The sequence below is a fragment of the Rhinolophus hipposideros genome, assembly GCF_964194185.1.
Source record: "Rhinolophus hipposideros genome assembly, chromosome: 3".
Taxonomy (NCBI): Eukaryota; Metazoa; Chordata; class Mammalia; order Chiroptera; family Rhinolophidae; genus Rhinolophus; species Rhinolophus hipposideros.
Window position 1 is genome coordinate 103,577,052 of NC_138049.1, and position 576,716 is coordinate 104,153,767.

The following is a 576,716-nucleotide window of genomic DNA, read 5'->3' on the forward strand; positions in this document are numbered from 1 at the left end:
GGTTCCACCAATCAGATGCACTGGCAGCTGGGAAGATGAAAAACTGGGGAGCGCACATAATCCATTCAGGTAAGTGGCAAAGCAGCAGCTCCACCCGATTTCCAGTTGTGAGAAGCAGCAGTTGTGAGAGCATCATCCAGCACTGAAGATATTAGCCATGGAAGCAAAGTATCTATAAGAACTGTTGTGTGCCATGATTTGGAATATTGTTCCTCACTACACAGCCTCCAAGCAGGCTCTTTCATCCTCCCAATTATTTAAGAAGCTTCTCTATACTCTATTAATAAATTCCGTTTTTACTTAAATCTGTCGGTTTCTGTTTGAATCACAAGCCCAGACTAATACAGCTTCCCTGAATCTTCATTTTGACTAGATTTGCCCACAGGCACAGCTCAGAGTGGGAAAAGTTGGTCCCTACCAAGTCTCTGCAACACTTTCCAGACCCACCAGAGATTTCAGCTACAAAAACCCGCTCTGATGCCCAATTACAATATAACTGAACAATAATTTAAAATGTGCAGTAAGAAGGCCAGATCAGTTTTGAAATGGAGTCTGATCTCCTCCACAGCCATTTCAGGCACCATAGCTGGCGCAGGTGGGGGCCTCCTTAGCCTCCTTGGCATTCCTCCTCCTCCTCCTCCTCTCACCTACAGCAGGGGCCAGAGAGGCAACTTTCATCTGGGCAGACACTGTGTTTGAGGAGGAGGCACCTTGCATGTCCTGGCAACAGTTTGCCACAAGCCTCTTGCTCTCTAGCCAGTCATTCCTACTCATCCGTGTTCATCTGAAAATAAGGCCTAGCCGGACCATCAGCTCTAATGCATCTTTTGGAGCAAAAATTAATATAAGACCCAGTATTACATTGTATTGTATTATATTATATTATATTATGTTATGTTATGTTATGTTATGTTATGTTATGTTATGTTATGTTATATTATATTATATTATATTATATTATATTATACCATACCTGATCTTATATTAAAATAAGACTGGGTCTTATATTAATTTTTGCTCCAAAAGACACATTAGAGCTGATGATCCAGATAGGTCTTATTTTCAGGGAAACACGATACACAAGCCACAGAGGAATGACCTGAGACCACAACGGCTGTACTTTTCATGGCCCCCAGTTTCTGGGTATTTCTGAAGACATCAGAGATTGTATACACTCTGCTTTATCCATGATGTTGGAAAAGACAGAGGAGTAATTTGCTAACCCTGGAATTAAAAGACTGGGAAATATCTTCTCCTGCCCCCAAGGAATGTCCCCCAAGATGAACTGACAGCTTTTCCTGCCAGTCCCAATGTGGATTGCTTTCAGGCCTTAGGGTGATGTTTCTTTCACTATCTCAAACTTCAGCTATGCCTCCCTGTGTCCCATCAATAGAACATTCAAAAACCTAGAATGGACCCATTTACAGGTGAGGAAACTGAGGCTTAGAGGTTGGCTTGCCACCTCTAGTCTAAACTCTACCTAGCTTCCAAGAATGTCTATAGTCAGGCCTCATGCTACCTTTCTAGTTACAGGTCCTTCGTGGTAGTACCTTCAAAATTTTTTGCCTCTCCACTCTTAAAAGAATTTATAAGAACTATGCAGCTCCTTCACATTTTTAAAGTGACATCTAATATTTTTCATCATGAGTTTAAAACAATAGTTGCAGAGGATATATGTAACTTCTACTATTTAATAAATATTGACATTTTAATATAAAACTACCATATTACCTTTTTAAATATATTGAATAATACTCAAATCCTATAGTGATTTGATGCTCACCGTTATCTATTTTAATACATGAACAAGCCCTTCTTTTGCAATAAAAAATTTTACGTTGTCTCTCTTTCTCCTTGTACTTGTTATTTCCACTCCCCTTACCTCTCAATAATCTAATCTTAATGTCACATGTTTTTATGCTTGAAAGTATTTTATTGATCTCCATATCATACATCTCTGCATCCAAAATATGTATTTAAGTTGAAATTAATTTTTTTTAATTTCATGCAACTATAAAGCTGTAAGTGAGAAATTTTCTTCTGGTTTGAGTGGCCGTTACAAATATTAGTAACACCCAGTTGAGCAAAACATAAATATTATGATTTTTATAAATATCAAACATAAACACAAAATACATTGGAAATGAAATGCATGGGATACTTTTTTTCCCCAGGTAGTTCATATGTTCATAGTTGAATATTACTTGTTGTTAGAATGAGACTTCATTCAACATCAATTCCAGTCCTGTTTTTTTCATTTTTAAGCTGAGAAAACTTGTTCACATAATAAGTAGGTGGGAATTGAGGGTTTTGATATACCAATGGCATCTAACTCAGAGTTGTTTGCCAAAAAAAACACAGAGATCTATTATAAGAAAAAAATACCATTAATGATTTTTTTCAGCTGACAATGTGGTTATGTCCTTTGAAAACAAAGATTGGGAAATCTCCTGACTTGAAAACAAAAAGAATTTGTTGTCCAGTTTTTGAGCCTTTCACTTTCTCAGCACCCACAGTCCTACACTAGCATTTCACATTGTTGCTTTGTTTAGTGTTCCAGGAAATTTACCCTTTTGGGTAGTCCACTGTTGAAAGATAGTGAACCTTGTTACTGAAAGTAGGGAAGGTGAAACTGGGAAAGATGAAAGCAATTTTGGTAAAGAGAACACTTGGAAGTTGAGGATCTGCAAACTGATTTTCTTAAAACTCTGTTCCCTAGAGATACCCCACAGCAAGAGAGGATGCTTGATCCTCCCATCCAATATCCAGAATCCAGAGTTCTTGTGCCCATAAACGTGATACGCTTCTTTCTACTTGTATCGTTCCCATGGTCTTCTACTCTCCTTTCTTATTTATTAAAAATTTTAAGGGCCATTTTGAATCCCAGCTCCTATCCAATGCTTCCTTTTTTTTTTCCTGCATTCTTACCACACTTAAGAGTTTGAGCACCACTTCCCATTCCTGAAATATGCATCATGTTTTACTGGCAACTTTGTTCCATGACACTTTAAACAGATTATAGTGAAGTTCCTTGCAATGGAGTATGATGTCCTTGCAAAAGACATGAATTTCATATCAGATAGCAGTACATGAGTTCTAGGAAGGCAGGGGCTCTCTCGGTTTTGTTCTGTGCCACATAGCCAGCACCTAACACAATACCTGGCATATCATAAGAGCTTAATAATTTGTTGAATAAATGAATGCACTTGAGTTTGAATCTTACTTTATTCCTTTTAAGCTGTGTGACACCCAGTCATTCATTTTAGAATGTATTTATTCATGAATTCACTCAAGAAACGTCTGTTGCATGCTTACTAAGAGCCAAGCCCTGCCCTCAAGGAACTCAAGCTGGTGAAGTAAGGTGGAAAGAACGCCCAGGAGCAGGCTCAGAGGTAAGAAAAAGGAGGGAGCTGCTAGTAGAGCTATAAAGCAAAGGCATAGGATGTCCTCCAGATCTTTTCAGGCCTTGAATGCCCGTGGAATACATGGGAATGTGAACTTGACTGTCCAGGTTACCACAGAGAGACCAGAAAGTGGGAGAGTCAAGGACAGCTCTGCACTTCAGAAAGCCCATTCAGGCAGCCATGGGGAGAAGGGTTAACAAGCAGACTCAGTTACGTTCTTATCCAGTTGGGAGGTGATGGGAGCCATAGTAAGACAGTGGCCATGAGACATGGCCCCAGTGGGGTAGATTTGAGAGTGACCAAGAAAATCCGATCAGTTGGACTTGGAGAATGATTAGATATGGGGCAAGATGGAGAAGGAATCAAAGGTAAGCACGCATGTGGAAGACACAAAGGCCTTAGCCACGGCAGTTCACCATGGGGATAGAGAAGGAGGGATAGATACGAGAGTATGAAAAAGAGAGACTCTACTGGATTTGATGATGGTTTTTGCATGAGGGGGATGAGAGGGAGGAAGCCAGTCATCCCAGATTCCCAAATCTCTGTCTTAGGTAACAAGGTCAGTGAATCAGATCATATGGGAAGAGAAGCAAGATTGGAAGCCTTTGGACAAGTTACCTAAGCCTCAATTTCTCCACATGTAAAATGAGCATAATAATACCACCTCTCAGGGCTGCCATGAGAATTAAATAATTTGGGAAATTGCAGGGTATAGAATGGATGCTCAATAAAAACTTTTGGATGATAATAATAACAGTGCTTGCTTATGTACCAAGCACTTAATCCTCACAAGAACCCAGTAAGTTAGGTACTATTATTACCCCTATTTTACTAACACGGGAACTGGAGCACAGAGAGGTACAGAAACTTGATCAAAGTCACCCAGTTAGTAAGTGGCAGAGTGTACTTTCCTAGCCTATACACTATACACTATACACCTTATTCCTTCTGGGCCCAATAACTGGACTTGAGGAAGGAAGAGAAGAAATGGCAGGAGAGACAGACAGCAGACCTGATCAATAATTCACTCCAAGAGCAGTTTTTATTTAGAGACGTACCTCCACAACTTGGTGGCAGTCTGGGGGCAGATGGCCCCTGGCTTGCTTGTTCACTCTTTCCCAGCCCAGGGTATAGGGTCCTTGGGGTTAAGGCACAGGGTCAAGTTCTCAAGAATCAACATCCCAGACAGCCCAGTAGTCTGTGGCCTGGGGCTGATGCAAAAAATAAACTAGGTTCCATTGTGGACTGTTTCATGGTTGGAGGGCTCGGCCCCTGCAACCAGGACCTCAGCTTCCTCTTTTGCAGGGGCCAGTGTCACCCACAGGCCAGCTGTGGCCAGGTCCTGATGGGGATGAGGATGCAGGGAAAAGAGGCTAGCAGAGGCTAATTTTCTGCTTCTGGGTCCAGTTTATCTTCCGGAGGGGTGGAAGCCAAGATGGGAGCCTCATCCCCACCATTGAGGGACTTCTCCTGCTCACTGGTGCTGGGTGAGGGGGTCCTGTTGCCCTGGGATCCCCAACGGGTCAGGCGCTTTAGGGAGGAGTCACGGCGGGCAAGTAGAGGGGGCTGGAAGCCTGTGAAGGAGCTGCTGGTGGTGGGACGCTTGTCTGGCAGAGAAAAGGCAGGCATGAGTTAGGAAAAAGGTGCACGCAAAGGGGAAAGGTTGGCGGGCCTTACCTCGCCCTTGGGAAAGAGGAGACCCTCCTGACTCTCAGTCCCGAGCCAGCTCTGGAGACCTAGACATATCCCTTTCGCCCTTCCTTCTCCCGCCTCACTCCAGGAAAGCTCTAGGGTCTACTCCTTCTCACCTCCAGGCTCAATCGGATGCATGAGCCGGTTCATCTGGACATTCCAGTGTTTCACGTTGGTACTGGCCTGGCGCAACTTCCTCTGGGCAGCCTGTGGGGGCAGAGCCAGTGGGAGTGGGTCAGAGACACTCTCCAAGACAGGGTATGTTGACTTTTTCAGGTTCACAGACCCCTTAGTATCTGACAAAGGCCATGATCATTTCAGAAAAACTCATGTATGTTCACAAAGAGTTATGTATATGCACAGAGTTGGTGTGCAATTTCAGGGGACTCATAGGCACTCCCCCAAGGGTTAAAAATAATCATAATTGGGCCGGCCTGGTGGCTCAGGCGGTTAGAGCTCCGTGCTCCTAACTCTGAAGGTTGCCAGTTTGATTCCCACATGGACCAGTGGGCTCTCAACCACAAGGTTGCCAGTTCAATTCCTTGACTCCATCAAGGGATGGTGGGCTGCGCCCCCTGCAACTAGCAATGGCAACTGGACCTGGAGCTGAGCTGCGCCCTCCACAACTAAGACTGAAAGGACAACAACTTGAATCTAAACGGCAAGCTCCACAACTAAAATTGAAAGGACAACAACTTGACTTGGGAAAAAAGGCCTGGAAGTACACACTGTTCCCCAATAAAGTCCTGTTCCCCTTCCCCCATAAAGTCTTTAAAAAACAAAACAAAACAAAAAATAACATTTATTTTAAAAATCATAATTATAGTTTTCATTTATTAAGCAGCTAAGATGTGCTAAGTATATTTATTGTCTTATTTAACCTCCAGAACAGAAGTTAATAACAAGTGCAAAGAGGTTAAATGACTTGCCCAGGGACACATGTTGACCTCTAAACCATTGTACCACAAACCTCTCCAGGAGCTAATGCAAAAACCTCTGCTCCAATGTCATCCAGCTGTTAGCAGTGGGGTGGGGGGACTATAGAGGAACTTCCCCTTTCTATGCTACATATTTCTGCGTTTGAATTTTTTTACAATGACCATGTAGGCCAACAAAACAAAATAAGTGATATTAAAAACAACCAACATGCCAAAAAACAAACAAACAAACAAACAAAAAACTAACCCGAAACCCTCTTCTATGGAGATCTGGGCTCCAAGGAGTGGATGGAAAACACAGGGATAGCAAAATACAGGCTTTGAAGAGTAGGAGGAAAAATTTTGTCCGGATTAATAATAATGATAAAAATAGCAGCTAATGTTTCTTCGGCCAGTGAAACTCAGAGAGGTTAGGCAATTCGCTGGAGGTCACACAGCCGGACAAGACAGAGCCAGGGTTTGAGGAAAGGCCCTGGCACCTGAGTATTACCATGCTCACTCTGCCGGCCTCCATCCTGTCCTACCCTGGGTCTCACCTCCACGTCTTCATCGGCCCTCTGCCTGTTCTGCCGCACCTCCTCCAGCTGCTGCTGGGCCTGCTGCAGGGAGCGGCTCTGCAGCGCCATCTCCTGCTGCAGCTCCTGCTTCTCCTGCTGCGCCTGCTCGATGTAGCGTTCCTGTTCCTCCTTCAGCTGCAGTAGCTGCTTCAACTTCTCCTCTTCCTCCTCCAGCAGTCTGCCGAAGGTGCACTGTCTTGTCTCCAGAGCCAAGGCACCTGGCAGGTGCTTAGCAAGTGGGACGATGGGGGAGTCAGGGAGGTAAACCAGAAGGGGTCCCTCAGTCCTACCTGGTCTGGGCTAGGCGCACGGCCTCCTCGTCCTGCCGAGCTTTCACCTCTAATTGCAGAGCCTCCTGAAGCCTCTGCTGCATCTCCTCTAGCTCCTGGATGCGTTGCCGCTGCCGAGCAGCCTCCTCTTTCTTCAGTTCCATCTCAGCCTGCATGGAGGCTCGGGCCTGCGCAGGGACGGAGAGCAAGGTCAATAGGGGCACAAGGGAAGGAGGCAACAGGCATGCTGTCCTTGCCCCAGGGTTCTGCTAGGCTGGCCCAACTAGCTATGTCCAGGTGAGAGTCTGGGGAGTTCCTTCATGTCAGGGTTTCCTGATCTGATCCTTTCTGAGAGCCTGACTCGGTCAGATAATTATCAGTGAACAGGTGCTACATGGGAGAAAGGGGCTCAGGTCACCCCTTTCCTAGCACCAGTTTTAGTAATTATTATATATTATGAGTTATAATTAAGGCTAGTGCTTGGAAGGGAGTGACTATAATTATAATTGTTATAACAACTAAGTGTTTCCTCATTTGATCTTCATCATACCTCTACAAAGTTCTATTAGCATCAGCGTGTCACTGAGAGGTAACTGAGGCACAGGGAGAGGCTAAGCAACTTGCCTGAGGTGACCGGCTCTTAAGAGGCAGAGCTGGGAACGAAGCCACGAGTCTCTGACTCCACTTCTAGATCTCCACTTCTAGACTCCACTTCTAGAATCTAATCGTTTCTACACACCTCCACATTCGTCCTACCGTCCTCCCACCCTGCCTCCCCCAAACTGGTTGCATTGTAAACTCAGAACTTAAGTCTACTCCAACCTATTCCATCCTTGATCCAAACTCATCCCTAATCACGTGGTCTTTAGCCGGTCCTCAGTACAAGCCCCGCCCACAGCCAAGGTCTCGGAACGCGCTCCAATTTACACCTAGCACTCAGCTCCAGCCCCACCCATCCTTTGGCTCAGGCCCCGCCCCACACCAACTCTCCCCTCACGCCATAACTCAGTCAGGTTCCTGCACCCAGCACCCTTATTTATCCTACAGGCCTCGCCCCTGGCCCAGGCCCTGCCTCATACCCACATTTCAAGCCCAAGGGCTCTGTCTCAAACCAACACCCTTCAGCCCACCGGCTCCGCCCCCGGCCCAGGCTCCGCCCCCGGCCCAGGCTCCGCCCCCGGCCCAGGCTCCGCCCCCGGCCCCGCCCCTCGGTCCTCAGCTCAGGTGCCTCTCCTCGCCGCACCCTCAGCCCTCGCCTGCGCTCCCGGGGCCGGCCCCACCTGCTCCGCCTCGCGCAACTGGCCCTCCAGCGCTTGCTGCAGCTCTCGGTGCTGGCTTCGGCGCCGCTCCTCCTCCTCCTGCAGCAGGCGCTCGGCCTGCCGCTGCGCCTCCTGCAGCAGCTCCAGCTCCTGCAGCTTCCGCTCCTTCTCCTCCTGTAACTGCTGCAGCCGCAGCAGCTCCTCCTCTTTGGCTGTCCGGCGCCGCTCCCGCTGCTCCCGCTGCTCGCGCCGCTTCTGCTTCAGGTCCTTGTGCAGCGACGTCTTCCCCTCGGCCTGCAGCCGGATCGCCGTCTGGATGGCTGCGGAGAGAGAGGGAGTCAGTAGGGTGCTAGCCTGGGGCAGGAAAGGGGTCTTAGGAGTCGCTCGAGGCCAGTCTCCAGCGTCCCCTTGGGCAAAGTGTCATCACCCCCTTTTCACAGATGAGGCGACGGAGGCCCAGCCAGACGCAGGCCACCGAGTGAGCACTCACCAGCCGTCCACTCCTGGCGCTGGCGCGTGTCTGAGGCGCTCATCTCGTAGGTACGGGAGGCCGTCTTCACACAGAACATGCAGCGCTTCCCCTCTCGGTCAGGCAGCACCTTGGAGAGGGCAGGTGGCCCCAGACACAGCTGGCTTCACTAAAGTCAGGGCCACACGTGCCCCGCCCGCCCCAGGGGTGCTCCAGCTCTAGCCCCTTCCCCTCCTGGCTGACCATCTTCCCTGGACACCCCTCCCATTCTGCCAGGAGCCTGCACGGCCCGGCATAGAGGTTAGTTATGGGGGTAGTCGTGTCGCCACGATTCTTGTAGTCTTAGCTCTTTAAAGGTGGGGTGGGGCCATTTTCATCTTGGCATCTCTCCACCGGGCCTAGCATCTAAGTTGCCACTCAGTATTTATGCAGATCATTCTTGAACACCTCCAATGACAGGGTCCTCACTATCCAGACCATTCATTTTCACTGGCTATGCCTGTTGAGAACGTTCTCCATTCATTCATTTCACAGACATTTTGGAGTGTCCACTGAGTGCCATTCATTGTTCTAAACATTTGGGATACTGAGGTGTGCCTAACAGACCAAATCCCTGCCTTCCCTAAGTTACATTCTAGTGGAAAAAAATAACTACCACGTGGAGTTTCTTGTGTTCTAGGGTCTGTACTACTGTTTCATATGCATCTTTTTATTCATTCCTCCCAGGCAACCTTGCCAGGCAGGCAGTATTCTCTGTAAACCTCCTCTTTACAAAGAAAGAAACTGAGGCTCTAAGGGGGCCAGGGACTTGCCCAGTTTGCACTGCCTGTTAGTGGTGGAGCTGGGATTTCTACCTAGATCCGTGCTCTTTCCACATTTGACAAAAATGGTCAGAACCTGGGGTGGCTATAGTAATTTTTTTAAATTGTTAAATGACAAGTGTTAGTGAGGATGTGGAGAAATTGGAACCCTCATACACGCTGGTAAGAATGTAAGATAGTGCAGCCACCATGGAAAACAGTTTGGCTGTTCCTTTAAAAGTTGAACAGAGTTACCATATGGTCCAGCAATTCTATTCCTAGGTAGGTGCCCAGAGAAATGAAAACATATGTCCACCCAGAAATTCGTACATGGATATTCATAACAGCATTGTCCACAATAGCAAAAAGATGGAAATAACCCAATGTCCATCAATGAATGAATGGTCAAACAAAATGTGGTGTATATCTACACAATGGAATATTAGTCAGCCATAAAAAGACATGAGGTCCTGATTCATGTCACAACATGCGTGGACCTTGAAAACATGATGAGAAGTGAAATAAGCCAGACCCAAAAGAACAAATCTTGTACGATTCCACTTATAGGAGGTACCTAGAATAGCCAAAAGCATGGAGATAAAAGGGGCAGGGGATGAGTTATTGCTTAATGGGTATATAGTTTCTGTGTGGGATGATAAAAAAGTTTTGGAAATAGATAATGGTGAGTCTACACAACATTGTGACTGCCTTTGATGCTACTGAATTGTACACTTAAAATGGTTAAAACGACAAATTTCATGTTAGACATATATTTTGACTACAATTTAAAATTTGCTGTTTTAAGCCTTTAAAATAATAATGGATAGGAACCAAGGAAGGAAAAGAGAGGGGAAGAAGGTGAGGAGAGGGGTGTGGAGAAAGAATAGGGAGGTACAGAGTTGCCAAAGGGAATGAAATTGGGGGGACGGAGAAAGATCTTTAAAGGAAATATTGAGAAAGTTTTCCTGTGTAGCGTGAGACATAGGCCATCTCCTCTGATATCTTTAGCAAAATCCACCTTACTTGCCAATGACTTTAGTATCGGATTTGCAGTTTTGTTTTTTTTAAAGTCCTGACATGGATAAAAACGGCCTTGAGGTATATTTGTGTTACACTCATCTAAGCAGAAATTTGTCTCTGTGGCATTTCTCCATTCGCCCTCCCCCTGACCCCTTTGTCCTTACACCACGCTGGAGTCCTTTTGAGCCCCGAGACGTGCTCCATTCCTTCACCTGTCCCCCTCACCTCCACACAGCATTGTGCATCCAGCGGGATAGTACCCCTCTTCTCCTTGCACTCTTCACTCCCAAAGTAGCAGAGGCAGCTGGGCTGCAGCTGGAACCAGCGTTCTGCCCAGTTCCTCCTCAGGTGCCCTCGCTTCCACAGGTAGCCCTGCCAGCCAGAGCAAAGTCAGAGGCTTCCCTGCCCCTCCCCCACCCCTCCTTGGCGTCCTCCCCAGTTCCCAGCTTGGCCTGACCTGCTTCAGGACATCTTGGATGAGCTCCTGGTAGACCTCGTGGATGGCCATGCTGAGGGTGTCCCGCCCCACGCCACGCAGACAGCGTCCAGAGTTGAAGAGCTCCAGGAACTGCCAAACACTGAGTCCCCCGCTCGTCTGGGCTGCCTGGGCCTCCTGGGCCAGCAGCTCCTCCAGCTCGCCCAAGCCCACCTCCAGGCCCATGCTGCTGAGCACCTTCTTCAGCAGGTACTCCACCTGGAGGGGGAGATGGAAGGCCTGATGACTGCAGCAGGCTGTGTTGCCGACACCAACACCAGGGGGCACTCTTACTGGGCTCCTAGAGTCTGCGAAGTGGTGACTGAAACTGGGTTGGGGGCCAGAGCAGAGGACTAAAGGCTGGTGGACGCCAGGGTAGAGATTTGGGAGGGGATCCTGGAGCCCCCAACCCTAATTCAGGCATCCTCTCCCCTTTCCCAACCTCGAGTCCCACTCCTTCCTGCCTTAAATTAAGGGCAAGGTGAAGGTGGGAGCTGAGGGCCGACGGCCAGGCAGAGGCAGCAAATCATAGAAACTATCACAGGCGGTGCGAGTGCCCTCTCATCCAATACCCTCACTTTGCAGATGGCAAAACTGAGGCTCAGGCAGGCCCCAGGGCTCCGGCGGTTGGAGTGCCCTGCTCCTAACGCTGAGGTTGCCGGTTCCATTCCCACCTGGGCCAGTGAGCTGCGCCCTCTACAGCTAAGAGTGTGAACAACAGCCCTCCCTGGAGCTGAGCTGCCGAATGCTGCCGCGGGCTGCCGCGCGCGGGTTGCTGTGGGCTGCCGCCGGCTGCTGTGGGCTGCCGCGGACTGCCATCAGTGGCCAGTGGCCAGCATGAATGACCAGAGGCCAGCGTGAGTGGCCGGCAGCCGGCGAGAGCTGCCGTGAGCTGCTGTGAGCGGCCGACCCACGACTGGAGACCAACTACCTCGGCTGGGGGAGCGCAAGCCTCCTAACCCCAGCCTGGGCCAGAGAGCTGTGTCCTACACAACTAGACTGAGAAACAACGGCTGGAACCAGAGTGGGGGTGGTGGGGGGGGAGGCGGAAGAAGGGGGGAGGAAAAAAAACAACTGAGGCTCAAAGGGGGAACTTGCTCTAAAGCACACAGCAAGTTGGTGGCAACCAGGGCTTGATGCAGCCCTCCTGAGTCCCATTTGAGTCCTTTCAAGCCCCAACCCTGGAGGGTCCTCCCCTATGGGACGGCAAGGGGATTGGGGGTGGGGGTAAACAGGGCAGGGACAGGAAACTTGTTAGAAAGGAACAGGAAGTGGTGGTTGGGGTGCACCCTGCTGCACTTGGTTCACACTGCATGTTGATCACACAGCAAGCGGCCTTCTGACAGGCCACCTTGCCCGGACTGGCAGGGGTCTGACAAGGGTGCCCACCCAGGTGTCTGTGGAGACAGACATGTGTCCCTCTTTCGCCCCAGCAGCTTCTTGGGAAACTCTCTCCAGGACTTTCACTCTAGGGGCTACTGGGTCTCAGCTGGGAGTGGGGTACAACAGTTCAGGGCTCAGATGGCTCCCCTCGCCCTTCCCACAAACAGAAGCAAGGATTCAAATCTGAGTGCAGTTAGACATGCCAGTCCTTCTTGTGAATGCAGAGGGCCCCTCCCCTGCGTACCCTATTCTAAAGACCTAAAACCACCCTGGCATCTTCACAGAAAGAGGCTAAAGGGTCAGGAGAAGGCTGAAGGGATGGGGAGAGAGGTGGAGAAGAGGGGAGGGTGCAGACTGACTGGGAAAGGGGGGTCCCTGTCCAGGGCTTCACCAACGATTGAGGATGGAGGGGTGGGATTCCAGGCCTCTCTACCCAGGCTGCCCACTTGGGGGGCCTGAGCTGAGTTTGCCTGGTTCTCCCCTATATTGGAACCAGGCCTGGACTTGGTTGCCCACCTACAGTAACTGGAGTGACATCCCAGAAAGGTCTCCCTTCCTTTCACATAGCACCCTTCTCAGATTGTCACAGTGCCTAAAATTCTGCCATTTTATCTTAAATGTTTTGTTTTTAAATGCTCAGTAATTTACCAGGCATTTACACCTCTGTGCAAACAGAAATTGCAGATAATTTTCCTACTGTGAGGGCCCGCAGAGCCCTGAAGGAAGTGTAGTTTTGGTTCTCCTGGGAGAAGGCACAATTGCTCTGATATGGGCTGTTTAGGCATCTGGAAACAGCTGGGTGTGGACAGGGAAGACAAAGAAGAAAGGGCATGTGGGAAAGTACAAAGGCAATTTGGCCCCAAGTGATTCAGTCCCTGGGGCTGCCATCACCCTCACCTCATCGGGAACCATGATCAGAGGGTACTTGTCCTCAGACAGGAAGTTGAAGAGGCACCAGAGGCGGAAGGCATCCTGATTGGAGAGCATGTTGTTTCCGTTGCTATCCACCCGGTAGTTCTTCTTGGCCGTCAGGGTCCAGCACAGCTCATCAAAGTGCTCCTTAACAAAAGCCCCCTCCTCCACCTGCCACCAGGCCTGCACATCAGCCAAGAAGTCGGCCCCATCTCTGTTCTACCCCCAAACTAGGCACTAGCTGGTGTCTTGGGGTCTATTCCTCTGTTCCCCACCCTGCCAAGTCTGAGCTCTAACTTGAGGCATCCCTGAGCTGATTACTAGGTAACTAGCTAGTTGCAACTTACCCCCACCCCGCACACACCCCCACCCCGCACACACAGCCACACCCACCCAAGTCCCCTGCCAACAGAGAAACTCTAGCCCCTCAGCCCAGGGGAAAAAGAAGGAGAAGCCCAGGGGGGAATAGGACAGGGAAGAAGAACCTGAGAAGACAGTGACAGCTGGAAAGGGCAGTGGGGACAACACGCGGGGAAGCTGGAGAGCCTCTGTAAAGGGGACAGCTGGAAGCTGGAGGTGAGCTAGCAGGGACAGAAGGGCGGAGGCTAAGACACAGATGAGAGAGGTGGAAGGTGAGTGAAGCGGGGCACGCGGGGCAAGCAGCTGGGCTGTGAAGGATGGAGGTGGGAGAGCAGGATGTACAGTGGGGACAAAGGTGGGCATTTCTAGGGAGGAGGAGTTGGAGAGGCCATGTACTGGGGTGCTGGCAGGGCTGGGAAGTGGGGAGAGGTTAGAGGTGCCTTCCCCATGCTGCCCCACCTTGTCCAGGATGTACTTGTTGAGGTAGGGCATGTATCCCTGGCTGGACACGGGGCCATCATCATCATCTCGGAAGTGTTCCTCCAGAGCCACGGGGTCATGGGGGATGTGCAGGACCGTGTACAGGTTATGGGACAGCACCTGAGACAGAGTGGCAGTTAGCCTTCCCTCACGACAACCGCAACTGGGCCTAAGGGTTGCCCCACTTCCCTGTGTGTCTCCAGCCCCATGCTGCACACATTATTCCATTCAGTCAGAACGAAAACATGTATACACACAGTGAATATTATTCAGCCATAAAAAAGAATGATATTGCCATTTGCAGCAACATGGATAGACCTTGAGGGCATGATGCTAAGTGAAATGAGTCAAAGATAAATAATCTCGCTTGTATGTGGAATCTAAAAAAACCAAAACCAGGGCGCCTGGATGGCTCAGTTGGTTAGAGCGTGAGCTCTCAACAATAAGGTTGCCAGTTCAATTCCCGCATGGGATGGTGGGCTGCACCCCCTGAAACTAAAGATGGAAAACAGGGACTGGACTTGGAGCTGAGCTGCGCCCTCCACAACTAGATTGAAGGACAACGACTTGGAGCTGATGGGCCCTGGAGAAACACACTGTTCCCCAGTAAAAAAAAAGTTAGGGCCAGCCCGGTGGCTCAGGCGGTTAGAGCTCCATGCTCCTAACTCCAAAGGCTGCCGGTTCGATTCCCACATAGGCCAGTGGGCTCTCAACCACAAGGTTGCCGGTTCAATTCCTCGAGTCCCACAAGGGATGGTGGGCTGTGCCCCCTGCAACTAGCGACGGCAACTGGACCTGGAGCTGAGCTGTGCCCTCCACAACTAAGACTAAAAGGACAACAACTTGAAACTGAACGGCACCCTCCACCACTAAGATTGAAAGGACAACAACTTGACTTGGAAAAAAAAAAGTCCTGGAAGTACACACTGTTCCCCAATAAAGTCCTGTTCCCCTTCCCCAATAAAATCTTTAAAAAAAACCAAAAAGTTAAAAAAAACAAACCAAACAGAAAAACCCTCATAGATTCAGAGAACAGATCGTTGGTTGCCAGAGGCAGGGGTGGGGGTGGGGGAAATGGATGAAGGGAGTCAAAAGGTACATACTTCCAGTTATAAAATAAGTCATGGGGATATAATGTACAACATGGTGACTGTAGTTAATAATACTGTATTGAATATTTGAAAGTTGCTAAGAGAATAGATCTTAAAAGTTCTCAAGAAACAAATTTTTTTTGTACCTATGTATGGCGACAGATTTTAACTAGACGTATTGTGATCATTTTGCAATACAGTTAAGTTGACCCTTGAACAATGAGGGGGTTGGGGACGCCGACCCCTATGTAGTCGAAAACCCACGTATAATGTTTGACTCCCCCAAAACTTAGTAGTCCTTCAGTATCTGTGGGGGATTGGTTCTGGGAGCCCCTCAGATACCCAAATCTGCAGATGCTAAAGTCCCTTATATGAAGTGGCATAGAAAAACGCATACAGTCTGCTCTCTACATCTGTGGATCTCCAGCCACGGTTTGAAAATACTGTTTGGATCTGAGGTTGGTTGAATCTGTGGATGTAAAACCTGCAGATAGGGAGGGCTGACTGTATATTTGTTGAAAAAAATCGGCGGGTAAGTGGACCCGCACAGTTCAAGCCCATGTTGTTCAGGGGTCTACTGTATATATAAATAGTGAATCATGACATTGTACACCTGAAACTAATGTGTTACATGTCAATTATACTTCAATAAAAAAGCCCCCCAAAACTACAACTTACATGCTCGCTATGCCAAGCACTAAGCTAAGCACTTTATATATAATTCATTGAACCCCCATAATAACTGATAATATCTCCATTTTAGAGATAAAAAATCCCCAAGTCCCTAAGACATTAAGTAACTCCCCAAGGTCAGAGAACTGGCAGAACCGGGATTCAAACGCAGGCAGCCTTGCTCTCACACACTTCGTTAGGTAGGGTGTCCTCTTTCTGCAGACAAGGACATTGAGGCTTAAGGGATTCAGGAACTTGTCCAAGGACCCACAGAGTGAGCAAGAGCCTGGGATTCAAACACAACTCTGCAGGTCCCAAAGCCCAAGTACTTCCTACGATGCCGGGCTGTATACAGGAAGACGGCTTGTCTTCCCAGGGTGGAAGCCCCAAATTTATCATTGTTTCCACCAAAGACTCAGTGTTCAGGCTGCAGAGTGCCCACCATCCAGGGGTATCTGCTCTGGGAAGGCCATGTGCAGTTCCAGTCACTGCCCTTTAAAGGTGGGAGGGAGCTGGAGAGGGCTCCAAGGAAAGGTCATGAAAAATGGTCCATGGGATGTGGAAGGCAAGGCTTAGAAAGAAAGGCGGCCATGACGGTGTGGAGGGGAAACACGAGTTAGTTAACAAACTCATAGTATTAGAACACAGAGGTCGAAGTCTGAACAAGGAAATCAAGAAAAAAATAAACTTGCAGTGAGGTGTTGCTGTTATAGCACACATCACAGAAAGCATGAATGATTAGTCACTATTGCACAACTACTATGTGCCAGCCACTGTCTGAGGTGCATTCTATACCCCGTGTTTAATCTCCACAACTGTGATACATAGACATTAGTATCCCTGTTTTTCAGAGGACGATACTGAGACTTGGAGAGGTGAAGATTAAATGGCATAGCTGAGGTTGGGACTAGGTGTGCCGGCGCTGAAAGCTGCCTCCCTATTATAATACTGACCCTGAGCCTCTTTCCCAACTAGACTCTGAACTCCGGAGACAAGGTCTCAGTCCATCTTCACATCCCAGAGCCCATGTCCTCTTCAGCTCACCAAAAGCAGCCAGCAAATGCTGCATGTAAGGGCTGATTCCATCACCAGCAGTTAACCTTGGAACCAGTTCGTCCGAGGCAGGAGCTGGCACCATCTCAGAGATGGCAGGTGTGTCAGGTCTTTATTTCTTCATTCTCTTTTGTGAGAGGAGAGGGAGAAAGGATTGAGACTTCTCCCCAGTGTTCTCCTGGGCCTCGGGTTCAACTTGGCAAAGGGAGATGTTGGGGTTCATCAAGAGCATCAGTGTTTTTATTTTCCCTAACTTGCCTCTGGGCAGCCAACCCTGATCCCCACCCCAACCCTCTTTCGCACACTTCAAATCATCTCACATGCCATCTTTGCCTTTGCCTTCTCTTGTTCTAGAGGACATCTGAAGTTCCTTCCTGATGAACTCTGCACCCCTCCCTTATTTTGGTGATGGAGACTTGATTTTCCTTTAGGAAGTACCTCTCCTCCATTCTCAACATGTGTGGTATTGGCTATTTCCAGCCCTGCCCCACCTGTCTGCAAGGGAGGGCACATCAGAATTAGTGATTGGTTCAAGGGTGGGCATATGGCCAAATCTGGGCCAATGAGAATCAGCCCTAGGAATTTTACCTCCTCCAGTGGAAAAGAGGTATATATGCTCTTTCCATGGGATTGTTAAGTTGTTAGAAGATATATGCATCTGACATCTTTGTTCCTATGTGGAAAGTGCCTGCTGAAGAATAAAGCTATCAGTGGAAAAGGCAGAGTCAAGGGATAAAGGTCCAGAGAACCTGGATCCAGCCACGCCCGTAAGCCCATGCTATGCTTGGAGTTTTGGTCATGGGAGCCAATAAAAAAACATCTCCCTTAAGTTATTTTGAGTTTGGTTTCTATCACTTACTCCAGAAGAGAACTGACTAATACATCTGTGATCATAGGGTAGCAATCCCCACTCTAAGAGGTGCCTCTGGCTCAGTGGTTAGCACTTACAATCCAGGGCGACTAACACTAGATAAATAGCCACTTCTGAAGTGACAGGTGTTGTTCCAAGAGTTTTACATATTTGCACCTGTTGCCTTCTGGCCTCTTTTCAAACTACCCATGTCCTTATCTTCCTTCAAGCCTCTTAAAGCACCTCTTTGAGGAAGCTTCCTGCATAGTCCAGCCAAAAGGCTACATTCAGTGGGGGTGGATGGGGGTACCTGGAAGAGCAGGGACTTTTACTTTTCAGTTGTCAAGCCTTGGATAAACTCCTTCATCCTCTGAATCTCAGTTTTGTTGTCAGTAAAACAGAGGATAACAGAGGGGGTGTGAGGATGGAGTGAGATGATATATGGGGTGCCAGACTTAGGTCTGCACAGAGCAAACGTTAGTTCCCTTCCTGTATAGAAAATGTGATTTTTTTAAGCTAACAAATTAACGTAGATGCAAAAGGCTGGTAATATGAAGCTCTGAGGAGGCTGTGGAGCAGCGGGGACTCGACTGCCTTACTGGTGAGGTGTGAATTGACAGTCTCTCTCTGGATGGCGAGAATCTATCAAACTTAAAACTGGGCATGAGCCCAGCATTTCTAGACACCTACACATGCTCACAGGAGCATAGCAAACGTCCACGAAAGTTCACTGAAGCATTGTTTGTAATACAAAGAGTTGGAGACAGCCTGAGGCTCCCAGACTTTAGTCTCCTTTGTAAAGACAAGAAGGGGGCCTGCTCCACAGGGATTTTTAGAATGAAGAGCTTAGCACAGACCCTGCTGCACAGCGCATCGCTTAACAAAAGTTGTGAGCTATTTTATGATTATATTTGTATAAACAGATATGGAAAGATAGGCATAATATTACCGGCAGGTGAAAAAAGCAAGCTGTAGCGTGAAATGTATGTAAACACAGGTGTGCAAAGATTAACACGGAACTATATCGAACCGCTATTTTAGCACATCCAAACAACCAAACATCAGCGATTTCACATTGTTCACCTTAACACATTTATTTGTATGTAGAAAATATCTAGAAGACCCAGCAAACTGTTAACAGCTATCACTTCACCACCCCTCCCTAGGGAGGGGAGGGACTTTCATCTTCTTTAACGTTACACCTGTCTTTGAAGTTTATTAACCAGTAACATATTTGACTTTTATAACAAATTTCATCTTTTTAAAAATTATATTCTTCTGCACTCTGATTATTTTTTTAAAAAACCAGGAGCATATATTGTTTTTATGATAAAAAAATGTGAAACTATAGATTAAAAACAAAGGGTGTCATTAACCTCTGTTATTAATGTACCCTGTTATTAAGTTGCTGTCAGAATTCTTTGGCTGTTCCATTTGTGTGAGCACTGCTGCATGCGCTACATTCCTTGAGGGCCGCAAGGACTCTCAGGCTCGGGACAATGTCCCCCACATGCTGAAAGCTTTTGACGGACTCATCGAGTCTAACTTCAGTGCGCCAGTGGTTTCTCAGTGTTCTTTGAGTAAAATCTGAGGCCTCAGGCCACGTGACCGGCCTGCGGCACCTTCTCTGACCTCATCCCTCGCCCTCGCTTCTCTCCAGCCACTAGGGCTCCCTCAATATTCCTCAGACAGGCCAGGCACACTCTTGCCTCAGGGCCTTTGCACTTGCTATGCCTTTGGCCTGGAACATTCTTCTCCCAGGTCATGGCATGGCTCACACCCTCCCCTCCTTCTAGTCTTAGAGGTCCTTTTCAGGGAGGGCTTCTCTGCTCACCTCGTGTACCTCTATAACCCCATCTTCTCTAACTCCCATTTCTGCTTTATTTTCCTCCATGCCATGTATCATCTTCCATCACATGATATATTTTTACTTATTTCGTTGATCATCTGTGTTCTCTGACTGCAATGTCAGCCCCACAGTGGTGAGGATTTTTGTCTCTTGTTCCCTGCTATATCCCTGGGCCTGGCGGAGAAGAGACACTTAATAAATCTGTTGAATGAACTTAAAGGCTTCATGGACAGAAGTAGGAAAAATGCAAAAGTCAGACAGACATGGATTGAACCTCTCTGAGCCAATGAACCTCACAGGGCCTGTTTTCATATCTCTAAAAAGGGGGTTCAACCAAACATTGTACAAACCGCTTCCTACCCTGGGATAGAACCTGCCACACAGCAGTCATTTGAGCTATTTCTCTCCTTGGTTCATTTGCCTACACTGTCCTCTAAGACCTACCTTCCTCACCTGTACTTTTGCCACGGAATCTGGGGAGCCCAGGGTGGAGGCTCTGACCGCTGTGAGCCGTCAGGTGTCAGGATGGCTGACACCTGGAGGAATTAAAGGCTCTAGACACTCAGGGCTCAGGGTTTCTCCCCAGAAAGCTTAGCAGACCTCAGACAACCAGGCTTCCGGTGCTTGGGTTTGGGTGGGGGCCGGGTGGGGAGTGGGTGTGACCAGAGGAGGGTCCCACTGGAAAGGAAATGGTGGGGGTGGAGGCCCGTGTGTAGGAGCTCACCTGCTGCTGATTTTAATCAATCCTCAGCCCCTAGGCAAGGACTCTCATTATCCTCGTTAACAGATGAAGAAATCAAGGCTCGGAGAGGCTAAGCGTCTAGCCACACAAGACTCTCAAGCTCTATGCTACGTTGGCTCTGGCTGAGCCTCAGAATCACCTGGGGAGCTGGTGAAACTGAAATATGCTGGGGCCCGCCCAGATCCACTGACTCAGAGTTTCCAGGGGTGGGGTCCAGGTGTCTAGTTTTCACAAGCTGCCATTGGGCCTCCCTCAGAGAGAGCTCCCACAGGCTCCCCAAGCACCCAGGGAGCCCCTGACCTCTGGGCTAGCAGCCTTTGACCTTTAAGAGGCTTCACGTATTCACTGTTTCCTCTGGAGGCAAGTGGAGGAGTGGTTCTCCTCTGCGGGCCCGGATTTCCCTAAAAGCTCAAGTGCAGGGATAGGGGCTGGTGCCAGGCCCACGGTTCTATAGTTTTTAGCCTTCAGGAGAAGATGCAGATACAAGGGTCTGAGAATGCATAAAAGCACCAGGCAATGACTGCAGAGAGAATGAAGAACCTCATTCCCTCTCTACTACATGGCCTGTGTAGTGTTTAACTGTATCTAAGGGCCAAGTAATTCTTTAAAAAGATATAGATCCTTTTAATAGTTACTGAATGTACTTTTCTCCACCAGCAGGTAACTACAGCTTAACTACTATCATGAGGGAGGAGCACGATTTTTAAAAGGTGGGGATCTCTGCTGAGAGCAAGAAGGGGCAGGAGGGGATGGGTATGGCCATCAAAGGAGACAGGCTCAGAGAAGGGAAAGGGGGTCCTGTATCTCACCTACTTGATGTCCTTTGTTCACATTTATGTTTGTAGGTTAGCTGGACAGCTTAGTGATCCCTAGTTCAACCCTCAGGCTTAACAGATGAGAAACTGGAAGTTCAGAGCTGGGTGGTGACTTGCCAAGGTCACCCAGCTGGGGAGCAGGAGGCCTAAACCTCTGTGGCTTTGACTCCAGCGCTCTGCACAGCCTCCCCCCGGCCCCCGACCCCCCAGCCTCGCCTGAGGAGACCAGCCGCAGGTAGGGGCCCGGACAAAGCTGGTGACTCCAGCCAGCAGGCTCTTGGACTGTAGTTGTTCTTAACTTCTGCTCCACCAGCAAGGTCCTCGTTGTCCCTCTCCAGAGGAGATGGGGACTGAAGCTCCTCAGAGCTTCTCAGGGGGCAAGCCACCCTCCCTGGGCCCTAGGACTGCCAAGTGCCTACTGGAGGCTCAGGAGCCGGGGGACCTGACAGAGCCAGGAGGGACGCTCCCAGTTTGCCCTCCCTGCTCCTGTCAGTCAGGGGAAGTGGGAGGCTACTGCCTCCTGAAATCCTCATCCAGCCAGAGACCCACTGCTCTGCCCACATCCCCAGTCATGGCCCCTCACCCCAGGCCTCACCGTAGTGGAGGGAGGAGACCAAATTCTCCGCTGAGCCCCCTCGAGACCTAAAACCCAAGCCATTCCCCTAGGGAAGAGGGTGTGGCCATTAGGAAACCCAGCATTCCTGAAGCTCCCTTTCCTGCAGCTCTGTCAGGACAAATCACTCCTCAAGTTCTTCAGAGAAGGAGATTCTGGGGACCCTGCAAAAACTCAGTCCTCAACTCCTAAGAAATTTTGTGTTCAACCTAAATACATCCTGGGCAGAAATTTCATTGCTACTGGTCTATTTTTGGTGTTCTCAACCCAACTGGACAAAGGCCATTGTACTTTCTACAAGAGTTCAAAGGAGAACTCATCTGATTTCTCCCCCAAGTCTTCTTTTCTCCAGAGAAAACAATCCTGACTCCTTGGGCTGCTGCTCAGAGGGCTGCTTGTTCTTCCTCCTCCCTGTGGCCTCATCGTGGCTTCGCCCAAGACAGCCAGTGGCAGCTCTTCTACCGACACATCCGGGGATACATGGCGATTGTCACAGACATAGCTTGCCGTGGCTGGTGCAGGTCACCGGCCTGGTCCCAGCCAAAGATAGGCTCACCCCAAAGTCTTTTCCCTTCTCCCCAAGTCCTTTCGGGGGAGAAGGTGGGCCCTGCTGGTATATCGCTTTCATCTGTCTCTTCCTCCGCCTTCTGACCACTTCTCTATTGCTCCTTTGCCTTTCCGGCACCCCCACCCCCCACATTATCATTACTTCCTCCCATTCCAGTGTCTACCACTTATGGGCTTGGGCTTGAATTGCCTTCAGTACACTTCCCTCCGATGACATGGGTCCCACCATTTCTGCCCCACCCAGGACCCATCTGACGTTCTCAGTGCTAGCTCAGATTTCCAGTGAACCAGTGTTCTGTGGAGAGTGGGAAGGAATCTATCAATGATCCGTGTGACCAAAGACACTGCTGGCAGTGGGCTCAATCTGAGCTGCGATGTGGTACTCACAGCAAACAGTTCAACTATGCGAGCTCGCCACGGAATTTTCCCTGCAAATACTCATCCTGCCCAGTTAGAGGCTCAGGCTAGGAAGCTTTACTGGCTGATGGCGCCAGGAAAAGGGGAACCCCCTGAGAGATGTATCCTCCATATGTGAGGGGCATACCTAGCCTGGCGAGGTCACAGGGGCCACAGGTAATGAAGAGATAAAAACCAGTGCCTTCAAGACAACAAACTATGGGGTTCGGATTGTTCCTGTAAGATAGGAAAGGAGCAGCGTGGGAGGGGGATGTAGAGCATGGAGTTTCTGCAGCGACTGATTTTGGATGACTGAAGACCCCACTAGATGACATGATCTGCAATAAGAGGATTTAAGTAGAATATAAGGAAGAATCTGCCTGGTGGGACATTCTCCCAGATGATCAAAGGTGGTAGTGAATTCTCCCCTTCCTGGGGAAGTCAAGAACCACAAGTCTGTCTAAGGGATCGATTATGGGATATGACCAGTTTGGGACATTCAATTTCATTGCCTCCAAGTTCAGCAAAGTATGGGTTGGAGTGGGGGTGGAGAATTACACCTATCCTGTTCCATTCACGTCTCTCAGGTTTCCAAGCACCTCCTACTCTGGTCATTAAGAATGGAGGTTTTCTTGAGACTGAACCCTTCCTTTGGGGATGCACAAGGGAGACACCAGGAATCCAGGGCCTTAGCTTCAGGCTAGGTACATAGCTGGTGCTCAATAAATATTTGTGGAGTAAATGAATGAACCCCAATGGCAGGTCCCAGAGAGCTGAGACTTACCCTGTCTCCCAGTGTTCCCTAGTTCCAATGGCCAAGGGCCTTGATTCTTCCCCACTAATCGGGATGGAGAAGCCAGCACTAACCCAGGACTGGAGAAAGGAAGGAGAGAAACTTTCTGGCCTGCCAGGAATTGTCTAGGGCCAAGCAATGAACTTGAGGGCAATCATGGATGCGGCTCTCCCTGCGCTCAGATTCTACTCCCTCCCTCTCTGAGGTCTCAAGGCCAGAGGCAACAATTTCCCAACCTAATGTGGGGGGAAGGGAAGGGAAACTTGGCAGCAGTCTAATGGGGTCTCTATCCTTGCCCCTTCCCAGCTCTGTCCCACCTGAGAGGCGGTGTTCAGAGGAGCTGTTCTGCAGGGTGACCAAGCCAGCCTGGTTTGGGCTGGGAGAGGCTCGTTAAGCCTCTGTCAGCTCTGGGAGGAAGTGACTGACAAGTACTAGGTAACTGTCTGTCTTCAAAGCCAGGAGGAAGCGGCAGGAAGGAGCAGGGTGCCTGCCCGAGCTTGACTCTGGGGAGATGTGTGCTCATCACATGGAGTCGGGATGTTGCTGGCCCATCGCCCTCAGAGCCACATGATGCCACATCCACCCTCCCGACGCTGAGGGCCAGAGCTTGGGGCAATGGCTCTGCGTGTACCTCCCTAGTGTCTGGACAGCGGGTAGCAGCCTCCACCGGCCCCGTTGCCCCGTTACCCAGTACAGCCCCGACCCTAGGCCTGGGCCTCTGGATGGCTGGGTGCCCCAGGATCAGCAGTGTTCACGCCTGGCTCCCAGGCGGCAGGGACTGATGAGGTGTCTGCCAGCCCCCCTTGGGCCCCGGGTGCCCCTCACCTTGAGCTGGGACTTGGAGACCTTGCCGCTCTTCTCCACGTCCAGCGCGGTGAAAGCGTACCAGATGGATTTAAGCAGCTCCTTGCGCAGGGCCATGGCTGAGGCGCCCGCCCGGCCCAGGGGCGGCTCTGACACAGAGATCCGGTTTCAGGAAATGCAAACCAAACGGCTGCACAGACCGCAGAGGAGCCAGGACGCGGAGCAAGAGCTCCACCTGCCTGCTTGCTGGCAGAAACTGGCCTGTTGCACAGCTGGGGACCGAGGCCCAGAAAGCTAGAGCCCCAGTTGTGTTCAGCCTGGCCTCCTGGGCTGCCAGAGGCAGCACGCTGTGGGAAAAGGCCAGCCAGTCCATCCTGACTTTGGAGTCAGATGGGTGTGTGTGTGGGGGTGTCCTCTCTCAATTCCACACTCACCAGGCGGGAGCCTTAGCTAAGTTACTTCTCCTCCTCGCCCAGTTTTCTCATTGGTAGAGGAGGAAAAGTACGCACCTCAGAGAGCTGTAAGGACTGAGAATGGACGTGAAGCGCAGGGGAGGCACTGGACAAAGCATTTCTTTCAGCGCCATCTAACATGGTTGTTGGGGGGGGGCCTCCCCAGGAAACAAAGGCAACACCAGAGCTGCAGGAGGAACTGGGCCAGGGCACCTCTCCAGGTCAGGCGGACTTGGCACGTGATCTGCCCCCTCCCCATCCTCTGGCACGTGATCTGCCCCCTCCCCATCCTCTGGGCTTTGGCTCGACAATGCTCATCCCGAGCATTGTTCCCTCTGGGTCCCATTGGTCCTGAAGACTGTTTCCGAAGCACGCAGGGGTGAGCCGCATGGTGAGGCAGCAGGAGGCTGGGGATTCAGGGCCCCCACATCAGTGCTTCCATGTGTTTTTTTTTTTTTTAGATCCAATCCCCTTCAGGGCTAGGATACACCCCTGCCAGGCACAGGAGTCATGGATGTTTAAGGTAGGCAATTGAGACACCCCCTCCCCAGGTCATGCCCCAGCGCCCTCTGCTGCCAAGCACCTGGTAGCAAGAGGAAGCAGGAGCTCGCTAGGAATCCCAGGAGGATGGGTGGGCTGGCAGAGAGGGGTCCATTCACAGGTGGCAAGAGGGGGATTAGCGCACACCCTCCACTGGGGAGAGAGGAAGAGGCAGCTGGAGTCCCTGCACTGTTCCCAGGCAGGAGGGGTCAAACCCAAAGATTCTTTCCATCAAGTCCCTCCCCTGCATCCTTTCCTGTCCTCTGGGGCTGGTCTGGTCCTACCATGTGCTTTTCAGTGGTGTCTGACTGTGGCGTTGGAATCCCATAGCATGACCCCAGACACACAGGTGGGCCCCCCCAGAGCTGGGTACCACAGATCAGAGCAAGGGAGGCATCAGAGACCCTCAGTAAGCTGGGCCGAGGCACCCTCAGCCCCACTCGAACGTGGGGCTTTGCTCACTTGGAGTAGCTGTGTGCAGTGTGTACTTGTATGTATGCATGCATGTGGGGTCTCGAAAGGCTCTGTGTAACAAGGTACGGTAGGAAGAACCAGAGTTCCTCCGGCCTCGCCATTCTAAGGCCTGAGATGCAAACAGAGCCTGGAAGCAGTGGTCACAGCGGTCCTGTCTGGCTGTGGTCCTGCACAGCCGTGGGTGGGAAGCCACTAGCAGCTCCTCAGGACTTATCTTATACCTGGGCTTCCTCCCACCTGTCCCCCCGGGAGGGCGGTCACCAGTTCAGCACTGAGGCTAGTGGAGTATGTGCCAGGGATACAGCGCTAAGAGCTTCATTTGACCAGTCCTGCACCAGGGCCCAAGAAGGGAGGAACCCAGATGGAAACTTGGAACTTTTATTAAATACTCATTCACCCGTTTGCCATCACTGCCCAAAGCAGGAAAAAAATTATCAAAATGCAATTAAAAAAAATTAAACTCAATCCGTAGTATGTACAAGGTTGCTCCCTGCCTCTCTGCCACAGAGAGGCTGGGAGGCAGCTCGGGGTGGGGGGTGAGGCTGGGCACCTTTCCTCCAGCCACGGGCCCCTGAGCACTTCTGGCTGCGGTGGCAGGAGGTCCCTGCTGCCAAGTGGCCAGGCATCTGGGCTGGCCTTCGGGGAGGTGGTTATTGCTGGGAGGGGCACAACTGGGCCCGCTCTGCCCCTACTGGGCTGAAGACCTGTCTGCCCCCTCCCCTGGCGGGCAGTGACCAGTCAGAGTGAGGACCAGTCCCCACAGCAGCCCCAATAGCCCCGAGAAGGGGAGTGGACTGAGGGCAGGAAGGTATTCCCTGGAGGGAGGGGAGTGGGCGCCCTGCTGATTCTGAGGGGAGACACCTCATTGCAGCCTGGAGATCAAGCTCATCCTCCTCAGCTCCTGAGGATGACATGCTCCCGACTCCAGCTATCCAGCCCTCCTCTTGGGCAGGGCCATGATATCCTTCAGTTAGGCTGTCTTCCTGCTGCCTTATCGCCCTGGAGACCTATGTGGCCACCGTCCCGTGTCAGCCACAGCCCGGGCCCTTGGACATGAGGGTGGCTGTGTGGCTTGGCACCTCCTCCAACACGAATGGGACCCGGCCCTCGTAGGCTCAGCAGCGGCTCTCGGACTCTGTGGTCTCCAAGGTCATGGCTCCTTAGTGCATCGCAGCGGCGGCCACATTGATGGCCTCCTCTAAAGTCTGCTGCTCCTCCAGCTGTGGGGAAAGGAGAGAATGAGACACCCCACCTAGATTCCAGGGGAAGTAGTATGTGGCCTGCTTTTTTGAAGCCTCTCCATCCACCCAGTGCCACACACTGAGTACTTAGTAGGGTGCCAATAAACAGGAAGTTCCCTGAGTCAAATCAGGCTAAGTATGGCCAGGGAGCCACAGAATGGTCCAGGGTCTGAGAGTTGGGCTTGCTCACAGAAGGGAATGCCTGTTGGAGAGGAGCTTAGTAGTTATCTACTTCAACCTCCTTATTTTCCTGAGGAAGAAACGCAAGTATGAAGACATTAAGGGCTCCGACAGACAGTCGGGTAGACTGCCATCGAAGTCATTCTGAAGGCTGGAAGGGGCTTCACCACTGTCTCAGTCAAGAAAGAGCCTGAGACGGGTACGTGCATTTAGGGAGAAAGGGATTTGTCCTCCTAAATGAGCTCTTTTTGAGCCAAGTGCCCTTCTTTTCAATCTAATTTCCCTGCCTTGCTGGTTCCTTTCCCGCCCGGGCCCTGGCTCCGCCCAGACCGTACCCACCTGCACAGCGATGTGTGTTCCGTTGGCCGTGGCCAACAGCGCCACCTGCTGATGGTGAACGGATGCTACACTCGCGTCGTCCGCCACTACAGCCCCCGAGGTAATGATTGTGACCTGAAATGTACACGAATGAGGTTTTCCAGCTCACCTACATTATTCTCCCTCCCCCAACCCACATAAAAATCTCTCCAAGCACGGTGGCTGGAAACAACCCAGAAGGGGATGGATAAAACTGTTATGGGTCAGATTAAGTCGCTTGGGGCTCTGAGGTAAGTGAGGTTGGGTCTTTCTCTAACTTACAGTCAACTTAATTTAGGGATTTTTCACCCAGGACAGAGCTGTAAAAGGCCCCAGAGATAATTTAGTCTCCTCACTTCAAAATGGACTGAAGTCCATGAAAAGTGACTTGCCTGGAGCAGCAAAACAAATACGGGTAGACTGAGGTTTAGAGACTTGTCTCTTCACCCCCAGTGCAATGCCTTTCAACAGAGGGGCCCAGAGGGGCTGGGGGAGACCCTTTTTTGTAGGAAAATCTTGATTCTTTTAAGAAAGCCTGACTATTTCAGCCTGCACTTTAATGTCCACCCCCACGGAACGGAAGGACAAGAGAACAAGAAACCCCAAGCAAACGGCCTGGTCATACTGGCTGCGTCTGGGTGCCATCGGCGCTGAGCATGGTGACCGTATGGGTGCCAGGTGTGGCAAGGTCATCGTCCTGACTGGGGATGGTGAGGGTGGTGCTGCCGTGCTGAGTCACCATGCTGATGGCACTACCCAGGGCCCGCAGGTCTTCGGGGGACAGGCTGACCTGCCGACAGGAAGGAAGAGGATGAGCTAGGAGAGCAGTGAAGGGTTGTCTGAAAGCCCTGAGGTGGGTGTATCTGCTTTCAGACTAGGTTAGCTGATTGCTAAGCTGGATTACCTTCATGTCACAGGGGTGGAGGGGGCCAGGGACAAGCAAGTAAAATAGGTCTTAGGTCGCAGAGAGGCTATGCTAGAATTCTCCTGACCACTCCTATTGACCACGGCTTTGTCTCAGGGCTGCTCCATGCAATTCAGGATCTCCACCTGATTTCATCCTCCTGTCAACTCCAAAAGGCACAGGTGCACTGGGCAGTGAGGGTGCTGACAAGTGAGCAGTGAGGTTATACTGCTGCCTCAAAAGCCCAGGCCTCCAGACCTCACACCATGCTCTGGCCCCTACACCAGCACGCCTCTCCGGAGGACATCCAAGGGTGTCATTCCAATGATCAGGACCTGCCACCCTCCATTAAACAGGGAAACTGCTAACTGCTCCAGAAGTCCCCAAGACTGAGCTGGAAGCAAGAGGAGGAGGAAGGGCTGTGTCACAAGATTTGGTACCTCAGCCTTAGCTCTCTGAGATCCGTAAGGCTAGAAAGAGAACCTGAGCGGAGGTGGGGCTGTCAGAACTTTTGGGTCCCCCAGAGAGAGTGGGAGAGGGTACCAGCCGGAGTGGCCCACCCCAGCCCTACTGCCAGAGCCCATACCTGCTGGGCACCATCCTGAGTGATCAGAGCCACCTGGGGCGCCCCGTCCTCCTCAGTCACCATGGCCACTTGGGCTGGGATGTCATCACCCTCTTCTTTCACCTCCGAAAGGTATGCAATGTGGGGCGGTTTGGGTGGTGGGCTGTCCTTGGCTGCAGAGGCGGCTGGAGAGGAGAGCCCAGGCTGACACCTGCCACCGGATGGCCACGGGGAGGCTGGCTTGTCCCCACTCTCACCTCCTGCCACGCGCTCACCCTCGAGCTGCTGTTGCTCGTAAAGGGCCTGCTCGCTCTCCTCTGTGGCCTCCAGCTCGCCGTGGGCGCTGCGCTTGTGCATGGCCAGGGTGGAGGTCTGCCGGTAGGTCTTGCCGCAGGTGCTGCAGGTGTAGGGCTTGCAGTGCGTGTGCACCACATGGTGCTTATACAGGCTCGAGTACTCGGTGAAGCGCTTCCCACAGCCTGGCACCGTGCAAACGTATGGCTTCTCCCCTGGGGACACTGGGCTGTGAGGGGGGGACTGGGGCTGGCAAGGGGGAAACTACGGGGACAGGGTGGGGGCGGGGTTGGTGAAGGGAGAGCCAGGAGGAGGGAGATGGACTAAGACCTGGAACTCTGAATGGACAGAGTTGGGAAAGACGGCCAGAGGAACACAGAGGGGATGTGAGTGTGGGGACGCTGAGCCCAGAAACAGGTGCAGAGCAAACGGGGAGATGGGGCAAAGCTGGGGCTAGTGAAGGGACTGGTGGGGAGCACTGGAGCTGGTGAGGTTGAGGGTCTCGAACAGAAGAGGCAGGAGACAGAGAAGGGTGACGACGTGTCAGGCGCGATGGGACAATGAGAGGACACGGGAAGGCTGGGCTGGGAAGGTAACGCTGGGAGCCAGGCGGGGGGGGGGGGGGAACTACACAGGGGTCACGTGGACAGTGGATGAGCTGAGCAGCCGCAGCTGACATTTCACTCTGCTTTTTCCCTCGTCACGCCTGACCCTGGCCTTTCACTGGGAGCTCAGGTGAAGAGGGAGAATTCAGAGCAAGTGTAGAGAGAGGCAGCAGGGAGCCGAGAGGGCTGGCAATACCTGGCGGACTGAACCTAAGTGGAAACGGAGGAACTGTGCACTGAAGTGAAACAGTGGTTCTGAGGCTACACGCCGGAGCACAGCACGCCCGGCCCCGCCCCTGGCCCAGCCTGGAATGGCCAGCAGAGAGTGGCTCTGGGCTGGGAGTCGAGGACGTGTCTCAGGTCGGAAGCTTACGGTAGAGGGGGCTGGGGCCTCAGGGGGGTGGTCCTCGCATGCCAGCTGGCCCACCTGTGTGGATGCGCACGTGATTCTTGTAGTTGGTGGCGCTGGTGAAGCCGCGGCCACAGTGGGGCTCGGGGCAGGTGTAGGGCCGCTCGCCCGTGTGGGTGCGCACATGTACCTTGCGGATATTAGACGTGGTGAAGGAGCGGCCACAGCCCTCGAAGGGGCACCGGAACGGGCGTTCACCTGTGGAGACGGGTGTGTGAGGATGGGGTGTGGCTAAGCAGGGGAGGCATGCCGGGACAAGAAGCAGGGACAGCACCACGCTCCAGATCCAAGTCTGAACACGGCAAGGAAGGCAGGGCCCAGCCTACCGGTGTGGGTCCGGACGTGCTTCTGCAGGTCTCCCGAGGTCTTGAAGGCCTTGCTGCACAGCTCCTCTGGGCACTTGTATGGCTTCTCTCCAGTGTGGGTGCGCACATGACTCTTCAGTCCATATCCTGTCCGCATGTGGGAGGGTGGCTGAGAAGAGCACTCAGGGGGGCCACATCTTCTACCTTCTCCCCTTCCTACTGCAGAGGCTCTCCACCATACGATGTGCTCTGTGCGGCCACAGGAGCCTGTGTGCTGCCACCCCATCCCTGCCCAGGCGGGGGGTGGGGGCTGGAAAAGCCCCCTCTGCCCTCCTTCCCCATCCAGGGTCAGCTGGTGCCCATCCAGAATGTGAGTGTGAGAGGGAACCTAGAGAACCATGGCTGCAGGGCCTCGATTCAGAGGGAGAGTGAGGCCCAGAGGTGCACTGGCCACACAGCACCCACAGCCGTCTGGTGTCAGAGCTGACACAAAAGGCAGGGTCTCTCTGCCAGCCCCCCAGGCTCCTCCTGCTGGCCTGGACCACGCTCCACTCGCTTCTGTGACAGGGCTTCCTCCAGAGATGAGCCAGAGCACTCTGACAGTAGGTTCTCCAGGAAGGCAGCCTGGGGTTAGAGTCCCTAGCGGGAGTTGCCAAAGCTAATCTAGAATGCTTTGCCCTCAACGGGAAGCATTCCACCCTCAATCTCCATGCAGGTAGATTACCTGTGGCAAACGCCTTTCCACAGCTGGGGAAGTCACACCGGTACGGACGGTCACCTGTATGAGCTCTTTCGTGAACCTGTGGAGACAAGCAATTGCCTAATTCAGAAGGACAAGGACACAAATTGGCTCTTCAATTCTCTTTAGGGCTCAGAGTATCAGTATTGGCCACCTCCTTTATTTTGCCTCCTTTTCAGCTGAGAGGCCACCTCCTCCAGGGAGCCTTCCCTGGTCTCTTCCTTCCTGCCCTCTTCACGAGTGTCACAGTGCCCTGTGCTGACATTCCTGCACATTCATCTCTTCCTCCAGTAGGTAATGAGCAACTTGAGGGCAGGGACCCCCAGTCAAAGCAGATGGGTGGAATTATATAGGCTGGTGGGTAAGATGGAAAGGCTGAAAGCTGTCTGTGACAAATTACCTTTAAGTGATGAGCAGTGGTGTAGAGACGTCCGCAGCCCTTGTACCCACAGCGGAATGCTCTGTCCCCAACCTGCTGCCCTTTGCCGTTTTGAGATGCCTGGCTATCGTGCAGAACCTGAAGGAAAAATCTTGGGGTCCCTATCTGTATTCTCCTCAATGAAGTGAGGAAAGAGGTGGGACATAGGGTCCACCTTTGGCAGCTTCAGACCCAATAAGCAGGGTTAAACTGCCAGGGGGAGAACGGCAACCTGGAATGACAGATCCAGACAGACAGGGAACAGACACCGGGGCACACTGCAGAAGCAACAGGGCTGGCATGTGGACTTACTACCCATCTCTGCTGGGTAGAGGAAGGACTAAATGTCATGGGGCTGTCACAGCTATGGAAGAAAGGGCATCTCCTAGACAGCCGGGTAAGGTGGGGAGGGGGTGGTCTGCATGGCCACACTGGAGCCAGCAACCGCACTCGTGACCACACACACCTAGGGCTGCAGCTCTGGGCAGCTCTCTCCTCTGATGGGAAACCTGTGCCCTGAGGGGCATTAACAAGGGGGATCGCTATGGGGATGGGCTCACCCAGGCTCACCAGCGGGAGGTGACCACAGCAAACTGCAGAAGGGCCGAAGGCAGGGCCTGCAGGTCCCTCCTAGTCTCAGCTCTAACCACAGCACCCAGCTAACAGGCAAGTCCTTCCCTCTCATCTCTCCTGGGACACTGCAAGAGCCACCCATTTCACACCAGCCTCTGGCTTTAGGGAGCCCTTACTGCTTTGCTGCTTTCCTGGGGAGGATCCTGCTCAGACTGTCCCTTAGTCTGTTTCTGGGACACTCTGGCCTTCCCGGGAGCTCCTGCAACAGAACTCTGGAAGTCATGGTGGGACCAAGGCGTGAGGCCAAATTCATGGCAAGGACTGTCTAGTCAGTTCCAGGTCAAGGGTCAAGCAGCTGACAAAGTTCCATGGACATTTAAGTAGCTGGTGGATGGTGGGGGAGGGTCACGCTGGCCAGGCCTGGTCAGCGAACTAACCCACTGAGGAGTTTGGGTTCCATTCGCATGTCTCACTAGCTCTTGACGGTAACCGAGGGAATCAAGGAACTTCCAGGCTGGAAGTGACCTGTGAGACCGTCTAGTCCCATGTCACTGTGTTAGAGGGACGCATGAGTCCTGGGAGGGGAGAGACTACCCAAGGGCAGACTGGGAAGAGGCAGAGCCAGCACGGACCTCAGGGCTCAAGATGTAAAGCCCAGTTGTCTTTCCAACTGTATCAAGTCTCAAACTTGGCTTCTAGGTAATACACACCTCAGGGCACAGGGATCGGAGTGGGCACTGCCTAAAGCAGCCTGCTGTAAAGCTCTGTGCTTTATTTTGAAAAGACATAATGATAGCCTCTTTTCCTCTCTGATGCAGCCACACTAGTTTTATTATAAAAACAACTCCCCCCAACCTTTGGGTAAAACCAGTGCTCCAGGAACACCCTCCACACCCCCTCTGAGGCTCTGCAGTTCATCCCTTCAGGAGCACACCGGTTTGGAAAGCTCACAGGACTCTGGACCCGTCTCCCCTGTGGGCAGGGCATGGCTCCGGCAGAGAGAACTTGGACTGACTGACGTTTCAAGAGCTGGGATCCTTTTCCCTTGCGGCTGAGCTACTGTGCGGCCGTGTTCCAAGGATCCCAGCTGCTCTGCTGCATATGTCCTCGTCACTGCCTACTGAGGTCATTTCCCCAAATGACTACATGAGTCGCAAAGAAATAAATACAAGAGCACCTGACCTCAGTGGACTGGAAAACTAGTAAAAGTCACTGGCAAGGACTTTCTCAGAAAGAACAGAGGATAATTACAACAGCCAAAGTGAAGCCAGGCCTAAATCCCCAAATTCCCACCTCACGGACGTCACTGTTTCTTACAGCCGCCTTCCCTCTGCAGGCAGCATAAACAAGGGTGAGTATAAGCAGCTGTCGGCGGCCCCGGCTAGGCTGTGATGCATGCCCGGCACGATGACGTGTGAAAGATGAGCTGGGGAGCCCAGTACAGGGGCAGAGGGAGCAGCCTGGGCCATGCCTGAGTGCGGTGCAGTCTTGTCCTTTAAAGAAACGGCGGTTTTTGGCAGGGCCCAGAGAGCTGGCGGGCAGTGTCAGGCTCTGCGAGCTCACCTTGCTGGCATACTGCTCCAGGGCCACCACGGTGTCTGCGCTGAAGCCCTCATCGTCCTCTGTGGCCAGGTCCTCCAAGCCCACCTCTGTGTGCACGGCCAGAATGGTGCTGTCCGACGGCACGGCCACGGGGTGGTGAATGTAGGCAGTGGAGCCGTCTTCCAGCTGGACGGCCTCCAGGGCGCTGGGGTTATAGCCCTCTGCGGGGAACACATGGGGAGCCCAAAGCTGCACGAGGGCAAGACGCAGGGCGGGGGCCCTGGCGTGGTGGTAACCAGAGGTTCATATGCCAAGGACGGTTTCAGGTTTCTCCTGCCCGCTCACCTTGGTCATCACCCTGGCCGGCCCCCCTGGGGCTGCCTCTCCTAAGGAGGCGGCCTCCTATGAGGCACTGATTGGGAACTCACAAGCCCCCTGACGACCCGAGGGGCCCCTCATTATCTTGGCCTAGATGGCCTCCTAAATGGTGGAGCCTTATCCCCTCTAGTGCCCTCCAGGCAGCACAGCATCTGGAGGGATCTTTGAGGACACAAATGTGATCATGTTGCCTGGTCTCAGGACAAAGACCAAAAAAACCCCTTCTCCTGACACTCATGCCCCAAATGCTCGCCCCCCCCCCCCCGCTTCTATTAGTCTCACTTTACCCCGTTCTGCCCTCGCCCCCAGCAACCTAGCTCCTAGCAGTTTCTGGGACGTGCCATTCGTTCTTCCCCCGCCTCTGGGCCCACACATGCCATTCCTTCTGTCTGGAGTACTGACATTTTTCTGCCCTCCCTGTTCCCCTAGCTGAGTCCACATCATTCTTTAGCTCTCAGTCCAGCGTCACTCCCTGAGACACCCTCCCTGAGCCTGGAGCCTGACCCGTTTGCAACGATCAGCTCATCAGTGATGATTTGCTTCACTTCTGTTTCCTTCACTAGACTCTGGGATAACAGGGGCTGTCTGACTTTGTTCTCTCTTGTATACTCCACACCTAGCATAATGCCTGGCACACACAAGTAGTTGCTTAAGAAACTGCTTGTAGAAGGAATAAACTGTTATTCTTCAGTACCTTGGGAGCTTTATTATTAAATGCCAGTAAGTTTTTACTCCTGGTCTTGGATGATATCCTCAGGTCCTATGTCAAGCCCTAAGACTTTCTGGTTGTACTGAAGCCAACCCACCATCAAGGCCCGTGGTACTGACTCCGAAAGCCCAGCCTCCTGGGGTAGAAATAGCTGCTCCCGTGGTACGTACCAGGCACGGTACATACTGCTAATGCAGGAGAGTTTGGGGAGCACAGCTCCTGTGCCGATGCCCCAACTCCCAGGGTAGGCCACGCCAGGGTAGGTAGGCCAACCTCTGCCCGTCTGTCCCCCTTCCTTCCCGCCAGTTACGATGACTGACCCCACCTTTGGGTGCGTGGTGTATGTAGGCCATGCTGCCGTCCTCCAGCTGCACAGGCTGTCCATCCTCAAAGGAAAGAGGTTCTGTAACGAGAGCAATACCGGCCTTTGTGTGGAGCTTGGTGCCAGGGAGGGGCCATCACTGGGGATGGCCTGGCCTCTCCCCGTGAAACAGAGGTGTCTTGGTGTCCTCACCTTTCTGCACCGTCACTTGGTGAATGTATGCGGTGGTTCCGTCCTCAAGCTGGATCACTTGCCCTTCAAGCAGCTTCTCTCCTGCTTGAAATGGGGAGAAGTGGGCCAGGCCCAGAAAAGCGGAGGCCTGCTGAGGCACAGGGCTCATGTCTGCATGCCTAAGCACAGGTAAGATTCTCCATCTTCCCTCGCTCCCTGCCTCCCTAGGCCTGGGCCTCAGAGGTACAGGGGGTGAAGGACTCCTGCCATGAGGAACCCTATAGCTCCCAGGAGGAGAAATTCATTTACTATTCTACCCATGTCCAGCACAGCAGGGACCTTCAGCCTAACAGTAAGTTGCTGAGACTGAACTAAAGGGAGAACAAAGGACGCCTTGAAACCACAGAAGGCCTCAATGGGTCAAAATTCAGATATGGCAGAAACGAAATTAAATACATTCCATTGTCTTCCACTGTGACAGAAACCAAGACCTAGACCCTCTGATAAGGCAGTATAGCTTAGTGGTTAGAAACAATTGATTCTGGAACCAGTCCAGGTAACCTGGCTTTGACTTTCAGCTCTGCCTCTTACTAGCTGTGCCTCAGTTTCCTTTTCTTAAAATGAGGATTAAAAATCGTATCTTCTTTTTTTAAATAAATTTTATTGGGGAATATTGGGAAACAGTGTGTTTCTCCAGGGCCCATTAGCTCCAAGTCGTCCTTCAATCTAGTGTTGGAGGGCGCAGCTCAGCTCCAAGTCCAGTCGCCATTTTCAATCTTTAGTTGCAGGGGGCGCAGCCCACCATCCCATGCGGGAATTGAACTGGTAACCTTGTTGTTAAGAGCTCACACTCTAACCAACTGAGCCATCAGCTGCCCCCAAATTATATCTTCTTTATTGGGTTGCTATAGGGTTGAATGAATTAATGAATATAAAACACTCAGAACAATGCCCAATATGTGGTCAGCCCTCAGGAAATCAGCTTTTTTCATAATAAGCCCAATCTGTGTAGTAGAAGAAACAGAAAGTAAAGCAACAGGGAGCAATGTGCACATGACTACTACGGTCTTGGTCCACTGTCACTGGTGGGTAATGTTTCTTTATTGATCACTGACATTTTCATTTCAGTTTTCTAATAAAAAATTGACTCACCTAAGGCAACAAAATAAGCTCCATAAAAATTAACAAGACTCCAGAGTTCCTGAGAGATTATCCTTCCTTTATCTTAGGTCCTTACCGGAAAGTCCTTCTAAGAGCAAAAGCCTTTTCAATCTAGAATGAGAATTAGATAGGCCCTTCCCTGTGTCCACTGAGTTTGAGAGAACAGGAAAGGAAGTGAGAAAAGGAAGAAGAAAAGGGTGATTGAAGAGTTGATGACAAACGGTTTATTTGTTCTTTCCTTACAAATTTCAGGTTTAGGAACTTGGCTCTCATGATGTGGGTAAAGCACCAGGCAGTTACTTGTGGCCCAGGTCTGCTGACGTCTCTCCCTCAGAGGAATTCCCAAACTTGTCCCTAAGCTGAGTCTTCTTGGGTCAGTAATCAACAGTTCTACAACCCAGCTGAAGGCAGGTAAGGTAGAGACAGAGATAAGCAGTGGGAGAAAACGGCAGTTGAAATGAGGGGAGTGGGACCCGTTCTCTTCCCTCCCACCCAGTGAGCTGTAGGCTACTCTGCAAGTTAACACTTTATCTGTCCTGTCAGGGGAACCCACACTGGGGGGTTCTGAAAGCATCGGCAGAACTTCTGCTAGCAGAGTGGACATTGATTCAAGACAGAAAATAAAATGTTGATAGGAATTATTTGAGAGAAAAAACTTTTTAAATGTAGAGCCATCATGTACTTTTATTTAAACTTCTGTAATTCCAATACAATCCTTGATTTTGAAGTAAATCTCTATTGAACACACTACATGTACAGAGTGCCAAAAAAATGTATACACGTTTTTTTTATACACGTTTTAAGAAAGGAAAAAACTATTAAAATTGTAATACTCAACATGTACTGATAACAAGATGAATATAGTCACGACTGACTTCTGCAATTACAAGAGGTGCTCAAAGTGGTTACCATCAGTGTCCAGACACTTCTGATTATGGTGAATTACTGCTTGAGCAACGTTGACCAAAGTGTCCACTTGTATACATTTTTTTTGGCACCCCAGTATTTTACAAATACACATTTAACCTATGTAATTTACATTTTAATTTAAAATATATTTTGAAGAAAATATTTTAACCTAGAATTTCCTCTAACAATCAGAGATACAATGGTGAGGGGGGAGACCATCTCACTGACATGGCCCTTATGCCCCATTATAGAAAGGGGACCATACGCTCCTGTTCGTCTGGACAATCCCAGGGCATTTATTCATAGCACACTCTTCCACTCTCAAAAGTGTCAGGTTTGAATGACGTTTTATGCTTACCTATTATAGATAAATCTCATAACATTTTAGGGCTTCCTGCTGGCTCAGCGGGGCCCAGACAAAGTTGCCTGCTGACAGATGAAAGCGCCCTGGTGAAGAGCTTCAGAGGAGCTCATCAGAGAGAGAGAGAGAGATGCCTTTCGGGACAGTGCAGTTCAGCATCGTGAAGGCTGGCTCTCCCCTCAGCAGTGTGGTACCTGGTGTGTGTGCGTGTGTGCGTGCGCGTGCATGCACTCTGTAGCACTGTAGAGGAGGCAGAGAACACAGCCAGGAAGAGTGCTGAGAGAAAGAGATACAAAGGGGGAGGTGGGAGAGGCAGAGACCCAGACAGAAGAAGGAAAGAGGTAAGAAAAGAGTGTGGGGGCGGCCCGATGCCTCAGGTGGTAAGATTGTGAGCTCTCAATAAGGTTGCCGGTTCAATTCCCTCATGGGATGGTGGGGCCCTCCTCCCCCTCACCCCCCCCCCCCCCCCCCCGCCAACTGGATTGAAAACGGCAACTGGACTTGGAGCTGATGGGTCCTGGGAAACACACACTGGCCCCCAATAAAGTTCTGGAAAAACACACTGTTCACCCTTCCCTAATAAAATCTCAAAAAAAAAAATAAAGTGTGGCTTTCTCAGGCCAGGTACGGTCACTTGTTTTTTTTTTATTCATTCAACCACTGATTTGTACCAGAAGACTGCAGCATGGGAAATAACTGAGTCCATGGAGTAACATGGCCCTATCTACATAGTTCCTATGTCCTTCCATCCCACTGAGATTGCAGCAGAGGGGGAAGACGTGTGACGGGAAGTCTGCAAACGGGGTTTTCGGACTTCAAAAGTATTCTGTAAGTTTCATTCTCAAGGAAACTAAGGCAGCCAGACCCACACATTTTAGCAAGAAACTTTTGACAAGAAACCTTTCCAGAAGCCTCCCACCCTACAATGGAAAGAGCTTCATTGATGAGATTAAGGGGCCTCTTTATCACCATCAGGAAGCAGACAATTTAAAATGAAATCAACAAACAATCGGTAAACTTGGGAACTGAAATGTATCTTGACAATGTGTTGAAATGAGAGGGTCCATGCTGCAATGACAATGCAGTCATGATGATGACAGTGCTCACGGAGTCCGGAGACAGCAAAATAAAGAACAGGCGCGAGGGCGTGTGTGACGAGTGCTGCCTGAGGAGGATACACACGCCATCTGGCGAGCCTGAGAACGCTGGTGAGAGAGGAGCAGCCTTGGTGAAGGAAAGTGTCCCTGGCCCTGCCCTGCAGCCAGCACTGTTCTAATGCCACACGCTTTTGATTTTAAGTTCCTCGAGAATCCAAACTTCGGGTAAATCTGAATTTCAGATGTACAGTGAATTTCTTTTTTAGTACTTGTGTTATTGTTTTAGTATTTTTAGCATTTCATCCCATGTTATTACATGTCTATCCCACGCAGTATTTGGGACACAGTTATATTACAAAATTATTCATTGTTTATTTGCAATTTCAATTGAACTGTGTGCCAGGTGTTTTTATTTCTGGTAACCCTAGGGGGCCTCAGGGACACTCTTGGGTGACCCTCTCTGAACCAAGCAGAGTATCTTGTACATGGCAGGAGCTCAGTAGAGAGTTTGAGTGCTTAAACTGGCTTGAATGAAGATGAACTGTTCCAGAAAGTATGGAGAAACCGGACAGGGAGTATTTGAAAAGCAGGAAGTCATAACCAACACTGAGTTCATCTATCCCAGAAATATTTACAGACCACTCGTTACATGTAAAGAACTCTGCCTTTCAGAGGTCTTCACTCCTACAGCAGGGCTAATCTGATTTTCTAGCCTGCCCAGATGGCATTTTATTTTAAAAAGTCCCATTTTCATCAATGAGAGATTTTCTTGCAGAGCAAGTTGTGGCAAGCAGGTGGGAGGGCAGGGTCGGGGTGAGACTCTTAGAAGGGGACACTCCTCTCCAGGGTCTGGGGGACAGGCAGGATTCTGAGGTCCCCAGAAATACTCACCTTTCACAGCTTGCTGGATGTAAGCCGTTGTCCCATCACTGAGGGTCACCGTCTGTAGCCCCAAGCTCTCCATGACAAACTGCTGCTCGTGCTTTCAGACATGAAGTTGGCTTCTGGCCAGCACTGAGAGCCGTAGGTGAGGTGAGATTTCCTTCTGGGTCACAAACCTGAAAACATGGAGTTTCACATTATGAGTCACACAGCTTCCTCATGCTCTAAGGACACACAGGGAAACAGTGAATGAGGGCAGACAAGAAGAAAAATAACAATTCTTCAACGTAGAGAACTACGTTGGTTTTTATGAAGCGGGTTCAAAATATACACATTTAAGAGTTCTAAAATTCGGGTACAAAAGAGAAGCCTGCCAGGCCAAATTGGCTGTAAATTAAGATTTTATTGATCAAAACCCACTGTTAAACTCGCCCCCCTTAGAAGGCAGCCCTGTTGAAGGCAGGCAGCCAACGCTGGGTCTCTGCGCATTCCGACATTGCTCCTGCTTAGATCCATTCATCCATGGCCTCACTGAACATCCTCTGTGAACACCCACAGGAATCACATACGGAACGAGTCCCCAACAAAACTCAGAACCCCCGACCCCCAGAGCTGTGCTACTCCCACTATCCCCTATCCCAGGGATGGCATCCCCAGACACCCAGAATCGGCGGGGTCACCCTTGATTCCTCCTTTTCCCTCACAAGTCTAAGCACATCACCATTTTACACGATACACAGAAATTAACTCAGAATGGATTAAAAACTTGACTGTGAGACCTGAAACTCCTAAAAGAAATTAAATTCCTAGAAGAAAACACAGGCAGTAAACTCCTTGACATGTCTTGGCAATGACTATTTGAATTTGACACAAAAAGCAAAAACCAACAAGTGAGTCTACAGTACACTAAAAAGTTTCTGCACAGCAAAGGAATCTATCAACGAAATGAAAAGGCAACCTACCAAATGGGAGAAGAAAACTGCAAATCATATGTATGATAAAGGGTGATATCCAAAATATATAAAGAACTCATACAACTCAAGAGCAAAAAAACAAACAGTGTGATTAAAAATGGACAGAGGATCTGAACAGACATTTTTCCAAAGAGGACATGTGGATGGCCAACAGGTACATGAAAAGGTGCTCAACATCACTAATCACCAGGGAAATGCAAATCAAAACCACAATGAGACACCACCTCGTAGCTGTTAGATGGCCATCATCAAAAAGACAAGAAATAACAACTGATGGCAACAACGTGGAGGAAAGGGAACCCTTGTGCACTGTTGGTGGGATTGTAAATCGGCGCAGCCACTATGGAAAACAGTTTGGAGGTTCTACAAAAATTAAAAATAGAATTACCATATGATCCAGCAATTCCACTTCTGGGTTTTTATCCCCCCAAAAATGAAAACACTAACTTAAAAAGGTACATGCATCCCCACGTTCCTTGCAGCACTATGTACAATAGCCAAGATATGGAAACAACCTAAGTGTCTATCAACAGAAGAATAAAGAAAGTATGTTATATGTATTACAATGGAATATTATTCAGCCATAGTAAAGAATGAAATCTTGCCATTTGTGACAACATGGATGGACCTGAAGGCATCGTGACAACATAGATGGACCTTGAGGGCATTATTCTAAGTGAATTAAGACAGAGAAAGATAAATATCGTATGATCTCATATGCGGAATCTGAAAACAAAACAAAAAAACAAAAACAAAAACCAAGCTCACAGACACAGAGAACAGATTGGTGATTGCTAGAGGATGGGGGCTGGGTATGGGCAAAATGGGTAAAGGGGGTCAAAAGGTACAATCTCCAGTTATAAAATAAATGAGCTTTGGGGATGTCATGTACAGCGTGGTGACAATAGTTAATAATACTATATTTCATATCTGAAAGTCGCTGAGAGTAAATCTTAAAAGTTTCCATCACCAGAAAAAAGATTCTGTAACTGTGTGGTGACGGATGTTAATTAGACTTATCATGGTGATCATTTTGCAATATATACGAGTATCAAATCATTATTGTACACCTGAAACTAATGTAATACTGTATGTTAATTATACCTCAATTAAAAAAAAGTCTAGGGCCGGCCGGTGGCTCAAGCGGTTAGAGCTCCATGCTCCTAACGCCGAAGGCTGCCGGTTCGATTCCCACATGGGCCAGTGGGCTCTCAACCACAAGGTTGCCTGGACTCCCGCAAGGGATGGTGGGCTGTGCCCCCTGCAACTAAGATTGAACACAGCACCTTGAGCTGAGCTGCCACTGAGCTCCCGGATGGCTCAGTTGGTTGGAGCGCGTCCTCTCAACCACAAGGTTGCCAGTTCGACTGCCACAAGAGATGGTGGGCAATGCCCCCTGCAACGAACAACAGGCAACTGGACCTGGAGCTGAGCTGCGTCCTCCACAACTACGACTGAAAGGACAAATTGACTTGGAAAAAAATAGTGGAAGCACACACCGTTCCCTAATAAAGTCCTGTTCTCCTTCCCCAATAAAATCTTAAAAAAAAAAAAAAAAGTCTAGGTACCTATTTCAGGTGAGTATCACCAATCACTCACCTCTTGACTACTTAAGAGTCTCCTAACCTTTTGTCCTCAAATACACTCTTGCCTGTTTCCTATTCACTTTGCAATATTGTGACAAAAAAAAGTACAAACCTAAATCTCCCACTTCCTTGGTTAAAACTCTTCCGTGACTTCCTATGCCCTTAGAATCCACCTTGCAGGCAAGGCTGGGGCCCCTCGTAAGTCCCTGTCACCCCGGCACTTCCTCTTCTTAGTGCTCACACCCCTGGACCACCTACTTCAGAACTTACCACCACCTCTGCACCATCTGTTGTCTACAAGGGCTCTGGGCTGCAGTCTGATTTCTGGTTCGCTGGGGGCTCTCCACAAACCCTTGCAGGGTCCCCACGTGCATGCAGAGAAACACTGGGTGTCCTGCTGGCAGGACTTCCTCTGCGTCTGTCGTGGCTGGCGTGGAGCCTACACTTGTGAAGCCTCTGCTTTAGGCTCAGCAGTTAAGATTCTCTCTGCCAGCCACCCAAATAATTCTCCTGGACTTGGACTCTGGACTGGCTACGTGATGCTCACTGCCTGCCCGCTGATCTGTTTTTGATCGGTGCTGCCCAAACTGCTTTCCTGTCAGGGCCCCCAGAGAAAAGGGTACGTGCATGGCGCTCTGTGGGTGTTGCTGCTTGATGCCAGAAGCAACACCAGCTGGGGCCTTGGCAGCCCCGAGGGCTGAGCGGACCGATCGCTACGGTAACTGTAGCCCACGTGTGACACACCGGCGGGGATGCTCTACCCTAGGCCTGGCACCCCCACTAGAATCATTCATTCATTCTGTCCGTAAACGTTTACTGAACAGACTAAGCTCTGGTATAGCGATACTACTAACACTAGGAGTGAAGTCTGCTACAGAGCTACTGTGTACGAGGCATTTTACACATAGCGACTCATTTAATCCTCACAACGGTCCTATAATTAAATGCTATTATTATCTTAATTTCACAGTTGTGGAAATCGAAGCCCAAAACATTATTAACTTGCCTAGCTGCATATTAAGTGTGCACAGCTAATAAGCGGGAGAGGAGGCTTTGAACCCAGGCCATATGGCTCCAGAGTATACTCTACTGTGCTGCCTTCCGTGTTTCCCTGAAAATAAGACCTAGCCAGACCATCAGCTCTAATGCGTCTTTTGGAGCAAAAGTTAATATAAGACCTGGTCTTATTTTGATATAAGACCAGGTACAATATAATACTGGGTATAATACAATACAATACCGAGTCTTATATTAATTTTTGCTCCAAAAGACGCATTAGAGCTGATGGTCCAGCTAGGTTTTATTTTCGGGCAAACACGGTAGTACAGAGGTGTTTCGCTGGGGTTTATGAACCCTGCAGCCACCTGAAGAGTGTGTGTGAGCTTGAGCATTTTTCTGAAGAGGGGGGAGTCCAAGACAGTCATCGGAGTCCTCCAGGGATTAAAAGCACTGGTCTAGGTAGGAATTCTGACATCTGACCCATCTTCTCTGGTCTACTAGGACGGGGGCAGTGACCCGAACCTGACCCAGAGCCCTGATAAGGCCCACACGGTCCAATCTCATAGAAGCTCTGGTCCTGGCCTCTCTGTCTGCTCTGTGACTCTCAACTTTCATCTCTTTATCACGGAGAGAAATTCTTTTGGTAACCTGTTTTTGTGTAATAGCATTGTGTCAGAAATAAGGAAACACTTGAGAGACCGAGATCTGAAAACAAAGCCAACTGTACGTTGAAAAGGATTACAAAATGGTCTCAAATCTTTATGGCTGAGCCCTATGGCAGTTGCAGCAATGGCTGGTTTAATTTAGTTCATCTGTACTCTACTGGGACTTTCTGAGGAAAATGCATCGTGTAGTTAAGAACACAGGCTCAGGAGTCACAATCCAGGCTCCCAATCCTGGGTTCTAATCCAGACTCTACCTCTTTGAAGCTGTGTACTCTTGGGCAAGTAACTGAACCTCTGTGCACTTCAGGTGCCACTTCTAAAAAATGGGGATAACAGTGACACCTTCTTCTTAGGTTGCTGTAAGGATTAAGTGAAGTCATGTATGTCAGTATTTAGCACAGTGCTGTTGGCATATATATATAGGAACTACTATAGAAACACTGGCTCTGAGGAGGAGGGATGGAAGGGAAATGCTTTTGAAGCAATGGGTGTTTATAAAACTTAGCCACGAGTAGTGGCAACAGTCCTGGACTAGAAGTCTGCAGAAGTGGCTTCTAATCTTGATTCTATATCCTGTGACAGCCACCTAACCTATAATTGACACGCTGGCTCAGAGGACCCAAAAATCATTTCCATTGCTCATGGTAATTATGTTTATCACATTTATAGCCCTTAACATGTGCCAACCACTGTTCAAAGCACTTTACCTACCTTACCTCTTTTAATCTTAAGAATAATCCTATGAGGAAGTAGGTACATTCTCCCCATTTTACAGATGAGGTGACTGAGGTTTAGAGGTGGGGTAGTTTGTCCAAGTTCCCACAGCTAGGAAGCACTGAAGCCAGGATTCAAAGCCAGGCGGGCTGGCTCTGTACCTCTCAATATCTAGTGTATTTCCTCCTTCTGCTAATCCACTGTGACACAATGTCAGCACTCAAAGCACTCAAATATTGGTTGTTTAACATTCATCTCAACCACTGCAACTTAAACCCAGTCCTTTTTGAGCTGACCACAATGGAAAGAGGGAATAGCTGGTAGCCACATTTCCTAAAATAAAATGCTTCTTAGACTCAAAGAAAACAAATCTCCACTCTTTTACTCGGTCTCATGTCCAGGCCAAATATTCAATTTCCCTCCTTAAGTCTCATAATATAAACCTTTAAAACAGTCCACTGTCGCTCTCTAACCTCTCCTGATCTCTGCAGCTGCCTTCCAACAGAGCCTGACTATGGGTGGTGTTTCGTGGCTGCCAGGCCTGTACAAGTGTCTGATTGCCATTTTTCTCCCTTTCTTTCATCAAATGATGGTTTTCTCTGAATCCTCCTGTGCCAGTACTAAACTAACAACAGTGAAACTGGCAGTCAGGGAGAGGCTTGTCCCTGCCTCAGGATGGCTGTTTGAGCAGTTCCTGCCTGCACTTGACATTTTAGATTACTAAGTCCAGTGTCCCTCTGAGAAACGCAGAGGGGGAGCAGGGGCAGCTGCTCTGTTTTCTCCATGGAGGGTATAAGGTTTAGCAGCTCCCCAATGACCTGAGCTGGGTATAGGGGAGAAACAGACTGGGGGTGGGGTGGATAAGAGCCATGACAAAAGGGGGGGATGAAAAGGGGGCGCTCCTGACTCTCCCAGAACTAGCAACTAGTTCACTTTCCATTTGTTGCATGTTTAAATGAATTTAACCTATTGTTAGCTCTGATGCTGGAAATAGCTCTATGGCTTCATAATACACAAGTGTTTCCTAATGTAAAAACATAACTTATAATTATTGGGGAGAGGTAACATTTAGACAAACTTTTTAGATACTTTGGATCTTTAGGTTTCTCTGTGACACAAGATGTGCTTAAACTGCCTCTTCAAAGCAGAAAAATCAGGGATATATGAAAGGCGGGAAACGAAAGAGTAGCCATGTAGTTGTGTTTCTCCACTTTGGCACGGTCCAGATCTAATATGACCCACACCCAAGCTGGGGTCCTCCTTGACTACAGGCACCTGTTCACTATTCCATCATTTTCTGCCAACCAAACTCCCTGGACATTTGGAAGAAGGCTTTCTGTTCTCTGTTTCTGCCAGCCTGTAGGGCAACTGTATTCGGAAGTCGGGGGGGAAAAAAAAGAAAAAGGAAAGAAAAAAGGAAGGAAGGAAGGAAGGAAGGAAGGAAAGAAGGAAGGAAGGAAGGAAGGAAGGAAGGAAGGAAGGAAGGAAGGAAGGAAGGAAGGAAGGAAGGAAGGAAGGAAAGAAGGAAGGAAGAAAATAAAACATTTGCTTGGAAAGAGAAGAATGTTCAACTTTGGAAGAAAATATGACTTAATTTTCACGCAGAAAATTCCTCATTGGGAAATATAGAAAACTACTCAGAGAGGACAAAGTGGCATTAGGATGGGAGGGATGAAAGCTAAGAGAGTCAAGTGGCAAATCAGAACCAGATTTGGCAGAACTGTAGTAAAAATGATTCAGTTTTTGTTATTATAGAAAAATACTTCAATGTACACACAAAAACCCTAGTGAAATAGGCTTGATTCTGTGGGTTTCCAAACACTAAAGAGAAAACAGGAAATTAATAGCAGAAACTTGCACTAACATACACACATTTAAAACATCAGCTAAACATCTCTTTCCAAAAGGCACACTGATGTTAAAAGCAAATTACTTTTTAGTATGGTTCTGATTTGGCTACTACAATTTTTTTGATTTACATTAGTCACAGAAAAAGGAGCAATTAAGCAATGTGAATTATTTTCAATTTCAAAAGGGCAGTGAAAATACAGACCCCTTTACTGCAAAAGAATTCATTTAAACTGAAACAATAACTTAAAAATCTAATTTTCAGCCATATGTTTAAATGAATTTTAACACCTTAGTTTGTAAACACCCAATCATGGCTGAATTTCAAACCCACCTTTTGTCCATGAAAAAAAAGTCCAGAATAAAGGCATTTTGGGAGGGTTATCCTAAGGATTTGCTTTACACCAACAGCAAATTAGTACTGATATGATGAAGTTACATCTGAACTGTTTCTGGAATTCAGCTTGGGTTCCCACTGGCTTAAGAAGGGCTATTAGAAAATGAAACATTCCATCAGCACCAGGAGGGACTGGAAATCACGGTTATTTAGAAACATCACCCTGGGACAAAAGGGCTAAATTAATGTCATCAAAGTGAATCAATATCCAGATCTCAACCAGGAAGAGAAGGCTTTTAAAGCAATAAATAAATAAATAAATAAATAAAATAAATCAATCAATCAAGTCAAAAGAAGAGTTGGTTTTAGAAAAAACATTAGGGAAAAATATTAAAGAAAATAAGCTATATTAAAAACATATGTAACTGACTGTACACTTAAAAATGGTTAAGATGGTAAATTTTATATTATGTGTCTTTTGCCACAATTAAAAAAAATTGGGTGAAAAAATACATGCAGACACATACAAACCTCTAAGAACAATAGCAAATTTCCACTGGACAAATAAGGCTACAATATGAATTCAAAAGCAAAAAAAACACTAACAGTAAATAAACCATATAAGAAAGGTTCATTATCATTAGTAATTAAAGAATAAGAATAATCATAATATTATACTTATCAAATCACCAAAAATCAAAGTAAAAATATTAACATCCAATAGACAATGAGATACAACTAAACACCTATCAGAATAACCAAACTCAAAAACACTGACAACACCAAATGCCGGCAAGTATGTGGAGGAACAGGAACTTTCATTCATTGCTGCTGGGAATGCAAAATGATACAGCAAAATGGTACTTTGGAAGACAGTTTGGCAGTTTCTTGCAAAGTTAAACATACTCTTACTAAATGAGCCAAAAATCCTACGCCTAGGTATTTACCCAAACGAGTCGAAAACGTATGTTTGCAGAAGCTTTAATTCATAACTGCCAAAAATGGGAAGCAACCAAGACGACCTTCAATAAACAAACTTTGGTGTATCTATACAACGGAATATTATTCAGCGATAAAAAAGAAATGAGCTATTAAGTCATGAAAAGACATGGAGGAACCTTAGATGCATTTTGCTAAGAAGCCAATCTGAAAAGGGTACGTAAAGTATGAGTTCAACCATGTGACATTCTGGAAAAGGCAAAAAACTATAGAGAAAGTACAAAGATGAGTGGTTGCCAGGGGTACAGGGAGAGGGGAGGAGGGATGACTAGGTGGAGCACAGGGCATTTTTAGGGCAGTGAAACTATACTGTATGGTACGGTAATAGTGGATACCTGACACAACACATTTATCAAAATCCACAGAACGTATAACACAAAGGGTGACCCATAATGTAAATTATGGAGTTTAGTTAATAATGCATCAATATTGGTTCACAATTGTAGCAAATACACACCAATGCAAAATGTTAATATAGGTATACCGCATTTTATAATATTGTGCTTTGCAGATATTGCATTTTTTTTACAAATTGAAAGTTTGTGGCAACTTATTGAGTGAACATTAACATGAGTTTGGAAGTTGATTCTAATATCGTGGATGACTTTGAGGGGTTCAAGACTTTGGTGGACGCACTGCAGATGTGGTGGAAATGGGAGGAGAACTATAATTAGAAGTAGAGCCTGGGGGTGGAGAGATGGCTAAGTTGGTTAGAGCGCGAGCTCTTAACAAGGTCACCGGCTCGATTCCCACATGGGCCCGTGAGCTGCACCCTCCACAGCTAAGATTGTGAACAACGGCTCTCCCTGGGGCTGGGCTGCCGTGAGCAGCTGGAGGTTGGCATGAGCTGCCAGCAGCTGGAGCTACCGTGACCGGGAGTGCAAGGCTCATAACACCAGCACGGGCCAGGGAGCTGTGTGCTACACAACTAGACTGAGAAACAACGGCTAGAACTGGAGTCGTGGGGGGAAAGGGGTGTGGAAAGGGAGAAAAAAAGGCAGAAACCACAATTACTTTTGCACCAACCCAGTATCAAACAGCATCGCATGCTATAGAGAAATTATTCAGGAAAGGAGGAGTCCATCGGTGCTGCAAACTTCACTGTTGTCTTATTTTAAGAAGTTGCCAGTCACCCCACCCACCTTCAGCAACCACCACCCTGATCAGTCAGCAGCCATCAACATCGAGGCAAGACCCTTCCCCAGCAAACAGATGCTGACTTGCGGAAGGCTCAGATAATGGTTAGCATTTTTTAGCAGTAAAGGATATAGAACTGTTTTATAAGACATAAAGCTATTGCCTACTTAATAGACTACAGTGTACTGTAAACATAACTTTCATGTGCACTGGCAAACCAAAACATTTGTGACTCACTTTATTGTGATATTTGCTTTACCGCGGTGCTCGGTGGTCTGGAACCGAACCTGAAATACCTCTGAGGTGTGCCTGTAATAGGGGGAAACTGGGAACAGGGGGTAGCGGGAAGTCTGTGGGAACACTCTGTACTTTGTCCAATTTTCTGTAAACCTAAAACTGCTCTAAGATATAAAGTCTATTAATAATAATAATAATAAAATGCTATCGATGTTGGCAAAGCCAGGAAGCAGGCACAAGAGTGCATGGCTGACAGCACGAGAGACTGCTCCAGGCTCTCAAGAGAACAATCAGTCAGTGCTTAACACCACTGGGAAACGCTCAGGACGTAAGATCGAATAACCTCGTCTTCATAATTCATCCCACAAAAAGAAGGCACAGAGAACACGAGCTACTTGCACAGGGATACTTGTTTAAATGTTTTAGAGAAGAACCATGAAGACCATCTGGGTTACTGGAGGAAGGTTAACCAATTGGGACGAAGGCAGAAGAGGCCAAAAAGAAATGAACAGTTGTGCTGAAAGGAAGAGGATAATCTTTTAAAAAATAAAGTCGCTGAAATGAAAAGATACCAGCATTAAGATGAGAGGCAGTTCCCCAGTGGACACGAAGCCTGGTGGCCAGCCCCATCCTCTAGGGTTTTCCTTTATTCTCCCCACAGCTTTCCTATCCTCTTACGTCCTACAAAGAAAGAGGTCTATTCGTCCTCTAAATCATGCCAGTCTTAAGTACTGAGGTAGGGAATTTCTTCCTCTAGGATTTATCTTCCTCTCTTATCATCACCAGAGGTCTAGATACCTCTTTTGGACATATTTTAAATGCAATATTCTTCAAACTGGGCTGTGCCGCATTGTGTGTCTAGTGGAACAGAATGTCATGTGGTGCCCCATGATTCAGTATTCTACCTCGATCTCTAGGTAATCTGTATATTCTTAACTCAAAGCAATGTCCATGATGCTGTGGGGAGACAGGCACAGTTTCACACTGTTCACGGGAGTATACACTGGTACAAGCTCTATGTGGAGTAATTTTGGAAGAATCAATCAAAATTACCAATGTACATACCATCCGACCCAGCAATTTCATGTCTAGTGTACAGGTAGACGTACATGTGTGAAACATGGCACATATCCAAGGTTATTCATGGCATCCCTGTATGTAATAATAGCAAAAAGTTAGAACTAGCATAAATGTCTATCAATATAGAACTTGCATACTATGTAGACATAAATAAGGAAGCTCCTAACATACTGACGTGGAAAACTCTCCAAAATATATTAAATAGCAATGGCAAGGCATAAAACAGTGCCTTTTGTATGCTGCCATGGGCATTAAAAAAAAAAAATCTGTGTAAAGAGAATTAAGAAATTACTAACGAGCGCTGTCTGGGGAAGGTTACTGAATGACTAGGGCAAAGAGATGGAAGGGTGACTTTTCACTTGTATCTTTATACTTTAAAAAAAATGTAAGCCTTGTGAATGTATTACCTGTGTAACATTAATAAAAATGAATGAATGAAAGAAGCCTGCTCTGCACTCCATTCGTTGGCTACAGGAATACCTGCGAAGCTGTGGCGGTGAGACATGGCTACTCCAGTGTGATGTCTGCAGCAAAACCACATCGGAAAACTTAGCTTCCCAATTCATGAATGCCATTCTGGAGTATCATATGGAAAGCTGATCAAACTGAGCACGAGGCAACAGCAAATCTACACGGGACCCGAGGACGTGCTGGCTGTAACTCGCGTGTCCCTAGCCTGGTCAGGGGGGTGGGTCGGCTGCAGTGATGGCTAAGCAGGGGCTGCCCTTTTCTTCCACTGTTTCTAGGGCCTCGGGATACTACTTCCTAGGTTCTCCGCAGACAAAGAGGAGAGAGCTCTGGTCTTAGGTACCACTGCCACGCCCCCCACACCTAAGCCTCAGGCCAGTTCTATAATCTCAAGGAGCCCCCAGTTCCTCAGTTCTTATCTTCACTGCATGGTTCTCACACTTTATCAACATCCTAAAGCAGCAGGGTTAACAAATGAAGAGCTCTGCAGTGAGAAACACAGCGAGCTAAGTAGTTATCTCTGGGCTTCTCCGAGACAATCTTTCACTGAGGGCAAGCTTGGGGTGTTAGCCCAGAAGCACCAGAAGCACCCTAACTCCCACCTGTGACGTCTACCATGCTGTGAGGATTGGAATGTCGCGTCCAGCATCACAAATCTGTCTATGAGCTGCAAGTGGGGTGCCTGAGTGGGCCCTGCACTCCTACCAGCAAAACGAAAGCTCACAGCGTTTGTAAGGCCCTCACGTGCACAGTCCCATTTCAGTACCTTTACCGACAGCAGCCAGGGCAAGAGGAATCTGAGGTGTTGTCAGGAGCTTAAGGCCACTGGTTAATGACAATGGCTTGGGCTGCACTTGGATTTGTATCTCAGTTACTCTTCTTTAGCTGGTCAGAGACTCTCCTTACAATATAAACACGGACATCTAAATGACACAAGGATAAACACTGCAGGGTGATGGTGCTTCCAGATACAGTGAGATGACTCTGCTAAGTGCTAACCTTAAACTTAACTCTTGGGGGGAAATGACACACTCCTATTTTCTGTTAATACTGTTCATAATTTAAGTTCCTGGAGAGCATGCATTTCAGCTTAACCAGCACCCGCCCAACAAAGAATGTGCCCACAGATACGAAATGGATAACACTATTGGGTCACATAGCTAACTGAGTTCTTTAGCTCAAATTTGAATCCTAAATCAGCTCCATTTATTGTGAACTAAATCTACTGAAACTCCTGAGACTAGATTTGACGCCTTTCGCTTACTAACAACAATGAGTCCTTAGAACAATGAGATCAGTTCCCAGCAGAGGGGTAAATACTGAAGGAAAGAATGAAGGAGGAGAGGTAGCCTCACCACCCATCTCTTCCCCAGCCCCAGCTAGGATGAGCACCTTTTCCTCACTTGGAATACCGCTTTGCCTCACCGCCGACATGCACATTCGCTGTTTTCTCCTAGACCCAGGGTAAGAAGGCGGTTTCCCTGGTTACTGTCACACCAGACCTACCCCAGGTGGCTTGTCAGTAGGGGTCCATGAAGGCATGGACACGTCTTCTGGATGCACAGAATCCTGTCTAGCCTAGTGCCCGGCACGTGGCAGGCATTTACTGAGTATTATTTTAGGGAAGGGAGAAAGAGAGAGGGGGAGGCGGGAGGGAGGGATCTGACCACCAATGTTGCTACCTTGTGTAGAGCTCAGCCATTTCCCAAAGGCTCTCAGATATAGATACACACGTATTATCTTCTTCACTGTAAGCACCTTTTCATCAACTGTCACAATGGGAGGGGCCGACAGCTCGTTTCTAGTCCAAAGCAGTCATTTTGCAGATAAAGATATAGAGGCCAGAGTTGCCAAAGGAGTCTCAAAGCGTCACACGGCTACATGGTGGAAGAGCCAGGCCTCATACCTGAGCAGCCAGCGTTTTCCCCAACCATACTCCTTAGTCTCTTGCCCAGTAATAGTAACAGTGTTCTTTAGGTTCCCTGGACACCAGAAATTTACTCGTGTCTAACAGAGTTGTAAATCCAGCTACTTACTCAATATCGCCATAACTGAAAAACAACTCAAGCTTGACATATTCCAAAGTGAATTCCCTATCTCTGCTTCTCACAACCCACCCCTCCTCCGGGCTCGATGATTTCAGTAAATGGGAACTCCATTCTTGAGTTGTTCAGACCAAAAATGAGGGAGCCATCCTCGATTTGTCTATGTCTCTCAAATGCCACATCCAATCCATCAGAAAACCCTGTTGGGTCTCCTTTCAAAGTATATCCAGAATCCAACCACTTCTCACTCTTCCACTGCTTTACTTGGGGTACAAGCCACCAACCTTTTTTGCCTGGACCGTTGCAGTAGCCTCCTAACCAGTTTCCCTTCTTCTACTCTTGGCCCTTACATTCTCAGCATAGCAGCCAGAGTGATCCTTTATGTCACTTATCTGCCTAGAACCCTCCAAAGGCTCCCATCTCACAATTCACAGTAAAATCCAGTGGCCTATAGGACCAACACGATCTGTCACTAACCCATTTGCATTCCCACATCTCTTGCTGTTTCCCCCCCTCAGCCCACTGCAGCCATACTGGTCGGCACCCTCATGTTTCTCAAGTATGGAAGGTGTGCTCCTGCCTCAGGACCTGTGCGCTTGCTGTTCCCGCTGACTGGAACACACTCCCACCACGTATTCGCTCAGCTCACCCCTTAATTTTATTCAGGTATTTGCTCAGATGTTATCTTTTCAGTGAGATCTTCCTTGACCACCCAATTTAAAATTTAATACCTTGACTTCTGGTACTATTTCCCTTTTCTGCTTAATTTTCTTAATATATACTTTTCTTGTTTATTAGTTTATTGTATGCCTTTCCCTCCTCACTCCTTAAGTCCTGGAACTTTGTTTTAGTCACTGGTCTACCCCCAGGTACTAGAAAAGTACCTGGCCTCTCGCAGATATTCACGACATTTGTGGAATGGATGGAATGAACACCCATACTTCTAAGATCTCCCAGGAATCTAAAAGCTTTAGGCCAGAAGGAGACCCTAGTTGAATTCTGGTTTCTCTCCTACCTCCCTCATTGCCTCCCCTTCTTCTCACATCCAGCCATTTATCACCAGAAACCACACCTTGGCTCGGAAGCAGGGAAGGACGAGCCTTGGGTGCCTGGTGCCAGGGCGTTCCAATTCCTAGGCCACCAAGCACAGAATTCTGCAGGCTAGCATCCTGACACCTCACAAACAGAAGAGGTCAAAGACAGGATAGGGCTAAATATACTAACCTAGATAATAGTACTGACTCAGTAACTTTGAGGTGTTTTCTGAGGAGCCGTGCTAAACCCACACTTGTTCATCTAGCTGTCCTTTTTGTAAAATAAACTTTTATTATGGATTTCAAGCACACATAAAAGTAGAAAGAATAGTATAAGGAACCCCATGAATCCATTACCCAACTTCATTTCTCCAATTTGGTTTCCTCTATTCTCTAGCTCTGCAACCCCCACGAAATATTTCATCTAGCTGTTTTCTTGAGAACCGGTCTAGATGACACCCTCTGGCCTTGTAAGCACAGTACACTAGCAACTATGCCAACCAATCTCTCTAGTCTTAACCAGAAATACAGTAAAAATAAGCACTTATACCATTCCCCCACTGGAGCAATGACTAAAAAAAGAAGTGTCTTAAGTCCAGACTGTTAAAATCAAGGGACTTGCCCACTGTCACGTTCGGAGGGGTATGGGGAGGCTGTTGTGGCTACGAAATGAATGTAGACACGGGCTGTTTTCACTTGGTTGTACTGACGCAACATTTCTGACCGAGTTCATTCAATCCACCAAATATTTACTGACTACCTGCTAAATACGAAGGACAGGATTCAGATGGCAGAAGGTAAAGAAAACCCAGCTTCTGTACTCAAGGAAATTGCAGTGGGGGTGGAGAGAAAGAACACAAAAATAACTAAGATACAGGCAGAATATATTTTGTGCCCTAAGAAAGATTAAACAGGCCTAAGGCAAAAATTCTTTAAAAAAAAAAAAATCAACCCACAGAATTTGTAGACCTCAGGATTGACCCTTGCCTTATCTCTAGTTTTGCCCTCTAGTATATTTATTGCTGTCGAGTCAATCAGTACATTATAGGAGACCTGGGAATTTGGTGACCCACAGAACAGCCTTTTGGATGTGGATCTTTAATGTCACATTTTGCTACTCACCATCCAGTCTTCCGGTGGGAGGGGATAGGAAAGTCCTCCCTGGGCTTGGAAAACAATGGGGCTAATTCAGTGCAGGCACAAGCTGCCACTCTAAGCATTCTACCCTGAGGGCATCTACAGCAGGCAGTTTCATAAACAGGACAGAATCGTGGGAGTTGGTCAAGGAGACAAGGCCAAATTGATTCAGAGGAATTTCCAAGGTCTCTCTCCTTGCTGCCTAAAGGAGTGAGAACTTGGTGATCTATCATCAGAAGTACCCAGAGAAGAACGCAGTTCTGTGGGTCAGAGACCAAGGAGGTTGTACTGGACGGCACTGGGTGTGGGGAAGGAGAGCGGCAGAGGGGCAGGGTCACTCATGTGGCCCTGGAGTCAGATGTACCCAGCAGTGGAAGGGCAGAGGTGGGATGGGAGGGAGGTTTACATTATGATCAACGCTGTCAAGACTGGTGAGGTGAGGATGGCTGGGAGAAACATAAGAGGAAGGAAGAAGACAGTGTGAGTAGAGACAGGGATATAGGGAGAGGGAAAAGGTGAAAGATGATTCTAGTTTGAAAAGGACATCACTGATGAAAAGGAGGAAAATGCCATGAGATCTGAGAGGCACGATCTCATACGACATTGGACAGGGTAGAAAAAGGAGGCTCTTAGAAAGGGAGGTGCATAGGTTATGATGGATGGGTTCATGCTGAGATGGAAGGGGCTCATTTTACTGAAGATGGGTGAAGGAGGTCACTAGATGATGGGCTAATTAGATGAAGGGTTTGAGTTACAAGGTGTAGCTGAGAATAGTAGAAGGGAGGCAGACAGAGCACTGAGAAGAGATTGAAAAATAGGAAGAGATCATATGAGGAACAACTACTGAGTTAGAGGGTTTTAGAGTTTATGAATTCCTGGGGGTAAGGGCCTTAACCGGATGAGATGATCAGGAGGAAAGTGCCAGTGAGGTGGGAGACACTTCAGAGTAGTGAGATAATGGGGTGAGCACTGGGAGCTCCAGGGACTCAGGATGAGACTGTATCAGACAAAGGATCAGGAGAGAGAGGTGTTAAGGTGCAGGGGTTCGGGCATGTGGGGTCAAAAGAACAATGGATTGAGGAAATCACCAAGGCATGGGGCAAAGGGTTATAGAAATCTTGGGGGTTACTGAGTTGATGTTAGGCTTAGGAATTATTAGAAAATAAGAAACCAGGGGCTGACAGTTACCTGGAAAACTAGGTAGGTTTGGGGACAAGAGAAGGAATGGGGCAAGTGGGTTTTGAAGACTGTGGGTTCAAATCCCAGCTATGTTACTTATCTGTGTTTTAGGTTCTCCATTTATTTAAAATCAAACCAAAACAAACAAAAAGGGAAATGGTGGTGGATATAATAATAACCACCTCTTGGGGTGGTTGAAAAGTAAAGTTAATTTATAAATGCAAAGCTTGGCCCACAGTAGGTCGTGGGCAGTTATGTCCCAATCATTACTGAGAAAGATATCAGGGTAAAGAACCAGAGAAGGGAGGAGACCATACAGAGACAAGAGGATGGGAATTCGAAGAGCTGAGTGTTAGAAAGATAATGCAAGGTATGGGCCCAGTGCTCACTGTTGTTGAATTCCTAGCACTCAAGACAGAGTAAGACCCACAGGAGCACCTCAGCTTGTACTTCAGGGCTCCCATGGGCTAGGCAAGGTGCCAAGTGCTTTGCATGCATCATCTCAGGCACTACTATTACCCTCCCTTAGCAGAGATGGAGATGGAGGGTTCAGACAGGCTAAAGGGTAGGCCGCGGTGCCACAGCCGAGGCGCCAGAGTCACACTAGAACCCAGATATCTCTTATCACATCAACTCCCAGAGCTGACGCACTCCGCTATCCTGCTTGGCAAACATGTAAACTGATAGGGCCTGCTCAAGGCAGATGGCTATGGCCTAGTAAGAGTGCGGAGGGTCATGGGAGTGAGGGACCAAGGTTCATGAAGCCAGCGGACCCTGGGGTGAGGTTACAAGAGTCAACTTCTAGGGAGGGGCACAAAAATAACTGCAAATAAATATCATCTTGTCTGAGAACGGCAGAATTTCACAGCTGGAAGCCAACTCTGAGATTGTTTAAACCCCCCTCATCACAACACAGAGGAGACGCGGAGGACCAGAGTGAGGCGAGGGGTTTCTCCCAGGTCCCCAAAGCACAACCCTGGCAGAGCTAGGGACCGGAACCTGGGGCCGCACACAGTGCAGAACTCCCCGATGCCTCCCACGCGTACTTCCCATTCATCTCCGTGTCTCCCGGGGCCGGCTTGGGGCTGGGGCATTTCTAGGTCACGTGCGGACTGGCACTGGGGGACTGCTAGTGCACAGGGGTGTCAGAGGGGGGACGGGGATGAAGCGGGTGCGCGGGATGAGGATCACAAGCTTACGGGGCAAAAGAGGAAGGTTAGGTAGCCGTCTGGGTGGGAAACGGAGTTACCAGAAAAGACTTGAGGGGAGTAACCAGGTGCGTGGGGGCACACAGGGCCGACCTGGCGGCGTTGGCGGAGCAGCCGGTCACCAACGAGGGCTGTGAGGATGCTGGCTCACGAGTCCCCGCATTGGAACTGCGGGGGTCACTAGGCGGGTGGGTCCCTGGGCGGCGCCGGGGCATCCCCGGTTGTCAGGGTCACTGGCTAAGAACTGAGGGTTCCCTGGTGAGCTCTGAGGGTCAGGTGGAGTGGCGTGGGGTCACAGGAGTGCAGGCGGGGTTGGGCTTGGACGTCATGGGGAGGAGTCGCAGAGCGGAACGGAGGGGAGAGGGGGGCCAGGGCGCGGGTGAGGCCGCCGTCAGCCGGACGAGGCTCGGAGGAGGCTGGGCACGCGGGCCGGGACCTGCCGGGGTCCTGCGCCCGCCCGGCCGCCCCCCCGGGCACGGTGGACCCACTCTTCCCGCAGCCACCAACCTGACAGCCCCCGAGGGCGACTCCGCCGACAGACCGCCATGCACCGGGCCCCGCCACCAGCGCCGGCCCCGCAGCCCGCCTGCGCCATAGCCCGCCCGCCCGCGCGCAGCTTGCCTCGCGCGATATCCAGGTTCCAGGGCCTCCGCAACTTTCCTTTCCTCTCGGCGCGCCTCTACCGGGCCCCGGAACCCGTATAGAAAATAAAGGGCACGCTCCACCCCGCAACCCCGTCGCCTCGGCCGCGGAGCTATCTATCCTGGTTCCCGGGCTCCTGGAGCCGGGACGCCGGACTCTGCACCGTGCCCCTCGCAGCCCCGCCCCCTGGCCGGGGTGACGCACGGCCCGCGAGGCCGCGCGCCCGGGGAGGGCGTGATGACGTCACCACGCCCCGGTCAGGGCCTGGGCCGGCACGCAGGCTGGGTCGTCGCTATAGCAACGAGGAGACGCCACCTCTCCTGTCCACCTGAGGCCTGAGGTGGGAGCCGGCAGGAGCCCGAGGTCCCGAGGGCTCCGCGCCGTCTCGTCGACGGGCTGCGGGCTAGAAGGTGCGCTCCAGGAGCCAGGGAGGGCATCCGGGCCGGGCTGTGAGAGCACTCAGTCGCTCCCGTGTGTCCCACTGCCTGCGCGGGATTCCGGACCCTCTCCTGCCGCTCAGCGCTCCAGCCTTCCTCCTGCGCCTTACCAGCCCGAAGCGCTTTACTGTGCGCAGTCCGCAGGCACAGCCTCCGACCTTCGAGCCAATTCCCCGAAGGAAGCAACTGCAGGTATTATTCGCTCCTTATTGAATAGGACGACACTGAGGAGCCGCGAGGGACTTGTCCGTTTAGGGAAGGCGCCCTGACGGTCTTGGGTTCTGTCGCTCTCGTTCCCGTCAGCCCCACCCCCAGCCTCAAAACCAGCTACACCCCCCTTGTAGCATAGCTTGGGGTGAACAAAACCCAGCCCTTACTATTTCCCCCAGCCCTTTAGGGAGGGTCTAGCTTGGGGAATTCTCAGAAACCTAAGGAAAAATTAAAAGGGAACGAGCTTTTGGTAAAAAATTAAAAAGTAAATAAGGAGAGGTGTTAGATAAGGAACTGGTAAAGGTTGCCTGTTAGGAGAGGAATTGGGTGCCTGGAGGAATGAAGTGAGAAACTTTTCCCTCTTTACCCTTTTAGACTTTGATTCGTTTTTGTATCCCTCTCCTCTACTCCCAAAAAACTATTTAACTTTAAAAAAAAACTTAAAAAGGAAGTATCCCCCCCAAACTAGAAACATTTACAAAATACTGGGTTTGGAGCGATGGTAGCTAAACATTCCACTGACATCCTGTTCCTCTCCTCCCGTCTGAAGGATTAACCAGAAAGACCCCCTCTTCCCCTTCAGTTTTAGACATTCCCTCTTCGGGATCTTTGTTTTGGCACAACATTCCCAAAGGGGAGACGGGGGCCAGAGTTCTCATCAGGTTCTCAGTTTGGTGGGCAGTGAGTGACAAGTGGTGGTCCATTCTTGCGGTTAATAATTGATCCTTTATATCTCCTGTTATAGAAATAAAAAGCCTGACCACGATGGTGCACTCTTTCTGTTCCTTTTTAGTGGAGATTTGACAAGTTATATTACAAAGACACACAGAGAGAGTAAGCACCTTGTCCTGTAGCATAAACTTCTGGTTAGAAATAGAGCAAGGGTTGCGTGGCTGGTTAGCTCAGTTGGTTACAGCGTGGTGCCAATACTACCAAGTGTTGCGGGTTCGATCCCCACTCGGGCCACTGTGAGCGGCGTCCTCCTTTAAAAAAAAAAACGAAAAAGCAAAAGAAAAGAAATAGAGCAAGGGAGTTATCCCAGTTTGTCCTCCCACCACCTTTTTCCATAATAAAAAATACATCTGTCCTTTCTCACATTCCTTGCAGATCCTCATCTGATTGGCAAACCATCTCTTCCATTACACAATTAACAAAAATTGTGGGAAGACTCTGGGAAAGGAGTGTCTGAATTTGAAGTAGTAACATTCTGATGGTGGGTAATTTCAGGTACTCCGAAGAACTGGTGAGGAAAATACTTTGGAGTGGAGATTGAAAATCATGTCCAGCAGCTCTTCTGTTCTGCCTTCGAGCCCCACCCCTGCAATATACCATGTAGGCTAGTGGTCTTCAGACATTTTTTAAAAAAGATGTTATTGGGGAAGAGGAACAGGACTTTATTGGGGAACAGTGTGTCCTTCCAGGACTTTTTTCCAAGTCAAGTTGTTGTCCTTTCAATCTTAGTTGTGGAGGGCACAGCTCAACTCCAGGTCCAGTTGCTGTTTCTAGTTGAAGGGGGCGCTGCCCACCATCCCTTACGGGACTTGAGGAATTGAACCGGCAACCTTGTGGTTGAGAGCCCACTGGCCCATGTGGGAATCAAATCGGCAGCCTTCGGAGTTAGGAGCATGGAGCTCTAACCGCCTGAGCCTCGGGGCTGGCCCCCAGACATTTTTTTAATGGACTCCATAAAAGAATTTTACTAAAGAACTATGTACCTTCTTGTTCATTTTTAAGTTGGTATCTAAATTTTCCATCATAACTTTAAATTTTGGTAGAGTATATCAATTATGACTTATTGTAAATTTTGACATTTTAAACTAAAACCATTACATCATTCTTAAATGTATTCGGTAGACTCCATATACTCTAAATATTTGATGCTCACCATTATTCCTGTAAAAATGTATAAACATGTCTTCTTTAACAGAAATTTTATAAGGTTACCTTCTTGAGCTCCAAATTCCATTCACTTCCCCTATAGAACTTTATCCTAATTAGTATTTTTGTATGCTTTAAAGTCTTTTAATGATCACTGTCACACTTTACAACAAAAATGAATGTAAGTTTAAATTTATTGCCTGTGACCATACACAGGCTTTAATTGTTAAAGTTTCTTATGAAATGAATGGTCATTACAGTTGTTAGTATACAATTTATTAAACATAAATATATTACATATTTTTATAATTCGTGAAACCTGAAAAGTACAATTTTTATTGAATATGTATCTCTTAATGAGAAATGTGGTGTTTCTCCTCAATTAGTTCAGGTATTCCTGGATGAATATTACCTAATGGTAAAAGGAGATAAGGTGCAATATCAGTTTTCTACCGGATTTTTATTTTTATAGACATAAGTGGTGAGAAACCTTGTTCACATAGTAATTGTGAAAGGAAGAGATTTGTTACAATAATATTCCTCAAGTCTTTGAACTACTTTTAAATTACATGCCCACAATCACAAAGAGTCCTATTACCAAATACCGCTGTCAAGTACTATCAAATAGAGTCCTTCTTTAATTTTATTAAAAGCAAAGAACTGGAAACCACTGAAATCCTTGCAAAAGGATTTATCTCTTCATTGGAGTCTCAGTTATAGTCTTATAAAAATGATTAATTATCTGCTACCTTTTCACTTAGAGGCACCTTGTTAATCAGGCATTGATTTTCATACTCCCTTGTCAACACTATTTTTTTATAAAATTCTTTTGTCGTATCATTATATGTTTTCAGGATCTTTTTGTTAAAATATTAAAGTACATATTTACTTTCATATGGAAAATACCTGACGTTTGTGGAATTAGCAAAGCCAGTTTTCATTTCAAATCACCTGCCTATATGGTAATTAACCAAATCAGACTTACTTTCTGCCAGGAAAAAGTTTGACTTTATTCTTCAATTCAAATAAATGTGTTAATATTCATTTTAAAGAATATGATAAAAGACATCTCTGGGAAATAAATTAACTGTAGCTTATCAAATAAATTACTAAAAATCAGTCATATTTAAAATTATATAGATCTAATATTATAAAAATTATAAAAACAAGATAGTACTGTTTCTCATATACTTCGGAATAATGCCATGTAATGTATAGCTATGTTCGTTAGTTAATTTATTAAGTGATAAGTGGGATAGAAGGCACGTCATCCCCTTGGCAAATGTAGGTATGTGCTTGTGTGGAACTCTGATGTTTGGCTTCTGGGAGCAATTAAATAACAGTCGTGTATAAAAATCAGAAATAACTCCGATAATTGTTAGACTTCATGATCTAACTTTTTCTTATGTATTTAATAAAAAAAATAAAGGTATATTTACTAGGAGATAGTGGGTTGAGCAGCTAACAACAATTTCATTTTTGCTAGTAGGAGGTGGAAAATAGGAAACATTTTATAAGATGAAATACATAAGAGGACTGATTATAAAGGGAATATTTTGATATGAAGGGAAAAAACAATTCCTCCTATTGCCCAAGTTTTTACCCCCTGGCCATGCATTAAGATACAGTGTAGATGGATATGCCTTTCTTTTGTAAAGTGGGGCAAGGACTCTGGTGAAAGAGAAGGTAGGATGTGCATGAAGATGACGGCTGGCTCTCAAACAGATTAGTTTTAGGGAAGATTTCTTGTGGACGTTGAGGATCTGGAAATTTATTCCCTCAAAACTCTCCTCAGATTGATTTCTTGGCTGGGTACCCCTTGGAAAATCTTCACATACCCTTGGAAAGAATTCCTTGGAAAGTCTTTATTCCATTTTAAAGACTGCTTGAGGGGTAGCCTGTTAGCTCAGTTGGTCAGAGCATGGTGCTGGTAGCACCCAGGTTGCTGGTTCGATCCCCTCATGAGCCACTGTGAGCTGCGCCCTCTTTAAAAATAAATAAAAATAAGAATAAAGACTGCTTGATAGGCTCACAGGTAGACCCAGGCTTCACTGACTCTGACTACACATTATTCTGGAACATCACTGCAAGTGTCCTAGGCAGGAGGAGGAAGATTTGGTACTTTGGGAATCTAAGAAGGTTAAGAGAGAAGTCAGAGAGGATGGCCCCAAGTTGGTGCAGGCAATGGTCCTGGATATGGTCCTCAGCTTTGTAGTTCTAGAAATGTGACTTTGTCCGCACAAAGGTGTTCATGTTTTGTCACACTAAATCAAACTCACAGGTAATGTATAAAATGGAATGTCAGTGAATTAATTTATACTCAGAGCCACCAGGTAGACTGGATTCTCTCTCCTGGTGGAAATTCTATGTGGAAAGATCAGCTGGAATCAGAATCTTGCACAAGGATTAGGACCTTGGGCGTGGCTATTGTTGTCAAGCTGTGACAGCCTGATGCAGGCTGCCTGGCACAGACCAGGAGTTCCGTAATTGTGGGGTGAATGCACCTGTCTCCTTCATAGACGCTAAAGGGGGAGTTCAGGATTCTGATAGGCCAACCCCCCATATTTATGATCGGGTCAGTTTTTCCTTGTTCCTCTTAAATGGCTACATCGTGTAGATGTTAAATCCAACACAATTTTGCCAGGGAATTATATAAGTGCAACAATTAAGATTTATCTATCATTTCTGAGCCTAGAAATTGGGGCTGTTCATTTACTGGAGATTGGAGATTGCGTTCCCGTGTCCTGTAGTAATAATGGTGGTCATGGCTGAGTGATCTGTGTTTCTGAATTCTGCTTGATGGCTAAGAATGTCCTGCATAAAAAGAGCAACCTTGGGTGAGTCTTGGTGCTGGTACTTTGCTAGAAGCGGGACATCTTCACTAGGGAGGTGTCTGAGCCACTCGTGGCCTGGCCAGATTATGAGAGCTATACTGTGGTAAGGAACAATAATATCCTAAATTGCCCCTACTCCCTAGGTCCCTCTCAGGAGTCATTCTTGATACTGCTTTTAAAAATACCATGTTTCCCCCAAAATAAGACCTAGCCAGACCATCAGCTCTGAGTCTTTTGGAGCAAAAATTAATATAAGACCTGGTCTCATTTTACTATAAGACCAGGTATAATATAATAATATAACATAATATAATACCGGGTCTTACATTAATTTTTGCTCCTGGTCCATGCCTGCCTTAGAGCTGATGGTCCGGCTAGGTCTTATTTTGGGGGAAACACGGTAGACAAAAGAGACAAGCCTTTTCAAATTCTAAAACCACTAGGAAGAAGATGGACAAATGGAAAATTTGGGTAAGTCCTATGTGGAAGCCAGATGACACTTTGTCTCCTCAAAGCTCTTTTGCAGCTCTAGGTTAAGCAATCGACGCTGAGGAGTTTCATTAGTATTTTAATAATAATAATAAAAAAGACAATACAAAATCCAAACATTTCTTTTTACAAGTTCAGATACATTTTTCCCCCAAGTGCAAAATATTCTATGAACTGCATCATTTACTGTTTATTATTGATTGTGTAGGAGATGATTACTATATTGGCAGCAGTGGAAGGCAGATATAAATACAATATTTTGAGATTTCTTCTGCATGAAAAGAAAAGGCCTCCCACGTGATAATGATTATTCTCTGAAACTTCAGTCCAACTCACACAGAATGAAGTTTTCAGCTTGTCCATACTGCTAGTCTGTGCTGTCTAGCTGGTAACAGAACTGGGGATTCCCTCTAATCACGTCTTTTCTTAAAGGGTTCCTAGTCCAAACAATGGCCCAAGGACAGGGGGTGTGCCGCCATGGAGACAGGTCGGATTTAAAGACATCCTTGTGTTGTTGGCTTCACTTTTTTCTTACTGTTCTTAAGAAAGAAGCCAGTCAGGTTAACATTATTTTCTGCCTACAGTCATTATACTTTTTCTTCCTCCCCCTAGTTTGAGTCTCTTACTTGAGGTTAAGCAGCAAATACAAAAGTCTGAATGCTTGACGACGTTTTCTGACATTTTGAGATATGACCTCCTAATGCACTCCAGAGTCACCTCACACATGCACCTGGAGAACACTTCTTGAGTATAAAAAGTTTCCTTAGGGCCAAAGACCAGAACTGTATTACTGAACTTTCAGCAATAACTCTGAGCCTCCATCACCTCCAAGGAACCTAATCCTGAGGAAGTCAGAGCGGTCACAGCTCACTGTCAGCCTCTGAGGACGTGTAGGCCCTGGGCAGGCCAGCTCTGGTCAGTTTTCTCCTGACTCCGAGATTCCCTCGGATTTAGGGAATGGGCCTGGCTTCTCGCACAGAAAGCGGGAGGCAGAGAAGGAAGAGATTGTGTGTGGCTGAGGATATAAGTGCCTTTCTGATGTGCATCACTTGGCGCTCAGAGCTCTTGCAGAAATGGCTTCCCACTCCCAGACTCAGATCAGCACCGGTTTTGTACTAAAATAAATGAAACCTTCCAGCACCGTGGAAACACCCATCCTGCAGAGAGGCCTCTGGGCTGATTTCATGAAGGGGTCCCATTTATACCGTCTTTCCACTTCCCCACACTGGTAAAATCCTAGTTTTCCGTCTGACCTGTAAAGGCCTAGAGAGTCCCTGAGTGTTGACTCCTCATTCAGTCCATTTAATCCCTAGTTTGATGCCCCAGGGCGGCTTCCTCCATAGTTTCAGCAGCAGCTTTGCCTGGGTTCTTAACCCCCAACTTGGACAACCTAATTGGCTTTGGTGGACTTGAGCAGGTCTCCACCTGCTCACCAACCTCTGCCTTGACATCAGTGAAGAAGCCTAGTGGTCTGTACTTTCCATATTGTGGAAGTCATTGCAGGTCCCAGAAACCATGGAATAACTGAATGGAGGAAATGTGTTTGTGTGTGTGTACGTATGGGGTGACAGGAGAGGAAGAGAGCAAGGAGAAGCCAGACCCTGAAAGCATAAATCGGGAAGCACTGGCTTTCTGAGAGAGATGCAAAATGGTAGGGAGAGAGGAATCACAAAGTGATCCTAGTTTCTGGTGGACAAACGGGATGATCAAAGACGATTAAAGCAGTTTTCATGTAATTTCCTGGGAAGTGTGGGTACTTCTATAAATTACCATTTCCCTGCTTGGAAGGAGACATTTTGGTTCTTTATAGCAGCACCCCCTTTGACCCAGAGAGACAAAGGCAGCCAGACACTCTGCCCATAAGGGCCACGGTGTTGGCTCATGGATGTCAGGAGCCAGCTGTGACGTGGGGTATCTACTACTACCTAAGGCTGTTTTCACTGCTGGCTGCCACTAAGGGGGAAAGGAGGGGGTCAGGCTCCTTTAGCTAGTGATGAGTTTCCCAGCGGAGCAGTAGCCCGGGACAGTCACTTAGAAATAACACTACGAGTTAATTGGTAGCCTTTGATTGAATAGGAATACAGCTTTGGGGGAACTAGAAGGAGCAAATGGAAAATAATTTTACAGGCAGCAGCAGAATGAGGGTGGAGTGTGTGCAGGACCTGGGCTTGGGCATGGACTTGATTCTTCACCCTTTTGGAAAGCAGTACTTGAGGATGCTAGGCTTGACGTCAACTCCCAGCGGGAATGGTGAACAGGTAGGGGCAGGCAGAACGGCCAAGGTCAGGCAGAAAACGTCACGCCTGGATAACGCTCCTATTCTTGGCTCCTCCAGCCTTGTCTCTGCCCTTAGGACCCTGCATCAGCCCATCCCCAGGGGTTTGTCCTGCTTCTCTTCCATCTGCACCCTAGGGGAAAACAGGATGAAAAGCAGGGGAAAGACAGAGGTTTTCCCTACGTGGGGTGGAGAATCAGTGACCAGTTCCATCGGCCTCTGTAATCACGAGGTCCATGCTGAATCCATGGAGACAGGGGATAGCAGGATAGCAAACACAGGCCTCTCCTTCCTGCGCCATAACGTCCTACACATCTCGTGCCTCTGAGCCACGGCCCTGGTGACGCAAGGCAGGGGCTCTAGAAGCCTGAGGGCAACTGGGTGTGGAGTAGACAGATCAGATGCTCCAGCTCGCAAAGTTCATGAGATTCAAGACCTTTTTTCTTCCACTCCAAACATATACTCTTCTCTTTTGGGCAGCTATAAATAGGGTTGTTCTAATAGAGGAGAAAGAAACAAACAAACAACAACAAAAAAGAACAAAACCAGAAAACAAAAACCCCTCCCTCTAGACAACATAGAAAGACTCAAAATGATTGCACTTATTAGATGTGGGCAGAAGGCTTGCCAAGTGCACACACATTCCTCTCGCTGCCCACAGCCTGGGGCAGAGGTAGGTGGCTTTGGGCTGGTACCGAGCGGGGTCCTCTTTGGTGGAGCCCACAAGCCATCTGTGGCTACAAGGGAAAGACAGCTCTGGGGTAAGGCCCAGGCCAGCTTCCGCTGGGCAGCTATGTTTCTTGAAGCACAACACTTAGCTTGGAGAGTAGGGCTCCCCCAGGGAGCACTGGGGGTGGTGTGTGAGAGGACGGCTGGGCCAAGGAAGACAAATGAAAAGGGATTAGTGTTTCAGGCTGGCTTCCAATTGTTCTGTAGTCTAGTCCTTTAGATGATACGTTTTCGTTCCTTTTTTTTTTTTCCTTTTCTTTCTCTTGGCGATGCTTGAAAACCTGGTTTCTGCCCTGCAGAGCCCTAGTCTCTCTCCGGGAGTGACAGCAGTGCATTCAACATGGTAATGCCTGCTGCTCTTCCGTATTCAGCGGTGTCCACGAGCCCAGTGCTGTGGGCCTTTTGTAAGCCCTGGGATTGGACCCCAGGCAGACTGTGGGGGGAGAAGGAGAGGAACTGCAGAGACAACGAAGCAGTGTGTGGGGCAGCCCAGGGCTCGGACCATGTGCCCCAGACGACCAGTGCCGGCATTAAGCTTGTAAGTCAAAGGCTGCGTTGGCAGAACCCTGGGCTGTTAGAATCACCTGGGGCAGGGACATTCTGGCTCCTGACTAGCAAGGCACAACCCTAGAATGGCAGAAGCCCCTCTTCCCCCTCCCTGTCCCCCACTAGACCCACTTCTTTGGGTGGGCCTCTGGCATCCTTCCAAGCTGATGGGGTCAGGGATGTGAGCTGGTGAAATGGGCAGTGTGGGTGGGGAGCAGAAGGAGGGGGTGCTGTTCCTTCACCCCTCAGGGGGAACAGAGCCAGCACTGAATGGCTTTTCCAGGGAGCTTGTAGGAAAAGGGAAAACAGGAGAGAGGGAAAGAGAGAGAAAGAGACAGAGAGAGACAGAGAGAGACAGAGAGAGGCAGAGAGGGACAAGGAAAGGAAGCGAGAGAGGAAGAAAGGGAGAGTTCTTGGTCTGTGTAGTGATATTCTTTTTATCCAAAGAGAGAGGAGCGAGCTCCTTGTCTGCGGATGGGGGCCGCCGGCTCCGAGGGCTAAGGAGTCTGGGGTCTTCAACACCTGGCTCTTGGGCTTACGGGCACTATTTGTAGGGCCTCAGGAAGCTGGAAACTTTGGAGCGGAGCAGCTTGATGAAGGATTTGGGCAGCATCTCCTTGTGCTTCTCTGTGTACTTGAAGTAGTTCTGAGGGTGGGCCAGCACCTCAAAGAAGGCCTTGATGAGCTTCTTGTCCTAGAGGGTGGCGGGCAGCAGTGTCAGCCTCAGCATCACGGCTGGCAGAGGAGCCCGGCTTCAGGTCAGTGGTAGCCCCTCATGGTGTGGAATAGGCACACCCAGAGGGGAGCCCTGGATCCCATCCCCACCGCCTGCTCCTCTAGAACTCTACAGCTTGGTCAGGGGCACCCCTTCCTTCCAGGGCTCAGGGCCCCATCCTCAGCACCATTCTGGGTCCCTCTCATCTGCTCCAACCACAGCAAATCCTGTGATTCTATCTTCAATCTATATCCAGGGTCTGACCACCTCTCCCTGTCTCCACAGCTGCTGCCCTGCCCAGGCCACCATCGTCTCTCACGGGGACCATGGCAGTAGCCTCCTGAGTGGTCTCCATGCTTCTGCCTACCTACCCTGCACTTCTACACACTCTTCTCCCCACAATAGCCAGTGACCTTTCCAGGTTTTCATTAGATCATGTCCTTTGGCCATTCACAGCAGCTCTGTGGTTCTTTTCACTCAATAAAGCCAAGTGCCGTGCATGGCCCATGGGTGGAATGCCCTGCTCTCTCTCTTCCATCCCCCTCACCTCTTCCTCACTCTGCTGAGCCGCACTGGCTTTCTCAAGGTAAACATGCCACAGCTCCATGCTCCTTAGCTGGGAACGCTCCTCCTGTCTTGATGGTCTAATGGGTCGTCCTTTACCTTATTCAGGTCTCCTCTCCTCAGAGGCCTTTCCTGCCCACCCTGTCTGACGTAGCAGCATGATGTGTAGGGAGCGTTCTAAAGACCAGGCTTTGGGATTCAGACCTTCTGGCTTCTAGGCCAGTGTTCTTCGCATTGCATCGGCAGATTTTTAAAATAAGAGGTGGGTCTTCCAGCCTCTCATCCCCACTTTAATCAAAACAGCTTTGCATTGGAGTTTCAGCATATTTGAAATAATTCAGATGCATTAAAAAATGTATGACAAGCGCTGCTGAAATTACCATATTTTGCTGTGTATAACGTGCACGTTTTTTGCCCAAATCTGTGAGGGAAAAAGGATGTGCGTTCATTATACATGGGTAGTACTAATTCTGTATCTATATCAATGTTTTTAATTGTTTTATTTATGCTTATGAGTTAAAAGTGTAACTCTAGAAATCAGTAACAATATCCGTATGCAAAACAATATCCTGGAATACGATCATCAGTTTTGTTGAAGAGTTCTTGGCCTTCTATGATGCGTAAATATTGTTAAATTTGTTACCGGTACATAAAATTTCTTGTACCTTGTTCCTGTATTTTGTACCTGTTCCTGTATTTTGTAATGATTTGTTACATAAAATTTCTTATATCATAATATGTTAAAAAATAAACGCTAAAATCCTTTATAATACAAAAACAAGTACCTGAATGTAAGCAAATGAAAATTTGAATTAAAACGAAAGATTTTCCCCCCTGAAAGTTTGAGCCAAAAACGTGGGTGTGCATTATACACAGGAGCACATTATACGTGGCAAAATACAGTATATTCTTTGCAGCCTGCAAGATGTAGATTTTTGTCATCATGTCTCTTAGCTTGATGACGGGACAAAAATTATTACTCATAGAGATAAAACTTTTTTTGCAACAATAATTTATGAAGGATAATACGGTGACAAGGATTATAGCTTCTTCAGTAAGATTTTCTCAAACTGGGATCCACGGACCCAGGTGTCTCTTTGTCTTCAATATTAAAAACATTTCTTTTCCTTTAAAAGAGTCTGTGCTGAATTAACTCTGAGAAACGCCGCACTCATCTGCTTTTCTGAGGGAGCTGAGGCAGGAATAAGGGAAGGAAGGGACTTACGCAAAAGTACCTTTCTATGTACCTCATTTCCCTGTATGTTTGGTGGAAGAGCTAGGGGACATTTCATCTCCTCGTCTTCCCTTTCTCTTCCCCTAAGCGGCGGATAACACTACAGTCAGATGGGCTTAGGCTGAAACCCCAGCTTCACCACCGGGCAGTTCTGTAATTCTCTGTGCCCTGGGTTTCTCATCTTTATCCTGGGGATGATGAAAGGAGCTACTTCACGGAACTATTATGTGTGTCAATGAGAATGTGTGTGTAAGCAGGTAGTATGCGTGATGTTACAGTCATTAAATGTTGGCCGTCGTTGTGGTGCATGTTCACTTGCCTTTAAAATCTCCTGGTGGTTTTCAGATGCATAGAGTCGGCCGTCTCGCACAATGTCTTCCACCAGCTGCTCATAGTCCTCTGCAAGGCCAACCAAGGGCAGGGCTTGGAGTGAGGACGCTTCTGCTCGTCTCCTGGCCTCCCAAGGCCCCCGAGTGAGCCAGCCCCTGCTCCCCTGCTCGCCCGCCTCCCCGGCTCTCCTGCCCCTGCTCACCGTCATAGGTCACGTAGGGGATCTGGAAGCCACGGGCGCTGTTGGCCTCGCTTGTCTTGAAGTTGATCCAGAGCTTCCGAGAGCGGGCTGTGAAGGCAATGGGGCGCTCGTAGGTCTGGCAGGTCTCGTAGGTGGTGATGGAGGATGGGGAGGCTGGGAAGGCAAGCAGCAGGTCAGGACAGGCGGGCAGGTGACCCACACCCTCCTGCAGTGAGGGCTGTGAGGGTGATAGTGCCAAGGAAGCTCGCCCCCTCCCACACCACACACACTGTCTTCCCCCGCCCTGGCTCGGTGCACAGCTCCTCTCTGACATCCAGGCACCCGTAGTGTAAGAACTCTGACATTGACATGAATGGAGCAGCAAAAATGCCAGAATCGGAAAGCGACACCTGCAGCGCTGCTGGAGTGCTAGTCCCAGAGCCGGCGTTCCTAACTGCTGTCCACGTCCACGGAGCCTGCACTGCCGTTTTCTTTACTGGCTGCTCCCCGCCCACGGCCTCCCTCCTCACTGCCCCACCTCTTCCCGTTCTGCTCTCTCTCCCGCCCTCCCTCGCTCCCAGCCACACTTGGACTGCCCTTCCCGGGCCCAGCTCTGCAGCCACCCACAGTTCTTTCTCATGACGAGGACGTCCCCACACTCGTCCTCAGATGGCAGGAAGATCTCGGGCACCACGATGAGGATCTTGCGCTTGGGTGGGGGGTTGATGTTCCAGACGCACTCCACGCCGGCTGGGTAGTTGCCTGGGTAGTTGGGGGACTCAATGTAGCCAGTGAACTCACCCAGCTCCCCTCCGCACTGCCGATCTGTAGCCAAGCGCCATGGACAAAGCAAGAAAGAGAAGGGAAGTCAGTGGGGAAATGGGCGGCAAACTGAAGAGTTCTGAAGTGGAAATCAGACTCATGGAGGGAGCCACCTTCCTAGCCCATCATCTCGTCTCCAAGTTCCGGGTCCACCTTCCTTCCTGCTCTTTTAGTGCCTTTTCATCTCACCTCATCTGTCTCTGCCTCCCTGTTACCCTGTCTCCAGGGAGAGGGTGCTACAGGGCCCAGCCCAGAAACCGGTCCTGAGATTGAGTGGGCTGGGGAGAGACACAGGGTGGGACTTCCCTGCCCATACACATCCCAGCCCCGCTCCCTGTTGGCTTAATCCCCCGACTCGCTTCTTCCTGTGCCCCTTGCTCCCAGGCCTCTAGCCCCTTTTCCCCAGCCTGGCCTGCCACATACTCTTGCACTGGGCCACACTGGTGGAGCCATCGAAGTCAGTGCTTGTGTTTCCTGGACAGCGGGTACAGAAGTTCTGGCGGAAGTCGGGCTGATAGGACCCCATGGCACAGCGGATGCAGCGATGGGTACTGGTGTTGTAGTAGTGCCCGGGGGAGCACTGGACTGCAGACAAGGGGAGGCGGGAGTTAAGACGGCGGCACGGGGAGTGCTGGGCACAGGGTGGGCAGCACACATGTCCAGGCGCCACTCTTGGACACTCAGGAGGTGAAAGACACCAGGTTCTTTCCAGAGTGCCAGCCTTTCCTAGTCAGGCCACAATTTAAGCCCAGGGAAAAACAAACATGACAGAGTGGTTGGCAGTCCTTTTCTTTCAGGAACTGAGTGCCGTGCAAACCTGTACAGAGACTCATTAATAGTATTGAGGGGAATGTGCTCCCAGCTCTCTGAAGCAGAAGGTAATTGGGGCTGCTCTTTATTCCCCAGTTCCCAGGCCGTGGCTTATGGAGGGTCAGGGTAGGTCCTGTGAGCAGGGTGGCGTGATTGGTCAGGCAGCTGGGCCTTTCCTGGTTTGGGGAAGATGATAGGACAGCAAACTAAGGTCTGCTCTGGGGGGTTTGGAGAGTTTTTTGGGGATGTAGTTGGGGTCGGAGTCACCTGATGGGGTGAGTAGACCACTCACCTTTGGTGTCACAGTCTTGGAAGGAGATGGCCCCCTCGTGCTTGGTGGTAAGGCCCCCACCACAAGGGAAGCACAGAGTCCGTCCCGCTTCAGGTTGGTAGGTGCCACGTGGGCATGGCTGGCAGGGCTTGAACCCATCTACAGAGTGTTGGCCAGGTGAGCACTGACCTGCAATGAACCAAGGGCCCAACTCTGATGGGGGTGGTCCTGGTCATCCCTTTGGGGTCACCCGGTCTCAGGGACAGAGGCACACAAACAGGATGTTGACTAGGAGAGTGGCCTGGAGCCTGGGCCTGCCCTGGGGAAATCCCATGCCCACGGGCGTCCCAGTGCCCACCCTACCCCACTCTGCATTGTTTGTTCCCCTGGCACCTGCACACGTGGTGACGTTGGTGGCTCCAAGAGGCCCGTGGGCATCACTCCCAGGGCAAAGGTCGCAGGAGAGCTGCCCTTCTCTCTCCTGGAAGGTGCCCGCTGGGCATGGCACACACTGCTCCGTCTGGCCGTGGTAATACGTTCCCTGCGGGCAGCTGACTGAGGGAGAGTCGGCCGCGCTAGCCACCCACCCCCCCTATTTCCCACCACCCAGGCCTGGGACTCCCCTTCCCGCTCCCCCAGATTCATGGAGAATCTCTGTGTCTGGAAACAGACAGAAGCCTGCTTGGGAGAATCAGAGGCCAACACCATGTTCAGGATGATTGGTGGCCCCACCTGTCGTCCTTCTAGATTTCAGTCTGGAACCAGGGAGGGGCGGATAATGGGCAGGAGGGTCTTGGCTGCCTCACAATTTGAGAGATGCCGCTGAGACCGCAAAGCATCCTGCTCTGAGCCAGGCCCGAGCGGGCCTTCCCTCTCCCATGCTCCCCGGTGTCCCAGCAAGCTGCCTTACCACACTTGGCCCCAGTGCGCTGCTGCCCGGGTCTGCAGGCCTCCACCAGCTCGGCTCGCTCCCCAGCTACCGGGCCCGGCTTGTGGGCCAGCTCATAATCAAGGCCTGCCAGGCGCAGGAGGAAGCGGTCCTGGTTAATAGACTTTCTAAGCATCTTCAGGGACCCTTTCAGCCTCCGTTCCATCCGCTGTCGGAGGCAGGGTAGCCCACAGCCAGCTGGTGGTGGATGGTGGTATGAGTCATGGAAGGAAGAGAAAGGAAAAGTGACTATGAGCAGGGGGGCAAGTGAGCAAAGATAGAAGGTAAGAGGGACTGGCTCTGGGCTTGGCATTAGGCAGGTCTGCCCTTAGTAGAGACTCCGCCCCTTCCCTTTGCTCTTGAGACTTGTGGTTCCCCTACCTGTGCCTTCCCTTTCCACCCTCCTTCCAACAGCGCCCCTAGTCCCACCTGTGGTTTCTTCGGCTCTGACCTCTGCCTCCAGTTCCAGGGTGAGCCGAGTGACCTCCTTGCCTGGAGGGGTCCGGGCCCGCCGGCCCTTGCCCTTCCGAGAGGAGTCACACTTGAGGTGGATGAAGGTGACCTGGCAGTCAGAGCAGGGGGCACCACCTGGGGGAGAGGCCTTGTCAACCCCAGGGACACCTCCTGGGGACAGGGAAAGTTCTTACTTCTAGCTGTCACTTTTCCACCCCAAGCCAGACAGACCTCAGCAGGTCTCTGACTATAACTGTCTCAGTTCTCTTTTCGTCTAGGATATGAATGAGTGGGTGTGGGGGGTACCTAGGACTTCTTGGGCTCTGTGCCTGCCACTACTTTTGCCCCTGCTCTTTCCAGAGTTCAGGGTGCCAGTGGGGTTTTGGAGATCTCGCTAAGCGGAGGAGCTGAGAGGTGGGAAGGGTTAGGTGGCCAGACATCCCGATGGAGTGGGGTCCCCAGTCCAGACCTGGTCCCAGCATTCTGCCAGCCTCCTCCATTTTGCCTTTGTTTCGCAGGTGCAAACGGCACTTGGCGTCCTTGATCTTGAAGGAGGCCCGCTGTTTAACGGACAGCACTGCAGCCTCTAGAGGGATGGTAGAAGCTCAGCACAGCCTGGGAGCCCCCTGGGGGTGAGGGCTGCTGTGGAGGGTGTTGAGAAGCTGGGCAATAAGCCAGCGCTTGGCTGGAGGAGAGGGATTACGAAAGTCAAGGGAAGCAGATGTTAGTGGCAGAGGGAGCAAGGCGGCAGCGCTAGAGAAAAGGAGGAGATCCAGAAAAGAGTAAGGCCGGGGGCTCAGGAAGAAGAGAGACAGGAGCCAATAAGCAAGAGAGCAGGTGGGAACGGGCCTCCGGGCGGGCACTCACCATGGCAGTGGTTGGAGTTTGTGCTGTTCCCGGTGTGGCCAGCTCGGGCTGGAGTGGCTCTGGGGCTGGGGGTGCCACAGCTCACCGTGAAGCCGTTTTCAGACTCTGAGAGAAGGGGGCTGTCACAGCTCTGACCTGTCCCCGACAGCCCCCACCACCGGTTCATGACTCTGAGAGGAGCCGAGGAGCTGCCCCCAACAGCCAGCCTTTCCTCCCCACCAGCCCTCCAGCAACCTCTTCTACATACCTGGCAAAAACCGGGCGCGGGAGGGGCAGGTCAGGGCACAGGTGTCCTTCTTGCCAGACCGGTTGCAGCTGAGCATGGCTTTCGAGGCACCAGGACCGCTCTGACACTTTACTGGCTCTGGGAAGGGGAGAGAAGCCTGAGGAGGAGAGGGCCTTCCTCTCCCACCCTCTCCCTCAGTTGGGTAATTTGAACAAAGAGAATGAGCTACATGAAGAATTGCAATTGTACACAGAGACTAGTGAAAGGATGAAGAGATTATTTACCGGAAACTTCATGTCTCTAACTCAAATGGCTATATTCTTCCCCCTCTACTACCTAACGCCCCGTCAGTATAGACCTCCTTACTTTCCGGGACCCCCCAAAACTGCAGTGCCGGCGGTGGCCGGCAGAGGGCGCCGCCCACCTGTGCAATCCTTGCCGTTCCAGTGGAGCCGGCCCTGGCCTGCGGGGCAGGTACACTGGTAGCTGCCAGGTGTGTTGATGCAGCCGAAGCGGCAACCTCCCCGATTGATGCTGCACTCATCCACGTCTGGGGGAAGGAGCGGGGAGACACAGACAAGCGACGGTGGGGGAGGAGGAGGAGCCAGGGAGTGGGCAGCGAGTGAAGCCCTTGGGTTCAAGATGACTAGCGGCCTGAGAAGAGCCCAAACCTAAGACCTTCCCTGATCTCTGTCCACAGTCAAAAGGATGACTGAGAAGGGGCCAAGCTGATGAGCTTTCTCAAGCCTGCCACTCCTACCTACCAGCGGGGCTGTAGTTTGGGAGCTAAGGACGGGGGTCAAGTGGCAGTGATGGTGGTGACAGATACAAGTTTGGAGGCAGGACACTGTTCCCTGGTACCCGACTCCCAGTTGTCTTCCTTCCTCCCCTTTCATCACGATGGATGCAGACGTGGGACGTGTATCTAGGACTGCCCGAAGCCACAGGCCAACGCAAGGGTTGGTTCAGTCGAAGGGTGAGGAGGTGAGAGGGGCTGGGTGGCTGAGGGTGCAGATCTGCTGGCTTACCCCCACAGTGGGTGACACCATAGAGCAGATAGCCATGATGGCAGAGGCACTGGAAGCTTCCCGGCGTATTGACACATATGTGATCACAGGTTCGATCAAAGGAACACTCGTCTATATCTGGAAGAGCAAGAATTCAAGCCACTGAATCTGTCTCGGGGAACTTGACCCTGGGACACCCTTTCAGGTGAAGGGGCCTTGGCTCTCCCCCTTAAACTGAAAGCCCCTACTCACGGCCCAGCCCTAGGATCAGCAATTCGGCCATTCCCACCCACCCCTGTGCCCCTCCACTTGGAGCCCTTTGATCAGCAACTGTGAGAGCTGATGCCTGTGGGTCAGGCCCACTATGCATATGTGTGGTTAGGCAGACCCTGCCAAGGGTACGCATTGGGGCGAAATCCATCCCGCCCTCCTTGCCACGCCGCATGTGCCCCCGTGCAGAGCAGGGCCACCAAGAAGGCAGACGTTTGCTCATTTGCAGACCACGCTGCTTATGGAAACTTCCAGTGTCTTGAGTTTCTCAGAGTCTGGCCTTTGTGAAGCTCTCCTGCCCCAAGAACCGCTCCATGGCTGTCTCATCGCCCGTCTGCTCACCCTGGCAGTTCCTCTCATTGATGAGGAGCTTATAGCCCTTCTTGCAGCTGCACTCAAAGCTGCCCACTGTGTTGCGGCAAATGTGGTCACAGCCCCCATTGTTCAAGCGGCACTCGTCTATGTCTGAGGAAGCAGGACAAAGTAGAGGAAATCAAAGGTAAGGCTGAAGGCTGGGGACAAAGAAAGATACCAACTCACGCCATCACAGACGGAAAATCAAGGAGACCCCTGAGCCTGTCCCTTCCAACTCTCTCTCCCAGCTCTGTTTCTTCCCTGTTCAGGGATCTGTGCCATTACTAACACCTTTCCTCAGACAGTCCTCTTAGAAGGGGACGTGTGGGAACCAGTCAGGCCCCGGGGGGGAGGGGGGGGCGGTTGCCTGGAGCAGGAAGTAAGTGGGCATTTGACCTACAGGGCTAGTCCTGTCCTTTACTCTGCTGCTGCTGGCCCTTCCCCCAAAAGGCTGGTGGAGAAGGTTTATCCCTTTCCTGCTCCCCATTCCTGCCTGTCACAGGAGCCCAGGAGGGTGGGTGAGGAGGTGGCACAGAGACGTGGAGATTCAAAGGAGCAGCCCTTCAGAGAGGAGAAGCTGGGAGATAGGCCAGGCAGGGAGGACCTCCAGAAGAGCCAGTGCGGCTGGGTAGCTGATGGGGGAGGGGTGTGGGCCAGGCAGGGGGCTGGACTGGGAGAGGTCTGGAGAGACTCAGGCCTGAGGCAGCTTTCAGCACTAGGAAGGGAAGGGGGGGCGGGGGTGAGCGGCTTCCTTCCTGAGGTCAAGTTCCCCAAGCTGGTGGCAGACAGGACGCAGGCTACGCACCCCTATTTGGGGGAGGGGCAGGGAGGGCAGCCTTCCACTTCGCTCTTAGCATACCTGTCAACAGCCCTTCCCAGCAGGGAACCTCTCAACTCTGCTGTCTGACCTGCTGCCCCAGCCCTCCCCGTCCTCTCTGCCAGCTGTTGGGCCAAAAGACACAAAGAATGAGCCCAGACCTTCCAGTCCCTACTCCTTGTGACCAGGGAACACAGACCTGATGAATCATTTTCAGTTTGGCTACCCTCCCTTTCCCTCCCCTCCTGTTCCCTCCCCTCCCTCACTTTCCGCCTAGACCTGGCTAATTAAAAGAGGGGAAATACAATGGACTGTGTGGGAAATTATACCATATTAATGGCTAACACCAAGTGTTTATCATTTATCAGGCACTGTTCTAAGTACTTTATAATTTACATATAACTCATTTAATCCTCACAACATTTGGCAAGCACCACTATTGTGGTGAAACTGAGGCACAGAGATACTAAGTAACTTGCCCAGAATCCCAGAGCTAGTAAGAGGTGGAGCTGGGATCTGAACCCTGGTAGCCAGGCTCCAATATCAGCACTCCCAACTGCTACCCTATTCTGCCTCTGACTGGTACTGTCTTTTCACAGAGAAGGTCTTGGGAATGTGGGTTAAGAAGGGTATGGAATACACTTGTGACCTTGTGTACACACAGGGCTCAAATATCCTTCTAGACCCAGAGACAAATGTATGTTCATCATTACATCCATGTTCATTAACCAAGAGGGTTAGGGACCTGTATGGGACAGGAATGAAAGTAGGGAAAATAAGATAGTGTAAGACAGGGGACTCCAAGGAACTGGCCAGACTTTTGTGCGCCTTGAACTGAGATGGGAAAGGTGGACAGGAGACAAGCCCGAGTTCTGTCCTCAGTTCTGTCTAATCGGGATAGGCTCCCGGGGGTGGAGGAGGTGTGGTCCTGGGCCAGGTACCCCGTCTCCCCCGCCAGCCCCTTCCCCTCCCGCCCTTACCTTTGCAGGTCTTCCTGTCTGGCTGCAGCATGAAGCCCACGGGGCAGCTGCAGTGGACGCCCGTGGCTGCATCGTGGCACTTGCTGTCACAGCCCCCGTTGTTGACAGCACAGGTCTCTGTGTAGAAGGGAGGCGGGGGACGGTAACCAGGTTACAGGCCGGGAGGAGTCCCGACCTGTAGACCTGTAGGGTAGCTGAGCACACAGCACAGAGGCTGAGGGAAGGCCTCAGCTGCCTCCCGGCACTTCAGAAGGAGCATCAGGCCGGGCTCCCAGCCCCCATCCCCTCACAGTGCAGCCAAGCAGTCCAGTTCCCTGCCCCCTACTTGATTGAAACAAGGTGGACAGCAGTGAGGCAGGTACAAGCCAGAGCTGTCAGGCAGGAATGTGCTGAGGGGGTGGAGGCGGTGGAGAGGGGAGGGCGCGGGGAGGATGGGAGTCACGGCTGCCAGGGAGCAAGGAGGGACAGACAGCAGTTCCCGCCTCTTTCCACCCCCCCATCTCTGGTGGGTGGGGGGATCCTGGTGGGACAAACTCGGGAGGAGTGAGCGTGGCGATTCCTAAGACAGCGAGGGACGGCCATCAATTCCTCTTCCTCCCTGCCCAGCTGTCTTAAGAAAGATCCCCGTTCCAGGATGGACTGCTCGTCCTCAGAGGACATAGCACATACTTAGTCATTTCCCGGCCCTTCCAGGCCACCTCCTGCTCCTCCTGAGCCTTCCTTTCAGTACCAGATGGAGGTAAATAAGCTGGCTGTTCTGTTGCTTTACTTTCCTAATGGGGAGATTGGTCCTGGGAGGGGGGTGGGAGGGTGGGGGCAAAAGCAGAAGGATCAGAGAAGGAAGGGTGTAAGAAGGTAGGTGAAAAAGAACCTCAGAACTAAGTCTCTTCTGTTGCTCCCTCTCCTGACCGGTAAATGTTCCCTTTGCCGAGAGATCAGAGAAGTAGGGTGTGGATGGGTCACTCCCTATTTTCTGAATTCAGAGCAGGAGAAAACCATGTATAAAATGCAGCTGGAGAGTGTCAGGTGAGCCCAGGGAATAACCATCAGCTCAAGAGGAGGAGGTAAGGGCCATCCTCCAGGGATCTAGAGTTCTCCCATTAGAGACAAAATCCCAAGGCCGCCACTAGGGAAGAGAGGAGAGATGTTCTAACAGTCAGGGCAACGGACTGAGAAAAGCACCAGCCAGTACTATCATCTGGAATGTCTGATTCCGAAAACTCCAGCCCAACGCTCTTGTCACTGAGGAGACCAGCAAGGCAAGGGCAGCAGAAGAAGGGCCAGCTCTGCCTCTGGGACCCTGCTCACATCCGGGTCCTGAAATGCCCAGGTTTGGGAGCAGCCACCGTGGGATCTCCTATGTGCCACTCCCACCTCAGTCTCCTGAGGTTCCCTCAGACCTGGGAAGGAAACTGGGCAGGGAGGGAACTTTGAGTTCAGGCTCCAGCCCAGCTGTTCTTAGCATAAGAAGAGGTCCGCCAAGCCCTGGAGCAGGGAGAAGGGAACCAAGATCCTGTGCCAAGATCCTGTGCCCTCAGAATTTAGGTAGATTCTGAGGGATCCAGGATGGGGGCAGCAGAGCTGGCTCAGTGTCCATCCCAGCTTGGACAGAAGGCTGGGCATAGCTGCCCTCCCATACAGCACAGCGCTCACCAGGGCAGAGTTGGAACAGCAGGATGGCATGGCCTCAACCCTTTGTTCTTCAGGTCACAGTATTAAAACTACAAGTTACTCTGCTTGCTTTGTGCCAGGAGCTTCCTAGATGCTCTGTACCCACTATCTCAATCACAGCAACCCTAAGGGAGGATCGTCCTGCCCATTTTACAGAAGAGGAAACTGAGGATCAGAGAGGACAGTAGCTTGCTTGAGGTCATACAGTTAGAAGGTGGCAGAGCCAGAAGTCAAACTCAGCTCTGTCTGAACTCAAATGTCATGCTCTACACCATGATGGTGGGAGAGAAGAGTGAGTGACGCTGGGAGTGTGAGCTAATACGGATAAGAAGCCCAACGAGGGGATGGCATCTAACCCTACTCCACCCCTATCTCAGGTGGCCCAGTGGACACGATGGGTAAGGTGGAGCTGGCTGGGTCTCGAGCTGTGCAGAGGCAGAGAGAGGGAGGGAGGCAGATGGTTGGGAAGGGGTGAGGTGTTAGAGGGTGGATGAGGGAGAAGGTGGAAGGAGCAAGCAGCAGAGGAGATGACAGGATCAGAGACAAAATCAACATGAAGGTTCCTGGGCCAGCTCTTGAGGACGCAGGAGACACTCAGTGGGCCCAGTACCCAGGCTGCCAGGGGAGCCCTGCTGGCAGGCTAGAGCTCAGTCAGGCTCCAGTGGGCATGCAGTTAGTGGGAGGCCCCATGTGTTAGCCCTTCCCCTAGCAAGCCAGTGAGAGCAAGTGGAGAGAGCAGACATATTTACCATTAGAAACGGCCTGAGGGGGGATGTGCTGCTCTAGCCGCCTTTCCCCTGTTTGACATTGTAAAAAAGCTGTTTAGATGTGGGCAGGAGCCACTGAGGCCCACTGTGCCCGGCCCTTTTCCCTGCCCCCTCCCCCACCCTGCAGGCCCAAACCACTAGCCCCACAGGAAGAGCCCTGAGACTCCAAAACTTCACTCCCCAGCCTTCTCCTGCCTGGTATCCTCAAAGAAGCTGGGGTCCTACCAAATGACTGATGGGAAACTGAGTCTCAGAAAGGGGCAATCATAGGCCCAGTACCACTCAGCATGCCAGAGGCAGAGCTGTGATCCAACCTCAAGTCTTAGAAGCTGCCAAATCCCAAAGGGTGCCCATCCTTTCCGCTAAACTACATTGCACTCAGTCTCTCCGCTAAATCTGAATATCTTGATGGCCCCGAACCATGACGTTTCCTCCTACCAGGGCTGGGGAGAAAAATGAGATGCAGGGCAAGGTAAAATCAGTTCTATGGGAGAAGAGGGAGAGGAACCCGGAAAGAATACAGCTGTGAACCTTCCAACAGCCTCATTTGCTCTCTTCTACCTCCCTTGGCAGTGGCCTAGAAGGTAGAATGGGTCTTGCATTAGGGAAGAGCTCAAGCTGAATAGGGGTATTTTCAAAAGCAGCCATGCCCAGGATCATCTGAACAGAAAGAAACCTGAGAGGGACCCTCCCCACATCCACGGGCTTTTCCCTGGGGACTGCATGCAGTCTTTGGGGAGACCCTGGGGACATGTGAGTGTATCCAGGGAATGGTGGGAGGTTTGGGAAGCAGAATTATATTTATGAGGGGAAAATGAAAGGAGCTGGAACAACCAGCCTAGGGAAGGCAACAGGAAGATCTAAAAATGTTCCAAGATCTCTGAAGAGTTAGTTCAGAGGGAAACATGTAGCAGGTGAGATTTTAATTAGAGAACTTTAGAACTGAGTGTGCAAGTCTCTGGAACAGGTCCCCGAGGGACACCTTTAACAGCCTCATGGGCTGCCTTGTTCTTGTGTCTGGGGGCAAGACTGCTTTCTGCACGGGGGAGGGGGTCTCTGGAGTGAGACGGGGGAGAGTCTGGTTCTTAAGCTGAATGTCACGTCTCTGATAGACACAGAGTGCGTGCATTCAGACCTCCCCCTCCCCGGCATGACAGAGTAGCCCGCGAGATGAATGGCCATCCATAAATATTGTGCCCACAGAACAAGCTCGCCCCCTGCCTGGCTCAAGGCACAGGGTCCCCCCTGCCTAAACTCTTCCCTTTCATTTCCCACTCCTCCAAGGGGACGCCTATCCCATCATCTTTCTCAGCACTCTGTGAGCACACAGTAATTGGCCTTCATGAAAGACCTAAAGACTTAGGGAATTGGGAATTAAACTCATCTATGGTACCTGAAGATATGTGAGGTAAGGCTTAGGAAATCAGGAGGAGAGGAGAGAGAAGGAAATGGGGTGGGGCTAGGGTGAGGGGAGTGGAAGGGGGATTTATAGGAAGAGAGCGAGGAGAGAAAGGATAAAAAAGAAAAAAGATACCTGGAGTCAGGAAACCCCATTTGTCAGTTCAGGGCTGGCTGTTCCAGGAACGAGCACCCTGTCTCACCCTTAGTTCTGGAGTGCGGACAGGGGCTGTGACAGTTCCCATCTCACCACACTAGTCAACCAGGGCCTCTGGTCAGGCTTAATCCTGAATTGCCCCAGCTCTCCTCCCCCTTGTCAACCACAGCCTGGTCAACAAGCACCTCTGCGAATTATTTTCGCTTTGGCAACACTTTATCCTGGATAAAGAGGGTAGGGAGTCTCCCTGCAGGGGGCAGTGGAACAAATGGGTGGGGGGGGGGAGAAGAGGGTCTGGTGAGCCCTTCAGGCCTCAGAGTTGCCCCTCACTAGACCTGGCATTGTGGGTCTTCAGTTCGCTCACTAGCCATCCTGTGCCCAGCACCTGGGCTCCACGTGCTCCCGCTCCCCTGGTTCCCAAGGGCCCCTCCCCCCCACAGGTGGACTGAGTTCTCCACTGGCCTCACCCACCGATGCATGTCTTTCCGTCCGTGTGGAGCACAAACTTGACATGGCAGCCGCACCGGGGACCCTGCTCTGTGTCATCGCACGTGTGCTGGCAGCCCCCGTTACCATAGTTGCACGTCACTGTGCAAAGAGGGAGGAGTCCTGTCAGCTAGCTTCTCCCTGGGTACCACAGTCTCCGCAGCATGGTTCCCAGCCCCCTGTTCTCCCACCTCCTGCTTCCCAGGCCCCACACCCCTCCTCTGTGTCTCCCTTTCTCCCCACTGCCACCCCGAGTAGCTCACATTTACAGTCCCGCTGGTTCTTGGTGAGCTCGAAGCCAGGGCGGCATTCACAGGCGATGCCGCCTTTGGGAGTCTCCCGGCAAATGTGAGCACAGCCATGGTTCTTGTTCATGCAGTTCATTCCTTCTAAAAGGGAAGAGGAGCGGGGTGAATGCTCTGTTCTTCTGGACGCCTAGAGGAGGGACTAGAAGGGAGAGCCAGGGCCTAGGAAACTGGGAGAACTCCACTGAGGCTGCCATACGGACTGGAGACTGAGTCTCCCCTCACAGGCTCCCTGTCCCGCCCACAGAGCTGGGCGCTAAAGAGCAGAGCTCAGAGCTACTCAGCCCCAAACACCTGCATGTCCCCTCTCCTTCAAACAACCAAAAGCTAGTGTCTAACAACTGCCCAGCGCTGTGCTAGGTAGGTACTGGCTGGACTGAGGAAGGACCCATATGTAAGATAAAATATACGACATAATCTCTTTCTTCAAAGAGTTTACAGTGAAACCGGGAAGAAAATAACATGATGTGAGTGGGGAGGAATTGGTACAGATAATTATCATATGATCTTATTTAACAAATATTTAATAAGCTCCCACTACGTGCAGGGCAGTAGATTAGGTGCTGCAGATACAAAGATGAACGAGAAATGTCACCGTCTGGGGGAGGAGCCACAGAAACAGACAACACACACCCCACTATTCCTGCCTGAGCTTCCCGGGTCCGATCCAAGGATAAGGCACTGGGGAGGCCCTCTCAGATCACAGCAGCTTAGAGCTCAGCCATGTACAATCAATCAGGAATGACCGGGACACAGAGGACACCCTGTAGTGGCCCCGATCCCACACTGACTCCAACCCCAAATGAATTCTCCCAGACTTTGCTCTGAGACAAAGCGTCTGTCCATGGAGCCCTTAGGATGTGACCAGCTGAGGGACAAGAGAAGAAGGAGCTAGTGGAGTTGAGAGCGGAGGCTGAGACCTGCGGGGTGAGCGGCTGGAGGGAGAAGCCTGGGAGTGCAGGGCGGGGGCGGGGCCCTCCCCGGTCATGGGCTGACCTTCTGGCCGCTGGATGCAGGTGTGCTGATTGTCGCTGAGGAAGAAGCCTTCCCGGCAGTGGCACTCATAGCTGCCCATCATGTTGACACAGCTCTGCTGGCAGCCACCATTGCCCTCGGCACACTCGTCCACATCTGTGCAGGACAGTGGGTGGTGAGGCCGTGGGGTGCAGACCAGGGCCCAGGTTGTGTCCTGAGACTCTAGCCCCCAGCGCTGGGAGCAGTCTGAAGAATCCAGCACACACACCTCCCCCACGTCCCCAACCCCACACCCAGCCTGAGGCCAGGCAGTTCTCACCCACGGATCACCTCATGTTCCACTGCGTGTGAAGAGGCCGCCCTAGGAGGGCAGAGCTGGGGAGCTAACCAGTGGGGAAGGGACATTAACATGGCTCCCTTAGGTGAAGACATGTCCCCCCTTTCCGTAACCTATTGAAAATGGGTCTGAGGGCAGAGGGGATCAGCAAACAAGAGAGCAAGGGGGCCCCAGATGAAGATAAGGATGGAGATTGCATGGTGAGAGGAACTGGAGGCAGCTGGTTGTGATGAGCAGCCAGGGAATCAGAGAACCTGAGCAACGGCGCCGTGTGCAGGGACCACTGTGGCCATGGTGTTGAGGTCGGAGGGGTAGGTGGAGAAAGGCAGCGAGCCTCAACTCCTTGCGGGGCAGAGACCATGTCTGTGGACAGGCCACAGCCCTGCCCTCCTTTCCTTCCCTCCATGTCTGGGCTTGCTGCCGTATTCCCTAGCCTCTCTCCTATTTTGGTTTAACAAAACAAAGTCTGCTAGCTTGGGAGGGAGGGCTTGGGGGGAGCTGCCATGTCACACCCTAATCACCACCCCCAGGTCCCTCCCAGAGCCAAGCTCATCCTGGAGCTCCCAGTCAGTGCCTTGACTGTCTCTGTGCTACCTATTGCCCTCTCCTGTCCGCAGCCTTTCTCAGATTTCCTCGCCTGGGGAGGCATGAGGGAGAGTGGTCACCAAACGGAATGGCTAGTTCCTGAGGGCTTCATCTGCCCTTCTCTTCCCATCCTCTTTGCTGAGTCCTGAAACCCTGACCTTTCCCCTTCTGGCCAAGGGCCAAGGGTCCTGGATCCAGCAGGCCCCTGCCCGAGAAAAGCACCTGTTAGGAAAGCTGAGGAGGTCCACCTTTGCCTCGTTCCTGTCCCTGCCTCTCTGTTGCTACACTCCCCACTTCTCCCCATCCCTGTCTTCTTTCTCTCGCCCCACTCTACCTTCTATCCTTCTTTGTTCCCTTCTATTGCAACCTTGTGACTTTGCTACTCTAGCAGCAAAAAGTTCTTCCAATTATCAGTGGGGAAACTGAGGCCCGCCTGGGGCATGGATGACTTACTCAAAGTTTCCCTAAAAGCAAAAGTAGGGTTGAGACTTTGAACCCCAACCGTTAGATAGGCCTTGCTGCCCCGGACACCTTCCATACCTACTCATTCTCTTATCCTTCTGGCTGGTTTTACAAGGAAACAAGACTTGATGAGAATTGGGGGCCTAGAGAGGTCAAAGACAACCAAAGAACTCAAAGGCTGATGTTTGAGGTCCTGTAGGCAGCTCTCTGTCCTGGTCCAAGAGTCATAGCTTCTCTTTCCAAAGCAGTTCCCAAAGAGGCCCTCACAGGGGACTGGGCAGATGAGAAGTGAGGTCCTTCCCTGGTAGCTACAGTGGTAAGAGAGGGTGCCAGGGCTGTGGGTAAGGGCCCAGCAGGAATCGGGGTTTAGAGGCCTGGGGCGGGAGTGGAAACCTATAGGCTGGCCCAAGGATGGAATGTGACAGAGTTTAGAGGCAGCTCTGTAGTAAGAAGGCTCTCCTAGGCCGATTGGACCTCAGAGAATTGATCTGTTTGGTCAGGTGGAGGGGAGGAGAACAGCCTAGCCTGCTTTTCTGGGCATCATTCCTCTTGCTTCTCTTCCTTTCCTGGTCTTCTGTTCTTCCAGTCTCCTATGTCTGTTTTGGCACCAGAGAGAAAGAGTTTGGGGAAGGACCCCTGGGTTCACATCACAAATCCTTTTCTACTATGGGCTTTTTCTACTTGGGGGAAAAAAATCTAACATGGTCCCAGTAAATTCAACCAAAGTCGAGTTTAGTTCCCTCTCTGATCCAGCTCCCAGGTCAAACGAGATCAGGTCAGATTGAGGTCTCAGAAGTGAGGAGAGGGTGAGCGTGGAGACTGCAGAAAGAGCTGGGAGAAAACCAGAGTTTAAGGGTCAAAGGCCCCCAGGGCACAGGGAAGCAGCAGTGGCATGGATAACATTCCTCCTGTTAATTGAGCACCTACGATGTGCTAAGGATGGTACAGAGCTCTTTGTACATGTTCTCATGGTGATTCGCCCAGAAGCCCTTTGAGTGGGATATTACCATCCCCACTTTAGAGATGAGGAAGCTGGGATTCCCAGAGATAGCTAATTTGCCCAAGGCCCCACAGCTGGTGAGCAGCAGAGCCAGAATCTGTCTGCAGCCAAATCACCTTGCCACCACGCTCCACCCCGGGGGCTAAACCCACTGCTGTCATCTCCTGGCCCTTGCCCTGGGAGCACTTTCTGGCAGCATCTCCTCTGATGTTTTTCATCCAGCAGCAGGATTATCTCATCCTCAGTACCCAGTCTTAAAGGGGAGGCTGACCTTGTTCTCTGTTTTGTGGGAATGCAGCTCTTTGGTCACTTTCCTCTCCTTGCCTGGGAAATGGGAAATGCTGAAAACACCTCCGTCCCCACAAAGCACCCCCACCCACATCCCCTCTCCCTCGCTCACCCAGACAGTTGTGTCCATCATGTGCCAGGTGGAATCCGTCATAGCAGGTACATCGGTAATTGCCAGGGATGTTGACACAGTCGTGCACACAGCCTGCATTATCCTCTCGTTCACACTCATCTACATCTGTGGGTAGAGAGGGGCTGAGGCAGCTGGACTCCCCCGGATCCCCGCTCTGTCGTCCCCAGGGCTCAGCCTTGGGGTGGTTTTAAGAAATACATCACCGTGTGTGTGTGTGTGTGTGTGTGTGTGTGTGTGTGTGTGTGTGTGTGTTTAGTTACTGTCATAGCCTACAAACCATTTTGCATTATGCCCTTTAGGATTCCTGCTAGGTATATAAATTGAAAATCACTTTTCAATTTATAACGTCACCTGGAATTAACGAGTGTACCTTGTCCACTGAAATCTTATCAACACTGAAGGTTGTAAATTTAAAATAACATCTCAACACTGCTTTAATTTGTTGCATTGCTTTAATTATGAGGGGAAGATGTGTTTGTTTACAGTATAAATCTCCCCTGGGATAAATTGTCTGTTATCATCCTTAGTGGGCATGGTGTAAGGGTCTAAAGACGGAGGTTCCAATGTCAGGGAACCTCAGACATTCGTCCCCCCACTGAGCCCGGTTTGTCTAGTGGTGAACTCTTCCAACCAGGGCCTCCCTCAGCTAGCCTACATGGTGCCTTTGTGCAAATGAGAAAATGGTGTCCTCTCTGGGAAGAAAGACTGCCCCCCCAACCTCCCTCCCCATGCCAGTGGGGACTGCAGGCCTTAGTGTAGTGTGGCCATGTGCGGGCAGTGGTGCGTTTTCTCCTCTCCGCAGTCCCCCTTCTCCAGACGCCCTCCCAGCCTCACCTTTGCAGTGTTTACCATCCCCTGTGTAGCCAGACTTGCAGATGCACTTGTAGGACCGTGGGGTGTTCTGGCAGATGGCATCAATGTGGCAGTTGTCAGTCCCCTCCACACACTCATCCACATCTGGCAGGGGCAGAGCGAGTACATGAGACCCTCTGTTGGCGCGTCCCAAAGAGTGTCTTGAAGGTAGTTCCCCAACGGCAAAATCCCCTCTCCTCTAAAGTAGAGCCGGTGACCCCTCCAGAGGCAGGGGCCCAACTCCGTAATTTCAGGAATTCAGAAAGAACCCCCACTTCCCTCAAAAATACTAATCCACAATGACAGTTAAAATTCCATCATTTGAAACACTCCTCTTTGATTTAAAAACAAACAAAAACCCTGAGGCTGGGTAGCACACTTAACTTGATTAGAAATATTCAACTTAATGCAAATTAGTTGACCTTTCTTAGGAGCAAGCTTAGAGGGAGGGGGAGACAAAAGGCAGGGGGACAGTGGCGCCTGGGAAACAGGCAGGGTCCGCACATCCACTGGTAATTAAAGGAGGAAGGAAGGGAGACGGGCATCTGAGGAATCCTCATCGGCTTCACGATTTTGCTTGAGACCAGGCCTACTTCTACTTGCCCACATGGTGTCAACATCTTTACAGGAAAGAAGTTCCATCCTGGAAAATTTCCCTCGGCCCCTGTCAGCACCAGGGACCTGGAACTGGCAGGGGCTGGTCCCAGCCGCCGTGAGTCTGCTAAGTGCAGCCCTTGGCTCTCCAGCTGACTCAGGCAGGCCCATCCAGCCCACACCCTGAGCTCTTCCATCTAATGGCAGGTGCTCCAGTCTCTCCTGGTCCTCACTCTGACATGAGATGCCTCTCTTACAGCTGTGCCAAAGGAAGAGGCCAGCCGAGATCGAGCCAATGGAGCACGGTTCAGAACAGACAGAGGAACAAGAATCATTTATCGCCTTTGGGCAAAAGACTCCAACTTCTGGGGCAAGGTTGTGGTGCCCCTAAAACTGAACTGAAATAGAGGGAAATGTTTCATTTGGTTGAAAATGATGTGTACGGTGTTTGTGAAATGCCGGGGAGGCTCCGAGGTGACTCAGCCCACCCAAAAGGAGACACAAGTAACACGAAGCAGGATGTGGCTGAGTGCCACGGAGACATTAGAGGTGAGGTGAGGGGGTCCCCGACCCTGGCTGCACATGAGTCAACTCCCCCAGGAGACACCCAAGCACCACCCCAGGGCCTCTGGTCAGCCAGTCCAGCTGGCTGACCATCAGTAGTGTCCTGGCCATCAGTAGTGTCCTAAAGCTCCCAGGTGAGTCTAGTATGCAGCCAGGCTTGAGAATCTCTGCTAAAGGCAAGATCACAGGAGGAAGAGACTATTCTAGCTGTGAATTGGCAAACCAGTCACAGATAGTGTACAAGTAGCAAAGTGCAAGTAAAAGAAAGGAGATTTGAAACCAAGACTAACTTCCAGGTGCGATCTGTGGACCATGGAATTGCCTGGCTTTTGTTAAAATGCAGATTCTCAGGCCTTATTGCTGACTTATTGAATCCAAATCCTTGGGTATTTCATGTTTTTTACTGAATGAATGAGTGAACCAGTAATCATTCCAAATATACAGACACCCGTGAGTCCCAGCTTGAAACAGTCAACTGTCCTCTGCTTTCATATTTCAAGAAGTATGTTGGGAGGCAGGACTGAGGAGGTGTCCTGGGCTAAGAAGAGACGTGAAATTTGGAAGCATGTCCCCAAACATCCTGCCTGCAACCTGCAGGCTTCTTCTCCACTCTGCACTCTACCCTCCAGCTCTCTTGGACTCTTCTGCTGCCGTCCAGCAGTCCACCATGGCCGTGACTCTGATTGCCGGAATTCACACTTCTCCTCCAGCTCACTCGGGCCCTGCAGTCATGGTGTCTACCTGCTGCCCCCCCCCCCCGGAAGTCATTCCAAAGTGAGAGAACGGAGAAGAGGGAGCAGGTCAGACTAGTTCATAAGAGAGGTATGAGGGACCTCTGTAGAGAGTAAGAGGTTGCGTGGAGTATCAGTTTGTCCAACTGATGAAGGGAACATGGTATTAAGAAATGGACTATCATAGAAAGAGCCTCCGCTCTGGAACCAGTCAGTCCCAGATTCAAGTCCAGCTCTACGACTCTCTAGGGAGGTTTTTCTGATTCTTTCACTTCTTTCTCCTTAAAATGGGGACGATGATACCTCCTGATGAGAGGCTGTGCACAGGTGATGAGACAATTTGTGTAAAATAACCTAACCAAGTGTCTGGTACATAGTAGGTCCCCTGTGTATGGGACCTTGAGATGGTAAGTATGAAATCACTGATTCAGACAACGGACGCTTGGCACTGTGCTGTGTAAGACGGCAGCCTCTAGGCGCATGTGGCTGTTAAATTCAAATTCAGCTCCTCAGTCGCACTAGCCACAGGCCAAGTTCTCAATAGCCACATATAGCTAACGGCTACCACGGTGGACAGCAGATGGGGACGTTTCCCACATCACGGGAAGTCCGATTGGACGGCACTGCTCCAGCAGTTCTGCAAAAGGGATGCCCTGGGCCTGGGAGGACCAAAACATCTTCCTGAGACGTGGGATTCAAGTTATGTTTTGGAGGTTGGATAAATGTGAGACAGAAGAGGAAATATCAAGTGTGGTTAAATGTGCAAAGAAAGACAAGGCACCTAGAGCTGGTCCTTATTCTGTGTCCCCACATTTACACATGCTGTCCATGGTGGGGAAAAACATTTTGTAACAACAAATTCCAAACTTTGAATGGCTTTAGGCTTAGTTTTATATGTACTTCTTGGGTCCCTGGAGGAGGAAGGTTGGATGGTCACCCCTTCCCTTGGGAATCTTAGGGGCAGGCCTGGGGCATTGGACCATCCCAGTGACTAATAATCACCCCGTTCATCCTGCTTGGAGCCACTTCTGTGTCTCTCTATCCCTCCCCCCACAGCCCGAAGGGCGACTTAGAACTCATCTGGAAGCTCCTCCTCTAGGGCCATCCCAGAGGTACAGCCCCGGAATCACCTGGTGCTTCACGAGGGTCTGCAGCAGGCTGTCTGGGCTCATGGCTCTTTCCTTTGTTCCCAATTCAATGTTCACCAGTACGAGAGGGGCCCTGATGCTGACTGCTGCCAACCCAGGTTCCCTGGCAGAGCCTTCGGATCTTTCCTGCAGCTGGGCTTTCCCTGCCATCCTACCCGCCTCCCTCATCTCCCTGGTCACAATGCTTCTCCCTTTCCAGCAGAGTCTTCCTGCTCTGGGAGACTTTTTCTCCTTCCTAGTCCGTCTACAACCTCTACAACAACTGACCATTCTACTTCTTTCAACACATTCACACACATCACATTCTCCACATCGGAAATGCAGCCCTCTTTTCTCTTCTGTGCCCAGCTTCCCAAATCTGGCTCAGAATTGTCTTCCCCAAAGCTCTTCCTGGCCAGCCCTATTCTTGGTGAGTGCCTGGTCCCAGGGAACTCGGTTTGCCTCAGCTCACGTACAGCTACTGCTGAGTTGCACTGCCAAGGCTTTAAAGCCATCTCGTGGGGCATGTCCCTCCTTCCTCACTTGTCTGGTCACTGCTGAGGAAGTGACCCTTCAACTGTTTGGCTGGAATCTTTTGAAGCAGAACAGGCCTAAAACAGAGCTCTGAAATAGGGCCCCAAATTATATCCAGTGTCTCCTCCTTTTGCCAGTCGTTCTTTCAGACCTCCTTTGCCCCTCAGCGGCCCACCCACGATTTGTCCGTACAGGGATCCCACCAACAGCCATGGGCACAGCCCCATCTCAGCCTGTTTTCTCAGGGTGCAGGTGTGTTTGAGAACAACGTGACAGAGTGTTTGAGAAAAGGGGTTCTGGAGTGATACTATGTCAGTTCAAACGCCAGCTCCACCCATGGCAGCCTGGTCCTGGGCCAGCCTCTGCACTTTCCAGCTCCCTCCTCTGCAAAGGGGAATCGTAATAATGGCACCTCCTCGTGGGGCTGCCATGAGCATCACACGAGTTACCACTTATCAGGTACTTAGCAAGGCAGTGCAGACACATAGTAAGTGCTCAACAAAGGTTCACCATTTTTAGCCCTTCTCTCCAACACTCTCCCCAGTATCCTTTCTGAACCCGTCTCCTCCCGCTTCCCCTTATCAGAGCCCCATTTCAGGCCTGGTGTGGGGAAATGCAGCACCAGGGGAAGCATGAACAGGGACTCTGGGAGAGACATAACCCTGAAGACACCTGCTCTACTGCCTACCTCACCCCTCGCTGGGAACTGCCCAAGGAGGAAGGGGAAGTGGGTGAGAGGCCAGCTGGGCACCGAAAGGCTGCCATCCAGAATTCTTTGTGGAGGCTATCCTTTTATGCCTGCACCCCCACACCACGCACTGGGCTGAATCAAAAGCTGAACGGGGGGAGACTGGCGGCTGCAGACACTACAGATGAGCCATGACCTCCCTGCCTCACCCTCTCCTGGCATGAAAGCACAGGCCTGTCACTGCAGCAGCTTTTCCCAGCGCCATCCTACGTGTCCTGTGGATTTGCTTCAGTGCCTAGCGGAACACTCCAGAAACTCAGCTAAATGTAGGGAGGAGGGGTAGGACGTGGGTGGGGTGTGAGGGTTAGAGGGCTCAACAGAAAGGGCAGATTATGATAACACAGGCAGTCCTAAGGTTCCCTTCTGAGGATGGGGAAGTGGACCCCAAAAGGGAAGCACGGGGAACCCAGAGGAAACACTTCATCTACTTCAAAATTTTGCCCCGGACCAGCTCAGGAATAACAACAAAAGGAAATGAGCAGGAATGCAGGCTGAGCAGGATAAGCAGACACCCCTAGATAGAGTCTCCCACCTTTACATTGCCACAGTCGTTACCTAACCACTCACAGGGGCTGGGGGAGTTATGGGCAAATTTGCTGGGCCCAGTGAGAAGGTCGAAAGCAGCCTGCCTGGTGTCCTCATGTGCCCACACGGCTGTGACATCCTTCTGGCCCCAGGTTAGCCCAGGATGTCTGGTGTGCCACCTCACTCTACTTTCCTCCCCTTCAACCCAAATCTCACCCATCATTGAGGACCCAGTTCAGGTGCCACTGCGGAGAAGGGAAGGTACTAGAAGGGAAGGTACAGTGGCGGTTCCAGCCTTCTCTGGTCTACTCTTTCTCTTAACCCCTTCCTGCCAGGCTCTCTGGGCACCTAACCAATCTCTATCTTGTGATGCCTCTTCTACACTACCTTGTGCCATCACCTAACTTGTAGTTTATGTGTATTATCTTCCTACTGAAGAGGTATGCTCCCCAAGGCCATGGCTTCTGAGTCCTTGAAAGCTGTACAGCAGCTGCGACAGAGCTGGGCAGCATGTGCCTGCGAACCCACACACATGCTCTCCCTCCAGACCAAAGGGCAATAGGGGGAACCCGGCTTCCCAGTTCTGGCTTCTCAATGTGTCCTCGGGTTTGGAACTGGGCTGAGACTCTGTCACCTCAGCTGGAGGCTGGGCCCATCCTCAGCCTGGACAAAGCCCAGACAGGGGTGAGGGATGCCCGGAGAGAGTCCAGGAAACCACACAGATGACCCCAAGGAGGGGGGGGAAAGCACTTTCTTCTTTTGAAAAAAGTACGTTTCCCACTTACACAAGCTTGGCCTGTTCAACTGAAGAGCCAAGAAAAGCAGCTGGTGCTTGGTGATTGGAAGGGAGTGGGGCTGAACCTGAGAGGCTCATCACCCATCAGGGTCCTGATGAATTTCTCTCTGAAGTCCTGCCTTATCCCTAATCCAGCTCTTTGCTCCTTTGAATGTACCTTTAAATGGACAAGAACTTTCTCCCTCTCAGTGTGGACTAAACCAACAACCCTGAGTCAGAGGCCTTTAGAGGATGGGTGGGGTAGGGGGTAGAGGAGGTGGGGAGGAAAGAACAGAGCACTGGAGAGGGAGGGGCAGGGAGGCAGGCAGTGGGCAGAGACAGGTTCCAGCTTTGTAAGTATCAGTCTTATTCTCTAAATTGATGGGAAGAATAACAACATAAAGAACGATGATGGCAGATGACGATGTGTGATTCCATTAGGGGTGCAAACTTCTTACACATATGACTTCATTTGGTCTTTAACTGGTCCCGCCTCTCATGGTACAGATGAGGAACAAGCCCAGAGAGTGCATGTTGGGAAAGAGCAGAGCCAGTGCAGTCAGGACTGGTGCTCCCAATCCAGTGCCGCCTCCCACAGACACCGGGTCTTAAACACCGGAGGGAGGACCCCATGCCTGCACGGGTGTGGTGCCTCCTCCCACCCGACTCAGCAGGAAGCAAACAGCCCTGCATAACCATGTCCCGGCACGGTGGGAAATCAACAGCAGGCGCGCGAAGATGCTCCGAGGCCTGGGCATGGGGCAGCAGGGAGGAGGGAAGGGCTGAGTGGTGCAGCTCAGTGGGCGCAGGCAGAGCTGCAGGGAGGAAGGGGTGGGCAGTGCGGCAGTGGGCAGGTGTCTCCAGCCCTTGGATTCACTGTGCTGGGCCAAGCAGCTGGTTAGAAACAAAAACAAACACCAGGGATACAGGTTCCTGCTGTTAACAGCTTCAAACCGCCAGAGGAAAACTCCAAATAAATATAATTAGAAACTTGTAAAAACGTCCTCTCTGTAAACCTGCTTCCCAGGGTCTACCCTTTAAGCGTCCCCCTTCTCCCACCCACTCCCAGACCCACAGAGCCTGACACTCCACGCTCACCCAGGAATTCCTAAGATCTGGTTCCTTATTTTGGATCTTCCTCCAGCCCAGCAGCTCCTGCCTAGGTCTTTCCTCAGCTTGTCACCAGTGACCAGATTCGACAGCCCCTGGCTGGGGCTCTGAAATCCAACCCCCAGCTCTCTGGGGCTATGGTTACAGCCACAGGGAAACCATAGGTAAGAGTGAGAGCCATCATCCGCCTGTGGGGCCAAATCGAAGCATCTGGTGGCAACTAGAAAACAGTGCCTCGGTCTGTAAAGGGAGATGTCTAGGTTGGAGCAGAAAGCAGAGAGCTAGTCTTTGAGCTGAGAATATATAGTGTGGGAGCAAGGCCCTGGGACCTCACCCAGATAGCATTCAGTTCCCAGAACACAAACACTTAAGCTCCACTTCCCAACGCTGTTGGAAGCTCACAAGTTCACACACACAGAAACACTTGTTCTGCAGAGGCTATTTCCAGGGGGAAGTACCCCACTTAAGGACAGAGCAAGAACTTTCAGGTTTTGGGGGCCCCAGGAAACTGGGCTGGGGGAAGAAGGGAAGAGTAGCTGAGCGACACAGACTTAGGCAGGCAGCAGTGGGGCAGGGCCCAGGGAAAAGAGGGCCTGAGATCCAGGAGCCTGGGGAGGCGGCTCCAGGACTGAGGCTTGCTATAGTGTCTTCTGCCTTCAGCAGGAAGGATTTCATGAGATGTGCAGAATCTCAGAGCTGAAAGAGACCCTACTGATACTCTAGTCCATTTTATAAGAGAGGAAGAGAATTTCAATGACTTCCTCAGAAGCTCCAATCCTTAATCTCTGTCTGCATATACCTAAACCTACTGTCACCATACTCCCCACCCCATGCCATTTGGGGCTAGTGATATGTGGGCGTAGGAGGACAGCAGCCAGTCTGGTGACAGAGGGACCATTGGGGGAGAGGTGGAGGGTCCAGGTCCCCTCCTAGCCCAGGTGACTAGTTCCTTTACCCCTCAAACATCCCTGGGTTGTCAGTTGTATCACTCCACCCTGCCCCGAAAGACCAGCAGTCTCTCTCTTTCCAGATCCTGTCTTATAGCGGAGCCTGAAGAGGCTGTCCCCAGGTTGGGGCCTCTTGCCGGCACTACCAGCCTCAGAGCAGCTCCACAGTTGCCAGCCCTGACAGGGACTCTTTCTTATAAGCGGTCATGTGCTAGGGGTACAGGACATCAAAGGAGGTCCACACCCTGACACTCAGGGATCAGGGGCTGAGGTGAGTTCAGGCGGCAAGCTCCTCCACCTCCATCTTCTCAAGAGGGTCTGAAGCCATCCATTCCCTTCCCCCACATCAGTATAAGGCACTGGACCAAGCCATTCCACGTCTTTACTTCTCCAATGAAAATAAAATGCACATTGCCCCGCTTCCTTTTTCCTCTCACAGGAGCCCTGTGCGCGTGCGTGCACACACACACACACACACACACACACACACACACCCCTGAGTCATGCACACGCACGCTCACACACCCCAGTGAATGCACACCTCACATTCCCAAACTCACATCCAGGGCCGGCTCCTTTTACAACAGGTCCCAGCCGCTCACATCTCAAACCGGTTCTCATGCTCTCAGATTCCTGAAGGTTTCAGAAAACAATCTCATTTGGGGGTGGCTGAGAACTTTCTTCTTTCTCTGCCTGTAATAATTCTGGCTTTCGTGTCTTCTAGTCCCTTCTCTCTCATTTCACCCTGTAGAGACTCAAGAAGATGGGGGGTAAGAAGTGAAAAGTCCCCCCACCCCCCAGTTCCCTCCCCCAGGGGACATGTCACTGAGAGAAGAGAGGTCAAAGGGATTCCTGAGGAATTTCTGAGTAGTCCACCCCCTTCTCTACCCTCTGGAAAAGGGGGGGGGAGTTAGAGGAAACTGACTGAAGATCAGGCTCCAAGAGTGGGGACTGAGTCTCTCCCGAGTGTGGCCTGAAAGGGGCTTGGGCACTACCCAGCTGCCCAGGGGGCCACCCTCACCCACTGACACGGTCATGGTTTTCATTTCATATTTTGGAGGGAGGGGCTAAAAGGAACAGTCCCCTCACTGTAAGAGCTGGCCACAGGAGCCCAGGGAAGCGGGGAGGAGAGGAAACAGCCACATTAAAGAGGAAAAGAGGGGTGGGGGAAAGAAAGAGAGAGACACACATACACCCAGACAGAGACCCGGAGAGACGCACGGAGACAGAGAGACACTGTTTGCAGTCAGATGAACGCTCTCAGTCCCAGGGATGGTGTTACTTGGAAACTCTAAATACACGACTTTATCAAAAGTCTATCCCTAATGAGGAGAGAAAACAACCAGGTAAATTAAACGGCCAGGCTGGCTCTCCCTGAGCCCCTCCTAGGGACAAGTTTTCCCCGGAGGCCAGGAGACCTTTTCATTCAGCTGTAACCTGAGCCCTACACCAGGATTAGGCCTTTTTAACCACTGCTGCACCCCCCCCCCAAAGAAAAAGCAAATTAATGCTTTTAAGTTAACTATTATCTTGGTTATCCAGTCTGTCTACTTTAAAATACACAGACAGGCACTTAAAAAAACACTCAAAATGATGTACTCTCATGCTTGCTTACTCCTAGTCACACACGCTTACCCACCCACTCATCCACACACAGTTCTCAAAGACACGAAAAACATCTGTATTCACGCTTAACAGCTAAGTCACAATAGACACAGATACCCAGCTGTGTCATCTGTGGTGATCCCGGTGACACACACACACACACACACACACACACACACACACTCACTCACCTGCACACTCAGGGCTCCCTTCCTTGTCCCTCCTATCCTCCCCATTCCACACTAATTTGGTCCCCCCCACCCCGTCTCTAATATCTGCAGAAAAGGGACAGAGATCCAGATACCCCAGAGATATAGGAACTGTGCAAGATACTTGCCAAGGGTAAAGAACTGCCAGAGCTTCGTTTAAATGCATGTGACATTCCAGGCAGCCCTTGTGGTACTGGGGATACCTGGGAGGTATGTTTGGGAGTGAAGGAGGTCCGCAACGCTGAGTCTGTGGGTAAGGCTGCCCTGCCTGGTCAGTACATGTCCTTGCTGTGGCACTGGCCTGCAGACTGCATCCAGGGACATCCCAGTAAACCTGTTGTTTGGCAATCTCTAGCAGACCAGGTTAATAAATTTCCTGACTAGCAGAGTCAAAAGTAGCTGAAATGACAGGCTTCAATTCCTTGTCCGGTGAACTCAGAGGTCAGTAGGAAGGAAGTTGCAAAGCTTATGGCAGCCCAGTCAGAGGAAGTGTGGCCCGAATGTGAACAAAACCACTCGTATTAGTCTGTAAGTTCCTTGAGGGCAGGGGCCTTCACTCTGGCTTCTTTTCCCACAGTACCCAGCTGTGTCTGATGAAAGAGGGAACCCTGGAGTACCTTGGAAGGATTCTGTCCCTAAATGATCTCCCAGGCTTGAAAGCCTTGGCTTGATGGCACCTGTCCTTTCTAAGAGTCTCCATCTGTCCCGGGAATCCCCTTGAATATACTGCTTGCTTCCCCATTTGCCCCCAGCTCCCCAGTCTCACTAGGCCACTACAGACACTGGCTCCAACTTGAAAGAGGTCCTTATCTTGTCTCTAGATTCCTGCATGAAATCTGTTCCTTCCTTCAGACTAAACTCCCTAGCTAATTCCATGTTATGAGTAAGTCAGCATGCACTACAAAAGCCAGCTTTGTTTATGAAAACACAAGCAAATCCACAGTGGGAGAGGGGCTGCTCCCAGGCTGGGGAGGGCAGTGGTAATGGGCTGTCTGGAACCAGGACTGGAGAAGAAGCAGTTTGGGGTTGGAACTGGGTGGGGGTGAGGTCTGGTATTTGACAGCTGAGGGTCTCTAATGTTTTCTTCTATTAAAGGACAGGTTGGAGGAGGAAGCGGGTATTTGAAGAGGCAGTGTTTTGGGAGAAGAGGATGGCACTGATATAGCACCTTCCTTTTAACAGAGTGGGAGCCCATCCAGTACAAAGAGCAGCTTACGAGCCAAGTGCTCCGGCCTCAGGACACAGCAACCTGACTGTCAGAGACTCAGGCTTTCCCAACTCCCAAGTTCAACTTTCCCTTCTGGCCCAGCCACCTCCACACCCCAGCTTGGCTTCAGGAGCCCGTAGGGTAGTAGACAGAATCATATCCTCTTGGGCAAAGCTTTGCCAGGAGAAATTCCCTTTTTGTCCATATAAATCTCTTCCTGGGTGAGGACCTGGTGGGGGAAGGGTGCAGCAAGAGGTCAAGGGGGAGGGGATACTGTCCCCAAGAGAACTATAGTCCACCAGCCTGGTTTCTGCCAGCACAGCCTTGGGACTAGCCAAGCAATGAGCCGGGGTCAGGGATGGGGGCGGGTGGGCCTCCCTGTCTCTCTCTCTAATTCCTAGAGGGATCTGTCAGAGCTCCCCAGCCAGGAATTTTACTTTGTTATTTTAATGCAATTCTGACCTGGATTTAAATGGAATTGGAAACCCGAGGCCTTAATAAATAAATATTATGATAAGAAATGAAAGCCATGCAAGAGGAAAGATTTCCCCCCAAAGAGGCAGAAATGCAACATTCTTGCTGGAAGCCAGAGTCGCAGAAATTTTCTTCTCTTCTTCAGCCGACTACCATGATAGGAGAGGCGAGCCGGTTTTTCCATAAAAGATCCTATTTTTCTTTAACATTTTTTTACTGATAAGAGAACAACTTGGAAATGTCTGTCTAACTTTGCATGAGGGTTTCGGGTGAGGGGAAGAAATCTATAGCGTGACTTTAAACTTTTCATGCTCAGCCTCTCCAGGCCACAACTTATGTTTCTGGCAATGTTTGGGGGAAGAGAAGCTTCCCTCTCATACTTTTGGAGGACAAGAAGTCTTTCGAAGATGCGGGGATGGCAGTGAAGTAGGCAGCATTCTGAGGTGCTGGTCACTTCTGTCCAGGGCCCCCCAAACTTCTCACTCGTCTGTGCCACCCCTGGCTCCTCCAGCCTTTCTCCCGGGACGCAGCCCAGGAGTGCGGGTGCACAGTGCCCGGTCCTGACAGCAGCACGCTTCCCAGCACCTGCCCAGCCCCTCGGAAAACGCACTCCCGCCCTCGGGCCCGCAGCCCCGCAGCCCCGCGTCCGCGCGTCCCTCCTTCCTTACCTTGCGCGGCTTTGCTGTGCTGGGCGGCACGGGCGTGGACCAGCAGCACGAGCAGGCAGAGCCCAGGCACGCGCCCCGAGCCCATGGCTGGAGCTCCCCGCGGCCGGGGCCGGTCTCGCAGCCCCCGGAGGGCGGAAACTGGCCGGGCCCCCGCGCGTCGAAGGGGGGAGGGGAAGGGACGCCCCTCCGGGGCCGGGCTGGGGGCTGCGGGCGCGGGGCGCGGACCGCGGCGCCCTGGGCGGGAGGCTCCCGATGCCGCGGGCTTCCCCCGGCTCCACGCCGGGGAGAGCGAGGCGGGGAGCGCGCCGAGCCCGGGGGCGCCGGGCGCCGCTGACGGAGGGGAACCCCCGCCCTCTCCACGCCGGGCGCTGCCGGCGGCGACGGCGGGGCTGCTCCGGGTAATCCCACCCAATTCCCAGCTTCGCCCGCGGAGAGCTGCAGCCGACGAGCGCGCAGAACCCGGGCGAGGGACCTGAGAAAGGGGAGGGGAAACGCAGAGCCAGAAACACGCCCTTTCTGCCTCTCTTTCTTCCTCTCTCGCTGTCTCCGTCTCTCAGGCTCCGTCTCTTTTTCTTCGCCTTTCTCCTCCTCCTCCTCCTTTTTCTCCTCCTCTCCTTGCTCCTTTTCGTTTTCTTCCTCCTCCCCCCTCCTCCTTTTTCGTGCCCTTTTTTTTCTCTTTCAAATGGGGCCTCGGCGCAGCAGCCGCTCCCCCTGCGCGCCCGGGCGCGGCGGCCCCCTCCCCAGGCTGCCGGGCCGCTGCCTGCAGGAATTTACAATCCGGCGCTGGGGGAGCGGGCTCGGTCTCCATGGAGACGGCTTCCCCGGGAGCAGGGAGGTCAGGCGCAGACCGCGCACAATCAATGGATCAATGCAAGCCCCGCTCCGCTCCAGACCAAACAGCGCGGCGCTCCGGCTACTCCTCTCTCCCCGCCGAAGGGGTGGGGGTTTAGGGTGCGCCCCCGCGCTCGCACGCGATGAGGGCCCTGCGACGCAGGTCTGCACGCACACCTCCACCGGGAGACAAAGGGCGCGGGGTGTCGGGGACGCTGGGGCGCACAGGACCGCACCGGCACTCAGGCGTGCCCGCCAACCCGGCCCGACACTCGGGGCACAGCCACAGAGGACCTCGAAAAACAGAGCGGTTCGACCACCGGCCGAATAACGCCCTTTCAAGTCCACCACACCCCTCACCCCGCACCCTCAGGACTCGGTCCCCGTTCCTACTCCTGAGTCCGCTTTAATTAAGGACCAAGAAGAAGGTAGCCCTGCCTCCAGCCCAAACTGCCAGCTCCAGAGCTGAGTCTCTAGAAGTTAAGGCCTTGGAGGTAGCCCACTGAGCCACCCTACCCTAGATCTGCGGTCCCACATAAAACACTGTAGTGCGCTCAGCACAGGAGCAAAAGCTCGACTGCAGAGGTAAGCCTCTGTAAATACAAAGACACACAGATACGCACAACGCACTCCTCTAAACCTGCGCTTGAAGCTTCAAGATATCCTGACTAGTCCATTCACCCTTCCTCTGTCCAACTTCAGGGGCAGCAAAAGGAAGATAAACAAGATTTTAAAAAACAGGGGTAAAGAGTGCTACTAAAGGAGTAGTGTCCCTGATCCGCGGACACCGCCTCCTGTGGTGTCTACCAGCTCTGCGTCTTCTCTCCTTCCATCCCAGGGGAAAGAGGCAAGGCCTCTTGGAAGGTCGTGAGGATTTCCTTGGAGTATGGGGCTTCAGTCTGTGTCAGGGTTCCGAGCCACGTGTTTGCAAGGAAGAGACCATTGGGACCCAGACTAACTTCGCAGAGTCCTCAGGGTACCCAGCAGGAAGGGACCAGGACGTCTCTGAAAATGACTCAGTCCTTAGACCCTTGGCACTGACAGCCCATAGCAGCTGGGGTGACCAGCAGGCTTTGTCAGAGGCTCCTTAGCCCCAGGGAACACGGAACCCTCCTTTCCTAGGGATTGAGTGGAACAGTCGGATGGAAACAGACTCAAGCCTTTGGATTTCTTGTTCCTGCTCTATTCTGGGATGAAGATTACCTTTGGGCAAGTCACATGTCAATGGGTGTCAGTATCCTCATCTAGAAAATAAGACCGTGGATTCGCTCAGTAGTGGAAAGGAGACAGAGCCTCAGGAAGCCTGGGAGAGGAGGCTTGAGAACCCCTGCGTGGCGTGAAAGGCGATGGTTGGCATGGGAGCACATAGATCATGGAAATGCTGTGGAGGCCACAGAAAGGTTGGGTCAGATCTCCACGGTCCCTTCCAGCCCTGTCATTCTATCACTTCCCTCCTTCATTCCATTGGCAAGCCCCTCCCCTCAAAGCAGCTTTGCCTGCTGCCACCAATTATGTGTAGGGCTGGAGGACAAGTGCAAACTCGCCATCCTCTCTGCCCCAAACAAGAGAGTGGTTTAAAAAAAAGAAAGAGAGAGAGAGAGAGAGAGAGAGAGAGAGAGAGAATTGGAGGGTCCCTGGTCTACATGGGGGAACAGGGAGAGAGCTGGGGAGCCCCCCCGCAAGATAGGGAAGAGAGAGTGCATTGTGCCTTGCTTTGGGCACTGGTGTGAGCTTCTGTGGGTCCGTGGGGAGGACAGCTCCAGCCCACGCTGTAAACCACAGATGATGTGGGCATGGAGGATTCTTCAGGAGCAGATCAGTAGGTTATCTCAGACCTTCTTTCCGGTTCAGTGTGATTTCTTGGTCCTGTGAATGTGGACATTGCCCTGGCTTGGGGGAAGGGAGGCTGGGGTGGATTATCTCACCTTAGCTGCTATGTCTCTGGGAGGCTCGGTATCTTTTACTCTAGTTTCTTTTTTTTTTTTTTTTTGTCTTCTTCTGATTTTGCCAGCTTTTCCTCTGTTGGTTTCCTTTGCTCCTCTAGGACCAAGTGAGTTTCCTCTACACCTGGGCAGAAGAGGCAGTTTCTGCCCGACTCCCCACCATCCACCCCGGTTTCAGCCTACCAGAGGATTCTACAGGAGCAGAAGCAGGGCTGGGCACTGTGAAGTGGGGTGCTGGTCATATTGCTCTCTGCCCTGTTCACACCTGGATAGTGACTCAGGAAGATGACAGAGAAGGAATAATGAGATGGCTCTTGAAAGTGGTACTACAAAAGCAGCAGTATATGCCATTCCCTCACTGGCAGGGGCAAACCGTCCCGGGGCCGTTGGGCCTCCCATGCTCACCTCTCGGGCTACAGTTTGCTCATGGGCTTCGCTTACCTTCAGGAGTACTTCTGACATTCGTTTCATTCTAACTTTTCCTGCAAATGTCTAGGGAGAGGACTGGGCTGGGGGGGCCTATGACTGATATATCTTGGTTCTGATCCCGTTTAGGGAGACCTCTGCCAGTGCTCCACCACATTTGGGGACTTCCCCTCCCCTGTCAAGTCTCCTCCTGTGAGACTCTGCTCCTTAGCTTCCCCTCTGTGAAACAAGTCTCGTGACCCTACCTTGACAGGCAGTATAGTCTAATGGAGAACATGTACAGGTTGGAACTACGAGCAGAGTACTCCAAGGTCAATGTCAGGCCCTACCATTTCCCAGTCATCTACCTATTCTTGGTGCATTGTTTCACTTCTCTGAGCCTCAGATTCATCATCTAGAAGATGGGTATGGTCATACAAATTCAACGGTGAGGCGTATGTCACTATCTAACTACATGAGCTCTAGAATAAAGTAAACCTGTGGTTCAAATATCAGCTCTGTTACTTTCTAGCTGTGTGACTTCAGGTAAGTTACTCAATCATAGTGAGCTGCAGTTTTCTCTTTTGACAGTGGGAATAAAAATATCCACCTCGTAGGGTTATGGTGTTAATTGAATGAGATAATGAACGGAAACCCCCGCATACAGTAGTTCTTTAATAGGTGGGGGACATTGTTGTTATTTCCACTGTTTCTTGGAAGGAACTAAGTCCACAGTGTTTGATAGTAAAGGTTTGGTAGTGCCTGGGAAGAAGCAGTTTTATCCCAGACCAGACTGTGATGTCATTGGATATTAGTGACACTGGGCAGCTTGTCACTGGGCTTGATTCTCACCATCCCCAACTGGCTCCTGTTTGCCACACATTCCTACTGAGAAGGTTCCAAAACTGCCATGCATTCCAGCACACTGTCCAAGTTAGAGCAGTAGAAGGAAACTCACCTGGCACGAAGGGTAGCTCCAGAAGTCCTCTTTCCCTCGTACCCTGCCTTACAAAGCCAGAGATGCCCTGAAACACAAATTAGAGCTCATAGCTACTATCTACTGAGTACTTTCTATGTGCCAAGCACCGTACCAGACACTTCACCACAAGCCTATCCAGCAAGAATTGTTATCCCATTTTGTTGATGGGAAAACTGAGGCTCAGGTAGGTCAACTTGCCCAGATTGACCTATCTAAGATTGACTAAGAAGGGACAAAGCCAGGTATGGGCACAGGCCTGACTCTGAAGCTTGTATACCTCCTCTATTCTCTATATTGCCTTCTCCGTATCCACAGAGACCTAACACATTTTTGTCACTGTTGTGGGGTAATCATTTGGGGTAGGCTGAGGGTTCCAGACTAGCCCCGTCACACACAAGAGGTAGTAGAGTATTACCTTTCCTCTGGAGGATCATATAGGACTTCAGAAGGCTTTAGCCATCACTTTTGTCTGATAATGAGAGGTCACACAATTTGCCCAAGGTCACACAACATATTTAAAAGACAAAGCCAGAAGCAGAACCCATGTCTCCCACGACTTCTGACTCCTGGATCGATGCTCCTTAGCCTGTACCCTCAGAGCTGCCATTACCCCCTTTCAGTTGTCACTCTTTCTCTTTCTAATGATTTGATCAGTCATGAATCCTTCTGTCAAGTGGCATAGGGTACTTATCTCATACCTTCCTCCCAATATACATGGTCCTAGGCCCTCTAGGGTATACAAAAGACATAGGAAATGTGATTCTCACTCAGAGCTACATCAACACCAGTGCATATGGTTCCAGACCCTCTGCCTGACAAGCCATGTCCCCCAAATGCCAAGTTGACCAGGAAGACAAGATTTATATATGCAAAACAGCCTATCTACGCTACCAAGCAATCCAGACGACAGCGCCATGGGGAGTCAGAGGAAACAAGTGATCATCTAGAAGGCTTATGGACGAGGCGGCATTTCAGGTGAATCTTGATGACACCGAAACAGAAAGAAATCGATAGACAAGATAGAAACACAAAGAAAAATCAGTGATTGACAGATAGAGAGAGAAAAAAGGAGAATAAGAGAACCACAACAACATAAGAAATAGAAGAAAGGAGGGAGGGAGGAATAAGACTAGGTCAGGTTAACCCTGCTTGGTCCTTGTTTCCCACCTTTCCAGAATGGCTCAGGGGCCATTTGGCCGTATAGGCAGAAGACTAGAAGTAACGCTCTCTCAAAGTCAGCTCTGGCCCTGGGATTCCGGGAGCAACTTGCTCCAAGGCCTTAGTCTTGCCCTTACAGAGAGGTCCACTGGCAGCCCTGCCAGCACTTGGGGTGGGGTAGCCTGGTTCGAGCTGCCCACACCTGTTCCAGCCTCTCCTCTGGCCACTTGGGTGGCCTTCTTGACCCCTCCTTGGCCCCTCATCCCAGGACCCTCCCAGCCCTCCCTCCCTGTCCACCCCCACACCTGAGTTGCTTTGCCACCTGCTTCCTCCCCACCTGCTCCCTGGCTGCTTCCACGAAGGAAACAAAAATCTCCAACCTGACAATTGGCATCAATACTGACGTGTTGTTCCAGACCCCTTCTCATCACAAGGCAAGTCTCCAGACTGCTCTGAGCCTGTGCCCTGTCCCCTTGCACACAGCTGCTCTTCCAAACTTCCATTCCCCTGTGCCAGCCTCCGCCCACGTACCTCTCCACTCACCCCTCTCGGTTCCTGTGTCACTGAGAAGCCAGAAGCCATGTGCCATGAACTTCCTGTCCACCACCCGCTCTCCCTTCACTGCTGGGAGAGGGGCCCCTCTTTCTGGCCAAGGGCAATCCCTCACACATGTGCAAGGATTCCATCCCTTCTCGCCCCTCAGGGAGCCGGTACTGTCAATCATCCCTTCCCTTTCCTGAATCTCTCACCTCAGCTTCTCCTCCTACACAGTATAACCTGCAGCATCCTACAGCAGCCACAGCCGACTTCCCCAGACCCCGCTGCCTCTTGTCCTTCCCAGCTCCTGGACTGCTAGCAGGAGTGTGCCTGCTCTGTCTCCACTTCACCCCTCACCCCCGTGCAGTCTGGCCCAGGCCCCCCTGACACCCCTCTGCTACGTCTCCAGCCACGTCCACATCTCCATACCAGGGCTGCCTGCCAGTCCTTATCTAGCCTGACCTCTCTGCGTCATCAGGAGCCTCTGAACATTTCCCTTTCCCTTCTTGGAGCCTTTTCTTTTCCCGAAACTCCTGCTGGCTGCTCTCCCTCCACTGGCCTCCTAAGTGCATCTAGCTTGGCTCTTCTGACGTCTCACACTATGTGACCTCCCTAGGGACTGTCACCCAGAGACAGCAAGAGTGATGGAAAGAATATTGGCTTTGTGGTAAGAAAGTTCCAAGCTTTGAGTTCCAGCCCCATCAGGAGATAAGCTTGAGCCAGTGTCTTCGCCTCTCTGAGATTTAACTTCCTCATCTGGAAAATAGTGGGGATAAAGTTGTGACCTTGCAGGTTGTTGGAGGGCTATGGCTGGTAAGTCGTGTGGAAGGTCCAGTGCAAAGTAGCCGGACAGTTTGTCCCCCCTTGTGGGGAGTTATGGCTCTAGCTACCACCAGTATGTTTCTGACTCCCAGATCCCCAGCCTCCACTTTTCTTCTAGTGCGAATTCTATATGTCCGACTTGTAGATCTAGAGCTCTATTCCCTGTTCTCCTTTTCCATTTCGTCCTATATTTCTGTCTACTTTATAGATACTTACAATAGTACTTTCCAGACCTCAAGCTGACCCAATCCCCAATCACATGCAACGTTCCTTTCAATCTTCTCTCCTCACCTGTCCTCTTCCTGTGATCTCCATCTTGGGGTTAATGGCTCCGTAACCCACCCAGGGACCCCAGCTGGATTTCTGAGTCTGTAAGGGCCCTTTCCTCCTCCCCACCTAAGAGGCCCTTGGATCCTGAAACCTCCCTCAGTCTATCCCTCCTTCCACCCCCACTGCTGTTGCCGCAGTCCAGACACCATGTGTCTCCTGTAGACACTGCCTCACACGGTTAAGTTCCAACTCGTTAGCACGGCGTACATGGCCCTCCGTGCAGGTCCCAAACCCTTCTCTCCCATGACATTTCATCTTTCTCTTCTGATCTCACCATCACTACACCCAAGCCACACATACGTGTTGTTGCCAGCTGGAAAACCATTACTACCTGTCAAGATACAGCTGAAATGTACCTTGTTTGTGAAGGTACAAACAAGGCTTACCGCCTCAGCAGGCTTTGAACTCAGTGGTCCTTGAAACCCAGCCCTGTCTACGCTGTACTGTATGTCATGGTCTGTTTCCCTTCACTGGGCGAGACCCGTATTGGTCACCACTGTATCCCCAGCCAAGCACATGCCTGACACTTAGTTGTATTCAATGAATGTTTGTTGAATGAATGAAAGAAGGAAGGAATGGTGAACTCATATGAATCCCAAGGAGAGGGAGAGCATCCCCGAGCTGTCTCCCAGCCTCCCACCAACCTAAGAGTGGCAGCAGAGGGTGTAAAATGGAGGGGCAGTGTGGAGATGCCCAGCTGAGGAAAAACCACAGAGATGCAGAGGGCTCAGGGGGGGACTCTGACCAGAGAGTCTCAGATTCTGGAAGACAAAGAAGTAGAGCTGGAACCTTCCAAGCCAGACCTTGGGATCTCCCTGAAGGTTTGGCACCTTGGGTGACGGCACCTGGGTCAAGCAGCCAGAGGCAGGAGACTGGGGAGAGAAGCAGTGACAGAGGCCTGGGGCCATGGTGGATGGGGTGGGGGCCACAGGCTGCTATGGGTCCATGGGGTCCACGGATCAGCACTGTCTGATCCATGGGGAAGCAGACTCAGGAGTTAGAACCCTCGTCACCTCCACCCCGTCATCAAAGGTCTTTCCTACCGATGGTTAAAATCCCACCATGAGAGAATCACTCCTTTGAGCTAAACCTGGTGTCCCTTGGGTCCCAAATACATATAACCCTGTGAGAGTGACAGAATTAAGCCTTTGTCAGTTAAAACTTTAGTTATCAGGTGAAGCCTTAACAAAAGTAGGAACACTTATAATGAACTTCCTAACTGTGCTGAGACCTGGCTTTACTCCTCCGGCCCTGTTTCTTTATGACTCTCCTCTCCTAGGTCTCCACTGAGTTCCTTCCCCTGAGGAAAAGATAGAGAGATGGAGGAGGAAATCTCCACCTCATAGTATTAATTAAAGTATTAATTAAAGAAAGGATGTATTAATTAACAGTATTAATAAAAGAAAGGATGGGCAGAGGGGCTGGAGCAAATTCAAGGTCTTCATGAAAGAATTCATAAAGTGAATTGCTGTAAAACAAATCTCAGTTCCCCGATAGCTTCTATTATGTTTTCCGAGAAGGGCTCCCATAGGTCTGAGAATCCTTTTAGAAAACGCTGAAAACCTGCAGCAAGGAAGGGGTCAGAATATTTGCCAGATGTGTGCTTATGGTGAGTGTTGATAGCCTTACCAAAGTGTGCCTCCCTTGTTTGGCAAGAGACACTCTCCTCTTCATGCCACCTCTCCCCCTCTGTCATAGATGGAGGGCTGTCCTAGGCATCATGCGGAGCTGGCTGGGGAAAGCTGAGAGCATCCCAGCCAGGCTGGGATTTCTTGATGTCCCATTCTGGTCCTGCAAAACTCAGTCTGCCGGAGGCTGCAGTGGGCCGGAGAACAGGTCCTGACCGGGGCTAGGGGACGCGCCAACCCTTGGTCAGCCTAAGGGCTACTGAGGAGAGAGAGGAGCTCGTTCTAGTCCTCTGTGCCCACACCCGCCCCTGCACGCCTTGGTCCAATCCCGCTGGGATTGATGGAGAAATTCAGTTGCTTCTCTTTGGCGGCCTCAAGGTGTAATGCCACCGTTCACCAGTAGGTGCCGCCGTCTAACATACCATCCTCCCGCCCTCGGTGAAATCCTGAAATCGGACCGGGGGAGCCTCCTCAAGGAACCCAGTGCCACAAATTTGCAGATGAAATTATCATAAGTGAGATACACCCACATTGGTGAAGTTAAGATGTGCAGTTAATTGTATGTGGGTCTCTTTATAACCATAGATTCAGTATGTAATGGGTTTGACACTCCTTGTGTACTTACTAGTGTGCCAGGAACTTAAAGGACATGGGAATTCAGAGTTGACATGGTTTCTCCTGTCGAGTTCATAATTAGGCAGGAGAGAGACATTTGCATCTAAATAATTAGAATCTAAGGAAGAACGTGGTAAATGCCCAAATATGGAGGTGCTAACATAAAATTCTAATGAGGGCTTAAAGGAGACAGATTAATTCCAGCTGGAAGCTTGGGGACTCAGAGGAGAAGAGGGTTTAAAAAGACAACCTCAAAGAATACATAGAATAGTCACATGTGGAGTTGGGTGAAGAGGGTGAGGGCTTTCCAGGTGGTGGAAATGAGGTGAGCAAGGATTGGGGGCGTGGTGTCTCCAGGTGGTTGAACCAGGGACAAGTATTTAAGGGGGTGGCGTGGGAGATCTAAAAAGTGGCCTGGGTCAGATGATGATGAGCCTGTTGCCATCCGACACTAAAGGGCTGACATTGTTGCAGAGGCTCCAGGACCGCTGATGCCTTTAAAGGATGGCGGCAGCATGGCTGGCTCACACCATGAATTGGCTTTATATACTCTGGGCTTTCTGTACTCCGCAGGGTTTCTTCAGTGTTTAGTGAATTTATTTCATCATGGACGCAGGAAGAGAACAGAAAGGGGAAAGGGAGGAAGGGGATGCAAAAGGAAGTGAAGAGGAGGGAAATAAGAGATGGATGGGAAAGAAAGATGGAGAAGGAGGAGAGGGAGACAGAGACGGAGGCAGCAAGGCAGACCCTGCCCTAGGAGGAGGCTGTCCTCTGGAGCTGCTCTCAGGGAGCTGTTTGGGCTTTTCCAGGCCAGTGGCCTCTGGCTCCAAGCCCTGAACCACAGAGGACAATGTGAGGCGGGTTTGTTTGGTGATGTGTTTTCTGCTCGTCCTATTTGTTTGTTTTCTGTTTTACTGGCAGTGGACACATCTGTGGTAGAGAGAAGGAGGAGGTCAGGGTGTGGCTGGCATTGACAAATGGTCCCTGGGCCGCTGAGCTGGTGGGGTCCTTCGGGGGGGGGGGGCTGTGGGCATTAGAGCTGGACTTTTGATGTCCCTGGGAAGGGGCTTTATGTGGGCGCCCAATGCCAGGTGGCCTGCCCAGGCCCAGAGATGGTGGGCCCCGAGCTTTTTATCCTTGCCTTCCCCCACCCTGGAATTACTCCTTGAGGCCTGGGCTCCTTGCCTGTGTAGCCAGGATGGCATGCTGGGCTGGGGAGCCTGTGGGGGTAGAAGAGCAGTCACTTCCAGTCCAGTGCTGGGGCCCTCAGGGGGACGCCACAGGAGCCAGCCTGCGCCTCAGCTCTGATGATGAGTCTGGCTTCCTCCTGTCCCGCAGCCCTTGGAAGCCAACCTAATGAGCACTGTTAAAGTTAATGAAATTCAATGATTCCTCCGTTTGCTCAGTTACACTCTTTACGAGATTGCTCCGTCTTGCAGAGGAGATTCATTTGAGCTGCCGGGGCTTGGCCTTTGTCCCCCTAATTTTTATTGGCCCATTAACAAGATCAGATGCTCTGGGCTTACCAGGAATATCTGGTACTGGGGTCCCAACAAGCCCCAGCGGGTCAAGTCTCAGGTAGCTTTGTGAGTCCAAATTAACCTGAAAAATAGCCACTGTTGCCCTTCCGCCCTCAGATGCTTCCCGACCTCCAAACTCAGTTTGACATAGAGGGACAGCAGGGATGTGGAAAGACTTGGGAACTTACTGGATGCTTTCCCATCCCTTTTAGAGCATGCCTCAATTCACTGATGGAGTGTTCCCCGAGTAGGAACTCTGGTTCCTTTGGCTTAAGGGCTTCACTCACCATTAAAATGGAAATACACTGAACTTTGTTAGTCATTTACATGTTGGTGTGAATTAGTTCATCTGTCACAGATTGACTTCACGGGAGCCTGGTAATCTCCTAAATTGTATACAAACTTTTGTGTTCACTTTTCCAGAGAGAGATTTTCTATAGCTTTCTTCAAAATTTCCATGACACACTGCCTCCCCCCCCCAAAAAATGGTTAAAAAAAGACCCTTTATAGAAGTGGAAGAAGAATGGTCCCCAAAGGGGTACAGAAGACACACTCTTCTACCTGCACCATCTGCTTGGCCAGGCCCACCCTGAGGAGGTAGCATCCCCTCCTCCTCTGGGGACAGTTCCTCCACAGACCTCCTATGGTCACCAAAGCTCAACCATACCTTTCCTAAATCTTAAAACCAACCTCAAGTTGGGACAAGTGGGCAGGGGCAAGAGGAGAGCCACTTAACACTATATGGATTCAGATGGCAAGGCTGTAAATGGCCGGTTTACATGCTCGTAAACTCATCCTCGTCATGCTTCCGGGGGCCCAGATCCTTTGCCGTCTCACACAGGCCTCGCATTCAGAAGGTCAGAGAGGAGGAGAGTACTGAGCAGCTGCCATGACAAGGTCACAGGTGTGACAAGGGGGAGGGGCAGGCACATGTGGAGCTGGTCTCTGTAACCCCTCTCCTCCCTCAGAGAGCAGGTAGCCTCTGCACTGTGATGCCTTAAAATCGCTCCTCCCTGCTCAGCCAGGCTGACTGTTTTTGTGGGCTATGGCACTGTCACTGGAAGTCCCCTATTAAAATACAAAGGGGTTTCTTGGGAAGATGAGCTGGGCCTAAGAGTATTCTTCACATGGCAGCCAGAGTCACCTTAAAGCAGAGTTTCACAACCTCAGTACTGTGACATTTGTCGTGGGGGCTGTCCCGCGCATTGTAGGATATTTAGCAGCAAAACTCGTCATTACTTAGGATGCCAGTAGCACTCCCTACCCCCCACCAAGTGTGACAACCAAAAATGTCCTCAGGGCCAGCCTGGTGGCTCAGGCAGTTAGAGCTCCATGCTCCTAACTCCGAAGGCTGCCGGTTCGATTCCCATACTGGCCAGTGGGCTCTCCACCACAGGCTGCCAGTTCAACCCCTCGAGTCCCGCAAGGGATGGTGGGCAGCGCCCCCTGCAACTAACAACGGCAACTGCACGTGGAACTGAGCTGCGCCCTCCACAACTAAGACTGAAAGGACAACAACTTGACTTGGAAAAAAGTCCTGGAAGTACACACTGTTCCCCAATAAAGTCCTGTTCCCCTTCCCCAATAAAATCTTTAAAAACAAAAAATGTCATCAAATGTCTCCTGGGAGAGGGGGGCAAAATTGCACCTTCCCACCTCCCACCCCATTGTGAATCTCTGTCATAAAGTATAAATTAAGTCATATCACTCTCTGGTTAAAATCCTGCGATGTTTCCCATTACTCGGAGCCTGAAATCCAGCTGCCTGGTGTGTCCCTGTGTCAGCTAGCCTTGCCGCTCTCTCCAGCCCCACTCCAGCCTCTCAGCTGTCATCACCCTTTAGCCACACGAACCTTTTTGATGTATCTAGACAAACCAAGCTTTTTCTTGGACAGAGTGGAAAATGGAGAGCCATCAACAGATTTGGGATATGTTCTGGTGGCCTCTTCATACACATTTATGATAACTCCTAAATATTTGACTTACTGTATGGCTTACTTTTGCTTTTCCTGTCTCCCCCACTAGAATGTACCCTCCATGAGAGCAGGAACCTTGTCTAGCTTCATTACTGTACCCCCATCATCTCCATAGTGCCTGCCGCACACAGTGGGTCCTGAATAATTATCTGTGGAATGGATGAATAAGGGTGGCAGGTGTTCAGAGAGAGATAGGGACTCTTCTGGAAAGTCAAGGAAAGGTTTCTTGAGCACATTGAGGCTTGAAGCTTGGGTAGGAAGAGCAAAATATGTTCTGGAACAGGGCTTAGGGGATGGCAGAAGCAAAGGACCAAAGAAAGCACAGTAGCCAAAATGTATTGCAATTGACACAAGAGACATGCAGGCAGCAGAAACTCCTTCCTGGGCAGAAGAACGAATGTGGTGTGAATATGATTTTCAGGAAGGAAGTACTTGAGTCTCTTGATCAGGAAGTAAAGAGAGAAGTCGGCCAGGTTGGAGCCTAGCGAAACTGGGGCCAAACCAGGGAGGGTTTTGATTGCTGAGCCTGAAGCCTGTTCTTGGCTGAGCCTCTGAAAAGTAATGATTATTCTTCTTGGGATATCTGATGTTGGTGTTTCTATCTGCTCTGATCCCCTTGGATCCCTGGAACCAATTCTGTGGCCATAATGGAAGTCAAGGGACTCACCAGACAAGTGAGCCTAGACCAGGGCAAAGAGCCCTGGGGCCCAAATGGAAGAGGCCTGGGCCTGGTTCCATCTCTTTATGTGTGGCCTTGCTCAAGGCATTGGACTGCAATGGACCTCCGAGTCCTTCTTTTGGAAAACAGAGTTAACAATACCTGCTCCATTCGGAGGAGAAATGAGGTCATGTTTGGGCAGCACTGTGAGCTCACTGGAGACAATGAGTGTATTCTTCTTAACAGCAACAATAATAATCATTACTGCAAATCTAACCAGTAAATAGATCTCCTCAAAGCTGGAGTTGGGCCCCTCAGTAGAATAGCAATTAGAGTTAAAAGGAAATCTCTAGATGGGGGAATTTTCTGGCCCCATTTTGATCTTTGGGGTTTGCGGGGTTGATATCGTTGTGGGAGGGAGAGAGGCCTGAAGCAGTAACTCATTTCAATCCTATTCAATTGTACTTATTGTATCTCTCATGAGTTCTCCCCAGTGGGTTTTGCCACTTCTCACCCTCCTTCAGTTGGAGGATAAAGAGGTCCCTCAGACTGTCCATCTCCACACCCACCCAGTGTGCCATTCACTCATGGAAATAGTGATCTGGCTATTTGAGATCCTGGACCTTTGGGTGTTGGCCACAAACTAGCCTGCAAAGTAGGTGGCCTATCTTGAGTCTTTGAGTCTCTTTTTCACCCCTCTCACTAAGTAGACTGATGGTCCCCAAACTTAGCTGTGCATTCAAATCCCCAAGGAGGGGGGCCCATGGGTTCTCAGGTGATTCTTATGCAGCCAGCCAGAACCTGTCTGAATGTGGGACTCACCAGATTTAGTGAAATGTTAGTTATGATTACAAGAAGCAGAACAATGCTTGTACAAAGGTACTGTTGCAGTTTGGGTCAAACTGGCAGAAGACCCTCTCTCCTGCCCCAATCCATCTCTCCTGCCCCAATCCACAAAATGACAGCATAACTTTAGAAAAAAACAAAACAAAAATCTATAACAGGGTGAGAAAACAAGAGAGAATCATCAGCATATCAGAAGCACTGGATCCCAGAAAGATAAAGAACAAAGAGCATCAAAGCTAATAAAGAAATCAAACTATAGGAAACCACAGCTAACATATATCAAACAGAAGACTGGTGTGGAGGGCAGAGTGGTTTGGGGGCCTCCTATCCTGAGACAACAGACTCAAAATAACCAGAGGAGATCCCAGGCGTAATCTGTGTTCAGTAGTTAGCAGTAGTGGATTTGCCTAAGTATGGAGCCCTCATCCAGGAGAAAAGTTGCCAGTAGGTTACTCATTTCCCTCTCACCCTCAGTAACCAGCGACAGGCTATAGTGAACACAAAACTGGCAAATAGGTATTCTCAAACACAAAGATGGGTCGAACATCAAGAATCACTAAAGATTTAGGGAAAAATAAAACTGTGGGACAGAGCAACTCTAAACCAGTACTGTCTAAAGAACTTTCTGTGATGACGGAGTGTTGTATATCTGAGCCGTTCCATATGCAGCCACACACCACATGTGTCTGTTAAGCCCTTGAAATATGACTGCTCAATTTTAATTTAATTTTAATTTAATTAATTTGCATTTAAATAGTATTAGATAGCATAGCTGTCCGATAGCTACTGTATTGGATAGCATAGTTCTAAACAACATAAAGAAGAGTTAACACCCAAAGAAATAGAGATAATAGAGCAAACAACAACAAAAACCATTTCAGCTGAAGAATAATTATCTCCCGGAGAGGCAAAATAATAATAAATCCATTTTATTATAAATAAAAATCAACCAGAGGTCTTAGAAATTTAAAAATTGATCATCAGAATTTGAAACTCAGTAGATGGTCTGAGATGGATTTAATGATCTGGTTATTAGGAAGACTGAGTTGAAAAAGTCTCTTTAAACGCGGTGAAAAGGATAAAAAGACGGAAAGTCTGAAAGGAAAACTTAAGAGACATCTGTCTTATAAGTGTTACAGACAGGTAGAACTTCAGAGAATAGAAGAGAGGAACTCAAGAACTAATAAAAGAAAATAATATTAAATTGGTATCAGACTGGATGTTAAAAGACAATGGAACATTATTTCTAAAGTTCCAAAGGGAAATGAAGTATTCAGGTGGGAGGGGAAAATTAAGACATTTTTTGTATTACAAGGAGAAAGTTTGCCACCCTCATATTCTTTAAAGAATTCCTAGAGGAGGTGCTTCAATAAAAAAAAAAGTAGTGAATTCAAGAAAGAGGAAGCTGTGGGATGCTGAAACTGTCGTGAACAAAGAAACTAGTAAGACTCTTAGTGACCTCTAAATAATGATTAAGGCATAATGTAAACACTTTAAAAAACAACAATTTGAAACAACAATCTATCCAGAGGATCTCAACTTGGGAGGTGGCAAATGGGGCAGGAAATGTTAAAGTATGCTAAGGGAGAAAACGTTCCTGATTAGCTAGCTCTATACATTGATAGAAAATAGTAAGTTAAAGAATATAGGATCAAATTTAAGAGTAACCAAGAGAAGATGGGGAATTGGAAAATAACCAACTTCCAAATCGTCAGAGTGAATTTAAAAGGTGGTGGGTGCGGGGGTGGGGGCAAAGAAAACTTAACGAACAGCAAAAAAAGAAAAAAAGAAAGCAAGGTAAAAGAAAGCATAAAATAAAATGACAGGATAAGCCTAAAAACATCATTAATAATACACGAAAAAATAAAATTCCTCTATTAAAGGGCAAAACCCTGCTATATGCTGTATACACAGATGTATTTGAAACTAAATGACAGGAGTATTTTGAATATGAATAGATAGAGGAAATACACCAAGCAAATATTAACGAAATAAAGCAGGTATATCAGCATCAGGCAGTTTGGAATCCAAGGCAAAAAGCACTAAAAGAAACAAAGAAAATATACTTATAAAATTTATAATCTTACAGAAATATCTAATATCAATATTTGTAACAATCCAGTTTTAAAATATATAAAGCAAACATGGACAAAAACCAAGGAGAAATGAACAAATCTATGTCCAATGGATGAAAGCTCAGAAATCTACAGGCCAAGTGGACAAAAGAGACTAACAGAGAATTTGAGTAACACGATTAACAAGCTTTAACTAATATGTGTTATAACCTACAAACTGGGAACACGTTTTTCTCCCAAAATACATTTCTAGCATTCACACACACCAAAGAACTAAACAAATTAAAAAGCAAACAAACAAACAAACAAACCATATTACACCAGCCATTTTTTCTGTCCATGATCTATGAAAATAAGCAATTAACATGAAAACAGTAGGGTGGGGTGGGATAGACTATTATCCACTAGGAAATGTAATCTTCTTCACAGGGAATTCCTTGGAACTCAAAGCCTGGCTTATCTCTGCTACAGCCCATTCTGGTGTATACTTATGGATGTAAGTCTCACATATGAAAGTCACATGTCATCATGTCCCTGTTGGGGAATATTACTGTGAATCTCTGCTCCTGAAAGTAAAGTCTAAATAAACTCAGCCTGGGATTCAAAGCCCTCCATAACCTGACCCCAGCCTGCCTTTTTTTCCTCCCACCTCCCACTTTCTCTCCAACATGAAAATGCCACAAACTCTTGGTACACTTACCACCTAATGGATGCTCCTTGGTCCAGGACAGTCATCCCATTACTTAACTCACATCTTGTTCCTAAACTGTTCTACCTGCGTGAATCTCGCCTCTTCAACACAATTGTACGCTCTAAAGAACGATGGCTCAAGGACCATATCTGGCCAGGCCCGCTTTTGTAAATAAAGTTGTTTTTATTTTCCTCTGGGATCAGGAGGTCATTCTGAATCACCCTACCCAAGTGCAAGAGGTAGTGGGAGTTTATTATTGTATTTGTCATTAAAATAAGGAAAAAGGAGCAAAGGGAAATTAAAGTGTTTGTCCAGTGTAGTGCACGGGTGAAATTGGAATTAGCAGGCACTGTCAGATGATCTAATTCCTAGTTGTAGGGTTTTTTTTGTTTTGGACATCTATATTTCACAAACACGTATAATGTGCTTCCTACGAGTCAGGCATTGTTGTATGTGTTTTATAAATTTTCACTCAATTGCCTCTCAAGATAGTCTTAGGAGTTAGTATTGCTACCGTGTTTCCCTGAAAATAAGGCCTAGCCAGATCATCAGCTTTAATGCATCTTTTGGAGCAAAAATTAATATAAGACCCAGTCTTACTTTAATATAAGACCGGGTCTTATAATACAACATAGTATAATGTAATGTAATGTAATGTAATGTAATATAATATAACATAATATAATACCGGGTCTTATGTTAATTTTTGCTCCAAAAGACGCATTAGAGCTGATGGTCCGGCTAGGTCTTATTTTCGGGGAAATACGGTATTATCACCCACAGCGTACAGGTGAGGAAACTGAGGCACAGGGAGGTGAAGTGTGAGGATACATTCCTAGTATCTGGCAGAAGAAATTTGGCTCTGGAATCTCTGCTTAACCACTGTCCTGTCCTGCCCTACGTCCTCACATGTGACTTGCCTTTTTCCTGCAGGTCAGAAACACACCCGGTAATGCCTAATCTCTCCACCGTGTGATCAGTAGAGCTTCTACTCAACAGGTCAGTAAAGAGGGTACAAATAAAGAATGTGAGCTCCCAGAGGGCAGGGCCTTATCTTGTTGACTGTATTCCCATCTCCTAAAACAGTGCCCAATACACAGAAGGTGCTCAGCAAAAATATTTTGAATGAATAAACGATCAGATGAATGGATGGATCAGTGTATGAATTAGATATGTATGTAAATGATGTTTTATTAGCACACAGCCATGCCCACTGTTTACATAATGTTTATGGCTGCTTTCCTTAGGGTTGAGTTTTACAATAGAGGTCTTATGGCTCACAAAGCCTAAAATATTTACTATATGGCTCTTTACAGAAAAGGACACTTTCTTCCTCTTGTCATCACCACACCAGGGCTGGACAAGACCCCTATCACCAGTTGTTGTGTCAAAACTAAAGGGTCAAGAATGGCTTGTGCATGAAATAGCAAGGAGGCTCCTTGTGCCTCTGGAATGCCCAATGGGGCAGGGGAGGCAGTGTGGTGGATAGCTGTCACCATTGCACAGGTGGTTAGAAGGCAGGTCTTGGAGCCCGGATTGTCTTAGATTTGACTCCCAGCTCTGCCACTTACTAGCTATCTGAGGTCTGACAATTAAGTTCGCGAATTCATCCTAGGAAAAGTGCTACACACCTCATTGCCGAATATCACTACGGTCACCTTCGAAGTACTCCCTTTGGGGAGCTATGCACCGATGCCAGCGCCTAGTCCACCCTTCAAAGCAATTTTGGAACTCTTTTTTTGGAATGGCCATCAGAGTTGTCGTCGTATTACCCTTGATGTCCTGAATGTCATCAAAATGTCTTCCTTTCGATATTTCCTTTATCTTTGGGTAAAGAAAGAAGTCATCAGGTGAGTAGGGAGGGTGTTCCAATACAGTTATTTGTTTACTGGCTAAAAACTCCCTCACAGGCAGTGCCGTGTGAGCTGGTGCATTGTCGTGATGCAAGAGCTCCTTTGGGACCATTTTTGCACACACCTTTCTCATGCCAGGATTTTCAGTGAAGATTTTCCTAACTGTTTCTCTGTCGATGTTTACTTGGTCTGCTATGCTTCTCACAGTCAGCTGATGATTTTGACACATAGTTCGACGAATTTTTGCGATGTTTTCATCAGTTCTGCTCGTCACTGGATGCGCTGACCAATCTTCATCAGTGACGCGTTCTCTCCTCTCAGAAAAACGTTTAATCTATTTGTACACTGTCATTTTTTTTTAAATTTTTTAATTGGGGAATATTGAGGAACGGTGTGTTTTTCCAGGACCCATCAGCTCCAAGTCAAGTCGTTGTTTTCAATCTAGTTGTGGAGGGCGCAGCTCACTGGCCCATGTGGGAATCGAACCAGCGACCTTAGTATTATGAGCACTGCACTCTAACCTACTGAGCCAACTGTCTGCCCACACTGCTGTTTTCTTCATGGCATTATCCCCATAAACTTGGACTAACATGTCCATGCTTTCACTTCCACTCTTGGCAAGTTTAACAAGAAATTGACTGTCTGTTCGTTGCTCTATTTCAAGCTCAGACATTCTTGAGATGGCACACAAAAACATGCAACAATAATAATGAATGCCACTCAGCAAGACACCACCACACGTCGACACGAACACAGCTGTGCGACACTGATAGACCACGGTTATGAAACCTTACCGAGCTGTTTGTATAGTGCTGCCAATGTGGCCAGTTCGTGAACTTAATTGTCAACACTCATATGACGTCAGGCAGGTTCCACGCTCTCTTCGAACCTCAGCTTGCTTCTCTATAAAACTGTGGATGATAAAATCCACCTGTAGGGTAATTCAAGGATCAAGCAAGACAATGCGCAGAAACTATCCAGGATCTGGGAGCCCTGAAAAGTGGTCATTCTTTCTCATTGTGGATACCAGATGTGTCCCAGGGCTGGTCTCCAGTTACAACCAGCCAGTTTCAAATGAGTTTTGTGCCCTGGTATCCCTTCACAGCGAAAACCACCAGTGCCCCCACCCCCTTCCTGCAGTTAACCACTAGCTCTTCTCCAACCATCCTTGACTTCTGCTGCCCTCTGTCCTGCCCCTCTGAACTCAAACTGTCCCTTGCTCTGTTTTTTAAGTCGTTACTGTTCTCTGGTGAACCCAGACACCTGCCCACACAGATCTGCCCCTACAGGGATCCAAGGAACTGTCAAGGGCTGGTCATTTGATTGACAACAGCTCTAGGCTGAGTGGGTTTGCACCCACTGGCCTCTCGAAGGTGGCACCCTCATTCCCAGCCATGCTGCCTGGTGTCCCAGAGCTTGAAATTCCTGCCACAGAGAGACATTCCTTTGTGATCATTCCTACCCTCAGGATGTTCCTCTGTTAAAACGTAGGGAATTCCTGGTGCTCTAAAACGTAGAGCACCTGTGTCCAGGTTCTTACCTTGAATCACAAACAGCCTCCACATCTTAACTTCCCAATGGTCAACTAATTCCCCGGCTGCTGCAATCTCAAATGAGATCATGTATCTGAAAATGATTTCAACATTGTGATAAGAACTATGTACGTAAAGGATGTAGTCAGTGTTAGAAGGTATTAGCAGTGTTAAAAAGTATTATTGCAAATGGCTTTTGAAATTGGTTCCAAAGCAGTGAATCTCTAATGATAGAATTCCAGACTGCGAAATAAGTTAAAAACTATTTAAGCTGCCAGGGGCAGGTACTTCCCCTCTCAAAGTCCACTGCCCAGGTGGCCATCGACTCCACCAAATTCTAGGCCAGCTCCAACCACTGGAGCCTTGGCGTGAATAAAGGGCAGCTGGTGTGCCTGCCTTAGAACCCTCTCATATTACAGATGAGGAGACTGAGGCCCAGAAAGAAAAAGTTGCTCACTCATCCAAAGTAGGGGAGCCGAACTGGAAGAGTAAACAAGGGCTAACGTCGCTGGGGAGGGACTGGGAGCTAGGAGGGGTCAGAGGCAGGAGAGAACCCAAGCTATGTGTTGAGGGCACTGCTCCGTCAGACTTTCCTTGTGCACGTCAGGCACAGACAGACGAGTCCACTCATCCCCCCACCCAGGCTGCCCCTCCCACATCTATTGCAACGCCTCCTTGCCTGGGGCCACCCTGCCAGGGGTGGCTTCCCATCCCCACCCTGGGCCCAGGGAGAGAAAGTCTGAAACAATGCCTCTAAACTGAAAACATTTTTGTCTTTCTCCACAGAACAATGGCCATTAACAGCCATGGAACTAGAGCAGAAATGGAACGTGAACCCCAGGTGCTTATGGAGGTGGGAGGGGATTGGGGATAGAGGTCTGGGGGAGTCCCTCCCCACCACCTCCTTCTGTCACTTACCTGCACCCCCTGTCCCCTGAGTTACTTCTGATGGCAGTTGACCTTTCCACCTGAACACCCCCACCCCTCATGGTCTCATGGGGCTCTGAGGGGATGAACAGGCCCCTTTCCCACCCTCCCCAGTGGTGGCCTGGACACTCGCCACACATTAGGAAGACCAGGGGACAGCTTAAGATTGCCCTACCAACACCCCAAAGAGGACATCCCTCCATTCCCTGAGAAGCCCTGGAGCCCCCTGCTGGGGACTGGCAGGGCCATGTGGTGACCTGGAGCCAGGGACTGATCCCCAAACCCCTGCTGTGGGAACCCCCAGCGTGGGCTCTTTTTGGGGTAGCTGAGACAATGAGCTCCACTGAGAGCGGGAGATGACGCATTTTTCTGTGGCCACAAGCCACTTTTGACGGGTCCGCCCCATTGGGGAGCAACTGAAACCTCATCCCACCCAGCACGGCTTTTGTCTGTTCCACATGTTTGTCTTATTTGGAAGATTTTTGTGGGTTTTCCCGTCTTTCTCCAGCGCTCACTGCCCTGAGGGGGACGGAGGCCATGGTGGGGCTCAGGGAAGGGGGTGAGAGGCATTCTTGGGCACCATGCCTGGTGGTCTGTGGCACAACTGGAACTGGGGGAGAGATCTGCCCCCCGTAACACCCTCTGTGCCCCATGTGGGGCCCCCGGGCCCAGGCCACATGCCTCTTCTCTGTTGGGACTTGTGCCTTCCTGGGCCTGTCTCCTCTCCATCTTCTCTCAGCCTTCTCAGCAACCTCTCTGGCGTCCCTTATTCTCCCCTCATATTCCCTTCCTCCAGCCAGCTCAGCATCTTGTAATTTCCTACCTCCTGGCCATTGCCCATACCTTTCCTCCTCCTTGGAACACCTTCCCCTTTCTTTCTACCTGAATTGTCTGAATCGTGAAGTGTCTCTCAGAGCCTGTTGCCGTCTCACTTCCTCCTTGGTGCCCCCTAGACTACTCTAGCCCTTGGCAGGAGCTCCTGTTTCTAAACTCCAATAGTGCGTGTTTTCGATCCCTTTGGTGATTCCAAATACATCCTGCCTCTATATCACCTACCCCATGACTGTGGAGGACAGAGCCGTGGCTTTTGTTCTTTGCTTCCTCTTCATACAAAGCAATGGCTCAATTAACGTTTCTTTGGGGCGTCTCAAGGGCTGGCCATGGATCAAATTAGAGAATATCAGCAATGGGAGAGACCTAATCCACTTAGAATTTGGATTCCTGCAACAAGGTGTCTGGCTTCAGCTTGCATGCCTCTAATGATGGAGGTCTCACTATTACCTGGGGCAACACATTCCCTCTCCTGATAGCTCCCACCATAGACAGTTCTTTTTCATATTGAACTAATACCTGCCACCTTCTGGCTTCCCTCATCCCATTCCTAGCTAGACCCCATAAAGCTATTGCAGTCCTCTTGCTTGACAACCACCCTGAAGATCTCCGACCTCTGCAGTCTTTTCTTTTTCAGGGGGAAATACCTATTGTCCTAACCTCCAGTGCCCCAATGCCCCAAAGACCATGGACTTTGGGTGTTTCCCCCACACCACTGCTCAACTCATTCTCCTGACAAAATTTTCCCTCCTTCTGGATCAAAATGAATGTCACAACCTTTCAGATGGGGCTTGCCTCCATGTGGTAATTTGAGATGTCCTAAAGGAAGGAAACTTCTCTCTCACCAGGTTAAAAAAATAAATAAAATTAGAGGATACTGAGCAGCTGCTTTGTCTATTTCCCGCTTTGTCTATTTCCCGCTTTGTCTTAGCGCAGCCCTGCCCTCTCCCGAGGTGGTAGCTGGCAAATCTGACAGCTGATTGTACATCTTAGGGGAGAACTGACTTTCCACATACCTCAAAGTCTGTCTTTTAGGTCATTTATGTGCATTTTAATAAAGGTATGCCAGAAGGAATACCAAATGTCTTAAACCAAAAGAGTGACTCATGGAGCCATTTCAGGCCGGTGAGATATTTTGGGAGAAGCAAATCTTGTGGTGCCTGGCCTGCTTCTCCCCCGACCCTCCATGTGGATGGAGAGCCTCCAGCCCCAAGTATATTTACAATAGGACCAGGCACTTCCCACGCCCCATCACCCGTGCCAATTATTAAAACTTAGGCTTTGCTGGCTTGTAAGGTTCATTATCTTTCTTACGTATCTCTGTCTTGTAGCAGATGAAGGACTCCTTGAAGAAAATGCCAGAGACCTTAAAGTGTTCTTATCAGTGGTCTGTATCTTGATTGTGGTGGTACTTACACACATGTATGCATTTATTGGGACTCATCAAACTGTATACTTGAAATGTTGCATTTTATTGTATGTGAATTATAGTTTGATGAACGTAGTTATTAAAAAGGTTTCCATATCCCTTGCAGAGTTTAGAGTAACATCTTGCTCAAACCTGGATCTTCGTGAACTTGTGGATTGACTTACTGAGTTAAGCTGTACCTCGGCTTTAGCCAAGAGACATCTTAGCTCATATACCAACCACCGGCTTGACGTGGCTCCTCAAACAGCGTGACTGAAATAAAACTCTGCATTCTCTGCCTTGCCTCCAACCTGGTCCTCCTATCCGGTGACTCAGGCCCAAATCGAGGAGACACGCTTGATTCCTCACCAGCCTATCCTGCAGGGCTGCTTTAATATGATCATTACCCTCACTAGTACTGCTACGATTACAGGTCCCTCTGACACAAGCTCTCTGCCCAGTCTTGCCAATTGCTCACCTTGAGAATTGAAGGCTGCTCCCCGAACCCCCAAATGTGGGGAGCACTATTACCCAAGGTTGATTCACCAGACCATGGCTGAGTCCTATGAGCTTCCCAGCCACTCTGTTCCAGAGGCCACGTGGCAGTGGTCTTGCCCGATGGGCCACTGCCCCTGAGCCAAGGTACTAACCATCTTGCCTGGTTATGACGCAAGGTTTCTGGGCCCCGTGGATGCTGGGCCCTGTCCTTCTGCCAAAGCACCTGGCTTCTTTGTCTTATCCTGAGCTCACGAGCGTGACCTTTCAAAAAAGAAGATAGTGGCTGCCTGTGAGGAGTAGGATGGGGTGATTTTTATTTGCCTCTTTCTGCTTTCTGGTTTATTCTAATGATTCCTGAGTGAGTGTATTTATCTTGCTTACCAGACTGCAACACACTGAGGGCAGGGACGGTCTCCTTACCCCTTTTCATTATTCTCAACTCCTAGCTGTGTGCCTGGCACAGAGTTGGTGTTTGATAAATGTTTATGGACTGATTGATGAGTTCAGTTTCATAAAAACCACGTGGAAGTTGTTCCACACTCACTAGAGAGTACTGGGTGAGGATACAGAGATGGGAGGCTCATATACCAGGGGTGCCAAAAAAATGTATACACATGACTTGTATTCATCTTTTTTTATCGGTATATGAGGTCTGACAATTAAGTTCGAGATCTCATCCTGGAAAAAGTGCTCCATACCTCATTGCTGAATATCACCACGTCACCTTCGAAGTCCTCCCCTTGGGAAGCTATGCACTCATGCCAGGGCCTAGTCTATCCTTCAAAGCAATTTTGGAACTCTTTTTCTGGAATGGCCATCAGAGCTGTCATCATATTACCCTTGATGTCCTGAATGTCATCAAAATGTCGTCCTTTCAATATTTCCTTTATCTTCAGGTAAAGAAAGAAGTCATTGGGGGCCAGATCAGGTGAGTAGGGAGGGTGTTCCAATGCAGTTATTTGTTTACTGGCTAAAAACTCCCCCACAGATAGTGCTGTGTGAGCTGGTGCATTGTTGTGAAACAACAGCCATGAATTGTTGGTGAAAAGTTCAAGTTGTTTTCATCTAACTTTTTCACGCAGCCTTTTCAGCACTTCCAAGTAGTAAACTTGGTTAACTGTTTGTCCAGTGGGTACAAATTCATAATGAATAATCTCTCTCATACCAAAAATGGTTAGCAACATCTCTTTATTGCTTTGGACTGATGGAACTTTCTTGGTCATGGAGAATTGGCTGACTTCCATTGTGCACTTTGACTCTTTGTTTCAGGGTCGTATTGGTACACCCATGTTTCATCACCAGTGATAACGGCCCAAAATTTCGCCTTGCTTCTCCAAAAGGTTGTGGCAAACTTCGACTCTCCTTTGCTTTTGTTCATCAGTGAGCTCCTTCAGGGCCATTTTTGCACACACTTTTCTCATGCCAAGATTTTCAGTTAAGATTTTCCTAACTGTTTCTCTATCAATGTTTACTTGGTCTGCTGTGCTTCTCACAGCCAGCTGATGATTTTGACACACAATTTGATGACTTTTTGCAATGTTTTCATAAGTTCTGCTCATTACTGGCCTCCCTGACCTCTCTTCATCAGTGATGTGTTCTCTCCCCTCAGAAAAATGTTTAATTCATTTGTACACAGCTGTTTTCTTCATGGTGTTATCCCCATAAACTTGGACTAACATGTCCCTGATTTCACTTCCACTCTTGCCAAGTTTAACAAGAAATTGAATGTTTGTTGTTTGCTTTAATTCAAGCTCTTTCTCGTAACGGCACACAGAAACATGCAACAATAACGAACGCCACTCAGCAAAATACCGCCACACGTCAACGTGAACACAGCTGTGAGACACTGATAGACCAAGATTATGAAACCTTATTGAGCTGTTTGTACAGTGCTGCCAATGTAAGTGCATGGTGGCAAGGTCGCAAACTTAATCGTAATACCTCCTATATTGAGTATTACAATTTTAATACCTATAGTTTTTTGCTTTCTTAAAGTGTGTATACGTTTTTTTGGCACCCTCTGTAGAGTTGATGGAGTGTGACTCGGTTCAAGCATTTTGCAGAGCTATTGGGCAATATCTTGTCAAGTGGAAGATTCTCTCCCGTCTTTCTCCTGGAGAGGCTGTCTTTTGCGTGTGCACAAGAATGCACATGGCCGCATTATATGCAATTGCGAAAAGCTAGAAGTGACCTATGTGTCCAGCCATGGTGGACATTGTGGAAGTCACACAGAATCAATCACAATTTCACTATCAATGTGGCTGACTCTCAGAAACGTAAAGTAGATCAAAGAAGAAAGTTGCAGATGGATATATACAATATGATACCACTTATATGGTCTTTAAATAAATGCAAAAGAATACTATGTATTATTAATTACATGTATTAGGCCTCAGGACAGGCTGAGTGGAGACGCTGGTCCCCGTTCATCCCCCTGCAAAGGGTATCTACAATTGATACATTGTTTATTTCAATATATAGTAAAATGTAGAGAATGATAAACATCAAATTCAGGAGGATGGCCACCCCGGGAGGCGGGGGCTGGTGGAAGCAGAGGGGTGTACTTGAGTCAGATACACAGAGGGCTTCCCCAGTATTGGCAGTGATGTTTACTAGTTTGGATGGTGGTGGGTACATGGTTTCTGTGAGGTAATCCTTTAGTCTGTGGTCTTTATTACCGTTGTTCACCAGACATTTGCATCTCCTTCCCCTTCAGAGTCCTTGGCCAAGGAGTTGTGAGCTAGAGCATTAAATTGCCTTTTTGAGACCCTGCGGATTTCTCTTTTGTTTCTGACAGTGTTTGCGATGGTGGCTGTTCCATCAGCCGGGTCCCTGAGTGATTTCAATGAACACAACCCTCTTGTTCATCCTTGAAGTCCATGTAACAGAAGCAGAAGCATGTGAAGACACTGAGATGTCAGGGTTATTTTTTTTTTAAAGATTTTATTGGGGAAGGGGAACAGGACTTTATTGGGGAACAATGTGTCAATCTTAGTTGTGGAGGGCGCAGCTCAGCTTCAGGTCCAGTTGCAGGGGGCGCTGCCCACCATCCCTTGAGGGACTTGAGGAATTGAACTGGCAGCCTTGTGGTTGAGAGCCCACTGGCCCATGTGGGAATCGAACCGGCAGCCGTTGGAGTTAAGGGCGCGGAGCTTTAACCGCCTGAGCCACCGGACCAGCCCCAGTCAGGGTTATTTGTTACTGTAGCACAATCTAGATTACTCTGACTGGTACGTGCCTTTTAGAGTATCTAGACTATTTCAATTAAAAAATGAAATGAGGGAAAACACCCATGCCTTTCAGGCTAGTGCTGAGATTTGACAAAGAAGGGGGCATAGGAGAAAAGAAGGGCCTGCAAGGGCTTCATTTTCATTGCAGTTTCCTTAAAATAAAACAAACCAAAAAAGCCTTTTTAGCTCCCTTTTGCCCCTTGAGCGGTGGCAATGTACAAACTTAACATTGAATTCGGGGAGACTTCAGGCTGGAGTGCCCCCAGCATTGCATTACACCTTCCTTAGAAACCCATTAGCACTGCCATGCTTTCCCGTGGCCAGGCTTTGGCTTCAGGAAATAAGCCCAGCCATCGCTGGGCATTAGACACCTGCAGGGCAGACTCGGCTTGGCACGTATTCCAGGCTTCTGAGTACCCCCTCCTCTCCTAGGCTGCAGGCACATTAGCCGAGCAGGTACATGAGATCAGAGCAGACAGGATGTAAGGAAGTTCCTGCCCCAGGTGCCTGGGCTCCCAGGAGCTTGGGGCCTGAGGACTCCTTCACACAGTCTGGAGCCCATGGACACTTCAAACGTGAGCCTCCTGCCTTCTCGCCGGCCTCCGGAGGAAGTGTTCCTGGATTACCTTGACTGGAGGGGAGGGGAGAAGGAGCTGCAGGTAATACCTGGATTTCTATGGTGCTTTTCTTCCTAAAGCTTCAAAGGACTTCCCCTTCTCTGATCTCCTGTGGCCTCCCCCAGAAACAGGGCAAGGAGAGGAAGAGTCTTTCATTTCCCAGGCCAGGTGAGAAAATGGGATCCCAAAGAGGGCAAGAAAATGGCGGGAGTTCACAGAGAGGGAAAGGACACGATTCTGGGATTCTGGTCGGCAGCTGTCTCTGTCTCTAGACCCCACCCCCAGCCCTGGTCCCAGGCCCACCTTGCTGGGCTAGCTGGCAGCAGCCTACCTGCTCTCAGAGGCCCTTTCTCGAGGGGTGAGCTGGGCCCTGAGTCTCCACTCAGCCTGTTCTGGGGCCTGAGCAGATAGGAGAAGGATCCGGAGAGGCTAAGGTCAGCCCCGCTTCCACAGAGCAGTGACGACAGGTTGGCTGGGAGCCCCGTGGTCCCGCCACTGGGAGGTCAGGCCAGGGAAGCTGCCAGAACACCGGAGCTGAAGAGCATCCAGATAACGCAATTGGGGCAGCCTCTGTGGGTGGAAATGACATTTCTTGGCTTTAAATAGCTCCATCTCTGGAGCCCCAGTGCCTCAGCAGGGCTATTAATTCCTGGACTCCGGGAGCTGCCCAGCCCTGCCATTCTGTTTGCACAAGTTGTGTAAGATCTCAGGCATTTTTCCTGCCACCCGTCTCCTCCACCTCCCTTCAGTTTTCCTGTGCGATTTCAACAAGGGGTTAGTTTATTTCTAGGAGCGGGCCTGGGTTTCAAGCTGACCACAGACATATTTTGTCCTTCTTACAAGTGACACAGCTCAAGTCAACAGCAAACTCTTGAGGGTTTTCTTTGTAACCTGGTGTCTCCGTAATGAAAGGTAATGTGTTTGTGGATGAATGGCAAAAACAGAGGCCATGTCCATACATCTGCGTGTGTATATCAAGTTAACTAATCAATCAATCAATTGATTAACTAACTAATTAACCAATTCATGAATCCCCCAGATACTTTCTGAGCACTGTGCTAACTCCGATACACAGCAAAAACAAGAGTCCTAACTGATAAAACAGTGGTTATCACCTCCATGCCTGCACGCGTGCTGTCTCCCGGCCCAGTTGGGCAGCCCAGCCACTAGTTTCACACGTCTCTGAATCCTGCCCATCGTCACCAAGACCCTGCTTATGCCATGCTGAGAATGATAAACAGAAAGACAGATAGGCACAGGAGGTAGTCATTGCGGAAAATTGACAGGTCATGGCATCTGACTGGCTGGAGAAATATGAAACAATGTCCGTTCCAAGGTATTCAGCCTGAGGACAGGGAGAACGGCAAAGACTAATGTGCGGACTTGGGAGGGGCCACGTGCCTCAGTTAGGAACTGTGTTTGACCTCTGATAAAACTCCAATCACAGTGGCTTAAACACACAGAGTGTCTCCTCTCACACAAAACTTCACAGCCCCAGAACTGGTGCAACAGCTCCACAGTCACTAAAATCCTTCTATCTGTTCTGTTAGCCTCAAATTCTCCTCATGGCCCCAAATAGCTACTGGGGTTCCACCTGAATTCCAGAAAGAGAGAAGAAAGAAGGACAGAGGGACAAGGAGGGTATATGTCTCACACCTTTTTAAGGAAGCTACCTAGAAGTCATCCATCATCCTCTGCTTGCCTGTCATTAACCAAAACTTAGTCACATGGCTATACCAAGCTGCAAGGAAGATCTAGAAACGTAGTTTTTTGGTTTTTTTTTTTTTTTTAGCAGGGTGTGTTGTCCAGAGCTCTGTTACCAGTGAAGAAGGGAAGGGCTGACATTGTGAAGCAACCAGCAGTTTTTGTCATAGCACTCAATAAATACTCATATGTGTTGATTTGAACTGAATCATGAGGAAAGATAAGGAACTGTGTTTGGGGCATGCAGAGTTTGCAATTAGGTGGAAACATCCTATTCGAAACAGAGGAGTGGAACATATGTGAAGGGAGCACTGAATACGTAGGTTCTCTGGTCAGTCACAGAGCGGTGAGAAAACCATGGCTCTAGACAGCCCATGACTGGGTCAAATCTACAGCGTGGTGGGGAGAGAAGGAAGAGCAGCGTGCAAAACAAAGAAATTACAGACTATCGCTTCTTTTCAGTTATCACTCTGTGACTTCATCAGGGCTTGCCCAGCCTCATAGTGTGTACGCTCTTTGAAGGCACACAGTGCAGCTCCTCCCTGTGGGCAGCTTCTGAAGGCAGCTATGAAGTACGGCATGCCCTGTTCTCTCTTGTGCCCAGGGACTCCCATAGAGAAGACACCCCCATCTGCTCCTCCTCACCCAGATGCTCCCTGCTCAGATATGGCTGATACCGTGTTTTCCCAAAAACAAAACCTAGTCGGACAATCAGCACTAATGAGTCTTTTGGAGCGAAAATTAATATAAGACCCGGTCTTATTTTACTATAATGTAAGACCCGGTCTTATATAATATAATGTAATGTAATGTAATGTAATGTAATGTAATGTAATGTAATGTAATGCAATGCAATGCAATATAATATAATATGATATGATATGATATAAAAGATTGGGTATAATATAATATAATACAATATTGGGTCTTATATTAATTTTTGCTCCAAAAGATGCATTACAGATGATTGTCCAGTTAGGTCTTATTTCCTAGGAGCTGAAGAGTGGGGGGGCCACCCTGTGGAGAGGGAGCAGGGGCATAGGAGGGGCTCCTCCCTTTGCTATGTAAACCTTCAAGACGTTTCTCCCAGAGGATACAGATCAGTAGTTTTCAACCATGGGCCACTTTGCCCCTCAGGGGACATTTGGCCAGGTCCAGGAACATTTTTGATTGTTATGGCTGGGGAAGTGGGGTGTGCTATTGACATTTGGTGGGTAGAGGCCAAAGATGCTGCTAAATATCCTACCACACGTAGGACAGGCCCCCACCAGAGTTATCCAGCCCCAAATGCGAATAGTGCCCAGGTGGCAAAACCCTGGTTTGTGTGAATCTGATCAGTGGGCCCACAGCAAACAATCTGTTTCACCCAGGCCCATACAATGTGGAAGGACATTTAGGCTAACCCGAGGCCTCCAAAGGCCTATTTAACCTAAGCAAGCCTGAGCCATGCTTATCACAACTGACCACCAGTATTGACCGTCTACAATGCCCCAGGTTCTTTATATAAATTACTGACAAGCTTTACAACAACCATAAGAAGTAGACGGCACAATGATTATTATCCCTGGTTCACAAATGAGCAAACTGAGGCTCAGTGGGGTTAGGTGACTTACCCAGTAGCACATAGCTAATAAGTGACCCCAAAGTGACCCCACTTACTCTCCATTCCCCACATACCTCTCATATTCGTTCCAGTCCTACTACTACATGTAACTGCTTATGGTCTCACCTTTTGAAAACCCATCACTGGGTGTGACAAACAAGGGCACTCTCTACTAACTAGACCATCCCATTAATCCTAGCACCTCCTTCTGCACCTGCCGTGGGGAAATGGGAATTTCCATGCCTTAAAGTACATAAAGATATACCTGGGAGGATGCATTTCCTGGAAAAGCAAAGCCAAGGGGCTGCCAAGCAGATGAAAATATGCTCAAGTTCATGAAGGGGTCAGGGAGATACAAGTTACAGTGACAGTGAGATACCTCAGCAGGGGCCCAGCAGACTGGTAGAAATCACCAAGCACACCCCCACTGCTGCTAGGTGTGATAGAAGGGCATTCTCACTTATTGCTGGCAGGGAAAGGAGCTGTTAGACCTTTTGTAAAAGCAACCTGCCATATCTCCTAAAATTAAACCCAGGGACATTTCAATCCAGCAATCCTACTTCTGGGCACATATGGATATGTAACAAGGGTTTCATCACACCATCACTCACAGTAGCAAAAAACAGGAAATACAGGGCTGCCTGTCACAGGGGGTAGTTTAGTAAGTTAATAAAGGTGAATTTTATTGTATGTAAGCAAAAAACTAGGTTTTTTTAGAGACCACTATGCAACCATAATAGTTCCTATGATACAGAAAAATGTGTCTAGCAAGATTCCATTTATATGCATTTGTGTATCCGTAAATACAGAGAGACATTCACGTATGCTTATATGAACACGCAAAAAAATATGGAAGGGTTCATTTTAGGTTCTTAATACGGTTTACTGGGAATGGAGAGGAGGTTGGGTGGAGACCCAGGCAGAGTCAAGAAAAAAGGAAAAGGAAGGGACTTTCACATTATGTATGATATGACCAAATGTCTGCACTTATGCAACATTTAAAATGTGTGGGTATATGTTTAAATTAAAATTTTAAAAAATTAATTCTCAAACGGACTGAGCTCGGGCGGAGGCAGACGGTCTCCGGCCGCCCGGGTCCCCCGAGGCCGACAGGCGGGTGGCTGCGTGCTCCTGGGCGGGGAGTCGCGGGCAAGCCCGGCTGGTCCCGGCGCCTGCGGGCGCGTTGCAGCTGCAGCTCGTCGGGGGCGCGGAATCCCTCACCTCGAGGGAAGCAGACGCCGCCGCCCGGGAGACCGCGCGGGGATTTTCCAGTGGGGGCGGAGGCTCCTGAAAGGCGCATTGTCGGCCCAGGGAGGCCGGCACGGCGCGAGGACAGCAGGGACAGCGAGGCAGGGGTGGGGGGGTACGGGGTGGCGGCGGGGGGTGGGGGGGGTGGAGGGATGAGGAGGTGGGGAGGTGGGGGGGTGGGGGCGGCGGGGGGTGAGGGGCGGCGGGGGGGTGGGGGGTGGGGGGGTGAGGAGGTAAGGGGGGTGGGGAGCGGCGGGGGCTGGGGGGCGCGGAGAGGTGGGGGGGCGGCGGGGGGAGGGGAGCGGCGGGGGGGGGGTGCGGGTGTGGGGGGGTGGACCCCAGCTGTGCACCCCAGGACCGCGCCTTGGATCCCCTGGCTAGCCGCGTCGGCGGGATTCTCCTGAAACTCAGCGAGAGGCCCCTAAACCCCTATTCAGCCCGGAGGCGAGTATTACCTGCAGGGGCGGCTGGGAGCTCATGCCCGGCGGGCCACAGGATTTGTGCCCAGGTCTGCCTTATTTTAGGACCCAGAGTGGCTCGGGCAGGCCCTGGGAGTCTGTGTTTGTGTCTCCCCCTCCCTGGGGCCTAGCACACCTAGGCACTTAGGCAACATTTGCACCGTGAGTGACAGGGGCCCTCAGCAGGAGCTGGCTGGGATGTCCGCTCTGGTGTCCCCATCCTCCCTCCAGAAACCTGGGCAGCATTCCTGTACCATCAGAATCCCGCCTCATGGACTTGAGCATTGTTTTTCTCCGCCTCTGTCTCTCACCCCAACTTCCCAGCTAGACAGGGCTGCCCTGAAGACTCGGACTGCAGCAGAGGTGTGATCACTTCCCTGGACAAAACTACACACAGCCCAACACACAGTTGGTGTATTTCACCAAATTTTACCGTGGCAGGACAGAGAAGAAGGATGCTTTGAGTCAGGCGGTTCTCTCCATGTCCCTTGATTAAAAATCTAATTAGGTCTTAGCTATTCTGTTGTTTGTACCAAGAGAATTTAGAAATGTAGCCTGAGCCCCGGGCCACTCAGGAGGCCTGGTGGCGGGAGGTAGAGGTGTGACAAAACTTGTAGCTTTAAAAAAAACAAAAAAAAAAAACCCGGAGCACAAAGTTTAAGGGTTGAATCGAGGGGGCCAAGAAGCTTCTCTTGTTCCCTTGCCCTGGGCTGTTAGCCAAGAGAGAGGAAAATGCTTCCAGAAAGTACAAGTCGGGGTTTAGTGGCTCCAAGGGAAAGATTTCCTACCTGGAACTAAAGCAAGAATTAGGCTGCAAACCAAAATCTAACTTCCACAGTGACCAGAGAGATGAAGAGAGAAATAGGGATGGGGTTGGGGGAGTAGGGAGGGATGGAAAGAAAACTGGACTTGGGGTCAAAGGTCTGTATTTAAGCCATGGTCCGAGCCACTTAGATCAGCGCCTTGATCCTGGCTAAGTTCCTTGACGCCTCTGAATCTCAGTTTCCTTATCTGTAGCCTGGGGATAATAATTGCATTTCATTCCAGGACAGTCTACTAATGGATGGGTGAGTACCTATTTCAGGTCTCTACACTCAGCAGCTCCTCAGTAAAGGGCTGTGTGTCAAACAGATACTTGCAATTGCAGTATTATTCACAACAGCCAAAAGGTGGAAGCAACTCAAGTGTCCATCAACAGGTGAATGGGTAAACACAATGTCGTATATCCTACAATAGAATATTATTCGGTCATCAAAAGAATGGAATTCCGATCATGGATGAACTTTGAAAACATTATGCCAAGTGAAAGAAGCCAGTCACAAAGGGACAAATATTGTGTGATTCCAATTATATAAGGTACTTAGAACTGGCAAACTCATAGAGACAGAAAGTAGAATAGAGGTTATCAGGGTCTTTTGGGAGGGAAAATAGAGAGTAAGTGTCTAATGGGTACAGACTTTCTGTTTAGGATGATGAAAATGTTTTGGAAATAGAGAGTGGTGATGGTTACACAAGAGTGTGACTGTAACTAATGGCACTGAATTATATACAGAAGGGGCTAAAAAAATGTGTACACATTTTAAGAAAGAAAAACTGTATTAAAATTGTAATACTCGATGTATACTGATAACAAAAGATGAATACAAGTCACGTTTGTCTTCTGCAATGACAAGAGGTGCTCAAAGTAGTTACCATCAGCGTCCAGACACTTCTGATGACATCGAACTATTACTTGAGCAACATTGACAAAAGTGTCCACTTGTATACATTTTTTAGCACCCCGTACATAAAAATGATTAAAATGACAAATTTTATATTGTACATATTTACACAAACACATGCGCATGGATGTGGGACCTGATTGTGAAAAGAAAGTTGTTTTCAGCTCCCAACTGGAAACAGCCCAAATGCCCATGTACAGTAGAATGGATGTGTTGTCTGTTCACACAATGGAACGCTATGCAGTTGTGAGAATAAATGACAACCACACACTACAATCTGGCTGAGTCTCACAGATGCGATGGTGAGTGAAAGAAGCCAGACACAAAAGAGGACATCCTGCCTGGTTCCATTTATACTACGTTAAAAAACGGGCAAAATAAATCTATGGTGCTAGAGGTTGGGATGGGGTTACACTTGGGGAGTAATTATTAGAAGGGGGCATGAGGGGGCTTCTGGGGGCTGGCAGTGTTCTGTTTCCTGACTTAGATGCTGTTACCTGGTCACACTTCGGGGAAATTCTCCAAGCTATTTTACATTTATCGTGTGTGTTCTTTTCTGTATACTGTATATGAGTATGTTTACTTTAACAAAACCTTGGTTTTTTTTAAAGTTCTGGTTTGAGTCTTGAGTGAAGGGAATGGTGAACTAGAAAGGAAAGCTACAGAAGCCTGATTTACACACTTATTCTGCGCCAAGCCAGAGGCACTATGAAACTAGATGTATAATTCTCTCCATTGCTTGCTGATTTGTACTGCCCCCACACCCCAGGCCTCCGTGAGCTGCAACCAATTAGCTTTGAACTCTAAACAGCCAACTTTCCACAGCTCACACTGTCGGGGACCTGGAGGGGAATAGGATACACCCCAGCACCAAGAAAAGAGCCTGGTCTCTAAGCTCACGGCCTCTGGGGCACAATTCACCACTGCCCTGGGCTTGTAGGAACCCAGTAGGCATTCAGCAAATACCTGTGGGTGGACAGGTCATGAAAAGTCTCCTAGTGCATCCAGAGATCCCACCCACCCCCAGTCAGGGGAGGGCTGTTTACAGCCTCTTGGGGAGGACATAGGACATAGGGCCTGGGGACCAAGAGAAGAGGTTGCCCCTGCCCCCAACGTTGGGAGTCCTCATCCCAGCTGCCCTACTGGACGCTGTGGGGACAACTGATCCAAAACATTTGTCTTGGCCCTGGTTGATCCAAGGTGACTCCTGATACCAAACAACCCTGCAGTTGGGCTTGGGGGAGGGGATAATTTGTATTTTTGCTTGGTGACAAACGGCTAAATAATAGATCTGGCTGGGGTTTTGGTTTCTCCCCCACGGGCTTGACCAATGTGTCGGCCTGTTGACTCAATCGGCCAGTTATTTTGGCCCTGTGGGGACCCAGAACTTGGTTTCTGCTGGGGAGGCCTCTCCTTGCTGCTGGGTGTTTGGCCTCCCCCAGGTGTCATGTTTGTTTGCCTGCCTGTCTGGGGCCCTGAGGGCTGAAGAAGGCAGCATGGGCCTTTGCCAGACTCTGGTTTCTACGTGACCTGGGGCATGTGGCCCTGGGGAACAGACTTCTGCTTGCAGGCTGTTCCTCATGTGTAGCTCGAATAGCAGCAATATCTCTGTCCTCTGTCTACTTGTCCCAGCAAATGCTGTCTTCCCTCTCCCTTCAGGCTCCTCTGCCTTCTCCTGGGAGCAGAAAACCAGCCCCTCTTACTGTTAATGATAGCAGCCGCAGCAGCAACGGAATTCCCTGTGTGAGAATAAGTGCTTTGTAGTTTATGAAGCCCTTTTGCAGCAGCATTTCACTTGACCCTCCCGCAGCCCTGTTTGAGGCTGAGGCTCAGGGAGGTGCTGGGACTCACCCAAGGTCATGGACTCATAAAGGTCAGAGTATATCTTTTGATGTCTGGTCCTGTATTTTTTCCTTTGACCCAGGATGCCCTCTTGCTTTTGGAGACTGGGGCAGAGGCTGGTGATTGCCACCCCGAATCCATTCCCCTTTCTTCCTTAGCTACAGTACCTCAAGTTTATTCAAGGCAGTATTGTGCCCAGGCAGAAGAAAAATTCCCAGTCTCACTTGCAGTGATTTGTGATTTGTAACCATTCCCAGTCTCACTTGCAGTGATTTGTGATTTGTAAGCAGAAACTTCAGGAAAATTCCTTAAAAGAGAGAGAGGGGACATGGACCCCTTTTATCTTTATACACTGTCTGGAATTCAGATGTAATGGCTGGAGCTCAGCAGCAATTTTGGACAATGAGGTGACCTTCAGGAAAAAGTCATACATGCACTAGGATAGTAGAGCAGAAATATAGAAGGGACCTGAGTCTCAGATGACAAGAGAGCCACCATACTAGCCCAGATTTCCTCCCTCCAGACTTCTTTTACATGAGAGAAAAAACTTTTATCTTGTTTAAGCCATGGCTGTATGGTTTTCTGTTGTGCCCAGGTTGAATCCCTCCTGATTCAGAGACCCCATTTCTGGTGATGCACAGTCTGTCCTACTCCCCTTCCTGTTCCCTCACTTGGAATTCAGGGGGCTCTCTTCTCATAGTTCTCTGTACCTGCTGGGCCTGGGTCATGAGAGCTATCCCAGGCAGGCACCCTTTTGTCTCCCCTGAACCTGCTGAGAGTTCTAGAGAATGACCATATGACATTTTCTTCTGTCAGTTCCTATAGCCAGGGGAAACTACTGAGGGGGCGAACACCTGAGAAACAAGTCCAAACACTCAGCAGTTGGCATAGATTGGATTCTTCTGAGGGCCCGTCTACAAAGACACACCTCTCCTCACAGCCCCCAGGCTTCCTGACAGTGGGACAGAGATTTCATCATTTGGGGCCTACCCCTCATCAGAACCCTTGCCCCCAAAGCACAGCAGAGAAGGGTAGAGTCCTTCTTTTTATGATCCCTATGACATGAATCCTTACCAGTAAAAATATCTGAACACAACCCCCTAATAGACGCATGTTCATTGATTTAGGAATTGTAGACTCACTCCTATGAGTCTAGATGTGCGGAATTGCAAGAGACTGAAAGCCAAGGCAATGATGGCTAGCTCGAGGACCTTGGCTGGTCAGGGGAGGGTAGACCCAGCTTGGCTCATCAGGTCACAGATGTCGTTAAGGACTGGGCCTTCTCTGACTTTCTGAAGTTCCTTCATCCTTAGTGTACTGGCTTTAGTTCCCAAGTCTGTCTCTTCAAGGTCATGTGGTAAAATTGTTTCTGCCTTCTCAGCAGGCGAAAGGGGACAAAGGGAAGTGCCAGCTTGTCCTGCCCTGGCACTCATCCCCTTTGTAAGGAGCAAAATGTCTTTTTCAGAAACCTCTGGTGAGTGTGTCTTTATGACTCCTTGGGCAGAACTGGGTCCCATGGCTTCCCTGGGCACAAAGGAGTCTGGGAAAAGTATCAGGCAACAAGGGAAAATGGAGGTGAGAATGGAACGGCTGTTGGGTGGCCACCTCATAGGGTCTGTAATGCACATGTACTACTGGGCTAATAATGTACTAGGTACATGATAAGACCTACATTAAAAACAGAGGCTTTTAAAGGAGGAGGTAAAAAGGAGGAGGTAAAAAGTAAATACACATTTTGATGTTACTTCCCACACAGTTCTTGGGGCACAAGCACCCCCTTTGGGAACCACTGGCATAGCATAGAGGCCACAACCACTGCAGCTCAGAAGGACCTGAGTTTATCCTTTCTCTGTTCCTTATTAGCTGCAATCTTGGTCTGACTCCTTAATCTTGTTAAGCCTCACTTTCCTCATCTGCAAAGTGGGGCTAGGAAGAGAACCCACTCAGTAGGGTTTTGTCCATTTCCTAGCATGGTGCTTGGTACCTTGTAAGAAACAATAAATATTAGATATTATGTCTCCCTTCAATAATAGCTTCCCATTTATGAGATAGGGGAGGACAGTGGGGAGAGTTAAAGTATTGAAAGGATTGAAAGCAATGGTCACTCCTCAAATAACATTTTCATAGTACCCATCATTTAAGTATCCAGGTGGTTTTCATTTCCATAGCAACAAAAGCCCCATTCGGAGGATTCCTCCGAGGGCTAGAGCATGGGACCAAGAGTCCTGCCAGTATTTTCCCGGCTTTGCGTTACCTGCTGTAAGCCTCAGATCCTGCTGTGCCCCTGTCGGCCTCAGTTTCCTCAGCTGGGACACAGGGGAGGGTTGGGCTAGAGTGTCCTAAGCCTTCAGTTTAGGGCATCCCCATTGTCATGTGACATCCTGACTCACGTGGCATCTCTCCACCTGGCCTATCCCCACTTCTGTCCCCCTCCCTGTGTCCCCTGGACTTGATTTCTCAGGTCTGGCTCCTGTGGCTTGTTTTCCCTTTCTCTGGCCTGTTCACCCATCAGTTCCTCCACCCTCTGGTAACTCTGCCTTTTTGAAAGTGCTCTTTATTCCCAGCATCCTTTGAGATTCCAACCATCTCTCTAGGGAGGAGGCAGCATAAAGGTCCGTTCTCTGCTTCAGACTAGACGTGATTTCAGATTTTTCCCCCAAACAGGTTCAGAGCACTTTCAGTGTCCTGGGCCTCGTCCTAAGGGCTTCACGTGTTTTAACTTGCATAACACTAGGAGGTAGATACTATTATCATCATCATCAACATCATCATCATCATCATCCCTACTTTTAAAATGAGAATGGGCACAGAGAGGTTAAGTAACTTGTCCAAGATCACACAGCTGGTCAGGGGCAAAGCTACGTGACTGCCTAGGCATTCTGGCTCTAGAGCCCATGCTCTTAACCTCACACTAGACAACATCTTATTTCTTAACTTGTCTCTCCTTAGTTATGTGACCCTGTGCAAGTTATTTAACCTTGTCATTTTTGTAAATGCTAAACAATCAGAGTTTATTGCAGACATTGGGATACGTCACCCTAAATATTCCAGTCTCTACCATAAACAGGGACATTTCCCTATATAACCTCGGCACCAACGTCCACTCAGGAAATTTGACGTTGACACAACACTATCGTTTACTACAATGTTTATTTTCAAATGTCCCTGTCTCAGTAATGTCCTTTGTAGCTGTTTTTTTTCAATATAGAGTCCAATCAAGGACCACACGTTGTATTTAGTTGTAAGGTTTTAAAAGCTTTTTTATTAATATAATTCACATACCATAAAATTGAGCCTTTTCAAGTGTACAGTGCAGTGATGCTTCAGTGTATTCACAAAGTTGTTGTCGTGCGGGGTGTCCGGCGGGGCGGCCTGCGGGGTCTCTGCTCCCGCTCCCCACATAAGAACGCAGGACATGGTGAGGCCAAAAAGGAACACCCACGGAGCCATAGGTAGGGGAGTCATACCACTATGGTCTCACTGGAGGCTGGGTTTACACGACGTGCGATCTGCTGTCCGCTTTGCTGCCAACCGACCAACTGTCCTCGACTCTCCTTACTCTCCTTCAGTCTCCTCCTTCACTCTCCTCGGCTCCCCTCCATAGCCGAGGCAGTTATATCAGTGACCAATGGCTTGATGGCTACAGCTGATGGCCAACCAGCCACAGCTGACAGCCATCCACTATCCGAGCCAGCACCTCTCCACATGAGGCCGAGAGCCTGGAAACTGCTTTCTGGGGCTCTGTCCCCACAGTTGTGCAGCGGTCACTCCTTTCTAATTCCAGAAAGTTTTCCTCAACCCAAAAAGAAAACCTGCACCCATCAGCAGTCACTCCCATTCCCAGATCCCCGTACTCCATGGCAACCACTAATCTATTTGCCTATTCTGGACCCTATAAATGGAATCATACAGTATGTGGCCTTTATGTCTGACCTCTTTCACTTAGCATAATGTTTTCATGGTTTATCCATGTAGCATGGATCAGAACTTCATTCCTTTTTATGGCTGGATACTATTCCATGATATGGACATACCTCATTTTGTGTATCCATTCATCATTTAATGGACTCTTGGGTTCTTTCTACTTTTTGGCTGTCAGGAATAAGGCTGCTGTGACATTGACGTTTTGGGGCGCAGGCTGTTATTTTGCAGAATGCTCCTCCATTTGGATTGCCTGATTGTTTTCCTCGTGATGAGTTTCAGGTTCACTGCATCAATTTCCATAGCCTAACAAATGGCTTTCTCTTTCTGCTGAGCCCAGCCATGAGCCGACGTCTCTGCCCAGCTCTATTGCTGGCAGGTGGAACAGCCTGATGGAGGCAGAGCTCCTTGCCTCCCCAACAAAGCGGCGCTGTGCTCATTCCCACTGCCCTCCCTGCCCTGTGGGCACAGAACCTCAGAGCTATTTCAGGCCCCTTCGTGGTAGACCTGGCCTGGGAAAATCTGAGGTCCTGGCTGCTGGACACAACTGCTTTCCTTAGAGGCCTGAAGGTCATTCCCTGGGCTTGGCTCCTTCGGTCTAGCGGCCTAGCCCCTTGCTTCTGGTTCCCCTCGACCCCCAGTAGTCATCCCCTGGCCGCCAGCGTGAGGGAGCAGAATACGCATCACTGGGATGGGCTTCCTGTTGACAAGCGCCTGCCTGTGGCAGCGGGTGTGGTTAAGGCTCAAAAGAGCATCTATCTAAAAATGGGCCCTTTCTGCTCAATGGATTTAGAGCACGCGTGTCTTTGAGTCATTGCTGTTTCCTTCATATGGGCAAAAACAATCTTTCTTCCCCCATTGGTTTCCTCTGTGCAGCCCCCAAGAGTCCCACAGCTATGAAAATCTGGAGTTTTCCCTCCTGGACCTCTTCCCCAGACTAACAGCTCAGCTTTCCTGGCAGAGTAGCTGGGGCGGCTGCACCATAGCTGTTTGTTTATTTGTCAGAGCAGAGAGAGGCAAGGCTTTTGAGATACTTTCTGACGTGCTGTGTGGCTTTGAACAAGCCACTTGACCACTCTGTGCACCTATTTTCCTAGCTGGAAATTAGGGAATGGATGACACCATGCTTTACGGCTTTTATCGACAGACTGAGTTTTGTTTACGGGTAACACAATGGAACAAGTAACTCAGATGGGGTGATCTCCTTCCTTGGAGGTACAGACATTTAACAATAGGTCAGATCCCCATGTGGCCGTCCTGGCAGATGAAGAGGTGGTTGTGGAAAGAGCGCCAGCTTTGGAGCAGAAGTCCCCGAGGTCAAAAGAGCTGTCTGTCCGCCTTCCATGTTGTGTGGCCTTGGGCAAGTTAATCTGTCTGACCCTTTGTATAATGGGGATAATACCAGCTTTTTCAGGAGTTGACGGAGAGATTGAAGGAGGGAACTTCTGTAAAGTGCTAAGGACAGTTTCTGGAATGTTGTAGGCACTCAATAAACCACTGAAATGGAAAACGTGCAGTCAAATAGGGTAGCAGTGGGATAATTCCTGAAAATACATCCAAATCCTTACTCCTCTCTGTTGGCCAGTTGCTCATGCTGGGGTTTAAGACAGGTACTTTAGTGTTGTTGGGTGAATACTCCGAAAATTTCACTATGGTATCTTCCTTGGAAATGAAGGTCTCTTATGCCTCATGTTCCTTTTTGCTCGGCCCAGTTTTCACCTCCTTGAAAAACAGACCTAATCAGAAATGGGTTTCAAAAGGTTCTAAGTTATCTCAAGGAAAACCTTCTGGAGGGTGAAATGCTGCAGGGTGAGGCTGTGGACCCCAGCTGTGAGGTCCGTCTCCCAGGGAGGCTTGTGGGTTCCGGCCTCCCTGGTGGCAGGGCTCTGGGTGGCCCACCCAGGGGGTGAGATTTCAGGACTGCCCAGCTTCAAATCCTCCTTGTCTTGTGGGCTAATTCTTTATAGTCCTCGAAGCCCATTGACTTAAAGCTTTGATCCCTGCTGGAGAGAGATATCCCTGGGAAAAGATATCATTTAATCCTGTTGTAATCACGTAACCATGTCTGTGATGATAGCAGAAACTGCTGGTTGTTCGCTCTATCATTTCTCTCTGTCTTCATTTGGTACTAGAACCCCAAGTTCTGGTTGCCCAGTTAGAGCAAGGTTTCTCATCTGAGGTTTATTAAACATTTTGGGCTGGATAATTCTTTCTTGTGGGGGCTGCCCTGTGCATTATAAGACATTTAGCAGCAGCCCTGCTTTCTACCTATCACTACTCTCCCAGTTGTGACCAAAAATGTCTCCAGACATTGCCAGGTGTCCCATGGGGGTGAGGGCAGAATCCCCTCTCGTTGGGAACTACTGAGTTAGAGATTCCCTTTCCCAGCTTCCCTTGCAGCTAGATGTGGCCGTGTAATGCAGTTCTGACCAAAGGCACATGACTTGGGATACACAGAAGTGTCGATGTGAGCAACTGTCGGGTTCTCTTAAAGGGAAGAGCGGGCCCTCTACTTCCTTTCTTTCCTTCCCACTGGCTGGAATGTGAACACAGTACCAGGAGCTGGGAGATGGAAGCTGTGGGTCAAGGTGGCAGAGCAACTTTAGAGAAAGAGCCTGGGTGCTCAGGCTGTGGAGACGCCATACCCAGCCTGTTCCATATGCTTAAACTGCTGTATAAGAGAGAAATAAATGTCCTTCTGTCTTGGAACCACTGTCACTTTGGCCTTTGTCACAGCAGCCAAATGATATCCTAATTAACACAATGAGTTTATCACCTCCTTTCCTAACTACAGAGACTGAAACAAGAAGCTAGGAGAACATGAATGCATGAATAAAGGAATGAATGACGAAAGCTGCCTCTAAGGAGGCCTAAGTTCTAGGCACTGTGCTAGGGGTTTTGTGCACACTGCTTCTATTTATATAATCCTGTGAGTAACTCTATAGGCGAGGGATGATCATCCCTGTGTTTCCAGAAGAGGCGGCCAAGGCTCAGAGAGGTTGAGTTACTTGTCCACATCACACAGCCAGCCAGGGTCAGAGTCAGGATTCAGCCCTGGTCTTGAAATACTTCCCCGCACCGTGGTGCTCCTTTGAGAGACCATGCAGACACGAGGCTCCAAGAAGGATTCCACTGCCTTTGGGATGACCTGTCACACGAAGTCCTGCTCCCATCTCCACCCCAACACTGTCTCTCTTCCTCTCACACCGCACATTCAGCCTTGCTCATCTAGTGGTCCCTGGGCTTGCTTGCTCTTTCCTGCCTCTACACCTTTGCTTAGGCAGCCCCCTTGGGCTGCAATACCTTTAACACCCTCCCAAATCCCTACTCCCTAAATCTGCTGTCTCAGAGCCTTGTGGCAGAACACACCCTAGATGTCTCCTCCTCCAGGAAGACTTCCCTGACTATAGCCTCCTCAGTCAGACTGAGTTCTTCTCCTGCGTGCTTCCTCCACACCTGTCCAACCCTGTGACGGCACCTACCCCTGTATGAGGTATAGTGTCTACTTGAGGGAGCTCCTCCAGGGTAAGACTGTCTTCTTTGTCTCTGTCTCCTCGCAGATCAATGTGATGTCTGAAACATAGTATTTACTCAAGGAGGAAAGGAGGGAGGTAGACAGGAGGGAGGGAGGAAAGTATGCTAGGATGCTTCAAAGTGAGAGAACCATCTCACGGTTTATTCATGCCCTTATGTGTCCACAGGTTTCACGGAGAGGAAATGGCCTAGGTTTTGTTCTCAAAGAGCTAAGATTCTAAGAGAGAGCGAAGAAGAAGTCAAATCCAGGACATGCAGAAAGATGACTGTGGACACTGAGTTTGGGATCGTCTGTAGAACGGGCCCCGGAGGCCCCAGCAGACTCTGGGCTCTCTCCACCCCATCCAGCCCTAGCTCCACCCCATCCAGCCCTAGCTCCACCCCATCCAGCCCTAACTCCACCCCATCCAGACCTAGCTCCACCCTATCCAGACCTAGCTCCACCCCATCCAGCCCTAACTCCACCCCATCCAGCCCTAGCTCCACCCCATCCAGCCCTAGCTCCACCCCATCCAGCCCTAGCTCCACCCCATCCAGCCCTAGCTCCACCCCATCCAGCCCTAGCTCCACCCCATCCAGCCCTAGCTCCACCCCATCCAGCCCTAGCTCCACCCCATCCAGCCCTAGCTCCACCCCATCCAGCCCTAGCTCCACCCCATCCAGCCCTAACTCCACCCCATCCAGCCCTAGCTCCACCCCATCCAGCCCTAGCTCCACCCCATCCAGACCTAGCAATGCCACTCGTTCTCACAGCGGTCTGAGCAAGACATGGGTAGGAAGGATGGCCTGAGAGCTGCAGGCCGAGATCCCAGGGCTGAGGAGAAACAGCAGGCCTCCTGCCTCCCTGCCCTGACTCACCCAGGTGGTGGGAATTAGCCTTCCGTCATGTTCTAGGGGACCTGCTGGCACTGAGGGCTGGGGAGCCCTTCTGTAGGCCTCAGTTTCTGAGTCGCCTCTCCAGAGAACAAGAAGGGGGCATGTGCAGGATGGTTTCTTAGTCAGGTGCTCTGGAAGCTCAGAGGAATATCTGGAGAGCCAGAGGACAGGCTGGGCACCTCAGGATACGACTAGGGACCTCTCCTACTGTGGGGGGGCACCCGTCAGTCCAGCATTTCCATGGGGTCCCCCCAATAGTGAGTGGGTATGGAAGTCTTGGCAAGAAGCCCCATTAGAAGTCCACCCTCTAGGAGTCCACCCTTTGCCAGAATAGCCTTCCTTTCTTTTTTCTTTTCTTTTTTAATTATCAGGGATATTGGGGGAACTGTGTTTTTCCAGGATACCAAGTTATTGCTTTTTCAGTTTAATTGTGTGGCGGGGCACAGCTCAGCTCCAAGTCAAGTCGCTGTTTTTCAATCTAATTGTGGGGGGCGCAGCTCACTAGCCCATGTGAGACTCGAACCCGCAACCCTGTTGTTAAGAGCTCGCGCTCTAATCAACTGAGCCATCCGGCTCTCCATCCGGTTATCCATCCTTCCTTTCTCCTCAGGCGAGGGAGGGTGGGGACAAGGCCTCCCTGTGGCATCAGCCCTGAGGGTGAATGAGAAACACAGGTGTCCTGGTGTTTCTCACAGGAACACCCATCAGGCCCTCTTGTAAGCTCTTATTTGACCCTCACAATCACCTCAGGAGACTGAGTCTGTTATTACCCTATTCATTACCCAAAGGCTCTTACAGCCAGTTTCCAGGGCAAAATGCTCCCCTGGAAGCACCTGCTGCTCTCTGAGGCCCTGAGCAGCTCATTGTGCCTCCCAGGGGGACTCCCTGTCGTGACACAGCAGCCCTGACGAGTCCGTCCTAGTGCTGAGAGGCCACCAGTGCAAGCAGTCTGAGAGGCTGTGGGTATGACCAGTTCTGTGCTGCGGCTCCTCCTTCCTCAGCCAGCCTGGCCTCTTTGCAGATGCCAGGGCCCCAGGTCCTCCAGGGAGGGGGCCTGACTCTTCCATATTTGCAGTCCTCTCTGCTTCTCATTGTCCTCACTGGACACCCACCATTCTGCACTGCCTGAGGAGGGTCTGGCCAGTGTGGACAGGGTCCCAGCACTAGTTCTGCCTCTCAGCAGTTGTGTGACTTCAGGCAAGTCACGACCCCTCTCTGGGCCTCAGTTTCCTCATCTGTAAAACAAGGGAGTCAGTTGGAGCTGTCCCCTTTAGTGCTAACATCCTCATGTCCTGTGATCAAAGACCAGCCGAAGGCCTGGAGGACCCAGAGGGAAAGCTCGGCCCCAGCTCAGCTTCCCACGTTAATGGCTTTGCTGAAAGGAGGCCCCTGGCCATGGAAGCTGCTTTATCAAACCGTGTTCCAGCTCACTTAGATTACTCTTCACTCTGCTGAACTTCAAAAGGGGCACAAGGGCTCCTCTGCACACAATCACCCGCAGAACATCAACACGGCCGGTCAGGCTTGAAGGGGTCACCTCACTGGGCAGCCGCCGGGCTTTTATGGACCCTCGATGGGAGAAAGAAAAAGGAGACAGCTGGAGCCTCACGTGGTTGAGCTTCTGTGATTTTTCACACGGTTATCATCTTCCCCTGGTCTCCAAATCTCAGATCCAAAAAGACAGTCCTGATGGGCCAGAAAGATAGGCAGCCTCTGATAGGATGAAATATAACCTGAGGAACTGCAAGCCTCGTGCTCGGAGGGAGAGAACAAAGTAAATTTGTGAGAGTGACAGCTCATGGGTGAACCGTGCTAGCAGCTTTGCGTGTGAAAAGGGGGACATGGGTTTTAGTTGATGATCACACATCGTGTGATGTGGCTTCCCGAGAAACTAAAACTTTGGTGCTGCATTTACAGAAATATAGTATGAGATTGAAGAAAAGGAAGAATATTAATGATTACCATTCAGAATGTCTTATTGTGCTGCACATTGAACCTCGTCAGTTATCTGGATTATCTCTTCTGGTCATCACACTACCTGAAGTAAATTCTGTCATGACCTCCCTATATTTCTGATGAGCACACCAAAGTTCAGAGAGGTTAAGTGACTTGCCCAAGGCCACACAGCAGATACATGGTAGAAGTGGGCTTCAACCTTGGGTCTCTCTACCACTAAAACAACATCATTTGAGGAGCAATCGAAAGAGCAGTGGTTTTGAGTCTTCAACTATTGTAAGGATGTGTGGAAAGAGGGGGATCAGACTTTCCTTTCCCTACATTGGGTTGTTGGAAGGAACTAAGACTGAAGTGTGAAAGGAAATCATCTTCCACTCAATGCAAGGAAGACATTTCTAAACAAGTCAGTTGTCTGAAGACAGTGGGGAACCTCAGGAGTAGTGATTTCTTTGATTTGGGGGGTGTTGATGCGCCACCACCCGGCAGTGAGGAAGGCAAGTAGATTCAGTAGGTGGTTGAACGCAGACCCCTGCTCTTAACCCTGAGATTTTGGCAGATTCAAGGGCTGGGGGATCGGGTCAAGCAGACACTTCTAGGTCTCTGGCATCCAATAAATCTCATCATATAAAGGACTTCTCCAGGTGTCACGGGAGCTACTCTGTCCTGAACAGTTTCGGGCCAACCTGAGCACTTGGGGATGGGACACTTGGTGTTTTGGCTTCAACATTGGACTCTGTGCCCTTGGACAAGTCATTGACTTCTCTGGACCTCAGTTTCTTCACTGGTAAAAATGAGCATGGATTGGATCAGTCCTGTGGTCCTGAAACGTGAACAGATGTTACAGAGGAACTTGGGATGACAGACAAACCCTAACTATGTCTCCGAGGTAAGTGTGGGAGAAATGGAGGTAGTGGAAGGAAGATAGAGGATAGGCCCCGGGGCAGTGTTCTGAGGAACGAGGGTCTCTTGGTGAGGGGTGGGATGGCTGAAGTGGTTCTAAGTTAGAGGTTAGAATTTGGGAGCTGGGCTGGAGGTCCAAACGCAAAGCTAGTTCTTGCATTTTTATCACAGAGGAGGTGGTCGATTTGTGCTCAGCAGACAAAACAAACACACTAAGGTGGGTTAATGGTGAAGGTGTGTGTTTTGTCTGCAGAGCCTGACGCCACTAGTATGTTCCTTCCTGCACAGAGACACATCAGACAGACTCGGGAGGCGCTAGGTGAAAGGAGGGCAGCAGGTGTGCAGCTCCCACAGGGCTGTTGGTGCTTTGCAGTTAAGGCTCCTGACGCCTTTGTCATTGTGAATAAGGAGGAACTCTCCCCATCTGCTTTTGGAACCAAGGAAAACCTGGCTTTGAATCCCAACTCTGCCACTCCCTGGCTGGGTGAATTTGGGCAATTCACCTAACCTAGGATGTCCATATAATTTATTATCCAAATAGGGGCACTTTTGAGAATGGAGGGGAAATCTAACATTAATTACGCCGGGACAACAGCATAAACCGAGACTATTTGGGGCAAACTAGGACATAGGTCACTTTGCTTAGCCTCCCCAAGCCTATTTCCGCATTGAGAAGATGGACGTTGTGATGCTAATATGTGTGGGCTTCCCATGGCTGTGCTGAAGGTGCAATGAATGACGCAGCATTTTGAGGGTGTCCTAAGGGAAAGCCCCAGGGTGCCCTTTCCCTCTTCCCCTTGTTCTCTGGGTTTCTGAGCAGGGCTCTGAAATGGGGCTGACTGGGGCCCCGGAGAAGCTGTGCTAGGGCCTCCTTTGAATCTGTGTGCTCTTTCCTGGAGGGCCTGTGCCCAAAGCCAGCTAGGACTTGGGCCTCCCTTTGGGATCTGTTTGCCTTTTCATAAACACAGACACAGAGTTTTTCTTGGCCAGGCCCCTCTGCTCACAGCTTAGGGATTGTACCTTGAAGCATTCACTCCCATGTGATTGGAATCACCATCTACCAGGAAGTTTGTTTTCCAAGGCCTTAGTCAACATGTGGGTGTGGAAACACCGACCAATTTCAATGTAGAGTCAACTCCTTTTTAAATAGGGACTTTCACGTTAGTCAGACTTTTCAAAACAACAAAATGTTTAAACAAAATTCCGTTTCCACCTTTCCATCACCAGCAGCAGTTACTGAAGATATTTCGGTTCCAACCAGAGGCTTCCCCAACCCCTGTTTTAGCTGGTTCCCTTACGATGTCAGAGCTGGGGCTGTGTGTGATGTCACAGGCTGGGGGTGTGAAATCGTTCTTCCATGGGCCTCAGTTTCCCCTCTGGCTCCTCCTGGGGACTCAAAGGACTGCTTGGGCCAGAGTCTTATTTGGCTTCATTCTGATCCCTTGGTTTGTTATCCCTTGGGATAACAGCTATACAGTCCATATCTTCCAAAATCCCTCCCCTTTAAGCCATGGCACCATCCCAGGAATTCCCGTACTTCAGCATTTGAAGCTCATAGCTCAGACTGCCTTTGAGGTACCAGGATTTGGCAGGAAACACTTTTGACAAAGTATCATGGATCCCAAATGTGGTCACCCTGAGCAGGCCCGGACTTACACCTCACCCAAACCTGCAAATTGGCTGGGTGCACACACACCTGGCATCCACCCCTAGCTCTCGGGCCCCCGCCGGTGTCTACTCTGGTCCCTTCCCTCCTGGATCCTCCATTCCCAGGGCCTGTCCCGTGTCACACCCCCACGTCGCACCCTCTTCACTGGCAAAGTCTGGGAACTCCGCAGACATCCTATTTGTTGTGTGCTTATGACACGTCCAACGCTCTGCTAAGTCTGACACACAGTATTTCACTTCATGAGCTTGTGCTCAAAAACTGGGCCTTGTGTAAGCTCCTAAGTAGCCCCTCGTGTAGAACAGGGAGGGTAACAATAGCGCCTCCCTCATTGAATCAGTGAGAGTTCAGGGAGTGCATGCGTGTAAAGTGCTTAGAGCTGTCCCTTATTTAGCCAGTGCTCAATTACTGTTGGCGATTTTTACAAAAAATCCTCAGCACCGCCCTATGAGATGGGGAGCCCATTGGCAAACGAGGAACTGAGCCTCGGAAAGGGGAAGTAACTTGCCCAAGCCATGTGCTAGAATGACAGGCAATAACATGCTTGGGGAAGTCTGGGGCCCTGCTCTCTGTGACATGAGAGTCTGGGTTAAATCCCAAGTCGGTTGCTTTTGCGTATATTTGTAGGTACCACAGTGCCAGCCAGCCAGTGGGGAGCTCTACCCAGTTTTCAGCTCAGTCCAGGCAGGCTCTGGACTAGGCACAGTTAATCTCCAGCCATCCCCACTGCCTTCACCTGGCTCATTAAAACCAGACACATTATGAGTTTATTTAGCATCTGCAGAGAGCGTCTTTCATCTTCAAAGGCTTTCCAAAGCACCAACCAATTAATCCTTACAACACCCCTCATCTCATCGACAAATATTTATCCTCATTTCATACCCAGGACAACTAAGGCGCAGAGAAGAGAACAGACGGGGCGGGAGGAGGAAGAGAGAGCGGCAGAGCTAAGCAGAGAATTCCGGAGCCCCAGACCCCGCTGGCTGCCCAGTGCATCTGGAAGCTGAGGGGAAATTCTTCCCGTAATACTACCTTCTTTTTTAATGGAAGCAGAACCTTTTGCAAGTTCAGAAGAATTAGATTTCTTTAATAGTAACCTGCAGGAAATACATTAAAAACACATTCTATCAGTTACAAATCTTAATGTCACCAGCCAAGGATGAGGGAATTAAATGCTGGGCCCAAAAAATACATATAGTCAGCAACTCTGGGGCAAGGGCAGAGACGATTTATAGAGTGTGAGGTCTGGACGTCTGGAGCAGGCAGGCTGAGCTCAGCGGTGAAATTGAAACAGGGCTGTTTTCAGATGGGGTGGAGAGGGGGAAGGCTGCTGAGGGCGGCTTTGATTCAATCATTGTTCCCCATTTCTTCTCAACGTAATTTTTTTTTTTTTTGAGTGCTATAAAGGCCAAGTTCTGATTTGTCATGAGAAAACTGCTTTCATTAACATAAGCTCCTGTCAAGGGCACTTTTAAAAAAATCAACCCCCCAAAAGTGAATGCCCCCACCAAAACAATCCCAAGTCTGATTATCTCCTGTCTACCTGGCTCAAACAAAGGGGGGATCCAAGCAGTGGTTTGGCTGGAGAATCTGGGCAGTGAAGACAAAACATAGGTATAATTAATGTGGTTTCACTTCTGTTAGCAGCAGGTATTTTTCTTTACTTTTATATTGCAAATGAAAGTACAGTTCTAGAAAACCACATGAAAAAAAGGTGTAGCTTAGTGAACGGTGATAAGGGAAGCAACGTGGGTCTTTTAACTTGTTTTAATTTTTAGACTCAGCACTCCATTTGGCCAAACCTGAATCTAACACGGCCTTGGAAAACTCTTGAATTTCAGGGGGATAATGCGCTCATTTTAGGCAGGAAAGTGACCTAAAGAACTATGTATGGCACTCAGCTGTTAGTTTAGGGCGGCCACATTCCCAGCCACGTGCTTGCTGCTCACAGAGAAAGGGGGTTCAGGGAGCCGTGAGCCCTCAGAGTCCCACAAGCAGAGATGGACTTGGTCCCCAGCATGTCCCCACCACTGGCCTCTCTTGTCAAAAACCACAAGCATCCCCTCTGGGGCTGGGCAAGTTTTTTTTTCTATCCCTTTTTTATTTTATTTTTGCGGCAAGTCGCTGTGTCCTTTTCTCCTGGAGGGAAAGGTGAGATGGTATTACATCAAACTCTTCCCTTTACAGGTGAGGAACCTGAGGTCACAGGTCTGATCTGAGGTCAACAGATAGTGGTCGCGCCAGGAATGAGAGCCCCCTGGACAGGAGGACGCTCTGTCCAGTGCTCCTCTGACACATCCCCGTGCCTCTTTTTCCACGCTCTGCCGTGTTGGGGCAATCACTATTTGTCAGGAACTGGTAATCAGCACTTTCGAACCAGCTTAAGGACCTGGTAGGATGACCAACCATTCCATTTGCCTGGGGTTGGGGGTTCCTAGTACATGAGATTTTTCAGTGCTAGACCTGGGCCAGTCCCAGACAGATAGGGACAAGCCGGTACCCCCCTGCTGGGCTGTGTCCATGGAACTGACATCCAATCTCGGTGACTTATTAGTGGGCCCTGAACACGTTGTGGTGGGGGGGGGGGCGGAATCAAAAGTTAGAGAGGGGGATGGGGTTTCTCAGGCTGAATGAGTTGATTTAGAGTACAATTATTCAAATAATTGAGATTTTTAAGTTACTGAAGGAAAAGTAGGGGTTTGTCCTGAAGTATAATAGCTAACACCTTGAGCATGCTTTATAATTTCAATGCACTTTCACATTCCAAATCTTAATTATTTGGGCCCTTAAGGCAAGGATGTCTGATTGAAGTCATTTTTACAAAGTCGGAGACTGAGGTACAGAGCTGGCCTAGGGACCTGGTCCCATGCACCGAGCTGTGAGTGATGGAGCTCAAAAAAAACCCCAGTTCTCTGAGCCTTGGCCAATGCTGCTCCCCACCCCTTCTCTGGTCAGGAACCCTGGCTAGAGGCCAGACCTTGAGTTCTCTCTTATTTAATTGTTGGGAAGCAGGAAGCCAGAAGCTGGGGGTTTCTAAATTCAATTCCAAGGACCTTGGATTAACACCAAAATAATTCCCTTCCTGGAGACTTGCTGCTAGAAAAGAACCTTAAGAGGCCAAAGAATAGTCTTGGTTTGATCAAGCAAGGCTATTTGTTTACCTTTACCCTCCCTGATCTGAAAGCTGAGCTCCTTCTGAGACAATATTCAGACTTTCCCTCCCCAAATGCCATTGACACAGCCCCCAGCCCTGGTCACCGCTTTCCAGCTTTCCACTGGCGCTGGAGCAGTCGGATTCTGATTCTGCGCTTCTGAAATGAGAGCTTGAGGTGAAATGCTTAGCCGGCTTTGCGTTTCAATGCCTTTCTTCTCTCTTGGGTTTTAACTGCTTTTTCTGGCCTCAGGGAATCCCTTGGAAGTTAATAAAACTTAGTACATCAAAGGGCTCCACAACCATTACCCAATTAAAACCTCACAGCACTTCTGCAGCAGGTAAGCGTTATTAACCCCATTTTACAGATGGGGAAACTGAGGTTAATTGGTTTGCCCCTGGCTATTGAGGAAATGAGTGGCATTAGAACTGGGAGGTTTGTTCAGATCACCCAGGAGCGGTTGTTTCTGCTGAAATCCGTTTTTTCAAAGCACCTTGATTCTTAAAGATTTCTTTTCCTTCATGAAACCGGCTGCACGGAGGATGAGGAATTTCTCCAAAGCTGGCTCCTCAGAAAGCAGCAGCTCTTGCCTTCAACTAGGAGATGTGCCATAAAAATAGATGAAAGCTAAGAGTTCAGTGCAGTAATTTAGGAAACAATTTAGGCCTTTCAGAAATTAATGTTATTTAAAGATGCAGATTCATCCAGCACAGAGGCCTCCTGGGAGTGCTTCCCGAACCATCTGGCTCAATCAGCTCATTTTCTTTGCCATAATCCTTCTGGCTCTCGTGTGTGTGTGTGTGTGTGTGTGTGTGTGTGTGTGTGTGTGTGTGTGTGTGTGTGTGTGTGTACTGCGAAGGTTCCTGGGGAACTTGCAGCATGAATAAGAAGCAAAGACCTTTCTCCTTCACTAGCCACCTCTCCTCTTTTCCAAACAGCATTAAATTCCTAATCCTGTTTATTCTTAGTGGTGGTATAAAATTCATGTTCCAACAGACAATGAGGAGATCTGTGGAGGCCTCCATCCCAGGGCTCGTGTCCTCTCAGTTTGGGTCCAGCCCAAATGGTGGAGGTATCTTACCCCGTTCTCTGAGAGGACCTATAAAAGCTGGTGGTGTTCGGGAATAAATCTGCTCAGGCCTGCTGAGGGAGGAAACAGAAAAAAAAAAAAAAAATTGGTGGGATTTTTTTTCTTTTTCGGTCTGGTTAAAACTATCCAAGGAAGGTTTCAAAGACTCAGGTGAGTGTTTTCAAAAGGAGGGCATCAGTGCTGTCCCAGCTGTGTAAGTCCCCATTTCTTGCTGTTCAAGTCCAATTATAACCCACAAAGGCAGGATGCCGTGTTTACATAAATAATTACCAGATTTCGGATAGCCGGACGTGTTTCGGCACACAGAAGGCAAGCCCATAAATTACATTTAGGGAATTAAGGGTCAGATTGATTTTATCTCTGTAAATCCGGCTGAATTCTGGTAAGCTAAAGGCACATCCGGTTGATTGAGCCTGGGGAGGCCTAGGTCCCAGAAACCAGTGATCCTGAGGCTGGCACTACCCCCATGCCTCGCTTTCTGCTTCTCCCTACTCCACTTTGCTGGCTGGCTCTGAGAGCCAAGGGGTGGCAGAAAGAAGAATTGTCCCAACTTGCTCTTCGCCCAACCTGCAAGGGAGGAAGGAAGGCAAGGGGTGTAGGCATCTCACTGCCATCCTCCCTTTTTCCTGCTGGACCACACAGGATCTTGCTCCTGAAACAACAGTAGTGATGTAGGAGTAGTGATGGGAACCGGCAAAGATGTGAGAGTAACAGGACAGAGCCTCTGCTGGAGGTTTCCCTCCGGCACAGGCCAAACTCCATGTTTTCATCCATTCAACACAGATGCATCGAGTAATGACTGCACCCCCCAGTGCCTCGGCACAGTACAAGTGGCGGAGGGTCAGGCTCTGGAACCAGTTTGAATCCTGGCTCTGCTGACCATCCTGAGCAAGTGGCAGAACTCTCCTGGCCTCAGCTTCCTTAGTATGAGTAGTGTGAGTGATTAAAGTCATTCATACCTAATGAGCCCTTAGGACAAGGGCTGGTACATAGTAAGTACTCAATAAATGTTGGTTACTGTATTATCATTATTATTATTATTATTATTATTATTATCATTATTACTGTGCTAGGTACATGTGGTCCTCTATGCTGAAGGTGGTTATGAGTTGGGTCAGACAGATGTTCCCACATAAGCACAAAGGGTATGATAAGGCAGTATGGTTGATTAGGTACCAAGTGAATGAAAAAGGTAATTAAATTCTAAGGAACAGGCAGAAGGGTGAAATCGCTGTGGCAGGAGAAGGCTCCGTGGAGGAAGGAAGGCTTGAGCTGAGCTTGAAGGATGTGCAAGATTTGGCTGGACCACAGAAGGGCATAACACATGGGGACATAGCTTGAGGCAAGGGGCTAGAGCTCTAAGAATCCACAAAAATTAAGCTAGAAGTCAAAGTGTTATGCAAGTCTGATGTTTCCAGGCATATACGCCAAACCTCTTCAATTAAGATTTCCAAATCAAAATGTTGGCCTCTGTTATAAAGAAAGAAATATGAATTGTGTTAACTTCACTGACAAAAGACTGTTACAAAGTGAGGGCAACAGAGCACATTGTGAAGAAACCAGAAGAAGCTTAGATCTATTATGAATAGAACTTCAATTTATAAAATAAGAGGATAGGTATATCTGATATAGACGTTATTGAAATAAAATAATATTGTTAGGTAAAGAAGAAAAATGTTCTATTCATTCAATCATTCTTTAAGTATATATTGCATATTTACTATGTGCCAGGAATTCAGGGAGACTCTTATAGTGACAATAAACATGGCTCTTGCTATAGATGTGTTGATCTCATATTTATCATTTTCTATAAGTTAGACAATAATTTAAAATAAATAAATAAAAGCACGTTCACATGAGGCAAACATTTCAGAAAAATTTCTATATAGTGTATTTCTAAAAAATGTTTAATCTGCCTCCATGTAATTTCATAAATGAATGTTGTCTTCATTTGAGTAATAATTAAAATAATTTGTTATTGAACATTTAAAAAATTAACCCAATCAATATTTAAACAAACTATTAAACTATTTAAACAAACTTTTGTTTGGGTATCACTACTTACAAAGATGAATTAATTCAAGAAGCATTCAATGAATGAACCAACCATGTACTCTTACCGAGCACTGTTTTAGTTGTAACAAAGGATAAGAAATAATTTTAAGTTAAAGAAGGACTTTGCTTCCAGCCAAGATGGAGCAATAGGAACTAGATTTATTCTCCTGCCTGAAACGACAAACAAATACTCCACAAGAAATCAGACAAAATATATGAAACAATAGTTATCCAACCATTTCAGTCAATGAAGAACAGTTCCTGAGAGATGGGAAAACAAACAAGATAAGCCCTTCAATTGTCCAAGCTTACTGCTTTATGAGGATTTCCAGAATGCAGCACAGGAAGAAGAAACCCAAGCAGACCATAGCAAATTCTCTGAGCTGAGGAGACATAAAAGTCTGGAGAGACTGAGGTGGTCAGAATTTGCAGGACAGAGTACTGGAGAGGAAAGAGCTGCACAGAGAGCTGGAGATCTGTGGGGGTTCTCCTTCAAGTCTTCAGCAGGATTGACTCATGAGTGTGAGGAAACTACCCAAGGCTGGGAAAGAGCCATAAGAGAGGCTTAGAGAAAAATGCTAGGTGTTCATACACCACTGGGACAGTGTTTCCACCAGCCAGACTGGAAAACTTTGTAAGTAATGGGTCATTAGTTAGAATACTCAAAAGGGTATTGCCTCAGTAGTGGAGAATTGTTAGCCCTACCCAAAAGCTGTTCCGGTCCCACCTGATAGCTCTTAAAAGTAAGATCAATTGAATCAAACTATTTCCAAGTCTCAGAATGAAGCTCAGAAGATTTACAGAAATATCAAAATATGCAGCACCCAACAAGGTAAAATTCACAATGTCTGGTATGTAAACAAAGATTATCAGGCATGCAAAATATGGTCCGTGATGAAAAGAAAAGTAAAACAATCAATATTGACCCAGAACTGATGCAGATGTTATAATTAGCAGCCAAGGATGTTAAACCGACTATTATCACTGTATTCCGTGAGTTCAAACCCATGTGCGACGTGAAGAAGACACAAACCAGGCTTATAGAGATGAAAACTACAATAAATGAGACGAAAATCACACTGGCTAAAATTAATAACAAATTTGACATTTTAGAAGAAAATTTTAGTGAGCAGGAAGACATAACAATAGAAACTATTCAAAATTATACATACAGAAAAAGAGAAGTTTAAAAAAATAAAAAGTGCATCAGTGACCTATGGAACAGCTTCAGACAGCTTAATATACATGTAATTGGAGTCCCCCCCAAAAGGCAAAAGAACAGAAAAATTATTTGAAGAAATAATGGCCAAAGTTTTTCTAAATTTAATGAAAACTATAATCTCACAGATCCAAGAAACGCAATGAGCTCCGACCACAAGAAACCTGAAAAGAACAACATCAACACACATCTGATCCAATTGCTCAATACCTGTGAAAAGAGAAAGTCTTAGAAGCAGCTGGAGAAAAAAGACACACTATACACAGAAGAACAAATATAAGGATAACCGCAGATTTCTCACTGGAAACAGTGCAAGAGAGAAAACAGTGGAGCAAAATAAAGTACTGAAAGCAAAACAAACACAACACAACAACCCCCTCCCCCCCACCACCACCAAAAAACACCTCTCAGTCAAAATCCTATACCCAGCAAAAATACCTTCAAAAATGAAGGTATAATAAAGATCTTTTCAGACATACAAAGGCTGAAAGAATTTATCACCAGCAGAATGTTAGAAATATTCAAGGAAGTCCTTTAGGCAGAAAGGCAGAAGGCAAATGATACTAAGTGGAAACATGGATCTACCCAAAGGAAAGAAGAGCACGTAGAAAAGGCAAATACATTAGATTTCTTTAAGCTGTGGATATTACTTTCGAAGATAACTGTCTGCTTAAACAAAATAATTATGACTGACTGTGTGGTTTATTACATGTGTGTGAGTAACAAGTGTGACAATAATAGCACAAAGGCCAGGGGAAGAAGGGGATGTACACTGTATGAAGATTTTTGTACCATAAATCCTAAAGCAACCACTAAAATAACAAAACAAAGAATTATGGCTACTAAGCCAACGAAGTTGAATGAAAATGAAATCATAAAAAATACTCAATCCAAAAGAAGACCAAAAAAAAAAAAAAAAGAGGAAAAACGGAACAAAAAGAAATGCAATCAATGTAAAAAGTAACAAGATGATAGATTTAAACTTAACCATATCAATAATGATATTAAAAGTAATTGTCTATGCTGTATGATTTCAATTATATGAGGTATCTAGAGTAACCAAACTCATAGAAACAAAAAGCAGAATGGTAGTTGCCAGGGGCTGGGGAGAGGAAAATGAGTTATTGTTTATAGGTATAGAGTTTCAGTTTTGCAAGATGAAAAAGTCCTGGAGATTATTTGACAACAATGTGAATACACTTAACACTACTGAACTGTACACTTAAAAAAATTCAGATGATAAATTTTGTGTTATGTGTATTATACCACAATTTAAACCAAACCAAACCAAAAAATATATGTATTTCTTTGAGGTGAATAAAAAGAAGTAAATGGTCTAAATACTCTAATTAAAAGGCAGAGATTTTCAGATTGGGTGAAAAAGTAAGACAAATTATATGGTGCTTATAAGAAACATGCTTTAAATATAAAGACACAGATATGTCCAAAAGTAAAAGGGTGGAAAAATATATATTATGCTAATGCTAATCAAAAGAAAGATGGACCTGGGGATGTAATGTACAGTATGGTGAATATAGTTAATAATACTGTATTATATATTTGGAAGTTGCTAAGAGATATATCTTCACCTCACAAGAAACATTTTGTAACTATGTTTGGAGATGGATGTTAACTAGACTCATTGTCATGATCATTTCACAATATATACGTATATAGAATCAATATGTTGTATACCCGAAACTAATATGTTATGTGTCAGTTATATCTTAAAAACAGAAAAGATGTCTATGACTTGGAAAGATGTCCATGATATATTATTGAATTAAAATTGTTGTGAAATAAAAAAGAACAAGAAAAAAGAAAGATGGAGTGGCTATATTAAGATAAGATGAAGTAGATTTCAGGGCAAAGAATGTTGTCAGGTATAAAGAAGATCATTTCATAATGATAAAGGGATCAATTCAACAAAATGACTTAATGTGAAAGATTTATGCACTTCATAACAGAGTTTCAAAATACACAAAGTGAACGCTGATAGAAGTGCGAGGACAAATAGACAAATCACAATTATAGTAGGAGATGTCAATACTCATTCTTAATAATTGACATACAAGTAGGTAGAAAATAATCAAAGGTACGGAGGATGAAACACCATTAATTAACTTGACCTAATTAACATTTATAAAACACTCCATCCAACAACAGCAGAATGCACATTCTTTTTAAATGCACATAGAACATTCACTAAAATAGGCCATACTCTGGGCCATAAAACAAGTCTCAAATTTTAAAAGATTCAAGTCATGAAAAATGTTCTCTCATCACAATGGAATTAAATTAGAAGTCTATAACAGAAAGATTCTTGAAAAATCTCCAAGTATTTTGAAACCAGATAATATATTTCTAAATAATCTATCAGCCAAATAAAAATAGAAAAGGGAAACTTGAATATTTTTTTAATGGAATGAATATGAAAAATCAACATATCAAAATGCGTGGGCTGCTACTAATTAGTATACTTAAAATGTCTCAAATCAGTAACCTCAGCTCCCATTTTAAGGAACTAGAAAAATAAGAGCAAATGACACCCAAAGTAGGCAGAAGAAAGGAAATAATAAAGATTAGAGGATAAGGGCCGGCCTGGTGGCTCAGACGGTTGGAGCTCCATGCTCCTAACGCCACCGGAGGCTGCTGGTTCGATTCCTACAGGTGCCAATGGGCTCTCAAACACAAGGTTGCCAGTTCAACTCAACTCCTTGACTCCTGCAAGGGATGGTGGGCTCCTCCCCCTGCAACTAAGATTGAACACGGCACCTTGAGCTGAGCTGCCACTGAGTTCCCAGATGGAACTCAGTTGGTTGGAGCACATCCTCTCAACCACAAGGTTGCTGGTCCGACTCCCCCAAGGGATGGTGGGCTGTGCCCCCTGCAACTAACAACGGCAACTGGACCTGGAGCTGAGCTGCGCCCTCCACAACCACGATTGAAAGGACAACAACTTGACTTGGAAAAAGTCCTGGAAGTACGCACTGTTCCCCAATAAAATCCTGTTCCCCTTCCTCAATAAAATCTTTAAAAAAAAGATTAGAGGATAAATTAATAAAATAGAATACAGCAAAACAATGGAGAAAACCAATGAAGCCAAAATCTAGTTCTTTGAGAAGATCAATGATATTGATTAAACCTTTAGCCACATTAATCAGGAAAAAAGAGGAGACACAAATTACCAACATCAGTATTAAGAGGGGTGACCTCACTACAGATTTTACAGGTAATAAAAGGATAATAGGGAATATTATGAACAACTTTGCTAATGTGAACAATGAACAATTAATACCAATACATTAGACAACTTAGATGCAATGGAGAAAGTCTTTGAAAAACAAACCATGCAAACTCAATAAGAATAGATAACCTGAATATCCCAGTAAAGGAAATTGAATTGGTAGCTTAAAACTTTCCCCCCAAAGAAAACTCCAGGCCTATATGACTTTATTGGTAAATTCTACAAATATTTAAAGGAAAAATAACACCAATTCCGTACAAAATCAGAAAACTGAAGAGAATAAATACTTCCCAACTAATTCTGAGACCAGTATTACCCTGATACTAAAACCAGACAAACACATTTAGAAGGAAACTACAGACCAATATCCCTCATGGACACACATGCAGAAATTCCAAACAAAATTTTAGCAAATCAAATCCAACAATATATAAAAAGGTAAACTACATCATTGACCAAGTGGGGTTTATTCCAGGAATGCAAAGATGACTTAACATTAGAAAATCAATATAATTCACAATATTAACAAAGAAAGAAAAACCATATGATCATCTTAATGAATGAAGCAAAAACTTTTGACAAAAATACAACATTCCTGAATAAAAACTCTCAGCAAACAAGTAGTAGAAGGAAACTTCCTCAATCTGATAAAGAGCATCTATGAAAATCTACAGCTAACATCATACTTAACCATGAGACTGAATGCTTTTTCTCTAAAATGAGTAGCAAGAGAAGGAATACCTGCTCTCACCACTTCTATTCAACATTACACTAAAGGTTTTAGCCAGTTCAATAAGGCAAGAAAAAAAAAAAGGCATCCAGATTGGAAAAGAAGAAGTAAAACTGTCTTTATTCAAGACAACGTGAGACAAAAAGCATGATCCATAAGGAAAAATTGATAAACCAGAGTTAATCAAAATGAAAAATTTCTGCTTTGTGAAAGACACTGTTAGGAGAATGAAAAACCACAGATTAGGAGAAAAATATTTGCAAAGTATATAACTGATGAAGGAATTGTATTTGGAATATGTAAAGAACTCTCACAACTCAGTAATGAGAAACCAACAACCCAATTTTTAAAATGAGCAAAAGATTTGAACGGACACTTCACCATAAGAGACCTCTGGGTGAAAAATAAGCACATGAGAAAAAAAATCCTCAACATTTTTAGTCATCAAGGAAATGCAAATTAAAATCACAATGAGAAACCATTACACCCTTAGTAGAATGGCTTTAAAAAAAAAAGAAAAGATTGACAATACCAAGTGTTGGTAAGGATTTGGAACAACTGAAACTTTCATACACTGCTGGTGGAAATGTAAAATGAGAGAACCATGTTGGAGAAATGGTTGGCAGTTTCTTATAAAATTAAACATACTTACCATATAATCCAGTAATTCCACTCCTAGGTATTTACCCAAGAGAAATGAAAATATATGTTCACCAAAAGACATACTAGAATATTTTTAGGAACTTTATTCCTAATAGTGAAAAACTAAAAATGATCCAAATATCCATCAATAGATAAATGGATAAACAAACTGTGGTATATTCATGAACTACTCTCTGCAATAAAAAAGGAAAAAACTACTGATAAATGCCACAAAACAGATGAATCATACAGACATCATGCTGAATCATAGACATTAGACACAAGAGACTACTGTTATGAACTGAATTGTGTTCCCACATTCCTATGTTGAAACCCTAACCAATGTGACTATATTTGGAGGCAGGGCCTTACAGAGGTAATTAAGGTTACATGAGGTCATGAGGGTGGAGCCCTAATCCAATAGGACTGGTGTCCTTATAAAAAGAGAGAGACACCAGGGTGAGCACCCACAAAGAAAAGGCCACGTGAGGACACAGGAGAAGGCAGCCGTCTGCAAGACAAAGAGAGAGGCCTCAGGAGAAACCAACCTGCTGACACCTTCGTCTTGGTCTTCCAAGATCATCCTCTACCTGTGAGAAAATGCATTTCTGTTGTTTAAACCTCCCAGTCTGTGGTATTTTATAGCAGCCCTAGCTAACTAATGCAACTACATATTGTATAATTGCATTTATATGAAATTTTAAAAGAGTAAAACTAATCTATAAAAGTAATCTAATAGTGTCTTTCATAGTGACAGAAAGTAGATCAATGGTTGTCTGGGGCCTGGGAGAAGATGAGTATTGACTACAAATGGGCACCAGGAAACTTTTGGGTGTGACGGAAATATACTTCTTGATGGTGGTAAGGGTTACCTGGTATATAGATTTGTCAAAACTCACCAAAATGTATGCTTAAAATTGGCACATTTTAGTCACGAAGATTATATCTCAATAAAGTTGATTTAGAAGAAACAAAATGTTATGTAAAAAGTACAGATTAGACCTCTTGACTGCAATGTAAGGGAGTTGTGAAGTCTACCAATGCTACATATCTTTCTTTTTATAATTTTGGATTTTTAGAGAGGTGTGTCCTCACAAAGGCAGCTGTGGGTAGTCTCAGCTCACCATGCTAAAGGCCCATAGAGCTATAATCATGTATTTCCCATAATTTATTCATGACAAATAGTCAACATTGAACATTAACCAACTACTACATTCAAAGATATTCGTACTTAAACAAAAAATTTATAACATAAAAATTTGTATCTTTCTTACCAAGTCCCCATTTCTATCAACTGATGCTGAGATTGTATTTAGCCCGGGGGCCGAGTCCTTCCTGGTATCTTGTTCTCCACCTGGAACTGGGCATGGCACCAAAGCTCTCCTGGGATGCCTGCCTCACAGACTGAAGGTCCTCCCTGGCACTAGAGGGTGTCTGTCCTCATTAGAGGGACAGCTTCTACTAAATTTCCTAACCCAGCAACTCTTCTTTTTTCACCACAGTGTAGAAAAGAGAGAAGACTTGATTAGACGATTTAAAAAATGTTTTCCGGGGCCAGCATGAGTGGCTGGCAGCCATGGTGAGGGGCCAGCAGAACCTGTGAGAGCTGCCGTGAGCTGCTGTGAGCAGCCGACCAGCGACTGACTGCCTCAGCCCGGGGAGCGCAAGGCTCATAACACCAGCGTGGGCCAGGGAGCTGTGTCCTACACAACTAGGCTGAGAAACAATGGCTGGAACCGGAGTGGTGGGGGGGAGCAGGAGAAAGAAAGGGGGGAAAATGTTTTCCAGTGATACCCCCTCTGAGTCTATGATATTAGGTTAATTCATTGCTTCTCTTAATTCAGCTATGTAGTAAGTTAGCTCTCTGTGCTTAATTCTATAGTAAGGGTGGGAGGTGCAGCAGTGAAGGGGACAGACATGGTTTGTGCCTTCCTGCTGCGTACATTCCGGTGGGAGTCGGGGGCTGTAAGTATCCCAAGTGGAAGCGGCTTAAATAATAAGGAATGTGTTGGTTTGATGCTGGGGAACCTCGGGCAAGAGACTGGGCTTCAGGAGACCCCTGTAGTGAAGCTGGTAGTAAGATGGCTGCCAGGGACAGTTCCTGGCCTTCCAGCCTGACAGGATAGAGTCCAGAGGAAAGACTCTCCCTTCCTGAAAGGAGGTGATAAAGTAGAGTGATGAAGAATACTGTGGAAAGCCTCTAGTCGACCTCTTATAGCAGGAATGGGATTACCCTTAGGCCAATCAGGCTTCTCCTTGGAGCTCAGTGTGTTTGCAATAAGCTGGGTGTGTCTCAGGAACCACAACTTAGAGGCACTGCTTTATTCTAAGTTAACTTGAATATGCACATAGTAACCTTTAACATGGGTTCAAGGCAGTTGATAACCCTTTAGCAACTTCTGAAACACTGATTTCAAATACTGGTTTCAACTACAATCTAATTCAAGGGAGAATCCTTATATAAAACATACCAGAGGGCGGCAGGATGGCTCAGTTGGTTGGAGCGTGAGCTCTGAGCAGCAGGGTTGCCTGATCGATTCCCACATGGGCCAGTGAGCTGTGCCCTCCACAACTAGATTGAAGACAATGAGCTGCTGCTGAGCCTCCAGAGAGGTGGCCGGGTGGCTGTTGGTTAGAGCGAGAACTCTCAACAACAAGGTTGCTGGTTCAATTCCCGCATAGGATGGTGGGCTGTGCCCCCTGCAACCAAGATTGAAAACGGCAACTGGACTTGGAGCTGAGCTGCGCCCTCCACAACTAGATTGAAGGACAACGACTTGGAGCTGATGGGCCCTGGAAACACACAGTCATGCAGGGACTCTGGTTCTACTCCCCGCATAAGAACACAGGACATGGTGAGGCCAGAAAGGAACACCCACGGAGCCATACATAGGGGAGTCATACTGCTATATTCTCACTGGAGCCTGGGTCAGGGACACCGAAAGCAGGAGCCACACTATCCGCAATCTGTCATTCGCTTCTCTGCCAACCGACCCCACTTGTTAACTGCAATCCACGCTTGCTAGCGTAGCCACGGCAGTTATATCAGTGGCTAATTGCTATCCGGTAACAGCTGATGGCCAGTTAGTCACAGCTGATGGCCATCTACTACCCGAGCCAGCACCTTTCTCCCTGAGGCTGAGAGCCTGGAAACTGCTTTCTGGGGCTCTGTCCCCATACACACCGTCCCCCAATATTCCCTAATAAAATTTAAAAAAAAACACAAAAACATACCAGAAATGTCCAGAGGATTCACTATATGACTGTTGAGGGGCAATCAGGAATGACTGCTTGCTTGGGGGAGGCAACCCTTAAGCTGACCCCAAAAGCACACAGCTTGGCTTTGAGTTCCCAGCTCTGAGACTTACTAGCTGGGTAAATCCCTTAAGCTCTTGGAGCCTCAGTTTCCTCTTCCGGAAATCGCCACCATAACACCTCTTTTGTAGGATTTGTGAGAGGACTAAATGAGATAACATACGCGTTCCCCCTGACTCCAGAGCCTGGCACCTAGCGGGCGCTCAGTATTAGTATTTCACCTGTGCAGAGCCAATCCCACTGCCCGTCTCAGTGAGGACACCTGGATCATTCCCAGTTTATTTCTAACCCACATTTTCATCTTCTCAGGATCTGATTTTAGGTCACCATTGAGCAAGAATAGGAGTACTATTTACACGTTTGTCAAGGTTCTGTCTCCACGTGTATTGCTTTTCTCCTGTGCTTCTCCACCTCCACTTTTTCAGGAGGTCACATAAAAGACTGGTCAAGGGCTCTGAGGTCAGACTCCTTCAGTTCAAGTCCATGTTTACCAATTATTCACTGTGCGATCGTGGGCAGGCGACTTCAGTTCTCCTCATCTGTAAAGGATGGATGTGTAAAACAATCTCTTTGTCATGGGGTGTTGTGAGAGTAGTAGCAGCAACGTCCGTGTAAAGGGCTCCCTGAGGGCCTGGCACATGGTAAGCACTGATATGCATTGGCTGGTACTTTGATTTCTATTTCATGTATCAGCCATGACTCCTGACTCCATTCTTATTATTAGTTTCAATCTCTCTCCTTAATTCCAGGTGCTTGTTTCCACCTGTCTGCTGAGTATTTCCTCATAAAGACCCAACCAAAACTTCATTTTCACCCTGTCCTAAAATATACCCATCTACTCACCTATTTCCCCCAATTTCCACCTCCGCCTCTCTACAGCCATCCTTTCCGTTAATGTCAGCACCTGTAGGAAATGTCGAGCTTTGTTTCCTATTTCAAGAATTCCAGATATCAGAAAGCCTTGCTCCGCTCACTGCTTTCCCACACATTCTCGTAGTTGGAGGGCACTCCCACCCAACTTGAGGAAAATAAGTGACTTGCCCAGGGTCACCAGCAAGTGAGCAGCAAAAGGAACTCAGGCCTCCGGCTTTTGAGGTGTCCCACTCCCCACTGCCACTGGCTGTTTCCCTGCCGTGGAAACCACTTTGCCAGGTTGTCTTGAGAGCCCCGGAGGGCTCACAGTCTGGGGCTTGGGGAGGTGAGCCTGGGGGTTCCCAGGTAGTTCTTGAAACAATGAGAAATCAGATTTCATAAGCCTAATTTCAATTATCCTGAATTGTGCACTGGAGAAGGTGGGGGGCAGAGGTGGGGGAGGCTAGCTCCTTTGAGAATTTCCAAGCACTGTGAGCAAAATAAAACCTAAACTGAAGGACATGAGTCATTCTGTGTGTGTTCCGTCAGCCACAAATGGGTACAAGAGATTGAAATTCCACAGGGGTTATGAGTGATGTAGCCAGTGTTTTCCAGTGTGAGAAATTCCATAGTATGGAATTTGAGGGTACCCAAGGGAGCCCTCCATGCCTCCTCTTGCATTCCCATCTCTCTTAGCCCTGACAGATCTCAGGTGCTGAACTCTAGCTGATGGGCACTGAAGGGGGGGCCCGCGTACAGGCTTCAAACACCAGAACAGCCGTCTAGCTCATCGTGTTCCTACTTCCTCAGACCACTGAAGTCAGAAAATTCTTGCCATTCCTGAGCTTGTAACAGAGACTCAGACCCAGTGACCTCCTTTTGTTCCCGCCGGGGCTGCAGCTCCTCTGCAAGTTTAAACCGTTCAAATGAGCTCCACTTCATCTCATAGACACTGTCCAAGGAAGCGAGGGGAATGGGGAGGCAGCATTGGGAAGAGTCTACAAGGTGCAAAGGGGATGGCCACGATTTCCGCATTCTGTCGCCATGCCATGCGAAAAAAAAGACATCCTGAAGTCAAACTGGAGTTTAAAATCGTTCTCTGTTCATAAAGATGGAAAGTAGAATAGAGGTTTTGTGTGTGTGTGTGTGTGTGTGTGTGTGTGTGTGTGTTATTGTTTAATGAGTACAGAGTTTTTATTGGGGATGATGAAAGGTTAGGGGTATATATAGTGTGGTCATGGTTATACAACATTGTGAATTTAATTTATTTAGTGCCATTGAACCGTACACTTATGAATGGTTAAAATGATAAATATTATGCTATGTATTTTGCCACAATAAAAAAAATCTACAATAATTAAAAAAATAAAAATAACGCCCTGTTCTTTGCAATTTTTTTTGGAACTGACTTCAACAGATTGGCCCTCAAATCTAAGCGGCTGGATTCTTTGTCAGGAGACCATTATACTTTGCTTTATTTAGGCTGGTGGTTCTAGAGAATTATGGATGACAGGAACGATTGAAACGGATTTATTTCTCAAGTGTTTGAGATTCCGGCATCCCTACCCAACAGTGTCTATTCAGGAAAAGTTTGTCTCTACCAAAGTCAGAAAAATAAAGAAAACGCACAGGCCATCTAAAGTGGGCCTGGTTTAAGAAAATCTCCTGTGTGAAACCTCAGATTTGGAAAACAAATTGGTGGCTGATGATTTCCCTTACAAAAGACTGATTCTCTTAACAAAAGAATTCACTCAAAGGTTTCTTTAAGAAGAGAGCCCCCTGGTGCATTTAATGATATTATTGCATTAAAAAAACACACAAACACACACACACACACATCCCGACCATTCAAGGACATTGCACTGTAAAATGTGAATGCATTGTATTGTGTCATAAGAGTGGGGATAAAGGAGTCAGAACTCTGACAAATGGAGCATTTTGGCCCAAAGTAACACAAGGAGGGAGAGAGATGAGTTTTGGCTTCAAATCCTGGCAGCTTTCTGGGAAGGCTTTGGGAGTTTGTGATTTATTTAAGACCAGTGAAGCCTAAGGCCCGCGATGTGTTCGTTTTGAGAAAGGGCCTGTGCAAACTTAAGGTCAGAGTTCTAACTCCGCTCACGCTGACCCCCCATCACCTGCCCTCATCATAAAGGCTCTCAGATGTGAGCTCAACGCTGTCCTGCGATGGCAGAAAAATATATCTGTTGCCAGAAAGTGGATTCTCTCCGGTGATGAAGAATGATCCTTATTTATGTCTGCATAGGTACATTCTGGGGCCCATAAAGGTTTAATTGTCCCTCTAACTAGTTTTTTAAAAAACCCACAAAGAGGCTGCCAGCTTTCCCCAGAGTTTAAAACCAACTGAATGTGGTTCTGTGGAAACTGCTTTTAAGTGTGTAACTCGCACCGTGTCCTGGGGCACAAGGCGCGATTGTTTTGGGGACTCGAAAGATGCAGCTCTTAGGGGGACTTTTAAAGTCAGTGTTTGTGGCTTTGGGCCGCTGCTGACCCTGGCTTGAGAGAGAGAGAGAGAGAGAGAGAGCCTTTGCAATTCCCTAGCAGGGAGCCTGCCTCTGTAAATTATTCTCCCAGGGTGTCACTGCCCCCTGCTGCCACTTTCTGGTTCGAGGGGACCCTCTGTCACAGAACCCTAAGCATCTTTCCTTTTCTCTCAGATGTTGTCTTTGCTGGTTTAAAAAACTCTCAGGGAGCTAAGGACAGAGGGGATACAGAAAGACGGGACATATGTCTCTGAGACAAAAAAGAGAAAGACAGACTCTGAAAACGAGAAACTGGGTCCAGAGGGACACAGCTTGCCTGACTTCTTGGGGGTGTGTGGGGAGCAGTGATCACTCCTCCAACACCGCCGCCTCCCCTGTTTGTGCCTATTTGTTCAATCCACAATTATTGATTGGGTATCTACTATACTCCAGGCATAGTGGTGAATGAAATGCATACAGACTCTGCTCTCAGAAAGCTTCCAGTCTCATGGGGGAGTTAGACATTCAATAAAGGTTAATTATGCAAGCAAACATATAATTACACACTGAAGTGAGCACTATGAAGGAAAGGTAGACGGTGCTGAGAGAAGCTAATGGAGGGCAATAGGCGCTTCTCTGAGGAAGTTAGGCCTTATCAGCTAGACCTGAAGAATGAGAGGGAGTCAGTGAGGGGAGAGAGAGGGTGTCAGAGGAGGGAGAAACATCCTCAGTGGGAGGGATAGCGTGTGCAAAGACCCCGACGTAGGAGGAGCAGGGCCTGTTAGGTATCACTAGTGGAATGAAATGTGGCCGGCCAACGTGGCAGTCAACACTGCTGCCAGAATCTTCTTTGTCTTCTCTTGGAGCCTTCTTCCCTTAAAGCTTTGTAATGGTTTCCCCATCCATCACACTTCACTCTGAGCTTCAAAGGGCTGTGTCCTGACTTCTCCCAGATTACCTCCACCCTTCTCATAGTCCACGTGGGTTCTGTGACGAAAACACATTTGTCAAAAGACTAAAGCAAATAGTTTTGACATGCGGTTCTGTACCATAAGAGAGGCTATAATGAACTCAGTCCCAGTTTACATGACTCCAAATGGTTCCATTTAAATGTCCCACCCTGTATTTAGGAGTCCCTACCACTTTAGTTGACTGTTTATCTTCCAGTATACTCTCCTCTACTTGCAGTCATGGCCTTTATTTAACTTCATCTCCTACTTTTTCCATTCCGTGGCCTACCATTTACATGTTTCTTTAGGAGATGTAAATATTTATTTACAGTATTAACTTTTACTTTTGCTTAGCTCTATATATTATGGAGTAAACAAGCTGCGATATGGGTTCTAGTCCTGAATTTTCCATAAACTGGTGGTGACCTTAGCCAAGTCATTTAACCTCACTAAGCCAAAGATGCTTCTTGGTAAAACAAGGTGTTTTTTGGTTTCTGTTATTTTGTTTTGTTTTATAAAGCTAGAGGATCCATATTCAGGACTCCTCTCAAAATCTGTGGTTCTATGCCTTTTGCAGACACCTAGGAGTTTTCTCTACTTTGTCTTTATCCACCCCTCTTTCAAAATGTCTTGGTGGGTAGGACTGACTTTCTGTGTCATTTGCTTTGGTGGGATAGCGCACCCAAGATAATACTTAATCCAAAGTATTGGGTTTGGGTTAAAGCTCACATATGTAAGGAATTGGTTGAGGAGGAGAAAAATTCTAGCTATCGGCCTGAAATTCTCACTGATTGCTTCTCAAACTGGGATATATGTACCCACGGGGTACCCAGAGGGGTACCGGCGAGTATAGGAAGCCCTTCCTTCTGGAATAAGAATTCTCAAAGATTTGAGGAGAGCAAATACACCTAGTATTAAAACAAATGTGGATATACAAAGGGTGCCAAAAAATGTATATACATTGTAAGAAAGGAAAACCATATTAAAATTGTAATACTCAATATATACCAGTAACAAAAGATGAATACAAGTCACGTTTGACTTCTGCAATTACAAGAGGTGCTCAAAGTGGTTCCCATCAGCGTCCAGACACTTCTGATGATGGCAAACTACTGCTTGAGCAACGCTGACCAAAGTGTCCACTTGTATATGATTGTTGGGCACCCCCGGGTGTTATGAATGGAAGATAAAAGTCATATGACATCTTACTATAAAAAGGGAACCCCGGGGTAGACAGCTTTGGCATGCTGCAGAGGAAACGGGCTTTTACTTCTGTCCTTGGGTTACCTGACGAATACTTGTCTTAGGGTTTTTGAGATACGTGCCGTTTAATAAGGTAAAGGTGTGAAGGTACTGAGGAGGCGCATTTCCTCTAAATAATGGACATATGTGGGAAATCCAATTTCACCCATTAGGAGAGTTTGAAGAGAGTCTGAGGTTGACAGGGAACAGGCTGCACAGAGACCCATTTCCAAAGACCACATCAGTTACACACAGTCTTGCTTAGGATCCTGGCTAAAGGCTGTATTTGAACAGTTTGAACTGATCCAAACATCTGGAAGATCTCTCACCCTTTCTCTGACCTCCAGTAGCACTTCTTGTTTGTACCCCATCTCTGATACTTACCATACCATTCCATGTTAGTTATATTTTCTTGTTTATATAGCTTCTCAGCCAGAGTCAGGGAGGTGCTGTGAATGAAGAAAAAGTATATGATCAACAGTCAAGATCTTGCTTGCCATGTGACTTTTAGTAATTCCCTGAAATCTCTCAGGCCCCCAGTTTGCTCATCTATCAGATGGTCCAAAATAACACCCACCTTGCCTACTGAACCGGTAGAACTGTGTGCGGAGCATATGGATTTGCAATGAAAAAGCACTTTGTAAATCATTAAACAAAAATCGGTTATTATTAACTAAGACCCCAAAGGGAAGGAGGGCATATCTCCCACATCATCTTTCTATTCCCCTCGTCTTGTAACTTTGCCTAGTTAGTTCTGATATATTAATGATAAAGATCATGAGATGCTGCCCCTGGGCCGACCCTGGGAAAACGCTAATTCTGTCTTTCTCTCCTACCCCATCTATTACTCCTCTTCTGGCTTCAGTCCCCCCCCACCATGTGCTCCCACGCTATTTCTTCCCACTGCCTGTTCCAGGGAATTGGGGTTTTAAAAGGACACTTAAAGAGGCTGCATAATGTATATAAATAAACTGCTGGAGTCATTTCAGGCATCAGCAGGGAGAGCTTTATGGCAATGGCATTTTTGTGGGGAAAAGAACTGGTGTCGTTCTGGCAATTTTCTCTCAAACATAAAAATGTCCTAACAAAATTCTGGAATTTTTCTTTTTTTTAAGAGAAATCAACAACCCAGCCGATATATCTCTCTATGGAAAAATGAAGAATCATATTTTCATTCAACTCCTTGCTAAAGCCATACAAGTTCCTCCAATTTTTCCTGGTTTGTGGGGAATGTACCCCTGCTTCATGCTGACATCCCTGAGGGAAATACCAGGAAAGAGTGAGGAGGAGGAAGGGGCAGGTTTAGTATGGATTGCGCTGAGATACTCTCTGGCTAAACAGTAACTTTACCAGGCCATTTCCCTCATATCTTCCTGGTCCTCAGAGCTGAGCCGACTTTCTCAAGCAGAAATGTTCTTGGGCCTCTTCATTTTCCCCTTCAAAATGCACAAGTTGTGCAAGAAAAATCCACATTCCACGCTAACAAGGCAAGGGTTATAATGAGAACTTGGTTTCTTCCAGGCAATATTTTCATCTTTTGTTTTATTTATGTTTTTAAAAAGTAAGCTTTTGTGGTAAGAAGTCAAGGCAGAGTAATAAAGAAGGATGGGAGAGTGTGGAATGGAAACTTCCTTTTCATTCATCCCCCAAAGAGCATTGACTGGAAAGGGGGAGGGGTCACTCCAGGTCCCAATACTACTCCAGGGGCAACAGAGCAGAACCAGAGCCCAGAAAGGCCAGTGAGCTGGAGCCAGTTAGCTCCATCAGCCGCAGGTCACAGATGAACCCTAGGCCAGGAACTCAGTGGGAAGAGCCTACACTGCCTCCCAGCCTGCAGGCCTCTGCTGATCAGCAGCACACAGAACGGGTCTCTCAGTTTCTACACCTGTAGAATGGGAGGACGGTCCTTTTCTCACAATGTGCCATGGATGTGCTAAAGAAACACCCCTTCTGGGTTGTGGCTCTGTGCTTCTAGGCTGAGGAGAAACAAAACACAAAACGTATTGCTCCTTCCTTTCCTAAGTAGTTCCAGATGATCTTTGTCGTCGGGAAGAGCGGGAGATGTTAAGCAGGGACGGGCCCCAACGCCCCTGTAACCAGAGGCGTGGGGTCTTCGTGCCCACGACAACCATCCCAGGCGTCCACTGATGCTGGGCCTGCACGTGACCCCACCCCGTTGCCCCGGGAGACACACAGAGGTTTGTTTTCAAATCCTGGACTCTCCCATCGAGCGCCCCTGGCGTCGCCGGCGGGGGTGCGCGTGGAGTGGGCCTGGCCGCCTGCGCACCACCGTGCCGACCCTCCCGGCCGCGCGTCCCCGCCGCCCCGCCGCGGTGGTACGGCCCGAGCCGCGGGGCTGCGCAGCCGCCCAGCCCTCTCCAGAGTAGGGCGTCCCCTTGCCAGGGCGGAGGTGAGAGGCTGGGAGCCCGAGCGCCTGGGGAGGGCGTTTGGGGCGAGGAGGTCGCCTGGCAATGGAGGAAGGGCCGTGTCCAGCGCGGGCAGCGCCCAGACTGCGCCGCAGCCCCTTTGGCCTCAGTTTCCTCGTTGCGCGTCCAACGCTCGGACCTCACTCTGGTCCTCCAGGTTCCTTTGCCCGGCTGTCCCCCGAGGGACCCCGACGCTGCCCTCTGTTGCTTTGTCCAGGTCGGGTGCGACTGGCGGGGCCTCAGCAGCCCTTGGCAGTCGGAGAGCCTCCTGCCTGGACACCCACAGCGCGCCATTTCTCCCCACCCCCAGGTCCCGTCAGCAAAATGCTGGGCGTCGAGGAGAACGTGCCCCAGAAGGACCCTGGCGATGCGGAGAGCGGGTCCTGTAAGCCCGAAACACCCGAAACACCAAGACCGAGCCGGGAGGACCAGAGCAGCCCCGAGGACCACCCGCCCCGTAGGTCCATCCCCCGCAGCCCTGTCGCCTCTCCGGGGTGCTTAGTGTGGATTAGGCCGAAAGGAGCCACTAAGGGCCCGCAGCCAGTGTGGCCCCAGCTCTCTCTTCACCGTCCCTCTCTTTTGGTTTGTCCTTCTTCTCCCACCCTGGTCTCTAGGCTCTCTATTGACCACAGGGTCTTCGGTTCTGGAGCAAGAAGTGACCCAAGTGCGATTGCTTGAAATGTGGCAAGACTTGAGGCTGAGGCATTTCAAAGCCATCTTTGTTGTCTTTCGAATTTGTAGGTGGAAAATGGCAGACACCTGGGGTAGATTTTAAACAACCCAAATGGCCCCAGATAGGAACTGTGTTCTCTTGGGGTTCATATTCTTTAGCTCTTATACGAGAGAGGTTGTTTTTTTCATGTTCCTATTGGGGCACAAGGTCACTTGGGTCGGTCTGATCTCACGGGGCCGCATCCTGCCCGGAGGGGCGGGACGGCAGCGCGCAGGCCACCAGGCCCACTCCACGCGCACCCGATGGGAAAGGCATCCCGCATTTCTCTAATAATAATCTCCAGAGAGTCTAAACAGTCATCAATCTGAAGACCTAGCCACATGCAAAAACATGAGTTAAGTGCTTGAAGATTGAAACGGGAAAATTGACTTCAAGGCCGTGCTACCAAGTTGAATTATATTCGTTTCTCTTGTAGCCACGTGGGGTCGCTGCTGGTTAACAGACTGGTACTAAGGCGCAAACAGGGTGCTTCGTAGTCCCAACTGGGAATAAGTATTCTGTAGATAGGAACGTGAGGTGGGGTGAAAGTCACTTTTTTTGCAAACACAATTTAAGCAATTGAAGTGGCTATTTAAATGAATCCATAGGTAAAACAACTTTCAGTAAAATGAATAACAAATTCCTCTTTAAAAAAATAAATTTGAAATTTTATATACTGGGTTGACTTGTTAAGTTACTTACTATACTATCTTGAAAACGTCTTTGTCCTTGGGATCTGGATTTTAAAAATCTACCATAGTTGCCTTGTATCACTAAATTCTCTTTGAGCCCTCTCCTTTCCTGAATTTTACAGCTGTTGGAGTTGCTTAGTGTTCTGGTTAGCAACTGAACAATCTTGTCAAAGCAAGCTGTGTGACCTCTGATTTGTTGTCATTGGAAAGTGTATAATATTTCCTGCAGTTCTTCAATAAGCTGCTGTAGATCAGTCTCCGAAGATTTTTTTTTTGGTTCTTATTTTGAATTAGTGGTAAGTCTATTTGCATATTTGACTGTGTTTTGTAATTTTGGCTGGAACTAAAACTTCAGAGAGGCTGCAAAGTAAAGGGAACTTTATCCACTTAAGGTTCAATTCACCTTTATGTTTACCTAAGCAGGGACTCATTACACCCGCTTTCTCTCTATTTTTTTCCTTTTACCGAAACTAAGTTAAAGTCGTGACTTTACCTCGAAAAATTTCATCATGTATCTTCTAAGAACAAAGGCATTCTCCTATGTAACCTCTTTTTTTACGATAAATTTTCCATTATTAAATCTTTTTACTAATGGAAAACTTAAACATTTACAAAAGTAGGGAGGCTAGTATAATGAACCCCCACTTAATCACCCAGCTTCAACAATTACCAAGTTATGGCCAATCTTAGTTCATTTATATCTGCCACACATCTTGGTGCCAAATACTTTTCTGTGAACAAATTGTGAAGCTTCATTGAAAGAGTGTGAGAAAATATGATTAATTGTGTGCAACTTCGTTTTATATACCAAATAATCATTATAACTACCATATATGCTTATTATATGAGAATGCTATCTATCAGCTAGGTCTTTAGTAAGAACTCAGAACAGTGGTTCCCAAATCTGGTTTGTGACAAAATTCTTGGTAATCTATTTAGTAAAATGAAATAAAGATGTTGTAATGAGCTTTTCCTAAAGTTAAATTGATTCCATTTAAAAGATTACACTTTATTCTGACAGTATTCCCTTTCTGCTCTTTTGGAGGTTGCATTATCCTTTCTTTTGTGAAATGATGGTTTTGGTGGTGGTAGAGTTGAGTTTTTTATTTGCTTGTTTCACTGTCCATACTTGGCCGAACAAAAAGTTGGCAAGTTATTGTCAGTTGCTCACTTTTTGGAAATTGAATTAGTCTGTGAAATCTTAAATCTGAGAACTACTGTTTTAGAAGACCAAATGACATTGGCGCCATTCAGTACTGTCTCTGTGGAGAATTTAATTTTATCAGAGGCAGGAAGAAAAGTGTGGAATTATAATACATGTTTATCATAATTCATGTTTATTTTGTAAGCAAATTATTGTTTCTTTGCTGCTTAATTATTCTTTTTACTTTGTAAGAGAAAGGTTTTAATTGGTTTCAGTTTCTGTTTATTATAAAATAACTTCTCTGGCCTCCCTCACCTCCCATGCTGGACTCCTCTGAGAGGCCTACTCACAGGACCTAGAGTTCACAAAATGGAAAGGACTAGAATGGTTGAATGAGTTTGTGTAAGATCAGTTTGAATCCAAATTTGGGGCCTCCTCAGTGGAGTGAATCTCTGAATAAAATAGAAATTCAGACTCGTGTGGTTTCACCGTTGTCCACTGTCCGTTCTTTCTGTCACAGGTCTGATAGATACAGATAATGACGCTTCCAAGCTCAGTAATGAGGTTGGGATGAATCATGATTTTCACATGGAAGAAGTTTTACCTCCAAGCAGGTATACACTTTCCTCATTTTCCCGTTTTATTTAATGGCTTCTGACCAGACTTAAAGCATTTTTATGTAATAATACAATCAATATTTGAATATAAGCCTTAAGAGGTCTCAACAACTTAAACAGAAGAGGAATCAGTTATAATTATTATTACCAGAGGGACAAGAAGCAAATGTTATTTAACCAGTAAATTATTGTTCCAGTGAATAAATGTTATTTAATCAAGCAATTATTGTTGGAATGTTCACTTTGGGACAGAGTGGATTTCCGATCTTTTCTGACAGATATGGAGGAAGTGGCCTGGAGTAGCTAGCTATTGCTGCGTAACAAATTACCCCAAAACTTAGCAGCTAAAATGACGACGTTCATTATCTCAGTTTCTGTGGGTCAGAAATATGGGCCTGGTTTGACTAACAGTGTGCCTCTGGCTCAAGGTCTTTCCTGAGGTTACAGTCAGTCTGTTGACTGTTGGCAGAGCCTCCTTCAGTCTTGGCCGCGTGGACCATTCCATAGGGCAGCTCACAACGTGGCAGCTGGCTGCCCTCACTCAGAGCAAGGGCCTGAGAGTGTGAGAGCCAGTGCCTCTAATGGAAACCACAGTCTTGTTGTTATCTAACCTCAGAAGTGACATCCTCTACCCCTGCCACATTCTGTCCCCTAGAAGGGAGTCACTAAACCTAGCCCACACTCCAGGGGACGGGATTACACCAGGCTGTGAGTACCAGGAGTTACAGATCTTTGGGGTCATTTTATTAGCTGCTTACCCATGGCTCCTATCAGTTATTCTTTCAAGTGATCACAGATTAAACAGGCACGGATTAAAAGGTTAATTTTCTAATAGTGGCATTTTGAACTCTTTTTTTTCTGGCTTCATAATTCGCTTAGTTTATGAGTTAGGATCAAAACTCTGTTGATGAATAATATTCCCCCACCCCTGTCAAGCTTTATTTTGATTCTTCTTAGTTCTATTGACATTGCAATAAATAAATAGGAACCGTTCAGTAAGTATGAATTAAATGGCTCTGCTGGCTTATTAGCAGGTAAGTGGGTAAATTCACTGTCAGCATTTACATTTTAAAACAGTTCTAATTCCCCACCAGAATAAATGCCAGAATAAATAATGGCAGCTTGTGATTAGTCGGCTTCCTTAAATGCTTTTGTTATTTGGCAACTTCAGGGAATCTGTCACTAAAGTGCCATTCCCTGTCACCAGCTGCCGCCTGGTCTGCATGCTCTGATTTGCCCTTGCCTGGTGCCAACAGGTGTCTGTGCCAAGCACAGTTCTGGGAACAGGTTTCTACCAAAATCCAGATCTCCTAGCACCACTCTCACTGCTGGCAGGAGAGGAGAAAAATGAAACGGAGAGTGAGCTTCTGCTAAATAGCTGGTGGTGAAGGAGTTGGGTTGGGGAGTAGGTCGAGGAAATGAGGGAGGGACAAACGAGCAGGGGAAATACCTCTATTGAGAGCTGGGTTTTCAAGGAAGGTAAGGCAAAGTTTATCTCTGGAAAAAGGTTGAAATAGAGTTTGAGGTTACTTGTCTATGATCCATTCGTGGAAAGTGGAAGGTCTGTGTCTAGATTCATATTTTTGCATGTGAATGTGCAGTTGTTTCAGCACCATTTGTTGAAAAGACTGTCCTTTCTCAATTGAATTGCCTTTGTTTCTTCTGTCTTTCTAAGGGAAAAAAAAGACTGATCTTTCTGGCTTCCATGGCTGGCTACATGAGGCTGGAAATATAGGAGGAACAAGTTTGGAGGGAGACGATAATGAATTCAATTTTAGACCTACTGATTTGGAAATATCTGTGGGTATTCAGGTATCATCAAAGAAGGAAAATCCTTTCCTAGAGTTTAAGACTAGAAGAAAATGAAAGATCATGTAGTTCATTGCCATATGTATACATACATGGAAACGGAGTCACATATTATCTAGACTCGATGCAAAACCAGTGCTAAAGCTCAGCCTGACCTCTCTTCGGGGTTCTTCCTACTGCAGAGAGAGGGCTGTTCTAGAACCGCGCGAGCCCTTCTGAGAGGTTTTGCAGATGCCCTGGACAGCCGAGTCTAACCCCAGCTGTTGAACTCTGTTGCAGTCCAAACATAGTTCCTGGCCTTTCCCTGTCAGTGTAAAGTGTTTTATCATACAAACGCTTACTTGGGGCTTAGGAGATAATGTCTTAGAGCCATTTTTGGATAGGAAAAGTAATTTGTTTATTTAACCCTTGTACAGTCTGGAAGGCAAGGTCAAGGAGAAAATGCACGATGCCTTTTGGGATCATCTTAAACAGCAACTATCAGCTACTCCCCCAGACTTCAGCTGTGCTCTTGAGCTTCTGAAAGAAATGAAAGAGGTGAGTGACTAACCTTCCATCTGTAGATGTGAAGTTCCTGGACATCCCCAGCTCATTTGAATGTCAGTGGCTAGCAAATCCTAACAGCGTGGTCCATTAATCCATCATATCTAGTCAGCAGACAAAAATCACACAGTAATTTCAACAAGAGAGTTTTCACATAATTTCACATAAAATTTCACATAAAATTTTTCACATTATAACAAGGAATTGGAGAAATGAGGGCTTTGGGCCAGTAAGAAGCAAAGAGAACTCTAAAGAACACGGGAATATCAGATAAAAGGAGGGTCCACCATACCCCTAGGCTGACACAGAACACCCCAGGACTCATTGCAGAGGGCACAGCTGGGCCAGGGGAAGTTGCTGACCACCACACACGGCAGGCACTGGGTGCTAGGGTACCAGCCCCTGCTGCAGCAGCCTGGCACTGGAGACGCCACTCAGGCTGCAGGAGCTGGCGGCTGGCAAAGCCATGCATACTACAAGAGGCTGCCAATTGAGTATTCCAGAACCCAAAATAAATGCTCTTGCCTTTTGTGATGTTTTTCTAGTATGTGGTACCCTCAGGTAACCCCTAGTGATTCACACCCTTGTCTAATCCTCTCTCCTTGAGTGAGGATGAGATCTGTAACTGGCCTCTAACCAATAGAATATGGCAGGGGTGCTGGGATGTCACATTTTGTTGTGTAAGACTGTCGTAGCAGACTGGAGAGAGACATTCTCCTGCTGGCCTTGAAGAAGCCAACAGGTACGTTGTGAACTACCTCTGGAGAGGGCCACGTGGCCAGGAAATGCAGGTGGCCTCTAGGACCAGCACCCAGCCAATGGCCAGTAAGAAGCTGGGGCCCTCAAGCATATAGCTGTAAGGAAATGAATTCAGCCAACAATTTGAATGAGCTTGGTAACAGATTCTTCCCCAGGCAAGCTTCCAAGTGAGAATGCAGCCAGGCTGACATCTTGATTAGAGCCTTGTGAGACCCTGAACAGAGCACCCAGTTAAACTGTACCTGGACCCCTGACCCACAGAAGCTGTGAGATAACAAATGTACATGCTGTTTTAAGCATCTAAGTTTACAGTAGTTTGTTAGGCAGCACAGAAAACTGCATATAGTGCACTTTACAGATGAAGCTTAGAATTTACCATCTGGTAAAGGAAAAATATTTAATAAACTTCATTTTTCCAGAGCAGAGAAAGGATGGATGGACTTGGTGCTGATAGATGATAAATTGACAAATGTCACATTCCACTGCTTTGGCTACTCAGCTCCCACACTCACACTTCTACACACATTTGAATGCCCGGGAGGTTAGACAACACCCAGCTCCTCATGGGAAGCTCAGAGCACGTGGTCACCACTGTCCTATGGTGAGGTATTTACTTCCTGCCAAGGCTGGGGAGCAAAGGCAATAGTTATCTTTAGAAGAGGGCATAGATTTGCTCCAAAGTCCTGGAGCTCTGTGCTGTGATGCCCCTACCAGAGGCTCAGTACTGCATACTTACTTGCCGTGGACACTTCCAATATCATTGAACCTTCTGGATCATAAGTCTCAAATGGTAGAGCAGCTCGTCTGGCAGCCTGGACTTGCTTCAGAGCCTTCTCTGGCTCTGGAGCCCCATGAGGTTGAAATTGGCAACCTCATCAGTGACTAAATGCATGTCACATAAGAACGTCCAAACCTATGGAGAATTTTTGTAAGAGTCTGATTTTATTTGAGCCAAACAGACACCGTGCTGGGGAGCAAGATCTCAAATGCGCCACAGGATGACAGTTTTGCAGTTTCTTTTATACACTTTGAATTAATGGGGGGAACGTAAGGAAGATTATAGTTAACAAGATTATTTGCTCCCTTGAGGGGTCTGAATAAGACTACTCTGGCAGTTCAGAGGTGCGCAGAAACAATGGACAGGGCTGGCTTAAGGCAAAGACAAACCTTTTACTACAGAAACTATATTCCTGGGACACGACTACCCACCATGACCTGCCTAGTTAGGAATTTATGATCAAGGTCCCCCTGGGAGGTTACTTTCAGTCATTTGACTTGTCAGATTGATTACAGAGCCCTTATTTAATCCACAAAACACAAATGTAGTGTAGGTTACCTCGAAAATCCAAAAAGACTTATAAGTACCGTGCCTCTTTTTTCATGGTGGGAAGTTTGAGGTACAGTAACTTGTCTTTCATCTTGGAGGGAATAGCTTGACGAGGTCCAGACCTCTGAAGCTCTGGCAGCTTCGCTGAATTTTTGTGGGGATTATCTGCCATCCTCCAGTCTGCATGTCTTTTTAAGGTATCTAAAATACTTGCTACTTCCTGCTCATCAGACCCAATGGACATATGGCCATGGAGTTCGAACCTCACTCGTGGTACCAATTTTGTATCAGTCAGGGTCCAATGAGGAGAAGAAAGCAGACAGTAATTTGAACAGAGGGAAGCTGTAATGCGGTAGGAGCTTGCTGAGGAGGAGTGCACAGAACCAGGAGGGAGGACTCTTCCTCTTAGCATCCCGTCAGCATACTCTAACAAAACTTAACTTTGTGCCAGTCAGCAAAGTAAAACTACAGGAAGGGCCGGCTGCATTTTCCGAGTCGGCACTGAAGGGTGGACCCGGAACTGACAGGCTCCACATGGATGACTGGCGCGGTTTACCATTTGCACAGAGAACATGGGGCACCTTGCACTTTGTTTAAGAAGCAGCAGAACATGGGATCTCACTATGACAACACGGTGTTCCATTCAATTAAACAAATGATTGTTGAATCCCATCCCTCACGCCCACCGTGTTCTGTAGGTTATGGGGCACAGAGATGAAGAAAGACTCTGTTCACAGGTTAATCGGTGATTTCCAGTTACTTTTAGCAGTTCCTTTGCGTATTTTATCCTTACTCTTTGAAGTAAAAATCTCAAAAATGCCCACTTTTCTAAATGAAGAGTACCTCATCACCATGTCGTGGTGTATATTTTATATTTGTTGCAGTTTGTGTTTTGTTTTTTTTAAACTTTTTAAAAATTTAAGTGTGTTTTTCCAGGAGCTCCAAGTCAAGTAGTTGTTTCAATGTACTTGTGGAGGGCGCAGCTCACAGTGGCCCATGTGGGGATTGAACTGGCATCGTTAAGAGCACCGCATTCTAACCAACTGAGCTATCTGGCCACCCCCATTTGTGTTTCTTTTTACCACACTCCTTGATTTTGTTTATCTCTTTATCTTATTCTGCCCAGACAATAATATATCATTGCCGTAACTGATCCCCAAAAGCCTTGGACTATTATTGGCCCCTAAACAAAGATAAATAGTGCTGTCTAGGGAATTTAGGGACCCAACTTCTTGATCCTTAAAAGCCACAGGCTGGGATGTCTTTGACTAGAGCGTTTGTCCATTAGAGAAAGTCTGGGACTCTAAACCCAATGTAAGTCGTCTGACTTTGTTTCCTGGGCAGATCCTGCTGTCCCTGCTGTTACCACGCCAGAACCGCCTCAGAAGTGAAATCGAGGAAGCTCTAGACATGGACCTCCTTGGGCGGGAGGCAGAACGTGGGGACCTGCAGGTCCCTCATCTCTCTAAGCGCGTTCTCAACATGATGACCCTGCTGTGCGCACCAGTTCGGGATGAAGCCGTACAGAAACTCGAGAACGTTGCAGACCCCGTTTGCTTACTGAGGTGTGACGCTTGATTCCGTCCCCCGAAACCTGACTTTTCCCCTGGGTGATAGTCCCTATCTTGGCTCTACCTGACTAACCCCCTTCTCTCGGGCCTATTAGCTTTCCTTTTCCAAAGATGGCCTTGCCAGACTCTTTGGTTATCCTTCTAGATTGATTGGGCCCCTGTGTAACGTCCTACCATAAAACGTGAGCAGATGTAATCTTTTCTCTCAAGGAGTCCAAACATTGCTTTCCCGTTTTCTTATCGTAGTTCATACAATATGGGGCAGGGTTGGGGTGGGGGGAGTAAAGTGATTGGCTCAGAAATCAGATCGGAAATAGCACCACCTGTCATCCCACTTCCCAGAGAGAATTGTTAGCGTTCTGGTGTGTTTTCTTCCACTGACTACTTTTTCTTAAGAGACACCAGAATGACCGTTGTGGAAAGAGATCTAGCTCAGAGACTTCCAGGTCAAAGGCAGCTCCAAAGACTTTCAGGTTCCTGGCTCTGCTACTCACTCACTCTGGGCCACATGTCCTCTTTGGTAAATTTGGGAGGCACGACTGAGTTAGTTTTAAAGCCCCACCTACCTTTAGAATACAGTGATTTAATGGCTCCTCGTGTCGGAACCCTTCTCACTAGATTTCTTTTCATAGTCTCCATGTTCTGTTTTCCCTTATGTCAGAGGGATCTTTCACGTTCTGGGCCTGATGAAAATGGACATGGTGAACTATACTATCCAGAGCCTCCAGCCCCACCTGCAGGAACATTCCATCCAGCACGAACGGGCTAAATTTCAGGAACAACTCAACAAGCAGCCTAGTATGTATATAACTCGAGGGTAGGAGTGGGAAGGTCTGACCTTGGGGCTGATTTGTATGATGCTGGAGAGTTTCTTTCGCGGGTAGCGGGAGGGAGAAGGACCAGCTAGGACAGAGACACCCCTCCGACCCCAAAGCGTCTGTTCGTGAGAGAAGAACCTTAGCCTTGAAGCCTCAGGGATGCGGACGCTGAGGCCGCTCACACGCTTCCTGTCACAGGCCTCCTGGACCACACCACCAAATGGCTGACCCGAGCGGCAGCAGACCTCACCACGCTGCCTCCAGCGGGCCCTGACGCTCCCGACTCCTCCAGTGTGGCCTGCCCGTCTCCAAATGAGGCAGCCGACGGCCCAGAGCCCGTCAGCCCCGCCATGGTGCTGTCCCAGGGTTTCCTGAACCTTCTTCTCTGGGACCCTGAAAATGAGGAGTTCCCTGAGGTAGGATGTGCGGGCCCCACCATGTTGTTTTGCACTCAGGGCTTCTGCCAGGGCCCTCCTCTCCTGACGGCCTGTCCTTCCCGGCTTCCTCAGACCCTGCTGAGGGACAGAGCCCGGCTGCAGGAGCTGGAGTCGCAGCTGCGCCAGTTAACCGTCCTGGCCGCAGTCTTGCTGGTGGCCAGCAGTTTCTCTGGCAGTGTTCTGTTCGGCTCACCTCAGTTTGTGGATAAGCTGAAACGCATCGCCAAAGCCCACATGGAGGAGTTTAATTCCAGGTGAGCTGCACAGGTTGGTTGGTTGGTTTTAGAGTCCACGATGCGTGGTAGGAGGGCATGGGCAGAGCAGGATGATGACTTACGTACCACACAAAGCACAGAATGGCACTTTGCACCCATCCACAGCGATTGTCGGTGTCTTTCTATAAGTGGTCCTGAGGCTTGTGACAAAGGAAAAGAAAACTTTCTTCCAAAAAGAGCAGCGTGGAGGATACTTTGCTACAAAATGAGTCGTGATCTTGTTTGCGGCAAAGGAGTGGTTACCTAGCTGATGGAGGACAGCGTAGTGGGCTGGTCGTATGTGTAGCTCGGAGCTGATCCGTCCGTCAGTGGTACTGACTGACCATCCACTGTGGGTGCAGGGAATCAGAGGGCCAGGTTTACCACTGGAATTGGTGACAGTAGGACGGATGACCATGGGAAAGGTCCAAGAAAGTCTTAAAAATGTATGTACATATATACCGAGGGTGCCAAAGAAGTGGATACACATTTTAAGAAAGGAAAAAAATGTATTAAAATTACTCTGGTGGTCACCACGTTGAGCACCTCTTGTAATTGCAGAAGTCAAACATGACTTGTATTTATCTTCTGTTATCGGTATATATTGAACATTACAATTTTAATATAGTTCTTTCCTTTCTTAAAATGTGTGTACATTTTTTTTTGGCACTCTCTGCAAATAACTGTTCCATGAAGCAAAAGAATACTGAGTTGATCCGAGAGCAGAACCAACCCCTTGTCCGGAGTTGACTTTAGTTTATCTTGTTTACTAAGAAGTAGAACCTGGTACCCTATGAGATATTAGTTGATATCTCGAGGGTTAGAGGGAACCTACCCACTGACCTCTGCTGTGGCCCAGGGCTGGGCTGAGGGCAGGAAGATGGCTGGGAGATGCCCGCAGGTGGGCGCAGCTGCTGCTGTGGGGCTTCCCGGGCTTGGCCTGTGCCAGGGCCACACGGTAGTACCCGCTTCCTCTCCTTCCTGGCCTAGGCCCGAGGAGGCTATGCTGACTGTGAGTGAACAGGTGTCTCGGGAAATGCATCAAAGCCTCAAGAGCATGGGCCTTGCTGCTCTGAGCAGCGACAACACCGCGTCCCTGATAGGACAGCTGCGGAGCATTGCCAAGGAGGAGAACTGTGTCCGCAGTGTCATCGGTGAGGTGGCTGGGGGTGTGAGAGCTGCGGGGAGAGGTAGAGCCCAACCCTGGAAGTCAGTGCCTGAACCGTTCAACAGGGACAGGCACGATCATTGAGCAAGTCACTGCGTAGGCTTTAGTTTATTCAAAATGCTGGGTTGAAAATAATATCTATTTTAAAGATTGACACTATCGTTCTAAGGAAGATTTGTACCCAGGAATTCATGACTTCTAGGTGTGGTCTACTGTCCAACCAACCTGGCTAAGTCAACCCTGGCCTTCATGGCCATTTTCTGACTGTAGTCGGAGACATGGGAGATACACCCCCTGCCAACAAGAAACTAATGCTGAATTATGCTGGAGGATACGGTCCCCTAGGAGGGACTCCCCACATCCCACATTGGATTAAGAGCACCTAACCTGCTCCATAGCAGTCTAAGATGCTCCTGTTATGTCTCTTACTCAGTAGGATCTAACTGATGGACACTTAAGTCATCTTTTGAATAGTCAAAAACTTACCAGCCCACTAGTTTTTGATCTTGGCTTTGCCCTTGGGAGCAAGATAGCAGCCCTCTTCCCCCCAAATCGAAGCAGATTTCCTTATCTCCGGCTAAGCGAGTAGGTTAGTGAGTAGCTCAGTTAACTTAGAACTTGGATGATGCAGGGGCAGCATTTCTCCCTGAAAGTTGTTTGCCTGTTCCCGTCTCACTGTCCTTTCCTGCCCATAGATCAGCGGATCCATTTGTTTCTCAAATGCTGTTTGGTTCTTGGTGTGCAGCGATCTCTGTTAGACCTCCCTGGAGGCCTTACTCTTATCGAAGCAGAACTGGCCGAACTGGGTCAGAAGTTTGTCAACCTAAAGCATCACAATCAGCAGGTGTTTGGTCCCTACTACACGGAAATCCTAAAAACCCTCATCCCCCCAAGCCAGACACTGGAAGCAGAAGTTGCGTCTCTCTGATAGCACCAGCTCCAAGCCCTGGCACCTTGGACCCAGAAAAGCAGCCCATCATTTTGCTGGGGTGACATCACCAGTGACCAGCCAAGCAGCATGCCTTTCACCCCCCTGCGGCCAGTGCCAGGGCTGGAGTGAGCCAGTGTGTAAACCCAGCTGGCCCAAATTCATTCACTAATAAACTTGTGAGCTGAAAACCACTGTTCCTGTGCTGAGCTGTGGCCAGGCCCTGTGCCCTCAGCCCCCAACTAGCTAAGAAGCCAGAGGCCCCCAGTTTTTCCTCCCCTGACTAGGTGTTCCCTTCAACATGAGAAGCCAAGAAGCCAAGACATCCAAGTGCTAGCTAGCGTTATTTTGTCTAAGGGTAAAGCATTTCTCTGAGGGCTCTAAGAACTCTGTGGAATTATCCAAAATGTGAGTATAAGGGCTTCTCTGGAAGTTAGAACTTTGTTTTATCCAGTTCAGCTCAGGATTGGGCACGATTGGAAGAATTTAACAGGAACCTAATTTCTAGGGTGCAGCAAGGAGTCAAGAAATAGAGCTTCAGCTCCCTCTTCTGTTGCAGGATCTGAAGCAGAGTGCAAACTGGGGCTGGGTATAACAGGGACATAGGCGGCTGCGAGCCCGCAGTTGAGAACAGGTTTCAGAGTTCGTGGGATTTCTCACTCAAGTATCCAGAGTTCGGGCTTGGACAATTGGGTCAGCAACTGACTTGGATCAGGTTTTTCCTTGGTCCTGTCCTCTAGCCGAGTGAGTTCTCATCTCTAAGCTGAGACTGAGGGGATATGGGCATTCAGGGGTGGAACACCTTCCATCCTTCTTCCCACTTCCAGTCTGGGACTTTAATTGGCAGTTTTGGTTGTGAGCTCTTGTTTGGCACCACAAATGAGAGACGTTCTGAAAGGACCTGAGCTTGTCTCCTGGGGTTGTAGAGATCCAAGCCGTCATTCTCAGGGTGACGGCAGCAGACCAGCCCCAACCTAGTATGGCTGAAATGAGGAAAATGTTCCATTCAGATTCCCCCCTCCCCCCTTTTTTATGTAATGCACAAGAGAAAACAGAAATACACTTATGCACTCTTCAGGTAGGGTGAAGAGAAACAATGTTCTCACCATCTGAGGAGTGGTGGGAGCTGAATATAAGACACTTAATGTAGGAAGAACAACTGAAGAGGGGCTTGAGTTCCATTAGCCCAGGGTTTCCTCCTCCTTGATTTCCTTTCCAGAGAGCAGAGCCTCGCTGGGTGGCACAGCCGGTCAGCAGTGTGACTTCTACTATGACCAGAAAAGCCAGAGGGCCTGGGTCACTCAGAGTTTCCTCATTCTGGGGATGTCCTGTAGCTAGAGAAGCCCAGAAAAAGGAGTATGTTTAAGGAACATACTCTTAAACATAAGAGTATGGATGGAGTCCATACTTTGGATGGATGGATTCTTATCTGCAACAATTAGAATTTTTTTAAAAATCCACATTTTGGAAGCCTCATTATGAGAGTCAGAATTGATCTGAAGGGATTCCTGTGTGGAGGGCTACCTGGTCGGTGGGTGCAGACACGAGGCTGACAACAGAACCTTGCTTTGTACTTCATAATAGAAATATGAAAAGATCGATTTCTCAGAAGTTTTGAGTTCATTTTCTTGTGCCTCCACGTGGAGGAGACAGAGATCCTGACCTGAACAAGGAAAGATAGCTCGATTTAATCCTGTGTTAGGCCGGCGGAGGAATGAGTCACAGGAGACCAAGATTGGTCTATTAGAATTTATTTGGCGTGTTTGAGCTGCGGGAGGTCAGGCTGCAGCAGAGGGAAAAGACCATAACCTCCCCAGCAAAGGGGTGTGGAGTTTTATTTATAGGAGGGGTAAACTCGGCTGTTCCCCCTTCAATGCTTCAGGGGGTTTTCATTGCATTGTCTCTAGCAACCAAGGGTTTGGGGGGCATCGTCAAGCCCTCTGGCTCCACACCCTGGCCCCCAGGCCTCCATCCGGACACCCAGGCCCACCCAGGCCCACTGATCACAAGCCCCTAAGAGACAAAGTACAAAGCAAGACAGGAAAAGGTGGTTTCTACATTCTAGGTGACTTCTCCAGGCCTAAGGCAAACACAAGCCGGCAGGTACAAGGTACAAAGCAAGACAAGATGGCTTTTAAGATAAGAAGTTTCCTGTTCCTGGCCTAAATATGGCCTAACATCTGCACATGGTTTGAGAGATATAAATTTCAAATTGTAAAATATACATAAAATTTACCATTAGTGACAATTAGTACATTTACAGCATTGTACAACTATCTCCACTATCTAGTTCTGGAACATTTTCATCACCACAAAGGGAAATCCCATACTCATTTAGCAGTCACTTCTCATTCTTCCCTCCCTGTAGCCCCTGGTGACCACTGATCTGCTTTCTGTTTCAATGGATTTTCTGACTCTAGATAAATAAAATAATATGAAGTCTTTTTGTGAATGGCTTCTTTCTCTTAGTAAGTTTTAAAGATTCATCATGTTGTAGCATGTTTTGATTTCTGCTTTTATCTTATTTCCGTCCTTCTCTTGGCTTTGGGTTTATTTCACTCTTCTTTTTTGAGGTTCTTGAGGGTAGAAGCATGGATATTTAGGATTTTTCCTCTTTTCCAATGAATGCATTTAGTACTATGAATTTATATCTCAGCACTGCTTTACCTTGTCACACAAATTTCGATGTGTTGTATTTTTGTTTTCATTCAGTTCAATGCATATTTTGATTTCCCTTGAGATATTCTTTTTGACCCATCGATTGTTTTAAAGTGTGTTGTTTGTTTCTAAGTGTTTGGAGAATTTCCTGTTATCTTTGTTATTGATTTCTATTTTGATTCTACTGTGGTTCAATAACACACTGTGTATGATTTTAATTCTTAAATGTAATTTTAAATTTGTTGAGGTTTGGTTTATGGCCCAGTATATGTTCCAATGGGCACTTTAAAGACAAAAGTGCGTTCTGTTGTTGTTGCCTAGAGTGTTCTATAAGTGCCAGTAAGATCCTGTTGGTTGATGGTAATAAGTTCTATATCCTTGCTGATTTTCTCTCTACCATGTTTTCCTGAAAATAAGACCTAGCTGGACTATCAGCTCTAACACATCTTTTGGAGCAAAAATTTATATAAGGCCCGGTCTTATTTTAATATAAGACCGGGTCATATATAATATAATATAATATAATATAATATAATATAATATAATATAATATAATACTGGGTCTTATATTAATTTTTGCTTCAAAAGACACATTAGAGGTGATGGTCTGGCTGGGTCTTATTTTTTGGGGAAACAACAGTAGTTGTTCTATCAGTTGTTGACCAAATCTCCAACTACATTAGTCTGCTCAGGCTGCCATAACAATCCACCATAGAAATGTATTTCTAGGACAGCCGGTTGGCTTAGTGGTTAGAGTGCAGTGCTCAGAACACCAAGGTCGCCAGTTTGATTCCCACGCAGGCCAGTGAGCTGTGCCCTCCACAACTAGATTGAAAACAATGACTTGACATGGAGCTGATGGGTTCTGGAAAGACACACTATTCCCCAATATTCCTCAATAAAATTTTCAAAAAAGAAAAAGAAAAGGAAAAAAAAAAAGAAATGTATTTCTCACAGTTTTGGAGGCTGGAAAGTCCCAGATCAAAGTCTGGCCAATCAGTTTCTGATGAGTACTCTCTTCCTGGCTTATAGATGGTTGCCATCTTGCTATGTCCTCACATAGCCCTTTCTTTTTTTACTTTTTTTTTTTTTTTAAGATTTTATTGGGGAAGGGAAACAGAACTTTATTGGGGAACAGTGTGTACTTCCAGGTCTTTTTTCCAAGTCAAGTTGTTGTCCTTTCAATCTTAGTTGTGGAGGGTGCCATTCAGCTTCAAGTTGTTGTCCTTTCAGTCTTAGTTGTGGAGGGCGCAGCTCAGCTCCAGGTCCAGTTGCCGTTGCTAGTTGCAGGGGGCGCAGCCCACCATACCTTGCAGGAGTCGAACCGGCAATCTTGTGGTTGAGAGGACGCACTCCAACCAACTGAGCCATCCGGGAGCTCAGCGGCAGCTCAGCTCAAGGTGCCGTGTTCAATCTTAGTTGCAGGGGGCGGAGCCCACCATCCCTTGCGGGACTCAAAGAGTTGAACCGGCAGCCTTGTGGTTGACAGCCCACTGGCCCATGTGGGAATCGAACCGGCAGCCTTCGGAGTTAGGAGCATGGAGCTCTAACCGCCTGAGCCACCGGGCCGGCCCACATGGCCCTTTCTTCATGTCTGTGTCTGGAGATCTCCCTCTCTCTCTCTCTCTCTTTCTCTCTCTTTCCCCTTCCTTCCCTCCTTGCTTTGTCCCTGCCTCCCTCCCTGCCTCCCTGCCTCCCTGCCTCCCTCCCTCCCTCCCTCCCTCCACTTCTCTTCCTTTTCTTGTAAGACCAGGAATTCTATTGAATTATGACCCTTATAACCTCATTTAACCTTAATTACCTCCTAAAAGCCCTATCTCCAAATTGTCATTTTGGGAGTTGGGGCTTCTACATAGGAGTTTTGCAAGGACACAATTCGGTCCATAACATTTGTGGATTTGTCTGTTTCTTTCAGTTCAGTCAATTTTTGCTTCACATATTTTATAACTCTGTTGTTTGGTGCATGCACATTTAGGATTGAAATGTTTTCTTGTTTCATTGACTCTTATCATTATATAATACCCCTTCTCTCTTGTAATTTTCTTTGCTCTGAAGCCTACTTTATGGGATTTTAATATAGCTACTCATGCTGTCCTTTGATGTTTGTTTTACATATCTTTTCTATCTTTCTACACTTAACCTGCCTGTATTGTTATTATTTGAGGCAAATTTTCTTCTATTTTCAACTAGATGCTGCTTTCTAGACAGCATATAGTTGGTTCATGTTTTTCAATCCACCTGCCAACCTGTTTTCTAATTTGTGTTTTTAGAGCACTTACATTTAGTGTAATTATGATATGTTAGGGCTTAAATCTGCCATTTTCTTTTTTTTGGTAGTTATTCCCTTTTCATTTTTCTATTCTTTTTCTTATCTCTCTGTGATCTACTTGAAAAATGTTTAAAATTCCATTTCAATTTATCTGTAGTGTTTTTGAGTTTATCTCCTTGCATAACTTTTTTACTGTTTGCTCTAGGTATCACGCGTATATGTAACTTACCATAATCTTCTGGTATCATCCTTTACAGTTTGAGTAAAGTATAGAAAAATCTTACCTCCCTTTACATCCTTTTACCTTCCCCATTTAAAAGGCAATTGTTTTAAATATTTCCTCTACATACCTTTAGAACCACATTAGATTCTGTTATAATTTTTGCTTCAACCACCAAACATAACTTAGAAAACTGAAGAGAAGGAAAGTATTTACCCATATTTATGCTCAATGTTCACCCTTCCTGATATTCCAAGGTTACTTCCTTTATCATTTTCTATTTAGAAAACTATTTTCCCATTCTTTTAGGGCAGGTGACTAAGTTCCTTAGTTTTCCTTCATCTGAGAATGTCCTGATTGCTCTTCATTTCTAAAGAATATTTTTGCAGGGTATAGAATTCTGGGTTCACAATTCTTTCAGCACCTGAAAAATATTGTACTACGTCCTTCTGGCCTCCACAATTCTGCTGACAAATCCAGTCATTCAAATTACTTTTCCCCCTATAGGGAAGGTGTCATATTTCTCTCACTACTTTCAAGAAGTTTTTCTTTGTCTTTCGGTTTCAGAAATTTAATTATGATGTATCTTGGCATGGATTTGTTTTGGTTTATCTGGATTAGGGTGTGCTCAGCTTCTTGAATCTGTAGATTTATGTCTCACCAAATTTGGGGAAGTCTTCAGCTATTATTTTTTGGGTAGTTTTTCAGCCCTACCCTCTTTCTCCTCTCCTTCTGGGACCGTGCTGACAAAAATGTTTGATCTTTTGTTATAGTCCTGTAGGTCCCTGAGCCTCTCTTCATTTTTGTTTTCAATCTATTTTCTCTCTCTGTTGTTGAGATCGGATAATTTCTATTGTTCTGTCTTCCAGATTGTGGATTCTGTCTTTCCTGCCGATTCTGCTGTTGAGCCCATCCAATGAGATTTTAATTTTGGTTATTGTATTTTTCAGGAGCAGCTACGTTATTGCTGAACAATAGTGAGAGTTCTCCATAGACTTGACACCACCTCTAAGAGAGTGTTGGGGCACCTCTTTAAAGCCTGGTGAGAGTGGAAGTCTAGGCTCACCGTTTGGCCTTTGCTGGCCTGCCTAGGGGTGGGGTCATAGGGTCTGTGGTGTGTGGATGGAATAGAGTGGTTAGTGTCTTCAAGTTTTCTGTTTTGCTAGCCTGCTCCTTTTCTGTCCTTTGGCAACAGAGAGCCTTGGGCTTTGTGCCCGTTGGTGTTTCTGCCAAGGCTTTTAATTATACTTAGTGAGAAGAGTATCTTACTAGAAGTTCAGTTTACTTTTGATAGCTATTGTTAAGTTGTCCTTTGTGACATATGGTGCAAACATTTTCAGGTTTTTTGATGGTGCATTTTGCTACGCAGAAATGTTTGATTGTTATATAGTTGAATATATTGATTTTTAAAAAAATGGATTCAGAGTTTTATAACATGCTTGGAAGGACATGTTTCATACCAAGTTTATGGAAAAAGAAGTCTCCCCTCCTTTTTTTTTTGTAGCTTTGTTTCATTTTTCTTTCTTCCTCCCTTCCTTCTTTCTTCTTTTCTTTCCTTTTTCCCCTTCCTTCCTTCCTTCCTTCCTTCCTTCCTTTTCTTTCGCAATTAAATATATGAGCCATCTGGAATTTATTTTGGTGTAAGCAGGAATAGGAAACTCCCTGCTCTGTTCCCATCACCCAGTGGCTACTCAGTTTTCCCAGCTCTCTTTACTGGATAATAAATATTTTATGGTGTTAGGGAAATTCTTTAATTTGGTAAATGCTTGTTTATAACAGTGTTGCTAACACCCGAGTCCTGGAAGAAGCAGTCACGGAGCCATTGAGGCCTCACTGAGCAATGGGTAGTTCAAATCTCTGAGCTTCTTGGGTGTTGTTGATGGCAGCTGGTGCTGTGTGAGCCAGTTTGAACTGCATGACTGACGGGTCTGCCTGTCTGCCTGCTGGGAGTCACGTGGGATCTCATACCCTGCAGGTACAGGTAGGAAGCTGGAGGTGGCCAAAGCTGACAGAGGCTGTTGTGAGCTGTCCTGGAAAGTGCTCCAGTTTGCAGGGTTCTGCCTCCTCAGAAGGCTGGTCCCTGAAGGCTGCTGTAGCTCAGCCTACACTTGTAACGCGTCAGCTGCCTGGGTGCCTGGGCCGTGCAACATCTGTGAGGGGGGACTGGTGAGGACGTGGAGTGCGACAGAAATGGGCCCCTGGGGGGGACAGGAGCGCATGGAAGAGCCTTCTGAGAGTCCGCCTTGGGCTCCACTCTAACCCAGAGGCAATCAATACCCATGGGCTGCGGACAGCCTCCCGGCCCCGAGGAGACTGTGTGGACCAGGGACTAAAGTGAGTCCGAGGTGAGGGATGGAGGTGGGGTGGACTGATGCAGGCTTGTCGCATGTGCCCCAAGCTCTGCTCCTTTGAGGCCGCCCCACCCCTTTCCTCCTCCTCCTCCTTCCATCCTCTCCGTCTGTTCAACTCCACTTGCCATTTGGCCAGGTGTAGTGCTGCCTGAGGCTCAGAACGGCAGGCCTGGGGTTGGCCAGTGTGTCACACGTGAGGCTTCTGAGTGGCACCAAAAGGGATTGTGATAGTGGCAATGTGTCCTTGGTACCATTCCAGAGGAACCGTGACACTAATTATGACCAGACCTTTTCCTTCTGGCTGCATCTTCTACCTAGGAGAGCGCAAAGCCAGGCGGTAAAGGTGTGTGAGGCGCGGCGCTGGCCTCAGGCTACTTCCCCAATTTCAGTGCAGTTTGACCTCAGAAGCTCTAACGGGAAGAAGCTGGACCTTGGTCCTCTCTGCCATTAGCTGGCTAAGAGCAAATCATTTCCCTGCTCTGGGTCTTGTTTTCTTCATAAATACAGTTGGGTATTGGATTAGATCACTGACGGTCTCTTTCAAAGCCCTTTATCAAATGGACTGTGTCACAGAAACTCACGACTCAGTGTGTTCGGTACCAGGAAGCTCGGGTGGACGTAGGCGTGGGACCAGGGGCTCTGAGAAGAGCCGGAAGCCACTAGACTGCACGGTTTCTGAGGTCCTTTCTTGCTAGCCCTGGGCAGGTGTCTGAATCCCTCTGAGCCTGTTTCCTTCTCTATAAACAGCTACCACTTACCTAGAAAGGTGTGAGGGCTGATGAGATGGCTGCCTGTAAAGCTGCTGGCAGCACAAGCGCTCCAACAGTGATGGATGGGGTCCTTAGTGTCACTTGTGCCTTTCCAAACCCTCTGTGGCACCCCCTCCTACCTACCCACGGGCTCTGGGAGTACTCGGTTCCCCTCGGTCCCTCTGAATCCCCGCAGCCCTGGGCCTTCCCTGTGGGCCTGCGGCATGGCTCTGGGCGGGCACCTAGCTGTGTATGTTTAAACCTCCACAATGAAACCAAGTTCCTTAAGGGAGACTTACCTTCCCCAGCTCTTCACTCCCCATGCTGCCCTGTACACAGACGTTCCATAAATGTGTGTGGGTCGGCCAGTCCAGACCAGGACGCAGAGCTGGAGCTGGAGCCAGTGTGGCCCCTGCGTGGTATTCAGACTAGATGATCCCAGGAGGGGAAGGTGAACCGCAGCGCCCTGGCACCTACCCAGGGTTCACTGTAACCACCCATCGTTCTGAGAAGGGCGCTGGACAGAGCTGAGCAGGATTCCTGACTCATCCCGGCCAAGCAACGGGATCTGCACGGCCGACCCAAGCCAGTGTCCAGCCGGTGTCTGCACCAGGGAACAGGCAAGAAACATTCCAAGTCAAAGACTCCAAAACAGAAGGCTGGTTTCGTGTCGCTTCTCATTTATTAATTCGGTCTGTTCTAAGTTGTACAGTTATGAAAATAACAAAACCAAAGCTGGAAGCCCAGGAATATTTACACTCTCGTGTAGTGAGGTCAGTCTATGTTGTCGCACAGATCGGTTACGTTTGGTACCACAAGATGTTTGTAGTTCAGACAAAAGTGGACAGATTAACAATGATATGTACAGCAAAGTAAAAGGGGAAGTCATTCAAGTATCAAAATACAGAGACCAAGATTAAATAACATTTTTATTACAATTCAGTCCCATTGCCACACCATCAGCAACAATACTTTTGTGACAGTCGTTCTGCAGGTCTGGCATCTCAGACACAGACCAAGGTCAGACCAGCTTTCTAACCTCTGGGTGACGGCAACCGTGCCTGCTGCCGCTCAGCCCGACGCTTCTCGAGGACACCCCAGAGTGTGACACTTAGAGCCCAGGAGGGACGCGGGGCACGGCACAAGCAGAGCCTGCGGAGGGAGCCCTGCTCAGTGGCTGGCAAGCCTACACGAGGCAGTGACAGGAACAGCCCCATGTCAAGCCCCAGCTAACCAGGCTCCCGCAGTTCAGAAACGCAGTGACGGGGGCTGTCACATCGCGTGACCCGCCCTCACAGACATAGAAGCAGGGGCTTTTCCACTTGAAGCCTGTCTTTAAAGTTATAATATTTCTTTCCAGAGAAGGGAGAATACCCATCCCAGAGAAGAGTAAAAAAGAAAGATCCAGTTCTTTTCTTTCTGGAATATTCAGAAATAAACCAATCTTAAAACAACCGCAAGCCAGAGCAGACTAGCCAAGGCTTTCCAATACGAAAATACCCTGAATAAATAAAGAAGATATAGCAGCTTCAAGGGGAAGAAACACCTACATCTGACTTTAAAACAAAAGGTGTGAGGAGCTCATCGTAGTGTCTAGTTTTGTTTTGGGACCTACCTACTGCTAACCGAGAGGCTTGCTTGGAAGAGACCTGTGTTTGTCGGCATGAGCACAGCGCACCGGCGGCAGTACCCAACCGGCTCGGGAGCCTTGTCAATTCTTGGAAGAAAGTAGGTGCTGGTCACTGCACAGTGTGAGCTGATGGGAATCCTCACAGACCCGGGAAGAAGCTGGAAGTCAAGTCAAACTTCCAGGTGTCAACGCTCCTGTTTAGTACCGAAAAGTGGAGGCACTCCTGCCTCTGCTCCAGAGTGGAGGTGACTCCCAGGGCTAAGGTGCAGGATGGCTCAGCAGAGGGGAACCCACAGGGCCCAGCCTCACAGCAGGAAGGCTTGCCCTGCTTTCAATTTCTGGCCACAGGGCTGTGGGTGTGCCCAAGGGCACTCGCCCCACACATGCGCACAGCACAGAACAATTCCCAAACCTTGCTGGGAAAGAAGTGCTGCGGAAACCCGGGGAACCGACCCTGGGCCAGACGGAGGGTGCCAGTCCGGCCGGAGGCCTGCTGGACCGCCCACGGAAAGGCTCTCTGCTCCCGACTCTGGAAGGTACTGGACGAGCAGCTGACTGCCTCTGCCTCTGCCTCACAGGAATTGTCCCTTTGTCGCTACTACACTCTGGGAAGAGGACACAACCACAGATAAAAAGCAAAGCGAGCCAGCAGGAGGGCGAAGAGGCGGTGGTATAGCAGGGTACCAGCCTGCCTGCCCTGAAGCCACACGGGGGGGAATCAAACTGTCACCTTGGGTAGCCTCTTCTACAGTGGAGCCAGGGAAGCCCAGCAGCTGAAAACACAACAGTCAAACCAATAATTCAGAGAATCAAAAGTGAGTCCTAATCACAGAGACCTGATTACACAAGTCACATATCGGCAGGCAGCAATCTTAGCTGACCTACCCGTTAATGCCCCAAAGTTACTTTTGTCCTTTCTGACCCAACTCAGGCAGCCTGAGGTCCCCAGAGAGCTTGTGGGCTCGGCAGCCCAGGGTAGTGCTCCAACCACCTGCAGGTCAGAGACCATGGAGCGGCCGGAGCGCAAGGCGTGGGCTCGGACGCCATGGTGCCAGCAACTGCTCGCTCATCTCCACGTGGCCTCTGGGCCTTCACACGTGGAACCCCAGGTACCCCAGACACGGACAGGAAGCCTCTGTGGTCCCCAGGTGCCCGAGGCTGCTCTTACTGCACACGCTGAGTCCAGGTCTAACAGGGACAGGAAGTCACGCCGTTCATAAGGAACAGCAATGAGCGTGGATGGGTTTGAAAAGCAGACTCTACCCAAACCTCGTCAGCTGTGCCCTGTGCTGCTCCTGTCACCCACCCCAGGCCTGCCTTCTCAGCCCCACAGGACCACACCAAACCCCGTCCTGAGGACAGAGGCTGGGCAGACTGGCCTCTTACCAGTCAGTTCTGTCCTCTGACCCTGCAGCCACTTATCTAACGGGTGGCAGTTTAACCTAGAGGTTTGAGCCAAGTGTTAAAAGTTCATTTTATAAAAAATCTTTTTCTATTAAAAAATGTGTTCTGGACAAGTCCCTTCTTGACCGTCTGGAGTTCCAGTCTCATCTGCCAGAGGCCTGGCGCGCGTCTCTGCAGCCGGGCACGGCTCGCTCTGCAGGGCCTGGTGGTGGCAGCCCAGCCCGAGCAGCCGAGAAGGTCCTACAGGCAGAGCTGGGCCTGGGTCTTCAAAGCTGCAGGTGACGGTGGTGGCGGTGGGAGCCTGTGCCCCCACATCTGTGTTTCCGCAGCAGAGTTGGCTCCTCAGTGGCTCAGCTTGGCAGAAGCAAACACAACGGGGGGAGGAAAGGGTTAACCGAAGGGGCCTGCACAGGTGGAGGAGACGGAAAGGAAACACAGAAGCAGAGCAGAAGGCCCCTCACAGCCCCGCCCCCAGCCCATGGCCCACGCCCACTGTCACCTCTGGCTGGGCGGGGGCGCTCGGGAAGGCACAGGACAGGAAGGGACGCAGAAGGACCTGCCCTGGCTTATCAATGTGGGTTTCAATTCTAAGTAACTGCTGTAACTTCCTGGCTTCATACTAGACTATGCTGTTTGCACTGCTCCCCCCGCAACTGTTTCTGTCCTGTCTCCTGCCATCTAAGCGGCTGTGCCCACAGCGGAGAGTGTGGGGCTTCTTCAAAGCCTCAACTCTGTGATCCCAGCAGCTGGCCTGCTTTGAGGTGACACCCCGCACAGCTCCGTTTCTCAGAAGACTCAGAGGCTGAACGGGTGATCAGGGAAGGGACCAGGAGATGGCTGACTATCTTGGGTCCCCACACTGCGGAGCAGGGTCAGGAAACTCCCGGAGGACAATGCAGGTGTCTGGGTTCAGGTCCCTGCCCTGGAGCAGCCCGTCCTATGCGGGAAGCAGGCGCACGGAGTGTGCAGGGCACAGGCCTCCCTCCGGCTGGGTCCTCCGGGCAGGCCTTCCTTCGCGGTGAGCTACACTCCAGAGCCAGCCTTGTGACTCACTGCTGGAGACATGAGGGGCTGACCACACACACGCCATCCCATTCCTTGGACCCGCCGGGACCAAGAGCCCTGGTGAGTGACGCCGGCCTGCAGGGTTCAGATGCGCAGCGCCCTGTGCTTTGGAGCCACGCATGTGCCCAAGGGCCTGGCACGGACCCTGTCCAGCTACGTCGCTGAGCTCAGGGTCTCCCGGGGGAGGCCCGCACCTACGGCACAGGAGAGAGGCAGGGCCGTGGCCCGGCTGTGAGCACAGTGCGAGGGGATTCTGGCACCAGGTGGTCACAGTGGTCGGTTGTGTCAAGAAAGGTGCAAATCGACAGTTAGCTCTTAGCAGCGCACCCAGCTGTGGCTCAGCATAGAGAACAGGAGAGGAGAGCCGACAGGGAGCCCCGCCTGGCCAGCACGAGATGTCACTGGTGCTGTGTGGACTGCTTGAAGACTGCCCCATCCCTCAGGAGTCAGCGCTGCCCCCTGAGGCTCCTGGGCGCAACAGGGCCCCTTAGCCCTCTTGGTGCCCACCTCAGAGGCAACTCACCCCCACCCCAAGCTGTCCTTGCCCAAGGGGGGAATTCACAGTGTCCGGTGGTGTTAGGTACAAGCTGTGAGTGCAGCGTCTAGAGCTGCTGCCCAGGAGGAGAGCAGGTCCCGGGGCAGAGGGGGCCTTGGCGTCCGCAGCTGGAAGGAGAGTTGAGAACAGCAGAAAGATCGGATGGCAAGGCACAGTGAGAGACAGGGAGTGGGTGGTTAGAAGATAGTGGTCTCATACTTGGTGCTGAGGCTCCGCTTAGAGGCTGGTTTGGGGTCCACAACCCAGGAGACGCTGGCATGCGACTGGGCATCTGGGTCTGTGTCGGGCGGCTCCACCTGCCAAGGAAGAAGGCGCAGTCAGGGAGCTGCGCCCGGGGCCAGGGCAGCAGGGCCCAGCTGTCCTCCCACCTCCCAGCAGGGGAACCCTGTTCTTCTTGGCCAGAGAACAAGCTCCACAGGGGCCACCTCTGGGAAACTTGTCCCAAGGGTTTCTCAGAGCTGCTCCGTGACAGGAGCCGTGACAGACCTGAGCATGGTGCTCCAGGCCCCAAACCTGTTTACGGCGGGAGGAAGGCACAGGGGTTTGGAAACTCCCAGTGTTGGGTCCCCTCTGGCAGGGCCAGAGAGCTCACCCTGGGCAAGAGCACAGCAGGCTGCCCACCGCTGAAGGGGGGAGGACACACAGGAGGGTGACAAGGGCTAAAGCGCACACAGGGATGGCAGGAGGCAGCTCAGGACAGAAGAGCGCCACGCAGGCAGAGGGAGAGGCCACTAGGCTCACGTCGGGAAGACGGACACACAGACAGCAGGAGATGTAAAGACCTTGACTCCAGGACTGACAGACGGCAGCGGGAGGTAAGAAGGACGATGGGTGGTGCAGGTGTGACAGTAACAACAGCGAGTATCAGGGGCCAGCGGCACCTGGGGTGCGAAGCAAAGCAGACACGGGGGATGTCATGGGCTCGCCTGCAGGCCGAGCTCTGTAGCCCCGCCACAGCCGGGCCCTGGGGGAGCCGGCAAGGGAGGCCGCAGGAAGCCCAGGCGGGCCGCTGCCCTCCCGGGGGAGCACCTGGCATCCAGAGCCCAGTGAACAGGGCTGTTTCCTGAGGGGCCAGCCGTCGGAAGTGTGAGGAGACCGAGCCCGGCTCCACCCCAAGCCCTCAAATCCCAGGGTAGGGTCGGGGGCTGGGGACAGGGCCACGTACTGCTGACTTCCTCATGCCAACACGAGGCTTAGGCACAGGTTTGGAAGATTTCGTTTCGATCATCTCAGCTGCAGAGGCCGCCGTGGGCCTGGACTTCTGGGCCTGGAGGGCCAGCTGATAGGCCACCTCGAACGCCTGCCCCAGCGTCAGGATGATCTCGTAGGTCAGATTCTGGGAGGAAACAACACAACTGAGGAGGGAGGACATGGCTGGAGGACCTCCTCCCTCTTCTCTAACCACCTGCCCGGCCTGAGCACAGAAGAGGGCAGCACCGGGACAGGAAACAAGTGGACAGGCAGCTCTGCTACAATTACTTCAGTCCCAAGACAGCTGGTCTACTAGGGAACACCTGAGCATAACACACGTTGTGCTTACGCATGATTTCCCACGACAGACAAGCGAGGTGAATGCAAACACTGCGCCCAGCTCACCCAGGTCGCCTGACGCACACACACACACACACACACACACACACACGCACAGGTCAGGACGACAGGGAACCGCACCATGTACATGTGTCGTCTCAACTTTCCCTGGACCCACACCTCACACTGACACAGGCGCAGCACTCCAGGGACGCCTGTCATGCTCTGTACCGCCCTCCATGCCCCTCACCGCCCTGTACCCCCCAGCCCATCCCCTCACTGCTCGTACTGCCCTCCCCGTCCCCTCACTGCCCTGTACCGCCCTCCCCGTCCCCTCACTGCTCGTACCGCCCTCCCCGTCCCCTCACTGCTTGTACCGCTCTCCGTGTCGTGTTTGGCTTCTTTTTCTAATTCTTTCGTGCAGTACAGCTGGCGAGCTGGTGGGCACACACTTTTACAAGCCAACCTTTGGTCTTTCTCAGGGTACAGTGCCATGTTTATTATAGTGTTTACGTACTTCTTAGCCGTTTAATAAGAATAACTAGCACTGAGGTTTTTATTCAGTTCCTATATCTCTAACATATCACTGATGAAGTTTCTGAGTGTTGTGCCCCTGGCCCATCTCCCCATGAATCCTGGTTTTCCCCGTGTGAGTTACGGAGCACGGTGACTCAGGAGCACACACACAGACTGTGGTACAGAACGGACCGACTGGGAAACGTGAGCGACAGGGAGGTGCCAGGAACGACGCGGGCTGGGTGGGTCACCTGGTTTAACCTTCCCCTCACTGCCCTGTACGTTGTTGGTCATATGTCCTCACGGGGAGCCGGGGAGAAGTGAAGTTTCGGAGCTCACACAGCTAGCACGCGGCAGCCAGGAGATGCCGGCCCAGAGCAAGCTCGGAGGCCCTGGCGCTGGGAATGCCCGAGCCGCCTGTGCTGCACAGCCACAGATTTAGGAACTGGCTACTCTCCCCAGGGGCAACAGGGACCTGGACAAAGTCTGGGGGTGAGGAGGCAGCCCGGGGCCTTGTCTCCGGGAGAGGCAGTCCCTGCCGCACCGACTGCCCTCCCACTTGTCCATTCCCTGTGGGCAGCTCGCCGCGGCCCAGCCTGAGCAGGAATCTGGGGGAAGAAAACTGATGCAAGGAGGCGCCGTGGCCCCAAGAGGGTAGCAGAGGGCATTTCAGGGAGACTGCGCAGATGGAAGCTTGCGGAAAGACAGACAGCCCAGGGGAGACAAGGCGTGGCTGACTGACACTCGCCAGAAGCAGGAAACCTGTCACTAGAACCCCAGACAAGCCACCTGCCCTCCTCTGTGCTTCCATCTCGCTCTGCACAAAGGGAGCTGCACTGGATGGCTGCGAACGCTTCATTCATGAACCAAACATTTGCTGAGTGCCGGCCAGGTGCCTGGTCAGCACTGCCCGGAGGCCATCTCCACCCAGGCCCTCTCCAGCTGTGCCCAGCGGCGGGGCTCTACCCACCACATCCACCGTGCTGAACACGTGGCAATAGTGGTGGCTGGTCTGCAGGTCCTTGGTGATGTAGGCGAAGGTGCACAGATCCTCTGGGTCCTGGGCCGCACAGGAAATGTTCCGGATCTCGTGCTCCGCGATGACGTTCTGCCGGGGAAAGCAGGGTCTGCAATTCTGGGGCTCCCTGAGGGCACGCCTCGGCCCTCTGACCATCGCCACCTCCCGCCCAGCCCAGGGTTTTAGCCAAACACCACTTGCTCTTATTGTTTTGGTGGGGGTGGGGGCAGTGCCTAACCTTGCCTGACTTAGGTTTGGGGGTGTTCATTCTTGACTACGGCAACTGAGGGAGTAAAATGCTCCCACCCAACCACCAGCTCTCTAGGCCCTTCTGCCTTCCAGGGTGGGGGCGAGGAAGGAAGGGTATCAGGAGGGTGGGTGCCAAGCATGGAGGGGGGTGTCCTTTGCTCAGTAAGGGCCTCGCAGCATGAAAGGCCTGCGAGCAGGTAAGTGGGGTGATGGAACCATGCTGAGCAAGGTGTGCAGCGGTGGTCACCAGGGCGCGGGCCCAGGATCAGCACATGTAGGTGCGTGAGAGACAGGCTCCTGGGCGAGGGTGGGGATGGAGGGGAAGACAAGGGCTGGGACACGCCTGGGAGGACACCCAGCTGGTGGGGATGAGGTACGGGAAGAAGGTCCCCTCCCGCCAGCAGTGGCTGTGAGAAGCACACCTTGTTGGAGGCATCGATGAACTTGACACCTTTGTATGTGATGGACAGGACGATGGTGGGGACCTTCTTCATGTGCTCGGTGGATTTCTGCAGGGCATAGGAGGTGGCCCTGTGAACGCCCCTTCTCAGCACTAAGCCCCCGGCCTCCCTCCGCCACCCCATCCTTACGTAGGGCCCAGGTGGCTGCAGCTGGCAGCCCATTTGCTTGCTGCCCCCCATCCGAGCAGCCCCCGCCCTATGCTTCACCCCACAAAGATAACCCACCCGCATCTTGGCACAGGCGTCTTGTGTCGATTCTGTCCCTCGAAGATCTTTGATCAGCATGGAGCCCAGATACTGTGGAATGAGCAGTGGCCGGGCTTAGGGAGACGTGCATTATCAGCCAGGGGTGACCCAGCCCATCTGGGACCACAGTCACATGACTTCCTTCCGATGCCCTTCTCCTAAGCCAGCTGGGGAGCCGCCCTCCCCGCCAGGTGCTGGGAGCGTAGGACTGAGGGGCAGAGAACAGCACTGGAGCGCGAGCCAGCCGGGGCAACTCACGTTGGCCTCGTAACCGCAGGACTCGAAGATGAGTTTCTCGGGCTGGTGTTGCCAACTCTGCACAGGGGCATAGGGCGCAGCAAGGCTGGGGGGCCGCAGGGTCAGCCTGGCCTCACGGTGCTCTTCCTGTGGAAACACGGGGTCCCAGGTCTGCTCACCCGCTCCAGAGGAGATCTCAGGCTCCCTGCCTGGCTCCAGCATGCCCAAGGGCAAAGAAGCCAGCCACCTCAAGGTCCAGGGCCGATGGGGATGGCAGGCGGGAGACAAGCCATTCAAAGGCACTGTAGCAGAGGTGAGGCTCATCTACACCAGAGAAAAGGCCGAGAAGCAGGGACCTAAGCCACTGAAAGCAGGCTCAGTCGGGAAGGCTCTGTGGTGTCTGAGGTGAGTCTTCCGGAGATAAGAAATAAGCAAAACCAGAGAGGGGAAAACAATTGTACAGGGAGCGGGGGTCAGTTCCCTGGACGCCTCATGTCCCTGTCCGGTCCCCTGGACCTGCTCCTGGGGTGGGGGTCACTGAGGTTTCCAGGCCGGGGGGGTGTTTTACAGATTGTCTGGGCAGCAGCTGAGATGGGGTGAGCGTGGGGTGGGAGGCAGTCCTGGTGCGAGATGATGAGGTCACCAGGGGAGGAGGGGCAAGATTCAGGAAACATTTATGCCTTCCAGTCCCAGCATTGTGCAAAGGCCCTACACAGAGCAACCGCCTAGAACTGCTGGACAACATGCTTTTTCAATCTTATAAAATTCATGGCCATGCTGTGGAAAGGTAGGGAAATGCCCCGAGGCCAGAAATGAGAAGTGAGTCAGAAAGAAAAGGAGTGAAGCTAAAGGTCGCTGAGGGCGACGAGGGAAAAACTGCCAATCCGAGGCCAGGTCCTGCACAATGGCAAGGGCTATGGTGGCCCCAGGGCCCAGTGGAGGCTGGTGGCCGCTCCCTAACTGGGCTGCAGAAACAGCAGGAAGAACCTAGCGTGATCCAGGATGCAGTTTAGCTGGAGAAGTGGAAGAGCAGCGGGTGGAGTGGAGAAGGGGAGAGTAAGTTCTGGGGAATGGGCAGGGTAACCGACTAAAGAGGGCCGGAAAAGCAAGCGGGAGTGGGAGAAGCTGAGGGTGGTGGCCTGAGGCGGTGGGGAGCTTGGGGGCCTTCTGAGGAGGGCCGTCCAGGCCACATGAGAGGCAGGGGAGGCCCTAGCAGTGACAGCTGAAGTGAGTCATGGAGTCGTAGCAGCTGGAGGCTGAGGGGCTGGACGGCTGACAGGTAGCAGCGTGTGGAATGCGGAGGAGGCTGGTGTCTTTCTCCTGCTCCCAACGCCAGCCCAACGGGCTTAGGCACGGGGGCTGGGGCTAGGAGGCCTTGTCTTGCCCAGAGGAATGAGGGGACCCCTGTCAGCAGCAACCCCTCCTGCCCCACCTGGATTCTGAAGCGTTCCACTCGAGAGGGTGCTGCAGGGTCATGAAGGCTGTCGTGCCGCCTTCTGCCTGTGTCCCCAGGAGGCAGCAGCAGGTCAGCGGACCGTGCGGTGCAGGAGTCGTTCTGGCTCAGCGGGGACGATGTCTGGGAGAGCAAGTCTTGGCACTGAAGCGGGGAGACAGCCAGGTGAAACTGGGAGCCCATCAGGCCAGTCCCCAGCTACGGCCGTGAGCAGTCCTGGGGCTGCTGAGGGCCCAGCACAGGCAGCACAGCCTGTGAGACAACAGGCGCGGAGGGGGGCCCAGCACCAAGGTGGCACCAGGTGAATGGCTCGCTGGCCAGAGCCTGTGGGGAGACGGGCCGCTGGGTCCAGCCGGGCCAGTCAAAGCGACCAGATTCTTCCTGGAGCCCAGAAGCACTGACCACCCAGTCCTGTGGGCCAGCAGCCACCACGAGCTCCCCCTGGGGCCCGGAGCCGTATAGGAAAAGGGGTGGTTAGAGGGCTGGGGAGTGCTTTCCAAGTTGTGAAAGGTACAATTATCTGTCAGAGTCCATCGTGGACCTCGGGCACAGGACCAAATCCAAAGCTCTCGAGAAAACACACAGCAGTACCCGGTAGCACCCTGAGGCCTTCCCTCACGGAGAGCAGGTATCAGTCTGCTCCTGCTCACAACTGAATGTCAGCTGTGTGTCTGGTTTTCAGAGCCCCTCTGCCTCCCTTTCTCGAGTAGGAGGAGGAGAAAACAGCGCCCACTTTCTGAGGCTGCCATATGTGGGCTGAGGTGCTCGGAGCCCAGCGCTGGTCGTGGGCTCATTCATCCCTGCCCATCGGCAGCTGAGCCTTGAAGGTTTGGGGGACACTCATCCTGGACCACGGGCTTGCAGGGTCTAACCTGTTTCTACAGTCAGGGATTACCTGGCTTGAGCAACAATGTAATGTATCTGTGAGGTTTTTTAAAATCTCAGGTTCTCTTACCCACCCTGCCACGGGAGTTTTCCTTCAGAAGACTTGGTGGGATGGGGGGCCCCAGGTCCTGCTGTGTATTCCAGCTCTGTGTCAGCCTCAGGACAGACAACCCTGGGCACCCCCCCGAGCGCAGCTGACGTTCCTACTCAGAAACAGTGTCTAGTCCTTTGGGATTTGGGTCTTTTCCTGCTTTTCCCAACATTTATTTCCTATTCATACTTAAACTGGACCCTTTATTATATTCCATCTCCAGCCTGTCTGACGTGGATGGGCGGCATGTAATCGAGAAATATGCAGCCCAAACTGCCCCCCCCCTGACCTGGGCTGAGGAGCACACGCGGCCCCGACGACGAGAGAGGAGGGATCGTGTGTTCCTCTACCACAGAGATCACAGCACGGAGAATTCCGGAAGAATTCTCGTTAATCCCTAGCAACACCAAGAGTACACCCGTATTCCTTCCCAGCCCTCCCCAACTCACCCTCAGCTGGGAAAACCGAGGGGGCTTCTGGGGCGGCTCCTCGTAGGGCCTGTCGGCCAGGGAGGCGATGATGCGCTTGCGGTGGCCGAGCAGGAGGACCTTCAGGACCTGGACGGGCGGGGGGCGGGGGGGGACGGTCAGCGCAGGCCGTGCCCCGGCCCCCCAGCCAGAGCGCCCCCCATCACGGGCCTGGTGGGCTGCACTCACATTGACCAGCTCCAGTTCCCAGAGGTTCTTCACAGTGTCAATGGAGCTGTAGCCGCTCGACAGGAAGGAGTGGACGTAGTCCTGCAGCCCCAGGGAGTCCAGCCAGGAGGGCACCGAAGGGGGGCTGTTCCCATCACAGCCCAGCGCCTTCACCTGCAGGGCCAGGGACGGGCGTGGGCTGCTATCTCAGTCCTCGCGGGACAAGCAGCCCAGGGACATGGAGACCCAGCCGTCACAGACCACACCAGAAACCGTGCTGGGGCAGAGGGGGGACAGCAAGGCGGCCTGTGGCCCTGGGTCCTCGGCACCTCAGTCCCTGCCTTCACACGGCTCCAGTCTCAGGTTCCCCTGTGGGAACCCCATCTGGAGACCACCAAAGTATCCCAGGTCTGGGGAGATGGCGTAATAAGTAAGACGAGACGAGATGGGGAGGAGGGTTTGCAGAAGGCCCTGCTTGTGTTCTGATAACCTTGTGGGACCAGGAAACGTGTGTATCTGTGAAGCAGGCGCTGTCTCACTGTGGGGGCTTGTTTGTGCTTCCTGAGTTCCGGGCAAGTGGAAGTGACAAAGGGACACTGGACTCCGTGCCAGCATAATTGAAGAGACGCTCGGCCCTACCAGCCCCTGGCTGCCCAGGGAAAGAAGCCAGAGGTCAGCACAGGTGATTCAGGAGAGACCCCAAAGGGGCTCTAGGTGACAGGCCAAACCCATGGGATGCCTGTGGACCCTCCTGAGGCCAGGCCAGGTCTTCACTGTCCCCAGTGCTTGGCTGACTGTCTGGGGCCTCAGGGTTTGGGGAAGAAGTGAACAGGACTCTGTGCTGCCCTCTGGGACTCACAGGATGGGGGGCGGACACCCCCGTCTGGGCCCAGGTGGCGTTAAAGAGGTGGCCCTGGCTCTGGCCGCAGGGCTGTGGGCAATCACCTTGGGCAGGGACCGTGCGGCCTGGAGCAGCTTCCGCCGGTGCTGTGGGTCACTGATGCCGATTTCCCGCAGGTCCTGCTCTTCCATCACGTTAGACCCCTAACAGCAGAAAAGAGAATGTGAGGGCCCTCCTGAACGGCTAGCTGGTGGCCACCTGTGGGTGTCAGGTCAGCCTTTCACTGCTCCTCCAAAGTCTTCTATTTTGCCACAGGCATCAAGAGGGAGTGGAGTCCTGGGGTGCCCTGAGAAGGCCAGGCCAGGCAGCAAGAGGCTTTGTGCACGCAGCAGGCCGAACTGAGCAGCAGACAAATGTGCCCAGGCTGCCGACTCTCACCTGAGCGGCAGCAGAGAGAGCTGGGCAACGCTGGCGCTCCGGACGCGTGGGTGCAGAGCTGGGCCGGAGGACACTGCACACACAGCTGTGTACGGCCACAAGCCCGAGCCCACCCCTGAATGAAGGTGCATTTTCCTGGGGAGAAGGTTCTATGACCACCCAAGGTGAAGGACAGGTGGACAAATCCCCAGGTTCCTCACACATGGTTTTGTAACTTACGGCTCTGACAGCCACCACAGCCAGGCAGCTGGCGGCATGGGCAGGGACCCAAGGAACAGCCTCCCCCTAAGGAGGAAGGAACGTCAAGGGGGGACGGTCAGAAAAAGGCTTTCCTGCGCAGCAGAGGAAGAAGGCTCAGAGCTGAGCCTCAGTGGGACGGTTCTCGCCAACCGTTTGTGAACGTGACGGGGCAGCTGAGCACGGCAGGGATGAGAAGAGGCTTCACTGCTGTGTGGCAGGGCTGACAGTTTCACAGGGACCGGCCCAGCTCATGCTCACAACCTTTTCATTAGCTTGTTTTCCTGCTCGTTTTACACACGAGGAAACTGAGGCACAGAGGTCAGAAAGTTGCCCAAGGTGACAGGGTGTGGAGCTAAGATCTGAGGCAGCTGATGTCACTCTCCGCTCCCAGCCCCCATGCTGATGCCTTATTGCTCACAATAGCGTCCGTCCCAAGATAGGTTTGTTTCAGATTATGAAACAAGAAAAGTCACCAGTTCTGCCGTCCCTCAGCCATAGCACTCCCCACTCCCAAGGCAACTGTTCACCACTTCCCAGGATGTGGGCCCACGCACGTGCACGCTGCATTTTCGCACAAATGTAATTCTTTTACACACCGCTCAACATTGTCTTCTTACTACTTAATATCCACAGGAGACTGTTCCACATCAGTATATGTAGACCTGCCTCTATTTTTAAAGCTGCACAATCATCCAGGCCATGGACATATTATAAATTATTTAACTTGCTGAAGGACGTTTGTTTCCGATCTCTGCTTTTCAGGCAGGGCTGCGCGAAGACCCCGTATGTGTGTCATTTCAAGAAGAGACTGCTTGGTCAGAGAGTCTGTGTGTTCAGACGCCCGGCAGAGCGCACCCTCCCCTCAGTGGTATGGGTGCCCCATTCCGTCCCTCCCCCCAAGTCAGCAACACCGGGGAGAAGCGGCTCATCACAGCACATTTCTTACCCTAAAATAATCCCCCCGCAGGTGAGCTCGAGCTTCTCTTCACGTGCTGTCTATCAAGCGTTCACACAGCACTCAGTTCCCCTCTCCATCTCATCTAGGCTCACAGAAGAGCAGGTAGACGGACAGAAAGGAGCAGGAGGAGAGGCACGCCCGTTAGAAAGCCAGCTACTGCAGCTCCAGCTTGGGTCAAGACCCCTAGCAGCTGCCGTCACTTGGGGCACCGATGCATGCCCCTAAATCAAAAAGGTGTGCTGTTAGAAGCTAGAGAGAGAGATAGCATCCTGCTTATAAGGGTACTGTAGTGAGCTCCGACTACCTTGGGAGAACGGGGCATGCAAGTTGGAGAATGAGAGGTACTGGAGAGGGAGAGGGGGAGACAGTCCTACCCACAGAAAGAAAAACCCTCCCATGTTGGAAGGAGGCTGCATCCCCCTCTTGGGTCTGCCTGCTCCATGTCTCGGAGTGTCCTTGGTTTTACTAGTAAACTTCTTGCTGTCCTATGCTGCACATACTGTGCCTCTTGACTGAATCCGTTCCTTCAAGAAGACAAAGAGCTGAGGTACAATGTCATTCCCGGTAACAACACCCGCAACACATTTAATAGAGATGTCGTTACCCCCATTTTACAGCTCTGGAAGTGGAGGCACTGAGAATGCCAACAATCCGTGGGCCTCATGGCCCGTAAGGCCCGTAACCGGGGAGCCGCACGCGTGGGGAGTGGTGCAGCTCTATTTCCAGGAATCACCTGTGTCTGTCCTTTGCATGATTCCCAATGGAGTTTGGTCTTTTCTGCATTTGATTTGTACGAATTCTTCATATAAGAATTTATAAGGAAATTAACCAGTATCTATGAAGAGATGTTTGTTTTTCCAATTTGTCATTTCTCTTTTGACTTTTGTCGGCTTTGTTCAGGGGAAATGTATTTGTATAGACCTAACTGCACCCGACTATTCCTGCAGAGTTCCTCTCAGTTTTGTCAGACTTAGAAAGACCTCCCCTCTCCAAGAATTTCAAAACAAATCTTTAACATTTTCTTCCTGGAATTTTACAGTTTCAATTTTCACAATTAAATCTTTAACCTATCTGGAATTTATTTTGATGTAAAGTTTAAGGGTCAAGTTCCATTTTCTTTTTTCCCCCCAGGCAGCAAATTGTCTATTTCTTCGATCAACTATCTTTCCCCCACCAATCTGAAATGACCTCTGATGTGTCCTAAGTTCCTGTGTTCCTGGGACTCTTTCTAGACTATATTCTGTTGAGGGAGGTGTTATTTACACCTACTTTACAGGTGAAAAAGTTAAGTAACTGGGGCGAGCTCATGCAGACCATTACGTGGTGGCCCCACCTTGGTACCTGAGCTGTACCAACTGCACGGGAGCCTCCCCAGAGGCTTGCGCGGTGATGAAAACTATGCCCCATAGAGGACGCTTTCCAAGCCTTAAGCTCAACAGCACCCCAGTGAAGACAGCGCTCTGAAGCCAGGAGGCAGAACATACGCCTTCGCTGGGCCTGAGGTGCTGTGGGCCCTGGTACTCCCCAGGTCTGAGGCCAGCTCCTACGTCACCCCTTAATCCGGGAATCACCCCACTGAGTTCTTGCAGTCGCTCCGGGCCCAGATCGAGGGGGTGCTGATTGGGAAAGGCACAGACAGGCAGCCCCCCCAGACTTCCCACCTGATGCTGAGGCCACCTAAGCAAGCAGCTGAACCGAACCAAACAGTGACCCTCACGGAGGGCGGGACCACGTGATCCCCAGCTCCCACTGTAACCCCCACATGCGCTCGTAAGCATTCACCAGCTTTGGGGGCCACAATGATGCTGAACCGAAGACTGGCGGCCAGGAAAACCAGATCCAAATGGGGACGAGGCCTTCAGAACCAGGCCCCTAGTCGAAACAACTGGCTGCTGTGTGCGGCTTGGAGGAGAAAGCAAAGGGAAACCAAACAGAAACAAAGGATGTGATGGAAAAACCAAAGCAAACAGTTGCCAGAGCATGTCCTGGGCACAGTACAGGGTCTTCCTGATTTCCTGAACTTGCCACATCTACGTTCTGTGAGATGAGTTTGAAAAAAAATATACATACATTTACATATATAATATATATATAACAATATGTATATTATATATAAAACAAGGTGCTACAAATCCTCAACGCCAAGAAACATCATTCTGGAGGTTACCTCACCTTCTAAGCGAGAGAAGGACTGTTGCCTTCTAGAAACCTCTTCACGAGAAGGATTACAGAGGAAAAAGGGACTTTCTACTTTACCTTCTATTACACCAACAGCTACTGAGAGCTTACTGTATGCCAGGCTCGGTTTGAGTTCTCAGTGAGCTATTAATTGGGGAGCTAACAGTAGAATAGCTCATTGGCCTAAGCATTTTGCTTAATAGAGATTTTATTAGATTTTCAAAAAGGTTCTAAGTGTAAGTGAAATCTGAAACACGTAACTAATCACCATGTGGCGTGGCTGGGTTCAGTCCTCGAGGAAGGGGCAAAGGAGGCCGCAGGGCTGGGAGGGAGCACCACAGCACCGCCCCTTTCTCTGGCCCTGTGCTTCGGCCCTCCCCTGTCCTGTCACCACCTGGGAGGTGTTCATCCGGCTCCCACTTCACAGATGAGGACATGGGTACGTGGCCAGCGGTGGCACCAGGAAGCCCACTTTCTTGGCCACGCCTACTTTTCAGACGTCAAGGGAAGAGTTGAGGGAAGAACAGTAAGCAGAGTTCCTCACTGAGTGCTAGGACATACTGAGTCCCCAGGGGACCCTCTCCTGGTCTTTGTGGGGAGGTGACATGTAAGGACGCCAGCGAGCATGGTCCTGACCACCTCCCAGGGCTGTGCCAGGCTTTACATTCATTACCTGAAAAGGTTCCGCCAACAGACCTTCGGGATAGAAACTGTCCACGTTATATAGAGAAACTAAGGCTCCGATGCCTAAAATGACGCACTGAAGGTCAGAGAGCTCATGAGTGAACGGCAAAGGGACAGTAAAACCTCCACCTGACAAGCTCCAGTCATATTCCCTCCCCTCCCCCCCACCAGGTGGGGTCTGTTGCAAGGCAAAGTATGGAAGCTGTAGGCATCAGCCTGAGAACAGGAGCAGGCAATCTGTCACGGGTGGGGGCGGGGGGAACAGTCCTTCCACGCTGACCCACGTCCCCAGAACTGCAGCACTGGTGTCTTGAACGAATGTCCCCCCCCAGAGAAGTTCCCTCCCGCCCATCCTTCCTCCCCTCTGGGGGAGGGGCAGTACTTCCTCCTTCAACTGTATAGAATCCAAACTCTTAGCACCAAGTGGCCCCTAGAGACACGTGAGGGCAGGGCCTCACGTGGGGGAGAACCGGCCAGGTGGGGGGGAGGTCAGCCCACCCGCCGTGAGGGGGTAAGGGGCAGGACGAATCTGCCCTGCCGAATGATTGCACAATGGCACACCGTCCTTACTGGGTGTCCTTCCTTGATAAGGCACGGATTAGAGGCAGTGCCTATCGCCGGCTGTAGTGAGTTTTATTAGGTTGGTGCACAAGTAACTGCGTTTTTTACAATTATTTTTAACCTTTTAAACCATAATTACTTTTGCACCAACCTAATACTTTCCATCAGCCTAATCGGTTTGAATGCTTTCTCCCTTTCACCAGTCTCTGTCCTCAGTCTCCACCAGAAGGTGCAGAGACGGTACCTTGCACAGTGGCTCACTGGCCCCGAACAGGGTCGCTGAGGCCCCAGGTCTTTGGGCATAGCTCAGTGTTATGTCCAGACAGAGGGGACCGAGGCGTCTGCAGGCAGGGGGAAGTCCAGGGGGGGCCGTGGCCCCAGGAAGGGAAGGAGCACAGACAGCAAGACCTGCCTCTGGGGTCCTGGGGAGAGTCTGGCTACAGACAGAAGGGAAAGGCTGTGGCAGGACCCACATTCCTCTCTTCTGAGCTTTCTCTGGCCCCCAGGATACGGATTATCTTGAATCTTCACAATATGATTTTAGGAGAAGGCAAGGTCCCCTTTCATCTTAAAAGGTATCTCACTTGTTAATATTTTGCTGCAAATTTCTTTTAACTACTAGGCTGGTCTTCATTCAAAAATCATAGAAAAGGGCTAAGAAGGGAACACGTGGGAGGGCTAGCACACTGGTGTGGACCTTTTTCAGCCAAGAAAACAGGCGGCGTTACTGCGCAAGGTCCCAGGGCTGTCACAGGCCCGAAACTTTTGTGTCTCATTCACAACTTTGCCTTGCGCAGCTCGAGTGATGCCTGGCATGGGTCTGTGCTCCAAAAAAATCTGTTGAACGACTAAGGAAACATGGTTGGAGGGGACCACTGCCCCCAAAAAAGAAGAGGCTGCCCAGCCAAAGGCAATGATGCGACTGCACCAGGTCTCAGATCTGGGGAGGGCGGTATGTGCTGGGTGGGAGGAGGGGAGCCCCAGGGGGGCTTCACATGGAGGCAGTAAGAGGGCAGAGGAGTGGGTTAGGGCCCCCCCTGCTGGGAGGGGGTGACGCCTGCTGGGAGGCAGTGACAGGTGGTGGACGCCCAGGCTGAGAGGCTGGGTGTGTGAGGCTGTGGAAGGACCCAGGGCAGCGGGCTGCACCCCGGAGGGAAGCTGTCCCATTCAGTCATGCGGAAGCTGAGGTTCTGCCAAGGGGGTGACTTGCCTTGACAGGTCACGTAGCCCGGTCGCCGCCATACTCAGACCAAGGGCTGCCTCTTCCTTGCCTGAATAAGAACCAAAGCAAAGACAGGGCCTGCACTGCAACTTCACCCTAAAGCCAGGACTTGTTTATGGGCACGCAGGGCTCAACAGTCCCTCGGCAAAGGAAAAGGATTCGAGCACGAGGAGGCAGGGCTGGGCCCATGGGGTGAACGCAGGGTGAGCTGGGAAGCTGATTCTACAGCCAAGGGTCAACCGTCTACGGCAGGGGTGTCCAAACTTTTTTCAACGTTTTTCACCAAGGGCCATATGTGGTAAAATACACAAACAGCAGGGCCACTCACTCGAGGTGAAGTACGTATTGCCTCGCCTGGCTTATTTAAGTAAACTAAATGTACTTTTGGAATTTGCTGTGGGCCAAGTAACAATGGATTGCGGACCGCATTTGGCCCGCGGGATGCAGTTCGGACACCCCTGGTCTACGGGAACCGTCTAAGGGTCAACTTGCCTGTCCAGCAAGCGTGGCAGCGCGCTCGGCCCACCTCCTACTGGACAGGACAGCACACGGGGCAAGGAAGGTCAGCCACCCGCGAGCCGCGCAGAGGTAGGCAAGGGCTCTTGTCTTAGCCAGAGGCTGAGACCCAAGGCCAAGGGACGCTTCAGTTCCTCATCCAGAAAGACAAGCCCTCAGCGTGGAAGTGCTGGGCAGACCCTACACGCAGTAACGCCTGCTCTGTTGCTGGGGACCTGTTTCCTTGGCAGACTGCGAGACCAGCTGGGCTCTCCTGGGGCTGGCCAAATCCGCCCCTCCTCCGGGCAGCTGGGAACCTGAGACCCAGCAGGTGGGCAGTGTGGTGGGTCCCTGAAGCCCAACTCCCCAATATCCAACTCGCAGAAGGACATGGCAGACAGGCAGCCTGGGGGGAGCTCTGGCTGGAGTAACAAGCCCTGCCCCTCCTTTCGTTTTCTGGTCCCCCTCCCCAACAGCCGGTCCCTCCTGCTCTCCCTGGGCCGCCCCCCCATGCCTGAGATCCCCTGGGTCTGGGGCTGTGGTCTGGACTGGGACACAGGTGCGCTCACCCCTCCCGCCTGGCCCACCTCCCAGCGTGCGTGTGTGCTTAGCACAAGCCCAGCCTCGGAAGGCGGGCCTGGCTTAGTCCAGCGTCCTGTTCTGTGTACAGAGACCTGCACGCCAGACGACTGCGCACACGACAGTTATGTCACGGTGTCCCGAGGACTGCAAGAAACTGCCTACAGTGACGAAGCCAAGCTGTGCAGTGGTGGGTTAGATTACGGGATGCCCAGGTACTGGAATGTGTGCGTTCCTTACAGCTGTTCATAAAAGGCAATTAAACGTCAGGAGGAAGTGTGCGCATGCAATGTATGAGTACGTGACAGGAGCAGGCTCGGAGGACAACGTCCCTTGGCTCTCCATCTCCAGCCCACCAATGGCCAAACAGCCCCTCGAGCATCTGACCTCCAAACAAAGGCTGACGTGTGAAGGAAGAGTGACTACTGGGCAGAGCTGTACTAGACTGGACTCGCCTCCAAAGAAGGTTTGTCATCTCCCAGAAATGTTTCCACACCTTCCACTCTGCCTGCCCCCTCCAGCCTCATTTCCATAATCAGCATGACCTCTCTTCTCAATCACTTGGCCCTTTCTCCTGCCATCAGTCATAAAAAAGCAAAGGCTGAAACCTCCTCTCTTGGGAAGAAGGACTGAGACAGAGCTACTGTCCTGGCCTGAAGTGGCATCCCAGGAAAAGCCTGGCCCTGGTGCTTCTCCCTGTGGCCCCTCCCTCCTCTCCTCTCCACCTCCCAGTCCGTCCTTCGTCTCCAGGACTGTGGAAGAAAAGCTCCAGACAGAGGACTCAGTGAACTGGGAGAAGGGTGTGGGTGGGGGATACTCAACGGGACGTACAGGAAAGTGCAAATTAAGACCTTAAGAGCAGATTTCTTCAAACAAGGGGTGGGGGAGGATGAGGAAAGAGCCAGCCTGAGTGAGCTGACAGTCGCCACACCCATCACTGTACTGATTTATGGCCGCCAGCTCAGCTCTCAGGAGAGGAACTGCTAAAGCTCATTAACAAATAAACAGCTCAGTCGGGACAGGCTGCAAAACTCTCCACCCCAGCCAGCTCCGGTGTGCTGAGGAGTCGAACCAGAGCTTCCCAGCCTCTGGCTGGTTCAATGGGACATTTACACTGTCTCTGGCTTCAAGAATGTTGTGAATTTCCACTGGGCCATGCCTCTATCTCTTCCCCACATGGAAACAATTTTTTTTTTCCTGAGTAGAAAAGTTATACAAGTTTATTGTAGAAAAATTTGAAGATAAGGAAAGCACAAAGAAAAATGTAAAAGCCAACCATAAATCCATCACATCAGGGAGAAAAAACAAACAGGGTTACCATTACAGTGAATTTTTCTAAGTGGATTGCTATTTTTTTCTATTCTTTTTTTCTTTTTTTCCAGTGGATTGCTTTTTTTTTTTTTAAAGTAAGATTGGGATCACATCTATCATTTAACATTTTTTTTCTAAGCTTTTACATATTTTTTTTTTTTTTTAGCAAAATTGGGTTTATAGTATATGTATTGTTTTTTAATGTGTTTTTCTCACGTACTCATACATTGCATGCGCACACTTCCTCCTGACGTTTAATTGCCTTTTATTAACAGCTGTAAGGAACGCACACATTCCAGTACCTGGGCATCCCGTAATCTAACCCACCACTGCACAGCTTGGCTTCGTCACTGTAGGCAGTTTCTTGCAGTCCTCGGGATACCGTGACATAACTGTCGTGTGCGCGGTCGTCTGGCGTGCAGGTCTCTGTACACAGAACAGGACGCTGGACTAAGCCAGGCCCGCCTTCCGAGGCTGGGCTTGTGCTAAGTACACACGCACGCTGGGAGGTGGGCCAGGCGGGAGGGGTGAGCGCACCTGTGTCCCAGTCCAGACCACAGCCCCAGACCCAGGGGATCTCAGGCATGGGGGGGGCGGCCCAGGGAGAGCAGGAGGGACCGGCTGTTGGGGAGAGGGACCAGAAAGCGAAAGGAGGGGCAGGGCTCTGTTGCTACTGCTGTGGCCCCAAAATCTTAATAATGATGGAAAATAGAAGCCACACTCCCTGAAGCGAATCATTCACTTATCCAGGGGTTGAAGGCTGTCTGTGCGGCAGCTACTATACAAGGCAGCAATGGTATGAAGGAAGAAACTGTTTAAATCAGAATTGGGTTCAAATCCCAATTCTGCTGCTCTAGGTTGGTACAAATCAGAACGCTGTAAACAGGAAAAAACCCAGCTGCCTCGCAGAGTTAAATAACCAATTCCACGGTGCTAAGCACTGACCTGCCGGCAGGACTCAGGTGCTCAATGACTCTTCTTGTGTTCATCTGCTCACCGCTGCCTGGCCCAGCCGACCTGTGCCGCCCCTGGGACTCCATCACAGAACTTGCCAGACTGACGCCCGCCCCCAGCACATGACCAACCCTTTATGAAGCTCACCACCCTGAGCAACAGGAGCGTCTGAGCCTTGACACACACCCCCTGCTCTCCTAGGAATTCCCAGCCCACACCTGTCCTCACACAGAGAGAGAACTTGATGGTGACAGAGAACAACTAGTCCAGAGAAGATGAAGAAGAGGCACAAACGACACTGGTTCCTATGGTGTTTCCCCAAAAATAAGACCCAGCCGGACCCTCAGCTCTAAGGCGTCTTTGGGAGCAGAAATTAATATAAGACCCGGTCTTATTTTACTATAATGTAAGACCTGATCTTATATAATGTAAGACCGGGTCTTATATTAATTTTTGCTCCAAAGGAGGCATTAGAGCTGATGGTCCGGCTGGGTCTTATTTTCGGGGAAACATGGTAGTTCCTGAAGCTGGAAGCCAGCTCCACCTGTCATCTTCACGAGAAGGGCTCTCACGGCTGGAGGCCACAGGTGTTAGGGAAACTCTCTTCCAGGTTTCATAGAAGCAACGCTGGGCCTTATGACCCTTATTCTCCCAAGCAGGTGTTTGGTGTCCCCATTATCTCTGTACCAGTATAGAATCCTTCCGCCCACCTGCTGACCATCACCCCCAAACGCCTGCCTTTCTGAGGTTAAGGCACCACATTCCCTCCCCGATCAGCAGTGTAGTTTAGCCAGGCCCAAGCCAGTCTCGAGTCAAGGCTTGGCCCCAAGACCACCAAGCAGGCTTTCCCCTCACGCATCTGAGGACAAAGAAAATCTCTGCTTCCTGCAGAGGAAGCGCCACCTGCCCTCACTGCAGAGGAAGCGCCGCCTTGCCACCTGACATTCTTACCTAGTCATTACGTGTCACCACAGGTAACAATGTGTCCCCTTAGACCTTATGCCCCCATGAAGTAAGCAGTCAAATGAGACCCCACAGGTCAGGGACAAACAGGCCGGCCAAACCACCTGCCCCAAATCACACAGGGGGACCTGGAGGAAAACCCTTGTCCCCTGACTCCCCGTCCAGCTCTCTAGGCAAATAACTGGAAGCTCAGGTTTTCTCCTGTGCTTTCCCCGTCCAGTTTACTTAGCTGTGGCCTCAGCGAGCAGCCCTCAGCCCTGGAGTTTCACGAGTGTGGAAGGCAGAACACCTGCCACCACTGGCCTGTGTAGAAGGGCGTCAGTGAGGCCCCAAGCCGGAGCCACGAGCTCACGGGGTCTGACTTATGGATCCGTTTCCACCTCTTGTAGAATGGTGCCAGCACACAGTGGGTGGGTGGGACGGTCTGCCCGACCCAGGCTGGCCTGGCCCCTGCGACTGACGTGCTAGCCTAGCCCACTGGCTCAACTGCTCAACAGGCTGGCTAGGGGGACGCACTGAGCATGAGGCCTCAGCATGCCACCTTCCTGGGGAAGGCAGGCGTGGGGTCTGGAGCGGGAGGCGAGAGCAGCACCCTGGGCACAGAACACCTGGTTTCCAGCCGCAGCTCAGACGTCTGCTTGAGGAACAACCCTGGGCATATGACTTAATCTGAGTGCCCTGAATGTGACATCTGTGGAGCGCAGGAATCCACGGATGGGCTCCAGACATGCCTTTGAGCCCCTGAATGGTGACTGACACCTGGTGTGTTAGGAGGGCTGCGCCTTCACAGGGACACGGCCCCCCTGCCCTGCTCTGCCCTCTGGGCTGCGCTTCAGTACGTGTACACGGTGGGGGCTCGCTAAATGAAGTCAAGGTCAGTATGAGATGCCAGGACAGGCCCCTCTGCTGCTGCTCACGCTCAGACGTCAGCAATTGGAAGCTACACAACAGGACGTGTTCACCCGTCCAATTCTATCTCGAAGTGCAGTAAGGTAAATTAACACTGAAAACAGCTCTCAAACATCTCTCTACTATAAAGGGGATGGGAGAAGGCCAGGGTGATACCGGGGCAAACAGCGCTGGACTCCTGAGAAATTCCAGCTGCTGTCACCCTGAATAACTCCACGTGGTCAGGCAGAGAAAGTCAGAGTGCACGTGCTTGGAAAGGGGCCCAACCGAAGTGAGCATGACTCGTGTCAAGGCCAAGGGCACAGCAGAGATGGGGAAGCACATGGCGTCACCACCCCGGGACACCGAGGAGATAAGTTCTCAGGTGACCACAGAACCAATCGTGTGAGTGCAGGAGGCAGGAGCCACACTGCCTGGGAGTATTCCTTTCAAAGCCTGAGCTCCAGCGACCCACCAGTGCCCCAGTGCAGGAAAATGTCCCTCTCGGGCTCTGCTTCACACTGGGGCACAGACCATCCCAACGGAGCAGTAAATGCTTGTGGCGCTATGGGGAGGGCAAGGCGGGCAGGCCGGTGGGGAGGAAGCGGAGGCAGGGAAGCCTCCTGATAGCAGTGCTGGGCCCCTGCAGCCTGGGCGGGAAGATGGCAGAGGGTGGGCATGGGGGCAGGATGAGGTGGTCGCTTGGGAAGCGAGGGTGGGCACCCAGGGCACAGCCCCCCTGGGCATGTAAAGCCGGCTTCCGGGGCTAAGGCGTGAGGAGCTAATCCAGGGACAGGAGCAGGAAGGAAAGCTCAGGGCTCTGGGGGCCTGGCTGGAAAGCCTCACAGAAGCAGTAAAGAAGGACCTCCTCCCCGAGCTTATGCCTTCCAGCTTTCTCAGAGCGCACTCCTCTTCACCTGTCAGCTCCCTCCAACACATGGGAACAAGCTGGCACACTCTCAGAAACAGACAGGAAAACAGTGGGGGCCTATCTGCACATGGCAGAAGCCTGTGGAGAAATAAATTGATGGGAGGAGCAAGAGGGCCCCCCCGACACTGGTGGTAAGAAGTGATGAGCTCGCCGACTCAGCCTGCTTCTCGCCATCCTGAGCCTGAGCCAGACTCATTTCCATGTTCCATTTGCCCATCCTTCTAGCATGACCACCCACCACGTGCCTGCTCTCAACCCCACCCTGCTGTCTAAGGTTCAGGGCTGTCCACCTGGTGAGGGGCACAACCAGAGGGCCCCCCCACATACCCTAGGGGGGGCTCAGAAACCCTGGGGCTGCCAAGGCCCCTCCAAGCCAGGGCCCCGCCTTGCACCAGCTCAAGGCGGCCTCCGCACTAGCCGCAGACAGCATGGGCCTCTCACCTGCTCCCTCCCCCTGCAGTCCTTCCAAGTCCCACGCCTCTCCCAACCCCCAGGACAGCGAGTGGAGAGCAGACAGTCAAAGCTGGCGAGGTCTGGGCTGGCACCCTGGCTCCGCCACTTACTGGCAGTGCCTCCACCCTCTGGTCTCAGCAGCCCCCTCTGCGACATGACCGACAACACCCGCAGGGCTGTGTGCCAGCTTGGCGCCTGGCATGTGGTAAACACTCAGGAGACGAAGGCTCTCCCCCTCTGCGCCCTGCAACACTTAGAAGCCTCCCCACAGCACTTAACACTTGTCCGGGCCGTTGTTTTTACTGCTTTATGTGCCTGTGTTCCCAGCTGGACCATCACCTTCCTTAAGATACCAGCGTTTCTGATTTCAGATCCATTCACTGCAGGAAATGCAGAAAATCTATTACACTCCAAAAAGGAAGACGGAGCCACCTGTAGCCCCCGACATCACCACTGAGCACATCCCGCTTACCGCCTGCACCTCTTGTGCGTAGATGTCTTCTTTTGAAAAAATCAAGATCATGTTACCGACGGATTTTTATATCTCGATTTCTTCACTCAACACTCCAAGGTAAACGTTTTCCCACATCAGACGTTTTTCAAGAACATGTTTTTAACGTCCACATAAAACTCCAGCATGCGGGGCACTGTCATGGACTCAACACTTCCACGCAGGGAGGTCAGGCTGAGCTGCCAGTTAGAGACTTGTACCAGCAGGCTTGGAGCTACACATCTGCCAGTTACCTTCTTTCTAAGCTGATCAAATGCCTTTTCTCCCTTCCCCTAAGAAACCCCTTTCCTGTGGACAAAATTTGTGTGGAAAAACGGAACTGGCGATGCTGCAGAGTGTGGTGGGCTGCCCGTCTGGGGTCAGTCCCGGGTCAGCTCAGGGAGCACCTGGCACTCCTCACTGCCCGACCCTCACCCTGCAAACCACAGGCCCTTTCTGCCTGCAGGCAAGAGTGCATCAAGTTCAAGGTACAATGCTTGCTCGTCCAGCTCGGTCATCACATCACAGGAGGAACAGCCAAGAGAAAGAGGGTAGTTAGACAAGACAGAGCCCAGGAGGGCATGACAGGGGTCATGTTTCCTAAAGGGCTTACGTGTGTTCTCTGTGGTACACCTGGAACCAAGGGACAGAAGCCACAAGGAAACAGGAAATACATTTTTGTTCAATATCAAGAACATTCTAAATCAGCCCGAGCGATGGAAAGAATGAATGGGCTACTACTACTTTGTAAGGTGGTAGATTCCCTGACACTGGAAAAACATCACGGCAAAGAGTATCCTGAAGGGATTCAGGCACAGAGAGGGCGCTGAGATCACACGACGCCCAAGTTCCTGCCACCCCGAGAGGGAGCTGTGTGACCCCCACAAATGCCCTGTCCTTCCCCCACAAACACCTTGTAGGACGCCATCACAGGGAAATGACCCAGCAGAGCCTCGTCTGTGAGACACCCTCTGTCTCCAGATCTTCCCACTACACCGAGAGCCTGGCTTCCTTGTGCATCTTGCAGAAGAGTCTCCAGGGCATTTCAGAACCGAGGAAAACATGTGCAGCCTATTGAAAACCCAACCACAGGGATCCACCATAGCTAATGTGAAGTAAGTTACAGCACACGCAACGAGGGCATGTTTCTAAACAAAAAATGGCCCTCTTCTTGTGGTAGCCTCCTCTTTTTTTTCTGGTTGCTAAAACTTAATTAGCCTTACGGTCCATCTAGCAATTTAGATGCATTTACCCAGGATGCTTTGCATGGCTACTCAGGCCACGCTAGATATCTGAAGTAACACACTCAAGTGAGGTGTAATCCGCAGCCCTCGTGCAGACACCACCTGCCAGCCGCCCTCCAGAACTGAGAGCAGTGATGAGAACAGCTTGTGCCTTGGGCCACAGGAGAGACCCTGGAAAAACGGAGCTGCTGGCCTCCCTTGATGAGTGCCCTTCCCTAATGGGAACAGACACGTCCTGACTGACAACCCACATCACGCGTGGACCTTTGGCCCAGGGCTAGACTTCCCCAGATGCCCACCCAGCTCCTTTCTGGTCGGGAGCCGGGAGAGCAGGGAAAGTTGTCATGGTGGTTTGATATTCAAAGGTTGGGAACCTTACTCTGTCCAAAATTAGCAGCTAATGGTGTCCAAAATGAGAAGTCAAGAGCTCAGCCTCTAAAATACTGAAGCCCGGGAGGGGGCTGAAGTCCACGGCCTTCCGCTGCCTGTCTGCTGGCTGAGGAAAGGGTGTGCTCAGAATGGGGCGGCCCCTGAGCACTCAGGGCTGGAGACCACCCAGCCTGGCTCACTGTCTCTGTTCTGGGTTTGTTGGCTTTTCCCAAGAAACATGGTGAGTCAGGGATTAGTTTATAAGAACCATAAATAAACTCAGTTTAACTTTTAAAAAATGTTCTATTTTAAAACCTACTATTTTTGAAAGCTAAAACATAACTGTCTGGCCCTAAATTGGCTTTGGAAGTTGCTGCAGAGTTCACTGTGTGCCCTGGAAGTGAAGATGGCCAGTGCGAGGTGAGCTGTCCAATCAGGGCCCCTTCTGGAAGCCCCAGACCAGAGGCACCAAATGCAACCCCGTGGGTGGGAAACCCACAGAGACACAGACTGGAGAGTGGAGGGCAGGGCTGGGAGCTCCGGGCTGATTCCACGGAGGCAGCAGAGTGAGGTGGGTACAAATAGAGGGATCTGCTTCAGAGAGGGAAGGCAACGCAAAGTCAACCCAGGACTGTGTTCCCAGGAACTGGGAGAGCAGGCAGCCGGCCTGCCAGGGAGCAAGTGGGGGTGGGGGGGCAAGGGAGGCTTGCTGACGCCACCTCCAAGCAAGCCCCTGAGACAGACATGCAAGACAGTGAGTGAGAGCACATAAACGGTTACAGTCCCACCCCCTACATACACATGGGAAAGAGCCGGGCACTATGGCTCAGACACAGACTCCTGGGCACTTGTTCCTGCTCTGCCAAGTACTGGTAGTGTGAACACGAGCAAGCCGCTTAGCTGCCCTGTATATGGAAAATGGACACGGTAATACTAGTACCACGTCTGGGCCGCTGGGACGATTCAGTGAGCTGACACATGCACACCACCACGAAGGGCGCCCAGCGTGCTGCGGGCACAAGTGAGATGGGCCAGCTCTCACGTCTCCTGTGAAACGCGCCCTGGGGATGCTGGTACTGCCTGCCTGTGAGGTGAGCCCAGGCCCTGGGCTCAGCTGTGCTGCCCCAGCCCCACCCATGAGGCTGTCTCGGGCAGGGCTTCTAGGAGAAAGATGGCTCTGAGCTACTTCGGACTAGCAAAGGGAGCACGCCTCCTGCCCAGGGTCCTACCCAGACGCCGACTCCACAGGGAGTCTGAGGAAAAATACCTCAAGTTTTCTCTTTTTTTTTTTGACTTGTTGTATTTGTAACAAGAGAGTACAAAATTATACCAATCCTTCAGATCAGCAACTCAGCCTCTCCTCTGAGCCATCTGTGAGCCCACGGGTACCTGAGGCTGTGCGGGCTCAGTCCCCAGCCCAGACACTTGGCCAGGGAACAGGCCCTTCTGCCAGAGACAAGGCTCCGTGCTTCCGGGGACTACCTGCTTGACAGCAAAGTTTTGGAGAACAAAGGAACCTTCTGCTGTCCAGCCGAGCTGGGATGGAGGGTCACCACAGGGACCTGGTTGTCCTGTCCACCCAAACTCCTGGTTTCTGACCGGCCTTGACGCCTCAGCACACAACACACAGCCTGAGGACTGAGAGGGAGACCGGGGATGGGGCAAGGGTATGCAGTCAGTGACCCTCCTTGGGAATGCAGACTTGCAAAGAGCTCTCCCTACGGAACTGTTTCTGGAGCAGAATTAGAGGGGGACAGAGTTTACAAACAAGGTGCCTGACACTCAGTTAATTTCCCAAATGCCTAAGTCACTTCAGCCAGCTCTGCCCTGGGATGCGGGGCTACGTACAGTTTCAAACTCCAGCAGCAGCCACGGGGACACCAGGGCAGCACGTTTCACGGAGCAGCACCCACCCTTGCAGAGGCGTTAGCACTTACCAAGAAGCGGACATCGTCAAAGCCATTCAGAAGCAACTTGCTCTCATATTGCTGCAGCCCAACGGCCTCCAGCCACTCCCCGACGCTCTGCTCCAGCGTCCGCGAACCTGACGAGAGAGGAATCGGCAGACGCTTGAAAAGGGAAAAACCATTAAGGCGGTAGCAGCGGCACTCAGAGGAAGACAGATGGCACTGCCACATCATGGTCATTACCATAAAGCAGCCAAACTACGGACAAGAGAGCAGAGAGCAGAGGGCCCGCAGCTCCTCTTCCGCGGGCAGCACGCCGGGCGCCCCACACTCTCCCAACCTTGGGCGGCTGCGCCCACTCACACCCCTCGACCTGAGCTGCTGCAGGGCCACGGGGCCACATGCACGAGCTCTGCCCACAGGTCAGGGGAAGCCAACCCCCAACGGTCTCCGGTCAGCTCCTGGTCAGCGTTCACACTGAGGTAGTTCAGAAAGTCTGGTCCCACAGGCACTAGCGGGGCTGGGGAGCCCCTCTCATCCATGCACGCCGGGAGCCCCGTGGGGCTGTGGCAGCGGCCCGGTCCTGCGACCTCGCAGCACACACTGGTCAGGAGAGCGTACACATCTTCATGCAGCTCAGGGACACAGGCACACAGCGAGGGCTCCAGGAGAGAAGCGGCGGCGGCTGCTCGCAGGGACCCAGCACATGCAACCCAAGCAGCAGCGGACACGGCAGGGGAGAAAAGAGACTGTTACTTGTTTTCCCCCAGCAGTCCCGGAACAAGCAAACCATGGCCCTTTGTGCTCAGAGGCGCAGGCAGTGAGGGCAGAGCGGGGCGCATGGACCAGGGCTCAGGGTGTCTGTGTTGGAATGCCAACATGGCATTCTGTGGGCTGCGCGGCCGGTGGGCCAAGGAGCCCAGTGCACAGCTAGACCCTGGCGGCCGCTGAGCGGGGCGTGTCCCGGGCCGGGGCGCTGTCTGCAGGGCTGCCTTCCCGGGCCGGGCGGTTTTGCAGGGGCTGGGCATTCATTGTCCTCTTCTGCTCCTGTGTCTCGTCTGCCTGCTCGGGTGGAAAGCAGGCAGGCAGATCCAGCTCTCGGCGAAGGACGATGACAAAACCCAGCCGGATGAAAGAAAAGGAAGCGCTCCTGTTAGCTGCGCTGTGGCAGCTTAAGTCCATTCACGTTCAGTGCTGTCCTCTCTTTGGCTGAGACATAAAGACAGCAAGTGTCTTCCCAGGGTCTTGGGTCCTGGTGCTCTCCTGAGGCCAGGCAGGGAAGGGAGGACACCTACTCGCTATGCTCCTTGGGTAGGACCGGGAGTAGCAGTGCAGGGAGGAAAAAGTTCAGCCCTTCCCGGCAGACCGTGGATGCTCTGAGCTGAATGCCTTAACCCCCGCCTACTTCTCTGGTTTTCAGAGGCCAGTACAGGTCAAAGAAGGGAAAAAGAGAGAGGGAGGAAAAAGAGGTGCGAGGAAGGAAGAATGACCAACTACAAAAACATCACCTCCAGAGAACTCTTGACACGGTGAAAATCATTCTGTCGCTCCTGGCACTGTCTGCCCGCAGGGCAGGCCAAGGCCAACTGGCTGGGTCATCTGGGAGACCCGATGAGCCGGGGTCCCAGGCTCCCCCTCTCGGCTGTCCTCCACAGAACAGATGGTGGTCAGCGCCCCGGGTGGCTTCCCGACGCACGCAGTAGCAGCAGCCCGAGACGTCTGGGACTACTTGAGCTCCCCTGCCCTTGAGCGGTGCTGTTTGCTCCAGGGATCTAAGTGGTAGGCTCTTGTCCGCCCATGAAGTCAAGTGTCCCTGGAGGCTGATTCATTCTTGCCCGTGATCCCCCAGCCGGGAGCTGTGGTCCTGCCTGCTGCCGGTGGATGTGTGCGTTCACAGAACCGCAGCCGAGTGCTTTGTCTAAAGGCTCCTGGGCTCCACGCTGCCTGCTGCCGCTCCACAGTCCTTGCTCACTCTCATAATGCCTGGCCCTCCCCCTCCTCCCCTCGTCCCCTCCTCCCCTCCACGCTCAGGAAAATACATTAGGGAGCGGACACTGAAGCAGAAGCTGCGGCCGCCGCCGAGGGAAAGGCAGCAGCACTAGCATCTGAGCCAAAGGACAGATTTCCCAGCATCCGATGTTGTCCAACACACATGCACATGAAAGGTAAAGACGGCGAGACTTTACCTCCAGCTCAGGGGGCTGGAGACAGCTTCTCGGGGAGAACAGAGGAAGGATATTCTTATAATTTTGGCCCATGGTTTCTTGGACAGCCAGAGAGGGGACAGAGGAATGACACTGCCCTGAGGGCACAGCCCGCAGGTTAAGTGACCTTGAAACCTACTCTCCACTCAAGGAATGACTGTTCCTCTCTGCCAAGAAGATATACCTCGGGGATCACAAAACTATGTGACAAAGTAAGGATCCTACCCCTGATATTCCTCAGGTGAGCGCACCAAACAGCCTGGAAGTGACTTCTCTCTGGGCCCGTCAGAGCGCAGGGGAGAAGCGCCAGGCCTAGAGCCGGCCACTAGCAATCTGGGGGAGAGGGCGTGGGAGGGGAGGCACCCAGGGCAGGGGGAAACCAGGCCAAACCTCCACAGCTGAGGAGACAAAAAAGGCAACATGTACAGGGACAACCACCCAGAGACCCCATGCCACCCTCTAAACATGCTGGGGGGCACCTGCATCCCAACAGGCTATTGATGGCTCTGAAAAAGCAGGGGCTCTGTGTGCAGGTAGATCAGGCCCTAGGAGGGGCTGGCACTGAGCATCTATTCAACAGCTACAATGACTGGCTTTAGCAAAAGCAAGCGGAGCGGTGAGGTTCGTGGCCTGGGCCAGAAGGAAGGCGTACCCTCTTGGACTCCTGACAGTGGGATGCTTGTAACCATGTCTGTTGGGGATTCGGGTAACCAGCTCCAGTGCTGGCAGCTCAGGGGCCCATGGTCCAAAACAGGACTGAGACTCAATTGCCACAGAGGGTCTCGCCCTTCAAGGCATGACTGTGTGCAAAACCAGTCGCGCCAGGCAATCCCACACTTAGGTAAGGGCTGGCCACTGGAAGGGCTGCTTCCCCACCAGGCTGGCAAGCTCAGAGCCCAGGTCTCTTCTCCTAGATCTGGAAGCCCATGGACAAGCTGAACCTCTGACACTGACCATTCAAAATAAACAAGAGTTAAGAATTCTCCTTTGGTCTGGACTGAAGGCTGCTGTTCCTCGAGGTCGTGGGAGAAGCCGGGCCCCCGCCCGGCAGCCAGAGGCCAAGTTCCTGAGCTGGCAGTGGGGCAGATGCAGTGGCGGGAGCTCAGCAGCACGGGTTCAGGTGGCTTCCCTCGTGTGCCTGCCCTTGACTTCCCAAGCTAGGGTATGGACAATGGCTCCACTAAACGATGGCTAAAGCAAGACTCTGTGTTGGGATCCAGAAACCTGGGGGGATAGTGGGACCAACTCTCGCCCTCACATGGGTACATGGGGGCAAGGACTCGGGGTGCGACCAGCAGGGCAGAGAAAGAGCTCCATGTCAGCACCTCCAAGGAGAAGGGATCTCCTAGGAGAGTGTTCCCCAGAGGTGCTGCCGTGGCTCCTGGTGTAGCAAAGCCGCGAGGTGATGGCCTATTTCTGACCCCAAACCCTCAGGCACACGCCAGTGATTTAGGTTCCTCTGACACCGAGGGGGGCAGGAAGCAAAGTGGCCTCAAATGAACTGACTGGTGGCGGTCCTGTTCCTGGTTGTGCCCAAAGCACAGCTTTGAAAATGGCATGACGACTGTCTCAGTCCTGGGCTTCTGTTCCCCACAAACACCTGCCTCTTGGTAAAGCCTGAAAACGACAACAGGGTGACCCCGTGGCCTGAGAGGAAGCAACTGCCTGGAAACAGATCCACAAACTCTCAGCCAGAAAAGCCACCTCGGCAGACCCTGCCATCCTCCAAGACTGACAAAGACAGACTAAACCCAGTGGTGCCCTCTCGTTAGAACCCAGGGAAACAAGGCTGCTGGAGGGAGGGTGGCTCTTGGAACCCGGCCTGAAAAACGGGGCAGGGAGACGAGCCAGGGGAGCAGAGGCCCTCTTCTCTAGGCCTCGACAAGTCAGTAATGACTTCATGGACAAAAACGAGCAGAGCCATTGCTTACTGAGTGCCTCTTCAGGTCGGGTATTTGTGTACAGTACTCATCCCCACAAACCTAGGAGGTAGGTGCTGTTATTCAAACGTGTAGACAGGGAACTGGGGGCTCAGAGAGATTAAGTGACTTGCCCAAGACACCCATGGATTTAGAACCAGGATGTGAACCCAGGACTGAGGCTCCAAAGCCCATACTCTGTCCACAAGCCCCATGGCCTCAGGTCCTTTCTCGCAGATGTACACACCTGTCCCCACCCATCAGACTTCCTACAAGGGCCAGAGGCCCATGGAGGCACTAGCGGTGTCACCTGGGGCTACCAGGCCAATCCTGGATGGAAGCTCGCAGTGAGCAAGGAATTCTACCCCTCCAGTGCAGAGGCGTTTCCTCCATAAGGGGGAGGGACCCGGTTGGGCCCGGTTGGGTGGGGGTGGGGGGGCAGCAGGAGATCTGCTTGGGGGAAGGAGTGTGAGAGCTGCTTTGAATGTCACCAGACCTAAGAAAGTAACACAACCACAATTCTATTATCAAAGAAAAGGGCTTAGATATGGCCTCCCTAGTTCCGTTTCAAAGGAAGGAAACAGAAGCAGCCCTCGCCCCATAGGGCTCTGAGATGAAAAGAATTCCCAAGGTAGTAGTGATCTGAAGTAAAAAACGGGAAAACAGAGAAACGGACAGACAGAGGAAGCAGCAAAGTGGGCCCCTCCAGAAGAAGGTTAACCGTCTGAGACCACTGGTCCACATCCACGCTCTGCCACTGTCACGGATTAGGCAAACAAGAGCCACGTTTCCACAAAGGGGTAGTGGGGGCCCCACACCGCGGGGCACTCCAATTTAAGCCAATGGGGAAAAAAGTCTACATTTACGAAAAGAATTATGAGTAACAACTGCTGATTTAAAACATACAGTTTCTTAATAGGCAGCCTGAAATTCACTGTACACATTCCCTTCCAATATGTAAAAGGAGCTATGGCTCTAACAGTAAGTACTGGATGGGCTGTCTAGATGCAAGAGATTCTCAGTTGTGAGAGCATGACGTGGTCTGACGTGAGCTCGCTCACCCTGTAAGGGTCTGTTTTCTGTGTTGAAGGGAAAACCTGAGGCAGAAAGGACCAGAGGGCTGTGTTCTGTGGGGAAGAGGACTGCTTGGTACAATACCTGAGATCTTCTGCTGTTCCTGAGAAAAGTCAATCCCTTCTCCGATAGAGCTCATGATTTTCTCAATCTGCAACGGAAGAAAGAGGAACAGAAAGGACAGGCTGTCAGGCTTGGGTGAAACATGGCCAGCTCGCCATCAGGGCACTGGGGGCAGGCCTCCGGGGCTCTGTGAGATGATTCCGAGGCTGGCACCAACCGGCAAGGTGTCAGAACTCTGCCGCTCAGACCGAGAAAGGCCCACTCTGGGCATAGCCCAGTAGGGTCTAAAGACATGCTCTGAAGGGAGTGAGAGGGTAACGACCCGGGCTTGGCTGCTGGAAATGCCAAAGAGCCTCCCTTCCAAGGCATTTATGTATCACTCTTTCCCCCCACTTCACCCAGACCAGGTAGAGACTGGGTAGAGGGTGTGAGAGCAGGCCAGACCTGGCACGTGTCACTGCTCATTCCAGAATTTTAATTCCATGAGGAGAGTGTGCCAGCTTTGTCTCCTTTGCACCCCAAGTGCTAGGGCAGCGCCTGGCAAACCATAAGCACTCAACAGGTAAGTGATATTGCATGACGCCACATTGGAGGTGTGAGGCCGATTTCTAGGGCTGAGATAAGCAGAGCACCTGACACAGGAGCCTCTTGGAAGCCAAGGTGGGGTAGGCACATAACCCTGAATGGAGGCTCCTTTGCTCCCTGGAGGCCAGCAGTCCCTGACAGCTCTGCATTCAGGGATAAGGACGCAGACACTCGTCCTTCCTCTGGACCACAGCAGAGAGCTGTCTCAAAGGGTCCACCATCTCCAGCACTGCCCCTGTGAGGACCTGTCCCAGCCATCTGGCTTGGGCTGTCATCCCGAGCCAGACTCAAGCCTCCCACCCCAGGAAATCAGACCAGGGGCAGGATCGTGCAGTGAGGAGACAGCCCCCTTGTCTCCTTCCCTTCCCACTCCTTTCTGGGCTGCAGTGATAATGAGCTCATTTGCTGCTCTTTTTCCAAAGAAATGGAAAGAGGACCTTTTGTACCAGGGCTTGGAAGGCTTTTCCTCTAAGTGCAAGTAAGGAGCCTGGGTCTGAGGATCAGAAAAACAACTCTGCAGCCAGCCTGCAGCTGGCAGACAGACAGCACATTTGACACCCAGCGGAAGCGCAGAGGGCAGCACCACCTCTCCCCTTGCAGCCTGGAAGGAGTGCAGGTGTGTTCTTCTCCAGCCACGGAAACGACTGGCTGTGTGTGCACTAGAACTCCATCCCTGAGCTTAGCAAAAGCAAAGGGAAACAAAACACCTGACGGGTAAACGGCCAGGGGGCTGGCTGGCAGCCCCACACAGGTCTGCACTGCCCCCCTTAAGGAAAACACCCGAAGGAAGTGTTTTCACACTTCCCAGAGGAGCACGCAGCACATTCACCCTCCAAGGCCTTGGTGTGAAATCTACAAAAACGAGGGTGGCACTGCCTACTGCTGCCTGGGAAGAGCTGTGTGGGCAAAAGCATCACGTACATCCCCCCCTCGGGCCGGAGACCTGGCTCACGGTCTACGTTCAAAACAAGGTTTGTTTGCTTTCCACGCCCCTGCCGGCGTCTGCAGCAAAACTGAGCTTGAAAGTTTTAAAAAATATTTTTTACTTACATTTGCTTTTTGACAGGTAATAAATACATCCACACTTCACAATTCAGAAGCCACCAAAGGTGATTCAGAGCAATCTCCTTCCTAGCCCTGTCTCCTAGCTGCCTAGTTCTCTCTGGAGGAAACCAGTAGATCCTGTTTCTCCAGTACCCTCCTAGACCTCTATTCGCGTGTAATCAAATATGAGTGTATTCCACCCCCACACCAATAGAGGCATTCCGTTTTCCATTTAATAACACATCTTGGAGTTCTTTCCACAGTTCATAAGGGACATTTTTTTCCCTAAATGGGTGAGGTATATACTCATCCAGTGTATGGCTATACGATTATTTAACCAGTCCCGATATGCACACGCGGTTTCTAATCTTTTCTCGATTTTAAACAGTGCTACGATGAATAGTGTTCTATATATCTTTGTACACACATGCAAGTCTATCTGTAGGATAATTCCTAGTTTTTTCCAGAGAGTTCTTCCAGGCACAGAATCTCGAGTCAGCGGCAGGGAGTTCACAGGTCACAGAATCCCAACTCCCGCCCGGTCTGACTTTGCTAAAGGCCTTCCTGAGATGATTTTGCTAAAGGCCTTGCTAACTCTCCCAGTCAGTTCACCCATTTGCAGAAAACACTGATGTGTAACATTTGTCTTTTTTTACAGACTTAAAACCTTTTTGTAACTTCAACTTAGTGGTCCCATTATTCCCCTAGAGCACCTCGTTTTCCAAAGGCTTAGAGACAAGCTTTTCCAGGCCAAGCTGCTTCCCCGCCCCCAGGCTGCACAGGACCAGGGCCAGGTTCCGAGGCCTGGGACACCCAATCAGATCCCAGAGCTTCGAAGCTGGGCATGCAGGAGGCACCTGCTGATGTGCCTTCCACCTTCACATTTATAGGACAAAAGTAGGGCACTCGAGGCGAGGAGACTGTTTCCTACACGGTGGGTGGGTCATCAGCCTCTCGATCCGTCCTCCAGGCCAAAGGGGGTGAATGTGGGCCAAAGGGGGTGAATAGGAGAAAGGAAAAAAGGAAGGGAGGAAAGGGCCTTTTGAAATGAGAGTGAACAGGTGAACACCTGCTGCTTGCCCCAGGAGTCACCCTGGTGCCAACTGCAAAGCGCCAGGAAAACCCCAGGTTTCCCTGGTCCTTTGGGTGGGTATCTGAGGTGCAGACTGCAGGCCAGCTGGGAAATGCTGATGAAAACTCTCGGAACTATTTCATCCCAAATAGAAAGTATGCTTTGTTTTCTGTGAACTGTAGTAGCTCAGTCAAGCTGAGAAGATTCTCATGTACAGAAGAACTGAGAGCACTAGGCAATTTATTGACAGCTTGCAACCCAGGACTCCTTCCCGCCTCAGTGGACGCTCAGGGCTGGGGGGAAGTGGCAGGAAAGAGGTCCTGCTTGGACAGAGTGGCAGGTCCTTGCCCTGGCACTGCCGGCACAGAACCGTCGGGGGCTGCGGGCCTGCCCAGCCCGTGGCTCGGGGTGGGGAGACAGGGGAGGAGCTGGATCTCACCGTCTCTCTCTGCACAGATCCCCACGCCACCGCGGCCCAGCACTAGCAGAGAGCGATTCTGGTCATTTCAGTCTAGACAAAGCGAGGGTCACAAAAGGCAGAAAGCATTCTGATCTGATTCTAAATTTCGTGGAATTTAACCATTTAGGCTTCAAAAAACAATCTGATTAGGCTGTGTTCCCAGAAACATTCTGCATCTTGGGACTGTCAGGGGAAGAAGCAGGTGAATGTAACAGAAGGAGCACAGCTCGGTGCTGTCTTCTTTCTCTACTATTTAGGGTCAGTGACATTTTTGGAGGGAGACAGGAAATGGCCACACCTTCATCCTGCACTTCCCATGAACTCTATTGGAGAACTGGTATTTGCATCTGGTAAGGTAAGGCCTGAAGGTTATCATCACCACAATGGACTCATGTATTTAAAAAAAAAAAATGCTTGGAAATATTCCATTGTCAGAAAGTATTCAGAATTATTCTATTCTGAACCCCCCCCCCCAATCGGGGCTGTATACAATGTATTTCCTACATGCCAGAAAACAACACCAGAACAAACACGGGAGAACCTGCCACTCGGCCATCTGACACCTGCTTGTGTGGAACACAGGACCGTGGCTGCCCACAGGCGGGCATGTAAAGAGGCCTCCTTCCCCAGCAACATAACCTGGCCGCCAGGAGCAGCTCGGAGCACACCATCCATTTGTCAATGGCGACTGGGTGTGTGTGTGGGGGGAATACAGTTATGGGGGGAAGAAACACTTCCCCAGGTTTCGATGGCTCTTCTGTGTGCCAGGAAGTGTGCTGGGCATAGGGGGTCCACAGGAGAACCACAAGCCTCGGTGTGACTCGGCTCTGAGGCCCGTGGGAAACCTCCCTTTCAGGTGTACAAGTGGGAAGCAGTAGCTATGCTCGGGGCCCCCAGTGGCAGCCAAATAGCAGAGAGCAGGAATCGGTGCGGTCAACAGCCTAACACAGAGCACAACGGGACAGGGACTGCCTTTCCCCACCTGCTTTTGGTGCAAATGAGAACATGAAGGGAGATGTTTCTGGATTCACTAGCAACTGAAGTTGGCTGCTGATCTCAGACACTCCCTCCCAACCCACTTTCTGTTGCCCGGGGAGCTGTCAGCTCCTTAGGACTCTCCTACCAGCTGGAAAACACACTCCAGTCTCCTTGGGCCTGTCCCCCAGGGCCAGGCACCTCCTACATCTCCTCCTCCACCCCCAACACTTATACTGTAGCGGCCCAGAAACACGGCTTTGTGCTGTTACTTCCCTGATTAGCTGTTTCATGGTGTGTCCCAGGGACACTAACGAACCATGAAGGGTAAAGATCCTGCTTCGTACTGTTTCTTTTAGATCCCACAGGGTGCCTTGTACAGAGCTGGCACGCTGGAGGTGCCTGGTGACAAACAAGAACAGCTACCATTTGTTAAGTGTCCACGCCAAGCTAGTCACCTCACTAATACAGCGAGAGGGGAAAGGCAGCCAACACTTCTGGACTCAGCCTGGATTCTCTAACTCCCCTTCCCTCCTCATTTTTATCTTTTCCCAGACTCCTTGGGTTGCTGGCACCCACACCTTCGCTCAACAATCCTGCAGAGCCTCAACTCGCTGCCAAGCAAACATAGTGTCCCATTTTTTAGGTGAGGAAATGGAAGCTGTACTCCATGGGCAGACTCCCCAACTCCCCGTGGATGGCACAGCTCTCACTTCCGGTCAGTGCCATGGGAGGCCAAGCCTGCTCCCTGGAGAGCTCAAGCTTCCTGCTGGGGCAGGGGGAAGGGGGACAGAGTGGCAGACCCTCCCCTCTGGCCAACCGGCCTTGCCTGGACAGCTCTCTCCCTCCCCAGGAGCACAGAGCCTTAAAGCCCCCCTGCCTCACAGGTGCCTGGCCCATGCCATCGGATGACTGCTGATGTCAAAGCTGAGTCCCCCAGAAGGCTGTGCAGGGAACCCTACAGACTGCTGACAGCTGCACTCCAGGCCCAGCAACCACATAAGAATTCATTCCCATCTCTTGCCTTCTGCCTCTCAGCAGCAGACAGGCTCTCAGCCTAGAGTGCGCTTTGAGTCCACATTTGAAAAAGGGTCACTGACCAGGATGGGGGTTATTTTTTTCTCCTCTGCCCCCAGGCTGAATTGCACACGGCCTCAGGAAAGACAAAGATGGATCTTAGTATTATTTGTCCTGATTTTCTAACCTTGTCAACTGCTTTTAGGAGACAGAGGCAGGCCCGTGGGGGAGGGGAGAAGGCGGCAGGGAATGAATAACTATCTGCCAAGAGGCTCCGGGCTGTCAGCTCTGGGCTGTCCTTCTAAAGCAGACGTGGCAGCTCGGCTAACAGAGAGGAATGTCTTTTCCATAGAGCAGGCTGTTAGTCTCAGCACCGTCTGTCTCATCGCAGGGGGCACTCAGACTGTAACCATATTCATTGTTTTAACCCCATTTGAATCTCCTTTACTACAGTCACCCTACCTTCTCAATCCTCCTTGTTCTATTAGACTGAGAGACCACACAGCTCCGTCCTCCTGTCAAGCCTGCAGTGGGCCCGCCCCAGGCTAGACTGGTGGGGTGAGGACAGCCAATGGCTCCAGTGAGGTCTCTCACTCCCTTTCTCCCTCCCCACCTTTATCTTTCCCAGACCTCTTGGGTTGCTGATACTGGGCCTTGCTCCCCAAAGCATCTCACACCCCGTACCTACCAACAGGCCCCTTACTGACCGGGAGATGCTCACGCCCCAGACCTACAATTCGGCAGAGAGGGAGTCCTACTTGTAAACAGTACTTGCCAAATGTCCTTCTCATGCTAAAACAGCAATCTTTAACTCCAAGCCCCAAGAAACTGCTGAAAGAAGAAAAAAAGTTGGGAGACCTAGATTCCAATTAACTTTATTACTGCCTGCCACAAAACTCAGGGTTGTGCGCCAAGTACTGGCTTTAAAAAGTGGGACAAGAATCGAAAAGATTAATGAAAATTATGTATTTGGGTTCTAGTCCAATTTGCGCAATCTACTTTCTATCCAGAAGTAGGCTTATTGGGGGTGTGTGGGGGTGGGGTGGGGTCAGGAAGCAGCACCCAGACCTCAGAAAGGCTGAAGTTACCTATAACATGGGTAACCTGCCTCGTGGTTCTCTCTCTGGCTTTTCTTTCACCACCAATAACATCCAAGTAAGCTTCTCTAGGTCCCGCTCTTCCACCATCTGAATTTCACTCTAGCGCACTGCACTGCTAGGCTGGCTACTGAGCTAACAGGCCCAAAGAAAGCATCCTAAACTCCCACTCACAACTGATTTCCTCAGCAGTGCAGCCAGGGAAAGAGGTCCTACATCCAGCGACAGGGGAATCCTCAGATTCTGCGGGGGAAACACCTGTCTTGTACATCAGGGCTGTCAGAGGTGAAATTTTGATCACCAAATTACATATACTTAAGATGCAAAACAAAAATTATATGCACTGAATACAAACACACTCCCAGCCTCCATCCGCTGCCCTGGGATTTCCTGCAGCTTGCCACTCCTAATTATCCCTGAACTTGTGAAACAGGCAGAAGCTGGATAAACGGAGTTCACAGAGTCCCAAAACTTCATTTTAAAGCACTCGTTAAAACCGTTCAGATAAACCTTACACAAAAGAGCACACACTGCATTGATTCCATTTTCATAAAACTCCAGAACAGGCAAAACGAATCTAGGATGGAAAATGGCAGAAGGGTAGTTCCTGGGGGGTGGGGAAGGGTAAGGATTGACTGGGAAGGGACATGAGGGAACTTTCAGGGGTGATAACGTTATGTATCTTGACAGGAATTTTGGCCACACAAATGTATGTATTTATCAAAACTCAAGGAATGGTAGACTTAAGATTTAGGGATTTTACTCTGGATAAATTTTACCCCTGCTAAGTACTATAAACAAATACTGAACTCTAGTTAATGATATACATTGAAAAACGTTTAAGGATTAAATGTACTGACATATGCAAGTTATTTTGAAACGCATAAAAAATAATATAGAATTTTGAATGTACTGAAATATGGAGATGTGAGACAAAGCAAGCACAGCAAAATGCCAATTGTAGGACCTAGGCTCTAGGTAGTGGATATACGGGTATTCACTGAATAAAATACTGAGAAAACCAAAACCTCAGGATCAACTCTTTTAGAGAAATAAGTTGTAAACTCAAACCTGGTTAGAGTTTCATCATTTGTGATAAACAGTGCTCAACATACTAATGAGCAGAGACATGCCCACCAGGCTAAGGAAACGAAGAAAAAGGAATGTGGGAAAGCTGACTTCATTACTCCGCGTCACAGAGCTTTCAGGGTTAAGGGCTCTCAGCACAGCTTCTCTGTTGGGGTGCGCCTTTCTCTATTCTGGAACCAGGCTAACCTCAGTCTTGACGGTTTGAAAATGGTTTGAAAACTCAATCATCAGTGTGCCCAGGGACCAATGGACTCTGGGAAACTGGTTCACCGTAACGGGACACTGATCCTTTCATCAGTGAGTTTCTTTAGCATGGTAAGCAGCACGTTAGACTATCGGGCTGGTCGAATACGTTTGTTCTTTATAGCCTAAAACCAATAAAACGAGGAGATCAAATACATGTTCAGAACCCCGACGGAGCAAAGCAAAGGTGCGTGAGCTGTGTTCAAAGCTTACTAAGTTATCCCTTTCCTACTTCAGGAGGTCATCACTGTTGAAAGTCGAATTTAGGTGCTCAGAGCACGGCATCCTCCTTGGAAAGCCCTCTGATCAACAGTGTTCATACTGGAGCCTCGGGGTGCTTTGGGCCCAGGGCTGGGTTCTCTCAGTGGGTGCTGCATACTGACAAGCAGCTGATACCCGCCAGGCGATTCAGTTCATCCTGACAACCCGCCTGTTGAGCGCTAGGACTCATCTCACTTTAAAGAAGAGGAAACCACACCAGACAAGTTAAATACCGGCCATGCTCACAGCATTAGAAATGAGTGACCAGCGCCCGATTAATAACCTAATTCATGGCGTCCAGCTTATTTAGGGCCTACCATCTAGAACTCTATTAAAGCTCACAGTACAATTTCAAATATATGGGAGTGAGTACGCTGAAAAGGGAGTGTATAGTGGTGGAAAGAACAAGGACTTTGGGATAAGGAACTGGAGTTAAAAAGCCACTTAATTAGTTGTGGCACCTTGGCCATGTCATTCATTTCTCTTTCAATTTCCTTTTCTGACTCGTGGGATCATCGTTGTGGGAAAATCGCTTTACCTCTCTTCCTGAAGCCTCAGTTTCTTCAGGGGCAAAATGGAGATGTTAACACAGGGCTGCTGGAAAGACCTGAGACGAGGCCGAGGGCTCCTGCCTGGCGCGGTGTCGGGTTCCCAGGCGGAACTCGAGTAAGTGATTCATTTATCATGACAGCAGTCTGAGCGAGCTCTGCGCTGTGTAAAAGACATGGGGTTTTCGCGTAATTCATTCATTCCCTGAATGACATCACCTTACAAGTGAAAACAAGGTTCTTGCTGCGGTGAGCACAGCTGGTGAGATCTTCTCCTTCCCCACAGGCAACGTCGTCTGCCCATTCCTGGGAGAGTTTGGTCCCTGCCAGGTCTGGGGGCTGTGGCCGGAGGCACAAGGAGCTTTCTTAAATTAAGTGCTTGAAAAAACAAGTTGGGTCTAGAAGTCATTTCGTTCTCACTCTATAACCCACCCGGTCAGATGGAAGCCTTCCTCACACCAAGGAACATGTGCGGTCCTTGTAAACCCGCAGATGCCAGGCAAACCGCCCTACTCGCGTGTTCATTTCAGTTAACGGAGATTAGAAAGGGTTTGCACTCATGACTCACATTCATCTGGTTCCAAAATAAACAGAATTCTACCTAAAAAACAAGTTCATCAAAACCCAGGTTCCTTTGTTTTTGTTTTAAAGGACAAACCAGAGGGAAAGCGTTTCCTTCTGGCAGAAAATGTTTAGAACATGCTGTGTGAACAATAGCTCACTTCCTGGACGCTCAGCTGGAGGCTGCTTCTCCATTCAGGACAAAACGTTTCATGTGAGGGGACTGACGCCTTTTCTACAAGGCAGATCCTTGGTAAACACGAGGGAGACAATAGCGAAGGGAGGAGAGGGAACAGGGATGTCAGCCTAGGCCTGCTCCTTCCGGGGCAGGAGAAGAGGTGAGGGCTAGAGGGCGGCTGACACCATCCCCACACCTCAGCAAAGCTGGTTCCTGCAGGGCAGGTCTGCAGGTGGGTAGCGGGAGACTGGAATCAGCAGGGTCATCTGCGACAGACTGTAGCAACACCTACCTGGCACGTCTGTTGGTGATTTCTACTTAACTGACCTACCAGTTAGCTAACTGCCTGCCATCGATTCCCTCAGTAAACAATACCCACTCAGGTCCAGGTTTGCAGCTGGCAGGGCTCGCGAGCAAGCCCGTAGGTCTCCTATTTCCACCCACCGAGCATTCTGATTACCAACAATCAGTACGATCTTTCCCCAAACTGTTGAGGATGGTTGTATTTGTGGAGGAAAATAGAAAACTTAATTAAACATCACATAAGTCATGAAACAAACGTAAAAAGAGCTGTTTCCTGGCAACCAAGAAGATGTTTTGAAGAGACTTAACAACAGGATCATTAAAAAAATGTGCCCTTGAATTAAGTGTTGGAGAAATGTAAAAAGTTCTAAAAGGATTCTGTACTCAGATTGCATCACAAGTGGCTAAATTCTTGCCTTTTAAGAGCTCGAACTGGAAGCTTAAATCACGGATGTATTACGGATGTGGCTCATGGGCCAGAGAGGCCAGCGAGCGGTGAATCAGCAGGTCCACGCAGAGAGGAAAGGCTCTAAGCTCCATATCAAAAAGGTCGCACACCTATCTGTTTGGAGTTTAAACTAAAATGTCTGTATTCTTTTTAAAAATGACTTCCTCCTTCAACAAAACAAAGTTTTGTAATTACCTAAACAACCCCCAGTCCCACTGGCCACATAGAAAGCCCCTGGGGGGAGCTGCCTGCAGTGTCTGATGACACTATCGGTTATCAACACCAAGAGCTGCTCGGCAGTAATTCTCAAACTACTTTCATTATCAATTAAGTCTAAATTCCCAAAGACACAGAACCCCTCTGTCTGCTTTTTCCTAAAAAGTCTGGTAAACAATCCCAGGTGACTCCCAGCATACTTTCAGCCCTCCCTTCTTCCTCACTGAGGGTCCTGTTTGGAAGATGCCTTGTGCTTTCATTGGTCACTGCGTGATCCGGGACCAGCCAGCCAGGGCCGTGGGACCTGGTTAGAGACCAGCAGCATCAGCAGGTCATGGGCTCTGACGGTCTATCAACTCAGGGGCCACCTCATGCCAAGTCAACTTCCAGCTTCCACACACCGAGTACCGTGGGGGGTGAACAGGAAGTGCCCTCAGCCCACCCAGACCTCCAGCTGGGGCAGAGAAGCAAAGCAGCTGGAGTCCTCCAAATCTCATAGATGTGTTCTGAAGTTCAAGGGCACCCAAGGTCACCCACAGAAAGAGCCTGAGCTACGAAGTAGTCTGTGCCCTGCCCCCCATCCCACCAGGGAGTACAAAAATCATAGAACGGCATCTTATGTCCCCCAAATATAATCAAGGAGGCTGAGATGCGTGGGACTACTCCACGGGAATGATAGGTACATGGAGGATAATTGTTTTCTGGGTAGGAAAGCAGAGCTCAGGAGTCCAGACAACAGTGCGTAATGGTGGTGCCTACCACTTACCTCACCGTTCCCACCACCTACATTCCTGCCGTCCCTGAGATCCCAAGCCTCAGGCTGGCAGATCCCAAGCCCCTGCCTGCTCTGCACCCCCAAATCCTCATCCTGTAATTCCTCCCAGGTCCAGCTCAAATCACCTGTGCTGAAGTCACACCGTGTGTGATGGAATGTAAAAGTTTTTCAGAGTCAGAGCAAGGCTGTATCCTTGGTTTCTCCCTTTATAAAAACACATAAGCTACCTGAACCTCGTCCGCAAACTGGGCTGCTAACACCTTGCTTTGCAGTCCGGTCTGGGGATTAAACGCGGTAACACAGGTAGAGTGGCGAGCACACAGCAAGCGTTCAATAAGCACAGGTGCCCTGCCAGCACCCTCTGGACTGGCTGCATCCAAGGTTTCTGTTTTAGAATCCTTGTGGCAGAGGCGGCCTGGCTGTACCATACTAACGCCAACACACTCACACAAATATGGTCCAGGGCTGCCTCCTGGTCCTCTGACATAGGCACACCACGCCTCTTGGGCTTCTTCTGTGTGTCCCACAAGTGCTCCCAACAGGTCCTGAGCACTGCGAGGGCTTAGTCAACACCCCGCAGAAAAACACACGAAGAGCTTTTAGCGTGGTTACACCTTAACTGGCTCTTAGGGAGGAATCTGTGTAGGACAGACATCTTTCTTGGATCTCAGATTCTTCCCCACGAGGAAACGAGAGGGGAAAGGGGGAGCATCGCTCCACGTACATTTCTCCACCTGCATCCTTACTGCCTAACTGTTAAGTTCCTGTGTCGACAGCCTTTTTATCAGCCTGGGGCTGACCTCAGTCACAGGAACTGTATTCTTTCCTCTTAAAAAATGTGAAATCTCTCTTCAATTCCCAAGAGTCTAGTTCATGATAAGATTTCAACAACAGTAACAAATGACCCACCTGCATGCCCACCACCCAGTTTAGCAAACAGAACGTGCAAGCCCCAACACTCCACGCCTTTCCTGGATCGTGGCTGGCTTCCCTGTTCCTCTGAGGCCACCAGCCTCCTGAATGAAATGCTGTCCTCCTCTTGTCTGTCTTTAGAGTTTGCCATCCACATTGGTATTCCTAACCACACAGGTCCCAGCTGACGTCCCTGAAGTAACCCTATAGGTTCTGGGGCCAGAGCTCAGGGTCAAGGGTGAGGCCACGGAAAGGACCCAGCCCCTCAAGACACGGCCCTGGTACGGAGGGCAACACGGCCTGGTACCTCGTCAGGCTGGCAGGGCGAGGGCACGTCCTCCGGGACTCCTGAGGAACTCCAATCCCTCTAAGGGCTAAACTTCACGCTGGACAACCAGGAAGGACAAAGCCTTTTCAGGCCATGCTCAGTGAAGGCCGGCTGCCCCGGGAAGCCCCCGTGGACTTGCAGTCTTGGGCGTGTTGGTTGCAGGTTGCAATTACACAGCATGTACATTTTCTCAGGAAGCACATCCAGAAAAGCTGCATGCAGGGAGCAGAAAGGCAGAAAAGAGGGCCATGCAGCCCTCTCCACATCGTGAGACCTTTGCAGTGGGAGACCCATGGGCCACCCAGCCTGCAAAGGACACATCCAGTCCTGCCTACACCAGGATTCCGGAACAACCACAACCCACGAGTCACAACTATTTTGCAAACGTTTATCACGGCCGAGAAGTGTTCTCTGGGGGCTTTGTGTGTGTGCCTAGAAGGTAGGGTCCTTCAGAAACGGAGTGGAGCTACAGTCTGCAGACAACGTGAAGAAGGAAAGGTCAGTCAGGGGAGCCAAGGAAAGACGGAGTTTATTCAAGTTTGAGTAAGACCCAGCACACCTACTACTTTTCGTTTTTGCAGTCACTTTATAACATCTCCATTGTTGACCATGTACCAGCTACTTCTGTCAGCCTGTCTCCCAGTTTCGTTTTGTTTGATAAGCAGTGAAAACTTAAAAGGGGACTGTGCACTTATTTCAGATATGTCAAAACTGGAGATACACTGGACCACTCTGTCCCTTCCTCACAGAGGTCTGGGATAAGACGAGAGAGGGAGCAGTGGACGGCAGCCTGAACAGGTGTGCCAATGCCTCCAGTCTGTGGGAGAGAAGAAAGGGGTAAAGGGGGAGCTGAAACCCTCAAGCGTCCACAGCAAAGAGGCCAGGGGTCCCAGCTCCACTGTTAACTGAGGTCCAGGAACCTTGTCGTCTAACATTCTATCTTTCAAAAGAATCAAATGCTCGAGCAATATATGAACCGGTGTAGAGAAGTGCAAGTTCAGGCTGAAGGAAGTGTACTGCTCACTGCAGCCATGATCAGTAAGAGATTTGTTTTTCTCAAATGTCTTTGAGCTCAGGCCGTGTGTGTGTGTGTGTGTGTGTGTGTGTGTGTGTGTGTACACACACACATGCACATATCAGAATCTCAAATATGTTCCTACACAGTTGAAAATAAACAGGATGGCTCTAGTCAAAACTGTGAAGTACAAAATCGCTAAGCTCTTTCCTTAAAATGATTTGCTCCAGAAGTGGGAGTAAGCGAGTACAGCTGGTACCGGGATCAACAAACTGAGCCCCTGGGCTCTCACCTCTGTGTTAGTGGAAACTCAGGGCAGGAAGGTGCGGGCCACACGAGGCAGGAAGCCACAGGTGCAGCTGCCAGAGACCTCAGGGGTCACCCTGATGAATCTCTCAGTTTGGCAGGTGAGGAAACTAAGGCTCAGGGAGGTTTCATAACTTCACCAAGGCAGTGAGATGGGCAATACACGGGCTGACCGTGGCTTCTGGTCTCTCTGCTGAGATGCCCCACTGATTCTGCAGCTGGGAAGTGGCAGAGCATGGAGCAGCCATTGGTGAAGATACTGAAGCCTCCAGAGGGTTGAACGCTAAGGGAAAAACAGCTGAGGGGAAAATGAGCTTTCTGACCCATAGTTCTCTGCATCTCTGGGCACTTGCCTCTTTCAGAAAAATGGCTTCTACATAGAGTTGCGCTGTCCCACTTCAACAGGGGGGACACAGGGCTCAGCAAGTATGGGAGCCACTTCCCCCCAGCTGGGATAAGGGGACTGTTATAAGATTGCCAGCTTTTCATCATGGCAAATAAGGACTTTAAAAATTAACAGGATGGAAGTGTGCGGGAGAGCTCTTACAAGAACAGCTCTGCATCTTGATGGTGGTGGTAGTTACACGAACCTACACACAATAACATGGCACAGAACCACACACGCACACATACAACTGGAGAAATGTGGATTATACTGTCAGTTTCCCGTTCTGAGGCTGTACTATGGTTACACATTCCCATCGGCAGAAACCGGGTAAAGGTACCGAATAAAGGACCTCTCTGCATTATTTCTGAAACTCCCTGTGAACCCATAATTATCTCAAAATAAAAAATATGAATAAAGGAAAAAAATTAAGTTAACATGAAAACTATCCCCTTGGTTTTATAAAAGGACAACTGAAAACAAAAAAAGAATGGACGTAAGCAGGATAAAGGCGGTCGGCGACCACATACCCACCAGCACCACCATGGCAGCCCTCACTGTCTAACTTTCTCCTTTTGTCATGGACCAGTCAAAACTGTGCTGGGGACCATCTTAGTAAGAATGCAAGGCTCTGGCTCCTCCATTCTCACCCGCTGGGCAAGCAGCCACCACGTGCCAACAGACTCACCCAAAGGGAGGCCTGGCTTACGGCTCCCTTTCTTCCCAGCCTGGAGAGACTAGAACACCACAGTGGGCAAGACGAGAGGGCTGAGTGGGGCTGAGGAAAAGGGCATGTCGGGCTTCGCTGGCAAGGAACTGAGGTTCCTCTTCTGCCTTCTGCTCCTCTTACCGGTGCCCAGAACACTCTGTTTTTCCTTTCTCTTCTACCAGAGCAAACAGAGCTGATGTCATCCATTTACAATCCCAGGTTTGTTCACTTACTCCACCCTTCCCTCCCTGCTCAGACTCGGAGACCCAGGGTCTAATCTCACAGCACCCTCTCCCTTCCTCCTGCTTTCAGAGCCCTGAGTACTTGCCTGCCACATCCCCTCCAGAACAGGAACCCCAGGAGCAGGTCTGCCCTGTAAGTGCCCAGAGGAGCAGTGATGCTGTCCCCCACAGACCTCCTGGGTGGTGGGAGAGGGGTGCACCCAGGAAAGCCAGAGAAGTGCTCCCCAGCCTGGGACCACTGGTGGGTGGTGTACAGACACTGTCAGTACCTGCCTGCATTCTCTCAGTGTCATCGTTTCTGATCCTGCCAATCGGACACTTCTCAACTGCAGGCACCTACGACACTCTGAGAGTTCTCTCTGGACGCGGAGCCCTCCAGGCCTGTACATGGGCAGGCTGGAAGCGCAGGGGAGGAATGTCCTCCTCTCCTCCCACCAAGGGAGCAGCTCTCACCCAGCAGGAAAGGCCCTCGGGTGGGAGCACTGAGACCATCTCACACAGACCCCCAGCAGGTCTGAGCCCCAGGGCCTGGAGTATAACCCCTTGATAACAAACCCTTTATCGCTTTCCTTTCCTTCTCACTCCCCCACTCTCCTACCAGGGCTTCCTGAGCTCACCTCCTGACTAAACTACTTGCATCCAAATCCTGCTTTGGGGGAACTCAATCTAAGATAGATGGTCACAGGGAACCCCAACCATTGGGAAATTAGAGCTGAATTTCAAATATGAATGAGTGGGTTTCTGTGAGTGTCTGAAGGACGTATATCTACATAATGAGGGACACTGCCAACACCATAGCTGTCATCAGATACTAGAAAGCTAACAGGGGAAAAAAAACCATAAAAATTTGATTTGCCTGGGCTAATACTCATCACAGCCATTTATGTGAACTGCTTTTCATTTGCCTAATTACCACTAGTGCATTTACTATCATGGATGTATTAAATGTGTCAGAGAAAACTTGCATTAAATTCTATTTGATTAAATTCTATTTATGCAACCCCACACTGAGTTCTTGTGTGTTCAGAGTTGGGTGCTCACACTGGAGGAAACACTGTGGTTGCGGAACTTCAGTGGCAGTTGTTACGACACTGGTGGCTGTGCTACCTTCAGTAGATGTGGAGAGGAGCCCCACGCTGCTGACCTGTGCTCTGGCCTGCAGTCACTCAGAACCACTGCTTTGAAGGCCACAGAAGACAGACATAGCGAACTTCGGGGTTAAACTTCCCAGTTGGCATTTGCAACATGAAAGGTTGAAAATCGGCAGAATCTTCTAACACTTTAGATCAGTCATGGAACCAGAATCAGATCTGGTACACTGACAGTTTAACCCAAAAAAGTTAAAATTAACTCTGTCACTGTGTTTCCCTGAAAATAAGACCGGGTCTTATATTAAGGTTTGCTCCAAAAGACGCATTAGGGCTTATGTTCAGGGATGTCGTCCTGAAAAATCATGCTAGGGCTTATTTTCCGGTTAGGTCTTATTTTCGGGGTAACACAGTACTCAAACCCCAGGAGACCTGGGTCTGCTCATTTATTCAACAAGGGGAGTGCCCACTCTGTGCCAAAGATGTTGCCAGGCAACAGAGGTTTGGGCACTGCCAAAGGTTCTGTGTGACTCTGGGTGGGTCATGTCCTCTATGGGCCTCAGTTCACTAACATGTAAAGGAGTAATTCACATTTAGGGAACTTTCATTCAGCTCTGACGTTCTCCAATGAATCAAAGCAGCATCGTGGCACAAAGCAAAAACATTCTGCCTGGCTGTCTGGGCAGCATGATGAGAGGTGTGGGTAAGACCCTAGCTGCTCCAGCAGGGGGATGGTGGCAGGGCAGGTGAAGGACTGACACAGTCCTTCATCCTGAGACCCTCCTGGCTGATCACTCCAATCCAATTCAACGAATGTCCGCAATTAAAGGTGAGCCAAGGTAGCCAGTACCATGTCCAATACAAGCAAAGAATGTAGAGGCATCCAGCATGAAATCCGGGTTCAAAATTGGTACTCCTATGTTTCCCTGAAAATAAAACCTAGCCAGACCATCAGCTCTAACGTGTCTTTTAGAGCAAAAATCAATATAAGACCTGGTATTATATTAATTTTTGCTCCAAAAGACGCATTAGAGCTGATGGTCTGGCTAGGTCTTCTTTTTGGGGAAACGGTATATTATGACTTTTGTTCACTCCAACTGCTGAGGGGAAAATGGGAGCTGCTCACTAGAATTAAAGATGCTATGATAACCTCCTCAACTGGGGCTTCAAATGAGCCCTGCACTAACAGCTTTCCTGCTCTGAATGCAAAGCAGGGTGCAAGTGGAGAGAGGGGGGCAGCCACCTGTGAAGGGCGGCCACTGATGACTCCACTCTATCTGAGAGGCCTGGCTTCTGCGCACCTTTCCCAGTGTGTCCCCAGGCAAAGCCCTGACCTTCTAGATTCCACCGGGAACCTGCAGGAAACATTCTCATTTCATTCTGTTTTACAGAAGCAGGAATTGATACCCAGAGAGGACCATAATTTGCTCAAAATCACCAACAAATCAGCTGTGGAACTGTCTGATTTCCGACCAGCCCAGGTTGGCAACCTCTGATCTGTATGTGGCCAGGCTTGAGGGAGAAAAGAACTCAGTTAAAACCAACACCTACACTCAGACACGTATGTCAATGTGGCATTTAGGTTAAAGAGGCAGAAACAGCACCCAGGAATGGCCATGTCAAGGAGAGACACCAGAAGCTCAGAAGCTGGGGGATTTACCCGCCCAAGAACAGTTCCTTGCCAAGCCAAATAAAAACAAAAGTCTTTTTTATATAAACACATTTTCTCAGTCTCACATAAGGTACAAAAACAAGCATCTTTAGAAAACTGTTTTTGTTGATCTGACACATAAAAACTTAAGTAATCACAGTGAAGTGTATCATTAAAACAAGCCCCTCCCCCACTTTCAGACTGCTGCCCCTAAACCCTCCCTACACAGAATGCAGGAGCTACCCCCAACTTCCTTCCAGGAAACTCCCTGAGAGGAACTGCGTCCTTCGCCTGCCCCCAGCACCTGCGCAGTGCCTGACACAGTGGTCACCTAATAAATACCTGCCTGTGAAGCACCCGGCCTCCGCCTGCTCGGGCAGCGCAGCTGACAGCGGCTCAGGAAGGCCAGCGAGGGCCTCTGCACCTGCTCTTCTCGGTGAGACGGTTCCTAAGCCGACGCGTTCCATCTGCTCCCAGGGTAACGAGTCCCGCAGGCTCACTAGCGCCCATGGTAGGGAATGGTTGCCTTTATGCCACCTTGAAGTTTGTGCATCTGTGTTTTAGCTCATTACGCTGGGAATGAGGAACAAGCTGTGCTTTGCCTGTTTGGTCCTCCTGTGACTTTACAGGCAGGCTTCCCGCTGCAGACACGGAGCCCTCACCTCGGTGGGCCTCACGGCCTGAGAGCGCACTCAGCTTTGTGATGCGGCCTTTCCTTTTCTAACTCAAGGAATACAGACATCGCCATATTACATCAAATTCGGCAAATGATGCAATACTGGCCCACGTCATGCTAAGCCTACAAAGGCTTGGAAACGTATTTTAATTAATACCAGCAGGAAGCATTCTCTGAAGTAAATCAAGTAAATGGCACAGCCACACACTTGGCAGGGGGACACACGCTCCCCAAATGAAGAGACCATTTTTCCACAGCCCAGGGGGAGACCCAGTAAACGCGGCTTTGTGGACCGACCGACCAAAGGAACAGCGGGTGTTAACGCCACTGAGGCCCCCAAACACAGCGATCAGTGAAGCTCTCTGCCGGGAACGGGCTGAACGGGCTGCACACCCAGCCCGCTTAGGCCCACCTGGACACGTGAGACCATCCCAGAGCACAGCGACGTCAGTGCACGTCTGCACGAGGACCAAAATTTGCTCTTCACTGACAGCCTGTTTTCATCCTCGGGGTCTGGGAGATTTTACACTGAAACCTTTCTCAGCAGTGGAACAGATGCATCAATCACTAGGCTCTGGCCTTGGAAACTGGCAGTTCTCGAGTTGCTGCCCAGGAGGACACAGGCCGAATCTAACTGGATCCAGGGGGAGTTTAGCCCAGAGAGACAGCGTTATCTGAACTGGAGCACGGCCAGACCTCTGGGTTAATTCCCCCAACAGGGGAGACTCATCAAGGACCTTACTTCTGGAACAGCAGCAATATCTCTAATTTTTATAAACGGGCTTTGGAAAATGTCCTCTAGCCAAATCAATTCCGCCAGCACCATATATGCCAGAGATGCTAACTCTTCTGCTGTCGCCTAACTGCCTATAAAGCCTGTAAATGGCTTTAAGCGCATGGACCCAGCCGAGGGTATGGTTAGTTACACATTCACTCGACTGCAGCCGTGTCCTTCTGGAGACCTCCACAGGGAGCTACCTGGGCAGTTGATCATTTCCCTGCAGTACACCGTACCTGGTTTGCTTCTTTTCTTCTCTCCATCTAATTTAAAAGATTAGGGGCCGAGAACTGGCCAAACCTGTTTCTGTTCATGACTTAAATATATGATACTTGAAAGCAGAAAGAGTTGTGACATTTCCAAGAAGGTTTCTATTCTCAACATTCTTTATTGATGTTAAAGTATTTTATGTAACGGGCCAGGGGCAGGCAGTAAATGGAATTAGCTTAAAACATATATTGGCATTTAAATGTCAAATTCAACCCCTCTTTTTCAAATTAGAATGTTTTAGTGAAACAAAAGTTTCAATTTAAAAAATGGAGGGGGGGCAGCTAATCTATTAACTTGAGAAATCCATAAAACATTGGCAATAAACCTTTCCTGAAATCCATAAATTTCTATGCTCCCATCTGTGGAGCAAATTATTCCACATGTTGTCTAGAATCCCTCAGTTGTTTTTTTTTTTTTTTTTAATCTCAAAAATTCAAATCTTTATCAACATTAAGTAAGGCTATAAATGAGTGGCACATATGAAAAAATCTAATCAGTATTATCTACTTGGAAAATCTGACAAAAATTTACTAAGAGCAATAACAGAAAAACTAGAAGATATCTAGAAATAATACATTTAGAAATGTAAAACTCAGGCAATGACCCATAACTATTTAAGGCATTACTCTTTGGCAGTGTGATGAAAACTATAACCCCACTCCCCAGAAAAATGTATACAGATACACAGAAACATTGTTACTTATGCACACACATGTACACACAAACACGCACACGTACACACACACACACACACACACACACATACACACACCATTTTAAATAGGCATTATTTTGCCTATTTAGTGGAAGTCCTGAAGCCCATTTACGAATTCATGGGGGGGAAAAAAATTTCATGAACCACCAATTTAGATCAAAAGTTTGAATAGAATCCCTCAGTTGTAGCATACAAAGGCTATTGCTTATTACTAGAGAATGAAAAAGAAAGTAAAAATCAAAGTTTAAGGCTGAGATGGAGAAGAACACAAGTATTCAATCTCCTTCAAGAAGAAAAAGAACGATGCCCATGCCTACGCACGGCAAGATTTTAGCAACCCAGACCTTGAGCTCTTTGGAGTGACCACGACATTTGAAAGACTCAGGACCCTCACCATCCTTCCAAGGTCCTTAATTATTGACTCATTTCCAAGTGCCCATTAGGGGCCAGGGAGCCTAGGGGCTCGTAAAAAGGAACTGTGATCACAAGCTTGAAATCTGGTTAGGTTTCTAATCTGGTTAGGGAGTCGGCCACGCATGAAAAAGCACATGAGTCAGCAATGCCCTAGTGCCAAGTGAGTGCCTGAGGACAGAAGGGCCAAAGGCAAGGCCTCTGCAGTGTCAAGGCGCCAGGGGCAGCGTTGAGGGCAGACGGGCATGCCATCCTCGTCTCTCCTGGTCCCACCCCTGCTTACCAGGATAACTCCTTCAGTCTAAATAGGGCCTTACCCCACCTCCTACCTCTCATAGCACTTCGTTCTTTTTCTTCAACAGCACTTTTTTTTGTTTGTGACAATATTTGTATTTGTTTGTACTTGTTTAACATCTGTCTCTTTCTTTCGACTGTAAGCCCCTCAAAAGCTGGGTGTTTGTTTACTACTTCACTTCTGTATGCCCAGCACCTAGAACAACCTGGCACACAGTAGGCTCTCAAAAAATATGTCGAATAAATGAATGAGTAAGCTTTAAAGAAGAGTGGAATTTCAACCAAAAGAAATGGAGAAAGTCATTCCAATAGGGGAAAAGTTATAAACCAAAGTATAGAGGAAAGTAGTGGGTAAAGGAATTTACTGGAGCCAGAAAACTAAAGTACAAGATGAGAGAGAAAGCCAGGTATAGAAGAGGGACCACAGGGTCCTTAATTTTTCAGGAGGTAGGAGGGACATCAGGGATGAAGTACTCCCAGGCGCCATGTCAGAAGTGAAATCTCATCACAATGTATAATGCAATCTGTAATGATGTCATGCAACTTCAAGAAGACGGGACGACCGGGATACATCCAGAGAACGGCCAGGCCAGCAGCAGCGTGAGAACAAGTCATCTGCGGAGAGGGAAGAGGAACTAGGGTCCCTGGCAAGGAAACAAGAAGGTCTGAGGGCGGGAGAACGTCAGTGCGGTTTCCAGTATCTGAACAACTGTTACGCAGGACCCTGCGGACCCAGCAGTTAGAACCAGAACTGCTGAGGTGGAAGCCACAGATTTACGCTGGAAATGAGGAAGCAGTTTCCACGACTTCGCAGAGTAACTGCTGACAGCAGTTATGGTCACCTGGAGTTTCCAAGCAAAAGCTGGAGCGTCCCTGTCTGAGAGCACGGAAGCGACTACTCATAGGACAGCTGAATGACTTGGCAACTCAGATTTCTTCCAATTTTGTGATTTGAGAATTTGCTGCAAATCGTCCCATCGCTTTGCAAGTCATTAAAGAAAAACCTAACAGTCCTCCATCTGGGACAGCAGGACAGGGAAGAAATGCTTCGAGCCTTCACAGTGAAAAGGAAAACTCACGCTGTCACCCAGGAGTCCCCTCTCCCAAGTTACTTTCCTTTACAAACACAGACAAATTCTCTTCTGGTGTTCGGGGTGGAAGTAAGATAGTGCTGTAATTTGGATTGAAACAAGAGGAACTGAAAAGTAACTGCTAATTAGCACCAAAACAAAAACCCAGCTCACCTATATTCTAAATACAATCTCATCAAGACTTAGAAGATGTAGCTCCAGCTGGCTTCCCTCATTTATCAACTCCAACACCTACTTAGGGAATTTCAGCTCGCAACATTTCAGTTGCCAGCCGGCCCGGTGGCTCAGGCGGTTAGAGTTCCATGCTCCTAACTCCGAAGGCTGCCGGTTCGATTCCCACATGGGCCAGTGGGCTCTCAACCACAGGGTTGCCAGTTCAATTCTTCGAGTCCCACAAGGGATGGTGGGCTCCGCCCCCTGCAACTAAGACTGAACACGGCACCTTGAGCTGAGCTGCTGCTAAGCTCCCAGATGGCTCAGTTGGTTGGAGAGCGTCCTCTCAACCACAAGGTTGCGATTCCTCGAGTCCCACAAGGGATGGTGGGCAGCGCTCCCTGCAACTAACAATGGCAACTGGACCTGGAGCTGAGCTGCGCCCCCCACAACTAAGACTGAAAGGACAACAACTTGACTTGGAAAAAAGGCCTGGAAGTGCACATTGTACCCCGATAAAGTCCTGTTCCCCTTCTCCAATAAAATCTTTAATAAAAAAAAAAAAGACACCAACCTCACTCATAATAAGAGACACCCACTTTAAAACCTTACCAAGATAACATTTTTAACCAGAGAGATTAAAAATCACCACCCCCAGGCTAGTGAGGTGTAGAGAAATAGGCTCTTTTTGTAAGTTGTGGGTGTGAGAGTAAATTTAACATGCACAAACGCTTTAACACAGCTGTTTATCTTCTAGAAATTTATCTTAAAATAACTTTGAATAAGGATATGCATGGTAGCATTACTTTTAATCAGTAAAAACTTATTAACATTCAAATTGTCCACCTAGGGGAATTTTTTTCAAGTAAGTGACAGTGTATCCATGCGATGGAATACTGTGAAGTATAAAAAAGCAAACACTTCAGGTAGGATGATTTTCAAAAAAAAAAAATTAAATGAAAAAAGCAAGGTTCAGAGCACTATGTATAATATGGCACTATTTATCTTAGAAAGAAAAACACTTGGCATATCTGAAATGCTTACATATGCACAGAATATTTCTGGAAGGGTACTCAAACTGGAGAGGAAATGGGTGTCTTGGGGAGAGACTTTAAAAAAGAATTCCCAGGCTATAAAAATTCCATCTCTAGGGCTGGCATTGCCTACCTTCTGTACACAGTTAGAAATGAAGGTTGTTGACTCGTATTTCCTCCAAGATCACAAATCATGACCTTGGGGTTCGGTAATCCCTGCCCTTGAAGTGCACTCCTCTGCCGCTACCCCCCAAGTTCTCTGCTGTCCTAAGGGCCAGCACAGGGCTCAGCCAAGCCCTGCAGCTAAACTTCTCTGGGATCATCCACCTTTTGGGGGTCCGTGAGGGATGCTATTTCCAAAGCAGCAAAGCCCAGGACCGCACACTCACTGCATACCATGTTTCCCCGAAAACAAGACCTAGCCGGACCAACAGCTCTAATGCGTCTTTTGGAGCAAAAGTTAGTATAAGACCCGGTCTTACATTATAGTAAAATAAGACGGGGTCTTATATTAATTTTTTGCTCCAAAAGACGCATTAGAGCTGATGGTCCGGCTAGGTCTTATTTTCTGGGAAACCGCAGGTTTGGGGGGAGGTTCTGCCCAACATAACTAAGCCCAAAGTAGAAAGGAACCTGAATATTGACACAAACCACACCATCTCCGCTGAGTTTACATGGCTTCCTGGTAATTTCAATCAGGACAGGCAAGAACAGACCGTCAGACAAACTGTCATTTGTAGGCCTCTAGTGACTTAGGCAGTTTCCCACCTGTCCAGACAAACAGAATGCCTTGGGTTGTGGACAGGTGGACCCTGTGGTGCTGGAGACTGACTGGGTCATCAGAGCTTGTGAGTGACACAGAGAAGGGTACCTGGGCAACACTGTTCAGCATCCTGCCTGCCCAAACTCTTCAGACCACAAGCATTCTTTTTACCACCAGCTACTCACCTGGTGGCATCAAAAGGGAACATCTATGGGGAAGGAAGAAAGCAGGACAAAGGGAAGTAAAGGAACCCTAGGAAGGGGGCGCAGCCTTCCATGCAAAGATAGCTGAGATTGGAGCTCACATCTTTGAGGGGGCTGGCATGCCGTTGGGGGCCAGAAAAGAACTCTGTGTCGTCGCTGAGGGTCCCAGATTCCAAAGGAAGCCCAAGTGAGGTCCAGGTTAATTGCTTTCCTAGAGTCTCATATAATGAGAAGCTTGTTCCTCACTATCTGGCTGGGTAATTATTGGCCACTCTGACCGTCAGCACATCTCTGAACAAATTAAGTTTCTCTGGGGCCTATTCATTTTAAGGAGGAAAAACCAGAAACATAGTTGTCTTACGAGCACCTAATGAAGCCAGCTTGTGTTGCTGTACTTCGCAGGGCTCCATGGAGCCAGAGAGGACAGGCCCGAAGCAGCCAGCAGCAGGCCATCTGGGCAGACTTCCGGGGAAGGAGGGCAGACCAGAGGTGAAGTGCATGGCATCTTGACCCCAGCCAGACCTGGGCAACTCACTAACCGGGTATCTATAGTCCCTGGGCACGGCTGACTGAGATACTCCTCCTGCCCCGATGTCATGTAATCCACCATCTGAAACGACACAGCACCCACACACATACTCCCTCACACGTGTGCACAGAAAGGACACTCTCCACACCTGGTGTCTAAGGGGCTTCCTCTACACCGACCTCCCCGAGTCCACCAGGGTCAGAGAATGTCGGAACCCCCCAGTATATCTCTCTCTCACTGGGGTCAATCCCGTTTCCAACCTGTGGGCTTAGGAGAAAGCGTTTTAGATAGATCAGGCCGCCAGCCCTTAAGAAGCCTTTCGGGGTACCAGCACCACTCTGTTCTGGGTGCTGAGACCCGGCTCCCTCTGCCCCGAGTCCGTGAACCCCTCGCTGGCTGTCCTCTTCTCACAGGATCGTCTATTTTCTAGATTCCTGGACATCTTCCAGTCTCAGTAATTTTGAATTCCTTTCCCCTTGCCTTATACTCTTGGTTTTTAGATTTTATTTCTGCTTTGAGGATGTGATGCACCCATGGAAATGTATTTCCTAAGATAATGACCTAGAACCCAACGCCTCCAGCAGAAGCCGCTCACAGATCCTTGCCCAGGATGATGACAAGGGCAAAGGCCAAGCCTGAGAAATTCTTAGAAATTCAGATTTCATTCTAGTTCAATTGTTTAAAAAGTGTGTGTGTGTGTGTGTGTGTGTGTGTGTGTGTGTGTGTGTGTAAAAAGCCACCCGTAACAACTTAACAGTTGGGGGAAAGAAAACAAGGTCAGAAAAGATCAGGTAACTAGTGGCAAAAGAGAAAGAGAAAGGAAGCGAAAAGTAGAAGTCAAGTCATAGGCTGTATCTGTAAGACAGTGTATGTGTAGAATTGAATTTTAAGTTTCTTTTACAGGAGAAATTAATTACAGAGAAAGCGGCCCAATAGCTCCACTCAGGCCCGACCCCACCCTGCAGGCCTGCTCTCACCCCTCCTCACTGGGGCGCCCTGGCCGCCCCATCTGACTGCAGCCCCCACTTCCCACCACACTCCTTCCCTCTTCTCAGCTTCAGTTTCCTCTTATCACCAACTAGCATACTAGGAATTTTATTGTCTTTTTTAATTTCTCTTTCTCCCACTAGCCTTCTAGAATGTCAATTCTGAAGCAGAGGATTTGGTTTAGTTCATTCAGCGCCCATCCCATTGCTTAGAACAGTGCCGAGAACATAGCAGGTATTCAAGAAATTGAATGAATGAATAATTATAATAAAAATATACTGCAATTTGACAGTATTGCTGATTATGTGAAAATAACGCTACTTGTTTCTTAAACACAATTGTTTAGAATAAGATAAACTACTATTCTCTAAATTATATAAAATCACTCAGTCTGTATGCTACTGATGCTATTACTAGAAAAAAAGAGAAGAGATACAAAACCAGAGCCAAATTATATAAAGAATGTCCCAGAAAATGCTTCTGTGATTCTCATCATCCGTATGCACTAGAATAAAGATCAAATTCTTTTCATATATCCACCTACGTTCACTGTCACCCAAGCTTTTGGTGTTAAAAAATGGAAGTAAACAAAAAGGAGAAAAGGGAAATTCTCATCTGGCTAGCAATTTCACAAATACCACAAAATCCCTACATGGTGTTTGACAGTGTTTGACGCAGCTAAATGGAAGCAGACTGTTTATGAAAGGACGGGGGCAGACAGTGTGGGTGGTGGCATGGGGGGAGGAGGTGAGCTAACACAAGGTGTGGTAAAATGCTCTGCAGAATACATAAACAGGTAAAATATTAAAAAGAGAAAATAAAAGAAAAATGCTTTGATGGAGAAGGCTGAGAAGGGAAAGCTATTTAAAAAGCCTCTCCTTGATGCCACTGGTAAAAGTAATGAAAAGGAAAAATAAATGAGAACAGGAAGAACAAAGTAAAAAGACAGGAAAGGGCACAAATGAAAAGGGGAGAAAGAGCAAAGGCGGGGAAAGACAGACGGGGGAAAAAAAAAGAAGCAGGATGAGTAAAATGACAGGAAAAGTAGCAAAATGAAATCTTGAGAGCAAGCAGAGAAAAGCATGAAAATGAGGAAAGAAAAGATAAAAGTCAGGGTCCCAGGCTCCCAGGCTCCCGTGATGAGAAGGGAAGTGGCAGCTTCAGGGAGGGCACCCTTCTGGGCCAGGTCCCAAAGGCCGGCGAGCTGTGTTCCAGGCATGTCATTACGGGGTCATCAAGGGAGGCTGGGTGGGGTGGGGAGGAAACACGCGTCTCTGCATCACCAGTGAACTGCAGAGCCAAGACTGACCCCAGCTTACTTGTAACACTATGGTCTTTATTCTGTTAGTTTCAAGGCCATGGAAATGCCCGTATAAATATATATTTTCCAAATCCAGCTAACACCATTCACTTGAATTTATCAGACAGAAAGGCCAGAGTTGTTTATTCAGGACTGCTTATAAAATAAGTGAGGTTATTTTTAAAATATGAAAAAAAGCCCTCAATCTTAACAGACCACTTAACAGCAGAGAGACTGAGAGGTTCTAGGGCAAAAGCTGTGACTCCATGGTACACGGAAGCCACTTACAGGACACTGGAGGCTCTAGTTTGTCCCCAGAGGTAGGAGTGTCACATTCCTGTTTAGGGACAGCTTTGCTCCCTAAAAGGACTACACAGCACGCTTGTATACATAACAAAGAACAATGCGTACTCAGAACCCGGTGTGGGAAGTTCAGCGCTGGCAGCTTTAACTCCCAGAGGCTCTCCTTTCTCGTCCCAGTCATTCTTCTTGCACACCAACCGTGAAGGGTTAACAGCAGCCAAAGCCTCTGTGGAGGTGAACCAATCAGCTTCTCTCGTGATGACATCATGCCTCCCACTGGATGGCCTGCTGGAAAGGGCAAGGCGTCTGGGACCTGGCCTGGAAGGGTGCCCTCCCTGCTACTGCCACTTCACGTCTCAGGGAACGGATTCAGAGGAAACCGGGACACCACCCCCCCCAAATCCCTGACCAGAAATTATTCTCAGCTTGTACAAAAGGCAAAGGAAGCACCCCCTGCCCTTCACTCCCTTGTTTAAGATTTATGAAAGCTGATTACAAAACACAAATTTATCACTTCAGCCTTCAGCCACGTTCTAAATGACTCAAATGTTTATGCTAAGTAGACAAACAGCCTTCTGTGGCTTTCTGTCAGAAGTTACAATCCCATTCAAAGGCAGGTATGTGAGACACCTATCTGATCCCACAGACTTTTTATACGTTCAAACCGCAAGCTGACCAGGACGTGATTTTTGTTCTTCTTATGAGGTATTTATTTCGGACGCTAACTGCTGCTGTGTGTGTCGCCAGGGGTGCATGAGACATGCAGGGACAGAGGATGGAAATGGCTCTAGGAGACCGGGTTCGGGAGCACACAACTGAAATACTGAGCACACTGCCAACTTGGTGGGAAGGAGGACAGGTTTCTTCCCCGTAATTGGAAGTGGGAAAGGCTTCAAATTAAATGATGAATTACTCCTGCTTCCCAGCACCCTGAGTATCTACAGCTTCTGGTTCACCTGCAAATGAAGATTAATTTACAATTTACATGCAAGAGCCATGTTTACTGCTCCAGCACACAGCCATCTAGCTTGCTTAGAGTTGATGGAAAGAAACAGTGCTAAAAATGTCTGTAGCACTCAGGGTCCCCGCAGGAAAAAGATGGCACCCTCACACTGGGCAACCAAAGGAGCTTAATAAAGGGATTACTTGCATAGATTTGGGGAGGGTGCAGGGAGGGTGGCAGGGATGGGAGGTAGTGACAGCCAGGAGCCCCGGGCCCGACGGGTCACAGGGAGGGACTGGGTACTGGAACCCAGAGAGAGCAGCGATTGGGCAGGGGTCCCTACAGGAGAGGCGGCCTTCCTGGACCTCCTGCTTCAGTCCACACAGGTCAGCCTCCGAGGCACAGCGGCTGGCAGGTGCGAAATGCCCTGCACAGGACCTCACAACTGGAGGCCAGTTTAAACAACAACAAATTAACTAACCTTATGATATTGCCATTTAATAGAATATAATGCCTTTTAGAAGGAAGACCTGAACTCAGATCTTACTGACATTGCCATGGAAACGGATCCCAATAGGCAGCCATTAGGTAAAAAAACAGCCAGTTATAAATCAGGAAATATTAGTATTAGACCCCAGATTTGGACATACACCAAACGTTAACATAGGTGTGTTATGTGTAGAGAGCTGTAGGTGATTTTCCTGCTCCTTACCTATATGTTTGTAAAGTTTTATTTATGGACAGCTTCTCAGTTTACCCTCCCTTATGCCCCAGGGATCATTCAGACACCAAGGCAAGCACTGACTGGAGAATACAGCAAGTACCCCGGGAAGCTTGGCTTTAGATCTCCTCTTAGGCCGAGCTCCTTTAAGAGCCAACTCGATTACTTCTCTGTTAGCAAAAACACGAGAGAAAACAGGCAGAATAGTGTCACGAACGGATGCTATACGTAGGCAGGCCAACTCCCAGATGTCGTCTAGTCCGGAGTAATTCAGCAAGGGCTGCGCCAACCACCTGTAAGGAGCAGTCCGTGTCTGCAGTCAGAGACCCCGAATCTATCAGCTCTGCGCGTTCCCAGCTATAAGACATCACCCCAACCAACCAATCATCAAGCAGCCACTGCTGCCCACTGCAGTAGCAGCCCTTATCCAGTTTTGCTTTCGGCAGTTTCAGTTACCTGCCGTCAACCACAGTCCAAACATTACGAAACGAAAACTTCCAGAAATAAACAATTCACAAGTTTTAAATCGCACGCTGTTCTGTGTAGCATGATGAAATCTCGCGCCATCCCGCTGCATCCGCCAAAGACGGGAATCACCCCTCTGTCCAGCGTCGCCACGCTGTGTACACGACCTGCCGATAGTCACTCAGTGGCACCTGGGCTATCAGACTGACTTTCATGGTATGGCCCTGCCTGCGTTCTAGTAACCTCTACTTTACTTAATGGCCCCACAGCACAAGAGCAGCAATACTGGCAGTTCAGGGATGCCAAAGGGAAGGTGTGACGTGCTACCTTTAAGTGAGAAGGTGAATTCAGTACAATAAGATGCTTTGAGAGATACCACTTCACATACTTTTATTGCAACATATTGTTATAATTGTTCTATTTTATTGCTATTTTTCTTATGAATCTCTTACTGTGCCTAATTTATAAATTAAACTTTATCATAGGTAGGTATGTATAGGAAAGAACACAGTACATACAGGGGTCAGTATTACCCATGGTTTCAAGCATCCACGGGGGGTCTTGGAATGTACCCTCCCTGGATAAGGGGGGACTACTGCTGTATGGAGAATACATATGAAAAATAAGCAGCAGAGAGGGCTGCAGATTTCTCTTTACCCTCTCTCCTCCTCTCAGGGAGTTAGGGAAGAAAGGCTCATTAATTTCTTGCAGAACAAGTGGGGGCACCTGCCCTACTTTTCTGGGTCTGGGGTGGGGCAGCTGTGCAGGAGGTCCTGAGTCGAGGGGCTTTGAACCCCACTACTTCACAGTCATTCCACCAGCCCTGGACACCCATGAAAGCTTTGCATTTCCTAAGGTCTGACGACTCCAGGCCGCAATTCTCATGCTCCGGAGCTCCGGGCACAGTAATGATCTGCCACTCACGCATGCTTTTTGAATACTAGGAATTGTGGTAGGCACTTAAACACATCTAATTGGTCAAAACAACTCTGCAACACAGATTGGACTGCCTGTTTCACAAATAAGGGTAGTAACGCTGAGGCTTTCTGAGGCCATCCACCACCAAGGTAGAGTTGGTGGAGCTGGGGGCCTCGTCGTGGGCACGGCCCGGCACCTTCTAGGAGCGGCCTGGCCAGCTCACAGGCACAACTCATCACATGCTGGGATCACAGCTGCCTGGGCCCCCAGGCCCCTCCGCCTCGCAGGCCTCACAGAGCAGCCTTCCCCACCACCTGCGGTGGGGGGGGGGGTGGCAGTGGGGATCTAATGATGGCAAAGAAAAAATCTTCAAGCACAAAGTACACAAGATACATTACAGCACAGCAGCCTTCAGGCACTGGTCAGGGGTGGGTGGGGGGCAGCCATTAACTAATGTACTATTCTGGGAAAGTCTGCCAAAGACCGGGGTTTAGGGCCAATCCCTGGAGAAACAGTTCTGAAGTTTCTCTTTAGATGAGATACCCACAAAAACCAAGTATAATATGACTCAAAAACAATGTTGAAGGGTTACACATAAAGGGCCTTGCAAGCAGGGCTCAAGCTTCTGAATTCTTTCCAATAAGACCTCAGTTGCCTTTAGTTTTTTTCAAATGTAAAATGTAACAGTGCTTCTGGGCCCCACGACAGACTGGCCAGGACACCCAGACCTTGAACAGTCTCTGGGTTCACTGTACCCACCTGCAGTCTCTACCTGCAAGAAAACATCAGCATATGAACCCTCCTCTCGTTAAGATGTCAAGAGACAACTGGTCTATTAACGCAAACAACCAACTTCAATTAAGCTGGGCTGTGCTTTGGTGATTTCACGTTTCTTCTGCAGCAGGAAATAAATGGTGGCGCCCATAAGGCCACTTGGCATGTTATCAGAGCACGAATACACTGTGAAGCGTCACCGCATACTGTTGACCTCATGGGGAGAAGGTATGCTCAGGAGATGGGGTCCAAAAGGAGAGCTAACTCATCAGGCGGGGAAAGCTGTTTTCCAGCCTATTTGAAGGACTGGGAGATAACACCTCGATATCAGATCAAATACTCACTCCTCAGCCTCATGTTCAAGGCTCACGATCTGGTCCCAATCTCACTTTCTACTCCTATTTCGTATTCTCCTATTTCTACACGAACTCTACACTCTATAGAAACCCGGTGACCTCAGCTTTCCCAGTTCCAGGCCTTGGCTCATGCTGTTCTCTCCACCTGCAAAGCCCTTTCTCCATCCCACTAGCTTCCACCTGGTTTAAAACTAACACTCGGGTCTTTAATCCCGTGTCACATCCCACTTCCCTGTGATCGTCCCTGAAGCCCCTTTCCACCCTCTCACGCCTCTTGTCTCTACCCATCCCACTCCCTCGGAGGCTTTTCTCCCCATTCACCTGTCCTGCCATTTCAGAGCACACTGCCTTATTCTATACTTGACTGTAAATGAGTAAAAACTGTTTTGAAAAACAAAGGTAGAACACACATTCCTACACACACACTCTCGTGTGTGACCTCCCAGGGCCAGGAGTTCTCTCCCTTAGACTGATTTTCCTCAAGTGGCCTGGCACCTACCACAGGCTTGCCAAATCTTGGTTCACTAAACAGTGAAAACCTCCTGTTGCAAGGATTCCTGACAAAACAGAGTCCTAAGCCTCATCTTATCTGGAGATACGAGTGCCGTAGGACCTGTCCCCACCCTGTTCCCACACTGGGAACGGGATCAGCTTTGGTTTACATAACTTTGCAGCTGCAACCAGAATAGAGTCGGGTAGGGCATTTAAGCTACAGACTGTTCTAATGGACATGGCAGCTGGACTGTTCCCCTCCTGTTGGAGAGCTAAATTCATCTCTTGAAAATGTTCCTGCAAGACAGACCCAGGCCACTTCAAAGGCAGCTTCTTCCTAGCAAGAAGCCTGCAAGGGTAGCACCCTCACATTCCCTGGGTGTTTACCAATCTCTGAGAAACATTCTTCTGCCCAGGAGACATGTCACAGTCACTGAAAAATATTCAGCACACTTTTCCAATTATTCTGTAACGTTGGTTATGAAAGGAACCTGGACCTCAGACTCTGAATGTTTTCTCCTTACTAATCTCTCTATTTCCTGAACCTCCTAGCTAGCCTCTGCCTCACCAACCTGGGAATGTGGGACGGGCAGGACACTTCTGCTGGAAGAGGCACCGGGTCTCCCAGGGGAACACAGCAGAATCATCACGGGGGCGCGGGGAATAGAAAAGCCCAGCCCCCCCCCCAATCCCGTCAGCAGCTTCTCCCAGAGTCCAGCAGCCCCTCTCTCCGCCCTCGTAGCCAACCCTGGACCTCCCCGCTCCCTCCTGAAGACTCCCAGGAAGGACTCTAGGTCTTCTTAAGTATCTTCCCGGTGGGCATGACTTCCTCAGCAGGGCTGATGGGACGCAAGTATTTCCAAACAGCCTGTCATTTCCAGGAGTTGCCTCTCCCTCCGGCCTGCTGTGCTGGGGCCTCCACCCTCCAGTTTAACCAGGAATGGATCCGTTCTCTGCGACGCACGCAGGGGACCCCCTGCCCTGGCTACGTGGGGCTTGCCTCCTTCACGGCTGTCAGAATCACACTGGCTGCCGTGCAAAGGAACCAGGGGCAACCCTGGCCCACATCCTGGCCCTGGGAGTCGCACCCAGGGAGCCGTGGGGGGCTGTGGCCAGCTCTGTGACGTCACGCGGCCTTACCTCATCCCACTCCGAGGCGAAGGAGGGCGACTTCTCCAGCCTCTTCTTCCCGATGCTGCAGTTGGACAAGGACTCGCTCCGGCTCCCCATCGCGTCCTCCGTGGGGGAGCAGGTCAGGAGATCAGAGTCAGACTTGGACAAGCTGCGGCTGAGTTTGAGTTCAGTTTTGGGTTTACTGGTGGGAGGGACTCGGCTTCTAGCCCCGCTCCGGTCTCCTTCTGCCTCGGCACCACCAGGGTGTGGAGATGCTGTGTGAGTCAAAGTTTCGGGGTGCGATTGGCTGTTGGCAGTGGGCAGGCCTGCCGGGTGGCTCACTGCCTTACTCGGGTCCAGGACACTGGGCGGGGAGCCTCCAGGAGCGTGCACACCCGTCTCCTCCAGCTGCATGCTGGCCTCGTGGCAGGCGGCCTGCACGGGGGACCCTTCTGGATGGCTCTGGCCAGTGGCAGACAGCAGCTGGAAAGGGTCCTGTCCCACTTCACCCACCGGGGAGGAGCCGTGCAGGAGACCTGAGAATTGCTCCGGGACCTGCCCGTCCTGCCCCTCCGCGGAGTCCTGGCTCCGGCTGCTGCCGCTCCGCCTGTGGTCTGGGAGTGGACGGAGAGAGAAACAAAAAATTAAACGTGGCAAAAATCAACAAAGTTCCAACGCAGCGAGCACACGGCAGAGCAGAGGAATTCAAAAACAGAGGGAAAGAGAGAGACGCTGGATGGGCTGGGGAGAGAGTGGGCAGAGGGAGAGGAGAGAGAGAGGAAGGAAGAAAACAGTTTAGTATTGTTCTTAATGTTCAATTTGTACCCAAAGTCCGAGCATTTATGAAATTCCAAACACTGGCCTGATTAATGCTCTCTGGCAGCCTCCCCTGTTGTTAGGCGGCTGTTACCATCAACGAGCAGACCTTGCTATATAAGGCGAGAAGTGCTAACTAGATCCCACAGAGAGGACACAAGTGAGGAGAGAGTGAGTGAACACGGAGTAAAAGTGAGGGAGGGAGAGAAGGAAAGAGGGAGGGAGAGAGCGCCGACAACAAGCATGAGCTAGGGAGACTCACTCCTGGAACATCTGATACATTTCCATAAAGGCCAAAGTGTTATTCAGAGCTACCCGCCCTCCCTTCCTCTGGCACGCAGCAACGGAGGGGGAAAATGGAGGGCACGGGCCACAACCTGCAACTTCTGGAATTCCTTAACTGAAAGTGCAAAACAAAACAGCAGAGAAATGACACTTCCTTCCTTGGAGGGGGGCTATTCAGAGCTCCACACCTCATCCTTCCTTCCTTCCTTCCTTCTGCAGGGAGCATAGGGTTTTCTTGTTTTTCTGAGAATGTGCCCATCTCACTCCTTCCAAAGCCTCCCAGCTGCTCCTATTTGTTTACATTTAACCTTGGTTGATCCACTCAAAACAAAATGGTCTAACCTGTCAGAGCCAAATAGACATTTGTGTTTCTCCCAAGACCTCCCGGCCATCCCAGAAATTGGACACCACGAACTCAGGCGGCCAACTCCTACTGTACACTCACCCGAGCTATCAAATACCTCTGCCCCGAGTAGCATCAATAATTGACCAAATCAGAGTCCAACATCAGTCTCACCGGGACACCACGGGCTTGCCCTGCACGAACTCAGACCCACTAGAGATTTTCATCCACACCACCAGGGTAGGTAACAACCCCGCGTTCAGCACTAGCTCACATTCCAAAGCTAAGATTCAACTTTATTTTCTCTCTACGTGGACTCTGTGCTACACACACCACACGATCCCCCCGTCTGCCCAAAGCTCCCAGGAACTGTTTGTGAGATCAGAGAATCTTGGGGCTGAAAGGGTCAAGTTCAGCTCTTGTTACAGATGAGAAATGGAAGGCCCTCCTCAGGCCTTTAGTGGCCTGTCCGAGGTGGTGTGGCGGGAAGCAGGCTTCAGCCTGGGGGCCTGAACACCTGGCTGTCCTGCTCTCTCACTGTGTGGCCTTGGCAATGATCTCATCGTGCTGGGCTTCAGTATCGACAATACGTAGGTTGGCCTGTGTGGTCCTTCAAAATCCCTTTTATGTTACGACAGTGATGAGAAGCCGAGTCTCCACCACACGGCAATGGCAAACATCTCCCCCTCGGGGGTGCGGAACCCTGCCTGGGAACCCGTGGGGTAGAGCCAGGAGTGCAGGTTCCAGGCTCTCGGCCTCACATGGAAAGGTGCTGGCTCAGGTAGTAAATGGCCATCAACTGTGAGTGGATGGCCATCAGCTGTGGCTAGTTGGCCGTCAGCTGTAACCAGTGAGCCACTGGGCACTAAAATAACTGCCATGGCTTTGCTAGCAGGCAATGCGGGGCTAGCAGGAAGATGGTGGCTGAGCTAGCAAGCGGCGGAGTGTGGAATGCAGATTGCAGAGAAGAGGATTGCTAGCGAGTAAGATTGTTTGGCAGAGACAAGTGGATGGCGGGTTGCGGATAGTGTGGCTGCTGCCTCCTGTGTCTCCAACCCAGCTGCCAGCAAGACTATAGTGGTATGACTCCCTACCTCTGGCTCCGTGGGTGTTCCTTTTTGGCCTCACCATGTCCTGCGTTCTTATGTGGGGAGCGGGAGCTGAGATACTGCGTGACTCCCTGCACGACAGAACCCCTCCTGGGTGCCTGCCTGCATAGCACCCACTCTCCCTCATCAGCTTGCCTGAAGCCTCAAGACCCCTTCTTGAAGCTCAATTTTAAAACTAACAAGGGTAGTCAGATACTTTATAAACCTGAGGCACTAAAACAGTCCCCACTGCCCATGAGTGACGCCAGTGTTCCCCAACACTGTTTTTCTAAGACAGGATTCCCAACGACCAGCTGTCACGACGAGCACCTCGCCCTGAGGTCTGAACAGAGACACGGATCCCTTCGTCCCCCCTCCCCCCTTTGAGAAGAATGTTTCAGGCTCCACAGTCTGTTCAGCTTTTGGCAGATCTGCAGAGGCTGCTGAGGGGGCAGCCAGTGAGCTCCACTCTCGGGCTCTGGTTACATATCTGCAGGAGCCCAGAAGTATGAACTTTGGCATCTCCTTCCTCTACGTTTGACTGTTCCGGAACTTTCACACCCCTAACTCACAAACCCTACATCCCAAAGGTCAGGTCCAGAGCACTGCAAAAGCCCTGAACAACTTGAATCATTTCTCTAGGGAAGAAGACATACTGCGTACAGAAGCCACCCATACAGCTTAACTCAGGCCCCAGGAAACCATGACGTCAGGGCTCAGAATACCACCTATGGCCACTGGCAGCTTGACACAGCTGCCCTGTGCTCCTGCATGGGGGCGACAGAGAGGACGACATATGACCATCCCGCAGCACTTCCCAGGACAGGCTGACGGGGAGAGTCAACAGGCTGCCACATTTGCCATCTCTAGGACCAACTAACAGCCAGCTTCCTACAGATCCCAGCCCAAGGTGCCACGTCCCTCTGACAGCATCTGCATGCAAAAGAGAGGACTCTGGTAACAGGAACACAGGCTCCCCTTCCTGGCATCAACGTCTAGTTCCTTATTTAACAACTCTGGGTGGTGGGGGAGGGGAGTCTGACAACAAAAGACAAGCGCCATAGTTCAGAACTGGGAGTCCGCCCGGCTCCTGCTGCCTGGGTGGACCTCAGAACCCAAGCCTCAGAGAATGTTCTGCCTGCTGCTGTGGCAGCCCACAATGAAAGCCCTGTCTCATAGCCAGCCATTCACGCACGCCATCAATGAAGAAAGGCAGACTGATGCCGAGAGCTCAATAGCAGACAGATGCTGGGGGCAGGAAGTGGGCAGAAAGAAGGAACGGAAACTTAGGGAAGAAGGAAATATGTGAAGAGCAAGAATTTCTGAGGGTCATAATCCCATCAGAGAACCCACAATCCACCAATACTTGACGGAGCACCGGGCATCCTGGAAGGGGATCCTTGCCATGACGTGGCTTACCCAGGCAATTCCCTAGGAAAGACACCGTGCTATCTGGAAAGCTTGATCTAAGAAGCTCAGGATCTTAAGAGTTGGTGTTTTCTTTCCCATAAAAATACAGTACCCAAGGCTAACATAGATTTCCCAGCAAATCAACAGGTGGGAAACGATCTACTCAATGGTCTCTTCCTTCTGGAAAGCCAGGATAATACTAGATTTCTTAGGGACAAGCTGTTAACAACATAACGTGCTGAACAAGAGCCAGGTCTGGAGCGAATTACTTAACTCTCTGTGCCCAGCGTTCTCATCTATAATTTTGGGCTCTTAGTAGTACTTATTTCATAGGATCGTTGTGAGAATTAGATTATACACGCAAAGCATTTAGAACCATGCCTGGCACCTGCTAGCTCTCAACAGATGTTAACAACGGTTATTATTCTCCATACCGGATCCATTACAAAATATTTGCTCACAGATGAGACCAACGACTTCTCTGTTCCTCACCAGGACCACCAAAGACAATGTATGTGACAAGTACCAACACCTGTTACCTTCATTACCCTTACATGTCTGGACAGCAGGAGGGGACAGACAGGAATACAATGAGAAGGCTGAAATGAGACACTGAGCCAGGCGCCAGAACCGTCAATATGCACGTGAAAAATGTCTGCCTTCAGGGGGCACCCGAGAGAGAGAAACATGAAGACACGTCTGCTCAATGGGCTTACCAGCTACCGGAAAACAGCATATACAGAAATGACTAGAATTCAAGGCAAAAATTAGTAGATGCTTTCAAAAACATGTAAGCCAAATAAATGCACAGTGAGCAGAAAGCAAAATGTGTTACTCTGAACCAGGAGGCTTATCAGAAGAGGCAGCTTTTGAGCTGGGCACAGAAGGAGAAGGAATGCCTTGACAGGCTTAAAGGGAAGTGGAAATCCTTTAGAAAAAGCAGAGGCACGAATCTCTCGCGGGGAGCAGAGGACTCACGGCTCCTTCTGACGGGGAATCACTGTGCTCCCGTCTTTGGAATTGCAGCTTCCACCCGTCCTCCCACACTGCCCTCAGCTCTCCTCACAACCTGCCCTTCTCCGAGAGAAACAAGGAAGGACGAGGACACGGGGAGGGCTGTTTGCTCGAGGCCAGCTGCTCTACAGAATAGGACATGCCAGCACGTTCATTCCCAGCGCCTGCAACTTTCCATCTTTATTCATTCTGGGTGTTCATTTTCCTTTTACCCTGTGAGCTGCTGAAGCAAGGGGTCTTCTGCGCTGCATTTTAATTACCACGATGATCCACGGGGATCTCAAGGGCTTTTGAATAATAACATTTTTAACATTTACACAGTTTCAGTCACCCCTGCACATTTAAATTTGGGCTGAAAAATGCAGCTCATGTGAGGACTTGCTAAGTCAAATCAATCCTCAGACCCAGAGGAGAACATGGGGGTACTCCAATTCCCCAGACTGCTCTGCTTTCTTTGTTCCAGCAGGAATGGAACCCTCCAACGGTCTGGTCAGTGTGGTGGATGTCAGAAACCATGTGAGCTCCTAAGTACGGCTGCTTTTGGAGGGTCACCATGCTTTCCCCAGGTGGAAGGTATGGACCAGGTTATGCAGACCTTGTGGAGGCTGTGATCTGAGAAAGCAAATAGACTGAGAGTCCATTCTGGTCCATGGCAAGCAGATAAAGAGCAGAAGGGCCAGACTGGGATACAAGAGGTTCACATTGAATCCCCAGCCCTGTGACTTTTCCTGTCTGGGTCTTTTTCAAAAAATGAACGGCTGGGCTGCATTCTCTGGGGCTTTGGGATTTAGTATGTGATGAGCTGACCTGAGTTTCCTTCCAGCTCCATGACGTTCAGAATGTGAATAGCAGCAGGGCTCCGGGTGAAATGATTTAACCTCCTGGTTTTAAGAGGCTTTGGATTCTGCCAAACTAGGGCTTAAGGCGCAGCTCTGACACCTAACTTCTTCCTCATCCACTAAACAGGGATAAAAATAGCTCCTACCCAGATCTGTCTTGAGCTATTCAATGACCTAATCAGTGTAAATGAACTCAGCACGTGGCTGGCCCATAAGAAGCATTCAGAAAATGGAAGCTGCCATCATTATCATCAGCTTTCATTTACAACCATTTCCAAACCGCTTTTCCTGCTAACGCTGCACAGAGGCTGGTTTCCTTTCTCCCAACTCTGCAGCACCCACAGGGTACAGCCCTGCTGTGGGAATTGTGGGCCTGGTCCTGATTACCTCACATCTCCCCCATCTCCTCAAACGCCTCCTGAAGACTGTTCACCGCCTGTGGTTGAACCTCCAGCCCTTCAAACTCCCCTATTCAATGTACCAGCTCTGCCTGGATCAGTTTCCAACAGGCCATGTTTATGCCTCATTTAATAGCACACTTGCCGTCTCTGTTTCCCTTGATCTTCTGCCAGGTCCAACACTGGGTATTCACAACCATTTGCTCTCTCTTCTCCAGTTGCTGGAATGTTGAGCCCTGGTGAATACTCAAGAAACAACTGACTGAGCCCTGTTTAACTCCGCTGGTTTCCAGTAAGCTACAATGTATGTAGTACTTGTCATTCTGTGCCCGACACGATGCCATTTTCTTTTTTAATAGTCATAGCAACCATGAAGTAAAAATTTGTATCCCTATTTTACACATAGAAAATGAGGCTTAAAGAGGTGAAATGACTTCCTCAAGGTCACCAGCCAATGAGTGGCAGAGCAAGAACCCAAACGCAAGCCAGAAGACCAGACGCAGTCGTCCTTTTGTTCCTGTCTTCAGAACTATGATACCGTCGTAAGATCTATTCCTCATCTCTTTCACTCTTTTCAAAGTGTCACCTTTCCCACAGCACCTATACTTTGGGAAGATAATGACAACAATTTCCTCCGAAGACTTACACCAGACAAGCTTCCGTAACTACTACTCTCAACACCATGTCAAAATTTGGGGATAACTTCATCTCTTCCCACCTGCTTCAGAGATGAATCACCCAATCTACGATTTACCAATGGTCTTCTAATTGCCTAACCCTTTTTCTAGTCTTCATCCTTTTAGCTCTTTCTGTATCACTTTGACCCTGTTTATTAGCTGTCCCCAATACCCACTCTCCACTTCTTCCTTGGTTATGGGGCTTTGTTTTTGATTGGCTCACAGCCACCTAGAATAAAGATTGTATTTCCCATCTTCTCTGTAGCCAGTAGGTGTAGCCTGTGACCAAGCTCTGGCCAATGGGTTATAAGTGAAAGTGCGACATGTAACTTTTGAGAACTTCCTTCAAAGTGCCCTTCTTCTCCCCTTCCTTCCTTCCTGTGCTGAGAGCCTGAACCTGAATAGTCGTTTTGAACCATGAAATGGTAGAAGGACACTGGGTCCCTGGCCATCATCAACTGCCACGCTAGCCCTAGGCTCCTTACTTCTGGAAGGCTATCTTGGTTAAACCAGTTATTTGGGGTTTCCATCACATTCACCCTTGGCTTCTAAGACTGCATTATCCTGGTTACCTCCTATGTTTCTTTCCCCTTATGCCTCTAAATAGAAGTTCTATTCTTGACTTCTTCAATCTCTCTAGACTTTTCCTCTACCACTGATCATCGTTTATATTGACAATCACCTCAACTTGAACGATTCATAAATCTGTTACGTCTCTCCATCACACCCACATTTCCAAGTGTTTATGGAGTATCTTTACCTGCATGTTCTCCTGGTACCGGAAACACATCAAACATAACATATTCAAGATTGAACTTAACATGTTCCCTCAAACATGTACCCCCTTCAATCCCCCATTTCTTTTAGTTGCACAATATCTTCCCAGTTAACCAGGCTCAAAACCTCAGAATCACCCTCAATACTTTCTCTTCCTTATTCTTCCCCATTTCATTGTAAGGTCCTCCTCAATACCTCTGCCCCCATACGCTCCTTCCTACCACTTCCTCCTGTCTCCCTACTTTGGGCACTAATTTCCTTTAAGATTCCTTACAGTCTCTCAACTCCAGGGTATTCCTGCCTCTCATCTCTCCCAGCTGCAATCCAGGATTCCATAATCATACTCGTATACACTTAAAGTACAGCTTCCATCCCGTCACCTCATTCAGAAGCTCCAACAGCATCGCACTGTCTCTGGAATAAAGACTGACATTTGAGATCCAGTATTCTAAGACCAGTTCTTTTTCCAGCCAAACTGGATTACTTAGCATTCCCCAAACATGTGCTCTGTCATCTCCCATCATCTTATGCCCCTCCCTCTGCCTGAATGCCTTCTTCTTCCTCCTAACTTCTGCCTATTAAGTAGAATGCTTGATTTTGGAGTTCACCTCAAATGCCATTTCTTTCATACAGCCATCCCTAATCTCTTACACTAGCATAATGTATCCCTTTTCTGAACTCTAAAATTACTTTCGTATGACTTGATGTGAATTTAACATATTCTGCCATTTATGATTACTTTATATACGTCTCATGTATATGCGTACATATGTATATAAATGGCTGTCAATACATTTGGAAGAAAATAGAGATGTATAATTCACAAGGCTTGGACTTGTTCTATAATGGAAAGAAAAGTGAACTATTCCAACTCAGAAATATAAATTGATAGAGCAAGACAGTTACATAGTGGGGCTTTGGGTAGGAACTCCTCTAATGCAAGAAGGTGAGAGAAGAGGAAGCTGCTGAAAATAAGGCATAATTATTTATATGACTTAATGTGAATTTAACATATTCTGCCCTTTATGATTACTCATTTACATTTTTTGGTTTTGGGTAAAGCACCCAAATTTACTTCTTGGAACCTACCAGGTAGAGCTAGCCTGGATTTCCAGGTAAAAATGGTGGCCTGAATGCAGGTATCTGTTTAATCTTCTTCCTAAAGTCTTATTAAACCAGTAATAGTAAAAGTGGGACTGCAGATAGAAGCACACATGAGAATCCAAGCTGGCAAAGGCAAAAGCCAGATTTACACTACAGAATTCCCTAAAGCCTCAGGAATTGGCAGCACTCTGGATGTGGGAGTAGAGGGAGAAGCTAAAATAACATTTTCCTCCCCCTCAACAGGACTGAGGTCTTTATCCTCGTGCACAAACTTCACACAAACCTAAATGCACAGCTCTCAGGCATATTGACTTAACTGCATCTAGAAAACCTCAGAAGTGTAGCTGTGAGCCAGGAGTCCACGTGGATCACTGTTTTCAGATAGTCATTCATCACTGTCCGAAGCTAAGTGGACTTAAGCACTATTAGTGGATGCTGCAGAAAAGCACCACAGAGAACGATGACTCTTGGCTACTTTCCCATTTGCCAGCAAACTTGGAAAGTGGTCTGCTGTTTCTTTGAATAGTAGTATGTCTAGAATGTCCAGTGGGCAAGGGGTTAAACACTGAAGAGAAATAAATGACTAAGCCACATGAAACAGGAAATATTGTTCTTAGTTATGCTGGCCCTGTATAATGATTTCAGAAGATTTCTTCTACATTTGAAACAAATTAAATGACAGAAGAAGACCGGTTGGATAAAACTATTATAAAACCATCTGGGCCTAGTGCCTTTTTGGGAGGGATGGGTTTTCTACCTCAGGAATCTTCATGAAGCTTTCTACATTTCTGTCAGTTTTTGTCACATCTACAGACACAAATGGAATTTCTGGGTGGGAAAATTCTTCAATGTGAAGGATAATCCCGCACAGGGTAAGATGCTTAGCTTTCCTGGTCACCAGGAACTAAATGCCAGTAGAAACCCACCTCAACTAGTCATTGTGGTGAACCAATTACTCTCCCAGACAATTCATCCCAGAGGGGCGGTAGCAACTCTTAACTAACCACATAAAATTTTTTTCTATAAATTCTCTTACTATCAATTTTTAACATGTCTGAATTTGCGGTTACACGTACGCTTCGTATTATTCCAATATGTTGATTTTTTCTCTTTTCTTGATCAGAATTGTCAGAGATCTTTAAAAAAACAAACAAGTTTGCATTATAATGATCAAGTCTATTGCTTTTTTGTTTTTTTACTTCATTATTTCTGCCTTTAGTTTTTCTTTAGTTAACTGAGGTGTAACGTGTGTATACCACAAAGTATATGAAGTATACTATCTGCTTTCATCTTTATTAATTCCTCTGCTGCTTCCTTTTGGTTACGTTTTAGTCTTTCTTGTTTTTTAACAAATGAATTTAAGGATATAAACTTTCCTCTGAGTATCACTTTGGCCAAATGTTATCAATATTTATATGAAGTGTTTCCACTACTAGTAATTTCTAAGTAGAAAAATGGGGGGGGGGGGGAAGGCAACTCACAAGACTAAATATATAATACTAATCAAGAAGGTAAGACGCTTAACTTCACTAGGTCATGCAAGTGCCAATTTCAGAAGACACCTTTTTTGCTTAGCATGGTGAAAACTACTGAAGAGTGATATTCTCTGTTGGTGAAGGTATGAGGAAAAGAGTGCTCATTCACACGAAGGGAAGGTAACTGAGCTCCATCAATTAGATCCAGACACACACCTACACTCTGGCGAATTCTCCTTTCTGTAAACGCCTTCTAAGAAAAACTCTCATAAGTATGTAAGAATATGTGTACAGAATGTCCACAGCAGCTTAATTTATCACAGAGAAATACTGGAGGCAACTTAAACATCCATCAACTGGAAAATGGAAAAATGAGTCATGGGATATTTAACAACCATTAAAAAAGAATAACGCAGATTTTTTAAAGAACAAAGACAAAATGATCCCCGCAATCTATAGACAGGGTAAAACAAAAACAAGCTTGCAAACCAGTTTGTAAAATATGATCCCATTTTAGCTTAGAAACAAACAAAACAATCTCACACAGTCACTTCTGTATAAAGACAGCAAATGGCCTGAAGCATACACCATACTTTCAAATTGGTCACCTCTGGCAGAACTGTGCGTAGCAGACAGGTGAGAAGAACTGGAGCATTTTATTTGTATTCACTTCTGTATTATTTGAATTTTTTTCCCCAGTGAGCTAACACAAATGTAATTTTAAAATGTAATTGAAAAGCTCTCCCAACCCACCCCTCACTCTGTAGTTTCCTGAATTACAGTAAAGAGGGCTGAAAAGTCTGGTCGTCTCTCATGAACACGGCCCTTTAAAAATGGATAAATTAATTTATAAAAGCTGCCTAAGATAATGACATTAGTGCAAATGATTTGCCTCACTTTCACCTACCCTAGCAGGCATTCCTTTCAAGCTACAGTGAAACTGGCAGAGCCCATTTTCATTTTTAATGTCTCAACTCTTTTGTTTGAAAGCTCTTTGAGTGATCCAAGCAGCTAGCCTGGAGGCAGGCACACCCCACAGGCGATGGCTCAATTACTTCTGCTTCCTGCACCACCCACTCTCGACTGTTAGCCCAAGATGGCAGAGCTGGAAGACACCAAAGGAAAGGAGGACTGATTTGCAGTCTGAAGCCCTCCTTGGCAGTTCCCACCTTCACCTGGAGATCTCTTGATCTGGGGATAGAAAATTCCTATCACGGGCACCTGGCAGCCAAGGAGACTGGCCCTATTTCTGAAGTTCATCTGGCTTTCGTCTTTTCTTCCTGTCAAAGGTTGAGCCTGCTGTCTTGTAGTGGTTCCAGATCAAGCCTTTGAAAGAAAGAATTGGGATCTCCCTCCTTCGTGATGCTAAAGCTTCTTCCCTCACTAAGAACTACTTTCAAACAGAGCATTAAATTAACTAAGTACTTGTGCTTTAAGGGTTAGTTTCAATGTGATTTATTGTCAAACAACTAGAGAAAGTACTGGTGCTCTACTCCACTCTCTCTAAAAGTTTGAATTAAAAATCTACCATGTGTTTGGAAGATCGGATACAGTTAAGATATGAACTCTTCCCAAACTGCTACATAGATTAAAAACAACTCAATAAAAAATCCCAGTAGGACTTCTTTTTTTAGAAATCAACAAGCTGATTCTAAATTTTTGTATGAGAAGGAACTACAATATCTAAAACAATTCCGAGAAAGAATAACAAAGTGGCAAAGACAATTCCATGAAGAAAGGACAGTCTTTTCAACAAATCCGCTCAATTGGACATCCACATGCAAAAGAAAAATGAACCTCACACAAATAAACTCAAAATGGATCATAGGCCTACATGTAATACCTAGTCATAAAATTTCTAGAAAAAATATAGGAAATACATTTGTGACCTTATCCATTTAAAAAAGGGATAAATTGAACTTCATCCAAGTTAAGAACTTCTGCTCTTCAAAAGACACTGTCAAGGAAATTAAAAAGATAAATCACAGTCTAGGAGAAAATCATGTATCTGATGAACTTGTGTCCAAAATTTATAAAGAACTGACAACTCAATAATAAGAAAATAAACAACCCAATTTTTAAAAAATAAATAAAAGACTTATTTACAGACACTTCATTAGAGATAAGAATGGCAAATAATCACAGTAATGGATGCTCAGCGTCATTAGTCTTTAGGGAAATGCAAATTCAATCCACAATAAAATACCACTATACACATATTAGCATAGCTAAGAAATTTTAAAACCTGGGCCAGCCCGGTGGCTCAGGCGGTTGGAGCTCCGTGCTCCTAACTCTGAAGGCTGCCGGTTCGAGTCCCACATGGGCCAGTGGGCTCTCAACCACAAGGTTGCTGGTTCGACTCCTTGACTCCTGTAAGGGATGGTGGGCTGTGCCCCCTGCAACTAAGATTGAACACAGCACCTTGAGCTGAGCTGCCACTGAAGCTCCCAGATGGCTCAGTTGGTTGGAGTGTGTCTTCTCAACCACAAGGTTGCTGGTTTGACTCCCACAAGGGATGGTGGGCTGAGCCCCCTGTAACTAACAACGGCAACTGGACTTAGAGCTGAGCTGCGCCCTCCACAACTAAGATTGAAAGGACAATAGCTAGACTTGGAAAAAGTCCTGGAAATACACACTGTTCCCCAATAAGGTCCTATACCCTTTCGCTAATAAAATCTTTAAAAAAAATTTTTTTTAAACTTGACAATATTAAGTGCTGGGAAGGATACATAACAACCGTAACTCTCATACACTGCTGATGGGAATGAAAAATGGTACAACCATGCTGGGAAATGGTTTGGCAGTTTCTTATAAAGTTAAACATATATGTATTTACGAAGGACCCAGCAATCCCTTTCCTAGCGTTTACCCAAAAGAAATGAAACCTATGTTAACACAAAAGCCTGTATGAAAATGTTTATAATAGCTTTATTTGTAATTGCTCCAAACTGTAAATGAAGCAAATATCTCTCAGCTAGAGAATGGATAAACTGTGGTACATCCATACAACGGCATACCACTCAGCCACGAAAAGGAACAAAATACTGATATATGCAACAGTACGGATGAATCTCTAATGAATTCTGCTAAGTGAAAGGGGCCAGGCTCAAAGGGTTCATTTACATGATGTATGATTCCATTGATACGACATTCTAGAAAAGGCAAAGTTATTGGGACAGACATCAGAAGATAAGCGAGGGGTGCAGGAGTGACTACAAAGGGACACAGAATTTTTTTGTGTGATGAAACTGTCCTGTATCTTGATTATGGTGTCAGTTATATGACTGTTATTTGTCAAAATTCACAGAACTGTACACGAAAAGGGTAAGTTTTACTGTATCTAAACGATAATCTTAGTTTAAAAGCTCCAAATGGAAACCATAAAAAACAAAAAGCAAAATTAAAAACCTACCATGAAAATAACCACAAAGTTTCTGCACGCTAGAAGAGAAACCTTTCAAACAGGACTATTAAAATTAAGATCTACAAAGTCACACACATACGACACGTTCTCTTTGCCACCCCCTACCTTCTGACAGGCCTAGCAAAGGGTACTTCAAAAGAAACCATCACAGCCCCATTCTTACCTGAATCATGGACTAGTTTAGGATTGAAAGGAGGCACTTATAACACCCCGTGAAGGACCCGACCCCTGCAACTCTAGAGCTGAGAAGAGGCCACAGAGTTCCCTCAAACTGCATCGCCCCTCGTGTCCTTTCCAAGGAGCACAAAGGTGGTCACAGATTCTCTAGCAGAGCACACTCACCTCTGTTGTGACTGCGTTTACACTGCCTGGCTGGATCTCAGTCCTGCAGCACTCACTCCCTCACAGAGAAAACTGAATTTTGCAGAGGCGATGAAAGTAGGCCAAGGCGACAGAGCATTCTAGTTACCTGGTGGCAGCCAATCACGGGCCCCTCCCCAGGAGTGCCTCCCTCTGAGGTCAGGACTCAAAGCGGAGTCTGTGCCGTCAGCCCGAACCCAAAGGGACCAACTTGTTGGGCTTGTTTTTCCACAGCACTAACTTGAGGCTTTACGGCTTGAGACCCCAAATCAATCTCTGCCACGGCACTGCCAGTCTCTCACAGTTCTCACCTAGTCTGCCCGGACCTTTGCCTTGCTTCATGTGCGGAAAGGTGGCAGCCAACGGTAGCCCAGAGTATTGCAAACGAAAGGAAAGCGATAACACAGCCACCACCCCAGACTGCCAGCGAACCACACTCCCCATCCCAAGGAACAGCAAATCATCACGTCCTTCCAGCCAGGATGACAAACTAGAAAAATCCTTTCGGAGTTGTTTCTGAGGGGGCGGGGAAGGTACGTACCTTTTGTTTTTCCATCCACTGACACCAGCCTCTTTGTCTCCGCTGTTAGCAGGAGCTCATAAGGGTGCTCGTCATCCTCCCTGGCTGTCCTCCCCTGAGGCCAGGGTCTCAGGGCCGAGGCCTACGAGACAAAATGCACAGTACTTTTCAGGCTGCAGGCTAACACCAAAACAGGTTACGTCAAACAAATTTGAGACTGTTGGCTCCTTTTTCATTGGAGACGAAGAGAAGGTCAATAACTCGAGTGTCACGTGGAACTGCTTTTCTAGAGACGCACCTGTACCTCAAATTTCAATGGCTTTTGATTAAGACACGCCCCCTTCCTTACCTAATTTTATCTTTTAAAAAACCACAAATAAAATCCAAGGAGCGCCCCTTCCTTCCTCTCCCATCTCCACAGCGTCTTGCACGATCTCTTTTCTGTGGCTGATGCTTCCAGGTGGGGACAGAGGCCTCGCTCTCCACGTCTCTTTCCTAACATGCACACATACTACCCTAAGGCTGGAATCCTTCCCACCTTCTCAACTGGGAATCAGAATGATTCTGACCAACCCTGAATGACAGGCATTTACAAAGTGCTCTGTAAGTCCTCCACGTTTGTGAGCCTTTCTTCATAGGTCCTGGGGGTTATAGGGAAGAATTTCCCAAAAGCCAGCATCCTGCCACGTTGACGACAATATAATCTTAATTCCACCAATTTGGGTTCTGAGAACAGTCAAGTGGCTAGGCAGTATTATTTCGGTGGAGAAAAAGCAGCTCTGTGTGCTGAGAAATCCTAATCCAGGCTGCAGGTGTCTTTGATGAAGTAACTAGACCAGAGCTGGCTCCTCCACCTGCCAACCGGCTTGAGTCAGCTGAGGGCCTGGTGGCCACGGCTAGTCATGGTGCCAGAGTGGCCAAGTTCAAACCAAGCCAGAAATACGAGGATTAACGCTATAGCCACCCTGAGAGAAAGAATAGACCCTGGCTTCCTTCCGAGGGAAATTTTGGCTCATCTGTCCTAAGCCTCCAACGTGTTTCATAAGCAAATTAAGAATAATCACATTGCATCTATCAGAAGAGGACACGAAAGCACAAAATCTCTTTTTAAGCAGTCTGGCTGGGTATGGGTGACACGTTACGAAAGGGGGTGAAGGAGAATCCCCAGTTCCACCTAACACATAACGGTACCTTGCAAATGTGTCTTTGGCACACACAGAAAACCTCCTCCTTCACTGACACGTTCCACAGAGCCCTGGAAACAAATCAGGTTTGTGACTGCTTCTTAGAGGCACAGCTCACCGTGTTACAGTCTAGTGAGACAACAAGGAAGCTGGCGTCTCAGACTGAACCCATGCCTGCAGCGCCTGTTTGCTAACAAGGCTGCCACTCTAAAGGCAGAAGACAGCTTCCTTCCAAATTCTGCCAGACACAGCAGGAACCTCCACCTCCTGGAAGCCACCTGGAAGCTAAAAGTTCTTTATTACAATGAGCCGTCTGCCTGCATTACTTATTCCTTTGCCTCTTCATAGGAACACAATTAAGGGACCAAAGGAGGACCATTAAAGAGTTCATTCAGTGTCAACTTAACACCAAAGGCTTCACAGACAAGAATTGGTGTTCTGCAGGTTCACATAGCTCTCCCTTCGGCAGAGCCCTGGAAAGCTGACTCTGCAGAGCGTTGTGCACACAGCAAAGGCTCTCGTCCAGCTCCAAGCAGGCCTGTCTCAGAGGTGTCTGACCGCCTGGAGGCCCAGCTCATAATATCCTTTCTCCCCAGGCAGGACAGGGCTGACGACTTCCATCTGGGAAATCAGGCCCACGGACCTGCGTTCACTTCACGCCTGGCTCTTATGCATGACAACTGGAAGCAGAGAACCAGCAAATCAGAGCTGGAAGGGACCCGAACCTTTATAGTCCCAGCTAGACAGCACCTGGTTCCAGCTCTTCCATTTTGCAGGTGACAAAACCCGGTTCCCAGAGGTCTAGGGACTTGCCCAAGGTTACAGAGACAGCTCTCAGCAGAGCCGGGGCCAGAAAATTCACTTCCCCTGATTCTGGACCAAGCTGGCCTCATTTTTTCTAGGAAATGTGATTTCTCCATCCAATGCGGAACTCTTTCCCTCCTTCAGATGTCTAATGGGAGTCCCCACTCATACCCAGAAAACTCGTAGGGTGATATTTTTTGAGTGGTCTTGGCCCCTGCCAGCTATGGGATTAAAAATCTCACAATAAAGCAATAAACTGCTTTTCTCCAAGCTTTCCTAGTTCCCACTCAAGGAGCCCTGTGTCACAGTAAATATGGCAATAACTGATTTTCAACAGAAAGGAGTCTGCTCTTTACTAAATTACTCCTTAATCTTTTTTCCCCTTTCTTCCAGGGATGGCAGTAAATCAAAGCCCCCCCCCAAAAAAAACATATTCAGTTGCCATATGGAAAGCAACATTTTTGCTGCAGAGAAAAGCTACTACCAGTCACCAGTTAACTATAAGCAATGGAATGGCCAGTCTGGGGGTGGGCAGCTTTCTGGGAAGAGCTATCACAGCAGCTGCCACTTCCCATGAATGTCAAGCACATCTGAGCACAGTGAAGCCTGTGGTCAGTCCCATGTAGGCTGTAGCCCACTGGGTGGGCAAAAACATCTAATGGGGGGGGGGCGTGCACACATGTGTGTACGTGTTTAATGTTTCTACGCCCCGCTCTCCTGGAGCCAGGTACATTCAGCTTCCCTGAAAGGCTCTAGGGGTCATCTGATAATTACGAGCCTCGGCAATAAGACACGAACACTGGAGCAGATTGCTTGCCAAATACCAACGTCTTGAAGCTTTGATGAAGCCAACGCCAAGTGGGCCGTGAAGTTTAGGACAGTAAAGCTAGGGGAGTGTAAGAAATAAAGGTGGTGAAGACCAAAGTCCAAAGAAACAAAACACCAGTCCACTTTTAGAGAAGACTTATCCATTAAGACTATAGCACACAGAATCTGCCTGGATCATTAAAAGGCTATGACCGGGCGGCCGGATGGCTCAGGTGGTTAGAGCACGAGCTCCCAACAACAAGGTTGCCGGTTCAATTCCCGCATGGGATGGTGGGCTGTGCCCCCTGCAACTGAGATTGAAGACGGCAACTGGACTTGGAGCTGAGCTGCGCCCTCCACAACTAGAGTGAAGGACAACGACTTGACTTGGAGCTGATGGGCCCTGGGAAACACACTGTTTCCTAATATTCTCCAATAAAATGTATTAAAAAAAAAAAGGCTATGACCCAGACCGTATGAACTCTATCTATATTTATGTACTTATAAACATCAATAAGCAAAGCCAGGGTTCTCAGTCTTCCAAGTACTGACTCTCGTGGTCCAACTGACCCAGAATTCCAGGCTATTAAGAAACAGTCATGGGGGGTGTATCTCAGACAGAGCGACCCACCCAGAAGAGTAATGTGGTGATTCCTCCCCTACCTCTTGACACAGTTATTGCCAAACTGTATGTTCTAGAAAGCCTTGGGAGAACAGAAAGTCCTGGTTGTCCAATATTTCTTTAAGAGCTTTCCCCCTATCCTGGGGCATTAGGAATTTTAATCCAAGTCCGTGTTAAACAGGCGCCATGAGGCATTTATACAGACCCAGCCCCAACTGAATATGCTCCGCATTACCAGGGTCCTCCTTATAAAAAGGGAGTAATGAGGCAAATTTCTATGTAAAGACATGCAGGGATTTACTGCAGGCACTTGTGTCTGCAAGCGAGGTATTATTCCCCAGAGGCTGTAATTACAGAGACCCCTTAGCTGAGACACGATAATAAGCATTTTTTAATTAAGAGACAGAAAGAAGGACAGAATTCGCGCCTAGCATAGAAATCATCTCCTATCTCCGACACTGACTTTTACACTCTTAAAAGGGCTTTCTTGCATTTATACATTTTGTTAAACTAAAGTCATCCCTCTGATTCCATGTGTGTATATTAAATAAAAGAACCCGCTTCACTGGATGGCCCATGGCAATACTGTAAAAAAAACTAACTCCTACTTCTAGGTATAAAGTAATGAGACTAAATTGACTAGTTTATATTAGCTGATTTTTAAATTAAAGAACTAGAGGGCACTGGATGAGCTACAAAATAAACTACTGAAATTATGTGGGATTTCAAATAAATACTAAATAAACATTCTCTGAGTGATAGGAAGTGTTAAAGGAGCATTTTGAAGATGAAAGATCAAGGAAAATATCATTTTCTTCATAAACCTATGTGACAAGATTGAACTATTTGCCCCATGATAACATTTCTTTTTTAAAATGATGGAATATTCTTTTCAAATAACCTTTGATTCCTCCACCTCCACTACTCCTATTTCTCTTCTAATTGAGTCTTTATCACCTTTTCCATGTTTGTCCTAGTGCATACTCTTCATGTGAAATGAAGAGGGGAAACCGCTAAGACAGAACCACCAAAGCCTGCTCGTATGACAGAGTCCAGGGAATAGAATCATTAGAGGGTACTGTACGTTTTATCTCAAGAGACAACACGGGCACAAGAGCAAAAGTGAGACTGGTTAGCACATCGGAGCAGGAGAAAAGGTGCATGCTTTCCTTTCCTTGTGTCAAGGTAGATCAATTATTGGCCTGTCTGCTAGAGAGCACTATTAAAATTCTGTGAAAGGTCTTGTTCCAGATTACTGATGTACACGATACACACCTACTAATCCAAAAAACCGATAAGAAATGAGAAAGCAAAGTCTTCTTTAAGCACACACTGACACTTTCGAAAAATCCTATTTCAGTGACGGGAATAAATCCATCACCCCCTACCTCAGACGCTGTCAAAGGAAGAAACTTCTTATCTGAGCGGTCGTCCTCCTCTTCATCGGGGGGTGGCTTTGCTGGAGGCGGTGGACGTTCTCTCTGTGGAAGAGAAAACATAAGGACGTCACCATCTCTTTTTTCAAGTTTGGGTTAACGCTCACCTTAGCCCTTGGACATGGAAAACAGTCATGTGAAGAACTCCCGAGAGACCAACCAAACTCAAGGTTTAGCTTCTGAACAGATGGAGAACCCTACATACGTGCGTGTGAACACACACACACACACACACACACACACACACACACACACACTTCAATTAGCGTGCTCTTTGCCTTCTGATGTTTATAGCAGAGATTATAAATGCCTCTTTCATATCCTTGACCACACTGAGAAGCAGCAGCACTGAAAACACGTAACTGCCTTGCCAAAAAGGTCCTTCATAATACTGATACATAAAACTCTCATATAGGAAAACACATGGCTCAACTTTCAGGCTCCTCTAAAAAAAGGAAACAGCGGGTGAAAGAATCAACTTGTCAAAAAGTTCTAACAAACCAGAGTTATTAAGGAAGAAATGAGGAACGTAATCAAGGACAAAAGCATCAATTCCTGCTCAAACTTTGATGGCATCCCCATCTATTAGCAAAAGCTCATACTGGTCTCTTACCCTTGGTCACCTCCTTCAATGATTACTAGCATGTATCATTAGCATTTGAAAACCATATTTCATCTTAGCCCATTTTTAAAAATAATGTTTGTCAGTTATCTGCCCTAGAGTAGGGGTTGGTGAGCTTTTTCCTAAAGGGCCATAGAGAAAATATTTCAGGCTTTAGAGTCACCTCCGCCTGTGTACTACAGAAGTAGTCACAGAAAGTATGCCAATGAGTGAGTGTGGCTGTGCTCCAATAAAACTTTATTCACAAAAAGAGGGAGCTGTTTGTGGCCGTAGTATGCTCTCCATGCCCTGAAGCAAGACACTCACTGCAGAGAGGTTGAGTTAGATCCTGGGTGGTCAATTTCAAGATTACACAGAATGGAGGCGCGAGCGGAGATAGGCGAGGAACGTGTGCGCTATTTCCCGCCAGTTTCCATCGTGTGGACATCTCTACCGTAAAGATGGTCAATGTGCCCAAAACCCGAAGGACCTTCTGTAAGAAGTGCGGAAAGCATCAGCCTCACAAAGTGACCCAGTATAAGAAGGGCAAGGATTCCCTGTATGCCCAGGGAAAGAGGCGCTATGATCGGAAGCAGAGTGGCTACAGTGGGCAGACAAAGCCGATTTTCCGAAAGAAGGCTAAAACCACAAAGAAGATCGTGCTGAGGCTTGAATGTGTTGAGCCGAACTGCCGATCCAAGAGGATGCTGGCCATTAAGAGATGCAAGCATTTTGAACTGGGAGGAGATAAGAAGAGAAAGGGCCAAGTGATCCAGTTCTAAGCTTTGAGATTCTTATTTTTGAGAAAAATGTTGAAGGTTTAGAAAAACACCTGTACGAAAATAAATGCAGTGATATTCTTAAAAAAAAAAAAAAAAAAAAGATTACACAGAATGATCTTTGGTGAAAGAAAGCTGAAGAGTGGTTTGCCACGGTACCTGCAGTACTGTCAACATTGCTTCTATTCCAAAGCTTGATAATCAACGTTCCTACAGGGAAGGAAGTGGGGACCTGAAACGGGAGTCGGCTTGCAGGCTCGTTCCCTGGCTCGCAGGTGAGCTTGCTGTGTTGCGAGGACAGGAGTATTTAAAAAGCCAGGACGGAGGTGAATGCAGAATTATGTGAGAGCCTCAGAAGAAATCTGCAAGGAAGATACTCCTCATGTTTACAGAGCTGCCAGAAGTAGTTATCGTTTGGCACCCATGACCTCGCTACTGAAACACTGCTCGGTATTATACAAGGTGTGATCAAACAATACCGTGAATGTTTAAATTTAAAAAAATATACTACAGTAAAAGACACATTGCCATTAATCCCCCTCACTTATCCCATCATTCTTCCCACTTTCTGAAGCAGTTCTGGAAGTCCTCTTTCGTGTCTTTAGTTGCGCTGTCGTGGCTGCCTCGATGTCCTGAATGATTTGACTTTGGGGAAGAGCCAGAAGTCCCACGGTGCCAGATCTGGTGAATAAGGTGGATGAGGACACACCGTAATGTTTTTATTTGACAGAAATTGTCATATACCAGAAGCGATGTGTGATATAGAGCGTTGTCATGATGGAGGATGATTGATGGCACACTTTAAAACACACCTTCTCTCAACCGTAGCTCACACCCGACTGACTGCACCGAACAAGTTGAAACTTGTCACACACTGTTACTAAGGTTCGGCGCCTTTCCATTGGATGGCACTTGGCAGCAGCATTCACCATATTCTGTGATCACAACGGAAAGACTCGTGTCACACATTGCTTCTGGTACAGCAATTTCTGTCAAATGAAAACATTACGGTGTGTCCTCATCCACCTTATTCACCGGATCTGGCACCCTGCAACTTCTGGCTCTTCCCCAAAGTCAAAATGACCATGAAAGGTAAACGTTTTAAATCGATTCAGGACATCGAGACAGGCACAAGAGCGCAACTAAAGACACTCACGAAAGAGGACTTCTAGAACTGCTTCAGAAAGTGGCAAGAACGATGGGGTAAGTGTGTTCAAAGTGAGGGGGAGTATTTTGAGGAGGATTAATGGCAATGTGTCTTTCACTGTAATAATTTTTTTTTTTTTTTTTTTTAAGGAGGCACAGCTCACAGTGGCCCATGCAGGGACTAAATCAGCAATCTTGGTGTTATTAGTACCATACTCTAACCAACTGAGCTAACCAGCTACTCCAATAAATTTTTTTTTTTTTAAGAATCTTCTTTTTTTTTTTTTTTAATTTTATTGGGGACTATTATGGAACAGTGTGATTCTCCAGCGCCCATCAGCTCCAAGTCGTTGTCCTTCAATCTAGTTGCAGAGGGCACAGCTCAGCTCCAAGTCCAGTTACCATTTTAAATCCTAGTTGCAGGGGGCACAGCCCACCATCCCATGCGGGAATTGAACCAGCAATCTTGTTGAGAGCTCACGCTCTAACCAACTGAGTCATGCGGCCGCCCTTCCAGCAGCTCAGAAGCAGCTCGTTGTCTTCAATCTAGTTGTGGAGGGCACAGCTCACTGGCCCATGTGGGAGTCGAACTGGCAACCCTGTTGTTAAGAGCTCGAGCTCTAACCCACTGAGCCATTCGGCTGCCCCATAAATTTTTATTTTTTTAAATTTAAAACTTTCACCATATTTTTTGATCACACCTCCTAACTTGATAAATCAGTCACTCCCATAGTCCCTGGAATCCAATGGATGCCCAATGTCAACAACTTCAACACAGATTCGTAAGTTCAAACCAAACAGAGCAATTTAGACCAGATTCCCCACTGAGTCCCCCTTTCCCCACCCTTTGCTCCGTAAGGGTAGGAACAAGCCTGGTTCCTATGACACTTTCTAAGGTAGGGAATAGCAAAAGCAGCAGGCCTATAATCTACACCAGTTAGCCAATCTTGGGACACAAACAGCTGAGGAAAAGCAAACATAACAACAAAGGACCTATCCTAGAGGCCTCCCACAGCTGAAGGAGCCTAGAAGGAACAACGTGAAAGAAAGCCTTTGGTGGAAGGTGTGATCACGGGACACTGGAAGGAAGGACAAGCAGGAGCCTCCTTTTGCTAACGTCAGAACTCTGGCCCGGGGCCTGGAATACAGACCTGATTTATACATAACTTCTATTATGTTTATAAGATGTAGGACAGTCCCTCGGCCACAGTTAATTACCAAGGGCCAGGAACATAGCAGAGCCACAATATACTCAAGTGAAAAGGGCAGAGCATGCACCCCAAGACGCATCAGTTTCTACTTAGAAGGACCACAGGAGGCTGGATTCCCAGAACAGGATGGAACAAAGACTGTAAATCAGAAGCTCAGCCCCAGGAGCTTGGTTGTTCAAAGCACCCTGCAGTAATAACCCTGTGTTCTTCTTGCAAAGCCTCCAGCGCCCTCTAATGGGCATCATCTGCAAATACCACTCCACGCAATGCCTTCCTCGCCGGTGGATATGTTCAATTCATTTGTCTAATAGTGAAAGAAGTGAGAAAACCAGCTCTGCCCACAGCAGCACTATGCCAGCGGTGCTCGGCAAAGGCACTGCTCTCACTGCTCTCACAAGTTTTACCACAGCCTTGATCACACCTCGGGTGGCTACCACAAGACTGCTAGGCCTCTTCCAAATCCACACTGGGCAGGGCAAGGAGCCTAACAGAAAAGAACACCCAGAAACATCGGGCCACGCCCAGGGCACACCTGAAAAGGTCGAGGATCACCTAGCAGCAGCCAAAGGATCATCAAAATGGTCATAAGCCAGATTCAGAGCAAAAGGAAATAGCCAGCTTCTCCCACAAGAAGAAATAATATACACACGAAAATATGCCTCAAGGTGGGATTATCACTGGGATCCTGTTAGACCACTGGCCAGGTCAATAAAAGCACCGTGCTCAGAACCTCAAATTACTGTGCCTGGCTACGCAGGATGGATGGCCAGTGGGAGCCCTGATCCAGGCTTAGGCTCACAGTAAAACCCAGGGGAGGAAATGGGGGTCAGGAGTCTGGAGAACAATGTACAAGGCCAGAAGTAGAAGCAAGTAGAGAAAGAAACAGTGAGACAGGAAGGTGGGCCGTGCGAAGGAAAAACTCAGGGGTGTCCGCATGCCATTATTTCAATGGCTAAAGGGGTTAGAACTGGGAAAAACGGGACGGCCACATACTAATACTAATACATGCGATGTCTGATTAAACCTTGCTACCACCCTGCCGAATACAGAACTCTGTCCAAAGCCAAATGGATAATCCTTTGAAGGCAAATGGAAGGTGAGCATGTGCTCACAGGAACCTATTTCAGTGAGCTCTTTCGCCATCTGAACTGCTCTCCAGTACACAGCAAAGACCCCAAAGGCAGAAGCAGCATTGAGGCTAAGTAGAGATACAACGCATTCATTTGCTCTCAAGCCAAAAAGTCACAGAAAGATGCAAGCGGGTTTTATTTACTGCAATTGCAAACACCGAACTTCCATCTCGATGCCAGCGGTATCGCTGACCCCCACTGAGCAAGAGGGAGATGCGGGAGAGCCCAGAAGGACCGGGGGAGGAAGATCCAGGCCTGTGACATGCGACGTGGCACCAGGGCTCACACTTCCTGTCCCCGACACCGCACACAAGCACAGGGGACAACGTGACCCCCAGGCTGCTGAGGGCCCCCGGCCACATACAGGCCTCACTCCAGCAGCTTTTGCAACTCCTGCTGCCTCAGCCTCCTTGCTCACGGAGTCCCGGTCGGACGACCGCCCGCTGGCCATGCTGTCCAGCGAATGGCAGGAGACGGCATTGTACAGCGCCTCGTAGGGGCCTTCCTCCTCAGCGTTCACGTCAAAGTCGATGATCAGTTCAGTCACTGCCTTCTCCACGTCACCTGAAGAGGACAGGAGAGGACCAGAGAGTCAACGAAAGGAGGGCACGGTCTCACATTGCCAACCACTGCGACCACCAAAAGCCTCTTCAATAACCTGGACCAACAAACACTAATCCAGTGCAGGAAAATGAATGACTTCTTTGCTTCATGGACAGGAATAAACACAGAGAATTTTTTTATAGCCTGAGAAGTGAACAGATTTTTCTCTCATTCAATATGGAAAACCCTCAATATCTATGAGAGGTAGCTCCCAAGACCTTCATAAATCCCCAAATACCTCAATATCATGAGAGCATAAAGTTAAACCACAAAATGCAGCAAAGTATAACTGAAAATCTTAAGTAATCCTTTACATTCTTAATAAGACCCTCCACGTGCTCAAGCAAAACAGGATGCGAAGCCTTCTCAGATGAAGCCTCACTCACTGGGTAACAACAAACCTCGGAGTAGCCGAGATCCAAATCTGTGACTGCAAAACTACCCAGGGATCTCTGGGTCACTTGCAAATAGTCCAAACTGTAACTGTAAAATCCTTGAAAGCTAAGAGCTTAATGAACTATACTAATCCCATTACTAGTAGATTCTGAGGTCAGGACAAAAGTGTGACCGGGAGGAGGGCCAGGGCTCCCCAGTAAAGACAGACCGAGCGCCCTTTCACCCTTGTATCTATCTCCACACGCCCTTGAAAAATCTCTTTCCCTGTTTAGTGTCTGGCTTTGTTCTGTTTCTCTAGCCTTCTTTATTGTGGCTTGTGTCTGGGGAAGGTGCTAGTCAGTATTTTGTTTTTCTCATTCATCAGGACCCAAGAGACTGCTCAATAAATCTATAAAGGTGGATCCTGGCAGTACTAGGGAGGCTGGACTGCCTCAGCTAGCACCCAGAGCACATTTATGGGCCAAATGATATATTACCAAAATCTGCCACGTATACACCTATCCACCAACCAGACGACACTCATTCAGTATTTACTGTGGGCCAACGATGTTTAAGACACTACAGTGTGTGTTAGACAAAGGTTTCACTGAGATTTGAATTCCTTTTGAGATTATTCTGCCTAGTTCACATTCCAGAAGAGATCTCATAGAACCAACAGTGAAAATAGAGAATAAAGAAGGAAAGAAGAAGGCTGCTACCAGAGGCCTAAGCTATGTCCAATAAAGCTTTATGTAGCAGTTGGAAAAAAATGTATTTGAATACAAACTTATTAAGTACTCCCAACTCCCTGAAGTTATTCAAATTACGAGTTTCCATTCTGCCAAACTCTTTGCAAGCTGAGAGCCCCTTTGCTGGCAGAGAAGAGCCGCCTTACCCTGAGACTTCTGGGATATGGAGTCCATGCTGGAGATGAGAGATGGCTGGGGAGTGGGAGTTTTATCTACCTCTTTTGCACTTCTTTTTCCAGTCATGTGATCTACAGGGAAAGACAAAAAACAGCTGCACCAAATACAAATGCCTTGGTTTGGCCAGTGCGTCCTCTGGTCACCCCAGCAGAAAGACAGCCTGCTACCTTCGATGAGCGCCGCAATCTGCTGGCTCTTCTGAGAAGGCAGTTCCCGGACAGTGTCCAGGGCTGTCAGTCCACGGTTATCTCTTATGTTGACATCAATTCCTAGAAAAGCACAGCAGGTGGACAGTGCAGTGAGCATTTTCAAGTCAGCCCCGCTGAGGGGCCAATTCCAGGATTCCTACCGCTCCCAGCAGCACGACCACCACATTTCATCCAAAGCCATTGAACCCAGCTATTCATGAACAATTCATACACTGGCGATCGGTCAGTGGAGACGTATATACACTGGGTTCAAATGCAGCCAGTGAAGTCCCCCTCTGGGGAGACTGGGGGAAACAACCCCGACCCCGGCATGCTGTACAGACAGGAGCGCTGCCAGCCTCTCACCTGCAGCCAGCAGGATTTGCACCACATCGGTCTTGCCAAACAAAGCAGCCTCATGCAAAGCACTGCCCTTCTCCGTCTGGAAAGCAAACGAGAGCGCAGAGCAGGATGTCATCAGAATAGTGACCCAGGTTTGGCGTGGCTTCACACGACAAATGGGACATAGACAAGAAGGGACAGGAAAACAAAACAAACCACACAAAGTTCTCTGTCATTATCTCTCCCATTTTTCTTGTCTGGATTCCAAAACCACGATCATGGCCTGTACATCAAGGGTGTCTGATGTGCCACCAGCAGGCCACACGTGACTGACTGCACAGTTACTCTTGGAGCCACCTACTGGTAAAACTCCTCAAAACTCCACCTTCCTGGATGGAAGGAATAAGAAGAAACGTACAAGGGGAAAAAAAACACCTTTGACTTCGAGGGTGGTTTGGTCAATGCAAAGCCTAGGTAATGATCGTTCCTCTGAACGGAGAAAGACCAACCAAGGGAAAGGCGAAGTCTCCCGTCGGCCAGGTCAAGCTGATGGGACTCTGGAGGTGCCACGCGGTGGCAGTGGGAACACATGTATAGAAAGATAATGAGGGCCGGCCCGGTGGCTCAGGCGGTTAGAGCTCCATGCTCCTAACTCCGAAGGCTGCCGGTTCGATTCCCACATGGGCCAGTGGGCTCTCAAAAAAAAAAAAAAAAGAAAGATAATGAAACTATTGGAATTTCGAGAGCTCATCCGTTATCACATCTTTTCAGGGTGCAACGACTATAGATAACCCCTGAAAAGAAGTCAAAACTAACAGACTCACTTGGTGAGTTTGTCTCTCGAGTTTCACAGGAAAATGAGTCAAGGAACGGAAGCTCTGACACGTGATGCGAAACGTGCTAAGTAAGAACACAGCCCAGCAGCACGGCGTTTGTGCCTCTCCCCAGGACTGCCCCGAGCCTGTCAGGTGGTACCAGGCACCACCGCTACCTGGTAGTTGCTCTCCATGCCGGCCTCCAGCAGCACCTGCACCACGGCTCTGTGGCCGTTCCTGGCCGCCAGGTGCAGGGGGGTATGCTTCTTAGTGTTGCAGCTCAGGAGGTTGGGGTGTGCGTTGAGAAGCATCTTCACCACCTCCAGTCTCCCGTAGAGCGCGGCCAGGTCGAGCGGCGTCTCGAACTTGTTATTGCGCATGGTGGGGTCCGTCAACTCCTCCAGGAGGACCTTCACCACCTCCGTGTGGCCGTACTGCGCAGCGCAGTGCAGGGCCGTCTCGTTGTCGTTGTTCTAAAGAGGCAACAAGCAGATCGCATCAGAACGGTGACTGCCATATGACGGGGACAATCACCCATAAAACCACTGAAATTTAAATGAGAAAAATAGCAGCAATACTTGGGGACTGATAGAAGTTGGTCAGATCCAGATACACTCCCCCGCAAGCAAGGCCGACGGCTCCGATCAGCCACATCGTGCCCAGTTACCGCCGGAGGGGAGCAGTCACCTCCTCCGCACGTGCTGTCTCTCTCCTTTGTGCTGTGCAGGACACGTCTCAGATTGCAGAGACTGAGCTGGGGACTGGGGCAGGCCTGGGGCAGAAGCCCTGGCGCGGAGGAACGCAAATATTATCGCTGCCATTGATTCATTTGAAACTTCAACTGGTTTTACAATTTGTATTTAGCCAACCCTCTGGTTCTGATTCTGGATTGGTTGATCATCCATTGCCTCACATACAAGCTTTTTTGAAAGAGTTTGTCATCTGCTTAGCTTCTTGCATGCAAATCAACCAGCCAACAATGAAAGGAACAGAGCAGAGCACCAAAATCACGCTCAAGACATCAGCCAACAGCCATTTCCAGGGGAGGGAGGCACAGAGGAACTCGGACCCTGAGCCGCCCTGGGCCTATTCCAGAAGCCTGCACCAATCAGTACATGCAGAATCCAGCACGGGGAAGCATTTCTTACATAGGAAAGACTCAACGAGACACTGGAATGTTTTGTGTGAGAGGTGCAAAATATTCAAAATTGTAACACTGCCATCAATTCCAATTCACGACCCCATGGTCCTTTAATGCCAAATTTGCGTCACACTAAAGGGAGAATTTTGGATAAAATAGAAGTTTGTACTTTTTCAACTATTGGCAGCAAACTGTTACCTGTTCCAATTATGCTCTTTCTTTTACGACTGACAATGTATAATTAGAGCAGGAATAAAGTGCTTTCCATGCCCTTTCCTTTTTTAGAAGCACTAATGAAAATAATCGTCCCACAAGATTTTGAGATTCTTTAATTTATCCGGGAGGCTTCTGCCACTTTAGGGAAACAAAGCTTATGAGGGGGTTTGCCCAGCAAGTCAATATTATGCACCTTTCAGTGGTCAAAAGGTAAAAATCAAATGTTTCCACAATTGCTCTAATTGTATTAATGACGTTCAAAGGAATGGACCAGAAGTTACCCAAACATGCACGCAGTTCCATCTGCTTTTGACCTGGCATTTGACTGCATCATTTTCTCCAGCTACACCAAGACCAGAAAGATCCACAGCTGCTGGGAGCAAGGACCCAAGAGGCCAGAATGATAGCAAAGAAAATCTTAAAACTGAAATGAGGACAGAAAAGGGTGGTAGCAGGAGCCACATGCAAGATAAACGCACACAAATAAACAGAGGACACAGCACTGAGCTCAAAGGTGGCTCAAGAGAGCAGCGGCTGAGAAAGTGCAGGCGGTCTTCATGGCCCCGGGCAAAGGCAGTTAGCAAGGCCCCTGTGATAGAACAGGGCCCAGGGGCAAATTCCACATGGAGGGACGGGAAATGGTGGGCGGAAGGTTAAGTCCGCAGGGTTCCCTGTGCCAAACAAACAATTAGGACACCCACTTGGAAGGCCCAATTCCTAGGCAGCTATGGCATGAGTTCCCTGAGCAAACTTAGAGCTGCCACTTAGTTTCTCATGATGAAACGACAGCTACATCAACAGAAACTCACAGGAGCTTTCTGCAGAGTGATCCTGGAGCCAAGTGGCAACTCGAGGAAGTTGAAGAGGATTGTCAGGGTTTTACATCTCAAGATTAGCACGACAGCAAGGGCCAAGCGAGTCAGCTTATTCTTGTTAAAACTCCCATCCAGAAAACCTTGTTTACTCTGAAGCAGATACTGTTGTCTCTTTTATATCCAAGTAGTCGCCCAATGAGCAGAATAATCTGTCCTTGATTTTGTAAAAAGTATGCCATAAGGGACTAAAGAACTGTAAGACGCAAACTACCCATGGGGGGATGGTGGGGGTGGGGTGTCTTCCCTGTTTTTTTTGCCAGAACTAAGACAGCTGCCAAAAAGCTGCCTTGCTAAAAGGACAAGGTTTTGATCACTACCAAGCAAATTTTCCACCGATACGAAAAATGGCCTCACCACATCTCTGCAGAATATTAGGCTCCTATTCACAGTGTAGAAAGCATCCTACTTATGTTTCAGTCCTGCCAGACATGGCCTGGTAACCACAATAGTCTTGGGTTTATGTGTGTGGTGAGCACATCTCTCGACTAGTGAACACAGGCCACCACAATGAGCTGTTACTACCATTTCCCACTTGAGCCTGACAACTACACAGGCAGCAGATCACTCTGTGCTGATTCATGGACCCACAACAAGGGCAGGGATTCCAAAGCGCGCACAGACTCATAACCACCTGGAATCCTCCTCTTCCGCACCTTCCACATCACAGCACCGGTGCTCACAACACCTCAGGAGTTCCCAGAATCATTCCACTATGAAGCTGGACTGAGGAAGGGCACTGAGAAGAAATACCCCAATTTTCCCCAAAGTCTTCGCACAAACTCCGTTCCTGCCCATTTTGAGACCACTTTCATTTTTCCTCTATGGTCAGTACTTCTAAGAAAAAAAAAGAGATTCCTATATGCACCCTTTATATCTGGAGACCCCGTTCAATGTGTAAATTTGTTATATTTAGGCGTGCCCACACACAGACACACACACAGCAGAAAACCATACAGAAACATTTCCATGGCCTTTCTCGTCTTGGACAATTCAAAACCACTATCACCTCCCAGTGCTTAGGTTACAGCCAACTGAACTCTTGTCCATTGTTGACAGAGACCTGAGTTAAGGACAAACTGGGTCTGCTGAGATTTAGAAGATACAGGAGGAACATGAGTACTGAGCCCATCACGTGAAGGGGAGTCTGACCTACTCTGTAAGGGCCTAGCAGGTAGAACTCTGACCAACCGACAGAAGTTTAGGAAGACAGAGAGCAACCAAGCATAAGAAACCAAAATTCAGTGGAATCCCCAAAGAGTAATTCTGTTTGTTATTAGGAGAAACAAACAAACAAACAAGAGGCAGGTGGCCCATCTTTTAGGTGAGAGAAGATTCCTGCTCTGGGTGGGATGTTGGCTTCTATCAGTGGTTCTCAAACTGGCTTCATTTTGGAACTACATGGGAACTTAGAAGTAACTGATACTAAGTGCCACCCCACACTCACCGAGGCAGCACCTCAGAGGGAAAGCTTGGGAAGACTATTATTAAAAGCTTACCAACCTAGTAGGCTTCAATCATTCATCATCATCAAGAATGAGACAAACCGACATCACGTGCATTGCGATGTGATACACTAAAAAGGGAGGACACGATATTATTCCTGTGGCATATCCTTACCAAAAATGTATAACCTACATCGAGGAAGTATCAGAGAAACTCAAACTGAGAGACCGTCAACAAAACAACGGCCTATACGCTTCAAAAATGTCAATGTCATGAAAGACTCTTTAGGCTGAGGAACGGGTCCAGGATGTGTATGATCCTGGACCAGAAAAAAAAATGGTTCTAGACGACATTCTTGAGACAATTTGTGAGATTTGAGCATGGATTCTATATTACATAACTGTATTAGGTCAATGCCAAACTTTCTGAATGTGATCATTGTATTGTGATTATATAAGCGAATGTCCTTGCTCTTAGGAGATACACGCTGAAGTATTTGGGGCTAAAGGTCACGATGTCCATGACGTCATTTCAGATAGTTCATCATCAACCTACAACAATTACATACGGGGGGGAGAGGGCACGCGAATGTGACAAAATGTTAACAACCGGTTTATGTAGGAGAAGAGTATAATGCAGTTCATTGAGTTATTCTTGCAACTTTTGTAAGTTGGAAATTTTTCCAAATAAAGTTTTATAAAAGCTCGCTAGGTGATTCTGATGCATCCAGACAAGCTGAGTAGCTTGTGGAGACAACTGGTCTAGATAACTTGCAGGTTTCTTCCAGCTCTAAGACTGAATCAATTTTAAGTGTACAGAAAAACAGATCTGCCCTAAAACTAACTTGACTGTGGCTCATCTTCTGATATTCAGACTAAGTTAAAATTATTTTATAAGACAGCAACACATAATTTTAATGGTTCCACCTTAGCTAGGAATGACTTGCATTTGCACTGGTCTATGCTGACTTGTGACAAAGGAAGGACTCCGTACGTCGAAGAGGAAGGCGAAAGCTCGTGAAAACTACCTCTGCTTTCCAGAAAGGCACCTTTGTTTCCACAGGTGCCTCATAGGACCTAGCACGCAAAGTCTTAGACACGAGCCAGGTCAATACCCTGTCAGGGTAAGACCTAGGGAGGTCAGAGCCAAATCAGCTCAAGACGAGTCTGCGTTCAGCACAACCCAGACAGCTCCGTCCTCAATTCGGTTTCCATCAGTTGCCCTGTGGGGGAGGGGGCAGGAGGAGATAAAGGGCAGTATTTCCAAAGAGAGAAGTCTGTTCTTATTCCGCTTAGATTTTCTCTTATGTGAAAAATCAAGGGATAGGAAAATGTACTTTCAAGAACCAAAAGCGTACCTTTACTCAGAGCTTTATAAGCTAATTAAACTCACCGTGGAGCGGGAAAACAATCACCTCAAGGTGCCTCCCCACAAAACAAAACCCTGTAGAGACTGACTGAGCAATGCTTCGTCAAGCTTCACCCACTAGCAACGAAGAAGAGTTCCAAAATGCCATTTCAGAAATACCACATTAGATATGCCTTTTAAAATCGGGATCTCAAGTATTACTAGTTATCAGATATTTCCATGTACATTACCTTACTTAAACTCGAAAAGAATACAGCAAGATAGATGGTAAACCCCATTTTACAGAAGAGGAAACTGAGGCTCAGAGAAAGTAAGATACTTGTTCAACAAAACCAAGTAAGTGGCAGCACAGAATTCAAATTCAGGTCTGACTTGAAAGACGGTGACCTGTGCGAGCTCTCCACTCTACCGTATCATTTTCAAAAAAAAAAAAAGGGAGAAAACTAAGATAGATCTTCCTATTTTAAAGATTAGAAAACAGACTGTAAAGAGCGGGCCCAACCAAAAGTTACTGTGCTCCACTACCCAGATCAAACTGCTTCTCCACCATCACGGCCCAACAGCTGAAGAAAATCTTCCCCAGAGCCTGCATAGGTCCAGTCTGCAGGGAGCTTCATTTGCTAAGTCAGTATTTCTTAAAGAAAAACATGAACTATCTGCCTTGCATTTAGACACATGCAGAAAAGTACCTTATGCTTGCCTTCCCTAAGGCTGCTGTGAAGTCAGAGAAGTGAAAGGGAGCTAATGTGAGTAATGCAGTGACTCAACCCAAATCCAGATTGTTGCCAAAAAGCAAACTTCATCTCAATGAAAAGAGCAGGTGAGAGCGCTGAGTAAAGAGGCTAACATCACCTCTCCTCCCCCACCCCCAAACCCTGCCACCAATGTGGTGAAGGCGCCAGGGGCAGTGAGGCCGGCAGGCCTGGGCGCCAGGCCGATCAGACCCTTACCGGTCCCAGCCTCACAGGGAGGGAGACTAAACGCAGGTGACCTGCGTGGGCCTGCTTGGCCGAGAGTGACAGAGCAGAGAGAGAAGCTAACGCTGCGGAGAAGGGACTGAGGCTTTAAGCCCCAGGCAGAAAAGCAGAAACTCAGGGAAAGGAGAGCGGAGCCACAGCAGCAGTTTTTTAGTCACCCCATGCCCCTACCACAAGCTATTGAAAATCAGATTCTACTTCAAAAGAAACATAGGAAACAGACTAAAAAAAAAAAAATTTTTTTTAAATCCGGGAAGTAAAACTTAATAATTTTTTCTGTGCTTCTTAAAAAGCTAATTTATTGGACATCTTTTAGTTGCGTTTTTCTTTTCTGAATTTAAATGATTTTAGAACTCACAATAGTAAATTATGCATATAATATGGTTCCCTCTTTCCCCCCCTTTCTGCCACTTCTAAGCCTTTCAGACATTCTAGGAAAAGCACCCAACCTTTCCAGAATTAGTATGGATTTTAAAAATGAACACAAAACCCACGGAAGCTACATGTTCCCATTCCCAACCAAGCCAAAGGCAGATGGGCTGAAGCGGAGAGCAGTCAGGGTGATGAGAGGAGCCTGAGGGGACAAGAGTGGAAGCTAGAGGGGACCAAAGAGGAAGTGCAGCTGGAGAAATGATGCAGAGAAACCCTGCCAGTGAAGTACACACCTTGGCATTGATATAAGGGTCAAAAGGGCCGTACTTTTTGAGTTCTTTGATCTCAAGAGCATTCTACAAAAAGGAGAGGAGAAGACAATGTGATGATGAAACGGATGAAATACATCAAAGCAACGCACAGCCCCTAGGGGGCCCAACACTAGAACTCAGTCGGACCTGCCCTCTGGGTGCCTCAATAGGAAGTTAATGGAAGACCATCTCCAGGGTTCGGCACTCATCACCCCCCTTTATCCAAGCATCCAACTAGAACCACAGTAATGGTTTTTAAATAAATCAGTGTAGTACTTGTAACTACTACCCAGATCCATTACGTTCTTCAAGCTATTGCAGCCACCGTGCCCAGCCCCCGCTCCACCCACCTGCCTGCCATACTCAGTGGAGACACCCGGCGGGAGGGAGGCGGCTGTGAGCAGGACAAGTTAGCACACTCAAGTGGCTCAAAACCCCAAGCAGCTGTGTTCCAAGGCAAACGTGAGCAAAGACAGGATGAGAAATGGTTCCTGAAAATTTCTTAAATGAGAAGGACTTTGATGGGTGACTAGTTTTTTCAACATCAAGGGCTATGACTAAAAAGCCAACTTCCTTATAGATTTCCTCCAGATAAACGATAGTCACTTTAGCAAGGAGGCGTAAATTGCACATAGATTCTAAAGAGGCAATTCTGAAGATACCACATTCATTTCTAATGTTATGAAACAAACATTCTCGTTGATGATCTTAAATTTCACCTACCCAGAAAATACAGCCCAATGGGAAAGGGAAGCTGATGAACAGCTATCCTCATAGTGTCACAATTGGGACATGTGGGAGCTCAGTTTCCAGCCTCTCACTCGTCGGGGTGAAGGTGCCCTCCTCTGGGTCAAAGTCACACTTGGGACAGCGCACTGAGAATGTGCACGGTCTCGGTGACAGATGGCCTCGCAGAATGACCTCCTACTTTCTGAGGAATAATCCTGATCTAATTCCACAGTCTCCTCTCAGCAAAGCCATCAGGAAAACAGTCCAACACTTAGAAGCAGCAGCGTCACTCTCATTAAAGCCACTAAGAAAAATAGCTGCTTCAGTTCCGAGCAGACAGACGGGAGAATGGCTTGTCCTATGGGGAGAGCCCCTCTCCTCTCAGACCCAAACTACAGGGAGCTTATCTAGAACGTGAATAATTCAAGTGTAAGTTTTCCAAGGTAATAAATGTAAAGAAGAGGACATAGGTCTCAGAATACCTAAGTCCATGGACATTGTAAGGCACTTCTGCTCAAATGCTGCCTTTTTTATTTTCAAGGATTATCTCTGCTTTGTCAAAGCACGGTCACTTAAATTAACATTAGAGGACACCTTCGTCCTGCTGAGTCCCTCCTGACCTCCACTCACGGGTCTGGGAGATGCCTTTTCAGCACCTGCTCAAGCACTGCCACGCCTGCGAGTTCTGATGCACGTAGAGCAGCACGGGTCACGTACCGACATGCGCTGGGGAGCGTTTCTGTTTACCAGCTAGAGCTGCATTGCCAGGTCGATGGCAGAAGCGCAATGTGCAATTAATGAGTAAGCCCACCAGTTTGAAAGGGACGCTCAGCAGCTTTGCAGGATTTGCATGATTTCAAATCTTGCACATGAGGTTAGTATTTCCATTTTTATGATAGCACCATTCCCAAACTGCATGACTCAGATGCATGTGAAATGCATCCTCACAGAGTGAGGTCTCCCTGATGCACTAAGAGGAGGGCAGTCACTCAGGGCCTGGAAGAGACCCGACTACGGGACGGAGCCGGGGACGGCGCTGCCGAGGTCGTGGCTGCCGCGGAATGGAAGCGTCCCTTCCTTCCGACCTGTTCATTGACTCTGGTGTGTGAGGGCCCTTGATGGATGAGCAGCCGCACTATCTGGGCATCTCCTTTCCAGGCTGCCAAGTGCAGCGGGTAACAGCCTTTAGAATCAGCCACGTTGGTCAGCGCATCGTTCCTCAGAAGAACCTCGACTACATCCCTGGAAGGCAAAAATCCACCATGAGTTGGCAGCACACAGAAGCCTTTCCTACTAACAGCTCTTCACATATACACAGCAGCACAAAGCCCTTCCCAGCTACCATCGCATCCCTGCCTGAGGGCATTGCCTAGCTTCTCCTCCTTTTATTCCATAAACTACGTGGACAGCCGTTGATGGGCAGCTGAGCCATCTTGAGCCACACCACAATGCCTCTTTACCTCCTGTGTATCTAGGCTTTCCAGATAATCCATCCATTTTCCATTATTTTGGAAACGTCTGGTCCCCTTGTCTGAATCTTGCAATGCTTCCTTGTTTGTGACGCTTAATCAGCAGTCAGGGACATAACTTACATACAGGAAGTCATGCCAGACAAACAGCATGAATTCATCACATTATTCAGAGCATTTGATGATGTGGGAGCTGAACGTGGACAGGCAGAGCCGAATTCAAGTTGTTGCAAATACAAGCCAGACACACGTGGCATCGTTTGCTACATCCAGGAAGAAGGCTTTGGCATTCTTGGTGGCACCACTACTTAGGCAGATACAAATATATAATTATCCCCATGCACATGAGGTTGAAGAAAACCCCCACTGTAAATAAAAACAACATCTGGAGATCAAATTGGCTAACAAGCTACGGTCTTTTAAATCCAAGATTCACTTTAATTCAGGTTACCCCACTGTTTGGGGGGGAGAAGGGTCTCTACCTATTTCTTGTTAACTTTGTCTAAAATGGCTATAGAAAAGACACAACGATCACTTTTAATGTATTTTAGAAAAGCTTAATGTAGAAGGTAACAATCACCGCCTCTTTTTTGGCACATCGGAGTCAATCAGTTTGGGCCAAATATCGCACAAGATACAGAACCCCACCAAGTGGCGGGAGCTCTCCTCCTTGCTCAGAAAAACCTAAAGTGGTCCCAACAATCCCTCCTCATGAAAACTAAATTCTACGGCCCATCTCTTATAGTGTCATGCCTCATCTGTCTTTAACACTCTACTCTCTTACACTCTGGTTTCCATTCTTACACGTCCTAGCATAGTTACTCACCGTACTCCACAATCGTACCTGTCCCTTCTCCCAGCCACCACGTTCTCCGTCACCCGAAGGGCAGCACCCTCTTCCAGCTGCCAGTCATTTGCATCTATGCTTTCTTCTCTTAAACTCCTCTAAACTCTCTTAAACTTCTCTTAAACACACTTTCTCTGGAAAAATTCCCACACAAATACCACCCATTTCCTAATAGCCTCTCTATAGGTAAGAGAATTCAATAGGCCATATTATTTATGTATTTCTTCTCTTAAAAATGGTTCTTGTCTGCAAGCTAATGATATGAAGAAAAAATGGCAAGCAAAAAACAGAGTAATAAATAACTACTTTAACAGAGGGAAAGTTTCTCATGACCACTCGATCTATTTTCAGCTTATAAAGCAGCTGGTTACCGAACAGATTACCCAGCCCTTTTACGATCTGGCTGCCCCAAACTGGATCTTCATATGCAGATGACTGTGTGGCACTGCCCCATTTCAGAGGGGAAAGGACAAACAGAAGAAAAGGTAAAACTTAATCTCTGGTTCAAGGTTTTTGGGGGGTGGGGAAGAATGTTTAAGTTATACACTAAAAAGAGACTCAGGAATTCTGAATGGACTGCATTTAGTTTGTTTTTCTCTGTTCCTCAACGTGACTACTTAGTAATTCTTTATAGGAACTGAAAAAGACCATCCAGAGGCTGAGTTCTGAGGGTGGGCGGGAAGGCAGCCCGCAGCACTTACTTATGGCCGTTCAGAGCAGCGTGGTGTAGCGGTGTATACCCTGTGCTGTCGACACAGTTCACATTGGGCCCTCTCCAGATGCTACAGAGAAAAAAGAAGAAGAAAACGAAGTCACAAACCAAATTTAGAGACAGCTGGCTGCCTGGAAAAGAATTCTGGGTGATGTTTAAGCAAATTAGTTGCTTCCACATGACTTCTGATAAAGGACAGTAGGGATTTACCCCAGAAATGCAAAGGAGCGAGGGTACACAATGGTTTGCTGACCAAGGAGTTGAGTGCCAAGACAACAGTGTCATCATTTAACAGCGTGTCCTTTTGCACCCTTCTCCTCATCTGGAACTTCAATAATCACTCAGTCGGAACACGTGCCTCTGAATACTCCCAGGATTGTAACAACAGCTCTTGGAAAGGTCATCAAAAACATCACTGAAGCAAAATACCCAGACAGCCACAGGTGCTGAGCAGCCACCTCTGAGCTGGTGACTGAAGGCTTGAGAGGCAGCTCCACACAGACCAGAGAGAAAATCAGGACAATTCAACCACAAGGACCAGGATCAAGGAACCCACACACATAAAAGCACCGGGACATTTGTGTTACGATGCAAGAGACAATTTTGTCTTTCCTTTGTGAATGTGTTATCCAGAATAAAAATTAACAGAATCTACAATTTGACAGCCTTATGTGAATCAAAAATACCATACTAGGAAGGCTGAAATGTGATCTTATTTAATCTCAAAGATTTAACTCTTATTTCTGTTTCACATCTTACTTCATTGGCCAGAGTTTCTAAATTCCTATGAAGGAGCTGAGGGCAGCCTTGTTTAGTCTTTGTTTTTGGTGAAAATACCTCTAATGTTGTTGGCAGCTGATTTGAGATACATACTCTGTAATACGCAAAGAAAGAATTTTTTTCCCATTTAAAGTGCCATTAAAAACAGTTGTTTAAATGCATTTTCTACATCTATGGAAATAATCATAGTTTTTCACATTTAACCAATTAATATGTCGTTATCAATAGGTTTCTTAATATTGAGCCGTTCTTTCATTCCTGGAATAAACCACAAACCTTATTTGACCTTTCTCCATTATGACCATGTTAGTGAATTCTACCTGAGAGTATTTTATTTAGGACTTTCACATCTGCATTCATAATTGAGGCCGGTCTAAAGTTTTTGCTTTTTGTGCCACTGCTATTGGACTGTATTAGTTGTAGGTGTGGGTCACGATCATCTGGGTAGCTAACTACCCACCCACTTCTATGTTCAGGAATCAGTGACATAGAGCATAAACATTATAAAGAATCACCAGTAAAACCATCTGGGCCCAGAACCTTTATGCGCAGATGTTGGAAGTAGCATTATTTACAACAATAAAATTTTGGAAATAGCCCAAAAGACTATCAATACAGAAATGATTATGGTAACTAAGATATAGACACATACTAGAATTTCATATACCAGTTATATTGATTGCTGTGTAGTAAAACAGAATAGAGATTACAATGGAATGTTAAGGAGAGAAAAAGAAACAAAACTGTAAATATTGTAGAGAAGGAGTAAATGAGGGAAATTTATCAGGATAGTAGCTTCAGTATTCAAGTTTAACCCATCTGTCTCAAGTTCTATGAAGAAAAAAGAAACACTTCCCACTCTACACCACAGATGGATAGACGATAGATGATAAGATAGATAGTCTCAGCCCAAGAAAACAAGAAAAGATGTCATCAAGTAACTGGCAATACTGAGGAATTCCTAAAAGGCAGAAATCAGACAAGGTCAGATCTACAGAGACACAACCCAAAAGAATGCAAATTTAAATAATCACACGCTGCTTTTCACCTATCAGACGATGAAAATGACATCAGAATGTGTTTATGTAAAGATCAGGGAAACAAGCACTCTTAAATACCACAGGTATGAGTTTAAATTGGTGAATTCCTTTGGGAAAACAATTTGTCAGCGTCCACCAAAACCAAAAACAGGCATTCACTCTGGGCGTTCCCACTGCCAGGCAACCATCCAGCGGAAACACTGGAACACGTGCACAGTCACATACGTGTACAGGATTGCTTCACTGTGTGAATAAAAACTAAAACCCTCATTTCCACCAGAGATAGGGGAGCAGTTAAATATCAGGTATATGCATAAAATGAATTCTTATATAACCATCAACAACAATAACAACAAAGGAAAGAAAAGAAGATGGACCTATGTGTCCTGACGTGGAAAGATTTCCCAAGAAATACTTTGCTATGGGTAAGTGAAAAAAAGAAGTCATTGTATAATACACAAAATATGGGTCCCGTTTTTCAAAGTACATCTGTGTACACACACACACACATCCTGGGGAAGAGTGCTCACCAAGCTCTGCTTACCTCTGGCGAAGGAAATGTGCGGGGGGCATAGCAGAATGGTGGAAAGGAAACCTCATGTTCTGCTCTGGATTCCACCATGGTTTAAAACATTTACATTGAAAACGCAATTATGTAGATTTTTATGATAATAACTTTTCAAAAGAAAGAGGGGAAAAGACAAAAAAATTGAAATGCTAATTATAAATGGCTGTATTATGTGTGACAAGGGCCATTTTAATGAGCTTTTTGGTATTAGGCCTAAAACCTTAAGATAACTGCTCAGTGAAGAGAGGATATGTGTGCTTTTATATCTGGGTTATTTGTTCATTGTCCATTAAGGATGCCGGTGATGTCAGAGCCGGAGGTACATCCTGGTACCCCTGCCTCCATTAAGCTTGGATTCCTGTAGCACCTTTCAAACAAAGAGAGAAAAGCACACTTTGTGACACTTGTACGATGATCTCATTTTCTAAACTAAAAATTACATCCCTGTTCCTGACAATGGATTAGGATGATGGAAAGTGAAACGGATCTGGAAAATCTGGGAGGTATAGTTTTCCTACTTATTTTCAAGTTGCCCCACAAGACAAAAGATCATTCTATTATGAAATAGGTGACACTAAAATCCGAAAACAAATTATTTAAGTGAAATCAGTGGCAGAATCACAATTCCCATTTTTATGGAGCTCTTGGCATTTGGCCAAACAAGGACTTTAAGATCGAACTGGATGACAAGATGAAGCGAACGTGCAGCAATACCAGGCTGTACAGAATTCAATAGCAAGACAACTGGAATAAGCCAACAGGAGCCAGCTAAGAGGAAATACCAAGCTGAGTTAAAGCAGATGGGAGTACATACAGGTCTGCCAGCTCCGAGTACTCCATTAGGAATCTTCCATCTTCAATCATCTCAATCCAGCTACCAAAGTAACCTTAAAGCTAAGATTTAAACTGCCCTTACTTTTAACAAAAAGGCAGGATTGAAGCCCTCCGTCGTTTTCTAATTTTTACTTTCATGCCTCCAGTTTAGAGGTGCTTAGGTTTGGCCTTCCTAAACCAGCACTAAAACTATCCCAAAACAATTTGAAAAGACAAGGAAGAAAGATAAAGGCTTTTTCTACATAAACTGCAACATTTCCAACTCATATAGTCTTCTCCTCTCCCCTTTTCTTCTAACTAACATTTCCTCTAAATACCCATGTAGAAGTTTGGGGGAATGGGGAATTATGAAATAAATCTTACATGAAAATGGGGATCTGTCATCTCTCTGCTTGGAATTTTCCCTTAAGACAGGATGGCAGTAACATCCCCTTCCACCCAAGTTTCTTCCTTTTTGGCAGGCCAAGAAAAGAGCTATTTATAATTTTAGTTAGGTCTTTCTCCTGATCGCATCTGTCCTATCAGGCCTTTCTAAAACAGTAAGTACCAAAGGGTTGCTCACCAACAAACAAAAAGCAGAACACAATGCACCAAGAGAACCAGGGAAAAACAACAACAAAAAAGTGTCCAGGAGATTCCTAAACAAAGACTAACCTGTATAGACTGTGCAGAAATGCGACAGCTGCCCTTAACGTGCACAACAAACCCTCAGACGAGTCTTGACGGGACTCAGGGCAGTCACGTCGTGAAGCAACCTCAGTGCCTGGGTGAAGAGCTGAGGCTGTGCAGGCAGCAGAACTCACTGCAAACGTGCCTCTGCCATTCGTCGGCTGTGTGACCCTGGACAAGTTACTAATCCTTCAAACCACCTGCTCTGCATCTGTATATTCTACTGTGATAGGCTCCCCAGGACTTAAATGGCCCATGGAAACTAGAACTAAACTGGCTGGAGCCAGTTTAATAGCACCAGGGGTGAGAGGCCCAAGATGTGTCTGTCATAGCGCCCTAAGTGCATGGACATGAAATTGAAGTGCAGCCTCACCTTCTGCACCTTATGTTTTGAGATGGCATCTAAAGACACTGGAGAGAAGGCAGAAGACAGCTGATGAGAACCTGCGGCTTTTGAATCTGCCTCAAACACCCCTCTCCATTCATTTAAAAACTGGCAATAAACGGATACATGGCAGGTGGCATGCCAGATCTGGGGTCCTGTGGATGAGAACAGGCCACACAGACACAGCCCTTGTCTCCGTACGGTGAGACAGGTGCCGAATGAGGTCCTGCTCGCGGGGCGACTTGCACACAGTCGGTAGACATGTGAGGGGTGCCCTCTATGCAGGCACTGTCCTAGGAGCCAGAAAAGCAGGTGGATTTATCACAAAGTCTCTGCCTGATGGAGCTTGGACACGAGGGAGATGGACAGGAAGGAATAAACAAATAAGCAGGTGATGTGATGCCAGGAGTGTAAGCGCCATAAAGAAACAAAAGCAGCAGCTGGAGCAAAGTAAGGGGCTGAAACATGACGGGTGACGCTTGAAGGGAAAGACCTCTTTAGGAAGGTGATCTTTGAGAGGAGAGCTGAGTAAGAACGTGTGGGAGTCTGAGGGAGACAGGCAGAGAGAGCATCAAATGCAAAAGTCCTGGGAAGGAACACACATGACCGGGGCTGGGGAACGAGGAGCAGCAGGGAGCCCTGCCTGCGCGAACCAGGCTGACAAAGGAACCGAGTGAGCACAGGTCAGCAAGCGTCCATGGGGCATCCACATGCCGGGCTCTGGGGGAGATCCAAAGCCCCCCTGAAGGAAAGGGGGAGCACTTTCAAAACAACAGGAAGAGGTAAGATTCTGAAGTCCGAACCATACTGATCAGACATTAGATCTCTCTAACAGGAATCAGGTTCCTCTGAACTGATTGAAAAGGCCCATCAACACCCATGTTTACATTGACGTGTCACTTCTCAGACCCAGCAAGACTCTGTCAAAAAACTTGGGGTAAAATTGCTTCAAGTCTCTGTCAAGTCAAATAAGAACAAGAGAAAATACACTGAGAAAATACCTCATTCTGTCCGGCCCAGAAAGCAGCCCAGCTCCAGCGTCGCCTGCTCCACACCCTTCCTGACACACCGGCTGATATTAACCCCACCCCCTCCAATTTTCCAGATCATCTACTGCGTCTTCATGTACAGCATGTACTGTATTTGGCCTTGAACCACAATGAATTTTTCATGCTGCTCATCCATCCACATCATTTAAGCTCTTTAGGGGAATCCCTCATGTTTCCAAGAGCACAGAACCACGCAAGGGATTGGCCCAGGACTACCAGTTTGCAACGTCTAACAGTCGGGTTTTACTGACCTGCCACCCCAGTGTGACATGGGCTCTATGCAGCCTAACAAACGTGCTGCACTTGTAGCCATTACAAGCGGCGACAATCTCTTGATAGAACATACAAGAATACTGCATTCATACACAAAACACAGAGAAGGAGAACCACAAGTTGGAACCAAAGTGCCCAGCCCACTTTCATCCGTGGCTACTGTGTGCGGTCAGCTCCTGGGACCAGCTCTTAGTGGGCGGTAAGCTTGCTTCCTGTGGTTGCCCAGCTACTTAACTGCGTACTTTACACAAGTCAGCAATAACATCTCAGGGCGCCCGCACACGTCCAATCCAGTTCAATTCAATCAATGTTTACGCACCACCTTCCACTTTGCCAGGGTGCTGGTCTCCACCCTCGAGCAGAATGGGGAAGTCAGACAAGTCATCAAATGACAATACTGTGCATGCTGTGACATTCTGCGAAGGAAGCACACAAAGGGTGGCTATTGGGGAAAGGGGAATGAGGGAGGCTTTGCAGATGGGCAGCTACTTGAGCTGAGCCTCAAAGCTTAGAAGGAATCAGCTGGCGGAAGAAAGAAAGAGGAAAAGCCCAAATTCAAAGTCCTCCGAGGAGTCCCCACAAACTGGGGCAACTGCAAGTAACTGTGAGTGGCTGCGAAATGCAAATGAGAGATGGGTGAGGGCAAGGATGGCAGGCAGGCAGAGCCAGGTCCCGGAGGGTCCTCGTGCTACCATACTCTGCAGCAGGGAACCATGTTTTAGAAAAGCCCTCAGAACAGCTGGGAGGTGGGAACCTAGAGGGTCCATTTTGCTATTCACCAGGCTGTTGTGAAGGCCTGACATACTGCAGAATTTGAAAACAAGAATCATCACGTGAAGCGGCTGTGTTGATGCTGGCCTGGAAGAAGCGTGTGGCTAGATCCAGGGAGCCCAGTTAGAAGTGAGCAAAGCAGGAAAGAAGCAAGGGCCTGAATGTAGGCAGGGGTAAGGAGCACTGAGGAAAAAGGACAGACTCAATAGAAAAGACAGGATGTACTGACTAAATGAGGATGGGGCATAGGGCTCAGTGTGAACTGAACAATTTAGTGGCTCATAAGAGCGTACACTCAGGAGGAAAACCAGGGTTGCTTTATTTTGTGATTGCCGTCATGTGAGGCAAGACAGGAGAGAAGAGGAGGCAGAGGGGGTTTCGTTTTGCATTAGTTGGGGTTGAAATGAATTTGGACTCCCACATGTAGGTGCCCGTGGGTGGGTCTGAGGGTCGGGAATACCATGGTTATATGGTTAGGTCAGGACAATATTCAAGTGTTTACACGCATGCAACCTGTACTGGACCCTTACAACCATTTGTGGAGTAGGAACGTACATGTTGTTATTTCCATCTTTGGGTTAAGAACACTGAAGTTCAGATGACTTGCTGATTGTCATACAGCTAATTAGTGTGGAACTGAAACAACATCCCACGTCTGACTTCCAGTGCATGTTCCCTCCAGTTTTCCCAGGCTCTTGACCTTGACTGTTGAAAGAAAACAACTTGGAGCTTATAGGTCTCCTCCTCCGTGAGTTCTCAGCAGGTCAAGGCTCGCAGGGTACCAAAGCAGGAAGGGCCTCTCCATTCAGACTGTGAAGAGGGAACAACAGCAATGGACTTGAGGGAGAAGAGCGGTTCTGGATGGTTCTCCACCAACTCACATTAAAGAGTTACAGAAGGTCTAAACAGGAGTTTGTCTCGTCACCCCTTTTCTGCCAAAGTCCTTCAGTTTTCTTCTTTGGGTTATCCTTGCAAAGGCAGGTTTATCTCTGAACCTCAGGAAGGGCTGGCTGGCGGTCTCCCAACACAACAAAACACTGTCCAGAGTCAGTCTAATTTTAAAAAGACTTCATCTTACTCAAACGAATTGGACACATCCTCACTAAAATTCTTTCTCTGTCCTTAACTGTTGAGGGTAAAAGGAAAGATAACATGGAGCCTCTGAAACTGTCGCCATCGTACAAGAAGCGTGTGATCCTTTGAGAAATACAAAAGTTACATACGTCAAACAACCAGCATCAAGCCCCCAGAGGAACTCTAGCTAACTGGGAAAAACTAAACATGTATTTTTATTTCTGCCCACTCCTAAACCCCATTAAAATGAGAGTAAAAACAAACAAACAGAAAGGGACAGTAGAAAAAGAGCAGTTAACATAAAATAAAGCGTCAACATTTTTTGGAAGATGAACAGTAGTTAAGAGCTGAGAGAGAGAGACCCCCTGGGCACACGCGCACCCTAAGAAGACTCAGGGATTAGAGGTGCCAGGGTTGAGGAGGGGCTGAAAGCAAGGACGTGATACAAGCTCCGTATAAGAAGGTGCTAGACTATTCGGTCTCTGATCACGCGAAAGGCAGCCAGCAGACCGTTACTCCTGTACCCAGGTAGGAGAAGGTGGATTTATTCTGTGAAGAAACTGAATCAGAGGGGTTTTGGACTCGGACGTTAGGAAGAGCTAAATGCAGGGAGAGCCACTGTACTAACAAAGTACAGAGACCCTCAAAGGAAGTCTGCATCCTGAAGGCCCAGATCCCAGCCTGCTCATCCATCTGGCTCCCAGAATGCTGAACCTTCCACCCCATCCCCAAACCGTAGCTTGGGAGATTCTTTCCTGGAGAAACCAAATGCTGCCCCATCAAAGTTCAATAGATGCTGACTTTGGGGGATTCCCCAACAAAGCAGATGGGTTCCTGCCCAATCACCTTGTAGTATAAAACCCACCCTTGTGAAATTCCTCCTTCTTCTGCACAGACTATCCAATGGGCTTTCTGATGTCTCCCTCTTAAATGAAAATGACAAGCAAGGATCACCACACATTTGAAGAAAGCACTCAACATGAAAAGAGGGAGCACAAAACAAACAGAATAAAGGGACTCACAGGAACAGAAACAAGGAACCCAATAAAACCTCAACAATAAAAACCTATTACCACACAAAAACAGGATTAGAAATAGTTGGAACAATCAGTGCAAAGTTCTTGGAAATTAAAAAATGACAGTAGAAAGAATATATAAAGAGAGCTAGAGGATAAAGTTGAGTGAATCTCTCAGAAAGTGGAACCAAAGAGATGGGAAATGTGAGAGAAAAGATCTTAAAAATTAGAGGACCAAGAGTTCCAGAGAAAAGTGAGAAAGAAAAGAGAATAAAATTATCAAAGAAATAACTTCAGAAATTTTCCTAGAACTGAGGAATAGGAACTTCCCGTTGAAAGAGTCCATGCTATGCTCAGTATAATGGACAATTTTTTATAAGACCCAACCCCAAGGCACAATGTGAAATTTCGGAATACATTTCAGAACACGAGATAAAGAGAACACAGCTTCCAGAGAGAAAAAACGGTTTGCATACAAAGGACAGAGTGGCATCAAAATTTTCAATAGCATCTCTGGAAGCCATAGGACAAAGGAGCAATGCTTTCAAAATTCTGAGGTGACATGATTTCCAACCTATAATTCTATAGCAGACAAATTATCAGTTGAGTATGAAAAGAAAATAAAGATAATTTTAGACATGCAGGGTCTCAAATTTGAGCTCCCACACACCCTTTTATCAGAAAGCAGCTAAAGGATACGATGCCCCACCAAATAAGTGAGCAAAGCAAGAAAGAGGAAGACAGGCACCCAGGAAACAGAGCAAAAAGGGCAGAGAACCGGCCATAGGCGGGCAGAGCACCGCTGGGGACGCGGGGTCACGGGGTGGGGGTGGGGGGTGTCTGCAGGAGAAAATGCAACCCGCAGAATCAACTCATGTGTCCGCCTGGCGTGTGGAAAAGGATATTCAGGGATTTAAAAATCACGGTTGGTGTTTGGAAAATGAGAGTGAGCCAGACATAGGAAACTCAGAAAACCAACAAGAAAGCACCTAACGGGGCTGTCCAAGAAAAAAGATAGGATTTTAGTGGACTAACTAACTGGTTCAGCAGGTGAATTATACTAACAGCCATAATATTCTAAATAAAACATTCAGGACGGTGTGACTAAAAATTGTATCTATATATCCCTGAAGGACAAAGGAGAGGCAGTGGACCCAGCAAGTGCACACAGAAACATAAATCGGCAAGTTCCTTGGGAGCAGGGACTACTGAAAACCTTGCCCTTCACTCTAAGAACTGCTGTTTCTGTCGCTGCGCTCTCAGGCAAACCCAGCACTGCCTCCCTATCGATGCCTGGAACAGGAAGGAGACTCTGAACAGTGGCCTGAGGGAGCGCAGAGTGACACTTGTTTCAGTGTGGACGAGGACATGAGAACCTGAGAAGTCCCCTACCGGGAGTGACCGCCACCAAGGAGCTCTGCTGTGCTGCCATGTTCCCATGAGGATTCAGTCATGGAATCTGCACAAGCCACATCCCCCTGGTTTACACCATTACTTTGGGGGCCCGTATCTTTTATTTGTCTCAGTTTACCTCAGCATGGCTTCTTAACACTTAAGCATTCACTGTTTCTCTTCCAAGACTACGTATAAAAAATGCACGGAACTGCTGAACTGCCTAAAAATGGATTCAACACGCTGGTTCTAAGCGGCCAATCATTCACTGCGTTCGCTCACTGAGCAAAGCACTTCATGCTGCGTGCTCCTTGACAGCGGGGGGCTGTGCCTGCCTTGAGCCACCTTCCCAAGCAGCAAGCACACCGTACCTGGCACAGGGCAAATATGCAAACATCTGGGGAGAGGAAGGAAGGGGAAACGCCACAGCGCTGTTCTAGGTAGCTTACAACAAATAAGAGCAAGTGCCTGCCCCAAAACCCCGCAGACAGAGACAAAAACAATAACGCAGTGTGGGACCCGCTATCAAGGAACTGGGCAAATGCTAGGACAGCACAGAGGAAGGGCATCCATTAGCAAGACAAGGGGAAGACAGGGCTTTGCAAACAGGGAGAGTTTGAGCATAGTGAGCCAAGGTGATCTTTTAAACACAGACACTTCCCAGTTTTCTGCATTCCTCACAGACGGGCCTTCTTTCCTAAAAGAACATGTTCCCTCCTGCCTTTTCCCCCAACCCTTCCCTCCCACCTCCCTACCCCAGTCTCTTCAACCAGGAGCAAAGCCATCCTCAAGGAACTCTCCTTCCCTTCGCAGGCCAGGCAGGCTTTTCCTGAGCAATGTGTACAGCTCCTTGTACTCCGCCATCATTACCGTGGTCTCAGTTTCCAGTTCTGTATTTGTCATTATTTGATTGTCTTTCTCACTAGACCACAAACAATTTAGAGGCATATCCAAATATGTTTACCACTGTATCCTCCCTGCCAAGACCGCACTGCACCTGGCACATGACGAGAACTCAACAGGTAAGAGAACTCCACACCTAAAGGCACGAGGGGCCTCGCTACTTCACAGAAGGTACGGTGAATTATGTTTAAAATAGATTTTTAAAACTATTTATAAGAACTCAAATATCCTCTGTCACATTATTTCTTGGGTAACAAACATTGCACAAATTTTATTAAATGTATGTGCAGACTCATACTACTCTAAGACAACACATTACCTAGAAAGACAAAGCAATGTTTCCTCTATTTTTAGTGAATGTGTGTGTGTATCTGTCTGAAGAAGAGCTTTTAAGAGTGATTTGCTCCCCGGCTTGTCAAAGTCCAAAGGCTTAACTGGGCTGAGGTAGGAAGACAAGAGGCTTAATCAGTCACGTTTATGGGCAAAGATGCCTCCACCTTAGGGAATCATAAATCCGGGCTTGTATTGTTGTCCCACCATAATTATTAGCAGCATCCTGGCCTGGACAATAAATTACATGGTCACTTTACTCCATCCAGACTTTGAGACACCGTTGCTGGACTTTTGATTCTAAAAGGCCTGGAAAAAACAGCTAACATTAAATGGTTACTATAAACCAAGCACACTTTAAGTGGATGAAACAACTATGCACTTCTCACCAGAACCCTCGGAAATGGACAAGTATTGAAGTGAATCACTTACCCAGGAACACAGAGCTGGAATGGGTGACACTGTTTAACGCCATTAACCAGTGCGCCACATACGACTTCTTGAAAACAGCTCTCTCCTGGCTGTTTTTCTCATTCCTGAATAAGATGAATTCCCCACAGCTCATATTCTTTCATTTCCGCTCTGCTTCACTTCCCCCACTCCTCATTCATTCTGCCTTTCTTTTTCTTGCTCTCCAGAGTCACATATAAAGAGTACTGAGAGTGAGGTACTATGCTCTAGGTAGGAACGGGGTCCCAGAGGGAAATGAATAGAGGTAGTTAACTGAAAAGCTCCCATAACATTTCCAGAAATCCAATTAACTGACAAACTTTGTTACCTAATGTAAGTAGTCAAAGCATCAACATTATAATGAAAGATATAAGTTGACTAAATTAATTTAATCTGAAGGTATTTAAGATGACAATTTTGTTGTTTTGAGGAAATTAGAATGACAGAAATTTCAACATAGAAATTAATACATACAAATGGAATGAACACCTCAAATGAAAGGTGTTGTCAGATTGTAGGTCCTACAAGTACCACATATATTTCCTAAATGTCCCAAGAACCACAGACAAAAACAGTATTCGTAACGTGTTTAATATGTACGCTGGATGTCAACGGTCTAAGTTTTTTTTCATACATGCAACTGCCCCCACGAGTGAATCCTGGATGTGACTCATATGAGCTGTAAAATCTCTAGTGAATCATATAACCTCTTGGCAAAATGGAGATGTCACTCACCCTACCCCTACCCTACCCTGAGAGAGTTATTTTATGGAATACATGGGATAATATATGTGAAAAAAATGTAAACCGGAATCTAAGATATAAGGACTTGGCATCAATATCCAAAGTGAGGCAGGCATTCTAGAGAATGAGACCAGTGTGTATGTGCTGACGTGAAGAAACATGTAAGATATATGAGGTGAAAGTACACCTGCACAACAGTATGTAGAAAATGATCTCATTTCTGTAAGAACAGTGTATTTTTCTAAGCCTGTACTAACACAGAGGCTATATACCAAACTGTTAAAACGGATTCGTTCTGGGGGTGTGACGTGCATTACTTTTGTAATAACACACACACTCTACCTCGCTCTCTCCCCCTCCTTGACCAAACTTTATAGTCAGGCTCCTCTGAGCAGTTTTCAAGTAGGCCTGGACGTTGGTCCCATCCTGTCTTTGGGCTGCTCAGGGGAGTTTTAACAAGAATCCTGGTCAGCAAGTTTAGCAACGGTCCCCCCACCTCCGATATCTGTTTGAGTTCCCACCCCCCACCTTTAAGGGCTCCATCCTTGGCCTGCCTTTGGCAAAACTCCTTTAGGTCAGTTTAGCAAGAATGCCCCACCCTTGGTGTCTCTCCTGTTAGTAATTTTCCATCCACTGACCCCTCACCCTGCTCCTTGGCTATAAATCCCCCTTGTCCTTATTGTACTCTGAGTACAGCTTGATCCTCTCCCCTGCTGCAATATTCCTATTGCAGTGGTCTTAAATAAAGTCTCCCTTACTGTTTTAACAAGTGTCAGAACAGTTTTTTCTTTAACAGCACACACCCACTTTTTCTTTTTAAGTGAAGCCAGATCTATTCCCGGGAGAGAGGCTTCCGGTTATGAGATTCTTAAGAGAGTTCTTTTAAGGAGTTCTGAACAAAATTTATTTCTGGGTTTGGCCTCCTTTTTTAAAAACCTCCTGTGGTCTTTGATTTTTCCAGCCTCTGGGGGATTAAAATCAATTATTCCCATTTGCTTCTGAATGGAGCTCTCCAATTACAGAGGCTAGGAACAAGCTGGCCCAAATGACTGCAGTACCAGTCCCCAGGGGATGGTACCAAATGGGTCAGTGATTTCAAAGGCGAGTGGATTGTAAAAGACGTAGGAATTGTACATAATGGTTGGGTACGGCTAGTTTAAGTGATGGTGAGGTTCGGGGAAGTGAATGAGTCAACAGGGGGTCCAAATCCCAGATGTTCTACACCCTAAAACAGTTGGCAAATTTGCCCCTTGCTCTCCATTTCCAAAGCACTGCCTTACTCCTGAAAGAACCTCCAGAATGATGTTGCCTTTTGTCCTCCATTGACGACAAAAAGCACTCTTGACACTGTTGTCAATCACTATTAACGTTCTAGAACGCGCATCCACTCAGGTTTTTCTCCTGAAGAGTTTTTGGGGGTTCTCTCCTACACACAGGAAAACCCTCCTACCCCCGCTACTTTTTCGCCAGTACACACTCTGGGCGCCCACTTGTCTTTGTACTTGCAGTTTTCTCTGCTGTACCCCATCTTTATCTCTGAAATCTCAAACATCCTTCAAGGCTCCAACGAAACGTCACCCGACTTTCCAAACGGAATTAAGTCCAACGGCTGCTCTTTATAAAGACCTCTATTTAAAACATTTGTAATGTTATGATGCTTTCTTTATTTGTTTACAACCAACATATTTCCTTCATCAGACAAGGATCTCCTCAAAGGCGGGGGCCTTGTTTTATTCATCTCTCAATCCCCAACGCCTAAAACCATCTTGTCCAAAACCGAGACAGTGAGAAGGCCCACGCCAGACTGGAACCTGGCCTCCTGTCTCCCAGGGAAACGTTCTTTTCGCAGCACCACACACTAGCGTAAATCTTCTTTACTTCCTCATGTGACACTTGTCCTCAGCTCTCTCCTTTGATGATCCTCCCTGCCCTCCTCCCCTTACCTCTCTTCACGAAGGGACCTAACAAGGGCCTCGAACACTCAGTCAAGCGCACACACAGATAAACACGTCAACTGTTAAGGCTCAGAAGCATTTTCCTAACCGGGTACGTCTGTGAATCTTGGTGTGAGGAATAGGCTGGTACTGTAAGGTTAGCTGAGAGGAAGGGGGTGAGGTTCCGTCTCGGGTTTGCAAAGGAAGTCAGAACACTCTGAGGGGACAGAAGCACAACAAGTATTCACCCGCCTGGGTGGGGCTAACCTCTGGCCTGCCTGGCATCTAGTCCAAGACCAAGGCTTCTTATTCAAGTAAAAGATGTCTTTTACTGTGACCCAAGAAAGCCAGGATACAAGTAACCACCCCCTTCTCAGAACCATTTTACTAGTAACCTCCTCTGCTTTAGTTCTATGCAGCTCAGGTGACTTCCCGAGCAGATTATTTCCTTTCTAAACATTACATTCTGTTCTTGAAGGAAACGTGGCAATTATTTCTGAAAATTTGTACTCACAGGTTAGACAGATCAAATTTTGCTGCTTGAAGCTTTTCTGTTTAAACTAATTTTTTAAAGTTATTTCTCCGCAATTTAGTAAGCACCACGGCCACTTAGCTGTAACTTCTGTTAGTAAAAATAGCTGAACAAGGCACATTACTTTGGCAAATTAAGAAAAAAAAACAAAAAAAAAATGTTGGCGTTAACCAAGTCCAGGTTTTCTCACTTTCTTGTCTCTGTTTATAATACGTTTAAATTTAGTTCAATCCCAAAGCCTGTCCCATGAACTCTTCTGAGATCTGCATTTAATCAGCTCCCAAATCTGCTTCACTTGCCAAATTCCTTCTCTGGGTTTTCCAAAAGGCACCGAGTACCCTGTCCTTGGAGTCTCGTTTCGGGTGACTAAGGACCTTGGCACACAGCTGGCTGAAAGGCAAAGCAACACTGTGTGGGGAACATCTACCAGCTGAGGAATGAGAGACGTGACCATGAAGGTTATAAAGGAAACAGCTTCCCAGACAGCAGAGCTTTCCCACAAACAGCTTTTTGCTTCTCAAATTGTAAATGTTCAAGCAAGAGGAAGCCATTTACACAACTGAAACTGTGTGGAAAGAAATACCGCTTCATATATCAAAGAGCAGGAGGAAAACCCTATCATCTGCTGATGGCCTAGAGTGTGAATAAATCCTGAAAGTCTTTAATGAGTCTAATAGATGCTGTCTTTTAGAAGAACAAAAGCTACAACGGTCTACTATGTGCTAGGTGTCATAGTAGACACCTAATAATATTAGCTCAAATTTTCATAGTAGATAATAAAATAAGAATTTGCATTTTATGAACTTTAACATGCTCGAAGAGATGAATAGAACATAGAACTAGAGAGAGGTGAGCCACTTACCTAAGCACTCACAGCTAGCACAGGGAGCCAGCCTGCAAACTTGTTCTGCTGACCCCACAGTCTCCATTACTCTATGTACCACCTACTTCAATTAATAGTCTGGTAGATTTAAATAACTGTTGGTTCATACAATCATCCCTCGGTATCCAAGGGGGATTGGTTCCAAGCCCCCGGCCCCACCTCCGCGGATACCAAAATCCATGGACGCTCAAGTCCCTTATATAAAATTGTGTAATGGGGTGGCCGGTTAGCTCAGTTGGTTAGAGTGCAAGCTCTTAACAACAAGATTGCCAGTTCAATTCCCATATAGGATGGTGGGTTGTGCCCCCTGGAACTAAATTGAAAACAGCCACTGGACTTGGGAGCTGAGCTGCGCCCTCCACACTAGATTGAAGGACGACTTGACTTGGAGCTGATGGGTCCTGGAAGAAAACACTGTTACCCCATAAAATTTTTTTTTAAAAAGCATAATGTTTTCATATAACCTACGCACATCCTCCTGTATTCTTTAAATCACCTCTAGATTATTTATAATATGTAACCCAACGTAAATGCTATGTAAATAGTTGTTATACTATATTGTTTAGGGAATAATGACAAGAAAATGTAGTCTGTACAGGCTCAGTACAGATGCGACCATCCTAGTACACATCAGCAACAACGCAACTTTTTTTCCCCAAAATATATGCAATCTACAGTTGCTTGAATCTGTGGATATGGAGGTCTGACTGTATAGGCATTGTGTTAATAGTGAAATAATAAGCCTTAAAAAGTCCAACTATATCTCTATGTCAGCTCCTAATACTTATGCTTTTGTGCACACATATGCATAGCAATTACTAACAAAAATTTAGACTGACTTAAAGCCAAGACTTATTATGGTTCTAAATTGTTAATATGAACTAAAAATACCACCCTCTAAGCTGGTTCTTTGAAAACATCAATACAACTGATAAACATCTAGCTGGGCTATCCAAGGAAAAAAAGACACAAATTACTACTACCAAACATGAAAGAGGGGCCATCACCACTGATCCCATGGTTTTTAAGGATAATAAAAGAATATTATGAACAACTCAATGCCCACAGATATAACTTACATGAAATGGGCTAATCCCTATCAAAATCCACACAATAAAAATATATCATCTGAATTGGCAAATAGCCGTTAAAGAAAGTGAATCAATTAAAAACCTTACAAAATGCGAAGCACCAGGCCCAAATGATTTCACTGGTGAATTCTACCAAACATTTAAATAAAAAATGATACCAATCCCTTCCAGAAAACTGAAGTAATGGGAACACTTTGTAACTCATCCTATGAGATCAGCATTACCCTAATGTCAAAACTACCCAATAGCATTACAAGAAAAGAAAATAACAGCTCTCGTGACATAGGTGCAAAAATCTCTCATGACATAGGTGCAAAAATCTTCAACAAAGGACTAACAAATCAAATACAACAATGTATAAAAAGAAATATACACCACAACCAAGTGGGATTTATTCCAGGTATCAAAACAAATTAATGTAATCCATCAAGTCAACAAGATAAAGAAGAAAAATCACACGATTATCAATATATACAGAAAAAGCATTTAACAAAATCCAAAGCCTATTTATGACAAAAATTCTCAGAAAACTAGCAATGGAGAGTAACTTTCTCAACTTGATAAAACCATCTATAAAGAAACCTACAGCTACCATTTAATGGTGAGAAACCAGGTGTTTTCCCCCTAAGATCAGGAACAAAACAAGGATGTCCCCTCTCACTACTCCTACTGAACATCAGTCCTAGCTAATTCAAATGAAAATAAAATAAAAGGTATTCAGACTGGGAAGGAAGAAATAAAACTGTCTTTGTTCATAGATTATATGATTATCTATGTGAAAAATCCCTAAGAATCAACAAAAACCTCCTGGAACTAAGTGATTATAGCACGGTTACTACAAAAGTCAATTGCTTCTCTATATACCAAAATGAACAATTGGAGTCTGAAATTATTAACATCATATCCTTTACATTAATTAGCACCCAAAAATGAAGCACTTCCGTATAAATCTTACAAATACGAATAAGACCTATATGAGAAGAACTACAAAACTCCGATAAAAGAAATCAAAGATCTAAGTAAATGGAGAGGTAGCCCATGTTCACGGATAGAAGATATCAATTCTTCTCAACTTTCACAATTAAAATCCCAGCAAGTTATTTTGTGGATCTCAACAAGGTGATTCTAAAGTTTATATGAAAAGACAAAAGACCCAGAATAGCTGACACAATACTAAAGGAGAAGAACCAAGTTGGAGAACTGATACTACCAGGCTTCAAGACTTACGATAAAGCTAGAGTGATCAAGTCTGTGGTGCCGGTGAAAGAAAAGTCAAATAGATCAATGCAACAGAATAGCCCAGAAATAGACCCACACAAATATAGTCAACTGATCTTTGACAAAGAAACAAAGGTAACTCAATGGACAAAAGATAGCCTTTTCAACAAATATTGTTGCAATAACTAGACATGTACATGCCAAAACAAAAAAAATCTAGACATAGGCCATACGCCTTTCACAAAAATCAACTTAAAATGGATCATGGGCCGAAATATAAAATGCAAAATTATAAGACTTCTAGAAGATAACGTAGGAGAAAATCTAGGTGACCTTGGGTTTGACAATGACTCTATAGATATAACACCGAAAGCATGACCCATAAAAGAAAAAAATTGGTAAGTTGTACTTCATTAAAATTAAAAACTTTTGCTTTGTGAAAAATACTTTTAAAAGACAAGCCACAGACTGGAAGAAAATCTTTGCAAAACACATATCTGATAAAGGACATGTATCTAAAACATACCAATAACTTTTGTAATTCAACAATAAGAAAACGAACAACCCAGAATTGAAAATCAATATACAAAAATTTGTTGTTACACTGAACAAAATATAAGACAAAAAAATGTAAAAAAACAGGCAATTTACAATTGCATCAAAAATAATGAAATATCGGGCCGGCCCGATGGCTCAGGCAGTTGGAGCTCCGTGCTCCTAACTCCGAGGGCTGCCAGTTCGATTCCCACATGGGCCAGTGGGCTCTCAACCACAAGATTGTCGGTTCAATTCCTTGAGTCCCACAAGGGATGGTGGGCTGTGCCCCCTGAAACTAAGATTGAACACCGCACCTTGAGCTGAGCTGCCACTGAGCTCCCAGATGGCTCAGTTGGTTGGAGCGCGTCCTCTCAACCACAAGGTTGTTGGTTCAACTCTAGTTGCAGGCTGTGCCCCCTGCAACTAGAAAGGGCAACTGGACCTGGAGCTGAGCTGCGCCCTCCACAACTAAGACTACTAAGACTGAAAGGACAACAACTTGAAGCTGAATGGCACCCTCCACAACTAAGATTGAAAGGACAACAACTTGACTTGGAAAAACAGTCCTGGAAGTACACACTGTTCACTAATAAAGTCCTGTTCTCCTTCCCCAATTAAAAAAAAAAAATCTTTAAAAAAAATGTATAGCACTGGCTAAAATAATAATAAAAATAATAAAAATATCTAGAAAGAAATTTAACCAAGGAGATGAAATACTTGTACACTGATGAAATAAACTGAAGAAGGCACAAAAAAACAGAAAGCTATTTCATGCCCATGGATTGGAAGAATATTGCTAAAATGTCCATATTACCCAAAGCAATCTACAAATTCAATGCAATTCTATCAAAATTCCAATGGCATTCTTCACAGAAATAGAACAAACAATTCTAAAATTGTGATGGACCACAAAAGACTCCAAATAGCCAAAGCAACCTTATGAGAAAAAGAACAAAGCTGAAGGAATCACACTCCCTGATTTCAAACTATAGCACAAAGCTAGTAATCAAAATAGTATGGTACTGGCATAAAAACAAACACATAGATCAATGAAACAGAACAGAGAGCCCAGAAATAAACCCACACATATATGGTCAATAAATTTATGACAAAAGAGCCAAGAATATACAATGGGAAAGAACAGTGTCTTCAATAAATGGTGCTGGGAAAACTGGGCAGCCACATGCAAAAGAATGAAGCTGGACCACTCTTACACCACACAAAACAACTCACAATGGATTAAAGACTTGAATAAGCAGTAAGCTCCTTGACATTGGTCTTGGCGATGATTTTTTTGAATATGACACCAAAACACAATAAAAGCAAACACAACCAAGTGGAACTACATCAAACTGAAAAACTTCTGCACAGCAAAGAAAACCATCAACAAAATGAAAAGGCAGCCTACTGAATGGGAAAAAATATTTGCAAATCATATATCTGATAAGGGGCTAATATCCAAAATATATAAAAGCTTATATAACTCAATAGCAAAACACATAATCTGATTTAAAAATGGGCAGAAGAGCTGAAGGAACATTTTCCCAAAGAAGACAGACAGATGGCCAGTACATACATGAAAAGATGCTCAACACCATTAATCATCAGGGAAATGCAAATCAAAACCACAACGAGATATCACCTCACCCGTCAGAGTGGCTATTATGAAAAAAAAAAACAAGAAATAAGTGTTGATGAGGATATGGAGAAAAGGGAACCCTATACACTGTTGGTGCCAATGTAAACTGGTACACCTACTATGAAAAACAGTACAGAGGCTCCTCAAAAAATTAAAAGTAGGACTACTACATGATCCAGCAATCTCACTTCTGGGTTTTTATCCAAAGAAAATAAAAACATTAACTCGAAAAGATATATGCACCCCATGTTCAATGAAGCATGATTTACAACAGCCAAGAAATTAACACAACCTAAGTGGCCATCAATGGATGAATGGATAAAGAAAATGAGAGATAGATACAGATATAGATATATCACAATGAAATATCATTCAGATATAAAAAAAAGAAACCTTGCCAGTTGTGACAACATGGATGGAACTGGAAGGCATTATGGTAAGCAGTAAGTCGGACAAAGAAAAAGAAACACGGTATGATCTCACTTACAGGTGGAATCTTAAAAACAAAAACCTAGCTCATAAATACAGACAACAGACTGGTGCTTTCCAGAGGTGGGGCTAGAGGGCATAGGGTAGGCGAAATGTGTGAAGGGGGTCAAAAGGTACAAACTTCCAGTTCTAAATAAATAAGTCACAGGGATGTAATGTACAGTGTGGTGACTACAATTAATAATACGTATTCCATATTTGAAAGTTACTAAAAGAGTAGATCTTACAAGTTCTCATCACAAAAAAAAAAAAAGTTTTGTAACTATGTGTGGTGACAAATGTTAACTAGGCTTATCGTGGTGATCGTTTCACAACGTGTACAAATATCGAATTATACGTTGTACAATACATGACGTTATATGAACTATATGAACTGAAACTATATGACGTTATGTGTCAATTATACCTCAATTAAAAAAAAGAAAAAGCAAACAACCCAATTTAAAAATGGGCAAAAGATCTGAAGAGACTTACCAAGGAAGATATATAGAGGACGAAGGAACACATGAAAGGACGCTCAACGTCATGTGTCATTAGGGAATCGCAAATTGAAACCACAAGGAGATACCAATACACACGTATCAGAACGGCTGAAACCCATCCAACACCACAGTGAGGGTGTGGAGCAACAAGACTCTCATTCTTTGCTGGTGGGAAGGCGAAGTGAAACAACCACTTTGGAAGGTAGTTTGGCAGTTTCTCACAAAGCTAAATATGACCTTACCATCTGACCCAGTAATATCGCTTCTAGGTGGTTTACCCGAATGAGCTAAAAATTTATGTCCACACAAAAACCTGCACACAAATGTCTAAAGCAGCTTTATTTGTAATTTCTAAAACTTGGAAGCAACCAAGATGCCCTTCAACAGGTGAGTGGTTACATCGACTCTGGTACACCCACACAACAGGTATTATTCAGCAATAAAAGGGAATAAGCTATCAAACTACAATAGCCATGGTGGAAGCTGAAATGCATATTATTAAGTGAAAGAAGCCAGTCTGAGAAGGCTCCCTAATTTTTTATTCCAACTACATGACATTCCAGTAAAGGCAAAACTATAGAGACAATAAAAAGATCAGTGGTTCAGGGAGTGTGGAGGAGGGATGACTAGATGAAACAGGCATTTTGAGGTCAGTGAAACCATCCTGTAAGATACTGTACTGGTGAATACACAACATTACACATTTGTTAAAGCCCACAGAACTGTCCAACAAAGAATGAACCCTAATGAATTGCAGTCAATAACATATTCATACTGGTCCATCAATGACAACAAATGTACCACACAGTCAAGATGTTAATCCCACACATACAAGATGCTAACAAGAAGGAAACCTGTGGGGGTGAGGGCGAGAAGGGGTATATGGGGACTTGGTACTTGCTGAGCCAGTTTTCTATAAACCTCAAACTGCTCTAAAAAAACTAAGTCTATTTAGAAAACCCCACACCCCCTAAAAATGAAAACTAACCCTAGAAATAACAATGTACAAGTTATAATCCCAAATATGGGAAGAAAAGAGGCACGAGCCACCAAGGGTGGCACAATTTCAGTCCGAGCCAAGGTCCTAACTTTCAATCCGCTGTCTGCAGGCTCAGTTCTCAGGCTCTGAGGGATTGATTAGCCCAAGAGAAGTGGGTGCAATTACACAAAATACTTATTACGGAGATCAAAGAAACGGTAGAGATCACCCACCCACTCTTCGGGAACATGAAGCCTCAATGTTTCAACTTCTGTCTTACTTCCTAGTAACTCATCGATCACATCTCTTTTACGCTACTCACCTCCGATCTGGACCACAAACCCAAGAGAGTATTCAAGCTCGAGCCACTTGTGATGACTGTTAATAGCAAACCTCCAGTTATTCTGTCTCGTACTAGTGAGTCACCACTTGTTCTAGAGAGAACTAGCAAAGGAGAGAAAAATTTCCCTTGGAATTTAGTTCCTTCAAGACATGAGAGGTGGCCCAGGTGCAGCCCAGTGCTCAGAAGTGACCAAAATATTTTAACTGGAGGGAGGGTATGAGAAATTCCACCTGACTCCTAAGCCTACCTCCAAATGACTAGGAAAGGCAAGGAAACATAATAAACTCCAAAAATCGAAGGGAGCCATAGAGCGTAAAACTCGTCTGTATGCAAATTCCTCAAGGTTACAACCAGGGTAATGTTACGCAGAATCTAGTACTTTGTCGGCTAACATTATTAACCTCCAATAACGTCTCACTTCTAACCATCGCAACTACACCAAGAACAGCTCCTGAAGTGCTGATCTCAATTCAGTTCCCCGACTCCACAGAGTGTGTGGCCAGTCCCATTCCCAACACAAGTTAGAGCACGTCCCGCTCAGGTTTCCCAGACCGGGTCACACACTGCTGCTCTGTGCACCTCTGAAATGTCTTTAAAGAATGAGCAGCTGTCAGTTTCACGGACAGACTAACGCAATACGAGGAACGTCAGGAGTGTCAGAGAATCTGATGCACCCACGAACAGATTAAAGAAAAACCGTATGTTCCTTTCATTGGATGTAAAATATTTGATGACTCAACACTCATTCATGATTTTAAAAAACTCCCTCAATTAACTAATGTCAGTGATACATTTGGTTGGAAAAAAAAAAGCACAAACAAGTTGTAGGTTATATATCATCATCAAAACAAATGGAATGAACTTGTGAAAGCATGGGGGGGAAATCTGAAAAAAGACGCATAAAACTGCTGGAGGGATTGAAGGTAAGAAGAGACACTACAGATTTTTATATTGACTTTTTTCATTGTCAGAATATATCCTTTTAGTAATTTTTAAATGATACTTTTGTTTTCGACAAGTTAGAAAAAATAGTACTCCTAATCTTGGCACATTTAATTTTATATCAAACATACAGAAAAGACTATCTACTAAGAATCATCAGAAAAAAAATTCTCAGTTATATAGAGTGGTACAAATTAAATCATCTCTCATCTCCCTTTTTCCTGCAAAGTCTCATGTGCCCCATGTGTGGGTGCCTCAAGGAGAAAGGTCATACCAAGCATACTGCCCTGAATACTCAGCACTTTGATTACATTTTTCAAGACAGACAATGTGAAACAGCACAGCCCAGCTTTCCGGGATCCGTCTTTAGGTCAGTGAACTACCTACATCCGTCAACTCAGAGTGCTCAGTGAGATGAGGAATGTACAATTAATCTTTTCATTATCTTCCAAATTTACAGGCAGTTGTTTTCCAGAGCTCACTCTGTGGAATCTCAACTTTAGAGACATAGAGTACTCAGCGAACAGTGCAAAATACACTCTGTTCTTAACCCCACAATGCTGCTTATCTTGTGAGTATTCTTGTCTCAAAAGACAAGTGAATAGTGCCTGGGAGGTCACGTCTGGAAATGAGAGCATTAGCGGCCATCTACCCAGGACCAAGATAACTGAAACTCATTCTGGGTACGCAACAGCACTTCCTGCAAAGCCTGCTCTCGTGCCTCAGGCACTGCCCATAGGGCTGGGAGCAGGAGGCAGTCCCATTTCTTAGACGAAGGAGCAAAATGCAAAAAGGCCACAGAAAATGGTCCTGATTCTTCAAGCTTTCTGTGGCTGGTTTTTCCACCATCATCTACTTTCCAGATATTTCTTCTAAGCAGTACGGGGAAACCATGTGAATAAATGAAACAGCATTAATTGTCCTTAACACATTCCCAAATACTTTTTATTTCTAATTACTTGAAAGTAAATAGCAGAAGACAACTAATATTTCACCGCAGTGCATTTAAGAATATTGCTAAGACAAACGATGATAAAAATATTTATCGATGCATACTGAAAACTAGTTATCCACTGAAGCAACAAGATCTGCAAATAGGACCGGCCCGGTGGCTCAGGCGGTTAGAGCTCCGTGCTCCTAACTCCGAAGGCTGCCGGTTCGATTCCCACATGGGCCAGTGGGCTCTCAACCACAAGGTTGCTGGTTCAACTCCTCGACTCCCGCAAGGGATGGTGGGCAGCGCCCCCTGCAACTAGAAACAGCAACTGGACCTGGAGCTGAGCTGCGCCCTCCACAACTAAGACTGAAAGGACAACAACTTGACTTGGAAAAAAAGGAAGTACACACTGTTCCCCAATAAAGTCCTGTTCCCCTTCCCCAATAAAATCTTTGGAAAAAAAAAAAAAAGAAAGATCTGCAAATAAATTCCACAAACCTGAAACATACAGGATCAAATTAAGTAAGTGTGTTGAGAAGCCTTGTGAAATCTCTCCAGGAAAGCTGCTGAAGAGACTCTCATTCCTGGGTCTGTAGGAGGCATGCAGTCTGATCTGTTCAATCCCAAGAGATAAAGTGTCTGCCCTGAGGGGAAGGGCTCTGCGAGTTTCTCTACTACAGGTTTTAAAGTTAGGGAGCTCATCTGGCTGCAGATCAAGGCCACAACTGTCAATCACCTTTACTGGTAATAAAGGCGATATTTCTACCTCCACCTGTTTATGTGTATTTCACTCTCTTTTCAATTGTTTCAGAAACAACTAAAGAAGAGGCATTTTTTCATTGGCTCCCTTACACCTCATTAAAGCTACCTCCCAAAGAACCTGAAGTCAGTACACTAAGTTCTTCTATAATGGACAATCAAGTGTTTTTAGAACAAAAATTCCTAATTCTCAGGACAACCAGTGAACACTCTTAACATTGTAACTACTTGTAAGTTTCAAAGACACACTTGTTCCTGAGACTCTTCCAAACTGGGGGTGGGGGGGGAGAACCAACTGAAAAACAACAGTGTAGAAACCACTGGGGGATCCCATTAGTCAAAAACAAATAAAACTAAGTACAAAATAAAAAATCCAGTGTGACGGAAATACACTTCGGGGCTGGGGTGGGGGGAGGGCAGAAGAATGAGGAGGTTCTGTTACGTGCACGACACACGCGTAGCCACGAGGCACGTGACAGACCTTTGTCCACTGCAGGGCAGACGTCCACAGACATGAGGAACAGCATGATGTAGGGCAGGACGGGGACACGGTCTTTTCCACAAAGCAATTCCTCCCCATTCCTCAAGGGAGAGGACTGGAGACCTCCCCTGCCCCCTAAGCCTAAAAAAGCCTAAATAAGATTGGATTTTTTAAAGCCAGTTGAATAGGCCTAAAAGGATAGTTCCCCATTTCCCTGATGCCTGAAATTCTTCTAAGGAAAAGAGAAGCCTTTTAACCGGCAATTAGAAATAAATGTCTTAAAATGTGCTTTCAAATGGTTGAGAAGTAATGTGTCTACTACAACTACGTTTTATTTAATTATGAATAAATGGTATCAGAGCCTTCCTAGCTTCCACGGAGGGAAGAAGAGGTCAGTCAATAGGTGCCTTAAGTGGAAGAGGTCCCTGCAGAGGGAGGTGTGGGTTGAGATGGGAAAGGACGTAAAACTATCATGTAAAATGATGATGTACTAGAAAATTCAATGACAAAAGAAAGTGTCCACAATACATAGGGCAGCAGGTTATATGAGTGGCGGCCCCGAGGTAACTGACAGCTCAGACTCTAGACCTTCGTCTTAGTATCTCTTCCCACTACGGAGCCCACAATGACTTGCCAGACCCTTTCCTAGAGCCCGACTCTAACCTTTATTAGTTCACTCCAAAACCTCTGCCGGCGCCTTGCATCCTTCCAAGTGAAGTCAAAATGGCTAAGTGACGGACGGAAGACTGGTGTGATCCAGCCACAGCTTTTTCCCAGTCTCGTTTTCTTCTTTCCCACTTTATACCCCACCGACTGAGCAAATTAATTTTTCTCCAAATATGTACAGCGTCTTCCGCTTCGAATGCCTTCCCCGCCCGCCTCTCTCCCCAGACCCCAGGCCTGTTCTCCTCCTTCAAAGGCTACCACTCCATCATGGCTTCTCTGGTCCTGCATTCACACAGCAAGGCCTACTGTGCGTCAGGTACTCTGCTAAGGCTTCACCGAAATTATAGTGTTTAATCTTCACAATGACCCTGTGACGTAGGTACTCACTATCCCTATACACCAGATGAAGAAACTGAGTCTTAGAGAAATAAAATCACTTGCCCAAGGGGCCTACAATAGGAAGTACTAAGCTAGGGTCTGAATCCAGGTACTCTTTGACTCCAGAGCCCAAAGCTACGACCACTGCCTGCCTTTCGGTAGGATGTGTCCAGAAGGACTCTCTTCTCTCCTCTGAACTTCCACTGTACTTTCCCTGTTTGCACTATTTAAGAACAGGTAGATAGTAGTGTGCTACTCCAGTATCAGACGCATGTAGACACACATGCGTATGCGACGTTGTATGCACGTGAGCTCAGTCTATCTCTGTGAGGCCCTCTTTCTACCTGCTTGGTTTCCAGCACAGTCCCTTGCACAGAGTAGGTACTGGATAAATGTCTCATGAATAAATGAAGCTATGTATCAGTCTTATGCTTTGGTTTTCAAACAAGAGTAGTTTCTTATAAAAGTCTGGCTCCCAAGCCATTTTAGGTGTCAGGAGGGATCCATTTCAAATTAACTGACAGCAATGAGGACACGAGTCCTATGCACACCGGGGATGGGGTCCAAAGTGAGGGAACTGAACACCTGCACAAACTCTCACCTCCATACACTGTGTCAGAGACTTCTTACAGGAACCAGAAACCGAGGGCTGGTTTGAAATCATGGCAGTGCTTTGAAGCAAGCACGTTCTCGGCCCTGGGAGAGTCTTGCAAAAGGCCTGGCAATGGAAGCAAATGAACAGTTGAAGGGGGATGTGGACAGTTTTCCCTCGGCCTGGAGAGAATACAGAGAACTGAAGGTCAAGGTGATGACCTCAACACTATATCCTGAGCCACCACAGCTGGAGGCCTTCCCAGCCTCCCACGGGCAGTCACGACCTGGGTACCCATCTGCTGCAGGGGCAAGAGCGGCTCTTCAGAGGCACCCCTCAGCTGTGAGGAAAGACAGCCAGTGCCTTACACGCTGCAGAATCTCTGCCTCGATGGCAGCAGCCACCCTGGCCTGACTTCCGCCCCTGGAAGGAAGGGTTCGCAGGCATGATGTGTACTCTTTGAAAGCACACTACAGATTAGGGGGTACTGCACACTGCAAAACAAATTCCTGAAGCTCTAACCTGTGGCCAGGGACATGCTAATCCCATCACCACAGGCGGAAAGGCAGGAGGAGAGGAGGGATTGTAAATAGTAACTTGCACCTTCTTTCTTCCAAGATTCTTACACAGCTGGTGGGCAGAGATATTTAGCAAGTGACACTTTTAATATTAAGATGCTGGTGTGTATTTTACCCAGTAGAGCTTTTACCCACAAATAATAATTTTAAATGTCTACGCCTTCACCAGGATTTGGTTTAAAGACAGGAGACAAAGTTACAAAAAAGAGGAGCCCACACGTTTTAAGCAGTTCCATTTCTCATATTCAAGTACAAACAACAAAGCCCCACAAGGTAGGCGACCAGGCCACAATCAGGCCATACACCTAACTAACCTGAGCAGTTACAAGGTAGGCCGACTGGGCCATACACCTAACCTCAGCAGTTTTTCATGCTAACACCAGGGTCGTCCCACTTCTGATCCAAAAGATGGGGCATCAAAAAATATAAACCAGCCCATCCTGCACAGAGAAGCATGAAAATGGAGTCAGATCTCCTAAGCACGGCCAAAGGACAAACTCAAAAGATTTTCTTATATTAGAGTGAATGAGAATGGCCTCACGTGGCCACTACTCTATGAAGGGAAATAAAAACAGATGAAAGAGGAAACCTGAGCAGCCTGGTGTTTGGAATAACCAGAAAAAGTGATCCACAGCAGTCTTGTAAAATAAAAATGGAAGGCAGAAAGGCAGGATAAATTTAGAAGAAGGCAGTAGGGGAAAGCGAGGGGAATAAGACAAGGCTGTTTCAGCTGAGATGTAGGCACATTTTTTTCTTTCAATGCCTTCGCCAAAAGAAACAGGTTTCACATGTGTAAGAGCAAGGGAAGCTTGGTTCAGAGCCAACTTGTCGCGCAGCCCAGTTTCCAACACTTACCAAGAGGCAAAGGATTTTTTTCTTGTATGAGCTTCTTCCAGGGGAGGGAGTGTAGGAAAGACCCCTGAGCTACATGCAAATGTAAATGAGAAACGGGACAATAACTACACAGGGTCGTTGAGGAAGGCCAAAATAATTTAAAGCGAGTCCAGCACTAGGCCGGCTCCAGAGACTTCAGTAAATAAAAAACCAATTCACCCCGTGTTGTGAGCACCCTGGGAAACAACATGAGGGCTTCCTTTCTCATCAGCTCTCTGGGAAATGCTTCAACTTGTAAGGAGAGCAAATGCAAAAAAGGAAAGAAACAACTTTCAACTCTCCGACATACACAGTTTTCTGGTTGTGTCCTCCATTCTTCTCCTTCTCTCTAAGTCAGCCCCCCGAATACCACAGTATGCTTAGTCTAGGGACACAGCTTCTGGAATAACAGCCATAAAATAGCAGCTATTGACTGCCATGTTTAAAAAAGCACACAGTATCCTCAAATGAAAATTAATTGCATTAATTTCCATCTAATCCATGAGTATTTTTAAAGACATTAGCCCTGAAAAGTCTTTTGGAAGATGTCTGCCAAAGCCACAAAAGGGTAGGAAGAAACCCGAGTATGATATCAAAGGAAGTAGAGTGTTTGAAGGAAGAGCAGCTGCTTCCAGAACACTCACATTGTTTTTCCACGTATAAATCCAAAACAGCCTTTTCCCGGTCACTCCATGCACGACCCCTCTGCCATCCTGCATTTAAAATCTTTTTAAGCTTCCATTTCTAATAGCTGACTTCCAAAGGAGCCATTTAGCCAATACAATGACATTTGTAGACATTTAGTCTACAAAAGTCGTGATGGAATGATCAGTGACATAAACTTAAATTCCAGACTGCCAAACAAAACTTTCCAAAAGGAACTCAACTTTTTAAATTCAACAGCAAAAAGACAAATGACCCAATTCAAACATGGCCAACGGATTTGAAAATATCTCTCTCCAAAGAAGACAGACAAATGGCTAATAAGCAAATGAAGGTGCTCAACATCATTAGCCATGAGGGGAAAGCAACTCAAAAATCACTTTGGACCCACGAGGCTGGCTAAAGTAAAATAGACAATAACAAGTGTCAACGAGGTTGTGGATAAACTGGTACCCTCATACATTGCTGGTGGGATTGCAAACTGGTGCAGCCATTTTGGAAAACAATTGGCAGGCACTCAGAAAAGTTAGAGTTACCATATAACTCAGCGATTCACTCCAAGAGAAACTGAAGACGTACCTCTCCACAAAAACTTGTACATGAGTGTTCAAAGGAGCATTATTCATAATAGCCAAAACAGTTTAAATTTTCAAGAGCTGACGAATACATGAACAAACTGTGGCATACCCATACAATGGAATATTATTTGGCAAATAAAAAAATGAAGTACTGGTACTTAGTACAACGTAGATAAACCCTCAAAACATTATGCAGAGTAAAAGACTCCAGTCACAAGAGGCCACATATTGCATAATTCCGTTTATGTGAAATGTGCAGAATAGGCAAATCTACAGAGAGAGAAAGATTACTAGTTGTCTGTGGAGACTGAAGGAAAATGAGGAGTGGATTCTACTGTGTATGGGTTTTCTTTGGGGGGTGATGAAAACGTTCTAAAGTGAGATTCTGGTGGTATTTGTACAACTCTGGTTATACTACGGTATAAACTACTAAACCGTACACTCTAAGTCAGTGAATTTTATAGTAGATGAAATAGATCTCAAAAAGCTTAGAAAACCCCCACACAATCTGACTGGTAGTTATGACCAGGGTAAAGACAATAACACACGCACACATTATGGCATCTGACTGTCCATCTCGTCTCAGACACAAGCAGAATGCTGGGAATCAGAGGTGTTGGAGCTAGAAGGGGCCTGAGGAAGCATCCAGACCAACACCCTCATCTTACATAAGGAAAGACTATAGTCAAAGTGGGGAAACGACTGTCTACGGCAGAGCTGTGGCTAGAACTGGTGTCACAGACGAATCCCAGGCCAGATCTTCCAGCCTCTCCTCTGAACCTGAAAATGTGTCAGAACGATCCCCAGGGTCATGTGACTGGCTGCTGGAGGCCTCAGCCTCTACCAGTCCAGCTCATCCCTTCTCCAGAAGCTATTGATTGTTTTAAGGCAACTCTCCCTTGTATCTGCATACATGCTCACTAAACTTTGAAAACGGAAAGGGCCAGTTACACACGTATGAATCTGCTGCTAGTCCATGTTTCTTACTCACCTCTGTCCCTGCCCTTTAGCTCTCTGGAAGTGTGTATCCAGAAAGCAGAGCTCTTTGCTGAGCCAACCCGTGTTATGTGATTTTCCCTAGCCTGCGCGTGTATTGCAGGGGATTTCCCTGCATGGAGGAGAGGACTCAGGTTGCCTTCTTCCCAGGCCCCAGACTGGTAAGAAAAGGTAAAGCAGTTCCCTGTGCTACTCATTTTGAGTCACTCAGGTTTTATAAGATTTAAATACCTTTTCAGATGTGGCGGCTCCATGACATTATGCTATTTGTAGGGAGTAAAAAAAAGCAGAAGTGGAGGAGGCAGGGGCTCTTTGATACAAAGATAAAACTTTCTTCTGAGAATCCTCAAAGCTAAGAAGACATGAAAGTGTAAGACTAAAACACTACATCTGAGATAAGCATAAAACCCTTCCTTCCGCGAAAGTAAGGAAGGAAGGTCATTTCTGATGGCAGCTTATCAACGAGGGAGGGGCCTCAGGCCATATCTGTGACCACGATCATGGGACAGAGGCAAAATGATACTTCTTAGGAGATAGAACATTCCTAAGTTTGCAAAACTGTGATTAATTTCCATGAGAGGAAATTGTACAAAGGCAGAGAAACGGGCTTTGTCAGATTCAGGCAGAAGAACGGGAAGGAAAGCGAGAGGAAGGGAGAGAAATCAGAGGCGGTCACAGCTCACCTCCACCAACCCCGATGGACTTCTGTGTGGTAAACACAGGCACCCCTATATACAGGGACCTACCCAGGTCACAGAGTGTGTGGCAGGGCTGCAGTCTGAACCGGTTCTGGGGACTCCACAGCCTGCTGGGCAGGCAATGCCCCTGGGACCATCCTTCACCTCCCACCTCTATCCATTCCTTTCCTGTGCTTTATCTCCTTGTGTTGTTGACCCTCCAAACACAGCCCAGGAAACGTGCATCTGCCACCCCCTGCTAACCCCCTTCCCCAATAAGTAAGAAAGGTGTACAGATCAATATTAAAAACAAAACTATGAATATACCAATAGACTGGAAGAGTTTAGGATCATTGGGAAACAGGAATAATCATCCTCATTTTACAGAGGAAGTTAAATAATTAGCCCAAAACCTCACTGCCACTAAATTCTAGTCACTTTACAAAAATAGTCTCACTTCTTCATGACAAGTCTTACCTTCATTACACAGATTTAGAAACTGAAGCTCAAAGAGGTTAAGTGACTTGCTCAACGTCACACAGCTAATAAATGGGCACAGCGAGTATTCAAACCCAGTCTAGAGGACTCAAAAAAGCATCTGCTCCCTCTTATGTTACCATGTGACATTACTAAAACAAATTCTTCAGTAGAACTAAAAAGAGGGAACAGAAAACACCATCTTAAAAATGGTGGCTCCAGCTAACTGAAGGGAGCCTGGGAAACCAGGTGGTTAAGGGCAGGGGCTCAAGAGCCCACCTGCCAGGACTCCAATCCCAAGCCACAATACTCGGTGTACAACTCTGGGCAAGCTGCTTAACCATGCGGTGCCTCAGTTACCTCATCTGTAAAACAGGATAACAACTGTACCAATTACTGTGGTGATTATAAACCAGGCCATACTTAGAAAGTATTAGAACAGTGTCTGACACAAAGCAGTGAGCAAGAAAAAGAAAGGGGGGGAGGGGAATTGAAACAAAGCAAACATGGACAGGGTCCTTAGCACAATCCACCCTGCTGTGAAAATGCTTTTATCTGGACTTTTGGGCGACAGCCCTGGCCAGGGGGAACCCAGGGCTCTTCCAGATGGTACACTGCAGCTTCCCTGTGACAGAGTGCTCTTGACAGAGTGATTCCAAGCATGAACATCGGAGACCTTTCAGACGCTCCTGTGATGCTTGGGGCTCTAAAAGGCTGCTCTCTTCCTCCACTGTGTTTCTTCTTTTGCAATTTCAAAAGCAATCACGTCTGTCCATGGTAGTGGAGGGCTTTAGAGACTTCAAATAGCTGAAGTTAGCGGTCAGGAAAGGGAAAACAGCTTCCATCAAGGTTCAGAGGTTCCGTTATGGAAAACAGGGTTGAAGCCCAATTACCACCTGATGCTCTGACAAGCCTGTGGCTCAGGACGGGCTCGGGGAATGGGCAATACAGCTGAGAGTAACCACAGAGAAGCAGGGCCAAGTCTGCATAAGGCAGGCCCGGTGGAGGTGGGCGTCCTACGAAAGAACAGGGGAAATGCCAGCTTTGCACTGGAATGCAGCTCCTGCATCCAAACTGCAGCCCAAGGAAGACACCTCAGGTTGGGAAACAGAGCTGCCCTCGGCTGCCATGGTTGTAAGGGGCAATTACTTCCCTTAACCTTCTCCTCCTCCCCCTCTCCCCTGACCCAGTTCTTGCACAAGCACTACACAGACTGCAGATGGTCACCTGGCACTGTCTCCCGTGGGTCTCCATCCGTCATCAAATCCTGTATGTTACAGTACTATCTCAAAACTACCTACACCTCCTCTTCCTCTATCCTCACACCCCGATGAGGTGACGATCGGAGCAGCCTCCTGGATGGTCTGACTGTCACTCTCCTCACCTCCCCCCACCTGGCAGTCCACAGCTGATGCATCTGCTCCAACTGTCAGTTCCTTGTCATTCCACAGCTCAGAAACCCCAGCGCCCCTCTGAAAAAACAAATCGTTAGTGTTAGAATTGATCAATCTCTCCCGCCTCGCATGCCCCAATCACACACCCAATCCCATTTCCCATTACCCCAGTTTCCTTACAGCTTCTAGAACACACCCAGCCCCTTGCGCCTCCCACAGCCACCCCCACGCAGTGTTCCCCTTGCAATCAAGGTTTTCTGCCCGACTTCAGCCCATTTCAAGCCCCACCAAGAAAGCTTCTCCCAACCACATCTCCTCAACTCACCTCCTCCTCCTCTCAATTCCTCCAGCACTTAATCTGCACATCGTTTTATAGAAGAGCAACATTATTGAGTACTTAGTATCTGCCAGGTACCATTCCAAATGCTCTATGTTCATCGGATCCTTTTAACAGCCTGCCAGAATTATTCTCACTTTACAAATGGACAAACTGAGGCACAGACGGGCTAACCGGCCGCAGGATCTGCAGCAGGAAGCCTTGGAGCCAGGCTTCGAGCTGGTGCCAGCGCCCACTCTCTAAACCACTATATAGTAATTGTGAGTCTGTAATTACTCATACTGCACCGTGATTACGTTACTCAGTAGCAGGGCCCATGCCTGTGTCCCCCGCCGCCCATCCCCGGAGCTGCACACTGGCAAATACGCCGTAACCGATGACAGGACACAAGGTCTAGCCCCCAATCCGGAACCGGTGCCAGTGCCTGGCGGCAGCTCAAACACAAGCTCTTCTCCTCAAGGGGGGCTGGGGCACCAGGGAAATAAGCTGTGAGTGAGTCGGAGCTCCCTGTAAACCAACATCGGGCTGACGCGCATGCTCCAGGGTAAAATCCACCCCAAGTGCTGGCACAGAGCACACTCTGCACCTCAAAGTCCACAACCTTGGGGGCTGGAATCCTAGTGAGAAATACTTGTTTTAAGGAATTCAAATAAGCTGCACGACACAAATTAGAAGGGGTCACAGAACAATTCAAAAGGTTCCATTTTGGAAATTCCACGAATAAAGTGGGGCGTCTCCTTAGAGGAAGGGTCTTCGTTTTCATCAACATGCCACCCCCCCATCCCCACTCAGTAAGTCCCGGGACAGAAATCATTTATCTCTAATATCATCAGCTCCAAGAGGCATGGCTCTAAGAGGTTGGGAACACTATACACTCAGAGGAGTCTAGAAGCTTCTGAGGGATTGTCTTTCTTCCTTAAGCACGTCCAATCAAAGGCATGGATGGTCAAGGGAGTCCACGGCCCTCAGAGGTTTCCCAACTACCACAGGTAAGTTTCCCATGCTGCCACTACCCGGAGAAGGGGGGTGCCCCGGACAGTCCAAGGCTCCAGGCTGACCTGCCCCTCCCACAGGTGGGCACCCCTCCTGGTCCTCTGCAGGACAGCACACCAGCGGCTGGAATGGCAACGCTTCTTTACTGCAATGTGTGATCCTCAGAAGATATAAACCCTACCAGAAACAACTACACAAATACAACCTGAGTCACAGTTTTCCTTCACGTTAACCTAGGGCACATTAACACATATGATAAGATCTGATCCTTTCTAGTTTCCTCTAGTTCTACTCACTAATTCTAATCCTCTCCTGATGACAATCCCTCAAGACTCTCTCCAAAGCAGGGATTCTCAACTTGAGCAGCACTGACATTCTGAGCAGACAGTTCTTGGTTGTGAGAGGCTGCTGTGTACTGTGTGTGTCTAGCACCCCTGGTCTGTTCCCACAAGGTACCAGCGGCACCACCCCCGGGGCCCCCAGCTGTGACAACAAACTGCCAATGTCAGGGGCAGGAAGGACCACCCCTGGTTGATACTCACTGCTCTAAAGACACTAAAGAAAGCTCAGTTTGGTCTGAATCCCAGAGTACCCCACACACTCAGTTTCAAGCTGAAATTATTTTCCCCAGTTTCCCAAGCCACATACATTGTTCCCCAGAATTCTTTTTTTTTTTAACAATGATTTTTTTTTTTTGGATTCCTTTATTTTTCTCCCAAAATTCTATCGATAAAAATCACCCTGAATAAGATTCTCTAATTCTTGGCAAGAAGGCTCTTCCTCCATCTCTTGTCATTTAGGCCTCTTCATGATTTCTCAACTACCTTTCTAGAAAGTTCTAAGTTTCCTACTGTCACCCCTAGGCCCACCAGCTTACCCTTCCATCACACACAGAGGGAAGGCCCTTCCCCCAAGGCCCAATTACACACTCATTATCTGCTCACAGCCAGGGCCCAACCAGACTTCCTTTCCCAACACCCTCGATGTCATTTGTCACACAGGATTTCAGGAAAGACATTCTATGAGCAGAAACTAGGGGGAGAAAAATGTACTAAAGATGGTTTATGGAAGGCCTAAAACAAATAGCTTTTATTAAAAAAAATAATCATTTACAGAGGATAGGAAAGAAATCAACAGTCTGCTGCGAAGGCAGTCAAGGTTTCTGAGAAAAAGGAAGGGGCAACGTGACACTGGAACTAATACAGACCAGTAAGGTTCTAAGAATTAAACTCTCCTTGTAAATAAACGCAAGGAGGAAATATGAGAACATTTGAAAGTCCAATAGAAATAACAAAAAGGCAAAAGATCTACATAATTTATAGGTAGGAAAAATAAAAATGATAATAGACACAATTAAGACGCTTCTAAGATCAGATCATATTAACACACGTACTGACAAACAGATTTTTATGCCTTTGTCTCTAATCATGTTGCCTCCTCCTTCACCTCTTTGATCATTCACACAAATTTTCTTGAACTGGCAGGAGCCACCCATTTGGAAATCCTGAAGTCGCTGTACCACTGGTTGCTAGACCACATTCAGAAATAGCAGGGCTGAAAAAAAAACACAGAATTTAACAAATTACCCCCAAAGAATGTCTCCTTTAGAAAGAGTGAAAGGCTGAGAAAAACCGGAAACTGCACTTGTAGAAACGTTCTGGAGTGGAGAATGTGGGAGTCTCATGCGCCTCTTATACACAACTGCACGAGGACTGCTCGAATGCTGGGTCTCCGGGAACTATAAATGCGTCACGATAACAAGAAACCTGAAGATCGCTGAAAGGAAAGCTACAGGACAGTGTGTCTAAAAACCAAACCCTGACCAACTTCTATCAGATTTCAGAGACCTGGCTGAATGGTTCATAGTAACACCCATAAATACAGGAGAAAAGAAAAATACACACACCCAAAAACCCTCTATTCAATGCCAAGTACAAAAAGATCCTGGGAGGCCCCGGGGCCAAGCCAACATTCCCAGTGTATTCACTGTTCACAGAGCTGGCTTTTCTTAGACCTCCTCTCGATGTCTGAGGCCCTGACCTCTGCAAAAGGACTTGGACCACAAAAAAAAAAACAACAGGCAGCCATCCTTCAAGCAGCTCGCAGGCTCTCAGCATGGAGCCGTGAGCAGCAGCATGGAGCCAGACACTGGGCACACACAGGTACTCAAATAAGGTTCAAAGGGCGGACCTGTCTTCCTTTCCCCGTCTGGTCAGGAATCCTTTCCTAGGGGCCCCGGGAAGACTCTGTCTCCCCTATAATCTGCTCACTCCATGATATCCATCATGTAGCTTGACAGACTTGGGTCTAAACACACTTAGAAGCATTCCGAGCTTGGGCACAGGCCTTAAACGCTAAGCCTCTGTTCTCCTCATCTGTACTGGCCCAGAATAAGCACTCAGTATGTGCTACTAACATTATCCCAGCAACTTCAATTGCTCCCTTTCAATGAGGTTCTTCCACTGCCTTCAGATACAGTCATATACAGAGAACCCAACAGAGGAAAAGGCTTCACTGGGTCCCACTCCCCCAAAGCTACTCTGCTTCAGTCCTTCATGTCCTTGCCAAACTCTGGAGGTCAGTACCCCACACCCAGAGCCTCACAGCAGACCCTCTACCCACCCATTCCCCACACAGCCCCTCAAGGTAACCGCCAGCTTCCCCACCTTAAGGGAACCATTCTCTCAAAGGTCACCAACACACACAATCCCCAAATCCATCAGGTTTCCTCTTCCATATCCAAAGCACTCCACACTGCTGATCAAACCTTCCCTGCAACTCTCCCTTCCCTTGGTCATGGCCTTCCTAGACTTCTCCAGTTCTTGCCGGTTCCTCCCGTGGTGGCTTCTCTGGCCCCTCCCGTTGGTCCCGGGTGTGGAAAGGCTTGGGGAGCAGTACTCCATACCCGCCTTCTCTGCTCGTGCTTGCTCTCAGGGGATGCAGTCACCCTCACAGCTCAACCTCACGATCTTCCGTGAGGATGAACCCCAGAGCTACCAGGGCCTAAGCAGAGTCTCCTGTGTGTGTGTGTGTGTGTGTGTGTGTGTGTGTGTGTGTGTGTGTGTGTGTGAAGGAAATCTTCATCCTGCCGTGTCAGATCTGATTTCTGCAAATTTGCTGAAACGCAAAGCCAGGTGTATTGAATCAAAGTGGGAGGTGATGTTTGTGGCCAAAGCTGTGTGTGAAAACAACAGCTTGAATTCGTAGGTTTACAAAATGTCTGCATTTCTCATGATACCTCCAGCCCTGACAAGTACAGCGTGGTGGTTAGGAATGTAGGTTATGGAGCCACATTAATCCTGCCTCATCCACGCACAAGCTTCCTGATCTTAGACATGTTACTGGGTCTCTCTGTGCCTCAGTTTCCTCATCTGTAAAATGGGGATAACAGTACTTATTCATATGGCTTTGTGGGATTCAATGTAAAGCATTAGCACAGTGCTTAGGATAAAGTAAGTGCGCTAGAAATTTTAGCTGCTATTGGCCCACTTACTCTTATATTCAGAGCCACAGTTAAAAAAGAATGTCAGTTAAGACATCCCAACACAGTAAAGGGGGAATAATGCACACAGGAAGCAGAGCAAGGAACCATCCTTAGAATGACCTGCGTGTAATAACCTGGAGGCGGGTATCAATTCACTCAGAACATATAGGTATGTCCTGCTGAGTCTCCCCACATATCTCCAATGCCCTTAACATTTGTTTACAAAAAAAAAAAGTCCCTGATTCTTTTATCAGCCAACAGTAGCTAACAACATCAAGTCTGTAAGTGTGAAGAGGTAGAGGGCCCCACTTCCAAAAAGAACCTCTCATTTTTGTGGCTCCGGCTGTCGTGAACTCCAGTTGTTCTGCTAAACAAGTCATTACTGACAGCGTCTTCTGATCAGAAAGCTGTGAGTTATACTTAGGCTTTTTGAGGACAGAAGTCATCATGCGGGAAATACATTAGGAAAACACTTTAACACTTTTTAGGTTCATTAACATTCTTGAAAGACTGAAAACCAACATCCATCTCCTTCCTCCTGCGTCTTCAGAGTTCTTACAGAATTTCGGGACTAGAAGGAGCCTTGGGTATTTCTGAAGCCAAGGCTTTCGTCGGCAGCTACATTTGGAAGCTCCTGGGTCGTCCTTGTGCCCTCAGTCTGGGTGACAGACTAAACCAACCAGAAGAGGGGATTCCTTCCGTGCCACGCGAGGTGGCTATGCCTGTTACATGGGGAACAGCTCAGCCAGTGGACACTAATCACAGGAGAGCATTCCAGTTTCACGTTGTTTTTAATATGCAAATAGAAAATTAAAATGAAATGTTACAAAAGGCTGGTATCCTAATGATCCTTAGAATAAAGAGCAAATATTGTATTATTCTGATTCCTCAGCTTATCTTACTACTCGAAAGATCAGCGGTTGTCCCAATAAACCTTAGTTTCCAAGCCCATCTGTATTTTGTTGTTTAAAAAAACCATATTCAGAAGAGAGGTGGAATGTATTCTTTGGAGAATGGTATATTCTGATAGGGTTTACATACTCTCCTTTGGACATGTTGTGTAAGTTTTTTGTACCAATCAGAGATCCAGGTAGCCTAGAGGGCATGATTCATTCTATTTTTAACCTTTGGACAAACTAAGAAATGAAGCTATAAAAATAGATGTTTCTCTGCTCTCTCCTCCCCATCGTTCCCAAGCTTGTTGTTTTTACCCATAATCCTTATCTGCCTGCGTGACAGACATTGTTTTGTGCTATTAAAGCTTTGCAATTGCACAGTGTAAGACCATATTCAACTAGCATCTTCCCAACGGAAAGAATCAATCCCTTTAATGATCCCTTTTGAAGTATAATTGTACTGCTCCTTAGAGAAGAGGCGAGAGAGAAGGCCCTGGGACAGCAGCTGCGGGCAGGGAAGCAGACAGCGGACAAGTCCTCAGAAGGCAGTGAGCACGGGACAAAAACGCAATGTGCCACGAAGCCAGACAGACCCGGATTTGGAGTCCACCTCTGACCTCTACTAAGCTAAATTTCTCTGAGCGCTTTATAGGCTTCTTAAACAGGTCTATTCCCACCTCCTGGATTTGCCGAGGGTGAATTCCGTAAGGGTGTACCCCCGGCACAAGGAGGCTTACTGAATGTTATTTTCATCCCCAAACCCTGGTGTATGTTTTAAAGGTGCCCTGGTGAGGGAAAAGGAAAACACTTGAGCCTCTTGGCTCATGGCAAAACAGGCAAGCAGACCCATTCATCAAAAAATCAGAACATTTAGAGAAGAGGAAGAGGAGGAGAAAGAGGAGGAGAAAAGACGCCCCCTACCCTAACACCTTAGAGCAGGCAGAGGAAGGAAACACTGTCTAGGAGGCAATGGGGAGACCTCACCTGCGTCCAAGGGGCTGGCACTCTCCAAATGGACAGAAACAAGCAAAATGGGAAATTATAATGCAGCTAACCAACACACACCAGGAGTTAGAACAAGCCCTGGGGGTACACAACAAAGGCCCTCAGGCCGCAGGAACTGACACAGAACAACAACAAGAGCCAAACGAACTTACTGAGATCACTGTGTGCTAGGAATATGTGGGTTACCTCCTATCATTCTCAGAAGGACACTGCAAGTCAACGACTATTATTACGGCCCTTTTAAAGATGAAACCAAGAGGTTAAGAAACTTCCCCAAGGCCCTACTCAGAGCAAGCGGCAGACGTGGCAATTGAACCCACAGAGCCCAACTGCAGAGTCTAAGCACTTCCCCACCACACCTACTGCCTTTTCTATGGTGAGGCCTGACGCTGTCAGAAACGGGGGCATGGAAAGATTTGTCGGCAAAGCAGCGTGTGTACAGCTCCACATGCAAGCCAGCACAGGGCCAGGTTCAAGGGAATTGCAAATGGGCACTTAATATTTGTTAAATGAAGTGATGCAAAGCTAACAGTGAGCGGTGAGGAAGAGAAAAGAGCCAGGCTATAAAGGCCTCAGACGCATTAAGGATTTTGGACTCCAGGGCAAGCCAGCATCCTGAAAGGGTGTTCCAAGCCAATACTTAATTTTCTCTTAGAAACAAGTCTCCTGGGGGACTCTTCCCAAGGGACTAACTTCCAACTTTTTGCGTCAAGAACTAGAAACATTACAGCTTCCCAATCATAACTGATACTTCTTCAGGATCAAGTTTTTTAAGGTGCATATAAAGTTCACAATGGAACAGTAACACGTCAAATCACATTTAATATGCTCTACCTACCTACATAGTGTCTGTTAAAAAATAAAACAATTCATGCAGGCAGTCAACTCTTTCCCTTCAATAAATCAGAAGGCAACGGAATACTTTTAATGAAACCATAAAATTCAGGAAACAGATTTGGCAGCCATGTTTAAAGCAACCTTGAGACAACGTGCTAATAAATGTGATGGCTTTTTGTGAAACTGATCCAGAGATACCTCTCGCTGCCTTCCTATCGCACCACACTTTGCTCCGTGGAAAGCGGAGGTGCATTAGGGACGCACTTGTTGGCAGCCATCTTATCAGCCCCAGAGGGTCACCTTGTACGACAGCTACAAAGCTCCCATTTAATAAGCACATACCACGTGCCCCCCATCCTATGTTTAAGATCCTTATAAGGACCCTACAAGGTAGGTAGGCAGGTACTATTATTATTCCCATTTTGGAAGTAAGAAAACTGAGGCACAGAGAGTTTAAATAAGTGACTGCTCAGCGGAGACCTGGCGAGTGAGCCCAGGCTAACCGGCTCCCACGCGGCCCACACAGTGGAAGCACCGTCCCAACCCACGTTCGCACACAAGTCAACACCCCTTGACTCTCAACCAGTAGGTGTTCCACACCCACACACTCTCAAGGCTTTGATTTCAGTGACGGCTCAACTCAGTCCCTGGAAGGAACAACAGGAACTGGGTCTAGGGATAGGGCCGGAGGGTAGAATGACAAACAGGAAAAACCATTTCTGAAGTAAGGCTGATGCAGAACAACTAGGAGTGGGAACGGCTCTTTAGGAAGGGCCTGTGCAGGTCACCAGGTGGGGAGGGCAGTGGGAACAGGCCACAGCCTCTTCCGTTCTCCAGGGGCTGTGCAGTCGGGAGTTCTGCAAGTTCCTTATCAGCTCCCACCCACAGCTCCACCCTCAGAAACTGCTGTGATCCTGACCAGAGCAGAAACACCTAGAATTCCCTAAGCAGGGCAGCCACCGGGTGGGGAGGTGGGGCCTCCCGGCCTTATCCAGAGAAGTGATCAGTGAGCCCGGAGGGAGCGCTGGGTTCTGTGGGGACAGTTCCCCTTCCCCTCCATCCAGCTGGAAGAAAGCAGAGAACCACTCAGAAAGATCTTTTCCTACATCACACCCCCAGACTTTCTGGTTAGTTTAACAAACAGAGCCAGACAGGGCAGAATGCCATTTCATTTGCACTTTAATGTGAATTCTCTTACAAAAACTGATTTTCTAACATCAATTTGAATCTAGCTACACAGTGGTTAGAGGAATTTTGATAGGCAATTTGGAACATTTGTGGGCAGAGAAGCTTGGCTGGGTGTGAAAAGAAGAGGTCCCATAAATGAAAAGGTGCCAAAAGAAAACATCTAAATGTACCTCGAGTGCAACCTACCTCTCCACAAACCACACAGAAGGACCTGCTCCATCGGCAGCTCTGTCTGCCACGCCCGGGCATGTCTGCTGGGCTAGCTTCTTACCCCTCTCCCCCTTCCCCTGGCTCTTCCTCTGCCAATGCACACGGGACATGGGGCGGGGGGGGGGGGGGCCTGCAGGGAGATGTGCAGAAGGTGAACCAAACAAGGGAATGTGCAGGAGTGTGTTATGTTGCCCCTCCAAAAGAGATGGCCTGTGTCTCTAATTGTGAAAGGGAGCTCCCCGGCTTACTGATGAGCCGTTTCACCTGTAGGAGGGCTGGCGGGTACACCTGTAATGAGGGACAGCCACACACAAGCAGCAGGGGAGCTGCTGCCTAGATCTAGCAGGAGGAGCAGTATCTGTTCAGAGCAGGCGCTCAGTAAGCGCTGAGTGGAAGACGAAGACAGAGGACTCTAAATGACCTGAGGAAATTTTCCAAAATTCTGTAGCCCAATAATATAGTGTTTTTACCTTTATTTCTACGCAATGCAATTCCCAGATGAACCACAAAGAATTAAGCCCTACAAAGATGGGATTCAGAACATTCTGAAACTTTTTGATTTTTAAGTTCCATAGGGGCACAGCATATTTCAGAGGCAAAGGGAAGACTTTTACAAGAGACCAAATGAGGAAAATTTTCTTGAAAATGAGACATCTGGCAAACCTGCCAATTCAGTTTTCATTTGTTGATAAAAATTTCTTGGACTTGCATTCGTCTCTGAATCATTCCTCTTAAAATAGAGGCTTTATATTTATAGAGAGCACTTTGCCTAATTTTTCTTCCATAGCGCGCTCCATTGAGAACAAAGAGGAAGCAGCACTCCCAAGACAAAGTCATTTCATTTTCATATTAATGAACATTTCAACTTCAATTCAGCCATATTTGTTTTTAAAAAGTACTATAGTTGAGACTTTGCTCTCATCCTTTCATAAATCACCATGTCCAGATTTTCCTCAATGTATTAAATGGGAGGATGCAGGCGTGACGCCCTTTTACCCCCAAATTCTTCAGAGGCCTTAACTGGCTACAAGAAAAACAGCCCTGGGCTGGAACCAAATACTTTGAGAAGAAGGGAGCAGAGAGAATCGACCTGCCTTAAACTAGCAGTGGACCCCGAACAAAAGTGTGGCTCAGAGATCCAGGCTCACATACACGCCAGGCCACCTCAAAACCAAACACAGCCAGACTTTTCTCTCGCTTCATTATTAGGTTTTCATCAGTCAGTTTGAGTAGAAGAAGGAAACCCTCTGGAAGGAAGGCTTGGGAATACAAAAACCCAAATTGTACCTTGTTCAGCAAAAACCCCACCTGCCTAAGCCTGAAGCTCCCAGATGCTTCCGCCCAGCTGCCTGCAACACTAGCGATGGGACTCCAACACTCACTGGGGATCTGCTAAGCTCTAGACACTGGGTACATGTGAGCAAAACACACAGATGTGACCTGGGCCCTCGTGGAATTTCTACTCTGGTGGGGGAGACCCACTTCAAATGACTCCAGAAATAAATGTGCGTAAAGAGCTAGCTAATACTTCCCACTACAAAGAGAAGGACCTTCTACATACATGATACCCCAAAATTCCCTTGAGTAAAACACCCCATTTTACAGCTGAAAAACTGAGCTCCATTAAGTAATATATCACCCAAGATCATACAAGTGACCACCTCAGCTCAGCAAGGCCAAGCCCACGCTCTCCAACCACATCAGTCACCTCTGCTCTCTCTCTGCTGCTTCCAGACGCCCTCAGTGAGCTCAGCAGGAAGAAGCCACTCTAACCCGCATCCTGCTGCACCACTCAGAGCCTTCGGAGGGCCTGTGTTCAATAAACACGGCTTTGGGGTCCCCGATGCAATGTTATAGTGCTCTCCTCACTTCCCTTGGGGTGAAATATTCCTTCTCAAGTTTTTCAGAAACGAAAGCATTAGAAACACAGGGAGCCCAAAGGCCCTTTTCTAAGACTAAACCTAAAATGGCTACTGGGCCCTGGAGGATTTCCGGCTGCACAAGTGGGCGAGCACATTACCTGAGCGGGTTTTCCCACCCTGGCCAGCTCAGTACTGGCTAACAGAACTGGCTAACGGACTTTTCACAACCGTTTCCTCCCCAGTCTTAGAAAAACCTTACTACCTGCCAAACCAATTAAAAAATATATTGGACAGCATCTTCCTGAAAACACTGTATAAAATCACATGGTGAAGACTAAATCATTCTAGGCCCATTAGGGTGATTTACGAAGTGATGAATATATTTGTTGAGCAAACTATGAGTCCTTCATTAATTATGCTTAATTCTGATGTTTTTAATTATCAGGGTTTCATAAAGTAGCACAGTCAAAGAATCATTTGCATGAAGTTTTAAATGTTTGCACAAACTTCTCTGGGAAGATACCATCCTTCCAGATGGATTCATTTTAGACGCCAAGACTATTTTATTTCGTCTTTCCTACCTAGTGAATACCTGGGGGTGCAGAGACGGGAGCTTCAGCTCAGCCACCATTGTCATGTGTAATCTTATGTCAGGTCACCACCTCTGTGACGACTTACTTGTATTGTGGCCACATGAACAGTCTTTCTCCATTTTACAGGGGTGGCGAGGCCAAAGGAGTAGACAGAAGTAAATGCAAAAGGTATTACTTCAAGTTGAGCTACTGCATCACCTTTCTGTACCTGGCTCCTAGGATGGGGCCCAGCACAGGGCAGAAACTTGGTAAATGTTTGAAGAAAGAATGAAGTTCGTATCTGCAGAAGCTGACGGCATTCATCAAATACAGGAAAGAAAACCTAACTTTTAGGGAACCAAATGATGGGTCAGGCTAACCACAATAAAAATAGGCAATACACACTTGGCCAGCAGGACCACAGTAAAAGGTTCTGCATTTCACCACCAAAAAGTGACCCACCATCACTGCATGCCACACAGATACAAAGGGCTGGTCAAACACGTCACTCAAAACCAATGCTGCTTCTCAATCCACCCAAAATGTACTGTTTTCTCTTCAGTGATCCTCTAACCAAGATAGCAAACCATTCTTACTAGTGACACTCTCTTTCTTACCTAAAATAACTTTGCAGTAGAGTAAGGAAATTCTATAAATAAATGTCTATCAAATCCTTACTATCTGCTGGGTGAGAGATTTTTCAGTTATTTCGATCCCCACTCTTTAATAAAATGTGCTGCCAACTCCTCCTCAGGAGTGTGTGCTCACCCAACAGAGTGTGCTCCCAGCCCCCCAGCCCTGGTGGGGCTCCCCACCTCGGGGTCTAGAGCTCCACCTCCCTGAGGACCCCAGACTCAGAATACCTGGGGTCAGGGCGAAGTCACAGGAGCTGCTCTGTGACTGAAGGGGGGGAGAGAGAACGAGGCAGAGGTCCAGCCGCTCCCTCCAAGGGGCGCCACAGAAGAGAACCTAAGCTGGACGGCTGCGTTTTCCCAGGGGAACCAGAGTGTGGCAGGGATGAGGGTCAGACTCCCGGAGGAATCATCAGCGCAACGTGCTGACACTGACGCTAATTATAGATGCTGGAGAACCAACAAATTAATAAACATGAAACTGGGAAAATTTGATGTGGCCATGTAAAGATTAATACTAATTAGAGTCACTCACGTAAACTGCTCACCTAATTGCCATGCAGCACAATGACTATGCAGATCATTAAAGGTGGCAGATTAGCATAGGAGTGTTTGATTTCATCACAACACCGAACTGAGGTCACACAGGCTCTGCCTCATAAACTGCTGCTCCCCTACCGGGCTTGTTTATTTACAACTTAAAGCTGAAACGAACGTCGCTGAGCTGTGTGAACAAGAACTCGTGTTACAGAAGCACTGACACTCCCAGGGCACAAGCTGGAAACTGGAAGAGAGGTTCGTGGGGCTCAGAGCACTACATAGATTCCACGGGCAAGAAACCTATCTTGTAGTTCTATTTGTTACCATCTTTGTAGCCAATCCGCGTTTCTCTTCTATTTATCTGCATAAGGATTCTCTGCCCCACATACCACCATCCTTCACTGTAAACTGTCAAGGTTTTATAGTGACAGGAAATTTGGAGTTGGGATAGGCAGATAACTGAATGTTGGCTGACTGCAGAGAAAAGCTTCCTCTCAGCATGAAGGGTGTGGTTTGGGTTTCTTAATGACCACTCAGGGTTAGGACGCTAGACACTGCCAATCACAAAGCCCGGGGAGCTTGTTTTGCCTTTTCTAGAAGTTTCCAATCCTATGTAAATGATCCTTAAGCTTCCTGAGGACACATTCTCGGCAGGGGAGGACCAGGACTGAGTGAGGAAGTCCTGGGCGCCTCGATAACAGCACTGCTACCCTGTGCACAAGGAAACGGCTTATTTCAGCAGCACCACCGGCAAAGCAAGGGCAGGGGGGGCAGCTTTAAACTTTACAAAACCCTTAGAATCAAATCCATACACCATGTTGCAAGAAGTGCTGGTTTGGCTTTCTGCGCACATCTCAGAAAATAAATACAGTGACCGGAAAACCTGAAGGGAGTGGAAGGTCTGCCTTCTTTCCATATCACTAGTTCCCGCTTTTCAAGAGTGTGTGGGTCTTCTCTGTGGGAATGCCCATTTGGAGATTCAGTTTTCATCACAATAAACAAAGGAAGACTAAAACAAACCAAAAACTGATTTAACAGCCTGATTTAAAAAAAAAAAAACTCATCAGACAAATCTAGGCCTTCATTTACAAACTCCTATGCACCTGAAAACAAGTAATGTGGCTGTCTACCGTTAACTGAAAGCACCTCCTTTCAGTTACGACTTACAAAAACCCACTCTTTCATTTTACATTGTAAAGTCCTATTTAAGTCCTTTTTAGTCAGAGGAGAGAGCGACCTGTCAATTGCAATGAAAACCCACCAAGTCCTGTTCGTCCCAAGTCCTGGTCTTTCCAGGTGGGCCTTCTCCACACACACTGTGACCTGCCCTCATCATTCTGCACTCCGACTCTGTCTCAACCCCTGACCCACTTCCCAAAACTCGGAAGTGATTTTTCCCAAACTGCAAATCCGTCAGCACGTTGGGGGTAAAACCCAGCTCCTTAGAGGAGGGTGGGGGGGAGAGCATGGGGGTCTGGCCTCCACCTGCCACCCCAGCTCGCTCTCCACACATCACAGCACCCGCCTCCCTCCCCCTCTCCATGCATCAGGCAATTCCCTGCAGTTTTCGGAACGTGCCATGCTCTCCATACATCCAGTTTTTGCACACACTCTATGCCCTCTCTCCATCTTTGAAGAGCCCTGACTTCCCCTTTCTTTGCCGGCCCAACGCCTACTAGCTCTAATACTCCACTCACTTCACTTTTTCTAGGAGGGACATTTCCCTTCACACCTGGAGCTGCCCGCCCCACCCACCGCCGCCCCTGGATACCTCTGTGACCCTCCAGGACCCCTGCATACCATGGGTCACAGCACTGCCCGTCCCCCTCATTAGATTAGAAGGCAGGCATTGAGACTTCTAATACCACTGGCTAGCATAGGGTCTGACACTCATTAAATGAAGAAACTGCCATTGTCCTATGGTTTCGAATCAGCGTAACTCCCCCTACCCTCCAAGAGAGTTATACAAAAAGCATAGAAATGAGGATTAGGTTTTAACTACAGCTCTTAAACCATGTAAAATACTGCGGGGGGGGGGGGGGGAACCTACCAAGGTGACTTTTCATTAATGATGATAATAATTATGGTAAATATCAGATGAAGGCACAGAAAACGGTACAACGGAAAAACTGACTCTGGAGTCCATGACATATGGAATTAAATTTAGACAAATAACATAAGCCTGGGTCTGTGGCTGTACGGGAGAATTTACTGAAGTCTGAGAATGTGTCTAGTGTAGTGTTTGGTACATACAGACACATTCCTGCTCCCACCCCACTGTCCTGAATGGACCTGGAAAAAAGAAACATATTACCAGGCAAAAACCTATGATGATAGAGGTCAGAATAGGAGGGGCAATTGGGGCTGAGAGATGACACAAGAGAACCTTCTGAAGTGCAGAAAATGATCTTAGTGATGACTAAAGAGATGTATACTGTAAAAAAGAAACAATGAACCCAAAATGTAGTCACTTTTGTTAAGCCACACTAAGACTTAATACTGTTTCCCAGAAAATAAGACCTCGCCGGACAATCAGCTCTAATGTGTCTTTTGGAGCAAAAATTAATATAAGACCCGGTCTTATTTTACTCTAATATAAGACCAGATATAATATAATATAATACACGGTCTTATTTTACTGTAAGACCAGGTATAATATAATACAATACAATACCGGGTCTTATATTAATTTTTGCTCCAAAAGATGCATTCATTAGAGCAAATGGTCCAGCTAGGTCTTATTTTCGGGGAAACACGATACCTAAACCTAATTGCAGTTTCAGCCTCTCCCAGGAGTGGAATTTTAAGCCAATCAGTCTGGAATTTCCTGGTCAAGCACTAGAAGGGTAATCTGCCTGATAAAACCCCCAATTTTCCCCTAAGGAAAGATGACCTTGCCTGAAATAATCCACTCTGTTAACTTTCTTGTCCCACCCTCTTTCTGCCTATAAAAACCTTCCAATGCTGTACACCTGAAACTAATATAATATTAAATGTTAAAAAAAAACACCTTCTATTTTATACAACTCCTTGGAGTGCCTTTCTAGTTGCTGGATGGGATGCTGCCCGATTCATAAATCACTTAATAAGGCCACTAAGTCTTCGGACTTACTTGGTTGAATTTTGTTCTTTAACAAAACATGGCTAAAAATACATTGCTCTGTACACTCAATATCCATGCGCTCACGGTACGTAAACTATACACTTCAATAACTTGACAGCAGTGACTCTTAGCCCTTGGGCCACAGTGCAATTATAAAGGGCGGCAAATGCATTCGTACAGCAGACACTGGCAGAATAAATGTCTGTCACATGTCCCAAAGGTGCAGAGAAACTACCATACTTGATAAAACACAACTTATTTCAGTGTTACTAACTTCACAGTCATTCTGTCATATTTTCTCAACCAACAAATACTCAAAAAATACAATCAGAATCCTGTTGGGACTGAAACAATTTTTGAAAGTGATATCTATCCGTCCATCCGTCCGTCCATCCGTCCGTCTCCCCAGCCAGCTCCTGCTGCCCTCCTCCCGCCCCCCACTCTCCTATTCAATTCTACTCCATCAAGCCAGCATCCAAGCTTACAGCCTCCCCTCCCCTCACTCCAATGCAACTTCCGCTCCTGTGTGGCTTTACTCACGGCTCCACAACAGGTCTTTCCCATGGAAGCTTCTCCCCTTCTCCCCTAGCTGTTCCCTTTCTTCCTCCACGCCAGTCTCCTACCTATCTGAAGCTTTGACTTCCTTCAAGGGCAGGGCTCAAGCCCAGAGCTGGATGTGGCAGGAGAGGAAACTCCAGACCCCCCTCAGCCCATTACCATCTCTCCTCTTCTGAAATCCTGTAGCACGATCTCCATCTGTGGCTACATGGCTGAGTATCTAAAAAGGTGGCTGGACTCCCTCTGTACAAATACGAACAACATCAGTTGACATTATTATCTTCCAGCCACTGTTCTAAGTATTTTACTCATTGTACTCATTTAATTTTCGCTCAGTGTTACTATACGGGAGGTAGTATTATCACACATCAGGGAACTAAGGCAAAGAAATTAAGAAGGTTGTCTATTGTTTCTCAATTGGTTGGTGGCAAAGGCAAGATTTGAACCCAGACAGCTTGACCCCACAGCCACTACCCGAGAGGGTCTGTCTTCGTTTCCATTTTCTTTGAAACACTTTTAGGCTTACAGTCGAGTTGTAAAGATAGTACAGAGTTCCTGTACGCCTTTCCGCCAGCTTCCCCTGGTGTTAATATCTTAGATAACTATGGTACATTGATCAAAACTTAAGAAATCAACACTGATACAATTCTATTAACTAACCCACAGGATTTTTATTCTGATTTCCCCAAGTTTGACACTCAGGGCCTTTTACTTGTCCAAGCTGGCACATTACATTCAGTAGTCATCATTCCTTAGCCTCCATCTGGAAGTTTCTCAGTCTTTCCTTGTCCTTCATGATCCTGGCACTTTTAAAGAGGACGAGTCAGGGATCTGGGAGAAGAATGCCCTTCAACTTGATTTTGTCTGTTTTCTCATGATTACACTGAGGTGATGGACTTGGGGGAAGAACACAAGAGGTGAAGAGCCGTTCTCAACACATCCTAGCAACTGGCAAGTTCTATCAAGGTAACTTACACGGTGATGCTGACGCTGCCCACCTCGTAAAGCTGGGCTCCGCCAGGTTGCTCCACTGTGAAGTTGCTGTTTTTCCCTTTCCCTACGCGGTTATCTGCAAGCCAGTCTCTTAAGCTCATCCCACACTCAAGAGAGTGTGGATTCTCCTCCATCTCCTGGAGAGAAGAGTTTCGAAGAAGATGTGGGCATGGGATGAAACCACCACAGTAACTAATAAATATTTTAGGGAAGATGCTTGGAGGCCACGCAAATATTCTATTTCTCCTTAAACTGTCACCCACTACTCTGAGGCTTCATTGATAGTTTTTGCCGTTAGCTATGATCACTGTTAATGGTGCTTTTCTTGTCCCCACATTCCTTCTACATTTATTAATGGAATTCTTCTGAAAGGAGGAGCAATCTCTTCTCCCCCGTTTATTTATCTAGTCAATCATTTATATCATTAACTCAGGGATATTTATTTTATTCTTTGGTTTATAATCCGATGTTATTTATTTTGCTGTTCAAGTTGTTCCCACTTTGGCCATTCAGAGCTCTTTCGGGCGGGTTGCTGTGTTCCTTTGACAGGCCCTGTTCTTTTTATTTTCCCTGCTCCAGTCCCAGAATTTCTCTGAGGAGTTGATAGGGCCATTTTATCATTGCTCTAATCAAGTCAATTGCTTAGGGGAATTAGCCAATTTTGTATTCCTTTGTCTCCTACAGCAGTACACTTAACATTGAGTCATTAGGCACTAGTCAGTATTTGTTTATGAAAGCTCCAAGGGCAGAAAGAGCAAAGGCCTGCTTACACACTCACACAGATGAGAGGGCGGACTTCCTTCTCTCCTGAGTACCCTTCTGGTTCACAGTAAGTGATAAGCAGGAGTTCTTCTCTCCGAGTCTGCCTCTGCAGCTGCTTTCAGACGAGCTGATGCACCGTCCTTAGAACTCCTATGAGGAAATGTTATAAACACTGCCCTTTTTTATGGATGGGGAAACTGAGGTTTTCGTGCAGGGCGGCCTGCAGAGCCTCTGGTCCCGCTCCCCACATGAGAACGCAGGATATGGTGAGGCCAAACAGGAACACCCACGGAGCCATAGATAGGGGAGTCATATCACTATATTCTCTCTGGCGGCCGGGCGAGACACACACAGTGGTAGCCACACGATTTTCAGTCTGCCATTCACTACCCGAGCCAGCACCTCCCCACGTGAGGCCGAGAGCCTGGAAAGTGCTCTGTGGGACTCTGTCCCCACAGAGGTGCTTCCACGATCACACAGCTAGAGGGTGGCTGAGGTGGCAGCAGGCGTAATGCCCCAGAAAGGACGGCTCTTCCAGGCCCTTCCCCAGAGGCAGTGTTTACTCTGAAGGAGGAACGTTTCTGGAGACAGTGTTTCCTGCAGACTGGTTTTCTGTCTAACCCATGTCCTCTTCCCTCCAGAGTTCAAGCATGGAGAGACTAGAAGATAAAACTAAAAAACCTATGTAAGTACTTTCCAGACCCCAGGGACCCAGACAGACATAGGCCAAGCTAAATACTCTATGACAAGAAAAACTTAAGGTTTTCACTTCAAAGATTTCATCCAGGTGTCTTCACATCAAATAAAAGGCTAAAATCAAAATCAACGAAGGTGGGAGAGACAAGATTTAGATTTTGTTCCATTCAAACCCAGATGACCACAAGAAACCCAAAGACCAATCTTAACTTCTTAGTACAAATACTAAGGGAGCAATGAGAATCAAAGAGGTTAAAATAAATGCGAATACAGTCAAAACAACAATAAAAAGTGGTAGGTTAAGCCTACATACAGCAGAACTTCACAAGTCCCAGTACCCAGTAATAAGGAAACCTGATGCCAGCCGGATTCCTCATACGGGGACTCCAGTGACCTCATTATTTCATCACCAAGAGAAAATCATCAGAAAATAGCTTCAGCAATAGGAAGCATGTGAATGAATATGGCAATAATAGTGGTTATTAGGTTATTACATAATATTCACATTTTATCAAAGACGCAGACTTGAGGTCCAAACTCACAGTGGATTCGATCCATCAGAAAGTGCTTTTCTACATGGTGATTTGGCTTCTAAAGAAGCGGCTTATGGGCAAACTGGCTTAGTAGAATGACAACCAAACAGCACAATAAGCCAACTGGAAAGCACCATTATTAAGATTAAAAAACAGAAGTTATAAACAATCAATTTTATAGATTATAATGGAACTTCCCCCCAAATAAATCTTGGGTTTAGCTTCTACTAGATCATTTCATTAGTACTAGCAGCATTACACAAAACTTACAATTACAGATGCATTCCTCTCAGCAAACAGATATTTACAGATATTTTTCATGGGTTGTGAAAACGCACTCAAAAGAATTAGATCTTCATAAATATCTGCCAACTGAATGAGAAGCTAACGTATACCTGGGCTGCCACTCTCACCAATTCTTTCTGTAAATGAATGATATAGTTGACAAAAGAGTAAGTATTAAAGAGAGAGGTAAACAGAGTGTTGGTAACTAAGGAGTCAAACAGATCATAATGGGTAAAAAAAAGACACTGAAGAAAAGACAGCTGTCATTTTGGTCGACAAAACATAACAGTAAAACTACCAGAACCGTGATTTCTTATATACTCGTTCATTAAAAAGAAAAACCGTTGAACTTTTAAAGGAAATCACTAAATCCTGGGTCATTTACTTAAAAACCTTTTTGAAAGTCTGCCCTGGGTCTGCTAACAACACGAAAGGGCTGCTGATGAGTGACTCGCCAGAAAACTATTCTCCAGCTAGGCCTTAAACATACAATTATGGAGATAGCAATAGATTAAAAAGTAACAGATCTGGAATGGCTGCCAATTCCCACATCTGAGATATTTTCATTTGTGGGGAAGAAGTAATGGAGCTATTCTAGTGCAGCTAGGCTCATCGGCTCCGCACGTGTTCTCAGAGCTAAAACGCCATCTTTTCCTCATCCTTCTACAACCTGGGGACCCAGCCATCTTTCTGGCGGTCACAATCTCCACATGAAATGGCCTCTAAAGTCCTGGCAAAACCTCATTTGTGGGCAAGTCACTTAACCTCTGAATGTCATCAGTAAAGTGGACCCTAATCTCTATCACAGGACCGTGAGGGCCAAAGCAGCAGGGATTATGGAAAGTGACAGTTCCTGTCCCATAATCCCAGGTTTCAAACTAGTGTCAGCAATCATTTCAACCAGCCAGATACCTACCTCTCTCTGAAAAATCCTTTTAGGGACAAACTAATTGTTTTTTGGTCATGTAAAATTTGGCTGTAAAGCACTAATGAGAGAGTGGGAGAGGAGAGAACTGTCAAAAGGCAGAGCTGGTAGCAATGGTGAGATCACTGCAAATACAGGCCTCTGGTTTCTTGCCAACTGTTCAGATGGCTTCCCTCGGCCCCACGTTGGCACTGGTAGTCCATCTGGCAGTCATGCGTCCAAAACAAACCTTTACCACTTTGAACTTGGGGGAGGGTCCTGAATTTTCTCAGATGAAATTCATGAATGTATTAACCTGCTTGAGAGGACGACGAGAATTTTCTAGAAATTTGAAAAAAACAAAAGGGGTGCTTTGTTTTTCCTCTGCATGAGCTACATGGCATTCCCCTATGTCTTCTAAACTAATACATTATTTGGCATAAATTTAAGGACATTCCCCTCACCTAACTTTCCTATATTCCAGGGAAATTGCCAATGATTTTTTTAAAAAACAAGCCTCTTACTTTAGTCAAAGTAAGTTCCAAAGGGATTTTGTGTTACATTCTTGCATAAAACTAAGAGCAAGGACTGTGGAGTCAGTCTGCTCAGGTACAAAACCAAGCTCTACCACTTACTAAGCTTACTACCTTAGGCAAGTTACTTGACCTCTGTGCCTCAGTTTCCCCATCAGTAAAACGGCAGTAGTACCAGTGTCTTACCCCAAGAGTTGTCATGAGGCCAAAATGAGTTAATATCTACAAAGTGCTTAGAATGGTACACAGCACAAAGTAAGTGTTATGAAAGCAACTGCTGAATTAAACTAATCCCTAATTAATCCTTTTGGTAAAATATCACCTAAGTGATGGTTTGAATCTCATCCGAAGAGACTTGAGTTGCAGGCGGTCAAATGCAGTGCTTTAAAGCAACAGTTTTGGGGTTAGAGAGACCTCTCTCTCTGTGTGGTCCTGTGCTGGTCACTAACCTCTCCCTGAACCTTTGTTTCTTCATCTGTAAAATGGGAATAACAACAATTATCCAGCAGGCATGCTGTGAAGGTAAACTGAAAAAATACAGATGTAAAGTTCTTGGCACCGAGAGAGCAAAGTATTAGGTAATCAAGTGAAACCCCTCCCCCCCAAATACATGTGTGCACAGCCGCCCACAGGAGAGTCTGCAGAACAACTGAGCTGTTGTAAATTAACTTATGAGTTAACTACCTCAAATACCACAACATGGGCTGAGCTTTGCCTTGAAGCTTTATCAAGGGTGTGGGTCAACCTGGAGAAGCAAGAAACGGGCAGCTGGGTCCAACCAGGACAAGAGTCGATGCACTGACTTCATCAGGCTGGATGGGGACAGGAGTGGGGACGCCAGCAGTGGGGGACAAAGCCAGCACGGGGCTGCTCTCCAGGGCCACCGAAGAGCTCAAGATCTCAAAACAAACACCAGAAAGTCGAAGAATCTCCCAGTGATTCAGGTCAACAGCCTTCAACTGATCTGTTTTGTAAGCTTTTCTGGCCATTGCACTTCTTATAAGTAGGTCTCGACTGTATTTAAAAGAAAAAATAACGAGAAATGGATTGTATTTAAAGGAAACTGGAAAGAAAATCACAAGGAATGCTTACTCAGGTGAAAGGAAAACAAAGTCAACAGCTGCTTCACTCAGGCAAAAAGGACTGTGGGAGGGGCTGAAATCCCCTTTAAGAAGGATCTTTCTAAGGTTAAATAAAGTACCACCTCCAAACACAAAAAAAGTTAGTGTTTTTTGAATATCTGATACCTCAGGTGACAGTATCACTTTTCTACCTTTTCACAGGTAACAACAGTGAGTTTCCAATTTTTTTTTTAAATAAATTGTTCCTTAAAACAATCACAAGCCCTGAGATTTTTAAGCTTTTGCTATGACTGAAAAGAACTGTAACTAGGAGATCTGACTGGACACATGCAAAGCTGAAAGTCACAAAACGCACAAAAGGATAGATAATAAAAATTTTTACTTTCTTAATCCTATGAGCACTTCATAATCCCTTTGAAATGTAAAAAGTAATGCTCCTAATCCAATATCAGTGAACGCTTCACAAATGCTCACTACTGGTACTGATATTCGTGGGACATACACTTGGAGCTGCTTTTCCAGTCACAGTAAAAGACCTGACTGATCTCCACACATCATGTTGCTTCTAGTCGCCACGGGCAGGAATAAAGTGGTGTAGCCATGACCACAGACGGACCCCTTCACCTGGAGGCAGAGCCACAGCCGCAGTTTTGCAAGAATCACGCGCTGTCCAACAGTGTTGGCAATTCTTTGGCACTATGGAGTTGAAGTGTTTTAAGATACACTTTCCTTTCTCCATAAAGGAAGGTCAATATATTTCTTCTCTTTATTTTTATTTTTCATCTGAACTAATGACAATGCTCTTCACAGAATCTGAGAGCCCAGAATGAAAGTGCTATGAAGTCCGAGTGATGGAGCTGGATGCTGTCACTGCTTTATAGAGGCCGAGATCTCTCTAAGATAGAACCCTGGCTGTCCCAACAACTGTAAAAAGAAAGACCAGTGAGTGGTTCTATGTGCTGTTTTATCACTTTTAGACTGACTCTAGATGTAGCGTTTGTAAAGCCAGTAATGGGGAAATCTGAGCCAAGGGAGAAAGACCCACACCCAGACCTCCCACCCCCACACCAAACACATAAAACCAACAGATAAAACACAGCCCCCCAAAATGCTTTCATATAGACAGTTGAGCTCCAAACCAAGAAAATACACAGATGTCAAAAGAGGAACTCAAAATCAGAGCTCCAAGTGAAACCTCTGAATGCAATAAATCAGAAGTCAACAATACAGAGACAGGAAAATGTGCTCAGTACACTTAATAAAAGACAATTCAACTGACTCTTCAATGTTTATGTAAAAGTGTGACATGAAACATATTCAGAGTAACGAATGAGACTAAATAATCTAAGTAACTCAGTTTGATACATCTAGATTCTTCTCTAGAGCTACCCATTAAGCTGGTGGAAAACACCATGGAAAGTGGATCTTCCATAATTGCAATCTAAAGAAATTTGGTTACTCCAGTCCCTAGAGCACCTTTTCAAGGCTTTCTCACCTATAGCGTCATCTATCCCAGCAAGAAACTAAAATCAAAAGGAAAAAAAGAAAAAAGATTAGAAGCCAGAAGAATTAAAATGCTTGATTTGTAAATAGCCAGATGCACCAGGACAAACTGGGGGACTCTGAGTAGAAATATCACTTAATTAAAATACACAAACACACACAACACCACTTTATTACAAAGCAATTCAGCTGCTTTTCACGGTAAAGTAAAATAGTCTGTCTCAGAGCACATTTTAAAACGATCGTTACTGAAGCACAAATATATTTAAATAAATATGAGTTCATAATGATATTTACAAAAAGCTCATTGTACACCTCTAAGGACTAGGAAACCAACTTGATCTGAAAACTGGGAAATAAGAGTCAAGCACTGAATTCATCTTTCCTGCACGAACTGTAGCTCAGGATAAAGTCATTGATCACAGGCGGTTTCTCTCATAAGTTTCTCTCTGAAAAGTAGTCCAGTTAAAAAAGGAAGGTCAAACAGAGATCAAAATGTCACCATTTTGCAAACTCTTAGTTCATTCACGGATCTAAGCAGGGATGTCAGTGGCTGCCCACATCACACAAAGACTAACCTGAAGAAAGCACACGTCCCAAAGGAAGAAATCCTGCCAAAACACTTGAACCTGAATCAGACCAAGTCTCTAGGTCTGATTTCAACCTTACAGGAAATACGGGGGACAGATGAACATGTTAAATGATACCTCAGGACACAATCAGCAAAACTCAACTGTGAGACATGGGGCAAATGACGCTTTTTCTTCAACAAATAAACTGGAAAGAAAGCAATGACAGAGGTGAAATGCCACCGATTTGAAGAGATTTAAACATATCAAGAGAATGCAATGTGTGGACCTTGTTCGGACACAGATTTGAACAAATTAACTGTAAAATAGAAAACATTTTGGTCAATATGGAAAATATGGACCCTGACTGACCAGACATTTGATGATTTTAAGGAACCACCATTTTTAAGGTGAGATAATGGTATGGTGAATATTTTTTTAAAGAGTCCTCATCTTTCAGAGATACATACTTAAATAATATGATACATAGGCTTTTCTTCAAAATAATTGTGTTGAGGGAGGTGATGAAAAGAAACAAAATTGGGCGTACGCTGATAATTGTTTTACTGGATATATAAGGTATGTGAAGATTCATTATTTTATTCTCTCAACTCCTGTATGTTTGAAATTTCCCATAATAAAAATTAGAACTACAAAAGAAAATGGTTTTTCTCTCATTCTGCTTAGAGCACATTGCTTGCTCCTTGCAACTGTATGATTAATAGACCCTCTTCTTGACATTTTACCTCTGAAGAAGGACCCAAGTGGCCTCAACTTGACCACTAAAAATCCTGAGCCTGCACAAAGGCAATTTTCTAAATATAAGTAGCATTTAGCAGCAGGAGATCAGTACATTACTTTCCAATCAAAAGGACCCAGGAGATAGAAAGGGCCTTCGAATGATTAGAAGAGTCCTCGAATTTAACTGCACATATGATGGTTTGCAATGAATCCTCAAATTACATCTACTATCCTACTGAGTATAGGAAATGTTAGAAGCATGAGTGTGCACAAAATCTTATCTACAAGGATGTACATTACAGTCTACTCCAATAGCAGGAAACTAAAATCAAGTTCATGTCTAATGGCAGGGAAAGAAATAAATTACAGTTCATACACACTGTGGACTACTACTTACCCATTTAAAATGAGGTTGAGGAGTACAGAAAATAACAGGAAAGTGTTCACAATATATTAAGTGAAAATTTGAGACAATGTATGACATGCTCATGATGTCATTTCTGTTTAAAAAAAAAAAATTTGCATAGAAAAACGACCAAAGTATATACACCAAAATTACAACAGTTAATTTCTTTAGGCGGTGGAAGCATAGATGATTTTATTTTCTTCATTGTGTTTTAATATGTCTAGCAATTTTTCTAAGGCAAAGGCCTATATTCCCTTAAGTACAATACAGAAATCCAAAAAGCTCTGAAAATACGTTTTCAAAAGTTAGTGGCAAATTTGTTTGGGTACAACACCTGACCCGATAGGGAGCTCTTCTTATTTATCCCATTTACTGTGGCTATTTACTTGATTTCGCTGCAGAAAGGTATTTCAGAGTGCTGCCCCAGATTCCCCCTCCCAACGATATTCTGGATTCTAAACCCCAAAGTTGCCGACAGGAGACTGTGGACTTGGATCAGTTTGTACCTATGCCACCATTACCAGACTTTTGAAAATGGGACGCTATTTGAAAAGTTTGGGAGCCTCTATTACTATAACTTTTAAAATGGCAACATCGATCAAAAAAGATGTCCTTAATAAACAGGATTATCATTCCGGATTCGTCAAAGGTGGCAAGCACTGGGCTCCCATCAGGAGATTTTGGCAGCCAAGGCTTCCCCAGCCCTAGGCACGTGCCAGGCGTGGCATGTCTTCCACATTTTCGCCGGTGGGATGCTGCTTCAGCAGGTAGGTGCATCCCAAACCCGTTATCGAATGGAGTCACGGACGCTCAGAGAGGTTCCCCGACTTGCTAAGCAGAGCTGGGTCAGAACCTGACCCGTGGCGGCTCTGCTAAGTCAGGAAGGTTCAGACAGTCAGCCAGGGGGTAGTTCTGCTGCCTGGGTCACCTCTACCGTGTGTAGCAGTGGTAATAACACGGCAAGTAAAGCAGAGACAACTGACTTGTTTTTAAAAACTCTTTTTTGATTTGCAAACTAAACAAACTTGATCTACAAATTACTAAGAAAGGATAAATAAGAAGCCATACCATGTAATTTCTAATATTACTACCATTAACCCTAACCACACCAAAGTTATTTGAAGATGTTCTATGAATGTAACGATATAATTTTCCAGGCCGCAGAAAATCTCCCAGTAATCTTTTGGAAATCAGTGTGGGGAACAGTTTCTGAGGGCTCTCCAGAAAAGACCAAGTTCCTACCCACAGGAGAGCTGACATTCCCAGGAACAAACTCTCCCCTATCTACTGTTGGGGTTTCCTTCGTGTCTCTGGGCTATAATACCCAGTAATTACTTTCCCTACTGAAGACCAAGGCAGAAATAGCCTGACTTCCTTTCGCAACCCAAAATTCGCAGCTGTTTGGGGTGAACAAACTGGGGCGGGGGGCTGCTGAAGGGATTTTTCTGGCCAAGGATAGGATTTTCACTGGGTCCATAACCTCCCAGGACACGTGAACATGCTGAAGCTGACTGGATACAAATCAAATTCTTCAGACCACAAGACTGTTTCACTGTTTCCTGTCTCTAATTTTTGTAACTAAGACAGTAAAAACTGAACTTCAATTGGAGAATACAGAAAAAAGGGAGCTCTCTGACTTAATCAAACCTCTTCTAAATTATCTTTTACTACCAGTAGATGCCCTACTCAGTTTAAAATTCTAGATTTGTAGATATAAAAGTAACCACACAGAAGTCATTTCCAGGCGTGCTATCCTTTTTGTTTTGTTTTTTAACCACATTCTGCTTTAAAGAAAGCCCAATGTACAGCAATTCCAAAGTAAAGAAAAAGGGCTGCCATCCCAATAAAATCATACTTAGAAGTATTTTAAGAAGCTTTTGAAAAACCATTTTAATGAATTAAGCAGGTTTAGTGGAAGATCCAGAAAACTGCTATCCTAATGGGATTGTTTTGCTTTGTGTTTTTTTTTTTGTTTTCGCATTCTCATGAGATCCTGCTTCCAGCACCTCCCATTCCACAACCCTTACAGGGCCGTGTTTCCCTATTCCTTAGGATGTTAAAATCATTTTACTCAAAATAGGCACATTCAAAAGAAACCTGGTATGGTGGGGGGTGGGGAGGAAAAAGGGTCAGCATGAGAAAAAGCTATCATGTCATGATAATTTTCAAGCTACAGATTCATCCTGGGGGTGAATAAAGAACCATTTCAATAGAATAGTTATGCTAACCACTCTTTTTTTTTCTTTTTAATTCTGAATTCCTTAAATAAATAGTAGGGATCTTTCTTAAAAACAATGAATAACTTGTCACATCTTCTGACATTTTGAGAGAACCTGTAATTGTCCCCAAAATGGGGTCCATTTTTCAAAATGTTTCATTCTTCCTTCCTTATTTCAGAAACGTCTCCTACCTTTGAAAACTCGTGGGTGCTTTTGGATAGTCTTCATGCCCTTCACCCCAAGTGGTGGAGTGTAAGCTAGATGACAGCCACGTTCGTTGCTGTATTTAAATGTCAGTGGAAATAAATGTCTACACATTTTCACATTTCTCCAGCAAGCTTCCTTGGCTTCCTTTCTCATCCACCCTTCTCATGCTTGACCAATTAAGTACAGAATTTTCCTAAACCATGACACGATCTACTCCTCAATCAAAGCCTTTGCTTTAGTTTCTCTGTGCTTCTGAACCCTCAGAAGTGCACTGCACTTTACATTATTCACATGTACTCACTCACATACATCAGTATTTAGCTCATAATTCAATTTACTGTTTTAAGTAATATATGTTTTCTTTCACCATTTCCTGTTCTCAGATCTTTTTGCCCTTTAGTTGATAGAATTCACTTTTAACCCAAATCTTACTGTTTTCTCATACAGAAGTTGCTTTCCTGGAACTCACTATAACCATAAACATATCAAACTCTCCACCACGTGAGAATTTGAGTTATGTGCCCATAGCTAAAAAACACCATAAGTTAAGCAGTTTAATACAGTGCCTGTCCAAGCCACAGACTGAAGGCATGCACCTGTTCAACAATTAGAAAATGTTACAGAATTATATAAAGTAAAATCCCTGCTATCCAGAACCTCTGTAGGACTAGACTTTTTTTTTTTTTTTTTTTTTTTTTTTTTTTAAGGACGGCGCAGCTCACAGTGGCCCATGTGGGGATCAAAATAGCAACCTTCATGCTACCAGCACCATGCTCTAACCAACTCAGCTAACCGGCTGCCCCCAGGACTAGACATTTTAGATAGCTATGGCTTTCTAGGTACTGTATTTATTGCTTGTCCTTTCAGGTAACAAAAATTATATTTGAATCATTTTGGATAAAAAACTAAAATATGTTTTTCCTACTTTCATTAACAAGCTATAGTGAACATAATTTAATCTTTATTTATGACTAAGAGTCATAACAAACAGAAATTAGAGCACTAAGGTCTAGTAAAACGATGCCGGCGGCTTAACCAGGTGTACAGGGGTATATATATCTATCTATATTAATAGTCTCAGATTACCAGGGGGTGGGAAAATGCTAGATTTTAATTGCTTTTTCTGTCTCTTATTTTGTCAATCACACAAACATCATACGACTATAAACGCTATGAAGGAACAGACCATGTATTGGGAGAGAGACTAATTTTGATAGAGTACCTACTATGTGCCAGGTCTGAGATAAACTTTGTTTGCAGTGCATCCAGCCATGGGCCTGGCACAAGGAGATGATGGGTAAACATCTGGTAAGCGAATGGCATAAACGTGCCTTCCTGAGCAAGTCCTCTCCCTTATTGACTGTTTCCAATCTGCCATGGCTTGGAAAACATCCCCACGTGTGAAAGAACACCACTGAAACGTGTCTGGCATTGTACTTCGCAAACAGCAGGTAGAGCATGGCAAATGGGACGTGCGGCACTGAACTGAGGGCTAACAGTGAGCCCTCACAATATGCCAGAAATTGTGGTAAGTTTCTTACACACATTATCTACAATACCTGTAAGACGGGTAATATTATCCCCATTTTCCAGATGCAGAAAGTGAGGTTCAAAGTGGTTGAGTAATTTGTATAAAGTCAGGCAGCTGGTCAGTGATGGCAGTGGAACTTGAATCCAGCCCATGTGACTCCAGAACAAGAGGCCTTAAGCCTGATACTATCCTGCCTCTGCATGTACAGTAACTAAGGGAAGGTCAGCGGACATGGAGTTTACAACAACTTTTTTATTTATCTGGAAGTATTCTTTGCTGACTTTCTGACTCTCAGGTATGCTCTCTATTGGTGAGCGTTACTTTACATAAACATTATACTGACAGGCCAAAGCAATAAACTGTGAAATCCAGGCAAAGTATAAGTCGACAAGTTTCTATACACCGCAGATGATGGGTTCCAAAGAAGCAGGTGCTTGAGAGATCTGTGTGTATTAAGGTGGTTAGGGAGGGCTTTAAGAAGGTAAGACTAAGCCCAAGCAGAGTAAGAGAAAAGGGATAGGGTGAGAGAAGGAGCATTTTGTAGCTTAAGAATAAGCACAAAGCTTTTGTGGAATGGGCAGTGGCGGGGCGGGGGACCATAAGTAGATGACTAGATGAACAGATGAATAAATAGATGAATAGACAAACACACATGTGGTGTGGAACATCTATATCCACTGCGACTGTAAGCTCCTATTCCTGCCAGCTTTACTTGGTCACTCAAACAGCTGGACAACTGTAAGCAGCAGTTGGCAATACTAGTGGGGGTAGGATATGGCAGCTAAAGCAAAGGCCAATTCTGAAACTGTGATTCCACAGCTCTTGCTAAATAACCCAGGGTCCCCGAGGTGGGGAGTGTGGGCATCGTGAACCTAACCCTCTATTATTTCCAACCTAAAAAGGCAGGACGTGCTGACCTAGGGATTATTTAAATGCATGGTCTCATTTGCTCAGAAATCTTTCACTAGGTTGAACCAGAGTCACCTCTAATTAATGACACACCTAGTGTAACAAGTGCCTGCAGATCCTCCCTGCCCGTAGGAGTCACAGGGACGAGAGGCTGGGCCAGCTCTCAGGCCATCGACCATCTACAACAGACACAGATGCAAGTCAGGAGGAGTTAACTCCCTTACACAAGGGAATGGAGACACCACCTTCCACTCTTTACGACACACTTCCTAACTAACACAAGGCCCAAAGTGAAAACATGGTGCTCAACAAAGATTTCCTAGTCTCGCTTAACTAAATCCTCAGCCGAAGTTCCAACAGTCTCTGAGGGAGAGCACTGAGAGTAACTCGGCCTGTACGTGCAGGCAGGAGCCCCGTGAAAGTCTCTCACTTCAGCAGGATACACCGGGCGTTAAGGTCTCTCTGGCCAACCTCCAACGGCTACATCATTCAGGTCATTAAGGACAGGCAACGCCAAACTCGTATGGTCTTTCTCTCATCTCTCAGACATCGGAAGTGCGGAAATGTCCACGGAATCCGGGGAAGATTCAAAACCCAATTCACACATTCAAAGTACATTTATTCAACACCTGTGAGTTGTCAGGCACTGATCTAGGGACTGGGAATATAAACATGCGAAACACTAAGTCACTGAAAACTGGAAGTTTATCCATCCATCATCATTTCCCTTCATCGTGCCCAACCGTTCAAGGCTCCAGGCAGGAAGTTCTTCTGGTGTCCCCGTCACACCAAATAAGGCTCCTTTCCCACTTCCGTGCCTGCGATCACAGTGTGCACACCTGGAACGCTGTCACTCTACTTCACCAGCAGAATCCTCACTTCCTTCAAAACCAGCTGAGGTTCCTCTCTTCCTGGAAGCCCTGATCTCCATCTCATCCCAAAGTGATGCCTCATTTCTCTGAAGTAACAATTACGGTATGAGTACCACCATCAGTTTATTTAGAAACGTATCATTCTCTGATACTTTTATTTACTCAACAAATCCTGAGTACCAAATGTGTGACAGAATTGTCTTAGGTGCTGCAGAAATTGCGGCATGTGGTTTGCCTCCCCCAAAGAACTCCTAAGGAGAGTTCTTCTCTGAAACTGCCTTTTCAAATCTTCCTGTAGAGAGCTTGGTTCCTACTCCATGCTTAATACCTAACAATTTATTAGAGCCTGAGGGTTCCTTCCACCAAGCTTACCCAAATTGAAGTTACATAAACTAATGGGGAACAAAAGCAAACCAAGCCGTTTCTAAATGAACTTCCACTTCTTAAAAACCTCAAAAGAACAAGGAAGGAAAAGAAAACAGGCTATGAAAGTGCTGCTGAACCAACACATTTTACTCACTGACAATCCCCCCTCCAAGCCACACAAAAGTGACCTTCTCCTCTCAGTCCTTACAGCTTAGATTCAAGCGTTTATTTTAACAACAGACCCTGGAAAAGTTTAAAGCCTCCTTGGATAGTTTCCTAACCAAGTCTTTCTAAAGCTTTATTTCTTGATGAGTAACCCCCCCCCCACGAGTCCTGCACGTGCCACTGCACAGACTGACCCAATGAGGTTCCCTCGAAGGAACCAGAACGTGAGCTTCACGCACAAGAGGGGCTCAAAGAACACTTCAGACGTGAGAAATCCAGAGACAGTTTTAACATAAACAATAAAAGCCAGATCCCGCGGAGCCCAGGGGAAGGTTCCAAGTTCCCAGCAGAAGGGACTCGGGATCATTTCCTCCCGGGGAGCCGCGCGGTTCTGCAGGAGGTGAGGGAGACTTAAAACGTGCACACGTCGCTCCGAGGTGGCCGAGAGGCACGACCGCGGGCGCCCGCGCGGCGACGGTGCGGCCGGGCTGTGCCATGCGGCGGCGGCGGCCCCCTGGCACTCCCACCATTCTTCGCAGCCGGGGCGGGACGCGACCCGAGAAGAGCCCGGCGCCGCTCGGACCCGCCCCGGCGCCCCTCGCCCCGAGGGCCGCCCGCCTTCGCCCCGGGGCACCCGCGAAAGCCACCCCAGCCGGCCCTCAGGACCCTCGAGCTCTCTGGGGACCCGAGGGGCAGACGGGGAGACGGGCTCTCGCGGCGGCTCCCCGGCCCCGGCGCGTGACCCACCTGAGCAGACTGGAGAGGGGGTGGCTCGAGGAGCCCAGGCCGCCGCCGCCGCCGCCGCCGCCCGCGGAGCCGCCGCCGCCGCCGCCGCCCCCGAAGCCCGAGGAGAGCCGCTTCCCGGACAGCAGCTTCTCCACCGCCGGGAGGTGCCCGGTGCGGGCCGCCTCCAGCAGCTCCTGCTCCTTCCCCATCCCCGGGGCCACCGCCCCCTGGACCCCCTGCCCGGGGCCGTCGCCGAGCCTGCTCGGTCTCCCAAACTTTCCGTCTCCGGGCAACGCACCCCCCAAACCGGCCGGGGACACCACCCCCCTCCCCCCGCAGCCCCCCCGCGAGCGCGTCACTTCCGGGATCCGGCGTCACGCGTCACCGCGCCGCGCCCCGCCCCCTTGCCCACCTAGCTGGGCGGGGCTCGCGGTCCCCGCAGGTGCTGCGGGCGGTGCCTGCGGACCCGGCGGAGCCGCGCGGGCCTCCGCGGCGGGAGAGGCGCCCCGTGGGCGCCCGCTGTCCGGGTGCGAGGGAACCAGCGGGGCCCACCTGTGCGCGCCTCCCGACCTGCGCTCCTTCCGCAAAGGTCTGGGGGCCCACAGGACAGGAAATACGGTAACGCGTCCGGCGGCGTGGGAACAAAGGGACAGGCGGTGACGCGCACCCACGTTTCCTAGTCGTGCTGCCCGCAATTAAATAAATGTGTAATGAGTGTGGGGACCTAGTGACACACAGTGAATAAAATGCCCCTACCTCCGTGAGGGAAGACAGGACATTGTTTAGATAGGAACATCTCCACTTCCTGCTCCCCATCCCTGAAATGGCTCCTAAAGTGAAACGGTCCAAGGACAGACCTCCGTCCGCGTGGAACGGGTTTCCTCCTCCTCGGGACAGTGCTAACCCGGCCGACCCGGCGTTCTGGGGAACTGGGAAAACGATTTAATTGGCTGTGAACCCTGCGCTGTTTCCGGTACAGCGCCGGCCGAGTTAGGCTCCCGAGGGCGTCGCGCCGTGAACGCGCGGCCGGGGTTCCGCCCGTCCCGGCTGTGCCTTCACTGCACGGGGCTCGAGGAGGAGAGAAACGCCGGCGATTCCGTAGAAACACAGGCGGCAGCCTCCGTCCGGCTGCACTATATGCCAGGAGGCTGAGTCCCGGCGGCCGCGCGCCGCGCCACGCCACGCGCGGACCACGGAGCTGACTTCTCTCCCGTCCGCACACTGGACTCTGAGGACAGCGGTTAAGGAGGGAGGGAAGGACACTGCGCTTTCAGAAAGGCGGGAAGGAAAAAGAAGTCCTTCGGGAAACAACACAGCACTATGTACACAGGCTGGCGCCCAGGATGGAAGATGCACAAACTAAACTCCCTGCCCTCATCTCCCCTGTCCGCACCGCCATCAAAGCCGAGTTAAAACGCAGCCGCCAGGGCCTCCGGGAGCGCCTCCAAAGGACCCTCCGAGGGGCGGGAGGTGACGTCACCGCCGCGCGACGACAGGAAGTGAGCTGTGGGGGCGGGGCCGCGCGCGCTCCGAGCTCCTGAGAGTGACAGCGCCGCGATCGCCTGTCCCTCGCTCTGGAGGCGATGGACAGCGCGTGCGAGTCGCCCACGGAGAAAGGTGGGGACGCAGGGGAGTCCGATGACACGGCCGCTGCTCCCGGCGGTCCCGGGGCTACTGACACGGACGGAATCCCAGAGGAAACTGACGGGGACGGAGACGCGGACTTGAAAGAAGCTGCGGCTGAGGAAGGAGAGGTAGGCGGGCCTGAGCCGACGGGGCCGGAGGCGCTCTCCGCGACGGGGTTGCTGGCGGCTCCGCCACCTTCTCGGGGATCCCTCCCAAGCTAAGGCGAGCTCCCCAGGACTCCCTCTAGCTCTGCAGTGGCGCGGGCGGGTGCGTGGTGGGAGGAGACAAAACTGTAGTGTCCGTTCGGTTCCGGAGACCCAAGCCCTGGGTGAATATTTCCCATCCCTGCCCTGAGCGATTAAGGCGACTTCTAAGGGAATGTTAAATAGCCTCTTGGTTTTACTGGTGAAGAAATGGGGGTCCGGATTCACATGGAGAGGGTGCAAGAGCTAGACCCCAGGATTCCTAGCATCCCTTTCACCGCAGTGTGGTTTCTACTAAGACGTTGCTTAAGCATAACTTTGTTACTAGAGGCTGCAGAGGCGGTAAAGGGAGATTTTGAGAGCGTTGCTGGTTTAGCCACGTTCTCCCCTCTTGGGACATTTAACTGCTACCGGGGACCTGGGTGCCGACGTCCAAGGCTCTCGTAGCCTAAACGCGCGAACGCCATCAGATGTGCCACCCAGAGCCCCGCAGTGCTAGCTCGCCGAGCATCCGCCGGGGGACCAGACTCTGAGCCATGAGCAGGGGCCTTGGAGAGGTCACGGGGAAGGACATGGGGTTAGAGGGAAACGGCCTTTCAGAGCACAAAGTTGCATCAAAATGTATAAAGCAAGAACTTTTAGAAAAAAGTGATTAAACTAGTTTAGAAGGAACCTTTAAAATAGATCTCAAGGACAAAAAGGATTTGAATACTCATTAGCGTGCGTACAGAAATTTGCACCCAACAGAAGATGAAATTTTTTTTTGATGCTTCTGAAACACTTTTAAAAATTGCACATACACCAGACCACAAAGAAAAACACAAATTCTTAAAAGTAGAAATCATAACGGGCCACATCCTGTGCAATATACTTGAAATTAACGACAGAAAACTTCTCCTATCCCTCCACTCCTCCCCCAAAAAACTAACACCTGGACATTTTAAACTGTTTTCTAAATAACCCATAGATTAAAGAAATTAACAGAGAACACTACGTCATATTCTACGGGGTTTGACCAAAACCTTATTTAAAGAAAAATTCGGGGGCCAGCCCCGTGGCTCAGGTGGCTGGAGCGCCCGGCTCCTAGCTCCTAACACGGAGGTGGCTGGTTCCATTGCCACGTGGGCCAGTGAGCTGCGCCCTCTACAGTTAAGATTGTGAACAACAGCTCTCCCTGGAGCTGGGCTGCCGTGAGCAACCAAAGAAGGTTAGCTGGGCCTGCTGCTGGCTGCTGTGTGCTGCCATGGGCTGCTGTGTGCCATCAGGAGTGGCCGGAAGCCAGTGTAAGTGGCCGGCAACCGTCGTGTGCTGCCGTGGACATCGTGAGCTGCTGTGGGCTGCTGTGGGCTACCGTGGACATCGTGAGCTGCTGTGGGCTGCTGTGTGCTGCCGTGGACATCGTGAGCTGCTGTGGGCTACCGTATGCTGCCATAAGTGGCCAGCGGCCAGTGTGAATGGCCGGCAGCCCACAAGAGCTGCCATGAGCTGCTGTGAGTGGCTGACGCATGACAGGCGACCGACTGCCTCAGTCCGGGGGAGCGCAAGGCTCATAACACCAGCGTGGGCCAGGGACCTGTGTCCTACAACTAGACTGAGAAACAACGGCTTGAACTGGAGTGAGGGGCAAGTGTGGGGGGGGAAACAAAAATTCATAGCCTTATATATTTTTATTAACAAGCAGGAGAAATTAAAAATAAGCACCCAACTTAAGAAACCAAGAAAAAGGAAAAATAAACCAGAAGAATGTCGGAACAAGGAGTTAATAAGAATAAAAGTAGATGTTAATGAATTAATGCTTGAAAAACATAAGAAATGATAAAATAAAGACCTGGCTATTTGAATGTAAATGCACAACATTATGAAATAAGAAAGGGCTATACACACTGATACGGAGATCTATAAAGTTATAAAAAAATTTTAATGTTCAAATTTTAATTTTCAATAAATTTGAAAATCTAATAAAAACGGCCTATTTTTAAGGAAAACATAAATAAAAATTAAAGCACATAGAGATTAGAAAACTTGTATAAATCAATAACCAGAGAAGAAATTGAAAAAGTTGCTAGACATAAACTATCCTCACTCTCACCTACCTCTCATATTCCTTTATGATTTTAAATGTGACTTCCTTTTTACAGAAAACAAAGGTTAAATTCCATTAATGGGGATTTAATATTGGTTTGTTGTATCCTTAGATTCTGTATTAAGTTGGAGGGGATGAAGTTTGGATTTTGATTTTTCTGTTATTAAACAGATGTTAAACATCTGGCATGAGTTAAACTGTGTAAATGCTTTAGTGGGGAGAGATAAATAAGAGACAAACCTATCTTGCAAAAGCTTTCGGTCTAGTAAATATTTGCATGATACAATAGAACTAAAAGGTAGGAAGAAAAGAATATCACATGTGGGAGAAGCAACCATAAATGTTCCAAATTAAAAGAGACACTGTTTTGATGAGAAGTCTTCTTTTGAATATTCTTTCTACATGGAATCATCAGTAGAGAGATCTATAGATTCGAGGCAGACGAGCTGGCTGGATGGAGAGAACTTTTTTGACACCTCCTCTAAGAATGGGGTCAGGAGACTGGGCTCCGGGGAGAGAGGCTTTCATGATCTTTGGCATCTTATTGCCCATGTAAACAGATATTGGAGCTATGATCATAGCTAACCGGAAAACTGGATTATTTAGCTGGTTTCCATAGCCGAGCTATAAACTTCTGTAGGAGAGATTGTGTATCTTGCACCTGACATTATAGCCAGTGTCTGAACCCAAAAAACGACTGAATAAGAGGATTTGTTGTATTGTTACGAGAATGATGTCTTCTTACCCTGCCTAAGTCTGGAAAGTAGGCCAAATATATAATAACATTTCTTTCATCTTCTCAGCTCAAGAGTCAAGACATCTCGGATTTAACAGCAGTTGAAAGGGAAGATTCATCATTACTTACTCCTGCAGCCAAAAAGCTGAAAATAGATACCAAAGAAAAGAAAGAGAAGAAGCAGAAAGTGGATGAAGATGAGATTCAAAAGATGCAGTAAGTCACTTTCTGACCTTTCCCCACTGCAAGGTTCTAACTGGACCACACAAATTTTTCTTGGCCTTTACTTTTTTTTAACTCAAAATAAAGCGATTAATACATTGTATGCCATAGAAAATATAAATAAGTAAGTATACAATATCACCTTACCACCAAGATAAACACTGTTCGTATCTTGATATATATTCTCCAAGATAGTTTCTATACATATATATCTCTAAATTTAAGTTTTCAGAGATGTTAAATTCTGTTTGTAACCTATTTTTCACATTATATATGGCGAATGTGCTCCATGTCAATAATTACATATCTAGGTTTTGATTTTCTTCAAAATGGAAATAGTTTTATTATATTTTGACTATAAAAGTAGTGTGGCCTGATTGCAAATAATTCAGATAATACAGAAAAAATAGAAAAAAACAATTACTCATAATCCCACCACCCAGAGTTTTTCCAGGGTATGTATTTCAGTATTTACATTTTCAGATTTTTTTTAAATGTTTGGTATATATTGTTAAATATTTTCATGTCAGTAAATATGCCCATAAGTCATCATTTTTAATGGCTGCATTGTATCGCATTATGTGGATGAACCATAATTTAACCAATCCCTGTAGCTGTTCTCGTTTTGATGAGTATCTTTGAGTACATCTCTGCATAACTGTCCATTTGCTTCCTAAAATAAACTAGAAGTATAATTGCTAGTTCAAATAGTATGAATATTTTCAAACATATTTCTAAATTCTTCTCCAAAAAGGTTATGCCACTTCACACTCTTATAAGCATGTATGAGTTTCTGTCTTCCCATATTCATTAGTACCATTCTTTTACTTATCTATCTGGTTTATGAAAAATGTTAATCTTGTTTTAGTTTGTCATTTCAGTTTGTTTAATAGTGAAGGTTAATTTTTTTTCCTCTATATTTATTAGCCATTGATATTTTTGTAAATTTTCTAAAATTGGGATGGCCGTCTTTTATTTTATTTGAAAGAATTGATTATTATAGAGTATTAACCCTTTTCCGTATGTTTTACAAATATTTCCCCCCTTATTCATTAATACTGAAAACTACTAGTTTGAATATAAATTTATATATTAAATTTTTACCATAATATGAAGCGTAGTAAGATAGCATTATGGGGAGAGAGCCTAATGCTGAAAACACAATCTATAGAGTACGATACAGTGACCCAACATAGTTAAGCTTTTGTTCTTAGTGAAGTAAGAAAGGAAGTTATGTTTCGCACATCCTCAAGTTCCTTAAGAGCAGAAATACTTTATCTTCATTCCTCGTGAGCATTAAGCTTCATACCTCTGATCCCTTGAAAATTCTAATTGTCCGAGACTTGATTTTATTGACGTAATAATGTATCTTAAGCATTCTTTCTTATAAGTGAACTTAATTCCCTGAATCTTTGTCTAGAATCCTCGTTTCTTCTTTTTCTGAGGAGCAGCTGAACCGTTACGAAATGTATCGCCGGTCAGCTTTCCCTAAGGCAGCCATTAAAAGGGTAAGGATGGACTATCACACTTCATTTCCATCAGCAATGAGAACTGACGTAGACTCAAAGGTTATGTCCATTGGCATTTGAAAGTTGGTGGATCATTTAGGCGGGAAAATAAAATTAACCTGTCCGTCAGGTTAATCATCTGACGAGTTGCAGTTTTGTATTCCAGGGATAGGGTCTGGACAAACAGAATAGATCATTATACACCTGAGTCCTTGTTTTAATAGTCTGTTTCCGGAGCCAGCCGTTAGTAACACGTTTTCAGTCCGACTCATGGGTACTGTTTCTCAGCCTGTCCTTGACTACCTCAGTCACCGTCTTTGTCCTTCTTTCAAGCTGATCCAGTCCATTACCGGCACCTCTGTGTCTCAGAATGTGGTTATTGCCATGTCTGGTATTTCCAAGGTTTTCGTCGGGGAAGTAGTAGAAGAAGGTGAGTTGGTGTTGATATAAATACTGGATTGAACCTGTGATGGTCTTATTTGCAAAGGGTCTCTATTGAGGGACTTAACAAGGCACTTGTGGGGGTTTCCATGTACACTAGAGGCTGACCAAGGGGGAGCCGTGTATGCAGAACATGACCATTATTCCTTGAGTTTCCATACTGGGAGGCAAGGAAGCATCTAGAAAATCTCCCCTCATGATTCCTGCCCTCAGCCCAGGGTGACAGAAGCAGACTTTGTATTTTTCTCCAATGGACTTTGCTCCTTTCTGCAGCCAAAAGTAAAGATTCAAGAAATCACTGGTATGGGAGGGAGTTAACTCTGATGTTCTGACCCCTGGGAACTGCCCCCTCCCACCCCCACCCCCTGCCACCCATCAAGTAAACAGCCTGGCTGCTGCCTACTGCTAATCTCTAGCTGGTGAAATGTTTTATTTTTTTAAGCAGAAGATGTTTTCAACTATTGCCTATGATAAAGCCTGATATGGAATATCACACTACAGCGAACATGATCCATTTATTTCATAGCATTCTCGTAAGCAGGGGAAATGTCTTGGTTTATTTCCTTAGCAAGCTTAAGAAGAGTTCATGAGAATTACAGTTGATTAATAACCTCTGGTGTGATAACAACTTCTCCTTGCCCTGTTTAGCACTGGATGTGTGTGAGAAGTGGGGAGAAATGCCACCACTACAACCCAAACATATGAGGGAGGCTGTTCGGAGGTTGAAGTCGAAGGGGCAGATACCCAGCTCGAAGCACAAAAAAATCATCTTCTTCTAGACCAAAGCCTCGGCAGGCCTGGTGCTGAAGGGAGTGCTGGTTTCAGACTTCGGATTGCATGACTTTCTGTACTGGTGCTCTAGTCTCTCCGTCCTCCCAGAATTCCATGATGGTTTTAACGTCTTTCTGAAAACTCTGATATTCATCACACCTATAAGGCATGCAGCCTGTTTCACATTTGCCTTTGACAAAATATCGGGACTTCTTAGGGCATTCGGAGGCATGTAACTGTCCCTTGGCTAGTCGGAAGAAGGCCCACGGGCCTTAAGCATCTTCTGGACAGGGAGCTGCTTTTAGAGAAAAACCCTTTCCAAGAGAACTTGGACAGTTTCACACTGGTTGCTAGGACTTAGGGTGTTTCTTACATCTGGTTTTAAGTAGATGAAACAACCAGAAACTTTTGACTTGTGATACTCTAACATGAAGGATGTGGTGATAGCAGGAACAGTGGGATAGTTTGTCCCTGTAAACATTTAAGATTGTCCTATGGATTTTGGTGAATGATCATTAAATTGTTTTCTAACTTGTCATATGTGTATTCATTTTCTGTCTAACTGGTTGGAATGCAGGGGAGTTCATCATTCTTTGTTTGGTGTCAGAGTAAAACTGGTCTTGGGTTTTTTGTGAAAATTTGAGCTCTTTCTATTTTCTACTAGAGCCATTAAAATTTTATCTCATAAGTGTAAGTAAAATACTTAGAAGCAATGTAAAAGCCCATACATTTCAGATTCCTATAAACATATACATCACAACCAATACTGTGTGACAAGTTTAATTTGCTTTTATTTCAGGTGGTTCACAGAACCAGTACACTCAAGGTTCGATTAGATATTGCAACGTTAAAATTTCCCAATACTGACCAGTATTCCAGTTCATCAGATACATTCTCATTGTTTTCCTCAAATAGAGGGGAATGAAGTGACCTTTTATTGACAGTGATTAGCAGTAATAAGGCTACAGTATTAATTGGCAATCCCCAAGAATTCTTCTCTCATTCAGTGTCATAGGGAAAAGGCTTTTGAAGCTGTTCTCTTTTGAAGCTTTCCTGAGCATGTCTTAGTAAAGATTCCAATTCTGTTTAGCACCCTGCGAGGGGGGGAAACAGCTTGGACTCAAAGTTGGGCAAATCTGACTTGTATATCTTAAATGAAAATTCGTGGCTTGAAACATGCACTTAGCCAGGGGAGAAGCACTTCAGTGGGGCGTGCCACAAAGAAATGCTGTTAAGACTCAGGCTAAATCTTAACCAAAAACTAATAAACTGGGGGAAAAACCCAAAAAGTAGATACTCTCTCAGCTCTAACAGGAATTTTTTAAACGGTTATAGGAACTATACTTATTGCAATTTGAGACATTGGGTAAGGCTGAAACTTAACAAATAACAAGAGAGAAAGTCCACATCCCAAGTGTGGCCATCTAGCAAAGCCTCCCAGTTAAAGATTATCCAAGTGTTTCACCTCGTGTCTGTTTTAATAAGTGGGGGAAATAATCCTCATTCAATAATAAGTACTGTCCATACCTACCCAGAGGTGAACGGGAACATTGCTGTTCTAGCAGAAGGTGGGGGAGCCATCGATCTAGGTGAGAGGATAGTCCATCACACCGGAATCTCTTGGCACACTTAATAATAACCGTGGTAAATCACAAGGCAATGGCACAGCTTTTGTAGTTCCCAAATAACCAGATGTCCTACTAGCTTGTACAGTTGTTTCCATAGTTCTATGCTACTAGAACTGATTTTCGAAGTTTAGGCAAGTATTAAGAGAGAGTGAAACACAAACCCTTAGTGTAAAGGTTTGGAATGGAAAGTTCCCATATCACTTCAAACTACCTTCTTTTCCCCCTACCCTCCTGAACTAGCCTAAGGGGAATCGAATGTAAGTGGGTCAAATGGAAGCACTTAAGTTATGGGGTTTCTGAGGGGTGGTGTTTACCCCTTGTATATTCCATGCTCAGGAACCATTCCTTTTAGAACCATGATAAAGGGTAAATCAGGGTCAGATTAAATACACAGCAAAAAGCAGCCATCACAAGAATAGAACCCACGCGCTTTCTGTCTTAAGTCAAAGAAACTAGGTTAATTATTCCAGTAAGTTAAAAACACAATTTGACATTGCTAAGCATCTCTGCAGCTCAGCTAAGAGAGCTGTAAACCAGGCCGTATGCATCAAAGTATCTCCAGTGCATCCATGTAAACAGGAAACCTGGACAATCACAGATGACATAGCTGTAAATGTTTCATAGCTGAAATGACGATGTGCAGTGGCTGAAGTCTTCGAGGGATAGTGGTGCCAGGACTCCAGACATTTTCTTGAGGTATTATAATTTCTTGTTCACAGAGGAAACAAGAGTCTTATGGCTCCAAGGCAGAAATCGTAAGCAGTCCACAGCAGCTGAGACTAGTTTTTTCCCTTCCATTTTTTCCTTTACATTTATCCTGAGGACCAACCAGTTCACATTTCTTCATTATGAGAAAAAACATCTTCCATCCCCCATTGAATGGAAGTATGAAGTTACTACACAAGATTTTTACTCAAATCCCATGGGACAATGACCCTACCACATTTCCTGAGGCTGGATTTCAAGACACAATGGCCAAAGCTGCCAGATAATGGAAGTCCGAAATTCTAGGGCTCCACTTGTCACACAGGCGCTCCAGGAGCTCAGAAAGCTGACTGAGCTCTGGCTGTTCCACGGCTCAGCCTCGGTGTTTCCCGGATTTGTTTCCATTGCCGCCCGCCAAGCACAAGCTTAAGTGCAGGTGTATCAGACATGTTCTCTGCGTGGAGGGCTGCCAGAGGGATACAGCGGGTCACGGAGGAGAGGGAGGGATGAAAATCAGTGTGATTTTAAGCCAATTCAGGTGAGCCTAAGCTTGAATAATTGCAATGTCATCAGAAATGCCATAGTTTGAGACAACCCACAATCCACTTTGCTCACCATTCTGCCTTTCAAAGAAGCATTAAGGGGAGTTTGTGGAGGGACACAATTACCCTCTCGGTTGTATTTCACCAAAAATAACCCGTCTATAATTCCTCTCAGGAGGCCTAAGTCATACAAGGACTCCTCTGAAACCTTCTTCTTGTACCTCTTCTTGGACGATGAGCTCCGTAAGTTTCTGATGTGCTACGAGAAGTGCTTTCTTTAACCTGAGACAATGAGGTAGGGCCCTCGAGGAGGATTTCAGGACCTGGTGATGGCTCGCGTCCTTCCTCTTGACTGGGTATTTGATTTCACACTACCCTCAGCCTCCCTCTCCCCAGAACTGGAGTCACTATTTTAAAGGTGTGGTGTGTCCTCATCTAAGTACCTCGCCCCCTCATCATTTTTGCTGTTCTCTGGGCCTTTCCTCCCTTCACCACGCATTTTGTACGGAAGGTCGCCAGGAACTGAAGACCTCATCACAGCTGAGTGTGAGGTCCCGTCCCTGTGCTGTGTCCGTGCCCGATCTGCTGATGCAGCTGCCTTGGCCTCCCTCTCGGCAATGCTTAGGCTTCCCTCCCGAGTTCTAACAGAGCGGCTGATTCTTCCGGAAGTGCATTACCTTACACTTCCCTCCACCTACCCTCACCTGTACTTTTCCTGAGTAGTCACAGGCCGGCTTGTGGCCCTTGTGCAGTTTTGCTTTTTTTCAGTCTCTTCTGGTTTACCTTTCAATGCCTGGCAGTAGTAACATTTGATTGCATTGTTCAGGGTATGTATAAAAATCTTAAATAAGGTTAAGCCAAGCATCAAGCAGTAGGAAACTTCTGTTAACATTCTCTCCAGAAAGATGTTTATTCTTAACCCTCTAAGTTGTTTCCTAAGTATCACAAAATAGTCCCATAATCTCATAGTAATTGATGCTTTTAACATTGCCTTAATGAAGAACTTGACAAAGGTTCCTTAAAAGTCTGAACAAATTAGAGCTTGTCCCTTCCTGAACGTTTCTTTTTATCCTCAAAAAACTATGTTATGCAAGTCAGGCGTGATTTCCCATAAAGGAAGGCATTTTATCTCTCCTTCTATAGGTCACGTGTAAGACTTTACTGACGACCAAGTCACTAGTTTACCATCTTGCCAATTCTAGGTGAGTTAGCTGATGAACGTCTGTCCAATCAACACAGCGTGACTGGATGGAATTAGATAGGAAAGAAAGAAGCGGGACATTGTTCTTTTATAGGGCAGGGGCCAAACCTAGCCAGGGTGGAAAGGGTGTCTTGTTTTGCTCTTTTTTACTTAAGTCAAAATTACATGATTTTTAAAAGCCACAGTGGTGCGGGGTGGAGGGGAAGAGGCCACAGGCTGAGATGCTGGTGGGAAGTCGTAGTGCTGGGAAAGATGTGTCAGGACCCCGGGCGAGAGAGGAGCTAACCTCTGAGGTGCGGCTACGGGGGAGAGGACTCCGGGCGGGCAGCAGGGCTCAGAATCGAGCTCCCTTACGGATCGCTACACATCATGCCTTCAGCCTAGCTCAGAGGGAGTCTTCTTTTTCTTGACTTACATTTCAAATAAATTGTGATACACAGGGAAAGATGGTACAACTGAGCCACTACTGTTGTTTACTTTCTACCACAGCATGACAATCATGAAAGCGTTAACAGAAAGGAAGCTTAACCCTGAAAGATCTGATTGTAATCTCAGCCGAGATGATATGAGGCCGGTTCCCTTTCCAGAAAAGGCAGGGTCCCAACCAATTGCCCGTCTTCTTGTGCCTGTCCTGGCTCCCACCTCACTGGCCATTTCCTCTTCCACTCCACTACCATGGCCAGAGCTGAGGCCAGGGACTTCCCAGGTCTGCTACCGGAAGCTCTGGGATATCCACTCTTTGCTGGCTCTGTGCGTGACTGAGGGGGTGGGTACTTCCCTTCGTTCACAGAGGTTGCTGGGGAAGCAAATGTCTCTGTCCTGAAACCAGGCGGTGAAATGGCTCTACCTCACGTACAGAGGACCACAGTGCTCTCTATACAGGCAAGACATGACCTTTGAGCCACACACAAAGCTGCCCCCATTTCCTAGAACGTGGTCATGTTTTGCCTGGGCTTCCATCCGAGTCAGAACAGCTAGCACAATGGACGCCGCCAGGAGTGAGCTGAGCACTCCCCAGGCCCTTGGCGTCCTCAGCCGACATCTTAACACTGGAGGGTGAGTTCTGTCATTGGTGTTGCTACTGCTGGTGGTCTCCTCCCCTTGGCACAGATGGCTGAGCTCCTGCTGTCAGAGCTCAAAGAGCGGGTTATACTTCCTAATCTCCTGAAGAAGTTTTTCTTTGTCCTGGTTGGCACTGGCCAAGGCTTGTTTAGTTTCTGTAAGTTCCTTTTGTAGGATAGGCAGTTCTTTCACCTGAGGAACGATAAGTAATTCACAGTTAATGAATAAGGTAACACACCTTGCAAAATGGGGAAAAAAAAAAACAGTAAGGGAACAAGGTGGAAGAATTCAAGCAGAAAAATCCACAAGTTTGGTCAATGATCAAGAGAAGCCAACTAGATCTTCTCCCGGAGCCTAACCCCCTCGTCAGAGCTCATCAGTTACGGGGACAGAGACGGGTGGGATATGTGACCAGCAGCCAGTCACCTCCAGCGCCCAATCTGCATCCTGTTCACACTGCTAGAAGCTGCTGCTGGGAGACAGGCGCCCACACCACCCCGCCGTAGACAGCACAAGCACCTTTCCCAGCCCTCTGGGTTACCAGCTTCTGCGATGCCAGCCCCTAAGGGCTTACGGGAAATGTACTGTGCAGTTGGGTCCTTACCTGCTGTCCAAAAGCCTCCTCTGTGGGCACCAAAGACACCTGTTCTTTTGGGAGCTGTCCCTTCTCACTTTCAGGTACTTCAGCTGATGGTCTGTCATGAGCAGCAGCTGGAAAAAAAAGTAAAGGTTCTAAATGACAAACTGTTGCCAACATGCAGACAATTCCTAGTTGTCGCTTATTCCTTTACAGGATTAGAAAGACCGAGACGCCAGGAGGCTGACAGGCCCAACTCACCGCCTACATGGAAAACACCATCATCATCTCGCTTCAGCACGACATGTTCCATGGCCAGAGTGATGGGGACCGGGCCTGGAGACGTCGGATAGAGAGGGGGGATATCATCCTACAGGAAAGAAGGAAACCGCGTGATGCCCCCAACCAGCGCAGAGCAACTGAGGTAACAATCCACGTTTCTCCCATTCGGTACGAAGGACAGTTACGTCACTGTTTATCCATACACTCTTGCAACAAGCGAGAGGCACAACTGAGTTTCTCCCATTCTAGAGATGGTGCCACTGAGGATCAGATAAACGAATGGGATTGCGCACAGCCATGCTGCAGGCCGAAGGCAAGGTCGGGGCTAGAGACAAGGTCTCCCACCCTGGACCCGGGACTTGCTGACAGCGACGCATATGAAGGCGGACAATTAAGTTCACGAACTTTCCACCATGTAAGTGCATAACACTGACAAAAAATGCTAATGTGCATCTCCTCACGTGATCTTCACAACCCTTTATGGGGACAAGGCAAGAGGTTAACAGCTGTCACTGCCAGAATTCCTTGCCAAAGTCTTGGGTAAAAACCAAAAGTTCCTCTCACCTTTAGGGTGATCCTGGAGTCCAGGAGCTCAATCTGCATGGGAACTACCACGGGAATCTCCTCGTCCTCCAAGAAGGGCCCCAGGCCATTGAGCACCGAAGTGAGCAGCTCAAGGTCACAGCCTCGAAGCAACAAATCTAGGAAGCCATTCTTGGTGGCCAGAGGGGAATGAACAGCTGCACCGGGCCCCACCTCAAAGCGAAGGCCCACAGCTGGCTTGACGTGGCCAGCCTTCAAAGTGGAGGATTCCGGAAAGTTTGTACCTTTGAGAAGACAGAAGGAAAACATAGTAATGAATTAACAGTCAGGGACTATTCTAAGCACTTTACATATATTTCATATGTATTCTCATCAACCCTATGTCAAGAGTGTTACTCATTCCCATCTTAGAGACGAAGGAACTAAGGCACAGAGGACCACTTACCCAGAGTTGCACAACTAGTAAGTAGCAAGGAGAGGATTTGAAGGCAAGCAGCCCGACTGCGACTGTGCGCTTAGCTACTCGGCTACAATGCCCAGGTGGAGAGGAGGTTAAGGACCAATGAAAAGCCGGCCTTGCTAACAGCCAAGGGAAAGCTCTGAAAACACAGAACCCTCAACTCTGCTACATCTGAACGTCTCTTCCTTTCTTCGTGTCTTGATCCTCTCATATAAAGCCAAGTCTCTCTGACAAAGCCAAGTAGGATCTATGCTCATCTCCTCAAAACTCCATTAAGAACAATCTCGGGTGCAGCCAAGAATATGGAAGTTATATACTTACATAACTGCCAGTTGGTACCACCGTTTAGGAAAACAAATTGGCATTATCTAAGTACAGTTAAAGCTATACCTATCCCAATGAGCTAGACAGTATAGCCTCAGGAATATAACCCCGAAGAAACTCGCCAACATACTAGGAGACACATACAAGGCAACCCTACTGGAAGTAGCAAAAAAACGGAAAACAACCCAAATGTCTGTTCAGAATAGACTGAAATAAATATAGTAAAGGGCAGAGGGGATAGTTTCGGGGTGATGGCTGCACAACTGTAAACTTACTAAAATATGTCAAATTGTACATTTACAATGAGTGAATTTCATAGTACGTAAATTATACCTCAATAAAGCTGTTTTTAAAAAAGCAAAAAGTAGTATATATACAATAGTATACATACTATACTATAATATACAGTAGTATATTATACAATAGAATATTATATAGTAGTGAAAATGAATGAATTATAGCTAACTCCACAACCTAAAAGAAGTTGAAGAATATCGTGCATGTTACATGAAAGGAGCAAATCACAAAACACAAACTATAATTCTATTTAGAAAAACTCAAAAACCTGTAAAGCTAAATAATACATTGATACAAACACATGTGGAAGAATTCTAAAGTAAAGCAAGAGAATAATAAACACAAAATTTAGGACCTCATGATCCCCTCTGACAGATGAGGGGCAGAAGAGGGGTTCCCAGGAGTTCAAAGTTAATGGTGCTGTTCTATTTATTAAACTAGGTGGTGGGTACATGGGTTCTTGTATTGTTATTAGTTTATGCCTTACATATATTTTTTAAGTATTCTTTAGTATCTACTCAATATTTTAAAAAATAATTTTTTAAAATAAAGCCTGTAGCACAAGCCCAGATTTTTCCTGTCCTCTCTTATGTGAATGATAATTCACATCAAAGGCCTTAATCTGAAGGACAGAAGTTCCCTGGTCAGAAGTAGTTTGATGTTAGCAGCCACATTTCCCACATAAACAAACAAGTGGCCACTGTCCTCGTGTATAAGCTTGAGGAGGACGTGGGAAATGACGATGGAGAACAGTCTACTAAAAGCTCCAGAATGAGCCCTAGGAAGTTCCCTGCAAGGAGGAGGCTTCCCTGGAGTTCTTCCTCCCCCTAATGGCTACAGGAGAGAAGGGCCGAAGGCACTGGGCGGCTGCCATTGGAATACAGTGGCAAGAGCAGTTAAGCTGGGGCTGCCCCAGGAACATGCCATCAGCTCTCCTGGAACGGTTCCCATCCTTACCCGGGCACTGTCCATGCAAGAACTGCCAGAGTCCCACGATGCCCAGCTGCTGGACAGTCAGTTCCTCTGCTTGCAGGGCCATAGTCAGGTCCGCGCCACGTACCTCAATCCCAGTGGACACCTCATTCACCTTCAGAACCAGAACTGAGACCTGTAAAAGAAGACTCTCTTAGTGGAGCCCCACGCTTCCAGCCTAGAGCCCACCCTCTGCAGAGAAGCAAGTAGAGCAGCTGACCGGGTGAGGATTGAGGTCTTCCCCACTGGGCGAGAACAAACTGTTGGCCTCTGGTGAGCCCTGGCCATAACCATCCCCAACAGGGCTGCCCTGGACACCAGCACTGTCGAAGATGTTTGGAAGAGATCCTAGTGGGAGGGGGTCTGGACCAGGCTCTGCATAAGAAAGACGGCAAGAGTTTGAAAGTCAAAAAATTCAGTTCAAATACAATCTCTCAGAACCATGACAACTGTGAAAATAAAACAAAACATTTATGCCACTTATGAGACTTACGAGACAACAAAATGTGAAGACTAACCAGGTATTTGATGAATTTAAGAAATTATTGTTAATATTTAAAAATGTGGTAATGGTATTTGGTCCAACTTTTAAAAGTCTGTAAATGGAAGCATCTCAAGTGTCCACGGATGGATAAATGGATAAACAAAAGTGGTATAAACATACGGCAGAATATTATTCAGCCTTAAAAAGGAAGGCAATTCTGACACATGCTACAATGTGAATGAGCCTTGAGGGCATAACATTAAATGAAATAAGCCAGTCACAAAAATACAAATACTGTATGCGCCCACTTATAAGAGGTACCCAGAGTGGACAAATTTGTAGAGACATAAAGTGGAATGGTGGTTGACGGGCTGGAGGCGGGAATGAGGAGTTGCTATTTAATGGGGTCAGAGTTTCATTTTTCAAGATGAAAAGGGTTCTGGAGATGGACAGTGGTGAGGGGTGCACAATGATGTGAATGTACTTAACGGCAACTGAATTATAGGTAAAAAATGGTTAAGATGGTAATTTTATGTGTCTTTTACCATAATTCAAAGTCTATATTTTCTATAGATGCATAATGAAAATATTTATGGATGAAATGATATACTTGGGATTTGCTTCAAAATAATATGGGAAGAAGGAAAGTGGGCAGAAGTCTGTATGGAACACGAATGGCCATGAGTTCGTAATGTCTGAAGCTAGTTAATGGGTATATGAGGGTTCATTATTTGATTCTACTTTTTTATATACTTAAAAGTTTCCATAAGAAGTCAAAAATAATAACAAATCAAACATGGGCGTAAGAAACAGAACGTTCTCTATTTTCTTTCCATTTAGACATTCTTAAGGGACAATTTTAAAAGTTTCCATTTCAATAAGCTGAAAGAACCAGTGTATCTGCCAGTGGTAATTGATCTAATTCCTAAAAGTTCTTCGTTTTATCCTAGATAGAAAGATCCCAGTTGTTTTCCAACAATAAAACACATAGTTAGGGGGAAAAAAGAAGAAAAGGAAAACAAGCAGACAACAAACACACACCCGTGACACCAGCCCCAAGAGCAATCCTACAGACACAGCTGCGTGGCTGCAGGACTGGCGCTCTCCTCTGGTCCGAGTCTCAGTCTGTGATAAAGGTCAAGCACTCACCAGTAACCTAGAAGATGTGGGGACAAAGCTAGAGCCACAAACCCATTACAATTTCCTTGTTTTGGTTTTGGTTAAGAAAATGTCGATTTTATCCAATGTGAGCTCCTTCTGCATCCTGCCAGTCTGGAAAGAGGCAGCAGACAGAAGCTCCGGACTTGTGCGACGCTGCCTGGCTCCGCCTCCACTTACCAGACTCCACAAGCATGACGAAGCTATCGCTACCGTCGCTGTCCACTGAAATCCGGTCTTCAGGGCCACTGTTATCCAACGAGACAGTATCAAATGACTGCTGAGATACCGTCCTCTTCATGGAGAAAAATCGGAGTCGGGCAGAACCTCCACTCACTGGGGCTGCCACCCCCTCATCTATCTTGGCCATGGGCTCCCTGTTTAAAAGACAAAAGCAAAATTCACAAGTGTGGTTTAGGAAACGTTGATCTTTCCCCTTGCAATACCCATCCGTTTCAGCCAAGACAGTTATTGCATACACCAACTTTGATGTCTACTATCGCCCTCTACAGGGGGTCACACCATTTTCCCACAGCTGGCCTTTCTGAACGCTCATATTCCAGCATTTCAAACTGCATAAGCAGCTCTCCCATATCAACATTAAATGTCAAGGTTATTTAAGGTCATCCCCTATAGAGAAGAAACCAACTACCCAGAGCCCTGGTGCTAATGATTGGCCCCCAAAGCCACCCACATTCACTCCACAAGTATTTACTGAATAACTTCTGCACACAGGGCACCATATTAGGCACAGGGTAGAGGCGGAGGATGAATAAAGGGCCAATAAGACACCCTTGTCCTCAAAGAACTTACAATCTGCCAGGAGAGAGGAGACGCATACACACATACCATTACATGGGAGTACGTTACACACACCATACGAGAGGGACAGAGGAACAAGCCAAAGGCCAGGCTATAGTAAAGAGGGGAAAAGAGAAGGAGAAGGGGTTCAAGAACTGCTTTGTGGAAGGAGGTGGCATTTGAGTTGGTCCTTGAAGGATGATGAAAGAGACAGGGAAGAGGGCATTCTATGGGGAAGAAAGAGCATAAGCAAAGAAAACAAAAGGTACTTTTAGAGACAGTAAGTAGCTTGACCCGAATAGAGTTTGTTGGGGGGAGCAGTGGATGATAAAGTTAGAAAGGCATAAGATAGTAAAAAGAAGCCTTTAAAAACCTTCCCATTTTACAGATGAAGAAACTGATTCAAGGTCACAGTTAAAGGTAGAATTAAGAAAAACCCAAGTCTCCTCCCTTCTTACTAAGTACTTTTTTCACTTTACTACATGGGTTACAGACAGATTATGGAAAACCCTGGACAAAAGATTATATATGAAAGTGCTCTGAAAAATGAAAATCTCTGCTGAGTATTGCTATGAACCTAAAACTGCTCTGAAAAATAAAGTCTATTAAAAAAAAACTGTACAGTGCCACGTAGATATAGCATAATAACTGTAAAGTACCATGTGGATATATCACACTAAAAAGTTCAATTAAATTCAGGGGCTATAAAGAAAAGGCCTGAAGGTTTTAGAGCAGGGAAAGAACAAGATCACACCTGTGCTTTAAGAAGTTTGACCTGGCGTTTTCAAACAAGCTAGAAGGGAAAGACTTCCAATGAGGAAATCAATTAATAGTTTTTTTAAATAGTGGACTTGTGGGAACAGACAGGAAAAACTGACGTGAGCCTGCGTGGAGCAGCGCACACAAGTGTCATCCTGTTAGAAGCCTCAGCCTCAGTGGTGGCCTTGCGGGAAAACTCCCGGCTCAGCCATGCTGTTAACAAGCCCTCCGGGTGATTATGAAGCAGGCTTATACTGAGAATCCTTGCTCTAGGAATTGTGGTCAGAACCTGACAGACGACTTGGAGAGGCAGAACTCGAATGGAGAGCTTGAATGAGCAGACTGACGCTACAAAAAAGGCAAGAAGTCGTCTGGGGAGGGGTACGGAATTTCGTTCTATACATGGGAGGTTCCAGACGTGCAGTAGAGTTTTCAGTGAAAAGTAGGGAAGGGAAGTCAGGACCAAAAATACGGACTACAGCAGAAGTAAGGAAACGGGTAAAGTAACAGAGAGAAAGTATTCAAATGCACAGACTGATGATATAAACCTTCTGAAAGTTTGGCAAATGCATCAAGAATCTTAAAAATGTTTGTAGTGTTTGGCTCAATAATTCTACTTCTAGACTTTTATTCTAAAGATTTAAATATGCATAAAGAGTAATGTTCACCAAAATAAGGACATTTAACACAACATTGGTTCTACCTGAGGAAAACTGGAAACAGATTAAATGACCCCCATTTAGATAGTGGAATGGATGAATAAATCATGATATATCCGTTTGCTAGAATAGAGCAATTAAAAATGACGCACACAAATACCTAATGAATGAGAAAATATTCACAATAAAACATTAAGTGAATCAAACTGGGAATTTTCTATATTCTATAGAAATATTGTAATCCCATTATTGTAAAAACAATGTGTATATTACATGTGTATACACATATAAGCATTCACACGGATACATAAATATATGTATAAAAGTTGGAAGAAAATACATCCTAATGTAAATAGTGGCTATCTCTGGATTGGTTATTACAAGCAACTTTTATGTTTTCTGTATTCTTCTATTTTTTACATTGCCAACAAAATGAACACAACCATTTTTATAATTTAAAAACTAAAAATTATGCCAAGGGGGATGAGAATATGGCCAGCCTAGTTCTGTTTTCGCATTTATAGGATAAAAGGAAGAAGGAAGCAGCCAAGGAAAAAGAAGACCCCTCCTTGGGAAGTGTAACTGGGCGGGGTCACACCCACTCAGGAGGAGCTGACAGGCGGGGTCACACCCACTCAGGAGGAGCTGACGGAAGGGGTGACAGCCCTAGAGGAGTCAGGGTAAGGAGGACTGAGAAACGGCCATTAGCCTGCGCAGTTGGCAGTCATTGCTGGTGTTTGAAAAAGAGCTGGTATCACACACCTTTCTTCTCTCTTTTCCACCTCTCCTCTTATCCCATCTTTTCCCAACTTCCCCATGTAGAAAAGGCAGCACATTGGGTGACAGGGAGTCTAGGCTTTCAATCCTCACCCCACCACTCACAAGTTGTATGATCTTTCTTACCTCTATGACTCTATGAGCCTTAGTTTCCTCATCTGTAAAATGGGGGTGCTATTAGTACTTGCCTTATAGGGTTGTTACAAGAATTCAATGGGTTAACATTGTAAATGTTTAGGACAGTACCTGACACATAAAAAGCACTCAGTAAATGTTGAATTATTGTATCATGCACCCCTTTAAGTTTTCCCCTCTCCTTCTTCCTAGACTACTTATGACCAGCAGGTACTAGCACACCCACAGGCAATGCTGAGAGACCCACTTAAGACAATCCACTTAGACAAAAGCTCTAACGTCACTGGTCTTCATACCATGGTCCCCAAACCACAAAGGATCCCAGCAAAGATTTCACATAGTCTTCATTAACTTTCCTAAAACGACAAGGCACCCAATGGAAACATCTGCACCTTTTCTGTCTTTCTGCTTACTTCCTACCGTATCTCCAGTGTCTAACACAGAGCCTGGCACACAATATGGCTCAAATAATATTGCTGAACAAGTGGATGAAATTCCTCCTTCAGCACTGGGGCAGACGCCGACAAGGTGTACCAGAAAGAGCAAGGCCGAAGCCCCAGGTTTCTATCTGCAATACAGGATTCATAGGACCATCCTCTCTGAAGCCTGTTTACTCAGCTACAAACTAGGGATACAAACTTCTGTAGCTACCTCACCAGGCTGCTGTGGGGATCAAGTCAAACGAATTTTACCTGAGAGGCCAGTGAGCAGAATGAAATATCACAGATACCAGGTATTATTATTCTGACTCAGCACGTCTGTATCAGTAACAGGAAATAGGTGAAAGAGGAGATAATTAGATCCTAAGAAGCAATAAATGTTGACTGGAAAACTGCCCAAGAACAGGCTATGGTATGTGGAGGCATGTGAAAATCCACGGGCTTCTGTGTTATTTTATGGCCATTTCCGGTTCCTCCCCTATCTCAGAATTAGATGTAGCCTAAAAATGAGTCTCTCCAATTGGTGCCTGTCTCCTCCACGCAGCCTGAAAACGCCTCCACTGCCCCGCAGGCCGCTCTGAACACTAAGGGCTTTGCTACGTGAACTGGGCCGTCCTGTGCAGGCCCCTGGGCTGTGGCACTTCCTAGTCTAACTGTGCACACGGGACGGCCGCACGCCCACCGACCCCGGCCTGGAAGAAGAGACCGGGTGACTGAAGGAGGCGGGACTCACTCACTTGGCTGGGGGCAGGGACAACATCTTGTGCATGGTGGAGGTCATGCGGTCTCGGCCCAGGCTGAAGGCGTCCTTAGTCAAGGACACAGCTTCCTTGGTGAGGTCCATGGTGGCGTGCAGGGCCTCCTTGGTGGCGTCCTTGGTCATGTGAATAGCACTTGACAGTTCTCCCTCCATGTTCTTCAAAGGCGTAAGCTCGCCCTGTCCATTCACAGCGGAATCCCTGCCGCTGGGGGCTTGGTCTCTGCTCAGCCTCTTGGCCTGCTGGGAATCCACTGCCTCATGGCCCTTCCCCGCCAGCTGCTGTGTGAGAGAATCCGCGTCCCGCAGCTCTCCGTTGCTAGGGAGAGGCAGTGGCCCATCCTGGGACGTGGCCCGATTTTCAATGCCACTGTCCTCCAGAACCTTGTCAGGGCTTGTAGGGCCCTGGTCTGAGGAGGCATCAGACTTCAGCTCCGGATCCTCGGAAGGAGACAGCTCCGAGTCTATAAGGCTGGTGGTACCTGAACCTGCGGACTCAGCTTCCGCAGCCCCAGGGGCAGGACGCATGAGCAGAGCCACCTCAGCACTGGGGAAGAGGACCCCAATGCACGCTGTCTGGTCCTGCAGGGGACACCCAGTCATGGCCTCGGTGTCCTTGGTCAGCTGCTCCTGAAGACCCTGCAGCACGTCCTTCAGGCGGAGCAGGGCCAGGTACTGGTAGTGGTCAAGCCTCACGCGGACATGGGCCGGGGAGTGGACGAGCATGTGGACATCTGCTGCGTCCTGCAGCTGGGTCACAGGCCCTTTGCTGTCCACAACACCACTGCCTTCTCGCAGAATTTCCATGACTTCCGTAAGGCCCGACAGGCTTTTCAAATCATGCTCGGTCTTTGACCTCAGATGGGACATAGGGTCAGGGGCAAGGGCCTCAGACAGAACAGGACTGCCAAAGCTGGCGGATGGTTTCAGCCTCCCTTCTGCGGCCGAAAGGAGCTTCCGTGCCTGCTCCTGCTGCCAGCGGACAGGGAGACAGGCCCAAATGGACAAGGGGAAGGGGGCCACAAAATTCAAGGTACGGCCTTTGAAGTTCTCTGTTCCCTCAAAGTCCAAGGAGATCTGGGGGAAGTGGACAGACCAGAGATCCTGGGAAGCCTTGGGCCTCTGGGGAGGGAGAGTATTAGGCTGAGGGAGTCTGGAATCCATCTGGAAGGCATGATGCAAAAACAGTATGTGCAGAAGGCTAAAGCCACCTGGAACCTTGGGAAAGTGAACATAATTGGAATGAAAGAACTCGGCAGCAGCAAAACCCCGGAAGAGACTTTGGAGGTCTGGACAGCTGCAGTGTGGGGCGTGACGTGTGTTGGTGGCAGTCATGCCTGCTGCAGAGAAGACGAGGGCCTGCGGCCGATGCAACCGAGCCTGCTCTCTCTTTTCCAGCGGGAAGCTCACCTTCAGAGAGAAAATGAAACCCCATTCAGAATGGCCATCAGAGAATCTCCACACTCCACCATTAATACACACACGGAAGACCATTTGGGCTGAGAAGCTGGTTTTCTTACTTCTATCAAATGGACAGAGCAGAACCCTGGATTATAGCAATGGGAGAAATGCAGCTGTACCTGCCCACAGGGAATAAAATCCCACTGTCTCCCTACCTTCAACCAGAAGGCATCCAGTCGGATGTCCAAGTGTTCGTCTTTTTGGCTTGAAGCTTCCAGTTTGTAGATAGCTTTGAACTGCTCTAAGCTGCGGTATAAATCCAGGCAAAAGAGATTTCCCCAGAGCAAGCTGACAGGATCCATAGTAAATGTCAGACCATTTAACTGAATGTAGAGATTGGGACAGGGAACTGGAAAGCAGAGAAAAACAGAATGACCATGTACAAAGTAGCAACTGGACGCCTACTTACCAGCTAATATTCATTTTACTACCAAGAAAGCAAATGCACATATTTATACAGGGTGAGTTTTTAACAAAGGTGTGCTAAACTCACACCCCCAAAACTCCTAACAACAAATGAGAACACACCTCGTGGCCCCGAGGGTGACAAATGGGAAGAGCATACACTTGACAGTAAGAAATGCCCGGCTCTGATGCTTACCTGGAAGCTCCTGATTATCTGGGAAATAATACTCTGTGAACTCAATGTGAATGGCAGAGACCTGAGTGGGGAGGTTGTGAAGTTTCCGACTGCAGGAAAGGAGTGTAGATGGCTTCTTGCTGGGCTGTCCAGCTGTAGAAACCTACACAATCACAAATGACCATCAGCATCCATGCTGCACCCAGAATAGAATTTCCTCACTTTCTTCTACCACCCTTCTAAAGTCCGTCCCAAGGAGCATAGTGCTTTTACACGTGTTCCAGGCATTCTAACACTGCCTAACACTATCCACAAGTTCGTTTTTTCAATGGAAGCTTTGGAGTAGGGTATTCAGAGGAAACTAGGAGAATGCCAAGTTCTGATCTCAGCAACTATGCTCAGAAAGAAACAGACGCCCAGGTATAAAACAAATAAGTCACAAGGATACAATGTACAGCATGGGGAATATAGCCCATAATATTGTGCTAGCACGGTACAGTGTCTGATGGTGGCTGGACTTATCATGGTGACCACTTCTTTAGGTGTATAAATGTTGAATAACTATGGTGTACACCTGAAACTAATATAATATTGTATGTTAGCTACATTTTAATAAAAATCTTAAAAAAATTTTTTTACAAAGAGGGAGACAGACAAATGTTGACCCACCAGGAGTAAAGGAAACAGCCCCCAATTCCACAACTTTATTCACACTGGTTGCCTTCGAAATGAACTGCCCAGGCCCTTTCCGACCCCGTTCCGTGTCCTGGGCCCTCACCTGATGAATGTCCAAATCATCCACCCGGATGACCATGCAGCTAGAGCGCAAGCGGTGCCACGCTGGAGGCCGGAAAGCAGCCTGGCGGCCCTGACAGGGGCTTTTCTCAAGGGGCTTCTTTCGAGGACTGGAGAAGGAATCTAAATAAAAAGAAGGCAGGGAAGAGAATCAGATACATTCAACTCCCATTATTAACTGAATTAGGAAGTAAAAATCCTAAGATCATTAAGGCTGTATGTAGGAAATAGGGCTTAAGACTGTGTAGCTCCTGGATGGAACTCGAAAATTATATTCGCCCTAAGATCAAGGGAACAGCCTACGAGCAGAGGTGATGACAACCTCTCTTCAACATTGCAGCTATCCCTGGGGACAAACAGGACTCTGTACAGAAAAAAGTCACTGATGATTCTCCATGGGATACGGTTGGGATAATTAATTAGCTAGGAATAAATTGGGATGATAAGCCAGTCCAGTGTTTTATCTCCACTGGATATTCAAAGGTAAATGGCAAGAGGTTACAATGGGCGTCCTCCAGCTCCTCATAACCTACCTGCTTTCTTCCGGAAGGGAGAGTCTACCCCCAGGTGCCAGGGAGGCTGCAGACCTGTCTCCTCATGCCACTTCTCCATTTTACTCTGAAATTCCATCACCAGTTTCTGGGCCCACTGGCCTCGGGTCTCCATGGCGTCACAGTGCCGTACCCAGTGTTTGCAGCTATCGCCTGTGCAATAGAGAAGCAAAAAGATTTTAATCCAATAGAGAAGCAAAAAGATTATGATCCAATGTTCCAATTTTTCCTTTACATTGGTCTAGTCATAGTTCAGAAACCGATCCCTCAGCCCCAATCCAGAATTCTCTGGAATAAGTACAAATTATTTAGTGAGAGCACTCAAGTTCTTCTGGATTCCATACGTGATTTTTCCCTGAGATTCCTGAAGACCAGCTGCTGACTGCTGCCATCTTTGACCATAAACTACTGAGGAGGCTCTAAATCCAGCAGAAATAAGGGGCAGAGGGTAGAATCAAAAGCAACACCTCAGGCACTGCCTTCCCTCCCTTCTTCCTCTCATCACTGATAAAGAATCATCAATTAATGGACCCTGAAAGTTTCCAGAAGATTCCTCTTGAAGAGAGTTATTTCCAATACCTCCTGTGCTGCAATCCCTCGCACCTTCCTGCTGAGCAGTCAGGGGTGAACCCAGAAATCTGTTCTCAATACCTGGGCCATGTTAGAACTTTCCCCATTCAGAAATCTCCTACCTGGGGGGTGGGGGGTCCACAGTGTGAGGGATATAAATGATGAACGTCTAAGTAGTACCTTGTCTTGTGCACCTGAAACTAATAATAAAAAAAATCTCCTACCTGCCCAATGGAAGGGGTAATAGTCAAATGCCATCTTGCGGAAGGTAAGCTGCATGGCACCACCCATGAGTCTATTTGCAGAGACACCTATAAAAGAAAAACAAAGGTGAACACCAATAGAAGGAACAAAGAAGTCTAAATATGACTTGAAGCATTAAAAGTCCTCTTGAGGGACTGACACAGTTCCCTAAAAGACCATGATGTCAGGTGATTTGCAAAACCGAGTCCCCCCTCTTTCGAGTTGCAACAGTCAATAGACATGCTCTGAAAGATCAAAAATGTACATTCTACTGTCTCTGTAAATGACTGCCAGATTTCCAGAAAGGCAAAAGAAACCGTAAAACTCAGGATTTGGGAATTCTAATCCTAGGTCTCCCGCAGACATGTTCTACAACCTTGATTGACTGGGTCCCCCAATCCTAACAATATCTATATTGCTGCACAATACATCACAACACCTGGAGAGGTGTCAGCCAGATTCCCCAAAAAACAGGGTCCGTTATTTCCTTTCACATCTGGGCCTCACAGCAAAAGCTGTGTATTAGACAATCATTATATACTATACATACAAAATACCATGGACTATAAAAATATTGTATTAACAAGAGCACTGTAAAATAAACAGAAAATTGTAGGTAAGTTGGAACTTTTAGCAATAAGTGAAATATTGTATTATGTTTATCTTGACTTTACATGAAATTCTTAATGAATTTTCCAGGTTTCTATCTTATCTCTCCAACTAGACTCTAAGAACTGTAAAAGTAGGGGATATTAGTCTACATTTACGTATTGTCTGACCTACCCTGTTCTGCACTTCCACTCCCTCCCCTTACTAGGGTGAAGGGAAATACCCTGGGGTTATATCAAGTACTTGAAATGTAGCTGGTAGAAATGAGGAACTCACTTAACTGTGTGTAATTTTAATTTAAATAGCCAGATGTGGCTAGTGGCTACTATGCTTGACAGAGTTGTAAAGCAATACTACCCAACAGAAATGCAATGTGAGTCACATAATTTTCAATTTTCTAGTAGCCACATGAAAATATTTTTAAATGAAATTAATTTTAATAATACATATTATTTACCCTTTCAACATGTAAACAATATGAAAATAATTTTCAAGGTATTCTACACTATATTTTTGTACTATATCTTTTTTCCCCCCTTCTTCCGCCTCCCCCGCCTCCACTCCAGTTCAAGCCATTGTTTCTCGGTCTAGTTGTAGGACACATGCTGGTATGATGAGCCTTGCGCTCACCCCCGGCTGAGGCAGTCGGTTGCCGGTTGGTCGGCCACTCACGGTAGCCCACGGCAGCTCCAGGCCACTCACGCCAACCTCCGGCTGCCCACCGCAGCCCAGCTCCAGGGAGAGCTATTGCTCACACTCTTACCTGTAGAGGGTGCAGCTCACTAGCCCATGTGGGAATCGAACCCGCGACCTTGGGGTTAGGAGCGTGACACTCCAAACACCTGAGCCACTGGGCCGGCTAGTATAACTTCAAAATCCTATGTGTACATTACACTTGCAGAAATCTTAGTTTGGATCAGTCAACATTTCAAGTGTCCAAGTCACATGTGACTAGTGGCTACCATACTGGACAGAACAACTCCAGAGAATCTTAAAGCCCTTTGTGCACCACCTGGTTCTCCCTTCCCCTTTCTCCCTGAACCCCAGGAGACGAGCCAAAGTCCCAAGAACTATCACATACCTCACCTGGGAGTGGTAGGCTAGGAGTTATCCCCATCTAAAAATGTCACATCAAAAACTTCCATAAATTCCACCAAATAGATTAATTTTGTTTAATAAATCAAGGGCTGCAGGGAAGGCTACAGTCACATCACAGTGGGATTACAGGACCCTGCCACATGAAGAGGACAGTGCTCTACACCCCTCATCAAGCAAGAGGATGAAACTCCCAATAATGTATCTTTAACAAAGGCTTCTGAGCGGACTAAAAACAAAACAAACAAAACAGAGCCTTTAGAGTAACAGTTGGAAGAAACAACCAAACAAAATAATAATCATTTTAACAAAGAACTTCCAAAATGAATGGGTGGCAAACCAGTGAGCAATTTATTCCCTGTGGTGGCAAAAACAATCTTTATGCTGTCACTGTTCCTTTTGGCTCTCAGTGGGAGTAGAGGGGGGCTGAAGTCACCTCAAGACCAAGGAATAGCCAAGCAAGAGAGGCAATGCTGTTTGGTGCGCCAGCAGGAAAAGAAAAGGAGGAAAAGAAAACTTTCCTACCCCCAAGGAAAGTTAGACTCCGTCTCATTAAGAGGCAAACATAACCTTCAGAGAGAATAAGGCAGCAAAAGACAAATCTACCATACGAGGGCATCTAAAATCAAGAACTGGTGGCAAAGGGAAGTATAGACAGAAAACAGACAGAATATTGAAAAAACAGACATCAGAATAATACTTAATATCTGCCTATAATTAAGGTCCTCAAAATTCAGTAGATTATCTCATTTGAGCCTGACAACAACCTGAGGTAAACAAAACAGAATGTAACTCAAGTTCACAAATAAAGAAACTCAAAGAGGTTAAGCAAGCAGTTAAATGATTTCCCCAAGGTTCATGAAGAAAAGAAATGAGTCAATTCCTTTTCCATTCTGAATAAATGTATATGTATATGTAATATCAACTGCTCTAATGAACGTAAAAGCAAGATAAGAATACGACATAACCTCTCTGTTTGGGAAGAGCACACTTACACAATAATTATTTCAACTGACTCAAAAATATGAAAATTCTGAGGTTTCCTAAAGTAGAATTTACTTTCCTAACACACCAGTTGTCAGCACTGCCCAAGGGACTTGCAGAGAGGGGAAAAAAAGTATGCACTGCGTGGGCTGTACCCTTGAAGAGTCTGCCTTCCGTGGGGGAGGGGAGAGCCCAGCATCCGTATTTTTTGTGTTACTGGCGGTTCTGTTGCTGCCTGAAGGCTGAACAGCACGCTTACGTTAACAGAAAGAGAGCTACCAGCAGAAGGCGGAGGCTCGAGGAACGCCTGTGGATGGAGGGAAGCCAACCCAAGTCTCCACCGGCTCTGGAAAGAGCCTTCCTCCCCAGGCTTTGCCCGGAGCTGAAGGCACTGATGGACCACCCAGCCCAGGCCCAGGCCTCAGGGGCTACCTGGCTCTCGGGACTGGCTGTCATCACAGATGTGCAGGTCCAAGCGGGAGATGAGCAGATGGTAGGACGACTCTTTCACATCAAAGTTCTCAAAGTACTGGCTGAGGCGGTTGCTGCTGTTGCTGCTGCTGCCCTGGCTGCCACCAAATGCGTGGGCCCAGGACTGCTGGGCACTGGGAGCAGGTGGGGTGGTCTAATGGGACAGAAAAACAGCAAGTCCAGACCCTGAGAGACCGCTCTGTAGGCTTTTTCAAAGAGTTAGTCCAGCCCGAAGAAAACCACAATTCTGCAAGCTGCTCCTTCCCTCTCCTGGCTGTTCCCCTGGTAACCCAGTGAGGTATGTCCCACGTAAATAACACAAGTTCCCAACACGCTAATTATAATGAGTCTAGTAACTGTCCGAGGACTGCTCTGAGATCTGAATTGCCCCCGAAGCTCTTCCTCCGCAGGCCTTAGCTGACTGATGCTAAAACACGTCCTCAGGAAGTCTTCCCGAAATGCCCTCGTTCAGCCGGCTAGCTGATGCCCCATCTCTGTGCCCTTACAGCGTAGCGTTTACCGCTGCTGCAGCGCTTATTACATCATAGCGTAAGAACTTGTCTATGGATCCAGATTCCAAAACAGTGAGAGCTCCAAGGGCAGGAACAAGACGCTATTCTACTTTGCCTCTCCGGTGGCTAGCACTGTATACCTGACACACTGGAAGCAGCCAATGAACAGAATAAATGAATAAATCAGAGGCCCAGGCAAAGCGTACGCACATTTAGAAGTAAATGACAAGTCCCCCAAATAAAGTGTAGACCCCGCCTGTGCTGGTGTGAATTAGGCCCAGCCGCCCATCTCCCCAGCCCCAGCCAGGGCAGCTGCCGCGCCTACCTGTACAGGTTCCGGGGCCAGGCTCTTCCTCTGCTGGGCGGACTTCTCCATGGCCTCGCTCAGTGACTCCGCGTACTTCATCATGGCCTTGAGCTGCGAGTCGGTCAGCACCCAGAGCAGGTCATCCAACAGGAACATCAGCTTGGAGGCGACCACGTTGCAATCCTTGGTCTGAAGGGGCCGCACAGAGCAGAGGTTCAACACGTGGCACCATGCCAACTCCTCAAAGTGACTGTCACCCAGTCAATTTCAGAGATGGCTTTTCAATCCCCAGCACAGGAAAGGAAAGTGTATAAGCGCTTTGGAGAGTCAATTTCTTAAAACTAAAAGCAGCAATAGACAATTTCCAGATTCCTAAGTCAGTGTCCCTATATTTAAGTAAAAATTGTGGTTTCCAAAATTAAGATGTAAGGACACGTAAATGTTCTCTGATTGGGGGATACTGTGCAACACTGAAACACAGGCCCTCCCTTTTCAACTGTCATCCTAGGGACCAATAACATTTCACACCGAGGGTACACCCACTCCCAGGCTGTCTAGGAGAATGGAAGACGGAAGTCTTCCCGAGCACAGAGAGCACTCACTCTTCTCTTGAGCGCTATCTGGATCCGGCCTTGGTTGGTGATAAGCCTCAGCGGGGTAGTGACCAACTCCTGATCACCGCTGTCGGTAGCATCTGCCTCAATCCGAAGCGTCTGCCAAGTTATTTCCTTAAATGTCAAAACCTGGAAGAAGAGACAGGAAAATCCCTGAATTCTGCGCATGAAATTAACCAAGAGGCAGAACGTCCAAGGGGAAAAGGCTGGCAAGGCAGAGACTCCCAGCATTCTCCGCGGGGAGCCCACCCACGGAAGGCAGTGGATCAGAGATCCTAACTGAGAAAGGACGTAGCAGTAACGCTGGACAGGAGATCCTGGGCTTCCGAGGAACAGGGCATCATTTGAGGAAATCCCCAAAGGGGCAATAACACCCTTTAAGAATTAGTCCTACTTTGAATCCCCCAATTCTCTCCTCTCGTAATGCTATGGCTGTCACCTCTCCTCGGCGGGGGTCAGTGATGCGGGTGAGACGGAGGTCACTCTGCTCCCAGTTGGGGTTGACACTGTAGCCCTGGAGCTGCCACAATTCAAAAGAAGCGTGGAAGGCCTTGGAGTGAATCTTGATGGTGATGGAATTGACAATGATGAACATCCCCTCCACAACCTTCTCGGCAAAGCCATATTCACTACGACAAACGAGGCAGACCCATGTTCAGAGTCACGTGACACTACCCGCGCGCTCTTCACACCGGAACACATCAGACAGAACTGATAGCAAACAGTGCCCATCTTTGGGTGCTACAACTGTGCATGATTCCTTTTTCTTTATTTCTCTCCTCCCATTTCTACTTTCTTACATTTTTTAAATTTCTAAAAAAAATTGTATGACACAGTACTCTTTTTAATAGAATATTTTAAAAGAATGGAATAAAAGGAGAAGAGTTTACCTGGAGACAATCTCCTTCCTATTAGAAAGAATAAATTGAAACATCTTTTTACAGTCCACAAACTACCTGAATAAATAATGTGTATCTTCTATGAGAGGAGGTATGACTACAGAAGGAAACACTAGGTTTCTATAAAATCTTCAAACACAGCGCATCCTCTGCAGAGGTAGTAGAAAGAAGGAAGGACAGCTAGGTGAGCAAGGGGTGTAATCCTGTGAAACCTAATCAAGGACAGTCCCACCCTGACCTGATCTAATACCCCAAAGAGCAGAGCTGCACTTCCACAGAGAGGCCAAAAATGGCAAGGAGAGGAATGAAGGCCCTCTGAAAGCACTTCTTTCAGAGTGGAAAGCAGACACATTCTTGACCTGTACATGAAATCAATTCTCATTACAACAGATGAAAAGAAGGACTGGAAATTATAAACTAAAATAAACATAAACAGTTGACACTTGAACAACACAGGGGTGAGAAGCACTGCCCTCCCCCATGCAGTCACAAATCCATGTATAACTTTCAACTCCCTCAAACTTAACTACTAAAAAGCCTTTGCTATTGGAAGCTTTGCCAATAACATAGTTGATTAACACATATTTTGTATGTCATATGTATTATACATTGTATTCTTATAATAAAGTAACCTAGAGAAAAGAAAATGTTATTTAAAAAACGACAAGGAAAACACATTTACAGTATATATTTGAAACAAATCCACATATAAGCGAACCTGTGCAGTTCAAACCTGTGTTGCTCAAGCGTCAACTGTATATGTATATTTTCTATTTATATCACGAAGGGCTTCAAAAAACTGAGAAGAAAAAGATGAATAGTTCAATAAAAATGGGACAAATCATCAACTGTTCATAGGAAAATAAATGTAAATAGGTATTAAACAAAAATGATGTCCAGCCTCACTCATAAATCAAAATTACACTGAGAATCACCGATTTAAGACAAAGGTGACATTGTAGTAAGGAAAGATGAAAGACGGTCTTTTCAATAATGGTACATGGTCAATTTGAGGATATCCATAGAGAACAAAAATAATATTAACCCCATCTTACACCAAACAAAAAAAAAAATCAGTTTCAAGATTGATTGAGATCTAAATGTAAAAGGTCAAACAATAAAGCTTTAAGAAGAAAACACAGGAGAATATCTTCATGCCTTAGGATAGGAAAAGATTACTTAAACAAGACACACAAAGTGTCAACCATAAAGCAAAAAATAGATTAGACATACCAGACTACATTAGAATTAACAATGTCTACTCAACAAGAAAACAACATTAAGAGTGATAGTGAACCCACAAAGTAGGAGAAGATAGCTGTAATACATGTATGTACTTGAGGACTTGTTTCTAGAATAAAGAACTCCCGGGGCGGCCGGTAAGGACAGTGGGTTAGAGCGTGGTGCTCTTAACAACAAGGTGGCCAGTTCGAACCCCACATGGGCCACTGTGAGCTGCGTCCTCCACAACTAGATTGAAACAGCTCCTTGACTTGGAGCTGATGGGTCCTGGAAAAACACATTTAAAATGAAAGTTTAAGGGGGGAAAAAAAAACTCCAAATTAGTAAGAAAAAGACAAACAACATCCAAAAGGTAAATGGGCAAAACACTTACACCAATGCGTTATGAAATTCCAATAAATCAATCATCAGAAAAATGCAAATTAAAATCATAATGTGGGCCGGCCCGGTGGCTCAGGCGGTTGGAGCTCCGTGCTCCTAACTCCGAAGGCTGCCGGTTCGATTCCCACATGGGCCAGTGGGCTCTCAACCACAAGGTTGCCGGTTCAATTCCTCGAGTCCCACAAGGGATGGTGGGCAGTGCCCCCTGCAACTAAGCTTGAACACGGCACCTTGAGCTGAGCTGCCGGTGAGCTCCCAGATGGCTCAGTTGGTTGGAGTGCGTCCTCTCAACCACAAGGTTGCCGGTTCGACTCCCGCAAGGAATGGTGGGCTGCGCCCCCTGCAACTAGCAACGGCAACTGGACCTGGAGTTGAGCTGCATCCCCCACAACTAAGATTGAAAGCACAACAACTTGACTTGGAAAATAGAAGTCCTGGAAGTACACACTGTTCCCCAATAAACTCCTGTTCCCCTTTCCCAATAAAATCTTGAAAAGAAAAAAAATCATAATGTGATAAAACTACACACCTATCAGAATGGCTAAAATTAAAAGACATTACTGAGTGCTAGCAACTGGAACTCATGTGCTGCTAGTGAGGAAAGTGGTACCAGCACTTTGAAAACCTTTCTAGCACTATCTCCTAAAAGAGAACATATATATACACAGCCTATGAGCCTGCAACTCTACTGCTAGGTAGATACAAAACAGAAACGTATACACATGCTCACCAGGCAGGTACAAGAGATATGCACAGGAAAGTTCCTAGCAGCACTTTTCTTTTTTCTTACAGTTTTAATTTACATAGAGAAGAATTCACTTTTTCTGGTGTCCAGGTCCCAATGCCAGGTCCCGATGGCGACACAATACTTCACAGCCAGGAACTAGAGACAAACCAATGACCACCCACAACAGCATGGATAGACCTGGGGCACGTCATGGAATAATACACAGTAATGAGGACGAAGGGACTATAAATGTATGTGACAACAGGATGATTCTCACAAAAAGCTAGACACAAATGACTACCTACTATATGATTACATTTATATAACTTTAAAAATAGGAAAAACTAATGTTTGGTGTTAAAAAGGAAAATAATATTGTGAGAGCGTGGTACGGTGTCAGATGATGGCGGGACTTATATCCTGGTGATCACTTCTTTAGGTATATAAATGGTGAAGGACTACTGTGTACACCTGAAACGAATATAATATTGTATGTGAGCTATATTTTCATAAAAACCTTTTTTAAAAAAATCAGATTTAGGTCAAACATGAAAAATAAATAAATACAATAAAAATAAAGATAAAAGTTACTCTTGGGGGTGGGTATGACTAGAAAGGGCACAGAAGGCTTCTGGGGTAGTGGAAGTAGTCTGTTTCTTGATGTGCTAACTTCGTGAAGAATGACTGAGCTACACACGATCTGTGCACTTTAATACGTTACACATTTCCATACAACTTACAAAACAACTACACTGAAATACCATGTGTCATCTATAAAATTAGGCAAAATTCCTGAAGTTTAACAATATTCTCTGTTGACAAGCATCTGGCAAAACAAGACCTCTTACACATGTGTTTTATAATTTTACCTTTGGTACTATGTAACTTTACATAGTTAAAAAAGTAAATTTAAAAACCATTTAAAAATTAAAACAAACCGATGTAAAACTCCTGGAAAATAACAGGACGACCTTGGGGAGGGTGACACCTTTGTAGATACAACACCAAAGGCATGGTCCATGAAAGAAATCATGGATAAGCTGGACTTCATTAAATTAAAAACTTCTGTTCTGCAAAAGACAGCATCAAGAGAATGAGAAGACAAGCCACAGACTGGGAGAAAATATTGCAAAAGACACATCTGATTGAAGATTGTTATCCAAAAATACACAAAAACTCTCAAAACTCAGTAAGAAAACAAACAACCCAATTAGAACATAGGCCAAAGACATTCACAGACACCTCACCAAAGATACACAAATGGCAAACAGGCACAGGGAAGGTGCTCTACATCATGCGTCCTCAGGGAAATGCAAATGAAAACAATGAGATTCCACTACACCTATTAGAATGGCCCACATCCGGAACACTGGAAAGGATATGGAGCAGCAGAAACTCTCACTATGGCTGGAGGGAATGCAAAATGGCGCGGCCACTTTGGAAGACAGTTTGGCAGTTGCTTACAAAACTGAACATCCTCTTACCACACGATCTAGCAATCAGGCTCCTTCATATTCACCCAAAGGAGCTGAAAACTTATGTCCACACAAAACCTTACATACGGACATGTATAGCAGCTTATTCATAACTGCCAAAATTTGGAAGCAACCAAGATGTCCTTCAGTAGGTGATGGATACGTAAACTGTGGGACATCCAGATAATGAAATACACTTACGCGCCAGGAAAAGACATGGAGGAACCTTAAATGCATATTACTAAGTGAAAGAAGCCAACCTAAAAAGATGGAGTCATACTATATGATTCCAACTATATGACATTCTGAAAAAGGAAAAAATACAGAGACAGTAAAAAGACCAACGATTGCCAGGGATTAGGGGTGGAGAGAGGAACAAATAGGTGGAGCAGAGAGGACTTTTCAGGCAGTGCAAATACACTGTGGGATTCTGAAATGACGGACACATGCCATTATACATTTGTCCAAAAACACAGAAAGTGCCAGCTGGAGTGAATCTTAATGTAGACTATGGACTGCGGGTGACAGTGATGCGTCAGTGTAGCATCACCGATGGTGACGAATGTCCCGCTCTAGTGGGGTGTTGGTAATGGGAGAGGCTGTGTGTGTGGCGGCAGGGGAACATGGGAGCTCGCCATACCCTCCTCAATGTTACTGTAAAACTAAAACTGCTATAAACAAAATTGTCCTTAAAAAAATAAAATAACTGAAACAAATGAACCTCTCTGTATGTCAAATCAGTATCCAACCACATGAAGATTTCAAGTGACTTGAAAACACAGTATTTTGACTATACATCCCTAATGGTATATATCATAGGATTAAAACACACATCTACACACACACACAGAAATCTACTGCATGCCGTAGTCTTGATAATTATAATATTGGTTTTGTCACGTTTTTTGAAACTATCAAAGAGGTAAATTATTTATTACTATATAATTGTTAGGAACCAAGATTCAACATATGAATAAAAAACACAAATATTAAATCTAAAATGTTAACTCAAAATCCTCTTTTTAAAATTTGCGTTGAGAAATATCAGGATATTATCAAGATTTATTTTTCTTTCTTAAAAATACCTTTTCCCTAAATCTGAACACTGAAAAGCCCTCAAAGCAATGACAACTCAATGAATACCAGCTAGCTCAGAGTGTAATCTCTAAATAACATTTCTCACTAAAAGGAATCAGCATCCCTTGGAGAAATGTGTGATTCCAGGTCTGAGGTAAGGATGTACAGAGAAGCCTGAAACCTCTTGTTCTGTCTACAAGCAGGAAACTTACTGGATTCTTGTCCAGGACACAGGAGGTTACTCTGTACAGTACTCACTGGCCAAAGATGGGGTCATCGGAACACCAAAATAATAATAATGACTATAAAAGTCTGACATACAACAAACATATTGAAAAAGTAAATGTAAATGTAGGACATAAGAAATGTAAAACGTGAAAGCATGTAAAAAGAATGTAAAACATGAACTATTTATTACTACCACTCTGGAAAAGTTTGACAGTTTCTTTCAAAGTTAAATCCATACCTACCATACCACCCAACCATTCCACTCCGAGGCATTTACCCAAGGGAAATAAAGCACATACCATACAGAAACCTGTATACGAATGTATGTATCAGCATTATTCACAATAGCCAAAAAAACTGAAAATAAAAGTCCATCAACAAGTTGTGGTATTTCCACATAACGGAATATTATTACTCAGCAATAACAGGAACAAACTATCGATACACTCAACAACAGGGAGGAATCTCAAAACAATTATGCTGAATAATGAAGACAAAAAAACAATGCATACTATATGATTTCATTTACATAAAATTATACAAAATGCAAACTAATCTATATGACAAAGCCAGTGTTTGTCTGGGGCTAGGAGGGAGTGCTAAAGGGAAAAAGGGGATACAAAGAAGAACAATACGTGTGGAGGTGATGGATATGTTCATTATTATCTTGATGGTGTTTATGGGTTCATGGGTAAATGCATATGCCAAAAGTTATCAAATTGTATAGTTTACATATGTGCAGTCTATTTTATGTCCATTATACTGTAATAAAGCTGTAAAAAAAAATCCATGGATTCAAAATGATAAGCCTCCTTCTTCCTCCCCACACCCCAAAAAAATCTCTGGAGACTACTAGGGTATGAACTCATAATTCTTTTTCTATTGAGATAAATTTACATATAGCATTGTATTCGTTTTTGGTGTTAGTTTTAAATTTGATTTGATAAAGGTAAAGAATCCAGCCTTTATCCTGACATTCCTGTACAAACTATATTTCAGGGTAATCAAATAGTTGGTGAAAGAACATCTTTGATAGAAAATCACAACTAATAAATGCAATAGGAAGAAAATAATTATAAAATCCCTATTTTGCATCCCACAATTAAATAAAGGATCTAAATAGCTATCATCAATGGTCCTTAAGCCATGAGGGGAAAGGTAGCTGAGGATCTTATTATGATGGACAAATCGGGCCAAAATCATTGGAATCCACTAATTAATCTTAACCAAAGCAACATTATGTGCCTTCAGATATGTTACAATAGGAAACACACAGAACCATTTCTGAACTATTCTTACAAAAAAAAAAACCCAATATTGAATCAAATCAAGCCTTTAAATCTAACTAGCAGATTAAATAAGAAACATTTTAAATGACACCATCAGGACACAATAAATCAAAAATATAAAATGCAGGAAATTCTTTAGAAAAAACAATCCAGTTTCTACAAAGAATAAATGGTATACTAAAAAGTGTGTGTGTGGGGGGGTATTTTTTAGAATTAAAAAGCTTTAAGACTCCTATAACCCAAATATAATGTATAGGGCTCTTTTGATCCACACTGTATTATAAAATATAAAATGCAGGAAATCCTTTAGAAAAAACAATCCAGTTCCTACAAAGAACAAAAGGTGTATTAAAAAGTGTGCATGGGGGGGCGTATTGTTTAGAATTAAAAAGCTTTAAAACTCATATCACCCAAATATAATGTATAGGGCTCTTTTGATTCACACTGTATTATAAAAAATATTTTAGATACAATTCAAGAAAATTGAATATGAAATACATATTAGATAATAGTAAGGCATTCCTGTTAATTCCATTAATTGTGATAATAATATTGCAGGGTTGCTCTTTTCCCTTCTTTCTTCCCAGTCCTTGTCTGTTAAAGATACATGATAAAGCATTTACAGATGGAAGCATAGAGTCTGGGCTTTGCTTTCAAGCACTGCAGCACAAACACACACACACATACACCACACAAAATGACAGGAGAAAGGTGAAAAAAAAGGCAAAATGTTGATCACTGGTGAAGTTAGATCTTGGGTGCATGGTGGTTCGTTACACTATTCTCTCTAGTGTATGTTTGAAATTTTCCATAATAAAAAGTTTTGATTTTTTAACTAAAGGGTGATGTGGAGCAGTTAATGTTTCCAACTCACCTCTGCCCTGCAGCGAGGGCGATGGGAGACTGCCCGTTGGGGCGCCGAGGCTCCTCACACGTCTTCATCTCCACCTCGACCTTATCCAGACACTGAAATAAAAACCGCAGAGAGCTAAGCATCAGGAAACAGCCCACAGAGCATGGCTGTGCCTTCTTCATCTCTGTGCTGCCAGCGCCTAGTCGAGTGCCAGGCTCACCGTGGGCACACAAACTCCTGTAACACACGTGCAGGCATCTACCTGGGCCCATTCGTGTCACTCCCATAGGACGTGGGGCCGGGCGGGCGGGCGGCAAAGACAACTAATATGAACATACACTTCTGCTCTTTGCTGGGTCATGAGCAACAAAGTCCTTTGTTGAGTGAATGAACGAACAAACTGAAATGCAAGGACAGCTCTCATCTTTCCCCTTCCATCTGCATTAGCAGCAGAACTTCCTGAGAAGCATGGGATTAGCTCACAGCAGAAAACTGAAACAAACCCAAGTTACAGAGATATTACTATTCCTGGGGAGTCCAATCTTTGGGATAAAGGTATGAATCAATCAGTTCCTGAAGGGTTTTCAGCTGATAATTACCCAATCGTCACCATGAACTAAACTTGTTTTCCTTCTGTCAGGATTCCAAGGGAAAACAGGGAAACCTAAAGTTAGACCTAGGCAGCAAAACTTATGAGAAACAACAAAACAAAACCAACTCGAGACTCCTGTGTCTTGTGCGTCTGTGCTCATTCCTAGAGTGCCCAGCAGTTCCAGAATAAGTCCAGACAACAGTCATCTGTCTGAGAGAACAGCTCCCACGACTCCAAAAGGGACACCCTATGAGGATTCCTCCCCAGCTTCTCTCAGACCTTTTAAAACCCGACCCCAGCCATCCCCATTTTGATTACTTGCAATAGAAACAGGCCATTACCAAGCAAATTGGGTGAGTCTTCAATTTTGTCCACTGGATCTGAAAGAGAAAAGTGGAGCGTCAGGGCCGTGGAGGGCAGGCCTGCTGGCCGAGGAGAGCAACACACGCTGACCCATTCTTACCCGGATGGAGGCTCTGTTGCAATAGACCCGCGTGATGGCTAACCAGGTGGGCAGCTCCAGCACATTCTGCAGAACCTCTTCATCCAGCTCCAAGTTGGTCAGCTGACCTTCCCCTTTCAGGGTGCTCAGATTGATTTTGTCTGGGGAAAGATTCTTAGTGAACCTGAAAAGAGTAATGATAAAAAGCTATGATTTCCATGGGAATCTGCTAAGTGGGCAGGATAGCCAATAACACGTCCGAATTTAAAGAGAACGTTAAAGAATACTGTCTAATGACCAAACCGTATCTATGCCATGTGAGATGGTACGTGAGACCGATCATTCTACTCATGATTATGTCCTTTTTCTCAAGAACCCACGAGGGGATGCTGGGAAAATGGCTGTAACAGTGGCAACGTAATCTTTTGATATTTTTTTAATTCCCACCTAAAAACAAAGCAACTAGACAGCAACACAAAAATCCCGTGGATAACATTTAAAACAAAACTAGAAGATAAGACATCCTCATAACCCCCCATATACAGGCAGGTGGAGAAAAAACATCACCAGCCACAAGACACGGGAGCTCTAAGCAGGGAGGGAAGACCAACACGGAGGGCAGCTGACGGACCAGAGACCAGAGCCCCAACACAACCAAGTGCTAAATGAAAACAATGTGGGCCAATTTGAGAATAGCAATTAAAACAAGGGATTCTTTCCGCTGCCAGGAGTCCCCAGTGAGGCCCAAAGGAGCTGGAGCAATCTAGTCCTATAAACTCTCAGAACCAACGGAGGCTCCTTCCCAGGACAGGGCCCCCCACACTGAGGAACGGCTGGGGGAGGAATCCAAACTGAGGGAGACAGGGATAACACAAGTGAAGAGAAGAGAGTCATGGGGGACCGACCAGGACCCCTCAGAAAGCAAGCCATTATATTTTTAACACCCCTTGAAATACCAGAAGAGGGAGCTCTGCGAGGTTAGAATATGAAAGAGTAACAGGCTAATCATTAGCTTGTTAAGCAGGGTAAAACCCCAGACCCTAACACAAACCTCTGATGTGATCCAAGAACACACAGCCACCTATAGTCTTGCCAAAGGGATTGAATCTGAATCTCATTGTGCTATTGCGTCCAGCAGCTGATTTGCGGGAAATACAGGACAGAGGAAAACTGATGAATTGCACCCTAAGTGTGCAATCAGCAAAATCCAGACCGTGGGAAACTCTATGGGTCAGGTGGCCTGCACACACAGCTCACACAGGCCAGCCTTCTCACTGTTCCACACTCACTGTCACAAGTCTTTGCTCAAGTGCTCTTGCCACCCACTCCCATTCCTGGAGCACCCTCGTCACCCTCTGCTATTCAAGGGCCAACTTAAGACTTCCCACTAGGCTTTCTTTCCCTAACGGATGCATCTCACATTAAACTCGGAGGGTCTCAGGGTGTTGTCTAACCCTCCCACGTGCCCCCCTGCACCACTGGGTGTTTAGGTCATGTTACCTGACAGAATGCTGGGCCCACACACCTCTTAGCTATTGCCCTGCTGGCCAACCACTGCCAGCTCCCTTCTCTCATCTCTTCGGCTGGATCAATTGGAGGCCACTTCCTCCCAGCACCAACCTGTCGCCTGCGTGACAAACGCTCCAGATGACTCTCCTCCCTGTAATCCTCACTGCTGCTGCCTCGCGCAACCACTATTTTCCACCGCAAGAATTGTACTTTGCCCTCCGTACCTAACTACACTTAGCCCTTACGTAAATTAGATGCTAATAGTTGCCTTTAGAGTTATATATTGTTTACCAACTTTTATTTTTCACACATATCCTTTCCTTTTACTAAACTGTGTTTTTAGTTTTTTTGGTTTTCCGTGAACCATAACACCATGACATGCAAAAGCTTTATCTTTAAATTTTTTTCTATAATGCCTCAAATGGTACTACGATGTAAAAAGGCTCTTTAACAATTTTTTAAATGACTGTAAAAAATTTTTTGGAAAGTTTATCAACATGCAAGACAATACAATATGATAATAAGGGCTACACTGGTGTGGGAAGGATGTTAGGAAAATGTGCCTTCATTGGCTGAGTGAGCTTTTGTCTGTCAGCCTTTTGTTCCCTCACAGGAGAGACTGCATGTGAGGTTTGTCTGTCTGTTCCCTCACATGCGGAGGGCTGCATGTGAGGTTTGTCCCAGACCAACTCTGAGTTGGCTTTCGGTCTGTTTTGCCCGAATCAGCAGATGAGGTAGAAAAAGTAACTAAGTTATATCACTATAATGTGTTGCCAGGCTTTGGAAGGCCTTGGGCGGATGGTCCCAGGCGAGAACAGTAAGTATTGTTTGTCCAATGAACTGGCCCTTCAGCCCGATAAACAATCTTTTTATCACAGTAACTGCCAGCCCCGCCTGGAACTGGCCATTCCCTGAGGGGGAGGCAGGAACAAGGAGCTTGGCTCTAAGGTACATCTGAGAAAAATACATGAGACAGACCTCAGTTGGCAGTGTAATCTCATCATTTTGTCATTTGTCATTGGTGATTGTTTATGATTCTAACATTTTGGAAGCTCGTATACAACATGCAGCTTCCACACCAGGAGACGCCCTGACTTCCAGCCCTGGTGAGGGCCGGGGTTCCCGGCCTCTGCAGTGTTGTTCCCCACAATCGGCCTCCTTGAGAACTGGTTAGCGTTTTGAAAACTTGTGTGCAGCTTGCAGCATGGGGAGCCGCCCCAGCTTCCAACGACGACATCCGCAAGGGCAGCAGCAGCAGCAGCATTCCGGGGACCTAACAAGCAGCGGCGGGAGACGCCTCAGCTTTCCCCACTGCGCACCGGGCAAGGTGTTGATTCCTGCCCTTTCCACTGTTGTTTTTCCTATGGTTTGGTGAGCTTTTGGCATCTACTGTAATAGTAACTATGCTATAGAGCTCCTTACTGCTTTTGCTTTTGGATAGCCCTTACTGATGTTATTTGTGTATTTAGCCAAGTGATCTTTGATCAATAGTAAACATGTGTTGGCATCTCTTAAACTTAAATGTATGTGCACTCCTTTGACGAGACATTGGTATCAATGAATATAGTTTAGTCTTAACCACCTTTACTTTCTCCATTAGCATACTCTTTTAAGTGCCTTTGTCTTTCGCTATGGCATGTTGGTAAACACATTGATTAGACATTGCTAAATAAATTCATCAGCCCCACTCCAGTGCGCTCCTCTTCCTTTTCCCCGCTGGCCATTCCAGCTGCCATGAGAACGGCGTCAGGAAAGTGCTCGCCTGTGGGACAGGGGAGGGTGCACCAGAAGCTTCACCTGTACGGATGAAGGTTGTTTCTCCAGTTGGGAGGTGACTGCACGGCTGCTCCTCATACTACTCTATGTACTTTTTCATCTGGTAAATGTTTCGTAACAAATCAGAGATTTCTGTCAACGACCTAGCGTGTGTCCTTACTGTTGGGAGAACTACTCTGCCAAGGGTCTCACACTTTACAGGGCCTTACCGGATATGCCAAAGCGCAGGGCCCTGAGCACTCGTACCCAGGCCCCGGCGCAGGACTGTCCTGCAGAGCTCGGCTTTGAGGAATGAAGTAAGGTCTGGCTCTAGGACGAAGAGGATGCTTGCTGCCCCCCTTCCCAAGGCAATGACTTGCCCAAGCTCAGTGTTCCCTTCCTGTCACACGTGTGCAGGCACGTCTGGGCCCACTCAAGGCACTCCCACTAAGGAGAACCAATACAAGCATGTGCTTGTGCTGCTTGCTGGGCCATGAGGAACAAAGTCCTGATCTCTGATCCAGGAGCCTCCCGTGTTCTGCCACATGCAGGGACTGTAGCAGGCCAACGAGCTTCTAAATAGGGGAAAATAAAATCCCAGGCCCTTACATATACTCTTACTGATTTCAGTTACTAAAAAGAAATTTAAGTCAACATTTACTGAGTACGAACCAATTTTATTCTCTGAACCAAAAGGACAAGCTTTCTCTAATGGCTCCTATCCTCTGAAAACTAACTTGCCACAGAGGGAAAGAATTCCTCTTTTCCTACAAGGAATGACTACCTACGTGGAAACAGGGCTGGGGGGAAAGGAAACAAAGAACATCTTAAACACTTCCACTCCATGGAACAACAATGAAAAGTAAAGGAAGATACAGTGCATGTCCCTGAGGAACTTGGAGGAAAACAGTCCTGAGGGAAGAAAAGGAAAGCAGAAAACAACTCAGCATTATTTGTAATCACTAGGTCCAGGCCGGCTTTCTTTATCAAGTCCCTCGTATATTTACATAAGATGTTTTTTCCTCCTAGCAACCCTTTCTCTACTGTTAAGTATCAGGAAAGCCACACATCAGCCCAGAAATCCTTCAGAAGTATTAGTCTTAAGGATAAGAATATTTGAAGACATAAAATTAGTTTGTCAAGACTGTATGTTTCCTCCTGTCCTGCCCACAGATTCTAATAAGACCTCATCTCCCTACCTCAGCTGAGAATCCTGGGAGGAAAGAGCCACTGTCAGAGATGGGCGTCAGGAACCCTTTAACATGCAGGAGCTGGGAGAAAAGGCTGAGAATCACTAATATATGCTACTTTTCCTTATGATAAAAAAGGCATTTTTAAGAAAATAAAGTGACGGGGATTTTTTTCCAATATGTTCCTCTCTGAAAAAAGAGGAACATACGTCAAATAAAATGAAACATAAACACAGTTAAGAGTAAGTTACACTGCTTGTTAGCAATAACATTGTCAGCGTGATTATACTAAATAGGTACCATAGATCTAATTTGTATATTGTATTCTATGCAAAATCTTACTCCATTTTACAGCTCCATATAAAATAAATGTCACTTTAAAAGCCTTGAAAAAACAAGTATGAGATTGTACTACATTTCATCCTAACCTCGCCAGTGTTTAGAGCAATGTACCTCAAACTACGCTCCTCTGATCACCTGAGTGGAATCACTTGGGTACATTTAATATGCAGGTTATTGGGCCACACCACGGTTACGCTGAATCACAATGGGCAAGGGCTAAGAAATCTGCCTTTTTAACAAACTCAAGGTGATTTTTTCTGTTCTCTAAAATTTGAGAATGGTTTAACTGGAGGTTTCAGTTGACCAGCTAAAATAATTCGAGGAAGGGAAAATGAGAGGCTGCAGATGGAAAACAAATGCATAAATCCATTCTTCAAGTACAAAGTTTTTAACTTCTATTCTATTTATGGCTTGGTGGTTTAGAGTTAGACTTGGGCTCAAAACCTGGCTCTCTAATGCTGTAACTTTAGACAAACTGTTCAACCTCACAGGGCTGCTGGGATTAAAAGAGCTAACTAATGTAAGTTAAATACCTGGCATGTATTAAGTGCTCAATAAATAAATCATAATAATTGTTATTTCTGGATTCCACTACTTTTTCTCTTTAGAAAAGGCTTAAATTATCATCTTTTAAAAAAGGGTTTTTTTATCATAATGAAAGGCACACCTGAACATTTCACAATGGATACAAATGTCCAGTCATTATGTTGTACATCTAAAACTAATATAATATTGTATGTCAATTTTTAAAAAAGGTTTAGGAGGCTAAGGTTATTATCCTTGGACTCAGGTTTCCTTTCAGAGACAGCACTCAGATCTGTCTTTCTATCTCAATGTAGCATCTCCACTCCGAGTATACTTATTTCTATCCTTTCGATAGAAACATTATTGGGAAACTGAAATCTGAACAAGGTTAAAACTGAATTAATGGGGCCGGACCGGTGGCTCAGGCGGTTAGAGCTCCGTGCTCCTAACTCCAAAGGCTGCCGGTTCGATTCCCACATGAGCCAGTGGGCTCTCAACCACAAGGCTGCCGGTTCAATTCCTCAACTCCTGCAAGGGATAGTGGGCAGCGCCCCCTGCAACTAGCAACGGCCACTGGACCTGGAGCTGAGCTGCGCCCTCCACAACTAAGACTGAAAGGACAACAACTTGACTTAGAAAAAAGGCCTGAAGTACACACTGTTCCCCAATAAAGTCCTGTTCCCCTTCCCCAATAAAATCTTTTTAAAAAACTGAATTAATGTTTCCCAAAACCCACTATATCCCACTCTGGCTCCAGGATTAGATTTTTATCCTTTCTCTCTCTAGTACTAACGGATCACAAGAGAACAGAGCACAGGGAATAAAACCATCAATGAAGCTAGTCAAAATCAAGCTCGTAAAGGCAAGGCCAACCAATTGACAGCAGGCCTACTAATGAATTTTATAGCCATGTCAACTGGCAAATGACAACGCTGACTTCTTCAGGACAGTTTTAACAGCAACTAGACCACCACAGGCTGTTCTCCCATAATAGTAGAAACGATGTAACATATATTTACTTATTAATTTATCAATTTACTTTTAGGATTCAACAAAAAATGGATGTCACCTGATTCTTTAAAAAGGCAATAAGAATTCTTCCACTGCATTTATCTGCATTTTATAATAATAACAAAACACAGGTAAAAAGACGCTCCCTGGGGCCAGTCGCTGTGGGGGAGGTTTGTGGAGGTTTGCTCAACCAAGGACACCACTGACCTAAGATCTGATCTGAAACCATTCCACAGTCGCCGGCACAAACTTTACTCAGCATTTGTGTTCCTCTCTGTGGAAGATATCACTGAGTCCAAGGGTGGCTGAAAAGGCTAATGGAAGCCTGCTATTTATCCACCTCAAGTATGTGGGAAAACATTTTCTGGCCATCTGTTACTGTTACAGAGCACAGAAGCTAAACTGAAATCGAGTTGGAAAAATAGGCTTTGATCAGGTTTCATTTCTGCCAAAGGACTGCAATCTGCCAGAGACAACAGAGAGAAGCTCTCAGACATCTTTGTGAAAATGTACAATGTTGGGAAGTGAGAATTCTTAGATTTTCACATTCACAGAATTTCAGAGCTAGAAAAGATCTTAAATAATCTTTAGTCCAAATCTATAATTTGCAAATGGTCAGAAAGTTAAATGATTTGCCCAAGAGTCACAGCTAGCCAGTGGTAAAGTTGGGACTATGTAAATGGCAGAAATGGGGCCTAAGTCAGCATTCGTTCAACTCTCCCACTACCTGCATCCTGCAATTCGGTAGCTTTATTGCTAATAAGAGAACCAATAATTGCAATAATCAGTCTGCTTTGGGTCCCATAGAAACTGAACCCTCACAGGAGAATTACAAAGGTCCGCAAATACACTTTGCTTCCTTCACTATTTTTTCTACTAAGGTGATCACAGCCCAGCCCTGGGCTTCTAAGCAACCTGTCCAAATCCACATCCAAGCATTTTCACTGCTCAGCCACACCATAGGCTTGTCTTTAAGCAAAGATATAACACAACACAGCACTGCAGCAGTTGATTTAGGTGCAGGACCACTGCACCATAGAAACAAAACACCTCAATCACTAAAGTAGCTAACATTCCACCCCAGCAATCTGCTGAAATACTCCATTCAGTCTTAGAGGTTGCCCTAATAGGTTTACTCTCAAAACTTCTTCTTGAACAAATACATGCCTTTCTTCGGAGAAAATTCTCTTTCCTTCTAGATTTTTGTTTGTTCTTTACAACATTGAGTTTTTTTAACTGGTTTTGTATTATTTGAGGTGCGATTCACATGGCGTGGCTAAATTTCAGAACTTATTATTTTGTTCTACTCATCTGATTATCCTTATGCCAATTATGACACTATCCTTATGACTGGAGCTTCATTTTAAGTCTTGAAGTAAGTAGTATAAATCCTGTCATTTGTTTTTCAAGATTATTTTGACCATTGTAGGTCCTTTTCCTTTCCATATCAATTTTTAAATCAGTCAGCTAATTTGTCAGGAAAAAAAAGCACCTGCTGAAATACTGATTGGGATTGCATTGACATGGCTCGATTTGGAGAGACTGGATGTACTAACAATCAGTCCGCTTATCCTTAAATATGGTATATATTCAAGATACGGTATATTTATTTAGGCCTTCTTTAACTCCTCCTACCAGTGTTTTGTAGTTTTAGTATACATCTTTTCTTAAATTTATTTCTATATACTTAATATTTTTGACACTATTATAAAGGAAATTTGTTTTTTCTGGTTGTTTGCTGCTAATAAATATCAGTAAAGAGCTATTTCGATACTGACCTTGTATCCTGAAATCTTACTAAATTCAGTTATGTGCTCTAGTGATTGCTTTGTAGAACTTTAGGATTTTTATGTAAACAATTATATTATCTGTGAATCGGTAAGTTTTAGTTCATTTCCAATCTTTATGACAACTGATATTTATATATTGATCTTGTATTCGGCACCCTTGCTAAACTAACTTATTAGTTCTAATAACTTTTTTAAAGAAGCCATAACATTTTCTACATAGACATTCACGTTGCCTGCAATATCTTTGCTAGGCTTTTGTTACTAGAGTTATGATAGACTTACTAAAACAAGTTTGGAAGTGTTTCCCTTCTTTATTTCCTAAAATAATTTGTGTTAAATATGTATTTCTTCCTTAAATATTTGATAGAAAGCACCAATAAACCTATCGGGGCCAGGAGTTTTCTTTATGAAAAAGGTTTTCACAACAAATGCAATTTCTTTAATCGATATAGGACTAGTCAGGTAGATATTCTATTTCATTTTGTCAGTTCTGATAAGTTGTTTCTCAAATAATTTTGTGCATTTCATCTAAGTTGTCAAATTTATTGACAAAAATATTCATAATATCCTTTAATATCTTTTTAACATCTGTAACATCTAGCTATATCCCGTCTTTCATCCTGATAGTATGGTTTTTTTTCCTTGTACAGTCTTGCTAAAGGTTAATTTTATTGATCTTTAAAAAAAAACAAACATTTGGCTTCCTTAGTTTTCTCTATTGTTTGCCTTGTTTTCAATTTCACTGATTTCTACTCTTTATTTTTTCTTTCTTCTACTTACTTGGGTTTATTTTGCTCATCTTTTTCTAGCTTAAAATGAAAACTTCAATCATCGATTTGTAAACTTTTTTCTTTTAAGCAGTTAAAACTATAAATTTCCCATTGTTTACTTTATTCGCTATCTCCCACAAAGTTTGATATATTGAATTTCATTATCAATTAGATAGAAATATTTTCTAGTTTATTTTACGATGTCTTCTTTGACCATGAGTTACTTAGAAATGTATTTTAAATATTCCAAATTTGGAGAGGTGGCTTTTCTAGCTATCTTGTTATTGATTTCTAATTTAATTCCTTTGTGTCAGGGAATATATTATGTAAGTTTTCGATATTTTTATATTTATTGAGACATACTGTATAGTTTAACATATGGTCTATCTTAATGAACATTCCCTGTACAATAGAAAAGAATGTGTATTCTGTAGTTATGTGTAATGTTCTATAAATGTCAGTTAGGCAAGGTAATGCATAATGTTATTCAGATCCTTTATATCTTTATTAATATTTTCAAGTTATTCTATCAAGTTATTCTATACTGAAGGAGAAGTATTAAAATTTTCCAGGGCCGGCCCGGTGGCTCAGGCGGTTGGAGCTCTGTGCTCCTAACCCTGAAGGCTGCTGGTTCGATTCCTACATGGGCCAGTGGGCTCTCAACCACAAGGTTGCCGGTTCAATTCCGCAAATCCCGCAAGGGATGGTGTGCAGCGCCCCCTGCAACTAAGATTGAACAGGGCACCTTTAGCTCAGCTGCCGCTGAGCTCCCGGATGGCTCAGTTGGTTGGAGCGCGTCCTCTCAACCACAAGGTTGCCGGTTCGACTCCCGCAAGGGATGGTGGGCTGCGTCCCCTACAACTAGCAATGGCAACTGGACCTGGAGCTGAGCTGCGCCCTCCACAACTAAGACTGAAAGGACAACAACTTGACTTGGAAAGAAGTCCTGAAAGTACACACTGTTCCCCAATAAAGTCCTGTTCCCCTACCCCAATAAAAAAAAAATTTCCAACTATGGTTGTGGATTTGCCCTTTTCTCCTTTTAATTGTCTGGTTTTATTTCACGTATATTGAAGGTCTGTTATTAAAGTTATACACCTTTATGATTATATCTTTCGGATGATTTGATCCTTTTATTATGTTCCTTTTTATTTTTAGTAATAATCCTTGTCTTGAGGTCTATTTTATCTGATGGTAATATAGCCATTCCAGATTTCTTGTGCTTACTGTTCACGTGTACCTTTTTTCATCCTTTCACTTTCTATTTATGTCTATTCCTTTTATATCCAGTCTGACAATCTGCCTTTAAATTGAAGCATTCAGTCCACTCACATTTAATATAATTGTTGACAGTGTTTGGATTTCAGTTTATCATTCTATTTGTTCCATCTGGTTTTTGTTCCTTTATTATTCCTTTCCTGCCTTCTTTTTAGGTTAACCTAATATTTTCAGTATTAGTTATACCTCTTTGTGTGTGTGTGTGTGTGTGAGAGAGAGAGAGCGAGAGAGAGAAAGAGAGAGAGAGAGAGAGAGAGACAGCTCTAAGGCTATAATATGGAACCATAACTTAGGATCTACTTCGAGTTCTTTAATACTGCACTACTTCATATAAAAATGTAAGAACCTTGCAACAATGTAGTTCATTTACTGTCCTTCATCTCTTGGACTAAAGTTGTCATAGATATTACATCTACATATGCTATAGATCAACAAAATAGTGCTAAACAGTCTTGTCTTTTAAAGAAATTAAGAGAAGAAAAAATACATAGCCTTTTATATCTACATTTCCAGTGTTCTTCATTCTTTCCTATAGATGCAAGTCTCCATCTGGTGTTATTTCAATTTGAAGAACCTCCTTCAGCATCTATTGTAGTACTGCTAATTCTCTCAGTTTTCATTTGTCTAAAAATGTCTTTACTTCCCCTTCCATTTTTAAAGGACATTTTAGCTGGATATGAGATTCTAGATTGAGATTCTTTTTTTCGGCATTTTAAAGTATCATCCCATTGTCTTCTGACCTGTTTTTTATTGATGCAAAGTCAGCCATTAATTTATATCATTGTTCTCCTATATGTAATGAGTCATTTTCCTCTGGCTGCTTTCAAGATTTTTATCTTTATGTATAGTTTTCAGCAATATGACTGTGATGTGCCTGGGGTGTTTTCCTTTATATCTATCCTACTTAGGATTCACTGAGCTTCTTGAATTCTATAAATGTTTTTCACAAAACTTGAAAATTTTCAGCTGCTATCTATTTATCTGCCTCTCTCTCTCTCTCTCTCTCTCAACAGCTCTATATATAACTCACACACCATAAATACATCTATAAATATAATTCACATGCCATACATATATCTATTTAAAGTGTACAATTCATTAGTTTTTAATATAGTCACAGAATTGTGCAATCTTAAGCTTAATCAATTTTAGAGCATTTTCATTGCTCAACTCCAAAAAAATACCCTTCAGCTATCATCCCTCACAACCCTAGGCAACCATCATTCTGTTTTCTATCTCTATAAATGTGCCTATTCTGGACATTTAATATAAAAGGATTCATAAAGATGTAGTTTTATGTATTTAACTTCTTTCAGTTAGCATCTTCTCAAGGTTCATGCATGTTATAGCATGAATCAGCATTTCATTCCTTTTTATGGCCACAAATATTCCATTGTATGGATATACCACATTTTGTGTAGTCATTCATTCATCAGTTGAAGAGTGAATTTTGTTCTACTTATTGGACAATTAATTTGGTGGGATTCATATTCCAAACTCTGTATCCTCTGTAGTAGACAGCAGCTGAATCTCAACTCAATTCTTTCAGCTCTCTAACTATTGTTTTTTTCTAGGTTCCATGGAGTCTTTCCCCATGCATGTCAAGGATTTGGACAGAGTTTAAAAGCAGATTTTAGGGCTCACCCTCCTGTTGCTCCCTTCTGTCTGAGATTTCTCCCCTTACTTTCTAGCTCCTCTTGTAACCTTTAACTGGATTTTTGCTTCAATTCTAGCCTCCACCCACCATGCAAACTGGGGAGTATTTTCAGGCAAAAAGCTGTGTAAATGAGACTCTTACCCATACAGTTCCTATATTTCAAGTTCCCCATCAGTTTCTGCCTGATTTGGTCACTTTCCAATGTCTTTAAGAAGTTGTTTTTCATATATTGTCTTGAGTTCACAACTATTATCTGAGGAAGGATTAGTTAAATATGAGATAGTCCTCTATTAGTAGAAGTAAAGCCCTTTCCCACTAAATCTCATTGGTATTAGATCCTCCCCAAGAGGCAAGAGTGATGTGAGCAGATGTGCACAAATGCGCCTCTCAGGGCAGCATGACTGAAAGGATAGGAAGGAAGGAAGGAAACAGATTTCCTTAGAGAAAACAGATTTCTCTTAGAAAAGGGAAATGCATGTTTTCAGTTTTGCCTGGGAAAGCACTAGACCAGATGATTAGAGACAGTCAGCTTGAATGAACTTTAGCCCATCCTTAACTGGATTTTTTACATATTGGAATTTCCCAACTTTCAGATGACTCGGACACACCACAAACTGTTGCCCAGACCCCTGCCCTATCCCCCCGCCACTGCAACAGAAATCATTTTTGGAAACTCAAAAACAAACAGAGAACTTCCAGAGTATCTGTGGATTCAGAAGCTAAGAAAGGAAGAGTAGCTTCGGGGAGCTGACCCTGTAGAACATATTCTGAAATAGAGTTGGTCTAATCAGAATAGATTCCTGCTCCACAATATGTTCTCTACTTTTCTCCCTTGACTTAGTTGTAATCATGTATCCTAAAGAACTGGGAATTCTGGTGAGAAAGTGAGGGGAGCAGAACACGCAGGCCTCGTTGGGGGAGGAGTGTGAAGGGCTGCGGGTAGAATCAGCACAATGGGGCGCCCAAGAACAGGGGCCTTAGGAAGTAGAAAGGAGACAGAAGGACAGAAAGGAGAGCGTATCACAAGCACACCTCAGCTGTATCAGAATTTAGTCTAAGTAGGTAGTTCTCAACCCAAACAAACTCAGTTCCAGGAATGGCAATGACAAGAGTTACAACATTTTTTTAAATAGTGACAAACACTTGGTAAAGTTCATAACAACCTTCCCCCAGGGTAGTTACAGTTCTGGAACATTCGCCATAGTTTAAAGCTGTCAACACTGTGTTTGTAGGTAAAACAGAGTTCAGTTCTAGGCTTATATAATCTAAACACGTAATTCACCTATGTAAACATCTAACAAATATTCAAAAGTCAAAAAAGACAAAGGATAATGCTTCCTTGTGTGAAATTATTCTGCAAACTGCATGACATCAGCATCTCCCGCTGCTCATTAAATATTGCTCACACCCCTCAATCACAACCCAAGAAGTCCCTGCAGAGTACAATAATCTCAATGATCTAAAAGATTCCAACAAATAGGAAAAGAAAAAACTTTTTCTGTTTCTCCTTCATTGCCCCTCCTCCTACAAATGATTCACTAACAACCAAGACCAAGAACTCCTCGTGAGCTTATATTATATGTAATTAATTCACTACAGCTTTTGTGGGCTAACTTTGGAATCTGTGCAACACTATTTCTATTGGACCACGCATTCCAAATTTCAAACTTAAAAATTTTGAGAACATAATACTTCCATAAGTCAGAGACTTAAATATACTGACCTCTCATGATCTCTAGTCTAATTTTTTAAATAATAAACTGACATCCAAGCTACATATGACCAATGTACTATAAAGACTGAATATACATGTAAAATAACCACTGCTGTAGGCAAATAAAACAAACATTTTATAATACAAGTCCTTATTTTTGTGGCAAGTAGGTACAAACTACATACCCTTTACCTAAATTAGTAATACACTAATGTGTACTATTTTCGCACTTTATTTTCCCCTTTACTACAGATATTGATTGACTTCACTGCTTATAAACACTGGAAAGTGTACTTAGAATCTACAGTCAGCACCAGTGAGTAGCAAGTATTTACCTCATCCACAAAGATAAAAGGTCCCTTAATGATACCGGGCGAACTGGATTTCCTTGCCCTTCTGCCCCCCACCCAACTTCCACATTCCTCAGGTCTAAGGTTCCCTGACTTCCAACCACGCACTCCCACTCCACACATCTTCTGCACCCACTTCACCCACTTAAGCGTCCTCAAACTCTCTGGTTTTCAAAGCAGCCAAGGAACACACTGCTGTCCCAGAGGACACACTCAGTGGGTACAGAGAACTGAGTTGTGATGAAAAGAATCTTTTTTTCCCCCCAGTGATTAATGCTATACTTACAGATTATTATTCAACCAGGTTTTATACTAGGTGACAGAAACTAAATGACTTCTAATTTCTTTTTCACTCCAAGAATACAGTATATAATTGTGCTATCTTCTCTGACTCTATATAAATAAATCCTCTAAAGACCTAACCTAGTGTATACATTTCACCTATTTCACCTGTGCTGAGATCAAAGTTTCCTGCTTGAACTATGCCTTGAGATGAAAAAAACTTATAAACAGGAACAATCCTTGTTTCCTTCTCTCCTTAAGGACTGATACAAAGAACATTCATCTCTGTATTAAAATGTTAAGAAACGTAATTCCTAAATATCTAAAGAATTAGATATTTGGATAAGTTAGGCACAACCTTCAAGATGCTGAAAAGCATTATCTCCAGAAAGTAACAGCGATCTCTTTTCAGCAATTTTGATACGTATAGGTAAACAGTAATAGTCATTATTTATTAATTTTTCAGTCCCTGTACTCCCAGGAAGAAATGGGGACCCTCTACACTGAATTGAGTTCTAGAATAGAAGAGTTTACATACTTTCAAAAATGCTTATCTCTCAGAAGTAGGCTGGTCCTGGGAGAATCTGGCTTAATACTTCCAGCCTTGATCTATAAAATCAGAATCTAAAGCGTGCAAAATCATCTCTGCATCTCACTTGGTCTAGTAAATCTACTTTAGAGAAAGCGGGGGACATGCCTACTTTTTCAGGACCAAACACTTTTATACATTACTTCTAATCCTCCAAACAACACTGGGTGTTACTATCCCCCATTTACAGAGGAGGAAGCTTCAGGAAGCTAAAAGACTTGCAGAACAGAGCTTACAAGTGGCTGAGTCAAAATGCACAGCCACCTTTTGGAATCCAAAGTTCTGGTCCTTTCTGCTACCTTTCTGACGTGCCTCTCAACCAGTTTTTCAAAGCAGGCAATTTCATTATTTGTGAACTATACATTGAGCTACTGCATGCCAGATACAACAGTACTGCTTTGAAATTTTTATTGCTTTTAAATGCTACGTTTAAGACACAAGACAACCATTTTACCCTTGGAAAGGGGTAAAGATTGCAATACAAAAGTATGAAATTCAAATTTTAGTTTCTTTAGTAAGAGTGGAGTGTAAGCTTATAGAACAGAATGAAACTATTTAATATCCCAGGTAGTCTAAAGACCAAATATTTAACAAAAACCCAAATGCCTGAAGAACAGGCCTCCTTTCTCTTCATGATTGTTATTTTGACAGGGAGCTAGTCATCACATCCATTCAAGTAAGAAATTTTATGGGCTAATGGTTATAAATTACCCCAATTATTTTCACTGAACCTGCCTAATTTGAACATTTCTCCAAAAAAAAAAAAAAAGATATTTTGTTTTCAAGGTTCTGCCATTTGCTTGTGCTTAAAATTTACAAATATATCAAAACTTAAAATTAAACAAGGTTAGAATAAAGTGCCCATCTGGTTTACTACAAAGTAAAAAACATTTCAAAACACACCCACCAGAATGGCCATACCCGTAATGAAAAGGAAAAATACCAAGTGCTGGCAGGGATGTAAAACAACCAGAACTCCCATACATTTCTGGTGAAAGTGTAAACTGGTACAGCCATTTTGGAAAACTGGCAATATCTATTAAAATGTTACAATATTATACATATCCTACAACCCAGAAATTCCGCTGTTATTATATCCCCAACAGATAAGTGTACATTTGGTCACCAAAGAACATGTACTAGAATGTTCCCAGCGGCACTATTCATCATAGACCTAAACTGGGAAACTATCCAAATGTCCATCAACTGTAAAATGTATAAACAAATACACCAATGAAAATGGAGGTCTACAACTTGATGCAACAACAACAGGGATTAATCTCACAAAAATAACGTTGAGCTAAAAAAAACCAGACACAAAGCATCCCTACTATATGATTCCGTTTATATAAAATAAAAGCGGACAAAACTAATATATCCGGGTAGAAATCAGGACAGTGGTTACTCTTTGGTGGTGGTAACGGTTGAAGGAGACGCAACGACGATGGAAGGAGCTTTCTGGGTGCTGGTGATACTGTGCTCCTTCATGTGGGTGCTGGTGACCAGGGAACCCTCAGGCTGAAATACTCAATAGAAGAGAACCATTATAGCAGCGGAGTGGTGAAAAAGCACAGCTCTGGGATCAGAGTGCCTGAATTTCAATCTCGGTTCCATCACCTACTAGTCATGATCTTGGGCAAGGTAGTTAACCTCTCTGTGCCTCATTTCTTCATCTATAAAATGGGACTAATATATACCTCATAGAGTAAGGGTGATGATTAAATCATCCTAAGACTTATAAAGTGCTTATTCGCACAGTTGGCTATTATTATTAAATATCTGCTAAGTAAATAAAAGAGCTTTATTCTGAAGCGATACAGGAAGATGAGGGAGAGAAACAAAGACATATATGATTTGGCCATCACTAGAAAATGCACAAAATAATTATTTGGGAAAGGAAGGTGACGATAAGTCAAGGATAAAGGGGTATGAGCTGGAAGCTGAGACTAGCTCTACAAACCTTCACCCCCTCAGACCCTGGGTAAGCAGTAGCCTTTCTGAGCCTGACTCCCCACTGCCCACTGGGGACCGCCCAGGGATGTCTCCAGGAGACTGAGTAATAACGAGTGGAGCCACTGATCAGAAACTTAGAGGAATGAGCTCAGTCAGGCTCTTATTCTCCAAAAGGACTCGGACATTTTCTATGCCTCTGAGTTTCGTCTAATCCTGATGTCTACCAGCTATGTCTCTGTCACTCAAGGTCCCACTTCCGGCCGCCATTTAAGACTTCTAATGGGTTTTGGAAACAGCCAGTTGGGGGTAGGCTGCTGTCGTCCACACCGTGGTGCTGGCCCTCACTTCTCAGCTGCTGTCATAGCTACCCTTTCGCAAACCCTACTTACATGGCAGCATTATAACCCTTTATCCCCATCCTCAAAACCCGCCTAGGGAGGTGCCTTCTTCCTCCTCCCGTCTTTTACAGATGAGAACACTGAGGCGCAGAAAGGCTGCCCTGTGCTCATTAAGTGGCAGAGCTGGAAGGTGCATCCAACTCGTCTGACTCCAGAGTCCGTGATTTTTCTATAAGCCACAGTCCCCTGACTTATTGCGCAATCAGTCACATTTCCTCTTACTTAGATAACCAAAGGTCATTAGAGAAGGTGATCTAAAACAACAATAATCTAATTTAGTGAAAAACTCAATTTTGGATATTTTCTAAGTGCTGACTTGTTTCTAAGTGGGTCTGTTGAAATGAATACTGTGCGTTGAAGCAATCTGCATACACAGCAGGCATCCAAGCCAGAGCTTAAAACACTTATGAGACTTTGCATTTCTTCCCTGCTCAATCGCCAGTGCCCAGATCAGCACCTCCTTCACAGCAGGTGCTTAACAAAAAGATCTTGAATACCACCTCCCTCAAATCCTGTTTACCAAAATCCTCTACTAATAAAGAAGATGCATTCCAACAATACACTCTTAATAATATCTGAAACTTCATGACGAAAATTAAACATGCTATGCAAGTCACTGGGGTGTCTCCTGCTGTAAGACACTCTCCTCCAGGTCAAGTGGCACTGTCATCAGCAGCAGCAACAAGTAATTATTAAACACCTACAGATATTTATTTAACACAGTAACTCGGTACACCTTCTCTGCTGTTTCCCCACCGTTTGGCGAGCCACCGAGCCACTGAAGCCACAGTTCCCTCCAGGCAGGGCAGCCTCTGTAAGTGAAGTAGATAGAGCCCACACAAAGGCACAATGTCACACATGATTAGGCAGTTTCGCCAAGTTAAACAAACACAAAGGCCCCAGGAGTTTGACCTTTCCCCCAATCAGACCCACGTCCTAGTACCTCTTCCTGGAGCCCTGAAACTGCAGCCTAAATAACCTTCTTCTCCTCCTCCCCAATCAACCATCCAACGCTGAGGAAATCAGAAATGTCTCCCAATGCCTGTCATACTTATTCCTACTTCATCTAAAAGAGATACTTTCTTCACTAAGGATTCACTGAATGTGCCAGCATATACTATTAAAATTGTCTTTAAAAATCCCATTTCATAGGTATATGAAGCACACAGAACATGTGTGTATTACAGGGGAAAGCATACCTGTCAGGAAGCTGAGCTTTTGCACTACACCTTACCTTCCATTACAACTTGGGCAAGTCATTTATCCTCCCTAGGCTTTAGTTTCCTCAGCCATAAAATGAGGGGCTGAACTAGTCAGGGGTTATTCACTTAGTTCCAGGATGCCTTGCCGGGTTCAGGCATGTGCTTTAGGGGCTCATTACCCCATACACACACCTGGAACTTATATTAAAAAATTACCTGTCCACATATATGGACTTTTCTGGAGAAATCTATGGCTTATATCAAATTATCATGCAAGCTGTGGCCCAAAAATCAACCACAGGTCATGTTTTATTGAGCATTTACTATGTGCAAGGCATTGTGCTAAGTCCTTACATGTAGTAACTCAGGTCACCTTCATAACAGCCCTTTAAGTTAGATACTATTATTAGCCTCATTTTACAGTTGAACAAAATAAACCACAAAAGGCCTGGGCTCTTAAACACAATGCTATATTAAGTGACATCATCTCAACCCTAAAATTCTCTGATTCTATATTTGTCACGCGGGGCGGCCTGCGGGGTCTTTGCTCCCGCTCCCCACACAAGAACACAGGATATGGTGAGACCAAAAAGAAACACCGATGGAGCCACAGGTAGGGGAGTCATATCACTATAGTCTCACTGGAGGCTGGATTCACACAACGTGCAACCTGCTGTCCGCTTTTCTGCCAACCGACCGACAACCCTCCTCAACTCCCCAGCGCAGTGGCGGCAGTTATATCAGCGGCCAATGGCTTACGGGTTACAGCTGACGGCCAACTAGCCACAGCTGATGGCCATTTACTACCTGAGCCAGCACCTTTCTATGTGAGGCCGAGAGCCTGGAAACTGCTCTCTGGGGCTCTGTCCCCACAGTATTCATCCAAATTAATAGTTTCCCTTTAGTTAAATTTTTTGTCCCATTTCACAATATGAATCCTTTTATTTAAATCTTCCCACAGAACAACTAAACTCATGGAACACCCAAACGAAGGCTCCCTGAAAAAGAATGCATTAGGGAGTTACTCCTAGTAAGGGGTCCAAAGGCACTTTCCAGCTCCAGCAGCCAACCTGCTTTTACTTTTATAACGTGGTGGTTAACCAAAAGATGTATCTGAATCAATTACTAATTAAAGCCTAAAATCAAAGGAACAGTAAATAAGTCAACCAGGAAGAGGGAAGCAGTGGCAGCACCAGCCTCTCATACACGGCTCACCAACAAATGAGAAGTCCGGGAAAGATGCATTAGAAAGGCGCCACGTGCCCCCACCCCCGCGTTGACCGGCTTCTCCCCCGCTCCCACCTCCTGTAACCAGTGACCACTGTGCAGCCAAGACTTGAATCACGCTCCGCTTGAGATACACAGCTGGCGGAAGGCACTACGGCATCACCAACCCCCGCCTGAAATAAGGAGTGACAACGGAGCGACAGCCTCGCTGCCCATTTCGGGGGGCACGAGTTCTGATCCCCCGCGTGTGACCAGGGACCCGCCGTCCTCCAGCTCCGCCGGCGCACTGCGCTGCCTGCTGCCCTTTCCGCCCCGCTCACCGGGGGGCACACCGCGGCCTCGACGGCTGTAAAGCAGAAGTGGACATGGTTCTTTCCACGGGCTGTCCAAAAAACCCTCCACATCTTACAGGGAAGGTTGAAACTTTATGCCCAACTCTCGTGACCTTTCTCCACTTAGTGTGTGTAATGAGAAGAGCAGCAAAGGAGGGAGAAAGGCGATCAAAGGAGCGGCCCTGGGGCAGGGACGGTATCCTTTTCAAGGGTGATGCAACAGGGTCAGCCAGACGGTGGAGAGCCGAGCTGGGAGCCCCTGGGAAGGAGACAGCCAGCGTCGGACTTGGCAATCTGGGCGGATCGTGGGCTGGGCATGGCCGGGCACGAGGGTCGCTCAGGACGCGCGGGTACGGGCCCGCCCGGGGCAGTCGGAGGAGACGAGGCCGTGGGGGCCTGGCGGGCGCGTGACGGGCGGGCAGAGGGCCCGGGGGGAGAGCAAAGCCGGCGGGGGGCCCGGCAGCAAAGGGGTGCAGCCCGGGGACCCCGGAGGGGCGGGCGCGGGGCCGGGGAGCGCGGGGGACCCGCCCGGGAGCCGAGGGCGGGCGCGCCGGCCGGGAGGGCGCCGAGGGTCGGAGGGCTGCGGGCGCGGGCCGCGGGGAGGGGAAGCGCCGGAGGGGCCAGCGCGAGGGCCGGGGCGAGGGAAGCGCAGGGTGGCGACAACGGCCGGGGCCAGCGGGGCGGGGACGGCTGTCCCGGCGGCGCCGACACGGGGACCGCCACGGGGTCCCGGCTCGGGCTGAAGACAGAGGCCGGGCCGGCACACGGCGTCCCGGGGGTGGACGGAGGGGAGGCAGGGCCCGGGGCCGCTGAGGGCCGGCGCTGGTGCTCTCACCGGGACAGGTGCTTCAGGATCTGCTTCTTAATGATCCCGGCCATGCCGGAGCCGCGGCCCGCGCGGGGGGCGGGCGGGAGCTGCGGCCTCCTCAGCCGTGGACCCGCGGCCCCTCACCTCGCCGCGACGCGGGGGCCGGATGCGGCCGCCATGGCGCTCTCCCGCCGCGAGCCGGCTCTCGGAGCTCCGCCGCGATCCCACCCACCCACGCGGCACGGCGGCCGCCAGCCCTGAGCGACGCGGAGACAGCTCGCCGCTCGCCAGACTCCCGGCGGCGGGGGCGCGCGTGGCCAGGGGCGGGGCGCGCGGCGGCGGGGGCGCGCGTGGTCGGCGGGGGCGCGCACGGCGGCGGACGGGCGAGCTCGGGGCCGTGGCCTCAGCCCAGCGGTCGGCTCCGCGGAGGCGGGTCCGAAAGGCTTCGCCCTCCGCCCGCAGAGGTTCCCACTCCGGAAGCCGCCTCGAAGCGCGGGGGCAAGGCGGCGCGTGGGTGACTTTTTGCAGGAATTCGCTGGAAAATTGCGCAGCTCGCCGTCTACTTCTCATTCATTTCCTTCACCCATTTACTCATTTGTTGAGCACCAGCTACCTACTCCGGGCATCGGGGCGAGTGAAACAGTCTCAAGGGCCTCACGGGCCCGCAGAACCACTGCCGTCTGCTCTGCTGAAGAACTGAGAGGGGGGCGTCTGTTCATCTTCTTTGTGCCGCTGTTAGCCCCTACCCGGTTGACCAATGGGCACATGTTCACTCAACACTTCAGACATGCACCCCTCCCAAATGTCGGGGGGCAGGAGAAAATGAGACAATTGTCAAAATTACCAAGGACATTAGAGATGAACGTCTTCGTTTTGCAAATGAGGAAACTGAAGCCCAGGGAAATGGTTGAAGGAGCTTGCCAGGGGCGCAACCACTTAGACTCCGCACTAGAAGCCAGGTCTTCTGACTCTCACTACTGCCAGTGCTACTTCCACTCTCTTCCGTTCGTACACTTAAAAGTGTAACCCATATGCCAGGGACATCTGTAGACCCAATGGCAAAAGTGGCAGTTTTCTAGACTTACACCTTCAAGCAAAAACCTAAGCAAAATAGTACTAAGACTTACAGGAAATCTGGCCACCAATTAATTTTAAATTTATTCATTCTTGTGAATAGGTCATATTGTACATGCACATAATACAAAAATCAAGGTAAATTTCCCTCTCTCCCCTGCCCCTGAGTCATTCAATGCCCCTCCCCCAAAACAATTGTTACCTAATTCCAGAGATCGTCTAAGCATGGTAACCACATAAATGTGAGATTTTTACAATAATCAACAGACTTAATGCATACCTATGCTTATGTCTTCATCATAATAAGTTCAATTTTTCCCAGAAGTCCCCCCAAAATTACCTTTTTAAAAATGAAGCAAGTTGGGGGCCGGCCCGGTGGCTCAGGCGGTTAGAGCTCCGTTCTCCTAACTCTGAAGGCAGTCGGTTCAATTCCCACATGAGCCAGTGGGCTCTCAACCACAAGTTCAATTCCTCGAGTCCCGCAAGGGATGGTGGGCAGCACCCTCTGCAACTAGAAAGGGCAACTGGACCTGGAGCTGAGCTGCGCCCTCCACAACTAAGACTGAAAGGACAACAACTTGACTTGGAAAAAAGTCCTGAAAGCACACACTGTTCCCCAATAAAGTCCTGTTCCCCTTCCCCAATAAAATCTTAAAAAAAAAAAAATGAAGCAAGTCATCCCTCAGCCTAGGTCCCCAACAGTCTACGTCCCAGTCCCCATCATCATGGCTGCACAGTCTGTCATTATTTGCCCCTCTGCCCACCTCTCACCAGAATACACGCCAATAGACCCTATGGAAGAAGAGGTTTCCTGTGAGGAGTATTGACCACTATCGCTCCTGCCCAATTCAGCTCTCAGCTGCAGGGGCTTCAGGGCCCTTTCTTACCTGGCGCACCACATCAGCTGATTTAGATATCTGACATTAGCTACATAAAACAAAACCTTCCTCAAGCTCAGAGACTCAACATCCTCCTTGAACCATTCATCACGCCTGATGAACGTTATTTTTGTTGAAAGCAAAAACTCGTGCTCTAAAAGAATATGGCCTCTCTAGGGAACCATTGACTAGGAGTATTAATGTGTTTATCCTTCCCTGCAATGCTAAGAATGTGAGGCATATAAAAACAAAAGGGATTTAGGGGCAATCCACACAATTTTTAAATTAAACATTTTATTTTGAGATGATGGGAGATTAACATTCAGTTGGAAGAAACAATCTAAAGAGATCCCTGTATCTTTTACCTAGTTTCCTCAATGATAACAACTTACAAAACTTGTAGTGCACTATCACAACCAGGATATTGACATTGATACACTTAGTTTACAGAACATTTCTCCCTTTCTCATATGAGTGCCTTTTATTTCCTTTTCTTGCCTTTTTGAGCTGGCTACACCTCCTGGCACTTTATTTAGGACTGGTGAGAGCAGACATCGTTTTTTTGTTCCCAGTTTTAGGGAGATAGCATTTGGTCTTTATTAAACTATTAAGTATAACACAAACTGTAGATTTTTTTGTGTGGATGCTCTTTATCAAGTTGAGGAAGTTCTCTTCCTATTTTTCTGAGAGTTTTTTTTTTATCAAGAATGTTTAATTTTTTGAAATGCTTTTTTTGCATTTGAATGCTATGTTCATGTGAATTTAGCCTGCTAATATGGTGGATTGTGTTGATTAATTCTCAAATACTGAACCAGCCTGCATCCCTACAATAAACCTCATTTGGACGTGGTATATAATTACTTTCATATATTGATGAATTCTATTTGTTAATGTTTTATTAAGCATTTGTATGTATTTCCTTGATGGCTAATGATATTGAGCATCTTTTCATGTGCTTATGGACCGTTTGTATATCTTCTTTGGAGAAAGGTCTATTCAGAGCCCTTGTCCATTTTTAAATTGGATATTTGTCTTTTCATTACTGAGTTGTAATAATTCTTTTTATACACTAGACACAAGTCCCTTATCAGATATAATTTGCAAAAACTTTTCTCCCATTCTGTGAATTGTCTTTTTCCTGAGTCTTTTGAAGCACAAAAATTTTGAATTTTGATGTTATCCAGTTTATTTTCATTGTTGTTGCTGTGCTTAGTGTCAAATCTAATGAATCATTGCTTATCCAAGGTCATGAAGATTTACATCTCTGTTTTTTCTAAAAGTTGCAGTTTTGGGTCTCATATTTAGGAATTTGAATCATTTTGAGTTTTTACATATAATGTGATGAAGGGGACCAACTTAATTATTTTGTATGTGGCTATCTAATTGTCTTAGCATCGTTTGTTGAAAAGAATATTCTTTCTCCACTGAATTGTCCTGGTGAAAATCAACGACCAATAAAAGTAAGAGTCTATTTCTAGACTTTCAAGTCTATTCCATTCATCTATATGTCTATCCTTATACCAGTAACACAGTGTCTTCATTAGTGCAGTTTTGTAGTAAGTTTTTAAATAAGGAATCTATAGTGTATTTGAGTGTGTAGCTTTCATAGCTTTTAGTTGTACTACTTTTAGTTATTTTTCTAGTTGTTTATCCATATCTTATCATAGTCTACTGGTATTGCCACTTACCAGTTCAAGTGAAATATAAAACTTTACCTCCATTTATATCCCTTTTCCCTCTGGTAGGTATAATTGTCTTACATATTTCCTCTACAAACATTTAGAGCTACATCAATCAGTTATGATTTTTGTTTCGACCATCAAACATCAAAAAAAGTAAAAACTATTATACTTATCCATATTTTTGCTTACCATATTCTTTCTTCCTTCCTGATATTATGAGAGTCATTCGTTTCCTTTCTGTTTAGAGAACTTTTTAGCTATTCTTTTAGGGTAGGTTGGCTGGCAACAAATTCTCTTAGTTTTCCTTCATTGGACAACATCTTTATTTCCCATTCATTTCTGAAGCATGTTTTCACTGGCTATAGTATTCTGGGCTGATAGTTTTCTTTCAGCATGTAAAAAACATTCTGCCACTTCCTTCTGGTGCCCATGGTTCCTAATGAGAAATCTGCTGTCCTTCAAATTATTTTCCCCCCAAAGTAAGGTGTCATTTTTCTCTGGCTGTTTTCAATTTTTTTCTTTGCTTTTAGTTTTCAGAAGTTTGACTATGACAAGTCTTAGTTTGGATTTGAGTTATCCTGATTGAGGTTTGCTCAGCTCCTTGAATATGTATGTTTATGTCTCTTGCAACTTTGGGAGCTTTTCAACCATTATTTGTTCTAGTACCTTTTTTGGCTCTTTCCTCTTTTCCTCTCCTGGCTCTCTAACATGAATATTAGATCTTTTGCTGTAGTCCCATAGGTCCCTGAAGCTCTGTTCATTTTTGTTGTAACTCTATTTTCTCTGTTGTTCAGATTGGATATTTTTATTGTTCTATTTTCAAGTTCTCTGAATATTTCCTGTTACCAATTGTTTGCTGTTGAACTCATCCACTGACTTTTATTTATTTTATGTCTGGATTCCAAAATTTCCATTTGGTTCATTTTTATAATTCTATTTCATTTATTTTGAGCATATTCGTAATTGCTTGTTGAAGCATTTTTATGATGGCTGCTCTTAAATTTTTGTCAAATAATTCTAGCATCCCTTTCACCTTGGTGTTGACATCTATTGATTGTCCTTTAAATTCTTTTTGAGATCTTCCTGGTTCTTGATATGACAAGTTTGGGATTTTGAAGGGCGGGGGGGAGAATGAGTCATTTTAGATTGAAAACTGGACATTTTTATATTATCTTCTGAGACTCTGGGACTTACTTAAACCTTCTGTTTCGCTGGCTTTTTCTCACAATGGTCTGGCAGAAGGGGGAGGCGCCCCCTTGATTACTGACAGGTGGACATAGAAGTTCAGGTTGCCATGTTAGCCTCCGTGGACCCCCAAGGGGAAGGCTCAGGTGGGAATTCCAGCTCTCCAGTAGGCCACACCAACACTTCCCCAGCGGAGTGGCGGAGGACCTTGTCACTGCTGCCACAAGGCCTCTCTGACATAGGGGTACATGCAGCCCCATCACCACTGGGCAGTGGTGAATGTCCTTTATGTCCCGACTAAGCCTCTTCTGACACGACTTCGGTCAGGAGGGGACAATGCCTTGTTACTTCCACATGGGGAGGATAATCCTAGCTCTTTTTTGCCACCACCCTGGCAGGGGTTTGGGCACTTCATTACAGTCTCACAGGTGGAAATCTAAGCTCCCCACTTGGCCTTTGTGGCATGGGTGGGGGTAGGACCAGTTTCTAATGCGGTGTTTGGCTGGAGTAGAATGACTGTTGTCTAAAAGTTTTCTGTCTTAACTGTGTCTTAACTGCCTGTTTTCTGCTCCTTTGGCTACAGAGAGCAGGCTTTCCTTGGGGTATTTTTTGTCTGCTGCACATTGGTGTTTCTTCATTGCCAATTTCTTCAACTCCAAGTCTGGGATACACGAGGCAAAAAGAAAATCCAGAGAACACATCTTGTTCCTTGGATTCCCAAGTTCCCTATCCCAAGTTCTCCTTTGTTCTCTCCACCTTTCAGTCTTATTCCTGTATTGTGTGTGTGTGTGTGTGTGTGTGTGTGTGCGTGCACGCGTGTAAAATGTCCAGGGTTTTAGTTGTACTTAGCAGTAGGAATAGGGAAATATATATCTATCTACTCCATCTTTCTGGAAGCAGAAGTCATACATTTTTTAAAAATCTATTATTTTGAAATACAGAGTCATGGGAAGTTGTGAATACAGAGAAGTCCCATATAACCCACCTTCTATCAACGGCTACATGTTACATAACTATAGTACAATATAAAACCCAAGAAATTGATACTGGTTGTGTGTGTGTGTGTGTACTTCTGTCATTTTATCACGTGTAGACTTGTGTAACCACTACCATAACCAAGATACAGTAGTCCGTCAGCACAGAGATCTCCGGCAGGCTAATCCTTTATAGTCACTCTGCTCCACCCGCCCCAACACCATTCCTACCCCCTGGCAACTACTAATTTGTTCTTCATCTCGATAATTTTGTCATTTATATACTAGATGGTATTGTGCAGTGTGATCTTTTCAGACTGGCTTTTTTTTCACTCAGCATACTGCCCTTGAGATCCATCCAAATAGTTGGATCAATAGTTCATTCCTTCTTATTGCCAAGTCATATCCCATCATCCATACATTTTTAAAAACACCCAGCTGATCATTTTCAGATCCAGGAGCTTCCCTCACCTGCTTGGCAGGATGGCGACATCTCTTAATTCATGATTAAACATTTATTTGTACATACTGTGCTATGTATGGGACAAAAAGACATCCATAATGCCCGGAGAAAGAAGACTATACAAACAGGAAAGGTAATTTTATAGAAAACTCAAGAGCAAAAGGGTTGAGTAGCAAAGATTTGTCATTACTATCTACAAGGATTCTTGAGAACAGTTTCTAGTTTGTGGTAGCTATGAATTTTTAAAGCAATTATATGATTGACATACCACAAAGTACATTTTTTTAAATTAAAGTTTTAAATTTTTTAAATTAAAGTCTTTCCTTGAGGAAAGAAAAGTCTGAGAGACTGTGCCTTTTTGGGACTTTGCTTATCTCAATGTTTTACACCTTATGTCTCTCTGTCTGGTCCCCAAAACATGGTTTGCAGCCAAAGACGGGTAAGATATCTCACGTGAGATACAACCTAAACCAGGCAGAACCGAGTGGGGACCCCCAGTGAGCTGCCTTAGAAAATCCGGGAAGGAGCCTTGCCTCCCCTTCCCCCTGCCTGGGAAAAGCCATTGCCGACTCTGACTTTCCTCTCTCACCTGATTGTGAGAGAAGACATGAGGGCAATGAAGATCAGCTCTCTCCACTTATCTCAGTGAACCGGTTACAACATGAGAGACTTGCCCCCCAGGGAGGTGCATACCTCACCTAAGTCATCATAAGACTTTCCGCTCTGGCTGCTTGGGGACAAAGATAATTGGTTTGATTCACTTTTGTGATATGATGGATGAGTCTCACAGACCGTGTAAAACACAATACCACTTCCTTGTATGATTATCAATAAAAGCCACCGGTCGGCCCGATTCGGGCTCCAGTCTCTGGCGACTCCGAGACCCCCTGGCCTTCTGAGATTTAACCGCATTAAGTCTCTGTTTCATTCTTTCGTTCTTAAAACCTAACCCGACGCCGCCCCTTCTCGCACCCTCACTGCCCGTGTTGCGCTGGACGCGACACAAGATGTTGCCTGCATTTCAAATATCACATCCACATCCCTGTCAAGCGGAAAGAGGGCAGAAAAAAGACATGTCTCTGCCACATGGCGTCACCAAGCTACAGGGTATGGGAGATGTGCTATTTACTGCGGATGGCCATGGATCCAGACACAAATTAGGGATTCTATTATTTATTTATTTTTTAAAAGATTTTATTGGGGAAGGGGAACAGGACTTTATTGGGGAACAGTGTGTACTTCCAGGGCTTTTAATTTCCAAGTCAAGTTGTTGTCCTTTCAGTCTTAGTTGTGGAGGGCGCAGCTCAGCTCAGCGGCAGCTCAGCTCAAGGTGCCGTGTTCAATCTTAGTTGCAGGGGGCGCTGCCCACCATCCCTTGTGGGACTCGAGGAATCGAACAGGCAACCTTGTGGTTGAGAGCCCGCTGGCCCATGTGGGAATCGAACTGGCAGCCTTCGGAGTTAGCAGCGTGGAGCTCTAACCGCCTGAGCCTCCGGGCTGGCCCAAATTGAATTTTTTTTTACTTTAGAATTTTCTTTCGTTTTTTGTTTGTTTTTTTTTTAAGGAGGGCACCCATACCCACAGTGGCCCATGCAACTTTGGTGTCGAACCAGCAACCTTGGTGCTATCAGCACCATGCTCTAACCAACTGAGCTAACCGGCCACCCCCGGGATTCTATTATTTTTGATAGTAATAAATACTGGGGTGGGCAATTAGTAATGTCTGCCACTCTAGGCTTTATTGTATTACTCTTCTTTTTGCCCCTCTTTACGTGCTTCCCTCTACCAGCAGAAGTTGAGATAAATGGGGTGAAGAGGGGAGAAATGTGGCATTTGAATATAGAGATAAAATTATTTGTCCTACTTTTACTTCTCTATTCTTTCAACAACCATCCCCCCAAAAGTACCAGGATGTGAAGTACAGGCAAACAAAAGGAGGGAAGGATTAGGAGAACTGTTTCTCAGTCACTGTGAAAGCTGATTAAGTACTTACAAAAAGCTTTGAGATCTTGGCTTCCTATGCTGTGTTCAAAGTCTTACCATTAAATGAGGCCATAAGTCAATGGGCTTTTCTTAATTGGCAGCTGGGGAAAGATACTGTTTCAAAAGGAACAAGTATGGAGAAACTGGATAATCACCTAAATAGGTGATCAAAATTATTATCACCAACAGGGGCAGACAGATGGACCCTGTATGCCTGCCTACAGATGTGATATCCTGGGGACACAGCTGAGGACATGTACCACAATGTAATCAGGAGGAAACATCAGACAAACGAGGAATGAGGAACATTCTATTAAACAAAAGGTGGTGAGATTGTCAGTGTCATAAAATACAAAGAAAAGCTAAGGATTGGTTCTAGATTAAAAGAGACGAATGACTCTTTTAACAAAAAGTACACGATCTAGAGAGCATTCTGTACAGGACAGGAAAAAACAATGCAAGGACAATGTTGTATTAATGGATAAAAATGAAATGTGGTTGGTAGATCTATGTTTCCTGAGCTTAATAACTAAACTGTGGTTGTGTAAGAGGATGTACTTATTCTTAGGAAATACACCTCAAGTATTTATGACAAAGGGCATGATATAAGCAACTTATTCTCAAATGGCTCGGAAAAGTATATACGTATATCCAGAGAGAGCAAGTAAGCAAACAATAAAGTACATGTGGTGAAATGCTAACAGCTAATAGATGATTCTGGTCAAAGGGTATGTAAGTTGTTCTTTGTACAGTTCTTGCAACTTTTCTGTGAGTTTGAAATCCACTCCTCTCCCCACCCCTAAAGAACAAGGACAATAAGTTAACATTTAGATTATTTTATTCCTGCACTTGTCTGATGAACTATTCTATATGCTGTATTTGATTCTGTGTCCAAAAGTCTAACCTGTAAGCTTTCAATTGGGAGGGGAAGAAATGACTTCAATTAGCTAACATTTATTAAGGTTTTCATGAAAACCAATATACCAGGCCAGCCTTCAGGACACTTCTGTCAGAGAAACCTCAGGCAGGCCAGGCTTTTTTCTGTTCACCAAATGTTGTCTTGGAACCTAAAAGATACCATCTGACTGAAGCTATGTAATTGGGACAAACACTTAATCACCACTGGACTTTTTCCATACAGGATGACCAAATTAGCCTGTGGCTCTCTGCAAGGATCCCATTTCTCATGCAGCTTGGACTCAAGGGCACTGGCATTCTGACAAACCATTAAAGCCATGGCAATGGAAATGACAGCGTGGACTTTAACTGCTCTCCCTATGGCTTTGGATCTGCCCAAGAAAAGGAAGCAAGTATGTTACCCTACATCTACACGAACTTCAATTCTTGCTATCTAGTAGTATTCTTGATTGTACCCATACAAATTCTTACATACTTTGGAAAAAGCTTCATTTTAGGAAGACCAGGGTTGTTCTAAGTACCTGAGGCTATTTATTAGACACAAAAGGCGCTCTCCTCACCCTCAGCCTGACAGAGCCATCCAAACCAGAAACTTGCTGAGTCGCACGTAAGCTCAGTTGGTAACAGCTTACCCTCACTCTTCAGTGTGCAGATTTTAATAACAAATCTGAGCTATAAATTCAGACATGTAAACTATCAATTTCTGAGACTTAAGTCCTTCTTGAAAAGATGTGACAACGAGAAACTAAAAGCAAGTAGTAGTTCCCACCAAGGTTCAGACTAGGAAGTTGACTCAAACTTATACAGAGCCTGAGCACGAAGATTCTCTCCTGGCCAGGTCCTCTACTTCTAACCTCTCCTTTACTTGGATAAGGTCCTTTATTTGCTAAATTAGCTCCTCTTCAAAATATTCACAAGTTTCTAGGGGGAAATAAGCAACCTACCTATTGCTATTTCTATTTCTAGCTACAAATCTATAAAAAATTATAGACATACACACAGTGTTGTATTCTTGAGTTATATTCTTAGACCAGATCCTAAGACAGTTTGCCAAACACACTAATAATCAAAATCTCTTAGGACGCTTTCCCAAAATGCAAATTTCGTAAGCCCCATTCCAGATATATTGAATCAAAAATCTGGAATCTTTATTTTGCAGAGGGTCCCCTATGATTCTGATCATCAGCCAGGTGGTAACGTGCTGGTTTAGGATACCCTCTGTCACAGTATCACTGTAACAAGAACCTCAGATGGCAAAGGCGGTTTGTTTTGTTTTGTTCTGAAACAGATGATTCGAAGTCTAAAAGGCACAACAAGGTGCCCAGTCTTTCTCCTTTATCCCTGTCCGCCAGCTACCCATTTGCTCTTCAGGGGCAACACATATTACCAGTTGCTTATCTGTCCTTCCAGAGATCCTTTATACCTACAAAGGCACATATAAATATTTCCTTGGAAAAAGGAGAGCAGCAAACAATACCTTGTTATGTGAACAAACCAAGGTGCAAACAAGGTGTATCCTGGAGGTCTTTCCCCAGCAACACATTGAGCTTCCTTATTCTGTTTTAACCAGCATGGTTGATGCCACTTTGTGGCTATTGAGTATTTGACAAATCAGTCCCCTTTCACTGGACATCCGTTATGTCCAGTCTTTTGCTGCAAAGTATAATCATGTACACACGTTGCTTCGTACATGTGCAAGTCTATCTGTAGGATAAATTTCTAGATGTGGAAATGCTAAGTCAAAGGATATATAGGTTTTGTAATTCTGATAGATATTGCCAAATATGTCCGCAGACATTATAACAATTTTCACTCCCACCTGCAATGTGAAATAGTTTAGATTTTATAATGAGCTGAATATGAACAGTTCCAACAGCTTACTTTCTAGATGCCTCCCTGCAAATATTCTATTTTTATAGCCTGGTGATATAACAAATATTCTGAAGAAACCTTCTGTACCATGGAAATCTGAATAATTTTACCATTGCTTTTAGAAAGCCTTCTATATGAAGTCCAAGAAAAAGAGGAGCTGAGAGAAAGGAGAAGCTGAGGTTAAGGCAATTCTTGCCATTCTTAGCTGACATGCATGCATTGTGAAGTCTTTTTTCCTAATTCAGCATAAAAGGCTTAAAATTTTCCACTTACTACACAAAGTATTATTCACGTGAAATATTAACCAACTGTGCTGTTTATTTAATCAACAAAAGCTCTACAAGTGTTAGATTTACCAAAGTCTTGCACAAGAAAAGTTTACTAAATAAAGGCAGGGTGCCCAAAGGGACACACTCTATAGCTAAGGCAAAAGAATGTCATGCAGAGGGCATGCTGAAGAGAGAATGATCTAGAGAAACATAACGGAAATGCTTCATCTCCTTTAAAATACACAAAAAATTCAGTGGTGAGAAAAAAGGGAACACGTTTTTAACTAAAAGAGTTGACAATTTTATTTTCACATTTCACAATACAAATGAAAATTGCTTTTTTTGTCCCACTACACCCTTCCAAAACTATTCTCTTTGATAGGAAAGGGGGAGCGAGTCTTCCTTGTCATGCTATTAGGAAACCCAGAGTCCCAGCACCGTGAGCTCCTGGCAAAATAGAACAAGTCATATAGAACTGTTAGAAAGAGGCTCCCCTCTTTCCTTATCTGTCTGGTCGAGTCATTCCTGGCCGAGTGGGTACCATCATGGGACGGGCAGGAGGTCTCATCATTGGGGGCCCTGGCATCATTGGCATGTGGCCTCCCATTGGTGGCCTCATTCCAGGAGCTGCAGGACAAAACAAAGAAAAGGGGGGGGCGGGGAAGAGAGTCAGAAATATTTATGAGAGAACTTGGTGGGACTTCAATTAAAGACAAAAAAAGTGCCCCCCCCCCCTGCAAAATGCTGGAGAAAAGACATACTTGACAGAAGAAATGCAACAAATTCATCACACCTTTCAATTACTTAGACATTCTCAAACAGACAACAAAAAAAGTCAACACAAGAACCGTACGGAAATCATAATCTAATGACAGGAAGGGGGAAACTATTATTAGACTGCTTTCCAGAAACCACCAGGGACACTAGTTCCCTAAACTGGCCTTTTTTCTTAGGGAGATTCACAACTAAGCCCCACAATACTCAGTCAGCTCTTGTAATCAGCTCTATGCACCACATAACCAGGAGCTAGTTTATGGATGTACACAGGCACAGAGGACAATCTTACCACTAAGCGTTTGTTCGGAGCTGTAGGAAAGGTGAGCAGGAGGCCCATGCTGAGAACCTGTTAGTAACCATACTTAGCTCAAGTCAAGAAAAATAATAGGCAATAATGTGATTTATAACAATTAGCACACACACACACACACACACACACACACACACACACGTCGGAGTTTTCTAACGCACTTTAGAAACTATTCATGAATTTTTTTAAGTATCTCATCAATATACCAGCCAAACAAATGAGCCCGAGAAGGGAGGGCAAGCAGAGAGGTGGCGACGAGGGAGGGACACGGGCAGCCTCCTGGGGTTGGTGACGTCCTTCCGACACCCGCAGCTAGGTGCTGGGTTTGCGGATATTCCTTTTATTATCGTATCTCATAATTTTCATGTCATGTCTGTTCTTTTTAAATATCAAATTTTACCTCTTTATTTTTAACTAAATCATTTCGATTAAAGGCTTACTATAAATGGTTCAAGAAAACTACAGAGGGTACCCAAAAAACGTGTACAATTTTAAGAAAGGAAAAAACTGTATTAAAATTGTAATAACATGTACTGATAACAAAAGATGAATACAAGTCACGCTTGACTTCTGCAGTTACAAGAGGTGCTCAAAGTGGTGACCATCAGCATAACTTTAATAGTTTTTTCCTTTCTTAAAATGTGTATACACGCTTTTGGCACCCTTGGTATATTCATAGCTGAATACAGCCTTACCACAAAAAGTAAAACAAGTATCTGCAGACACAAAATCCAACAGGTACAGAATTTTATTTTTTAAGATTCCTTTCCACAGGAACAGAGAATAACACTAAATACTTTATTTAAAAATCCACCATAGCATAACCTGTATTCAGCGTTTGTTAGAGGAAACTAATCTAGACCAGGTTGAAAATGAGGCACCCGAAAACTTGTTTTCTCTGGTCTCCACAGCGCATTTAATTTTAATTAGTTTTGCCAACATTGGCAATTAATAAGTCTAATTACTAATAAGTCTAGATTTCTTTTTCAACTGTTCATAATAAAATGCCCAGACACAGACAATAGGAAGAATATAATAAACATCCATGTACCCATCAACCAGCTTCAACAATTATCTACCCAGGGCCAATTTTATCCCCACCCATTCTTAACCATGCCCACCCCCAGCTATCAATTATTTAAACACAAACCACACAATCTTATTATTTTATCCTGGGAAAAATAACAAGAACAAAATAGTCAGGAGAACTGGCAACACCGACCTGCATTCTCATAGGCTGAACTGAGTTCTAGAAGCCTTCTTTAGATGAGTCATGCATTCCCGGTTCACCACATCCCTAACCCCTCGAGGAAGCTGAATTAGTGGTGGACGTAAGAAGGCAAAAGAAGCCACTCTGATTGTGTTTTGGGTTCACAAGCCAGTAAGGCAGGAACTCTTTTTAGCTATACTCTCCCATCCCTCTAAAGATACCCGCAGCAAGCACACTGAATGCTTCTCGCCAGGAAGCTCTATGATACCTTTGTACCTTGTCTCACCAGTTGAGTTGTAGGCTTCTTGCATCACTTGTATTTCATTACATAACTATTCTGCAAACCCATTAAAATATGAAAAAAAAACACCCACAACCTGTTTCTATGAAAACTAAGTTGCTACTTAGCAATACTCAGGCAAATCATCCCCAAAAGCACTCACATATTTGGTAGGTGAGTGGATCATAAAAGGCTAGAACTAGATTGCCTCACAAGGTCTCTAACCACTTCACAGAAAATGAAACTCAAGTTGGTAGAGGATGTATTACGGGTACGGCTTACTGATTTTTCCAAGAAATACATAGTGTTCTAATTAGTAGACTTATTCTAAAGACCCTGACCACGCAGCAGAAAAATTTGCAAATTAATGTACATCTATGTTTATGTTAAAATAAAATGTTTGAGGTGTAAGTTTTTCCCCCTTCCTGAATAAAAGACCACTACCAGGCCTAAGGCCCTTTCCATACTAATTTGAGCTAGCTAACCTCCAAGATTAAATCAGCATGAATAGGTAGCTCTGCTCCTAATCACAATTGAGAAAGGTAGCAGCACAGGTATATACTCGTATCTACCCTTCCCTTAATCCCCCAGCGGAACACACTCATCTACCTTCCTCTTCATTATTAATGGCTGAAAGTCAGGATGACCTAAGGAAATAGTAGGGAGGGAGAAGAAGCGAAAAAGAGGCAGCCGTATCCTGCTTTCCATAGCACAATGTCTTTGGATAGCATTCAATTATACTGATAAACCAAATATTTCATTTTCTTTCTCATTACAGATTCACCAAATTGTTGCAAAACTACATTTAGATGGCTAAGAATCCCATATAAATGGAGAACTCACTCACAGTGGAGCATTCTGGGAGATTCGAACTTACCAGGTCCCACAGGCATCATCCCAGGAGGAGGAGGGCCCATCATTGGCATCATGGGAGGACCCCCCATGTGGGGTGCTGGCATCATACCTGGGCGAGGAGGACCCGCTGAAGTAAAAAATGTGGCCTGAGGTTAAGATATACTTATATAGTAACATTTTATCTTCTTAATGAAACTGGTAGGGCTTCATGATCTGGTCCAAATTCCAGAACAATAGATTTCCGATGGTCTCTTTTATAACAGTGGATCCACAAAAGTCAGCATGCCACAAAACTTTACTTTATGACTGAAAAGCAAGAACAAGCCTACCTAGATAGGAGTATACAATGAAGTCAGGTTCCCCAGGTTAAAAAAAAAAAACAAAGATTTTTAACTTTTTAAAGAGGGCATTATATCTTCTGTAGAGCTCCTGATAAAAAGCTGGTGAACTTAAGCCACAAGTACCTAATTTCAGATTTAAAAAAAAATCAAAACTCAGGTTTAAAAAGTTCTTGGAAAATACAAAGATGTATATGCCGAGATATTCCTGACAGTATCACTGACAATAGCAACAATTGGAAACAACTTGCATGTCCAATAACAAGAAAATGATGAGGTTAATTATGGTACATTCATACCATAGACCATTCTACTATTGAAAACGATGGAAGTGAGGGCCGGCCAGTCAGGATGGAGTAGGAGAGAGGTGACCTGAGAGCTGCTGTGAGCTGACGCCTGGCCAGGTCCCAGGATGGTGGGAGCCCAAGGGTTTGGTGGGCATTAGTGTGCAACTATTATAAACAGCCTCTTACTTCTATGTGTTTCAATCTAAACCCTCCAGAAGAGCAAAAGCACCGTGGCCTAGTTACTCAATTTCCTCCTGTCTGTCATGCAAAAACAATAAACCTTCCCGAAGAGGCCTTGGAACCACTCCACTTTGAACTATACCATTCTTGTCTTTCGCAAGGTGTGTGTGTGTGTATTGTGTGTATGTGTGTATTGTGTGTGTGTGTGTTGTGTGTGTGTGTGTTGTGTGTGTGTGTGTATATATATATAAAAGTGTTAGGTGGGTTAGAAAATAGAAAGACTGAGAAGTTTAGCTACTTCAATCCTCTAGTGTTGTGTTCTTAGCAGTAAATAATTTAATGTACTCGGCAATACTGCTTCATAGACTAGCTCAACTAATCACAGGCACATTCTGAGCTTTTCATTGAGTCTGTCTCAGACCCACTTGGGATGCCACACATACAATATCTTAGTAATAATGCAATCAGAAAGTAACTAAAGCTATTTCAGAAATTATACCACTGAAGATGTTTTCTGTCACCATCTACATATTCATTCAATGAGCATTTGAAAGCCCACTGTGAGATAATCTAACAAGATCAAAGTTTAATCTACCCACTTACACCCCTTGAGATAAAAACTTTAGAAACTTACGGAGGCTGGGGGGAGGTGGGATCATTGCCCCCGCAGGAGGAGGAGCAGAGAATGGAGTAGGAGGTATCTTTCCTTGCTGAAATGCTGCGGCTTTAAAACGTAAGAAAATAACAACACACGGTGAATAAGAATTCAATAGCCCATAACCCCTTTCTTTTAAATCTTTAACGATCACAATTACTTCATTTAAAAAAGTGACCATCTAAGATTACTAAATCATGGCTTCTAGTTTTTAAATCAACTTTAGATATCCACCAGTTAAAACAGCAATTAATTGGTTTACAGATTTGGGTTTTTTACCTTTTTATTTAGTCAGCATTTCTACGGCTGAATTAACTATTGGAGACTGGAGTGAAAACCTCCCATCTATCAATGTCATACCAAAGAGAAGTGGTCATCTTTAATCTGCAGATGTGGTTTATAATCAATTCAAGCCATTCACAGTTTTGTTTGAAAATATGTAATGCCTGTCTAAAAAACAGGCTTTATAAATTTCAGTCATTCCTATATAGGCTGAGTCAAAACAATATATACCATTTGGTTTACCAGTTTTAAAATTAATGCACTGAGATAAGTGACATGAAAGAAACAAAGATTTCAAAGCAAGAGCCTGACCTGAAAGAGATTATGATCTTCAAAAATGTCTAATACAATCAACTTTAAATTTTTATTTCAGACAGTAAGAGGCACAAAAGAAACTGAAGATCATTTATATTTGGCTTGTAAAAGGAGTCACAAGTAAATACTAAAATACACTCATAAAGTCTATTCCTAAATGTAAGCCTTTCCCAATTCAGTGCAGTCTGCAGCCCAGGCACCCACCCCGACCCCACTCCACCCCCACCAGTGGGTCAAATTATTCAAGTAAATCACTGATAATTCATGAGGACCAGATCCAGAAAAATGACCTAGAGTGGAGGTTTACGAACAGCCTCTGAATGGAGCCTGTGCTCTACAACAGATCATATCCAAATAAGGCACCTCCACACCATGTGAAAGGACAACTTGTAGAGACTAAGGAGGGAGTGGCTAAGCCACTCGCTCAGCAGCAGACTCAATGTCACCATAATCATGGGCATCATGAATTACGTCCCAGAGGGCTAGCCTCCTCGCCTCCAAAAGTCCTCCATCAAAAACGTTTACTCATCCTAAATAAACCCTGCTGCTGCATACAAAAAAATAAGTGAATATAATGCTAACCTTTAATGCCAAGAAATTTCTAGTATCTTTTCAAACAGAGAAAAAAGATTACATTATAATTAATTTTTCAAAGAAAATGGGACAATGCCTGAGATTTGCTCCTTAAAAACCCAGGAGGGATAAAGGAAGGAGATGAAGGTATTCAGCGGTTCTCAACCAGTGTCAATTTTGCACCTTTGGGGTACTACTAGGCAATGCTGGAGACATTTTTAGTTGTCACAACTGGGAACTGACACTTACCTCTAGTGAGCAGACACCAGGGCTGCTGCTGAACTTCCCATAATGCACAGGACAGGCCCCATAACAAAGACTCACCCGACCCCAATGTCAATAGTGCTAAGTTTGAAAACCATGGTGGAAATGAAACAAGACTCCTATAGCTGGGTGCTGGGGAATGGGAATGGGGCACAGCTATGGGACATTCATTCATTAAACATGTCTTTCTACTATGTTTGACATTTTCCATAATAGTTTTTTTAATTACATCACAATCAAAGTCCACGTTGGCCTGCCAACTAAGTACAATGAATAATTAAGAAAGGCCATGTTTCAAATACCCCAGAATGATCTAACGTAGAAATGCCACGTCTCCTGTCAGTGCCTTGGAACTAACTAGCCTGAATGACAAAGATGTTCCTAATTAAACAAAAAGATTATGGCATAGGGGCCATAGGACAGGGGCCCAAAACATACTCAGACAACTCTGTCACATCAGTTACTTCCCTTCTGACTAATTATCTTTGTCAGAACTACAAAGAGTAAGAAACTCAAAGTCTCTCAAACTCTTCGAAGAGAACTGTAAACCCCTCCCCCCACCTTTTCCTATTATGACAGGAAACCAGTTCTAAAAACCTATGATCACCACAAAGGAGGTTTTATACAAATTTGCTACAAAATCTGGTCCATGTCAATAAAGATCTGCCAGGCAATTTATTCTTCTCTGCCCCACTTCCCCGTCTACCCAATACCCAATTGCTCTAACCTCGATAATTAATATTAATGCGTTCCTATATCCCTGGGAAACCAATGACCTTCCACTTCTTTCATTCAACATATCAGAAAGCTCCTATTTATCATTCAGAATGAGTTGCTTCTGTGAGAAACAACAGAGAGACAGGGATAAGAAAGAATGGGACCATTCTACCACATCAGAACAAGGACTGAAACATACTCGTTTTGTCAATCAGACTCTGAGCCTGCTCTTCCATCCATTTCTGATAGTAGTCTTTCACATTCTCTTTGTGTTTCCTACCACTGCAGTGTGTCTTTCTCACAGATGGCTGTAAAACAAAAAGGTCGTATCAGTCACAGAAACAAATTTCCCAAACTAGAAAATATATAAAGCCTTACCTTTATATAGGTGGCCTGGCTACCTTTAGCAGCTTTAGCTGGGTGCTAATGCCATCACTTATAAACATTATCCAACAATGTACTGAGGTAATTTATCTACACTAGTTATTATGCAAATCAGGAATCAGCACAATATGGCCTATGGGCCAGCGCCTGATTTTGTAAAAGAAAAACTATTGGAGCACAGCCACATTCATTTGTTTACGTATTGTCCACGTCTTCTCTCTACAACAACAGAATTGAGTAATTGCAACAAAGACCATATGGTCCACAAACCTAAAATAACCACCATCTGGCACGTTAAGAAAAATTTTGCAAGCCCCTGATTTAAACACCACCATTTTAATACCATCTTAGGTTATTCTATGGCAAAATAATATAGCTTACATTCATTTAAATAACATTGTCTATGAGAATATATTCTTTTAAATGATTATGGGTCTAGAATAGAGACTGTATATGAATCACATATAGACCTGTTTCCTTTTATTCTTTAACAGCGTTATTGGGTAAAATTGACATAATATAAACTCCACACATTTAACCTTTTGCTTCCTTTAAGTTAAAAGTTTAACACTCATTACATGCCAGACACCATGTTATGTACTTTACTAGCAGCGTCTCGATCTTCATAAGAATCACATGTGCACAGTACAATGGAATACTAATAAGAATGAATCACTGATACATGCAATATGGACCATCTCAGACACATGCTGAGCAAAAGAAATCAGACATAAGCAGAGTATATAGTAAAAGATTCCATTCATATGAAGTTTTAAACTAGTAATACTGATCTTTAGTAATAAAAACCAAATCAGCTGTGGCCAGGGGTGCAGAGGACTGGCTGCCAAGGAACACAAGGGAACTTTCTGGGGTGATGAAAATACTCTACACCTCGATGTGTACATCAAGATGTAATCATCTGACAAGTCATCGAACTGCACACTTAAAAAGTGAGCATTTAATTGAACATAAATTAAAACTCAAAAGCTGATGAAACAAATCATATTCTACTCATGCTTAAAGACTTGTCTCAAAACACACAGCTGGTCAGCAGCAAACCCCGGCCTGGAGTCCGGACCCCCTCCCCAAGGCTGCCTAACCACCCTCTACTGGTACAGCCTCTCTGCACGTGATTGCGTCAGAGGCAGCAGATCTGACCAATGTCACGTGAGCGGTCCACGTTTCAAAATATTGTTCCCTAGCTCCCAAGACACTGCTTATACTATGCTTACAACAATGATGCCTCAAGCCTAAAAACAAAATCATGCCTGAGAACCAGGAAGTTTCAAACTTACATATACAGCACTGAATGTTTTATACATTTCAAAGTTCACCAAGGGAACTACCTTAATCACCACGGAAATTTCATACTATTTTCTCAAAAATATCATGTTAGAACAAGAGTATTGCAAGGGTTCCTGATGTTTCTCATGAAGTTATTACAGAGATACTATTCAATTCTCTGAATTCTGGCATTAGCAAGATAAGTGGGTATATGAAAATACAGTCTTGAAAAAGGGTAGGAAGGCATAGCCCCTTCACTAATGATTTCAGAAAATTATGACTCTCCAAATGACTTATAGAGAGGGGGATGGGGATCAAAACAAAACAACAAAAATGACTGCAGACTTATAGGCCAGCTACTACCAATACCAACTTATTGAAAGAGTCTCTTCCAGGACAATTTCAGATTAGTTGTTCAGAACTATTTAATAATATTCAGAGCTATTATTTCTTCAGGATGAATCACCTTACAAGTTCCACCCATCTTTTTTTTTCAATTTATTGGGGTGACAATTGTTAGTAAAATTACATAGATTTCAAGTGTACAATTCTGTATTACATCATCTATAAATCCCATTGTGTATTCACCACCCAGAGTCAGTTCTCCTTCTATCACCATATATTTGATTCCACCCATCTATTAATGGTGAACTACATCTGACCATGTGTTAGAAAGATTTCGGAATGAAGTAACAGAGAAATCATTGGTTAAGTTCTTGCAGCTCCTATGCAAGACATGAGTTCTGATTTAATCAGGTTTCTGCAAAGGCAGCAAGAGCTGCAGTTCTCAAGGTGTGGCTCACAGACACCTAAAGGTGTCTCAGACTCACCCTTCAGGGGGTCTGCAAGGTCACAGGAAGTTCATAGTAATACTTAATCACGTAAGACATTACTTTCCTTTTTCACTGTATTGACATTTGCACTGCTGATGCCAAACTCCTGGCTCTTTGGAACGAATCAAGGGAATAGCAACTCAATGCATTAGTAATCACTGTATTTTCAATATCATGCCCTCACGGGGGGAAAAAAGCCAGTTTCACTCAGACTGTCCTTGATGAAGCAGTAAAATCATTAATTTTATTAAATCTCAACCCTGAGTTCTTGTCTTTTTAATATTCTAGGTGGAAAAATGGGAAGTACGTACAAAGCACTTCTGCTGCATGTCAAAATATGCTATTTCAAAGAAAAGCAGGCGAGCAAACTGTTCAATTGTGAATTCTCCCAGTTGTCTCTTTGATAGAACATCGTTTTTATTTGAAAGAACGACTGAGAAACAAACTGGTTTTTCAGACTTCTCAAAAGTAAATAAACGGAGCCTGTTATTTCAAGGAAAGCAATTGGTAGTGTTTGAAATTTGACCTTTCAAACAAAAATTAGAATTTTAGAAAACCTTATCTGCCACCATGAGCTTGTCAATTTCTGAATACTTAAAAGCCATTTCTAATTAGATTGTGACATTAACGAATGCCAATTTCACATTATACAATCAAATGTGTCCACACTTGGAAGACCTGCATAACTGAGTGAACCAGTTTGGCCATTTCTCCAAATGGGCAAAACACGTGACAAAATCACGGGTAAAAGATCCCCTGAAAGTGCACGAGAGACCGGTGAACTGTAATGTAAACAAGTGTGGGAAGTTTGATGTGGTTTCAGATTCTACACTGCAACCAACCATTTGTGGAGTTTGATGAAGAAACGTAAAGTATTGAAGAATACCTACAATGATCTAAAAAGGCTATTAAAGTCGTCCTCTTTTTCTTCAACTCCATATCTATGTGAGGCTGGATTCTTTATATACCTCCACCAAAACATAGTGCAACAAACAATGCAGAAGATGAGAATCCAGCTGTCTTCCATTAAGTCAGACATTACAAAGGTTTGCAAAAATGTTAACGCTAATGTTAAAACATTTCTGACACTAAATTCTTTTTTTTGAAAGCAGCTATTTTTCACTTTTTTTTATTTATTTTGTTTTTTTGTTTTTTGTTGAGAGCCCACTGGCCCATGTGGGAACCGAACCCGCAGCCTTCGGAGTTAGGAGCACGGAGCTCTAACCGCCTGCGCCACCGGGCCGGCCCCTATTTTTCACTTTTAAAATGCTATTTGTTATAAGTAAAAGGTTTGTTATTGTTACTCTTAAGTGAGTACTCCATAAATTTTAAGTCCTAATTTCAAAGACAGCTAATATTAATGGATATAACCTGATTTTCTTTTTTGCAACCCAGTCATTTTTAAGAGGGTAAAGGGACGGTGAGCCCAAAACGTTTGAGAGCTGCTGGTACAGAAGCTGCTGTTGGACTGCCCAGGCTCGTCTTCCAGCTCTCCACAGCTTCCTGGTCTGTAACATCCCGTCAGTTATCTCACACTCTGCCTCCGTTTCCTCCTCTGTAAAACGGAGATGATACTAACCTCGTAGGATTATCATGAGCATTGAACAAAACAGTGCGTATAAACATTTGGAATACTGTCTGACACACTGTAAACATTCGAGCTTAGATGCTGTTATTATTTGGTAAGCAGTTTTCAATCAAATTGAAGTACTCAGTTTCAAATTTAGGCGTTTCTTTCTAATTTAACAGTCAAATATTTGGGTGCCTCGACACAATCAAGTGTTTGAGCTTCAGGATACTTTCCTGGAATTCGTCTTCACACTTGTTAAGGCTTTGTTACCTTGGGTCTCCCCTGAAGACACTGACTGTTGGAAGAGTAACAACTTCAAATTATAAAGACAGTGACAGGAAGGGTAGAAAAATTAACACCCCAAATTATTTTCGCCAAGCGATAGCCCTTAAACCTCAGCAGGATGAAACGCACAAACGCATACCTAAAAAAAAAAAAAATCTAATGTATTACATATCAGGCTTTTTGAAATGGAAAAGAAGCACTACTTACAGAGTCATGAGTGAGGTACGTATCGCAGTAGTCACAATAAAACCTGGAAAGGTGGAAGGTGAAGAAAACGAGATGACAACCAGTTACTAGAAGCCCACCCGGCGAACTGCTCTGCATCCAAAGTAAAACACACACACACACACACACAAGACCTCGTCACGATTCACAGACATCACACAGAGCGTGCTGACATAAACCAGGCGTATGTGTTTCCCTACGTGGAGTCGACCATCACACACTGAAAGGCGTATCCGGAACCCGCGGCCCCCCTCCCTTCCCCAGACCCTCTCTGCCCTGGCACCTCAGCAGCCAGAACCCGCTCTCCGTTCCCTCAGGCTCACAATTAGCGACCGCGAACACCCCCAGAGTCAGGGCCCCACTCACTTCGGCATGTTGCTGCGCAGGACGTTGGCCACTCGAGTCCGCGCCGCCGGAAGTGACGCGCACAGCCAGCGCCGACGCCGCGGAATGACGTGACGCACGCGACTTCAGGAAGCTCCCCCGTCGTCCAATCCGCGTGCGGAGCGGCGCCGCGTCGGCTTCGTCGGCGTCGGGGGCCGAGGGCGGGGCGGGCTTTTCCTGTCAGCCTGTCACTTCCGCGAAGGCGGGAAGGGGCCGGGGGTCCGTGCGCGGGGGCCGCACGAGGTTCCATTCGAGCCCGTGTCATCTCGATTCCTGAGGCTCCCGGAAGCGTGTTATTCAGTCTTTCGATAAATAACGATTACCTGCTGCGTGCCAGGCATTGCTGTGAATGCTGAGAAGGCAGCAGTGAACAAGGCAGACTAACTCCTTGTCCTGGAGTTGGCCCCCGCGTTGGGGAGGACAGAAGAATGAAGCGCACATGTGTAGTTCCCTGGAGCCAAGGGCTATGCGCGGTGAAAACGAAAGCAGGAAAGAGAATTCACCTTGCAATGGGGCATCCGAGAACGCTTGCTGAGCTGACAGCTGAGAGATACCAGCTTTCCTCGGGCCGGGAAGCCCGCAGCGGGCCGTGTGCTGTGTCCGTTCTGCGGGTGTCGTGAGCCCCGGGAGACCGCGGCGCCCCGGTTCCAAGTCCCCGCTCGCCACCCCTGCCTGCGCTGCTGGCGCACTTTCCTCCACGAGGAATAGGTAATGATTCTTACTCGTGGGGAGTAGGTGTGAAGCTGCTCGTAAAGTGTTTAGGGCAGTGTCTGTACACGCCAAGCCCTCCACAAATGGCAGTTATCTTTACGTACGAGGAAACTGATGGAAGTAAATTGTCCATAGATGTAACCTGTTCTAGAAACAAAAGGCCCAACTTGTAGCCTGTTTTATCAGACTCCGAAGTGGAGCTGGAGAGGAGTTTTTTGGATTCTTCTGCTCCACCTCCTCTGAAGCTGAAATCACAACCAAAATAATAACGGCGACTTTATTGGAATGTTTACTAAGTCCTAGCTGCTCTAATGGCATTAATTTATTTAACGTATGCAATAACCCTGTTATTCACATTTCATGTGAGGAAACTAAGCTTTAAAATGGAGAAAGCGTCCTGGTTCTAAAAGAAAGTTAACTGCACAATGAAGTCATCAAGCTTTCGCCACCCTAATACAGTGGTAAATCTTGGCATCATCAAAGCTAAGAACAGTCAGATGTTATGTGTCTCCTGTTCATGATGTGCTGGGGGACAACAGTAAGCAGACACCGTTACCTATGCCGTGCACTGACCAACAATGTTTAACGTGGGTCTAACGAAGGTTATAGAATAAGCGAGAGGACGGAGCTAAAGCAAAGCAAAAGGCAGCAGATTTAGAAGGTGGGACATCCTATAGGACAACTGGCCTCTTTCCTTCACCAAGTCAAAAAAAGGTGTCCATTCTAAATTAAAATATTTTAAGAGCTATAACAACAAGATGTAGTGAACGGCCCAGGGTTAAATCCTAGTTTGGAAAAAGCAGCCATACAGGACATTTGGGGGCAAACGTTGTAGTCCTAGAAACCTACCTTTGTGCAGGCACCCTGAGTTGATTTTTTGTCAATTATGTTTTGATTTTTTTCCCTAATTTCTCTGTGCTGATCCTGGGATTGTTTTGCCCTCAAATCCATTTCTCACCTTTCCCCTGATCTTTGCAGTATGGCAGTGGGGAAGGAGGGCCGGCCCCATGAAGGCTGCATGGCCTGGACTTCGGTGCTGGTTGGTTTCCAGGCTGAGTTGCTGGGGTCCGTCAATCAGAGGCACTTCTGGAGATGGGAGGGATTGAGGAAAACAACCAGAATATTCCCACCCCACGCCGTGGTATCCACCCCCGTCCCCCAACGTTAGGCTGTCTCCTCCTACCTGCTTGGCTCCAACTCCCAGCCCATGGGTTCCCGTAACAAGATGTACCCTTCTGCCCCTCCAGTGTCAAGGTGGCAGTCGCTTCTTGCTATTGCTCATCTCTGAGCTATTTTACTGTTCTCTGTTTAAGTTTTTATCTCTGCTAACACCTATATAAACCAATTCTATGAATAAAATTTCCTCTGTGTTAAGTACTTAAAGTGGTTTTTGTTTTCCAGGACTCTGAGGGTGACTTTCAAGTTCCAAGAGGTATCTCCCCCATCTCCTACGCGTGGGCCCTGTTATCTTGTAAAGCATTGCTTTTCACACTTTTCCTGTGAGTGTCCCAGGCAACATTGAGAAGCCATTTACTTACAAACTCATTTATTACAAACTCTTTCTGTCCTATAGCATTAATTTCCAGGTGGCTATTTCCAAGATTATGCAAAAGAGAGAATAGCCAGGCTCTGTCAATTCCCAGGAGCCTCTGCTTCTTGTTTACAATGAACTTTCCAACCTGCTGCCCACAGCTAACCTACAGGAGCAGACACATCTTCCCTGCAAACAGAAATTGTCCCTCTTCACCTTCTTCGTCCCCTTTGTCTATAGCCAACGTAAATCCTTTCAGAACGGGTTACACCTTTCTCCTCCCTATTTGATGTATAAAAAAACCTTGCGCAACTCTGCAACTAAGGACATGTTGTCTTTCCTATCTAGCCATGCTGCTGATGGTTTAGACTCCATGCTCCCCGATTGGTCTTCTTTTTTTGCTAGCAGTGGCCTAATAAACCCTTTCTTTTAAAAAAAAGACTTTCAGCCGTGGAAGTTAAAATTTTTTTTAACAGCATCTACCAACTGTTTTAATTGCTACAGCTCATATGTTGTATATGGTTATTTTAATATAAAATATTTTCCAACCACCCAGTTAAATTACTTAACTTTATTCCTTCCTAAAAGAGATCTTCCAGCAGTGACTCATGTGTTGCATTTGTCATGTGATTTGGCACATGCTCTGGTACACTGTTGTATATACTTGTAGGGGACAGTTGCCAGCTAAATACATGGTGCCTAGTTAAACTTGAATTTCAGATAAACAATAATTTTCAATAGAAGTATGTTCCATGCAAATTTTTTTTCTATATCTGGAAAACCTACTTTAAGGTACTTATTAAAACTAATTCTTTTAGTTGCATGTGACAAAACCAACTTAGGCAAATCGAGCACGTAGAGGCCCATAAAGCTGAGACATTTAAGGTAGAGGTATCTTCAGGTATGGTTGACCCAGGGTTTCAAATAATGTCACTCAGCCTTTTTCACTCCATCTCTCATCCTCTTGTCTGCTTCTCTTTGCACATTGATCTCGTCCTCTCACATTGCCATCCGGCTTCTTCTGTGCAGTCACTTAAGAGAGCCTCAAATATCTCCCAAATCCCATTCTTTGAGCACCATCACACCAAAACCAGGGAGAGGCCTGAATGGCCAGGCCTGGGTGGAGAGTCCTGCTTGGGGGGTGGGGGGGAGAAGTGGGAAATTGTAAATGACAGCCCCACTCAAACCTCAGGGAGCCAGGAAGGAGTTGGGGGAGTACTGTTTTCAAAGGAGAAGTACGGAAAAGCATTCTGGGCCAAATATGGAATGTATAGCTGTCACCATTGGTCATACCTAACCCAATTTGCAAACCCAACTCAAAGGAAATGCTAGTTTATGGTAGTAATTTCCACTGTGACCATCAGAGGACGTAGTGCCTTAGTAACCTACACTTCAACTCTTCCCTGTCTTTCCCCAATGCTAAGGCACAGAAAGTAATATTCAGTTATTCAATATTGATTCGCAAATGTTTACTGAGCACCCACTTTGTGTCCTGGTCAGCGTTGGCCACTGTCAACGGAAAATGATTAACACATTGTACCCACCATCAAGTTTAGTGTAGGAGATAATCATTTAAACAAAGAATTATAGCATTATGTGGTAAGAATTAGAATAAGACAAATTCATCAAGAAGCAATAACGTAGTGATAATGAGCGGTTTTAGGTCTAAAATGCCTGTGTTTAAATCCCAGTACCACAAGCTATTGCTTTGACCTTGGGGAAACTGCTTAACCTCTTTGTATCTCAGCTTCCTCATCTGTAAAATGAGGACAATAATAGTACGTACTTCGTAGAGTCGTGACGATGAGGACTGAATAAGGTATTTCTCTTAAAGCACTTGGCACGTGGTAAGCACACAGTAGTTGGTGAATAGTGCTGACACTGTCAGTAATCAGAATTGATGCTAAAAACCCAGGTTTCTTGAATTCCACATCTAGGAATCCTTACAGGCTTCTTCATGGCCACACAAGAGACGGGCTGTGGGACTCAGAGGCATTTTCCCTCCCTTCCAATAAGAGACTCGGCTTCACTGTGCAGTCATCATTGGTTGTGGACCCTTCTATCTATTAGGCTCTCTTCAGAATCTACAGTTCTGATGTTCCGGTCCCAGACCTGGTGGCCCTGCAATGTTGGGGAGAGGCTGAACCCCAGAGGCCGACTTGCCTCTACACTCTGAGCTGTCCTCCCAGCTCAGAGGGATCTGTTGATAGATGCCTCACTGGGGAGGGTCATAGCTTCACCTTTCAGCTTTTCTTTTTGAACTGAGACCTCACTGCCATGACATGGATTGAGAGGCTAAAACTTGATCTTTTTCTTTGGAAACAGCAGCAGGACATAGGGGACCAGTTGTAGGAGCTCACGCCAGGCCTCCCAGGTGGGTATAAACACAGCTGTGGCTGGGAACTCATGACTGCAGCTAGTTAGAAGAACGGGAGTCCTGAGGACTTCACCCAATCTTCATCCCACTCTACCCTGTAAGTGAAATCAATTGCAAGGTGACCTAGCTGCTGCTTTCCAAAGCCAGTGCCTGGAGATGAAAACAACACTAGGACAACGCTGAGGACGCCCACCTGGCATCTACAGGATGGCAGCAAACCCCATTCATTTTTCTCTCTCTTTTTTCCCCCCTTTCTTCTGCCTCCCACCCTGCACTCCGGTTCCAGCCGTTGTTTCTCAGTCTAGTTGTGTAGGACACAGCTCCCTGGCCCATGCTGGTATTATGAGCTTTGCGCTCCCCCAGCCGAGGCACTGGGTTGCCGGTCGTCGGTCGGCTGCTCACGACAACTCTCACCAGCTGCCGGCCACTCCCGATGGCTACAGGCCACTCACGCTGGCCATCAACCACTCATGACGGCATACAGTAGCCCATGGCAGCCCACGGCAGCCCACGGCAGCCCACGGCAGCCCAGCTCCAGGGAGAGCTGTTGTTCACAATCTTAGCTGTAGAGGGCGCAGCTCACTAGCCCAGGTGGGAATTGAACCGGCGACCTAGGCTTTAGGAGTCTGGGGTTCCAACAACCTGAGCCACCAGGCTGGGCCCCCCATTCATTTTTGTCTGGCCAGGGGAAGGAAATAATTGTTCATTAGTTCTGCTGTGATTGTCCTGCCTGCCTCACAGTAAACAGAGGGTTCATTGCTGGGAATAGAAAAGGCCAAAGTCCCAGGACCTGGGGAGCAAGTTGTTTCTTTTTTTTCTTCAGGGTAGTTTTGAATTTTTGAAAATTAAAGTATAGTCGATATACAATATTTTATTAGTTTCAGGTGTACGACGTAGTCTACATTTATATACTTTATGATATGATCACCACAATATGTCTAGTAACCATCTGTCACTGTACAAAGTTATTGCAATATTATTGACTATATTCACAGTGCTGTACACTGTATACCCATGACTTATTTATTTTATAACTGGGAGTTTGTACCTCTTATTCCCCTTTACCTTTTTCACTCATTCCCCCCATCCCTCTCCCCTTGGCAACCATCAATTTATTCTCTGTATCTGTGATTCTGTTTTGTTTTGTTTTTAGATTCCACTTACGTTCTGTTTCTGGGCATTTATCCAAACAAAATTAAAACAATAATTCAAAAAGCTATATATAGGGGCTGGCCCGGTGGCTCAGGTGGTTAGAGCTCCATGCTCCTAACTCCAAAGGCTGCCGGTTCGATTCCCACATGGGCCAGTGGGCTCTCAACCACAAGGTTTCAATTCCTCGAGTCCCGCAAGGGATGGTGGGCAGCGCCCCCTGCAACTAAGATTGAACACGGCACCTTGAGCTGAGCTGCCCCTGAGCTCCAGAATGGCTCGGTTGGAGCGCGTCCTCTCAACCATAAGGTTGCCGGTTCAACTCCCTCAAGGGATGGTGGGCTGCGCCCCCTGCAACTAGCAACGGCAACTGGACCTGGAGCTGAGCTGCGCCCTCCACAACTAAGACTGAAAGGACAACAACTTGACTTGGCAAAAAGCCCTGGAAGTACACACTGTTCCCCAATAAAGTCCTGTTCCCCTTCCCCAATAGAATCTTTTAAAAAAAAGAGTTGTTAACATTTTAAAAAAAAGAAAAAGCTATATGCACCCCTATGTTCATTGCAGCATTATTTACAGTAGCCGAGATATGGAAGCAACCTCGGTATCCATTGATAGGTGACTGGATGAAGATGGGCCATATGTATTATATATGTTACATATTGCCTATATATAATACTATTATGTAATATTATATACATTACCTATATTACCTATTATACGTATATATTTCATATATAATATACATATTCAGCAATAAAAACAATAAAATCTTGCCATTTGCAACAACATGGATAGATCCCAAGGGTATTATGCCAAGTGAAATAAGATATGGCAAGTTCTTTTTTGAACTTTTTTTATTAATCTAAGGCTGTTGGCCCAACAGGTCACGGTATGAGGAGGAAGCCAGCAGGGCACTCATCACCGAGGCAGAAGAACGGGTTTGGCAAGATGGTTTTCAGTAACTCCTCACTGAAAAGGAGTTATTACTCACTCTTGGAATATCTTCTCTTAAACGTATAATCTTTTCTCTGTGAGCCTATTTTATTAGCACAAGAAGCTTTCAGCCTGACTCTAGGGGTGCGAAGCTGGAAAGCTGGAAACAGAAATACAAGTGGCCTCTTCATAGGCTAATACTCCAGCAGGACTTGAGGTCATGCTTGGGGAAAACACACACACACACACACACACACACACACACACACACACACACACCACCCTTCTGCAACCCCAGGGAATATTGTCTTTAGTGACTTGGCTTTTAAAAGAAGAGAAACTAAGATTTATTAAGCACCCAGTTTGTGCCAGCACTAAATACTGTGCTTTCATTATGTTATCTTAAGGAACTTGATTTTGAGGGTTTTATACTGCTGAGGAAACTAAGTCCCAAAGAGGTGATATAATGTGAATAAAATCACGTAGTTAACACATGGCAAAGACAGGAATCAAACAGGTAGTCAGAGTCCAGTCCTTATGCTCATTCCACTAAACACACTGCATGTACATCTGAGACCCTCAGAATCTCGACCTGAGTGTAACCTGTTTCCAGTAACTCCCTTGCTGCAATTGGTGAGCTGCAGTTTTTCAGAGAAGTATTTCAAAGTGCCAATATGTAGCCTCCAGCTGTAAGGCCTTCCACATACTAGGGACAGCTCCACTAAAAGGTGAAACTTACTGTATGTAATTTATATTTCAATAAGCCTCACTTCTAAAAAGATGTTGGTTATAACATACAAAAAGCTCCTACAAAACAATAATAAAATGACTATCAATTCAATAAAAAAATTCAAATGAGAAGGAAATATAAACGTCCTTCAAATATATGAAAAGATACCCATCCTCACTCATAATAATATGAATTCAAATTAAAAGTCACTGAGATACCATTTATTACTTATCCGAATGGTAAAGATCCGAAAGATTGATAATACTTAGATTAGGCATCCAGATGGGTAAATATAATACAAACTGTCATACATTACAAGTATGTATAAATTGGAACAATTCCTGTTGAGGGCAATTTAGCAGTATCTACCGAAATTTCTTACGTATATACCCTTTGACTCAGCAACTTCATTTCTAGAAATGTATCCTACAATTAGAGTTGCAGGTGTGCAAAATGATGTCTATACAAGGTTTTTCACTGAAGTAGTGTTTGAACAAAAGATCAAAAATCTGGAAAGTTAAATGTTCATCAACAAGGACCTGATTAAATAGATTATGGGATATCCATACTGTAAAATAATATGCAGCTGCAGAAAAGAATGAGAAGTATCTTTGTGGACTGATATGGAAAACTTTCCAAGACATATTATTGATTGAAAAAAGCAAGCTGCATAACAGTGTATGTAGTGGATACCATTCAATGAAATGTATTATCTTATACATGCATTAAAAATCTTTTAAAGGAGATGTAAAAAACTAGTAACTGGTTATCTGTTGTGGAAAATAAAGCTGGGAGGGACATATTTAGCTGTATACCTTTTCAAAATTTTAATGTTTAAACTTTATGAATTTTTAAAATTAAATAATTATTAGACAACAACAACAAAAAAGGGTAGGAGAAGAAAAAGAAAAAGGATGGTGGGAGGGGCTGTATTGTGGAACGACAAATAGCTCCAGGAACCACACCCTACAAGCTGCCTTCCTCAGCAGACAGACTCTTCATCAGAAGAAGTGACTCAAATAACGTGCAGACTTCCAATAGGCACTCTTGAATTCACTCCCCAACATTCTCACGATTGTAGGAAGGGGCAGGGCTGCTGTGTTGGGTCTGCTCAGATTGCGAGTGATTTCAGCCTGGTTGATGACTAATCTAGGCTCCGTGGACTACATGTGAGATTTATTCAGTTTGAGATGGAGCTTTTAGTCCTGAGATTTTAACCCTAAGAACCCCAACCAACGCTCTCCTTTCTTACCTCTGAGATGTCCTTTAAAATCCTTCATTTGCTCACCAAAGAAGTCTGTTTGGCCTCCTGGCCTTCTGAGTTTAAAATAGAAAAATGTGTTCATTTGATTCCAGCACTTTATTGAAAGTACTTGTGATTCACAACCTAGAGGCAAAGATTTCTTAGGACCCAGAAAGCAAACAGCCATTTAAAAATTGGATAAGTTAGACTTCTCCAGAATTTAAAACTTATGCTCATGACAAGACATAGTTAAAAAAATGAATAGGAAAGCCATAGACTGAGACGATATATTTGTAAAACATTTATTTCACAAATGAATTTCATCCAGAATATACAAAAAGACTCACAAATCAATAAGAAAAGGACCATAAAAATTTAATGAGCAAAAAAACCTGAACACTTATATACAAAAGGCCATAAGCCCATTAAAAAAGTGCTCAAAGATGTTACTCAGGAAATGCAAATTAAAACCACAACAAGACACCATCACAAACCCATGTATGGGGACAGAGCCAAGAGAGCAGTTTGCAGGCTCTCGGCCTCACATGGAAAGGTACTGGCTCGGGTAGTAGATGACCATCAGCTGTGATCAGGTGGCCATCAGCTGTAACCAGTTAGCCATTAGCCACTAATATAATTGCTGTGGCTACACTGACAAGTTGGTGGGTTGGTTAGCAGAGTAGCAGACGGCAGATTGCGCATCGTGGGGAGCCTGCTTCCTGTGTCTCCAACCCAGCTGCCAGCGAGACTATAGTGGTATGAACCCCTTATCCATGGCTCCGTTGCTGTTCCTTTTTGGCCTCTCCAAATCCTGCGTTCTGGTGCAGGGGGAGGGAGCTGAGTCCCTGAATCATAATGGCTAAAGTTAAAAAGATTGAAAATATCAAATGTTGACAAGAATGGAGCAACTGGAACTCTCAGTTATTCACGGTAGAAGTGAAAAATGATACTACTACTTTGGAAAAATGTTTGGTGACTTCTTATACACCTACCTGATGACCCAAGAATTCGACTCCTAAGGGAAATGAAACATATGTCCATACACAGAGTTATACAAGAGTGTTCAAAGAAGTTTTCTTCATAATAAGCTCAAGCTGAAAATAACACAAATGTCTTCCCAGAATATCAAAACAAATTCATATAATGGAAAGTTACTCAACAATAAAAAGGAACAAACTCCTAATATAAACAACTACATGAATGAACTTCATAGATACAAACATTATGCTGAATGAAAGAAACCAGACACAAAGTGCATGCTGTTTTTCCAATTATATTAAGATCTGAAACAGGCAAAACTAATTTATGGTGGAATAAAATGCTTTTCCCTTTTATGGGGGTGTGAAACTGCTCAGGCACTGGAAATAATGGAAATGTTCTATTTTTTTGATATGCGTGCAAGTTACATAAATGTTGGCATTTATCAAAACTCATTTGGGGGCAGCCGGTTAGCTCAGTTTGTTAGAGCGCAGTGCTCTTAATGACAAGGTTGCCGGTTCGATCCCCACATGGGCCACTGTGATCTACTCCCTCCACAACTACATTGAAACAACTTGAGTTGGAGCTGATGGGTCCTGGAAAAACATACTTAAATAAATGAAAGTAAAAAACAAACAAACAAAACACAACTCATTAAATTGTGCACTTTAAGATTTGTGCATCTCACTGTCCCCCCCAAAAAAAAAATCTCTATAAATAAATATTTATGTACTTAGTAGATTAGGTTTGAGCAAATGAGAAAATATGTTGAGGGTAATGAGAGTCAGTTTTCTCACAGTTAGATAAAGGGAGGTACAAAAATGGAGAAGGGAAACATACCATGTGATTTTGGATTAAAATTGGAAGGATCCGTCAGAACTCATGGTTTTATACAAATTTCCTGGCTTTGTCCACTGAGAGAGTCTAGAGAAGCAGTGACATACTCGTACAGGCTGCAATGAAAATACAGAGCACCCAGATCTTTGCTAGGGGAGCCAGGGTTTCCTGGAGAACAGACTTCTGCAGAGAAAGTATAAGATGCACCTGAAATATCTTCTTGTGCCAGAAATGAAAAAGTGCTCAAAGAATAGTGGGGATATATCAAAAGAACTTATGAGCCAGCTTGAAGGCGCTCCCACTGGCCAAATCTGAGACAATTTTTGACCATCAAATATAAATGGTGATGGTAGACGATTCTAACCCATTGAATTAAATAAGAATCCATGAGTCTATTCTTACGTGAATGAACGAATGAATAAGAAGGGGGAGATCTTCCTTACAGAATTATATCTACTAATACAGAAGGAATGATAGAGTTAGAAAATCATCATGGATGCTAAAATTTGAAGGTTAAAGTGTAATGAGGAAACGTCTCAAAATATCTACCCATTAATTACTTTTTATTTATAAACGGGAAACCAGTAACTTTACAGTGGAGAGATCTGGCAGTATTTACCTTAACCAAATAATCAAAATAAATATTGTTACTATTGGGATAAACCAACATCATGTACCTCCTGAAATGATATTATATTCATGTCAAAAGGCATAGTTGAATTTAAGGATAAGGGAACAGCAGCCAAACAAAAATTGAGTGATGTTTCATTTTTAATGTCAAAATAAAAGCCTGTACTTTTCAAAAATGTCAAGATGGAAAAAGACAAAGTAAGGCTGAGGAAAAAAATACTTATAAGTAAGTAACCTTATTTATAAGGTTCCAGATTACAGGAGACTAAAAAAACAACTAAATGCAAATCATGATTCTTAACTGGATATTAAATTGAAAACAGAAATAGGTAAAATGTATACTATGTGGACACTTGCCAAATTTTGAATATGGACTGCATTACTTTTCTATGGCTCCTGTAAAAAATTACAACAAATTTGGTACATTGAAATAACATATATTGGCCTGATATAACATACACCGGCCCCGTTGCTCAGGTGGTTGGAGCTCCGAGTTCCGTGTTCCTAACATGGAGGTCGCCGGTTCGATTCCCACATGGGCCAGTGAGCTGCACCCTCTACAGCTAAGATTGTGAACAACGGCTCTCCCTGGAGGGCCTCTCAGCTGGAGATTGGCAGTGAGTGGCCTGGCAGCCAGCGTGAGTGGCAGTGGGTTGCTGTGTGTTGTCATGCACTACTGTGTGCTGCCATGAGTGGCCAGTGGCCAGCATGAGTGGCCGGCAGCCAGGAGAGCTGCCCTGAGCTGCTGTGAGCGGCCGACCTAAGACTGGCTCATAACACCAGCATGGCCAGGGAGCTGTGTCCTACACAACTAGACTGAGAAACAACGGCTTGAACCGGAGTGTGGGGGGAGAAGGTGGAAAAAGGGGGAGATAATATACATTTATTCTCTCACAGTTCTAGATATCAAAAGTTCGAAATCAGTTTCACAGGGCTAAAAGCAAAGCTTTGGCAGGTTCATACTTCCTCTGGAGTGGTAAAGCACACAATGTCTCCAACTTTCTGTTGAGTAAACTACAAATATGTGTGTAAAAAGGGACAAAATATAAATAATTAGGAAATCTGGATAAAAGGTGTACAGGAGCTCCTCATGCTATTTTTGTAACATATGATTATGTTAAAATTTAAAGGTACTAGAAGAATAACTATTAGGAATAATAGAGGTAGAGACACAAGACTAAAGTTTCATTGTAATTCTGAGGTCATTGGGATAGATTCCTAACCAGAGACAGGAAAACAGGTTAGATAATAACACTTGTTGTATTTGGGTGATGTTTATTTTCCAAACCATTTCATAGGTATTGCCTAAGTTGATCCTTGTGGTAAACTTGTGGGGTGGGAAGGGCAGATATTTTTATTCCCAGTGGACAAATGTAAAAACCAAGTCACTTAAATGACTTACCTAAGACCCCACATGAGGTTAGTGGCAGAGTTAGACATTAGAAGTGACTCTCTCCTGATACTCCTGAGCTAGTTTTAAGTAAGCGGTTAAGAGTGGCTGAGGTCAGACAGCCCTGTGCTCAACTCCTGGCTACAACTCATCTAGCAGTTTGACTCAGGGTAGGTAGGTTGTGCAGTAGTGACAACTAAATCCTGAGATGTCAGCAGTTTAGCACAACCAAGGTTTATTTGTTGTTCCCGTGACAGTGTGTTGTAGGCCAGTCAGCTCTCTTGAGAGGCTCTCCCCCAAGCAGCTACTCAGGGATCTAGGCTCTCTCCTTGGGAGGGAGGGTGGGGTGGGGTGGCTCCTTGGCTTCCCACTGTGCAGATAAGGAAAAGAAAATGAAGTGTGGGTGGAATGTTTTAAAACTGGAAACGGGATATATTACATCTACATTCTACTGACCAGAATTCAATCACATGGTCCCATCTAATTGCATGGAGATTTGGGAAATGTAGTCTTTCTGTTTTGCTTTTCGAAAGGAAAATAAAACAGTTCAGTGAACACCCAGCTTTGGCTCTGTCATACTAGCTATGTAAACTTAAGCAATTTATTCACACTCCTTCTAGGTCTTTTCATTCATCAAATGGAGACAATAATATGACAGGGTTGTTGTATTAAAGGAAGCATGTAATGTTCATGACACGTGTAGCATAGTGCCTGGCACATAATCAATCACAAACGCCTATTGTTAGTATTCTATAACTTCTCATGTCTCTTATTGTCCTAGTTATATCAATTCCTGGGCTAGTGGTGGAGTTAATCATGCCAGACCTTTCCACATGCTGCCCATTTGTTGCTCGCTCTCTGCCCACAACACAATGTAGATTAGTTTCATCAAAAAGAAAGATCAAGGCCTTGGAGCAGGCCCACATCGCAGGATATAATATGAAGAGCAAAGAGTCATTTTGCAAAATATATCTCAGTGCAGAGGCCTGGGGGCAGTGCTGGTATCCCCAAGCACCCGGGGATTGCTAAGATGGACCCCTCATTGTTCTAAACAACAGGTGTTGGCAAACTTCCAACAAAGCTGGCTAAGTGATCTATTCTCTACTCTGGAATTTAGAGGGATAGGAAGTAATGATATTCAAGGAGGTCAGATGTAACAGCTGTCTGGAGTTCACAACTTTCCCCATACTCAATGCCACAATAGTTTAAAGTGGCACAACTAAGGCCTGTCCAAAGAGGCCCAACTAGGACATGCTAGGCCTCTTGGTGACCTGAAAAACAGCACACTGGGATCCATGAGCAGGAGTAGGCAGGACTCCTCCAAGGAACCATGTATGACCATTTCATTCCTGCCAGATAGAAACGTCCCTGCTAGCCTGGAAATGGGCACCTGGGGCCAGAATTTTGTGACCTGCAGCTGACATAGACCTTACTCCATTTTTTACACACAACCAAACCAGGATTTCACACACCAACACAGAGGGTGGTTTAATCTTCCATTTTGTGACCAGAGTTGAGACGGTTAGCAAATTTGGTAAACAATGTAATTAATGATGATGCAGCCAAATTAATCCCCTTTTAATGTTTAAATTGATTTATTTTATTTAAACATTTTTTCAATTATAGTTGATATTCTTTTAAAAAAATTTATTTTTCAATTACAGTTGACATTCAACATTACTTTATATTTGTTTCAGGTGTACAGCATGGTGGTTAGACATTTAGATAATTTACAAAGTGATCCCCCAATTAGTCTGCTACCCACCTGGCACTATACACAATTATTGACTGCATTCCCTATGCTGTACTTTACATCTCAATGACCATTTTGTAACAACCAATTTGTACTTCTTAATCCCTTCACCTTTTTCACCCAGTTGCCCACTCCCTCCTCCCTTCTGGCTACCATCAGTTTGTTGTCTGTTTCTGTTTTGTTTGTTCATTTATTTTATTCTTTAGATTGCACATATAAGTGAGATCATGTGGTATTTGTCTTTCTCTGTCTGACTTATTTCACTTACCATAGTAACCTCTAGGTCCAAACATGTTGGTGCAAATGGTAAGATTTCATTCTTTTTTATGGTCGAGTAATAGTCCATTGTATGTATGTACCAGTCTATTTATCTATTGATGGACACTTGGGTTGCTTCCAAATCTTGGCTGTTGTAAATAATGTTGCAATGAACGTAGGGATGCACATATCTTTTTGAATTAATATTTTGGATTTCTTCAGATAAATACTCAGTAGCAGAATTGCTGGCTCATACAGTATTTCTATTTTTAATTTTTTGAGGAACCTCTATACTATTTTCCGTAGTGACTGTACCAATCTGCAATCCCACCAACATTGCACGAAGGTTCCCTCTTTTCACATCCTGGCCAACATATTATTTGTTGATTTATTGATGACAGCCATTCTGACAGGTGTGAGGTGACATCTCACTGTGGTTTCAATTTGCATTTCTCTGGTCCTGTAGTAGTATTGAGGATCTTATATGTCTATTGGCCACCGGTAAATCCTCTTTGGAAAGATGTCTATTCAGGTCCTCTGCCCATTTTTTAATTGGATTGTTTGGGGTGTTTTTGGTGTTAAGTTGAATGAGTTCTGTATAAATTTTAGATATTAACCCACTATCAGATGTATCATTGGTGAATATCTTCTCCCATTCAGTAGGTTGACTTTGCATTTTGTTGATGGTTTCCTTTGTTGTGAAAAAAACTTTTTATTTTGATGTAGTCCCGTTTGTTTGTTTTTTCTTTTGTTTCCCTTGCTAAAGGAGATATATCAGAAAAAATATTACTAAGAGCAATGTCAGAGAGTTTAGTACCTGTATTCTTCTAGGAGTTTTATGGCTTCAGGTCTTACATATATGTCTTTAATCCATTTTGAGTTTATTCTTGTATGTGGAGCAAGAAGGTGAAATATATATATATATATACATACATTTTGGCATGGATATGTCTAGTTTTCCAAATAACATTTATTGAAGAGACTGTCTTTCCATCATTGTATATTTTTGCCTCTTTTGTCACAGATTAATTGACCATACAGGAGTGGGTTTATTTCTGGCTCTCTATTCTGTTCCATTGATCTATGTGTGTTTTCATGCCAGTACCATGCTGTTTTAATTACTATAGGCTTGTAATATAGTTTGATATCAGGTAGCATGATACCTTCAACTTTGTTCTTCATTCTCAAGGTGGCCGTGGCTATTTGGGTTCTTTGTTGTTCCATATAAATTTTAGGATTTTTGTTCTAGTTCTGTGAAAAATGGCTTTGGTATTTTGATAGGGATTGTATTTAATCTGTAGATTGCTTTGGGTAGTATAGACATTTTAATGATACTAATTCTTCCTATCCAGGAGCACCTCATATGTTTCCAATTATTTGTATCTTCAATTTCTTTCTGCAATACCTTATAATTTTCCAAGTATAGGTCTTTTTACTTTCTTGGTTAAATTTATTCCTAGGTATTTTTTAAATGCAATTGAAAATGGGGTTGTTTTCTTAGTATCTCTATCTGGTAATTCATTATTGGTACATAAAAATACAATGGATTTATGAATATTAATTTTGGATCCTGACACTTTACTGAATTCATTTATCAATTCTATAGTTTTTAGTGGAATCTTTAAGATTCTCTCTATTTAATTCATGTCATCTGCAAATAGTGATAGTTTTGCTTCTTCCTTTCCAATTTGGATGCATTTTCTTTTCCTTGTCTGATTGCTGTGGCCAGCACAGCAATCCTTTCAGAAGGATAGGTATTGAATAACAGTGGTGAAAGTGGTATCCTTGTCTTGTCCCTGATCTTAAGGGAAATGTTTTTAGCTTTTCCTTCTTGAGTATGATGTTAGCTGTGGGTTTGTCATATATGGCCTTTATTATGTTGAGGTATGTTCCCTCTATTCCCACTTTGCTGAGAGTTTTTATCATAAATGGATGCTGGATTTTGTCAAATGCTTTTTCTGCATCTGTTGATATGAGCATATGATTTTTAGCCTACATTTTGTTTATGTGATGTTTCACATTAATTGATTTGTGGATATTGAACCAACCTTGCATCCCAGCAATAAATCCCACATGATCATGGTGTATGATCTTTTTAATGTATTACTGAATTCAGTTTGTAATATTTTGTTGAGGATTTTGCACCTATGTTCATCAGGGATATTGGGCTATAGTTTTCTTTTTTGTAATGTCTTCGTCTGGTTTTGGAATCAGGGTAATGTTGGCCTCATCAAATGAGCTTGATAGCCTTTCCTTCTCTTAAATTTTTTGGAATACTTTCAGAAGGATAGGTGTTAATTCTTCTATGAATGTTTTGTAAAATTCACCTGTGAAGCCATCGGGCTCAGGACTTTTTTTTATTGGGAGTTTTTAAATTACTGATTCGATTTTATTAGTAGTAGTTGGTTTGTTCAGATTTTCTGTTTCTTCTTGATTCAGTCTTGGAAAGTTGTAAGTTTCTAGGAATTTATCCATTTATTCTAGATTGTCCAATTTGTTGGCATATAATTATTCATTGTATTTTCTTATAATCCTTTGTATTTCTGTAGTGTCAGATGTCACTTCTCTTTCATTTCTGATTTTATTTATTTGAATTCTCTCTCTTTTTTTCTTGATGAGTCTGGTTAAAGGTGTATAAATTTTATTTATTTTTTCAAAGAACAAGCTCTTGGTTTCATTGATCTTTTGAATTGTTTTTTTAGACTTTATTTTGTTTATTTCTACTCTGATCTTTATTATTTCCTTCTTTCTACTCACTTTTGGCTTTGATTGTTTTTCTAGTTCCTTCAGGGATAAGGTTAGATTATTTATTTGACACTTTTCTTGTGTGTTTTTCAGTTTTTGTCTTGTAATTGATTTCTAGTTTCATACCATTGTAGTCAGAAGGATGCTTGATATGATTTCAATCTTCTTAAATTTATTGAGACTAGTTTTGTGGCCTAACATGTAATCTATCTTGGAAAACGTTCCATGTACACTTGAAAAAACTGTATATTCTGCTGCTTTGTGGTGAAATGCTCTAAAAATATCAGTTATATCCATCTGGTTTAATGTGTCATTTAATATTTCCTTTTTGATGTTCTGTGGTGAAGATCTATCCATTGATGTTAATGGGGTGTTACAGTCCCCTACTATGACTGTACTGTGGATCCCTCACTTTATGTCTGTCAATATTTGTTTTATATATTTAGGTGCTCCTATGTTGGGTGCATAAATGTTTACAAGGGTTATATCCTCTTATTGTATTGATCCCTTTATCATTATGAAATGTCCTTCTTTGTCTCTTATACTCTTCATTTTAAAGTCTTTTTTGTCTGATGTGAGTATTGCTTCCCCAGCTTTTTTTATTTATTTCCATTCGCTTGAAATATATTTTTTCATCCCTTCACTTTCAGTTTGTGTGAGTCTTTCAATTTGAAGTGAGTCTCTTGTAGACAGCGTATGTATGGGTCTTGTTTTCTTATCCATTCAGCTACTCTATGTCTTTCTATTGGAACATTCAATCTATTTATATTTAAAGTGATTATTGATAGGTACATAATTAGTGCCACTTTATTATTCATATTTATATCCTCTCTCCCCCTTCTTCTTTGTAAAGAAATCACTTTAGCATTTCTTGTAATATTGGTTTGGTGGAGATGAACTCCTTTAGCTTTTTCTTGTCTGGGAAGCACTTTATATACCCTTCAATTCTAAATGATAGTTTTGCTGGGTAGAGTAATCCTGGGTGTAAGTCCTTGCTTTTCATCACTTTAAAATGTCATGCCAATCCCTTCTGGCCTGTAAAGTTTCTGTTGGGAAATCAGCAAATAGTTTTATGGGCGCTCTCTTGTAGGTAACTAACTGCTTTTCTCTTGCTGCTTTTACGATTCCCTCTTTGTTTTTAACCTTTGCCATTTTAATTATGATGTGTTTTGGTGTGGGCCTCTTTGGGTTCATCTTGTTTGGGATTCTCTGTGCTTCTGGCAATTGTATGTCTATGAGGTCTGACAATTAAGTTCACAAACTCATCCTAGAAAAAGTTCTACATACCTCATTACTGAATATCATTGTGGTCACCTCTGAAGTACTCTCCTTGGGAAGCTATGCACCGATGCCAGTGACTAGTCCACCCTTCAAAGCAATTTTGGAACTCTTCTTCTGGAATGGTCGTCAGAGCTATTGTCATATTATCCTTTACGTCCTGAATGTCATCAAAACATCTTCTTTTCAATATTTTCTTTATCTTCAGGTAAAGAAGGAAGTCACTAGGGGCCAGATCAGGTGAGTAGGGAGGGTGTTCCAATACAATTATTTGTTTACTGGCTACAAGACTCCCTCATGTACAGTGCCCTGTGAGCTGGTGCATTGTTGTGATGCAAGAGCCATGAATTGTTGGTGAAAAGTTCAGGTTGTTTTTATCTAACTTTTCGCACAGCATTTTCAGCATTTCCAAATAGTAAACTTGGTTAACTATTTGTCCAGTTGATACAAATTCATAATGAATAATCCCTCTGATATAAAAAAACGGTTAGCAACATCATTGCAACAAGTTCGTGAACTTAATTGTCTGATCTCGTATATCATTTGCCAACTTAGGGAAGTTTTCAGTCATTATTCCTTCAAATATGTTCTCAATCTCTTCCTCTTTCTCTTCTCCTTCTTGTACCTCTATGATGTGAATGTTGTTACACTTGATGTTGTCCCAGAAGTCCCTTAAACTATCTTAATTTTTAAAATTATTTTATCTTTTTGATGTTCTGGTTAGGTATTTTCTGCTACCTTATTTTCCAAATTGCTGATTCAATCCTCTGCTTCACCTAATGTGCTGCTGATTTCTTCTAGTGTATTCTACATGTCAGTTATTGTATTCTTGATTTCTGACTGTTTCTTTTTTATGGTTTATACGTCCCTTTTTATGCTTCTATCTCTTTGTTGAAGTTCTCACTAAATTCCTTGAGCATCCTTATAACTAGTATTTTGAAATCTGTATCTGGTAGGTCGTTTGCCTCCATTTCATTTAGGTCTTTTTCTGGAGTTTTCTCCTGTTCTTTTATTTGGAACATGTTTCTTTGTCTCCTCATTTTGGCTGCCTCTCTATGTTTGTTTCTATGTATTAGGTAGATCTGCTATGTCTCCCAGTCTTGGCAAGGTGACCTTATATAGTAGGTGTCCTATGGGGTCGGTGGCACAGTCTTCCTGATCTCCTGGGCTGAGTACTCCAGGAGTATCTCTTGTGTGTGTTGTGTGTGCCATTCTGGTGTAGTTGAGCTCTGATTTTTATTGGCTCATCAGTGGGAGGGATTGACCCTCAGGCTGACTGGCTGTGAGGATTGGGCACCACCACAGTGTTTGTGCTGCTCTGAAGGCACTGACCCCACAGAGCAGGATTCACCACAGTGGGCTCTGGTGCCTGCTGAGACCACCCTTTGAAGATGCCACTTATGAGGCTAATCAGATCATGTCTGTTGTTGTTTGAAGTGGCCATGAGGTGTTTTTGTTCTGGGGCCTCTTGGGAAGGTCTCTGGTGAAGGCCAATGTCCATTGCTTATGATCAGCCTGGAACTACCTGGTAGGAGCTACAAAGTGATCTGTGGTTAGTAGCTGCCTGTGCTGGACCTGGAGGTGCTTGGGAGAGGCCATACTGCAAACTGAGGCTGGCTGCCACAAGTACCAGGCCTGGGGCAGATCAGCAAAATGCTCAGTGTCAACCTGAGGTCTGCTGCTGCCTGAAGGCAGCCACTGAAAGAACCTCTGGCGGTGTGTGGGTTGGGTGGGGCAGGGTCTCAATGAGTCATCAGGCTGGAGCGAGTGGAGTTCATCAGGCTAAGGCAGATTCTGATTTGGCTGTGTGGGGGAGGGCTCAACACAGGAAAGATGGCAGCCACCTGTTGGCTGTATGGGAGGAGAGCTCAACACAGGGACAATAATAGTTTCCCTCCAGCCCTTTCCCTGAAGCCACACGGCTCAGTCTCTCCCTGTATGTCTCTGGTCTCCCAAGATGACTGTATGCAAACAAGTCCATGGATGGGCACTTTAAGAGGACTCCTGGGTTTCCAGCAGTCTTGTGTCTCATCTGGATGAATGGAATCCCCGCTGGTTTTAATAGCCAGATGAAGGAGCTCCTCTTCCTGGCATCTGTGCTCCAGGCTGTGGACCCTTCACTCCTCAGGAGATTCTCTGCAGCTTAGATAACCCTCCCGATTCTCAACCACCACACATGGGTGTGGGCCAAACCCATTCCCTGTGCCTGTCCCTCCTACCAGTCTCCACGTGGGTTTTTCTTTATATTCTTAATTATAGGACTTCTATTCAGCTAGTCTTCAGCTGGTTCTCCAGCTTTGTTGTTCTATAATTTAGTGGTAATTTTGATGTGGCCTTGAGAGAAACGAGCATAGCATTCACCTACTATGCCATCTAGACCAGAATTCCCCTTTTCCCCTACATCCATGCAAAAAGATACCTGAATCAGTGGTCCTTTGAGAAGCAACAGTAACAATCACATTAATCCTCTTTTAGATTAGTAGGTGTCCAAGTTCTCTTGCTGATTTTTTAAACCAGCAGATTTGGGAACACAGTAAAGTAAAAACTCAAGGCTCCAGATCAAAATTTGAATCCACCTGAAACAAATATCAACTTTTATTTAATTGTTTGGTCAACTATGCAACTTTTGATCCGTTCTTGTGAGAAGCCCTCCCAGCATTTCTGGTGGTTAATTGTAAACCTTGGACTTCTTTGTGACTGAAATCAACCTGAGTGTGTTCAGAGCTCCTCTCTTCTCCATGCAAGACCAAAGTCCACACAGCCTTCTCCCAGGATCAATATTAGGCGCTGCTTAACTTTGCTGTGTTTGCTGACTAACTCCCGACCTCCTGCACTCTGGACCTTACCTGTCTCAACCTATGGTCCTGTTTTATTTCCTTGTTATCATAGTGATCTCTGTGAACTTGACTCCTTTCTGCTGGTATCTGCCAGATCCTGGGGAGTCCTGTTTTCCTATCACTTATCAAAGGCGCTTCTGAATTTCTGTAATGGTGGTTTTTAAGAGGGCCAATCTCTTCAGAAGGTAGTTAGGCAAGTCTCCCTTCTTGCACAATTTCAGGGCCATCCCTTACACTGTATTTCACATAAGTGATACCCCTTGGAATTGTGAGACTTGGGGACTCTGAATTTCAGGAAATTATTATGAAGCTTCATTTCCCTAGCACTGTTTTTCTACTTAAATTGTGTGTTTATTTGGAGTAGCTTGAGGGTAGTGAGGCTAAAGATCTCTTCAAGCCACCTCTTGGTGCTACCACTACCATCCATGAGCATACATGAAAATAATGTGCAGAGAAAATTTGAAATGAAAGGTTGTGGCAGTTTGCAGTTACCACTAGCATCTTCCAAAGGGTCAAAAAGTGACAAAACAGAGGTGAAACTAAAAAGAAAACTAGAAAAGGAAAGAAAAAAGAGAACAAATTTGCCAGAAGCAAATTTGCTTATAAGGGCTCTTAATCTCTTTCTACTGGTTCCAAGAAGGAAACCCTTTTGGTACAAGGCCTTTCTGGAAGACAAAGGTTGGGGGTTGTGGGGGAGTGAGGAGTGTGGTGAGTCAGATGACTCAGTTCACCTTCTAAGTCCTCCAAGTTCCAGTTTCTGTGCAATTGCTTAGCTTTCCCAGTGAGGCTTCTGGTTTCTAAAACGGGGTCTCACAGGTTGTGTGAGGTTCCAGTAAAATAACGATGTGAGCATGTAGTGAGGTGTTTCATTTGCTATGAATTAAAAATTTCAGTTTATCTAAAAGCTTCTGGGCTTCTTGGAATTTCCTCTAAACCTTAGGGAACCTGACAATCATTTCATATGCAACTTGTCTTTGTAAACTCTCCATTTTACTCCCACACATACATGTGTCCATAGTTTCTGTAGAGTCCCCTTTTATAATGCAAATGCTCCTGGGGAAAGGGTACAGCTGACAGTTTCCAGGTAACACCTTAATTGTCCATAAATGCTTCAGCTCGGAGCAGGAATCAGATAAGGGATGGGCCCCTGGGAAGCGCAGAAGAACCACTTGGCGGCTCATGCTCTGCAAAGAGACTCAGAGACCTGACAGTAGCTGAGGTGAAAAGCAGACAAGTTTGCTGAGGGGAAAACCTGGGTGAAACAGAACCATCTTTCAACAATTTTGTCGTATGTACCAATTCCGATACAAAGGGTTGGAATAGTTTGTTTTCCTCTCTGTGATACGTATACATTTATAAATGTGTATGTATAAATTATATATTCCAGTCCCTTAACTGACAAATCAAAAATGACTAGATTAGAGTTGCACTGTGAGGTTTGCCTCGGAGATTTTAATGCTGTATCAGCCCCTAGTTCACCACCGAGTAGTAAAATATAAAGAGACTAGGAAAATATTGAATGTTCTTGGGAGAAAAGCTCACATTTTTCCTTTTCTACTGGGGAGGAAGCCTGGCCTTTTTTTATTGGCTGTTTTTTCAAGGCCTTACTTTTCAGTCTTAATATTCACCATATGAACACGGAAGGAATAGCTTTCTGGCTGCTCTGACACTTTTTAAATATAACTTTTTAAAAGTTATTGTATAAAGCAACGTGTGAAAATCTTTTTTAAAAAATCTTAATCTTTGTCAATTTTTATCTATGCACATACCTGTGTAACTCCAAGTTATATGGAATATTTCCAGCACTCTAGAAGGCTCTTTCATGCTTCCACCCAGTCAATAGCCATTGTCCCCGTTTTCCCAGATAATCAACAGTCCCACCTGTATCAGCAGAGGTTAGTTTTGCCAATCTTATAAATGGAGTCATACAGAATATGCTCTTTTGCATATGCTCTCTCAACATTACGTCTGTATAAATCATCCATGACGTTGCACATAGAAGTTCAAATTTGTATTTAGTATCCCATCGTGTGGATAGATCACAATTTATTCTTCCTACTGTTCCCTGGCATTGGATTGTTTCCAGTTTCCGGTGAATATGAATGGCACTATGTACATCCTTACATATTTCTGTTGGTGGACATAAGCCCTCACTATTTTCAAGTATATACTGAGGAGACAAATTGTTGGACCAAAGGATAGGCCTGGGTTTCATTTTAATAGGTAGAGCAAACATGTTTTTCAAAGTTGTGGTTGTCCCAATTTATTCTGGCCAGAAATATATGAGAGTTCTAGGGGTTCCACAACCTGGCCAATATTTGTTATTACCATTTTCTAAAATTTTGGTCCTTCTAATGAGTGTGTATCTCATATGCAGCGTTAGTTTGCGACAAGCATCTTAAAAGGTACGTAGACTTGCTGGAAATTTTGGATAGCCTCTTTTGTGAAGTGTCTCTTCAAACGCTTGTCCATTTAACAATTGGGTTGCCTGTCTTTTACTAAGTTATTTGTAAAAGTATTTTTAAAACATATTTTTGTATCTGAGTTCATTATTGGATGCGTGTATTGTGACTATCCTCTCCTAGTGTGGGGTTCACATTTTCACTTTCCTCATGGTGTCTTTTGATGAACTATATTCTTAATTTTTAATATTGTCCATTTTATCAATTATTTATTTTATGCTTGATAATTTTTGTGTTCTATTTAATAAATTTTGTTCCTAGTCTCACTTTTTTAATATTAGAAAATTATTCATTTCAAAGTAACATTGTAAAAATATTAGAACATATAGATTATCACAAAGAAGAAAAATAATCACTTATAATGCTACTGTCCATAGATATAATCTCTATTAACATTTTGGAACATATTCTAGTACTTATAAATGTTTATATGTATAGTTTTTTTCAAAAAAATATGTGGGATGATTTTGTACTTATTTTTTAGTTAACCTTTTAAAACTTTTATATAAATATCAATAAATACTCAATTCTCATAAACTTTTTAAACTTTTTTTCACCTTTTTTATATTTATTTAAGTGTTTTTCCAGGACCCATCAGCTCCAAGTCAAATAGTTGTTTCAATCTAGTTGTGTGGGGGGGGGCGCAGCTTACACTGGCGCATGTGGGGATCGAACCGGCAACCTTGTTGTTAGGAGCTTGCGCTCTAACCAACTGAGCTAACCCACCGCCCTTATAACTTTTAATAGTTACATAATAATCCATTATATGGATATGCCAGGATTGTCATTTTTAACTACTAGTCAAGTTCACGTAGTGATACGTGAGGAAGCAGTATCAGTAACACTAAATGGAACTGTCCTAAGAATTCTCTTTGGACTGAGAACCATTTGAGAAATCCCCCAAGGCAATGATATATAGCATCAGAATTTTAGGCTCACGTCTGCTCCTAGCTCCACGGCAATGGGAAAGTGACTCAACGTCACTCCAACCTGGAATTCTCCACGTTAGAGGGGAGGTTAGAACAAATCATCTCTAAGGTTTGCTCCAACTCTGAATGTCTGAGGATTCCCCCTTAACAGAGGCTGTTGCTATGTGTCTTTTCCTTCTGTAATGTTTTGACTGGCTCATTTGTGATCTAAATGAGGAAACAAACATCCTTTGGGAACTGTGTAGGAAAGTGAGTAGGTCTTAGAACAGAATGAACATAGCGGATATACATCACAGCCTTGCTTAAAATCGGCTGTGGTTGTGTGACCCTAAGGGGTTTCCCAGAAGAGGAGCTAAGAAATGAAACTCTGCTTTTTATCAGAAGGAAGGGATTTAGAGAGTTAAGGACTTTCAGGGGGAAAATCACTGTTATGTTTAACTCTCAAAAATTGGGAAGAAAGAACCTCAAATAAAAAAAAGACACCAAAAAAAAAAAAGACACCATAAACGGCAAAAGCAGAAAATATTGCAAAGACCTTTTACAGAGAGTTGAACAGAGGAAATACTATCAGATGTGTTACACTCAGAAAAAGTTCCTTGAATTACTGGAATGACGGTTAAGGGTCTGATATGAAAGGGAGGGTCAGAAATCTGAGTTTTGGTTGGCACTATTTGTTTGCCACATAACTGTGTCCAATCATCTCTGTGAGCAGGCGTCCTCATCTGCAAAATAAGGAAATGATAGTATCTCATAATCTTGTCAGATGATCAGGTAAATGTCTTGAAGCAAGTAAATCCCTTAGCCAGTCTTAGCACAAGGTAAGCACTCAATTTTTTAAAAATAAAAAAAAAATCAAGATAAAATTCACATTCCATAAGTTCACCATTTTAAAGTGTGCAATTCAGTGGTTTTTCATATATTCAAAATGTTGTGCAACCATCGTCCCTATTTAATTCCAGAACTTTTCCATCAGCCCCAAAGGAAATCCCATACCCATTAGCAATCACTCTCCATTACCCCGTCCTCCCAACCCCTGCCACCAACTAATCTACTTTATATGTTTATGGATTTGTCTATTCTGAATATTTTATATAAATGGAATCTACAATATGTGATCTTTTGTGACTGGCTTTCATTAGCACGAACACTCAATATTATTGTTTTGTTATTGTTATTCCTATTCCTATGACTCAAGTAGCATGAGAACCAAATGACATCATGGATTTGGAATCTCTTGATAGAGAAAAAATTGCTCTGGAAATGTAAGGATGGATTTATCCACTGTGGTATTCACTCTTTTGTGGGAATGGAGAGATGCCCATAAGAACTTCCTAGAGGGAAAACAAAATTATAAAATTCAGAAACATGACAGGACTGAGAATATTTTCTATTATTTAAAAATAAATTATCCATTTGGAAAAATATTCGGCTATCTTGTCTCCTAAAGCTTTTGGCTTGCTCGGTTAAGTTCTCTTTGCCATGAGACCTGCCACCACTAGTCCAAGTCGTAAGTCTCCCTAAACGTTTGAGGCATCCTATTCTGGGATGCGGAACACGCAGGCAGAGCTGTGGAGGATCGAGAAGGAGGCTGTCAGCCAGCCCCTACAGGCCAGCCATCCGTAATGGCCTTTGGCCCACCCCCAAAGGCATGGCAGGGGCCACCAACGGATCTGGAGGCAGATATCACGTTCAATCTCTATCTAATCTTAATTTTGTTCTTGTGTAATACAGCGAGAAGCTTGGAGTCAATTTTTATTTCATTTATGTGGATTATGACTCACTTGGGAATTTGGCTGTTCAAATGGTCCTGCCCAAATGCAGATAGTAATTTAGGTACAATCAAAACTCAGGATTATTAGCTCAGACTCTAAATGAAAAACCTACACTTGTAGAACTAATTATTCTGCCTTGCATTGCCTTCCAGAGAATTTCTTGAAGACTTGAGGCCTCAAAATAGTCTTCTCAGAGTTTATTTATCCTCCTCCTCCCAAGTCACAGGTAAGTTGGCTTTTACTGTGATGTTGGGTGGTTGCTAAGTCTGCATAGGGCTCCCTGGCTTTTGTCACGTGGTGTGGTGGGAAATATCAGCATTTCCTATGAGGAGCAAAAGAAGGTTAGGAAAGATTGTTGAACTCTCTTTTCACTGACTTTTTTTTTTCTTTTTTCTTTTCACTGACTTTTTGATGCTAAAGGATTTTACCTCCCTGTTCCATCCTGCCTCCCTCTTACTTTTTAAAAAATTTGAAATATTTCAAGAGGAAGGAGGGTGTGGTTGTTAAGAGATCAGACTCTGAAGAGCAGACTGCCTCCAAATCCCAGAGTCACTATTTAACATGTATGTGACATTGGGCAAGTTTCTAATTTCTGTACCTCAGTTTTCTCATCCGTAAAATGGGAGTAATCATAGTAACTACTTTACGGGGTTGTTGAAATTACTATTAATAAATTAGTTAATACAGGTAAAGAACCTAACAGTGCCTACAACGTAGTAAGCATTACATAAGTGTTTCTGTTTATATGCATAGAAGGTGTGATAAAAAAATACGGGAATGTTTAAATTTAAAAAAAATATTACGATAAAACACAAATTACCATTAATCCCCTCAAAACACTACCCCTCGCTTTGAACACACTTATCCCATCGTTCTTGCCACTTTCTGAAGCAGTTCTGGAAGTCCTCCTTTGTGAGTGTCTGTAGTTGCGCTGTCATGGCTGCCTCTATGTCCTGAATCGATTCAAAACGTTTTCCTTTCATGGTCATTTTGACTTTGGGGAAGAGCCAGAAGTCACACGGTGCCAGATCCGGTGAATAAGGTGGATGAGGACACACTGTAATGTCTTTATTTGACAGAAACTGCTGTACCAGAAGCCATGTGTGACATGAGTGTTGTCATGATGGAGGATGAATTAAAGACACTCACGAAAGAGGACTTCCAGAACTGCTTCAGAAAGTGGCAAGAACGATGGGATCAGTGTGTCCGAATTGAGGGGGAGTATTTCGAGGGGGACAATGGCAATGTGTCTTTTACTATAATACTTTTTTTAAACATTCACCATATCTTTTGATCACACCTCATATATATGTATAAAGAATATAAAAAACATCCGAGTCCTTACATACAAATCCTAAAATTATGCCACATTTGCTTTAGATATTTCTCAAGAAATAAAATAGAAACAATTACACACACACATGCACACACACACACAGATATCCCTTCCCTATTACACTCTCTTTTTTTTCTTGAGATAACCATTATCCTGAATCCATTACTTATTGTTTTAAAAAGTTGGTATATATTATCACATAAAAATTGTATACTATTGTTTCATGTTTTTAAATCTTATAAAAATGGAATCATGTTTTATCTCATGACTATATCACAATTGATCTATCGATGTTCCTGTTGATGGACTTTTAGATTGCTTCCAATATTTTGCTCTCATAAATATTATTTCAAGGAACATTCTTGTATACATCTCCTCGCCACACAAGTGAGAATTTTCTAGGTCATGTACCTAGAAATGGACTTGCTGGCAGGGAGGGAAAACTTCAGCTTTCCTAGACATTGCCAAATTGTGGCTGTGCCAAGTGGTTGTCCCAATTTTTACTTTTTCAGTAGTGAATAAGCAGTCCTTTGAATTCACACCGTCAGCAACACTCAATAAGCTTGTGAGTTTCTTCATTTGTCAAAGGGGAGTCAGTATCTACGGTTATGCTTCTTAAAGTTCTTCTAAAAAGTAAAGGGAATATGTTGTAGGATGTTATTGCCAACCCACTATGTGTTGAGCATTATGCTAAGTGCTCTATATACATTCTCTTATTTGGCGCTTCTACTGACTGTAGGAGGTAGAATACAATATTTAGAAGGAGTAAATAATTTGTCCAATGTCACATGGCTGGTAGGTGACAGAGCTAGGATTTGAATTCATCTGTCAGACTCCAAGGTCCCTATGATTGCCCCAAATCTGAGCTGCACATACAATCTTTAGAAACAGCATTAAGAGGTTTGACAATTAAGTTTGCAAACTTGTTGCAACAATGTTGCTAACCAGTTTTTTATATCAGAGGGATTATTCATTATGAATTTTTGATTCATTATGAACTGTTTGTCTAACTGGACAAACAGTTAACCAAGTTTACTATTTGGAAGTGCTGAAAAGGCTGCATGGAAAAGTTAGACGACCTGAACTTTTCATCAACAATTCATGGCTCTTGCATCACGACAATGCACCAGCTCACACGGCACTGTCTGTGGGGGAGTTTTTAGCCAGTAAACAAATAACTGTATTGGAACACCCTCCCTACTCACCTGATCTGGCCCCCAATGACTTCTTTCTTTACCTGAAGATAAAGGAAATATTGAAAGGAAGACATTTTGATGACATTCAGGACATTAAGGGTAATATGCTCTGATGGTCGTTGCAGAAAAAGAGTTCCAAAGTTGCTTTGAAGGGTGGATTAGGCACAGCTTCCCAAGGGGAGGACTTCGAAGGGGACAATAGTGATAGTCAGCAATGAGGTATGTAGTACTTTTTCTAGGATGAGATCGTGAACTTAATTGTCTGACCTCATAAACCAACTCTTGGTAGTAGTGTTAACTTTCTGATAGAATGCCTTCTGAGAACGAAAAATCTGGAGAGATAATATGGCTGGACACTGATTTTTTTAAATGTTAAGTGGTACATATTATGAATCACAGATTTTAATATAAATCATAGGTTTTCATGTAAGGTGAGGGGGAAAATGTCACACACAATCAACCCCATGACCACACTTGACACAATATCGTCACTGTTAACCCTCTAGTTGTTTCTTAGTAAGTGTATTTTTTTAAGGAGGGTTTGTAGCCACCTTAGAGCTTGAAGTGACAGCAATCCCATAGATGAGAATTTACCTACAACGAGCCATTTCTAAATGCTAGACTTTGATGCTAATGAATATTATAAAATTCACCTTTTTGAAGTGTACAATTCACTCTTTTTAGATGAGAAACTATGAACTGAAATATTCTGTTGTGTACATGAAAGTTACAGAGGCTCAATGTCAGTTTAAAGTCTGGCATTACATGGCCAGCCAGGTGGCTCAGGCGGTTGGAGCTTCGTGCTCCTAACACCAAAGGCTGTCAGTTCGATTCCCACATGGGCCAGTGGGCTCTCAACCACAAGGTTGATGGTTCGACTCCAGCAAGGGATAGTGGGCTGCGCCCCCTGTGACTAACAATGGCAACTGGACCTAGAGCTGAACTGCGCCCTCCACAACTAAGACTGAAAGGACAACTTGACTTGGAAAAAAAAAGTCCTGGAAGTACACACTGTTTAAGGGGACTCTGGGACAATATCAAGCATACCAACATTAGCATTATAGGGGTACCAGAAGGAGAAGAGAGAGAGCAAGGAATTGAAAACCTATTTGAAGAAATAATGACAGAAAACTTCCCTAACCTACCGAAGGAAATAGACATACAAGCCCAGGTAGTACAGACAGTCCCAAAGATAAACCCAAAGAGGCCAACACCAAGACACATCATGATTAAACTGCCAAAGGTTAAAGACAAAGAGAGAATCTTAAAAGCAGCAAGAGAAAAGCAGGTAAGATACCTACAAGGAAGCCCTCACAAGACTGGCAGCTGATTTCTCAACAGAAACTTTGCAGGGAAGAAGGGAGTGGCAGGAAATATTCCAAGTGATGAAAACCAACAACATACAACCGAGATTACTCTACCCAGCAAAGCTGTAATGTAGAATTGAAGGACAGGTAAGGAGCTTCCCAGACAAGAAAAAGCTGAAGGAGTTCATCACCACCAAACCAGTAGTACCAGTAGATAGGAGGGGGGGTTAAGGATGGGTGAAAGAGAAGGGATTAAGAAGTACAAATTCGTTGTTACACAGTAGTCACGGGGATGTAGGATATAGCATAAGAAATATAGTCAACAATATTGTAATAACTAGGTATGGTGCCAGATAGGTACTAGACCTATCAGGGTGATAGATGGGAATGGGGTTGGGGCAGGGTGAAAAAGGTAAAGGCATTAAGAAATATAAATTGGTAATTAATACAGTATGGGGAATATAATCAACAATGTTGAAGATCATGTAAGGTGCCAGATGGGCACTGGACTTATCAGGCAATCACGTCATAAACTGTAGATTCCTGACCAATGCGCTATACACATAAAGCTGAAGTAGAATAATGTTGAATGTCAACTATAACTAAACATATAGATAGATGTAGTCAAGGGATGTGGAGTACGATGTAGAGAAGTCAATGGTATTGTAACAGCTGTATAAAGGTGTCACTCTCCATTTCCTCATCTGCACAATGGGAATAATAAATACTGATCTCATTCTGTGAAGATTGAGTCAAAGTACTTCAAGTGATGGACATTTGGTACATTGTCGGGGTGCATTATGTATTTGTCCCCTTTTCCTCCTCTTCTGTAGACAGCAAGATGCTTTACACATTGTGACCCAGTTGAAGAAAGAGGAAAAAGAGTGATTATAATAAAACGAGAGGGATTCTGAGGGATTTTTTTTTACGTGAGGGAGACATAGGAGTTGGTGTTTACTTGTAAATGTTTTGGTTCTAGTAAGCTAAAGGGGCCAAGAAGAGAAGGAAAAAAAAAAAAGAAAAGAAAAGAATGGACTACTTCTGGATGTATCTAGGTCAAGGGGCCAAGGGACATGAGATAAAGACAATCAGGTTTTCGTTTGCATTGTCCCATTCAACACAGTAGGAAAAGAGACCCAGGGCATCAGATGCTCTGTTTAGAAGAATGATAGTACAATAGTTTGGTGCCTCCTGTTTTTATATCTCTCGAGTAGGCTAAAAGGGTAAAGGAACTGGAAAAACCCCAAATGTCGGGGATCTGGTCCTTTCCCATCAAGCGCTGGGTAGATGTTGAAAGTGGTGGTACTGTTCTGGGTGATAGGCTGCTGTTTTTCCTCACCTATTTATTCACTTCCCAAGTGAAAATGCCCCCTCATGTACACCTTAGATTTTATTTCCTTTTCCTGGAGTCACTTCTAGATATGTTTCTGTGATCAGGACAGAAAATAAGAGGCAGTAAAGAGGAGGCTGGTTCTCATAACTGTTATAAACTCTCAAATGCATGCAAAAGAAAGAGCTTGGGCCCTTATTTTACATCATTACAAAAAATAACTTAAAGTGGATTAAAAACCTAAACATAAAACCCAAACTATAAAACTCCTAGAAGAAAACATAGGGAAAAAAAACTTCATGACATTGGACTTGGCAATGATTTTTAGATATGACATTAAAAGCACAGACAACAAAAAGAAACAGCCAAATGAGACTACATCAAACCTAAAACTTTTGTACATCAAAGGACATAATCAACAGAGTTGAAAGGCAACCTATGGAAGGGGAGAAAATACCTGCAAATGATATAGCTGATAAGGGGTTAATATCTAGAATGTATAAAGACCTCCCACAATTCAACAAAAATAAATATCAAATAACCTGATTAAAAATGGGCAAAGAACTTGAAGAGACATTACTCCAAAGGTGACATACCTATGGCCAACAATACGAAAAGATGCTAACATGACCAGTCATTACAGAAATGCAAATCAAAAGCACAATGAGATATCCTCTCACACCTGTCAGAATGGCTGTTGTCAAAAAACAAAACAAAACAATAACCATGTTGGCAAGGATGTAAAGAAACTGGAACCAACGTGCTCTGTTGGTAGGATTGTAAAGTGGTGCAACCGCTATGAAACAACAGTATGGAGGGCCCTTTAAAAATTAAAAATAGAACTACCACATGATCCGGAAATCCCACTTCTGGTTACATATCGACAAGAATTGAGAGCTGGGTCTTGAAGAGATATTTGCACACCCACGTTTGTAGCAGCATTATTCACAATAGCCAACAGGTGGAAGCAACCCAAGTGTCCAACAGGTGAATGGAGCAACAATACCTTGTTTCCCCCAAAATAAGACCTAACCGGAAAATAAGCCCTAGCATGATTTTTCAGGGTGGCACCCCCTGAACATAAGCCCTAATGCGTGTTTTGGAGCAAAAATTAATACGAGACCCGGGCTTATTTTCGGGGAAACACGGTTTGTGTTATATACATATAATGAAATACTATTAAGCCTTAAAAAGGAAGGAAATTCTGACATATGCAACAACATGGATTAACCTTGAGGACATTGTATAAAGTGAAATGAGCCAGTCACAGAAAGACAAATACTGTATGATTCCACTTATATGAGGTATCTAAAGTAGTCAAATTCATAGAAATGGAAAGTAGAACTGTTTGCCAGGGACTGGGAGGGGGCGGGGAAGGGGAGTTGTTGTTTAATGGGTACAGAGTTTCAGTTTTGCAAGATCCAACAGTTCGGGGAAATAGGTTGCATAACAATGTGGATATGCTTAATACCACTGAACTCTCTACACTTAAAGGTGATTACGATGGTAAGTTTTGTATCTTTTTAAACCACAATTAAAACAAGAAACACCTAAATGATTTTGTCATGTGTCCTTTCTTGAGCTGTTTCTCAAAGCCTGTGCAGAATCATTTAGGGCCTTGGTAAGGTCTCCTTGCAGACCTCTCTGGTATCCCACCCAGTCTACTGACTCCCATATCCTACGGTCTTTTTGTCTACCGCTCATGTGGCACTCGAACATATGCTGCTTTGCACTTTATGTAGTTATTTATAGAAATGTATGTCCTCGTCTCTCCCATCGTGATGGAATACCTTAATATTTAATATTTACACTCATGCCCCCCTCATTTTAACGTCCAATCCTGGGAAATACGTGCAGAATGGAAGTTTTGGCTTATGGTTAAGTTTATGTAAATACTAATTGTGGCTGTAGATGAAATCCCAAATATTTGTTTTCTTTTGTTTGATGTGTTCTTTTGCTCACTTCAGTGATCTTTTTTGCAGCATTCCCTATATAGAGGAGAGGAAACTGAGATCTAGAGAGAAACTAAATGATATGTCCTGGCCACATAGCACAAGGTTTAAACCTCTCTTTCTAGGCCACTGCGCCTAACTCAGCCTGACTTACAGTAAGCCAGCACACACGTTTGCTCACCTGACTGAAGAGCTCGTGTGACTGTTAGCTGCTTCCTCGGTTTTGCTGCTTACGAGGTTTAAGGCATCTGACTTGGAGAGGAGAATATAAAGAACTGAGATGAACTCATGCTTGACAAGCCCCCAGGCCACCCAATTTTCTTTCTTTCAAAAATGAAGTCTCTTAATGTTTTATCACATGATCATTTTATTAAAAATCTGAAAATGCAGATAAAAAAATGTAAAAATCTCTCTCTTACTCAGAGATTGTCATTGTTAATACCTTGGAGCATATCCTTCCAGACATCTCTTGCACTGATTTGTGCATCTCTCTTAGAAATCAGATCATAGGTAATACTACTTTTTGTTGTATCTTTTATCATTTAAGAATATATTGTAAACATCTTTCTCTATTAGCAGAGATAATAGATCAATTAAAGAAAACACAGTTGATCTGTTTATTTATTTAAATATAGAAAAGTATAAAAATTAAAATTATTAATAATCATTATCCATTGATATTTCCAATCTCTTGTTTATATAGTTATAGTCACACAATATACAAATTTTACATCCTGCTTTTTTTCACTTAACATAGTATAGCCAAGTTTTATGGTAAAAATTATTTTTTTTGCAACAGTTTTCCTATTCATAAACATTTGGGCTAATTCAAACTTTTCAACTTTTTTTACTATTATATGTATTATAATACTTCTATGAAGAGCTTATTTATAAGCCTAAGATTTTTGGACTACAGCACATGAATATTTTAAAGTTTTTCATACCAAGTCATCTAAATTCTCTTCTCACCTGTAGGAAAAATTCTATTAATTTACATTCCCAGAAGCAGTTGTGTTTGAGAATACCTGTTTCCCCACCCTCTTGCCAACAAAAGCTATTATAAATCTTTTTAAAGCTTTGCCAATCTGATTAGGCAAAGGTGATACTTTATTGTTGTTTTAATCCATTTCTTTAACTATGAGTGACACAATACATCTTTTAATATGTATACTGGTCACTTGTATTATTTTTGTGAACTGCCTTTTTGTTTCCTCATTTTACTTTTTTTTCTATAGGGGTTGCCAATATTTTCAAGAGTAGGATGTCCATCCCTGTCTAGAAATCAAATATTCACTCTTTTTTTTTTTTTTTTTTGCTTTTGTTTTATGATTGGATTCTTGGACTTCATCCAGGGAATAACGTATTTTGAATAGAACTTGGAGAATCTCATGGAACCTAAAGGAAGGTGACCAATCAGGACTCAGGATGACAGGAACCTCTGTCTCCCATGCCTTCAGGTCTCTCATCTTTCCTTCTCTCTGCTTCACAGCTTTCTCTCTGCAGATGGGCAATATCTCCTTTTCATGGTGCCTCACAAAAGTGGTCTCTTTTCTTTCTATCACTCAGTTTCAAGTAAACAGCCTAGACCCATTCCGCCAATTCATTGAGTTCCAATTCTAAATTCCTGAGCTAGCGAATCTGATTGGCTGATCCTAAGTCAGGCATCTCCCTCTTGTCCAGTCAATAATGGCTAAAGGACAGGGTTATACAGGGCAGATATCGCTGCTGGGGGCTACCTAGAGGGTTAATGGTTCACAGAGAAAGGAGGTCATCACAGTTTGAATGTACACTCAAAAGATTTCACTACAGTTACTATTATCATATAATGCACCCTAAAATCTATTTGGACTCTGTTCTCTGACTCAGTTATACTATACTGCGGCATAATCTTAGTACTAGCTAGCCTTGGCAATTCTGAATCTTAAGGACTTGGAGATCTGGAGGCAATCTAGGCTGCCCTGGTAAAATGAATCACTTTTCTCCTAGACATTCAACTTCTGAATGATAGAATGGCTTAACTCCCTTAAGAAACCCTGACACTGACCTGGTCTTGGGATCTGGAATTAGTTTAAATTTCATATACAAGATCACCAGCCTAAGAAATTCAGAAAGAAACTGGCTGGCCTTGGGCATATACCGGGCAGTGACACGTCCAAGCATAGCTCTCGACATAGTTCTAAGATGGCACCTAGAAGCCCTTTTGGAATATTGCTGTCAACTTCTCTTCCTTAGGGTGGTGTTCAGCAATTTGTTTCTTTGCCCCTCAACCAGCCCTTCTCCAGGCCGTCTTCCTAGCAAAACAAAACAAAGCTGAAGAGCTATCAGGGCAGAACCATAGGTGTTGCTAATAACTCCTCGGGCTCAAGTGGAAATTCACATTTCTGGGAGTCTCCTGATTGGGTAACACCTAATTTCCTCCATTATATATCCCACCCCCACAAGAGAACCATTCCGTGGCCCTGGTGGTGGTGGTAGTTCTTCCTTCGTATCTAATGTTCCAGCCACTTTGGTCAGTGTTTCTGCACAGTGGTTAGGGATGGGACAGTTCTTTATTGTACATGACTGTCCCCAGAATTGCAGATGTTCAGCATCCTTGGTCCTCAGGGAATTAATGGCCAGGGTACCATGCCAATCTCATGAGAATCAAAAATGTCCCCACAAAGTTTTAGAATCCTCTTGAGGAGTAGTTGCACTCCTTTGAGGTAACCCCTATCATGAGCTATAGTTCTGAGCCATTTGGGTCTCTTATTTGCAAGGCTCTTTTTGCATTATGTGGGCTGTTTAGGTGTGAGCTAAGACTCTAGTACTTGGCCATGAGTTTTTAGTTTCCGTTGGGTCAGCATTCTAATGGAGTTGTCAGGTTCCAGTAACATTTGCTTCTTTTGGATCCTTCATCAACGCAACTTTAATCCATGGATGTCGCAAGTTAAAATACTTCCTAGAAATTCTATTGTCTAACGTCAAATCAGTACTTGTGTCAAAATTTGATTATTTTGTATGTGAGGCCAAATTGAACTCAAAGTATAAACGGAATTGTAGCAAGATACAATGGGTGGAGATCTAGATTGGAAGTTTGGAGACCCCTTACTAGCTGTGTAATCTTGGGTAAATCAATTCCCCTCTTCTTGGTTTCAATTTCATCTGTAAAATGGGGAGATTGGACTAGACAGCCTCAGTTCTTTTCAGCTCTAATATTGTGATTTTTATATTTCTGTGCCCCCATTCCATCATCCATAAGATTGGGGCAGTATGTGCTCACCTCTGAGGGAAACTGAATTTTTCCTAATATTAGTGAAGTATTCCAACATTGTGGCCACCACAAAATTAGGTCCTGCCAATGTTCTAAGCTTCCACACAGATCTCAAGAGGCGCAAGAACAGTTTCTTATAGAATGTTTATAACTACTGTACATTATGAGTTTGTAAGTATTATTACCTTATACTGTTAAAGGTGTCTGTCTCCCACAAGATACTCACCTTGGAGGGGGAAAAAAATCACTAGAGAAAGGGCAGTCCCTTAATAGGAAAAGAGAGAAGGCACATATTTTATATTTTAAGAGAGGACCAAAAAGTAGAAGAGGGGCCAGAGGAGGAAGTAATCCCTGCCCACTTCTATCACTGTCCAACCCTGTAGCCATCCTCTCATGTTTACGGTTACAAAGTGTCGACTGGGAAATAATTCTCCAGGTAGTCCACCAAAAAAGCGGTTTATTCGGGAAAAGAAAAAGAAACAAAGCCACCAAAGAATGTGTGAACACTCACTTGCCATCCAGTCCTCCAACTGGCCGCCCAGGTGGAAAAAGCCTCCAACCGAAACGGCTTCCCCCTCTATTCCATCCCTCCTCCAGAAGTTACCCCAAAGTGTAACAGGAGGTCAGGACTGGAGAGTTATCAAGGGGCCCAGCTCCACCCATAGTCCTCCCAGCTCTAGGGTTAGGCGACTTAAGATAATTTAATCAAAAGTTACCATTTCTCGAGTGCTTTTTCTGGAGCAGGCACAGTACTGAGCTCATGCATTCTTACCTCATTTAATCCTCACAACAATCCCAGGAGTGCAAGGATTGTGACTACAAATAACTGGCAGAACAAGAACTTGAATCCCGAATGTGTGTGACCCCCAGAAGCACGGCTTGTAAAGCCATCGTTTCGCTAACCCTTACTTGGTGGGACAGAGGACGTAGAATGCTTTCCTTTCCTAAGAGCTCCTGGCGCCCGAGCTGCTACCAGTCCCTTATTCTAGTTCTGCCAGCCGTTGAAATTGCTCTGGAAAACCTACTCCAGTAGGAATTGGAAAGCTGGGCTCTAGTTTTGCTGTCCTGTGTTTTCAGACAAGGCATATACGCTTTCTGCATCTCCTTAGTTGTGAAACAGAGCTACCTGAAGGAAGGGGACCATTTCCTACTCATCCTTCCCCCCTTTGGATGGAGCAGAGTGTGGGGCAAATAGTGGTTTTTGAAAGCACTTCCCGAATGCAGTGCTTTTAAACGTGGGCAGACAAGATGATCCCTACGCTTCCTTTCCCATTCTTTCATCTTGAAATGAGGCCCTGACCAGGTAAGTGCCCCTCCCCCCCGCCCCCCCGCACACAGCAGCACCTTGCCTTCTATTTACAAAACAGAACAAGGCATGCCAAATTCTTGCGACTTAACCTTTGTTTCGAGAGGGCTGGCCCTGGTGGCCTGGGTGGAATATGACGTGCAGGGCCCGCCAGGCCCTAGGACTGATGTTTGCATCAAAGCCTCCGGCACTTCCCGGAGAAACGGCTGCGGCCGTGGCGCGAGAGCATCAGCGCCGATGCACTGTGGTCGTCACTCCCGGGGAGTTTGGAACCAAAGATTTACAGCAGCAGCCCTCCGGGAAAGCAGCTCCGGCCACGCGTGCAAACAAGTCTTTTCGGCGCGAGGGGCAAACTCCGGGCAGGGAGCACCGGGCCCGGGGTGCCCTGTGGCGCTGGACCTTGCCACGGTCTCGGCTCTTCTCGGACTTCAGTTTCCTCACCTGCAAAATGGTGGCGTCGTCCCGGGCGGAGATCACCGACGTTGTGCCCCCGCCCTGAGCGTCACTCCGCCCCTTGAGGCTGAAGGCGGGGCGACAAGGTCAGGCGAGGAGTCAGCCGCCCGCCGCCCCGCGCTGCCTTTCCGCCTTCTCACCGCCCGCCCCCTCGCTCCACCGCGGTGAGGTCACGCGGGAGACGTCACGGGGTTGTGACGCCACTGAGGGGCGGGCCTCTGGAAGAGGAAGGGGCGGGGCCTAGGCGGACGACGCTTGCGCAGTGGGCGCGGCGCGGGAGGAGGCGGAGGCGGCGGAGAAGCTAGAGGCGGCGGCGGAGGCGGCGGCGCGGGGGGGGGTGGGAGGGGGGGAGCGCGAGAGGGAGTGAGTGGCTGAGTGAGTTTACCCCTATGAGGCGGTGAAAGGCCCGGGGCCTACCTCGGAGGAGCGGGGTCGCGGCGCCAGCTAGCAGCGGGCCCCCTCCCGGTCCCCGGGCCGGCGCGCGGCGGCGGCGGGGTTGTGAGGAGGCGGGGAAGCGGGTGTCCGGCCCCAGCCATGGAGGGCATGGACGTGGACCTGGACCCCGAGCTGATGCAGAAGTTCAGCTGTCTGGGCACTACCGACAAGGACGTGCTCATCTCCGAGTTCCAGCGGCTGCTCGGCTTCCAGCTTAACCCGGCAGGCTGCGCCTTCTTCCTGGACATGACCAACTGGTGAGCCGGCCCCGCCGCGCCAGCCTGGGCAGCGGCCTCGGGGCCCCGAGGGGGAGGGAAGGGACACCCGAGCCCCGCGGCCGGGCGGGCGCTGAAGTGCACCCCCTTCCGGGCGGGGAGGGCGTGCGGGAGGGCCCCAGGGCCCGGGGGACCTGTGGGGGCTGAGCAGGGCGCGAGGGGACGCGCGGGGAGAGTTGGGGGCCACGGCGGGCGGCAGGGCCGGGAGAGGTTGGGCGTCCTGAAGTTACGGGCAGCATTCGGGGCCGAGGGAAGTGGGCGGGGGGCAGGCCCTGAACCTCGAGGCGCAGGGCTGGACCTGCGGGGAAGAGGGCGACGAGGGAAAAGCTCGGGACATCTGCATTGGGGAGGGCAGGAAAGCTGCGGGCGGGGAGTCCGGGGCTGAGCCAGGCGGGGACGCGAGGAGACTCGGGCGAGTGTTAGGTGCTGGAGGGGGGCCAGGGGCGCGGGAAAGGCTGGGAATTAGAGCCGAGAAGAGCAGAGAGTGTGTGTGTGTGTGTGTGTGTGTGTGTGTGTGTGTCCGTCCAGTCGAGGACAGATGGGGAAAAGGGAAGAATACTCTGGGGAGGACAAGTGAGGACGGTAAGACACGACTTTTGGAAGAGTTGTGCCAGGGAAGGGTGTAGTAGGTGGGATAATGGAGGACGGGAAGTGCTCGACCTGGGACAGGGTCCGGGAAAAACAGAAGAGGAAGGCAAGGCGATTATCCTGGGGAAGGGAACTTTCTAGGGAACTGGAGCCCCCTGCTCCAAATGGAGAAGGGCTTATCGGAAAGAAAGCTGGGTTGGGAGAAGTTTGGGAAAATGGAGAACTTGACCGAGGCTGGGAACCGGGTATTTCTAGCTTGGGGTCGCCTTGTAGAGACTGAATTGGGGCAGAAGACCATGGCCCTTAGACTAAAGGACTGTCTGTGGGCTTTGGAGGGAGCACTTGCTCTTTTTGATAAGCCAGGCTTGCCCTTGTTCCTCGAGGAGAGGTTGTTGGTTTCACTCAGGGTGAGTGGGACAGTGAAAACGATTAGACTTCCATTGAAAGGACTTCAGGTAAAGGAACTCAGGTGTCTTTGGCCAGAGAGCCATGGGATGAGCGCCCTTTGCTCTTTGTTGGGTGTTCAGTCCCCTGACATGTGGAACCTTGTTTCTCTTGGCATCACTCGTACAACCAGCCTCCCCTTTATTCCGTGTCTACTGAATGCCTCAGGTCACGCCAGGAAGGGTCCGTAAGCCTGGGCTCCATCCCGTTCTCGTCCAGCCCTGTCCTGAGTGATGCTCAGGTCACTAAGGAAGCCTCGTAGCCGTGGCCCCACCATAGGGGATGTGTGCATTTTGTTCGCCGCAGCATCATTGCTGGGTCCTATTATTTTATCTTTAAAGTTGGTTGTTATGGCAAGACTGAGGTGGAATTTCTAGATATTTAGAAAACCCTTTGAGGCATTGAATGAAGGAGATGGTCTTTGGAATTAAAGAAGCATTTGTGATCCCAACATGTATCTTTCATGCCCAGGATGATGTTTGGCAGGGACTACAACTTACAATAATTTTCTGAATACCAGCCTATGGTGTTTATGTAGAGAGTGGCGGGGGATATTGAAAACATTGAGAAGAGGTATTACACTGGTGAAAGTTAGAAATAAAGCTATATCTTGAGGCGGGTTGTTCTCTTGCCTGCCTTTTTTCCCACCCCCAGCTCTTTTTCTTCCTTGTTTACACTAGTTCAGCATAGGAAACTTGGCATATTGTCACTGCCAGTTTGTAGGGGAGGATCATTATTTCTCCCCACCCCTTTGTGAGTTGTACCATTTCAAACCCTGCCCTAATAAGTTTTTACTTCTTTAGAGTCAGTATCTGTTAATACAATGATTATGGCTACTGATCCAGTGTAATGAATTTTATATGCTTGAGGTGTGTGTAACACCTAAACACCTAAGATTGTTTTTAGGTATTGTGAAAAATGAGGCCCAATGTGGATTAGAAAAAAAATAACTTAAAATAGTTGCGTTATAAAAATTTTACTTGAATTTTTTAATAAAAAAAATTATTTAGCTCAAAGACACAGCGTAGCAAATACTTTGATGAGATGTTATCTCTATAAAACAAGGTATGATACATTTCTGAACAAAGGAGAGTGTGCCATTAAAAACTGTTTTCTGGTTTTAAAGCAGTTAAAAGTCAATAGCTTCTTAGGAATCCAGGCAATTAAGTGACCCATCAGCTTTAAGCTACATTGCCTTATTTTCTGGCTCTAGAAGTCACATTCTTTGTTTTCTTTGATTATAAAATGAAAAATAATTTGTGAAATGAAAGCAGTAAACCTTGTTATTCTGTTCTAATGAAAGCAGTTAGCTCCATAATCCAATATTGTATTTTGATTCCTATGTTGACCTGGCTATATTTGTCTTGTTCGATTTTTGTTTTAAACAAATACCCATCATAGTTAATAAAATCTAGTTAAAACAGATACATGCGTGTATATGCATACTAGATCAAAATATTTGTGTGTTAAATAAATCTCTAGAGTCTAGAAATGTATTGTTTTTAAGTGTCATTTGATGTCTACCTTTGGAACCTGTTGAGATAGCCTAATGCAGATTGGCAAAATGTCTCTCAAATCCTGTGTTTAACCTGTTGAATTTAAGATGATTAACCTTCCTGTGACTTCACAAGTGTCTGCTGTGGGTTGTAATAAATAACCACCATTCAGTTGCCTGATGACTGTTAAAAAATAATGGGGAAATCGAAAATCATTATTTTAAAATGAAGGTTATGAGTCTTCTAAAATGAGTTGGAAAGACTATGTTTTTGTTTTCAAAAGTAAGAATTTTGTTGTTGTTGGTAACAAACAACTTCCTAAGAAGCTGTTGAAAAACTGGTGCTATAGCCTTATCTATTTTTGAATGCTATAGCCTTATCTATTTTCTGTCCTGTAAACAGATTTTTTTTCTTAGTCTTAGGCTGGGTATGCATTATGTAGATACTTCATTATTTGTTTAATTTAGAACCAAGTATTATTTCAGTTTAAGCATTTTTGTAGTGTTTCCACTTAAGCAGGCAGCCACGCTGCTGGAGACAGGTGAAATTGTCCCTGACAAAAGTAGTCAATTTTCAGTTCCGAAGTGAGTATATAAAGTGAATAAATGGTATAGTGAAGGAATCCAATATCCGAAGCCAAACTGAGATGACTTGTAGATTAGTATAACTTTCTGTAGATGGAATGTCTTGCAGAGACACTATCGGGCTGTGACTATAGAACCTGGAATTCTAAAACTAAAAGCAGGTTTAAGAGATTCTGTAGTTCTTTCCAGTTTTTCTTTCAGAATGGACTATAATCCTTCCAATATAGCTTATTCTTAGGTCCCCGAGGGCAGAGATTTGCATGATACCTTATTACAGTGTTTAATTACTTTTCTAGTTAGAATTATGTCAAAACTATCTCTCTTACTACCATTTAAGCTTTTTTTCATTTGCTTGTCCAGATGGAGAATATCTAATAAACACCGTCCTTAAGAGGTCAGAAAACTTTTGTTCAAGTCACTAAAAATTTCAACCACTTAAAATTTAAACACATTCAATTTAATGGTTTCTCACCCTTTAATGTAGTCTAATAGGTATATATATTTTCAGAGGAAACCATCAGGATTCAAAAGGAGAGCTTACATACAATTTTTAAAATATTGTAGTAAAATAAACATAACAAAATTTACCATTTTAACCAATTTTAAGTACAGTTCAGTGTTCCATAAGACTTTAAATTTACTTCTGGCCTTCAAAGTCATTTGTCTCTTATGTTTTTAAGGTGAGTTGTTCTTTAGTATTTATGACAAGAGGCAAATATTTCTTCTAGATTTTTTGCGGACCCTAACTTAGGAGTTAGTACCGGGCTTATTTCTCAGTATAGGTATAAGTCAAATATCTTTCATTAGCATATAGACGACGTCATTAGGCTGCTAGGGCTTTGTAGTTTTGGTGTTGCAACACCCTAGGCTGCCTTCAGGTATCTTCAGGAAGCAGTGTGTATGTTTTGGAATACTGCATGCGGGTGCCCATCCTGGATGGGAAAAATATTTTTGTAAAACAACGTCCTATCGACTGTGTCAGTGTTGTCAGAGGCACCCTACTGGATAAAATCGAGGTATCACCACTACACAATGAGGTTGAAATCAATCTAGATGTGAAAATCTCTTGTACCTCTTATCTGATCTCATAGTGCCTCTCCCCTGCCTGGTCTCACTCCATTTCTCAGGACCTGCATGCTAAATGAGTTTCCGATTCACTCTCAGGTTTGTATGTATGAATCTAGGAAAAGTCTCTTTATGACAGATAAAGCTTGATTGTAATACTGGTTTCCTTAAAAAATGTGTGCCAAGCAGCAGTATTAGGAAGAGGGTAGGGAAGGGGTGTGTGACACTCGATGACAGTGTTGTGCTCTCTTATTGCATTTTTAAGAATGTTGGGAGTTTTTGTTTTGGACATTCTTCTTTCCCACTTTTTTTGGTCTTTTTTGAGAAGCACACACAAGTTGGGACTCTGGGTATAACACAAAATAGTTCACAAATAGAGCACATAGATTAATTTTAGTTTTAAAAGAACACAGTGGAAAAGTATATTGTTGTCCTGCAGGGAGTCTTTCTACTGTCCTATTGCATTGGGACTTGCATTTCTGATCAGAGATCAAGTCAGAACCAATCTCCGTTATAGGTAGGGCGAGTGGAGGTGGTTTCTTTACCACCTGCCATCTTCCCACTCTCCCCACAAAAAGAATGTGTCTAGCACATAATTGCAAAAACTATCAACCAGACAGTATTTAAACAAATGTATTTGGACACGCCCCTAGCAGGCAGTGTAATACAAAAGCAGAACACAGTCCCATCACAGTTTGCTCTGTAATAGGAAAAGAGCATGCCTGAAATGATCAGAACAGTTTCAGGAGGAAATACTCATGTGTTAATACTGAATTAAATGAGTAAAATTTCTGAACAGGTAGGAATGGATTGAATCGAACAGAACCAGTGATCGAAAGATTGAGTGCCTGTTATGGGCAGGTTGCCTTCTTAGAAGTTAAGTTTTGAAATGGTTGGGAGTTTTGAATTGATGGAAAAACAGTGTGTTACAGGTATAACATAGTGCTTCCTGAGTGAAACTACGAAGAAGCAGGTGGAGCAGGGCCGTCTAGAAAACTGGCTTGGCTTGAATGTGGTTAAGGGGATTAGGAGTGACGAGACATTGGGGTGATTTTTATTTTTGGTTTGGAATATTGTTGATTTTTTAAGAATTGAGGTGAAATTGGCATAAATTTAGACCATGGTAAAAGTGAACAATTCAATGGCAAAATGTGCAATACCATCTCTCTAGCCAAAATATTTTTCATCACCCCAAAAGGAAACCTGGCACCCATTAAACAGTTACTCCCCATTCCCCCACCCACCCACCCAAGACCCTAGCAACCACCAATCTGAATGCTTTCTCTGTAGATGTATCTGTTCGGGATATTTCATATAAGTGGAATAAATGGAAGCATGTAATATTTTCCTTTTGTGTCTGGCTTCTTTCAAGCTCTATCCATGTTGTATAGCATGTATCAGTAATTCATTCCTTTTTGTTGGTGAACAGTATTCCAATGTATGATTGTACCACAATTTGTCCATTCATTTGTTGGTGGACTTTGAGTCATTTCCAAACCTTTTGCCTATTGTGTATAGTGCTGCTGTGAACATGTGTGTGCATGTATTTGTTTGAGTCCTTGTTTTCAGTTCTTTTGGCTATATACCTAGCAGTTGAATTGTTGGGTCATATGGTAATTTTATGTTGAAGTTTTGAGGAAACACTAAACTGTTTTCCACAGTGGCTGAATCATTTTACATTCCCCCTAGTAATGTACAAGGGAGAATTTCTCCACACCCTTACCAACACTTATTTTCCTTTTTTAAATCGTGGCCTTTGTAAAATCATTCTAATGGGTATGAAATGGTACCTCATTATGAATTTGATTTGCATTTCTCAAATTATCAGTGATATTGAATGTCTTTTCACATGCTTGTTGGCCGTTTGTATATCTTTGGAGAAATGTCTGTTCAAGTCCTTTGCATGTTTTTAATTAGATTCTCTTTTTGTTGTTCAGTAGTAAGAGTTCTCTATATATTCTGGATAATCCGAAACTTTTATCAGATATGTGATTTGCAGATATTTTCTCCCATTGTGTAGGTGTCTTTTCATTTTCTTGATAATGTCCTTTGATGCACAATGTTTTTAGTTTTGATGAGGTCCAATTTATCTGATTTTTTTGTTTGTTTTTGCTTGTGCTTTTGGTGTCATGTCTAATAATCTATTGCCAATCTCAGGTTGTGAAGATTTACCTCTGTTTTTTCCTAAGAGTTTTATGGTTTTAGTTCTTATATTTAGGTCATTGATCCATGTGAGTTAATTTTTATATATGGTGTGAGGTAGGAGTCCAGCTTCATTCTATGGAGCTTAATTTTGATCATTATGCTCTAAGACTGGCTTCTTATACCTTATTGTCTTTGTCTATTACTAAAAATTGGTCCAGAAAATTGTGCAAGATTTTCTGATGGGGAAAAACTTACGGATGTTCTATTAGGCACCCAAAACTAAATGTGTTCAAAAGGTTAGTTTATCCTTTTCCCCATCCCCAACCAGTTTTTCTTCGTGAGTTTTCCTGGTGTTTATAGCCCCAATGGTCTCCCAGACATTATGCTTGAACTGAGTTATTTCCAATGCCCTCTTTCCTGGACACCCCAGATCATTTGCCAAACCCAATTCATTTCCACTCTGTAGTGTACCTCCCAACTGTTTCTTTTTTCCGTTCCTCCTGCCACCACTTTAGTTTGTAGATTATGTTACCATTCGAACAGAGTAAGGTAGGAGTGTCTCCAAGATGGTTTTCTACACCTGGCTTGCTTCCTTCCAGGCCATTTTGTGGCCATACCACTACCAGACCAGTCTTTCTAAATCACAGCCTGGATCTGGGCCCTTCTTTTTTCAGGAACTTTTACCAGTGCGTGTACCAAACAAAGAGCAGAGAGCTTTAGCTTGACATTCAGGGCACTGCAAAGATTGATTCCATCTTACCTGCCTCTACCTTTCTGGCATGTCTTTGTGCTGGATATCCCCATTCAAAATGGTCTGCTGCTCATTTCCCACACATGTTTTTGCTTTCCCAATTTCAAACTTTTCTTCTGCTTAGAATGCTGTTCTTTCCTCTCTTTATGCTTCATGAAATCCTTTTTTTTTTTTTTAAATTAGGATACTGATCATTGTTTTAGTAATGCTGTCTTTTCTGAACTCCACTCTTGCCTTTTAAGTAACATTTATCATATGTGATACACACCCTGGAGAGGACAGTGCCCCATAATAGCTTTTGTTTCTCCCTGAGCATCTGATGCAATGCTTTGTGTGTATATAAAGTAAACATTTGTTGAAGTAATGCATGAAGGTAGATGGGAGTACAGGCTTCATTTTTATGGAAATGTTGATGTCTAGTGCTGTTAGAAGAAACAAAGTCCTATAAACTAAGCTCCCTTTCAGGCTCTTTTTGTTTGTAGGTTTAATTTGAGCATGAGATTTAAATATTGCTCATTGTTCCTAAATGATTTGAAAGTAAATTAAAATTTAAGTAACAACAAGAATATTGTTTCTGGAAGCAGTTTGAGCCCTCTAAAGATTAGTCCTTAAATACCTACCTTTCCAGGCATGTCCTTGTACTGAATATTCTTTGTCATTCACTTTATGAGAGAATTTATTATTCAGACAAATTAGGTATTATTTAGTTATTGAGATGTGAATGGAGAATAACATTGTGTAAGCTCTCTAAAGTTCTCTTGGATCTTTGCCAGTGTGTTTCATTGAGGAAAAACTTTAAAGAGTAACATAAGCACATAGTAAGTTCTAGTAGTAGTTTAGAAGGTTTTAAGCAGAGGCTGCAAACTAAAATGCCTATAGGTGCCCGTGGGAACATGAACAATTGAAGCGTGTGTGAGCTGGAAAGCACTTGACTTTCATAAAGAGGATGCCTGATTCTTGCCTTAAGTCAAATGTTGCCATGCTGGAGTGGGGGTCCAACGTTTTTAGATTTTATTTTTTCCCAGGAGAAGCCAGAAATTCAGATTTTTATGGGAAATTTCCTGATTTTCAAATTTTGGCAACTACCGTGTTTCCCCGAAAATAAGACCTAGCCGGACAATCATCTCTAATGCGTCTTTTGGAGCAAAAATTAATATAAGACCCGGTCTTTATAATATTATATAAGACCAGGTCTTATAGTAAAATAAGGCCGGGTCTTATGTTAATTTTTGCTCCAAAAGACGCATTAGGCATGATTGTCTGGCTGGGTCTTATTTTCGGGGAAACACAGTAATTCAAAATTTTTAAAGCACTGTGTGTGTCAAATAAAGCACATGTGTAGGTAGGAGGTTGTGGTCCTTGGGTCACTAATTTGTAGCATCTGGAATAAAAGTGCAAAGCAAAAATCCTCTCTCCTTTCCAGATAGAGCTACTACTATTTTGTCTGTACCTTTCAGAAAATTCCTATGCCTATAGAATTCTACACACAGAAAGAATTTTTCTATACATGTGTATCTGTATATATAAAATCATACATGTAAAATTTTAAAATAACAATGGTATTGCAGTTTGAATGGTTGTTTTTCCTATTCAGAGTGGTGGGTAACGTGGCCCTTGTACCTCCTTTCGGCTTCGGTGGGAATGGAATTTAGTTGTCAGAGTACTTTGATAGACTGATCAGATAGATATTTTTTAAATTATCAATGCAGTGGTGGACTTTGGTCTCTTCAAATAAAGTAGAATTGCTTCACTGCATTAAGCAACAAGCTGTCATCTAGTAATTACATATAATTATTAAAACTTTGTTTTGCTGTGTTAAGAGCAAAATGTGTTAAGTTAAACTATCTACGTAGTAATGAGCTCACTTGAATTTACTTACCAGATACTGTCAGAGAACACATTTTATAAGTTGAACTTTTTACGGACCCAAAATGCAACAAGACAAACTCACTGAAGAGATTTAACTCTTTTTAAATCACCTTGTGCAGATGAAACCAATACAATTTTCACTTGTTGGAAGGGTAATTAATTTTTAAGTGGTTTTCTAATGATTTGCCAAAGTTATTATGTCTTGGGAGGGGGAGCAGTTTATTCCAAACATGGAATTCAGCCCCACTGAATTTATTATGTACTGGGTCTTGAAAGACTCACTTTAAAAAATAAATGGTTGTGTTTTCTTACCATGTTTGATCCCTGGGCCTATCCGGTGTTTCTGAGGGTTCACACTTGAGTTATAATGCTTGATTTGAGGTCAGTGATTCACAGCCTATTATGGAGCAACAGCCTACTAATGATTGATTGAATGATACACGATGTCCTTCTAGAGTGCTTTCTGGTCAGCATTTATTTTCTAAAGTAAATTTTGGGTTTCAATTTTTAAAAAATACTTTGACAACAGGCTTTGAAAGAGTGGAAATTACTGGCTGAGGAATGGACTTTGCATACATCTATAACTGGGAATGACTGCCTTTTTACAATTTTTAAAAATTTAAAAATACCTGCAATAAGATTTATGTCATAATAAAACTGTCACAATAAAATAGTTAACAAGTACCAATAAGCAAAAAGAAAACAAAAATAAGCCATACTCAGGGACCCGGAGAGAAACAATTTTAACCTTTTGATCTGTATCTTTGTAATACTATAGTGTGTGTATACCTGTGTTTGCTTTTGCAAAAGTGGTATATTTACTATATTCCAGGTAATGTTTTAAATGATTACATTTAATATAAAATTAATGTTCACAATAATTCTAGGAAGTAAATGCTGTTATCCTTACTTTGCAGGAAAGGAAGAGGCTCAGCAAAGTTAAATAACTTACCTAAAGTCACGTGGGTAATCAGTGGTAGAAGTAGGATTGAAATGGGAGCAGTCTGGGACCAGCATTTGTGCTCCTCATTGCTGTGCTTCCCACCCTGGTTCCTGGGGCTGCCATAACAAAGTACCACCAAATGGGTGGCTTGAAAGAGAAATTTATTCTTACAGTTCTGGAGGCTAGAAATCCCAAATCAAGGCCTCAGCAGGGCCATGCTCCCTCCGAAGGTTCTAGGGAAGAATCCTTCCTGATCTCCTAGCCTCTGATGGCTCCTGGCATTTCTTGGTGTTCCTTGGCTTCATGATCTGTGCCTCAGTAGTCACATGGCCCTGGTCCTTGTGTGTGTCTCCAAATCTCCTCCTCCTTAGGACACCAGTCAGTTGGGTTTAGAGCCCAACCTAGCCCAGCCTGACCTCATCCTAACTAATTACATCTGCAAAGACTCTTTCTAAATAAGGACATGTTTTGAGGTTTGGGCTGGGCATGAATCTTGGGGGACACTCTTTAATCAGTACAGGCACTATTTGCAGTCTGTTTTCACCTAACAATCTCTTACGATCATTTTTCCATTCTTAATAAATACGATTCTACACTTTTAAAGGCTTCACAGTATTCTATTACATGGATATAGAGTAATTTAATAATCCCTTTTTGTTGGATATCTAAGTTTTCAATTTTTTGTTAATATAAATCCAGTACTGAACACCCTTGTAGCTAAATCTTTGCTTGCATCATTAATTATTTCTTTAGGATTTAGTTCTAGAATTAGATTCACTCTGCCAAATTGTCTCCTCCATAAAGGTGGACTAATTTTTATGACTGCCACTACTGTATGAGTGACTGTTTCTTTAATTCCTCGTCAGTGCAGCATATCATAATTTAAAAAATTGTTTTAGTTTGATAGGTAAAAATGTGATCTTGTTTTAATTTGTATTTTGTCATTTCTAATGAGTACTTTTACATACTAAATGTCCATTGTATATCCCATACAAATTGACTGAATGTGGCCTCTAACCATTTTTCCATAGGGAGCTTTGCCTTTTTGGAAAATGGAAATATGTTTTTTCCCTCTCACTGTAAAAGTAATAATACTGAATATCAAGACAGCATATTCAGAAATATCAAAGGAAGGCAGTAAAGCCACTTGTAAATGCTACTCAAAGCTGTGGCTATCAGTTTGTGTTCACACATGTGCATATATAGATATGTATATGCATGTTATTATGTATTTTAAGTTAAAATATAATCATATAACACATACTGCTTTATAGCCTACTTTTCACTAAACATATTATAGATACCTTTCCGTGTCTGTTTTCATGGCTGTTAATAATTTCATTACCTGAGTGTGTTCTGTAACTTTTTTTTAATTGGGGAATGTTGGGGAACTGTTTTTTCAGGACCCATCAGTTCCAAGTCAAGTCATTGTCCTTCAGTCTAGTTGTGGAGGGCGCAGCTCAGCTCTACGTCAGTCCCTGTTTTCAATTTTTAATTGCAGGGGGCGCAGCCCACCATCCCATGTGGGAATTGAACCGGCAACTTTGTTAAAAGCTCCTGCTCTAACCAACTGAGCCATCCGGCTGGCTGCTCCTTTGTAACTTATTTAAGCAGCCATTTATTGATTTTTGTTCTTCATGATTATATATCTGCTCACTTGCCTAATTATTTTCCTCTCTTTCTTGATTGCCAGGTCAAAGGTCTGCCTTTTTGAAGGTTCTTGATAAACATTGCCAGGTTGTTTCCATGAAGGATGTACCAAGTAATAATGTTAACAGTTAGGCATAGAAAACCTGCTTTATGGGAATTATAATTTTAAATTTTTGCTGGGTAGATTTATCTGACAGATAAAATGTGTTACCTGTTTTAGTTTGCATTTCCTTGATGGCTGGTGAAGTCTTATGTTTTGTGGGTGTGTGTGTGTTGGCTACTTTTTATAGACTTATATATTTTTTTAATTTTGGGGGGAAAAAAGTATAATGAATCCCATCATCTTGATTTCATAGTCATCAATATTTTGCACTTTTTCCCACCAGAAGAACAGTATTTTAAAGCAAATTCCAGCTATGTGGTGACTACTTGTTTTGTATTTTAAAATGTCAGAGGTATGATTTACGTATCATAAAATTCACCTATTTTAAGTGTCCGATTCAGAGATTTTTGTAGACTTACAGATTTGTACAACCTTCATCACAACCCCGTTTTAGAACATTTTTATCACACTAGTAAGATCCCTCATGCCCGTTTGTGGTCAGTCCCACATTCAGCACCAGCCCCAGGCAAACACCATTCTGGTTTCTATCTCTGAGGATTTGCCATTTCTGAATATTTCATAACAATGTAAACATCCAGTATGTGGCCTTTATAACTGGCTCCCTTCCCTTAGCATCATGTTTTCCCGGTTCATCTATTTTGCAGCCTGGATCATACATGGAAATTCATTCTGTTTTACTACTGAATAATAGTCTGCGTACGTTTAAAAATCATTATCCTTAATAAAATAATGATCCCAACAGTAACAAAGATTTTTCAATGAAAAATAGGTTTCCATTTTTCCTATTCTAGACTTCCTGCCTGTTGCCAGAGGCTGTAACCGCTGTCTCCTGTGTACCTTTCTGGATGTCATTCTGCGTACTTTTTGTTTTTTTGTTTTGTTTTGTTGAGAGCCCACTGGCCCATGTGGGAATCGAACCGACAGCCTTCGGAGTTAGGAGCATGGAGCTCTAACCGCCTGAGCCACCGGCCGGCCCCATTCTGCGTACTTTTAATACCAGAAAATGTCCTTGTTTTCTGGCATCTCTGTCAGTTTTAAAACTTATGGACAAGTTATATTTTGCACATATTTTTCCAGTTTCTTACTTGTGTTTTAATTTCTTAAAGTTTTATTTGGACATATAATCGTAAAAATAATACATGTTTCTTGTGAAAAGTTGAGATAGTACCTGAATCCCTGTGTTTCTCTCCCTCATCCTCATTTCCTGAAGTGGCCATTATTCTGTTCTGATTTCCGAGACGTTCTGCACCTTTGTCCTTGTGTGCTAATTAGAGGTTATCACTATATTCTTCCATTCTCCATGTAAATTTAAGTCCCTCCTACAGTTTTTCTGAAAAAGAACTGTTTTCTGTACAGGTAGTTAAAAGTCCTGAAAGGAGTCCCTGATTGGTGTCCTTAAGACTTCAGCGCTAGGCCTTGCCGTGGGCCTCCCCTCCGCAGTGCTTTAAAACAGACCTTGCTGTGTGTTTCAGGATGGACTTTAGGTCAGGACGCAATCCATCCATCATTCACTTCACTTGTCAAGACTTTTTCTAACTGGGAGAGCATGATCTGTAGAGATTGTATCCTATACCCCATACTTTAAAACACACACACACACACACACACACACACAGAATCATACTATACATACTGTTCTCAGGTTAGCTTTTCAGATTAGCTTTTTCAACCTCACAGTGTGCGATGGACCTCTTTTTTTTTTCCTCCTTTTTTTAATGGATGCACAATATTCTGTTGTAGCTGACCATATTTTATGTAATCACTTCCTTGTTGAGGGACGATTTCTAGGTATTTGCTTTTATAAAGCTACTCTGGTACAGGTGTCTTTAGACAATCCTAGAAGTGAAATTGCTGGGGCTGGGTATATGGGCACTTTAAATTTTGATAGGTAATATCAAACTCGAAAAGTACTGTACCAATTTTCATTTTTACTATCAGTGTGTAAGAGTGCTTGTTTTTGCTGTATTATTATCACTGCAAGAATGATCTATGTCTTTATGTTGTTGCTGGTCTGATGGGTTAAAAATATATTCATGTTAATTTGTATTTCTTTAATTATGAATGAAGTTGGACTTCTTTCCGTATCTTTGTTGGCCATTTGTATTTTCCCCCCAGCTTTATTGATGCCATTTATATTTTTCTGTGACTTATTTGTCTGTTTTCTACTCCTGTTGGATTCTTACTTTTTCTTATTGGTACGCTGTTTGCATATTAAGGAAATTAGCTTCTTATTAAATGCTGGCCTTTCCATCAGTTTGTCTTTTAACTTGGTGTATAATATTTTTAACTAGGTGGCACTTTTTTGGTGAATTTTTTTATAAGTTAAATCCAGCAATCTTTTTTGTTTTGATTTCTGTTTTGATTTCATGTGTAGAAATCCTTCCCCACCTAATTGTTACATAATTATTCATCTCTTGTTTTTGCAAATTTTATATTCACCTATGTAAATTATGCTTGTATAATTTACGCATAAGTCTTTTATAGAACACATTTATTTGGCAGTGTGGTTGGAGGTTGATATCTAACTTGTTTTCCAGATGATGAGTCAGTTTTTCCATCATTTATCGAGAAATGCACATTTCCAATGATTTGATAGTGCTCTCTTTATCATGTATCAAATGCATATATAAAGATTTAGGCTGTGCCTGGCACATGCTGGTTTCACTCACCCATCTTGCATTCTCCCATTTTAATTATTTATAATTTGGTTAAGTCAGTTTTCAGTGTTTATGTTGTTTTAACTATTTAAATATTTATTAAAAATATATTGAGCCATTAGTGTACTTGAATTCATTTTCCTTTTCTGTCCAATCTTTTGCTGGCCCTAGGATAATAACTGCCTTGATTTTTGGTTTTCTTAGTCTCTTACATATTTTTAAACTAAGTTATCCTCAAACTTCTTGCCAGTTATGAATCTCTTAATAGGTTCAGACACTTCAGGTGTCCTCTCAGCGCCCTTCATTTCTGTGAAGAAGACTCTTCCAGAGCGTTTGCCCTACTCTGATCTGCGCTGGTTATGCTGTAGGTCTGCTGCACAGCTCACACCCTGGACATACAGCTCACACTCTCCCCCTCTTTGTTGGAACCCCTGTTTTCTGGACCCCACTTTTTAAAACTTCCTGACTGTGCAGAGGAGATAAAATTCGAGACTTGTATTCTGAAACTATATTTACTCTAATGGTTAGTTGATATCCCAGGTTTGTTTAGGTACCAGTTTTAATGTTGGAAATATTTTTTCTCCCCAGAATTTTGAAGGCACTGCACCTTTGTCTTCTTCTTCTTTCCTTTTTTTTGTTAAGTGGAAATGTTGAAATGTGATGCTGTTCTGATTCTTTGTTCCTTGAATAAATGCTGTTTTTCTCCCTCTCTGGAAGCTTTTGGTAACTTTGCAGTATCCCCAGTGTCCTTAAATTTGACGGAAATGCATTTTATTTTCATGCATTGTGCTCAGCTTTGGGGAGCCCCTTTTAGTCTGGAAACTGTCCTCGTTTTTGGAAAATTTCTTGAATTAATCCTTTGATTTACTCCCCTTCATTTCCTCTATTCACTTTTCTTAAAGCTCTTTTTTTTTTTTTTTTTAAGTTACTGGACCTTCTCGTCTGGTCCTCTGTTTTTTCTCTTTTTACCTTTTGATAAAATTTTTGAGTTCTCTTCAGTGTTGCTTTCTTCAAATAGCATTTTGTTTGCTTACTACAGTCTTTTTCTTTCATATTAGATGCTTTACCTTAAATATATGGTGGTTGTTTGCCACCTACTCCTATTTTAAGAGTGGACACAAAAAGTGGATTAGAAGTTGGGAGCCTGACTGTAGGTCTGTTAACTGAGGTTTTAACAGCCCCACCCATTTCCTCCAGGGTGGGGCAGCTACCAGGCTCTGCAATTTTTAGACTATATTAGGGGATCTGGCCCAGGGTTGACTGTTGGGTTTAGGCAAAAGCATACCTTCTCCTATTTTTATCCGTATCTTCATCTTCACTTGAAGGGTACCTGGTGCCCATTAATTCCTGAACCTTTTGGGGGATCCCCATTTTAAATTGGGTTATTTCTCTACATTTTCCCAGTGCTGCTTAAGGAGGACTGCGCCTGCTCAGATCGGCTGTCATTTATCGCTTGTCTGTCTACTTTCCAACTCCCCAAATATTTTCTCCTCACTTGTTCACTTCATCCTTGTGAATTTATTTTTCCCCCCTATTTGTTTTAGCTCATTTGGGCTGCTGTAACAAAAATACCATAGACTGTGTGGCTTATAAACGATGGAAGTTTATTTCTCACAGATTTGGAGGCTGGGGAGTCCAAAATCAAGGTGCCAGCTAATCTGATGTCTGGTGAGGGCCCACGTGGTGGAAGGGTCGAGGGAGCCCTCTGGGCTGTCTTTTATAAGGACTCTAATCCCACTCATGAGGGTTCCACACTCATGACCTAATCACCACAAAGGCCCCACCTCTCAATACCTTGGGGGGCAGTTACGATTTCAACATACAAATTTTGGAGGGACACAGACATTTAGCCAATAGTACCATTTTAGGCGGGTTTTGGGAGAGAGCTGAGGCCAGTGCACGCAGTATTTAATTGGAAGCTGAAAGAAGGCATTGGATTTCCATCTAAAATTTTTTATTCTGCCTTTGTATTCGTACTATGACTTATGTGATTGTTTGGATATGATACAGAATTTCAGTATGCCAGTTGAATAATTGATCAAGTTGTGATAATGTTATGTATACATACCTTTCTTTTGCCAAAATGGATCTGCTTTTATCTGAAGGATAAAGAACAAATTATAAATGGTTGTCTCTGGCTGATGAGGTTATTGTTGGTTTTTATTTTCTTTTTTATACTTTAAATCTTTTTTACTTTTTTTTCTTTTTTACTCTTAATTCCTAAATTTTCTACAATGAATATGGATTACTTGTGTAATAAGGAAAAAATAATATCTAAGTAGAGAAAAAATTGTTCATCGTATCTGTGGATAAAAATTGGCTCTTAGGTGCTCCTCTTTTATTTTATCCTGAGTCTATCAGAGTTGTGCTATGTCCTTTCCCACCTTTAGGTAATCTGCAACTAGAAACGCTTCATTTTGGGGTGAGCGTGTTTTGCAGAGTTCATTCTAATCTATCCCCCAATTTTTTATTTTGAAGAATTTCAAAACTGTAGAAGAGTTGAAAGACTAGTATAGTGAATGCTTGTGTAAATGCCATTTTACCACTTTTGGTTTATTTTTAAAGCACCTTTGTCGAAGTATAATTTACATATCATAAATTAACCCATTTTAAATGGATAATTGAATGGTTTTTAGTCAGTTTACAGAGCTGAGCAACCACCCCTACCCTCCAGTTGTGTACTTTCATCACTCCAGTAAGATCTCTTTCTAGAAGGTTAATCCCCATTCTCACCCTCAACCTCAAGCAACCACTAATGTTTTTTCTGCCTCTAAATTGTTGCCTCTTCTCCACCTTTTATATCAATGGAATCATACAACATGTGGTCTTTTGTATCTGGCTTCTTTCACTTAGCATAATGTTTATGAGGCTCATCCATGTTTTAGGTTGTATCAGTATTTTGTTCATTTTTATTGCTTAGCAGTATTCCATTGTATGTCTTTTTTACATTTTGTATCCATTTACCAGTTGATGGATCTTGGGTTGTTTCTATTTTTTGGCTATTATGAATAAAACTACTATGAACATTGTCTTGCAAGACTTTCTGTGGATGTCTATTTTAATTTCTTTTGGGTAGATACCTAGGAATGGGTTGCTGGTTTGTGTGGTACAGTTATGTTTATGTTTAAACTGCCAAACTCTTTTCCAAAGTAACTACCATTTTACATTCCCACCAGCAATGTATGAGAGTTCTGTCTGTGGAATTTATACGTTTTTCCCTGAACCATCTGAGGTAAGTTGCAGATATCAGGACATTTCACCCCTTAGCTCTTAAGCAAAGGGTGTCCTACATAAATGCAGTGTCGTTGTCACCGCCCCCCCATGTAAACAATAGTATTGTCCAATAGACACCCCATATCTAGGTGTTCTATTTGTTCCCAGAATGCCCTTTGTAACTGTTTCCTCCCCAAACCCAGCATCTTCTCAAGCACCTCATGTGACATTCGGTCTTCATGTCTCTTTAGTTGTCTTGAATGTGGCACAGCTCCCTCACCTGTGTCATTTGAATATTTTGTGATACTGACATTTTTTGAGTCCAGGCCAGTTGTTCTTTAGAGTGTCCTATATTGTTGATTAGTCTGATTGTTTCCTCACAATTAGATTCAGGTTAAACTTTTTTTGTTTTTTACATAGATGGAATCATGTAATATGTGGTCTGTGGGAAATAATACATAGATGATTCTGTGTTCCACTGTAGTACACATCAGGAGGTATATGCTGGTAGTTTATCCCGTACTAGATTTGAGTATTTGGTTGACATAATGTCCACCTTTTTTCTCCTTTGTAATTAATAAGTAATCTGTGAGAGACTGTGAGAATATCCTTTTTCCCCCAGCAATATTTTTCCTGATATTTTCAGTATCCATTAACCATCCTTTCCTGAGGCGTTTTTACATAAGTGGTTGCAAAAAGATGATTTTTCTAATTCTGTTCCTTCTTTATTAGTTGGCAGTCTCTTATAAGGATATTGCTTACTTTAAAATGGAATTTACCAAATTATAGTCATGAAGGATTTTATGGTGAATGAAGTAAATTTTTTATTATTTTTTAGTATATCTTAATAGTGTGGACTTGAATCTATTTGCCTTACCTTCTGAAGAGAGAGAGAGCTTGATCTTTGGGAAGCTTGAAATCCAGAAACTCCTTTGCTGTGTTTCATTATTTGGGATGTTTGCCACTTTTCGCTCTTTGAGACCACTGTTTTTCAGGAAGAATCTGAAAAAGCTACAGAAAAGTGTTTTTCTTAGTTTCTATGAATTTTTCTTTGTAAACCAAAGTGGATAGTTTTTTTCCATATTTCTTTGGATGGTTCTGTGATGTTTTTTTTTTCTTTTGGTAGTAATTTAACTGGTGTTAATTATGCAGTGTCATGCAAAGTAGCTGTTTTTAAAAATCCTTTTCTTCTGTAATGTATAAGAAATGCCATCATTGGATGAGGTCTCTAAACCTGACTGCTTGTCATCTGCATAGCTGGTTGCCCAGAACATGAAAACATTAACAGAGTATGTAAGATTGTTTGCGAGTGTCACAGGACTTTAACAGGAAATCTTTAAATGTTGTCTTCCTTGTTTGTTCTCGGTGATTAGTTACTAATAAAAATGGCAACAATCTCTGACGTATTTTACTGTCATTTTACAGTTTGTAAAAGAAAAAGGGGCCTCGTCTTGTTAGGTTTGTGAATTCTCATAAAATCTGCCTTTATCATATTTTTTCTCCAAGTTAAATCTAATTTAATTTAGTCCCCTAGCTGTAAGTGTGTAGCTTTTTTTTTTTTTAAGGAGGGTGCAGCTCACAGTGGCCCATGTGGGGATCGAACTGGCAACCTTGGTGTTATTAGCACTTCGCTCTAACCAACTGAACTGACCACCTAGTATGTAGCTTTTTAAAGGTACCTAACTTACATGTACCTGAGAGCAGCCAAATATAGCCCCAGAGGATTTGGAGATGGAATGGCTGCAGAATGAGTAGAGTTGGCATTAATGCCATGTGGCATTTGGTAGTGATGGTACATTGCTTTGGCAGTGTTTGGCATATTAAGTAGAATTTGGCCAAGGCTTATTTACGTTTTTCTTCTTAGAAAAGAGAGTAAGATTGATAACATAGGCCTTAGATTCTCTTGAATGTGTACCCTAGTATACGTTTTTGGAGGTGAAGTGTGCTGAGGTGTACTTTTGTATTGTCTCCAAAGGTGGTATGGTCAGCATTGTTCTCTAGGGGAGATGAAATTGAAGGTGCTTTGAAGCTGGCCCCTGTGACGACCCTCAGGAAATCTCACAGTAAGATGTAGCACGGGTGTGGACCATTTTAACCAAAGGTGTATGTAAATGGTGTGTAGTGTTTCTTTTCAAAGCCCATGCTTTTTTCTCTATGTATTATAGGAACAACAGCTAGATTTACGAATGGAGTACTGCTTTACAACTTAGTTTTTTGGCACATTTTTCTTTTTTGAAAATCAAAACCAAAAGTTCCTAGTATTTTTTAGGAAAATAACACTGACTAGGCTGTCAGTTAAGAGCCATTTGACCGCTGCTGGCTTATGGTCAGTTCCCTGTTAGGTAAATACACTTTTGAAAACTGTATTTAATTATAGGTTTACCAGATCATTTCATAACTGCTACGTTATGTCGCAAAGAAAGTTTCATGAACAACAGTAAACCACAACCTTTTGTTTCTGAAGATAGCTTTGTCTGAATCACGTTTTCTGTTATTCTTTTGGGTTGGACTTTTTGGGTTATCATACATTTTCATGTCTCTTCTAGGCCAGTGTTTCTAGCATCTTCGAAAATTTCCGTTAGCACTGAGCCTACTGATTGTTTACCATATCAGGAGCTATCCGTGACAGTTAAATTTCAGGGCGGGGCTGGCAAGAAAAATGGGAGTTATTTCCAAATATTCATCTTCAATGGATAATTGAGTTCTTGAAAGCAGAATTATGAAGGAAATGAGTCAGCAGAAAACAGCACCTTTTCAAATTGTAATCTTTCTTTAGTCTGCCTTTATATTCGTAGTTTTTTTCTTTTATGATATACATTTTCTAATATATAATAAAGCAGAAAAAATAATACAATTAATAGCCATTGTATTTGTTTTTTTGCTATTGTAATAAAATTACCACAAAATTAGTAGTTTAAAAAATCACCAATTTGTATTTTATAGTTAGGGCATTCAGGAGTCCAAAATGGGTCTTACTGGGTAAAATCTCTGCCACGCTGTGTTCTTGCTGGAGAATCCATTTTCTGCCTTTCCCTGCGTCCAGGGGCCACACGCGCTCCTGGGCTTACGGCCTCATTTCTCCATCGGGAAGCCCCATGTTGTGCAAGTCCTGCTGACACTGCTGTCCCTCGGGTTCTCTCGTCCACTCTTAGGGAAGCAATTACATTGAGGTTACCTGGAGAGTCCAGTATCATTGCCCTCTTTTCAGGTCAGCTGGCAGATTCCCCTTTGCTATGTTACATGACGTACATACATGTTACGGGCGCTGAGACATAGTTGGAATAATGACAGTGTTCTAACACATGCTGATGGTTTTACAATTTTTTACCAAAATCATTGAACTGTACAATTGAAATGGATGAATTTTTATACTATGTAAATTATACTTCAGTGAAGTCGTGTTTTTGTTTTGTTTTGTTTTAAATCTGAGTTGCTTTCCTGTGTTTTTAGGAGTAAGTCCAAATTTCTTAGCGAAGCATATCGGTCCCATCCTAATTAAATTCTTTAAAAGATGTAAAATACACATAACATAAAATTTACCATCTTTACCATTTTTAAGTGTACAGTGTTAAGCATATTTACATTATTGTTCAGCCAATCTCCAGAACTTTTTCATCTTGCAAAACGGAAACTCTGTACCCATAGAACAACTCCCATTTCCCCTTTTTTCAGCCCCTGTCAATCATCATTCTACTTTCTGTTTTTATGAATTCGATTAAGCTAGATACCTCTTACAAGTGAATCATACAGTATCTGTCTTTTTGTGATGGATTATTTTACTTATATAATGTCCTCAAAGTTCAGCCATGTTTTAGCATGACAGATTTTCCCTTTTTAAAAAAAGATTTTTATTAAAATATAGCTAACATAAAATATTATATTAGTTTCAGGGGTGCACCATAGTTATTTACCATTTATATACCTAAAGAAGTGGTCACCACGATAAATCCAGCAACCATCTGACTGTACCACGCTATCTCAATCTTATTGACTATATTTCCCATGCTGTACATTGCATCCCCATGACAGATTTGTTTTATATCTGGAAGTTTGAACCTCTTATTCCCTCCTCACCTTCCCCCCCTTTTTAAATTTTTCAATTACAGCTGACCTTCAATATTATATTAATTTCAGGTGTACAGCATAGTGGTGAGACATATATAATTTAAGAAGTGATCCCCGGACTAGTCTAGTACCCACCTGGCACTATACATAGTTACTACCATATTATTGACTATATTCCCTGTGCTGTACTGTACATCCCCATGACTATTTTGTAACTACCAGGTTCTACTTCTTAATCTCTTCACGTTTTCATCCTGCTCCCAAATACCTTCCCACCTATCACCCCGATAAATCTTGTACCCATCTGACACATACATAGTTATTACAATATTATTGACTGTATTCCTTATACTCTACACTGTATCCCCAAGACTACAGTGTAACAACGAATTTGTACTTCTCAATCCTTTTTTCACGCATTCCCAACCCCCCTCCTGTCTAGCAACCGAGACTTTCCTTTTTAAGGCTGAATAACATTCCATCGTATGTGTACACTGCATTTTGTTTATCCCGTCATCTATTGATGGACACTTGGATTGCTTCCACCTGCGGGATATTGTGACTAATGCTGCTATGCCCGTGGGTGTGTAAATGTCTCTGAGACTCTGCTTTCTGTTCTTTTGTAGATCTTGAACAACATGGGTTTGAACTGTGCGGGTTCACTTACATATATGTTGATTTTTTTCAATAAATATACAGTTGGTCACCTGTATCCCCAGGTTTCACATCTGGGGGTTGAAAACAGTATTTTAGCTCCCTGGTTGGGAATCTGTATGGGGAGGGCCAACTTCAGTTATAAGCTGCTTTTCAACCACCCGGGAGTTGGTGATCCCCGCCCCCTGCGTTGTTCGAGTCAGCTGCATACCCAAAAATGGGATTGCCGGGTCGGAGTTAAATTTTAATTTGCCTCTTATAATAGCCATATATAGACTTTATCCCTGGAACACACTCTACAATTCTGAATTAACTTGGGCCTCTTATGTTGCAGCTAACAAACTCATTTCAAAGTAGCTTATGCTAAAGTTGGTAGTGGAAGGATGGAGGGAATATTTTAAGGATTGCTGTTTCAAGAACCCATGGACAGGAACAGCTGGAACCGAGGACTCGAAATACCTCAGGTTTCTGTCTCTGTATGTTGTATCCAGGTGTTTGCAGTGCTTGTCTGTCTCTGCTGAGAGAACCGTGACTCTGGAAAGTTCCCAAATGTGTAGTTTGTAGCCCAGGTATCATAGTGTCTCTTTGAGAAATCTGTCTCAGTTCCAGTTTCAAATTCCTGGGTGCCTGTACCCCCACATCAACTCTGGGATGATCTTCCTGTGTACTCAGGAGCCCCACGTGGCAGTGGGGCGTTGCCTAAACAGTAACAAGCACACAAGCCCAGGGGGAGGTGACCCTTCGTCAGGTCCCCCTGTCATCCTGTGACTTCCTCCTGCAGGTTCCCCAGCCGCCAGCTGAAGGTCTCTGGGTCATAGCTGTGCTTTCCCTAGTTTGGTCTTGAGTGGTCCAGATATAGGTTTGCATGATCCTACCGTCCGTGGGCTAAAACGATACATTTTTTGTTGTCTTTCCCCTGACCTCCGTCATAGAGTCTCAATATACAAGTGTGAGAGGAAAAATCAGATAAAAAGGAAAAATACTGTATTTTGGTCACTAGTTGATTCCATTCCACAAATATTTATTACACACCTCTGTGTGCCAGGCACTGTTATCAGCCCCAGGGGGTATAAGCAGAAAGAATACAGAGTATTTCCTCTCTTTTCCACAGGGCAGGAGCAGTCAGGTACAACAGCAAGTCTCATGGGCACCCTGTACCTCTCAGTTCACTGGCAGAGGGACTGAAGGCCTTGGCCTGGCTTTGCCCAGAAAGATTCCCCACGTCTGCTCTTCCTCAGGACTGCACCCGAGGGAGCACAGCGAGACTAGGGCAGGGAGGCGCATTGTTCCCTTACGAAGGCTGCGCTGCCTTAGCTTCCCCTTCCGATCTGACGCCACTTTTTGGATCTAGGGTTTGACTGGGGTATAATAATTATAGGCTTCTGGTGACAGAACACTTTTAAAACATTAGTTCACTACTCATCCATTTAATAATGGGCCATGCCCTTTGATAAATCACCAATCCCAGTAATATTATAATTAGACATTTTAGTCTCTAAGATTGCTAAAGAGAACAGCTAGGACCATGTTAGGTTCCTTAGCTCTGCTTGTCTTTCCAGCTTAAAGGTCTTTGCCTCAGGGCATGGATGGAAAATTCTGGATTTAGAGCTTTCCCAAATCTGTGGAATGTCACCCCTCTATATTTCCCTCCTCCCCAGCTGTGTTTCTGTCAGATATACTTTATAAGGGAGGGGAATGGCAGTTTGGGGGACGACTGTGAGAAGTGTTTTAAAGGGGCTGCCTACATTGTATTCATCCGGGTCTCAAAGTTTCTTAGTGGCTCTAGAGAATTTAGTTGCTGAAATTTCACCAAGTATCTAATTATGTGATCGTTAGACGTTTCAGGTCTCTGGCTTTAGGCAGAAAGGGCCTTGCTTAATCAAGTTATATTCTTGAGTTGTGTGTCCTGTCTCCTCTGTGGGAGGCCAGATTGGACTGGATTGTGTTTTGCAGATTGGATTGTCTTGCAGAATCTCGCTGAAGTTAGCATTCTCTGTGGGCAGTTTCCTTTTATTGCCCACAGCTCCTAAAGCTCCATCTAGCTTTGGAGAGCAAGCATATGGAGTGTAAGCAACGGCTTTGCTACACACAAGCACTGCCCGCTTCCCAGCCTGAGATGGGGAGGCCTCGTTTCTTCTTACCTCTCTCTGACTTTGATACACATGGTGGGTTTGTTACTTGTAATCCTTCAGCCTTGTAACAGTTAGGACTTTATTGGAGGTGGTGAGCAGAATCTTGTCCTAATCTAGCCTGAGTACAAATGAAAATTAATAATGAGGATACTGGGATATTTTAGAACCTAAGTTAGAGATTCACTTTGGCTTCAGAAACAACCAGAACCAAGGACTTAAATGTTGTCAGGCTTCTCTTTTACTGGCTGCTTTTGTTTGTGTTGTTTTTCTCTCTGAAGACTGCTTTTCTTTGCCTTTCAGTGCAGTGGACAAAATATGGCACTGAAAGCCCCAGCTACTCAGGGAGAGATTGATACCTCTCAGCTCCAGTCCTAACATTTTCGGGGAAGGGTTCACATTGACTTAACTGGATCCGTTCATTCCTGGACTAATCAGTGGGGGCTTGCATCAGAATCATGTATTAATGTGGACGTTTCCTAAGTTACGTCTTATTTTATATCGGCTTTCCTGGGAACAAGGAGGGCAATGGCCAGAGAAGGGGTCTGTAACTCTCATACATCTGTGTACCTTTGCGTATTCTCTCCCTGTGTCTGAAATGCCCTTTCACCCCCTTTCTCTTGGTGGTTAACCAGTCCATCGAGGTACAGTTGTTACCTGGTCGGCGAAGCTTTCCCTGAGTTCCTAAATTTGAGTTAGGTATTGATGCTTCTGTACTTTCCTAGTTCTAGGTTATGTTTCTTGTCTGACATTTCCTACGTTGAGTTGCAACTGTTTGTTCCCAAATCTTTCTTAATAGACATGTGTTCCTTGGTAGCAAAGACTTTTTCTTCTTTATTTTCTATATTTCCAATACCTAGAGTCATAAATGAGTGAAAACTTACAGAAAAGAAATATAAAAGAAGCACATGTTATGTATACTTCCTGATTGACAGGGAAAGACTTTTTTGTGCTTTTAATTTAGTTTGGCTGATTCTTAGATGAGTGTTGTCGGTTCCTTCAGTCCTAGAAACTGTTTGGTTGGAGAAGGAAATGCAGTATCCTTTAGGATGACCCGAGCCACCAGCATTCCATGCTTGAGTCACCGTGAGGTGCCACTCACAGCTTGGCTTGTTCTCCCGCGCGGTTTCCCCGTCTGAGCTTTGCCATGTGTTGCACTTGCCATGTAAGTGTCACTAAGGATTAGGGTCATAGAAAGGGCAGGATCCTACCCATACCCAAGAGATTGTCTAACTTTTTTTTCTTTCTTAAAAATGTTTGAACCTTTTTCAACACATGGTGCTGGGATAACTGAAAAACCACAGGAAAAGAGTACCTTTCTCCTTATACAAAAATTCACTGAAAATGGATCAGTGACCTAAACATAAAAGCTAAAACATGAAACTATTAGGAAAAACATAGAGGTAAATCGATTCTTGGATTTGGCAATCAATTCTTAGATTTGACATCAAAAGCACAAGCAACAAAAAAAAAACCCTAGATAATCAACAAAATTAAAAACTTTTACATCAAAGGACATTATCAAGAAAGTGAAAAGACAGTCTTCATAATGGGATTAAATATTTGTAAGTCTTATATCTGATAAGAGTCTAGTATTTGGAATATATAAAGGAAGACAAACAACACAGTCAAAAACTAAAGAATTTGAACAGACACTTCTTCAAAGAGGCTATACAAATGGCCAGCAAATGTGTGAAAAGATGTTTAAGACCATTGGTCATTAAGGAAAGGCAAATCAAAACCACAGTTAGACATTATTTCATACCCACATAGGAGGCTATAATGAAAAAGAAAAAAGAAAATAAGTATTCGTGAGGGTGTGGAGAAATAGGAACAGTTGTACGTTGTTGGTGGAAATGTAAAATGGTTCAGCTATACTGTGGAAAACAGTTTAGTGGTTCTTCAAAAAGTTGAACAGAATTACCATATGACCCAGCAGTTCTCCTCCTAGGTATATCTATGCAAAGAAGTGAACACGTGCCCACAAGACACATGCATATGAGTGTTTGTAGCAGCATTACTCATAATTGTCAGAAGGTAGAAGCACCCAGATGCCCATTAACAGATGAGTGGGTAAACAAAACATGACATGTACATACAATGGAATATCACTCAGCCATAAAAAGGGATGAAATACTGATACATGCTATACCATTTGGTAGAAGTCTTGAAAACATTATGCTAAGTGAAAGAAGCTAGACACAGGCGTTGGCGAGTTGTATGATTCCTTTTATGTTAATTTTGCAGAATAGGCAAATTCATAGAGAAAGCAGGTTAATGGTTGCCAGGGGGTGGGGGAGAGGAATGAGAAATGAATACTTAAAGGGTATGGGGTGTTCTTAATAAGTATGAAGTGATTAAAAGGTTTTGGAACTAGAGAGAGGTGCTGTTTGCACATGTGAATGCACTCACTGCCAATGAATTACATATATATATACTTCAAAGTAATTGTATGGTATGTGTATTTCACACATTTTTATTTTATTTTATTTTTTATTTATTTTTCATTTTTTTTCTAACCCTAACCCTAACCCCAACCCCAACCCCAACCCCAACAACCCCAACCCCAACAACCCCAACCCTAACAACCCCAACCCCAACCCCAACCCTAACCCTACACATTTTTTTAAAGGAAAAATAGTTTGATCCTGGCATATCAGCCAAAGCACTTAGAAACTAAACTCCTACAATGTCAATGTCAATTGCTATATTCTCAGATCCTGCTTTTAAAAAAAATAAGCCGATTTTATTATCTCAGATGACAGGAATACCCCAGTGTAAGATGGCTCTGCCGTTGCTTAATTTTGTGGTTCATTATGTCATCAGACACAGTGATTATTTCCCTCTTTCTGAGCTGTCATCCTCTGTATGTCAGCCTCCTGAGGTCCCAGTAGGTCCCTTCTTGTTCCCAAAATGGTTATAGTAATTCCGCACTGAAGTTGTTAGATATTCTCCAGTGGCAGGAAGGATACCTTCTCTTTCTTCTGTCTCTTTCTTTTCCACTTACCTTTTTATTATAAAAATTTTCAAACCTGTAGAGGATTTTAAAGAACCGTAGAGTGTATACCGTTATTTTTGCCACCAAGGTTCAGCACTGGTTAACATTTTTGGCTTAATTTTTTTGCTCTATATAAAATTTTTGGAGTCATTTGAAGGTTGTAAACATCATGACCCTTCACCCTTAAATATTTCAGCATGCTTCTCCTAAAAATAAGGATACTGTCTTACATAACCACATACTAAAATACTAAGTTACAAAATCTTTTTTTGTAGGTTTTTTTAAAATTGGTTTCAGGTGTACAAAACAACATACTGATTAGACATTTACACCCCCCACTGAGTGATAAGCCCCCCCAAGTCTAGTGTAATATAAAATATAAGTACCCCTCTGGCATCGTATGTAACTGTTACTATATCATTGTCTATATTCCTTATGCTGCATTTTACATCCCGTGACCGTATATGTATTTAATTGTAGTTGACTTTCAATATTATTCAATATCAGCTTCAGGTGTACAGCACAAAAAATTCTTTACTAATAAAAAATATCCATATTCAAATTTCCTCAGTTGTCCCTAAGTATGTCTTTTATAACTTTTTTTTTTTAAAGCAGAATCCAATCAAGGACCTATATTGCATTTGGTTGTTACATCTGTTTAAAACAATGCCATCACCATGCCTTCTTCATGGTGGAATGCTTGTTTTTTACTTTCTACTTGGAAAAAGTATAACTGCTGATGATAGTAAGAAGGACCAATTCTAAAAAGTAATAAAATTAGTGGGTTAATAAATAGCCAGGAAGGGAAGAGAGAAGAAATAATCTTGGACTTGCTAGGTCTCTAAGAAGTGGGTAAACACTGGTGTGAATTTTGTTGCTCCTCTTAATGAAATTTTCCACAAGTTCTTTCATTTTTCTTGCTGTCTTCACATATTAACTAGTACCATTCACAAGTTAAGTTTTACGTTCGGAAATACTGAGAGCCTTCTATAGCCCAATTCCTATTCCTTACCTGCAGTCATCTTTCTGTTTGAGTGAAAATCTCAGTTTTTCCCAGGTCTTAAAGTTTAAGATAGTTACACGGACATATTTTATGACCCTTCTTTTTGGTCTTCCCTGTTAGATTCCAGTTGAGTTGATGTTGGAAAGCCCTTGTAAGAACCACCATCTGGTTTGCTGACGCTTTTTCTAGTCCGGTTTTCAGTCGTTCAGAGACATTAAGGTCTGCCTGACTCCTGGTGGCTTGTGGCGTGGGTAGCAGTACCCCTGGCACTCCATAGGGGAGGGGAGGGAACGCTCGTGGCTTGGGATAAGGATTCCTGGAAGCCCAGAGATGCTGCTCTCCGTGCTTCACTGCATCTGTTCTCGTTCTGATTTCCCATCTTTATTTGTGTCCAAATGAGATGGGTAGTTTTCTTTCTCTCATAATTTGGATTCTTTTGAATTTCTTATTTGGTCAAAGAATAGAAAGCGAAGGTATCTCATTTTATTTCACTGAGAATCTGATCTAATACTCAGACTTCTGGCATTCCCTCTTTAATTCTGACTTCCTGATCTTCTGAACTGTTCTCTACCCCCATGTTTTTGGGTGCTCTTCCTGACTGTATGTTCAGGATATAGATGATTTTTCTTTGTAAGACCAGTAATCTATTTTATATATGTATACATAGTACAAAAATAAATGTTTTGTGTTTGTGAATATATGAAAGGTTAGGTAATTGACCACCTTCAAGAATTCAGCTTAACAAGGTTACAAGTAATTTTGTTTATGGAATTCATGATGGTAATTAATATGTTCTTAAGGAAATCTGATGTTCGGAGTATTATTAGATAATTGGAAAATTCTGGATAAGTTAAAAGTTTTTTGCTTTTGAAAAATATGGCTCTAAATTCTAATAACTGATTCTAAATAATAATAAGTTGAAATAATAATAAATTCTAATAGGCAAAGGCAAGTTACTCAGTTATCTATAAAATGAAGGTTGAACAGTGTTGCTTCTAAGTTACAAAATTGCGTCTCAGCATCCCCCGATTCTTCTACCCTGAATTAGGTTAAGCTGACGGTGCAGTTGAAACTGTAGTGCGTGCCAAGTCCATTTTGCACCGAGTAGGAAAAGTTGCTTTGGCCTGATAGCGACCGTGTGAGAGGCAGGTGGCGTATCCGGGTTTGCTGCCGCCGGCTGGACTAGCAGCTCTGTAGAGACAGGCCTTCCCTGTCTTGCTGTCTGTTTTATCCCCAGTCCCAGGGTGAGTGCCTAGCACGTGGATAAATGCTCATTAATTAAATATTTGTTGATTAATGACTGACAACCTAGGGCATTTATATACATTGCCTAATGCAGTCTTCACAGCCAGCCCTATAATGCCAACCGTGTAATACAAAATATAAGCCAACCTTATAATGTAAAAACCCAGTGTGCAGATGAGTAAACTGACACAGATAAATGCTCAGCAGCCAGAAGTAGGAGCTGCCTTTAAACGAAGCCATTTCAAATGTTACCATTTCCACCAATTTCAAGTTCTGTGGCATTAAGTATATTCACAGTGTTGTGCAACCATCGCCACCATCCATCTTAGGCTGTGCCTTTCCCCCGCTGTTACACTGCCTCCCTTTGTTCTTCAGGCTGCTTTTAACCATCTGAAATCAGATGAAAAACTGTTTCTGAGTGAAAACACAGAAGGAACCTGGAAGTCTAAACTTTCAGGCTGGGCTGAATAGTGAGTCAGTGTTCTCCTTTTCCCATCTCCTCGGCCAGCTCTATTTCATGTAGAATTTCTTGCTGGCTAATAATAGCTGAGTATGTTGTTTTGAACGGGAATGCGTGCTATCATGTCTACGTGTTCTCACACTGAGTTGGAGCTGTGTGGTCTATTCTTGCTGTTTCCTGACCCAGTGAGGCAATGATATAAATGGTCCGCGCGCGGAGGAGCTGTGTACCCACACTCTGAGCGGTGTACCCTCCGGATGGGTTGGAGCACCGCTGGGCCAACGTCTACTCTCGGCCTTGTATTTGGGGAATGAATTTGCTTTGTCATCCTTCACTCCTGCTTCCTGCCTGGAGTCCAGTTCACTACTTTCAGTTTCACTTTGGGCTTTAAAAATATTTCTTAATCTTTCTCTGGCTGAATTACCTGTATAATTATAGGTACAAATAAGCAGATTTGTTGGTGTGGCTGTGGGATGAGATGGGATGTGTGAAAGATATGAAGCAGGGAATGGATTTGCCTTAGGATAGCTGGACTTTTCCACTTGGTAGTGTTTCTACTGCAGTGGTCTCGCAGTCCTGTCTGATACCAGGCAGAGCCAAGTGGTGAAATATGACACAGGCTGAGGATGAGAATTGGCAATTGTCCTGGGCACACAAATAGTTTCTTCCCTCCCAAGCATATTTTACAGCCAAGTGAACAGAAAACAATTCAGCAGGCTACTTGCTAGAGACCTGCAGCGGAAAAATGATCTTTATAAAAAGTTGGACATGTGGCTTTTATAAAAGGTTTTCAGAAGAACAAAATGCAAGCTAGGCGTATTTTTCTGTCCCCCATTTTATCCCTGATCCCTAAGTGTAAAGCTGATTCTAGATGTACTCCTAAGCCTGTTCGGGGGGGCGGGGCTTCCCCACGTCTGACGAGTCACGTATTCTTCACTTCGGATCCCAGCCAGCCAGCCAGATAAGGAAGTTGCTGGGAAGACTAAAATCCAAGGCTTCCTATTGAATGGTCAAGCAAATGGGCACAGTTTGGCCCCTGGCCCAGCTCTGCTCCATGTAAGTTTTATCTAGCACACGGGGCAGGCAGGCAGGCAGGCAGCTGCTGCTGGTGTCATTCCAGTCATTACTGACTAATATTACAGGCCACCATTACTGAACTTGACCTGAGGTAGCTGCTCTAAATATAGCCGGCTTTTCTGGCAGCTGCAAACACCTGGAGGAGCAGGCATGCCCCCAGCAGAAAAGATATTTGCTGTTAGCAGCATGTCTGTCAGAGCTTATTTCACGCCATGTTTATGCGTAATTAAAAACAACCCACTGGGTCCTTTGGCTTACGGTTGGGTTATGTTTACAAAAATGCACTTGGTGTTGTGTGTTGTGGGGACTGGGCTCATGGCACTAGTGTCGGTAAGACCATAGGAGAAGCAGTGAATGTAATTACCAACAGTGTCTTTGCTCTCATGCACACAGCATACTTAAACCCCTTCGTGGCTGTTGGTTTCTGGCAGTGGTGAAACAAGCTGTCAATCATGTGATTCTGTTCAATTACGGACTCTGGTTTGTGTGCTTGGTAGTTCCTTCTGACATAAGGAGGTTGATGAGTAATTAAAAAGAACACCAACGTTTACAAGATGGTGCTTCCAAAAAAGAAACTGCTTTCTTGAAAGGAGAAAACCATTTCAAGACCTCATTGAGATCTTATTTTTTACCTATCAAATGGACAAAAATCCAAAACGTTGGAGAAACTCTGTTGATGAGCTAGTGGGGAAATAGACCCTCTCGTACATTCTTGGTGGAAGCATTCATTAAGTATACAACTTTTATTGAGCAAGTTTAGATGCATTAAAACCACAAGCATATTCCCTGTGACCCAGCGGTATTACAGGAATTTATCCTATGGATGCATTCCAGTGTGTGCATAAGCTTATTTATGGAAGAATTAAAGCTTGGAAACAAACTCACAAGTGGACTGCTCATATAAATCATGTATATAATAGAAACAGCTGTAAAAAACAATGAGGATACTCATTATATACTAACATAGAAATATCTTCATGGGGGGGTCGGCTGGGTGGCTCAGGTGGTTGGAGCGATATAACGCCAAGGCCCCCAGTTCGGTTCCCACATGGGCCAGTGGGCTGCGCCCTCTACAGCTAAGATTGTGAACAATGGCTCTCCCTGGAGCTGGGCTGCCCTGGGCTGCCATGGGCTGCTGCTAGCGCGGCCGGTGGCCAGTGTGAGTGCCTGGCAACCATCCTGAGTGGCCGGCAGCCGGCGAGAGCTGCCGTGAGCAGGCGACCAGCGACAAGCTGCCCCAGCTGGGGGGGAGCGCAAGGCTCATAACACCAGCAGGGGCCAGGGAGCTGGGTCCTACCCAACTAGACTCAGAAACAATGGCTTGGACCGGAGTGAGGTGGTGGGTGGTGGTGGGGGTGTGGACAGAAAAAGGGGGGAAAAAGAAAAATATCTTCATGGTATAGTTGGGATAAAGCAAAGGACAGGGTAATATGCTACCAACTGTGTAAAAAGGACGAAATAAGAATATGATTTGCTTGTACCTGCATAAGGAAGTTCTGGAAGGATATTTAAGAAAGTCATAAGACTGATTCTGGGTGTGTGTGTGTGTGTGTGTGTGTGTAGGAAAGGAGATAAGACGGGTATTTTCACTGTATGAAATTTCTTGAACCATGTGCACGTGTTGCTTTTTCAAAAAATGAAAAAATTAGAATGTTTTTAACAATGGAACTTACTTGGATTTTAGTCACAGTTGCAGAGAAGCTCTCTTTTAATTGACTTCCTTACCCAAACTTGTGGGTAAGAGGGGAATGTGCTATCTTGTAGCTGATGGCGATAACGTGGTTACTTTCTGTGTGGGTGCCTTGGGAAGAAAGTAGTGCACAAGTTTGTGGGTCCTGGCGTTTTTCCTGTCGTTCCTCAGCCAGAATCAGTGGCTCTGCAGCTTTACATACCAGGAGCCTTAGGTTCTATAACAAACCCTAAGAAACTGGCTTTTTCTTTTTGATTGGCAATGAAGATGATGTGCTCTGGACACGACTGAAGTCTTTCACCGTTTCTCTTTATTTGTAGGAACCTACAAGCAGCAATTGGCGCCTATTATGACTTTGAGAGCCCAAACATCAGTGTACCCTCCATGTCCTTTGTTGAAGACGTCACCATAGGAGAAGGGGAGTCGATACCTCCTGATACTCAGTTTATAAAAACGTGGCGGATCCAGAATTCTGGTAAATATGTAATGGGCAATTCCCCTTGTCCAGTTTTCTTTTTCTTGGTAGTTAAAAGAAATGCATGTTTTAGTTTAAGTTATGTGATTGTGTAACTCTGAGATTTTTCTTGCACATGGTGTAGCATTTCTTGCAGTGGTGTGATGACCAACATCAATGAAATATGCCTGCCCCACACCAGGAAGAGGAATTTAGGGCTTGATGGCGTCTGAACACAATCCTCTGGTACCAGGAAGTAGGCCTGCGTGTGGTGGTGGTGGGGCTGTGTTCTCCACCACCAGGTCCCCCTCGTTTTCATTCTGCTCTGATTATTCTTCTGGTTGTTTCCAGCAGGCTAGAGGCGCTGCAGCCATGGCCAGAACAAGAAAGAGCTGTGAGCATCTGCTCTTTAGAAAGCTCGTTTCTGCACAATACAGGACGATGCTGTCTGAAATTTCATTTAAGATATCTGAGACATTAATATCACTGTGAAAAAACAGGGTAAAAAGTGTGGGGATTTGCTCAGAATGTGAAAGATGGCAAGGTTGGGAAATTGTGTGTTTTTTTAAAGCATTGTTTTGGTATACTGCTGACGTGAAGAAAACCTAAAAATAAGTTAAGCATAATTCTTTGAAAATAGTATCTGAATATGTGTCTAGTAACTGTTAATTATTACCTTTTAATTGTTAAATTCTTTTCTAATGACTTTAAATTTGAGTGGGCTTAGTACCATTGACGCTGGCTGAGTGGGGAAGCTTCAAATCCTTGTTATTAGTGAGAGCTTAGAGGAATCCTGAGACATGGAAAACTAGGCACAGGATATTTAGCTAAACATTTGTGGCTGCGGGGAAACCTTATCTAGCAAGGTAATCTGATGTGAGGTGATACAAAACTCGGGGGGCTCAAGTAAACCCATAAAAGTGACCTTTTATTGACTGTTTACCTTTCAATTCTTTATACTTCTTTTATGATGGGGAAAGACTGGCTAAGCCAGACTTTTATATAATAACTAATGTACCAAATGGTTATCTTTATTTTTTTGGCTTCCGAGAAGTAACTCTCCCTTGGATGAAGGTTCAGTGTCACTGCGCAGATGCCCATAATCTGGATTGACTGGGGCTGTAGATGCGTGGGGACATCTGTGTCCTGGTCCAGTTCTCATTGGCTTCTTTCCCCTTTTAGTTATAACAGTGTGGAGCATTGTTAGTTTCAGAGGCACATGGTAAGACGGGAAAATAGCCATATTTTCTGTTTTTCTTGAAATTCTTACTTGTTCAAAGTTGGATTATCTTTACTTTGCCTAATTTCTTTCTTACCTTCCTTAATGTTGCCTGCTTTAAAAAACATGAAAACAATCTCTTTAGTTTAGTTTCTGCTCATCGTGTTTCTCCTCCGTATTCCTAAAACCTGCTGTTACTGATAAAAAATGCTTTTGAAATTTATACATGAATTTTTTTAAAGGAGTGGTTTGTTTAGAAAGAATGAGATATTCAAAAGACTTATTTATTTTTTTAAAAGTTAATCTAAGACCTTGTTTACTTACAGTGAAAACACTGAAAATGATCTGGCCTTGCATGAGATCTTTGTAGTGTTTTTTAAATATTGAAGGTTGCTAGAATAATGTTGAAATACTTTAAATGCTGTCTTGTTGCAGAATAACCATTTTGTGTTTCAGAAGACCTCTTGATGTATCTACTCATTCACTAGATAGTTACTTGGATTCCTAGGGGGTTGGAAGGCTGGATAGAAAATGGCTAGAGTGTAAAATCAGAACCTCAAAGAACCTGCCTTTCACCTTGACTTGGAGAAAATCTGTTGGTGGGCCTGGCCGCTCTTTCCTCCTGTTTTTGCAGTGACTTCAGTTTCAGTCAGTCTCTGGGTCTGCCCCCTTCCTTCCTGTGAAGGCATTCTTGTTCCTAAACACGTCTTGAAAAGTTGGGCAACAATTGCTAGAGATTTTACCTTTCAAGATTCTTTGAACAAATAGTAGTTTTCTTTATTCTTCTGGAATTTGTTCAACCAGTCATAAAATAATTTTCTATCCATAATCCAAATGTTTTCCATTTGATTAAGGAGATACTGGCCTCCTGTAACTAAGTAACAGGTGTGTCACTAAGGAGAGAGGGACAGCAGCACATACATGGGTTCCTTGGCGTCATACTCATCTGGCCTGAGTTCTTTCTGGAAATACAGTCGTAGCTCAGAAGTAGCGCAGCCTCCGCCATTCTCCTCTGGCTCTCTTACTCCCATTCATAATCTTCCCTAAGAGAGGAGTGCTCACTGGGAGAGTCTCGGAGCTAGTTTTCCTGATGCCTGTGTGCTGTCATGGTTTAGGCATGCCAGGTATTCACATATACAGCAGAGGAGACGGGTAGGAACTGCACGTAGCTGTCCCAACAGCTTCCCCAGAGAAGATAAATGGCACCCAATGTTTGAAATTAAATTCCTAATACTGTTTAAATCCTTAGATTTAGACCACAGAAAAACCAAAGTGAGACATTTAATGACATAGCTGCAGAATATCAGGATTCAAACTTTTGTCACTAAGTGTTAGAAGCTTGGGAAACTTGAGCAGGAAACCTTACACTGGAGTTCAAAGTGCAAATATGAAACGGTCCCTCTAAAGATGAAAGCAGAAAATATTCTTCACCAACACTTACAGCTTCTTGCTGCAGCCACGCTCTGTTGTCCAAGTGTAGTGACAGGCTGAGCACGTAATGATAACTCGGGCATTTCTCTGCCTTTGGTGAAGGACTTGGGATCGTCATGTGAGGGAGTGGCGTTTTGTCATGTGAGGGAGTGGCGTTTGTGAATTACATAGAAATGGTTATAAAACAAGAGTTGGGAGAAGAACTTGAGAAGGAACAACTATTCCTCCGTTTTTCTTTTGGCTCCTTAAAATAGTTAATTTTCTACCTTTCTCTTCAGTGTGGTTATAGAGAAGATACTTCTGCTCCATTCACTGAACAAATTGTATTATGTTCTAGTCACTTGATCAGCTACAGGGAGAAAATGGTGACAGAAATCAGTGAAGGTCCCTGTGTTTATATAGCTTAATTGGAAGTGCAGTCTCCAAACTTATAGGAGTTAAAAAAATAAGGGTTAAAAACCTCTTCGCTGAAGTTTTTCTTCTGCATTGCTCTATGGACGTTCCTTACTGTCGCCAAACTGTTTTTATAATCACACACCTGGATTTTAGATGGACTTTCTGGAACTGATGGGATTTTATTTTACTTTTGCCATACTCGCTGCCATCTCAAAATTGCCATATGATGGGGATTTTTGTTTTTACTTTTTATTTTTTAAATAAAATTATATTCCATAACTGGAGAAGCCTTAATCACACACATGCTTGTAACATTGAACTTGGAATGTCATAAAACACAGATTAATCTTTCTTTTCTTCTAGATATATTTATCTCCCATTAAGTCAGTTTGTACTTGAGACTTAATGTGAAGCCTGTTGTATTATACTTGTCAGATCCTGATTTCAGGTATACTTTGCCACGTGATCCAAACGGCTAGCTCACCAGTATTTCTTTTCTCTCTGTATAAAGAATCAGTATCTTTGACTCTTTCAAAGTTTCGTGACCTAACAGTTGGGGCTATAAGAACTGTATGTCAGTGAATTATTGAAACTCTCAGAAGGCAGATGATGGTTCTTTATATCATAGCAAATTAATACTTTAGGGTTGATGGTGACTAGCTCTTCTAATGTTTTATTTCGAGAGGTGCTGTAAGCACCACGTTACTAGGTATCTAGTGGACTAAAAGGATCAGGACTGCATCATTTAGCACCAATCACTTAATGTGTTGCCAGCTAACTCAGTCTCCCTACAGTATAGCAGCGCTCCCCCTATGTGTGCCGGGCAGATCCGACTATCTCAGCTGCTTGTGGTGATTTGCTCAGGACAGCCAAGTGTTTCACACACCCATACGATCTTGGTGTTCCTTAGTTAGAGGTTCAAATCCAGCTACATTCTTGGCTTTTCATATAAACAGACATTGTCTTGTTACAGATGTGTGTGTGTGTGTGTGTGTGTGTGTTTTGTAGAATAATTGTGAATTCAGCCCTATAACAGTAGTTTAATTTTCCTCTTGGATTTTGGCCTTTAAAGAGACTTGACGTTTTCCAAGATGCTTCATGTCAGACGCTACTACTCTTGACATAAGACAGATATGCTTTTGCTAGGCCATCAGCCTCAGAAATGAGAAGCAATTTGCATGTATTGCCAGTGTGTCATCCACAATTTTTCCACCAGCAGCCGTTGCTCTCTGTAGTGTTAACTTAGGAGGACACTTTGCTGGCAGGTTTTATTTTTTGGCTTTTCTAAAAGAGAGTATGACAGAACACAGTGGCCACTGCTTCCTTTGCTACCCCTTAAAATCCAAGAGCCACAGAGGGTGCTGTTTGTTGCGGGGCTGAGATCTCTCTCAGCAGTCGCGCGCTGGTGGTTTTTCTCTCTGGTTCTCTTTTCAATAGTAAGCCATCATGTGTATCAGAACCAGCCTGGCACTTCTAGAACAAGGTCCTGAGGCATCCTGGAGTACTGTTAGGAGGTAAACTTGAAGCGTGCTGTGTCCTGAGAGTCCTGCCATGTCTGGTGATTTTTTTTTTCTTTTATAATGAATGTGTATGTCCCCCACAAAGACAGAGAGAGGTTTCTGTCTATAGTACAAAGTGTATTATTAGAGAGACTTCACAGGGGAGATCACGGGGTTACTATGTGGCTGCCTGTGCCCAGTCAGAGCAAGTCAATGTAGAGAGTTTTCATTTTGCATTCGTTTACATGAAAATAGGTACACAGGAGCCGGTACCAGATTAGATCATTGCCACTTCCAAAGGAGGAAGGACATTCCTGCCAAGGCCACTGCTTTGGATTGATGTTCCTGTCCTTTCTACAAGCACTTCCGGCCAGTGTCATCACCTCTGAGATGGGGGAGTTCACCACACTGTTCATATTTTCCCCACTATTGCTTGAACCTGAAAATGAAACGTCCACGTGACTCCTCCATCTTGTATTTGCGGGTCTCCTGAGCCTCAGTCTTCATAGTTAAGGAGTCCAGAAGAAAAGTCATATATCAGGGAAAAGGCAGTTTTAAAATAAAAACAGTGTCATAGAAATTACTCCTTATGTATTTCATCCTCTTGCCTAGGTGGAAAATCAGGGACAGTCAGACGTATATTTACTGCGAATGTTAGCCTAAAAAGTTAGCGTGGAAATAGGCGCGTTACCTTTTAGCAGACAGAGCAGCCCTCCAAAGGTGTGGCCTGTGCTCATCTTCATAGCCCTTCTCCAGCATCTTCCTGAGGTTCTCCAGATTGAGTGTGATGTGCGGCTGCCCCGGGGTCCCCTGAAACCCCTCTTCCTGAGGAGCTGCCCTGCTTTTGCCTTGTGTGCCATGTCTTAGGGACGGCCTCGGTCAGAGGTTGTGTCCTCTGATAATTCCCTCTGATCAGTCTGTGATGTTCTGTAGCTGAGGGGTATGTGGGTAGCATGGCAGGTGGGAGAGACCAAGAAACAGGCCTCTGCTATGCCTTTGTGCTGAGCTGCACCCGGCGTGGGACCTCTGATTGCCTAACACTTTTTTCTTTTGCTTGAACTCAGGGGCAGAGGCCTGGCCTCCAGGGGTTTGTCTTAAATATGTCGGGGGAGACCAATTTGGACATGTGAACATGGTGATGGTGAGATCGCTAGAGCCCCAAGAGATTGCAGATGTCAGCGTCCAGATGTGCAGCCCCAGCAGAGCAGGCATGTACCAGGGACAATGGCGGATGTGCACAGCGACGGGACTCTACTACGGAGGTGAGTGTGTCCTTGTGCGGCCCAGGGCAAGGGACTGAGGTGACTTCTCACAGCGCTTGCGAGCGGCTCAGCCTGTCCGTCACACAACGGGGCGTGGCCTCCGCCAGTCCCTCCGCGCACGGACCGACCTGATGTAATGGTGGTCTCGCTGGTTCAGTCTGGGGCTCTCCCTTTTACACTAGGCTTTTAGTTACAGTTTAGTGATGTGTATGAGATAGAGCTTGCGTTCCCAACAGTGCGTTAGTAATGTTGCTGTTTTGATTATACAGTCTAGTAGGTGCTGTAAAAATACTGAAGGCTCTTTGTTCACGGAGTTCCCTAGACACAGGTCATATGAAAAAAGATAATGCACAAAATGTGCACACGTCTCTCAACCCGTTGACCTGTCACGCTGCTAATGCCTCTCACACCTTCTCTTTATTGCCAAACTTGCTAAACAAAGAGATCTAGACTCCCCATCTCTTCTTCCTGTTTTCCATTTATTCTTCAACCCCGTGTCCTTTACCCACTGCAGTGACTGCCCAGTTTCCAAATCCAGCCGTCTTCCTGCTTACTGACTCTCTCTCATTTGGCACATCCTGCGAATGTTTTTTGAAATGTGTACCTTCCTAAACTCATACAGCTCTCTTGTTTCTCCTCCTCCTCCGAAGGTGCTTTCTCTCTCTGTCCATCTCATCTCTGCCGTGGGATTACTAGATTCTGAGCTGGCTCCGTGCGTGCTCTGTGACCTCATCCACCCACGTGGCTTCCGCGGTCACCAGTACAGCATCAGGGCGATGGGCAGTCATATCTGTGGCTGCAAACTCTCTCGAGCGCCCAGCCTGTGTTTTAACTGCTTAGCTGGCACACCTACATACTGAATTTTCACAGCACCCCAGCAAAGCGTGCCGTCTTCTCATTCGCACCCCAGTAAGCTGGTCTGCGGAAGTCCTCCCCTTCTGTTCTTACTGCCTTTAAGCACAGGTCGGTCCTTGTTGATTTCATTGGACCCCACGTCCTGGCAAATGATTCTTGCCCTCAGGGGGCTCTTACCCGGGCTCATGGCCAGTGGGACCTTGGCAGTTATTTGAAGGGTCCCTGGAATTAATGTTCTCGTATGTTTTTGTAGACAGTGGAAACTTTAAATATTTTTATCGCCTCAGAAATTTTCCATGTTCGAAAACGTGCCTTATGGTGACTCCATTCTTTGCCTAAAACCCTTGTGCCTACTGTAATGAAACCAAACTCCTTGGCACCGGGCCAAGCCCCGCACGCCTGGCCTGGCGTCCTGTTCACTCCCTTCAGGCATCTCCGTTCTCCCCGGCAGCCGTCCTCCAGATGCCACTTGCTTCCATATCGCCACGCCCTTGTTCACATCGTTCCCGGTACCTGAAATACCTTTTCCCTTCTTCGCAGTACATCCTGCTCATCCTCCCCACCGTGAGGTCCCCTTTTCCTCTTCCCACCCACCCCAAGGAATCCATCCCTCCCTTTCTTGTTAAATTACGCGCATGCTTGTCATTATACTTAACACGCTGGACTTTATGTGTTTGTTTACTCATCCTTTTCTCTGGCCTGACTGTCAGCTGAAAAACAAATGAACGTGTAATCAGGTATCAGAATGCAGGGAGATGATTTGTCTCTTCCCTTCTGGACTCTGTTTACAGGCCACCTCTCCTAAGCAGCTTCTTACCCACATGGTTGAAAGAAGTTTCTCCCAGTGCTGAGCTGCCACTGCATTATCTCTTTGCCTCTCTCAGGCACTTTACCTCTTGCTACCCAGTTAATTTGACAAAGTCTCATACCACCTTTAAAACTTAGGTGTATTACCTGTCTCATTTATCTTCGTAATGCTTCAAAAAGCTGAGCCCAGTGCAAAGTGGAGAGTGGCTACTCAGTAGATTTTTAAAATAAATGTCGGCATTTTCAAGGGAAGAGGAAGAAAACATACATGACTTTTTAAAACATTCCTTTGATGCAAAGATAACAGCTTCTTACTGTTGTCTAGTGTTTGAGAGCTCAAATCTTGTTTTGTGTGTGTGTATTTTTAGTGTTGTTAAAAATAATTATCAGTATGCAGGACATTAAATTTATACTTGTAACATCCCTCTCAAATTCTAGAAGTCGGTAGAGTGTAAATATACTAGCTTTGGAGACAGTGAAGTATTTAAAGCCTTTCTTAGTCATGTAGTCTTCTAGGACTTTGTGAAATTTAAAACCTTTAAGGGATTTTAATAATTTATCTGATTCCATGATTTCAAGCTTTTTTCTTGAACCCTTTCCGTGATAAAAGCGTATATGAATACTCCCTCCAAAAAAGGGGGAAAACAAAAATGAAACTGGTTTGTTGAATTGCAAACCTTCTTGACGTGAGTTTCCCTGCTGCCTGTGAGATACCCTCCAGGGCTCTGTGGTGTATAGTTTGCAAACCCTTTGTCTGCTCTGTTAGAGAATTTAATTCCACTTTCCAAACCTACGGTATTTCATTGAGTCCAGATCACTGCTGATTATACAGCACGTCCTGATAGCAACATGTTAAATGACGGGCCGAAGGTGCATATGATATTCATAAGACCGGCACTGCGAATGTGTGAGAAAAGGAAACAGCCGTGTTAACCATGATCGGCTCTTTCTGGTTTCTCTTGCTCACTTTTCGCTCCTTAGTTCAGTGGGTGTAGGGTGCTGGGAAGAATTTGGAAGGTGGCACCAGGCTGCTTGGGCATAACTTTTCTGTGCCTCATCTCTCTGTCCTAACAACAAAGCTTGTTTTTTGTTGTTTGTTTTGTTTTGTTGTTGGTGGCGTGGTCTCCTCTATAGTCTTTAGATGGTCTTCTCTAGAAAGAATCCATTCTTATTTTTATAGTAACACTTATGTTCCTAAGGAATTTTTGCTATATTTAATAATTTACAAAGTGGGTTCTCGTTCCCCATTGCAGGTTGGCTGTGCTCGCAGTCTCTCACCGGGATGCTGTTGGCACGTTGTGTGGATAGTTTTTCATGATGTGGGCTTATGTATAGGACCCCTGACCCTCTCTCACTAAGTACCTGTAACTTCCCGTGTTCTTCCCCACCACACACGTGTCTACCTTCCTTGGCTGAGTAGCACTAAGTGTCTGATTCTTAACAGATTTCAAGTGCAAACATTTTATTTTATCTTCTTTTTATGAACTTTTGCTTCTTAGATGAAAGCAATCTGTTATCTAGTACCTACTGTATGTCAGGCATTGTGTTGGGCTTTTTGTATATAAATTACCATATGAAGGAAATATTAGGTACCTTGTATAGATGAGGAAACTGAAGACCTGATTTGTCTAAGGCTCAGTGAAAGTTATAAATTGTAATTTATAGTTACAAATTAACAAAAGTAGTTTTATGATCTTTGTCATTAATTTGGCCCTCTGCTCTGTGGGGTTCACAAGGGAACTTTGCCTCCAGGGTGTTGATACTTGTGAGGATTTAGGGAGGGAGTCCTCTCTCCATTTCCAGAGTGAGGGGGAATGAGGGCGGGCGACTCTTAGGTAGTTGGGTAAGTATCAGTGTTCCCCCAAGGGGTTTGTGCCTACTAGGAGATACACAGTTCCTGGAGGACATGGGCTCTTGGGAAGGAGTAAGAGCATGAGTGGTTGTCCCCATTTTAGCCTTGGTACCAACAGTGACATGACTCCCCTCTTCCTAGTATAGTACCCTCTTCCAGAATTCTACAGGAGAGGTTTGACCACTGCTTCTCCAGTTTACAGAGTGTCATCCTTGGCAGCAGTGTGGGACTGTTCCATCTCATTCTTCTCCAGGAATTTAATTGATCATGTTATAAAAGAAACTGGTTTCATAAAGACTTCCTCCAGACTCCACACAGGTGTCTTCCAGTGAGATGTTCTGCTTGGCATTTTTGCCAGTTCTCTTGCCCTTTTACCTGTTGACGCCACCTTTAGAACATCTCTCTTTTGTGTTAGACTGAAAAAGGCTGCCTCATTTACTTCTAGAAGATACTCCGTGAGATGCTCTCTGTTTCAATTCTGATCTCTAGAATTCTCCATTATCAGAAATACCTATGAGTAGTCCTTAAAAACAACAGATTTCTTTTTTGATAAAAGAAGTGCTCGCCTAAGCTGATTGTGACTTACATGGGGGATGTTTTTAGAAGAAACACTTCAAACATAAATGAGATCTGAAATCCTAAGTGTGTTACAAGGCCTATATTGTTTATAAGGCGATGGGCTATTTCCGCTTCAGAGAAGGAAGCTTGTCGTTGGCTGCACTGCCACCAGGGAGTGGTGATTGTTTGTTTGGTGGTCGGATCCAGGTAGTTCTGCAGGAGCCCGGGCAGTGAGCACTGGTTGTACTGCTGAGATTAACCTCCAAAATGCAGGTATGTGGGCCCTGACCCTCTGTGCATCATAGACAGTCAATAAATCAGATGAAATAATGACACATCTATAAAGCGTAGTAAATGAAATATTTGCAAGTCCAGGTATGAAGCAGCAAATGTTTTAACTATTTGAAATTCAACTGCAAGTAGTTTTAATGTGTACTTAGTGCTAACACTGTTTGTTTTATACATAGTTGCGTTACTTTTCAATAGGCCAGATATACGTAAGGACTGGGTAGAAGGACAGTGGTCTGAGAGCAGCCTCTGTTGTTCTTGTGGTAACCACAGCTCTTCTGTTACCAGAAACTTCTTTCATCTGGAATGTTAGGTTCCAAGGATTCTGAATTTGGGGATTGATAGTTCCTTAAACATTTTTTAAACAAAATGCAAGTCTTTATTAAAATATTAATATGCTTATTGTTAAAGGGAAAATAAAGTGTTCTAAAACTACCGACCACTTTAAAGATTACTTATATATAATGTTTACGGATATGTTGAAATTGCTTCAGATGAGAAATTCTTAAGGTTTTACTGAGTTGTCGTGTGATGGGAATTTTCAGTAAATGCCATTGTGTACATCTGTCACTGAATCAGGCCAGAGTATGTCCCTTATAATAAGGAAGCAAGCATGATTGCTTTCCTCTCAAATCACAGTGAATACCTAATTTATCAGTGTGTGCTATAAAACTACTGAAAGTGCGTGATTTTTCTTAACACAATGATTAGTGTCTAAAATAATCAATGTATAGGGCTTTTAAGCTTTATCTGATAGCTGAGTTTTTCTGATGCAGTTTGTATTCCTTAATGACTGCTCAGAATGTGGTCGTTGCTTTATTTTTAGAAACCTCCCATTAGTCTTGTAGTTAAAAGTGAAAATCATTGAAGAGGATATCTTCTTACCGAAAAGCAAATTGCATTCTGTTCCTGTAATGATGCTTTGACACTAGTCACGTCAGACTGGGTTTTTCCTTGGAATGGCAGAGATTTTTATCACTTAGAAATTAGTTCATTCTATAATCTTGATCGTGAAAAAATACCCTTTTTAAAAAGCTTTCTTTATTTTTCTCCCTTTATCTTTAAAAAGCTTACGCTCGCCTTTCTTTACAAAGAGAGTGTCAGTGTTGGACCTTTGGCTGCAGGAAGCAGCGCTGTGAGCCTGTCCCACCTCTGCACTTTGTGGTGATCGGTGCCCATCCAACTTCCTCAGAGGATTTTTAAGAGTTTTGTGCTTTGTTTTGAGATGGTCTTGAAAGCAGTTGAAAATCTAGAGTGGATTAGGCTTTGGCTTAGAGGCCACTTCAGAGTCATTTTTTTAGAGTATTTTCTAACTTCCATTGAAACTTGGATGGTTTCTCTTTTATATTTAGAAATCAGACGTGATTAAGAAAGCAGCTTCTCTTTCTGACCTAAGTCTTATTTGAGGACTTTACAAAAAATGTTTAATAATATATTTTATTTAGCTCAATAGAGCCGAAATATTATCACTACAACTTGTGGCTCTCGCCGCATTTCAAGTGCTCAGCGGGGACCTGTAGCTAGTGGCTGCCCTGTTGGGCAGCGCCGCTCGACAAACTCTAGCATCTTGTAGCTTTTTTTTTTCTATAGCAAATTGTATAGTATTGGTTGTGGTCTTCTAAAGAATTTGCCAGCGAAACCATTTGGGCCTGAAGGGTTCTTTTTTGGAAGGTTTTTAAATTACTAATTCAGTTTATTTTCATAGATATCCCCTGTTTCCCTGAAAATAAGACCTAGCCGGACAGGGAGCTGTAATGCATCTTTTGGAGCAAAAATCAATGTAAGACCCGGTCTTATTTTAGTATAATGTAAGACCGGATCTTTAACATACTATAATGTAATATAATATAAGACCGAGTCTTATATTAATTTTTGCTCCAAAAGATGCATTAGAGCTGATGGTCCGGCGAGGTCTTGTTTTCGGGGACACACGGTAGATCTGTTCAGGGTTATCTATTTCATCTTGGGTGACTTTGGGTGATTTCAAGGAATTGGCCCTTTTCACTAAATAGCTGAGTGTATGTGCAGAGTTGTTTGTAGCACCCTTTATCATTTCAGTGTGTTCTGTGTCTGTAGTGATAATTCCTTCATTATGGGTGTTTTGTGTCTCCTCTCGTGTTTTCTTTAATAATCTTGATAGATTTCTTAATTTTATTGGTCTTTTCAAAGAATCAGCTTTTGGTTTCATTGCTTTTTCTCTTTCGGTTTTCAGTTACATGAATTTCTGCCCTTAATTTTATTCTACCCTTCCTTCTGCTTGATTGAGGTTTATTTTACTCTTTTTCTGGTTTCTTAAGATGGACGCTGAGGTCATTGACTTGAGACCTTCTTTTATAATGTAGGTATTTAATACTATTTTTTTAGTCTATTAGGGCTGCTATAACAAACTACTATAGATGAGGTGGCTTGTAAACAACAGCAATGTGTTTCTTACAGTTCTGGAGGCTGGGAAGCTCCAGATGCTGGCAGATTGGTGTCTGATGGGGGCCCCTTCCTACTTCATAGACACCCAACTTCTCCCTTTGTGCCTCACATGGTGAAAGGGGCGGGAGCTCTCTGGGATCTCCTTTATAAGGACACTAATCCCATTCATGAGGTCTCCACCCTCAGACTGAATCACGTCCCAAAGGCCCCCACCTCCAAATTCAAATACATTGGGGATTAGGTTTCAGCTTAAGAATTTGGGGTGGGGGTGGGGCACAAACAGTTTAGTCAATAGCAGCTTTAAACTTCTCTCTGAACCCTGCTTTTAGCTGCATCCTACAAATTTTGAAATACTGTTTTTATTTTCGTTAAGTTCAAAATCTTTTCTAATTTCCCTTGAGACTTCCTGTTTGACCTACGGATTATATAGAAGTGTGTTGGTAAATTTCCAAATGATGGTTATCTTGTTAAATCATTTCTAGTTTAACTCCATTATGGTCAGAGAATTAAATTACTTTGTATGATTTCGATTCTTTTAAATTTGTAGAGGTGTTTATGACCCAGGAGATGTTGTCTGTCTTGGTGAATATTTCATGTGCACCTTGAAAGAATATGTATATTGCTAATTTGGGTGGAGTGTTCTTTAAATGTCATTTAAATTCAGTTGGCTGATGCTGTTCAGTTCCTCTGTATCTTTATAAAATGTTCTTTGGGGATGGTCTTCTAGTTCTATTACTGAGAAAGCAGTGTTGAAGGCTCCAATTTCAGTTTTGGATTTGTCTGTTTCTCGTTTTAGATCTGTCTGTTTTGGGTTCATGTATTTTCAAGCTCTGCTGTTAGTTGCATGCACATTTAGGATTCTGTCTCCTAGGTGAATGACCCATTTATTAGTGTGTAATGTCCTACGTTTTCCCTAGCAATTTTCTTCACTCTGAAGTCTACTTTGATAATTAATATAGCCACTCTAGCTTTCTTTGACTAGTGTTTGCATGATATATCTTCGGCCTTTTAGTTCCAACCTGCCTTTGTCATTATATATTATTATGTATTTGGAGTTTTTTATAGATAGCATATAGTTGGGCCATTTTTTTTCCATTTGGACAATTTCTGACTTCTAATGGGTATGTTTAGACCAGGGGTGTCCAAACTTTTTTCAGCAGTTTTCATCAAGGGCCATATGCGGTAAAATACACAAACAGCCGGGCCACTCACTGGAAGTGAAGTATTGCCTCACCTGGTTTATTTAAGTAAACTAAATAATTTTTGGAATTTGCTGCGGGCTAATTAACAATAGATCTGCGGCCCGCGGGCCTCAGTTTGGACACCCCTGGTTTAGACTATTCACATTTAATAGAATTACTGATATACTTGAATTTAGTTCAACTATATTGTTTTCTGTTTGTTCTTTTATTTGTGGGGGCTTTTAAATCAGTTGCGTCACTAAATTTATTAGTTATTTGTGATTAAATTCTTTCAAAAACGTATTTATTTTGATAAAAGAAATAGAAACTATTTCTATTTATGACATAGAAATTAAAAAGAAAATATTTATTCTGCTGTATGGATATAGATACTATTCCTGTATGTATCCAGATATTAAAAGAAAAAAAAATTGTTTTTCAAATTTGACATTGTTACATATAGTTGTGTAATTACTTTTTTCCTGATATTTTAGAATCTTTTCCCCTTGTTACTTTCAAAAAACACAATTTTTAGTAGTTGCATACCATTTTATTGGATTACTATTAACCAATATATTATAGATCATTCTGTCTTCTTTTAAATTGAGATAAAATTCACATAATAAATTAACCATTTAAAAGTATACAATTCAGTGTCAGTACATTTACAGTATTATGCAACCACCATCTATTTATTTCCAATACCATTTTATCACCCCAAAAGGAAACTCCACCATACCAATTAAGCAGTCATTCCCCATTCCGCCAGCCCTAATGTGCTTTCTGTCTCTATGGGTCAGTGATTCTTTTTGCTGTGTTGGGGCAATGTAGATAAATAGTGATCATATAATAAAATGCATTAGACAGCTATCTCAAAAACAGAATCTGGACTGCTTACAAAGAATGAACAAACCATACTTATTTGGCTCATTTATAATTAAATTCTTAAATATTCTTTTTTATTAAAGAAGGGCAATAGAGCAGCCACCTGAGCTCTGAAATCATAGCATAGGTTTGACTTCTACTTCAGCAATGTAATAGCAGTGTGCTTTAGGAAATCATTTTATCTTTCAGTGACTCAGTATCTTTATAAAATAAGAAAAACAGTACTTACCTCATAGGGTTTTGAGGGAGTAAGAGGAGTGAATGCATGCAAAAGCTTTTGCAACAGCAGCTGACATGGTAAGCACTGAATGAGTGTTATATGCTTATTGTTGCTATTATTAATATTCTTATTGTTATTACTAAAAAATCTAACTATATTGGGAAACCTTGTGCAGTAATCTCTCCTCAACTGTTAACTTGTCTTGTATGAACTTTTCTTAGTAAAGGTTCCTTAAGGTACTCTTTCAGTTTCAAATATCCCAATGATCTGGTTCTTTGGAGTCCTGGTGGAATCAAAGATTCCAGCTTACAAACCTAGAAAGGTGTTGAATACTTGTGTGGAGTACCCAAGGCAGAATAACATACAGCCTAATGTGTGCTGAAAATTACACAGAGAATCACAATTTACTGGAGCAGAAACCTGCAGGAACCAGTACTGGGCTAGAAAAACCGGAACTGTAATTGACAAATTGTTTTGGAGGCTTAGTTTGGACAAGCTTGAGAGAGAAAACTCCAGGAGTATCCCCACACTTTTGTTTTACCCCAAGGATCTCTACCAGGTTCTCACAGTGAACGATATTGGACAAAAATCCCCTAAAGCTTCTGGCAATGAGAGGGTAAAAGTAACCGTTTTGAAATTACCCCGAGCAATTCTGTGCTTAACAAGGCCTGTCCCCAGGAGAAATTATTTTACCAGAACCTAACCTGTTATGGTTTTATCTGATCCTAACTGGCCTGGGAGAAGGGAAATAGCCAATTCCAGCTGGCTCGAGCCTTCCACATGGGGGAAGGGAGATACTCAGCTTCAGCCCCCTTAGCCATCCTGTCCCTGCAGAAGCAGGAAAACAATCGGAGAAGCACTGGTGAAGTTCACAGTCCAGAGACACAGGCTCACCAAAAGTCGGGCCTAATCATAGAACTATACCCTTCCCCTATTACGACTACATCACTGAAGGCTCTTTTTCCACACTCCTTTTGTATGGTATATGGTGTATACCCTTCAACCAAAAACGACAAGGTATACTAAAAGGCAGAAAAGTTTGAAGAGACTGAAAAGCATCAGAACCAGAGTCAAGACATGGCAAGAGTGTTGGAATTATCAGACCAAGAATTTTTAAAATCTGTGATCCATACACTTAGGGCTTTAATGGAAAAAGTAGACAACATGTAAGAACAGATAGGTAATGTAAGCAGAGAGGTAGAAATGCTAAGGAAAAAATTTCAAATGCTAGAGAACAAAAACTCTTAACAGAAATGAAGAATGTGACAAGCCCTCAGCTAATCTCATAATTAATGGTGAAAAGCTGAAGCCCTTTGCTCTACGTTCAGGAACATGACAAGGTTGTCCCCTATCACCTCTGCTTTTCAACATAGTATTGGAAGTCCTCGCCAGAGCTATCAGGCAAGAGAAAGAAATAAAAGGCATCCAAATTGGGAATGAAGAAGTTAAATTGTCACTCTTTGCAGATGACATGATGCTATATTTAGAAAACCCTAAAGACTCCACCAAAAAGCTATTAGAAACAATCAATGAATACAGTAAAGTTGCTGGCTACAAAATCAACGTACAAAAGTCCATTGCTTTCCTATATACCAACAATGGAATCTCAGAAAAAGAGATAGAAAAAACAATTCCTTTTGCAATTGCAGCAAAAAGAATAAAATACCTAGGAATAAACTTAACCAAGGATGTGAAGGATTTATATGCTGAAAACTATAAGACATTTTTGAAAGAAATTGAAGAAGACACAAAGAAATGGAAAGACATTCCGTGCTCATGGATTGGAAGAATCAACATAGTTAAAATGGCCATATTACCCAAAGCCATATACAGATTTAATGCAATCCCCATTAAAATCCCAATGGCATTTTTTAAAGAAATAGAACAAAAAATCATCAGATTTGTTTGGAACCACAAAAGACCCCGAATAGCCAAAGCAATATTAAAAAAAAAGAACAATACTGGAGGTATCACACTCCCTGATTTTTCCTTGTACTACAGGGCTACAATAATCAAAACAGCTTGGTATTGGAGGAAAAACAGACACATAGACCAATGGAATAGAATTGAGAACCCAGAAATAAAACCACATAAATATGGACAGATAATTTTGACAAAGAAGCTAAAAACATACAATGGAGGAAAGACAGCCTCTTCAATAAATGGTGCTGGCAGAATTGGATAGCTACGTGCAAAAGAATGAAACTGGACTGCTATCTGTCACCATGTACCAAAATTAATTCAAAATGGATCAAAGACTTAAGCATAAGACCTGACACAATAAACTGCATTGAAGAAAACATAGGCACTAAACTTATGGACCTTGGGTTCAAAGAGCATTTTATGAATTTGACTCCAAAGGCAATGGAAGTAAAAACTAAAATAAACAAATGGGATTATATGAAACTGAAAAGCTTCTGCACAGCAAAAGAAACTATTGACAAAATAATGAGGCAACCAACTGAATGGGAGAAGATTTTCGCAAACAGTTCCTCTGATAAGGGGCTAATATCCAAAATATACAAGGAACTCATGAAACTCAACAACAAAAAAACAAACAACCCAATTGAAAAATGGACAGAGGACCTGAAGAGACATTTCTCCAAAGAGGACATACAAATGGCAAATAGACATATGAAAAAATGCTCAACATCGCTAATCATCAGAGAAATGCAAATGAAAACCACAATGAGATATCACCTCACCCCAGTCAGAATGGCTTTCATCAACAAAACAAATAGTAACAAGTGTTGGAGAGGCTGTGGAGAAAAAGGAACCCTCATACACTGTTGGTGGGAATGCAGACTGGTGCAGCCGCTATGGAAGGCAGTGTGGAGGTTCCTCAAGAAATTACGAATAGAATTACCATATGACCCAGCAATCGCTCTCCTGGGTATCTACCCCAAAAATATAAAAGCATTTCTCTATAGAGACACGTGTACTCCAATGTTCATTGCAGCTTTGTTTACGGTGGCCAAGACATGGAAACAACCAAAATGTCCTTCGATAGATGAATGGATAAAGAAGTTGTGGTATATATACACAATGGAATACTATTCGGCGTTAAGGAAAGATGATATAGGAGCATTTGTGACAACATGGATGGATCTCGAGAGAATAATGCTAAGTGAAATAAGTCAGACAGAAAAAGCAGAGAACCCTATGATTTCACTGATATGTGGTATATAAACCAAAAAGAACAAGACAAACAAATGAGAAACAAAAACTCATAGACACAGACAATAATTTAGTGGTTACCAGAGGGTAAGGGGGTGGGGGGTGGGTGATGAGGGTAAAGGGGATCAAATATATGGTGATGGAAGGAGAACTGACTCTGGGTGGTGATCACACAATGGGATTTATAGACGATGTAATACAGAATTGTACACCTGAAATCTATGTAAATTTACTAACAATTGTCACCCCAATAAAATTAATTAAAAAAAAAAAAGAAATGAAGAATGCCTTCAGTGGACTCATTAATTGATGGAACACAGCTGAAGAAAGAATTTCTGAACTTGAGATACGTCAGCAGAAACTTTCAAAACTGAAAAGCAAAGTGAAAAAAGTCTGAAAAAACAGAACAGACTATCCAAGAACTGGGGGACAGCTACAAAAGATGTAACACATACATGATGAGAATACCAGAAGGGTAAGAAAGAAAGGAACAGAAGAAATATTTGAAACAATAATGACAGAGAATTTTCCCAATTAATATCAGACACCAAACCACAGATCTAGGAAGCTAAGAAAACACCAAGCAGGATAAATGCCTAAAATACTACACAAAGGCGTAACATAGTCATAATGCAGAAAATCAGAGATAAAGAAAAAATCTTGAAAGGTTCCAGAGGAAAAGAACAGCTTACCCATAGAGGAGCAAAGATAAAAATGATATGTGACTTCTTCTCAGAAACCCATGTTAGCAGAAGAGAACGGAACGAAATATTTAAAATGTTGAAAGAAAAACCCTCACTATCCTAAGATTCTGTACTCTACAAAGTTGCCCTTCAAAAGTTGAGAAGAAATACTTTCTCAGACAAACCAAAATTAAGAGAATTTGTTGCTGGTAGATCTTCCTTGCAAGAAATTTTAAAGTAAGTTCTTCAGAAAGAAGGAAAATGATACAGGTCAGAACTCAGATGTATACAAAGAAAAAAAACACGTTGGAGAATGAATAAGTGAAGGTAAAATTAAAACTTTTTTTCTTAATTCTTAATTGAGAATAATTCAAAATAATAGCAACAGTATATTCAATTATGTATGTGTGTGTGTGTGCGTGTGTGCATGCATATGTGTAAGTGAAATGAATGACAGCAATCATACAAGGGACAGGTGGTAGAAATTAGGAATATTTGCTATTAAAAGATACTTGTACTACCTTGTGAGGTGGTACAGTGTCAGTTCAGACTTTACTTGGATTAGTTGTAAATGTACATTGCAAATGGCAACTACTGAAAAAAGGAGCATAATTGATATGCTAAGACAGGAGAGAAAATGGGATCAATAAAATGTTCTATTAAAACCATAAAAGGCAGAAAAAAACAGGAACAAAGACCAAGGGTAGCAAATAGAAGACAGTAACAAATATAATAGATATTAATCCAACTGTCTCAACAATCACTTTTAAACCTCAGTGGTCTAAGTACACCAGTTAGAGATTGTCAGAGTGGATCACAAAAGAAGACCCAATATGTTCTTTACAGAAAACTTATCTTGATTATAAAGATACATATACTCTAAGAATAAAGGGATGGAGAAAGATACACCATGCTAACACGAATCCAAAGAAAGCAGGAGTAACTATGTCCAGACTGAGCAGACTTAAGACCAAAGACAGTTATCAGGGGTATAGAGGGGCCACTGCTCCAAGAAGACAACAATCCTTAATGTGTATGCACCTAACAAGAATGTCAACTGCAAGGAGAAATAGATGAATCCACTGTTATTGTTGGAAATTTCAACATCCCTCTATCAGAAATGGACAGATCCAGGGACTGGTTGGGGTGCCGTGCTCCTGACGCCCAGGTCACTGATTCGATTCCCACATGGGCCAGTGAGCTGCGCCCTCTACAGCTAAGATTGTGAACAACGGTTCTCCCTGGAGCTGGACTGCCGTGAGCAGCTGGAGGTCGGCTTGAGCTGCTGTGGGCTGCTGTAGGCTGCTGTGGGGCTGCGTGAGCAGCTGGCAGCCAGCAAGAGCTGTTGTGAGCTGCTGTGAGCAGCTGACCGACGACTAGCAACCAGCAATCAACTGCCTCAGCCCGGTGGGAGCGCAAGGCTCATAATACCAGCATGGGCCAGGGAGCTGTGTCCTACACAACTAGACTGAGAAACAACAGCTTGAACCAGAGTGGGGGTGGGGGGAGCGGAAGAAGGGGGGAAATAAAAGGAAAACATAAAAGAAAAAAAAAGACATGGACAGATCCAGCAAGCAGAAAAACCATTAAGGATTTGTTTGAGGTCAACAGCATTTATCAGTCAGTCTACTGGATATAATTGACATCTGCAGGCTACTTCATCCAACAACAGCAGAATACACTTTTTTCTCAAGCTCATATGAAACACTAAGGTAGACCACATTCTGGGCCGTACAATACCTTTACAAATTGAAAAGAGTGAAAATCATACAGTGTATCCTGTTAGACCACGGTGGAATTATAAAATACCTTAACAAATTGAAAAGAATAGAAATTATACAATGTATCCTTTTAAACTAGAATGAACAATAGGAAGATAATGAGAGAATCCCCAAGTACATGGAGATTAAACCAGACTTCTAGATACTATCTGGGTCAAAGAAGAAATCTTAAGAGAAATTTAAAAACACTTTGAACTAAATGAAAATACCACTTATAAGAATTGTGAAATGCAGCACATACAGTGTTTTGAGGGAAATTTATGACATTTAATGTATATACAGTCATGTGCAAGTTAAGGACATTTTTGAGAAATGTGGTGTTAGGTGCTTTTGTCATTGTGCGAACACCATACGCACTTACAAACCTAGGTTGTGTAGCCTGCTGCACACCTAGGCTATGGAGCATAGCATATTGCTTCTAGGCTACAAACCAGTATAGCACGTCACTGTATAAAACACGAGATTAAATCGAACACGAGAAAATGATGCAATCAGGAGACGAGGTAAACACAAGATGTATGAGGTTGCTGCTGGCGTTAACACAGCACTCTGTTTTACAGCAAACTTGTTTTTTAATAAGTAGAAAGAGCACACTCTAAAATAATGATAAAAAGCATACCATGTTTCCCTGAAAATAAGACCTAGCCAGACAATCAGCTCTAATGTGTCTTTTGGAGCAAAAATTAATATAGACCCAGTCTTATTTTACTATATTATAAGACCAGGCATAATATATAACATAGTATAGTACAGTGCAATACAATACAATAATACAATACAATACACGGGGTCTTATGTTAATTTTTGCTCCAAAAGATGCATTAGAGACGATCGTCCAACTAGGTCTTATTTTCAGGGAAACACGGTAGTATAGTAAATCTATAAACCAGTAACATAGTCATTTGTTATTATCAAGTATTATGTACATAACTGTATATATGTATATAGCACATAATTGTATGTGCTATACATTTAATATTATGAGCAGTGTGATAGGTTTGTTTACACTAACATAATCACAAACATGTGAGTGATGCATTGAGCTATGACATAATGATGGCTACAACTTCAGTAGGTGACAGGAATTTTTCAGCTCGGTTATAATTTAATGGGACCATTGTTCTATGTGGTGCATTGTTGATCCAACTGTTGTTATGTGGCACATGACTGTATTAGAAAAGAAGAAAGACCTGAAATATATAATCTAATCTCTCACTCTGGGAAACTAGAAAAAGAAAAGCAAATGAAATCCAAAGTAAGCAAGAAAAAAAAGAATAAAAATTAGAGTAGATATCAATGAAATTGCAAACAGAAAATCAATAGAGAAAATCAACAAAACCAAAAGCTGGTTCTTTGAAAATATCAATTAAATCAATAAGTCTCTAGCCAGGCTACCAAAAAAAGGGAGAAGACACAAATTACTAATATGAGAAATAAAAGAGGGGATATCACTACAGATTCTATGGACATTAAAAGGATAATAAAGGAATATTATAAGCAGCTCTGTACAAATTGGTAGCGTAGCTGTAACGGACCACTTTTTTGAAAGATACAATCTGCCAAAACTCACAAAAAAGAAATAGATAATCTGAATTAGACCTATACTAACAAATTTAACCAAAAATTAATAACCTTATAAAACAGAAAGCACCAAGTTCAGATGAGTTCACTGGATAATTCCACCAAACATTTAAAGGAGAAATTATGTCATTTCTCTAGAAAGAAGCAGAAGCAATACTTTCTGACTCATTCTATGAGGCCAGCATTATCGTAATACCAAAACCAGACATAGACATTGTTAAGAAAAGAAAATCACAGACCGTTATGTCTTATGAACATAGATGCAAAAATCCTCATCAAAATATTAGCAAGTCAAATCTAACAATGTATAAAAAGAATTATACACACCATGACCAAGTGGGATTTATCCCAGGTATCCAAGGCCGATTCAACATTCAGTGATCAGTTAATGTAATCAACCACATTGACAGGCTAAGAAGAAAAAAATCACATGTTCAAATCAATAGATGCAGAAAAATAATTTCTCAAAATCTGACACCCATTCATAACGAAACTCTCAGCAAACTAGGAATAGAGGGGAACATCTTCTACTTGATTATGAACATCTCCAGAAAACCTTCAGCCAACATCATACTTAAAGGTGAAAAATTCAAAGTTTCCTGCTAAGATCAGAAATAAGGCAAGGAAGGGCCACTGCTTTTCAGCATCATACTGGAAATATTAGCTAATGCAGTAAGACAACTAAAGGAAATAAAAGGTATACAGGAAGGAAGAAATAAAACTATCTTTTTTTTGCAGATGACATGATTATGTAGAAAATTTGAAAGAATTGACAAAACTGGAATAATTATAACAAGGTTGCAGGATACAAGGTTGATATACAAGTTAATTACTTTCCTATATGCCAGCAATGAACAAGTTCAATTTGAAATTAAAAACACATGTCTTACATGTTAGCATCCCCCCCAAAGTGAAACACCTAAGTATAAATCTATCAAAATATAAACAAGATAAATATGAGAAAAAAAATCTAAAGAAATAAATCAAAGAAGAATCAAATAAATAGATATTTCGTGTTTGTGGATGGGAAGACTTATTGTCAAGATGTTACCTCTAACCAGTTTGACCTATGATTCAACACAATCCCAATTAAAATCCCAGCAAGTTCTTGTGGGTATATCAACAAACTGATTCTAAATTTTACATAGAAAGGCAAAAGACCCAGAATAACTAACTCAGTATTGGAGAAGAACAAAGTTGGAGAACTGACACTCCTCAACTCTAAGACTTACTATAAAGCGACAGTAATCAAGACAGTGTGGTGTTGGTGAAAGAATAAGTAAGTAGATCGGTGGGACAGAACAGAGAGCCCGCAAATAGACCAACACAAATATAGTCTACTTTGATCTTTGACAACATATTGGAGATAAGATAGTCTTTTCAACAAATGGTAACTAGACATCTACATGCAAAAAAATGAACCTACACACAGACCTTCTTCATAAAAGTTAACTCAAAATTGATCATAAAACTAAACAACTATAAAACTCCTACAATATAACAGGAAAAAGTCTAGATGACCATGGGTATAGCAGTGACTTTTTTCTTTCTTTCTTTTTTTTTTTTTTTAAAGATTTTATTGGGGAAGGGGAACAGGACTTTATTGGGGAACAAACCGTGTATCCTTCCAGGTTTGTTGTCCTTTCAATCTTAGTTGTGGAGGGTGCTGTTCTTGCCGTTTAGCTTCAAGTTGTTGTCCTTTCAGTCTTAGTTTTGGAGGGCACAGCTCAGCTCCAGGTCCAGTTGCCGTTGCTAGTTGCAGGGGGCACAACCCACCATCCCTTGTGGGAGTCGAACTGGCAACCTTGAGGTTGAGAGGGCGTGCTCCAACCGAGCCATCCGGGAGCTCAGCGGCAGCTCAGCTCAGCTTAGGGTGCCGTGTTCAATCTTAGTTGCAGGGGGCACAGCCCACCATCCCTTGCGGGACTCGAGGAGTTGAACCAGCAACCTTGGGGTTGAGAGCCCACTGGCCCATGTGGGAATCGAACCGGCAGCCTTCGGAGTTAGGAGCATGGTGCTCCAACTGCCCGAACCACCAGGCGGGCCCCAGCAGTGACTTTTTAAATGCAACACCAAAGACACGATCTGTGAAAGAAAGAATTGATAAGCTGGATTTCATTAAAAATTAGAAACTTGTGATCTCTGAAAGATAGTGTCAAGAGAATGCGAAGGCAAGCCACAAACTAATAGGAGAAAAATTTGCAAAAGACATCTGATAAAGCTCTCAAAACTTAGTAATAAGAAAACAACCCAATTAAAAAGGAGCAAAAGTGTTGGATAGATATCTTACTGAAGAAGATACCCAGGTGGCAGATAAGCATATGAAAAGATGCTCAACATCATATCATCAGAGAATTGCAAATTAAAACAGGTTACCAATACCCACCTATTAGAATTGCCCAAATCCAGAACACTGACAATACCAAATGCTGGTGAGGATTGAAGCAACATGACCTCTCATTTATTGCTGGTGGGGATGTAAAGCGGTACAGTCACAGTGGAAGACAGTTTGACAGTTTCTTAAAGAAACTAAAATACTTTCTTCATCTTTATAGTACTTTTATTCATAATTGCCAAAACTTGGAAGCAAGACCATCCATCAGTACATGAATGGATAAACTGGTCCATCCAAACAGTGGAGTACTGCTTAGCATTAAAAACAAATGAGCTTTCAGTTCCTGAAAAGCCATGGAAGAACCTTAAGTGTATATTACCTAGTGAAAGAAGCCACTTTGAAAAGACTGCATACTGTATGATTCCAACTATGTGACATTCTGGAAAAGGCGACACTGTGGAGACAGTGAAAAGGTCAGTGGTTGCTAGGGGTGAGGGGAGAAGGGATGAACAGGCAGAGCTCTGAGGGTTTTCCGGGCAGTGAAACTTCTGCGTGTTACAGTGGCGGTTCCATGTCATTATAGGTTTATCAAAACCCAAAGAATGTACAGCACCAAGAGTGAACCCTAATGTAAACTGTGGATTTGGGGTGATAATGATGTATCTGTGTAGGTGGATCAGTTGTAATAAATAATAACCACCTTGGGGTGATGGCAGCAGAGGCTGTGCATACGAGTATGTGGAGGCAGAGGGCTTGTGTATCTTCTCAGTTAGCTGGGAACCTAGAGCTGCTCTCAAAATAGTCTTAAAAATAATAAAGTATTAAAAATGCTTATCTTCAGTGAGAAACATAATAAGCATTAGGAAATAATAATTTTCTAGCTTGAAGGCCTTAGAAGGGCTTTCCCAAATATTCACCATTTTAACTAAATAGACTCAGACTGGTGACAGGGAGCATGCTCCATGTTTTCGGATTGTGATTAATAAGCGTAAACTCCACTTGAATGTGGCTAGTGCCGTTTGGTATGAGCTGAGGGCTTTGTGTGCGAGAGAGTGGGAGGTAGGTTGGAAGTGTACTCTGAGGAGTTTCCCCACCTGTGCGTCATCTGGAAGAGAGAGGAGCAGCAGACTGTCGTGTGTCGTGGCCCAGACTGAGTCCCACAGGGCCACTATGCTCGGTAGCTCGGATGTGAGTGCGTGGGCTGGTGACTCCCTTTTGTAGGATTAAGAAGTCCACCTGGCCATGAGTGAGCCCTAAGACCCCCTGTGTGGGGATGTTACTAGACCTACTTCAGTCCAGAGATGAATAATCATTCATTTCCCCAAAATTCTGTGCCCAGATTCAAGCCAGGAAAATACTTTGTCCTGATAAGGGCCTGCAGTGGAAATGAAGAGGGATGTGTGCTCGTGCAAGTTGTGCAAGTTGTGTGAGACCAACGAAATGCAGAAAAAAGTGCAGACTGAGGGTGGGGCTGAGGGTGGGGGAGAGGAGAATGCAGAAAGAAACGTTCAGGAAGTCGTGCTTTACCGTTGTCTTGGGCTGACGGGTCAGTGGATGTGTGATGTCTGCCGGAGCCCTCCTTGGAGAGAAGGTGGAGGGGCAGGGGTTACTGTTTGTTTCGCTCTTTCCAGCGTCAGTGCAGCCTTGGTCCGGCTAGGATGACCGTGTTGGCTGGGAGGGGTCCCTGAAGCCTGAAACAAAGCCTGTCCTTAGGAGGACAGGGAGGTGATCAGGAGTCCCCAGGTCCCAAAAGCTTCCATCAAGGGTCACCAGTCACCGTCAGTGGCGCTGTGTTACACGTTTGCCCCTAATTATGTCAAAGTTAGGATTTGAGTTTCTAATAAAAGACAAATGAGGCTTATGTCTTGTCATGCTTCTAAGTATTCAAAACATACATAGTAATGCCTGTAGAAAGGTCTAAGGATCCTACGTTCAACCTCACCTTAGCAGCATGTGTACCAAGAGGAATGGCCTTTGTTTTTTAATGAAGGTATTTAACGTTGAATTAAATAAATCAGTTGCTGGTCTAAAATTTTACTTACTGGTGGTTGAACTAAATATTTACTTGAAAGTACTTCGTCTGTGCGAATATTCTATTTTTCAGTAAGCTTTGATGCAAATGCTACAGATACCAAGAAGCACCAAGTGTGTCCCAATCAGACTCATTCAGAAATTTAGCAGAAATAGTGAAGGAATAAGAATACCAGCCATTTTTCTACCTATTTGCATATAAAATGGACAGTATTTACATGTGAAGCCACTTAATCCAATGCCATACTCGGGTGCTTTTCAATACTAATGCCAAAATGATTGTTAAAACCCCAGTTTTGATCTGTCTATTTTACTCTAGATGCATAATGTCCTGTCGCTAAAGTTTTGATTCCCTGCATTATCCTTAAACATAATGGTACTTTGACATTTAAATTACTAATTACGTTGCTTAAATGTACTTTCATGCCGTATTAATTTTCTACAACTGGACTATAACACCCCCAGAATATGCTCAATTAGTCTGCTGCAAACGTTTAAATTATGAGGATGTTAATATTTCCATCTTTTCTGCCAAGAACAGTATTATCTATCTCCTGATTGGTGGAACTCTCAAACCTGACCAGGGGTGGGCAGGAGTACTGCACGGTATTACAGATAAGACTAGACCAAGATCAAAAAGATCTGACTTCTGGCTTTGATTCTGCCACGTAATACATTACTGATTGGCCTTGAGCAACTAACTTAAAAGTTACTGGGCCTCGGGATTTTTTTTTAAAATCCATTGTGATGACATACGCATAATAAAATTGACCTTCTTAGCCATTTTAAAGTGTACAGTTCTCTGACATTACGTACATTCACATTGTTATGCAACCTGAACTCTTCTCTTCTTGCAAAACCAATGCTCTGTACCCATAAAGGTAAGTCCTTCATTCTCTTCTTCCCCAACCCTGACCACCCCTGCTCTTTCTGTCTCCATGAATCTGCCTACTCCAGGTACCTCACTGATAAGTAGTATCTATCATACCACATTTGTCGTCTTGTGACTGGCTGATTTCACTTAGCATACGTCTTTGAAGGTTCATCCAACTTGTAGCATGTCTCAGAATTTCCTTCCTTTTTAGGGCTGAATCATTCCGTTGTTTGTGTAGACCATACTGTTTCAGCCCATTTATCCATCAGTGTTGGAACTTGGATTGTTCCCACCTTTTGGTATTATGAACAATGCCGCTATGAAAGTGGGTGTTGAAGGCCCTGCTGTTGGTTCTTTGGGGGCATACACCTAGAAGTGAAATTGCTAGACCAGGTAGCAATTCTATTTTTAATTTTTTGAGGAAGTGCCATACAGTTTTCCGTAGCAGCTGTGCCGTTTTACCCTCCCACCGGCAGTGCACAGGGATCCAGTTTCTCCACGTCCTCACCATGATGGGTGTGAGGTGGTGGCTCAGTGTGGCTTTGATTTGCATTTTCCGGACCAGTGACATTGAGCTCTTTTTCATGTGCTTTTTGACCATTCAGTTTGTTCAAGTCCTTTGCCCGTTTTTAATCAGGTTGTTTTATTTTGTAAGAGTTCTTTAATTTTAATTCTGCATCTTAGCCCCTTCCAACATATATGATTTGCATATATATTCTCCATTCCATGGTTTGTCTTTTCACTCTGTTGATCGTGTCCTTTGATGTACAAAAATTTTGATTTTAATGTAATCCAGTTTATCTTTTTTTCCATTGGTTACCTGTGCTTTTGGAGTCATATCCAAGGAATCATTTCCAAATCTAGTGTCATAAAGCTCTCCTTCTGTGTTTTTGTCTAAAAGAGTTATAGTTTTAGCTCTTAATGTTTAGGCGTGTGATCCATTTTCAGTTAATTTTTGCATATGGTGTGGGGTAAGGTCCAGCGTCGTTGTTTTGCATGTGGATATCCAAGTTTTCCACTATCATTTGTGGAAAAAGACTGTCCTTCCCCTTTGAATGGTCTTGGCACTTGTTGGCCCTTGTCGGAAATCATTTGATCATAAGTAGAAAGATTTGTTTCTGAGCTCTCCATTCTTTTCCGTGGTTTGTATGTCTGTCTTTCTGCCAGTACCACACTATTTTGATTACTGTAGTTTTATAATAAGTTTTGAAATCAGGTCGTGTGAGACCTCCAATTTTGTTCTTTTTCAAAATTATTTGACTCTTAGTGATGCTGAGATCAGTCAGAGGGTTGAAACGGTGACAGCCTGATCGCTCATTGCAATAAGAGGGATGAGGAAAGAGGCGTTTGTAAGGCTTTCGTTGCTGCTGAGCGCTTCTGAAGAGGTTCTCAGAGGTGTGGGCACCAGTTTGCGGTTGGCTGCTGTTTCTGAGGCAGGATCAGAAGGGAGACTGAATGAGGAGGCTGAATTAGGCTCCTGCCGCCAGGAGACAAGGGCAGCTTGGCAGCTGGGTGTCCTCAGATGGCTGGAACCACGCGGGACTGGGCATTGTTGGTAAGAAGGCTGTAGCTGCTCATGGGGGTGGTTATGGCATTTTACACCGGCTGCATGACCTGGCGAGAAATGCTGTTTCCTGTTAACGTTGCACCTGCCTTGGCAGGGTTATTTTTTCCTTTTTCATTCTGAGCTGATTTTCACCTTTTGTCTCAGATATATTTTCACTCTTTAAGTTCCATGACACTGGTTTTACTGGTTTGGGGAAGCGTAGGGATCATTGTTTTTTAAGACTTCAAGCAAATGGGTAAGTGATTAAATAATCGCTGTACTTACCACCACCACGACCCCCTTTTAAGGTAAAAGCTCATGAATATTAAGTAGAGCATGATTTGGAAAAATTGTGAAGTACAAATAGTTTCTTTGTTGCTGCCATTTCACCTTATCTTTCTGAGCCCCTCTCCATCCTGTGGGTGCCAGGGACCCTTCACTCTCAGCTCACCCAATCTTCCAGGGCTTTTTGTCAGGCTTCTCTTTCTTCTCCCCTATGTGAACTCTTGTCCATTGGTTGACTTGGTAATAAGGTTAAGTTAACAATATATTTCTTTGAGGGGCATTTACATTTTAAAAGGAAGTTACTGAGAATAATACTGCAACTAAGGAACAAGTGTCTAGGGCACTTTTGTGGCAGGGTGGCTGGGGAAGCAGTGCTTTGTCACGTGCTGTAAATGGGCTGCGCCCAGGAATCAGTAGCTGCCATCTGAGGAGCGGATGAACGGGTGGGCCTGCCTGGGCCTCTTCTTGCATAAGTGTGGAGGGGCTGGTGTGCTGATAGACGTGAAAGTGAGCGAGTGGCCAGGCGTGTGCCATGGGAGCAAGGCGACGGGCTGGAGGGAACGTGGGCATGCAGACTGGAAGTGCCTCTTACCGTGCACACACGCTGCTCCCTTCTCGTTCCCAAGACGGACATGGAGATGCACGGGCCTGCTCAAAATACCGCCCCGTCCTGCTTACTGTCTGCACGTTCCAGGCCCTGAGACAACCAGCGCTCAGACTCTCCTTGCAGTCGCTCACTGGAGCGAGGCAGTGCAGACCCAGCTGGCCCCCAGAGGGAAACGAGAGCCTGTAGCTTGTAGCCCAGCAGCTCGCTAGAACCCATGACCCCTCCAGCCCCAAGTGGCTCTCTGTCCTCAGGAGAAATGTGAGCTTCCTGTTGGGCTTTGAAGAGTCACTGAGCTTTAGGGAGGATTTGAATCCACAACCACCAAAGCTAGAAGTTGCCTCCATGGTAATCGTCCGTGTGTATGCCGACTAAAGCCAGGCTGTGTCTTCTGGTGCTGTGGCATTCTTGTCTCATAGCTCCTGGGGACAAGCCTGAGGCGGTAGCTCTAGAGATCAGAAGCCTACAGATTTCAGTCCTGGCCACAGCTTGAATTACTCGGAGGTGTCCTTGTAAACTGGGTTTTTCAAGGTGGTGCTTTCCCAAGTGCCCTGGCCCTTCCCCCTCGGGAAACCCAGCCCACGTGGAGCCTGTTGTTGCCGCAATTGCTACTGCTGTGAGTGGTTTCTGTTTGCATGGTTTGCATGGTGTGCAGGCTAGAGGAAAGCTCTGGAATTAGGCAGGCAGCCGCAGCCCAGCCCCCACGTCAGGGTGATGGCTCCTGGGTACAGGTGCTGGCGCATTTGTACTGTTCCCCTGTTTGAGGACAGTTAACTGTCCCTACTGCTCTACCGAGAAGGGGTTGCATTGGGAAAGCGCGAGCTCCCCTCGGACAGGCATGAGTCAGGTACGGTGGACAAGGGTGTGTGTCTGAGCCTGGGAAGTATCTGAGCATGTGCAGCCCCTCCTTGCCCTGCCCTGCTGCAGCCTGTCCTACCTAGGGCTGAGACAGCTTTCCTTCTGCACAGAGAGGGGTTTCTGTTGGCTGTTGTTGCAGCTTCTCCTCTCAATGTCTGAAATACAGTCTTTAATGCTGTGCTAATTTTTTAGTAGATTTGACTTTGAAACGATTTTAGATTTACAGTAAAGTTTCAGAGATGATACAGAGTTTCCGTGTACCCAGTTCCCCCCCTTGTGAGTGTCCATATAACCATTGCACATTTGTCAGAATGAAGACGGCAACGCTGGTACATTACTGTTAACTGAACTCCAGACTTTATGTAGATTTTACCAGTTTTTTCATTCACGACCTCTTTCTGTTCCCAAATCCAGTCTAGGATACCACATTACGCTTAGTCTCCTCTGGTCTGTGACAGTTTCTCAGTCTTTCCATGTTTTTCATGAGCCCTGATAGTTTTGAGCAATTCTGGCAGGTGTCCTTTGTAATGTCCCCCAATCTGAGCTTGTCTGATGTTTCCCTCGTGGTTAGACTGACGGTATGGGCTTGGGGAAGAATACTGCAGAGGTGAAGCGCCCTGTCAGGGGGTACTGATATTTGCATAGCTTCACTGGAGATGGCAGCCTCCCTCACTTGGTTAAGTAGTTGGTTTGCCAGTTTCTCCGCTGTGAAGTTACTGTTTTTCTTTTTCCCTACTCTGTTCTTTAGAAGCAAATCACTACGACTAGCCCACCCTCAAGTTGGCTTGGAAAGAGGTGTATCTATTACTTGAAATTTTTATGTACAGAAGTTTGTCTCGTCTCCCCCATGTAATCATTTATTTATATAACTATGGACTGGTATTTATTTTATACTTTGAGTTATAATCCAATACTTTGTTATTTATTTCGTTTACCACATTGTTCCAACTTTGTACTTATTATGAAAGGTTTTATCATATGTAAAAGGGGTGCATTGAATGAAATAATATTTACAGTACCTTCTAGCTCCAAAGTTCTGGCTCAGGAGCTTTTAAAAAAATCACCTTAAAGCAAGACATTCTAAAATCAGTTTCTCCATTTGCTTGCTAATCCCTGATTGTGTACGCTTGGCACTTGGTTCTGCTTTCTTCATTTCTTGTGTAGGACATCCTTTTGGCCCGTTTATTTGATATTGCCGCCAAAGAACATATGTCTGTAGGTAAAGCTACCATGGCCTGGGAAATAGAACTGACTTAATTACTTCTTAGTTCCCTGGATACACTTCCCAAGTTGCTGTTGGGAAGAAACAGGTGTGAATTAAAAGGCTGTGCTGCGAGTTGGTAGTTCTTGGTCGTCATCTGCGCTGGCTTCCAACTTGAGGTTTGATCTTGAGCTCATCACTTCTACCCGTTAGATGACCCCTAAGATTTCTTATAGCTGTGATTTTTATCGTTAGAGATAGAAAAATACCTGACTGGCAGTTCTCTTCTCAGTAGTCATGGCATTCTGACAAGAATGGGAAATGGCCAGTTTCTTTGAAACAAGCTTATTGAACCCATCTTCACCATCTTTTTTATTTTGATCACACACACACACACACACACACACACACACACACACACTCACTCACTCACTCACACACTCTGCCTGGGAAGAACACGTTCTGAAATGTGAAATCTAGAGGCAGTGCCCAGATGACTCAGATTGTACAGTGTAGAAGGCATTTTTGCTGTTCATGGTGACCCATCATGATCATGACTTTGGCGGATCAGAACCGGAGTGTTTATTGTCGGTATTTATAAATCAGTGGCTTTTTTTTTCTTTTCACTTTTCCAACAAGTATTTATTATTAGTTAAGCCATGATTAAGGATCCCAGGGTGGGATGAACCCAGGTCCCCTTTCACCTCCCCGGGAGGACGGAGGACAGAAGAGAGGTGGGGTGGAGCCAGTTTAGATCTTCCCAGGAAATGTGCCTCCTGCCCAGCGGTCATCCCAGGTCGACACCCAGGATATGGGCCACAGGGACTTGTACACACGCCGTGCCATTCGCACACGGAGACATCACCGCCTGTAGCAATCATTGCCTTCTCACAGCGGTGGAAGTCCAGGTCGTTCTGCCAACAGTTCCTGCTCTGGTTCTGGTTGGGGAAGCGGCTGTCAAAAGGGGCAGTCTGGTAATTCTTGATTTTGGTCTTGGTGTCTTCTGCCATCTTGCTGTTTCCTAAACAAACCCCTGATGCGGCTCCCTCAATGTGACCCTAGCAAAGACGGTTCCCTCTGACCAATCAGTGGCTTCTTAAATGACATTCCTTTTACAGATACCGTGTAGAATCTGTGAACAGTACAGAAAAGGAGCTAAGGTGAATAAAGTGCGCTGGCTTAAGTACGATAAGGCCACGTGAGTTATGCTAAAGAAGCTTTAGTTCTCAGGCCTGGGGGGAAATGCCTTTAGTCTCCGACACTGATACCGCCTTCAGAAGACTGTCCTTTCTCATAAGCATTTAGTTTCCTGACCTAAGAGAACGAAGCATATTACCTGTCACTGAGTGCTCAATGTATCCCGTACTTACGAGAGCGTTCTGGAAAACAGGGGGAAGATGACAAGTAGGAATCAGTGCACTATAGGTCAGGACGCTTCATTTGGGGACAACGCACATAGAGTGAAGGACGTTGCTTTTGGTTAGAAAGATAGGACAGAAGAGCATGGGATGGGTTTTTCTTGAAGGTGCACGCACTTCATGCTAGCGTATGAGATTGGCTTAGAGCCTTGGATGAAAGGGCCCTGCCCTGCCGTAGCTGCCGTGTGCTTGTCGTGGCTGACGTTTTTGTGCTGCTGCTCTGCTAGTTCCCGTGAGGAGTCGCATTGCTTTAGTAAGGGCGTCTGGAATGGATGCCCATTCCTGTGAGTCATGCTAGCTGCTGATGGCTTTTAGCTTCTCCTGAGGTGACAAGTGTCGCTAATTCTAGAAGTGAACACCAGATGTCGCTGCATCTCCACTTACTAGGGTTCTGGCTCGTAGCTGTTTGGATGCCACGCAGTTCTTACTACAGCTCCCAAACCACCAACCTCACATTGAGTATTTATGGCCACCTGACACCCGAAGGTCCCCTTCCGATGCACAGAACCCAAATTGAGAGTAAATACAGCCCAAGGGGGTTTTCCTCAGCTTCCTTTCTTATCCTCTTCACTTATATGTTGTCTGTGTTTCCATGTAGCTAACTGATGAAGTTTATTTGCCTTTATTTGTTTTCAGCAGGGTTCACACTTGAAAGCTTCTTGGCCTTTCTGTAGCTTGCTTTTTGACAACCTTCCAGCTGGAAAGTAGATGCCACTCTTCTCTGAATTTAGGTGCTGAACATCAAAGGAAACTGCCACTTTCTTCGTTCTTCAGTTTGAACCCTTAGCTTTGGCAATTGAGGAAATAAAAAACTGAATTATAACCAAAAGTTTTGTGGTGCATCTTTTAAAATAAATCTCTTATGGTTTCAGTGTAGGTGGTAGGGTTTCCTTATCTGACAGAAAGGCGAAGTTGGTGTTAAGTTGAATTATTGTGGAAAGTCTGAGACACACTGAATTTTTGGTATCTTTTGATCACATAGGTTGTGGAAATAGCCAGGGTGATACCTGTCCTAATATGTCAGCTTTTGTGCTGGTTGACACCTGTGTCCTGGTGTAATTATTAATAACTCCTTCCCTCACTCTCAGTTGACGTAGTTTGGACAATATATGGTCACTCTAAATTGCCCAAAGGGGCGGGAGGCAGTTGATACATAGCAGTTTTAGTAATTACAAGCATTTTTTGACTCAAGAATTATGCCTGCCTGGAGTTTTCTGAGTTAAACACATGTAAAATAAAACAAAAGCCACAAAGAGCTTGTAATTCTGGGAAAATAGTTATCTATGGATAACATTGTTCCCTGAAGTAATAATTTTCAAATACGGCTGCGTACCAGAATCAGCTAGTAACGTTTTCACAAAGAGTTTCACGGGTCTCACCGCACATCTCTACTGAATTTGTGGCGGAGTTTGAGCTTGTCATTCCTGGGAATGTAGAGCTTCATACGGTGTGGATGTGCTGGGCTGCTTTGTCAGCTGCCTTCAGCTGGCACCGAGCACACTTCTCTCCGTGGAGCGGGTGGTGGTTGGGGTTCTCAGTGGCGGCGGCTTTCGGCCTCGAGGGCATGCCTGGCATTGACATACTCTGCCTTTTTGTTTCAGATGTCATCTGGGTGATTCTCAGTGTGGAGGTGGGTGGACTTTTAGGCGTGACGCAGCAGCTGTCATCTTTTGAAACGGAGTTCAACACACAGCCACATCGCAAGGTAGAAGGAAACTTCAACCCGTTTGCCTCTCCCCAAAAGAACCGACAATCAGATGAAAACAACTTAAAAGACCCTGGGGGTTCCGGGTTCGACTCGATCAGCAAAAACACATGGGCTCCTGCTCCTGACCAAACCGAGCAAGATGAGAATAGACTTTCACAGAACTCTGTAAATCTGTCCCCCAGCAGTCACGCAAACAACTTATCAGTAGTGACTTACAGTAAGGTAGGTGCCCTCGGAGAAGAGGAGAAGGGGTAGGTGGTGGGCCTTGGGATCTGTGATACCCCTTCATGGCAAACCTACAATCCTAGAATGTTCTTTAAGACTGCTTAGCTCTCCTGCCAACAGCAACAACACAGAGCCTACCCCTTCTCCCCTCCCCCCTCCCCATCTTCATGTCCTATGGAGATTACTTCATCCACATTTATAATTTACTCCTGTCTCTCTGCTCTGGTTTGGGTGTTGAAAGAACAAAGTTGTTTACCTTTAGCGTTTAAAAAAAGAAAGTCAAAATATCACCAGCCATGCTTCCATCAGAAACGTATGCTAAGCTTAGAGTGACAGCAGCACACCTTTGGGGTTGGTTCCTACTTTGTTGTTTTGGTTTGAGGTGGGGTTTTCGTTTATTTTATTTTTTTCTGAGGAACAAGACAAGTTCAATGATTTCTCCTAAATGTTGGGCTTTCACCGCAGTTGCCTTGTCTGCATGTCTTCTTGCTGTTTTCTCAGTCTGTGTGGCCTCCTCGTCCTCAACCCACAGTGGCCCAGTGATATTTTGACTTTACACGTGTGGGGAATAAGGGAGAGAATTCTTCATTGAGTGAACGAACCATGATTTTAAATATTCTCATTGTTCTGAGACACTCTCCTGGGTGTTCGATTTGTCGATCGGTTTCTCTTTATGCTGTTGGATCACACGGTGTCTGCCACACGCAGCTAAGGTGCTCATGGTTTCTGGCTGGGCTGTGGGTGCGTGAAAGCCCTGGTGCTGAGTGACCACTGTCGCCGGTGGTCTGAGGGGTGGCGTCGGTGCCCTGCCTGCGCTTTCTTCCCTGATCAGTCTGCGGCGTGTTCGGCCAGCATCCCACCCAATAATCGTGTGCCTCTGACGTCCGTCCTTGCTTCGTGTTGGCATTCACCCTCATCGTTTTTAAAATAAAATTGGTGTTTGTTGGAGGACCAAGTTGCCCTGTTGTAAGAATGGTATTTTTCTGACCAGTGTTTTGCATATGGTCTAGATTAGGAGGCAAATGAAGAAAAGAAACCTGGCGATGTGCCCCATCTTTCTCCACATGGTCCAGGAGGAGGGACTTCATTCACTAGTAGTGTCGCAAAGGATTGATTGATTGTCTGATTGGATAGTCATCATAACGGATTCTGTGGAGTCATGTTAGTTCTACAGGATGTAAGAGAAGTAGATTTTGGCAAGGCAGTAAATTGTCTGTTTGAGAAAAGACTTCACATCTTAACCCTTAATCAAAGATTTTCCTCTAAGTCCCTCTTGCTCCAGAGTTTTCTTCCTTAAATGTGGTCCTTCAGAGTATGACTGTTCTGCGTGGTACAGGCTCTAGAATGCCCTGTTAGAACAGTAACTTGAGGCAGTCGGGTTTCACGGGAAGATGAGAGTTGCGGGAAGCACAGCCAGTTGCTCCAATGCTCTTTACAATGGCAACCGCTGGGAGTCGTCACTGTAGTCGTGGAGAAGGCTGCTGTCCCTGGCCCCGGCGCTGCACTCACCTTCCTGAACTGTGAAACTGGGAGCTGTGTTCTCCTCATCTAGGGCTTTCGGGACGGAGGCCTCTCGCCAGCTCTGTTTGCCCTGGCCCAGGGGTGTTTGGGGGTGTGCGCTGTCAGAATGGACTACCTCCCAGTCTGTTGAGGTCCCAGCATACTGCGTTTTGAGGGCTGGGCTGTGGTGAGACTATTGAGAGATTTCTTAAGGTTGATGAACTCGTGGTGTGTTACCAAAATTGTTTTTCGTGAACTCTGTGGGATCATTCAGCAGTAGCACTTGCAAAAACCACAGAGAAAGGTTCTCATGAGAGATGATATCCAAGGAGATTGTTGTCTATAATGCATTGAGAATGTGGCACTAAGATCCCAAGAGAAATTGGAGCCTCCATTTTTTTTCATTTAAGCAGAATCTTATTCAGAAAGCACTTATGTGAGCAACCAGCAAGTTCAGTGAAAGTTTTTCTGGCTTAAGTTGCGTCAGTTCCACCTCTTAGGACTCCTTAGGAAAGGGACGGTGTAAACCGTCATCAGTAAGTGTTTGTTAACACATTTGTGCACTGTTTAGAGCAGTGCGCCTTGTTCCGTAGGAGACGTGAAGAATACAAGAAGTGAGCCTACCAGCTAGCAGCTTTACAGTACAGTCGGGGAGGCGAAACGTGCGTACCGTGCAGTCAAGACAAAGTATGAATCTGGTCAGTAGAAAACAACACGGTCAAAATGTACAATTTGTGTATATGGCTGGGGGCGTTAGAGTTAGAGAAAGCAGAGACAGAGTTGATGGAAAGAGCCTTTTAGAGAATGGACAGATTTGGAAAGACAGGAAGGACGATGGATGGTATGGAGAACAGTTTAGGTGCTGAGGGCAGAGTGACTGAGGCATATGTGGTCTGGTGTGGGTGACAGGCAATGGGAGCTAGCTTCAGCTGGTTGCACTGTGTTCCTTTGAGAACCAGTGGATGAAATCATGGCTTTGAAAAGAATTGGGACTATACTTCATAATTCTAAACATTTGCGTTTGGCTTGAGAATACAGATTTATTTTTAAAGGCAGGCATGATTGCGGTGCTGAGGGGTCTACTTGACAAAATGATGAGATCAAGTATATACCAGAGTTATTTTGTAACTCTTCCTGTGTGCCACGTGTGCTGCCATGTACTTTCCATGTATCGTCTCATTTTTTGGTAAGAAAACAAAAGTTCTGAGGGCTAAGTAACTTGCCCATTATCCCACAGCTAGGCAGAGCTGGGATTCAGATCCAGGTGCCACATTTCTCAAATGTGTTACTTAGGAGGTGAGCCTGGCGTTCCCAGGATCCTCCTGTTGGCCGGAGGCTGTGTGGAGAGAAAGCATTGACTGAGTTGGTGACCAGTATCCTCACGGCATGAAAGAAGCAGAGCTGAAATAAGTAAGATAAGTGGCTCTGATGTAATCTGGGCATTTGGGCATCTTCTCGAAGCGTTCCCCTGTTCATTGGGTCTTTAAAGTAGTGACTTCTTTTCTTGGTTGATAAAAATAAGTTATTTAAATAACTCGGGGAGCATAAACCATGTGGTGTTTGTAATAAATAGCATCCTGTGATTTATGAATGAGTAGAAGGGCCGAAGGGGATCCCTAGGGCTCGAGTTGGGGCAAGTATTTTCAGTTCACTCCGGTGCCATCTTTGTGGGATGGTAGGAGGCCCACCTAATGCCCTACTGTCAGGGATCACTGAGCTGGCAATAGGTTTCATTTACTCTAAAGAAATTCCCTGCCTGCCATTCAGGCTGGGAAAGAACATGATGCTCTTGGAAGCCCATGGCCACAGCTTTAGGAGGCAGGTACAGCTTCCTGCTGCCTCCATAGTTACAGTTTAACTTGCTAAGGTTGGTAGGATGAAATGAAAAGATTGCTTCACGCACCTGCTCTATGAGGGCAGGGTGGATATGTCAACATAATGGCACATCTGTCAGTGCCAGGAACTGGACACCCCTGGAGCCCTTCCCCAGCTGCCCTGGAATAACCATGAGCTTTCTGGGCTCCATGCTTTGTGCTTGGGGGCCAGCTCTGGGTGGGAACGCCTGGCCTAGCTCGTCCCACGGCCTGGAGCGCCATGCTCCTCCCTCCCTGTGTGAAAGCTGTCAGAGGCAGTCGGTGAAGTATATGCTGACCTGCTCTAAGGATTCATAAATCTGACTCCTTGCTTTTGTTAGACATTGGCTGGCCTCATGGTCAGCTGCATTCGGGCTCACCTGTCCCAGGTGAACAGATCAAGTATTGGGGAAGGTTAGGTGCTGTTTTAATGAACCCTTTCTATGTGAGTCGTTCAGGAACATCAGAGGACAAACTGTCGCAGTAGGTAGGTGCTCACTCTGTTGACTCAGGGCCAGTCTTGCCATGAACCCGAGCTCTGTGACTCATCTCTGCAGGTCAGGATAGCGTCTGTTTGGACAGTGTGAAGTAGTGAAAAACAATTTATAGAGGTGTGGGAGGAGAAAAGAAGCCCTGTTAAAATTAGGTACTTCTTCTTACTTACCAGTAATTTTTTTAAAATCTCTAAATGTTTTTTAAGAAGACCCTACAGAGGAATAAGACACCAACCAAATGATCTGATTCAGGACAGCTGGAAATACGAGTGTGGCTGGCAGAACCAAGGGGCTTCACTGCCTTTCTCTGAAAGAGTAATAGTTTACACTGGGGGAGCTGAAAAAAATCCCAAACTTATTTATTTTCTTACTTGGACTATGGCTTTTATTTTGTGTTTGTTCTTACTTAAAAAAAAAGGTTTAGAGCTAGTATACATCATATACTCCTCCTTGAAACTGGATTACTGTCTGAGCCACTGTTATTACTTCCGCCAAGTGCTGGTTCAGGAGAAACTTGTTATTATCTTTGTGGGGCGGTTCATGGAACTCCAGCGTCCACCACTGCTGGGTGCCATCTGCCCTACTGCCCATGTCCCCACCTGCTTCTCTCTCTCCCTCCCTCCCTTCCCTTCCTCCTCTTTCTCCCTCCCTCTCTTTCTCTGACAGCCACCCTTTAGTATGTTTTGGATCTGGAGCTAGAGGAGTCATTCTGTTTTATTACATCAGAAATCAGCTGTCTTCTAACCTGCTGCTATCTGTGTTGACTAAGGCATAGAAGAGTTCTTTCCCCTCTAATTAGGTGAGGGTTTAAAAATCGCAGTAGTGGTTACTAGAGTAGAGGGGGAGGTTTGGAAAAAGCAAGTCGGTTGCTCTATAGGTCCGAGGATGTAATGGCTTGTGGATCTTATTACCTACTGTGAGGTAGCTGACCAGTTTAACATAATAACATGGGGTCGGTTTAGGGTGGCTTAGTGCAATTGGGCCCATCATTTGCCCAGTTCAGAGGGCTGTGAATTTGACCAGAAGGCAGGTGGGGTGGTTGGTGTCCTTAGCTGGGCTAATGGTTATGTGAGGCGGTAGAGGGCAGTGCACCCTTCCCACTGCTGTGAAACTTGAGTCTGTTCTCAGATATAGACCCTCTCCGTGAAAGGTTTAAAGATGGCTGAAAGAGAAGCTGGAAGGAAAACTTGTGTCACTTGATATTTTAGCCAATTCGTGTCTCCTCTAACAAGGGACAGGTAGCAAAAGCATGCTACTTCTAGGCAGAGGCCAGTGAAAATACAATCATCTGAGCTGTAACACTACCATTGATTAAGCGCTTACTGTGTGCCAGGCACTCTGCTGAGGACTTGTTAAATTTCATTTTTAATGTTCAAATTATCAATGTACATAGTTTAAGGAGCCAAATCGTTCCACAAAGCTTTTCACAAAAGAACAGCAGTCACCTCCCTGCCTCCTCCCATTTGTTCCCCAGAGGCGCAGGCTCAGTGTTAGGCATGCATTCCTGCATGCAGTCCACAGGCAGTGCCGTGATACGGTGTGTTACTGTCCCTCCTTTCGGGGTGCTGAGACTGGGGGTGCACAGATTCCATGAGTTGCACAAAGTCATGTAGCTAGAAAGTGCTAAAACCAGGATATGAACAGAAGCAGGTGTTTTTGACTCATGAGGCTGCTTTCTTAACAGTGCATTCCATGGCTTCCCAACTACAAATCGCGTTCCAGTATAGTTACCGGCTGAGCTAACAGTGGTGGGCTTGGCAGCTCTGCTTCCTACAGGATCGGCAACATTTCAGATGTGCAAGCCAATTACTGACCGAATAGTATGTGACTTCTCACTCCTAAACCTCCTCTCCCCATAAGCTACTGCGGACGCTACAGAAACCAGCCCTTATCTTCGCCTCCGGGAAGGGAAAAGAATCCCTAGGACCTCCAGAGTCACGTGGGCTTAGATTTTTGTTGACATTGAAATTTCCATTAACTCTTATGACAGCAATACGTGTACCTCTTGAAGTTACAAAACCTGTCTGTATTCCCTGATGGTTGCCAAAAGATAGTCTCTGGAGTTTTCTTTTTCGAGAACGAATTTAAAATCTCCCTTGAACATACTTAGCATTTTGGAACTAGAACATACTTAGGGGCTCTCTTACTGCCTTTAAATGAGTTTTGTTTCTGGAGAAAGAACATTTTAGGCAACGGGACAGCCAGTCCAAGCCCTGAGGTGGAAGTTGACCAGTTTGTTCGAGGAACAGAGTGGGTGAGGAGAGGAGGGGGAGGAGGGAGATGGAGTCAGGATGGAAACCCCATCACGGAGGGCTTCGTGGGCCCTCGTGAAGCTTTGGGCTTTTGCTCTGAGGGACACAGGAACCATCAAAGGGTTTAACAGAGGGGTGGTGTGGTCTGTCTTCGGGTGATAAAGGATCCCTCTGCTCTCGTGTAGGGGATACAGGGCAAGCCAGGCGCAGAGGACCAACGGGGAAGTGGACGCAACGGTCCGGGGCGGGGGAGAGAGAGTGGTTTGGACGGGAGTGGTGGCAGGGAGGTGGGTGAAGTGGTCCAAGTTTGGGTCTAGTTTGTGGCTAGAGCTACGGGATTTGCAAGGAGGTTGGAAGGGGGACGTAAGCGAGAGTAAAGGATGACACCAAGGTTTTTGGCCTGAACAACTAACAGGATGGAATTACCATCTGTGGAGAAGGGAAAGGCTGTGAGAGGTGAGCAGTGATTGGTAGTTCCATTTGGGGCGCAGCGGAGAGTTCCGTAGACATCTGAAGCGAGGTGTCAAGTGGGTTCTTGTATGTCTAAGTTGGTTGCAGCGCTTAGGAGAGAGGTCTGTGTAGAGATCTAAATTTGGGAGTCCTGTTATCTGGATGGTACCTAATGCTATGAGACTGGCTGCAGTCTACAAGTGATGAGTGCAGGGCAGGCTTTCTCAGCCACGGATAACAATACTGACATTTTAGGCCAGATGAGTCTGGGGGCGGGGGGTTCGTACATGTTGTGAAATGTTTAGCAGCTTCCCTGGCCTCTATGGGCTGGATGCCAGTAGTACGTCCTCAACCCGGAGCATAACAATTGAAAACGGCTTCAGTCATTGCCGATGTTGCCCTACCCGCGAGCCACGGGCAGAAATAGAGGAGAGGTCCAAGGACTGCGCTTAAAACCATGTCTAACGTGAGCAAATGACTTCATGTTACCCAGAGCACCTTTACTGCATTTATTCTTCATTCACAATACTCTTGGGAGTTGTGTAGTGACGCTCGTCATTTCACAAAGTAATCAGGGTGCCATAAGTGATCTGCTCACATTCTCCCGGCCAACGGGGGGTGGGCCCTCCGCTGGAGCCCAGGGGCCCTGTGAGTCTTAATATTCTTCTAGACCGACCGGACTGTGATGGGGTTTGCTGGCAGACGCGACGTTTGCTGGCTGTTCCCTGCAGGTAGTTTATACGCTGAGATCTCCTACAAAAGACTGTGGCGAAGGAGGAAGCAAGGCAGGAGACTGAGGAGCCTGTGTGCTGCGCCCCTCCCCCCGTTTGCTGGCAGATGAGCACATTCTGTAACAAGGGCTTTGCCAGGAGACTCTGGTTTAATGATATAAAGATGAACCTCTTTTGAAAACCCGGAGCAGCCAGTAAAGTCCTCCCAGCCCTGCTGGTGTTTGCGTTGGCATGGGTCATGTGTGCATTCAAAAAATAAATGGAGCAAACATTGTGAGCCTCAGAAAATGTCTTTTGTTGTCTGTAACATTACAGTCGGACTGAGAATAAAAAGTATCTCCAGGAACTCTCCTTTTTCCCTCAACAGCTTCAAAGCTGTTCAGCTCCATTTTATTTGTTTTGGGGTTCCGAGCATTGTTTTACACTGATCTGATGCTGGGCAGTCTTACAGCTGAAACTGAGCTGGTGTTCCCAAGATGGCCGGGATGTTTCATTGTCGTTGTAAGGATGCATTCTCTTCCCTATACTCTGAATTTAGCATTTTAATTTCTGATGAAAGTCCTCAAAATAGGACTAACTACAGGCTAGACAGATAAGTGTAATTCACAAGCGTGAGAGAGAATTCGTCTCCTGGTGTAGCTGCTCAGGGTTCAGATGCGTCTGCTGTAACTATTCGGGCAGAACCCGGTGCAGAACGGAAGCCTATGTATGAGCTGCTGCACCTCACCTCACGGGGAAAAGGTGCGCTTCCTTAGCGCTCAGCTGAAAGTGAGACCCTTTCCAAAGCTGGGCACGTTCACCTGCAAAGAAAGAGGCTCTTCGGCTTTTTGCTGTGATTTCACTGCCGAAGGGTCAGTTCAAACTGCTTTCCACAGAGATAACTTGGATACTATTCAGTTAATTCGGCCTCCTCGGTGCTCAGCCTGTGCCAATCCTTATCTTCAAAGAATTTGCTGTCTGACTACACACATGTGACTGGCTGACAGGAAAGAAGGAGAGCAGTAAAGATGGGGTACACAGAGTGCCATTAGGCTCATAGGAGTTTGGAGGCAGGAGAAAGCAGTGAGGTTTCGGAGTTGCCATAAAAATGATGGTGGACAAGGATTCGGACTAAATTGGAGGGAAGAGGAACCGCATGCAGGAAGGCCCAGAGGCAACCACAGGCAAGGTGTGTTCACGGGACACTGGCCAGCATCACCGGTGACAGAGATGTGCTTAGGGAGGGTGGGGCGAGTTTGGGAGGGAGGCCTTTGAAAGCCAAGCAGAGGAGGCTTCACTTTTAATGGGAAAGGAAACAGAGCCAGCAGTGCTTCTGAGCCAGGAGTGGCAGCGTGAAATCAAGTGTGGCTGAATGGGACCCCCAAAGAGAGACGATTTATTTATTCTCCTCCCTCAGCCAGCCAGCTGTTGGGGGCGGGGGAGGGAGAGCAGGGCTGATGCTGTGAATTAATTGTAAGAGATGCGGGAAGACGATGCTGTGTGAGGAAAGGGTAGTTGACAGAAGGTGACAGGAGCCCGAATGGAAGTTCGGAGAGGAAACGGGACCAGCAGCCTCACCGTGGGCCTCGGGCGGCAGGACGGCACCAGTGGCCACGTGGCTGGGAACTTGGATAAGCTCCTCTCTTTTGGGGTGTCCTTCCCAGTGAGACTCTTGCCAGTTCTTTCTTCCTTGTTAGGAGTCTCCTCTACTGCAGGACATGTCACGAGAGCTCTGCCTGCCAGCGTCCCACCTGGATTCTCGCACACTTGCTGTTACGTGAGATCTCTGGGGCTGGACTTCCAGGCAGCAAATAGCTTTTTCTGAAGTCTTTCCTGAGAGGGGAAGCCAGACTCAGCCAGGGTCCTCCTCGTCCTCTAGAGCTTTAAATAACGTGTCCTCATTCACAGTTACATCGCATGAGGGTCAGAACACCAGAGTTAAAGCTTCTGCCGGAGGGGCCTCCTGCCGACAGGAGAGCTGCACCAGTAGCCGCCTCCGAGGCTGTCGGCCCGTCGAGGGGCCCGGTTTGAGCATTTCTGAGGGCGGCCTCATTGCCCTGCTGGGTCCTACAGGACAGAGTTCATTGTATTTCTAATTAATGAGAGACTGGCGCGCTTTATCGGGGCCCAAGCTCGGTCAGTGTCGGGCCCCTGCCAGGCGAGCCAGGCCACCTCACATGGTGTTTGCAGTACAGGATCAGGACAGAACTTAGCACTAAGCCCTGTATTCTTCTGTGTTTGTGTTCAGTACACAGAAGTAATACAAAGGGGGCAGCAGGCAGGCGGAGCACTGACACTGGCCCAGGAAATGGGGGGGGGGGGGGTTATCTGGAGCTGTCATCAGTATGCACACACCAGAGCGTGTTACCTCACCGCCGCGCCAACGCTCCTGTCTTTCTGTTAACCTGTGGGAAGCTTTTTATTTATTTAAATCAAATTACAGATAAAAGCAAAATAAAGACAAGTATGTGAAAGTTTCATGTTATGGTGCTTTTTCTAAACAACAGGCTTTCATAAAGAAAAAGGGGGGAAAAAAGAAAGAAAAGAGCAACCGAGAAAGCCCCGTAAGATTCCCTTGTTTCGTAAGGAATTTCAGCCTTATTTTGTTTCCCCGCTAGAAGGTTAAAAACAGAGTTGGCTCACTAGTGCAAAGTATTTCACAGTCCATTCATTCATTTTACTGATGTTTGAGTCCTGTGTGCAAGGCACAAATAATCGGCAGGAACAGCTTCTACCCTCGTAAGCACTGCACTTCCCACCATTGAAGATTGATGAAGAAACTTGAAGAAAAATTGCAGCTGAAACAGAACTAGTTTCCTGTTTTTAGTACTTGGCTTACAGTTAGTGTTTTCTTCGACAATATTTTAGTACTCCTTTTTGGAAAAGTTATTTTGATTCCGTGTAATTTTCGGAAGAACTGGAAGATACTGTAGGTACACACACAAGATCTGTGAGAACCAAATCGCGGCTGAGAGTGACTGCTGTTCCACAGGCGCAGCTACAGATTCCTGAAAACCAATCCCACAGGTGGTGGGTGTTTGTTTGTTTGTTTGAAGGTTTGCTTTGAGAGCAGGATCATGAGTATATGAGTACTGGATCTTAAATTGTCCTGTCAGGCGATTGTGATGAATGAGGCTGCGCTTTTCTTTTATGTCTAGAAATGTTCTCTTTTAAAAATATTGTAGAAAATTCGCCAAATGATGGCTTGCAGTAGTTACTGCATCGTGGAAGTGCAGTTCAGGACCTGAGCCAATCGCTGTAATCTTTCACTCTGTCTGAGGCCGCAGCGTCTTCCCAGACACCAGCAGGCAGGGAAGCCCTCCGTCTTAGCTGGTGAGGATGGAGCCCAGGGGCTCAGGTCCCAGGGCTCAGACCAGCCACGACGGCTGTTCAGTGGCAAACAGGCAACAGCTCAGCACCTGCAGGTCGTCTCTCCTTCACCAGGAATGTTTTCTTGTCCCTAGCAGATGGCATGCTGCTCCGAGAAATAAATGTAGCCTTTGAATTTCTGTGGAGGTTGGGGAGGCCCTGGGGAACTGGCCTTCAGACCTAGAGTCAGATGAAGGAATTCTTTTCTGGGTTTGATTATTCATCCCCTCTATTCACTCGGATACATCCAGCCTTGCTGCTGGGATGTGGTGACAAGTGATTGCTCATAGAGAGAAGGGTGACCTGCATCAGACTCACTGAGTTTTGTAATCTGCTGTGACCTCAGGTTTGCTTGAGGTAGAGTTTAATTTGGGGCTCTGGGGTAGCACCCGATGCAGCTGTACGTTGGTCTGTTTCCCTACGTAGTGGTGGTACCGCTGTTACAGAGAGATGCCAGTGATGCCAGCTTAGTTAAAATAGTTGGCATTTGCTTTTCCTACAGATAAAAAGTTGGAAGAATTGCTAGGCCCCAGGAGAGAGTGAACATTGTCTGTATTGCCAAACCCTACGTTTAAACTGGGATCGGAGACATTAGCCACCAGAACCTGTTACACCGGCTGCGGGAACTCCAGTAGAACCGGAAATGTGGATGGGTCTCCTTTTCGAATCTACCTCCATCCCACTGTTAAGAATGGCACTTCCCGCTTGGCCTCCTGCCGTCGGCCGCCCTGGACAAGCTGTTCTTGGAATCTCCACAGGCTTTTCCTTAATAATTCGTGTTGCGTTGCCTGTGTTCTGTGATCCAGTTGTGACACCTCCGGTCCTGCATGTGGGGAGTCTAGATGATAGAGTGGTTTCAAAATAGAGTTGGCTTTCTCTCCCTTTCTTGAGGGGATGGCAGTTAATTTGGATGGAAGGAAAGTAGAGCTCATTCTCAAGCCCCTCTCTGCACCAGTTAAACATCAACAACGACAATATGCCATTTTCTGGGTAAAAGGGACTTAGGTAACATTTTTCCTCCCAAGAGGCACAGACCTCAGTCAGGACAGTGAGGATGAGTGGTCACTCTGTAATCTAAGCTAGTTAAGTACCACACTGAGTGGTGTAAGGGCTGGGCTCTCACGTGGCAACCGGGAAATGCACGCGCGTCTTCATTCCTCTCTCTGCCAGTTGCATAGGACCTGTTTTATTCATCTGTCAATGGGGATGTGCAACTGCCGCTTAGCACAGTCGTGAACGCTCTTCTCCACGCTTCCCAGACAAGTCACAAGGCCGCTGCTCGCTTTATTGAACCCCATGTGAAGTGTGTGGAGCTTTCGTCTGGAAAGCAGTGAAATCTAGGCTAACGGGGGAAATACTTCATAGAAAACAATTGCTGTTTGTTTGAGGGTTTTCTTTTCTCTGTGCATTTCTTCCTGTACAGAGAGACCTTTGAGTATTGTATTAGTCTTAGATCTTACGGGAATCTACGCCGTTATTGCTTTCCTTGGATTGTTCCAGGTGAATGAATGTTGTTGGGAAGTGCTGAGAGCAGCTTGTGTTAAGCTTCTTTCCTTTCCACCTGTGGTGTGTGTGACCCTCTGACTAAGGCCCTGCAGAATGGAGTCTGCCAGCCCTTTGCGACCCCACCCGCACTGGGTTGAGCAGGAGGGTGCCATGGCTGCTGAGATGGTTACCGTCTCAGCTTGCCTGCTGGGGGCGTGATGGGCTTGGGCGCTGGCAGATGTGTGGCATTTGGGCATTTTAAACACTACTGCTCTGCTTGCCAGCTCTGTACCCTTGATCAGGTGACCTCGCCGTTCTGAGCGTGGAGACCATGCTTGCCTCCGTGGGTCTTTGTGAGAACTGAAGAAACCTGTTACGGTGCTGGGACAGCCCCTGCACTCTGTGGGTGCTCCGTCAGTGTCGGCCTGTCCGCCCCCACATTCACCTTCCTAGGCGCTTTAGTTCAGTGATACCACCAAGCAGCTCTCCAGCTGGTCTTTTGTGGCTTTACATAGGGGGTGGGGGGCGGGGGGGGGGAAGCAAGAGCAATTTCAGTGCTTTTCACTGAAAAACATGGAAACTTGAATCTCGTGTTCCTTGTTTTGGCAGTTTGACCTCTGGCCTAAGCATGACCAAAGGGCATTCTTTCTTGAAATACTGTTTTTCATCCTCCTGAGCCAGGGTATTTTGTGTTGACTCCTAGAGCCTTAAATCTGGAAAGATGTAAGGAGGAGCCTTGAGAGCCTGTGAGGGGGTGAGTGGATGCAAAGCAGGGGCAGAACCCAGGTCCCCTCCTCGTTCTCCACAACGCCTGTCCCACTGCACGGGAAGCTGAGGGCTGTACATCTCCAGGAGAGCCTGGCCCCTCCTTGACCCAGGAGGCTGAGGCCAGATGGATGGTATGAGCCAGCCACTTGTCCTCAGGCCTAAGCAGCTGTTTAAAAACTTGGTTTTGGAAGGACTGATATTCCTGGGCCTCAGAGGGTTCTGACACTCCCGATAATAGTCTAAGAAATGCCTGTTCTTTCAGCTGTTAATGTAGCAATACTTTGGGTACCAGCTAAGGGCCAGGCAACATGCCAGATGCTAGGGAGATGGCAGCAAACAGTCATACTGAAAAGGGCTTCTGATCACTGGCAACCCTGCAACCGAGCACTTTTCTTTCTTTTCAACGAAATGTGTCATTTTTTAAAGACAGTCAAATATTGACTGCCCAGATCCCGTGAAGCTAATGGAAAATGTCATCTCAGCCATTCCTGTGCCGCCTCTTGTCAAACATCAGGAAACCCCTCTCAGGTCATTTGTTGTGGTTACAGCTGAGGTGCCTGCTCTCTGCGCCCTAGGGGGCAGTTTAGGGTGTGGACTCTAGGGAGGCTGGTTACTAGTTACCTTGGCCTTGATGGGGTCTTCCCACGGAGCGTTCTCCAGGAGCCGCGTGGCAGTGGGGGGGGCACGGGCCACCTCCACCGAGTCCATGCAGCTGCTTTCCGTGGCTGCTCCTCGTGGAGTCTCATTCTTCCCTCATGAAGGGAACAGTGAGACTACGGTGCTTTTGCCACCCAGCCAAGCGCAGAGAAAATGCCTTGGGAATTTGGAATATAGCTTATCTTCACGTGGCAAGGGAGAGGCCATGTGGGGAGAACAGAGACCAAACTTGAGTTTGAATCTGGGCTCTGCCTTTTACTACCCTTGTGACTTTGAAAGAGTCTCAGGCTCTGAGGTCAGATGGCTGTAATTCTCCCCTGGCTGTTGGGATGAGGATGGAAGCTGGAAGCCTGTACACAAAGTTCCTAGTACGTGCCTGGTACCTAGGTGCCCAGTAGGTGGTCACGTTTCTGCTGCAGTGCTTGTGTTATTGACGTAAGTGTCATTAATAAGCAGTAACCTGCATCTTGGAGGTGAAGATGCAGGAAATGGGGTACAAGCGTCTTTAGCAGAGAGTCTGAGACATGTTGTCAAGAAGGAAAGAAGGCTTTGTGACCTAGGGAGAGGACAGTTGGCACCCATTGATGTGCAGGTGGAAAGATGAGAAGACTCTCCCCCTCCTCTCTCTGGGTGGGGTGGTGGAGTGAGAACACTTCGAGACTTGAAATGTGCTGCTGTTTGGCCTCTGAGGCGTTGTGTGGCGAGGACAGCCCTCAAGCCTTGTCTGCGCCCTCCGGCGTCCTTGGGGCTCCCTGGGAACCACAGGTGCTTTTACTTGGCTTTGGTTGTTAAGTTGTGCTTGCCGTGTGTCTACCCTCACTGACTGTGTTCACTCTCTTCCAGGGGCTCCACGGGCCTTACCCCTTCGGCCAGTCTTAAACGGGTGTCAGCAAGAAGAAACTTACAAAAGACAGAAGGCCTGACCTTGGGGGGGGCAGGGGGTTCCTCTGGATTGCAGAGCACACCGCGTGGACCCCTGGCTCTGACCCAGCCCATCCCGGAAGAAGAGGAAGCAGCAGAACAGACTAGTTTTGAGTAAACTCAGTATGCATGTGTGAATGCCGACTCGCTGGAATGGTGTGGGGCTCCAAGAAGAAACCCACGCAGCCGCCGCGGGCTCTGTCTAGTAGGCGTCAGGCTGACAAGTCATAGGTCACTCGGGAAGGGAAAAACAGTTTAAAATGGGGGAAAAAAGCCATCTTTTTCAACAAAACTTATTTTGCCTGCAGACAGGTTGTAGTTTTGAGCACATGTTAATTTTTTTCTCTTTCCCCACTTTTATTTTTTTAGATAAGGGATAGCGTACTCTGTAGAATAGCTGCTTGCTCTGGAAGCGATTCAGGTGAAAGCTGGCGCGGCGTGTGTGGGGATTCTGCGGGTCAGTGCCACCGGGGGCCTGCCATGCCACGTGACTCCGCGAGTCTTTGACCCCGTTTGTTTTCAGTGGCATCAGCCAATGAATTATCTACCACCCTTTTCCTCCTCCCTTCTCTTTAATCTCTGTTGATTTACACCTTTAACATTTGTATTCGTCACCCCTGTGGCTTGTTACCATCAGAACCTCTCTGAAGACCAAACTTCCCTGTGTGGCCCGCAGAGGAAGCCTTGAGGACAGGTCTCGGGTGACGTGGGCGTTTCGGAGCCCGAGAGGTGTCCTTCCGCACGCACTTGTAACAATTCAAATTGCTTTTCTTCCATGTTTCTCTTGTCAGAAAGGCCGTCATGCTTACTGCTCTTTTGGCTTCTTTATGCACAGTGGCTCCCTGTTCACTCTGGGAGCAGTGGCTCGTGCTGCGTGTATGCATGTGCCACGTGCACACACACACGGGTGCTGGTGCAGCTCACCAGCGAGTGTGCAGCCGGAAGTGTGAAGGCGTCCATGCTTCCTTGTGTTTCCTCTCAATTGTCTTGTGTGGTGTTTTCACAGCCCGTTAGTGGAGGCTGAGCTGTCGGAGTATGAAAAGACAGCCAGAAATGGGGAATTTGCCGTGGGAAGGGCTGCAGTTACTGACTGATCGTGGAGACCACAGTTTGATGGAAATGAGAGAACCCCTGCCTTGAGCAGGACGCCTGGTTATTGGGGGGCAGGGGGCGAGGGGCAGCCCAGCCAGAGCAGAGGCGCGTTGGCTGGCTGGCTGCTGTCTTCGGCAGGTGGCCCCAGGGGCAGCCTGTGGACTCCTAGCAGGCTGAGGCGTGGGTACCTCCATGGGAAGCTTGAACCAGGCTAGAACAGCTGTCTGCCAAAGATACAAGAATATGCAAAGTCCCTCTTCTCTTCTCACCCCCTCTTTCCCTCGAGTCTTGGTTGATTTGACAGGTCTTGGTTGATTTGACAGCCGGGGATATGGATCTAGATTGCCTGCCTGTTGCCACCCCCCTCCCACCCCAGGGGTGTGAGACCAGGTGAGGAGTGGCTGCGTGGGGTCCTAGAGCCTGGGTGTGGGTGAGGGTCTGCCTGCCGTCTGTCTCTGTCTGGGTGTCTGAGTTCCAAAAATGTGTGTTGTTTGTTCCTCCTCATCCTCTTCTGAGACTGTTTGTTTTTAAAGCTTGATTGTGGGAGAAAAGCTTGTATGAAATGACCCTTTGCCTCCTCCCCTCCCCCCAAATAAAACGGGGAATAAATTTTGGTCCACTGGAGAAGCTCTGGGGGACAGTGGAGCTGGCCTGCTGAGGACGGTAGTGCGTCTAGGTCTGGGGCTGGACTAGGGCTCACACTGGAGCACCCTCTTCTATGCACACGAAGAGTGTCCCATTCCTGAGCAGAGCCGACTGGACTCCCTGTTGGGTGCCCCAGCCACCACCCAAGCCAGGAGCTCACGATGGCTTTTTGTCTGAGGGCCCTGTTAGGCCCAGGCTGCCGCTCCTGTTGGTGCCAACCTCCTGGGACACCAGCACCTGGAGCCCTCCGTGCCCAGCATTCTCCTGGCCTGGTAGCCCTCAGAGCAGCACATCTCCACCTGCCACTGGCAGGATCGTGGGAGGCTTCCAGCCCCTGGTTTCCTGGCTTCCTCATCTTCCCTACGCTCCGGGCCCCTTCCCTCTTTCCCAGGAGGGGCTTCCTGCCGCCATTCCTGCCGGAGGCGTCCTGCTCCTCTTGCTTGTGGGCAGCCTGGCCCGTCAAAGTAACTGTCCCACGCACGTTGGCTTCCTCCCAAGCACAAACCATGTCCATACACGTCCTTGGAGAGGTGAGCTCCTTGCAGAGGCCAGGGAGTAGGGGCCGGGGTCCACGGCTCCCCACGCCCAGGGGCCTGTCAGCCCATTCGTTTGGTCTCTGACGTGCTTGGAGCCCTCTCACCTGCTGGTGGGGTGCCCGAGGCCACCCTCAGCCCCAGGAGCTTCTGCTGTTCCTCGCCACACGGCAGGCTGTCTCTGGCAGGACCAGCAGTGTCGTACCCCTGAGGTCAGGCAGGCGCCCTCCTTAGGGGCCTGAGTGCTGGGTAGGAGGCAGAGGCTCCGCCTGGGAAGAGCCTCTCTGTGTGCACGGAGTGAGGTGTGTGTGGGTGTGTGTGCACGCGTGCATGCCTTCTTTTTCTTTTCGTCATGGGGACAGTTGAATTTGGGGCATTTTTCTACAAGAAACAGCCTTCTCTCCCTCAGTAAGGACTGGCTATATGTGAAGTCCAGCAAAGGCACTTCCAACCTGGAAAGAACTTCCCCAGGACAGCTGGTGTGGCCTGAGGGTGGCCGGGGTCGGAAGTGGGTGTGAGAACAAACAGCTCCCCAAATTCAGTCAGCCCCAGCAGGAGAGGATGATGGGGTTGCCAGGGCTCAGGAAAGCAAGCGGATCCCCACTGCACCCTGCCCTGCCTGTCCTTGTTTCCCTGGGTGAGTGCTGGGCTGCAGTGGCTGCCCCTCCACCTGACCAGTGGTGTGTGAGCAAGCTGGTGGGTGATTGTGGGGGCGCCTCGTGGTGCCTGGGAGGAGATGAAGATGAGGAGGTTTTTCCTTACTGTATAAATGAATATTTGTATGATTAAATTAACACACACACACAAAAACCTTCGCACGTGTGTCGGTGAGTTTTCTTGCGCCCTCAACCCCCTGTGTGTCTGCTTGGCCCCTCAGGTGGCGCCCTCATGTGCACTGTTTGGTTTCTGTGTCGCTTCCATTTGCAGATGGGAACTCAGTCCTGGGGGTGTAATTAGGTCTGCTGCCCTCCCTGGCTCCTACTGACCAGAGAGGTGAGGAAGCTGCTTCCAGTGCCCGCAGGTCCCCAGGGTCCCTGCATCTGTTGGCACTGCCCTGTCCCGGCCCAGAAGAAGTTACTGTTGAGGAACCATCCAGCACCGTTGGGGCGTTTACTGGGGCCAGTGCGCAGTACAGGAGGCGTACGTAGTATCGTGGGCATTTCCTGCTGGGAAAGCAGGCGAGGCTGAGTTCCGGGGGAGCCCTTCTCAGTCCCATGTGGGCCCCGGCACCCTGGAATTAGGAGAGGGTTTCCCATGGGTGCGTATAGTTCCTGGGTGCTCTAGGCCCCCTTCTGGCATAGTAGGGATTAGGTAAGTGTCGGGGGCTGGTCTGGGATCCTCAGAGTCAGGAAGAAACCACTCTCCAGGCAACTGGCAAACACGCTTGGAGCCCACCACAGTACTTACGTGACACAGGCCTGAGACCTTGGCCAAGAGGCGGGCTACACAGTGGTCATCACAGAGCATGAAGGAAACTTAATCGACAAATACGACAGCCAGTGGTGGGGTCACTGGATCCAGTCCTGCACGTCTGGAGCTCTTAAGAGCTCAGAACTCGTTTGTCCTGCCATGTCCTCACCCCTCTGCGTTGGCAGGAAGGTGACATCAGAGGGGAGGCAGCTGCTTGGGGCTTGCAGGCGTGGACCTGTGCCCTCACCTTGTAGACGCTGGCATTGTTTTCGCTTAAAGTGCAGATCCCCAGACTGGTCTTCACCCTGGCTGGCAGAGCCGTGTGTTCTAAGTGGTGGTGGACCTGGCTGTGAGCCGTGTATCTAGGGGGTGGGAAGTGGGGGTGGGGGATCCCCTGGCCATCTCCCTCCCTGTAGCCGACTCAGTGAGGGGACCTGTGGCCACAGATTGCATGAGACAAGTGGACGCACCAGAAGACTGGTACCTGCCCCAAGGGCCTGAATGCAAGACTCCTTTTTCTGTGTATAGCCTGATACAGAGCCCAGTGTGAGGGAGCTGGGAGACTGGCCCAGAGACCCCTGGGGGAGCTCTCTTGCCGCCCCCCCCCCCAGCGCCAGACAATGCACCTACATCCTGCTTCCTTCCAGGTGCCCAGGGCTGTTTGTTCTCTGCAGGAGAGGCGCCCCCACCCTGTCACCTGGGTCTTCTGGCAGCTCAGACCCACTCCCAGGCCTTCTCCAACACCCCTGCTGCCGGACAGTTATTTGCTTGGCAGAATCTGTTTATCTTTGGGGCTGTAACCTGTCAAGAAGTCACCAGGCCCTGGGAGAAGGGAGCAGGTTTGATGGTAGCTCCTGGCCCACGCCATTCCCACGGGGGCTGGGTGACAGGGTAGGGGCTCTCAGCCCAGCTTTTGTCTGGGGGGTAAGGGGTGGGGGAGGGGGAGGCATCGCCATGGTGTGGTCCGAGCCCAGCCCTCGTGGCAGAGCAAACAGGTCCTCTCAGGCCACCTCCCTCCCCCAGCTCAGGTTGTACCTGGGTGCCTCCCACCCTGTTCTCAAGAAAGCCTCTCCCTCAGCTGGGTGCTGTGACCCGGCCACTTTCCCAGACACCACCTGGTGTCCAGCCCTGACTGGCGGCCAAGGGAACAGGCACTCGGGGACCTGGGGCACTCGTGGCAACGCTTTATTTCGAAACGGGTGGGGCGGGGAGCAGGCTTTGGGGCGGGAGAATGTGTGTGAGTTTGGGGGTCCGTGTCCGGAGAATGGATTCTGACATTCTGACTGATGGGTTTCAGGTGACCGCTCTGCCCAGCAGGATGTACAGGTTTAGAAAGCAGGACTTGGAATTCATGGATTTACATACCCTCAGTTCTGACATGCTGTGATCTGGGGCAGTGCTTCTCTGACTGACTGGCATGTCTTCAAATACAGATTCTGGGTTAGTAAATCTTGAGAGGGCAAGAGGCTTCATTTCTGACGAGCCGACGAGGACAGTCGGAGACGGCCGGGAGGGGTTGGCAGCACCCCGTCTGCCAGGGCTGTTGGCCCGGCCACTGAGGGAGCTACAGCCATGTTTGAACAGTAACTTTCAAACGTGGGTTCCCCAGCATTTCCTGGGGTTTACCCAGGGCTGTGATTTCTGGCTTACACATTATTTTTAGTATGCTACTTTTCTGTCACAGCAAATGTTTGTCCACTGTAATTACGGTAATATTGGCTGACTTAACTGACCAACTCCTGTTCAATATTTATATAAACCTTTAATCCTCACAGCCTCCCACCTGAGGCCTTTGACAGCGGGTGCTTGGTTGGTGAATGAGTAACTCCTTAAGTGTCAGGAAAACGGAGGTGCTGGGGCACATGGAGTAAGCACCCTTAGCTTAGG

At 46.0% G+C, this 576,716-nt stretch overlaps 10 protein-coding genes and 1 pseudogene across 31 annotated transcripts; 4 read left to right on the forward strand and 7 right to left on the reverse strand.

The window, feature by feature from the left end:
* Positions 1-4,418: 4,418 nt before the first annotated feature.
* On the reverse strand, positions 4,419-24,413 carry DEF6 (DEF6 guanine nucleotide exchange factor). 2 transcript variants are annotated; one of them, XM_081036559.1, is made up of 11 exons: positions 24,285-24,413; positions 13,998-14,138; positions 13,164-13,349; positions 10,866-11,102; positions 10,634-10,780; positions 8,610-8,718; positions 8,141-8,439; positions 6,882-7,048; positions 6,571-6,769; positions 5,213-5,303; positions 4,419-5,011 (listed from the first exon to the last, which is right to left on the reverse strand). In XM_081036559.1, exons 1-11 carry the CDS (start codon positions 24,378-24,380, stop codon positions 4,788-4,790), a joined length of 1,896 nt encoding a protein of 631 aa, XP_080892685.1. In that variant the 5' UTR covers positions 24,381-24,413; the 3' UTR covers positions 4,419-4,787. The 2 variants fall into 2 exon arrangements, with proteins under 2 accessions (XP_080892685.1, XP_080892686.1); XM_081036560.1 differs by having other exon boundaries at positions 4,422-5,011; positions 13,164-13,238.
* Positions 24,414-26,093: 1,680 nt separating this feature from the next.
* Positions 26,094-58,252, reverse strand: ZNF76 (zinc finger protein 76). 9 transcript variants are annotated; one of them, XR_013993105.1, is made up of 14 exons: positions 58,006-58,144; positions 39,861-40,027; positions 35,463-35,546; positions 35,274-35,351; positions 33,883-34,082; positions 31,729-31,845; positions 31,314-31,389; positions 30,611-30,736; positions 30,303-30,482; positions 29,252-29,485; positions 28,998-29,161; positions 28,137-28,297; positions 27,490-27,603; positions 26,094-26,949 (listed from the first exon to the last, which is right to left on the reverse strand). XR_013993105.1 is itself a non-coding variant. In XM_081044816.1 (14 exons), exons 2-14 carry the CDS (start codon positions 39,931-39,933, stop codon positions 26,890-26,892), a joined length of 1,668 nt encoding a protein of 555 aa, XP_080900942.1. In that variant the 5' UTR covers positions 39,934-40,027; positions 58,120-58,252; the 3' UTR covers positions 26,094-26,889. The 9 variants fall into 9 exon arrangements, 8 of the variants coding, with proteins under 8 accessions (XP_080900942.1, XP_080900941.1, XP_080900939.1 ...); XM_081044816.1 differs by having other exon boundaries at positions 28,133-28,297; positions 35,463-35,543; positions 58,120-58,252; XM_081044815.1 differs by having other exon boundaries at positions 28,133-28,297; positions 35,463-35,543.
* A 7,794-nt stretch (positions 58,253-66,046) lies between these two features.
* SCUBE3 (signal peptide, CUB domain and EGF like domain containing 3) lies at positions 66,047-99,686 on the reverse strand (the record flags this gene model as incomplete). Its single annotated transcript, XM_081039619.1, has 23 exons — positions 66,047-68,232; positions 70,371-70,450; positions 70,584-70,736; positions 71,190-71,387; positions 71,808-71,969; positions 72,487-72,654; positions 72,859-73,020; positions 73,376-73,591; positions 73,823-73,981; positions 74,316-74,432; positions 74,714-74,818; positions 74,961-75,077; positions 75,364-75,489; positions 75,968-76,084; positions 76,559-76,681; positions 78,368-78,484; positions 80,788-80,835; positions 82,832-82,948; positions 83,110-83,235; positions 84,148-84,282; positions 86,911-87,036; positions 87,766-87,888; positions 99,602-99,686. 23 exons carry the CDS (start codon positions 99,684-99,686, stop codon positions 68,083-68,085), a joined length of 3,030 nt encoding a protein of 1,009 aa, XP_080895745.1. The 3' UTR covers positions 66,047-68,082.
* A 75,721-nt stretch (positions 99,687-175,407) lies between these two features.
* TCP11 (t-complex 11) lies at positions 175,408-187,560 on the forward strand. Of its 2 annotated transcripts, none has more exons than XM_081039733.1 (8): positions 175,408-175,501; positions 177,730-177,850; positions 181,287-181,507; positions 182,175-182,311; positions 182,530-182,747; positions 182,841-183,022; positions 184,013-184,176; positions 184,886-187,560. In XM_081039733.1, the coding sequence occupies exons 1-8, from the start codon at positions 175,458-175,460 to the stop codon at positions 185,116-185,118; spliced, it is 1,320 nt and encodes a 439-aa protein (XP_080895859.1). In that variant the 5' UTR covers positions 175,408-175,457; the 3' UTR covers positions 185,119-187,560. The 2 variants fall into 2 exon arrangements, with proteins under 2 accessions (XP_080895859.1, XP_080895858.1); XM_081039732.1 differs by lacking the exon at positions 175,408-175,501 and adding an exon at positions 177,180-177,316.
* Positions 187,561-194,019: 6,459 nt separating this feature from the next.
* ANKS1A (ankyrin repeat and sterile alpha motif domain containing 1A) lies at positions 194,020-364,952 on the reverse strand. Of its 5 annotated transcripts, XM_081043208.1 has the most exons (26): positions 364,700-364,952; positions 299,053-299,133; positions 297,121-297,277; positions 295,289-295,351; positions 288,780-289,076; positions 287,813-287,888; positions 287,426-287,527; positions 287,228-287,329; positions 285,719-285,918; positions 280,440-280,532; positions 275,656-275,776; positions 261,132-261,718; positions 228,329-228,395; positions 223,078-223,184; positions 206,287-206,385; positions 205,363-205,515; positions 205,156-205,263; positions 203,710-203,874; positions 202,299-202,424; positions 202,020-202,091; positions 201,756-201,842; positions 201,037-201,174; positions 199,186-199,356; positions 198,803-198,901; positions 198,219-198,316; positions 197,942-198,127 (listed from the first exon to the last, which is right to left on the reverse strand). In XM_081043208.1, the coding sequence occupies exons 1-26, from the start codon at positions 364,885-364,887 to the stop codon at positions 198,067-198,069; spliced, it is 3,618 nt and encodes a 1,205-aa protein (XP_080899334.1). In that variant the 5' UTR covers positions 364,888-364,952; the 3' UTR covers positions 197,942-198,066. The 5 variants fall into 5 exon arrangements, with proteins under 5 accessions (XP_080899338.1, XP_080899337.1, XP_080899334.1 ...); XM_081043209.1 differs by having other exon boundaries at positions 198,051-198,316; XM_081043212.1 differs by lacking the exons at positions 197,942-198,127; positions 198,803-198,901; positions 295,289-295,351 and adding an exon at positions 194,020-196,753 and having other exon boundaries at positions 364,700-364,951.
* Positions 281,520-281,950, forward strand: LOC308495331 (large ribosomal subunit protein eL42-like). The gene has a single exon (XM_081043320.1). It carries the CDS (start codon positions 281,550-281,552, stop codon positions 281,868-281,870), a length of 321 nt encoding a protein of 106 aa, XP_080899446.1. The 5' UTR covers positions 281,520-281,549; the 3' UTR covers positions 281,871-281,950.
* A 170-nt stretch (positions 364,953-365,122) lies between the features above and the next one.
* Positions 365,123-372,804, forward strand: TAF11 (TATA-box binding protein associated factor 11). Of its 2 annotated transcripts, XM_081043261.1 has the most exons (5): positions 365,123-366,432; positions 369,394-369,542; positions 370,969-371,056; positions 371,390-371,486; positions 372,146-372,804. In XM_081043261.1, exons 1-5 carry the CDS (start codon positions 366,262-366,264, stop codon positions 372,274-372,276), a joined length of 636 nt encoding a protein of 211 aa, XP_080899387.1. In that variant the 5' UTR covers positions 365,123-366,261; the 3' UTR covers positions 372,277-372,804. The 2 variants fall into 2 exon arrangements, with proteins under 2 accessions (XP_080899387.1, XP_080899388.1); XM_081043262.1 differs by lacking the exon at positions 371,390-371,486 and having other exon boundaries at positions 365,671-366,432; positions 372,146-372,347.
* Positions 372,805-373,036: 232 nt separating this feature from the next.
* On the reverse strand, positions 373,037-425,806 carry BLTP3A (bridge-like lipid transfer protein family member 3A). Of its 2 annotated transcripts, none has more exons than XM_081043199.1 (21): positions 425,538-425,806; positions 404,850-405,012; positions 404,728-404,766; positions 403,816-403,907; positions 396,063-396,252; positions 395,612-395,752; positions 395,028-395,198; positions 394,152-394,344; positions 391,013-391,099; positions 390,201-390,371; positions 389,651-389,790; positions 388,894-389,035; positions 388,448-388,641; positions 386,812-388,241; positions 382,684-382,880; positions 381,082-381,236; positions 380,847-380,997; positions 378,830-379,092; positions 378,245-378,353; positions 378,011-378,117; positions 373,037-377,598 (listed from the first exon to the last, which is right to left on the reverse strand). In XM_081043199.1, exons 1-21 carry the CDS (start codon positions 425,579-425,581, stop codon positions 377,473-377,475), a joined length of 4,305 nt encoding a protein of 1,434 aa, XP_080899325.1. In that variant the 5' UTR covers positions 425,582-425,806; the 3' UTR covers positions 373,037-377,472. The 2 variants fall into 2 exon arrangements, 1 of the variants encoding a protein (XP_080899325.1); XR_013992972.1 differs by having other exon boundaries at positions 375,920-377,598; positions 378,245-378,319; positions 425,538-425,725.
* An 11,035-nt stretch (positions 425,807-436,841) lies between these two features.
* SNRPC (small nuclear ribonucleoprotein polypeptide C) lies at positions 436,842-448,866 on the reverse strand. Of its 4 annotated transcripts, none has more exons than XM_081043280.1 (7): positions 448,799-448,866; positions 448,415-448,457; positions 444,051-444,159; positions 441,680-441,769; positions 440,263-440,349; positions 437,875-437,931; positions 437,174-437,435 (listed from the first exon to the last, which is right to left on the reverse strand). In XM_081043280.1, the coding sequence occupies exons 1-7, from the start codon at positions 448,804-448,806 to the stop codon at positions 437,311-437,313; spliced, it is 519 nt and encodes a 172-aa protein (XP_080899406.1). In that variant the 5' UTR covers positions 448,807-448,866; the 3' UTR covers positions 437,174-437,310. The 4 variants fall into 4 exon arrangements, with proteins under 4 accessions (XP_080899408.1, XP_080899407.1, XP_080899406.1 ...); XM_081043279.1 differs by having other exon boundaries at positions 440,263-440,367; XM_081043282.1 differs by lacking the exon at positions 437,875-437,931 and having other exon boundaries at positions 436,842-437,435.
* Positions 448,867-487,771: 38,905 nt separating this feature from the next.
* Positions 487,772-574,233, forward strand: ILRUN (inflammation and lipid regulator with UBA-like and NBR1-like domains). 2 transcript variants are annotated; one of them, XM_081044656.1, is made up of 5 exons: positions 487,772-488,184; positions 521,373-521,527; positions 527,116-527,313; positions 556,359-556,462; positions 571,072-574,233. In XM_081044656.1, the coding sequence occupies exons 1-5, from the start codon at positions 488,027-488,029 to the stop codon at positions 571,105-571,107; spliced, it is 651 nt and encodes a 216-aa protein (XP_080900782.1). In that variant the 5' UTR covers positions 487,772-488,026; the 3' UTR covers positions 571,108-574,233. The 2 variants fall into 2 exon arrangements, with proteins under 2 accessions (XP_080900782.1, XP_080900781.1); XM_081044655.1 differs by having other exon boundaries at positions 487,817-488,184; positions 556,359-556,687.
* LOC308495927 (cytochrome c oxidase subunit 6B1-like) lies at positions 554,090-554,349 on the reverse strand (annotated as a pseudogene). The gene has a single exon. The product of its transcript is annotated as a cytochrome c oxidase subunit 6B1-like (transcript).
* Positions 574,234-576,716: the final 2,483 nt, after the last annotated feature.

Excerpts from the sequence above, each read along its gene's own strand:
- ZNF76 (XM_081044813.1), bottom strand. The coding sequence starts at position 39,933 with ATGGAGAGCTTGGGGCTACAGACGGTGACCCTCAGTGATGGGACAACG. Across the intron at positions 30,737-31,313 it reads TGGAAAGGCGTTTGCCACAG|GATATGGACTGAAGAGTCAT; the intron begins GTAATCTACCTG and ends ACATGCGGACAG. Across the intron at positions 29,162-29,251 it reads CGAGCAACAGCAGCTCGAGG|CCGCCTCTGCAGCCAAGGAC; the intron begins GTGAGCGCGTGG and ends TCTCCTCTCCAG.
- TCP11 (XM_081039732.1), top strand. The coding sequence starts at position 177,267 with ATGAATTCAATTTTAGACCTACTGATTTGGAAATATCTGTGGGTATTC. Across the intron at positions 182,312-182,529 it reads ACAACTCAACAAGCAGCCTA|GCCTCCTGGACCACACCACC; the intron begins GTATGTATATAA and ends TTCCTGTCACAG. Across the intron at positions 183,023-184,012 it reads ATGGAGGAGTTTAATTCCAG|GCCCGAGGAGGCTATGCTGA; the intron begins GTGAGCTGCACA and ends TTCCTGGCCTAG.
- DEF6 (XM_081036559.1), bottom strand. The coding sequence starts at position 24,380 with ATGGCCCTGCGCAAGGAGCTGCTTAAATCCATCTGGTACGCTTTCACC. Across the intron at positions 14,139-24,284 it reads TCTCCAAGTCCCAGCTCAAG|GTGCTGTCCCATAACCTGTA; the intron begins GTGAGGGGCACC and ends ACTCTGTCTCAG. Across the intron at positions 8,440-8,609 it reads GCGCCAGGAGTGGACGGCTG|CCATCCAGACGGCGATCCGG; the intron begins GTGAGTGCTCAC and ends CTCTCTCCGCAG.
- ANKS1A (XM_081043208.1), bottom strand. The coding sequence starts at position 364,887 with ATGGGGAAGGAGCAGGAGCTGCTGGAGGCGGCCCGCACCGGGCACCTC. Across the intron at positions 297,278-299,052 it reads GCTGCTCTGAACGGCCATAA|GGATGTAGTCGAGGTTCTTC; the intron begins GTAAGTGCTGCG and ends TTTGCCTTCCAG. Across the intron at positions 199,357-201,036 it reads TGTTCAGCACGGTGGATGTG|AATCTGACCTACGAGATCAT; the intron begins GTGGGTAGAGCC and ends GTTTCCTCCCAG.
- SNRPC (XM_081043279.1), bottom strand. Across the intron at positions 441,770-444,050 it reads GAGTCTGATTGACAAAACGA|CCGCAGCATTTCAGCAAGGA; the intron begins GTATGTTTCAGT and ends TACGTTTTAAAG. Across the intron at positions 440,368-441,679 it reads CCCACCTCCCCCCAGCCTCC|CGGGTCCTCCTCGCCCAGGT; the intron begins GTAAGTTTCTAA and ends TTTTTACTTCAG.
- BLTP3A (XM_081043199.1), bottom strand. The coding sequence starts at position 425,581 with ATGGCCGGGATCATTAAGAAGCAGATCCTGAAGCACCTGTCCCG. Across the intron at positions 382,881-386,811 it reads TTGTCCCTGCCCCCAGCCAA|GGAGCCCATGGCCAAGATAG; the intron begins GTGAGTGAGTCC and ends TCTTTTAAACAG. Across the intron at positions 378,354-378,829 it reads ACTCCAGGATCACCCTAAAG|GATGATATCCCCCCTCTCTA; the intron begins GTGAGAGGAACT and ends TCTTTCCTGTAG.
- TAF11 (XM_081043261.1), top strand. The coding sequence starts at position 366,262 with ATGGACAGCGCGTGCGAGTCGCCCACGGAGAAAGGTGGGGACGCAGGG. Across the intron at positions 366,433-369,393 it reads CTGCGGCTGAGGAAGGAGAG|CTCAAGAGTCAAGACATCTC; the intron begins GTAGGCGGGCCT and ends TCATCTTCTCAG. Across the intron at positions 371,057-371,389 it reads CTAAGGCAGCCATTAAAAGG|CTGATCCAGTCCATTACCGG; the intron begins GTAAGGATGGAC and ends CCTTCTTTCAAG.
- LOC308495331 (XM_081043320.1), top strand. The coding sequence starts at position 281,550 with ATGGTCAATGTGCCCAAAACCCGAAGGACCTTCTGTAAGAAGTGCGGA.
- ILRUN (XM_081044655.1), top strand. The coding sequence starts at position 488,027 with ATGGAGGGCATGGACGTGGACCTGGACCCCGAGCTGATGCAGAAGTTC. Across the intron at positions 521,528-527,115 it reads GTGGCGGATCCAGAATTCTG|GGGCAGAGGCCTGGCCTCCA; the intron begins GTAAATATGTAA and ends GCTTGAACTCAG. Across the intron at positions 527,314-556,358 it reads GACGGGACTCTACTACGGAG|ATGTCATCTGGGTGATTCTC; the intron begins GTGAGTGTGTCC and ends TTTTTGTTTCAG.